This window comes from Lichenostomus cassidix, chromosome 2 (genome assembly GCF_008360975.1).
Source record: "Lichenostomus cassidix isolate B80296 chromosome 2, HeHo_3.0, whole genome shotgun sequence".
Classification (NCBI taxonomy): Eukaryota; Metazoa; Chordata; class Aves; order Passeriformes; family Meliphagidae; genus Lichenostomus; species Lichenostomus cassidix.
Genome location: NC_139482.1, coordinates 6,040,871 through 6,617,586, shown reverse-complemented (window position 1 = coordinate 6,617,586; position 576,716 = coordinate 6,040,871). Strand labels below are relative to the sequence as shown.

At 41.2% G+C, this 576,716-nt stretch overlaps 6 protein-coding genes across 26 annotated transcripts; 3 read left to right on the top strand and 3 right to left on the bottom strand.

The window, feature by feature from the left end:
* Nucleotides 1–222,461: 222,461 nt before the first annotated feature.
* ACTR3B (actin related protein 3B) lies at nucleotides 222,462–248,555 on the bottom strand. Its single transcript, XM_085050245.1, has 12 exons — nucleotides 248,421–248,555; nucleotides 241,036–241,091; nucleotides 239,100–239,224; nucleotides 238,052–238,162; nucleotides 237,600–237,695; nucleotides 237,338–237,445; nucleotides 235,982–236,125; nucleotides 235,203–235,376; nucleotides 232,614–232,706; nucleotides 224,462–224,587; nucleotides 223,988–224,071; nucleotides 222,462–223,403 (listed from the first exon to the last, which is right to left on the bottom strand). The coding sequence occupies exons 1-12, from the start codon at nucleotides 248,462–248,464 to the stop codon at nucleotides 223,308–223,310; spliced, it is 1,257 nt and encodes a 418-aa protein (XP_084906371.1). The 5' UTR covers nucleotides 248,465–248,555; the 3' UTR covers nucleotides 222,462–223,307.
* On the top strand, nucleotides 248,018–256,513 carry LOC146440770 (uncharacterized). Of its 2 annotated transcripts, XR_014849662.1 has the most exons (4): nucleotides 248,561–249,111; nucleotides 249,355–250,462; nucleotides 251,190–251,275; nucleotides 254,841–256,513. XR_014849662.1 is itself a non-coding variant. In XM_085050254.1 (3 exons), exon 1 carries the CDS (start codon nucleotides 248,250–248,252, stop codon nucleotides 248,691–248,693), a length of 444 nt encoding a protein of 147 aa, XP_084906380.1. In that variant the 5' UTR covers nucleotides 248,018–248,249; the 3' UTR covers nucleotides 248,694–250,100; nucleotides 251,190–251,275; nucleotides 254,841–256,513. The 2 variants fall into 2 exon arrangements, 1 of the variants encoding a protein (XP_084906380.1); XM_085050254.1 differs by having other exon boundaries at nucleotides 248,018–250,100.
* A 14,709-nt stretch (nucleotides 256,514–271,222) lies between these two features.
* XRCC2 (X-ray repair cross complementing 2) lies at nucleotides 271,223–285,240 on the top strand. 3 transcript variants are annotated; one of them, XM_085050247.1, is made up of 3 exons: nucleotides 271,223–271,314; nucleotides 275,740–275,821; nucleotides 281,385–285,240. In XM_085050247.1, exons 1-3 carry the CDS (start codon nucleotides 271,276–271,278, stop codon nucleotides 282,098–282,100), a joined length of 837 nt encoding a protein of 278 aa, XP_084906373.1. In that variant the 5' UTR covers nucleotides 271,223–271,275; the 3' UTR covers nucleotides 282,101–285,240. The 3 variants fall into 3 exon arrangements, with proteins under 3 accessions (XP_084906373.1, XP_084906374.1, XP_084906372.1); XM_085050248.1 differs by lacking the exon at nucleotides 271,223–271,314 and adding an exon at nucleotides 271,838–273,482; XM_085050246.1 differs by lacking the exon at nucleotides 271,223–271,314 and adding an exon at nucleotides 273,532–273,690.
* A 91-nt stretch (nucleotides 285,241–285,331) lies between these two features.
* LOC146440768 (uncharacterized) lies at nucleotides 285,332–323,290 on the bottom strand. 6 transcript variants are annotated; one of them, XR_014849660.1, is made up of 6 exons: nucleotides 323,166–323,290; nucleotides 322,631–322,796; nucleotides 313,191–313,356; nucleotides 312,120–312,366; nucleotides 294,642–294,754; nucleotides 285,332–293,668 (listed from the first exon to the last, which is right to left on the bottom strand). XR_014849660.1 is itself a non-coding variant. In XM_085050249.1 (5 exons), the coding sequence occupies exons 1-5, from the start codon at nucleotides 323,211–323,213 to the stop codon at nucleotides 293,662–293,664; spliced, it is 585 nt and encodes a 194-aa protein (XP_084906375.1). In that variant the 5' UTR covers nucleotides 323,214–323,290; the 3' UTR covers nucleotides 285,332–293,661. The 6 variants fall into 6 exon arrangements, 4 of the variants coding, with proteins under 4 accessions (XP_084906375.1, XP_084906377.1, XP_084906378.1 ...); XM_085050249.1 differs by lacking the exon at nucleotides 313,191–313,356 and having other exon boundaries at nucleotides 312,120–312,370; XR_014849661.1 differs by lacking the exons at nucleotides 285,332–293,668; nucleotides 294,642–294,754; nucleotides 312,120–312,366 and adding an exon at nucleotides 312,797–313,146 and having other exon boundaries at nucleotides 313,283–313,356.
* KMT2C (lysine methyltransferase 2C) lies at nucleotides 322,556–514,570 on the top strand. 11 transcript variants are annotated; one of them, XM_085050232.1, is made up of 61 exons: nucleotides 322,556–322,689; nucleotides 322,801–322,977; nucleotides 370,090–370,178; nucleotides 383,200–383,338; nucleotides 399,856–400,062; nucleotides 403,109–403,248; nucleotides 404,662–404,771; nucleotides 427,246–427,408; nucleotides 428,065–428,236; nucleotides 431,033–431,147; nucleotides 431,951–432,123; nucleotides 432,885–433,045; nucleotides 435,439–435,552; nucleotides 437,245–437,978; nucleotides 445,186–445,305; nucleotides 447,709–447,825; nucleotides 451,551–451,652; nucleotides 451,841–451,945; nucleotides 453,116–453,297; nucleotides 454,012–454,176; nucleotides 454,775–454,884; nucleotides 460,291–460,356; nucleotides 461,794–462,006; nucleotides 464,678–464,806; nucleotides 466,020–466,139; nucleotides 468,580–468,710; nucleotides 468,979–469,168; nucleotides 474,534–474,638; nucleotides 474,991–475,038; nucleotides 476,198–476,335; nucleotides 476,519–476,551; nucleotides 476,634–476,753; nucleotides 478,852–478,990; nucleotides 479,252–479,466; nucleotides 479,583–479,656; nucleotides 482,245–482,427; nucleotides 483,048–484,913; nucleotides 485,939–486,264; nucleotides 487,084–488,903; nucleotides 489,976–490,087; nucleotides 491,038–491,116; nucleotides 491,252–491,315; nucleotides 493,337–493,569; nucleotides 496,426–498,123; nucleotides 499,039–499,251; nucleotides 499,693–499,857; nucleotides 501,075–501,216; nucleotides 502,329–502,476; nucleotides 502,811–502,989; nucleotides 503,089–503,243; nucleotides 503,428–503,680; nucleotides 504,250–504,389; nucleotides 505,351–505,455; nucleotides 507,176–508,295; nucleotides 509,253–509,389; nucleotides 509,554–509,696; nucleotides 509,959–510,127; nucleotides 510,998–511,114; nucleotides 511,730–511,803; nucleotides 512,204–512,312; nucleotides 512,558–514,570. In XM_085050232.1, exons 2-61 carry the CDS (start codon nucleotides 322,802–322,804, stop codon nucleotides 512,648–512,650), a joined length of 14,958 nt encoding a protein of 4,985 aa, XP_084906358.1. In that variant the 5' UTR covers nucleotides 322,556–322,689; nucleotide 322,801; the 3' UTR covers nucleotides 512,651–514,570. The 11 variants fall into 11 exon arrangements, with proteins under 11 accessions (XP_084906358.1, XP_084906360.1, XP_084906361.1 ...); XM_085050234.1 differs by lacking the exon at nucleotides 322,556–322,689 and having other exon boundaries at nucleotides 322,794–322,977; nucleotides 501,078–501,216; XM_085050235.1 differs by lacking the exon at nucleotides 322,556–322,689 and having other exon boundaries at nucleotides 322,794–322,977; nucleotides 509,554–509,684.
* A 1,652-nt stretch (nucleotides 514,571–516,222) lies between these two features.
* On the bottom strand, nucleotides 516,223–563,188 carry GALNT11 (polypeptide N-acetylgalactosaminyltransferase 11). Of its 3 annotated transcripts, none has more exons than XM_085050229.1 (12): nucleotides 563,053–563,188; nucleotides 547,181–547,513; nucleotides 543,453–543,576; nucleotides 541,924–542,090; nucleotides 537,444–537,569; nucleotides 535,921–536,170; nucleotides 533,669–533,786; nucleotides 532,042–532,194; nucleotides 529,239–529,457; nucleotides 524,982–525,086; nucleotides 518,948–519,085; nucleotides 516,223–517,003 (listed from the first exon to the last, which is right to left on the bottom strand). In XM_085050229.1, the coding sequence occupies exons 2-12, from the start codon at nucleotides 547,473–547,475 to the stop codon at nucleotides 516,872–516,874; spliced, it is 1,827 nt and encodes a 608-aa protein (XP_084906355.1). In that variant the 5' UTR covers nucleotides 547,476–547,513; nucleotides 563,053–563,188; the 3' UTR covers nucleotides 516,223–516,871. The 3 variants fall into 3 exon arrangements, with proteins under 3 accessions (XP_084906355.1, XP_084906356.1, XP_084906357.1); XM_085050230.1 differs by lacking the exon at nucleotides 563,053–563,188 and adding an exon at nucleotides 556,294–556,448; XM_085050231.1 differs by lacking the exon at nucleotides 563,053–563,188 and adding an exon at nucleotides 555,736–555,868.
* Nucleotides 563,189–576,716: the final 13,528 nt, after the last annotated feature.

Here is a 576,716-nt window from a genome sequence, read left to right as displayed (position 1 = left end):
GATGTAACACAACATGCTCCCAGCACACTCCCAGAGTCTCACAGGAGCTCTGCCTGTCTTCATTTTGATTTGCAAAGCAATTAACTAATACAAATTAAGGACAACAAGAAATAACTGTTAAATCTGGCTGTAAAAAGAACATTCTAACACAACTGCCTTAGTGTCAAGTTTGTTCAAGTATTTGCTTTGGTAGTACTGAGTCCAACAGGAGCTGCACACACAGAGTAAATAATATTATTTTCTGAGAGACTGGCCACTTTTCCAAAATACATTTGCATGACTGTTTATAGGGGAGATTCTGTGTATTAGTATCAGAAATTGTGCCTCATAGATTAAGTAACCTGAGTGTCATATGCCTGAACACCTACACTAAAATGTCCTTTCTTTTAGTTTAGTGAAGTTTTGCTGTAGTCAGTAAAAGTGACAGGCATTGGGTATATTTGAAAATCAGGCTGCTTTTATTTCAAAGACATTTCTGGCATCCTCAACCCACTGGCTAAAATCCCATCAGCAAAGTCCCATGAGAAATGGAAAAATGACTGGTAGTGTTGGCACTTCCTAAGTCCCTGGCCCAGCATGAAAGTGACACTGCTGTCATTCCCTTCTGCTTATTTCCTTAAACAGGGAGAGGGCTATTATATATGTATATATTTCTTTTTCCTTTTAACCAAATTGAATGAAGAAAGGAGTTTCAGTGGGAGTGAAGTGTGCATCTTTATGCAAGTGAAACGTCCAATAGATTCATCTTGAATTTCCAGAAGAGGCTTGGGTTTGGTTTGAGTTTTTTTGTTGGTTTGGTTTTTGTTCGGTTGGTTTGTTTGGTTTGGTTTGGTTTTGGGGTTTTTTCGGTTTTGGGGTTTTTTTTCCTCTTTTTTGTTTTTTTTTGTTTGTTTGTTTTGTTTCTGCTGAAGGAAAAAATGGAAAGATTTTAGAAATATTGGAGTTCTGTTTTCAAGTTTTACAAATAAATACTTTCTAACATGATGGAATATTTTTTAACAGTTTCCAAAATGAAGCTCCAGAGTTTGTCCTTTGAAGCCTCAATTTCCATGCAGAAGCAGAGGGAAAACAGAGGTTTTTACAGCCCACCCAAATGAAACTAAACACTTCAAAACAAGTATTGTGGTTACAGTGCAAATAGGTGCCCAAACAAAAAAAAAATAAGTGCCCACAGACTCCATCTCAAGTGAAGAGAGGGCTGGAGAAAGAGGTCTGCCAAGCCTGACAGCCTTCACTGTGTGTCTGAGGGATTCCCAGGGCAGTGGAGCCATGAGGATAGACCTAAGATGGTCCATTTTCTATTTCCACTTGCCCATCTCCACCTTCTGCTCTGTTAAACCTCCCCCCTGCTCTTGCCACATGCTGCTCAACACAGTCAGGTGTTCTTCAGCCTTGGGAGCTGCTGTCCTCTCCTGGACACAAGTATGGACAGCCTGATGGGAAACTCAAGGTCCTCTGCCCAAATATTTCCCCTTTCCAACCCTAAATCCACAATGTAAATATTGTTCCTGTTATGCTGAAACCACACCTCGAGGTATGGCTGGAGCAGATGGTCACTGGTTGCTGATTATTTGCTGGAGTATTCACTCTGGTGTGTAGGACTTCTTGATTTGTACAGATTAAATAAAAAGGAAGCTGATAAGAGAGTTTAGTTGGTTGGAACAAAAATTACTTCCTTCAGCTGAAATTCCTGGCAGAATCTGTACTTGGACAGAGAAGGTTTTCTGTGTGAAAGCACAGGAGCTGCCCAAGCCTAATGAGAATGTGTTCATACCTAAGGGGTTGTGCACAGCTTTGAAACCTGGCTAACATTCATAAAGAACCCCAAGGATGCAAAAAGCTTTTCTGAAAATGCCCTTTAGCCTCTTTATTTTCCTTAAAATTAATGCAAATCATTTCAAAGACTTGTGAAAGCTAAAAAAGTGTGAGTGTGCATATTTGTAAAGCATTATGCCAAGGCTATCTTGGCACATCTTGCAATCTGTAACCTGGTTCTTCAAGTCACAAAAAATGTCAAGTGCTAGTTGTGTAATTTACTGTGTGCCATTGCTGCAGGAACTGGCATGAGTCACCATGTGCTAACTCAGAGGAAATTACTTCTTGCTATTAAAAAAAAAAAAACCCAAAGCTAAACCAAAACAAAATTTAAAACAACAACAAAACCAACAATAACAAAAGAACCACACCTTGAAGGTGCATTTCTCAGTTTCTGTTAGACCTGCAAACTAGTACCCACATTTTGTTCTCATAACATCTTTCACCTCAAAGATCAAGAAATGCTTGCATTTCCTTGCTAGGTGTGCTCACAGATAAAGCTTAAGGCTGGAAAAACACTGTGGTTTTAACAGGTGCTGATCCCACTTGGCCACAGATTGTCCTGGCACACCAGCACTTTTCCAAACAGTCATCTTTGTGCTCACCAGAGCTAAAATAGAGACATGGAATTGATTTTCCAAGGAAATGGCAAAATGGATTGAACCATTTGAGAAGTGTTTGGAGGCAATGAGTGTGACTGTTGGTTTTATTGTCTCCAAATGATTCAGGTTATAATGTGCTGGCAGTGAAATATGAGAGCTGGTGAAACAAAGCATTCACAAGGAGGAGAACACACCTACTGATGGCAAATCTCCACAGAGCCTTTTGCCTTCAACACCACTTGAGCTGATGTTTGCTACATCGATTTATTACCCCACCCAGAAAGCATTTCTGGCAAGTTCCTCCCATGTTGTCATCATAATATTCCTGAAAGGATGGAAGTGTCACTAAATTTGAAGAGCTTTAAAAAGACACTTTATTACAATCTTTCGAGAATAACAGACATCCAAATAATTCATGTGTTTAATTGCAACTAAGAGATAAACCAGGAAAGTTTGGCAATTAATGGGGATTTTTGCCTTGACTTGCTTTCAAAACAAATTCTGCAGCAGCAGATCCTGTGAGAGTAGAAATGATAAATGAGGAGCTGAAGACATCTTTAGCTTTGTAGTTTGGGATGTTTGAAATATGAGAGACAAAGCAATATCCTCAGCATATTAGATGACAAATTTTCCATTAGCTGAATGTGACTGAGGGGAGTGTGTGATGCTGCACTGACCAGAGGAGAGGGAATAAAAAAAAGTCTCATAGTCCTGCAGCTAATCAGGTCCCAAGATATTTGGTTCCAGCTCTTACACAAGCTCTCTACATGTGATCTTGGGCAAAGTACCTGGGTTAAAATTTTCCAACACTCAGATCTTCTAAGTCCTTAAATCTGTGAATTCTTTTCAAAAATGTATCAACAAAAATTAGAGAATATAAGTTCCTAGACTTGTGTAATTTGCAGATCTGCCATATTTACCCTCCTTGTTCCTACTACCACCTACAGCTCTATCTCCTGTATTTTTCATATCTGCTGGTACCATGACCTCCCCTCTTCAGTGCAGGTGATCAAACAGACACCTGCAGAATAATAGCACTAATAAGAAGAAGTATCCAAAAGAGGAAGGCTTTCAGAGAAAAGAAAATTTGTAGAAACAATCACACTAATGTAAGTGTTCTGTCATAAATTGATGAAATTGCAAAGCAGCATTGCAACACTGATGGTTTGGAGAGGGTCTGATAAATGTGAACTTGCTCTCTGTGATTAGGAGAAAAAGCTGTGGAGAAAATCAGGCTTCTAATTCTTATTCCTTTTGGAATCCAAGGAGAAATAAAAGTGAAGTATGTTTTGTCAACTGCAATCAAGACACTTGGGGATTTTCTTGGGAGGTCATGAAGGCAATAGTATAAGGATAAAGGATATGCAGCATAAAATCCATTCTAACTGCATTCAGATTATCAACTCCAACATTTCTGACCATTTCAGGATATGGAAAAAAAAATAAAAAATAAAAAATGCCAAACTCTCAAAATGGGGGGAAAAAAGGGAAAAACCATGCCAAAACCCATGAAATTCTTCCAGGCTGTGTGGCTGAGCTGTGGATGTTCAGCAGCACAGCAGACACAGATGGATTGCACAGGTCACCAGAAAATCTTCATCAAGGAAACAGGTCACACACAGCACTGCCCTGAATGGCAACACTTATGCAGAAGAAGTGTTTGATCTTGATATTGAAGAAGACAGTGACAAAACTTCAAAGGAAGCAGGACTTCAGAGAAAGCAGCACTGGAGCCAACATTATGAAAGACATCAAATTAATTTTTAATAAACTGGTTTTGGATCAATCATCCAGTAGTCACCAGTGATATGCCCTCTGCAACAGTGATTCAGATGTTCCACAACAGTTATGATTCCTAGAGAAAGCACAAATCCTTTATAATGACCAATATAGAGCCCTTTAAACCACAAAGGAGTAAATGCAGTCTTCTGAGAACTACATAAATATCAATTACTCTGTCTATAAACACAGTAGAAGCTACTGCATATTTGAACAATCACACAACATTATCCTAATTGTGGGGGAGATGCCCTTTTATGTTTTTTACAATGAAATAAATAATGAGCCAGTGCACTGTAATTCTGGTTAAGTGGGAGGTGCTCCCTTTTACATCTATTGCAAAACTCCCATTGACTCGTTGGAGGCAAATAAAAGGTAAATAAGAGCTGAAGTTTAAAACACTTAACATCCACAAAGCTTTATCAGGACTGTGGGATGGAAGCCACATGTAGAGTCCAGAAGCACCTGAGGAGGACACATCCCCCTGACCCTCTGCCCATTGGTGTTGTGGTCAGTAATAAGTGGAGCTGACCATTGATTTATAATTAACTTTATTCCTTCAGTGACTCTGTGAGGAAAGGAGAATGGGGGAGGCTGGCAGAGGAATCAATGGAGTAGGTGAGTTTTTATTCCTAGAGAATATGAGAATAGTTTATATTTTCTGATGGAGGCTTTGAGAATTATGTACTTCCTCATTAATCAATATTTTGCAATACTGATGCTTCCAAACAACATATCTATTTTCATAGAAACCATGACAAAAAAATCATTTCCAGAATTTTTGAATCAGATTTTTGTAGGACTTCTAAAATTTTAAAACACAACCTTGTTTCATCGGTAGGTGCAAGCAAATATGGAGGAATTTACACATCCCTCAGTATGGAAATTCTGTTCTCCACATGATTCTGGTTTAAAGCTTTTCTACTCCATCTTCCTCTGCTCTTGCAATTACAAATGGAAATGTGAACTTGGCTATGGAAAGCCTTTTGTTCTTGTCATGGCTGTTCAGGATAAAATCCAGCAGAAGAAACAAATATTGGAAAACATTTTTTCTCTCAAAAAAAAGTTGACTTGACATTTCCTCTTTACACATCTGGGTTAAATCTTTTGCACCCCTACCTGCCAACCATTCATGCAGCACCCCGAAGGAAGGAGAATTTGATGTGAACACTCTCAAATCTTATTTTCTAAGTAAAAATCTCTTTCTTTTTAAGAAGATACGAGACAAAAGCACACACAAAACCCAGGACACTGTGAGTCCCCATGGAAAACCTCCATAAATATTTCCCTGAGGTAAATTTATCTAATAATCTGTCTCTGAGAGACATTGGCTTTTAAGCTTAAGATATCTCTGCCACAAAGGTAAGATCATGCAAGGGCTCAGTTCTGGCTGGTGCTGAGCACTGTCACTCTCATCTGCCAACCACCTAAGCTTTCTCATTACTTCAGTCATGTCAGTAATTAGACATCCCAGCTGGGGCTCAGGCTGAAGGGATTCTGAGAGCAGGACCAAGTGCAAGACAGACTTCAGTTTCCTGTCTGGGGGAAAATTATTGTCCTGTATGGAGGATGTGTCATGAAGTGGACACCAGAAGGTCTGATCCAGGTTTACAAAAGAATCTCGGTGTTAGCTGAACTGATTAATTTATGTCTTTCCTGCAGTGTCCATGTGTGATCAGTGGAAAGTCTTGATGTCTGCACCTCATCCCCAGAATTTTTCTTAGATGGGGAACTCTTCCCCTGCACAGGACTCCTGTGAGCTTCAAGCCTTCCCTTCCATCTATCTCCTCCATCCTGAGGGAGCTTCATGATCAAGGATTTTAGAACTTCACCCTCATGATTTAAAGCACCACCTATGATTAGAGGACAGTGTGGAGAAGCAAATCCACCTGTCTCCTGCCAAACTCTGTGGCTTCCCTCTGAAGCACTGCCTGTGTGTTTGTGTTGGAGGCAGGATATTAAACAAGGTGGGTTCCAGGTCTGTTTTCAGGTCTGTTTTCAGGTGACAAGGTTCCTATATTCCCTGAACTACATGATTTGCCTTTTTTCCCAAGATCAGGGGACTTTGCGACACAGAAAATATCTTATGAGGTTTATAAAATGCTGTGTAAAGTTTAATTAGAAATTTATCCCACCAAGCTATAATGTTAAAGAACAGTGTAAGAAATCTAAGCTTTTAGAGGGAAAGAGTTTTATTTCAGTATTTGTACTCTCCTTGCAAATCCAAAAGATCATATAATGATGCATAATAGAAAATGTTCCTTGACCGTGAGCCAAAACCCACAGCTTTAAAACCCTTTTTCAGATAAATTTTTTACTTCCTACATTTGGGTGACCTTTGATTGGGATGGTAATAATTATTATTTTTACAGAACCAAAGTTTGTGGTAAGCGCTTTCAAAGGAGCAAAGGCAGGAAAAATTCTTTAACTAGAAAGAACATTTCATTCATGGATAGGAGTTAATGTCCACTTTACACAATGGTAGATCATTTTTCAACCCATGTTATGTTTGAAAGGTGATTACTTGTGTTATGTTTGCATGGCAAGGTTTTGGTAGCAGAGGAGCTACAGGAGCGGCTTTATTTTTATTTCTCATTATCCTACTCTGATTTGATTTGTAATAACTTAATACCAATGGCTTTTTACGAATCATTAGCTCCTTCTTCCCACCTCTCCCTTCTTCCTGGGCTCTACTTCACTCCCAATTTTCTCTGCCTCCTCACCTCAGCAACACAGGACAGGAAAGGACATTATTCATCCCATGCTGTCTCTGCCACTCTTTTTCCCCACGAGGGAATGCTCAGGGTTCCTCCTGTGGTGCAGAGATTCAATGGCAGATAATTTCAACTGAGCATTTTTTAAGTTACTATCAATTTCTGGTGCTTTAAAGTAGGAAAACTACTTTAGGATATGATTGATAATGTGTGGGAGGGACCTTAAAAATGACACCCAATGAGAGTAACAGAGCTGTGCTCACCAGCATTTTGAGAGAGCTCAGGGGCATGAGAGGTGATTAAGAGCATCCCACAAAAAAAAAATATAGCCTTTGTTCAAACATTTATTTTGGCTCTGAATTAAAATATTATCTCAAACTAGCCAAGTCCAGCTGTGCTCCTGCTGGAATTGTGCTATTTAGGTAGTTTTTGGGTCATTATCCAGAGCTGTCCTTTCTTGCATGCTAGCTGCAATGCTCGATAGATCCAGGGGAAGCACTGACAGCACCCCACATGCTCTGGGGCTCTGTGCATCCCCCCAGGCCCATTTTGCCTGCAGGTCTGGCCAAGCCCTGCTGCTCTGAGCTCTGTGGCTCTGATCCATCTCATGCCCCTCCAGACTGCTCCCAGGAGAGGAGGGGAGGAACAGCCCATAGCAGAGGACAGCCTCACTGCACAAAAACCTTTGGATCTTGGCAAACCCACGTCGAGGACCAATATCAGTCAAACCCATGTCAAAGACCATGATCAACCATGGCATTACAGTTATTCACATTATTACCACAAGGTACAGCTGCAGCCAGAACAGAGTGATGAAGGGCAGTGTGCTGAGGTATTCCAGGAGCTGTAAAAGCTTCCCAGCATTTCTCACACAAGCCCTGCAGGAGAGCAGCTCCCCACTGGGACTCCTAAATTTCCATTTCAGCCACTGGACAATATGACAACATCCACTGGATCAGTGTGCACTGGGCATTTGTGGGAATGCAGCTTCCCACAAATGCATGAGCTCAAGGGAGCTATGAACAAAGCTTGATGCTCCTGTCCCTTGTGGCTCCTGGGCTTCAGAAATCTGTTGCTTGGGTTTTATTCAGACAGTTTTACACCCTTTTATGGAGTCGCAACACTTTATTGCAGAAATATTCCTAACGAAAGCTGATTCTAATAGCTCCCTCTCTGGTAGGAAAATTATTTTTTTTTCACCAGGTTTATAGCTCTTTAAATAAACACTGCCTCATACTTTTCCATCCCCTGTATCTCTCTGCTGTTAATTACACTGAACTTCTCTTGACCTCTTGTTCAGGCAGAGTGAAAATGAACAGGTTGCTTAACTAAGTGTGACCTGCTTGTCACAGCAGTGCTAACAGCCCTGCAGTCACAGTGCAACTCTTCCTGCTTCCCATCCTCAGGGTTTCATGGCACTTTTTTGCAAGGGCACATGGTGCTAGAGCAAGGGGCAATGGCTTTTACTGAAAGAGGCCAGGCTTAAATTAGATATTACTAAGAAATCCTTCCCTGTGAAGGTGATGAGGCCCTGGCACAGGCTGCCCAGAAAAGTTGTGACTGCCCTGGAAGTGTCCAGGGCCAGGTTGGACAGGGCTTGGAGCAACCTGGGCAGATGGGAGATGTCCCTGCCCATGGCAGGGGGTTTGGAACAAGCTGATCTTTAATGTCTCTTCCAACCCAAACCATTCCAGGATTCTCTGGACTCAGAAGTACCATACCACAAGTTTCATAGCAAATGGAGCTTCTGTGTTTTGCCACTACAAAGGGAAAGGACCAAAGCTGTTTCAGCTTCAAATTTCAGGGTGAAATGGAAGCATGAGGAGAGTTTCTTGTGGACTTAAGCCAGCCCAAGCACAGGGTGCCAATGTGCACACCAGGTGATATCATTGTGAGCTTTGGATGAAACAGCACAGGGCAACACTGAGTTGGGAAGAGATGGTGTTGGTGTCATATCATAGTGAGCTATCCCTCACTTAATCATGGACATGAGTTCTTAAAATGTGATTTTTTTTTATCTTCTAGAAATCAGAATCTTCCTACTGAAGCCTACAGTAGAGATACTTTCCTTGTCTCTCTTTAACGTGAATAACTTCATCTTTCACCTAAACCTGTTCTTGGAAATGGTCAAAACATTCAGAAAGTTTCAGTCAAATCCAAGGATACTAATTTGGGAATGTCTCTCTGATACCAAAATGTGATGTTAACAGTAAGTAGTACTTGTAGAAGCTTAATTTTCATGGGTGAAGTCTTGAGGAGCATTTACCAAACCCTGAGAGAAGCCAATCCATTGCCATCTGGTGGGACCTTGGCTCAGAGCTGCACATTCCTCCAGAAGGTGCTCAAGGACCTGCAGACAAATAAAAGATATTTACCTTGTCTTACACTGGATCTCTGACCTCCCTTCTTGTAGACAACCACGTTAAGAATGAATGTGGCACTTTTTGCAGAAAAAAAGTAAAATGATGGCAATAAGGAGCACCAAAACCCCATAATCAGCCATGCTTTACCACAAAGACAGTTAGAGCAAGAAACAAAGCTATTACAGCTGTGTGTATTCTTTCCAGTTCTGTTAGTGATTCAGGCATGAATTTTGTCCTGACGTCCTCTTGCCCTGTGCTCCAGATCACATTAGAAAAACATTGTACTCAACAGAAAGGTCACACAGCTCAGTCCTTTGGAATGATCCAAGCCCTCAGGGTTAACCAGCTGGAAGATGTGGGAATTAGTACTGCAGTTTTTTAATGAGAATTCCCCAAATGCGTCCAGAGAAAGAGAGGAAATTTCCATGGGTGTCCATCATTTCTCACAAGCCAGGCCATTTACATTTAGGTGTTTAAAGGCAGAGTTAGCAGCCTTGTTCCAGCCAGCTGTCTTTGAACCATTTAAAACCCTTTAGCAGGAATTTAAAGGAAGTGCTGAGCACACCAACCCTACAGCAGTGCATTGTTAGCCCAGCCTTTGCCTTTTCCAAGACTATTCTTCATGCATGGCTCAAGAGTCAGGGAAAAGCTATCTGCTCAGGCAATTAGAGGTCACAGAGCACCAGGACACAGCCAGAGAGATGAAAAGACAAAGCCAAAGAATAGATAAATACATAAAGCAAATTAAATTTATGTGGTGGGAAGTCTCTGCTGCTGCTGGGGTCTCTGGATGACTGAGATCCAGTGGCAAAATCTCCTAAGTGTTTTGACATGTCATGTCCAGAGGCTCCTCTCCCTCTTGACTGCACACCCAAAGGCTGTTTGCCATTTCTATTATATAAGGCAATTCTTGCTGGCCACCACTACCTCTTTCCCTGAGTAAAATGGACTCAGGCTCCCTCCCTGCAGCTGTGCAACGTGCTGATTTGAAGGGCACCCCTCCTCCTCCTCCTCCCCTGATGATCCAGGAATACAGCAGTGAAGTGCCTTAATGGCAGCATCAAATAGCCTCATGCCATACATTTTTAATTTCTAAAATGGTCCTTGTTTGAGTTTCAGGGTTCAGAGAACTAGTGTGAAATGTTGCTAAAATGGATAAAAACATCTTATCTAAAAATAAATTCTTGTCCCATTCCTGCTGTATCACCTCAGTCAACTACCGACAGTTCCTCTGGTGACTAACAGAGCTTTATTACCACAGTATCCAAAGACCTGGTAATCTTTAAGGATTTTTTTTGGCCTTTTATCACCCTAGAGATGTAGTAGTGAGAAATATAAAGACTTGAGTCAGTGATGGTTGAAGAAAATGTGCATGGACAGTGCAAGCCCTTAACACAGGCTCTGAGATCATGTACAGTGTCAAGAGGCTTATGAACTGCCACCACACTAGAGGTCATAACTCAGCCCTCATTGTCAGAAATGTATATAAAACTTAAATATTCCAGTCTGGGGCATGAGGAGTTTGGTTCAGTTGTCAGAGGAGTCAATCCCAAGAAGTCCTGTTGCACCATCTACAGACAAATTTTGCTTGTTTGGCCTCCCAGTTGGTCTTCATCTCACCACAGCCAAATAGGAAATATAATTAAAGGCTCCTTTTGAGCCTTTAATTGAGTGTCTACCACTCCAGAGGTCCTCCTGAAGTGTCTTAGACTAATTGCAAAGCCCCCCTTTCCCTCTTTCCTTTTCTGCTAGTAGATGTGCAGCCACTATTTCCAATCTTCCCCTCCACTCAGAAGCAGAACACAGTGTATTACTTTTCTGAGTAAAAATCCACTTTGGAAGTGAACAGTGCTTTATTTCTCAAAGGAAGAAATGGAACACACAACACAGACTGTTCCGGGGCTGAGTTTGACACAAGTTTTTATAGCATAGGGATAGGACAAGGAGTAAAGGATACAAATTGAAAGAGGGAAAATTTAGGCTGGATATTAGGAAATTTTTTTTTTATACTGTGAGGGTGGTAAGACACTGGAATAGGTTCCCCAGGGAGGTGGTGGATGCCCCAACACTGACATTGTTCAAAGCCAGGTTGGATAACATTCTGAGCAACCTGATCTAGTGGGAGGTGTCCCTACCTATAGCAGGGGATTGGAACTAAGTGATCTTTAAGGTCTCTTCTAGCCCCTTAATATTCTATGACTCTGTGATCATCATTAGCCGTTATTTCCACTGCCCCATAGCCTGAGGCTGTGGTGCTATCATTGTCCTTTATCTCCTGCTGATCTCTCCTTACTGCAGAACACAGCAAACCTGGAGTGCTGACTCAGAACAGACACAGGTTTACACTTGCAGCTTTCAAAAACAAAATTAGGATGCTACCTCAGGTGATGACAAGACTTTTATCTCTAGTAATGTCAAAATTATCAGGAGGACCTTAATTTCATATATTTTCAAAGCTTCTATATGAGCTACATAAAGCTGAAGCTAATCTCATTTGCTTAAAGTGCCTTCATTAGCAATGCAGAGACAGATCAGAGATGTATCACAGGCTCTTGTGGTTCCATTAGGATTCCTGGTGATCAATAACTACAGAGCTCTTAGGGCTGCCACATGGAGAGGGAAAAATATAGATAATCCCTTAAAGATCTTAATTATGCAAAAGCAAAATTATTATTTTAATAAGCCAAAGGTATTTAATATTAATCTAGTTGCAACAACTTCTGCCTGAGGATTGGAGATGTCCTACATTAATCACTGAGTGTATAAAAGCAGGTGATGGCTGATAAAAGAAGCAAAGTAGGCAGCATCTGGCAATGGGATCTGCTTGGCAGTTGTCTGCTGGTAGGCACTGGGCTGTGGGATGTTTTGCCTTCATTCCCACTGAGCTCAATGCTCAGAAACTCCTGGAGCTCAGAAACTCCAAATGGGGCAATATTTTCAGACTGTCACAAGCAGCCAAGGAAATGTTTCTGAATGTCTGAAGCCTTTAAGCTGGTCAGAGGGGCTCAACCCCTTCCATGCTCCGAATTCATATCTCCAAAGGGAAAAGTTTCAACACATTCTTAGTCTCATCCCATTTCAACATGTCTGCCTTGCATTTTCCTTTTTCCTTTTGCAGTATAACTAAGAGGAGAGACAGAGCAAAAAAGAAGAGGCAGATTTTCCATGTGATTTTTGCATCAAGACTTTGTGACCTAAGTCCCAAAATTAATTTGACACCTACATTGTAGAGAGCAGATAATATGCCCTTAATGTAAACACTTCAGCCTCAAGATACTGAGACAAAAGCAACACATAAAAGCATAGGCAGAGCAGTCAAATCTGCATCTGGCTTGTGACCCTTTCGTACTTAAAGGTTCTCACATTTAAGACTTCTGTTCTGCTGGGAAGTAAACCAAAGAGATATCAGGCTGGGCATGATGAAAGGGAGTAAAATACCCAATGGTAGAAAAGGAGTTTTGTGGAAACAGAGTGCAGGTGTAACATGGAGGGAAGAGGAACAAATTTCTCCAGTTGGTGTCTGCTTCCCTGCAGAAACAAGCACTTTGCACAGAGTGGTACTAAAAGCCTTCTCTTCTCTATTGGAAATCCCAGCAAACACATTTAGTAAGCAGAGACCAGATTAACTGCCTGCCATTCCCAGAACAAACCCAATTTACTGCAACCATTTCCCCTGAGACACCTCCTTCTAACAGGGTTTGGACAGCAGGAGCTATCTCAGCACTGCTGCCTTCTCCTTTTCCCCACCAATGGTCAATTCCTCAGCCACAGAGGATGGAATGGATGTGAGGTGGATGCACACCAGACTTCCACTCTGGGTGTAAAGCACCTGCTCTGACATCCCCTTGATGCTGGCAAAAAATTGGCATCAAAGCACCCGACAGATCTGTGTCTAATTTAGTCACAATCTTCCCTGACATTTCCACTCTATTATTATCAACTGTGTGAAATTATATCCACCACAAACAGAGACTGCCATTTTCTAACTGTTTTTGCAAACTGCCCCAAATGTTGCACTGGCCTGGATTTCCAGAAATTGTGCAGATGAGGTGCCTGTGAGGCTTTTACAGCTGGGCATCAAAATAGCAATCACCAAATACCTTTGACACAGTAGCCATAAAACCAGCCATAGAACAGACCCATAAACACTTCAAGGCGAAGAGTAAAAATTCCCCTTCTGAAATTTCAGCCAGACAGGAGCAAAATTATACGTCTTTTGGTCATTAAGAAAAAAAAATCTATTTCATAAAATTGAGATGTGCATTACTATATACTTCAGAGTACTGCTGCTCTCAGAGGGGACCCTGACTTTTAGAAAACAGTTTTAAAAACACTCATACAGAAATATGGATCATTTTCTTAGTCTACCAAATCCACACCAGTTACTCTATAGCAACTGACCAGAATGAACAGAAGTTTAAAAGTGTGTTAGCCCCAGGTTCCTCATATTTACTGTCAAGTTCCCTTAGAGGAATGCCTGTACCTGGGAAATGGTCATGAAGCAGCTGCCACAGAGTGACTTAGTGCTCCCCAGTAAAGCATTTACCTGTCCAAACTTTTCCATTGCTAAATATTTGAAAGAACAGGCAAATCAGAACTATCACACTGTAAATAATGCACCAGTGGGCCAGACTAAACTGATTTTCCCTGCAAAAACTTAAAACATTTCTCCAAGGTGTTCTAAGGTTTTTGCATTTTCTAAGCACAGAATTTCATCACCATTTTCACAATGACTAAGTATCTGTTGGGAGGTATTTCTTACTCCTGTTTGATACTAGGACTGAAAAGACTCCAAGACTACAGAATACTGATTGTTCCATTGAACAATTTCAGGTTTCCACAGCTACAGAGCAACAACTAAAAAAAAAAGGCATTAAACTTTAATTTACTTCAAGGGATACTGAGCCAAGATTTCTTCATAAAAAGGTTAACCTGGTTCAGCTTCCCCACTTCCCTGCTAGGAGAGGGTTTATTTAGAAGCATGATCTATAGGATAGACCTGTCAGTTAAAGGAGTTCTACATTCAGATTTGCACCTGTAGTTTGTACTGTCAGATGGTTCATACAGCAGAACTGCCAGAGATCTGCTCCTTTTGCCACCTGTGCACACAGTGAGGGCACACATGCAAGAAACTACACAGCTCTGATTCGACTTCTATCCCTTCCTGTTTAGCCTTCACAAGTTAGGACACAAGAAAAAATAACTCAGCTCATTTCAGCTCAAAGTTAATGCATTTTTTGATGGCTAGAGGGAGTGTGAGTAAGCCATATAAGAAGAATAATCTACATAAGAAGTGTAGACACAAGAAGTTTGTCTGATTAGGAGATGCACATTTTCTTAGAATTTACAGTACTGCTTGTTCAGAGGCATTATTGTGAACAGTAAGTAACATTTCAATTTTTATAACTGTTATAAAGCAATAGGCCAGAGCCTTGATCAGCATACAGCCACTTACTCTTTCATTGTATGCTTTCTAAATAATCTCTCAGCCTTTCTATCAATACATAATGAGGGAATTTTCCATCACTCAGAGAAGAGATACAGGCTGTTGTGTCCATAACTAGTACCTTCATCTAGATAGTGCTTGAATTTAAGTCTCCCTTCTTTCAGTTTAAAGCTATTTTCCCCTGTGCCATTACTACATGCATTTGTCAAAAGTCCCCCTCCAGCTCCCTCACAGCCCCTTTAGGTACTGGACTGTGCTTTAAGTTGTCCCCAGAGCCTTTTCTTCTCCAAGATGAACAAACCTAGCTCTCTCAGTCTGACTTCAGCCCATCTCAGTGATCCTCCTCTGGACTCCCTCCAACAGATCCACATCCACCTTATGTGTGTTGCTGGCACATTTCTCATTAATCAACTGGTTTGCTTTGGTTTAAAGAAGGAGGTGTCAAAGAAAGGCATCTTTTGCAAAGGTGCAGATGAAGATCTTCTGCAGGGTCTCACAAAGAGACACCTCTGTACAAAGTAGCTGGAAAAGATAAATGGGGTGGCAAAGTTATATACTGGCAAGTCATCTGAAGCTGATAAGTTACAAGCAGGTAAATAGTGAAATAATTCACCTTTTTTCATGTCCACTGAAAACTGTGTCTGGCTCCAGGACTTTTCAGGGACTGTGCACTGAGCCAGCTGGAAGTGTTTACACAGAGCATGTTAAAAAATGATGAGCAGCCCAAATTCATTTTGTAAGCCTCTGTGGCTGGAAATGCTGATGAACAACAGGAGAACAAAACTAAAACTCTAAAGGAGAGTCTGAAGTATTGAAATGTGTTCAAGCCCACTGGAAACATAAATGAAATGTGATTGATTGTATTCTGAAGGCAGTGCATAGCAGCAAAAGAAATGAAAGTGCAGTGAAGGATGGGAAAAAACTCAAAGGAATAGAAAATACAGGTGAAAGATCCCAACTGCCCCACAATTCCTACCCTACAGAAGCTCTCTTTGCCCTGAGGTGACAAGGAAAAGAAGAGCTAGGAAGGCTTTTTGCACTTAGAGAGTGAGCTGTTGACTGTTTCTCACAGTATGACAAATAGGCCACAAGAATAAGCAGCCTGCCAAACACCTTACCACACTTCAATTTTGTAACTCATTGCTGTGATATATCATAGGAGCCAGGAGAATAAATGGATTAAAAAACAAATTAGTCATAAGCCATATTAATGGGTGGCAGCTCTTCTGGCTGCTATTAAACCCAAAGGTTAAAATATGTTTAAGATTAAAACATTAAATCCTTTGTGATTCCAGAGCCTCTTGCTTTTCTCTTACTGGACAGGTGAGATTTCAGTTCACTCCCAGACAATGACATTTCCAAGAGTCACAGCTCACAGCATCCTCTTGGTGACGGATTGCAGTCACACATCTGTTCCCATTCCTTCAGATGTGCCTTCTGTCTTTGATGTCCTTGATCAAGGGATCTTTTTTTTCTCTCTGATATATTTGGTTCCCACTGGGTCTGAAGAGTTTTGGGTGCTCTTGGAACTGCTTGAAGAGTGTCCACCTGCTCAGGGATGCTTTTAAAGAAGCAGGTTGTGACCCCAATTTTGCTTCTCTGGGCACTTCACTCCTGATTTGCTGTTTTTATTTTTGGTCCACCCCATTTCAGATTACATTGATTGGATCCCAAAAGTTACCCATTAAAACAAGGGAGATATGCAGCTCCGGAGAGCCCCTTGTGCCTGTAGGCACTTCCACTGCCCCAGTGCTGCCTCCACACAGACACAGTACTGAGAGTTTCAGTGCATAAAACTCTTAGCTATGGTTTCCTGTTTTCAGGGAAAGTAAGAAGACACTGGAAAATATAGGAAGCGTCATAAAAGATAACTGGCACTCTTCAGGTGAGCAAAATGCTTAATTTTATATTTGAGGCACACATTCTCATGCCACTGCCCCGTGCTTGGCTTTTGCTGTTACCAACCTGTTGCCTTCACTGCTGAGAGCTCCAAGGTAAAATGTAATGCTTCACTTTGAACCTCTCCACCATAATAAAGAGCTAAATCAAGGCTCTGACTCACATTTCACAGTCCATTTAAGGGTGGCTGATGTTTAGGCTCTCTGCCTCTCCCCTCACAGAGATATCCAAACTGAGCTTAGAGCCATCCCTGAACTGCCACAACCACAGCCCCCAGATTAATGTAAATCACCACCAGCTACACTTTATATTAATGCCCTGGATTTCAGCAGTCCTGGCCTAATTGCCTGCAAGCCTGAAAACACAGTTCTGTAGTTTGATATCACTGTGGAAAGTGCTGGTTCCATTGCTCCCCCTGCCCTGGGCTGTGCAATCTGGGAGCCTCTCTGCATGGAGCCTCATTTCTCTGGCTGCACCCATGTCTTTGGGCTCTGCTTTTGGGGCAGGCAGGCAGCTGGGGCAGAAAGCAGTGCAGGTTTAGGCTGTTTTGAAACAGAAATTAAACTAGAACCTTTATCTGATAGTTTTGCAGGCCAACACCAAGGCACCACTTTTTGCTTGAAGAGGTTTTTTCCTGGGGTGTTATTTCAGACAAACTCCAAGACTGGACTGTCTGGGGCTTGTGCTTGTACATGTCAAAAACCAAGGGAAGCAGTTATTTTTTGTGAGATTTTTCTTTTGTTATTGTCCACAAAGAAACAATAATCTTTCAGATGAAAATCTGAACTAAATTGCTCAGAAAATCTTGTAGAGAATTCATTCTGCTCAGCTTCAAGAGTGCAATAAAATAAGAGAAAAATCACTGTTGCCAGCAAAACAAACAACACATATTAAGCCTTTTTATTACCATGTCTAATGTTTTACTGGCTGTGAAATCACATTTTCCAGGATGAACTGTCTCAATACACTTCTGAAATATCCTGGTAGTGCTCAGTGTCTGTTTGAAAGAGGAATTCTGTCCCAGCCACAGGCAGCAGACAGAAGTCATCTGCCTGAGGACAGCACAAGACACACAGCTCCATTCAGCCAGGTTCAGATAGCTCCACATCCTCCTGTTCACAGCAACCAGTGCCTAAAGAAAAACTTTGGGATTTTTGATGGGTGTATATTTATTTTCCTGCTCCCTAAAATGCATGTGAAATCTTTTGTATTACCATTGATAATAACAAGGATAATACAACAATAATGTTATGTACTTTTTTCATCAGCAAACAACACAATTTGCCAAAAGAAAAGGAAGCATTAATATCTCTGTTTATTCTTGGGTAAAATGAGGCATGAGGATGTCACAATACTTTTCCATGGATATCAAATAGGATATAGTCTAGAAAGGAAACTGTACCCCACTGTTACCCCCACCAGAGTACTTTCCCCCAAAAGGAGTTGTTGCCTATTTTAAAGACAGTTTTGACTGCATGAATGAAAGACTAAAACTTGTCCAGGTAACCATGGGAAGATAGAGCAAGTACAGAAACCTGACACAAATTCCCAAGTATTGATAATAACAGTGTGTATTGGGGGTGGAAGGAAGAGAAGAAAGCCCCAGTCGCTTCCAAAGTGTTTTAGTCTGTTACCTTGGGTCCCTCTACCATTTCTTGATTCAAAATTCACCCAAAGTGCAATGATGGAGTCCTTGCTATTTCAGATTTTCCAGTGATCTCAGATTTTCAAGGCAAGTGTGTAACAACCAGTTGTGTTTGAAACATGCACTGAGTTCCTCATATTTTAGAAGGACCTTTCAATGGTTACAAAAAGTAGCTGTCCATTAAATATGTATGTAGTGTTGGTATTTTGCCTTTCATGTGCCTGCACTGGATCATGGAGGAGAGAAACAAAAGTAATTTTATGGTTCCCATAAAACATTATGAATATGATAGCCAGGAGAATTCATTTACAGCAATACTGCACTGCATCAAGTGCTGTAGAGACAAGCAGTTAATCAGAGTTCTTGATGCAAGGAGCTCACATCTTACATGAAAACTGAAGATCAATATTTGTCCCCTGGGCTTTTTTTCCTTTTTCCTGAAGCACACAAGTAATTTCTTCCTATAACTGCACAAATCCAAAAGGATTAATTCTGCAGTTTCTTTACATGCTGAAAATGCTGGTTTGGGGCAACAGGACTACTGAATTTATTGAATGTAATGTATTGTTTCTGCATAAATAACAAAATGACAAAAGATTCAAGAAATCTTACAGTAGTGATTATATAATAAAAAGAAAGAAGCATGAGGACTGGATCAACTCTGCTCTCACAAGGATATACCACAAAAATTTGAGACAACTGTTCTCACCATTCAGGTGACTCAAGTTAGAGTTTTCTTGCAGATTTTTTCCCTCTGACTCTTTAAGGAGTGCAGCAGGTTCATGGAACCCAACAGCAGCCCAAGTAAAATCACATTTGAATCCCTATTTTCTGGCTTAAAAAAGCTGAGACAGGGCCTCCAATTTTGTGTTTCCTAGGAAAAAAAAAATCTCAGGTCTTTGTATGAGATCTATGGGACAGATGCTGTTGCTGAGCTCCCAAATTGCAGTATAACTACAGCATGATGCCAGATGCAGGTGCTGGACTCCACCATGGGCACATCTGCTAAACCCTGGCCCCTAAACCAGCAGAGCCCCTGTTGCAATATATTTCAACAAGAATTACAGCTGTGCCCTGCAGTCATGACAAGAAGTCTTCTCATCAAGTCTACAAAGTGACATTTAAAAGAAGAGATTGAAATATTTTACTAATAGCCAACAGAGTGTAAACCAGGGGGAAAAAAAGATCTCTAGATGCTTTATAAGCAAGTGAATGGGATGTCTGGGGAGTGCAGGAGTGTTTAGCACTGGACATCTTCAAGAACAAGTGTGACATGAATGACATCAATAAAGGTGGTCCTGCCTTGGGCAGTGAATGTGCTGGCTGACCTTGGGAGGTCTTTTCCAACACCACAATGCTATGAATTTGAGAAATCAAATGCCTTCTCTCAGTGATTCCTCCTGGGAGTTTAGGACAGGCCTTACCACTCAATTTCCTTGCAGGAGATTCTAACTCATCTGTCTTCCTCTCACTCTGTGGACACAGTGACACTGCAGCACACAATTCACACAGTGCTGTAAACATCACTGCTGCTGAGAAACCTCAGCACCACCCTAATGCCATTCTAATAGCAGTCACCTCTTCTTTTTCTCCTCAGTAATACCGTGTTTTGTAACCATGCCACAACTGTTCTATTTATCAACAGAGAAGGAGTTTAACTGCAAGAAGCATTTAGCTGTAATTTTACTGAAAAGATAATTAAAACTAAGCAAGGTATCAGACAGGTATCTGCTTCTCATCACATAGTCATTCTAATACCTTTTGCTCTGGTCTTGGCAAATCTCATTTAACCCAGTCATAATCCCCACATAATCCTGACAATATCTTTTCCCCACCATTTTTTCTTCTTTTCACTCTGTGCATTTTTCAATCACTTTTCTCCCCATCAGAGAGAAGCCTCCTCACTGTATTTCCATCTTCTTCAGTGCCTTTCTTCAGTTTACTCACTGTCTCCTCTTCACCAGAGCAATGTCATTTCTGCCTCCAGCTGGTCCATTATTCTCCACTGCCCACACAGAACACTTTGTATTTGCAGAAAAGGCTCTTCACTCCATTCTAAAGGGAGAAGCCAGAAGCTGCTGAGAGCCTTTCTCCATCTCCACTTGTAAACAAAGATAACTTTTCTTCCAGAAACTGTAGGGAACAGAAAGCCATTTGGATGTCCTGAATTTCTGAGATATTTGTCAAGTAGGGATGCTTGAACACGGTTCAGGTGATGAAAGCAGCAGCACAAACCCAACCTGTGCAGCATCTTCTTGGCATTGTGACTTCCATGAAGGCAATGATGATCAAAATAACCTTTTAAATGTAAGCTCAGAAGTGCTTGAATCAGAGTGCCTTGAAATAGAAAGTGCCACTTCAAATAAAGCAGTGAATCAGAAACCTCAGCAAAGAGTAAAACTATCTCAAACACTACAACAATTTATAGAGAGCAATCAATTAGTGAATGTGGGTTGGAAAGGCATGAATCTTTTGGAAAAGAGCTGACTTTCTTTAGCATTTACCCACAGAAGGGTAGTGAGCCACACACAGAGGATCGAATTCTGCTCTCTTTAAAGCAGCCAATCCATTGCAACGCTCAGGATCTCTATATTTACAGAACTGCAAGAAAATCAGATTCAGCTAATGCATCCATTTTGGGATGCTACAAAAGAGAGGTGATGGAAAAGTGCCAGAACCAGTGCACTTTTACTGCTTTAACTCCTTCTGATGAGCTAATCCAGCAGGAGACAACCTCCATGGTCATGGACAACTTCATCCACTCCCCTGTTCCCACCAACCTTCCCCAGCTACTATTTTAGCTTGTGACTAAATCACCAGACTAATTTTAGCTTTTTGGACACTTCTGAAATTAGAAATGCTTCAAATTTAAAATTTGAAAAAAAAATTATTTGAATGGAATTTTAAAATGGAATTTTAAAAATTAAAAATTAGACACTTTAATTAGAAACAAACAAACCACCTGCAATTAAAAAAAACCCACAAAGAATAATTAAACCATTTAATCCCAAAAAAATCCTAATCTTTATTTTTAGTTCAATTTCCAAAGTGATCTTGAATGAGTTATTTTTACGCCACGTGTCTAATTTTTGTTTAGTGTTTTATTGATTGGGCAGTATTTGATGAAAGTTGCTTGTGGGCTTTGGGTTTCTCTTACATCTTTGTCATTGGTTCATCTTTCACTAAAAGTTTAGAGCATTTTCCTCATCTTTTAATCCCAGAAAGCCATAGAAAGCTGCAGATTAACCACTTTGCTTCCTCCCCAGAAAGGGAAAAAAAGTTATCACTCTGATGTAGATAAACCTTTTGCAATATAATCTTTATCAGTGCAAAATAAGAGAAAAGTACATTTGTCTATATAGGCAGGAGTTACTCTATATTTTGATTAACAGTTGCAAACTGTGGCTCAGGAATTGATTTTCTGTTGTTTAAGTTCACACTTGAATTCACTTTGACTGGACCTTCAGTCAACACTGCATATATTAATTTTCTACATGTTTATAGTCATCCATCCTACAAAATCCAGGTTGCCCTTAAGAAAGATTGATATACCCAAAATGCAGAAAGGTGAGTCTTTATCTCAAAGGAAATGATTTCACAACTGAAATAATTTTACTCAGGTAGTAAGTATCTCAGTTTTCCTTTGTTACTGGGCATGTATCGTGGACCCAGATCCAGAGTTTGACAAAATAGTATGTCCTACCTCAAAAGGGTCATTTCTGAGCCTACCTGTGAGACCTTGAGTTTGCAAAACACAGATAAATAAGAAAAACCAGCAGCAGCTTGGGGCTGGGCTTTTCAGCATTGTCCACAGCAGAGAAAGCAGCGCCAGGCTGAGCAGCAGGAGGGAGAACACAGAGTCTGATGCATTTCCTACCCTAATCCCACAGGGATTACCTGGGCCAGGCTATCGTAGCCATGGGGAGGGGACAGGGAAAAGTCACAGCTGGCAAAGGGAGGAGGTGGATGGACAAGACATTCCTCACCATGGTGTCTTGCATGGGAGACAGAAACCTAACTCCCCAAGACTCGGTCCCATTCGCAAGATTCTTTGATATTTGGCCGATTAGTCTAATATGATGTAAAATACCATTTATTAGACACAGAAAATAACAAACATACATGCAAAGAACAGATTGACATACATGCACACACAACGAATGCATAATTGCAAAACTGTAATAGCTAAAATGCAATTATGGGGTAAATGCTTGCTTGAACTATAAAAAAGGTTAAAATTACAAGTTAAGAAATGCTTGCTTGAACTACAAAAACAGCTGAAATGCAAGTTAAGATAGGTACCTATAAATTAGCTGGAATAATACAATTTAGGAAACCAATGATCTTACCAAAATCTAATTTTGGTGCTGGGATACATTAGAGTCTGCTCTCAATCTTGCAAGAAGTTACCACAGAGCTGCGTCCAGACTCTGGGGAGAGGCTTTCCTCACTCTCTGTGTCCATGTAGAAAAGCTTCTACCTTTTCTGAAATTTCATGAGCTTTTATAGGATAAAAAAGATAAAAAAGATAAAAAAGCTTTGTGGTCACTAAAAATTCTTCACATTCTCTCTTCATTCCACCTTAGACTTTTGGGTGCCTTCAGATGGCTCTAGTTTAGGCTGTCAACCTAATCTGAGTCATCTATTTTCTGCAACCTAGCAGGGAGAGAGAGAAGGCAGGGGGAAACGTCCTGCCACACATGGTCACTGTCACCCTGCATCCCCTCAGGAGCTGCCACGAGCCTGGCTGCCCAAAGCCCTGCTGTGTGTGTGACAGTGACCACCTTCCCACACTGATGAGTGCAACAGCACCCCTTGCCAAGGAAATCCATAAACAGCATCAGCTAATGCACTTTTATACTGAGGAAAGTGCCTTTAGCTCATCCAGCTGAAGAGATGACTGTGCAGGAAGTAAGGAGGCTTCAGAGGAGAGGGGTGGGAAACTGTGAGCTCTGCTGGCATCAACCTATGCTGCTGAGTTTGTTTCAAGCTGCAGGTGAAAGGTGAAAGATGAGCACTCCCTCGAGCTCCTAGGAGACTGCTTGCTCCAAATGGCAAAACAAATGCTCACTTACTTGTTTAAAACGGATAGAAGAAATTAAAATGTGCAGAGTTAGGAAGTGAAGATGAAAATACTCATCGTGTCAAATAATTAAAGAGCCTGAAATTTTGTCACGAATGAAGCAGGAATTCAAGCAGGAAAAAATTATACTCAGAATAGTAAACTAAGGCCATGATTCTTATTTTAGATATGTAGCCACCTACCACCAGGCAAAGTGGGGTAAAGAACCCCACTTTTTTTTTACACATTTGGCCAGTGAATGAAAGAAGCTTCAGAGTGAGGTGGATTTCGTTGTAGCTAAACCAAGACAATGAGACTAGGAAACACTTGAGGCAGTGGGCTAAGGCATTGTCCTTTGAACATGAATTCAGTACAAATCTTATAGAGAATAAGTAAAAATTAATTAACTTATGCTTTATTGGACAAACTCACCATTTAATTTAGTGTACAGTGCTATAATTACCTGTTGGAGAAGATCAGTGGAGGAGCTGACAGACTCGTATGAGACATTTTTAATTTATTTTACTGTTGCTTTCTGAGCAAGCTGCAATCTGTCAGGAATGGACTTCTCCAGCTCACAGCATTCCTCTACAACAAGAAAACGCTCCTGCCTCTGTTTTCCAGCTGGGAGCTGAGGATTGAGGTCCAGTCCACTGATGGGCTGGGGCACTGCTGCACTGGGTGTTACCATAAGCCTTTCTGCAGGGGTGGAGCTCAGAGTATTACCAGCTGGAACACTGAGTCGAGAAGAAAATCTAACTCTGTTCCCTCTGATGTGTGGAGGCTCTGATCTGTACCCCACTGTGAGAGGGGAGCCCTGTGCCCATCTCCCTGCTCTCAGGGTTCCCAAACCCAAAGGCAGGGGTTCCAAGCAGCCCTATGACACAGATGTCCCACTGCCTTGGCCAGGACAGGTCAGAAGAGAGCTTTTTTCCCACTGAACCCTTCCATCACAAAGAAATGTGCATCATTAATTATCACATTCAAAGGCAATCACAGTGGCTGTGCATAAATTAGTAGTCTTCCCCTGATTCTGGCTTTTCCTAGCCTCTGTATGCCTGATTTTGTAATGCTGTTGATGGTTTCAAAGAGTTTTTGCAGGGCTAACATAAACACACATTCCTATCTTCATGCCACTTATGGCTTATGCAACCTCAATGGACCATTGTTAGTTATTATCTAGTCTGACTCCAGCAATCTGCTGTACTACAGGCCAGAGAATTCCAGACAATGCCTTCCACATGTACAGCCTAACCCCTAGCTGGGACTCTTCTTTCAGAAAGCCATCTCTTTGACACTTCACATTTTTGTGCCTCTCCTGGGAAGTAGCTGCATTTGAAGCCTGAGTTGCCCAAACTCTGCTCTGGGCAGACTCTTAGGCTCACAGGGTATTTCTCCTGCGTGGGAATTTGGCAGTAAGTGGTTTTAAATGCAGCATTTCAGCTCATTTACCAGCTTGAAAATGCAGTGTTCATCTTACCACTCTGCAGAGGGAAAAAAATATGATTGGCTTGTTAAAAAAAAGGGATCTGCAAAAATAAAAAATATGAAGAAAGCTTTTTGAAAAGATACTTCTAATATGACTCAGAATGCAAACACTGGGATGTTCAGTTATAGCTCTGGCATCTTGTGCTTCCCTATTTAAAATATCATCTCTCTTTACAGTTTTACCTGTGCTATTTGTCTCTAGCTAAAAATACATGCAGTCAGCTCCTTCTTGAAATCATGGTGTATGAAAGACAAAGCCAAATACTTTCAAGTGGGTCTGTGTCTGAACATTTTGTCCACTGCCCCTTCACGCACCACTGTAAATTGACTCAGAGCAGTAACTCAGAAATGTTGCCCTAAGAACCATTTCAAATGGAGACAGCTGAGAACAGGCAGAGAAAACAGAGACACTGGGTTGCCTGAGGGGTTTTAGGTGTTGTTTGCTTTTCATCTCTGGAAACTGGATGGTGGAAAACATATCCCCAGGTTCCTTCCTCTTTATTTACAGCAAATAGACTCCTCTATCCTCCTTTTCCAGCCCCATATTCCCTCCAGACGTTCATTCCAGGGAGAGCTGATCGTGATTTGCCTTGCACACAGCAAAACAAGTGCTCTGATTGTTAGCCAAATTTCAGAAAAGCGAGTCAGGGATGGGGGATTTAATCTTTAATTGCATGAAGTGTATTTATAATTAAAACCAGTGCAGCTGAAGTGCTGATTCCAGAGTATTACCACATATTGTGTTCAAAAAGGGCCAGAAGTAGAAGGCACATCCAGAAAAACCAAAGCAATATCTAGGAACCACAGAGGATGTTAGAGGACATTTCCAGAAGAAACATGGAGATTTTGTAGCACAAATCCTATTGCAACTGAGGTACATGTTCCTAAATCTCTTAAGTCAGCATGTAAACCTTCTATTTATATCTTCATGGTCAAAGTCAAGTTTGTTTTCTGTGCCTTTTTAAATCTTTTCTGCTCAGAGCAGCACCACAAATAAATATTTAGTGTGCCAGTACATTGCTAAATTATTCATGCTTTAAATTCATAAATGGGAAAGACAATCTTCCTGGCTTTACACGCTCTCCTGGAGAAATGCGTTATTCATTGGTGATTTTAATTTCATATGCATCTTATTTGTCAGTCAGTGCAAAGCAGAGTTGGAACATAGGGGGAAAACTGACAAAACATTTTAGAGGTATTTAATTTCACCCTATTTCTTTTCATTAATCACCAAAAAGGAAAAAAAAATGTGTCAGTTAGAGTTACATGAAAATACTTTTAATGGTTTTAATGCTCAGAAAATTGAGACACATGATTAAACAGGATGAAGGCAGGACCATTTAATTTTGCCATGGTGACATGTAGTAGCTCTGTGGAAGGTGCACTCCCAGGCTGGGTGCTGTCCACCCATCAAACTGTGCCTGCGTGTCCCACAAGGTGGAGGTCAGGGAAATGAGAAACCAAGGGACAGCCATTTGTGGGGGATGTTAAGTGACATGTACATCAAATACAGTGACCTGTGCATGGTGGGCTCCAGAGCTCTGATAGAAGCTGCAATCTGCATGCCATGGGTATTAAAGTGGATCAATGAGCATGAAAGTGAAGGTTCATCCCATGTCAGAAGGGCACTGTGGTACTGTATCTAAATTATTCCACTACCAATTAAGTTCTGCTCACAGGTAAAGAGTTCTTGATTATTCACTTTTACCAAGTGACTCCTATAACCCAAACTGAGCAAGAAAAACAAATTGGGACCATCACCTCAGAAGCATTAGCAAAACATTCAATCTGTTAATGCTGTCAACAGGATGAGAAACCCCAGCAGTCAAATTGAGCTATTTCTGGTGAAAGGTGTCTACTTGTTAAAAGGAAGAATAAAAGAGAAAAGTATGGGTTAGGAGGGGACAAAAGTTCTAGATAAAACATGAAATAAGCATTATGTTTCTTGTTTTAATAAGGAAGAAGAGGCAGGATTGCTTGTAAAGCCCAGACAATCAGAGTAGTGGAGCACAGGTAGAAGAGTACAGTCTTATCCCAGGTAAAAGTCCAAGGATCTCAGTACACCCAGGGTACTGAAAAATCCCTAACCCAGAATGGTAGTGAACAGACCCAGCACATAAAATCCAACCCCAATAGCAGGAACTATAAAAAGCTTGCTAGATTGGGAATAGTCCCACAAGAAAAATAGCAAGGCTGGGGGGAAGAGGGAATTTAACATGAAAGTAATCACTGTGAGCCAGGGACAGTTCAGACGAGATATTTCCAGTAATGGTACAGCAGGGCAGGTATTTTCCTGTAGGAATAAACAAATCCCTCTATTTAATACTTCATAACTTCAGATCACTGTGCTCTAGAACAAAAAAGATGATTTGAAAGAGGTGGCTAAGATTTGCTGTGCAATTCCATGAGACAGCAAGTCTGATCTCCTCTCACCCTAAAGTCATTTATCTTACGTTTAACTTGCTTGGTTTAACAAATGAAAGAGAGATGATCATTCTGTAAAATGTGAGATGATGGATTGGATATAAACCCTAGAGGGAGGGCTATTAAAAGAAGTGCTGGAACAAGGACTTAGCTGTCAGTAAATTTGGATTGAGAATCATATGGCAGTTTCTGTTAGAGGAGTGAGAATTTTGAATGCCTCACTAGTAATGGAGGAAAGGCATTCTGGGTGATCTCAAAATAGAGTTTGTCAGATTTTGAACAGGATTTACAATGCTCACAGAGGTGAAATATGTCTGGACTTAATGACCCAAAACCAACAACTCCTTTGTCCCTTTTTCAGGTCCAAAACTGCAAACTGCCTTGGTCAGCATTCAGAGAGGCATCCAGACAGTCTTGAAAGCTACATGATCCATGAAAAGGTTCCCAACCAACCTCTCCTTCAGCTCTAGGTTTCATTGCCTCTGTGAGTTTGCAAACACAATACACAGAGGTGATGTAAGAATCTTTTTTTTAATTGAGGTTTTTTAGGTCAAATCACCTCTTTCTAGTGACACCTTCATCTATTGTTCCACAAACTGAAATGTTTTTGTAACTAGTCATTCCAGAGCTCAGTGCAGAAATGAAACATGCAGTGGCACTGTTTTTGTGTGAATCAGGAAGCTTCTAGAAACCCTTTTTGTCATCTTTGCAAAATAACACTCCATGCCTTCCAAAGAAGAGCACGAGCTTCAAGGACATCATCCCCAAAAGTTCCTAAAGTTCTGCCCACCAAGTGGCCCCTCAAGACCTGAGATTCACCAAGGAAGCACCAGAAATAAAAATGGTGTAGATCTGTAATGCCCTGAGCTAATACACCCTGTGGGAATGCAAGATAGTTCAGCTGGACCTCAGCCTGAGCAGCTTTACTGCTGCCAGACCACAGCTGGCATCTCCCCAGTGCTGCCCTGTGCTGTGTGTGATGCCAGCATGGGCCACTGCTGACCCTTGTCTTCCATCCTATCCCACAGTTCAACATGCCATTATTGAGGATATTGAGGCACAAAATCAGCAGTGAAATCAGTCTTCCAGTTTTGAAAAAGCTCTTGCAATGAAGCACCTGTGTTTCAGGATTCAAAATCTTCACCATGACTGTTATTCAGTGTTTGTTTGTATTCAGTTTGTTCAGCTCATTTCCATGAGGCTCAGCTTCTGTGATTCCCCCAGTCATGGTTTGTGGGACCCCAGAGGTCCTCACCACTGCTGCCTTTGCAAACTTTTCACCAAGGGCTCAAAGGAGTGAGGTACACCTGGGACTGAGACCTTCCTGTGGTCCAGAAATTTTGGAAATTCTTGTCTCACCTCTCTTCTCTCCATTCAATAAATGAGAAAATGTCTTATTTTGAGATGCTTGGGCAGGAGGATTTAATTCAGACTAATCTCACAATACTAGTTTCAGAAATAAGTCTCTTGTTCCCAAAACCAGGACCCAGAAAATGCGTTCACAGTTACTTACACACAGTGTTTTGCAATATCTCTAACAGGTCAGGTGGCATCTGTGGTCCCACTTCTGTCATTGCCCTTCACATGATCATTTCAGTAGTGACTTAAAAAGCATTCATTGGTAATGCACCAAAAAGCTGTATAAGCAGATCCTAACTAGAGTGCAAGACTTCTGAAAACTCCAAATCCTGACAGAAGACTTTAAAAGATCCTGTCACTGAAAGCTATAACCTTTGAGAGCTGAGAGGTGGGATTACTTCACCAGGAAGATAATTGCTACCACAGATGTTGCCCTGGGACACTCCAGGTACTTTCTTTTCAATTTTAACCATCTTTCACAAGTGTTTAGCCAATGGTTGCAATTTAGGATTATGGAGGGTGAGCTGGGTGTAGCTTTGATGAAGATTAATTAGAAATATCCATTCTAGCCAGCAGTCAATGATTTTCCTATCTGCTTTTCACAATGGAGGAAAGTTTTAAATGCAGGTCTCAGGCAGCAAAGGAGATATGTAAAAACAATATTAGGTTAATAGTTTGTGCCCTTAAGTTTTACCCACAAACCAAGAATTGAGCCAGACTGCCAGGTCAGATAAAAGAAGAAGAAAAAAAAAATTAGTATTTATACCCTTTGCTTCAAAGTCTATATTAGTAATAGTGAAAAATAAAGTGAAAACAACAGTCTTATATCAATTTGATGATACTTCATATCCTAAAACAAGGATTGGCACAGTGGGACAAAGGTACTGAAGAAAAACTTGCTCATATTTTTTGCTGGTGCAAGGAAAAAAATGGCCATTGGGGTATGATAACTGATGACTTATGGACATTAAAATAATGTCAAATTTAAAAAGGAAACCCTAAAGGTTCAAGCTCCTACCATGCAGGGACTGACAGAGACAGATCTGGATTCTTCCAGTGAGAACATATGTAACAGAACTCACAGAAACAGTGCTGAAAAGTGTTGACCAACCTGCAACCTCCACCTGCTTTTTACCTTTCTACACCTCCTTCCTTGGCAAATACAAAGGAGTTCTCTCCATGAAGCCAGTGGAGCCAACAGAAAAGCAGACTGGTAGCTTTCAAAGAGAACAAGAAAGTTCCACCTGACTCAAGAAGCAAAAACAGAGCAGATAAAAATAATGGTGAAGTTAAATATGGAAATATCAGGAGATTCTGCTGACTTAAAAGGGAATATTTTTAAATATTTCTGGCACAGTAAAAGGATGCCGAGTTTTAGAAAGATGACTTGAGGGAAATTAGGAAGTCTGATGGTTAACCCACTTTCTAAAAGCTGCAACCCAACTTCCAGCACTCAGTAAAGCCCAGCAAATGTTGCCTAACCTGGCATGAGCCCATCTGACCTCCCTGCCCCAAACCTCACTGTTTGGCTCAAGCACTGCAAAGAGTGCCCTGAGCCCAGCTCAGCCTTGCTTGTGGCTGGGGCAGCAATGGCTGCATGTGGCTTTACCAACAATAAAATATATTCTCCATTGCCCTTTGAAGGCTGATCTGTCTGCTGGCAGAGATAAACCAGGTTTTGGCTGCTAACATACCCCCAAGGCAATTTCCTGTAGTCAGAGTATGCCTGGGGAACTCGGTTTCCAGCAGTGATATGGTTCTGCCTCATGTTTTCAGTGGTCTGAGATACACAAGGATGACTCAGGGCACAGAGCCCCTCCAGGCACACTGACAAGAAGCTCATATCTGCCATGCTGACTCCAAGGTGGTCAGTTTGAGTCTATATTTTGAAAAACTCTACTACAATGATGTTTTCCTACTGTTCTGGGAACCTCTCATGTTTATAAAACTTGAACAATCCAAAGCTCATGGGCTCCTCAGTTGTGCAGCTGTACAGAAACTCCTAAAATACAAAACAGAGTTTTATGTTAACTTGCTTCTTTGTTGAGCATTTATAACAATACCAACAGTCAGCCCAAAGTAAAAACTTCATAATCCATCAGTAAGGAGTCTAGTCACATCCCCAGAAGTGTATTTCCCTATTAAATTCCAAAAACACTATGAAAAGTTGAGTGTAGAGAAGGGGAAGGTGATTTTCCTGTCTGCAGGGAGCCAAAACATTTGTGCTCCCAAAGAAGACAACAACTCAAAAAGCTGCAAAGTCATCAGGAAGAGCAAGCATATGTTCTTCAGATAAATACAAGTGTTAGAACATTTTGGGGGAGGAGCAGAATTGCCCAAGGCTCTCTGGCTTTGCAATCTGTCAGGGAGAAGCTTCATCAATAATTTATTAAGAGAGGAATAGTTTGCAAGGCAGCACCTGATCAGGCACCACACTCTTGGTGGGAACAGATGCATTGCAGGGAGAGCACTCAGGCTTCTCTCGTGGCCACTTGGGGAGGGGTTGCATTGAAGGTCATGGCATTGTCCTGCCTGAAGGGAAGGCAGAGGTGGACAAGAGTGTGGGGAGGGTTTCACCCTGCTCTGCAGGAGCCACTCTGGGCAGGAGGGACGTTTTCTCTGCTGTCCCTTTTCCTAAACCCATGGCTGGGAGAATAGGGTGCAGCTTTAGGAGAGATTTCCATGCCCCATCCTTTTCTGAAAATGTGGAAAAACTGAGATTGGGGTTGCCATGTTTTGTTTCATGATTGGTAATAGGGGCTGGGAAAGCTTCAGTCACACATTTTGATGCACATCATCAAGAGTAAGCTCTTGACTGCTCCATGCAGCAGCTCAATATTCATCCATGTTAGAGGATGAAAAGATCCAAGACTTTACAGCTGCAGATTTGGAGGGACACTTGTGTCCCTGTACGACAGCCTCAGGCTCTCTTCCTGCTCTAAGGACAGCAACACTATCATGAAGTCAGCAAAGAGTCACTTCTTTTCCTCTCAGCAGCCGTCATGGGACCTGGCATTTTGCCTGGGCCCTGAGCTAAAAGAATGAGAAAAAAATCTTGCCTTTTTGGCGGATGGTTGATTTCCTGCTCTACCACAGACTTCCTGTGTGCCCTTGGGTAGCTGCCCTGTGCCACCTGGGACCTGCCCCAAAAACAGATTCTGTATGTGAGTACCTGCTGGCAGGAAGGGAAAGGGAAAGTAAGATTTCATCTGGGGGGAAAAATTAGTCACCCAAACCAAAGGGGCAAACCAACAACCTCCCCCTGGCCCTGCACAGATCAGCCCTGCTGGTGCCACAGAACAGCTGTATCAGTGTGGGAGCAACTTGGCTGAACACAGTGACATGGCACCACAGTAAAAAATATCAATCACTTTAAATGGCTGCTGTCTTTCCTACATCCTGCTATCCAGGTAATCCCTACCAGCCAGCAGGACTGTTCCCCATGGGAAGTGTTTTGATATGGGATGGTCAGCAGAGGTGTTGATGCTGTAGATAGGAAGACATGAGAATTTGGAGTGGTCAAAGATAGGAGTTTAAATCAGTAATGTGGGCTCCTAAATGCACCCACACGGGGCAGAAGGGGGAACTTTGCAAAGCACTAAAATGGAGTCAGTGCTGCGGGACAGGGAAGTGCAGAGGATCAGATTTCAGGAAAGAACTACAGAAGCAGCAAGAGGACAGCAAGAACTGCAGGCACTCAAGGGCAGCAGCAGCTAGTTTGGATCAGATCAGATCTATCAGTTCAGGAAGTCTCTGAAATTGGATCAGGTCATACAAAGCCTGCCCCTTCTTCCAAGCATGAAATGGAAATTCTGTATTTTCATTGCCATGAAATCTGCATTTAGCTTTGTCTGCTTAGGAGAATAGATGGTTGTTACTGAGCTTCAAATGTCGTACCCCTTTGGAGATAAACACTGAATAACTCTGTGGGAACTGAAGCTCACAGCTTCCCTCTTTTGTAGCAGAATCAAAGAAGTACCTGACCTGAGTAGGTGTTAAGACTCTCACAGTGCACATCCTTTTCAACAGGAATTTAAAATGTTCAGTGTTTCCTGGGATCTGGTCTGAAATTCAGTTTTAAGCAGAGAAGCAAAAGTCTGCAGAAATGTTGTTTGACAGTGACCCAGAGGAGTTTACATCCCAGGGAGGAAAGGAAATGCCACAGGCAGGAAGCAACACTGTGTTTCCATCCTCTTTTTCCTGAATGCAGAGAGCTGTGTTCCGTAATAAATTAGCATGCTTTTAATTTAGGATAAGGAAAATTAAAGTGTCATTAAATAAGTGTGGTTTTAGGCAGTCTAACCAATCTCAATTTTTAAGCAAAGGTGGTTAAGAAAATATCCTATGCCTGATACACAGAAACATTCTCTAAAGGAATAAAAAGGCAATATCTAGTGAAGTTTTAGGGGTTTATTGTGTAGTACCACATGGCACTCTTCTGAATTAAGAGCAAATTATTCCTTTTTCTATCAAGGATGGATTAAATCGTGCAAATGCAACTATAGCCCAACAACTAATATGAAAACTGAGGAAATTCAATAACACAAAATATTTTTTGTTTTTTCTGGCAGACAACAGTCTTACCAAAAGAAATCACAAATTATTTTTAAGTACATTGGTTAGCTTATGAGAAGAAAAAATATCTATTTGAGATGGGATGTGGCTAGCACAGGTTTTTCCCATGAGAAATTTTCTTGTGTTTTATAAATAAAGATAAAGTTTGGATGTTATTGGAACAGTGTCCCAGAACTTGGACAGTGCAGGCCTGGCCAATCAGGCCTGGGGGAAGGCTTCTGACTGACCAATCTGGGTGACTTTTGAATACTCTATATATATGATGAAATCAAAACAATAAAGGTCATTCCTTCTTGCCACTGAGAACTGGTGCTTTCATTACTCTGCTAGCTGCTCAACTGCGACAATGGGAATCTCTGTGGCCTTCTATTCAGACTCTAGCAGTGGGCTGGGTTATTTTAAAGATTTTCTAAGCTCAGGGTACAGGGTAGTTTTTTGCTCTCAATGCTTGCAGTCCCCTACAGCTGGGCCAGAAAGGAGGCAAGAGACCAACACAAATCAAATACTTTCACTCAGCACTGCAGCAAGGGATTTTCAGAAATATGGGTATGATGGGAAGGGACACAAAGAAAAAAGGGACACAATGCTCAGGAGATTCATGTTGTCTGGGCTCTGCAGGATCCTACTGCAAAGCTTTGTTGCTTGAGCACAGAAGGTGGACAAAGTGATATTGTGGTCAGAGAGACAATGAAGACAAGGTGAGTGATGCCCTTTAAAAATCTGTGTCTCAGTGCTTATCCTCCAACCATCCAGTCATCTTCAAATAAACTCTCACTAGAATGGCAGTGTAACTTCTGGTGAACTAGAGCTTTCTGCCAGGACACCAAGGTGAAGAGGAAATCAGCCTCATCACACTGGCTAGCAAAGTAAGTATGCTGGCAAAAATTTGTGGTGTAGAAGCCTGGATGTTAATGAACATGATTCTTTATTCCAAAAGTTATATTATTTTTTCCAGTAATGACTATCACTGGCAAAGGAGTTCTGTCTCTTTTTATGTTTTCCCATCTTCATGGAAAAAATTCAGATAGGTTTCCAAATGTCTCTCTAACTCTTCTAAGACTTTCATACAAATGATTATAAAAAAAAGGAGAGCAACTTTTATATGGGCAGACAGTGATATGACAAGAGGGGATGGTTTTAACCTAAAAGGGACAAGATTTAATTAGAAATTAGGAGGAGGTTCTTTGATGAGTGTGTGGTGAGGCCCTGGCACAGGTTGCCTGGAGAGGTTGTGGCTGCCCCATCCCTGGAAGTGTTCAAAGCCAGGTTGGATGTGGCTCTGAGCAACCTGGTCTGGTGGAAAAAGTCCTTCCCCATGGCAAAGGGGTGTCCTTAAGATCCCCTCAAACCCAAGCCTTTCTATGATTCTATGACTTGTTTGTACAAATTGCTCAGGTCAGAATTCAACACAAGAACAAAGCTTACAAGTGTTCAATGCCAGGATAAGAAACAGTTGCTCACTGCCAGCAGCTGCACCTTCTGCTTCCCAAGAGTTGCTCCTCTCTCTCAGTGCTACCTCCAGACAAGCAGAAAGATGTGTTGAAATCCTTCCAAAGGAAGGCTGTGCCACTATTGGCAGCACAGTTTAAGAGAATCACTGAAAATAAAGCTTGGCTTATTCAGTCTTTGTACCTTTAAAATCACTGCCTTACAAAATTTAATTTTCCCTCCTGTTTTTCTTATGGGACCATCCAAGATTCCCAGTAATGTCTAAGGTAGGTGGGATGGGGCTCAGACCGACCTGGCAGCTCTTTGCATGTCGCAGAAGGGACAGACCTGTTTTCACAAGATTATTATCTTTTTTAACTAGGAAAATCTTGGGATATGTCTGTAAATATGCTCTGAAACACTGCATGAAACCAATTTAAATTAAAATCATGAACCTGGCTTTGACCATTTTTAGTAGCACCCTATGCAGTGAGGTGTCTGAAGCCAAGCTCTTAGGGGGTGTTTGGGGAGCATTTGAATGAGCCACTGATTCCAGCTCACAGAAAGAAAAGTCTCAGTGTCTACTTCTGTAAGTGATAGCTGTAGATTCACTAAAGGCTGAAATAATTCAGATATTATTTGTTTATAAATACCCAAGTGCTATGTGGGCAGCTACTAAATTAGATTTTGAAATTTTTTATTTTTATTTTCTCACTAAGATGGATGCATCAAGGAGAGCTCTGTTATTAAGCGGAGGAAGAAAGTAACCTTTAATTTGCAGATCTGCCAAGGGGCTATTTGGAACACTGAATTATCCCTGTAGATCTCTAAATGAAATTGCATTTCCCTTTCATATAACATTATTCAGATAACCGATAATTTTGTTAGACTGCAGATATTAATGCTGTACCTAAATTAACACACTGTCCAAGCCAAAGGCCACCAGGATGGCTGCATGGTCAGACCCAATTGTGGTGTAAAGAGGTGGAGATCTACTGAATTCTAATCACCAGGGCTGCATTTCTGACCCAGAGAGCCATGAAGCTTTAGTGAGTTATGGTAGCAAGTTGTTTGTAAGCCTCAGATATTAGATTAAAGACCAGAGGTCTTAGAATTGATGGAGTGTGAAGTTTTTAGTAATCATAAAAGCAGTGCTTGTCCCACAGTTTATTTTGTGTACTTTGCACACCACCTCCTCCCCACAGCAGACACATAAAGCAGAGCATCTCTTACTGCCTTTATGTCTCAATGATTCATTGTCCTCTCCATTGACACACAGCTCTTTGGGACATATCCTTGGAGGTTAGGGAGCTCAGGATGTATTCCCTGATGGATGGCATGTTTCAGGGCTGGGGAGAAAGGTTTGCAGATTACTCCAAAAGGTATCCCAACCAAAACTCAGTCAGCCACTGTTCAAACACTGCCATGAGAGCCAGAAAAATATCCTCATCAGACCACAGTGAATAGTGATTCATGTGGAGATTAGTTCCCTACTTGCACCCATGGCATCAGCTCTTCCTCCTTAATGTAGAGGAGTGCAGGGCAAGAAGGGATTTCCCAGGTTTTGATTCTGCCTGTTGCAGGCAGACAAATTATGTGCCATCTTAAAATAGTCTAGTTTTGTATCCTGACCTCATCCAGAAATTTTTCCAGAGCCTTGCTCCTCTGATGGTTAGAAAATTTTAACTAAAGAGTATTCCCAGCTAGACTGTGTCTATTCTTTCACCTGTAATAATCTTCTCTTCTCTGATGCTGAGTCTCCATCCTGGGCATTTGTTCATCCCCACAGATTTGTTGATAGCTGCCATACACTTGCTTATCCTTCTTTTTCCAGGCTGTAAAAGTTTTCATTTCTTTTGTCATAAAGGACACTCTTTTGCTCCTTCCCTCTCTACTTTCCTGCTCCTGTCAGTTTGTTATTCACCTCACTTAAACTAAGATGGCCGGAATTTTACATTTACATTTTATACAGAAAAATGTTACAATTCCTGATGCCTGACCAGTGCCTTACACAGCAGTGTAATTACTTACCTACCTCTACTGGATGTGCCTGTGCCCGTGCCCGTGCCCGTGCAGCTTCTAAGATATTTATCTTTTCATAGCCTTGGTGTATCCTAGTCACCTCATGAACTAAGATATTTATCTTTTCATAGCCTTGGTGTACCCTAGTCACCTCATGAACTAAGATATTTATCTTTCCTTACCATTTCTGCTTTATTTGTCTGTTAAGTGATCTTGCAAGGATTATTGAAAAAGGTTGTCAGTAACCTCCCCGAGACTGACATAGGTTCTGTCAACCACTAAAGCTTCCTTTCTATCATTTCACTGTACAGTTCTTGCACTGGTCCTCATGTTTTCTGATTTTAATTTCCCATGTGGCAGTGTCTCAAATGTTCTTTTTATTCTTTATACAAGGTAAATCCCATGGATATAATCTCTTTATCAGAGAAAGGTATCAAGCAGCACAACGTGCTGTCCCTTCATAAACCTGTGTTGCTTTTTAGTTCGCTTTCTGCTTCCTCCACATCACTGATTTTTCATTGCTTTCACAGTGATTCAAAGACTTTTGGAAAAATTACAATCAGATTATTATTGTTTGATTGTCTGTATCACTTTCCCTGCTTTTTTTTTATTTCTTTTTTCTCTCAATGACAGCACTATTCTGCAACAGTTGTAGCAAACATTTATAGAATTGTTCCTCTGAATGCAATTTCACCCTTCTGGCTTTTGGTATTGCAGGACAGTGATACTTCAGAATGTCCAAGCACATTAATCTCCTTATGTTCACTGTCCTTCACATTTAGCACTGTATTTTCCATCCATACATTCTCACTGGCCAGAACATCTTTACTTCTAGGTCCAACCTTATCCAATTTTTTGAAAACTGATGGTAGGCAAACAATTAGGTTTTGATCTATTTTTTTTTTATCCTTAAAGATTATTAAAACCTTCTTCTCTTCTTGTCCACAATAAACTTGAGATCCAAGAGAATGTCTAGCAGTCATCACAATGCAGACAAGAGAGAAGGGACAACGTCCAAAAAATGTTAGCAAGGCAAAGCTACATTTAAATGTAATTCTCCCTTGCTGAGAACTGTCCTGTTTTACTGATGAAGGATGATCTACCCACGTAGGATTTCATTACCTTTCCTTTGATATATCAGCACATTCAGTGTTACAGCCCTCCCACCTGTCTGCTTTACTTTATAGGCTGCTGTTCCCTCGCAGTGCCAAGCGCAGCCTAAACGGAGCTCCTCACAGCACACAGCCGCCGTTCCAGAGCTCCATAAAGTGCTGTGCCTAAGAGGCTGCCTGAGTAAACTATCAGAATGCAATAAAGATGACTGGAGTGCAATTACAGCTGCTAACTCAGCTTTGAAAATGACATCTTAAGTCAAGAATATCCAACAAATAGACAAACCATAGGCTGCAACTGGGAAAGCTTTGACTCTTCGGTGAACCCTGCCCTGGCTCTGTGACCCTGGGCCAATCTTTCACCTCTCCAGGCATCCCTTTCCTCTCATACCATGTTTCTTCAGTCTGCTGGATTGTTAGGGACAGAAGTGGATTTTTCTTTCATTTCTTTTTGTTTCCTGATGCTTCTCACAACATAAAAAATATACCAACCCCCTCAGGTTCTGTTTCTGTTTTAATCCTCCACCCCCACATGAAAGCTGAGCTGTTCTCTTGGCTGTTCTCCTGGCCTAAGTGTTGTCACAAGCAGATGCACACCCACCTACCCACTTGGGAGTGTGAATTTTCTGCCCAGCACACCATGTGTGACACAGGAGGGACCAGGGCAAAGGAGCAAAGTGGCTGGATTCTTCACAAGCCCAAACTGGAACTTTATTTGAACTAAACCTCAGCGGAGCAAGAGCATCTTTTTGATTCTTTAAAGGGATGTGCCCTGAGGCACAGCATTCACATATTTCAGCATCATGACAGAGGATTTACAGTAGAGTAGTTTTTCTCTCTCTGTCTCACAAGGAATAGGTGTTAATGTCTTGTTTCTAAATTGCTTAAACCCCTTCAACCTGCCACCACATTCCCTTGGCTGATGTTGCCCTTTCCTATTTTGTCTGTATTTCCAATGAACATCACAACGTGCTACATGTACCCCAGGTCCTGCAAAGGTGCATCTACGTTGAGGTTTCTTATCCTCTGGCAGCTATTGGTGCTGTGGAAGAAATTAGAAAGTCCTTCCCAAAATCATTGCTAGAAATAAAGCTCAAATGCACTTTCTTTTCCCTATGTGTGGAATTCAGCAAAAACAGTATGAGAGCAATAGGTAATCACTGCACACTGGCCTTATTTTTATTTAGTTATATATAAAAGTCATTGCAACATTAGCTCAGGTGATACCTGGCGGCTTTTTTTCCAGAAGCTTTCATAGTTCTTTGATTGAAAGGCGAGTCAAGATGTTTTGACATGTTCCACATGCCCGTGCCTATGGCTTTAGCTGCCTGACAACACATCTTCACACCTGAGGTATGTGTTCCCTCTCCTGCCTTCTCTCTGCAGAGTAAGTTATCTTTCCACACTCTCTACTTTCCTTAGGAGAAAATCATCAACAAGCATGAAGACACAGATGCCTAAGGAAAATAAGAGCAGCTCTCCCTGATGGGTTGGCTCAAGTCTAGCTCAGCCAACATCCTCTGAATGCTCAGAATCTCTACCATTACTGCATTTTGCCAAATGAGCCCTATCTGCTGTAAACAGATCTGTCCAATGCATGTTGGTGGCAATGTCACATTTTTACCACTGCTAAAGCACATTTTCAGGTACAGCAGGGTGTGGAGATTGCATTTTCAAAGGTGAAAAGCTTCCCTTCTTCATATCATTGCTTTTCAATAGATTACTGAGAACGCACTGGTGCTAAACTTCTGGGGCTGATTTCTGACATAGACATGTGAGATTTGCTTCTTCAAAAGTTGTTAGCAAAGTTTGAACCTCTGACCTGTGGAGCTGAACACAGACCTACACCTGTCAAACTCAAAGCCGAACTTCACCAGCTGCATTAGACTCTTATCTTCTCAGACAACAGGGATGCACGATGTGCACTTTGAAGGCACCTGCAAGTTCTCCTGAAGCCAACTATCTGAGGGCAAGGACTTGGCCTCTCAGTATTTTGTGGATTTCCTTGCTCAGACCAGTCAATTAAAACACAGTGACATTTGCTACAATACTCCCTTTTCCAGCTGTCTTTTAGGGTTTTTCAACAGGCTTTGGTGCCCAGCAGGAGCTATAACGGGAGCAAGTGTCTGACATTTTAAATTCAATTCCGTGACACTTACTGGAACGACCCTTCTGAAGTCAGTCACTTAACGCTCCCCTCATCCACCTGTCCAAGCAGGTCTGACTTGAGTGAATGCTTCTGCTGACAGAATAAGTTTTCTTTGGTAAATTTATGACATGTGTAGTATTTATCGATGAAGGTTGAACTGAAGATGAACCCAAATAAAACCTTTCCCATAGCCATAAGCCAAAAGAGAGACAGGAATAAATAAAAAGAAGAGAAAGACATCAACTTTGTTATTTAGACCAAGTCCAGTAGCAATATGACAGAGGACAAAGATGTTTTGACCTCTGAATGTATCAAAGTGAGCTGTAGAATGCCACTGGGAAACTGCTGTCAGCAGCACCCACTTGTGAGTTCTTCAGTTCAGGTTTCCAGAAGCGTTCAAATACTGAACATGGAGAGTAAGAGGAAGAAAAATATGTAGAAATAAAAAACGTCACCATGTTCTCAGGCCTGCCTGACTTTGGGGATGGTCCCAAACTACGTGGACACCCACTGAGTGCTCTCACAATAGTAGAAATTTGTCTGTTTAATGGTACACTTCCCAAATGGTCACTGTGGTCCTCTTCAGTGCGCTTCATTGCTCAGCCATGTATCAACTTGCTTGTACCTTCTCTCACAGCTGACCTGACTCAAAAGGATGCTTTACTGCCAAGTAGATTTACCCTCTGAAAAGAGACCCAAACCTCCAAGCTGTGGAGCCAGGGGGTGGTCTGGAGAGGGAGAGGGGACTCTACCTTATCTTTATCTCCTCCAGTTGCTGACAGCATGGTTGTCCTCCTGTTTGTATGGTTGGATATTTCACATCAGCAGGAGTGGTGCTGATTTAGGCTAAGCTCACTGGGCCCAGCTCCAGAAGACTTGAAGGGACTGTCCTCTGCCTCCCTCTGTGGTCACTCTCTTGAGATGCCAAGTGAGTTCTCAAGATTCATCCCAATTTAACAAAGTGCTGCTGCTCGTGCCTCAATCTCTCCTCACTTTGTCTCAAGAAGCAAAGGAGTACTTTCATCCTTTGTACCACAGAAATCACTTCTGGCACAGAGAAGAAAAGTTAGGTGCTGAGCTGGACACATAAAACAGCAGAGCTAATTGATTGGAAAGTGCTCAGCAAGATATTCCTTGTTAAGAAATGATAAATCAACGAGACCCTTTGCCCTCTTTTTACCCCCCCCCCCCAAAACCAGTTTATTTTTGTTGCAGATGAGAAATCAAAATCTTCAATCAGTATCTGAGTAGAGGAAGGAGACAAAACCTTCCCACATGTGCTCTTGCATGGTCGTTACTCAGACACTGAGGGGAGACTGAAAGAGCTCTTTTCCCTCCTAACAGGCAGAGCATCCACAGGGAGTGCAGGAGAGGGACTTGACTACCAAACTGTTTGCTCTGCCAAGAGTACTCTGTTCCTCAACCTCCCCTTCCTCATTTCTCATGAAAAATAAATAAGTAAACACAATCTTTTTTTTAGTTCTCCAGTGATCATGGGTTTGGCATGAAGAACTCCTCAAAGATTCAACATTTTTCATGAGAAAGGAAAATAGATTCACACTCACTTCTGGTGACACAAACCATTTTCTGCTGTGAACAGCCAGCATTTAAAACTACCTCTTAACACCCATCTTTCAGCCAGTGCCTGAAATATATGCCCCTTCAAATATGCTTCTGTTGGGTTTCTGATTAGCCTTCAAAGGCTAATCTACCTCATGAGAATTTAATTGCTCAGGGTGTTGGTACATAAGGACCACAGTGCGTTAATGACCAAATAAAAGATGTTTTACTCAACATGAAATGTTGTTCTTATTATTCTTTTTAATCATTTGAATGGACTTGATGATAAGAGGCAGAAATATTCTCAAACATCCAAGAATAATTAATCTTGTTTGTTTATGTAGGGAAAATTGATAGATTCATGTAATATAAAACAAGAGCAAGAAAAAAGTAATTTTACACAAATGTCCTATTATTTAAATGTTTACTTCTGCTTCGTATGATTGAAGAGGACAAGGAGGTCAGCAAACTGAAAAGAAATTTTAAAAACAATTCTTTCAACGCTATCCCATCTATTTTCTTTCACACACAGGAATTGCTCATAGAGAACTTTGTGGTAATATTAATGAGGTTTTTTAATCCTCTGAATGAGGGGAGGAAAGACTCATCCACACAGGGAAATCTGGCGAGTACCAAAACAACAGAGGGTCAGAGAGCTTTCACCCAATTGAAACATTTCTTTATAAGGCCACTGAACTATTTCAAACAGTAATCTACTGCTTAGAAACAGAGAAACACACCCTCACTGCACAGCCAGCAATGCTGCCACGGGAACAGGTGCATTGTCACAGTCTGCGTACTCTGGAATACATATAAATCTCCCTTTTGGAGCTAGTGCTCCTGAAAAAATATTGCCAAATGCATTATTAGAGCCTGTTCATATGTGGAGGCTGTTGTCTGGAACAATGAGGTCCTGCTTGTGGCTTACTCAATATCTGGCAGCCTCAGGTGAATGGCTTGAATGAGCAAAGATGTCTCAGATGACAGCAGATCAGCCATAATTTAGGATCAGACAGAATTCAGAACATCTTTGTCTCTGCTGCAAGCTTTGTGTTGTGGATCCACGTGGATATAACAGGAATTGGATATTGCCAACTAGCATCTTTCCCTCCAAGATGTTTGGATACCATGAGAAAAGGGCAAGCAAAATTAGCCATGCTTTCCTGAGCAATTTTCCATCAGGGAAGGCTCTTCAGTACTCCCAGACAAGGCAACACAAAGAACAGGGACAAGAAAAGCTTCCAGCCATGTGTCAACTTTAACCAGCTGAGAACATCACCAACACTCAGTACTGAAAACGCTTTTGCTGACTGCAGCTACTAATAACTGGTTTTCTTCTGAAGTCACATTGCTCTCCTTCAATAAAATGAGTTTCTACAGTGGCAGTCACGACAGCCAGGGCAGAGACATCCATGTTTTGCCAAAGTTCTCTGTTCACCTCACACCTAAGTGCTAAGCCAGTCTGGCAGAAGCTGAAATGACCCAGGGAGGTTTAACCAAGACACATTCCTGCCCTATTTGCAGTCTGAAGACACAAAAGGGCCTCAAGGTGTGATTCTCCATCACCTTCTGCTGAACAGGTGTGGACTACTGCCATACTGACTGGTAAGTGTGCAAATAACTGTGAAGAGCAAAGGAAAATCAAGGCAGGGGTTTCTCCCATTCAAGCCAGTGGTTCTGGCTCATTCACCCTTACAGGTACCCTCCAACCTTGCCCCAGGAAACATTCTCCAAGGAAACTGACACCAAGTTTTCTCCAAGGAAACTGACACCAAGAAAATAAGCCCTGTAAACTCTCCAGCACTCATCTGTGTGCTGCCTTCTCCTCACAGAGGAACCAGGACCTACACATGGGATAGGACAGGGGAGGACAAGAGCACCAGGAGAGTTGCACCAATATTCCTAAACCCTCTCACTTTGAAGTGAGAGGAAAAGGGTGTGCAGAGGATCAGTCCCAAAGTGGGATGAACATGATGAGCCTTCAAGTGCAAAGATTTAAACAGGGATTGAGCCTTTCAGAATGTGGAGTACAAGGACCATTTTCATCAGCAAGGGCTGAACTCATGGGAAAGGACAACCCTTAGCTCTCCATCTGTCTATCTGCAGTGCCTGATGAGATTTTTCCAATCTTCCAGTAAAATAATTATGCAGTTTAAACATTCACTTAAAGTAATTCATCTCTAGACAATTTCAGAGTGTTTAATTCTGCTTGATTACCATTTCCCTTATTACTTCCATCATTATAGGTGCAGCATGAATGTTGTTTGTTTTAGGCAGATGAAAGACAAAAAGAGACATACAAATCTTCTACTGATCCCTGGTAGCTAGCAACCTTTTTGTTTGGAATGGCAGACAGATGCAGTTATATTTACCCTTTTCCAAATATGACCGAGCAACCTTTCAAAATTAGACCTCAGACTTTTCTCTTTGTTCTAATATTTGATTAAGCCATCAGATAAACCTTTTCCTGCATTGAAAATATACTTCCTTTCTACTTAATGGCATTAATATGAATTACTGTGTGCAAATACTCTTCAACTTTTTTATAGACTGTGTAAAATATTTTTAGGCAGGTATGCAACATAAATGTCAATCCTTGTGTGTTACTTTGATTTCATTGAGCATTTAGAAAAGAATTTCTGGCATAATGTAACACAGGATTTTCAGTCATGATTTATGAAAAGCCTCATTTAACATTAATAGTGCTACAGGGAGCATTTGCCCCTGGTCAGTGCTGTATTCTTAAGGCAGAGCACAAAAATGTGCCTTGAAATATGCTTTGCAGTGCCACAAGAGTAGAGAGAGAGAGAGAGAGAGAGTGGGATTTCATCTGTACTGCTCAACCTTAACTGGGAAATAGTTGTTGGAATAACAGAAATGGAATGCATTGAGCAGCCTCAGGTAGGACAGCCCAGCACCCCAGGAAATGTAAATCAGGTTCTGCCATCCTTGTTTCTGGGGACCTCCAGTTTGCAGCACATGCCCTAAAAGGGTATAAAAAAAAGCTGTAAAAGCAGAAAACAGGAGAGAAGATACCCTGTGACCCCAAGGTGCAGGAAAGCCCCCCCAGAGCAGAGTGTGCAGGGGTGTGCTGTCCTCTTCCTCCCTAAATGAGATACAACAAAAGTCTACTCATATACAGAGAAAAGGAAATAACATAACTGCTGAGCTCAGAAGAGAATTTTACCCTACAGAATTACTAAAAAGTCATTCACTTTACCTGCTAAATACAATTATATAAATACAAAAAATACATAGTATATAATAGTACTTCTATAATTTTGGGGTCTTTCTCCATGTCTATAGTGAATGTGGGCTTGACAAATTTGATATTTTTCATAGAAAAGTATCTAAAAACCCCAAAGCTTTCCTCCTTTACTTTCTCAATATAACCTCCTTGCTTTCCACAGACATACTGGCAAGGAGAGTAAAAATGCATCTTTAAATGAGATTTACAAAGGGAAAGAATGATCAGAACAATAAGAAAAGTCCCACCACAGACAACCTTTTGTGTTCTCTGAACCAACAGGACTCTTGATTGAGCAAGGTCAGGGAATCATACCCAAAATTTGAGCTGGGAGACTGTCAGGGTAATGTCCTCTCCAATGTCCTGGGGCCTGGATGCTGCAAAGGCAGGAGGGCAGCTGTTCCAGAGCACTGAACTGCACATCAAAGACAAACAAGACAAATTGCTGTCTTTTCACCAACTTTTATCCACACTGGAGTGAAGAAAGCTGGTTACACATCTCCCAGACACCAAACCACTAGCGGAACCCACACCCCTGGCTGCTTTTATTAGTGCATGCAAATAACAAATTATAAACTGAACAGTCTCATTTCAGTAAGCAGCTACACTGTGAGACCATGAGCATTCTCCAGAGTTATCCACTTGCTGCTTGCCCAGACTGCCATTGGGAAGGGAACCTGCCCTCTTTCCAAATAACAGTCTCCTCCCTCCAATCTCCTCCCTCCAAGCAGTCTCATCCAGCAGAGGAAGATGCGTTCCCAGCCTCAAAAAAACTGCATACTTGGTCTTAACTCCATCTCAGGGCATTTAGCTGTGAGTCTCTCACCAATGTGAGGGCAAAAAGTGACCTTGATCCTTCTCCTAGGCACATAAAAGCCAGAAAACTTTCACAGCCCTGTTTCTGCCAGTCAGCCAAATCACTCCTCCACAAGCCCAAGGGGCTAAAAAGCTGTGAAGACATTGTCCCTAAAAGGGACAAAGGATTTCCTTTTTCTTCATATCTTCCCAAAAGCTTCTTCAGCCCTGAAGCTCTTGGAGTCATTGTTGTTCTAAAGGCTTTTCCTCTCTGACTCATCTTAGATCCAATTTACTGCCTTTGTCCCTGCTATGTGGTCTGTGCTCATCTGTGGAGCCAGATATTACTGGTCTTCTCATATTTTCTATACCTAAAAAGGTCGGGAGTCATAAGTCCTATTGCAGCTCTTACAAAAGGGAATTCCTCTTGCTTCTATCCAGTGTGCTTTTTTTTTTGGTAAATGCAGGGTGGATTACAAAGCCACCCTGCTCCATCCCAACCCCCTGAGCTGCACACAGACTGCCAACTCCTTGCCTTCCCCTGGATGCCACTCAGAGCTTTGATAGACCAAAGGCTGAGCTTCAGACAGCAGTTCCTTTTAAAAGAGAATTACCTTTTTAATGAATCCTTAGCACTAGTAATTATTCTGCTCACAACTAGATGACAAGCTACTGGATCTAGGGTCAGGCAACAAAATTCTGCCTCATTAAAACCTCAAGTGTTCTGCCACAACCCTCAACTGTTTGCTGTAGTTTCATTGCAATCACTAGGCTGGGTTACAAACCACAAAGTGTTATCCCCTGGCACTCATTTGACAAAAGAAAATCCTCCAAACCAGTACACTGTTTTCAATGGGATTCATGATCATAACATGTTCCTGATGCCAACAACCCCAAGGCAACCTTCTTCAGCAAGAGGGTCCCTCAAAGGTCGAAGCATGGACTTGTACAACAACCAGTGAATACAGAAGCTGAGCATTGCAACAGTGATTTCCCCACAAGAAAACCCCACAAGCAAATTCAGAATTAGCTTAATTATTTGCAGCCAAGACATCTTAAACACTTTTTCTATGGTTATAGAAGTTAAGCAGCTCTTTTCTGTAGGTGTGTATGCATGCCAGAGAAACTGTGTGACAGTCCTGCCATAATAAAACCAAATCCAACACGAGCAGAAATCTCAGAGATGTTTCACAAAAATTGGCTGACAAAGAGAGCTTGTAAAGTACTAAAAGATGCAACATGAACACACACTTCATTAGACACCAGACAGCCAACCACAAGATATAACCTGGAGGAAAACAGGCTGCATTAACTCCAGTGCAAAGAGACCAATGTGCTTTAACAGGGAGCCCTGGACGCCCAGCATCCCTGCTGCTTTTAGCATTAAGTACTTTGTTTCACAACAGGTTGGGAATGATAATTGCACTCAGTGGTGTAACAAATCCTCCCAGAAACTGAAGTAATGTCTAACTTTTAAAATATTAATTTTGGAGAGGAAGAATTTCAAGTGAACTGCCTGGAATAAGTGAAAATCAGTGTTTTTCGATAGGTACCTTCCACGGGAATTTTCAGCTCAGTTCTGTGCACAGCTCCCATGTTGTCACTGACATTTGGAAGCCCTTGAGATTTAAGCATTAATCCTGGCTCATCTGTATCTGTGGGTTTTAATGTCAATATATTTAAAGGTTCATTTTACAAAGGACCCGTGATCTCCCCAGGAATTTGAAAGCACAAGAGCAGATAAGGACATTATTGGAAAAAATAATGATGCTGACACAGGAAAATATTAAACAGTTAAATAATGACCTCACTTCCACTAAAGTGAGACAGATAATTAAATCACCTTATCTTTATTCAATTTAAAGGGCAAGTACCAGTAAAGTGAAACAAGTAAGCAGAGCCAGTAAGGGAAATGCCACTGCCACCACAAGATGTCAAAGCTGGAGCCATGGTTTGATGCTATTGAAGCCACAAGTGATGGCACTGCCACCATCCCTGTACCATAAACACTCAACGTGTCTGTAGAAACTTACTGGCTTCCATTAGGGCAAAATGTTACTATAATTAAAGGGAAAAAAGTGTTCCACTGAAATGTATTTTGCAAACTTTCTTTCATTTTGAAAGGAATGGCAAAATAAAATCCCAACGTGCTTTGCATTTCATATGGCTGTTTACTTAAGCATACTTTCAACCCTATTGATGAGTCAATTTCCCAATTCCCCAACAGGAAAAGACTATATAAATCTCATAAATTCAAACAGCAGCATCAAGTAACCATATTTACTCTGTCTGAGGGGACAAAAAAAAAAGAAAACTCAGGAGATTAATGACTAAACTTATCCCAAAGGCAAAATGTTTTGCTCTCTTCTTGATCTAAGAAGCAACCCACATGCTCTGTGACACAGGACAGTGCCAGCTGGATATGTGCAGAAAACACTACACATGAGCAAGATGCTTGGCAGAACATTTGGCTTTGGCGCTGGAGGAAAAAGTCCTACACATGCTAAGCACGATTTCTTCCCTTTGCTGACTGCTAGACCAGAAAACCTTGACAAGTCTGCACCAGTTAGAGAAGGCTATACAATGTTTTCAGAAATCATTAGGTTTATTACAGAACATCAGCAGGAGGAGGATGTTGGTAATTATTTAAACAGGTGATTATGCAAAATACTATTACCAAATAATTTGTATCTCTCTTCAGAAAAACCTGAACAAGGTTTTCCATTAGAGAGAAGCTGAATCTGCTGCCATTCTTGGAGTTATGATAAGTAATAAGTAGAGCTAAGATAAATGCTTCGAGTCACTGTATGAATCAATATGCCATCGATGAATTTTATATTTATATTCCTATATAACATCCCAAGTGTTACCTGTGATCTTAAAGGATAATCAGAGAGCAGTGTAATGACAACATATCCATTTGTCACTCCAAAGAAGGTTGATTATGAATCTTGCAAGTCTCATAATTGCTTATATCAGTTAATTCTGTCTTCAGACAAATTGGTGAAAACATACAACAGCACTGTCTGCAGAGCTGTTCTCCTCTGGGCTGCAAGCAAGCACTGACAGCCTAAGGGGAAAAAATTGCAGTGTTTAAATACTGCAAATCCCACAAATGCTAATAAAGGACAAAATAATGTACCTGCACAATTTAGTAAACAATTCTTTTCACTCTGATTTCTAAGCTGGACAATGCCACCTGAGCCATGGTGGTTTAAGTGGGCAGGAGCTGTTTTGGGATGCACAGTTGCAATTGGCCTGAGCTAAGTTGGGCACTGAGCCATTGAACTGCCAACCATCCCTGTGAGTGGCTGAGCCAACCCTGTAATTCACACAAAACTCTGGTTCATAAGTTACTAAAGCTTTACCTCTCTTCCTTCCAGCCAGAAACTCTTGGATTTGGGGAGCTTCATCAGTGTTCGCACATGACCAATACAACAAGAAAGAAATTGAGCTCACTTAACCTTTAACATCTGAAAAAATGAAGAGTGAAATCAGATCATGTCCCATCAGGCTCGCGTTATTGTAAATGGAGAGAAATTGGCACTTCTAGGGTGAGAGGCACTTGACTAATTTTAGGTGTCTGCTTCAGAATGAGATAAATTGCACCATAGACACCACTGACTTACACTGACTAAATCTCAATTGATTTAGTCATGGTGTAGTCAATGGCCATATTGACTAGCTCATAGAGGTGTCTGCATTGTAGATATCTGAACTTATTCAGACAAACCTCTGTGTGGGGCCATAATTAATTTTCTAAACATAGGTGTGTTTGCTATGCAAAATGCCCTTGGGCATCTGGGACGTGAGCCTGGCAGACAAGATATAAGATCTACAGAAAACTTGCTTCCTGCAAGTGATTGTTTTGGTGGGAAATCCTTGGACTTCTCAGCTGGCCCCAGGTGTGTTTGACCCATACTATGTGCCAAAAAAGAAAATAAATGACATTTTGAGACAAGCCAGGTCTCCACAGCATCTTTCATGGTAGCAATGACAGCAGCAGCAGCTTGGGACCACACCTGTGCCCAGGGAAAGGAGTTTAGCAGTCTGTGCCCAGCAGTCACATCAAGCTGCAGGTTGTCTCCTGCCAGGGAGAAGGTCCTTCCCAGGAGGACCTCTGCAGATGCCACCAACTGCAGAGCTGCAGAGCTCCCATTGCAGTCACCACAGATTGTGGGTTATCTCAGAGCTTACTGAGCTCTGCTTCAAGAGCTGACAGGTTGTTTTGCCTTTATGAAATTATCTGAAAGGTAGTTTTGTGGATTGGAGCAATCCAGTCAAAATTTATTCATGAAAAACTTATAGTAATTTTGTGCTGTTTCAATTCTGACCTTTGGCTGAAACTTTCTCCTCACTTCTGCTTTCTCCTCTGTTACTCACAGGCAACAAGTTTCCTGCAACATACACATGCATCTTTTCTCCAAAGGATAAAAAAGGGAGAAGAAAGCATCTCTTTTTTCTTCCTGGCGAAATGAGCACATAGCCTAGTCATTTGTAAATGAAAATGCTGCTTAACTTACCCTATATGTCTCTGTTCAGTTCACAGCCTGAAAGCAATGAATGTAAAGTGCAAAATATTTTTCTTCCCTACCTTGTTAGAAAGGATTAAGATTGGTTCCTCTTCCCTCCAATTTGATATTTAGAGGGATTTACATCTGGTAGGAGGCTGGAGAGATGGCTCCTGTTCACTGTTAGCCTCCGATTTCAAAGTGGGTAAATCACTCAGTTTCAAAAACAAACCAGGATCATCTCAGATTTTTTTAGAGGCTTCTGAGATGAGCCAGACATTTCTGTCTTCTTCTCACTATGCTTTTCTCTACATTTTCCTACAGTTTAAAATAATAAAACATCAGTCTTGCTGCAAGTGATGCAGATGAGGAAGTCACTATAGATTAGAATGAAGCATATAAAGTTAATTATATTGAATGGAGTAATGGAGGCTGGAAGATTAAATAGTTAAACAACAGTGGAATAAAAACATAATCCTTTGATAATTTATGAAATAAGACAACTTTCCATCAGTCTGTAGCTGTGTTCCCAGAAGGATGAGTTTAGTACTAGACTGAGATCCAAAACTGACCTTGCTCTGAGACACAAGTGGAGAAGAAAACTGATGTCTGATCAGACGGAGATCGATGCCATATGTATAAATAGACATTTGACTTTATCAATTTGTTGGAATGAAAATGTTCATCATGGATATATTAGTTTTGAAGATTGTCCAGCAGACTGAAACTTGACTGCTGCCTGCCCTGCAGCTGTGGAGATCAGTTTACTGTCACCTTGCCCCAGCCCCTTGGTCATCTGCCTGGTTGTTTTACAAGAAACTTCAGTGATTTTCCTGACTCTGGTTCTCAGCATTCCAGGCTTTCATGACTTCCAGGGTGCTGCTGCTGGCTAGGGAAGTAGTCACCCTCAGTTGGTCACTCACCATGAGGGGATGTTTTCCCTCTAAAAAAGTCTAGTAATGAGATGGGACCACAAAAACAAAACACTCCAACTTTTGCTATGAGAAGTTCTGGGATGTCAAAGTTTCTGTATCATGTGTGAAGGTCTGAATTGGTCTGCAGACCTCACACCCAAAAAAAAAAAAAAAAAGTGTTGTATCCTTGCTCCTGTTTTCTCTGTACCTTTACTAAATTTAGTTCAGCACTGTCCTTAGTTGAAGTTGGCCTTGTGTAAATATTCAATGAATTTGGAGTGCTACACAAAAGGAAATTGATGTCATAAATGCAATTTATATCAAAACCATGTTGTTGGTGGTCAACAAATGAATCCATATGCATTCACTTCCTGACACAGCAGTGAGCAAGAGGCACAGGCATAAACTGCAAACTATTTGTATTCTCAGCAGGATGCAGACTGCCAGGGACTGAATGGAATATCATTAGCTTCACAGGATTTATAAGTGTCCAGTACAGGTGTTAGAAACTGCCCAAAAAGAATCTAAAAACTATAAAATAACCAGTTCCGCTGAGCAAACTCTATAGAAGTCTGTGAATCTCCATGTGATGGCCCTAATGAGTTGTGATGATTTGTTATTGTTAATCCTCTAGCAAGCATTCCATGTAGGATATCTGTCTAAAAGGATGGATTTCAAAAGGCCATACAAAATTATCTGCCCTCCAAAAATCCCTTACCTCTGCGGGTTCAGCCTAAATCCCAGCAGCGTTAACACAATCTTCTCACTGATTCCAGTGGTGTTTGGATCAAGGCATTTATCCAGCCGTATAGAAAATACCATCAAACTGTTCAGTTCAGGATTTGATAAATGGACAAGTTATAGGTCACTGTCGTGTGCTGCATCAGTTACGATGGCAATGGTGTGCAAAGCAAAAACATTAATTCCATTACTTGTCAGAATGTGAGCTCGGCTCAAGAAAGTGCTTGTCCTCTGCATAGAGATATGAATCCCTGGGGTGTTTGCTGAGGTATTGTTGATCTATCTGTAATGCAAAAGGGTCTCAGATATTCATGAAATACACCAAAGTTCCAGCACCTTCAGTCTGACACAAAACAAAAAAAATCAGCAGAATCAGCAAATGGTGTTATACATGCCCAAACCAAATACACAGGAAAATTAGAACAAGGGTACCAGGGTGAGAAGTCAACTGTGCTCCCAGCAAGCTCCAGAACATTATTGAAAACAGCCTTTAAAATCCCACACAGCTATGTCTAGTGTCTGGGAGCATCTCCAGGAGACCTCACAGCACATCTAGCAGCAGTGCTACAAAATCTGGGGAGTTTTATGGCCCACACTGGCACAGCTGCTAATGTGTTCAGAGAGGAAAATCTAAGAGGGTTTTAAAGATGAAAAATTCAAGTTTGAAGCAAAAGACTTGGGCAGCTTGGGTTGGCAGAACAGGACCATACTTGAGACACATGGACATGTGTGTCTTTGGCTTTGGGATGAAATCTGAAGTACAGTCCATGTTTTATCTTAACTTTTTTATTGCATCAAACCTATAGTAGGCTTATAATATGTTAATAACCTGTAGGTCTGCTTTTCTGAGGTTCTTAAGTCCTTTCTGCTTTTACTGATTTCAGTGGACATTGTTCTTATATAAAAATTAATCCAATTTAATACTTCCTGGCATTCCATGAAAAGGAAAGAGCAGTACTTCTGGTCCTTCTGATAGACCCTTTCAAACATCAGGGCTAAAACCAGAACTTTTCTGAAGATTTGGGTATAGGGGAGGATGTTTCAAGATCCAGAAAATAAATATATTCTCTTACTGCCACTGCCTAGTCTTCAGTGACACATATAAACATGCCTAGATTCCCTCATGGTACAAATTTACCCAGAGCTTTCAGTGAATATAGCCAAAACTGCAAGTTTGCAACAAAACCTGGAACCTGTTACTACAGTTTCCAGTTCCGGACGGCAAGTTTCACAGGAGTCTTGTTTTCTGTGTCTGATAAATGCCTTTTCAAGTGGTAAGGCTCCCTTTGAAAGCATGAAAGGTGTTCCCCTTTGAAAATGCCTTCTGTGGAGATTAGTCATTCCTATGATCAATTTTTCATGCTGCCCTTTTTCTGTCTTTGTGAGATTCTGATTCTCAAGCGATAACCTCCTAGAGTCATTGCACATTTTATTTTAGCTGAGCTATCATTAAAAATAGCATCCTCATCATATCTCTCCCATGAGAGAAATCATGTTATGTTATGCAGGACTTTTTGTTTTCCCCCCAGGGATAATAGAAGCAGGACTTCCTTCACAGAGAACAAACTGCAACATTTTCCCTCAAAGAGACAGACGTATTGACTAGAATTGGCTCACTTACATTGAGGAATTGTGGGCAAATTGCTTCAAATTGTTTAAGATCAAAGTTAAGTGATTGTCAGGAGAAGTTAAACTTGAGACATATAAGCTCAAATGCAGACCTCAGTCATTTCTGTTCATAAATCAATCCATCAGCTGGGTGCAGTCTTTGCCTGGTAATTGTCAATAGCTCAGATAAGAGCCAAGAAGCAGATAGGCTTATATCCAACTGGAGGAATAACACCAGACCCAAGAATAATGTGAACTTGCGTGCTTTTCAAAATTATAGTCCTTGATTTGTCTATGTTTAAAATAAAAAGTGCTCTAAGAGAGATTGTTGTCATGATGAAGCCAGTTTAGTCAGACCCAAGGTTTATCAAAACTCTCATAGAAGACCTCTGAAATTTCTGATGCTGTTTTTTGAGGAGTGACCCTATAGAAATCTCTTTTACACAAAACTACTTATGAGTGGGAAATTGCACACTTGTTGCAACAACTAGTTGTTCAGGGTTTTATTCCAAAAGGAAGTTTTTGAAAGGTAACAGTACCTATGAGAGTGTATCTTCTTACCAGCCAGAGAGCAGCACTGCTGAGAAGGACTTGGTAGTCTTAGTGAGTGACAAGTTGTCCATGAGCAGTGCCCTGGTCAGGCCCCAGGAGGGCCAGTGTTGTCCTGGGGTGCGCCAGGAAGAGTGTGGTCAGCAGGTCAGGGAGGTGATCCTGCCCCTCTACTCTGCTCTGGTGAGGCACATGTGGAGTGCTGTGTCCAGTTCTGGGCTCCTCAGCATAAGAGAAACAAGGAGCTACTGGAGAGGGCCTGGCAGAGGGTCATGATGAGGGGTCTGGAGCACATCTGTTACAAGGAAAGACTGTGGGAGCTGGGCCTGGTTAGTCTAGAGAAGAGAAGACTGAGAGGAGATCTCATAAATACAAATAAATATCTCCAAGGTGGTATCGGAGGATGGTGCCAGACTCTTTTCAGTGGTGCCCAGCAAAAGGGCAAAGAGCAATGGCCACAAACTGAAACACAAGAAGTTCCACCTCGACGCAAAAAAACTTCCTCGCATTGAGGGAGGCAGAGCACTGAACAGCTGCCCAGGGAGGTCATGGAGTCTCCCCTCCCTGGAGATATTCCAAACCTACCTGGACACATTCCTGTGTCACCTGCTCCAGGTGACCCTGCCTTGGCAGGGGGCTGGGACTGGATGATCTCCAGAGGTTCCTTCCAACCCAAACCTATGATTCTGTGGTTCTTCAACACTACACTCATGTGTACCATAGACAAAGTGCAAATGTGGTGATGAACCCTCCCAGGACAAAGACCTCTGGGACTATCTTTCTTAACCCACCATTAACATCTAGAATGTAGACTTCCTCACATAGGTTTCCCACCAAGAATATCTCTGCTTATTCAAATAACCTTACGTTCAAGCTGTCAAAAAGTGAAGCAGGTGGTATATGGGCCATGATAATTGTTATCCCATGACAAGTAGCCCAGGACTCCTATTTATATGAGACACAGAAGAAAGCCTTGGGACACTTTCTACATGATTTGATAATAATATGCAGCCTTTATGCATGTGCCAGTCTACAAAGTATGAGCCTTTCTTTTTATTTTAAAGAGGTGCTATATAAAGAGGTCCATGTGCAGAGTATACTTAAAATTAGCTACATTTATTATGAATTCATCATGCATTCTGGTAACACTTTTAATCCCTCAAAAGGACTTTACAGAATGAATGAACAAAGCCTAGCAAATAGGGCTGCTCTAAATATTTGCATAGAGCCTTCAGTCTGTACAAGCTGGATCTGTACTAACAGAGCCCAGTGTAACATTCTCAAAAGCCTTTCAGACCTGGAGTGGGGCTGTTTGCACAGCTCTATGGAGCAAATCCCACCTGGCCTCTTCCCCACTGAAGTCCATTCAACTTTCCAAGAGCCTGCAGCACTGGGGCTGCATGATCAGGCTCAGTGGAGCTCACCCAGCTGTGTTCAGAAGACCTTTCTGTGATAGGTGAGCAATGGGGCCCTCATTTTACAAATACACCCAGAGGCACAGCTTGAAATCTGTGATTAATACACAAACAAAATAAAAGAAGAAAAAACCCAAACAAACAGGTCGAATAAATTATTTGTTGCACATTGTTCATTCAACATCCCTTGTAAGCAAGCAAATTCAGAGCAAGGTCTGGAAACACTGGAAACACTGTGCTCTTGCAGGATTGGGGTATTTTAATAGCTTTCAGCTATTCTTTCTTTTTTCTTTTTTTTTTTTCCTCTAATTGGCAGACCTTCAGACATTTCCACAGAGGCAGGAACCCTTGGACAGTAAGTTAGCCTAAGCATTTTTTTTTTCTGTATTTTTCCTTCAGGATCCCTAAGAAGTAAGAACATTTCCTCTCAGCCTCCTACCCTCATCTTCCTGCCAGGGGACCACAGACTGAAAATCAGGCTGTGCACATTTTTCTCTACATCTTCAGCCCAGACTCTTCGTAGTTCTCTATCTAAATGAAGCCCTCCCATTTTCAAAGTCTGTTCCAAATGCATTGAAAATCTGTCAAATAAAACAGGCTCCTAAAGTAACATCTTTGGGATCACAGTGTTTAAATACTGTCCATCAAAATCAGAAATGTTCCAATTATTAAGAACTTGTTTGAACATCTATTAACTCAAAGCTGCTAAGCTGCCTTTTTTTCTTCTTTTTTTTTTTTCTTTTTCTTCTGAAGTAGCTTTTAGCTGGACTGATTCTTTCTCTGAAAAAAATGGATCCTTTGTTAGGTCCTCTGAAGGATGGACTATGAATGTTCTCGACTGTGTGTAGAGAAACATTTCCAGAATTCCATCTCTTTGTCAGCCAAGACATTTAACTCACATGGAAATAGAAAACATACTGGAAATTACAAGTTTGTCTAAAAAAAACAGAACTCTGTTCATGTACCAAAAAACCCTCTAGGGACCAGTTTAAACACTAATTAAAAATTCTAAAGCTCTGCTTTCTTCTTTTTAAAGAGTCTGGCCATCCTAAATCTATTCTGATCAAGAAATCTGCTGGTCAGGCAGGACAGTGACAACAGATCTTGACAGTTGTTGATACAAAATCAAGATGACTGGGTTGGTTATGTGATCAATAAGAGGTAAGGAATGGCTGGGAAGCTACAGAGCATGAGGTACTTGATTAAAAGTGACTTTTATCTTAATTCATGTTAAAACGGCACCCTAGACAAATTTGGCTTAATCTGTTCAAGTTAAACAGCAACAAGAGGAATAAGTCACCATTTGAGCAACAAAAGTAATGTTTTAATGCTAAATAACCTGATAAAACCAAGTTTTTTTCTCTTTTTCTTGCTCTCTACACTGTTAATATGCCAAATTGTCCCCACAAATAGCACTTGCCAGTGGCTCTTATAAAGCATCAGTTGGCGCCTGGTAATGTCAACTTCTGCTCTAAAAAGTGATTTTGCATTAATGCCAACATGAGATTCTGTGTTTAATGCTTCTCAGTGGTTTCCAAATGCAATGGACTCAGGAAATGAGTCATTTTCCTATGGGTCTACTTCAGTCAAACACACTCTCCCAAAGGAGAAAAAAAAAATCAAAAAACCATAAAGTGTGTAGCTGATGCAGTCACAAACCATTCTGCAGACGTAAATGAAGTCTTTACACCCCAGCAGATCTTCCTGCAGGAGTCTCAAACTCCACAGAATTAAAACAGTCCTCCCAAGAGCAAGTGCAATATTCTGGAGTCCAGATAAATTTAAGTGTCAGTCTGATGGGAGAGCCAAATATAAAAATGCAAGAGAAATTCAATCCTTAAAAAAAATGCTGGAAGTGCCAAGTCTGCCACTCACCAGGGTCTTCATCATGTGGAGTATCATATTTATCTCACATGCAGACAAATGCAAAAGCTTTCTCTCTTGCTTCCAGGCATAAAGATAGACTTGTTTAAAATGTTGTGTCTTGCCTTCATCCTATCTCCCTTCCCTTTTCCCCTTCCTGCCTTTCCTCGCCCTTTCCTCACCCTTTCCTCACCCTTTCCTCCTTGGATATTGTCATAATTCACATCCTGCATCAAAACTTGATGCCTAAAGGTTTTGCTAGTGGCAAAATTTCAGGTGTGTCCATGCCACCTCCACAAAGACATGATTTTTCCATGACATTCCGTCTTGTGGATTATTTGGTGTGTGCAAGGTCTGAGGTAAAAGCTGGAAATCTTAAACTAATTTTGTAGAAATGACAGAAGTTTTTCAGCCTTAACTGCTCCCAGGAGCTTTTTTTTTTTTTTTTTTTTTAATGCTGTTGGTTTCAATGTCTTTGCACAGGCATCAATTCTTGGAGTAAAGAAAGAGACTTTGATTCTAACACACACAAAGAATCAAATGCGCAGTTTGTTGCCTCTTGCAGTGCAGTTGCCCTGGCTGCAACACTAAAAAAGTGCGTTTGTCACCAAAACCAGGCAACCCCCTTGAAATAAACACAGGAAGTAACAAATCTATGGATAAGAAGGTGCCATTTTTTAAAATAATTTTCTTTTCAGAAATGAATCTAAACTAGTTTCTGCAGTGGTGTAAATTGCAGTTTAAATGATTCATATACCAGCTTACTTTACAGTTTGACTATGATGCATTTTAATTTTTAATTTAGATACAAAAAACTCCTGGCAGTGTACTAATGGTGGATAGGAAAAGAATACAATCAGAATTTGACAAACCATTGCCCAATCACAGCTTCCATAAAATCTACTAGCAGTGGAATGCTGAAGGTATTTCCCCACCACCATCATAAATGCAGGATTATATGCATGCCATGATTTCAGAAACAGCTTGATTAAGTTCAAGACTAAGAGATATTATTTAAATTATCTCCTCAGTGCATTTCATTTACAGTTCATTTTTTATAGGTAGAATGTTTTCACGGTAAACTGAGTGAAGCCCCACTTAATTTGGGGTTTGGTTTCTATAAGATTGATGCCAAAAATAAAATACAAGGACCTTATTTGACATTTTGTTTAACATAAATGGGCTAGTAAGATACAATTTGCCAGACTTGTCGTGATAGAGGTATAAAATGCAAATGTTTCTAGCAAGCTGTCAGTCAGAGAATTACGATTGTTCAAATAACTTGTATTCAAGTCAATAATTTCCCTAATTTTATATGAACAGATGTTATTGCAATGTATTAATTAAAGATAAACATAAATAAACATTTTTACGAAGGATATTTCATGAATAGCACTCTATTTTCAGTTACTATTTAGCATTCCCTCACATCTACTATAATATGAGAAACACATTCCACATTCATTAGGTGTTCTGAGCCCAAGGGCCTGGTATTTATGAATGTTGTATTTCATGTTTATCTCAGTAGCATACAAGTATTTGTACTGCTCAAGGCTGATGAGATTCTCCAAAGCCTGTAAACCCCTGCCTAAGTTACTTTCTATCACATCTGCAGAGGAGCTCTGTGACAGAAATAATAATCTGCTGTGGGTCGATTATGTTCACACGACCAACATAAGTCTCCTGAATGGGTCAATTAGAGCAAATGCTGCCAGCGAGCCTTTCCTACAAATGTGGGATGGTTACCTCTTAATGACTGTTTTCCCTAAAATTCTGAAGGCTGTGGAAATTTGCAGTGCATACATTAAAGAAAACAAAAACAGAACAGCAGAAACATTTCTTGCTGTTGCTCAGAGATCAGGTGCTCCCCCAGAAGCTGTCATAAAAGGCAGTCCACCCTCTCTGTTGAAGCTTTCCAACACTCCTCAGGTGAAGGCTAACTTCTGACTGCAGGTTGTTTCCAACTTCCCAGACCCATGTCCATGAACATGAACAGTAACCATTGATTTTCTGTCAGGCATTTAAAAATTCCAGGTATCTTTTAACCTATAAAGCACAATAGAGCAGCCAAACCTGAGCTTGGACTTCACAAACAAAAGAAAAGGGGTGATAATTTAACAAAGTTCATGCCAAGCCTTCTCTTTAGATTTGTCCATTTCTTGTGCTTGCCTGTTAAGTTCACAGCCCAGTCCCTGCATCCTAGACCCCTCTTCCTTCACTGCTCAGAGTTAAGCAAAATGTATGCAGGAGATAAATTTGTGAGCCTTGAAACTCTTTCCTAGGCAGATGATCAACAGCTACAAGAATTAAATGCTTGTTAGAGACGCAGAATAGCATCCAGTCTTGATTTGAAGACTGCAGGAGACAGCAAAGACACCATTTCCCCTGTTAACTTGTTACATTTCTTATTTTCTTTATCACCCAGTTCTACTCAGTCTGTCTGTTGGCCATGAAAGAAGCCTTTATTAATAAATTGATGTGTCAGTGCTCTTTGCAGAAAGATGAAGCCTAGATATGTCTACAAACTATATATATATATATATATAAAATATACGATATATATATTATACATTGGTTTAAGTGAAGGTGAAACAGGTAGAAGAAGGCAAAACCCTTAAGACGTTAGATGCTCTAGTCTCTTCCCAGTCTCCAAGTTGACAGCTTGCCAACAATTTTCCTGGGTTTGCAACATTTGAATCTCCATGCTCTCCCCATTCTGGAAGGGCATGAAGAAAATAAGTCTTGAATGAAAGGCACCAATTAAAGAATAATCTGGGTTCACATAACATCTGGAAACTTCACAGGTCTGTCAGCTAGTCAGCAAACACTTGCTAGCCTTGGAATAGAGAGCAGTGACTAAAATATTATTGCTTCTCTCTCACTTCTGGCCTTCTGTCACTGTGACAGAAAGGCTCTTCCTTTTCACTCCTTTTTTTTTTTTCTGCCTTCTACTATGACATCTTTTCTTCTCTTTCAGTTTTAGAGACCAGTTTCCCTTATCTGTGCTTTCTGAAATCGTCTGTCTCCTGGCTACCTTTTTTTTACCTTTCTTCTTGCTAAGGACGAAGTATTTGGATCTCAGGTCAAATCTCCCCTGAAACCTTCCTGTGAATGAACCTTGTCAGGTGACAGAGCTTGGCATCACCCAGATCAACAGTTATGAATCTGTATGGAATCAACAAATGCAGTTAAGGTGCCCACTTCACTACTAGATTTGACAATTGTTTGCTGAAATTATTAATTCTCTGCAAGATGGGTTGTAAACTGGCGAGTGCACTGCAATGGTTATGGTTCTGCCCTCTGCTGTTCCCCATAAAGAATCATCTCAGTTATCCAATCTCTAGATCCCTCTTAATCCAGACCCCTAGGGTCTCCTAGTCCCTTTTTCTTCATCGCCCTTCATCCTTGTTGCACTCCACTCTCTCTGCTGCTCATGGCCTTGGATCTCTGAATCTAATGAGAAACAGGTAAAAACTGCTGGTTTTCAAATGTTATTACATTGTGCTGGCAGGTTTTTCAGGGGAAGGGAAAAGCACAAATCTGACCCACAATCTTCTAGCTGTAGATTTCAGTCTAGCTCAAAACACAGAAGGCTACAGCTCCCCAGCACCATGACTGCAAAGGATTTACCATGGTTAACATGACATTTGTATCCATCGATTCATCTTCTGTTTTTTTCAGTTGGAACTGGAAAAGGAAAAGAAAAACATTTTAAAATATTTTTTAAAGTTTGCTTTCCAGGAAGTATCAGTTCAATAGGTGACAAATCTGTTTAATTTTGATTCTGAAGTCATTTATTCAAGGTCTAATTTAGGTGTAATATCAACAGACCAGGCTTTGCATCAGAGGGGTACATTCTGGCAAGAGATGCTTTCAAAGAAAATTGAGCTGATTGTCCAGGACATACAAAAATAATAAAACTGTTTTCCTCTGTCCATAGAGCAGCAATGACCAGAATAAGACAACTGAGATTTTTGGTATTAATATATTGTCAAGAAATAATCTTTGAGCTTGGCTAGTCACAGCCTCCCTTTATCCCATATAAATTGCTGGATTTGATTAGAATGAAGAGTCAAAAAATTTCTTGAGCTTTAAAACCGAAGCCCTTCTGGCTTTGTTCAGAAATCACCCTTAAACTTCATAGCAAAATTTAAAAAGAAAGTGAAGAGAATCAAGTCCAGAGGGATATATATATATGTCTGTGTGCAGAAGGAGAAGGGAGGGATGAGAGAAGCAAAGTGTAGGAGCAGCAAGAAAGGGAAGGAAAACAAAGGAAATAAATAAAAATGCAGAGACAGATTCTCAGCTGGGATAAATCATTGTTGCCCTGTTAAGGTCAATACATCCAGACAATTTTTATGTTTAATACAAGACCCTTTGGCTTCAGCTGTGGTAGACCAATTGCATTTAAGCCCACACCATTTATTTTCAAAACAGACTGTAGGCATAAGGCACAATACTCACTCCACAAAACTTCTCTAGTACAGTCATTTTTTTAATAACCATTTCATGCAGGCTGAAGCAGACATATATTTGGACAAAGGGAGATAATACCACCTCCAAACAGAATTTGAAAGAACAGTCACCACTGTCCCTGACACAAAGCAGAGAAAGGCACTCACTACTGGCAAGTTCATACATTTCTCTCCTCCTGTTAAACTGTTTCCTGTGGCTTCCCTTTCCCTCTCCTCTCCTCTCCTCTCCTCTCCTCTCCTCTCCTCTCCTCTCCTCTCCTCTCCTCTCCTCTCCTCTCCTCTCCTCTCATCACCAGAAATTCCCTTTCACCTTTCTAATGTAACAATCATTCCATTGGCCCAGATTCAGCTTTCCACTGAAGTTTTCTGTACTGACTATGCAACATGAAAGGGTTTTTAAATCTCCTTCATTTAACTGTGAGCAACAGGGAAAGTCCTACTGAAACTGGTTGCAATTTCTGCACATGCAATTACTCACACACGAGCACATTCCTTTTTTAATGACAATTTTACCCTGACATCTATAATCAAACTCCCTCTTTAATGGAGAAAAATCAGGAGACACTCCCAGCTGAATGAATAGTTCAGTGTTTTTACAGAGCTGTTCTTGGAAATAAAGCCTGTTTTGCGAGAAACTGTTCCCAGGACTGAGCCTGATATTTGTTTTGTTGTATTTATGTCGTGAGAGCTCTCTAATGCGAAAAGATGTATGTTCTAAGTAGCTACATAATGGCTTCTCTCCAAAAGGGCCATTACAGGCTGTAAAATAAATAGCACTCATTTAATTCCTTTTGTAAATATACACAGTTTGGAGACAATAATAACACAGAGAAAGTAAATTAAACCACAGAAAACCAATGCATCCAAATGAGTTTATGAAACCAAGGGGAAAAAAATAAACCACAAGATAATGGAAGAGTATCTTCTGGTGAAGGTCCCCAGCTCAGCAAGCTATTTAAGCATATGCTTAATAGAAGAAATGGTCCTGGGTAACTTGCTAAATGGAGCCTTTGGTTATGTATAGACATAAGATGAAACAAAAACAGCCTACAACAACAACCTCGCTGAATGTAGAATGTTTAAACCTCACAAAACTGACTGGATGGTCCCCTATTTGATAATCTAAGAAACCCCTCCACTCATCTGGCAGAACTCCCAAAGACGGAGTCTGCAATGATAGTCTGCAGTTTTACATGCCTTGAACAGCCCTTCCAGGGAATCAGTTTCTCAAGCAGCAGCCTCTGCCCAGCATTCATCCCTTTGTTCTTTGTTCGATCTATGATTTTGTATTTGCTGTTGCAAAAGGCACATTGTTTGGCCAAGCTCAGTTGGCCAATCAATTCAGACCATTCCATCTCCATCACACCTTCTCTCATTATTTATCACTCCCCCAAAATTACTGTCATCACCTTGCTTTATCAGATAGGATTTTATCCAAAGCATTGACAGAACTGTTAAATGGCAGTTTTAGCTAGCAGGTCACCTGTCCAGTAATGATCTCCAATTTACAGGAATGTTTTCAGTTCTTCCCATTAGCAGCTTTTAATCAATTTAATGCATCTTTGTTGATTTTCTATTTTTCTATGTGGCACTAAGGCAAATGTTTTAGCAAAGCCTAAGTCCATCAAAGGTATATTATTTCCCTTATCAGCATAGTTTGTAAAACCATCAAGTAAAGTTATCCACTTTACCTTGACAAGATCTACTGCTAATAATCTTAGGTAGATTTGCATTAATTACATTACTGTCTTTTAATCCTGTATCAGTCAAATCCCAGATTGACTGTTCCATTATCTTCTCTGGAATCAATGTCATACAGAAAGAACTGTAATTACCCAAGTCATACTATTTATCCTTTAAAAACATCAGTGTATTTACTTTCCTGCAGATTCATAGCCTTGCTAACCATCAGTTTTAAGGATTTTAAGAGTACTTTGGCTGGTTCCTTTAAAATTCTTGAGTGCAAGTTATCCCCTGCTGTTCTTTTACAATCCTTTGACTCCTTAGGAGTTGCAACAAGGGAAATACTCAGGACCACCCATCCAAGCACTGTGTCCATCACAGGCCACAGGAGCAAGGCTGTCCCAGGGGAATCCAGAGCTGCCACTGGTACCAAACACTTCCGGGGAAAGAACTTTTCTCACCATGGCATAAATTGCACTCAGTTTGATGTAGGGAGCAATCTATAGGCTGCTCAGGAGGAAGGCACATTTCACTATTCAGGGGGAAATTTTGACTGAAACAGAACTATTGGAGGACACTTTGAAATCCAGGCTGTGTAATTCAGGAATATCTGAAGGATCAGATTGACAAACCCCTTTTAGGAGTGATTAGGGGGTGGGCACATACATTGAGATCCTCACTGGGCACAGCTAAGGGAAGTAGGATTTTTTATCTCATGGCTCCAGCACAGTTTTCTTACTATACAGGAAACAGGGTGGCTCCAGGCACTGAAATTCCACCAACAATTATGCTGAGAATAATTTCTTTGGTGTTTTTCTTTTTTTGGTTTTTTTTTTGGTTGTTGTTGTTGTTTGTTTGTTTGTTTGTTTGTTTCTTGGGGTTTTTTGGGAGGGGGATGCTAGCATTGTAATGTGATTCAAATAATTTTTTATTTGTCTTCTTACACATATCTTGTTAAAACAAGAACAGTAAAGAAAGATTAATCCCTCATCTCCACTTAATTATGTCCCAGTGCTTCAGGAAAAAGTTTTTAAAAAGAACTGAAAACAAAAAGCTGTTAAACACTGGACCAATATGATTTATTGTGCTTTAATGACATTACTACCAAATCAGTCACCTACTAGGTTTGTCTCACTGAATTAACAGTTAAGATAGTGGGAAAGCCACGGGACACTTAACGAATACTAAGCATGATTAAGTATTAATTAGCAGAACATAAAAGGTTTGATTTTAGAACTATATCTTTTTTTTTTTAGAAAAAAATCTTTTCAACTGTCCTTCAATTTTTGCTTTTTATTTCCCTTGGCCTTGCTCAAGTTGCATTGTCTGTGTCCAACTTACCCTTTTCTAACTTTGGAAAGAGGACTGCATTCAGCACCCAATTTAGTATAAGTATAGAGGTACATTCAGATAAACCAGGGCATGTAGGCTGTTCATTTCCACAGCACCCAGGTGACAGATGCTGCCCTCAGAGTGGGTGACAGTGAACCTGTCCCTTGCTTTGTACAAAATGCTGGACAAAATAATACAATATAGCTTCCCACTATTGCTCAGACTCCCACTCCTGACACCCCATGGCTGTCAAAGGCAAGTAAGTGCCAATTTGTTACCCATATACCCACAATGGCATATCTGAATAATTAAATAATTAAAGGCATAACTACCGGAAGCTGAAAAATGAAGGATTGAATTAAATATCTCCAATACAACCCTTTCTATTCCCAAATCCCAAACTCCCTGCATTAAACAGCAACCAGAGGAGAACAAATCAACTCAATGGATTTGTTGCCTGTAAGACAAAATGGGAAAAAACAATTTTATTTAAAGGTTGCAGTGAAGCATGTGTTGCTTTTCTGCTGTTCTCATTTGCTTTTGTTTGTGGTTTTAATGTGTCTCAAAGGTTTAGCAAATTCTAAAGATGACTTCACAGTGAAAAATGATGCATTCAGAAAATGTCAAAACCAGAATGTTTTGCTGCCTTCAATCTCTTTCCTTAGGTTGGCAGGGGGAGACCGTGCGTGATAGAGACAGAGAGGTTTAGAGCGTTTTATTTGCTTTGAGCAAAATGTTGTTTAAGATGATAGATACTCGTTGTTCTTGGTTTTAATATATATATTTGGGTAAACTCACAAAATTTTACAGAATATCAGCATGCAAGGACATTGCAATTAACTCTGGGAGCAGCCCCATCACTCCTCTGCTCTGACACTGGTATTCCAGAGTCAAATCCAGGAGTTTTGCTACTTCATCAAGGGATTTGCCTCTTCTTGGGGTTGCTGTGAGCCCAACCTCCCTGCAGACAAAGTGCCAGAAAAGGATATGCAACATACACTCAGTCTTTTACATTAAAAAAGCATTCAGGCCTTTCACAATGCAACATTTTATAACAAGTTGCTGAAATTTTCTACTCCTGGAGCACAGATGCCAAGAATCCTGCATAACTACATCTACAACTCTGTGCAAAAATCCCAGCCATGTGTGCAAACTCATTTGGTTCACAGAAATATTTGTTTATGGACACACAAAGTTCCCGAGGCTTTTCAGTAACACTAAATATCTTGCTATTGTTTGCTCGTGGCCTTGGGTAAGAATTACTAAATGGGTGCTTGGCTTAACTGTAATGGAAAGCGGATATGAAAATAACAGGTAACAGCAATATAGAGCAAATTATTCAAAGCATCTCCATTAAAGCATCACCATAAGCATCAGAGGAATGGTTATGAAACAAGAGCACAGCACTTTCCTCCTTAGCTGCTCCTTTGTGAGAAAGGAAATGGATCAGGTAAAAGACAGAAAATCTATATCCATTTTTTTCTAAATGGCCTATTACATCAGAGTAACACCTCAATATCATATTAAGAATTTTATAGCTTAGCCTATTGGATTCACATGAATTTGATAGCTGGTTTTACTTGCTGAACACAACTCATTGTGGGCACAAAGGGCTGCTGTGGACCTGGTGAGTCTGTATGAAGGCAGCCTGTTCTCCTCCTCTTTCATACCTTTCCGTGATGCTTCCCAGCACACAGTGACCCTCAGAATCCACCTCACATGCAGGTGATTTTGGTTCTTTCTTCACTGGTTTGTTCAGGTATGGCAGAGAATGACAGAAGCAGGGGATCAGCTGTGGTTCCCTGGACCTGTGCTGGGATGGAGCCTGGAGAAGCATGGGTGTCTAACATGCAGCCAGCAGTGCTAGCAAGAGATGAGAGCCTTGATTCACTGGAAGGGGATATAATGTCCATGCTGGGATGTGGTGGCTGGAATTGTGATCAGGGCATTGATACCAAAAGGGTTAATTCAATTTCTGCTTTGTCCTGTTGGGTCCTTGGGCAGGCAGTGCATCACCCCTGTGCCTCTCCAATGATAGCTCAGCTGTCAAGTAACATTTAACTAATATTTCATCAGTATGGCAAACCAAGTTCTCAGTCTTGGGTTTATACTCTGGCTTTTCCAAACTTCCCTGCTGGGACAAGCCTTTTGAAGGGATAGATTGCTGCAGAGCAGAAAGGCCTTGCAAAGTGAGGGTCTTGTTGCCCTTGTAAAATCTGTTATTTTAGCTAACTAGAAAAGCATTCTGGGAATGACTCAGCTAAACTAAAAGTGAAAAACAAGTTACATAATTGTAAAACAATTATTAGAACCAGTAAGTGTCACATTATGGGGCTGTGGTTAGTTACACCTGAGGCCTGTTCCTATCGTTGTCTGTAGTGGTTGGTTAAGCACATTTGCTGTGCCTCACAAGTATGAAAACTCATTAAAAACTAGCAGTTTAAGAATTCTGGATTTTTGCAATAAAGTGTCTTCACCACACTGTCGTGGGGTCTGTGTGTGCCCTTAAAGAACACTGCAATAGATAGGGCTGAAGAAAAGGAAATGCCTCACTGAACCAATAGAAAGCTGTCACTCCCCAGAGTAGTCCATGCAGGCAGCTGGGCCAGCCTGAGGCTCAGTCACCTCCCTCTCTTCATCAATCTCTTCTCCTTGTTGTGCAAGCACGAGAGTGGTTGTCCCTGGGGCAGGCACAGGAGCCTCTGCTCCTGCAACACCCCACTCCCAGGTCCATTTTCAGAGTAAGAGTAAGCTGGACACCCTGCAGTCAGTCAGGGTTCATGCTGCAAGTGCATCTTCAGCTCGATCATCCTCCACTTGATTTGTTTACTGTTTCACCAAGCTGCAGGACATTCACTTTTAGCTTCTTCCGAGTCCAGAGACACCTTTCTCATGAAACAGCCACAAAAGCTGGTCTAATGCTCCTCCAACCACATTGATCCCATCTCCATGGTTCCTGTTGGTGTTGCCTGCTATTTGTATCCCTGTGGGCCTTTGGAGTGCTGCCTCTCCCTTTCAGGAGTTACCTCACTGATCCCAAATACCTCCCTAAAAATCCTTGCCTCTGAAGGCCATTCACTTTCACCTTCTGTCCGTTTAACCATACCACAACAACCTCCAGAGCTGCAGCCTCTTGGCCTAGGACATTATTTCTGGTTTACTTGCCATCACTCAGCAGCAGGTCTCCCCAGCACGCTTTTGCTCAGTGTGTGTGTGCCAATGATATGCTTTATCCACTGAAACTGCCTGTTCCTGAGCTGCCCTCAGGAGAGTCTGGCTCTCTGTCATATTCACAGTTGGATGCGCAACAATTTTCCAGAGGTGAACATAGCAAACTGAAGCCACTAGTTCCGGGCAGCTACATATGTTGACTTTTCAACCCAAATCTAAAATCTGAAGTACAGATATTTTACTGTGGCAAGGCAGCTATGCTCCAGTGCTGCCTCCAAAATGCAGTCTATGATGGGTATCTTTCACACAGTGCTGTTCTTCAGCCTTGCCTGCCAATTTTTTTATTAGAAGGTGATGCCTTAGTACTGCTGGGTTTGCTGTTTGTTTTGCTGGTCTGACATTGCTCTGTCCTGCATTAACTACTGCCCTTGAGATGGCAAGAAGAAATGCATCCAGAGCAGGAAGAAAAGAAGAGTTGAGGCAGAAATGATTCAGTAAGGTCTGGCTCACATTCACTTAAACATGACTCAACCTTTGTCTTCATGCCCAGTCAAGAGAATCTGAATTATGATTTATCTCACCCTAAAGCTGATGGGTAAGCAATCGCATACATCATCCTCTAAATTGCTCCTTTCTGTTAATTGACTAAAAGGAAACAAAGTAAGATAAAATGGTTCCTCTCTCTAGGAGGAAGAGTTCAAGTGCTCAGACTTATCCCACTCTACCTGTATAATTTAAATAATGTTCAAGACTTTCTTCATATTCAGACGTGATATATCTGTGGGTGGAATCAATTACCCTTAAAAGATACCCACTGGGAGCATAACCAGCCACTGGAAGCTGGTCAAACACTCTGTATCTCACAGAGATATCCCAACCCCCCAACACTTCTTCCCTGTGCCTGTGTAAGTGCAGGAATATAAAATACTGATGGAAATACAGGCCTGTATAACAGTGGTATGGGGATATATTAATGTTATCTACAGCAGATTGCCCCCAGCAGCAGCTATGATCTGCATGGGAGGCACTCATGATGCACAGGTTTCCCCTATTGAGTGAACAACCTTTACAGCACACATTTATATTCAAGCCTGGTCCCTGCTATGTGTCCCAAGGGCATATCAGCATCAGTGTTCAGAAGGAATAGGTTTTCTAACATATTAGAAATGTTTGATCAAGTGTTAGGTCAATCTCTTCACATGCCTGTCACTATGTCCCTTCCAGTCCTTTAATCACAACAGGGTTGGGGTTTTTTCCTGTTATCTCCCAAGAATAAGTTTGCTTATTTTTAGCCTTGGGCCTATTTGGTAGAAATCAAAATAGACTGAAACGCAAGTTGTATGTGAGACCCATCATTTATTTCTGGAATGTTTTCACTCTCTCTACTCAAGTGAGGGTTTAAGTTCACCGTGACTTGTGCTGTCAGCCATCTCCAGCCACACAACACCCAGAACTGCTTTTCTAATGCTTGAATATAGTCAAAAGACACTGTCATACCCCATCTCCCAATATGTTTTTTCTTTGCCTGCAAGCAGCATCTAACTCTGCTAAAATGGATGAAAAGCTGGAGGATTTCTTCAGAAGCTCTGATGTTTTCCTGCCTTAAAATAACTAAACTCATAAATAAAGCAGAGCTGTGCCCTCAGAATCAGATAATGCTGCTCAGTATGTGATCACAGGAAACAGATGAAGGCTTCTGTGGCCTTGGTGACTCTTTCTGTTGTGTAGTTGAAGTGTTTATGTGCAAATAAGGCTAAGGAGGCACCAAGTTCTCCTGTCAGTGATTTTTCTTCCAAGTTTAAGTGATTCATGTGATCTATTATGGTTCTTATTTATGACAAGGTGAAGCATGTCTTGATCAATGGTGTGTTTCTTCTCAAGCTAAAGATGACATCTGAGATGGGTCAGATGAGCCACTCCCTAAATATACATATTTCTTTTCCTTTAACTAGAAGGGTGACTCTTAAAGTTGGGTGAAATCAATCTTAGCAAAGAGGCAGACCCCAACACAGACAAAGTAAAGTAGAATTTGGAGTCACACACCAGTTCAGGCACTGAATAAGGAATAAAAAGCAGGTTCTGCTCTGTGTGTTGTGATAGTTCTATCCTGTTGCACCTGTACTCCCCAGAGCTCCTGAGCAAAACCAGGTATTCAGAGCCTGATGTTTGTGTTAAAAGGTCAGTGGCAGAATCGACTCTGAAACTGCCCTTATGCATCACAGAGAAGCAATAAAGGGAGCAAACTTGTTTTTCACATTTCAGCTTTGTAATTCACCATAAAAGGAAAAAGCTCCCAGCAGTGTCCATGGCATCCAGAGTTCATAAGAGCACTTGCTTTAAGACCTGCTGGAGCAGTATCCTCTTCTCTAACGATTTATAGGAAAAAAAAAAAAAAAAAAAAAAGCCCCATAAAATTGTCTAGGAGAAACTATCAAATCCTAATGAAATTGCAAGAGTCTAGAGACAAGACTGCCATAACATGTTGTCTCAGTCCTACCTGCTCTTAGCAAGAGTTACATTGCAGAGGCCAAACTTCTCAAGGATTTGTTTCCAAATAACGATGTTGGTAGTTGGGATATGTGCTTTACTGATCTACAACCAATTAAATATTTGTCATATGACAGCTCAGGGAAATACAGTGGGAATTCCAATCTGTATTTTGCTTGTGTTTCAGAGATCTCTATGCTCCATTATGCTCCATTGAGAGGCCAAGCTTACAAATGAGGGCTGTCAGTGCTGAGAGCTGGACAGCAAGATAATTAAGAACGCACAGGATACTAGGCAAACACATTCAGAAATTGTAGTGCAGATTTAGGTATCTTCATTGGTTTCTGTTCAATTGAGTTCTTGCCAAAAGTGTGATACCACTGTCAAACTGTACCCAAAACCAGCAGGAGTGCAACTCAGTGATGGGAATTGTCTTTACTCAATCATAAGAAGAGGGAGAGGTAAATACTTGTGATACATCATTGTTAGTGTTGTTCTTGAAATGTGGATTTTTTTTCCCCTTTTTTCAACAGAAAGTAATCATTTTCAGGAGCAGAATTATGCTTGCCCTCAGTTGTCTTCTTTCACCTGCATACTTTCCTCTTGCTATGGATTTTGCCAGAATGTCTTTAGTCCCTGATAAGTTTTCACCTCATCTAAGGATATTCACAGTGCAAGAACAAAAAAGCCAGAGGTTGAGCACCTCAGCTTTAACTGGATCCAGTTTTGTAGCAGGGTTTAATAGCACAGAGTAAAAGCCAACATCTGTGATGGTGACTCCCTGTATTCATGATTTAGAAAAATGGCTTTCTCTCCTGTGAACACTACTTGAGTCTTGTTCAGTAATCCTCCTGAAAACACCTGAAAATTCATTACAGACATAAATGCATACACAATAGAGGATATGATGCATACAAAATAGGGAATAGGCTTCTTAGACTATCACATTATCTCAGGGCAGAATAAGGTATATTTGATGTCAGTTCCTCACTCTAAAGCTTCTTCTTAATACTACCAACCCCAGCCAAGAAAAAAAAGTAGAGTAAATATCTGGATTATGCTGGCATATGCTGAAGACCTCCCAGAGCTGTACCTAAGAACTGTGAAATAGCAGCAAGAAACAGCTTTAGGTTTTGTGTGCAGAGCCTGCTCTGTCAGGTTTGTTTTTCAGAGCTGTGTGGTGCCATATGGTACAAACACACCCCCAAAGACTGGGTCTGGCTTGTGGTTGGAGGACATTTTCCTTCCATGCCTCTGTTAAGATCTCCTCCCCTCCTGCCTTGCAGCCACCTGCAGGTCCAGGATGCCTGGAAGGGATGGGCAAATCATCCAACAGTGGTGAATTAGGGAATTAGGGAGCAGCATTCCCACTCCCAGCAACAACCAAGCACTGGCTGTTGATGAACTGAAATGCATGAAAGGGGAAATTATAATCCAAATGTCGAGGGTAGCTCCCATTCTTCAATTTGTTCTCCATCCTGTTGGTGAAGGTTGGCTATGAATGGATAATTCCAGGAGCATGGGTTTCAGCTTCATATGCTGGCAAATTCCCCCAGCTAGATCCTCTAAAATGGTTATTGCAATGACCTAAGTGAAATAGGAATTATCTTTTTAATGTATTCAGGGATTTCAGTTATCTGCAATAGTTCATTGGAGCAGATGGTGAGATGAAAAGCAGCTCTTGCCTTCACACTGAGCAATACACTGGGTCTGATTCAGACCTGCACAGTGGAAAGCCCACTTTTAACAGAGACTAAAATAAACTGAGATTCAATATCCCTACAACCACAGCAAAAGTCCAGAGCAGTAGAGCTAAACTCCAATACACAAGTTTAGTAAAATATGAGGAAGCTTGTTAAAAAGTTAAAACAACCAGCTGAGGGAATTAAAACCTCTTAGGCAGTATGAAGACTACTGAAGGATGTGAAACTGGAAGCACAGTGAATACCATCCATTAAGGAAATCTTGAGAAAGGATAAAAGGAAAGCAGCACTATGACACAGCAAAGAAAAAGAAGTTATTAGAATTAAGAAGGCACCATTTCACAGACTGAAACTCTAGCCAAACCAAATAATAGTAATAAAAATACTAGTGAAGTATCATAAATTCTTTTTAGTAAACACAAAATAAAATCAGGCTCATGAAAAAATAAAAATTGAGAAGCAATGGACTAAAATGCTAAAACAAATAGTAATTTCTTCTTCCAATATACCAGAAGCAAAACTCCTGCCTAGAGAGCCTGTAGGGCCAGTTGATGATCCCTGCAGAGAAGGATCTCTCAGGAAGACAAGGCCTTTGCCAGGCAGCTAATAAATTCTTTTTACAAGTGTTTGCGGTAGAAGAAACTGAGAACAGTCTTGTATAGCCTGTAGGTCTGTCTGAGACTGAATAATCACAGGAGAGGTGTTGGGACAAATAGGGAAAGTGAACAAGAGCCACTGACCAGGGCATCCACTCCTCCTAAGGGAGCCCAGCCATGAAATAGCCAAAATACCAATGGCAACATTTCACCTTTCACTTAAAGCCCTCTTGGGAACTGAAAGATGTAGCAGGTGGCAAACAAAGGCATCACAGAGAGACCTGGCATAGAAACAACCTGAAAGCTTGATAGGTTCACCGACCAAGTTAGTAAAGGTTACAAGAAAAGCAAACTAATCTTAGATTGTGTGATTTGTTTCAGATTTGACTCCCCTTATAGTTAAGCATTAGCTGGGTCATCAATGGCTGTAGGTGGCTGCTGTCCATCTGGCAGGGAAGAGCTGGAAAACACAACTGGCTGAGCCCCTCAAACTCAGTGCTCTCAATACAGGCCTCACACAGTTTTTTTCAGAGTCTCTACCTCAGGGATTTGCAGGAGCTGAGCACTGAGGCTTGATAAGCAGCAGCTGGATGCAGTGCTAGGATTAACAGACTTTTTAGCCCAATTGATACGGTCACTGCTGTGTTGTTAACACTCTGACATCTTGCACTGGCAGCTGCAAAGGTCCAAGCCTTCGTGTTGGTGCTTCTTTCAGGAGAGCAATATTGCTCTTTCTTCAAATTAAGTATTTCTGCTGGTAGCACATCAAAGAATGAATCTGAATTGTCAGAAAAGCTCAAGGGAAGCTAAAGTTTTAGGGAGCACTTAATGCTAGTCTGATTCTGCTTCGTTTAAAATCAGGCAGGTTTTTAGTTCTCAGCTGGGTATTAGAGAGTTTATTTGTGCTAAGACCTTCAGCAGGGCTAAAGGGCACATCTTCTTGATCATAGAGATATAGACAAATGACCTCTCCACTCACCCCTGTTATGCAGCACAGCTCTGAAGTAGTTTACTGTTTGGGGATATTTGAAATCCAGGCCTGGCCAGATTGTTTCTGGAGATATTGATTCATCAAATCACTAGGCATGGGGTCACGATCTGAAAGCACAAACACAAAGGGCTTTTGTCTGGTTGCTGAAAAGACCAAATATCTCCATGTGGTCGTCCTCTTCAGATCTGTGTCTCCTCCAGCCTGCTGGCTGTTTCTCACCCCAGCAGTGCCAATCTTTCACAGCACAAAGCACCAAGCTACAGCAAGGAAGGCATTGATACCAGTCATGGACTAGCCAAGTGAGGAATAAAGACTTCTGCAGGGTTACAAACCTGCCTACAAAGCAGCAAACACTGTTCTCTGGGAGAAAAATGAATCCTTACAGTCCTGTTTGTTCCCCTCTCTTAGAAGCCAATGCGCTGGCTTGTGGAAATGTACTACTCGATGCTGGGAGGCAGAAATCTCTAGAGCACTGGTCTCTGAAACTTTACTTTTCCTCTTAAAATTCATGCTTGCCTCAGATCACCACTTCCAACAAAAATATGTAACAAAAAAGAGTCAAAGCCAGAATCCCCTATTTGCTTTGACTTTCCACATGCAGGCATAGAAATATCTGGAGCTTCTGATAGTGACACCACATCTCTTGATATAATAAATTGATGCAACCAGAAACAGTATGTCCAGGCGTGCACACCATATACACCAAAACAGACAACTACATCAGAGATTTACTGCTTATTTCACACAGAAAGGGCTCCCTTAATTCTCTCTCTCTGAGCCTCTCAGCCACATGGGTTTTGCAGCCTGATAATGAAATGAATGATAATGGAACAGTCAAAAGCTGCTGTTGCCAGTGAATTTTGCATGGTAAATGCTGACATATCTACTGATGGGGAGCAGCACCATTGCTGAGACTGATGGGCAGACTGATCTCCCTGGTCTGAACATAGCAGGAGGACATGGCTATTTCACTTGTCATTCAGGACTGATACACCCCACCCTGCTCTGGAGCACAGGGACTGCACAGCACACCAGCCCTTTGTCATCATTGGGATGCAAGGTGCATCTGCCTTGGAGAAAAATCCGTGGAAAAAGCACTTTTCTTGTCGTTTCTGCAGTTTCGTCCAGAATGAAAAATCACTTCCTTGGGTTTTTTTGTGGAAGAAAAATGGGCTTTTTTGTATGGATCAGCAAGTGGGAGAGTTGCTTTTTTTTTTTACTGCTGACTGATAGAATTGGTTTTATCTCTTTCTTAAACCTAGCTCTTCCTGGCCACTCTCCATCTAGGCAGAGACCTAACAAACACTGACACATGTCTAAGGTATAAAAAGAGGAAACCAAATTCTGATCCCACTTTTCTCATTGTAAATCTAAACCAACTCTGCTGATTTCAGTAGGGTGACTGTCCTTGTCACACAGGTGCCACCTCTTGATGCAAGACATGGAGATGCAGGGGATAGCAGGGGAGGACTGCAATTGAGAGTTTCTGCTACTTCCTAAAATCAGGGATCCATTGGGCTGCAGCATCCTAAAGGATATTTCTGTCATCCACTAACGGCTTGTCCTAAGTAAATTTATTCCAACTTTCTTCTAAACCACTGTGACTTTCCTGATTTTAACAGAACAGCTTGTTTCAGCTGAGAATTTGCCATTAGGATCACATAACTGCACAGTAAATTCAAAGACTCCACGCTTTCATATGGATGGATATCAGGAATCATTCACGTTTTGATAAGCTGGTGGAGTTGTAGTCTTGCTGGTGAGGAATGTACAGTTTGGGAAATGGAACTGGATTTCAAATACCAACCAGCATTTAAGTACAATCAGGCAACATAATGGTGTGGCAAGAATATCTGGATATAGTGGCTGGATTTTCTTTGCCTCTGCAAGTAGGCATGGGCATGTCACACATTCTTTCTTTGTAGCAATGTAATGTGGAAAATTACATTGTCTTCTTGCAGCAGGATCAGATCTGGGACTGAAAACATATAGTATTATTTTTTAAAGCTTTGTAGTAATTTGTGACAAAACCACTCATTAAATATGGTCTTTTTCTTCACGGTATTTCCCATCTCACATGTCCAGCCCTTTGTACAGCCACCCACTATGAACCCAGACTCCTTAACAATTAATCAATATTTAAACCTGAATCCACTCAATTATTCATTTAAACAACTGCCAACACATTAGTATCAATAAAAACCCCAGAAAAGACAAAGAAAGAAAGAAAGCTATTTGAAATGCTCATAAACTATGAAGAAGAAAATAAACATCAGGGAAAAAAAGTGGCTCATCAATAAAGATCATCTTGCAGATCAAAAGCAGAAGTCATAGACATGAATGTACATTTTCAATTGTATAATCCCACTGTCCCCAAATAATGCAGAAATACTACAGTCCAGCTAAATGCTAACAGATTTGCACAGGGGCATCTTGACCCAAAGAACTCCTATTACTGGTGATGATGAAGATGAAGAGGTGTCCAACTTGACTTCCAGATTTGAGTATGAATTTGAACTTGATATTTGGCAGAAATCAGTAAATGAGTCTTTACTTGCAAGAAAAATAAATTGACTGAGATCTGTAAACACCAACCCATGCATTTCTATCTTGCAAGCCACTTTCTCCAGCTCTCCAGAGTGCTGACAATGTGAATATAGTCCACAGCACAGCACAGCTTACTGGAGCCTCTTGAAGTCATAGCCCTCCCCAGTAAAGCATAGATATACCAAAATCAAATAAAATTACACATACAGATTATACAAGCACACCGTCCTAGTGAACCATCACCACGTTTTGGTGTCAACGTTATCACTTGATGTAAGCCCCTGAAGTTTTGCATGGTAGAAATTAGTTATACAACATTTAAATCCACATTTCTCAGTGTTCTGCATAAACTGATACCCATCAAACTGTTTCCATTCTCAAGCATTACTCTGCCAGGTATGTAGTGAAAATTAATTTGATAAGTGTGAGCACTTGTTTAGCTTCAGGGTCCTGTTAAGACTATCTTGGGGAATTGAGAAAATAGTCTAGACTTATAATATATTTTTTTCCTGCCAGCAAAAATATATTTACATTGTTTAAATAAAGAAGACATTATTTTTGTGGGACACCAAGATAGATTCTTTCAATTATTTTGACTGTTTTATCACAGACAGAAAGAATGAATGCTCATTTGAAGTCAGAAGAAAACATCTTTATTTTCCCCTTGCTGTTGTTCTGTTTTGTTTTGTGGTTTGGTTGGTTATGGGATTTGGTTTGTTGGGTTTTTCATTTTAAAGGTTTTTCTTGCATCAAGTAATCTTTTTTTTTTTCACTTAAAACATTTCTATACTGTCATTCCTGGAGTCTAGGAACAGAAGCCATATTTAACTCTGAGAGCTCCCTCTTAAAACAAATCAGGAATATATTGTTCTAGTCATCATTCACTGGAACAATGAATTTTTTGGGGGTGAGATCACATCTCCAGAAAGAGCTGCGGAAATCAAAATCCAAATATTACCTGACTGTGAAAAATTTGCTATTATTTTAATGTGTAACCCTTTAGCTCTGATCTTTGCCAGATGCTCAAGGGAATGTCTGAACCCACAAAATATAACACCATTCAGAGGATGTTTGTCAATACACTTGAGCAATAGAGCAATTGTGAATTATGGAAAATGCTTTAAAAAGTTAAGATGGGGTCTTTGCTTCCCTTGTGTGAAATTGTTTCCTTTCCCTGCCTGATGGCATTAACATTGCTCTGCTTTCTGCCTCTGCTGCCCAAACCATGGTGTCCCACATTTATCAGCCAGCTGTGTCAGAGCTGCTCTCTCAATATCTCAGTCACTGCTGTGCAGCATCAGCATTTATGCAGCATCACATATGCCAGCTGGTACCCAGCTCCCCACTAGGATTTAGTCTCAGACCCACAAAGGCTGTTAAGTAAATAATTCCATCAAAATCACCCAGTATTAGACAGCTAATTCCTATCTGGACAATTGTATGCCTTTGAGGACCTGGGTCTTGGCCCACACACCAATGCCATTTGGAGTAAATTATATGCGCCTTGATTAATTTTTTAATGAGGCCAAAATTAAGGCTGTTTTATGACAGGAGTTAAATGTTATTTGTCCCTTTACAAATCACTAGCCCAAATAGATGTGGTAAAAAGCGGATCTCTTCTAAAGGCTGTTAGTTCCCAAGGGCAGAATAATTAAATTTTCGGAAATACTTATCATAATTATGTTTTGTTCAGAGATTAGTTGAGATACCCTCTTGGGATCAATTATGAGTCATCCTAAACCCAGAAGCAAAAAAGTTTTTCAGTAAACCCTATTGAAATGAGTACCAGCTGTTCCACACAATAAAGTAGATTTTTTTCCCCACACACACTTTAACATGCTAGTGAAGTTATTAAAACATGCTCTTGGTCATTCTCCAGCATTTTGCACAAAGCACTTGAAGGTCAGTGTGACTGGCAATTAGAGAGTGGGATATGCAAAGGAGCTCTCGAGGAGCCACAAGCCAGGTGCAGGAGTCTTTAATAAGAGCACGTGGTTTGTGTGAGAGAAATTAATATTGCTCTGCATTTTCTGATGGAAAGAAGCAGAAGGTTAGAAGGTTAGAACAGAACAGCAGAAAAAATCAAAGGGCCCAGTTCTGATTATCTCATCATTTCCGACCTTCAGCAACTCTTGAAGCAGATTTCTCATGTCCTGTTCCTGCAAAATATGTGTCATACTATTAATCTCAGCATGAGGCAGGTCGTTCTGGATGCTGATTCTCCTGGTATTTTCCTATGGACATTATAACTCTCTCTTCGTTTCCAGCAACACCCTTAAAATCACAAGCCAATGGTACCTAATACCTTAGCTCTGGAATTCTGACTCCCAGTGATGCTGTACAGATGGAAAAACTACCAAGAGCTTGAGTACTGAGCACAAACACATTTTGTTCATGTTTGGAGGTGGTAGAAATTTTCAACATCTTATCTAAGCCTGCTACTTGGCACCAGAGAGTTAAAATGCTCTTAAGGCAATGGTCCCCTGACCCTTTCTGTCCCCCAAAACAGGACTGGCAAAGGCCAGAGGATCCAAGCACATCTCACAGATGAACCCACATTGCACAATGATACCCCAGGCTTTGTTTTTGTGTTTTTAAGGCTTTGACACTTTTGGAAAAGCTTTGTACATATCTGCATGCATTTGACATCTTTGGCATTTAAAAAATAGCCCTGAAGATGATTAGAGAGGAAAAGGAAAGAGCAAGTGGTTCCCCAGTGTCTTAAAGAAGCTTTGCCTTTGCATCTCCAGGCTGGTAGATCCCTTTCAGTGTGGGTAAGGATTAATTTAGCAATGTCCCATGCTGGACTACTGGCCGGATGGCACCAAGGTATTGCTGGTAATGCCACATAGAAGTGAAGCTTCACATCCTGTCATTGTGCATCCATTGCCCATATTTCATCCTCTTTAACTGGTTTGGTGAACTTGATGATTACAAGGGAAAATTACAAGGGAAGGATATTTTGGGGAGAAGGGTATTTTCCATAGGGAATAGCCTGCCTGTGACAAGAAAAAGAAGATTCAATTGTCAGGAATTATCTTCTCACATCATAAGAAAACAACCTTTAGTTTTCATTCATCGTGACAAATCTCCTTTCTGTATCAGTTAAACACCTATAGAAAAGAGAAGGATTTCAGTGGGCAATTTCTTTTGTGATGCTTTGCATGAGAAAAGGATTTATTTATCAGCTCTTACTGTGAGTATCATCAGCCAATCAGTACTGAAAGGTAAATCAATTGCATGAGCCAAACAGATCAATAAAAAGTGGAGCCATTAATTTTGCTCAAGACACTTTACAGGATATCATTTGCCTAACAAGGAGCAAGCACAATTACATCAATAACCTCTTAGGGTTAGAAAGGTCTGCTATAAGAAATAATTGGAAGTGATTATAAAGATCAGATTTCCACGTTTACAAAGATTAAAGCATTGCAAAATGTGATCTCTCCTGTGAAAAGCTAGTCCTTCAACAACAGAAGAGTACTGTAAGCAGGAAGAAGAAAAAATTACCATTTGCATTACCCAAAATTCAAACCAGCCAGTTTAAGAGACAGTGTTTAGAATATATATGATGTGTTAATCTCATCAACAAGAGAGAAGCATCATTTAGTCTTTATCGAAAGTCTCTTATCAAAGTGATTTCTGTCACCATAGAGCACAGGGCACCATGTTACAAATACTGTCACCTGTCTGCAGATGGCCTTGCCCAGCCTGGGGAATCCTGATGTCAGAGGGTTTCCTCATGGGAAAAGACTTCTGCTGACAAAATCAGCAGCAGAATCAAGGCTTGTGTGGAGATGGATGCTGTTATCACACCATGTGTCTGCTGTAGTTTTGTCTCTGATGGACACCAATGACCCTCAGGCTCCTCAGAACCACACAGCTGCAGCAGCTGATAGACAGGGAATCTGCATGAATTTATTCAGTCTAATTTTTCAAACAGAGAGGCATGCCAAACCAGCAGCCCTGCCTCCAGGGCAGTACCTGGTTATTTTGCTTCATGTGGATTGCTCAGAGACCCAGCCAGCCTGGCCTTGAACACTTTCAGGGATGGGACATTGAAAGCTTCTCAGTGCAACCTGTTCCAATGCCTCACAGTAAAGAAGTTCTTCTTAACATCCAATCTAAACCTACTGTCTGTCCACTTAAAGCCATTCCCCATTGTTCCCCATTCACTACATGCCCTTGTAAAGAGTCCCTCTCCAGATTTCTCGCAAGCACCTTCAAGTACTGAAACTCCCTCACTTATCTGGGGTAAAGCTGGAATAGAGAGTTTCTCCCCTCTTCACCCTTTTCTTGGCCAGCACCATGGCCTTGTAAATTTTTTGAGGCTTCTTCTCTCCAAACAAAAGTGATGGAAAGGCCTCAAAAAAAAAAGGTGAAATTCAATAAAATTATCTGTGCAGCTGAAGGGATGTAAAGTTTGAGAGTGTGACTAAAAACCAATTAAATACAGGATTAATGAGCTGGTTGCCTGTTGTCCATCAGAGGACTAATGAAAGGCTGCACAAAACAGCTGGGTGTGATACTCATATGGAGGAGGATGAGTAGATTGGAAAAATGTTCAAATACAGCATTTAAAGATAGATGGCATGAAATGAATACTTGGTCTTGCTGAAGACTGGAGCTGTCTGCTGTGTTAGAAATACAGACAAAGTAATTAATCAATAAAATTAGGCGCAAAAGGTGCTTAATGAGAGCGATTGGGTGATTTTTCCCATTGCTACATAATGTATGAACAACTGGTCAAATAGACACAAAGAGGAACTGTATCTGTAGTACTTGGATCTGGGGGTTTGGGGGACATGGACCTATCTATATATCCTCTAGCAGCAGTAAAACCATGGCTCTGAATAGTGGAATGGGCTAAATCTAGTGCTGCGCTGAGCTGTCTGAAGAAGTTTTGCAGTTGCAGGCTCTTGCTGCCAGTACATGGCCAATATAATTTGGAAAAAGCAGTCAGACTGGGATTTCCAAGACCCTAAGGAAGGGTTCATGTCATGGCTATATCCCAAACTGAGTTCAGGGTCTTGGGACAAGGTCTGAGTTTGCAAGAGGCACCTGACCTCCCCCTCTGAGGTGAAAAAAACATCCAAGAGGAGCTGCAGACAAGAACCAGAACTTGGGGTAGGGCATGGATATGGGAAAGAGGGAGGCAGGACCTCGGGGCACACAGAGGGATGTAGCTGGTGTTTGGGTCAAGCACTGCCATTAATGCTTAGTGCCAAGTGCTGCTGAGTGCAGAACTCCCCTGGAAATTAAATACTGGAAACATAAAGGTCCATCCTGAAATTAGTCTAAAACACGCAAGATATTCTAGCTGAAAAATTTCCCCAGAACCAACTTTCTCTTAGAGAACTATGATATCACCTTGGCATATGTGAAGAATCTTTCTACTTCAGGCCTTGCTCCTGATTTTGCTTATGGTGGTATTTTAGCCTGTCATTTTGCTGGGATTTTCTTCTGATCTGGGCAGGGTAAATGAGAAAAGCAGTTTGGGTGTTGAGCAATAGGTACTTCTAAGCCTGGTACTGTGGCTGTGCTGGTAACCCTAGTGGAACAGAAAGGAGAAAGGAGCAAGATAATAAAGAGGAATAGGAGATTCTCATGTGCACTGGAGTGGTCCCACCAGGCTAAAAAGGACTGATGTGTCTGGTGTACATCAGTGCCTTAGTTAAGAAATGGCTGCACAAACAAACAGGCAAACAGAAAACCTGTCAGGAGACTGTCAGGGCCAGTGCACACAGCTGACAGTGACAAAGCCAAAGACAACACCCAGGAAAGAGAAAACCCATTAAAGAAGCACAAGAAGAGAAGAAAGGAAATTAGCCAGGCACCAAAGAGCATCCCATTAGAGTGAAATTTGGTGTTAACAACCTCTACTTGTAGTCATCATATGGCTTTAATGAACAATTTGTCTTTGCCAAAGCCAGCTGTCCCTACTGCAAGCCACCATGTTTGATGTCCTTTTAATGATCCATGTGTTTCATTTGTAACAACCCAATTAACAATCAAGCTCCAATAGCTCCAATTATCACCTACCATTAATATTGTTTCTGTACTGTAGGGAGTTTTTTAAACCATATTTTGCACAGCTGGGATTTTCTAACTCAAAGTCCTGCTCAGCCTGTTAAACTTCTGGAGGAGAATGAACTAGGAAGAACAAGAAAAATATAGCTGCAGAAGAAATGTCACTGAGCTGCTGCAGCAATTCCTCCTTTCGGGCTCAATTCTTAGCTACAAAGAGTGTATTATGTGCACAAAGCATATGACACAGGGGCTGGAGGAGCCTGGGGGCTGATGAACTGTCTGGAAGAGAGACACTGTGTTGATTTACTTGCCAGAGTGCTGAGAGAAAAGCACATACTGCTGGGTCACTGCAGCTGAGCTTCACTTCCTCCATCCTGGAAGTCAACAAGGTGTGGTGCACAAAACCTAAATCAGGGGAAAGTTGCTGCCCCAGACACACAGGGGGCCCCAAGTGTGCACAGCTGGCAATAGACCAAATGAAGAGGATGGGTGGTGCTGGGGAACCCAGTTAATGTTACTTGGATTAACACAGCCCTCCACAAACAAGGCAAGGAAATGGCCAGGGATACAAAGAAGATTTCAGTACCCTCCAAAAGCCGGCAGAGAAGTGGTAGAAAAAAACACTGATTTATTTGAGGGGCAAGCTAGGAAGTCTGGATATTTATATCCTGTCAGCTTAAACTACATCATATGAGGCAAACACAACAAAACAAAAGTGAACAGCAAAGGAAAAAAAAGAAAAAACACCAAAACAAGCACTACACAGAACCACCCACAAATTCCAGCAGCTCTCATTACATGAACTCATTACATGTTTGCAATCACTTATGGGGTTCACCGATGCAAAGAACAAAATTATAACCAGATGATGATGTGGACTGACTGCCTATCCACTAACAATGCCCTTTGGGGGTCCTAGAGATCCACAATAAATATAAAATAAACAACTTTAGGACATCCTTCCTTTCACCTCGTTATCTCCTTTGAATCTAAGCTAGTTTGGGACAGCAGACTCTCAGCTGTACCTTTCAATCTTTTAGTATATGCTGAAAATTGGTGTTTTCTCAGAAAATATATATGCACATAGTGTGTAAAAGAGATATACAATGGCTAATTTACACTATTTTTAGCTTTGTTATACCCTGGGTGGTGTAAAAATAAATTAGGACTTTTTTAAGATTGGGCTGTAGATGCTCAAAGAACAGATCAGTCCAACATCAGTTTTCTTTTCATCCTCCTCATTAGTTTCTGTTCCTTGATTTTCTGCATAAGTTGGCTGTATTTCTATATTGCATAACATTGGACAGCTATCAATCTAGAAAGCAATGAAACAATTTTCTATTTCTTTCTATTTATAGAGAATAAATACCTGCATTTTTTTTTAAGTGGGCTATTTTTATATTTGCATTAAAAAGACAGAAAAAGGCATTTAGAAAATTTTTGAGATACAAGATTGAGACTAGGTTAACTCAGAAAAAAATGGTATATGAGCAAAAACACAAAACAGAAGATATCTCACAACTGCCCCTGTTGACAGCACTCATCTATATTTAAGTGCAATGTACAAAAAAATCTTTATAGTCTGATATATTTATATATGTAGTTAAAGCAGGAAGGTCTAAATCTTCAGAAATCCAGTGCAAAGTATTTGTGGGGGTAACAAACAGTGAATCTCAAACAATGCATAGAGGTGAGCGAAACAAGGCTGCCCAAAACCACCAAGATCTTCCTTGATCTACCTGATGGATGCCCTTTGAAAAGCATCTGGGTTTCTGGAAATCATGTCAAGTTTTCCTATTGGCAAGTGGGCAAGATGAATTTTACTAAGACTAGCAGATTTTTGGTCTTAATGGCAGACATAATTTACCACAAAAGGCAGAGGAAGAAAGGAGGATGTAGAAAGGGACTGATTAACAGCTGCACTTAGGCAAGATCAAACAATCTAATAAAATTAAGTATCTGTACAAGACCAAAATAAGATCCAGAAAACTAGACCCTATTTGATTCAAGTAATAAAGATGTTGTAGCCAATAAAACTTTATGTGGAAACCTAATCCTCTAAAATGATAAAAACTAATTTAACCCAGAATAGTTATGAGGTTACCAAATTACTCTTTTTTTTTCTAACTTTCTTTTAATGTCAGTCATATTTCATAGATCCCATGACAGATCTCAGTGTAGTGCTTGAGTTTCCACCCTGTAAAATAAGAAACATAAATGATTATTATTTCTCTTCTGATATTTCTAAGAGTCTTTACTGCTATTCCAAGACTTTTACCTGCACCAGCATGTCAGGAAGATATTTCCTGACCAACACATTTAATCATGTAATTGATTGACTTATTTTATATTTGGTAGATGGACAGGTAGAAAGTGCTTTTCTGCAGTGTCTTCACGACCCCCATCTTTATTCCTCTGTAATGTGAGCACTTATATCTGACCTACATAATCAATGGAAAGAAATAGGCACTGCTGGGGGCTTCCCTTGACTCAAATGTCTGCTTTCAGGAGGTGAGTCATGCCTTTGCAGTGCCTACTTGTCTGCACTGATATTAAGGCAGACTGAAGTCATTAGGTCAAATGTAAATTAGATCAGAAAACCTGCCCACCCCTGCTAAGTGCATCAAAATGGTAATGTCAAAAAAAATTACTGTTGCCCTACATTATACCTTCTTCTTTTTTATCCTCATTTCCTGTCTGAACCAGCTCCCTAGGGATGTCATGTTGCTACGGGAGAAAGCTAAATTGATAAATTGGTTCACCCCAATAGAAACTTTAATATATTCTCAAAAGAGCAATGTTCATCCACAGGTTTGGTGCCAGCCATGTCACAATCCAAGCTATTCTGGCTGTATGTGGGGCAAGCAGAAGATGCTACAGAGAATCATAAAATCATTTAGGTTGGAAAAGATATCTAAGAGCAACAAGTCCAGCCAAAGCACAGACACATCCTATAGCTCAGGGTGCCCAAAAGGCACAGCTTGTGCCACACAAACATGTCCTGGACCTCCAGACCATGTGTCTTCCAGCTTCCTCTCACTGCTTTCTGCTCCTCTGCTTCTTTCAACCAAATGGTAAAGAGTCATGAGATAGGAGAATGATGGCAAAGAGAGAAGTTGTGGGATGGAGCCACATTCTCAAACATGTTTTCTGTCACAGCCTCTGCAAACATGGGGACCCTCAGGGGGATGGGTTTGGGGTCTGTGCTGCGGCCACTGCGTTACTCTGGTAGAAGAAAGTAAAAAAGAAAAAAGCCACAGTGTTCCTCATTCTGCACCTGCCTTCTTGCTACCTAACACAGGATTCAGCCTCCATTTTTAGTTTCTAGGTCCAGTGAGTCAAAGTGTGATTTATAGACCAATACTACAGTATGAAAAGCATCCTCATTTCCTGCAGTATGCACAGTAATTGATGTTGATGCCAGTTGACTGGAAGATAAAGGGGGAGATAGGGAAATTCAGAATGCCTGGCCCAAATCCTTAGATTATTTCTACTCTCTGCAGAGGGTTTTGGATGCAAGTCTCTCCAAGCCCTTCAGAGAGCTCAAAGTTGTCAGCAGTGCCTTATTACTAAAATATATACTTTTTATTTTAAAAGGTAGTGGTTGATTTATGATAGTTTTCCTTTGCTTATAGAGAGCATAACACCATGCAGGTGATTTCTCTATTGGCAGTGACAAACTGAGAAAGATTTGAGTGGTGTTAGTCTCCCCCTGAGTTTGATGCAAAGCAGAATTCTCTCCCAGCAGCCTGCAGCCCACAGCCACATCCCATGTAATGCTCTCCCAGTCATTGTATCCTGTCACCTTTTATATGCACACATCAAATGCATGTTAATTTCCACCACAATAAATAATTGGGGCTGAAATAGCTTGTCTACTGAGGATTTTTACTGATTTATAATCTACATTTGTCTATACAATAGATTTAAAGTGATCCATCTACTGCTGTAACTGAGCAACTGCAGCTCCATTTGGATGGACTCCTCATGGCAATCAACCACAATTTGCAGGATAATATCCTTGCCTGCTTTCCAACAGAGGTAATTCCCACTGGTGTAAATTTTGGCTGCCAAAACCAAGATTTGTAATCGTGCAGTTTCACCAGTTGGTGAAAGTGGGGAGATGTGAGGTGTGGGCAGAACTGTGGCACACAGAGTTCCTGCTGGAGTCTAACTTGGTTGCTTGTGAATGAATTGCCATTAAAATATATGCAAATGAGGTGGAGTTGTCAAGAAAGAAATACATTGTGAAATCCCCTACTCTGCTGGAAAATTTACTAGAACACCAGAGGGGAGGACTGAGACTTGCTGTTAAAAATAACTGTACTTATGAAACTACAGCTCAGAAAGATGCTGGACTGTTGCCCAAGAGAAGATGAGGGAGACACACTGCAGGACAACTCTTTGTACAACTTCAGCTGATCTCCTAAATGTTTCCTGAATATCAGCACCTACTGAATATCAGCCACAGGATGGACTGCTGGACAACCTTTTGGTTTGAGCAGTGTGGCCATTCATGTACACAGTAGTAAAAGGAGAATTAATAGATTCAGGTCAAGTACTTGAAGATGTCTGAGCGCCCATTTCTGCAATACAAAACTGCCCTAGAGCCCCAGTCTTGTCCTTATCAGAGCATTTTCTTCTGGAAACAGTTACGAATAATTAAATCTTCAGCCCTTCAGGCCTATTTTACATGCTTCAGGATTAGAAAGATGGGAGTATTTTCCATATGATTTGCACAGCCTCAGTGGGCTGATTCCTTGCTGATGGATTTGGATTGGGCCCACTCTGCCTTCAGAGAACCAGCTTTTAATGATTGTGAACAAAATATCTGTGGAAAATGCTCAGAAAAAAAAAAATATTCATTGCAGTGGCAGAGTAAGAAAAAGTAGAAAATTAACTGCAAACAAAACAAATATATGCTGATGACTAAAAAAACCCCTGATTTTAAAACACGTGTTCTAAGAGAATGTGTTTATCAGATTTAGGATAGCTGAGTTTTTTAGAGCAGCAGAAGGAAAATCATCCACCATGAAACTGCATCTCAGTTTCCCTTCTTTGGGAGGGTTATTTATGTGAACTCTCATCTTCTCTTTTCCTTTCACTCACAAGTCTCCTTTTTCACTCTATGAGCTTTACCTAAGTTACCCTTTACAACAACCACTTGATTAAATTTAGACTGGGTTCCTTCACACATTATGTTACCATCTTCAGATAAACTGTTATGTCTAAGTGTTTACATGGAAAACAGATGTATGTAGAGAGGCAGATATAGAGATAAATATATAGATATTTAAAGATTACATCTTCACACTTCTTGTACCCTGTTTAATTCTAGCTGGTATGAACAGGCTCACACATTTAGATCATGAATCAGAGCCGATTAAACTCAATGAAAAGCTCACACTGACTTCAACAGATATTAGATCATGCTCACAGAGAGGGTAATAGACCTTTCAGTAGAGAAAATGAAAGTGTAATAATACACTGGCTTAGTGTATAATCATGTCTTCATCTAAGAGCAAGTCCCAGTGTCTGTAATAGTCCACTGATTTCTTACAGCTAAAAGGTTTAGTCTTTTGATATTGAAGGTCGAGGATTCACTTCCCAACAACAGCCACAAAGTCATGGATTCACTTCCTACCAATGGCCACAGTGTTTGAAGGGAGGCAGCTGTATCTGTGTATGGAGACAGCTGTGGGACATGTGAAGTCTGGCTTTTAGAGGTATTTGTCAAAATGGAATAATATTCAAAAGAACAATTTCGTTTCTGAATTCTTGAATCATTAATTCTTCCTCTTATCCTCTGCCTCAGAGACTACAAACCCAGGTTTTACTGACAGCATATGTAACTGGCACAGAACTCTAAGTTTGCTGATAGAGGTAGCTTTTGAGTACTGGCATTTGTGATGTCAAAATATATATAGCTCTGGTTATTGCAGAAGCTGCATCTCTACTACTAAACTGAAAGATGCCAGGCAATGTCCCCAGACTTTGAAATGCTGTCCATCCTGGTACACTTCCCAGGGAAGCTTCAACAGTATCTCCCAGAATCTCAAAATATTCCTGGGCAGATTTGACCATTCTCAGTAGATTACTTCAAAGCATAAGAAAACCTGGCAATATGCATATGGACTGGTTTGTGTCGCAGGGACATCATGCCAGTGCCAAAGAGTTGGAGGAAAAGGATCTGAATCTGTCTCCCAGCATCTTCATCCAGTCCAGAGGAAAAGTCCTGTTATAAAAGTCAGTTCCAAGAGACATCACTGCATTTTGGAGAGTGGCCAGATGTGCTAGAAGGAAGAATATTGCAACTGCTGGTCTATATTTCCTGTATTATAAACATTAGTCTGAGGAGGTATTGACAAAAGGATTGTCTGCAATGATAACAGAAAAAAAAATCAAACAGATAATGAAGATTTATATAAGAACATTTCCACCAAATGGACATGTTTTCAACTGGCATGTGTCTTTTATCTGTAGTGTAGGATGTGAGAAGAAAAACCAATATGCCACTGCTTCAGCTGTTGATAACATCTTATCAGCATTGTACAACAATGACTCATGTAGAGCTTTTCCAGCTCATACCTGGGTGAAAAATTATTGACTGCAATGAGCAACTATTCAGAAAGCAGATAGCAAAGAGAAAGTATACAGACCCTACATCTTTGAAAACACTCTCCCTTGTATTGTGTGTCACTGGAAGAGACAGGAATAACAATACCAAAGGACATAAAATTAATTTCAGACCTCCAATAAAAGCTATATGGAGAAGGCTGACTCCAGCTAATCAGCTTTGGCAGTCTTTCATCTGCTGCAATATACCATGAGTATTCTCCTGCAGGCTACTTACATGAAAGATAAATGGGTGTTTGCGGCAAGAAATTCTCTCTTATGATAGATTCTGACTGGTACAGGTTGCCAGGATCAGTGGGAACATATTCCCAACCTATCATCACCTCTACCTTGCCTTTTACTAAGTGTCTCTTGTAAAATTTTCCATTCCTTTCACAGATTCCTACACTCAAGCTTTCACTTCTAAGTAAGCAGATGTAGGAATGTAGATGCCACTTTGATTTAGCAAGAACCTCATTTTCAAGATGTCTTCTACCAAGATTGTCAAGAGCCATGATTTACAATCCCATCTTCTGTATTCTCTCCACCCCATCCCACTGTCCAGCAACAAAACAGGTCTTCATATACATTCAGGCCTATAAAGGCAGAAAAACACTTCTCCTTAAAGTACTATATTCATTTACTCTGATGTGTAACTAACAAACACTAGATAAAACTGAAACCATTTTATAAAATGGTTATAAAATGTTCAGCTACAGCTATTACAAAGCCAGAGCTTCTCCACTTCAGTTCTCAAGTTCTCATACTCACACTTTATAACAAGTACATGAAATACCTGACATCCCTCAGATAAGGACTCTGAATAAAAATTCCTAAGTTCCCATTTAAAGTCATAAACATTATGTTTAAACCTAATCCATAAAGAAAGGACATAGACTTTTAAGTCAATAATGATTTCAGTTCAGTTTTCCAGAGACAGCTTCTCCTCCTTTTCCTGACCTAGGAAATACATCATAGCACAATAACTCCTAATTATATTATTACTATTGAACCATGGCATAATAGCATAGATAATCATGATATTGTAACTAAAAACATGCAAAAAGTCAAAATCTGTTATCACTATATTGATTTAACTATTCCAAACCCCTTGACAACAGCATCACTGACTCATGCAGTGAATTCAGCTTTACACCATTTCAGTTCTTACAATGCCATATTATACAAAATCTTCCTGCCTTATCCCACAAAGTCTCTGTGAGTGGGATTTCATCTCACTTGAAACATCCACAGAAAGGATGTCAGCTGCCAAACTAATTCCTGAGTTTCTCTTTATGGTCATCAGGAAGAATTAGATGATTCAAGGATGTGATTAATTTAAATTATTTTAGGATGAGTAGAATAACAGCTTATGAGTCTCATGTTTTGACTCTGGTGCCTGTAAAGGAAGCCAAGGATGATGAATTCAGCTGTAGTCATCTATGCAAGTAACTTTTGTGCACAAAGGCTTGCTGTTTGAGTTTTTCCAAAGGAATATTGACTTTATTCAGGTTATCAGACAAAATTTGAAACATGATTCAAAAGACTGAGAGTGTCCAGCAGGCTTAACACACTATGCCTTCCTTGTAATTTCCTAATTGCCGTTTTCCCCCAACTTAAACTTTTAGATACTCAAAGTAATTTTTTCAATACAGCTAATAACATATGTGATTGTCCCCTAATAGAAGAGTTTACTAAATGGCAAACCCAAGTGAGTTCACATTTTGATGAGGAATACCAAAACAGCTGATTAAAAAAGAGCACTTGGTGGTTTGTAATTAGAATTCGCAGCAATGTGGGTTTGTTGGAACCACTCTTTAGGGACAGAAATAACTAACCAAGAAAAATCAGAAAATGCAAAGAAGAGTGAAGGAATACGACCTGAATCAAATTATTTTGTCTCATTAAGTGTAAGTGCTACAGCTTAGAGAAAATCAGCACTTCCAAATCAGAAAATCAGCTGTTCCTGCTCCAGCCAGGAGCCATTACACACTTCTGCTAATGCTTCCAGGACTTGTGCCCACACCTGAGAGGTTCTGAATGCCTTTGATTCCCCCAAAGCCAGCCTAAGTGATGGATGCTCACAGCACAACAAGACTAGAATTTTACTATTCCTGTTGTTCAGCTTAGAGATTCCAGAAAAATGTATCTGTCATGGTTAAACACCACACAGAGACTGCCTCCTTCCCTCACACAGTGGGATGGGAAACAGAATTGAGAAAAAGGGTAAAATTCCTAAGCTGAGATAAAGACAGTTTCACAGGACAGAAAATGATCAATAATAATAATATTAGACTGTACAAAGCAAGTGATGCAGAATGCCATTGCTCTCCTCCCACCAACCCATGCCCAGCCTGTTCCCAAGCAGCAGCCCCTGGGCAGCTTTCCCCACAGTTTATAAACTGTGTGTGATGCCAGATGGTGTGGAATATCCCTCTGGCCAGTTGGGGTCAGCTGTCCTGGCAGTGTCCTCTCCCAGCTCCTTGTGGCCCTGGAGACTCCTCTCTGTGTGAGAAGCAGAAAAGACCTTGATTTAAAGGAAGCACTGCTCAGCAACAGCTCAGACATCACTGTGCTAGCAGGATTATTCTCATTCTAAATTCAAAATGCAGCACTGTACCAGCTTTTAGGATGAAAATTAACTCTATCCCACCCAAACAGGACAATCTCATAAAACCTTTTTTCCTTCCTTCTCTGACTATAAGCTCAGTTTGTAGTAGAAGCCAAATTGTACTTATCCTTTGAAACAGAGAAAATATAATTCTTGATTTTGCAGAATTCTCAGTGATTCAATCATTAAATAGTCTTGATTAACTATGCCACCATAACCAACCATAAGACTGTAAAAAGTTCTCTTTTGCACTCTGAAAATCTGGCTATTCTTGCTCTCAGGACACTGAGATTTAAGAAAAGTAACAGACACACAACAGCATTTTGAAAAGACAGGAATCTATTTTCAGCCACTTACTCTGACTGTCACTGGGTCTCTCTGGGATATACTCAGAGAGTTCCTTTAACTTATGAGAGATTATTTTAATAAGAAGAAAACTAATAAACAGAGGAGGTGGAACCCAGTGATTATTAAACAAGAATTTTTGATTAATACTGACTGAATTATTTATAATAAAACATTCACTCATATAATTTCAAAGCCTTACATAAGACCACAGCCAGCAAATTCATTTATCTCTTACATTTTAAAAGTACTCCAGTATATACCCTTCTTAATAATAATAAACATAAGATCAAACACAGGAAAATCAACAACAACATAACAAACACAAGCTGAAAAAATGAGAGGGCTGCTTTCAAAACACAAAGAATAGATTTCTGTTTAATTATTCAGTAAAATTATTTAAAACTACAAAAGCAATGGAACAATTATTAATATTTCCATTAAGAAGCAACATGTCTTTGCTCCAATTAGGTTTTTTACTGCTAGTGAGGAGCTGTCATTGTCTGAGAGCTAATCTGTGCTTCAAATGGCTCTCACAAGAATGGGCCCAGATCAGCCTCAGAGACACAGCTGAAGGAGAACTCAGTTTTCTAAAAATGAAGAATGAAATTAATTAGAACTTTTTTCTGTCTGCTGAATGTTTGTTGAGGTGGGCAGTGATTCAGACCATACCCACCATTTATTCCATCCCAAAAGGAAAATTATAACAGTTCAGGAGCATATATTTTTAATGTTGGTTGTAAGTGTGCAGAGCAGACTGTCTGTAGTTCAGAAAAAATCACATGCTGGTGAACCAGCAGAGAGAAAATGATCCACCAGACAGTGGATGAGGCACAGAGCAGAGCCAGGATCCCTTGCTCACTGTTTCTGACCATCTTTCAGTTCTGAAATGCAGAAAACAGCTGCTGCCAGTTTTTACCACTCCTCTCTCTTGTGCTGCAAGCACCAGATACACAAAGGCATTGGAACAAGCAGGTGAGGCTGCAGCACAAACACACAGTGCACCTGCCACGCTCCAGGCTCAAGGAAATCTCTTCACTGCCATTCCAAACCAGCAGATGTAAAATAATTCATGCTTGAGCTGATTCAGTCCAAACACTGCTGAAATGCCAAAAACAGTAATTTTTTTGGAATATTGCCCAAGGCAAGGAGCCTATAAAAAAAAATTACTGTGGTTGATTTTGTGACCATCGAGTATAATCAGAACCCAAACCTGTTGCAATGGGAATGGGGGAATTTGGTTTACTTTGTTATGTGATGGAAATGTGTAGCACTGCTGAATTTCAAGGAAAGCACCCAAAAGCACAGCAATGACTCCATCCCTAATTATTGCTTTTTTTTCTTTTTTTTTAAACTTGTCGTTTACAATCTTATTTTTCATTTTGTAGCTATTAATCTGTAATCTTTGCTGCTCATCTGCCACCTTGTGGTTCATCTGCAGACTTTTCCTGGAGCTGAGAAAGAAGAATGGGCTCCTTAGCAAAACCTCTGCATCTGCTCTGCACTTGCCAGCCTTCATCACTATTAGACTGATTAGCTTTTCATTCCACAGTGTGAAAAATTAGAAATATAAATACAAACCAGCAGGCCACTTCTGTAAACTATCAATGTATATTGGTCTAGTATGTTGAATATGTGTCTATGTGGGGACAGAATCAGTTGCATCTATTCAAACATATACATTAATTTCTGAATATAGATATTTTATATATATATATGTATAAAATAATATATCATGATATAGATATTGACAAAATGGTAGAAAATGAGGCTGGAAAAAACCTTGTGATCTCACTAAGTGAATATTCCTCTGCAAAGCTGGACCTGATCTAACAGATTATTCTTGATTAGTATTTAAGCTTTTTGAAAATCTTCAAAAAACAGAGATTGCCCTGCCTCCAAAATAAACTACTCAGGTGCTGTCTGCCTTGCTAGTAGGCAGCTGCTCTTCTTATTTAAGCCAAACCTTTGTTTTCAATCCCAGCACTTTCTGCCCAGTGTGAACAGAAAGTATAACTAACTTCTTCTTTTCACATACAGAGAAAACATTCATGAATTTATATCAGTTTCAACTCTTTCTCTGGTATTAACTGATTCTGATATGGATAAATAGTGGATATTTACATTAGAACTATCTGGGTTCAGATTATTCCCAAATAACTAAGGAGATTGCACATCCAACTTAAATCTCGTTGAAGAGGCTTGATTTCTGAAGTGTCACTCTGCGAAAATAGGTCTCTGTATTGTGAAAAAAAATAGGAAACTAGAAACTGGGGCACCAGAAATAACTGGTTGTTTTTAAAAATCAAAATGCTGATATTGTGGAGAATAAATCAACATTTGTATCTCATAGTGATAAAAGTTTTAGCTAAAGAGTGCTTGATCTTGCTCTCTTGACATCTTCCAAAATTACAGCACCCTCCCCTTGAAAAAAAACTTTAAATTGCTTCTAGTTTTTTATATTTTAGCTCAATTACAAAAACAAGCTGCTACTCCATCTGCTGCAGCAGAACACATTTACAGAGCAGAGCTGCATGGTCTACATGCTAATACCATTGTGTGAGCTGCACAATTACTGCTCAAAGACAGATTAGATCTGCACATCAAAAGGATTCTGCAGAATATGCCAATTTGAGGTGTTCATAAGGAGCAGTCACTTTCAGAGCTAGTGCCATGCCTGTTAAAGGTACTTATGCACATTGCTGATAATAAAGATATCCCTCGCTCTTATCTGGTTATTTACTGAGCTGTTTTTATATTAAATGTCATCTGATGTACAGCTTCCTTGGCTGAAAAGGTGGAAGAAAAATGTATAGCAAAACTCATCAGGGAGATAAAATAATTTAATACCCTTTTCAGTCTTTGCTTTGAAATGTCCCTCCCATCCCCAGTTCTCTCAAGCACAGAAGTTAACTATACTCTTTGCTTTCTGTGGTGCTGCCTACTGACTTTTTTCTCACCAGTACTTCAGTCCACATCGTCTCTTATTCACATATCAATATCATCACAAGATTCTCAGTCAACTACAAATATGACATTATTGACTGTGGAGACACAGACTCCCCCTGGCCTGCCAGGTTTGCAGGTCCTTTCACCAGCTACCTTTAGGCACATTTGAAAACACAAACCCCCTCATACACACCAGCCCAGAATAAATGAAGCCTCATCCCATGTCAGCACATGGCAGCAGGTGTGAATCACATGTTCCATACTTGTTCTGGCTGAAGCACTGGCTGGATATTTTTGGCTTCAAAATTGATTGTAATGGCAGGTGGATTAATTTAGTCCTGAGCATCTCAGGTGGTCAGAAAACCTTTGCTGCCACTTATTGACAGGAGATAGAAAAGTTAAAACTCAGATCACCACAGAGGGCAATGACTGATGTTTCTCTTGGAGGATCACTATAACTTTTGCCCCAGGGGCAGTTATAGCACTTGCTGAAGAATATCCTGCTGATAATTTACTCATAACCAGGTCAATATGTTGGCTGGGGGCAGAGAAAGCTGTAGGGTTTGATAAAATTTTGTCCAACTACTGCTGCTGGACATGAAAAGCATTGAAAAGACCTGCCAGCCCTGTGGCAGAAACCTTCTAGCTCTCCCAGAGGGAGCCTGATGCAAAAACACAGCACTTTTTGTTGACGTATTAGCCTCAGTCTTTCCCCTTGAAGTGTTTGTGCTCCAAAATAAAACACTACTGGTCCCTTCTTTAAAATCACAGGGTGCAACAAGTCCAGCTCTTGGAGGGTAGAAATAGAATGTGTCATTGCTGTAGAGTTACCACTTGTGAAGTGTGGGAGAGCAAGAGGAGCAATCCCCACAGCTCTGGGGGCCACCATCCTGAAAATGGAGAAATTCTGTGGTATTTCCAGGGAGACCTTGGAATTCCAAGGTATTATGAGGGACACTGGCTCCTTTCAGATCAACCAACAGCGTGAGGGTGTTGTGGAGGCCTCAGAGCAGACTCTGTCCCAAGTACCCTCCAAGAAATTAAAATGAAACATAGAGATGGCCAGAGTATAAGAAAGATATTTGCCTTGTGGCCACTCAAGACAGGTTTCAGATGAAGACCTCAAAAGTAGTGGCACTGAACAGAAGAAATAAAATTATAAGCAAGCTGAAAAATGATCATATTCACATCAAGGATGTCTAAGATGGAAGAGGCCAGGGAAGATTAAATGAGGTGAGCAGATAAAAAGATACAAAATGGAAAATATTTACCACAGCTTTTGGAGGAGGAAGAAGGAAAAACAAACTTTACAAGCTAGAAAGCATCCCTGCAGAGCATCTGATGGGATCACAGCTGGGTCCCATGTGCTATGTCTCCCTCAAATTTCTCTCTTACATATGTATTTAAGACCATCTGCATTCACTATTTGCTATTTCAGAACTAGTCCAAAGAGCTCCCTTGAATAATACATTTTTTTATCTGCACCGATATTTTAAAACAAAGCAGTTCTGCATTATTTGTTCCAATCTGTCTGCAGTTTAAATTCTGCCACAGCAGAATGTTTCAGCATGAAATGCATTTGAAATATAGAATTGTTTATGCTGCTTTTCCCCCCTTTCCAACTGAAAACAGCCCTATATACCAGTTGTAGTAGATTTTTAAACACATTTATCATTAAGGAATCTTTCCAAGGAGGAAAAGCCAGTAAGTGGAGCACAAATGGACCTTCCTTACAATATTTCCCCATGCTATGTCTGTATAGTAAAAAATATTATGCCAGAGGCTTACACCCTCTAACAACATTTTCTTTGTATTTGTGATTAATGAAATTTTCGGCTTTAAAAAGAATTTGAAAAAACAAAAAAAAAAAAATCTTTAATTACTTCCATTAAGCAGACATTATTTTCTCAGCACACATCTCCCCACTGCCATTCATTATGTAGGAAATCCCATACAAATCTCTTCAGACTATGGAGCATTTCCAAGAAGGACTTGTCTCTTCCTACTGAGAAGCTGCAAGACAGCTATTTCTCAAATGAATAGAGCCAGAAGTAACTGAGAACATCCCCAAAACTCCGAGTTCAGTTTGTTCGAATTTTCATAGTGTCAGACAATGGTAAATTATTTGCCTGCCTACCTGGCACAGACACAACCTCGTTCTCTTCCTACTCTGAGAGACTCTAAAACACTCTGTCACACCTGTATTTATAAAATCTCCGAAATGCAAGAGTGTTGAAGAAAGGCCATATTGGCCATTTTCTTATTGTGATGATGTCTTGCCTCTGGGGAAGCTCTTGCAAGCAGGGAATTTATCTTATTACTCGATTTGTCCAGAGTGAATTGTGAATGGTTTTTTGATTGTCTGGAGTGAGAGTTTGATTTGCTTTTTCTGAATATCTCCCTACACAATGGATGCATTATGCTAACTTTACTAAGAATTCAGATTCAGAAAATATCTAGATTCCATGCCATAGATATTTCTTTTAGCAAGAATTTATTTTCAAGGCTTCAGGATTTGCCATTGTTTGGGGATAATAAAAAGTATATCCTTGACTTCCCCATTGGCTATCTCAAAATAAAAGATTCCTGAATCTGTACTGTCACTAAATACGCAACCCATTAGTAAAAGACAGTTATGTAGAGATAGGTGTGTTTTCAGCTCTAAATTACTCATCCAAGGGAATGATTACAAAAATGCTATTAAGAACATGAGTCTTCATTTCAGCTTCAGAATTAGCAACAACTTGCAAACTGCACGCTCTATCTTAACAAAAATTATCAATAATTATAGAAGATATAGGAAAATAATAACATCAGACCTATCAGTTAAAAAAAAAAAGGTTTGAGCAGGGCTTTAGCCATGGCCAAGAAACAGTAGCAGATGCAGAGAATTGCAAAACTGAACAAGCCTGTTGACCCAGAGATGCAAAAGTGGTAAGACTGTTTCACAGTGTTGCATCTCTTGTAGTAATGGCTGCTGTAATAGCTTTATGGCCTATAGGAGAAAATTAATTTATCCAGGCTGTGAGAAGTAAACCTGTGATCCTTGACACTGTGACCTGAAAATATGTGTTTCATTTGCTGAAGCTCTGTGCATCTTGCCACTCACACCACTTCCAGTCTTGGTTCCACACAGAACATAGCAAAGGCCTAATTTTACCCTCAGACAGGTACATGGAGACCTCAGAGACTTCAGACAGACTTACCTGAACATATTTCAGCAGCTCCTACCACCTGATCTATGTCACAGACGCGTCTGTCCCTATCATGAGCATCAGGGCAAGATTCATCGCTGAGAAAGAAAATTAATGAGTAAAAGACTAAAACTTGGGTAAGGAAACTTGTTTAAAAGAAATCGTTTACTTATGACATATTTTTTAAATTAAAAAATAATTATTAATTGAAATTTTTTTTTAAATCACAAAATGTTTCTGCCGAGGTGACAAAACAAAGAAATGGAAATCAAAGCATTTATAACAAGGATGCAATCAGAGGTGGGCAGTCTCCTAAAACCCCCTTTTCTCTAATCACAGCTGCATGAAATATGTAAGCAAAAGCTCAGTGTTTTTCCCAGAAAACAATTTATATCTCTCTAGGACAGTTAATTATGCTCACTGCTACTTTTCAAAAAGCCTTTAAAGGGAAGAAATCATGCATTCCAGAGACCTCAGCCTGACAGCTCTGACTGCATTGGCTGTTGTGTTCATTGACATCTTTGCATCTTTATTGTGCTTTTAATACACATTGACTTAATGTGGCAGACAAAGATTAACGTCTCCCTGAATTTGCTCCAAAACATCTTTGAGAGTAATGGTGCAAAAAAACATCCTTCCTTTCTCCCTCCTGCCGTGTGTGTTTGGAGATTTGTGTGCACATGGCAGGGCAGGTAGACACGTGTGCATCACTCATGCATCCAAGCAAGCAGCGTTTTTTGTGCTGGGGTGCTGAGGTTGTTAGCAAAAACACCTCAGTGGTTTGTTTAGATACTCAAGTGGCAATAAAAAATACCACATTATTATGATATGAAGTTTTTTGCTTTCATGTGTGCCCACATGAACTTCATTTGGAGCTGATGTTAGCAGAACCTGAATGCTTAAGAGTCTGCTTTTTGTAAAGATTTATTCCTGAGGTACATTTGAAAATCTCACTCGTGATGTGTGTCACCATTTACACAGTGAGAATATAAGATCTGCCCATTGCTGCTCAGCCTGCCCCTGCGATAAAACAACATGCTGGTTGAAAACCTTTAGAGCTCAAATTGTCTACATGGTAAGTATACCAAAAGAATTCTTGCTTCCATCCTTTTAATTGATATTCTGCTACATGATACTATGACTACAAACCTACTCATGCTTTGTAAGATTCTGCACAGCTCTGACCTCAGAAATTTGTGATAAAATCAACTAGGCGCAGAATTGGGTGGTGATACTTCTGCTGGTAAGGGTAGAGTAAGGCAAAGAGTAAAACCTCTAACAGGTCTCTGCTACCTCTTTTCTCACATCATACACAAGAGGAACAGAACGGTCATTGATTTTATTAAGTCTTTGCTGTAGCTACATAATTAGAAATCTCTGCACTTTTCAGGATTTAAGCCTCTAACTTGAGTCCAGGTAACATCTTGCCTTGCAAATATAAACAGTATAGGTGATTATTACTGCAAAATATGTTAATACCATTTTAACTGCCTGTGCTTTGCCAGTGCAGGAATGACAAGCCTCCTGCACAGCCAAGCTTCACTCTTAAGTCAACAAAATACAACAAGACAAAGTGCAGGATAACAGATCAATAGACAGAAAGCCTGAGGGTTTCTGGAAAAGAAGAAAGATGGAAGGGGAGGGAGGAGGGATTCTAGTGATTTTATAAAGTAGGAAGAGGAAATAAATAGGAAGAGGCAGAATAACAGATGTGTAGCACAGGGAAAAGCAGAGCAGAGAAAAGACATGTCAGAGAAGTGGAAGTTCAGCATGTAAAAGATAATGAGAATGAGCAAGAATGTAGGCAAGAAGAAACTTTCCCTAAAAATAGTTTAAAAATAAAGGAACCTGGCCCTGGTCCTCACAACTCTACCAGGAAAGGTTCAAGAACAAGGATATTTCCATCCCAATTTGTGAAAGCCAAAATACAGCCCCATGTAACTCCTTTATCCTTCACCCCTTTACCCTGGGCAGCTTCAGCCAAGTGGTTCCTCTGCGTTGCAGTGTCTGCATGGAGTCAGACACATCCTACTGCTCATGGCTAAATCACATACAGACATGGTAATTGCCAGCCTATGGATCAAAGATGCCTTCTCCCCACTCACCAGCTTGGGAATGGCAGGAGACACAAATAAGATAAAAACCACACATCACAGTATGTTTCTCAAAGGTTAATTAAAAATCCATATGAATTATAGAATATAGGAGAGAGCTAGTATAAATTCATCTGAGACACCATTCTAGCCTTAGCAGGTAGCACCATTGCTTTACTCCAAATTCTCATCATGCTTTAATATTTTTAAACCCAAACAAGGCCTTGTGTAATCGCTTTCTTGTAAAACTGGCTTCTGGTTTTAGGTATCAAAACCTGGTTTTACCAAAATCTGGTTTTAGGTATCTTATATACAGCAGGAGGGAAGGCTAGGGGAAAAAGATATCAACAAGGACATGTGGAAGGCATCAAGCCCTCCTCTTTCAAAGCTCCCTGCTGGGGGGCAGTCAGCACTCCCAGTGCCTGTGGGAGACCACTGGAGCTGGGTCTAATTTCCAGAGCTCCCACAAGACTCAGGGCCCTGTGGGGCAAAGCCTTTGATGGATCTATTTTGCCTGGAAGAGCTTTAAGATAGAAAACTGCAGCATCCAAGGAACCCCAGCAGACCAATAACAAGAAGAAGAAAAGATTTCTCCTGAGTATCCTGTACATTACACTACATGGTCTTGGGGTTGAAAAGCATTTTGACTTCCAGATTAAGATAAAACAGCAGACACTTGATGACAGAGGATGAGGCTCCCATTTACACTAGCCAAAAATCTGTCCCTTCTGTACAAATTAATTCCACAATTTCCTAAACCTAATCTGGAATAATCATGGGTTTTAAAAATGCATCTTTTTAGTGCAAAATGGTATCACGAGATGTAATGCCCTGGAATAACTTTAAGGGAATATTATCCATGTGTTTTCTAATTTTATTATAGTAACTTATAGTTTTCCACTAATACATTTCAATTCTAGGCATATTCTCAAAAAACTTGAGAAATAAACTATACATGAAGACTATAAGGAAGTGGTGGCCAAATATGGCTCACCAGTCTGGACTGGGTTTGCTCTTACTTCTCTGGCTATCTGGAATTATACTCTTTGAGCTCCTTGAATAGCTGGTGGGGAGAGAGGCACCTCAACAGAGCTCTTCAGCTCATCTTGAGGTAAATGTCAGAAGAATTGGCATGAATTTCCTATGTAGAATAAATGTCGGTTTTGACAAAGGGTAGAAATAGGGTATTTCCAACACATTAATCACACAGTGATTATGTAGAGACCATGATAGGAATTGGTTTTATCTAATACCAGCTATTTAGCTTTGCTGGTTTCCTGGCTTTCCACTAAAATTAAAGCAAAGAGAAGCAGCCCTTGAGAGTAACACGGGCTCGTTGCTCAGACACTGCTGTTAAGACAGGATGAAATACCTCTGGATGTTGCTCACTCCCTGCCAGCTTCAGCAGGAAGCAGGACCATTGTTTTGAGAGCTTCTGAACATGAATACAGCCCAAACAATATATTTGTGCTTTAATGTGGAGTACAACCATGGTTCGATCTTTCCTTTTGCCAGTGAGTCTGTATCTCTGTTATCTTGCTGGGAATACACAGTCCCTTGTCAGAGAGGCAGTGAACCATTCAAACTGAACTGGACCCTGCCTGAAAAACCCACAAATCAAAGGGCTGAGCTGTTTGCCAGGTCTGGGGTGAAGCAATCCAAGCATTGTCCCATTAAATCTGATTACACCCAAACATGTACACAAAGGCATGCAGCTCTCAGTACTCGTTTCACACAAACCAATTAATATTATTCCATAGTATTTTCTTCCCTCAGAAGAAAAGGTTAAACGCCCATTTGACTGACACACATCTCAGCCAGAACACCAGAGTAATACAGAAATATGAACAGATAGCATTTAGCTGTGTATTTTAAAGTCATGCCTAAAAATGTAGCCATAGAAGTGCACTTGAAAAACAGCGAGGTGAGTCAGACACCCAGCAATTACACTGCACTTAAAATGAGTGAGAAGGTTGCTGCTGGGAGGTCATGAGAGATCATTTTGTCAAGCAGTGTTAAATGAAGCAGTTGCCTTGTGTCTTTCTTCTGAGCTGCTCTATGAAACATGAGATCTAGTAATTTAAAGGTGACATGAAGAATAAGGCAGAGAGTTTTCAGAAAAAAAGCCTGGCCGTGCCCATTTGCTTCCATTTGCAAAAGCATGGACAGGAAAAGATGAAAAATGCCTTCACATGTCAGTCAGTGCATCTCTGCAGGCTCCAGCTCTCTGCTGAAGGGGGAAGAGGGACTCTGAGGCTCTTGGGTAGGATCTTTGCACAGCAGTGAGGCTTGATTTCATGCAGTGAAGTTTAATTCTGGCATCCACTGACAGGCAGGGCAGCCTGGATGTTGAAGATGTCCCAGTTCCTCTACTGAAGGTGTGATGCCATTGTCAAAGTCATGATGCAGCTTATAACATAGATAACTTTTTATACGGAATGAGATATTCAGAATGTACAAGGACAGCCCTGGTGTTTCCATTGCCAAAATTTTCTTCAGCATTTTCATCTGAGCTCAACATTTTTCCTGTCTTCCTTTACTCTGAACATTCTCAGCATGAGATATGAGCACAATAGGCAGGAGCTTTGCCTTGTGCCCTGAGATGATCATTTGAAACACAGATTGATCAGACCAATCTCCTGCAACCTTCATGTGAACACCAGCTGTGGTTCCTGTGCTGTGTGCTCCATTTTGGCTGAATCCCTGATCCAGCTATGGGTTTGCTGACCCTCGGTCCAATATTCTGGGCCTTCCAAAATTCTTGGTGTTCCCCAAGAGTCTTCTTCTGCATGCACTGCAGATATATTTAACCTTCCTTCATCAAACAGCAGCACACAAGAGCTTGGCATTATTTTCCTTGGAATAGCACTTATACATAATGTAGTGACCGCCATTGTCCCAAGAGGCAAGAATCTGAGTGTTACTGATAGCAGTGAAAAAAATATGTCCAGTGTGAAAGTTACCCTCTGGCACAGTTTAGCATATTTAAACATCACTAACTTTGTGTTGAATATTCACAGAGCTTAAAGAGCCCCAAGTGCTGAGCTGACCCCCTAGTTTGTCCTTTGTGACTGCAGTGGAAGCACACGATAGCATTTGCCCTTTAATGGGATTTCAAAAGCCTTTACAATCTCTTAATAATAAAAAAAAAAAATACAATCAACAGAAAATAAAGCTGCACTTTCAATTAACGAGGACAATTACTTCTAATTGTAAAGCTCATACATTTTTCAAATGAAGAGATATCATTTTGCCTTAATTGGTAGGTGCGGTGAATAGGCAATTAAAAACACATTAAATTTGGACCCACAGATAACAAGGAGCAGATTTCTGTCCTGAGCAGATTACAGTTGTGAATGTGCCTCTGTTGTCACTTTAAAACCAATAAAGGGGCTCCCTGGGCATATTTCATGGTTCCTCCATTATTGTCACTGCGGATAAGAAATCAGCATTTCCATTACAAACAGTTGGGTTTCAGGGGGAGCTGACTAAATGATACTGCAGATAGAAGTGTGCCATCACTCAGCCCAGGAGAGGTGAATACGGTTTGAAAAACACTGGGTTGCTTTTTCATCCCCTTAGTCATGAAGTGCCTGCCCTCTGCATCCTGGTGGATGAGCCCCAGCAATTAAACAGTGGTGGGGACCAGGTTGGTTCTGAAGTCTTTAAAAGAAATATGCCCCTTTACCCCTTCACACACACTGCTGTGTGCTGTGTCTGCTGCTGACATTTGCACAAAGTTGATTTCTTTCAGCAAAAAAGAATTTCTCACTCTTTCCCCTGATCTCACTCCTGGGTATCAGCCAGCTTTACAGAGGAACTGGCTACCCCTTGAACTGAAGCAGCTAAGCCCTGGAGAGCCATGTTCTTTCCTGCTGCACAGCATCATCATGGGACAGATTTACATGTGAATCCATTCATGCTGCAATTTGCAGCTTGCAAACCAGGAATGACATATGCAAAAAAACAGTCACAGCTGAATGTGCTTTGCAAACCAGGAGAGCTTCAGTATTGCAGTTCTGCTCTTCTTGTTCATTTAAATCCTGTCTCTTTCCAACATTCTGTCTCAGTCAAGGAAACTGAGGCTCTCTGAGGGCACTAATAAGAAATATAATTTGTAATTCCTAGAGATTAGTGGAGGCTGAAAGAATTGTAAGTGTAAAATGACCTCCAAGACCAAGGTGTGGCTGTCCATCATCCTCTCATGCTGGAGGGCTAGCAGAGGGGTAGAGAGGTGAAATCCAGTCCTTATTTATAACAAGTGTTCAAAATAGCATTCAGAACAGATGCTTGAGGAGCCACACTGGAGTCCCTAAACTTTCCCCAGCAGTAAAGCTACAGTAAAGCTAATTTGGATTAGAAAATTATTCTAGTTATCAGTCTGTTCATACAGCCCAGGGAATTTTAATAATACCAAAATTTAATAGCAGACATTATACATAAGACATTCAAAGCAAAAACAAACCAGAAATTGCCATCTTTTTTTCTTTTTTCTTTAGATCTATGGTCAGGAAAGCAGAAAGCACATATTTCATTATTGTGATTTATCATGCACATAAACTTATTCCATCAAGACATCCTTACTTGAGCTGCTTGCATGCCTGGAGCTAAGACAGCAGAGAGCTGACTAAAAGTAAGACTGATCAGATGCCTAAAGGTAAGTCTGTCTAAGCACCTGGCTGATCTGGGACTTTTAATGAAATCAGTCATGGAAACCCAGTTCATTAGGCTTTAGTCTTTATTGATTTCTTGCCAGGACAATTTATAGAGTTGCAGAACTCACAACTTCCTACAAAGATTCTTTAGAAGCAGTAGAGGTGTGAAATGCAGAAAGGGTCCTTGTGCTCATGGATGAGCAACTCTGGCTCCTGCCAGGCACCCAGAAAGTTCATTTAGTTCTCCAGAGCAAGAGAATTAGGGATGTGGACCCAGGAAGAGCTCACAGGTCAGTCTTACCTTGGTCACAGTGGGGACTAACCGAGTTAATGGGTATCATAGTCTGGAGCTGTGAGAGCTGCCACAGCAGACCAAAAGACAGCAAAGAAAGCAGTGGGTTTGTTTCAGGGGCTCTGACCAGTCCAGTGAAAGTATAGCTACAAGTATTGCTATAATATTGATCTTTTCAAATCCAGATAATGCTGCTTCTAAAGCCCATTTGCACAGTTGAGTCTTTTAAATGTTTTCATTCTGCAATATCCAAGGTAAATATTATGCTAATGGCCAGAACAGTTTTTGTGCAGATGAGACCTTTGGTAGCCAAAAGCATTAATTTATTTATTTAGCAAAGAGACTTAAACTTTGGCTGTTTTTGCTAGATGGCATTCATGGCACTGTGCTGATGGCTGCCCTACTTTGCACTCTCAGCTCTTTGCTGAAGGACATTGTTCATTTTGCACTTCACAGCACCCATCCCAAAAGTTTCCTGGTGCCATAAAATACTGAACAAGCAGGTTCCTCTGAGTGCCTCAAGCAAAGCTTCCTGGCAATACATCTAACCTGTAGCCACAGTGTGGTGACATCTGAGTTTCTTGCAGTCCCAGATGTTGCAAAAGCTGCCCAGGAGGCAAAGTGTGCCCATGCTGCACTGGGTATTCCCCTACTTCTGGCTGATTTTGGTATCCACAATGCTGCTTTTGAAAGGACGATCCTGTGGTTCCAGACAGCTTCCAGCCACCATCCCTCCAAAAGCACCTGCCAGCAGCTAAGTCTCTCCAAGAAAGGCTGAGAAACAAAATGGTAATGGAAATCAGGACTCCGAAAGTCAGTCTGATTCACCTGAGGAGGAGAAAGAAAAATCTCCTTCACCTCATGATGGGAAGCAGTAGAAGCTCCTGCCTGATGGATGGTCAGGGGTGACCTGGAAGTGCAGAAGTGCATTACACCTCTTGGTGCTTCCCTTGGTCACTCCAGTTCCATACCCAGCAGCCCCAGGGCTGTGGGGCATTGCCAAGCTGTGCAAAGGGGGGAAGAAAAATAATAAATACTAATACCAAGTGATATGAATGAACTGTGTAAATGAGGAGGGTTGATATTACTGAGAAGGCTCCCTGGGGCTCCAATGCATTTGGGTCCTGCATCCACGATATTCTCATCTGTTTGTGGATAGATAGATAGATAGATAGATAGATAGATAGATAGATAGATACAGATAGATGATAGATAGATGATAGATAGATAATAGATAGATAGATAGAGCACAGATGGAGAAAGGAAATTGCAGGCTTTTTGTCACAAAGCATGTCAGTAGAACTGGTAGGGAATTTTCTGTTTAGAGGCTTCTGCCCTCTCAGGAGGTGGGAGTTCATCAGAACAGAAGGCATTTGAGTGAGACGGCTCACCGGACTTGAAATAGAATATTTCTCTGTGCTATCAGAGAAAGGGCAAATGGTAAAACTCTTGTTTTGCATTGTATTTACATCCTAAGTTCAAAAGCATTGCTATAAATGGGGATTTTAAGACACCGAATTTTATTTGTACATTTGAAAAGAGTACTCCAATATAAAGGCAATGAAAAAATATTTACCTGAGAAAAGCCGATTTTTACAATGTTAAAATATTCCATGTACAGAAACCCAAGTAGACCAAGAGATTATTTCCTACTTGGGTTGTGAGATGCGTAAATATGACATGTTACATCAGGGAGTGTTAAGATATATTTATAATTTTAAGGCATTTAGAGCCTGCTTCAGTGTGGAAGATGAGATACCAGTGAAAAGAGAAGTAATCTTGAAGAGAGCTGTGCTGTATCCCTCAGAAAACAAGGCAACAAAAGATAAACTGTGACCACAGGCACATACTTAGTTTTCTACATTTATAAACGTGTCAGCTAAAAACAAGTATATCTAGTACATCTGTCCCAATATATGTGTAAAAACCTAATCAATAAGAAGGATAACGGAGCATGGGTTTGGTCGGGTGAATGCACAGATGTTGTGATATATGAATATGTTAATGTGAGCCTGGGATGGTGATGAGTGCATGGATACTGCTATAAATACACAGGCCTGGGCTCTTTGCACTGATCTTTGCTCTTGAGGGCAATGCTGAAGCAGCAGTTTGCCACTGCTCTTCCTGACTGGTCACTGCTAATCAATAGCCAAATAAATCAGGGCATTTAAGGCTCTGCCAGTGTGATTCCTCATGTAAACACTTGTCAGGTTCAATTAATGGCCAGCCAGCCCTGCTGCTCTCCCCTTGCCTTCTCCTGCTGTGGCACTGAGCCCAGGCTGCAGGCAGTGTGGGAGCTGAAGATGTTCTTCTCTTCCAGTGGTGATGAAGGAAAGAGAAAAGCATCACAGCCTCCTTTATCTGTGGGATTTCTAGGCTTCCTGTGCTCCTTGTAACTCCACTGGCCTTGCTCCCAGTTCACTCCTGTGCAATCAGCAGAGAAAGTCTCCCTTTGTGAAAAACAAACCTCATCTGGAGGAAGAGCATGGGAATAAGGATGGGAAACAATGTAGTGAACCACAGGCATGGACAGACCAACAAAACAAATATTTCCTTACAGATTAATGCATGTATCAAAACACAGGAAACAAAGAGAATGACAAAAAAAATGGAGAGAGAGGTAAAGTTATCAGGGAAGTCCCTCAAGGATCTGTCCCAGAGTTTGTTCAGCTCAGCATATTCATAAATGGTTTAGGGAAAGGAATAAATAACAAAAAACTACTCAGAACAGTCAATTCTGTGCTGATTTCAAAGACTCACAAAAGGAGCTGACAATGCTGGATGACAGAGTGATAAGATTGCAGTTGAATTTCAATACTGATGAATACAAAGCAATGCATTTGGGGGAAAAAAACATAACAAAATTATAGGTTATAGGAATTAGAGAGAGGGAAGAAAAGGATAGGAGAGGTCTGTATAGGAACTATGCAGACAAGAAAGATTGCAAATAATTATTCATGATTCCCAAGAACCAGGCAGTCTGAAATGCAATGATCTGAAGGAATGTAAAAATACCCAAAACCAATAGAAATTATTTTTATGCACTTTGTAATTAAATTGTGGAGTTTGTTGCTACAGGAAATTGTAGAAAAAAAAGCAAAATCTGGTTCATAAAAAAGTTTAATCTCACTGATAGAGAATATGTCATTGCAGATTAATGGTGGCTCAGGAATTCTTTGAACTGCTGTTTGCCAGGAGCTTGTAGGATATACCAGATAAAAATAACTTCCCATACAACCTGTTAATCCTCACCCATGGGAATCACTGATTACTAACAGAGAAAGGATTGGACACTACCTGCTTTTAATCTAGCCCAGAATGCTGGTTCTTATCTTTTTAATAACAATATTCTTAACTACTTTGGGGGAGAAAAAAAGCCTCCAGACCAAACTGCCATGCATTTCTATGAAGACTAGAGAATGTGTAGAAATAATGGGATATAGGGCTTTTTAAAATTTTCAGCCTATGGAAAAAGGGAATATTTCCCTTACTTTCCTACTTATTGTGATAATATCCATATCTTAATCAGCATCTCTGCTTCCTCATCACGATGACTTTGCCACAGGCTCAACTGTTCCAAGCTGGTGGCTTTCCTTGCAATATAAGGACTGTTGGCCATGAACAAAATTGTCCTTGTCAGTAGTGATTCACAGCATGGCCTTAACCAGAACAGAAATTCAATCCAGCCCCAAAATACTAAAGGTGTTTGATGAATGTTAAAGTTTAAAAAAAGACTGTTTTCTTGGAGTTCTCCCACCAGTCAGCTTTTCTGCCTTCTTTGCCATCCAAACCAGTGTTTCAGCTCCTTCCTAGACATGTTTGGGTCTCAGGTGACATGGCAGGTGGGCACTGGCTGGGTGACTTTTACCCCTGGGATATATGAGCTCATAAATGCCTCTTTAGATGGGTCTCCCCTTCTTTGGCATTCTTGTCCTTTACATACCTTAGTTTTAAAGATATCATTAAGGCCTTTCATTCTCAAAGAATTGTTTAGGGCCTTTAAGATCATCAAGTCCAAATGTTAACCCAACACTGTCAAGCCCCTATTAAACCATGTCCCTAAATCCCTCCTTTACACATTTTTTAAATACCTCCAGGGATGGTGACTCCACCATTTCTCTGGTCAGCCTGTTCCAATGCTTGACATGGCTTTTGATGAAGAAATGTTTCCTGATATTCAATCTGATCCTCCCCTGACATAACTAGAGGCCATTTCCTCTTGTCCTATCATTTGTTCCTTGGGAGAAGGGATTGACCCCCACCTGGCTACAACCTCCTTTCAGGAGTGATCAGGTCTCCCCTGAGTCTCCTTTTCTCCAGGCTGACCCCCCCAGCTCCCTCAGCTGCTCCTCACAGAGCTTGTGCTCCACCTCCTTCACCAGCTCCATTGCCCTTCTCTGGACACACTTCAATGTCTTTCTTGTAGTGAGGGACCCAAAACTGACCACAAGACCCAAGATGTGGCTTCCTCAGAGCTGGCAGGGACAGAGCCACTCTCCATCATGAAGTGAAAATGGCCACCTGCAATAAAAGCTGTAGAAGGGGAACAGACAGACCAAAATCTCCATTATACAACCTTGATTCCAAGACAAAAGGGTCACAATGTGTGTCATGTATCACTCTTTGTCTTCAGAGCTTATGACAATTCAACCTCAAGGGACAGAGTCATTAAGAGAGAATCCCAGTGTGTATTAAAAGGAAGCCCATGATTTTCCATGACATAACAGACAGAAAAAACAGCTTCTGGGACATTTTAATTTATAGGAACACATTAGAGAAGAAAAAGAGTTTGCTAAAGGTGCCCAAACTTGCAAACATTTTTGTTGTTTTCTGTTTCATTGTGAAGAGGGATTGCTTTTCCCTCTGCAGCACCTGATGAAACAAGAAGAGACAAACACAACCACAGGATGGAAACAGATCACAGACCCCATCCAATTACACATTTCAAATTCTTAAATTGTATAAACTGCAAGTCAGGCATTTTAGCTCAGTTTAGTCAAGAACAAGGAGAAGAAAAAGATTCTTTGAGAAAACTCATTTTGTCTGAAAGCAAAACATTGCCAGCAAGCCATGAGCTGCAAGTTCAAACACCTTTTGCTAAAAGCCTCTATTCATTTGCAGTTTATTGGATAGCATGAAGCTGCCTGTTCTGGTTATATTTTCTTTTTTTAAATGCTTGGAACAGTAAAATATAAGAAGATTAATCATATGCAATATATATTCATTAGGTAGATATTCAGACAACGATTCAAATAGATTACTTTGCATAAACATTTCTCATAAAATATGAGTGGGCATCATATTTAATAAAAATCACAAACAAGTGGAGACTGATTGCCCTGCACACAAAAGCAATATAAAATAAACACCTTTATAAGCAACAGTTTCACCACTTATCTCCACAAGCTATTCATACATACAATCCATTTATAACAGCAAACTGGGTCTGAGTTTTGCCATTTTACAATTATTGTTCCCTCAAGAGGAAGACAATACGAAACTTTATGGTAACTCCTCTTTTACTTAATACTGCACATAAATTATTGTCAGGTCACAGGGAGCAAATAAGCAACGTCCCATTTTCTTTCCATTCCTTCTCGTCTCCTTTTTGTTGTTTTTTGGGGTTTTTTATTACTGCTACTTTTGAGAAATGTTTGCCATGAGAACATTTCCTTCCACATTAAAATAGAATCACTATTTTGGGGTCAAAAATGGGCTATAGGTCAAGTTTTATTGCTGCCTGTTAAGAGACCAGTCACTGCCATGGAATGACATAAACTCAGCTACACTGCAGAATCAGTACAGCACTGAACCAGATGAAAACAAATTATTTGAGAAACCAGTGTGCAGTTTGTTGGAGCAACACAGAACTTTACCATGAAAACCTCTTTTTCACACAGATGAAAGCCTGAGAACAGTCAATCCTTTGGGGACCACCATGCAAGGCTGCCCAGAGCTGGCACAGCATGGGAGAAGGGAAACATCTCCCCCAGACTCACTCATGTAAAGATAAAATCTAATATAGTCAGTCCATAGCAGACAGTCTTTCCTCCTGGAACAATGCAGCGCAGAGAGGTCAGCACCCAGCACTGCCTGGAGCTATCTAGCCTTTAGAACTTTTATAAATCATTGTACATGAAATTTCAGGGTTAACACATTTCAAAGCAGAAATACAAATTAATAGAGAAAATGGGTGCTAAATATCGCCTCTGGCTAAGAAATTTGATGAGTCACATATCAGAGGCTGGAAGAATGTGCTGGGAAATATCACTCCCCATTTCTTGCCTCTGCTTTTTCCCACTCTCATAGACAGTACTGAGTAAGGTGAGCTGCTCTGACCTACAGCAATCTAGAGCTGTTTAATAGCTGACCATTCTCAGTCCAATCTAAGATAACCATGTGCTTCATATTTTTCATCATGTAGAAGTAAGAGCTTGAGTATAAATAACCATGTATGTCTGATACAAAGTGCTCTAGGAAAAAACCCAGAAAATTAAGCAGTGGAGGAGAATGAAGAGAAGAAGTTGGGTAAAGAATATTTGCAAGCTATGGGATGCAGAGCACACCTAATTATCTCTAATGACAAATGTTGTAGAGGCAAACACAAGGTCACACCACTTACTGAAAACAAGCACTGATACCACCATGAACTTGTCAGTGCTGTGCATCATTTTTACTGACACAGTCTGACAGTTTGCTGGGGAGAAGAGAATGGTTTTTCCTTCACTGACACAAGCAGCCCAACAACAGGGCTTTAAGGAGAGACAGAAAATACATGTTCCTGTCAGAGACTGCACTTCCAAAAGGCCTTCAGGAGACTTGCATTCTTAAAAAATTGCTTTTCCCCTGACTGGTCTACACTGTGTGGTTTTCACCTTATGGAGAAGACTCTTGAATATGAGAGCCTCAAGGGTTTAGTTCTAGGTTTCTGATAGTGTTAATAGAGAACAGTCTAGGTACCAAATTAATGCCAAGTCAAAAGAATAAATAGAGCAAACCTTCATGTGTGTCTCCATCAACCCAGAGAGTTTTACAATTCAGACATATCACAGAGCAGATTAATGGCTAACAAAGTCTCCAGAGGTGCTTTAGTGATTTACACCAGCTAGCCTGAAGTCTCTGAGCTTTGGCCTCTTGCTTTCCAAATGGGTGAGATTTTCCCAAAGGAAATAGGAAGCAGGAATTTAGGAGGTGGAGAGAAAAAGGTATATTGGAACATTTCTAGCAGAAAAAACTCAACAAAGCTCAGAGGATCACAGTCTGAACTGCACCAAACTGCACATTGTATTCAGAAGGGATTGAGCTCCAAGATTGCTATTTTGCCCACCTTGCTGTGCTGTCTGCATTTTATTGCTCTATCAACAACCTATTTCTCTTTTTCCTGTACCTTATCCTCCCCTCTTAAATCTACCCACGAACATACAATATTCTGAAATGGCATCATCTATCTTACCAAAAGGGTGAAATTCTACCATTTGAATTAAAATGAGGAAAAATAACATGGATTCTGTCTTTTCAGGCTGAATTACTGCTTTAATCCATCATGCTGGCCACAGTGGTAAATGATGGCCCAGAACTCAGGGACACCACTTGATTAGCTTTTAATTACCCATCACACTGATGCTGTGAAAAGAGACATCATAGGTTCTTGATTTCTACACAAATTGCATGAATGGCTGTGATTAAAATAAATGCTGTGAGCTTAATGGGAGTGGTTTTGGAAGAGATTACGATTACATCTTCTCAAATAGAAGCAAGAGTAAGCCATGTTTTGTGGGTTAAATTACAATTTTGCTTCCTCCCCCTCAAAATTCTAGTTCCACAGTGCCAGAGAGTGTATTGCCTTGCATGCTCTTGCAGATATTTGCATTTGTAGTAGGCACTTTACAGCTGTTTTCAGGGGAGAAGTGGCTGCATCACAACGAGGTGCTGGAGAGTCAGCTTCAAAATGTGCATAACTGATATGAATATTCCCTCACAATGTTGTCCTTCTTCTGCCTCAGGAGCCAAGTCCTGCAAGATAATCTGCATGATATGGATACCACAAATGGACAGTCATGCAAAAGTATACAGAAAGAAAGGGGGAAAAAAAAAGAAACATATGCCAACTTCTTGTCAAACCAAGTGGCACTATCAGTTATTAACCTGACCTATTGCATCACAGTGGTGGGAAATCTGTTGAAGAAGGCAGAAGTAGGAATAAGAAAAGGAAATACTGTATTGCACAACCATAAATATAAAAACAGAAGCAAGCTGATACTATTTGTTTATTTCTTCCCCAAGTACCACACTTTTTGACAGTGCTGAGATTAACAACCTCACTCTCAAAACGTGTGGCCAGCCTTTGCACTCAAAATAACACCCTATGATTTTGCTCCCTGGTAGGTCCTGATAAGGCTTCTGCAGAATTTCTGATGCAGAGCATAATCACGCTGCTGTGGTATTGATTGATCCACTGTGATATGGGCAGGAGGTGCTCACATGGGCTTGAAATCCCCTGCTTGGGCTTGCAAATAGCTCCCCAAAACAAGATTTATGTTACCAAGATGGGAAGAAGTAAAACAGAGTTCACAGGGATTTTAGAGGTGTGACTCCAGCTCCTAAACTGTTCATATATTTTAAAACATGTGTGTAAAAAACACATATATTATTTATATTCATTGTTCACAAATACAGTGTCACTGGAGATTTCTGTGATTTAGGGGGAAAGCTAATCTTCCTACTTTTCATAACCCAGCTGTCAGGTTTCTCAGGCTCTGGACCACAGCACATTTTAGGATCACTCTTAGTTGTCGGCTGAGCGAGAGCTGCAGTAGCTCGATTTGATGGCACTCTTTGCCAGCAGACAGCACAGAGCACCCTGTGAGCTCAGAGAGGAGATTTGTACTGCCTGAAACCACCAGCTCAGGGGAGCTGCTGCACAGCAGAGCACAAAACCACGTCCAAGAAAGGGGACGCAACCAAGGGAAAATTCAGGGAGAAACAGGCCATGCAGATTGCAGAAGACTCACTTCATTTTCAGGGGTTTTGTCCCACTAGAAGTTGCAGACAATGACATCTGTGACATTTGATTTGTACACCATCAATTTGGCTTAGTCATTGAGTGAACAGTAGTGCATTTCCATGAATTTGTTTGGGATACTTCAATCACTGATTTGGTTTCCTCCAATTGAATTTTTTTTATTATTGTTGCAAATTGATCTATACTCCCAGCTCTCTTATTCTGTCAGAGCTCACACTGTGCTAATAGCAACCATGAAAGTGCAAGTGCTGTTCATTACAGAAGAACATAAGTAGGACCTGAATTATTCCCCATATTAGTCATATATTAATTTCCATTAGTTACTAATTACCAGTAGTTAATATCTTCAGGCTCATGCAAAGAGACAACATGAAGTTCCTAAATCTCCTATATAACTTGGCATGTGAAAGGAGCCCAGCTGTAACCCAGCTGTGATCTAGAGCTGATGGAAAATACTACAGCCTGTGACTTCAGCCTCAGGAGATCCAGGACACAAAATTCTGAATGTTTCCATAAAACTCTTCTAGAAAACAAGTGTTTCAACGAACTACATTCTCCCTTATACTTTTAGATTTGAACTTTGCAGTGTTCCAAAGTGGTTCCAGGACAGTAAGTAGCAGCAGCTACATGTACTACACATGACTGGGATAAAACGTGCTCAAGGAAAAGTTATGTTAATTTCCAAATCTTTTGCAGGTACAGTCACACTCTCCCTGGACACTAAACCAGCCAGAATTGCTGTGAATATGGTTAACCTCTCTATAAACTAAGTACGTTCTGCCTTTCAGTGTGAAGAATTGATAACAGTGTCCCCTTGGAGAAGCAGCCTGTAAGGAATGTGATGCAGAGCACAAGTACAAACTCCACAGAATAATCAACTGCATAGGAGATAAGAAGCAACTGATTATGCAGCTCTTCTACAAAAAGGATTTGGGGTTTTTAGATGATCACAAAGTGAAGAGAAGCAAATGTCAAACTACTTTAAAAAGAGGGGAAAAAAGATAAAATTTTTAAAAACCCCATAAAAATTCTTGAAATACAAACAGAATTTCTTCTTTAAAAATCAAAGCTGACCAAATCACTAAGAAAACACTCTTCTGCTTTGAGCATCACAGTTCAAGGAATGCATGAATCAGAAAGAGTAGAGAAAAACAACAACAAGAGCTCTAGAAAATGTGACCTATGGGAAAGACTTAGGGCTCAGTTCAGTTTGAAAAAGGAGACCAAGAAAACAAACATCAACAACATAAAAGATATACACAAAAAGAAAGAAATAAGGTGTTCTTCATGCCTGCTGTAGCTAGGAGATGGATATTCAAAAGCTGGAAAAGACTGTAGGGAGGGGTTTAGCCTGTCATTAGAGGTTTCTAAGAAACTGGTAGCTAAATTTCACCCTGGGCCAGAGAAAAAATATCATTCCTGGTGTCAGCACCTGCTCATGTCCAGCAGAGCCAGCATCCTTCAGACCCAAAGCAAACAGAGCAAACCACTCTGGTCTTATGCTAGATAAAAGCTCCTGCCTATTTGTAAAGATTGGTCTGAAACTGCTAATTTAACCTACATTTGTGAAATGCTTCAAGATGCTCTAAAAGATGAAGGTGGGCTTGGAGCATGAAGGAAAGCAGATAGAACAAAGAGAACAGCAAAAGAGAACAAAGCCAAGTAATAAGTGGGGAATTCTGCTCCTGTGAGTCATGCTGGAAATACAGGTAGCTTTCTGTGGATTCACATAGGTGAGGTTAACAGAAACAAATCACCTTTTGTGTTACACAGACTTGTTAAGGATGACATTTGCACGATTAGCATGCAGCTAGCTTGCCCAATCCAAGTCTTTCCAGTTCAAAGGAAATAGTCTGCACATGAGATGTCTCAGTGTCTGGTGGATGTCAATTTTCCAGCTGCATGATCCCATTGTTGATCTCAGAGGGAAGAACACTGTTGGGCTGTAGTAAGGCAGAGAACTAGAAACAAAATTACCTTTTTAACGAGAGCTTCAAGGTGAATCCAAACTGGATTAGGATGTTCTAATGTATATTTTCATCAGTCCTGAGAAACTGAAGGAAAGTTGGTCCTCCAAGAACCTTTTGTGTGAGGAGGCAACACAGTCTGCTATTCATATACCTCAGAATAGTTCAGGTTAAATAACTTCTGAATTCATATATCTGCTTCTTTTATAAGTTTCCCATTGCATTCTTCATATTAACATTACCACCACCACAGCATATTTTCCAGCTACTTTTACACAGCAGCCAAAGCTCCTTCTGCTTGATATCCTGTCCCATCTCTCACACCTTCCCATGGTTTTGCTCTCCTTAAAGCCCTCTTTCCCTGTTAATTCCTGTGTAATGATCATCACCTTCAGTCACCAGTTATCCAAGAGGGATCTAAGGTCCATAATCCAAAATCCATCCAGTTTTTAACCTCTGCAGTGCTGACACATTGTTGATAGCACTGGGAGCAGCCCACCTGTGGTACCATCAGCTGAGAGCTGCAGGTTAGTATCTCATGCCCCTTGAGGCTTCTCTTCTCATGGGGCTCTGCTGTCATTGATGAGCTCACTGCAAGCTGGGGCAGCTCTTTGCATTCCTGACAGCTGGACATGCCCTCTCCAGCCACCCTCTCATGGTGCCACCAGATGTGTCTGCTCTTCACATTTCTCACTCACACTGTGACTTAAGGAAATGTCCCTGCTTTTAGGGAAATGAAGAATACTGGGCAATTATTCCACCACCTAAGAACACAGCAGCACAAATTATTACAGAGTTCATGCAATTGGTCAGGAAGAAAGCAAGAGCAGGCTTGAAATCACACCTGAATTGGAAATGGCTCTGTGCCTCAGAAAGCAGCCATACAGGACACCACTGGGCATTGCATCCTTGCCACTATCATGAAAAAATTCAATCATCAGCCAAGGATATCCATTTATGGTACATATTTCCCACAGCTTCCCCTCACAGTCAGTGCAAAACTCTTACCTCACTCCAACCAAGATGATCATGAGAATTTAGAGGTAAGATCTGGTTAGAGATTGCAACACAAACAGGTGTGCAACCACGTATGTGCATCTATTTTCTGAATATACTGAGTGTACTGAGAAGGGTCTAAATATTGCAGAAGTTGAGCAAAACTTTCCCTCCCATTGCTCCTCCTTCAGCCAGGTGACCCCTAATGGAAAAAAAAAAAAAAAGTACAAAGAAGTCTGTTGGTCTTGAAACACAGAAATAAAAATGTTGTGGAAATTGAAATATCAATTATGTTTACAAATTGTTAAAGCCAATATCATACCATTAAATGCCCAAAGTGATGAAAAGCAGACTAAATATCATTCTTTTATACTGACACGTCTTAACTTTTTGAGATATTGATTTTGCAAATTGAACAGCTTGAAATGTGTGTGCATACAGGTAGAGGAGTTCTGCATGGTTTCTTATAGCAAGAAAAAATATAAGTATATCCAGCCTTTTAAAATGCCTGGGAGTAAGGTCAATAATTCTACATAGTCTGAAGTATTTTGCTTCAGGATTTGGCAGCACTTCTACATCTCTATCAGTGTATTTTCTCTGCACAACTTTTTTTGATCCAACTCTCTCTCCCCATGTGCCCACAGAGAAGACCAACAGAAATGCTGAACCCGGCTTTGAACGTAAGAAAGGAAAATACTACTGGAATGTCCTCTCTGAGAATGCTACAGCTTGTAATCCTCATTTTGTTTGCTTCCAAAGGACCCCAGGTCTGCTCCTGAGGGCACAGGGAAATCCCACAGGGGATGCTCCTCCCAAGGTGTCAGAGATTCAGGGTGTGTGTTTGCTCACAAGCACTGAGATGATCTGAAGAAAACGTAGGAAGAAGGAATCAGACAGAAGGATGGATCAGAAGGATATCAGCGTTGCAGACAGCTATTTTTGTGTCCAAAAAGGCTTCTCCTAGTTTCTTGGTGCTCTTTCTTGTTTTAATTTTGTTGCATTTTTAAGGATCTGGTAGGGTGCTTAGATCCAAGGAGAGATGCTCCATTAATGTGCATGTAGAGACTTGGAATGAATAAATAAGTAAATTACCACCTATTATCACCCCAAAGTGCAATGCCTGACATGTTTTTTCTGCTTAAATATAACATTAAACACATATTGCAAGTTTTCTTATTTCACACAAAATAAACCTTTGAAATAAGAATTTTTTTTTTTAATAGAAAGGGGAAAAAAAAAAGGGAAAACTCTCTTGTTTACTCCTGATTCTTCTTTTGGCTAGGGTTCCAAGAAGCAATCTCTTCCCCCCCAAGGGATGCCACTTCTGCGGCACATAGCAAAAACAAATTCCCACTCCCACATAACAAAGAAACAGAACACTGCGCCAGCAGACTCACACTTCAGAATTGCCACTCTCAGCATTCAGCCTTTGCAAGTTTTCCCTCATTATTAGACACATTAGTGATTGCTGATACACATGGATGCAATTAAGAGGGAGCAAAGAAAGGATTCACAAGCAAGCAGATGAGCTTTGTATTTGGAGAGGGTATAAAAGCTGAATCATTTATTCTTTTTTCTGTCTAAGCTGTGAAAGGAGGGTATAGACTCATCACTATGAAGAGTCTTACAGCAAAGCTTGTAGCATAGATATAAAGTGGATTAAAGAGGAAAATTTCTTTTATTCTTTGTGCTCTTTCTCTTTTTGTAGCATTTATGTCTGCTTTTCCAAGTGAGGACTATGTTTTCATTTGGATCTCTCTAACAAAGTTTTTGACACAGAGGGCATAATTCTACAGACCACTGAAGTCATCAGAAATTACTGATAGAAATAATTTGGTGCAATTCTTTTTCTATTTTTATCTTCGCCCAAGAGACTGATGATTTTCAGCCAAATTTTCACTAAAATAATTTAATTTCCTGATAACCTACTTTTAATCTATAAACAGCATCTATGTTACCTCTTTTGAAGAATTTCCATTTGTGTGTATTTCCAGCAGAACATTTTAAGACCCTCACTGGGAATTGCCACATAATGAATAAATGCCAAAGCTGAGCTGAGATCCCGAGTTTACCTCCAAAGCTGTCTCTTCATACTTTCCAAGGACATTGACATCATTCTGATTTTACTTGGGACTCCAGAGGAAGCCTCAAATAGAATTAATTTAAGACAAGCAATTCTGCCCTGTGTGCTACCCAGGGGATTCAGGGATGTTATTGGGATCACAAGGCAGACATGAAAACACCCAGAATATGAACAGTTGTCCAAATGGCTCAAGTGAACCAGACTAGTTGCTATATTGGCACTTATATCTGTGCTTTCCCTGCTGAATATTAAGAGTTCCTCATTTGTTTTTGTGGAACCCTGGACTGCGGTGGTTTGGCGTTTCGAGGTTGCCCTTGTTGAGGGCAACAGTCCTCGGACGCTGCGGCTGTCCGGCTCCTCGAGGCAGGGGGAACCCGGCTAGCAGGTAGGTTCCTTCCCCAGGGTCGGCGGCTCGACCCTCGCTGCGGCCACCCGACGGCGGCTTACCCAATCCCAGGGTGCCCCGATTGGATTTGGGGGAACCCTTTGCAGGGTAAGGGAGCAGTCCAGGAAGGCAGGAGAATGAGGCGGCGATCCCCACGAAATAAACCAGTTCCAAGCGTGGAGGAGCAGCAACAGTCCTTTATTTAGGAGTGCAAGCGGGGAAGGAGCTGTTGTGGTCCTCGGGCAGAGGTCCGGCAGGGTCTGGGGTCCGAAACCTCTGACCACGAGGGCAAGATGGCACCGAGGTGTTAAAGGGAGCCCCGGGGTTTCCTGGGGCGGGAACGCAGGGGCGGGGCCAATCAGGCCCGGGGAAACATGACAGGCAGCAGGGGGAGCAAATTAGAAGCAACAAGGGAGGGGAATACCTAGAACCAATCAGGGGAGCACAGCAACAGAACAGGCTAGAAGCAGGGAGGCAACAGGGGCGGAGAGGGAAGGGGTACAGCAAACTTTCAACCTATGAAACAACACAAAACTTTGTTGTGGGAGGAGGGAGGGCGGCTCAAGGCTCATCCTCGACTGAGCCCCAAGAAATCACTTCCTCGGCGGCTCCGGCCTCCGCCACATTGACCTCGGTCAATGGGATCTCACAATGGGCGGCACCGGGCTGCCGCCCCTCCACACTGGACAGAAAGAGGTTTGCAGAAAAGAAGGAAATTATAAAATCCTGAATTCTCCTTTGCTTTTCATTCATGTCAAGCACCACTTCCCAGGACGTTGCTGGCTATAGGAATATGTAGCACCTCAAACACGTGAAGTAGACTGAATCATGTAGAGATTCAGTGCATCTCAGCTCAGATACTATGGTAGGAGCATAGAATGACTGGTTTAGTGATAGATGTCAATAATTCAACTGTCTGGAGGATTTTCTCTCCTCTTTAGGAACAGTGTGTGTTCAGGAAGATGAGCTGCTCTTTTCAGGAGCAGCAAACACCCCTTTTTCTAATCTTTTTTTTTTTTCATAAAATGCTGACAAAGATTCAAAACTACTATTTCAGGGTGCCCTTCATGGCCCATTATTGAGATTTGCAATTTGCACACCTGCCCTTAAAAAGGACATGAATAAACTGATAGGGAAATCTAGACTAATTTTGGAACTGTAACTTAATTCTAACCACATGAGCAGTCCCATTTAGTTCAAAGTGCCTTAGCCCACTTAAACTCTGTTTGGACTTAGTCACACTGAAATATTGTTCTGTCACATTTTGAGTAATTGCTGTGAACTGGTGGATAATCATAGGCAATTTCCACAGCACATGGAAACTGACTCAACTCTTTTAAGGCTTGCAAACATCAGGAGAGAACAGGAAGAAGAATTCCCTTACCGAATCCCTCTCAAGATTTCCTTGAAGATGTTTGGATTCAAACACCAGTGGCTTTCATGAACACAAAAGCTTGATTTTAAACACAGTTGTGTCAACAGCAGCTCTTTGGTGGCTATCAAGGGATCTTATGTCCCTGCCTTAAATTTTGGGGTCTCCAGCTTCAGTGATCTTACAAGATCTGAGTAAATCTTTTAACTCCATCAGCTCCATTGGGATCTGAAACTTTTTCCTGCAGTGATGCCTGAAAAAAGTCTTATGGGGCACCAGGACTTTTTGTGGAGTTATTTACCAGAGGATTTGGTTTTCTTATCAACAGGAAGCTGAGGAGCCTGTAGTATGTCATGGTTTGTTTCCATAGCAGCAAGGAATAGCCATGAATAAACCATGAAGATGCTTAGGAGTGTTCATATATTTGAATTACGACATGTTTCCTACACTAATTAGGAATTTTCATCTGACTTACTTAGAGTCTGTCACATATTCTATATTGGTCAAGTCAGCATTATACTTCTTTTCCTCCTGAACCCACTCAGTATTGACAGAGTAGTTTGCAGGTATATGTATTGCACAGCCTCTCTAGCAGCCCCTAAATGAAAAGGGAGTAATTCTCCAGAGAAGTCTTCACTATGGATTTGCATGTCTCTCCAGATTATTAGATCTTCTTCACCCCCAGTTCATAATGTCTAATTACCCTGTAGCCTGGTCTCCATTATTTAAAGCCTAGCCCTTGCTTATTGAATTTTATAGTTTAATGTTAACAGATCAGAGGTTAACTGCCTCAATATTAGAAAAGGAGTCACTGGCTCAGTAGCACAAAAGGAGTCAGGATTATGTTGAGCTCCTCAGTATTATCAATCTGGTTTTGAGGAGGGAACAGAGAACAGCATATGTCAGCCACAGCAGGGTAGGAAGGAGAAAGTCAATATTTACAGACATGAGTGTCTCCTACCTGAGCTGCAGATAGTTCTGAGCAGCTGGAGCTTGATAAACTCAGCTTCAGACTTCCATGGATCAGACCACAGCAGAATAAGTGATATCAAAAAGTCAGTACCTTCCCCAATTAAACCTGAATACCCTTAACACAAAAATTGATACAGTATTATCAGATGACTGTACTGACAAAAGATACAGGGTTAACTCCCCATTTCTCATCTGTTTTCCCTCCCATTTTGAATATGTTAAGGATAGGGTGGTGGTAATGCTGTAGGCTTTTAAGGGTACAAGGAAATACAGGGAAAGATGACTTTATTTTTATTAGACTAGCTGATGTAGTCAGAAAAAATGTAAAAGCTTTTGAACATCTCTTATGTACCAAAGGGGTAAATGGGCTGCTTGCCATGGTATGAGAGGGGAAGACAAACCAGAGAGCCAGCAGCTTTGATCTTCCAGATAATGGTGAAGGAAATCCCAGTCCCATTACCTCTGGTGCTTTATGAAGTGCTCAGACCCATTCTTTCCTTTTTTTTTTTTTTTTTTCTTTCAATCTGTACATTCAGGTTACTGAGAAACAGCTACCATGGACTAGCTGAGCCTTGATAACCATCCACAGGCACTGTTGCCCACAGTGAGTTCAGTGTAATATGAGTTCCTTTAATCTAGGTGCAAGAAGCTTAAGCCTCATTATCTCACATTTACCAGGACTTAGAGTTCTCTCAATACATTTATTTTTGCTATTCTTCTCTTGTCATTTCAGATAAACACAGTAACATTTTTTCCACAGTTATGAACTAACATTTAGACCAGTTTTCCCTGCTTTTTAGGAAAGGATTGTTGACAGTTTGGATTAATTTTACACAAGAAGTCCCTTTTTAGGATAATTGTAAACCACATCACCCTTCTCCCAGTATCAGTCTCAGAGGCAATTTCTCCCACTTAAGCAAATAACAGTATTACTATTGCTGAAATCAGGATCTCAGTTCATACTCTTCTTTTCCTCATAAGCATGAGCTCATGTCAAACTGGACACTTTACAGAATTTTTTCTAAATATTCACACAAAGCTTTTCTGAAGACCAGGATTCAAGAAGTAAAACCTCTTCCATGACTCAAATTATTAGGCCAATTATTCTAAAAGCCATAATATTCCTAACCCTGCTGTTCTCAGCACTTATTGTCCAGCGTATGAATTTATATCTTTGTAATAAATGAAATCATTCCCTGTTGAGGAGGATCTCTCTATTTGTAGAATTCTGTAGCTTTTGGGCTTTTAAACCTACCATGCTCCTTCTAAGCCAAACAATTCCAATTACCTTTATTAGTGCTAGTGAAACTGTTTGCAGTAATTATTTGTCTTTTTAACACCCACACAGAGCACAACATTTTGCCACTCTGACAACAGCCTTTTACCTGGAGTTTGCTTCTGAAGGCGTGAAAGCTTTTAGGGGAAAGGTGAAACAAACAAAAGCACGGTACTGAATTCATGGAAGAATGAATCAAACTGAATCATTTTAAGAATCTGGAGTTCAGTGACACTGAGACTCAATTATCTGCCATAAGGTGAACCTAAGCATCCCAGAGTTTCAAGCATTCCAGCTTCCAAAACAGCAAATTATCAGTCTGTATGGGAGCTGACAGCACAAGAAAACAGTTGTCATGCAGCAGACTGTAGGACTGAGAGCCCTTTGTCCAGCTCTGAGGGCTGAGAACTCTCTGGGTCACACCAAGATCAGCAGCTGGCAGCAGCCAGGAGCAGAGGTGCAGAGGAAGAACTCACTCTCATGGAGACAACCTTTCCCACAAGGATATTCCTGCCCCACGGAGTCTCCAGCTTTCTCCTTCACAGAGCTGTTACTGCCCAGCTCCTCCCCACAGAACAGCTGTGCCTTACCTGGAAAATCCACCAAAAATCCAAGGAAAACGACTCATCTCACTGTGCATCCTGCAGAACACACTCAAGCCTGCAGCCCTCCTGGTACCTCAGCACGAGGAGCAATGGAGATGCTCCCATCACAGGTACCAGGCTTTGTGCAGGGTGACTCTGGGTCATCCCTGACCCAAAAAAAACCCAGGCTGATGGCAAATCACCCACTGGGACAGCTGCTTTGGAGAATATTAGCAGGGAAAATCTAGTCTATTTCTTTTGCATTCTTGTTGGACTTGGAGCCCCAAGTTGGGCACCATGGAGAGCTGGCCTTGGGCTATGCAGGGCCATGTCCTAGAGCTCCCCACAGATCTGTCTTGTGCCCCAAATCCTGTGCTGATGGTGGCTGGTCCCAGAGGCAGATCATGGCCCTTCAGGTTCTGAAATGACACCTGTACCCCCAATCTCTGCCCCCAGTTCCCCAAATCCTCAGTGGTAATTACAAACTACCAGCCCCTGGCAATGTTGTCAATGGCATGAAGTGAGATGTACTTTTCATGTTATTGATAATTGCAGGAAAAATAAGAATTTGCACAAAACCATGAGCCCAGCTTTGCTTGTTTAGATGCCTTTTGCCTTACCTGGAACAGAGTCCTATCCAAATTGTAGCTCCATATGAACAGAGGCAACATGTTATATCTTTTCCTCTGTGAAGGGAATGTGGTTTTTCTTAGAGGGATGGCATCAGCAATGCCAAACAATACCCTTGTTGAGAAAATATTGCCTTATTTCTGAGGAAAAACAAAACAGATCAGGACAGTTTTATGTAACCACTGAGTAAAGACAACAAGATTTCTACAATAATTATCTTTTTTTCAACTCCTATTTCCAAGAACTCCACCAGCAGCAAATCCTTATCAGTTTATATACAATCGCTGCTGGAATTTCCTTTACATCAGCAACATGTACCTAATTATTTTTAGTGATTTCATTGAGTAAAACATTTAAGTGACCAGGACCTAAAATTAACAGGATTTGGGGAAGCCAAAAACTAAAAGACCATCTTATTTCATTTGTCTAAATTCAATTTACTTTTACGAGATTCACTTTTTTAAGCTGTCACTTTTAACCACTCATTTTACTAGTAATTTTTTTTTTTTTGAGTTAGCAAATTATTCAGATTGTGAAACTGCTGCTCTTTTGCTGACATAAGTGCTGAGATTATTACTAGATGTGCTTCTGGTAGCCTCCTGTAATGAGATGATTCAGTCATTGGTGAGTCTAGACAGACTTGGAAGTGTTTCTTCCAGAGCTGAAAAACTGCAGGCATTTCAGCACACAAGAGGCATTTGAGGGTTTATCACACTCTTCCTAGTCCCTGCACAACCCCACATCACATCAGGCCTATGGCACAAGCTCTGGGGACAGCTGTGCTCCCAAATTAGCGTGCCCTGATCACACTGCTCCTTCTATGCTGTGTCAATGTTTTTTAAGATGTTGTAGCTCATGCACAGAAATACAGTGAAGAAGGCACAGATACAAGTGTCCTGCTGCTATTATTCACAGGTGTGCTCATCAGTGAGTGATGGTTGAAAGTCCTCAGGTGGATAGAAACATTTATTTTGTTTCTATTTGTTTTTATTTTTATTATGTCCCAATACCAGATGAACTTTGAGAGAAAGCACAGAAATGCAAACAGGTTTGATGTTGGAGTGATCAATATAATTCCTGATGTCTGTCTAAAGACTTTAGAGTCTGTGAGCAGGTGACTCTGGTGGCCACTTAGTCCTTCCCTAAAGCTTAGAGGTATCGTTAAAAAGAGCTGAGGAGTGGGAAGATTAAAATGAGTGATCACAGGGGAAACCAAGAGATTCCTCCCAAAAACCACATTTTACAGCAGCACTGCAGAGAAAGACAATCTATATTTGCAAAGTGCGTGTCAGGCTCTGAAATGTCTTATAAGAACATCCTCAGATAACAGAGGTGGGACAGCAGGGGACAGAACTACTGTGTGAAGGTATTTCTTTTTAGTGCTACAAAGCAAGATATTTATGCATTTTTCATTCTTTAATGTTTACGAACAGCATTTCCAAAAAGAAATCAAGCCCAATATTTGCAGAAAGACACATAAAGGACAATAGCCCTTTCAGTAGCAACTTCTTCAGCAGCAGCTTTTGAACCAAGAGGTCTGTGTTCATCTCCCAGCCTTTTGGGGACTGGTCATGGCTATGACATGGGGAGAAGCAGGAAAGAGCCCTCATCCACAGAGGGAGACTGGAAAGCAAAGTGACATTGTGTCTCTCTGCACATGGTGGCTGCCTTGATGTTAATGGCATGGGAAGGGAGCAGTGACTCCTTGGGTTACCTGTTAGGGCTGCTGCTGATTGCTCTAAATTGTCTCTTGTTTGAAATTGCTTCTTTTCCAGCTGATGCTGAGCTCCCTGTTTGGAGTTGCCCTGTGCTCGTGATCAACATCAGAAACACAAGAGTTTTCAGGGAAGAAAACAGAGTGTGAAGGTTGGGTGGGATTGTCTCCCCTCCTTCCTTAGCTCCAGGCTCTTCACATCAGGCCCTGAACACATCAAAGGAGTGATGGTTTTTGAGAGATGGGGCCTCATGCTCTAAATTGTATGGAGCCAGGTGTATTACAAAGAGAAAGAAAAGTCATCAGACCTGATTTATGTCTGCCTCTGGAGCACTCCCTGTGACAGCAGAAGATTTAAGAAGAGGTGGTGTTGTTTAGGTCTCCTCAACACACCCAGGTAAGTTAGAGACACTGGAAAAGTACCACAGATCCTCCAGGAGAAGGAAAGACAGCAGTGCAGGGGAAGCAAAAGTGAATGCAAATTAACTTTGCCCCAGGGAAAGCAAGATGCCAAAGGATAAAGCAGGATCATTACCTATAAAATGTGTAGGTCTAGAAGACAGTGAATCTGTCTGTCAGGGGAGGGGTAAATAAAAAGACCAGCCTTCCCTAGCACTGTTCTGTGGTCTGTTTAACATCCAACTGGTGCTTCTTTCTGACTATCTTCTGCACGGAGGAAATTAAAACTCCAGCTCCACAGCTCTGCTCTTTTGGTCATTCGTCCCAGAAGAGCTCACCCCAAGGGAAGGCTCTGCTATCCCACCCTGGTGCCAGCCCTTTCTCCCACACACACAGCCTCTCCACCGAGTCAGAGAAACTCAGTCCACTCACAGCCTTCTGCAGGGCAAAGCCTAACCAGTCTGGATCACCCACTGCTCCTTGCTGTGTGCAGCCACACAGGAATGAGACACAGTGGGAAGAAGAAAAGGAGGCATACCTGGGGATAAAAGGGAAATATGTGAGGGTCAGGTCTTCTCTACTAGAGGGATACCATACAGAATGCAGACCAGGAAATATCATTATTCTAGAAGTTACTTCTTTAATTGAATTTAATTCATTCATCCTCCCTTCCATATATTAGTATTTTTGATTAAATCCCACAGGGCCAGGATATTAATATCTCATCTTGATAAGCAGCACTATAGAATCACATATGGAGACAGGAGTGCAGCCAACCAACATAACAAGAGGCACCTGAACTATGGGGTTAGAAAGAACCAAATCAGCAAATCTCCCTTAAAATAACAACTGAGAAAGGAAACAATTCCTGCATGAAGAGAAGTACTGCAAACAGTTAGGTTTTCAGCAAGAGGTAAAGCAGTCTGTCAAAGAAAGAAGAAAATATCACTTTTGTTTTTGTAGAAGTAGGTAGAAATCGTGTTCCATCAATAACTTTAAAAGATGCTAAAGAATAGGTATGAATGCACAAAATTGAATGTAGCATTGCATTCACCAGTGAGGCAATTAATAGTTGTTTCCACACTATATAATATATATAGTTATAAAATATGAGGAGGTAACTTAGTCCCTAAATGAGTACACAGACACTAGAACACTATTAATAAGGATGAGTTTTGGTAACAATTTGACAAAAATGTCCTCTGGATTTCAAAAACGTTGTCTTTTTCAATCTGGATCAAAGTGAGTAATGTTTTCTCATTCTCCAAATTAAAATGGGTGAAACAAAACAAAAATCTTAATACATAGGCCAAGAGAGAATACAAATTCTTTTTCTCCGAGAAAAATTTAGGTGCATAGGAAAATGATTGTGCAAATTGGAGACAAGAGCCTCTCTGAGGGGAGCAATACAAACTTTCATAAAAATGCAAAGAGTCTCAAGCAGAGAAATTTTGTTAGAATAATTTCAATCATGTGGGCAAAATAAATTTGCAAAAACAATGCATAAAGAAAGTACAGCAAAAAGACTAAATTAAAGCATGGAGTATATTATTTTTAGAAGCACAAAGAACAGGAAACTGATATCACAGGGAAAGGGGCAGGAGTTATCCTTAAAGCAGAACAGGATTGAAGTCAGCACAGGTCTGGAGCATTATGTCCTATTAATAAGATTTATTTGAGCATGAGTGACTGGCAGGTGAAGGGGGATGGAGTTGTTACATGATCCTCAATGGAATTATTATTCAGCTGCAGAAGACTGTCAAAAAGTTGTCAGGTTCAACTCAATGATGAAAGCCATGGAGTCAAAAGATGATTGTGACCCAAAACTTTGCCAGCAAAATAGAAGTTATATCCTGATATTTAAAAAAAAAATTAAAATAATCAATGAAAAATATATCAAACCCCATCATTTTCCGTGCAGAAGAAGATAGGTTTATAATTTTCATCTCAATATTTTGTTGGGAAAAAAACAGGTTGCTTGATAATGCTAGAAAAGGAAAAATAAAAGACTGCAATAAAAATATTGCAACAATAGTCCAGAAATATTTTGGAAAAACTTCAGACAATCTGTGCATAGATAATATAACCAGAACACTTAACCTCACACGCCTCTTTGTTCTAGAAAAATCCTTCTTCGATCTAGAGAAAGCTGACTTTATACAAAAGGGAAGTATTATTGTGTGCTGATTTAAGAACCAGGGTTTGTGCTGATGTCTGTTGAATTGCTGACTAGGAGAGCTTCACCTGAGATCTCAGAAAACCTTGCTGAGGAAGCTCTGAGCATCCTTCACCTGCTCCCTGGTGGAAGACAGATAATACTTGGCTTCAGCTCAGTCTGAAGGAGGAAGGAGAAATCTCCCTATGCCTTTTACTGTTATTAAAGCTGATAAATCTAAAATTTACCAGCTTTAATGGGCTTTGAGGAATGGGCTTTTTCCTTTTCTGCAACTGAGCAAAGGGCTGCTGAAGGCAACTATTTCCCTACATATCCCATATACTACATTTTTACATAAATGACTACAGAATGCACTAACCGCTTGAAACCCTGAGGAATATTGTAATAGATTGGTTTTATTAAAAAAATAAAGATCGTTGACATAGAGTAAACATTAAAGGTAGATTTCTTGTAAGTGTATAATATGTATTTAACTCTGCATGCAGTTTAGTAAATGATTCTGAAGTCCCTCCCAAAACCAGGAAAAAGATTTATGGCATTTGAGAACCAATCCAATTTCCTCTGCGCTCCTTATTATTTTAAGGAAAAGCAAATGGTTTCTCAGGGGAAGTATAAAGCAGCACAATTAAAATTGTATAGACCAGCTTATGCAGGGCAATGAAGACAGATCTATGCAGGGCCAGCTGCTCTGCTCAGAAACCCCAGAGTAAATTCACTTTACTACCAGTCACTCTGAAATTTCTCTAAATGCTCACCAGTTTAGCAAGGAACAGAACAGAGCCCAGTGCCAGAGCTGTAATTTTCTAGGGGTAAAAACCAAAACTAAATAAAACAACAAAAACCAATTACAAGACCCAAACACAGATGGCAGAGACTCAAACTTTACCCTTCAACTCACTGTACATGCAAGAAGAAACATGGCAAACACCAAAGTTCCTAGCCAATGGTAGTAATAATTGGCCACTGAAGTTTTGATGACAGAGATGTAGGGTGGGGAAAATGGAAGCAGTGCCCAGTGTCTCTACAAGAGCTTTCCATGAGACCAACAAAACCAGAAGGTGCTGAACTTCCCTCTCCCTGCCAAGTCAGCACAGTTACAGGGAACCTGAGAATAATCCAGGCAAAAGAGCAAAACAGAGCAGGGCAACTCTGCAAGGTGCCCTACAACAGCACAGATGCATGGAGAGAACCCCTGGGAGGACAGTGCTGGAAGGAGCCTTTCTGGAGATGAGGATGCTGAACAGTTCCTCGTGACCTGCAGCATGAGTGACAACCTGTGCCCTCTCCACATGCCCTTGCTCATCAGCACTGCTGAAATGACATTTTAAACCAAACAAAGCCAGAAGGATCTCCAGCTGCTGAGAGGACCTGAGACAAGCTTCTTGCACAAAGCACCATTCCAGAGAGATAATCATTCCCAGCTGATATACTGCAGGAACCATGACCCCTCAGCTCTCATGCAGGAGCTGCACAGTAATTCCCACCCTTCACCTGCTCTTACTGATTTCCCTCCCATTCTAAATTGAGTTCTTGCCCTCCAGAGACTCTCAGAATGAAAAGCTGTGCAGCCAGGCTGCCGTGCTTTGCTGAGGTTGTTCAGCTGACAGCTCACAGTCTTACCAAGAACAGAGGCACAAAACTTTAAAGTAACCTTGCAAGTGCAATGTAGCTGCCTCATGTGCTTTGATCTTGCTGCTCTGTTTTTCCAGGTGAGCGATGGGATGCACAGCAGGAAAGGAGGAGATGCTGCCTCTAAACACACTGGGAACAACAGCACAACATGAGCCAGTGGTAAATCTTATCTCCTCAACAACTGATGCTGTTGCTCAGTGCTCAGAACACAGGTCACACCCCTCAGCCCTGCTCTTGACTCTCGGTCAGTTTTCATGTGAGCCTTGGTGCCATTTTGCAGTCTAAGAAAGGGGTTAGAAATACTGGAATGTGAAATCCTCACAAAGGCTGCTTTACAGCTAGGAAGGGGAAATATTAGGGGTAAAGCAAATTGGCAGGGGTCCTTAAAGCCATTCTCCCTGTTCCTCAGCAGTGCTAGATAGTGATGAGGAAACAATTTCTTCTGTTGATTGATTAACCAGCACAAGGCTGGAATAAATCTATTAAAGGACTGCAGGAATCACAGGGGGCCAGTGGATGAAGTTATGGGAGTTACACCAAATGTTTCCTTTGTAAGCTAGTCCAATGTCTTACCTTGGGAATGAACATGGCTCTTTTTCCTCTAGAAAATGAAATGCAGGACAAATTTTGCAGTGCTCTTTATATTTGCAGTCATTACCCTTTTAAATTAGAGGAAGGAGTACTTGAAAGGACACACTCCTAAGTACTTTTCCTGTAGTTCTACTTTGTTTTCCTTTTCTCTCCATAGTTTGCAACAGCCTCTTAGGAGCTTAAAAACAAACATTGCTTCATTCTCCTTCCAAATGTGTCTTCTTCTATTTGTCAGACACTAATTCCCTGCACCCCTTGTGTTACTAATTAAGCTTTAAATTAACATGCGAGTAAACAACTAGAACCTCGTTTGTGCATCTGCATCATCAGAGATGACAGGAGAAGAAATGGTATGTCAAGTCCCTATCCTCACAGCACGTCTCCTGGAGCACAGTGATAGCAAAACCAGTGAAGTTTCAAACCTTACTATTCCACAGGGTTACCATAAAAAACAATAGATCTTCAAGGCAGCCTTCACTGATTCTCAGATGAAGGGAAAGGAGAAAGACTTTGGCTTGGAAAAGTCCACGAAATGTTACCAAAAATTCCTCCAGCATTTGCTTCTTCTGGAAATTCCCACCCCTCTGGCTGACATATAAAGAGAAAAATATTTACTAAAAGGCAATGGGCACAGCAATTGACAGGCAATCACCCAGGGAAGGTGCAGCTTGAAGCAGGATAGAAAAAGGGGGATGTTTTAATGGTGACAGAAAAACAGGCTGTCACACCCTCTTGTGCAGCACAGCTAATGAGCTGCAGTCATATAAGGAAGTGAGACTATTTAATGACCATACATTAGGTTTAAGGGTATAAATTTTCTCCTCCTCTAGATGTCATTTTTCAATGGTTGACAAGTGAGAGCTGAGTGCCTCTTTAGAATAACAAAATTTGTTTCCACTTTCCAGAGATCTAAAAAATGGGGCAAAGTCCCAAACAGGAAAATCAATACCAATATCATACTGTTTTGCTTACCTGTTAATTTCTTTTAAAATGCAGAAATACATAAAACTGCAATTTTAGCCTGACTGACCTGTATTGGGCATAGTGAAACCCTACTGGCAGCAAACTCATCAATTCCTTGAAATTGCTCTTCCTGTTGTTTGAAGAGCAGACAAATTTCCTTTTACTCACTGAAGGAAGGGTTCCTTCCACCCCAGTGGAACTCTCTGGAAGTCTCAAGAGCAAGGCAGATGTCTGAACTTCCCCTGTTTCTATGGAGGACATGTGTAGTCATGCTCCACCAACACAACACATCCTTTTAGGTGGGGGAGGCTCATGGGAAGGTCTCAGGGTTTGTGATGCTGCTGCTGTCTGAAATACAAAGCACTCAGACATAAACCTGACCTTGACGTCTCCTTCCTCCCTTTGATAATTACCTCCCCTCAGTCTGAGAGGAGCAGAGGCAATGGCTGTGATTACATGCATGAAGGAAGCACTAATGCAACTGAAATGCTAATGGCTCTGGACAACTTGCAAGGAGGTGTTTTCTACCAGTGAGCGCAAAAAGAAATACAGATAGGCAGTTTATTGTCTCAGCCTGATCATGGAACAGCACATGAGCTGTTTCAACCCTCAGAGACCATTGTCCTACCCACAACCTACACACACAGACAACCAAACCACCTTTGGTTTTATGGGAAGATACCTACAGGAGAAACAACCCGCCGAGGATAAGGTGAGGGAGTTAAGGTCATGAGAGATATAATCCCTCTGATTAGAAGTCTACTTCAGTCCTCAGATATTTGAGACCAATTCCACTGACATTTCTGTTCCTAGTTGCCTCCACTTGTGTATTGTGATTTCCCTGGGACTTATCCACAGAGCAGACCACTGGGGCAGTGACTCATGATAGCAGCATTTCTGGAATAAATAGTCTTTTTTATTACCAAAGTGAGAGCAATGTGACCTGTGGAAATTATCTTTTGTATTTCTGAGTCTGTCAATGAAGTTATGGCAGTTAACTGGAGAAGAAGTATGGAAAGGACCGATATTTCAAATGCAAATGATTTTCCTGTTTTGAATTTAACTCTTTATTGTTTTCCTTAAGCTTGACATTCACAGTTCAGATGTCCCCCAAAATAAATTTGATATTAGATTCTTCTCTCTGTCCCTTGAAGTGACACCCCATGAGACCAATTATAACATCAGCTCTTACCTCCTGCATCACCTGGATGCCGATTTTCTTGCCTTTATTGAAGATACTCCTGCATCAAGCTAAATAAATAGTGTTTGTCTTAAGCATGTCCCTTCAGTAATGCATGTTGGTTTTTTAACTAAATGCAGCTCTAAGAGCTGTTCTCTATATATCAATCCACCAAGCTACTTCAGGCTCATATTCTCAGGTGATTTATGCCTCCTTTCTGACATGGAGCCATTTCCTTCAGCTCAGAAGGTGGCTTAACGCCTGACTACCTAAGTGGCAATTTAATCTTTAATTAGAAAGTACTACTTCCACTTCTCCGTGTGCCTTGGAAATGAACTGTCTGTAACGTTGCCTCTGTACAGAACTGCTCAGAAGGAAAATTTGGCAAGGGTTCTGCCATTTCCTGCAGCTCACACCAGAGGCTGGGGGTGGAAAACACAGATGTTAGTGGAGTTGGATGCCTGAAGAGATAAATTCAGCTCTCATTCTACCCGATTCAGGATGACAAGGACAGGGAAGCACTGTTATCAGCTAGGCAAAGCTGGGATTTGAACCTGTTTCTGCCAAAGTGCAAGCTGACAAGCTCCACCCAGCCTCCAGAAGTAAGAAATACACATGCATATTGCCTCGTCCTCATTTCTATGCAGAGTGCAGAACTTACCATCACAAGTGCCTCAAATATCACCATTTTCCCTTCTCCTCCTGAAAGCTGAGTGCCACTGAAGTATTTACAATTTCTGCACCAAGAAACATACTTCCTAAGAGTTGCAGTCACCCTGAGCAGAGGATGAAAGCAACAACAAATGCAAATCCCCTGTCATCACTTCGTTATGTACCTCAGTGTCAGACAGCCCCTGTGTGACAGTATTCAGCCTGTACTTCCAAAGTCCACAACAGGGCTGAGGGCAGGTGGGTTTGACAGCAGAGATGCTGAGGAGCAGCCCAGGGGGAGGTGTGGTGAGGAGTGATAGCAGCATCTGACAGATGGACAGCATCTCCAGGAAGTGGGTGTTGTGGGAGACAATGTCCCATGAAAAAGACTGAAAAGGAAAAGGGCTCTAAATTCATTTCTGGGGGAGGCTCAGCCTTCCCACTTACTGTAAGCTACAGAAAGCCAAAACTGCCAAATGTGAGCACCAAGGTTCCCAAGTTCAAATGAAGGCACAAGGATGCTTTTGAGGAGCTCAGAGTGCATGGATGAAATTATAGCTCAGATATTCTGCTGTGGGTTTAGTTTGGCTCATAGAGAGTGGCTGTTTCAGCCTTGTGTCCCACAGAGAAAAAGGGATTTCTGAGAGTGGAATGAGAGGTTTAAGGCAGAATGAAGCAGGACATGGACATGTTGGAGTCTAGAGGTGAAGGTGATCAGTGGGATGGAGCACCTCTGCAATGAGGAAAAGTTGAGAGAGCTCAGCTTGCTAAACCTGGAAAAGAAAAGGCTCTTCGGAGACCTTAGAGCACCTTCCAGTAGCAAAAGGGGCCACATGAAAGATAGAGACAAACCTTTTAGCAGGGCCTGTTGTGAAAGGACAAGGGGTAATGGTTTTAAATTAAAAGAGGATCAATTCAGGCTAGATTTAAGGAAGAGATTTTTTACAGTGGGGGTGGTGAAACACTGGCACAGGTTGCCCAGAGAGGTGTTGGATGCCTCATCCCTGGAAATATTCAAGGTCAGGTTGGATTGGGTTCTCCATCTGTTTGAAGGCAACCTTGCTCATTGCAGGGAGGTTGGACTAGATGAGCTAGTCCCTTCCAACCCAAACTGTTTTATGATTCTGTGAATTTCAGACCATAAATATGGTGCACATTTAGCATGAGGAGTATAAAATACTCATAATAAAATGCTGGACTCTCCATCTTAAGGCACAGCTGAACAATGACTGAGAAATATGCTGAAAGCTGCATGGAAAAAGAAAATCAGCCCAAAGCATGCAAGGCCATTTTCTGACCACCCAGAGAAGGATTCAGCAGGCAGAGCACTGAGATGATAACCCCTGTCCCATGTTCTTATCCAGTGGAAATACAAGGCTGGAGAGGTCACAAAACCCCTCATGTGTGAGCACCATGAGTCTCATTCCCATCACCTCCTGCACAGCTGATCAAGCAGAGACCTAAGCAGCACTCTCTGAAAATGAGATGTAACAATACACACAAGCCTCCAGATCTGCTGGAAAGGGAATCATGCTGCTCCTCTAACAGTCTCCAGCAGGGAATTGTCATTCTGTTGTATTTGCTTGCTAAATTAATCATTCAGCCTTACAAGTATACAGACCAAAGGAGTATTGATCTGAGGGTCCATTGTGATGTGTTGACATGGAATGCTGTTACTGGAGCTCCCCATGGAGCTCTCCAGGCAGACCCAGCCTGTCCACCTGCTCAAGGCAGTTCTCCCTGCCCTACCTGCTGTGGTAAGTTCAGTCAGAGCTGGGTACCCACCTCTAATACATGGATGAAAAGGCTTTTTTTCCTATTTATGTAAAAATATGACTTTGTAGTAGTGTTATTTTTAAAAAAGCCTCTTTCAATTTTAACCAAATTACTCCAAAAATTTGGGTTGAAGTATCTGTGTCCTCTGCCACGTCCCAGTTGGGATATGGTCACTGTAAAATTAAATGAGACAGTGCTGGAATATAAGTTGTCCATTCACTTAACATTTCTTTTCCATCCTATTTATCTCAACATCAAAATGAAGGAAGAAGCTCCCGTAGAAGGACAGCAAGAAGAAAAAGAAAATCAAGAAAAGGAAGGAAAACTGTGTTCTGTGTGATCCCTAAGTCACTTCACAGTTAGTATAAGCACAAAAGAATTTCTGCTCCTATTCATAAGCCCCCTCCCCCCGTGCTGTTCTAACAAAAGCACTTTCAATGACTTTACGTATCAAGAATGCCAAATGAACCTACCTTTTATACTGCAGCACATTTTTTTTCCATAGGATAACTATATCTCACAGTGCCTTAGGTTTTGTTAATAGATGTGGTTGTTTTACTAATCCAATCTGGCCGAAAATGGCATTTTCGTATTTCACTGAAGTTCAATGGCTCGTGGCAGAAGAGCAGGGACATAATTCTGCCTCTGTCTGAGCTTTTAGTCCTCTTTTGGAAAGATTAATCAGTTTGCAGGATTCTTTGCTTTTGCCCATAAAATGGAGACTGCTCTTTAAGAGCTTTTATCTTTACAAAAAGGTGTTGATTAGCTGGCTCGAGATCTCAGCACCTCTGGTATTGCCTCTTCCATTACCCACACTCACATCAGCCTCACCCTGGCTGTTCTCCACCTCCTCTGCAGCCTCTCTGGCCACTCTCCATTGCCTTCTCAGCAGGCCCATATTTCAGTATGGAATGGTCAGGGGAAACAGGGCTGGCTGAGTGACATACAACAAGCCTTACTCTTGAACATTGCCAAGAGAGGTCTGTAAATCTCCTCTCCTACTGTTTGGCAAAGAGTAGAATCCAGGTATTCTTCTCTAATAGATCAAGTCCAGACCTTCCACCTTTTTCTTTAAAGGTCCTACATAAATCTGCCTGCAAGGTGATCTCTTTCCCTACTATTTCTCTCATGCCCCAACACTCCACACAACCTGCACACTCCCAGATTTCTCCTTAATGCCTGCAGCATTTGAGCTGAGCAGGAGATGGTTGTGCAGAAATAAGCTATAGTGCTTTTCAGGGAAATGGCCATAGTTTTAATTTTCATGTGTAACAAGTAATTATTCTCACCTTGTTAGCATTACCTGGGTAATAAATAACCTGTGTTGTTCTTGCATTGTGCAATGTTGCTCTCATAAACCTCTATTGCTCGGTGCCTCAATAGCATATCACTATTAAGAAGAAACAGCAAAGAAGGGTTTGGACAAGGTTTAAAAACTTCTGTTGGGAACTGACCCAACTATGTCCAAAGAAACTTTGAGAACCAGTTCCCAGTACAACTTAATTGAGCAACTTTATAATGAAATAGCTCTGTAATTAACTAACAACTTTTAAGAGCAACAACACTGGCATGAGCGAAGGTCTGGGTTGCTTGTCTTGCCAGCATTGCTGAAGCAGGAGGGTTTTTTTGAGGGACCAGGGCTATAGCAGAGATCTTTGCCACCAGCTGTTGCCACAGTTCTTGTTTCACCCAGCAGCCAGGTGAGCTGTGATTTGTGACCAGCAGCTGTGCTGCCAAAATCTTTGCAGTGTGGTTGTGTTGGACACGTGGCACTGCTGCTGTGCTGCTCAAGGGGAAGCAATAACTGCAGAAACTTCTCTTCCTCAATACAAGTTGCCTGCAAACACCCATCACTGCCTTGGCCAACAGCCACCAACCATCAGATCTTACTCTTCTGGAAAATCAATAAAACATTGGCTTTGGGTTGTCAGTGTAGCATCAAAAACAGGTCTGGTCTCTTCTGTTGTGTATCACTTTTGACAGCATTACTCATATATTCTTCTTTTCTTAAGTTTCTCCTAATTCTGTGGTTTTATACAGAACCAGTAAAAATGAATCACCAGAGCACTGGGGAGCCATCCCCAGCTGAATTGTTGCAGTATCCAGGCTCCTTCCAGGCTTCTTCTTACATCCATGGAGAGAGTGATGCTGATAAGCTCTCACAAAACTACTCTTCCTGGCTGTTATTAACCCATCTTAACCTTGAGCCTAATCCTCCCTTCTCCTACATTCCCCTTCAGCAGCTATTTCATTTATTTTTGTTAAAAAAAATTAGAAATACCACCTGAAAAATGTTACCCACACAAAAATAAAAAGCCAGATAATGTCCTGCTGTTCACACTTTGCTGTGATAATTCCCTGAGATACATCACTGGTATAATCAGATTTAAGTGTTCAAAAATGGATCATGGTAAGACTAGTGATGAATGGTGGATTAAACACTCATTATCATAGAAACCAATAAATAGAAGTGAAAATAGAAAATAAATAAATTATATTGAGTATAAAGAGTAAAAACTCTTCCAAAGGATTAGCTGAACACTGTTAACAATGATGCCAGGGAAAGTACTTGATTGTGGATGCTGATTAATAGCTCTCTAATTATGTTCTTCTTACCATTTTTAACTATTATTTACTTTTAGCAAAACAATCCTGAAGACTCTGTTGTGGCTAGTGCTGCTCATTCCTAGAGATAGAAGAGCTTCCTCCAAAATATGAAACCAAAGCTCAGGGAAGCAGATTTTCTACAGACCACAACCACTTTCTATCTTTCAGGGAACTAAATTTAAATCAAAGGCTGCATTTCAGAGCTGGGCCCTGGCAATAAATTTTTGGGATGCACAAAATGAGAAGAACAGGGAAGAAAAATAACATCAGTGCTTTGTGTTACTCAGGTCACAGGTTGGAACATCAGTAGGTAAAAATTATTAAGAAAAATTCAAAGCTAAAGTTGATAATTTCAGGGGAGTTCAGTAAAATGACAATAAAAGGCATGATGTTTTTAAAATCCATTTACATTAAGATTTCTGGCAGATTTTGAAATGCATCTTCCCTCCTGTTCTAATCACAGGATACTGCAGAATAAATCTATGTGACAAAAAGAAATAAACCTCTTGCTGGCCCGACTCAGCAAGACAACAATAATTCAACAAAGGAAAAACAACATTTCAGTGCTCAACAACATGCAATTAACTTCAGATCTGTCCCTTTCAATCACAGATTGTAGACAACCACTAGAAAGCAGACTCTGAAGAAGATCCTTGCCCTGGCTGGGGAGGGTGAGAGGATCCAGGGCAGTAGCTTTCTGCCATCTCCCATTTCCATCTTCCTTTTGCAGATCGCTTGGCAAAGCCGAGCTGCGAGTTCAGCTCAGCCTGTGTTTATGTGCTCTGAACTATTTAACAGCTTCAATAAACCCTGTGGCTGGGAGCTCATCATGTTATGTACTGAGAGCTCCATTAGGGATGGCTGTAAGTGACACTTCACATTACCCAGTTGCTCGCAGGTGTAGTTTTTGCCAGGGGGATTCTTATTTGGAGAAGAGTGCACTAAGAGGCATTAATTACATTTCTCTCTCAGTTTTATATACACTGATTTATTTGCATTAGCTTTTTAAACTCAGAGGCAAACCTTGCATCCCTGGACATGGAGATATTTTTGCTATATTTATGCATAGCAGGGCAGAATTATTAGCCCAGTTTTAATGCCTGCTCCTTCATAAAGCAAGCTTCTGATTTTATGAGTAGTAGAAATAGCATCAAGACTATTCTCATGCCTGGGTAGCAAACGAGATTTATCATGTTAGACTGTAAATCCCTGTAAGAGGTGGATTTTGGTTACCCCTTGAAAAACTTTCCTCTTTGCCTGCAATGGTGATGCAGCAAGACAAGGCATCCCAAGGTATCCTCAACACATGACCTCCTTCTTCTGCTGGAGGTCACTCACTCTCTCCCAGCTCACTCTCAAGGAGTTTACTTGGGAATACATGACAGTAAGAGATTTTTTTTGTCTGAGTGAAGACAGGCTTTGCAAACCACTGCTGTTTTATAGTATTTGTTTTGATATAAAACATGCAAATAATATCCTGCTTTGAAAAGAATGACATGTATGTGATTTAATCTCTCTAGCACTTTCCAAATTCATCTTGGAATACATCTAATGTTCATTTATCCCTGGAATCTAAAATTGGGAATTCAGGGTTTCTATTTTGATATTATTTTATTTGAGACAATAAATTATCTTGGGGTTTTGTGAGTTTATACTTCCTTATTGCTCCCTTTGATTCAATAAATAGAAAGCAATTGACTCCAGCAGATCTATAAACTCAGTCCCATTGAGGATTTTCCATGCCTTAACCATCCCAAGCAATGCTGAGCTGAGTGCTTCTGAAAGACCTCCAGTGATGGAGATTGTGCATCTCCCATACAACTCCACAGCTCTTCCAAAAAGACTTTTTCCTAACTTCAATGTCATTCTAACCTGAGCCTCTCTTTCTAGGGGTTAAGCTCACTACTTCTTTTCCAATTCCCAGGGCACTGCAAAATCCATATTCTCTATTTTCAGTAAATTGAAAACTTAGATCACATTTTCTAGTTCTATGCTTCTGGAGTTGGTTTTTCAGGGTCTCTACAACTGCTCAGCATTTTCCTCAAATGTCTCACTGGTATGTGTCTGTGGCACTCAGCTGAGATCCACCACTCCTGGCTACAACATTCATGGACCTCCAGCCTCTCCCAAACAATCACCTGATGCATCTCCATCCCTACATATCAGTGTGCAATAGCACAGTACACCAAGGGTCATGAAGATGTCACAAAAAGACAATGCATAAAATTAGATTTCCTTTAGATTACCTTTTATGAAATGCTAATATCGGCCACAAATTAGTTTTCATTAAACATTGAGACCTAGACATGCCCTTACCCCACAAAAAAAAAAAGGTCAATATATTCAATTTTTCTGATACAAATTTGCAAAGAGTTTCTTTACTAGCTTGGTTCGTAAACATGGAAAAAACCCTACATGTTTCTGAAGAAATCTGTCTAGAGACCCCATGCTCTAGCAAAGTCTTTATCTCCCATGTAACTCCGTGTAGGACAAGCACTTCTGCTGCAACCACAAAACTTCACACTGCTTTTCTATTCCCACTCCCTCCCACTCTGACAGAATTATAACACAGACCAGGATCTCTGCTGGGATTTGGGCTGTCTTTTTCATTTAGGGTTACACTGCAGACTGCTAATCTCAATGTTTTGCTGCCATAATTAGATTAGTCAGAAGCATGAAATGAAGTCATACTTCTGGCTGACCAAATTAAGCTTGGCAATAAAGTCAGTCCTGTAATATCATGGAGTCATAGAAGGGTTTGAGTTGGAAGGGATCCAAATAACCACCTAATTCCAACCCCCTGCCATGGGCAGGAACACCTTCCACTAGAGCAGGTGGCTCAAAGCCCCATTCAAGCTGGCCTTGAAGGTTTCCAGGGATGGGGTGTCCATTACTTCTCTGGGCAATCTGTGCCAGTGTCTCTCCACTCTCTGAATAAAGAACTTCTTCCTAATATCTAATCTAAATCTCTTCTTTTTAGTTTAAAACTATTCCCATTGTCCTATCACTGTCTGACAGGCAGAAAGTGTCTTGATGTAGTGCTGAAAGCTCCTCACCTGGAGATTTGACAACTCTGTGATACCTTTGTATTCCTATGTTGTTCTTGTCAGTGGTTTCTAAAGCTTACACTTCCAGTGTTCATAGCTGCAAAATAGAGGACAAGAATTCCTGATTCAGTCTTTGAAGACCTTAAGTGGTTGTTTAACTCTTCCAGGCTGATCACCTGCTTTTCTGGTAGGTTCCATTGAAGGTAGGTACATTGAAACTGGGTGCAATTTGTGGTGCAGTTTTACAAACCCACCTTGGTGAGGAGAGAAATGCACAAATGCAATTTTGGGAAGAATATGAAATAAACTGAGGGCAATCAAAAGGAAAAGTCAGACCACAGAGAAAGTAAGTGGCAGTATAATGTATTTGACAAGCAGAAATATCACAGCTAATAAGATGCAGCAAAGCACAAGAAGTTATGTTTGGTTTTGAGTCATTTATAAGAAGCCCTTCAATTGCCTGTCACCATATTAGCATATTTAAATAGTTCTAATCTGGTTTCATCACTGTGATTAAAATTGCTGACAAGGGTGGATAATAATGATGAACAGAATCAAACAGCAAAGAGTGAGACTGTAAATGGGTTTATAGAGGCATTAGGACCAGCAGCACACCTAATACAAGAGCAAAATACAAGATCTCAAGGGGAAAACTCAGTAGGCAAAACTACAAGTGACCATGTTTCAAAACTTTCTATCCTTTTCCCACTTTAGTTCACTCTTTGAATTAGATCAGAGATTAAGTGAGCGTCAAAGGGGGTAGAAGATACATGCATCATTCAAAAGACACAACTTGAGGTATTAGTTCTCAAGTAATTTGCTCAGAGGCAGCAGCTCTGCTATGTCCTGTACTGTCAGATCTGTTGATGGGCAGAATTTGTTGGCACATCAGTGGTCCTGTCAAAAATAACTGAAGAGGATGATGAATGCTGAGAAAAATCACAAGCCTGAAAACTCATGGGACCTTTCTGAAATTAACTTTTGTTTTAAGCATTCTGATTTAAGAATTTCTTATCTGAACTTGGAATCTAGGAGAGCATTTTATTTGATAACTGAGAAACATTGCAAGTAAGGCTTCAAGGGAAATCATTGAAGGATCTTGAAGAAACTGAAAGACCTGGAAAGTACCTTCTTTCTGCATGCCCCAGAGCAATTCAAGCAAGAGCTAATTTCAATCCCTGACCAGAGCAGTAGCAGCAAACTCATTTCCACATTAAGAAACAACTGATGTGATGTTGAAGAACATTCACAGCATGGAGGAAGTTCCTCTGTATTCCCCAATGTCTGTAAAAGTCTATTTTGAGCTGCTGGGTTTCTGCAATCCCTCCTCACTGGAGTTTGGAGACGGAGCAGCTGCTGTTTCTGGAAGGCAAGAACAGCAGTATGGCTTTCCTGAAGGATTCCTTCCCTCCCCTTCAGGCACCACAGCCTCGGGCACTGCACACTCAGAGTGAGATGACATCTGTCTCAGTCAGTTCCACATGCCCATCTCCATTTTTTAATCATTTAGGCACCCCAGAACATCTCAGATTCCCACACACAAAGAGGAGCTGCATCTTTAGGCCTCCAAAATAACATTAAAACCTGCTCTCTTCTAATATTATGCCAGTACATAGACAGTGCACTGTGGCATATATGGGAATTAAGCTTATACTAAATTCCAGGCTACCATCCAGGAGACCATTCCTTCTCCCCTTTGTAGGGACTACAAGCCTCCAGAGGGCTGACAAAATCAGCATCTCTCTTTGTTCCTACCAAGAGGGGTCATGGAGCAACGTCCCCATGCTTGGATGCTGCCCCAGGGTTCATTTCCTTGTCCCCAGGGACCATCTTCAGCAGTTGGGATCACATGGACCCCACTCAGCATTTGCCTCTCTCCTCCCCACAGGATGTGGCCCTGTCTGTTTTTAAAGAAGTAGCTAAAGTGCAGGAAAGCCTGAGAAAGATCAGCAGGAGGGTAAAACAAGCAGAGAGAAACCAACTGGTGTGTAATCAGAGAAAGAAGAAGTACATACAAAAGAGATCCCTCTTATTCCTACAGATCCATCTCCATTTGTATCTTTTTCACCTGAGCTTTTTCCATTGAAAATGACAGAAGGCAATAAGTCACTGAGAGCAGAGATGACAATTGCAAATGGTAGGTGTTTGCACTAGAAATTGCCAACACAAATTTTGATGTCTTTCTCCCATGGAGGCCTTCAGGAAAAAAAAAAACGATGCCTTGGAGGTTTTTTGAAAAGCTGGAATATTGCAATAAAATATAATGCAGTACAAGGCTGTATAAAATTTATGAGGCACCTTTTATGAGAACATCCCAAGGGGCTTCATATAATAGCTATAAAACAGTAAAACACATCAGGGCACAGATTTAATTTTTAAAATGGCAGCATATATATTAATGATTTACCATTGTTACTCCTTGTTAGGGGCCTAAGAACACTAATAAAATGGCTCTATCAAAAGTTAATTTAGGTGAAAGGTTTTTAATGGCTGAATATGGTTCACATTTTAGCAAGTTCAGCTGATTGATTAAAACAACACCAAAACCAAAACAAATATGGTGTGTTTCATTCAGGAAGGGTTTCTGAATTATTAGTCACTGGAATTTTTTCAGTTGCCTAAAGCTGCTGAGATCCACCTCTCCCAAACTTGCAAAAGAATGACTGAGAGGAAATTAGCAGTGCAGACTCTTTTGAGACATTCACCCTTGCACCATCCCACCTGCCAAAATGCTTTCACCAAGGGCAGTATGTGAAGAAGGAGGAGGGTCCTGGCAAGAAACAGCAAGTGAGGAAAGAAAAGGAATATACCTGATCAAGGGCATTAGGAATGTCTTGGCTCCTTTTCACACCTCTCCTCTGGCATTGCTAGAACTGAATTCTGTGTCCCATCACCACCTGAACCATCTCACATATTAAAAGTCAACAGAAGCTGTGCAGTCAGAGCTCTCTCTGAACTCCCATGGGTTAATAGCTACAGACTCTGATTTCTGCTCAATCTAAGTTTAATTTCTTTTAAATGAGAACTGGAACCAGATTGAGCTGCAGCTCTGCAAATGAGTTGTTTGAAGAAAGATAAGCCAAGCACGGTGTAACACACAATTAATACGCTGAATAAGTTAGGAACTGACCTCAGGGAATAAAAAGTAAAAGAATTGTGTCTGGTTTTCAGCTCTTTGATAATGGAAAAGAGGTCAAAGCTCGAAAAAAAAATCAAAATCATAGACCAAAGTGGGAACATCAAGTCAGATGGGGCAGTAACAATTAAATGAACTACAGGTTGTGAAAGCTCAGCAACTGTATTTATCTGCTGCTGTACACTTCAGTTTAATACTAAAGTGTTAAACTTTAGGCCACATATTTCAAAGAACATCTGAGGAATCTAAATACATGCAGGGTCTTGAAATATCAAAAAAAGCAGCCTGGGCAGTCTGCTGGACTAGTCCTGTGGGCAATCTGTCTGTGGGAGGTTGGGCTGAAGAAGTAAAGGTCTCGTTTTATTCTAAACTCCAAGGTCCTTCATCCCACACTGGAGCTGAGCTGAAAGACCAGCACAAGACAGTGTTCAAGAAACACAAGCTGCATCCTTGAGGAGTCTCTCTAGGAACAGGAAAAGCCTTTTGCCATGGACAAAGACTATATTTGCATGAGGTACATCCAGTGGCATTGAAGACTAACCCAAAAACCATGAGCAGAATGGGGTTTTATCCTCAGGAGAGTAATTCACAGGGATCTTGTGACCCTGCTCATGCACTTCTGACCACTTCTGCACTGCCTTCAGAAAGACATACAGACACACACTTACAATCTCTGTCTCAGCATCCATAGAGTGAAAACACATTTGTCCTCTTGTCTGCAAACCACAGTAACAGTGAAGTGAGCATCTCGGTTCCTCACCTTTCCCTCCAAACTCTCTGGAAAAAGGCACCAGATGAAGCCTGGTCTTGTGCAAAGGCAGATCTGGAGTAGTCCTACAGTAAAGCAGAGAAACCAGCCAGCCATCCCCTGAACCATCTCAGTGTCTGTCCCCATCTCTGGATGAAGCTGGAGAACCTCACATCCTTCATATAAGTCACACAAAAAAGATTCTGATCCCCAAACTTTCTGGATATTTGCTAACAGGGAGGCAAGTTCAATCCCCAAGGACACTGAAGTGTCTGGAGGGATTGGGATCCCCACAAGGGCTGAGTGTTCTGTATTGACAAACAGCATACCTTGGTCAAGCCAGCAGAAGCAAACCTAGCCTGTAATGGGGCTTGTCAGCCAGGATATCACCCAGCAGCCTTAATAGCTCTGACTGATCTAAAAAGCTGTAAATTAACAAAATCTGTATGTTTTACAAAATTGGGTAAGTAATCAAAGCCCTGCAGTAGTGAAATGATAAGTCCAAAGATACAGCATAGGAGAAAGCTCCTTATTGCTTAATCCTCAGCTCTCAAGCAAGCCAAGCATAAAATCCTTTAATCAAATCTAATAACCTGGGATAATCTTCAAAATAATGACTGCAAGGAATAACACATTCCTGCATTCATTAAAGCCTGAGATTTTCAAAAAACGGATTTTCATTAGCAGCAGTGCTAAAGGTATTCTCACATGTTGCATTATGCATAACTTCCCACAAGTTAAAAAAAAAAAAAAAAAAGAATATTTAAAATCTCAATTGGTTACGCATTCTGATGGCATTAAAACCAGATCCTCAGAGTACAGCTATTTCCTACGTACAGGAACAAATGACATGTAAGTGTGACCATATCACACACTGAAACATGATGCTCTCTGTCCTGAAATAAATCGTCCTAGATATCAGAATTATTCATGGCTCATGGGGACAGATTTATCAAGAAGAAAAGTCTTACTCTTGTCCTTGGTTCCTCAGAGTTTTTTTAGCTGCCAAACAGCCTTTGGGGGCTTTTGGTTCACATGTATCAATCAGCCCCAAAACATCATTTATTTCTAGGAAATTCTGTCTACAACTATTTCCTGAAACAGATAGTACACAAGACTGAAACATATTGTCTTATGGAAGGTTTTAATGACATTAAACACAACAAACTCTGCCTTAATACAAAACGTCTCAGAGTCTGACAAGAGTCATTTATGCCTCCTCTGCAACTCACAGATGACAAATGATAGACAACTCCTAACTCCTTGCCAATTTCTCTCTTCAGCAAATATATTTTGTCTTTCTATGATGTTCTTTCAGATTTATTCCATTCCGAAGCGTGGCAAACAATGAAAAAAAGAGAAGATACTCAGAAGGTGGGAAAATTTATTTCATTTCATAATGTGAACAGATTTGCCTGTATTACAAACAAATGATCACAAAGATGTTTTTCTGCTCACCCATCAATTGTGAAGTGATAATGTTGTATTTACACATCACACACAGAAATAAACAGTTTTCAATCAAAGGTTTATACATGAATTTCACTAGCTATCTGGATAAAGCGAGAAATCAGCTGTGCCATGAGATATTATTCCTCTTTTTGGTGAATACATGGCTGAAAGTAAAGATAGGGCAGCAATAAGTGATTAGTGCCAGCAGCATTCCTGTTCATCCTCATGTCATTCTGTTCACAATGGCATTAATAGGGAGAAGGGATTGCTGCCTCCAAACAGTAATGCAAACAAAAATCTCATTCACTCACACTGCTGAAAATTAGGCTGGAAGAAATCCAAGGGGGCATTACCTGGTCCACCCATCTCCCTGCCCAAGGCATTCCTGACATTCCTGATGAACATTTGTTAACAAAGTCAACCCCAATGACAGAGCTTCTGCAGCTCAACTTGAAACTTCCTTGATGAAGGTTGTCTTTTTCAATTTTCAAAATGCATTTAGAGAAAATACTCTCCTTTTTTCTTTAACAAGAGAAAATAGGTGGGGAAATAAGTAAAAAGTATTAAGAAAACTAAATAAGGAAGATATTGTGTTCTTATCAGCATTCTTTCTTTAGCTTGAACAAGCCAAAATCTTTCAATATTTCTTTGTAGGTCATGCTTCAAACTGCTCTCAATTAGAGAATACATCATCTCCGTCTTGAAGGACAGCACTAAAAATGGCACAATTTCTGTCTAAGGCCATTCTTTTGCTACACAGGAGTAATTACATCACATGGCAGCCTGTGCTCCTGTTCACACATTCCCTGTGACACTAAGTGCTTTGCAAAGCTTGCAATCATTCATCTCTGTCTAGTTTGCAGTTCTCTATAGCCTCTTCACCCATCTTAGAATGTTCAGAGAGTTTTCTTCTCATCCTATACTCACATACTTTATTATTCCTGCATGAGTGTAATCATTCCCTATTTAATAATACTCTCATTTTTCAGGTCCTACCTCCATTCTGTCAAGATCATTTTGAATTATGGAGATTCTCATCCCAGGATCCTCTCCACTGTGCATGTCACTAATAAAAACACTGGTCACAGCCAAACCCTGAGGAAACCTTGAAGGACTTCCCTGACTATATTCTTCATTTCAAGGTGAAATGCTTCTGTGTGATGTTGTTCTGAGAGAATTAATCAGTCTACATTCCTTCCCTATGGATCACAGTTTCCTGGTGTCCATCCACGTTCTACACCCACTGGGTACCTCACTTATCTCCAAGCACTCCCATAGGAAAAAAAGTTGCTAAGGGCTGCTAAAATTCCTCTGACAAAAAAAAACTTTGCATGATCAGTTTGAGAACTCCCTCTGCTGTTTTGCTCTCCTGCTCTGGCTGTCAATTCACTCCTTTGTGCACAGGTATTAATAGTGCTGTCTACCTGATGGCAAGTGAAGATCAGCACAAAATAAAGCATTCTTCACTTTAGGCTTCTCCAAATCTTCTGTCTATTAAGTGTCAACGTTTGGACTTCTCCTAAGTAATGTGCCTTGCTATTTCATCTCACTTCATGTCTTAACCTTTTTGATTAGGTCACTTTGAGCTCTTGCAATGCCTTTATTCTCCTTCTTAGTAACCTGACCTAGTTTCTACTTTCTGCATCCTTGTCTCCTGTGTTTGAAGTCAATGAAAGGCTCGTAATTTAGCCAAGTTGATCTCTTACTGTCTTCTTATCTTTCCTCCACAAGGAGAGAGCCTTATTAATATTCTTCTTTAGGGAACTGCCAGGAATTCCCTGTTCCATCAGGCTTGCCTCCCAGGCAACACCAACCAATGTGGTGAGTGTTGAAGCCTTCCTACTTGAAATCCATTGTCACTGTTCTGCTACTTATGTTCCTTCAAGTCCTGTGAATCATAAATCACTTCATGATCATTCTCAACTAGCGTGATCTCTGTCTAAATATTGTCAAATGGTTTCTTTGTATCACTCAGTGTTTAATCAACGTTCACCCTATTCTATTTACCTCAATTTTCTTTACCAAAGTCCATTAGAAGCACATTCAAAGCACCTGCTGAACAGGCTCCCTCTGAAACACATTTTATTTGCAATACTTGTGTGGGTAACTAAGAATTTGCATTAAGATTTACAGCTCCTTCTGCTTGTTCATCATCCTTCATGCATTACAGTGAGCATTCTCCACTCCTGTGACTTTATGAAGAACAACCCAGCATGGTTTTTATGTTCACCTAAGTCACCATTCTTTATGTTTCTTCTGAGACTGATTAATTCCAAGTCAAAGATCTTCACTGGTCTCCATTTTTGCTCATCACCTTGTCAAACACCATTCTTAGGTGAGAAAAACAAAGCCCTCCAGGTATGCAGCCATGCATTTACTTCCAAGATGCATCTTGTCACTCCCTGTACACTGAACCAGACTGAACAGGTTGAAAATAACATCAGCTCTGCCCTTGTTTCTCTCATCCTTTCCTCTCCCCAGCAGTCTTATGACCACTTTGACCTGCAGTACTGAAATATTCACTGAAGAGAATAAGACCCCAGAGGACAAGAAACCTGAACAGGTCAGTGAAACAGAAATCTGTGTGCACATGGCTGACCATAGCAGATCAATTGACTGCAACAGTTCAGTGAAAGGAGCTTAGCAGCTGGAAAGAGACAGGATGGTCCAGCAGTTGCACCATGAAAAGACAGAATACAAGACAATGGAATAGGGGGAAAGACATTCACAGAGAGAGTGATGCTCAGAGAATCACTGGCTTTGGAGATTTTCAGACTGGACAGAACAAGGCCCAGGTCCCTGAAGATTCAAAGTCTATTCTACTGAAGTCTGGGGCTTTGATTCTGCTTTTTGCCTTCCTTTCATAATCCAGAATTTCACCTTCACGCAGCTGGTGTCACCAAGTTTCTGCCACACTTCACATTTACAGCACTGTAAGCGTGAGGTTCAGCAGTGTCTCTCCACTCATCAGCTTCTCAATCCTCTGTGCAGAGGAGCTTTTATTGGTGCTGTCATCACAAACCTGCTGCACTGCCTGTGCCCTGACCCTGCTGGGCTTTTCCAGCACATATCATAGTGGCTTCAGTTCACCATGAGGCCATGGGCATGTGAACATGAGGCTTCTCCCTGCTGTTTGAAGAAAGTTTCCTATACTCTTTTTTTCTTCATCCTGTAAATTCTGTGTATTTTGTGAGCATTAATACAAAAAATCAGCCAAGATGGAAATTCATTTACAAATCCACAGCAAGTCTAGAGCACTGTGCATTACTTATTAAAAAACTGCAATGAGGAGGAGACAAAATGAAGAGGCAAATTTAAGGACCCTTTCCTCTGAAGATGGGGTCATAAAAGACTTTCCTATTAAAAACAAGACAGGTTATAACTATTAAAAAGCATGTCTGTGAGCTCTAGGGATGGATTTCACACCACTATAGTCAAGATATATACAGATGTGCATCTATCAAACAGTAAAAGAAATAGCTACACAGAATCCTAGGGAAAGGCCAAGAAGATATATTGATAAGAATCTGTAAGCAAAATTGGGAAGCAACTGCAACAGAGATGAATTTTGCAAAGGGTGAGAATCAGGAAGCAATGCCAGTAACACAGCAATCAGCACAACTACAGGGAAAAGAAAAGACTACAGAAAAAGTAGTTCAGGCAATGGAAAGAAAGACTGTGTTGGTGTGCAGAACTTATGTTCCAGTGCACAAAAAAGTCAGTGAGATGTATGTTTTAAACACAGAAAGGAATTTTTAATCATTGTTCTTAAGAGATCTTGTTAATTAAGTAGCATTCCAGTAACACACCCAATACATACAAGATGGATACAGAGGAGCAAGTGTAGCTGAAGACAATGACCAAATTAAGAACAGTGGGAACCACTACATTTCACCAAGAGAGTATCCTATAGAGCCCAGAATTAAAATATGAGCAAACAACATGTATCAGTAAAATCACAGGAGTTCAGAAAAGACACGGAGCACGTGTTATCTGCCACAGAAAAGCAGGAAACAACATTCAGAGAAGATCCCAATCAACAGATCAGATTTCTCCTTGGTTGCCAGTAAAGCTAGAAAAAAGGTAATGCTATATCAGAATTACAAAGTTCTTTTTTGTACCACCTAGAGAATCTACTGAATCTTCCTCATAGAGGAGCTTTTGAAGGCGGGATAGAGAAGTGCCATAGGTGGACAGCCTGGGTGCTCCTGCACTACTCCATCAGAGGGAGGAGGCCTTCTTGTGCATTTTCCCTGCACAGTAACTTCTATTGCAGCAGGCACCATTTTCTTCACACTGGAAGAATTCTGGGCCATTATCTTGGATTGCAGAGTTTTTGGTTCTGAGATGCAGCTGGTCAAAATTTTGCAGAAGTGCCAAGTTTAATGACATAAGTTGAGTATTCTCCTTTCCTCAGGACAATGCCATGGGATCTAGCAAAGGATCCAGAATGACACTTTTGTACCTTCTGTGCCATGAGAGAGGAAACTGGTAGAGCAGGGTGCTAAATCTGTGAACAGAGCTGAAACCCTTACATTTGTTTCTACCTCATGACAGTAAAGTAAAATTTAAATATTATACAGGAATATTTAGAGAAATTTCACTGGACAGCAAGTCAGACACAATTCATCTGAAAAGGAGGAAGGGCATGCTGATGGCCTGGGAATATAAGCTGCAGCAAACCTTAGGAATGACTGAAGCAAAGGGTCTTCAGCCATAAAAGACCAGATGATAGTTTCAAGCAAGAGCCATATTATTCTCACGTGCAAAAAACCTTACACCATGACCTCATTTTCAATATTGCACATGCCAAGACTACAATATAAAATGGTTCAAAAATCAGAAGGGAAATGTAAGAGCCCAGCAAAGCTCACAGAACCTGTGCTAGATTAGCAAACTGCCAGGGATGCTACAGCACAGGAAGAGCCCAACAAAAGAACCTTTTGGCATCAGCAGAAAACACCAACTTTTGACCTGTTGAGAGAAATCAAACTCTCTTCACAGAAGCAGCAGAAAGGGCTGGGAGCAAACCTGCTGCAGAATCACAGAGCAGGATTTTTATTAGCCTCTTACACAGCCACAGGTTGGGGAGCTACTTGAGGATGTGTGCACAAAGTGAAATAGATGGTGCATTTGCTATATTGACCCAAGCAAGTATCTATGAATAACATTTTCAGGCTTCCCCTGGAGTTGCAGTTTCAAAGCAGAAACTAATCAATGAGCACTGGCTGTAAGACCCAAAAGAGAAACTAACAGATACCACCAAAGAGGATTTTGCAAATATGGAAGTACTTAATCACAACTAAGATTCAGCTTGGGTCCCATTAGTAATACCACAAACACTTTCAAGAGCAGCTAATGATCTGAAACAAGCAGTAAACCTGCATGCAAACATGATAAAAAGCTTTGCATTGAATCTGCAAGTCTGCAAGATGAACCAGAAGCAGATCACTGAAGAAGAAACATTGCAAATAGAAGAGAATCTGTGTGCATGTTTCTGCTATCTAAATTCTAATGCTGTTGTCTGGGATGCTTTTCAGGGCTGAACAAACCAACTTCTAGACTGGTGGAAAGAAAAATGTCAGAATGAATATCAAAATCAGAAAATCGCAATAAAGCAAGGTAGTTCTCATTTGGCCACAGATAAATGGAGGCATAAAAGAAACCAAAAGAACAGGGATGCTGAAAACAAAACTTTACAAATAAATGAATAAAATTGTTTTCACAGTTTAAAACAGCAAGAATTGGGTAAAATGGACAGTCCTAAGCCAAGCTATTATGTTCCAGAAAGAATCATTTCAGTCACAGTCACTAAGGAGAGAGGAAGACAAGACTTTCAAGAGAATCAAGGTTTGGAGAGAAGCCTTTTGGCAGAAGGAAGTGAAAGGGGCAGGCACCTGATAATCCATGTATTGACAGCTCAGCAAAGTGCTGCACCAGAAGGCTGCAAAACAGTGGCTTGGAAAGCCTGTACCCCATCCTAAGACACTGAGGTACATTTTTGCTTCCTGAAAGCAGAATAAAGGGTTGTATCAGTTATAGAATTCATCAGAGCTTACTAATTTAATGATACTTCACTTAGAAAATGTAGAAAGGGATGAAAAGCCAGACCAGTGAAGAGAGATATCCAGGAACTGAAGCCTCCTTTTGCCATGATTTCTATATCATGTATTGGGTTTTCTGCAAGATTTCGTGTTCAAGTAAAGCAAACCCACACAGAGTCTGGCTAGCAGATGGTATCTGTGAACAACAATTTCATGTCCTTCATGGGTAGATTCAGACTAGATATAAGGAAGAAAATTTTTTAATTATATTCTTACAATAATGTTCAGTGCAGTGCTGGAACAGCCTGTCCAGAAACATGTGAATGATCCCATTCCACTTTTGAGGCCAGGCTGAATGGGGCTCTGAGCAACCTGATGTAGTTGAAGGTGTTTTTGACCATTGCAAAGGGGTTGGACCAGATGGTCTTTAAAGTTTCCTTCCAACCCAAACCATTTTATAATTCTATAATCCTTACAAAATTTCTTTAAACAAAATTGCCTTTGATGGTCAAAAGGTACAGCCAAGAAGCATTTCCTTTCTGTCACTCTGAGTATCACACAAGAACCCTGCTTGCTAAACAGAATTCAAAAATCATGAAAAAGGGTTATTAAACAGCCATTTCATAGCCAGCTTCTGTTCTGGCTGCACACTGCTCCTGAAGTCCAATTCACTCTCCTTAGCACTCTGTAACAAGAACAAGTTAAGTTTACATCATTCCTTATTACCACTGTAATCACAGTCTTGAGACAAGATTCATATTAGCCATTTTCTGCTCTTGTTGCATCATTTGTCAAGAAAATGAGGAATAAGAATTTCAGCACCTAATGTGCTCTGTGAGTTATAGGACTGTGCCAGGATTATCCTCCACTTTCCTGATAGTTGGTAGCTCTCTGTCCTACCTTTCTGAATGAGAGCTGGCTTATAACCAGCCAGCACTTCACTTTTTTAGGGAGATCCTTCACTTCTGGCTCTGACCGAGCTGTGACACCTAGTAAGCAACCAAAAGAGGAGAGGAAATCTGCTAATTGAACAATAGCCCAGCCATAAGTCTGGTATCAGCTCAATCCATTCTGGAGGTCTTGCTTCCAGCTCCCAGGTGAGAGCCTTAGAATGCACATGATCCATTTTTCCAGAGAAGTGATGTTTTATCATTGTTTGGCACTTGCAAGGCAGCATATGGAGAGCTGTGTCTCGTTTGGGGCTCCTGCACACAGGAGGGACACAGACATAGCAGAGAGAGTGCAGCAGATGTTCCAGAGCCTGGAGCATATAAACTACCAGAAGAGGCTGGTGTGGTTCTACCTGGAGAAGAAAGAGGGTCCAAGGGAGGATCTTATTGCTGCCTTTAACTATCTAGTGAGGTGGTGTAGACAGAAGACACAAAATGTTTTCAGAGAGATGAAGTGCAGTAAGAAAGGGGTAGGAGATGCTAGGTACCACAAGAAAAAAATCCCATTAAATATGAGTGAAAGCTTAAGATCATGAGGGTAGTCAAGCCTGAAATCAGTGATGTCAGAGGATGGGGAATCTCCATCTCTGGACATATTCACAACCCAGTTGGAAAAATGCCCTGAGTGACATCACCTAACACTGAACCCAGCCCTGCTTTAAGCAGGGCTTTGGACCAGAGAGTTCTCTTCCAACCTGACTCACTCCATCACTTTGTGACTTGAGAGCAAGTTCAACATCATCCCCTTTATTCACTGTCTTTTTCTCTAGCCTTACAAGGCTGTTTGTGGTGTTGTCTCAAACACTCAAACACACCCTCCTCAGGGAGCCTTCTTCCACATCTCTAAGCCTTTTGAAGTGTTCTGATGCTGCCAATAATTACAGCCTGCCTTTGTATTATGTATGGAAAGTGGCACACTGTTGAATATGAAAAGTAAAGTCACTCACAATGTACATTCTAACAACAGGGAACTTAGAGTGGAATTAATGACTGATGAAACCACAATGAATTGAGAAAAGGGTAATGAGCTCCCTGTAGCCTCCACTGTGCTACCCACATTCCATTATCTGCTAAAATCTCTCTTCAAACATCTAGACTTCAACAATATGTGAACTGAAACTAATGAAAACATCATCTTAATTAACACAATAGGATAAAGCAGATGGAAAGCACCTCTGAATAGCAACAAACAGCAGCCCTAGATGAAAACAGACATAAGCAGACATAGATGTTGAAGAGAATTCTTTTCTGTAATTAATTTCTTGCATGGGATTTGATTCCAGGAAAATATTTACACCTCTTCCTTACAGATGTATTCTAATATTTCATATTAGATGTTCCAAAATACTCACACAAAACATTCACATCAAAAAAGATAATAGTCAGGTGAAGTTTCCAGGTTTCACCACCAACTTGCAACACAGATTCCAATAGAGACTGTACAAAGCTTTTGAATGTATTTGTACAACTTTATGGCTTTCAGTCAAATTCTCAAGTTCCTGCAGGCCTTCCAGCAGCTGCCTCCCACACAGAAAAAATCAGAGGAGAATGACAAACAGCAAAGCTTCTCTTCTGCTCCAAGACACTTCTTGCATACTAACTTGATTTAGAAATGGTATCACAGGGAATTTTTATAATGAGACATTGCCATCCTGTTTCCCAGTCACAATTCTAGAACAGCAGGATGTCTTTAGAGCTCTGCTGGACTGAACAATTGGGTTTTAACCATTGTCAGGGTCCTCAGGGGACAGATATTTACAGAAGAGAAGAGAAGGTTAAATGTTATCAGTATCTTGGACACTTTGCTGAGGAGAAAAAAAGTAGCAATATTTTTCGCCTCCCTATTTTGCTGCTGTATGTTGGACCAATTTATATTATTGCCCAGTTCCTAAGGCAGAAATTTTATTAGTGCACACGTTAGTCTATCTCTAGACACATATATAAGGACTTTCCAAGAGAATTTTTTTCCCCAAGTACCAAATTTTGGCAAAACAGTCTGTATTGGGTGGAAGCTGACAGGAGGAGATAGGTTGTGTTTGTGGCACCACTGCACTTCTGACTTCAAGTCTCAAAGTCAGATTTAAGGGCACTGATGTTGCCCATCACCACAAATTCTAAATTCCACAGCACTGCAGTCCTTGTTGCCATGCAAGGTCAGTCCTGGTGTTCTCTTTCCCTTCCTTGAGAGCTCTAAGTTGTATTTGCACATGTTCACTGGGCAGAGAGAGGTGGATTAGGAGGTGCAGCAAAATAAAACAGCACAAATGACAGGGAGACGTGCAGGCTCAGCCACTCACCCAACTTGCTCTATCAGCACAGGTAAATCACAGAATGAAAAAATATGGAATCACTAAGGCTGGGAAAAGCCTCTAAGATGGTTGAGTCCAGAATTAACCCAACACCACTGTGTTCACCATGGGTTCATGCTGGGTCCATGCACAGCATGGGGCTGGTGATAGCCAACATATATTGCACCAGTCAATATATTGCACCAAGCAAAGTATTCCAGATATATCCCAAGTCAAAGGTGGGTTATATTCACATTAATATGAGTCCATTTCTTTCAGATGTGGCTCAAGAGCAAAATAAGCTCATAACCATGTACAAAAGGCTAAACATATCTGTATTCTGCTGCCTTTTGCAAAGGTTAGAGACCTACTTCATCCAGCTTCCCAGAAAAAATGCTTTTAGGGTCCAGCTCACCTAACTTATTGACCAAAAGCTGCACAGGTTGTCTGAGCTTAGCTGCAAATTACTTGATTACAGAGATGAATATCTTAACAACTGCACAGTAAACTGAGCCTGGGAAGAATGACACCAACCCTGTGTGAAGTTGTTCTGACACCAAACAGACAAAGCAGAGTCTCCTCTGGGGCTGTCTGAAGTTCTGAAGTAGCTCTGCTGACTCCTGTGGAGCTGCACTGCAGAGCATCACTGCTCCATGGATTAAAGACCTGTCTCTTTGACATGGTTTCATTGCAAAGAACATTTCTAGAGTCCATTTTGAGTGCAATGAGTACAACAAAGATCTCAATTCAAATGAAAGATTAAAATCTTTTTTTTTTTCTGCTGTTCTTTGTTTCCCCTCAACAAAACACTTGCAGATTTATAGTGAATGAGATAAAGTGCAATGTGAGTTCTAGGTGGTGGGTATTGATGAGATGTAGGTTTTCTAAGAAGAAAAAGTAGAGAGAGAAATATTTGTCATATACTACAGCCAGTGTTGTATGCATCAGCACATGAAATATGACCCAAATTCCATCTTCAACTCTATCACAAGAAATATTGTTTGTACTGAGGGTTCGTAAAATGTTCTAGCAAGATATTACATTTATAGTCCATGTTTTTTTCTTTCCTTAAGATTTATCTTCAATTTTTACTCTGAAATCTGGGGCCAGAAAAATCACATTTGAGCTTAAAAATAAAATCTCTTTCCCTCATTTCCTCTCAATTTGCAAGTTAGTCTCAATACCCAACTCAATACCAACATTTCTCCTGAAATGCATAGTTACTGTACAGCCACAATGTCTTAAAGCAAAGAACTGGTATTTTATGAGTCATTATTGTAAAATAGAGTTTAGAGTAGACTTCAGTATTTCTATTTCCCAGCTGTATTGCAGCAATCTAGCTGCCTTCATGAAACATCAGCAAATCCCTTATCCCCCTTAGTACTTGTTGGTCTTTTCTTCCTGGTTTCAGATTAATGTGCTAACAACAAGTAAAAATAATGAGAAAATGCATTTGCTTATTGCCCAGAGAGGGGAAAAGCTTGATAGCTCCCTGAACTCTATTACTGAGATCCTTTTCTTGGAGTGTGTTGGGCTGGAGTGCTTCAAAAAAAGGGAAGACTCAAAAAATGTTTTCATTCTGCTGCTTGATAATACCAGAATGAGGAACACACAATGAAATAATGAGGAATATGACAAGTTGTCTGCTGCCTTCTGAATCTGAGACTGCTTCTTCCTTGGCTTTAAGGACTTGGCTGGGGTACATCAAAGAGTGGAAATCAAATCTTTGTGGGATATTTTTCCATCTTCAAACATGTACTGCTCACTTAAAAAGTTAATTTCTGTGAAATTTTCAGATAAACAGGCAGGAGGAGAGGATGAAAAGAAAAATGCAATAGTTTCCCTTGAAATACCAGTTAAGCTTAAGAGGCAGAGCCTTATATATTTATTCTTCAGAGCTTAATAATTTATCTCTGTATAAATTCAGGTTAACATCACTCCATCTTGGATGGCTGTAGAACTCTGAAATCCAAAACCAGAAATATTCCATGGGAATATTCGACTGCCTGTTCATGAGACTATGGAGACACCATGACTGGAAGTCAGTCCATTACATTTCTGTCATCATTCTCAGAGAGCAGAGGTCAAGAAAGGGTTCACAAAGAATACAGAAAAAATGATTCAAGGTCTGTAAAATCAGCTTTCACCAAGAGTTTTAAAAACGCTCCGTTTGGCTTAAGTGATGAATTAGACTATAAATACCTGCTCTAAGAAGGAGATTTTTCTGGCTTAACAGGACCTTTAGGTTAGCAGACAAAGGCACAGCAAGGTCCAATGTCAAAGTGAAACAAATTCCAGCAAGAATAAAAGCAAATTTTTAGGAGAGAATAACTAATCAATCTGTGATGCTTACAAATTACTAAAAGGCATCAGCCACCCCTTCCAGTTAAAAAATCTTTCTAAAATGCATGTCTGGGAAAAATAACATTTATTCAGGGAGCCTTAATGCAACACAGATTTGCCCAAATCCCAATATGCATTGACAAGCACTCCTTTTCTCTGTGTTTCCACAGAGGAAAATAATGCTGTGTTCAGAAAGCACCTCAGAAATTGGTTTCCAAGTGGTTCCTCACAGCAGCCACCATGTCTTTGCTTTTATCTCTTGGCATTTCTACAAGGCAGAGAGGCATTAACCATCAGCTAAATATACAAAATAAATTTGCCATGCTTTTTAATTCTGTAAGGAATAATTCTATAGGAATTGCAAATTAAGTCTCTGTCAAAAGGGTTGGTATATTTTAATTTTGCTAAAAAGCTGTATTTCCCATTGTTTGCTTGTAATGAAACTGTCTTAACATGTTGTACGTCAAACAAGAATAAACCTTGTTCTTGTCACCTTCTGGCACACCAAGGTGGTTTCCAATGCACACCCATCAGAAAGTATCTCCTGAGAGTTACTGACTCTTTACACCAAAAGACAAGCAGAGATCATTGCAGACAATCCTCCATCCATTCCCATAAATGAGAAACTGCCATCAGTTTTGAAAAGGTTTGAACTATGAGTCCTGCTCCAGCCACTTTTGATTTGAGACAAAAATGGGTTGGGCAATCCCACTGCCTTTGTCCATCCACTCAACACAGGAACCACTCAGCCAGATTCAGTGACAATTTGGAGAGAGGAGCTAAAGGCTCACATGCATTTAGACCCTGAAAGTTTTCTGAAAAGAGGTTCCAATGCAGAGGAGAGAAACTTAAATTAGTTCAGCATTACTTTAATTATGGAGTCAGACATCAGAGAATTCCCTTGAGTGCAGACTGTCACAAATGCTGGTAGAAATTCAGGAAAACTTTCACTCATAGCCTGCACTTAATTTGATGGAAGATAATCCAACCACACAATATAAACCCACAGGAAAGCAAGATTCCAGTTTCCTCAGTCACTGAGCACACTGTTGTATTTTTAGACCTGCTTGGATCTCACTTCTGCAGCTCTTCCCAAGGCTTGTGGGCTCAGCAGCAGTGAATTAATTCACACCAACTCATAAGCCAATTTTATTATTATTTAGAGTTTGCAGACTAGAGCACAAGAAGGGAATCCACCAGCAAGATCTTCAAGTTTAATGAATTATGACATTCAGGGAAAGCAGCTAAGGCTCATCCAGAGGCTGCTGTTGTCAATGCAAGAGGCATCAACCAGTCTCAAAAGGTTTGGTTAAAGCCTAAGGGAGTTTTATTAGAGCCTTAGAAAATAGATGAGATTTGAAGAAGGACAAGGATAGCAATTAGCACACAAGAGAATGATTCAAAAAGTGTGGAGTACTGAACAAAAGGTAGAATGATGCCAGAAGCAAGACGACGATAAAAAGAGAAAGTTGTGTGGTAGGAGGGAATGTTGGCAGGCTCAGAACAATGTGCAGTCTCAGAATAACAGTCAATTTATTAAAAAAACTACTAAAACACATCGAACTGAGAAAAGGAGGCCAGAAAAAGTAGCAAAGAATATGACCTGTCCAAAAAATGGTGCAAATTCTGCATGATCTAGCAAACAGGCAGATCTCTGGTAAAAGTGCAGCAAATTTTTTGAAGCTGCTTCGCCCAAGGCCATTTTCACCATCATATTTATGTATCTGTTGTAACACTATTCCACCAGCCAAGCTTCATTTTTTATCTCCTCCAAGGCATCAATTGCCTATTGATTTCTTCATTTTAGAATCCATTGGCCTCAATTTGAGCACAAAGGGGATTAAGATGGCCATCGATTTAGCAGCAGTGGATTAAAGTCAGTGTTGACACACTCAGAGCCACTCAGTGAGGAGACAGGACCACCAAAACTCCAAACCTGCACTGAGGGCAAATGTACAGAGCTGCAGCATAACCTGCCAGCCAGAGCAGACAGTCAAAGTGACAGTTCCACTGGAAAATAATTGTTTCTGTGGAATCAAAAGCTTCAGTAGGTACACTCTAGTTTTCTCAAAAAACATAAGATTTCCCCTTTCCCCAGCTACAAGTAATCCAAATTAAAGTAAGAAAAGACGAACAATACTAACTCATCTTCTCCTAATTACATATTTTGGCATGTTCTTAGCTTTTCAGTCAAACTCTTCTTCCACTTCTTTAAACAAAGCCCCAGTAACAATTTTCTTCAGCCATTTACACACCGTCATTAAGCAAGATGTTGTTCTTCACCCTGGTATATTTGGAATCCCTTTATCAAAGCCAAGCCCTTAATTTATTAAATGAAATCATTTTGGATCCATGCATGCAGCTTTAATTGAGGCTTTCCCCTCTGACTGTTAACAGAAGATGTGCATATCTTTCTTTAAACATTTAAGGCTTCAGATACAAACTTCCTTTAGCTCTGCTTTACACATTTTGACAGAAATTCACTCATTCATACTATCACTCCTTGCTGCCTCACAAGCTCTGAGTTTTACCCACTCATTAATCAAACTGTGACAAGAGCTCAAGCCAGGCTAGCCACACTCAATGTGCAAGGGAAGCAAAGGGCTGAGGTATGAGCTGACCAAAGTTTGGGCAGATGTGGCACTCCATTTGCTCAGTGTGATTGAACAGGCACCAGCAGAGGCTGCACACACTCAGGGGACAGTCTGGTGCTTGCCTGTGACAAACAAGGTTTGCAATATGTTATTTTTAGTTGACTAAAGTTGTCATGATACAATGCTCAGAGACAAAACCCTTCATACCTAAGGGGTTTAACTGGATTGACAAGAGCTCAGTTCCTTCCATAGCATTCAACAAATGAGGATTGGTTTAACTCTAGGCTAAATCCAGGATTAACACAGACCTCAGGATCAGCTGTGGATTGCCCCATCTTCATTTCTGTTGGTGGTGTTAACACAGAAACATATTAAATGCTTGTATGAAATAAAGCATTCTACAGTCAGATAGACAATATTCCAAAGAGAGTTACTATCTAGGAACATCTACATGAGTATTTATTGTTCCATTAGAGGATAAGGAGACTTTTAATTCAAAATCCTCTCATTGACCTGAATGTCACGTGTAATTTAAACTTGACTCAGAGTAAAAGAAAATGCAGTTGCATTTAATACATTACCCATTACATCACAATATTCTATGGTCTGTGGCTGACCTTTCATTGTTATAACCAGTGACATGGAAAGTATCCACTACAGTAACATTTAAGCCTAAAAAATATAGTATAAATAAATTAAAAGTTCATTATTTCTCTCCTAAACTTTCTGCTCTCCATCTAAAGGTAAAAACAATCTTCTCTCAGTGACAAGAACTAAACAGAAACCCCAAGGAGACTGGAAGAAAGCCTTTAAAACTGCTCATTTTAAAATAATTAAAATACTTTTGCAGATATTTACTCTTGCCCAGTTAAAGAGGCTTTCCTCACACACATCTGAAATACTCTGGGGAAAAGCTGCTGTCAGAATAAGTGCAAGGAGATAAAAGCTTGTGCCTTGCCAGGAGGGGAACACTATTGACTCCTTCTTAGTGTCCACCTCTTCAGGTGACACCTGCATGTGATCTAAAGTTATTAAATACATTGTGGGCAGCAAAACAAGTTTACTGATACTTTTCAAATAAAACTAAAAATGTCAGATATATAAAACAACACAGGATACAGCATAGGTGACTATCTGGGAGGAGTTCCTCATCTGACAATTTTATCACATGCAGAAAGTTGGACTTCAGGGAAGACTGAAGTATAGCCCTAAGAACCTTCATTGCTCATCAAGTTCACTACTTTAGATCCTAGGCAAAGTCATTCATTTGTGCTACACTTTAAAGAACAATGGATCATAAACTTCACTAGAAACTTCAAACTGATGAAATTTCAGCCACTACTGACATGTCAAAAAAAAAAAAAAAAATCAACTGCAAGAGAGTTCCTTAGAGTAGCCTCAGCCTTGCCAGAAAAGAAGATTAGTGCATAAATATTACCATATGCACATGCTGGTTTACTTTCCAAAAATGATTTCAGCCATGGACTGACTGCCCATGGTGAGCACCAATCCCTGAGAGCCTGGGGAGCTCTAAGCTGACACAGAGGCAGCACAGGCAGATGAAGTCAAATCAGTGGATTATTTATGTATTTACAGTTGGTTGCATTAGAGCCTTAAAGGGCTTATGACCAATACCAGAGGTGTTACTATCCCATCAGCAAGGCAAGACATAAGCCCTGAAAGAAGGAACAGCTTTGCATTTTCTTAAATGAGCAGACGTGATTTTCCATGGATCACTGAGGGAAGCAATAATTGCCTTCAGGTTTATTGCAGTTTCGGCAGGCAGAATTTCTCAGTTGCTCATGGTGGATCAACAAAAGGCAACATGCAAATGGGGCAGATGTTAAACATTTCTACAGTTTTTGACAGCAAAACAGTTGAACCACTTTGTTGCCTAGGTGCTTGGAGGAGACAGAAAATAACAAGGCTACAGAAGGGATGGAAATGTCCTTCAGCATTACCCACAGTCACTCATGTGGGTACCCCAAGATCAACTGCAAAGTTGGAGTGTGAACCCTGGAGAGGTAATAGGATGCATCTTCACAGTTTTGTGCCAAAACCCATCAGCTCTTCCATTAACCCTTCCCAACTGAAAAAAAAAAATAAAAAAAATACCCAAAACAGTATATGACAGAGCTGAAAATAGAAAATAGCCTATTCTTTCTCTGCCACCACTAATCCCTGAAATTATGGATATACAAAAATGTGTCCCAAAACTGCTTGTTTCTTTGTGCCTCAAAAGGAAACAAACCATTGCCTGGTGATCTGCCAGGCAGCAGTGATGCTTCATTTAGAATAGTTGCAGGTGTAAAAAAAGGTTACTGCAGGCAAATAAATGGCTGAGACTTCAAGAATGCAACCTCATTTGGAGCTTCTATTTTTGATATGTCTAATGTTCAAAGGAAAAGAAGAATAAAGTCAGGTGCTTCATTCCCATGCAGTGTCACACAGCAGAGCACCCTGAGAAAAACATCCTTTGATCTGGAAGTTTATGTAACTTCAGTTTTTGTAACTTCAGTTTTCAGTCACTTGTCATGTGCCAGGGGAATTTCAAAATTACAGGAAATCCATTTGTCAGCCTTCAGCACAACAAAATGTTCAGGCACACCCACACAGATAATTACATGTATATCGAAAGGATCTCAAATATTTTCCAAAAATTACCTCTTTCTATAGAGATAATGTGAGGGTTACATTTTCTTCATGGTGGCAAAGATGAAGAGAGTGGAAAGACACTTTTGACTGAATAGTAATTACGTGCTAAAATTGCATGCTAAAAATTTCAAGGTGATGTCTTAGAAGTAGAATAGTATGAGTTGCCTCCTGAACACCTAATTTCATAGCAAATAAGATAAACTTACCCAGAATCAGTCTTTTTCTCTTGGGGGAAAAAAAAAGAAGTTGACTTTTAAGGTTCTGAGAACTGAGAGACAAAACCTTAATACAAGGTTGGTTGGATCTGAACATTTTTTGTTAGAAATACCTTGTGCCTACTGGCTCAGTACTGTCAGTACACACAATCCTCCAGAACCTTCAACATTGGTTTCCTCAACTTTTTTAAAGCATGGGGAATTTATTACATCCTTTCCTATCTCTAATGCAGCCACAGAAAGAATATTTTTCTCTGTGAAAGGATTTGGGCAGACACAGCATCTTGCTGAATATGGATTCTGCTAAAGCTAAACTTCTATTAAAATTGTTGGTGGAACAGGTATGGATTTTCCTGACTAGGCTTACAAAAACAAAATATACTGGAATATATAAAAACAGATAACATGCAGCATTTTCACCAATAAATTGAGGCTTGTGACGACTGACAGGACATTTCAAAGCAGCAGGAATATACATTTGAGATTAAATACATATGATTTACCAAGGGAAATGCTGCTTTCCTGGGAAGTTGTCTAAAATAAGGCCTTTTCTCTGCATTTTTCCATGAAGCATTTCTGTCCAAGCTTGGACCTATTCCCCATGGCTGTGATCTGTTGGCAAAAAGCCAGTGAGACCCCAAAGCTCACAGGGTACATTTTGGGGGATATATCAGATCAGCATCCATCCCCTGGTGCTACACGCAGAGCCCACAGTGCTTCCCAAAGCCTTTGCCTCTGGCAGCACAGCTTTGCTGAAGGAGCATTTTCAAAAGAAAACCTCATTTTCCAGTAAAACTTTCCAGATAACACCAGCTCATGCTAAAAATCTAATCTACCTCTGCTTTTAAATGCAACATTTATGGTTTGCTAGATCTACAAATTAGGTATCCATATTACATTTGCTCTGTGTTTTTCCCCTAATGTGCTGTTGAAAATGAGTAAAATCTACAGTTCAGAAATCCTGAGCCTCGCTGAGGCATCACTAAAAAACCCAGCTTGGAGATAACAAAAGAGCCTTGAAATCATCTGACAGTGTCTATTTTGTGGGTTTAATTTAATTTTCTTGCTGAAGTCAAAAGCATTCTGCCTGCAGAGCACTTGGAGCTGCAAGAGTGACTGTAATAACACCAAATTCAAACAAATCACACAAGTATTGTTTCATCCTATGGAAATGGTCGTGACTTACAGGAACAAGCATAATTACATATTTATTTTGGGTATCATTAAAGCCAGAAAGATTGTTCTATAAGATATGTTTAGATATAAGAGCGAGCCAGAGGGAACTGAATCTGTAGAGAAGCTTTGCTGAAATATCACTGTAAATTAAATCTGTTTCAGATGCATTCCAAATAGGTTGGTAAGCAATTCTCCTAGAGAGCTTCCAGGGTTTTGTATGGCTTTTGAATGATTACAGATTCCTAAAAAAAACAAAATATCCGTGGCATAAAAATCTCACAATCAATTCTGGATTGTGGCTTTATAGGCTTAATGGTTATCCTACTCTTAATTATAAATAAAATCCTTTTTTTTTTCAATAGAGCTCAGCTTCTGTATAATATCCACATTACTGGAAGATACAGTTTTGTCTAATTTGTGTCTTATACTGAAAAAAACCAGCAATTTTAGCTTCTAGCAAATTGTCCTGAAGTTTTTCAGTGCTTCCTGGCAGACTCAGATATAAAGTGTAGCAAAAATAGAATTTCATTCCAATAATGAAATTCCAATTTTATAGTGTGATGAGATTAAAAAAGCCAGGTAACATTACAGGATAAATTATGGGTATGTAAAACTGCAGTATGCAAAACATTAGGCTACTATTTTATTACTCAATTACATATTAATATGGAATTAAAAGACATCATGGTGGGACTTTATTGCTAACCACATCTGTTTGCATTTTTTTATAACCAACCACTGAGTCCTTTCATAAGAAATTTCCTTCTTAAAGTCTGAATTACCATGCCAAGAGGAAATCTTTTGAAATTCAACAATCAAAAAGGCTAATCAAAAATATTTAATAAAGACCTTCTACTGGAAAATGGTGTTCATTCAGAGCATTCTCTTAGGATAATTTCAAACTTTCAATGAAAAGCCTAAACCAATATGAATTAAAAGGGGGATGGAGTGGGGGTGGAGGAAGAGAGAGAGAAAAATCATAAAATCTGCCCAGGAATACAGGTTTTAATGTGGTTCAGCAGTTTCAAGTGCAGATATTGGTGCTGGTTTTTTCTGTCCTGGTACTTGGGCCAGATCCCAGACTTGGCTGCCCATCCCCTACATCTGAAAGGTGACTTCAGCTCAAGACCATGGTTCACCAGCCCAGTCATAAAGAAAGTGTTTACAACTCACCTCCAGCACAATTCCTAAACACCACAGCATTTTTAATTTACGTTTTCCCATTTGCAGACAAAGAACACAGAAGGTGGGGGCAGGTGGGTTTGTCCTAGTTAAGGTGAACAGGACTCATGTGAAAAAACTCCCACTGGTGTCTAACTCGTGATGGTTGTGTCTACATCAGGGTATTCTCTTTGGCTCAAAGCAGCAAGGAGGTTTTGAAGTGAATCCTCATTGTTTTGGTCTGCAGCAGTGTTGGAATGTGTGAAACCAATACCCTCTGGAGGAAACTACAACAGAAGATCTTCCCCAGGTATTCATCAAACACAGTCCAAATCCCACTCCTAAATGGGGTGTAGGCTTGCACCAAGGGCTGATCCTCTGAAGAGCTTCAAACTACTTCTAAAGTGGAATAACTCACTCCAGAGAACCAGGTTAAGTTTGGCTTGAAAAAAAAAAAAAAATCTATCACAGTATGAGGCTAAAGGGGGTACTCAGCATCAGCTCCTCTGAGTTGTCTTTCCTGACACAAACATAGCCAATTCCTGTCATATTCAGGCAAATAATTACCAGGCCAATGTGTAGCAGCACAGGTGTGTGCAGGAAGAGCCACAGCCAGAGCTCCATGGTGCTCATATAAGTTTAAGTATCTCCATCTACTGCTTTTATTGGGTGCTCAGGCTGGCACATATGCACTGGTGTAAATGCTGCCCAGAGCTCTGTGGAAATCAGCCTGTCCTCTCTTTTCAGTGCTAAGCATCAGCCGGGGGACAAGACAAAATCCAGGCACAAAAGCAAAACAACCTGCAGTCTCATTTTGAGGGATAAGAACAGCATCACTGTAGCCTTGTGTAGTTATTTAAATATTTTTCCCCAACAGATGAACCTAATAAGACAAATATCTAATTTTCTCAGAGTTCCCAGAGAGGCAGCAGTCATAAAATCCATGTTTCAGCATCCTGCACACAGCACAGACAATGTCAGGCAAAACAGATGTCACCATGCTCTTGCACAGAAACAAGGAAGCAAACAAGTGGTCTGTGCCTTCCCTGCACCTGCCAGAAAAACCAGCAAGAGGCTCATGTGGTTTGCAAACAAAATTAATTTTGCAGCTTTTGAACAGCTCTGAGTGGTATAAACCATTGCAAAACTGAGCCCAAACCTGAAAGATATATCACCTTCCTCTCAGAGTTCCTGCACATCAGCAACAAGGAGAAGAAATGGCAGGGATACAGCCACAGCCTGAACTGTGCATTTACACCAGCTTGGGGCTTTGAGACCTGCTCTGGCCCCAGGAGGGACCATTTGTGGCTCAACCACATGCAGAAAACACCCAGGGTCACTGCCAAACATCCTTGTGGCTGGCTCTGCAAAAACACAGAGCCAAAATAATCCTTATGCCAATGACAAGGAAAAAGGGGAAGTGGTGAGAGGAAAAAAAACTTAAAACCACAACTTGGACCAGGCATTCAGGAAGTTCATTTGGTGAATAGGAGCGGTGAGGGATATGCCAGGTTGTTTGCTGGAGGAATGCATGAGGAGGCACAGAAGCAGGCAAAAATGTTGAAGGAAAACCAAGGAGACAACCAAAACACAGCCCTTGCAACGGGGTACAGGAGTCCTTTCCAAGGGAGTGGAAAAGGAGTTGGAATGGTACATAAGGTGCAGGAGTACAAGATGTTTTCTTGGAGAGTGCATAAGGACACAGCAGTAAAAGATGTAAATGAGTCAACATGATTCAGAAAGACAGGGAGTGGTTGCTCACTCTAAACTTCAGTAACAACTGTGTTGACTTCTTGGGCAAATCTATGATTCCCTCATTACTTAAATACTGCATTGTTGTCACAAAGCATTGGCTGGGGGCATCTGTATTTGTGCATGAAGATATTCAGAGTGAAGCATCAGATACAAATATTCCTGTCTCTCCAGTAAAACTGCCATGCACTGGCTATGTTATACCCATATAGGCTCCCATTGTCCCCACAATTCCCTGGAACCTCACAGAAAACCTCTTGAGCACAAGCTGTGATCCACCCCAGCTCTTAGCTTATCAGAGTCAGTGAGGGAAGGGAACAGTGGTAAGGAGAAACTCTTTTGTTCTTCTTCCCACAAGGAGTTCCTATTCTGCAGAAACTGCTTCCCCATTATCAATGTCCTCGTGAGATAAACCACCCTGGGATCTGTGCCTGTCAGGAAAAACAAATTGCAATAGCTAAGAAAGTGATAATAAATGCAGTGTCATAGCCTCCAGCATTAAAAATTAAGTCATGCTCTGCAATATTTACCTAGAAGTGATCTGCAACATTTTCTTCCAGGCACTAAACAAATAGAATTAATAAAGTTGTATGCAAGGAAAGGGCTTGGCATCCCCTCTGGTAGCTGCTTGGCTTTCTGTACTTGACACACCTTTTGCCCATTTCAATTAAGGGGTAAGCTTTTAGGGCAGCTGAGCTATTTCTAAGGCAATAACAATGTCTCAATGAGCAATATTTATCTCCTCATGCAAATGGTAAAAAGGGGACAACAAATACCTAAATTTAGTGTTTGGCCAGGCACCACATGTTGTATTAGGAAGTGATATTCTCTCAATGCCAAATTAGAAGTGAGAAAGGCAATGAATTTTTGGGTACACCTCTTTGTCTCTAATTTACATTGCCCCTCATGCTAAGGTCTCTGTAGCAGCCTGATAATAATGAAACCAGAACCAACTGATAGCTGATAGCAGAGCTGAGCAAAGCAGAGTACAAACAAGCTCTGTAAGACCTAACACCATTTGTCAGTGGGCTGTTTTCTGCCTGAAATCTGCTGCAAGAGCAATCCCTGACTCTGATTTTTGGTACCAGCAGCTTGAAGAAGTTATTGCACAGGAGGCAGAGAAAAGTCAGAGTCATGGAAGCTCAAACTCATGTCCCCTAGGCAAGCACTGGGTTGCACCTTCTGTGTGGGCATTCCAGAGCCAGGCTGGGAGCAGCAGGATGGACTGACAGCTGAAAATTCAGCTGGCAATAAAAGGGTCTTATGGCATTTATGGATTCAACCCACCTCCTGGAAAGCACAGCATGTAGCTGGGATGCAGGGAAGAGACAGGCTGGGTGGTTGCTGTCTTGTACCCTAAGTGCATGCAGCTAAGGCAGGGGTGAATCTGTTCAACAGCACTTGATCCCTTCTCATGGAAAAGCTGGGCAAAAACATCCCATCTGGCTGGCAAGAGGGACCTTGAAGAGGGACAATTTCAGTGGGGGACAACTGGGGACAGAGAGCCAGAGGATTGGCAAGGAGCTATGAATCTCTCACATGGGCTGAGTGCAACAGACTGATGGAGCTGAGCTCATTTACACAGTTTTTGTCTCTGCAGGGACATATCAGGAGGGAAACTGCAAAAGAGAATCAGGGACCAAAGGAACAATGAGATTGTCACCTGCAGCAGGTGCAAATCTGAACTGTTGAGTGAATATGTGGAGCACCAGCATCTGTGGGGATGGGAGCATCCTTCAATGTTTTTCTTTGTCCTTGGAATGCTCTTAGCAGTGCAATTTAATTTTGATGGCAGATTCTATAATCTGATGTGGATGTAAGTCACATATAGCATGGAAGGAGCAATGGAGAGGGTCAATTGCACTGTGCTTCTCTCATCTCATGGCAATAAGTTAATAATTCACAACTCTTTAATCCTCATCTCTGTCTATTCCCAGAAGTTTTGTGATTCTCTATTAGCTCCTTAACCCTCAACAAATTAATATTCCTCATGCTTTGTTTGCAGTACATCCTTCATTAAATTTAGATGCCTGCCATTCATCTTGTGTGCTCCTGCTGAGAGATGCAGTAATGGGGGATACTGGCACCTGGAAAGTTTTGTGGGATGAGGAGGGCATGGAAACATCCCTGTGCCTTGCCTGCACACCTTCATGCAGCTCCTGTTCTCTCAAGAACTCAAAAACTCTCTCAAGAGCCCAAAAACTTCCCATCCATCCACAGCTGGAACTTGCTGGAGCTGAACCATCAGCCCAAAATCCCTTTCCTCCCCATGGAAGAGCCTTACAGAGTGTCTCTTTCTTGTTGCAGATACCCTATGATGGTGATCAAGTCTGTTCTACTGAGCTTCTCTTGGCTGTGAAGGGATCACAGAAAGACTCTTAACACAACTACAGCTCTTTGCATCGTACCTTTCACCCTTCCCAAACCTCCTGAAACTGTTCTTAAGTTTTTTTGTTTGTTGTTTGGGGGAGGTTTACCCCTGAAGAAGACACCCTTGAAAATTATATCCCATTTCCCACCTCCTATTTAACAATTGCTTCCCATTTGCTTAACTCCAGGAGATTAACTCAGAAATTTTTTCTTCTAGGCTGTTCTAATATTTGTTCCTCCTTGATCCAAGGAACAGTAAGACCTGATTTAAGATTAGACAAAATTCAGTAAAATATGCCTCCCCTTTGGACAAGATTACTCTTTTTAGACTATAATACCAGACAATTTCATGGGAAACAGAATTAAGTAAAACAAAAACTCCAGTTCTGCTCGTGTTTTAAAGACTATTTTTCTTACTGCTCCCTAAAGCCCCCTGATGCAACTTTTATTTCAGTTTTGCATGATATTTAGCACTCTCATGAAGAGGATTAGCCACATAATGATATTAAAGTATTTATGTCAGCAGCATGTTTATAAACAAAGAAAAGCTATTTAACCTCTTCTAATGCAAGCACATCCTACCAATGAACAAACCCAAAACAAAAATAACACTAGAGAAGTCACCAGAAAAATAAGTACCTCACTATTTAATGGCCTTCAGATTTATTGAAAATAAGTCAAATATTTTCCCTATAAGCTTGAGTGAGGAAAGAGACCATATTGTGGGTACACTGCAGCAGAATAAACTGCTAGGAGTAAAGCCCTCCAGTGCATACTTCTGTAATCTTTAGGGAAACAAGACCTGACTTTTTTTAATGTTTCTGGTAAATGAACAGTAAAGAAATACATGTTGAAGACATCAACCCTCCCCAATGGAAAAAACATTCTTAACAAGGCCCTGGATATGGGCTGGTGGGATGAGCCCCATGAGAAATATGCCCAGATGGGCCTCAGGGCAAGCAAATCCCCTCCTTCCCAAGAGCTGTGAAGCACTGGCTGGTAGAGGTAGAAACTTCTTCAGAGCAAGTGTTTCACGCTTTCATGATGCATGTTCAAAAGCTTTTCTTTTCAAATGCCAATTTTCTTAACAAATTTAAACATCTCATGACTTTTTGCTTCGCCTGTCTGCTTCTCAGAGACTCTTTGAGGCAGAGAGGACCTTGCATCCATCTTGGACACCTTGGGCACAGGGTATTGAAATTGCACAGGTTTCTTTCCCTGCACTACACAGCACAGCACATGCTGAGCTCCAGAAACCCACGGGAAGACTCAAACAAAAAAATTCAATGCCTTCTCGGTTGCGAAGAAAAACACATTTCTTCCCAACACAACACAACACATCAGACAAGCCTTTGTTTGGGCTTTTTTCAGCAACGATCACACCAGCACAGACACAGGGGAGATGCCCTGCAGGGTGACTGAGAAGAAAGGCAGCAGCAGGGGGGAGAAGTTGAGAGTCCTGTCCGTGGCTGAGTGACAAGCCAGCAGTCCCAGCCAGGACTCGATTTGGGGAGTGACCTGGGCAGCCTTTAGATCATAGCTGGCACCTTCCTCGAGGGTCTGTCTCCTGCCTTTCTGCTTGTGTGCCCTGTGCACTCTGATAGCACAAGGGTTTGTGTTTCCCTCTCTGTGTTGCTACAAAGAAGAAGAAGAAAATAGTCATAACTTATTCTCAAGGAAAGATGCTTACTAAATATGCACACTTTGTGAAGCTTCTGGTAGTGAAGCAGCTTTCCATTAACCCTGAAAATGCAGAGCAGAGGGCTTAGAAATAATGTCTTTCATTACACCAAGCTTTAGTGTCTCCCATCAGACACTGGACTACTATTTAAAACTTACTGAGGGCATTATAATCTCTTCAAGTCCTGTAGTGAATTTATCTTGTGCCACTGTTAGTCAGCTTGACTCTGACTAGCTGCTGCAAATCTCCCTTACTACTTTAGGAAGCTCAGTGCCTGCCAGCTGTGCTGGGCCACCTTCATTCCACTCAAGTAAGAAGCTATTTCAGTGGAAAAATACACTGAAGCTGCTTTTTATCAGATCAGAGACTGCAATCACTAATTCAGTCCTCTCACAAGGATGCAGAGAGCCAAACGTCTTTCTGCTTTTTTCCATGGGCCTTGATGAAGCTGGCATTATCATGCTAAATTACAGTTCAGGACTGCTGTGCATGTACAGATTTATCAGAAGAAAGCTATTAAATGTCTTCAGCACGGTGCCAATTATGCAGTCCCCAACACATAATTAAGTAAGGCCCCAAAGTATGTATTTTAATCAATCCCTGTTCAGCAAAGCACTTACTTGCTGGTGCTTTACTACAACATTCATCCTGCAAGCTCCTGGGTCCCTTTGTGAACAGGGGAAAACAGTAAGAGCTACTGGGATAAGACACTGTACTTCTTGGATGATGGCTTGTGTTTTCAAAGTATCTCTATATCAGAAGCCAAGACCAGTTTCTACATGGACCTAGGCATGGAGATGTAACTAGGGCAAGTTAGGGACAAAAATACACAAGTTCTGGAGGAGCCAGTATTCTTTACTACATGGCATGCAGTTGGATAAAACTTGCAAACTTTAGGCAGCAGAAATCTGCTAACTGTCCTATAAAGCTAGGATTTATCCTGTTTGACCTGAGCTGGCTCCAGGTAAGCTATGCTGTCGGAACAACTCACCCAAGATTTGTCTGCAGGCAGCGGAGAACACATGGAGATTCCAAGGATGAGCAGAAATGGCCTCAAGTTGCACCAGAGGAGGGATGGGTTGGATAGTAGGGAAAATGTCTTCCCTGCAAGGTCTGCCAAGCATTGGACCAGGGAAGTGCTGGAATCACCATCCCTGGAAGTGTTCATGAGACTCATGAACGTCACACCTGGAGATGATCTCACGGTGAGTATGGTGGTGCTGAGTTAGCAGTGGTCTTCTCCAGCCTCACTGATTCTGTGAATCCATACCAAGTGAAGGTTTCCAATCAGAGTGGGGTGAATCATGCCCTGTTTCTCTGCTGTTTTTGTTGGAAAAGCCCACACAGTAGTTTAGATCAAACACCTGGCTTTCATCTGACCAAATTCAAGTGTCCATCCAAGGCACCTCTCTGAGCTAATGAAGATATTGATGTTGCAGACGAACTAGACACAAAGCAGACATCTAAGCTGGAATAACTCATGCCCTAAACACACTTATTTCTCTCCAGCCTGACCTACACTGACTAACTCAGCTGCAGAGCTACATCCAACCCCATAAACATCAGGGCCAAGCACTGCTTTGGGCACTGTGTGTCACTACAGGTGGACACCAAATGCCATCCCAGAATGACACAGGTCTGGAGGGACTCCCTGAGTGCCACTGTGTGTCACAAGAGCTTGGATATCCCAAATATCCCACAATTAATACTGACATAGCCTAGGGTGAACCCCTCCCTCTCTGGTACCTCCTTGGGGTGCAGCAGATCTCCTTCCACCTGCCAGGCAAAGCAAGAAACACAAACAGGTGGCAAAGGCCACTCATTTACACACATCATGGGCTTTCTTAACGAGCACAGGCAGCTCCATTTGGCTGCTCCCACTTTCAGCTGGCATCAGGAGTGGATCATTTCAGAGCAAAGTGGTGGATTTTCCAAAAAAAAAAAAAAAAAAGAACTTATGAAAAATATGTATTGACTTAGAAGCTGCTATGCAGCCTGAGCTACGGCAGTGAGAGCCTCTCAGTAATCCATTACAGCTCTGCAAAATGTAATAAAACTACTACAAGGTGCTCTAATTCCATTTACTAATAATCATAAAAGTATTTGAGATGCATCTGATGAACCATTTACAAGATGCATTTTTCAAAGATGATTTGTAGTCCAAAGAAAAGCCTTTAATACCATATAAATTAGATTTTATGTACAACAATATTTAAAACCATTGCAAAGGAGGTGGTTTTGTTGTTTTATAGTCACTGTTCAGTCTTCATGGAATAATTTCTTTGAAGAAAATGCTTTGCTTCTGAGTTCTTCCCAATGAATCATAGAGCAGGAGTAATATAATAATTTATCATTTTTTTTATCTGCAGATGCCATTGTGTTCAGTGTAGCTCTACCCAGTTAATCTGCACAGCTTCTGATGAATTGCATTTACTAAAACACACAAAATTATTTTTCACTTAACCAACACCCTGAGCATCTCCACTGACAAATCAACTCCTACAATATGCAAACACACAAATGTTTTACTTTTCCAGAAACAGGGGCTGGGTGTGCCAGAGAAATAAATGGATAAATAAATCAACCATTGATTGATCTGCTGCAGCATTGATGCAATCTAGTTTGATAGGTTGAAAGTGATTGCCATATTTTTATTTTTGTCTTACCATCAGCTTTTGCCATCCCTAGGCACTCATGAAGATCTCAGAGAAAAAGGCTGGTGGCACTCCAAAGCCTGATGCATGTGGGGAGTTTCTCACACATTTACTTTATGCCATCTGTGATCTGCCATTCCTGCATAAAAATTCTCCTTAAAGGTACAATTTCCTTTGCTTTCATTTCCCTCCAGGAGAGCAGGAGATCCCTGCTAGCCCCTGTGAACATCAGGCTCTCTGTTACACTGGATTTTTCCATTATGCAGCAATAGTGAAGATTTCTCCACTCCTTGCACCTGGCATGGCCCTGCAAAGAAAAGCAGACACCAAACACACTCTCATGGACCCATGCCAGCCTGACTCCAGTCTTGCCTTAATCTCCTCTCCACCAACCCACACAGGGATGCAAACAAGGATCACATCTTCTTCTCTCATATACAGAACTTTCCAATCACTTTCCATTTGTAAGCTGGACTAGGAATACTTGCCCACCACCCCAGTGCCATGTGATTTAAATATTGACTCACAAAAAAGTCAAGTTTTTCATTTGTCCACCAGAATACACCACATTTGAAAAAGACAATCCATAAACCACAGTGAAATAGAATATCTGTCTCTCCACAGGATTTCTGGGCATTTTCAGCAAACCACTATGTCACCATCAAAAGTCTCACAGAAGCAGCAGTGCTGGCTAACACTGCCAGTGATATGTGGGGTACGTTAAAAGGAGCACAGTCTCACACAAAATGCCTCTGCCAACTTCATTCAGACTTCCCCCACCTACAGCTCGTGCTTTTAAAAGAAAAAAGAATAAGAGAAGAAAGCTGGAAATCTGAGCAGCACTGGGCTACCATATATTCTTTTTAAAAGTATGTTCCAAGACATATTGTCATCAGCTTTTATTCCCCTTTTTACCCATTGGTGGCACAAAGCAAATGCCTTCTCTCCAAAAGTCTTCCCTCAATTTTTTGCAGGGGCAAAGGGAGTTTCTGAGGTCAGTTCTAAGAGCAAACAGAGAAAGAGGAAACCTCTGAAATGAAAAACCACAGACTGAAAGTGCTGGGATGAAAAAAAAATTTTGAAAACCCTGCCATTCCAAAGGAATGTTTGGGAGAGGGAAAGAAAAAACAATAAATCAATAATTTTCTTTTTATGGAACATTCCCAATCTACTTGCTTATTTCTTGAATATAAATGTATAAAAGTCACCATTTTCCTTTATAGCTTATAGAGAAAAATATGACTGTAGAAAAAAATCTCTTTTCAGCCATTCTGTCCAACAAAGATGTTGCTTAAGGATTTGCCTCTGCAGTAAATTTTGATCACTGTAATGCACCATGTAATCCTCAGTTACTTACAGTTATACACATACACCACACAGACAGCCCTACTCAAGTTTAACACAGACTTTTGGACTTTTTGCCAGCTTAACTTATCATTTTAAACAGTTTAACTTGTGCTGAAGAAAAATATTTCCACTGCAACAGAGGAGGAGTTGGTTTTTATGGTGACATTTTCATGCTACACAAGAGCCTTAGCCACACTCCTGGAGCTCAGCTCTGCTGGGTGCTGAATAAACTCCATCCCCAGGAGAGCCTGGGTAACTCCAGGACAACAAGACAGGCTCAGCAGAGTCCAATAGACTCAGTGCCCATTTTCCTGCATCTTAGTTTGGAGCAAGACTTCAAACACAGCAAGTGCAGCCACCCAGGGAAGTCACTCATGTGTCACTGCAGTGAGAACAGCTGGGTTATGCCTGTCAGTGGGACTTGGTCCTCTAACCTGAGCAAGGCAGACTTCTATTCGGGAAATTCCACCTGCTGCCACTCCACAGAAATTCAAACAAAAATTATTCACAGGCAGTGCTGGCACAGCAGACCAACAGTGCTGACAAAATAAGGCTTCAGGGAAGATTTTGGCTGGTTGGGCTCCATGCACTATAAACTATAAAAATAGGAAAAGGCAACAGGAGAAATATTTCCATTTTTCCCACTTTGGCATTACCTCTGTTGCTGTCAGTACACCTCCCATGGCTTTCACTTTCCAGGCAGCAGAAACACAAAAAGAGGTATAAATCCTGCATTTCTGACTCACATCTAACAAAAAATCTTTGGAGTCACCCACCTTACCTGGCAGCTGACCTTTGCACTCGTGTTCTCAGCAGTCATTCTGTCCTAGCATGACAGAGAACAAACTGTACAGCTTGAGCTGAAAGAAATTAATGAACTCTTATTCCATAATCAGAGTTATCAACATACAAGGAGAGCATGCATCTAAAATCTCCCAGCACAGACCACGCTTTGCATTAAAATTTGGGGTGAGCAGCAAGAGACTTCAGCTGAGAGATGAAAATTAAGGCTGGGAGGCAGCTGCTACTTATACCAAACCAAGGGGGAAAACTGAACAGCTGCAGGTGCTTTTGACTCCTACAGGTGTAAAGCATATGCTAGAAAATTGAGTGAGTTGTTACAGTCTGAGCTGAAGTATTGAAAGTTTATATTTTATCTAATTTGTTGTATAATTACAAATGTGCCAGTTTAATTTGACTTGAGTACATTTCTGCAGGAATAAGCAGTATTTTTCTTCACTTGGCAAATGCTGCCAATGCAAAACTTCTGAGAGCCAAGAGGCACAAAAGTTTGACTTCAAATCTTTGGAAGGTTTGTGAAAACAGAAAAAGGACACTTAGAAAATCCCATGGGACATTGCTCAGAGGGGAGAAGTTTTAACTACTGTTTTCTGCATCATTTTTTATTCATCAGTCGAGAAAATTTCAAATTCCCCCTTAAAACCACAGGCTACATTTTGAGCTTTACACCTTCAGAGAGGTGCTAGTAGTGAGTGCTGAAGGGTGATGTGTGGTGTGGAGCATCCCAGACAGGCCATTCACTGCCAGGATTTACAATCTGGACCTCCAGCAGCCACATGTAGAATAACCTTTCCAGGGCAGTTTCATCCAGTCAGGGAAGATAAAATAACATGACTGACATGGACACTGAAAAAAGCTGTCACACCATGCATAAACCAGTAGAAAACTCACTGATCATGTCCTTATGCATTATTTGTTGAAATTTTCTGCCACAGAAAACAATTTCCAAAAGAGATGGAAGAAGGCAAAATGAACCACCATTCTTAACAGAATGGAGCTAAGAAGTCTTGGCTGGTTTTAAACCCAGCTGAAATACCTTAAACTATTTTGCCTAAGGAATAGGAATATAGGGTGATAGAGACAGCAGAGTATTAAAGATGGTGTTTAATTTCTCCCCCTTTCTCAAGGCAAAACCGATTAATGTAAATTGAACACACACATCCTCCCCATCACAAGCAATGTGAACCAGGCAGCAGCTCCAAAAGGAGTGTGAGATTCCTGGGGCATGGAAAAGACATCAGAAGCTCCCCCAGAGGAATATCACAAAGCAGGCTGAGCCCAGCAGCAGCACTCCCAGGCAGGGAATCTCACACCTGTGTCCATCCTACCAGCACAGCTCGGATCCCAGGCAGATGTAAACCCATACGGAGCAGGCTGTGGGACCAAGTGCTGTTTACATGGAAAACCTGTCAGTGTGAGACGATTTTATCTGCAGCTGTCTGCTCAGCATCATTCGAGAGGTGTCCTGCCAACAAACGTGGGCTCTGTGTTTTGGAAGGCAGGGCTGCTGCATTTCCAGTGTCACTCCCTGCTCCTGAATGAGTGCTAATGTTTCTAGCAAATTGCCTTCCAAATGTTGCAGCACGACATGCTTTATAGAATTAATGAATCACACAGTAAAAACTAATTGCAACTTACAGACTGTTGCGAACCGAGTTTTGCAACATAAAAGCAATCAGCCAGCAATTAAAATGCTAATATGGGGATGAACCTCATATAAGAGTTCGCCAAAATCTAGTGCAACACAGTGCTTCCTGGAGTATTTGGAACAGATGGAATTTAGTTAGTAGGTAGTCATTTCATCAAGCTTATAAACCTTACCATGCTGGAGGAGGGTCCCCACTACGATGCATTAAGTATTTCCAGTATTAAAAGTGGCAATAAAGGATCATTACATATTTTCTTTTTTTTTGCATGGCTTCTTCTATTCTCATGTAAATTATTAATAAATTCTTAGCAAGTCAGAAAGGAGGGGTACATACCAGATGCTCTTTCCAGATACAGACATCTTGAATTTCTTTTTGTTGTAGTATAGATGGACTCCCAGTGTGGTGGTGGACATCATCCAACCTACTTTTTAATTATAAAATCTTCTTTTCACAGATTCACTAATGCAAGATTGTGAATTGAATTGAAACAATTATATTTTAATTGGGTTCACCTCCCCCACATCCACTTTTTCTTCATTACAGTCCTAATACTAAGACAATTGAAATACATTAATTAATTCAAGTGGGGAATTATTAATTTTCAACATTATCAGCCTTGGAGAAATTACCTCTGGTCCTGGAACAAAGCTCCCAGGATGAGCCTCATCCATTTCATGTTAGCCTTTAAATTTGTATGATTATTATTGGTAACAGTGCTGAAAAAGAGAGAACAAGCCCTAAACTGGCTCCCTAACCCCTTTGCACTGAGCCACTTGCAAGGAGAAGCCAGGGAGGGAGAGCACAGTTAGCACCTGGAACTCACCTGTGTGTGGTGATGCCATCCAAACTCCTCTCAGGTGGACAGAGGGTATGAGATACTCAAAAATGTCCCAGGTCTTTTCTGCTTGGATGAAGGTGTCCTTCAGCCACAGGGAATCTTGAGTAATGAGCTCTTGACTCTCAGGTCCTTGCAGCCCTCCAAGCACAAAAGCAAGGCAGAATCACTGCCTCGTCCCAAGACATAGTCAGGCACAGAAAGCTAATAGAAATAACAAAAATGGACTAAAGTGTTTACTTCTCACTCATCAGTGGCCTTCATATTCTCCTTAAGGTCTTCTATTCGAAAACAAAGCTATTTTTCTCACACTTTTACAGTCCCTTTCCCTGTGCAATGCTCTTGAGAGACTCTGCATAAAGGACCACTTTCCTTGATTGACAATCACTTCCCTTCCTTACCATTTTATCCTTAGCATCCCCAAACACCCACTTTCCCCCTCTCCTCACCACTCCAACTTAAGCTCCAGAGAAATAAGCAGCTACTGTTTCCAGCTCAAACCCAGCAGTAAAACCCCATGCTCATCATCCCCTCCCATGCATCCATCCTAAAAGGAAACAGGACAGAAAGTGCAGCAACTGTCCAAAGGCACAACAGATGCCTGAAATGCAGATGATGTGTCCAAAAAAGTAAGAAACACTCTCCAGCTGCTCCAAAGGATGGCAGGGACCCTAAATGAGAGGAGATAGGCTAGGGTTTGCTGCTGTGTTCACTGCTACAGCTCCACCACCACGCCAGAACAGAAGATGTCATTCTGAGACAACTTCAAATTTATGAAATAGGAAACCTACTGCTCAGGGTGGCAAAAGGTGAATTTCCATTAAAGGAGTGACCTGACTCTGAAAGAGGTCTGCCAACAGAGGAATTGGTAACTTTAAGCTTGATTTCCCAAATTATCACTCTGAGATAGCTTTGGAAGAAAACTGATTGGAGCGTGAAGGGAAAAGGCACTTACACATAAAACTGTCTCTCATGACAGCAAGGCAGATCCTCCCTCAGCCAGGCTAGGAAAGGAGCAGGTTTCACAAAAACCCTAGTGTTCCTGGAAGCCATAGAGATTTGTCTCTACCTGTTTGCCCTGGGAACCCAAAAAATGCTGGGAGTGTTTATGATTCATCATCAAACCAGAGGAGCTCTGCTGCTCAGCTTCCCAGGCAATGCATCCCTATAGACACAACCTGTCTTTCTCAATGAGGGCTTTGTGTTAAAGAATAAAAGTTGCTCTGTGCTAAGACTCTCAGTACAGGGGAGAGGAGCAGTAACTTTGCTTCACCCCAGTGAGCAGAATGTGTCCAGGTGAAGGATTTGCCCCAAATCACACAACACTTTGGGTAAACTACCCAGTGCTGTCATCATTACATCATTCTGCTTCACTTACAGCACACCCATAAGGCAGTAAACTCTGAATTCCTCCACCCAGATACCAAATTCCCAAGCCCACACACTTAACACTCACCAATTTCTGTGTCAACCAGGGCCATGTAGCACCACCACCAATTTTAAGTAGTTCATTCATCTTACAGTGGGGGCAGACACTCCCATCTGACCCAATTCTCCTGTTTTATTGGTAACTGTGACCTTGAAACCCATGCATTGTATAAAGGGGGAAATTGCTGTAAATAGTTCTAAGCAGTGAAAGTTGGCTGATATTACAAACACATAAGTGAAATAGTGTTGTTTTGTGTTCTCCTGGAAATCTGATCCCCATAATGTGCCTCCTTACACATTTACAACAAGCTATAGGCACACATATTATCTATTTTTTACTAGGCAGAAATAGCCACAGGGCACATTTGAAGAGTAAATACACTGAATTTAAAGGTAAGTAAATTAAAGCAAAGCTGGGATGTAAGCTGGACGTGATAAAAAATGCTATTGTAATACCTTGCAGTATTAAGCTCTGTCATTCCATCTGATGCCTTGGGATAAATACTGCAATAGGGCTGAAGATCTCATTTCATTGTACCCTGGGAAGGGATTGGGTTCAGACTTCCTGCTCTGGGAGCCTTAGAAAGAGACTTGTTCAATGATCTCATAATAATTTGCTTTCATGCAAAACTTTGGGATAAAGGGGAATCATTCAACATACCCTAAGTTCTGCTGTCATATTATTGTACCTGTGTGTACCACAAAGCAGCTCAATGAGCAGTGAAGGCAGAAAGTTCTCCTCTGATTTAAAAGACTTTCTTACACAGAAATAGAATTTTCAAGGATGGCACAAAAGCAACCAGATAATCAAAACATCTCTGTGTTTTCCAAATTTACACTTTCTTTTGTTTTATTCTCATGTATCTCTCTAGTAACACAGCCGAGTAAAGGAGGGAGGAAGGAAAAAAGGAAATTTGTGGTTAGCAAGGGGATTGTGAAAGGACTTGGTCTTCTTCCTATTCTTCCTGAACATTAAAGGAGTACAGTTGTGTCGAAAAGAAAAAGTACTAAAAAGCACTTTCTCTTCTAACATAAGGTCAGAGGAGAAACCTGGCATGTCATTCTTCCCTCCTTTGTGAGCAAGAGATCGAGCAGTAACTCTGCTCATTGCCTCTGGAGCAAGCCCCAAGTGAGAAAATAACTCTGGGAAAGACTCACAGTCTGTTCCCTCCCAGTCAAATATTCATCTGAGGCTGCACTATGACTGGGGAATTTGCAGATAATTTCAGGAGCCACCCTCCCACCCAGAGCAAGGGCTCTCACTGTGGGAAAGCTCCAAGTCATTTTTGGAGACTTTCCCTGAGCGGGGCTCACTGCTGGACATGTGGCTCTGGTTCCCTGTGCACAGCAAAGACTCTGATGTGTTTTATCTACATCTCAATGCTTGTGGTCTGCAGATTTCCTCCAGGCAAATTACCACCAGCACTGTGAGAAACCAGCACTGCTCTTCAGCCAAACCAGAGCAGTGCAGCTCCTGGGGTCAAGGATGAAGCCAAACACCCAAGTGAAAAAAAGAGGAATCAAAAAAAAAAATGGGAATCAGAACACTGTGAGGAATCAGAAACCTGATTGATGAGTTTGGAACTCATGCAGCCTAGAATGAGTAATTGCCCAGATCCTCCTCACTTCTCAGATGGATTATGAAAACAGAAAGAAATAGAGAAATGGGCACTTTTTAATAGGCTGGGGCTCCTGCAGCAGGACCTCATGCCCATATCTTCTTGCATGACATCCCTGACATGGGGCACTACAGCAGCAGCTGCCAGAATTTCTTTTTTAGAAGAGGCACTGGTGAGGTGAATGAAATTAGGAGGTACAGAGGCATCATGGACCATGATATACTGTCTTCAGTAGATATGCAGGTGACCCACAGAGACAGAAGCACTGACCAAAACCTGCTGATGGAGGAAGACAGAGCCACAGCCATAACCCAGAGCCCAAATCAGCCATATGCAGGAGCTTCACAGCAAGAGGGAAGAAAGGATGGGAATGAGGAAAATGGTCAAACTCAAGCACTTTGAGGGATCAACTCTGTGAGTTGTGAACCTTCAGGGGCATTTCTGTGTTGTGGCTAGGAGTTTTTCAAGTGGTGAGCCATCCCACTTCCAAACAACAGCCCATAAATCACTCAAAAATCACCATCATGGGACACAGTGAATATGAAAATAAAGGTAAAAATTAGAGAAGAAGAGAAGAGGAGGAAGAGAGAAGGTGTGAGTGCTGTGCAATGTGCAGCCTCCTCCGCACTATGGTCAGTTTGAAAGAAGGAAAAAAGCAGGAGCAGCACAAAAATAGGTCAGGGAGTGAAGGACAGGGGAAATTTAGGCTATTTGAAAGAGGCATATCTGCTGATCATGACCTGACAGCAGTGAGAAGAGAAAATAGGAAGATGAACGAAAGGAGGAGAGGAGGTACTCAGGCACCAGTGGGATAGCTTTCTGCAGAAAAGAGTTAGCAAAAAATTATTGAATAGCCCAGTATGGGCATCTGAGGGTTTGTGCAGTAGGTGTGGGAGATTTTTTTTTACCCTTACTATGAGATGCTGGTGTATAGATCAATTTTCCTCAAGCCAGGTCAAGACACCCTGGTTGAAACCACTGCCTGAGTGCCTGGTCTGTCTGTACTCTGGTGAATCCCATAATAGCTTGGAGAAGGGAAGGCAGGGAAATGCAGGGAAAGTGCTTGGAAGCAGTCAAGGAAATGAAGTGAGACTGGGAGAACTGAGCTTCCCATGGAGGATACTGACTTTGTACAAAAATAATGGGCAAAGTCAGAAAGGTGAGATTTGATGAGGACAGAGACGTCAGGTCAGTGAGATGAAGACTGTAATTGAATACACTGAGGTGGCAGCAGAGGTAATTAGGGCTCAGTAAGCTGCAAAGGGCACAAATTAAATGAGGATAAAACAGAAGTTAAAGCACAAAGACAGTCAGCGTGCTGGTTTTCTTTGCCAATGGCAATCTGGCTGATGAAGATCAATTAATTGAATTCAAAGAGCTGGGATAAGCCAAGCCTCCTGGGAAAACAGAGTTTGGGTTGTGAAGAGGAAGAATAGAGCTGGTGAAAGGAAACTGGGTGGTACAAAACAAAAGTCATCTGGCCTCAAAAGAAGATAAGGGAGAAATGCCATGAAAGGAGAAATTAGGAGTGCTGGCAGTGCAGGGAGGAAAACACAGTGAGAATTAAAGTTTGAGAAAATTATCAGAGAGAGGGAAAATTGAAGAGTGGAAAGGAGAGAAGGGCACTATCAGAATTGGGAAGAATGAGGAACATAAATGCATCTGTGTTGTCTTGTCAGACTGCAGGGTTGGGTAATCACAGCCCTCACCAAACCCTCTCCTCTCATCAATGGCTAACACATTCACCACTGGATTTCACCATCTCTTTTCCTCCCTTCATGCTGAAGCCATGTTGAAATAGAGTCATCTTCCTGCTAAACCATGGAAATTATAACTGGAAAGCACCGCCAATAATTTTCAGGGTTTGTTTTCAAATTAACACACCCTCTTCTCTCCTCGGTGCTACTGGGGGAAGTCTGGCTTTGTGGTCTGAACTTTGGCTGCATCAAGCCATTTCCCAGCCTTTTGCAGGCACGTGCTGTTCCTAAAAAACAAGATGCAGGGCTCCTTTCCTCCACCACCTGGTGCCAGGGAGGCTTTCAGGTTGGTGCTGGGGAGATTGAGGGTGGAGTCAACCCTGAACACTGTGGCTTGAGCCCCAACACCAGCCTGGCCAGGATCTCCAGTGCTGTGGGAGATGTCAGGCTTGGAGAGGGCTTTGCCTCTATCTTCCCCATCAGAAACTCAAGTTCTGACCTTTGTCAAAGCACACTCTACAAGGAGGTAACCACTGGGTGGATGAAACTTGGGTCTCATGGGTGTGATGAGTGAGGAAACTTAGGAGCTGTAAACAGATCTGTCCCACTCCTCACGAGTTGGGTCCATTCCTCCCAGCTGCTCCTCAGTCCAGCAACTTTCTGCAACTTCTGGAGCTCAATGGGCTCTGCCTTCCTCAAGATCTGTAAAAATTATCTTTCTTTCCTTCCTTCTTCCCTTCATCTTTCCCCTTGAAGTCTTTCATGTGGCCCTGCTCCTTCACTCCCTTCAGAACTTCCTGGTCACCTCCTCTCCTAGAGTCTCCCAGTCCCTGCAGGTTTTCCCAGTTAAGTGAGGTCTGTTTCTGGCTGGGAAGGAGCAGTTCACCCTCCCAGGGTCCTCCCTGACACAAGGTGTACCATCCTGGGCAAGGTGATGAGGTTGTCCTTCTCCCTGCTGCTGCACATCTCTCCATACTGTACCTTCAACACCTAAAAACCAGCTAAATGCAGGATTAATAACAAGATTTTTGGGCTTATGTTAATTAGATTTGCAGCCTGGAAAGACAACACAGTGGTGAGATCTGCACAATCCTGATTCTAAAACAGATAAAATATCCCTTGAGAAAGGTGTTTTTCCATGGATATTTGCATGCTTTCCTGTGCTGTCTCTCCAAGAGGTACAGCAAATTGAACTGATCCTAATTTAGCCAAAGATTGATGGTGGATGCAGGCCAAATGCAGAGTGAATAGAACAAAATCTGTCAAAGCTGAGGGAGATCCTTTCATTGTAAGCTCTTGAGAGGACACACAGTAGGTTTGTTTTAAAACCGTTAATGTAAGATTGAGATTCTTTCCCACTGTGGAACAGTAGGCAACGCTGATGAAAAAATAATTTACCACTTGAACAGTTTATATCCCAGCCAGTGCATAATAAGGACAGAGATGAGGACAAATGGACGCCTGTGGGTGTCATTTTGAGGCAGAGAGCATTGAGTGTCCCACATTTGCCTTTTCTGCAGACTGGTTACTGCTGTACCTGGGCACCTTGAGAAAGCACTCCTGGGTATTCTGATTGAGAGTTTCACTGTTGGTATTGGTATCTGGTGTTTGTATCACTATTATTTCATTTTTGAGTCAAATGGGCTGATCTACAACATGGCCAGGAACTGTTTGTTTATTGTATGGATCCTGGTGACATAAAAATAGCCAAGAAGGGATGAAGCTCCTGTCTGTACATATAGAGAGGGCAAATCTTGCCCAAAGAGTTCCCAAAACCAGGAATTATTTTTGCTTTTTTTTTCTTTTTCTTTCTTTTTTCTGTTTTACAGGCTGGGAATGCTGACACAGACAGGATTAAGAACTAAACTATTTGTTTAATGGCTGCAAAGCTTCCCCAGTGATGATCAGATAAGGTAGAAATCCAAAGGAGGATCAGGCTAAGAAGTGCCTGAGTAAGATGCCAAACCAAAGCAGGCATTGATCATTTGGCCAGGAGTTATATGTAACTCTCACAGTTATAATTTTTTACTCAGAAATTGCAGTAATGACCAAAACTTGCAGGATTTGCATTTGCTACTCTCTGGGAATTGAGAACCAGAGCCTTTCCATGGACTCCCAGCACAGGTTCATCCCCTGTAGCCTCAGCCTGACCCAATGCTGGAGAAGACTTTTGCAATCTTGGTGGTTTTTATCCACTTAAGAAAAACCTAAGGATTGTATCAGGGTTTTTCTCCTCAAAAACTGGCTAAGGTTTCCAGTAGTACTTTGATTAGACTGATCCAAGTATGCAATCAGTCCAATTTATATTCCTAAAACAGACAGAAGTGCTCTGCCTGGAGTCCATATTTTCTGTCTGATTGCTTTTCATTTCACACTTCTTTGTTTTAATTACGTTTTAAGATTAAATACGGAGATTGTAGTTAGTTGCACTCCATGGATATTGTACAGATTCAAGGGTCAAAGGAAAAGGAAAGGAAAAAAGACAACTAATACCTCATTGTTTGCTGTGGTTCCTATTACATGGGTAGTCAAGTGCACAGTGAGTTTTAATAGAAATTTGGCTTGATTGTGATTAAATGAAGAATACACTGAGTGAATTCAGCTCAAAACTACAGAGTTTTAATTTTTTTACACGAATTGAGCCTAAAGAAGCTGATTCTGCAGAACTTTCTGGACCTTGCTGATTGCAACCAATTGCAAGATGGATGGCCTGGATTTAAAAACAGCAGCCTGTTGCAGCAGCTGGCCAAGTGTGTCTCAGACAGCTCAACAAGGAGATGATGGAGAAGAAAGGGGACACATTGTAGATTTTATTATTTCTTTCACTAAGGAAGTAAAAATCCTGCTTGGCAGGATCATGTCTTTTTAAAAATTGATAAATACCAAAACCAAACAAAAGAGCTGTCAGTAGTTTCAATATTATTTAATTAATATCAATATTAATTTTTGAAAAGCTGTTGCTTTCCTTTGTTCTCGACAGCACTGAGGAGGACTTTCACACAATCAATATGGTTCCAACAGTCTTCCAGCTCCTTTTTTATTTCCCCTCTGGTACAGCTTCAAGAGAGATGCTTCCCAGAACAGCCAGTGGCATTGTGAATGGTGTTTTCACAGTTGAACTGGTGAGGAACAGAGTGAATGGCAGAACATGGAATGGCTGAGGGAATTTGTAATGTTATACTGCACCTCACACAGCTCTTACATTACAGCCCATACATCATATTTACTGTATTTCTATGAAAAACCCACTCTCTGCACCTACTAGAATTTCCAAGGTCCAGAGGAAGACAGAAAGCTTCTCAGGAGGAAGCAAAAATGAATGTCATGCCAGTGGCTGTACAGTGAGCTTTATGATCTCAGTATTTTAAAAAGAAAGCCATGTGAAATTCCACAGAAAGCAAGCAGATTTCTATGCATCAGGATTGAGCCCTGGAATGGCTCAAGGTCAGGCTGGATGGGGCTGTGAGCAATCTGGTCTAGTTGAAAATGTCCCTGCTCATCACAGGGAGGCTGGACTGGATGACTTTTAAAAGTGCCCTGCAAAAACTGTTCTATATCTTTATGATTCTTTAACTGCACCTATATATGGGTTTTTTCCATGTATGTCTCTCTAAATGATGCACAAAGAGGGAGAGCTGTGGCTGCAATTTCCGCGTTTCTTTACATCTGCATTTGCAATCTTAAAAATTTCTGACACCTCTATTGTGTAAGGAAATAGATACAATAAATCACAATGTCTTCTTGTTTCTTTTCTTCCCTTTAGGCACAGAGATATTTAATAACGGGAGATAAATAAACTAATCAAAACACTTAAAAATCCATGAGAAAATAAATCAAGAGGAATAATACCAACAACTCTTCTTGTCCAAACATTTGCTGACTGTTAAATCATTTCTCTGACAGCAAACACATTTACATTTTTTTAAGGGCATAATCCTGCTCACAACTACCTGGGCATTAACCTGTTCATAATTAACTGAGCATTAGCCTCACTGACCATGAAGGTCAGCAGTCTGTAAGCAGCAAGGATCCTGAGAGTTCTCCAAATTAATTGAAATGTCAATAACTGAAGTGATGAGAGCATCACTGCAAAACCTAATGAGGATGTTTACTTACATACACTTCCTTGGTTTGGTGGAGAATATCTCCTTTGACTGCCAGAGGAGCAGAGGTTACACTTAGCTACAGGATCTCAACCTCAGATACACAATGACTTCTGGATTTCTGTGAAGGTGTCAAACTCCTCTCACCCTTTTCAACAATAATGAACAATCAGTTGATGGTATGAAATGGCAGCTCCACGGCTGGAGGAGGGAAAATGAAGTGTCAGGACAAAATACACAGTTCTATCATGCTGGAAGAAAATCAAACCCATCTTCTGAGCTTTATGAAGAAAATGGTGCACTAAGCAATAAAAAGGTTTTTTACTCCATCCCATTCAGTTTCTCATACCACCCAAATTCCTCAAAATCTGAGTGTGAAACTGAAATATGATTTTGTGAATGGAAATTAGGGCTGATGTGCCTTCCAGGCAAAAATTCAGACATGTGGCCATTCTCTGGGGCTCTGTCAGGCACCCCAGATGAGAGAATTGTGATATCCTGTTCTGGAGTGCTTGAAGAAGAGGATAGTCTTGACTTTCTACTCTCCATACAAAGAAAGTTTAGTAATTTAGGGTGATTGTAATTCTTTATTCTCATGCCCACAGGAGTGATGCATGGAATTCAATAGGCAGTTGTAACCTCCACCCAACATTTTTCATTGTGTACTAGACAAAAAATTAAAATCCTTCAAAACCCTATTTTTAATAAATTCTTTCATTTTTGGAGATACTTCTACAGAATGCTAGTGGTTCCCAGTTCACAGTGAGTGAGTGGAATAAAGGATGCCACTGCTGGAAGTAGCACTTTCTGCACCTCAGCCTTAAAAAAAGCTACAGAAAAAAATGAGATGTCTGACATTTTCTCATTCTTTATTAGCAATCATAGATCCAAGGCAATCTGTCAATATACCCTTACACTATAAGGTTTCCTAAAATTACTGTTTTACTTGCTGTGTCTCCCACCTGAAGACTGTTGCCCAGCACTACAGCATGTAGAAAAGCATAAATGCACTTTACAAATGGCAAAATGGAGGGAGATTTCTAACTTTTACCAAGATCTTTCACTGATGAGGCCTTCCAGAGCACTCTCCCTCAGATCTGACTCACGGCTAATGAAGGGATATTAGCATTACAAAATCATAGAGCTGAGTAAATTTACCAAAGGGAGGCGGTTGGTAGAGTAGACATCAGGTTTATAAAGCCTGAGAGTTTCACAGTATTTTAAAGCCTTTTTGTTGTTGTTGAATAACAAGAGAAATCAATCTCAGACAAAATCTCCACAGACAAAAAGTTACTAACTCTCCCTACTGGAGCCACATGTTCCATTGCACCAAGGCTACAATGAGCTCCCAGTCAACAGACATCAGTCCAAACTATTAGGTTAGATTGGTTATTTTAGGGATTATTTTAGATTATTTTAGAGAGATTATTTTAGCTCTCCATATTTCGATTTTCAACAGGGCACATGCCAAAGGGAAATTCCTTTGCCATTCCTTACTTTGCTGCAGGAAGGAATAGAATACTCTGTGACTGCAATGAGGAACATTCCTCTGTAGTTTCTGTGCTGTGCATTTAAAACACAAACAGTGCTCAAACCAATGGACTCTATTTAATTAAATCAATAGCCCAAGCAAATTACCTTTTCAAGCGTAAGTTTTATTAAGCATTATTTTACGTTACTGGGAGTCTATTGCCAGGACAAGGAACTGGGTAAGGTAGTGAGCTAAACACAAAGCACTGAGCCTTCTGGGAATTTGTTTTCCTATTTATCCAACATGCAGGTACTCAGCCTATTGCTCGATTGAGAGCTTTATACAATGTCCTCTCCTGGTTTACCTAAATTAATACGAAACACAATACCTAATGAGATGCTTTGCACTTGGAATTTTATTTATATAAGGAAGGGAAGGGAAGGGAAGGGAAGGGAAGGGAAGGGAAGGGAAGGGAAGGGAAGGGAAGGGAAGGGAAGGGAAGGGAAGGGAAGGGAAGGGAAATGAGAACACATAGCTGTGTAGGCCTGGAGAGGGAATTAAAATCCTCAATACTAACTTTTCTGCAAGATTTTGGGGGACTAGCCAAATTTGAGCAGAAGGGATTTCTTGAGGGTGGTGAATATTTCCTTTAAAATAACCTGCTCCTCTTCTATAAATTTATCAGCCATGCATTTCTTCTCAGAAGATAAAACAGCTGAAATAGATTGCCTTGACAGGTGATTGCTTTCTTGACTCAGAGTACTTCTCAGCCCTAAATCCTGCTTAAGAGTTTTGGGTGTGCCATGAAGCTGTGTGGCTATAGGCAGTGGGCACACATCCCAGATGTTCTGCAGTCTCCAAGAAATCACCTTACAAAGTATTCCAAGGATGTCCACTGCTGAGGGAAGGAGCTCTGGCTGCAAGGGTGACACAGAATGGGACAGGCTGACATTGCCCCTGCCAACCAGCCCAGACTCTACTGACCACCAGAGTGATGAGCTGAAATTTCCATCCTGTCAGCATTACATTCATTCCCTTTGAATCCTTCAGAATGTAGGAGGTGGGAAAAACTGAAGTCCTGTGAAAAACATCGTGGCCAAGAAATTGGTGGCAGCAGCAACAAAATCCTCTGATGGCAATAGCACCATCCTCTTTGGCATGAGAGCCACAAGAGTTCCTGGAAGAGTGGGTATCATAAGGATTTCCTGGAAACCCCTGGGTAGTGCAGGAGAGAGGGTTTTGGGAAGTGGAAAAATGGAAGGATGAAAATTAATTTGAAATGGGTAGATGAATGTCTGAATTTAATACACCAGGGGTAGATGAATGTCTGAATTTAATACACCAGGGGTAAGGGAAAAAGAGAAATACAGATGTGATGAGCTGCAACCTTAAGGAAAATTAGAAGCAGGGGTGGTGGGAGTTGGATTTGGTAGCCAGGAGGGAAGCTGAAGGTCATGAAAGACTTTGTTGAGGCAGGTAATGAATCTAAACTCTCTGTGTGACTGCTCGAGCTGGAGCACTAAGGAAAAATAAGATACATTAGTAGTTCAGAAAGGAACCCAAAAATCACAATATTCCTCTTGTATAAAAATTTCCAAACTGCCTAGTAAAATTCTTTCCTGGAATGAGAGGCAGAAAGGCAGGTAGGACTGGAAAGAAGGATTTTTCTTAAATAAATGTGACAGTGTAAGAGCCAATTTCTTTCCCAACTGCAGAAAAATAACTCAACAATGTGGAGCACGAAATTGGCCAGCCATCCAGAGGTACTTGCCCACCCTTATTTCTTCTCTGTGTTCTTCTGTATTTTCTGAGCAGCAGTATATGAAATGGCTCATGTAAATAAACTGCAAGCACTTAACTGAAACAGCCTCCAAGTCTAGTTAGTGTCACTCCTGATATGTGGCAGTGAGTTTGGCAGAAACTCAGATCATTAACAAAATTTAGCCCCCTATACAGAAAGCCTTTGGGCTCTTGGCTGCCATTGCCATCCAGTACTGGCTGGCTGCCTGTCAATAATTAAAATGCAATCTAAGAAATAATGGGAAATTACTACTTCTGGATGCTTTTCTGATAGCTGAGCACCAGTGGCCTTGTCCTGAGCTGTAGGAGCTTTCAGACAGCTGCTACCCTTGAGTGAGGAATCAGAAAAGGTCTGCAGACAGTTCCTATGGACAGGGGGTTTTCGACCTGATGGTCCTCAAAGCTTTTCCTGAGTTTTGGTAGCTTTATAACCCATTTCACTGGTCAAGTGTTCCTCAGGGCCAAGTGTCCCCAGGTGTGGCACTGCCCCAGGGAGCAGTGTTGGATTAGAGCACTCAGGGAACCTCAGCTGCTAGAGCTCAAACCTAACCTGAGATATGGATGGCAGGAGAGCAGGGTCTGTGTAGCACAACACTGACTAAGGGGATTTATTCTAAGAGAAATAATGCAGGAGAAAAGGGAAGGGAGCCTTGCTGGCTGCCAGGAGAGTGAATCCCTCTTCGTCCCACCTGGATGTGACTGGGAGTGATAGATTTTCCTCCAGGGAGGAGGGATAAGGCACAGGCTGAGGAGTTGCAGGGGGGTGGGAATCTCAGCAGCAGCCAAGCATGCAGGAGGGGTTGAGGTTTGTCTTCATTAATGTGCAGACTTCCTTGAAGTAAGGACGTGTGTAAAACCCTTGCTCACAGCACCCTTCCATTATGTTAAATGACACCTCTTCCTTTTCATCTGTATTTACACTGCTCTAATGTCAGGCTGTCACAGAGACAAACTGTGCACATTTGGTGCTTAACTTTTCTTCATAAATCCTGCTCTACAGCCCTTATTATTATCTGTGCTCGAATTCTCTGCAGTCCATCAGTGTGTCCCAGTTATGACCTGCCCAGGGAGACCAGAAAATTCAAGGCACACCAGCTCAGGCAGAGGGAAGAATCTGCCTTCCCATCCCATTGCTCCCTGCTACAACATCCATGATTGCTCTCCCAGCCCTTCCTGCTACTCCTTATGTGCTCAGTCCTTCCACTGAATATGGGGTTTGTGCCAGATTTTTCTTGTGCCTTTTATTTGTGCCTCTCATCTCATTTTGCCAATCTCCCCATTTTTTTACCTCAAAATTTTGTGCAGGGTTATAGAATCATAGAATAGTTTGGGTGGTAAGGGCCTTTAAAGGTCATCTAATCCAACACCCCCTGACACAAGCAGCATCATCTACCACTAGATCAGGTGGCTCAGAGCCCCATCCAACCTGGCCTTGGATGTTTCCAGGAATGGTGGATCCACCAACTCTCAGACACCTTGTCCTGCTGCTGCTGCAGTGCCACTGTCCTGCCTGGTTTCATTAGGTGCAAGCACTTTAAAATTCTGTATTAAACTCCCAGTAGAGACTTCCTTAACACATGATTAAGGAACTAAAATGAAACTGCTGCAACAAGCATTTTTTTCCACTAAAACCTCTATATAGAAAAAATTGATAAGATGTCAAGCTGCTCCTTTAACCGATTTATCTTCCCTGCACAGTTAATAGTAAGATCATCTTGAATAACTAATCCACAGCCCTAAAGCAGAAGCTATCATTTATTTTAGCATTTGCATTTAAACAAAATGATATTACAATTCAGCAGGACATGATATGTAATCCAATAACCTGAGGTAATGTGATTCTAGTCCATGTAGCAATTATTCCCACAAATAATCTGACCATACACGGCCAGCACAATTTATAGCAAGTCTTATTGTATTTACTGTTATAATATGACTAAAGTCAGTAATGAAAAGAATAAATGTTCTTGACTTCAAAGAACCTATTAATTGAACCTCAAGCATTCACTGAAAAAAATTTAATTTGCTTCAGTAGATCAGCTTTGTTGTACCATCAAGGCTTCTGATTTTTACTGAAACACCAGTCTGAATATTTGACAGATATTCGAGGAAATTCACTACCAAGGTTTATTTATTAGAGAAATATAATCCCATGACTATCTTTACTCTTACAATATGTGAAATCAGTATCTCAGTTCCCAGAGGGCTAGTCAGTCCTATCTGGTCTTTAATTATATTGAGGTCTATCAACCAAGGACCTCTCGGACTGTTCCAGCAGAAAGGGCTTTGGACCACTGGGGCAGCTCTGCCTAGAGATGACTTGCATTATTGGGCTCAGCCTGATGAGAGCACCAGGCTTTTTTACAAAAATCTATAGTATAGGTACTGACTTCAGGATTATGATATCTGTGTTTGTGCAGGTAAAAGAATAAAACACCAAAAAAAAAAAAGTGTAAGGAAACCATAGAATGCTGGCAGTAAAGAGGGTACCTTCTCTGCTTGCTCTTCTGTTCTACATTTTCCCTCTGCCATGTTATTGGTTGTGCCAAAAACAGGCTTTGAAGGACTTTTAATCTGATATTGTGTGTTAATTCTCATGTTTTTATGAATTGTTCATTCAGTAGAAACTATTTCACCCCTCTTCAGACCCATAGTCAGCATGGTTTTCCTCCAACTACATGGACAAGTCAACAAACCAGAAAGGTATAAATGAGACTTTTCCCCAGAAAGCCTTTCTGTACCTAAGGCAGCCATTTACACATTAAATGATGGAGTTGCTGGGTGAACTCCCCAGGGACTTTCACCTAGTATAGGACAGCATGAAGTCTGCAAGACACTGGCAGCTTTCAGAGGTTTTTGAATTGTCTCAATATGCTGAGCTCCACGACAGCCCAGGGCAATGCATTTCACAAGTTAAGTGTTCATCAAATTCATTCAGCCTTCAGGTTCACATTTGCTACCTCTGAGTTTTTCTCTGTCCTCTGTTGAAATATGGAGAAAGGGCTGACAATTATTTCATGAACAGGACAGGCTATTGCTGGTCTCATTCTGTAGCTTGCAGAAGCTCCAGAGGTCTCAAGGTTATCCAAGGGAATAATGGCACTCAGATCTCTGCTGATATTAAAGGACTGTCACAGATTTTGCTCCTAAACCTTAACCTCTTCAAATAATAAGTTACTTTCCTTCTGCTTTATTACCTTCCAGCCTCAGAATCTTTACCTATGAGCAATAATTCCTCATAAACTTCCAGCTGAAATTGCATTTTATTCCTTGTCTATCAAGCTCTCTTTTCCCTACCTGATTTGTATGACTTGCACTTTACATCTGTAAGTGCTTTACAATTAATCTGCTCTGCAATAATTTTTCATCCCTGCTGCTTTGTTCTTTGTATTGATTATACCTTTTAATCTCCCCACCTGATCTGATATTATTTGCCTGTAAAGATGCCCATCCATTTGTTGATGTGACAATGTAATAACCCTAATTTTCCAGGGAGCTGAGAGAAAAATTCCCCACCAGTTCCTGGGAACTGCTATGACTTAGTGAATCTGAAAAGTATGTAAGAGTGCATCTACATCACACCATGATGAACAGAGCAAAAATGCCAGAGCAAGTGATGGCCACCCAGGCTCCAGAGCAGCACAGGCCCACCTCTGAGGGCATCAGTTTTGCTGAGAGACAGAGATTACCAGCGTGGGTTTATTGCTGTGCTAAGAGTGATGAAGAGCTGTTGGGGTCTGATCTAGTATCTCTGCATGACTCCATAGCCTACATGATCTGTGTCTCCATCAGAAAATTCCACATTAACTCACTGGTTAAATCAGCTGCAAGGTGTGGATCTGACTAAAGGCAGGAGAGATCAAGAGATGGTCTCCAGGTGCAGCTGTGCTCTAGGCAGAGAGCCCACGGGGATAAGGAGACAGTTTGGACAAAAAATGAAGCACAGGGGATGTCAGTCTTCTATTAGAAACCTAACCTCTGCCCCTGACCCACTGATTGGCACTTTCTGGTGTAAGTGAAGGGGCTGCTGTCACACAAACCTGCTCTGGAAAGGTGTCCCAAGGGTGGCATTTGGCTCACAGCCCTGAGGCTGCCTGGACGTTGGTGAAAGTCCTGATAGAATCTTCATGCAGCAAAATGTCCAGCAGCAGCTTGGCTGCTGAAGCCAACTGCCTGGAAAGCAAGTTTGCAGACAAAACAGAACTGGGAGGAGTGGTTGATGCACCAGAGGCTGTACTGCCATCCAGAGGGACCTGGACAGGCTGGAGAAATGGGCCCACAGGAATGTCAGCCATGCAGCTCAGCAAAGTGCCAAGTGCTGCAGCTGGGAAGGAACATCCCCAGGCACCAGGATGTGCTGGGGGCTGACTGACTGACTGACTGACTGGAAAGCAGCTTGGGAGAAGAGCCCCTGGGGGTCCTGGTGGACACCAAGCCGAGCACAAGTCAGTTCAGTGGTAATGTGTCCCTGTGGCCCAGAAGGAAATTGGGCTGCATTCTGAGAAGCATTGACAGCAGGGGATGGCACAATGCTAGATATGGGTAATATTGGTCTGAATGGTTGCTGGAATAGGGGAGAACTGTACCAGCTCACTCTATGGCCACACAAACAGCCTTCTTTCAGTACAAGCCCTAAGTATGCCCCCTGCAAAACTGCATTATTCCCCCACTACCCCTCCCAAAGCCTCGTGCAGAGCCAGCCAGGCACTGTCTGGAGCAGACCTTTGCAGAAGGACTCAGACCTTGCCTAGGACTGGCAGGGAAAGGTGTATTTTTGCACAGAACATGTATTTGCAATTCCTGTCACTGAGAACAAGCCAAAGGTCAGTCCTCACCCCTGCCTATCTCCCCAGCACAGCACAATCTCTCTCCCCAAGATATGACCCAGATAGCTTTCTCCACTTAAGAATGCAGCAGCTGCACCGTGGCTGCCCTTCAGTCATGTGTTTCTTAGGTTCACAGATTTGTAATGCCAGGAGGGAACATTAGGATCAGTGAGTATGACAGCACCGTAGTACAGGGCATAACATTTCACCTGGTAATTCCTGCATAATTTCTGCTTGAACTGAGCAAAGCTTACCAAGAGAAATCCAGCAGTGATGCAGAATCCACAAAATCATTAGATGGAGCATTACCAAGGCTGCTAGCCTGTAAAAGGTGTGCTGTTACCCTGAATACATCCAGCTTGAAGTTCTGGCACAGGATCTCACTATGTCTTTGCCTGTTCCTTTCCCCAGCCCTCTGCCTTCAGTAATTTTTTGTCCCACACAGGTGCTTAGAGTCTGTGAGTAAGACACATATTTATTTCTGAGTAACCTTCCTGTCGTAATTAGGCTTTTTGCCTAAACTCAGATAATTTTTAAAACATACTCTAGTAGTAATGACTGCATTACACCTTCATTCAGACTCCAAGGTAATTGAACACACTACAGCAAACAGCAGAAATATAATTTCCATTCTTTTGTTCCATTTTCCCCTGGATTTACATCTGAGGCTCCCATTAGCTCTCTGAGCACACAATTATATCAGACAGCCATTGTAGCTGTTTATTAACCATGACCTCCCATCCCTTCCCCAAGCTGATGCCTTCCAGGAGGCAGCCCCACATCCTGCCAGCTCCAGGCACAGCTCCCCTTCCCAGGGGCACATGCTGGCATTTGGGTACATTTAAAGTGCTTTAAATCATCCCACCTTGCGGAACACTGTGTAACTGCCCTTCCCTCACCATTATTCACCTCTGCCAGCTCTGCTCCAAACCACAAACCTTGCTAGTAATGAGTCCATCTTTTCTTTTGGATCATTGCACTGAGGTACACCCTATGTGTAACTACTCACTGAGTTCTCCTGGTGACTTCAGCTCTTTGAGATATTTTGCATGGTTCAGATGGTTCAGTATACCATTTCTTGTGGGGCTTAATAGATGGTTTAATGGTCATTTAGTACCACTGAGCACAATTGCTGTAATCCTCCCCCTAAAGCCATTGTTCCCAATCCATGTCATCCCTCGGGGCAGATACACCAGGATTACTCTGCACCACAGGCATTTTGAGAGATGCACATCTCTCTTTTGGGAGCCCTGAGCTGTGCTGTAAACATCAACACAACTTTAATTTAGCACCAAGGATAGCAAAGGCTCCATGTGTGTGTGCCCACACAGCTCTCCACACATCCATAAACACGTGGGCCATGTGCCTTTGCCTCCTGTGTGGGTTTGCAATCTCCAGCCCTGTCTCTGGGCAGATGGATTGCACCAACACATCACGGGCACAGCAGCACTCTGATTAGGACTTGAGGTGATGGATGCCCAAAGCCTGTCGCTGGGACTGTGAACAGCTCACAGAATTCAGCAGACATGTACAAGATACCCTGTGTTACAAGAGGGATGGTCAGCAGTGGGACAGGAGGAGCCAAGGAGCCTTCAGCAATCTGTACTTTAAATATGCAGTCAACTCTCTAGCCCTGTCTGGTATGATTACACTGACAATTTGTCAATATTTGTTAAAATATCCCATATTTTCAGGGTTCATCAGGGTCACAATCCATATTAAGGATATGTTCAGTTTCTAAAAGGTCACTCAATGTTATAGATGTGACTGTTCAGTGCTGTGACCTCCAGTAACCCTTATTTGGCTTTTCAGTTTCTTTCTCACGTTTGAAAACCCCTTGGTAAAATACAAATCCATTGACTGCACTGTGGTGCTCTCACCTCAGCTCTCCACCTGAGACTCAGCTTTGTATTCTGTATTCTCACCCTTCTTGGCAGGGTCAGGTGCAAACTTCAAAAGCCCATCGATGGCTCCACAGCAGGAGGCCCCATGAGTTACAAGCTGAAATTCTGTGGACTCTAACAGGGGCTCTCCTCCTAAGTAATTTTGATGCTTTGGAAAAGCTATTCTTTCCAGCTGCCTTTTGTTTAACAGCAGGATCTCCTGTTCCTGCAGAGGTTCTGTTTTGGTTGCTGCTGTTACAGTGCCAGTGGATATGGTGGGAAGGAATAAACAGCTGATCTGTTTATTTTGATGACTCCACTCGATGCATCTGGATGGAAAGATACAGAGAATTATTGTCTGATTATGTATTCTTTGGCATTAATCTCAGTAGCTGAAATGAAATACTGGGCTATTATGAAGTGTGAATGAGCTTCTAATGTGATGGGGAAGGTTAAGATTTGAGCAGTGGCTTGGTTTTCTCATTCATCTTCAGCGTGCCAGATGGTGTGTCATCGGGCTTTTATTGGTTCTTTATCAATTTTATTAGCCATATGATTTGATTGATCTTATTTTGCCCCAGCAAAAAAAAATCAATTCAAAAGGTATAACTTACAAGAGCAGCTCCCTACCTTAAAGAAACAGAAGAGCCTAACAAGCATTAAAAAGTATTGAAGAGGAGCATGCTTAGAGTGGCTCCAAAACACACCTGCACAAGAAAAGGCATTGTCACCAGGAGATGAGGCCACTGGGAGAGGGAAGAAGATGGAAGTGCTTCACCAGACTGGAGGAGACTGCTGGCTCCTGGAGATGCAGCTGAGAAGAGTCATCAAGATACAATAATCCTGTAGAAACAGCAGCACAGCTCCTTCACTGCTAAGGCAGGAGGCAGCTGTGGCCTTTGGAAGCATCAACAAGGAAGAGAGAAGCATTTCCAAGCTTGGGTTCGCTTCAACAGCATTTCTAGAAGGGCTCTCTTTCAGATGAGGAGTGTGGAGATGGCAATTTTCAAGGTCCCTGCCATTCCTTGATATCACAGTAGCTTGAACATCCAGCATTGTCACCTCCAGGCATACCTTTCTAGTGTGTACATGGAGACACCTGCAGGTGACTTCCCATTACATCTCAAAGAGAGCCAGCCTGTCCAGTTAGTGAGATCTAGAAAGTATTAACCACATCCTACATTCATGCAGAGCTGATCAACTCTCTGCAATCTGCTGCCTCCATCAACAGCTTCTTCATGGAATGAGCTGGGAGTCTGGGCACCTGGCACACACACAGACATCTCTGAGAGTTTACCTATCCCTAAATTTAGGACAATCTGCATCTGACCAGCAGTCACTGAAATCAGGACCAGAATACATCTCTTTTTCCACAGATAAACTGTTTTCCCAATCAACACTGGAATGTAGTTGAGGCGAATTTTTATGATGTAGACATCCTGAATTAGGGGATACAAACACCATTCACACTGATGCCTATGGCTTTTCTACAGTAGAAAATGGGCCCAAACAGGTACAAACACCACTGTGCTCATAAATTTAACACAGCAGCCCCAAACCTAAAGGCAGCACCGGCATCTATAAACCTCACTCAGTGCCTGCAGCAAGCAAGTGCTCAACTGTGGGGTTTTTTGCCTCACACCCTTCCAGAGTAATGCCACTCAGCTGGAGGTTAAGGGATGGAACAGCTTCACCCACACCCTAAGATGCAGAGGATCTGATAGTGCCTGTGAGAACACATATCCTATTCACAGCCATATGCTCCTCCAGCACCCCAGCCTTTGTGAAACCCCATCGAACAGCTTCCTGATAAGAAAATGCTTCACAGTCAAGGTTAAAGCAGAAAATCAAAAAACAGCACTGCCCCCCTCCCCACAGTCCAAATGGAACAGGGAGAGACACAAATAAAATGCCCAGTCAAGAGGAGGGAGGAAATGCTGATGAAGAGAGTGTGAGGGAACATTATGAATCCCATTACACTTCTATCTCACGGAGCAGATTGCTGCCGGCAGGAATTTCTGATGTACAGTCTAACTTGCTGTACAGTCTTATCACATATAAAATTGCAGTAATCATAATGCCAAGGAATGAGACAATGACAAATGAAAAAGCTTTCAGAAGTTAATGTTCACAACACACTGCCAGCAAAACACACAATCTATTTAATTAGTAAAATGCCATGAGATACTGTTCAATTCTCCATTCAGAGAGACTGTGAGTAAATATGCAAGAGTGTTATAATCCAGCGAGATAGCTGCATTAAAGATTGAAATATATGTGGCTGGTGAGATGCAGACAGTGCACATTAAAATAAACACACTGCCTCATAAATTTAACACACTTGACATCATAATGGGCAATGAAAACTATGTCACCTATGAAAACAGCTGCAGATCCTTTACCACCACTGGCACTGACTGCTGCACACTCACATTGGCTTCCCCAGGCTCTGATCTTGCTATTTAGGTAATCTGAGTCCACCAGAACAGCCATGGGTGTCAGAAGAACCAATGGCTCTTTGTTGGGGTGCAGGGAATCAGTGATTCACCCATGCCATGGTGTCAGTTCTCTGGACACAGCTCCTTTCTGCATTTTCCTGGCTCTTCACTATTTGCTATCAGTTTAGATAGCAAAGTCCACATTCTAAATCAGATGCAATCTCACCAGCCTCAGCCTTTCCGAAATGCTCTTCACCCTGCTTCCTCTCATGCCTGGGGACCCACATGTCCCTTGGAACTGTTTTCAGTCTTCACCAGACACCACCTGCAGCAGCTCCATAACACTCCAAGCCAGGAATGGGCAGGTATTCTGAGCTCCTATTGGGCCTCTGACTCCTTCTAGCGTCCCCAAAGCCTCCTTAATTGATAAAAATGTTTTCAAAGTGGGATTCACACTTCCCAAGAAGCCCTGGAAATCAGCCTCAACCATCATGAGCTTCTCCAAACTACACAGATGCCAAAGGATAACTTTTATTCTATTTAACCTCATCTATGCTAACATGGAAATCCCAGCTCCCTTTGTTGTGCTGTGCCCAACTGAGTGTGGAGGGCTCAGCCCAGCACAGCCAAGATCCCCTGGAAATGGATGCATCAGGATGAGCAAGTGAGGAAAGGGACATGATTGCACTGTCCTCACTTCAGGTCCCTGTGCATATTTTAGACCATTCTGTTGCACTTTTCACATGCAGCATGGAATATTTAATATTCATGGGACTCCATGTGGTCCTCAGGATGTCTACCCAGCAAACTATAAATTCTGCTCTATAAGCAGTCACTTTGATTTAGCATTGCTGGTGTCTCTTTCTAAATCAGCTTCGATGTCTCCATGCCATCATACGTCTGTTTCAGCAAGTGATGGAGTGACTCACAGTGAGCAATCTGGTTCATCAAATAATCTATTCCCTCACCTCAGTAATTATTTTTAATTGGTGATTTATGCCCTTATGAGCAAAGCAGATTAAAAGCCTAGCACAGCATCTTTCAGTCTGTGGTGCACAGCTACAACTTCTAGGATGTGGGTTTGTGTTCATATGTCTTTCTCAAGCCCAGGATTGACTGACACATCACAAAATGTCACTTCATTAGGAGACAAACAGAAATAATCCAAGCAGAACCATTTTTATTGATAAAGTGGAGCAGAGAAATATCAGGGTCACTTATCATTTTGTATGTGGGGAAGAGGCAATGAAATCTTTATCGGAAAATTCTCTCTGACAGGAATGCACTTAATCTTGTCAGAGATAACACAGCCACAGTAATATAGTGCTTGATATTTATAATAGCTACAGTAGATAGCCCTACCCAAACATGCTGTTTCAGCACTTCACAAGGCTTAAACTACTTCATGTCAAATGCCTTTGAAGATTTCTTTTCTCCCTATTTTTTTTGCCAGGAAAATCCAGTATCCAAGCATTTATAATGTGCCTTTTGCAATTTCTCAGCCTTAATACAGAGCACAAAAGGTGCCATGTGCTCCACAGAACACAGGTTTTGCTATAGGTCTCTTGTACCTTCAGAAGCTGCTTCTGCATGACATGCAGGAGGTTGATTTTGATTTTGAGAGGTTCAAAATGATGGATGGGATTCCTTTAACAGGCAAAAAGCTTGCAGAAATGCTCATACCACTTCTTTTACAAGTATCTTAAGCCTTTGAGAACCAAACTGCCTTTGAATTGCTCCAGAAAGACTTCTTTCTTCTTGCTACCACACCAGGAGAATGTGAGCACAGCCAGTAACCTGCACATGAGCAACATCCCAGTCTAGGGACATCCTCAATTCCAGGGCATTCTGTAAATGAATCCATGATTTGTGTTGTATTTCAATTACACTGCAATAGTAAAAGGACCTTATCTTGCAGTCACTGAGCTGTGAAGAATCCAAACCAACCTCCTCTGGCAGATATTTGTTGACAAATACCTCAAATGTTGACAGCTCTACATCCTTCTCAGTGAATCTCTCTTCAGTGTTTCATTATCAAGTTTTTTGTGATGTTGATTTTAAATCCTTTTTGTTGCAACCAAAATCCATCATTTCTCATCACATCCTCCAGGGATTTGAAAAACAAGTTATTCTTGGTAGCAATCCTCAGTGTATTTGAAGACTAGAACTACTCCTTCTCAGTCTTTTCATGTTTAGGCTGAGTAGTTTTTGATCTCAATCTCTCCAGGTTATATTTTCTATTAATTTACATTAGGATTCAACTTCAGATAATGAACCTCTATATAAGTGCCTAGCTAGAGCTCTGTGCATGGAATTCAGGTGTCTAAGATCCCAATGTAGTTAACAGTCAATCAACAGGAGTTTAGAGAATTACTCTATTCAGCTTCAAGCAGATATCTCCAATGACTATTTTGCCTTCATCTTCATCAGCTATGGGATCTTAGACATCTGCTTCACCTGCAGATGCTGTAGCCACAAAATTTTAGGAATCTAAACCAGATATCAAATGATTCCCATATAATTTTCATTGTTTTCCACTGAACTGAGGGACTCAAACCTCTGGGGTTGAGCTTCAAGCCCTCACCACTTGATGTGTATCTCTCAATGATTGTGTTCTAAGAGTGATCCTCATAATTAGTTATCATGTATAATAAGTTATTTATAGCTCAGGCAAATGATTCAGAAGACTCCTGTTCTGACCTGAAAACATTAAATTGTCAGGAACTTTTCAGCCAGGGATTTTCTAATGGCACATATCCCAGGCCTAGGAATTTTATAACATATTAAATCTGGGGTTGGGGAGCAGTTTTAATGCTCCATCAGCCTGAAAACAATTATAGTGATACTGGTAATCCTCCTGACCTTTCCACAGGGCCAGATACACCATGACATAAGCAGGAGGACCATACAGCTGCATAGCTGTATCCTTACCAGGGGATGTGGAAATATGCTTCTGGTCCCAATTCAGGTGGATCTTAGCCTGTCCCCTGTAAATATTATCCCCAGACAAAGCTCTGAGGAAGGCTGTCACCATCTCTTCCTCTTGTGGAAGGGTTTCATGTGGACACTGACATCCACACAAGCTCCAGACTGTTGCTGTCATTTCCTGTGCTGCAGAAATGCAGAAAATCCCTGCACTGACACACACTCAGGAGCAGTCCCTGGGCAGGCACTTACAGGCAAAACAGGCTCAGCAGCAACAGAGAAAAACCTTGCCCAGGGTCCCCTGGGATGAGATGCATATGTAAAAAACATTCCTGCATCTCCTCACTCTCCCTTTCTTGCTCAATACACACATTACCTTGCAGGCTCCGTGGCCAGTTTACCCACTGGGATCACTCCCAGCTCCTGCAGCTGCATCTGCACTGGGAAGAAAAGCAACCCAGAGCCTCTAAACTGGCAGCACATTTCTGCACGATGAGATTGGAAGTGACTGCAGCAACAGCTGCCAACTGAAGCATCCTTGACTGCAGATAAGGAAAAAATTTCATTTTCATCTGTGCTCCCCTACAGAAGGAAGCGCCTGATTGATGTTCCTAAAGAGCACCTCGAAAGCAGGTCCTGCTACAGTCACCTGTGGGGCAGGAAAGGGCAAACCACACCTTGCCTCTCTCTCCAGGTTGTTCAGAGCAAATATTTGAAACTGTGATTTTGATTCGCAGAGCTGAGGTTCAGCATTCCCTGCTTCAAGCTGAAGTTTCCCTGAAGACAGGGATGGGGAGCAGAATGAAGGCCCCATAATCCAAGGGGAACATCTTAGGGATCTGGTACACCACTTAAGATAGACACAGCTCTGTGGGGCTGGATGGGATCCACCCAAGGGTACTGTGGGATCTGCCAGAAGTGCTCTCTGGCACAATTTCCATTATTTACCAGCAGCCCTGGCTAACTGGGGAGGTCCCAGTTGACTGCAGGTCAGCAAATGTGACACTCATCCACAAGAAGGTTCAGAAGGATGATCCAGGGAACTACAGGCCTGTCAGCCTGACCTCAGCGCTGGGAAGGTCGTGGAGAAGATCATCTTGAGTGATGATCTTCCACACAAGGACAAACAGGGCATCAGGCTCAGCCAGCAGGTTTTAGGAAAGGCAGGTCCTGCCTGGCCAACCTTATCTCCTCCTGTGACAAGGTGACCCACTTAGTGGGTGAGGGACAGGCTGGGGATGTCTACCTGGACTATAGAAGAGCCCTTGGCACTGTCTCCCACAGCGTTCTCCTGGAGAAACTGGCTCCCCATGGTGTGGATGGGTGTAATGTCAACTGGGTAAAAACTTCTCTGGATGGCCAGGCCCAGGGAGTGGTGGGAATGAAGTTTATTTGAAATATCTTGGAATGGAAAAATGAGGCAGTTTTCAAGGGCTTCAAAGCATTTATTTAACTATTTCTTTAATTTCCTTTTTTTCACCCCAATTAAATATATTTTGAAATTTAAACCTAGAAATGATGCTTTATCCTGCCCAGAATAAACTGTTCCCTGAGAAAGAAAGCTCATGGCAATGGTGAAGTTACACAGGCAGTTCTTCCCGACCCTCCATAAAACCACAAAACCAGGCAGAGGGTTAGGTACTTGGCCCAACCCTCTGCCTGTGAAAGTCTTCCCAGCCTCAGCAGCTTCCTGCCCAGACAGACCTGGCTGGGACATCATCTGTGTCAGCTGGAGCTGAAAGAGACATTGATTTCACCTGCACTGAAAAGGACTCCATGCTCCACTTGATTTTAGTGCTGCTTTTGTGCAGGAATCTCTTGGACTTGGTCCCCATTATCTCCACACATAAAAATGTATCCTGCCTTGAATTACAAATGCCATTAGCCCAGGTTTAAGAGATAACATTTTTGGATCAAGGTACCAGCTTGCTGTAAAAGTTGTACAGGTAAGAATCCATCACACCCAGCTGAGACATCACACGATTATTCTGGTTCAACAAGCTGGACATTGAGCTGTGGGGCAGTCAGGGAGTCTGAATTTCATGGAGGCACTGATTTTCAGAAACAAAACAGCAAAATGCTTGACCAGAAGGGAAAAGGGTTGCAAGTTTAGTCTTGACACAGATGCAAACATCTAAAAGCCTGCAAGCCTCAGTGGCTTCAGCACAGAAATCCTGTGTTTCCATGTACACTTTTGGCTCATGGTGCCTCAGTTCTTTCACCTGTAAACTGGGAAGAGCAGCACTGCTGAGCTTGTGAGACACTGCAGGGTTTATTTCACTAATTATTGAAAGATAATCTGAACATGGGAAAGTGCTAATTCAAGAAAGCACCAAAAACTTTTTACCAAGCCCAGGTTTGAGAGCGGGGAGAAGCTGTGATAAGAGAAAACCTACAGAGTCTTCACAAACATTTCAAGACAACAGACAGAATTCTTCCTGTATGAAACCACAGCTCCAGCAGGAAATAATTGGGGTCAAACTGTTGAAGTCAATGAGTGTTATCCCACAGGCAGCAAAGAGCTTTGGGTCAGGCTGTTAAGGAGTAGGCACTTGAGTAAATGTGCTTCTCACTGGAAAACACCCCTTACATACTGCTCTGCTGACTTCAGAAGTGAAAATGAGATTGTTTTTTCCTTTTAGCAGATACTGAGTTATTTGCCTTTCCACTGTAGAGTGAGGGAAGTTGAAATACTCCTCTATCAGGGCACCAAACTTTTTCAGGAGATCGGACAGGCAAACAAGCTCATCAAAACCCAACTTCTTACACAGAAAACCTATTCCAAGTCTTTAACTGTTGTTATAAGTTTGGAAAACAATAGTCATGACAGGTTGGTGATACTAAAATTACAGTTTTGAAGAGAAAAAGCAGGGCTGAAACTGTACATATCTTTGTCTAAGAGCTCCCTCTAGCTCATCACATAGTGTTCAGTACCACACAAGTATTTTTAACACCACAGAGCAACACTGCACATATGCAAGCTGCACTTTATAGAAGGATACTGCAGTACAGAGTATATGCAGTATGAAAATTCATTTCTTGTCACTCCCACAGGACTGAGAACAATAAATAAGAAACCAGTCAGACATTAGGACCAGTTTTCTAAAACTTTTGAGTTCATTTTCCTTAATGTTAAATCCAACCTAGCTCTGAAAGAGTTTTTCCCCTTCTTGCAACTCTCTCAACATCTTACAAAATAAAAAAACCCTCAGCTCTTAATATTGTTGTGCCAATCTATGTAACGCAGCCGATGTTTGCTCTGCAGGTTCACCAGGAGGAGATGGCAAAGCAGAAATTGCTCAATTTCCTTGAAATGCATTGCAGGCAGGACCTCTTCAAATGCACCTGGCAGCACCTGAGTTACTGTCCCTGGTTCTTCAACACCCACCTGCCCACCACCATCACCTCTGCACTGTGTGTTGTGCAGCAGCTGCCATCCCACCTTTCCCACCTATTCCCCGTCCTCAGGTAGGAAGTTGACACCACAGAGTGGTTGCAGAGGTGGCTGGAGCAGCAGGAGAGGTCAGAGAAGACATGAAAACAGCTGATTTTCCAGAGTTCATGGGGACTGGGACATGCTCCCCTCATCCAGCACAGGCAAAAGTTGGACTATGCTGCTACAAATGCTGAAGGCTCATGCTGGGCTTTAATCCACTGCCAGGGACCTCAGCACAGTTTATGGGGGAAATAAAGTGCAGCTGCCCTTCATTGCTTTATTGAGCAATAGAGAAACTGGTTTCTCAGTCAGCTGCATCTGTCTGAACAGAGAGCTGGGTCTGGATATCTGGATATCTGTCAGAGCTGGACAGAACTGTGATAACAACTGGGAAAGGTCCAACAATGGGAGCAGGCAGCCTCTTCCTCCTTCTGCATCATGTGGTCCTGCTGGGGTGGTTTGGGGTCTGTAACACCATAAAACTTCATTTAGACAGTGCCAGGTACTCCAGTCTCTGCCAGGTCTCACCTTTTGTTGAGTCTCCCCAAACAGACACTGTTTCACAGAAATCATCATGGTTGTTCTTGATTTTTGAGACCTGATAAAGGACTGATAAAGAAGGTAAATGGAAGTAAGGCTTGGAGTAAATGTCTTGAGACAGATCTATTCCTGACTCCTCCCAACTCCCTATCAGCCTCACTTCAGTATTTCTCTTGCTTAGGGCAATGTAATTAGAATCACTGTAAAATTTTCATTTTTAGATTTATACATCTTTCCCTGAGAAGTCCTACCTAAAGAGAAGAAATCCAGAATAGGAAAAGCTAAATTTATTAATCATCCCAAGCTAGATCAAGACACTTCTTTTTAGCTAACAGCTCATCCTGTGTGTGAATATGCACAGTGCCCAGACTCAAGCCTTGCCTCCAAACAAAATCCTGGTTAAATACCTACTGCCAGCCAAGGAGAGCTTTCTGTCCAGAACAGCAGTCAGACCCAGAGATTAACTGCAAAGAAGTTTCCTTCATCTAAACTTAATTAATGTGCATCCTTATCAGGTTTTAGAAAATTGCTGAGAAATCACAAGCGTTGTGCAAAAAAAGTTTCTAGAAGTAGAAGGGTCTAGGGTTTCCTTTCTGGGAGAAAAAAGATAAAAAATTACATTCCCATATAATCTCTAATTGTCCAATAAATTGCAACAATCTGATTTTCTGTTAAAGGCCAAAAGGTAAGAATTCAAATGGAACTGTCTTCTATCACTAGGTTCTGTACATAAAGTAATGTATCAATGCAATAAGGAAGTTAATTGGTTTCATGTTGCTTAGAGTGCACATGGAAAAAAAAAAATTCAAAGGACTCAATTGCTATCTCTAATTAGAATTTCTGAGGAGCAACATTGTATAGATGGATTGTCAGCTTCCTCAGGCATTTCCTACTCATGCCAGTCAAATTTATGCACTACATTTCCAATTAGTACTTTAATTCCCTTTCCATAACTAACAAACTAGGGCTGGCTGATAGTTTATTTTAATTCACAGAGTCACAGGGATCTACCAATGAGCATCTGGGTGACCCTGTGTTGCAGTGATGTCCAAACACTGCTACACAGAGTATTTCTATTATGAAATTAAACCTGTTATGATCATTACCTAGGAGGCCAGGGTACTTCTAGTTAGAGGAGAAAAGAAGCAGGTAAAAAATAGCAAAAATATTTTGAAAACAATGTGGCTGTTATAAGACATTCAAATACATGAGAAGGCTTTCATGAGTATCTCTGTTTTACTCATGAGTTCCTTTGGAAATTTGGGCTGGATCTAGTTACTGAATCCAGTCTCCTTTTAGAGCACTGAATCCACACAGGAGGCTGTCAAGTCAAGCACCACAAAAGGGCAAACTGATCTAGTGGAAGATGTCCCTATCCATTGCAGGGGGCTTGGACTAAATAACCTCTAAAGGTGCCAACCCAAACCATTCTGTGGTGCTGTGGTGATGTGTCCTCCCCAAGTACCAAACTATGAAAAAATCAAACTTATAAAAACACAAGAAACCAGAAATTATCTTACACAAATTCATGCCCACTGTGGTTTTTCTTTCCACCCACTCCTTCCCTGCACAGCCCAGCAAAGCAAATGGAAAACTCCACCCACACAGCAACTTTCTCAAAGTTAACTGGTTTTATTGAGAGCCAGAGGGCTTCCTAGAAGGGGCAGCACAATCCTGATGGTAATGGAGACCTTTCCTGGGACAGAAGGTTCCTTGGTCTGGGACCTGGATGCTAATGAGGGGTTAGGTGAGTGTGGTTTGTGGACTGACAAGTGGCACAGAGTGACCATAAGTACACAACAGCAGAGAGGCTGTTCAACTCAGGGGATAAAGTGTTCTGTCTGGGGCAAAACTGACAGACTCCAGGGCAGGTGTAAGTAAGAGCTGTTGGCTGGTACACACAGCAAAACTAAAACATGTTGTTCTACAGATGCATTGAGCTATTTCTCCCTGCTCATTTGGTGCTACTCACTACAAAATGTCTTGGCCTTGAAATTTTGGATTTGTCTAAACTCAGTTTTCTGCAAAAAAGCACAGCACCCTGCAACCTCTACCCATTTCCTGATGGGTTTTTTTTACTAGAAATGTTCTAACCAAAGACATACATGCTAATTTTAGAAGACAACAGCTATGCAGTCATTCCTGTGGCTGGGCAAAGGTGCAGTGGGTATGTGCTCTGTAGCATTTCTATGCGTGGAGCATTATTATATGTGTGTCCTCAATTGATGTAAATCAAACAATGGGCTGTGTTCCAGCTCTTCCTGATTGCAGTGGCCAGAAGCTGCTAATTAACACCTGCCAGGTTCAGGATTCTACACAGGCAGCAGAGAAGAACTGAGACCATTCTTTGCCAGACAACTTGCAAGATCCCCTTGGATACTGACTCATCCTATCCCACCACCTCTCCTAAACTGTGCACTCCTGAAGATGACAAAATCAGAAGATGAGGACCAATCAGCCTTCCCAGACCCAGTTTAAATCACCACTGAGCATTATATTCTGTGTTTGAGCTCTATTGGGACAGCAAGCACTGGACAGTGACAGGTGGAATCATTACTGAGTTGAGGATCCTGCTAGGACTGATGAGAGACATATTTTGACAGTATAAAGAGCACATAAAATGCTAACATCTGTCCATCAGATTCCCAATTATCGACATTGCCTGAAAGCTCTGCTCTACTGATTCCCACACACTTCTGAAATGGAGAAAGCAAACCAACTCCAGGCCTTTGGACTGCCTCCACTCTTCCACCAAGTGCCCCAGTTAAATTTCACCAAAGACCACTGAGGTGTATGACAGGGTCTTTTTACCATCTTCCAAATCCCTGAAAGAGTGTAGCTATTACCACCGAGACATTTCACTCTTATAAGGAATATTACTAAGGTATTCTTTTTCTTTCAAAAGAAATTGTTACAGCATACAGGGATTCCTAATTCAACTCAGGCAGAGCTGTAGCAGAATTCAGCACTTTGCTACATTAAACAGAAATGACCTTGGAAAAAAAATGGTTGGCAATACACCAGAAGCACTTTACTTACACAAAAATCAGAGTAATGAAGGAAATTGCTGCTCAGTATCTACAACTTTACACCTTGTAGGCTAACCACAGTGGTGCAATTCCATTTGCTTACACAAATGTTAGCTGAAGAGTAGTAAATTTGCATCAGTTAAAACTTTATGCAAGGAACTAGCCAAAAGCTTGGAATTTTTTTAAATTATCAGGTGTAATGACAGGATCCTAACACTACAAGTAGGATTTAAAATTGACTAGAAAGCAGGAGCCAACAAGTTAAATCAGGCTGTTCATGATGGTAGTGGTGGATGACTGTTAGGAAATTTTTCATACAAACTTTTTTCATCAAAATTAGAAAAAACAAATATTTTCACATTCTTAGCAAAGCTAAGCACAACAAGTAAATCAGCTTTTTAAAAGCATTTGAACTTTCAGCAACTTCCCTAGAGAAAATTACAGAGCAATAAACATACTTTCCCTGTGGATTACATGGGATAGATCTTCTCCCACATTATGAACCTGCACAGCAGCTCAGGTTCTTGCTGAGAACCATCAGAAGTATTGCAGTAATCAGCAGGACACAAGGTAATGCTATGATAAACCTCACAATCTCCAAAAGAAGATGGACACAGAGTGTACCCTGTACCCCTCAAGTCTTTGAATTCAAAAGTCAACACAATCCTGACTAATACATCCATTTTGAGTGAATTAACACTGATTTTGACTCCCTGAGAAAGCCCTTACAGTTACACCTGACTATTATAACAGCTTGACTAACAGAATTTAGTCACTGTGCTCCCAAGCAAGAGGACACCCTGAAACACCTTCCCCAGAACCAGTGAGGGACAGGACATCCTGTTTTCAGCCACTGTTGTTGCTCTTCTATTTTTAGGTTGAAAAAAACAAATTGCTTGATCCTGGCTGCTACCTCCTCTCTAGTGAGTGCTTTCCATACTTGACTCCTTCCCAAACACCCCAGGCCTTGCTGCCAGAACATCTATTGTCCAGATCCTTCCCAGCCAGGAAGGCAAGAGTCATTTGTCCCCAAATGCAAGCTGGTGTCTCACAAACCTTCCTCTAAAGCTACCAACAAATAAACAGTCATTATTCAGGAGCATTTACCCATGAAATATTGTTCTGCTACAACCACTGACATCCCATAGCCATGGTACACCTTCAAGAGACACCATCACAGCACAAAGGATATCTACAGGATGGATTTCTAGATGCACAAAATGGTGCTGTCCTGAAAAGCAACACCATACTGCACAAGGACCACCATGTGAGCTGCTTGGGTTGCTCCTGTCAGTGATCCAGGAAGGGTGAGCACAGACTGAGCTGCTGCACTTTTTCCCTGGTGTGTTCACAGGGAAAATTTTCCTGCAAAGAACCTAAAGGCCCTGTGATGTGCCCAGCACTCCCAATCAATGCAGCAGAAAGACACAGTGTGGGTAGTCCAGCAAATCACCCATCTGTAAACAATGTAATTAGAAGGTTACCCTCAGAGCAGCATGCTAGGAAAATGGCAGCCCAGAGCAAGAGACTATTGACAGCCCTGTGTGTGAGCAGGGAAAATGCTCTGGTCTGGCACTGGAGAGGAACCTTTGACACTTTACCACCACCACTGACCCTTTGTACTTCGGACAGAAAGTCATTTACTGTGCTCTGCTTTTGTTACTCCACCTGTGAAGAGGCCATCAAGATTGTCTCCTTACACAGCTCTTGACTTGCAGAAAGAAAACTCACATGTAATTGGAAGGTGTCATTCCTGTGACACAGAATTTGTTCTCTGCCATGAGCCTGCCCTTTTTAACCTTAAAATTCAGGATAGGGCTTGAAGAGCAGGCAGAATGGTACAAATAACTGTAGGTAACAGCATCTGCCTTCTGCTTTTTTGGAGCCATTCTTCACAGCTTAACTTACCTTCACCAATCGAATCATATTTCTGTGATGAGGGACTTGGGATGTGTCTCAAAATCCAGAGGCAGCTGACAGGCAGCAGTCTGATGTCAAAGGCAATTGCTGTTGTTCACTGCAGAGGAGCAAACCTGGCTGAAACAACGGGACACTTGACAGTAATTTCCAGTGTGCAAGAGAAATAGCTGGATACTGTGCAGCTGAATGGCTGGAATGATAGATGGGCACTGAATAATAACAGCCATCACAGCAGCTCAGGGCAGGGAACAGAGGCAACACATTTGGTTTTACAGCACCAAGGAAAACACCACCAAGTTGTCCAAATGTTCTGAACAGCAAGTGCTAGACTGACCAGTGATGCTTCAGACTGGCTAAAAGGGATTTTTTGAACTGTTGACCAATGGATTTGGCACCTTTTATATGTTTAAAATTTATATGAAGGTAAGGCTTGTGACTGCCAAGTTCTTCTTCTCATCATGTCACACCAACAGAGAACAGATCACACAGAGACTTTAGCCCACACCACAGGACCCAAGGTGCTGCTTTTTTACCAAGACCTTTAGCACCACATCACCTTTATGGAAGGACAAGAGAAGGACCACTGAGCTGGGTATTGTCATTAAAAGTTGTGCCAATATTTGCCACATTCCTCATCAACACCATAGGTAACCAGAGATGTCCAGAAGAGCAGGCCAGCTGTTTAAAAGGCTGCATGCAGCAAAGCCAGGCTGTGGCTCTCTCAGGTCTTGTAATTCTCACCAAGATTATCATAAAAACAAAAGATCAGGTACAAGGTAACAGTGGACCTTTGACCCTCCATCTCAGTGCCCGTTTAGCAAACAAATACTGATGGAACAAGCTCCACTGGCTGCCTTCCTTCCCCCCAAGGAGTGGTCAGGCTTCAGTCCCCATCTTCTTTCAGTGTGCTCACAGTTTAACATATTGCTCTCCTCCTCCTTGTCTGTCTGCTTCTTCTCAGAAGCTCTAGTTAACCGTTTGGAAAAGGTCAAAGTAATCCCAAATGATATGAAATGAATTCATAAAGCTAGTTAGCTGTTTGTTCTTTGCTTTGAGTGGAAAGAAATACAGACCCAGAAACAGGAATTATAGTCACTGATGAACTAACATCAGTGAATCTAAAGTTGCCTTTAAGATAAGAAGGCTGAATCCCCAAATCTGTACTCCCTAATATTGAACTCCGAAGCTATAATAAATGCCTTGTTTGATGTCCCCAGCACTCAATAAACCACAATATAGCAAGTCACTGCAGCACTGTTTGTTAGAAGGAAGAGATGCTGACAGCTCACTGAAGATAAGAAGCAAAATAACATTAAAAGCAGATTCATGAAACACAAATATGGAAGGACCCAAGTTTAGCTACAGTCCAGGACTAAAATGATTTCAAAGACATCAAAAGAAGATCTTTAAACATAAGCAATACTGTCACAAACAACAACAATGTGAAATTAACCTTCTCAGCTCTGACACTGCACATCAACCCTGTGCCTTTGAAAAGATGTAATATTCACACTCACACAAATTACATCAGGCAGCTAAAACATAGCATCACAAAGTACTACTGAATAATGAAAAAAGAATGCATGGAAAGAATAAACACTCAGTTTATCTGATTGTGATGGTTACACTCAATTTAGTGCTACTGCCAGCTGGTAATTGGTAAATGGATGTCTGAATCGACTCAAAATTCAGGGCAGCATAAAAACATTACCAGAAATTTCATTAGGAAATGCAGGTTCTTCCCCTGCTTCTGGAAGTAAACAGCTTTTCTCAGCCTTTCAGAGGTTTTAGTCCTAACCTGATCCTCTCAGGACTCAGAAAAAGCCTGCTGTTTCTGAAGAAGGGTTAGCAAATGTCTGTCCATGTCAGAGACTGCATATGCCACCAGAAAATTTAAGCCCAAGCTTGTGACACAGATTTGAGTAGAAGAAAACTCTTCTCACAGTGTTTCAGCTGCGTATCTTGATCTCACTGCACGGAAAGAAACAGGCAGTGCCATGGAGTTGTTCCCCTGACCTATTTCAATTGCACTCAGCAGCACACACTTCCCTCCTTGGATTACAAAGGGAGCCAAAACTGATGAGCTCAGGATCAGGTATCTGAGAATCATCAAGTGGAAGAGATGAATTATGTCCTAAAAAAACAGCATGCCATCTCAGGATTATAACCCTGTTTTCTCAGCACTCAACAGTGAGTTACCTGAATATCCAGTAAGGAAGAAAGAATATCAAACATGAGGACTACTTTCCTCACAAAAGAGAGCTGACATCTTCAGGAGAAGGAAAAATTGTAAAGTAAATTTTTCATAATTTGAAAATTATTAAACTCCCCCTCCCCATTTCCTTCCAGGAGGATTTGCTCACATCTAGCTCCACTCTGCTGCCCTTCACGGAGCTGAAAAACCTGACAAAATGGTCAACAAGACCAAAAAACTGAGAGATCTAGAGCAAGAGATGCTCACGTTGAGCAGTTGTGCCAGGCTGCCATATGTTTGCCTTCCTAGTCAGCACTCACCACTCCCATGATGACACCAGAGATCATCTGGATTGAAGAAAATTAGTATCTGTTGTTAATTACCATCGTGGAGGCTTGGTAGAGTGCTGAGTGCATCTCTGGCAGTGCATAGTATTGGTCAAAACATGAAATTTACTGGAGATCACAAAACCAAAATAGCATTTTGACCCAACTTTTGAGAAGACTTTCCAAATGAAATGAAAAGTTATTAAAAAAAAAAAAAAAAAGAAATCTTGAAAGCACTTGCCTGTCATGCAAAAGGAAAGGAAAATCCAAACCAGAGCCAATCATAGCAAAAGTGTAGCTTAATCATCATATGATATGTAATACTTTTATTAGCATCATTTGGAAAAGGACAATTTCAGTTTGAGGACTGAAATAATTTATTTCCCTCACAAAAAAGGATGCCTGTCATGAAAAAGTTCTTAAACACAACTGGTTTTTGGACTAACTTACTCTGGCTGAGAAAATGCCAAGCACCCCATCATGAATCCTTCTGTGCATCTAAATAAAAAAACAAAACCAAAACAAAACTAACAAAAAAGTACACGCATGCAGAAAGACCAAAATCAAAATCAACCAACCAACCAACCAAAGAACAAGCAATAAAAAAATTAGTGCTTAATTTAGGGTGTCTGGTTCAAGTGACAGCTACCTTTAGAAGCTACAGCACCACCCCTCTGATGGAGGAACAATCCTGGACAAGGAGCACCAACCCTCAGGACAGGGTCAGAAGGTATCTGAATGGTCTCAGGGAGCTGCTGATTTGCCAGCTGATGACTACCTGGAGCAGGTAAAAAGTAGCTGCAAAGAGGCAGATCCTCTTCACCAAAATTTATTATTCAAGTGTAAAAGTTTAATGTACCTGTTTGAACAATTAGTGTGCTCTCTGGAGCAGTATTTTCTTTTTGTCCCTCAAGACACAACAGCTCGTGAATCACTAAGTGCTACAGGCAGGACCCTAACATGCATTTAATCACAAGTTGCTTGTTGCTCTGTACACACCCAGGAGTGAGAAATAGCTTTATTATTATAATAAACACAATTAAAGAAAGATAAAATCAGGAACCTCACACAAAACTCACTGGGCTTCTGGGTCAAATCTGCTCACAGCTGGAAGCCTAATAAGTTTAAGGCTGGCTGATCTTTAATACAACTTTTTTAAGATTTTTGCAGTGCTGCTATGAAGGCCTGTGGCACAAATCATGACTGGAACAAGCAGACCTTCCCTTCACAAAGAACAGAGCTGGCTGTGCTGCGGTTTACTTCATGTAATGTTTCAGGTCTTTATAGCTGTGCAGTCTAACTGATGATTGCACTGAGCTGGTGCCCAGTTACACTCAGCCTCAGGAGAGGAAAGGGGAATTAATTTCAGTGTTACCTTCAGTTATTAAGACTTTGGAGTACTCATGACCCAGGGTCTCTAACTCACTGGATAGATTTAAATTACTATTCTGTGAAAGAATTTGGATTTTATTATGTGCATACAGCCTAACCTGGGAAAAGGAAAGCAATGCTTGGCTTTGAAAAGAATGACACCACTAAACTTGTCATCTGCTGATACTATCCATTTATTTTTAACTGCTATTCTGCTGCTATGCAAACCACAATGGAAACTGCATCTAGCAATGTTATTTAACTCCGCTTTCATTAAGTTGGACCCATTTGAGAAGGCACAGGTTCAAAAGATTGCATATTGCCAAATACTGAGAATTGTATTCCTTGCTCTAAAAAATGACTATGCAAAGAAACTATTCCTAGCAGTTTCTGCAAGTCTTCCCCTTTCTACTGAAAAGTGCCATTTTGTCACAGTCAATCTTTTTGTTAATCATTTAATCAAAACATCCATATAAACTTCTTAAGTCCAAGACAGAAGAAAACCACGGAACAGGGTAAATACCACAGACACGAAAGGACAAAGGAGAATTTTTACTACCATTTCAAAGCAGTTTCTGCTTGAAGAAAAAGACAGAGGAGCTTTAATGTTCATGGAATGCACACAGCAGGCTGGCTCCAGCTGCCAGGCCTTATTTGGGGCAATACTCCAGAATAAATTGTTCGACTGATAGTTCCATAAAGCCATCTGGAGAAATGTGAAAGTTGGGCAGGGTGGTTCTTCCTTCTCACATGCTCCCATCAGGAGGAAAGATTCTCAAAGACAAGTTAGATGCTAGATACCTCTCTGAAATGAAAGCTTTACTGAGGTTACATGATAGTAACTCATGCAAAACAGTCAAATGAAAAGATGAAGGAAAAAATTCTGTTAACCATGAAAAACTGAAAAGCTACAAAAAGTTAAGAGTACAAGCTGACCTGTATTGTTATGTATATACAACTTCCACATTTAAATCTTATTCTTACATTAAGAACTGTAACAATGTCTTAAAAACTATGATTTTTTTTTAAAAACAAACTCGAGAGTCTTTATCCATCATTGTTACCTGACAGTCCAAGGTTCACATTTCTTCAGCAACTATAGTAAAAGCACTCTCCTAGAACATAAATCAGATTCATGTAAAAACAGCAAGACAAAGATCTGGAGTCTTAAGAAAATAAAACATCCTGCTTGAACTACTTAGCATCACTCTGCTACTCAAAAGACACAGGTTTGATTTATGCTGGTAAATTAAACACTGCCAAGAACATTCCCAGGTGCTGGAATGCTATCAACTACGCTGTTAAATTGTAATCATGATCCACAGCACCATTTTGGCCACAGCCAACTGTCAGTGAGCCAAGGGATGGCAGAGCACAGCTCAGGAATTAACAGAGCACAGAGCAGCCCATAAAGAGCCCTGACGTGGTCACTTCATTGGCACAGTCAGGGGAGCTGAGGAGGAACAGGCTGTTTCATGCAAGGGGGTCTCAGTGCCAAAGAAGGGCTTTGAGCACATTTCATTTGCAAGCATTGCTTCAGCCCCTCAGAACTGACATGGGAAACAAGATGATGCATTCCAAAATTAACCTTATGTTTGATACTACCCTTCAGGAGAGTCATCCAAGTTCACAAAGTCAAATGGCATTTAAGTTTATGTGTTGTAATTTGGCAGAAAGTAGCCTAAGCTTTCCAACCAACAGTTCAGCACTCTTCTGCTACTCCAAAGACAATCCTTAGTTACATACTCATCCATTTCAAATAGCACCAGCATTGGTTTATCTTCACTGCAATTAAACAACTGCAGTTCTTCACAGAAATGTTGATTGCAGAGGTTCTTGGAGTACATAATTTCTCACATACAGAAGTAAAATATTTAAATCCTATTTGTGTAATATGTAACAATATATCGTGAAAGCTCTGATCTCCATTCCACCCCAATGGAGAATACACAGCTTTTTGGTGAGGTGTTGAAGGAAGAGTGCAAAAGAGGAGCAAGTTTAACAATGCAGGGCTGTCTCCTGGAGCTTGTCTGCTTTCCCTTCCTTAATACTTCAATTTCAGGGTTGTCTACTCAAGATCTGAGCTACTCTGCCCAGTCACTGCATGATAAACTCAGGGTGAGGGAAGGAAACAAGCATAACATAACCCAAAACATTCTACTGGGTTGTATCCTTTAATAACATTCCCCATGAGAGGTCACCAGCTCCTTAAAGCCAGTGAATTGTGAACAGTATATCCATGAACTGCATGTTACAGGAAAACAGTTTGTAATCCCCCTATTAATCCTTGGCATCAGGGCACACAGAGTGTAATTATAGACTGCAGCAGAATCATTTGAAAACTTTATTCCACAGGGCCATAATTAGATCCTGGCTGTAATCCTTTAATTGCCAATATCATCTAAAGCATTACAGACATACCACATGACTACACAAGCAAATATGCTAAAAAGTTGTGCAAAAGCCACAGCAAAAGCAACAGCAGAGCCAGAGATGCAGGTTGTTCAACAAGGAACAATTAATAAACATCTGAACACACAGCCTGGAAACACCAGGATTTCTACTCTCACTCTGGATATTTGTTGCACCAGCAGTTGGTGTTCAAGAGCACCTGACCAGATGCACAAGTCAGAATTATTAAAGGAAATCTGTCCTAAATTGCCACTTATGTCATTCAACCACCAAGGAAAGGGCAGAATTAGATTTCTGGCAATTCTTTGGAAAGAAGTTATGAGGACTTACACTGCAGTAGATGTTGACCCAGTCCAAAATGGAGTGAAACCACAAGAGATCATACACACAAGACAGCACACACCCAGCTGTCAGTTCTGTGCTCCTCTGTGGCCAGGGAGCTGCCCACCACCTCAGCAACATATTTTCTATTACAACTAATTCTTATTGGAACTAACCCAACTACACCCTGCACCCAAACTGCAGATTACCAGCAGCAATAGAATTACAAGTAATACAGCTTTACGTTAAAAATCTATTTCTCCTTCATACCACCTGTCCAAGGCAGTGAACAATTTCCCTTTGTAAAAGTGGCTGCAACTCTTGTCATTACCCCACAGGGTGCTGGAAGGAACAACAGCACAGCAAACTGCTGAAAAATTGCTTGAGAGGAACACAGCCTTGCAATCTCTGTAAACTCTGCTTGTTTACTTACTGATAGGCATCACTTCTTCAAGAAGAGATGCACATGATTGCAAAGGCATCAGAAACTCAGCATTTATTGTAGCAATCATTCTCATAAATATCCTTTATTTCCTGACTTTTCAAAACCACATCTACTCAGTTTGTTTCCCATGCAGAGTTAAACACCTCCCCTGACTGGCAGCTCTGTCACTCTGTGGTCCTAATTAATCTGGAAGATAAACTGAAAATGAGGGGGAAATTCCATCTTGATTTTCTGCATATTCATTTGTAACACAAGATGCCATGTTTGCTGGGAAATGTAAAGTCTTTAATTTTACAGTAGGGAAATATCACTAGAAAAGGAGGAGAGGTGACAGGGAGTTTGTTAATTTACAGGTACTTACATGAACCCCATGCCTCTCCCCAGTATGACAGAGCCTTTTATTGTAATATATTGGTAGAAAACAAAATGTCATTTAAATCCCTAAAAGAGTTAGGACATTCTCCCGCTTCTTCCCAATTTGACCCGATAGAAAGTCAAAAAATAATCCAAATGTCCTGATTTCGCTTGACCTCTACTTCAACAATAGCTGAAGGCAGCAGATAGGTTCTCAGGCTCCTCCAGAGCCTTTCATCTGCCTGGCAGGAGAGCTGCAAGGCACCAATGCCTCTTCTACAAGCACTGCTTGGAGTGGACAAAACCTCCTTATGGAACAATGTGACAATGCTGGTGCAGCTGAGAAAGCTGCTGAGAGCTCTGTGCTGTGAGAGCACAGCAGGGCAGCTCTGTGTGTTCCCAGGCACATGGAACAGCTGTGCCAGCTTGCCCTTACCTTGCAGCAGGGAAAGCTGCAGCTCACTGGAGTTAATATTTCATAAAAACAGGCAGGAAGAGTAACTAACACTTAACAGGTTGGCACAGTGAGACCAAAGCTGTGAACACACAAGCAGGACCAGAGAAGCTGTCCATTTAAACATCATCAAGGTAAAAATCATCACCTTGTTTGGAAGCTAAAGCAGAAGAGCAGCATCCTTTGGCATTTTTCCTGGGTATAGTGCAGGGGACTGCAGCAGCCCCTGCTCTTCAGCTCCCTCAGCCCCACTGCTTCAGTGTGTTCCACCCACAGTGCCCAGAGATCACAATCAGGGTGGGATTTTTTCTTCCCCCAACTGTGAGCCTTTAAGAATTAGATGCAACATCAGTGCATCGTATGATAGAATTTTATTAATTAACTGAATGGAAAAAGCACTGCCGAAGGATGAGTCAACCAACCTGTTTTAGACACATATGCTAGGATGAGATTACTTATCCTCAGAACATAATTGTGCTGCTCTCTTTGAAGCCAAAGTGACCATGTCAGATAACTGCACCTAAGGATTTGTCACATATGTCAGAGCAGACACACTGGGTGCTAAGTTATTGTCTAAAGCAGTCCCTAGGAAAAGGTCAGGAAAAAGCACACAGAAATGAAGTCACCTGCCTGAAATGATGCAGCATGGGCAAGACTGACATGGCAAGTGGCAGTAATAAATGGGAAAGAGTATAGAACGCTACAGGATCAATAATGCCAAAGAGAAATCTTTTCCATTTGGATTTGGACTTTGGATCAGGCCCTGGGTATTGACAGAGGAATCATGAGAGGTGAAACAGCAAGAACAAAAGTGACCACAGAATCAAGACATGGCTACATACCCTTTTGATTCTTTCCTCCATTACGTACACTTAGCTTGCAGAAACCTAGGAAGCTGAAAAGTTATAAAGACATTCCCCTTTGCTACTTGCTTTTTCTTTACCTTTGGCAAAAATGTTCTTGCTAGAAACCAGTGTATGAAAGTGAGGTAAGTGGCAATTCCAGTTTTACCTGAGCTTTCATTTTCTGTAACTATCTGAAGGCACCACACAGCACTTCTTAGTATTATGCAACACACTTTCCAATTAGGCTAGAGGCTGCATATCTCTGCTCAGTATCCCTGGTGGTTTTTAATAAGGTTTTTGCTTGTTCCATCTCCAACACTTGTCTGACACAACAATTTTTTCCAGATGAGAGAGAACCAAGTGATCATAAAGAATGAATTATTTACAGAAAGATCAGTACTCCAGTTCATGTCAAGACTTCACTAATTGTAGTTAATTGAAAGGACCACACTGGATATATGCACAATGCTCTTCAGGTTCATAAAAGCTTCAAGTGTTTTTAAATACCACTGGAAAATAAAAAGGAAAGGCTCAGAAAATTGTTAGCATGAAACGATACCTTTCAGTTCTAGAGTTCCAGTTCTCAAGTTCTAGTTGAAAAGGCAAGCTTACTTGCCCTCAAATTATCCCAACAGCAGAAAGACAGAAAGGGCTAATAACTCTCACTTGCACTGGTCCCTGAAAAACCCCACCTTGGGTTTTTTTCAGCCCAACTATATTAAACTCATATGGTCTGTAGTGTAGGAGGCAGGTCAGCCTTCCAAACAACGTTGAAGAAGAGGGAAATTAAACTTCACATCATTCAAATATTCTAAACATTCTTACTATCTACATTTTTTTCATGAAGAATGAACATGAGCAAATTTCACTGTTTGTTTTCAATGCAAGTCTTGCTCAATTTCTGAAAGCTTTTTTCCCCCAAAACAAAATGGGTGCCCACGTCAGAAGTTTTTATCAAATACCCACCTCCTGCTAACTTCAAGATACACCTTAATGCCTGCTATAGCTGTTTGCAATGCACCTGTAACTTCCCATGCCACTTCTCCAGCATTTCCTATTTTGCAGCACCATGTGAGCGTGCTGGTGCCTCAGCAAACCCTTTCTCAGTGCACCAAACATGTGAATCTTCCTCTGAAGTCTGACTCCAGCCAGGCTGTGCTCATGTCTCTGGATTCTCCTGCACAGGCTAAAATCCTAAGTAGGCAGCAGTGCAGTGACAAACTTGAAAAGTGGATTTGAACACAGACAAGCTGATGTGACACTGGAACAAGCTGAAACAGTACACATTGTAATAGAATAACCATTTCTTTCTCAGTGACAGGATTGAGCAAATTATGGTTCAATGCTGAGCTTCAAATTCAAAAGCATTCAGAAGCAGGCTTGAGTCCTGGAGTCCCATTTAGTTTAATTTCTTATTTATTCTGAACAAATAATTGCTTGGTCTCAATCTCTCCATGCCAGCTAAAATCAAGTTGACTTGTCTTACAAAAATCTTACTGGGCTACACAAACTGTACAAAACCTCTGCTGATAGAGATTGGATAAGCATGAGTATGGACAGGGTAAGGAAGATTTCTTACTCTCTTAGATTTAAACCACAGAAGAACAAAAGCTCTGTCCATAACACAAGAACATGTACCCATAACAGGGTTTAAGCCCTGGAACAGGTTGCCCAGATGTTCAGGAACCTCTATTCACAGAAACTTGACTGGTCCTGAGCAAACAGAAGTGGATTTTGAAGTGAGCCCTGCACTGAGCAAGAGTCTGGGCCAGAAATCTCCAGAGGTCCCTTCACATTCAGCATTACTGTGATCCCACACACACAGTGACCCATAAATGCAAAGCCAACCCCATGAGATGAAGTGAGGGAGTAAATCAGGACTACCACAAACATTCATAAAGATGTCAACAGCTTTTATTTCACTGGTGCAAGGCCTGTGTGTCATCCACCACTCACCAACAGCAAAACAAAACATCATCTCCTAAAAAACAGTATCAGAAAATTCAAAACGAAGTAACAGTAGCTATAATAAACTTCATACAATACTGCAAATCACTTTGTATCATCCAAACATGAACAGATCAGTTTCTATCACACATGGCTTATTTTTTACCCCCCAAAAAATACCAGCACAGCTCCAATACATGCCTCACACCTGGAAATGCGTAACACCACTCCATGACATTGATAGCTGCTCGTGCTCAGAACTAGGCATCAACTCACCCTACCAGTATCATAAAATACAAAATGATATGAAAACCTACATTTACAAAGTGCTGTCCCAATCCTGCAATCTATTCCATTTGGGTAGGTACCTGTATCCATTCCAACTCCCCTAAAGGCAATGTGGTATTTAGTGCTCCATTGCTAAAGGATTGATTGCAAACTCAGGGCACAAGTGGGAAAGGTTTAAATCTTTCCACAAGCAGTAAAACACTGCCTCATTCTTCTAGATTCAGTTTCAGTAGTATTTGCACAACCTCCTAAACTGAGACTTACCTATTTTCAATTACCTCACATTTAGGAAGAAAGAAGGAAAGGCTCTGAGTAGTCAGCAGAGAAATGGCTCGTACTGAAATGACTTGGGGCTCTAAGTTGTGCTTTAGTGCACCATGGTGATCCAAATGCCTCAGAGTTAACCACATCTTGCTTCAGTATTTACAGTATCTGCTGCCTTCCTCTGCACTGCATGAGTTTCTTCACCAGCAAGATATCAGAGGTCTTATTTCCATTGGATGAGCATTATGACATGACTCCAAAAACGGGATTGTGACGACAAATACTAGGGCCATACTCTTCATAGTCCTTCTTGGTGTGACATACTTGGAAAAACTCTGGCTACAAAAATATAAAACAAATCCCCCCAAAAAAGTAAGAGCACTTCAAGTAGAAAAAAACAACAAATAAAGTCTTAGCATTTCTGTAGGTTGCAGCTTTGCGACATGGTATTACATTTTTGAAATATAATAAATTGAGAAATATTAGGATATCAATACAATTAATCAAGAGAAGTTTGTCTGGTCAGAAGACTGCTTTTAAACACAGCATTAAGACATCCCACCTGGCAGATAGCAATTGCTGCCACTTTCCTGTATTTGCTTCTCTTTTGCATATAAGACTATTGATTTGGATTCTATATTCCTGAAGTCCTAACTAAACTCTAGTGGTGACTTCAGGAATAAAGGACTATATTGCAACTATCATATAAAAGCTACTTCAAAATTATGTCAACTCATGATATCCTTACTCAAGCTCCCATTTGCCCTTTACACATTTTACTGAGATAAAACTTGGGTAAGGATTCCAGAATGTGACACAGTTTAGGCTATCAAAATGACAAAGTTTAAAATTTAGTACTCAAATCAAATACACCCAGAATTCAACATGCAATAAAAATTAACACAACTTTGATAAAGACTTACTGTTGAAGCCAGCATGGAACCTCCAAACCAAACTGCATAACGCTGCATGTGATGTGATATCACTTGAACTTCCACTGGCTTGGGCTAAAGAAAACATTTCATATTGAGTTGGTTTTCAAACTTAACATGGTCAGAAACTAGACACCTTCAACCCTCCATTCATATCACTACCTCACACTTATTACTCAGATTGTCCCCTATGACACTAAGTCAAAAAGCTCTTCATGATAAAGTATAATGAAGGACACAAAGTTAAATCCCTCTTGGCTACTGCTAAGATCACACATCTCCTAGAAGGGAAACCAGAACTGCTCAGAGTAATTTTAAGATTCCTGTAAAGACATGTTATACATGGGATTTAACAACATATAAACACATACTACTTATTTTACACCAGTGTATTTTCACTAGTGAGGTGAAAACTTTGAATTTGATCTGTCACTAGTCATGTAATTAATGCATTGCAACACTCACTTTTATCCGACCACCACTGAGCTCCTCACTGAGCCGCAATCTCGCGTCCACCACTCTCCTCAAATCCCTTTGCAGTCGTCGTCCAAAGTCCCTGAACATCGTGGATCCTCCTGAGAGGACCACATTCTGTGCAGAAATTAAAGACACATTCTGTAAATCCATCTTCAAGCAAGTTTCTCAACAGCCAACACCGCAGAGGTGACTATTTGGACCTTAGCATTGTTAGGAAGCTGAGAAGGTACACAGAACACCTTCAGCATCTCCCAGTTCATAGGAGGTTCATGGCTCCCCTACTTTTCTCCTTTAAATACATTTACATAGAACAGGTTATTACAGAAGAGGATTCCATTTAAACCATAAGCTAGTACCCTACATGTGCAGAGCAGCACGAATAGGACACTATATCAAGAAGCTTCCCCAGGGATGTTCACAGCAAGCAGTTTTAGCCCTGACACTAAATAAAGCTCAAGCCTCATCATATTACATGTCTTTCCAAAAGCTACAAAATGACCTAGAACTTGGTATTTTCTTTTATTTCCAGAGTTCTTCAAAAAGAAGACACCACACCTTCACAGAGAAAGGTGACGCCTCTTCCCTTGCTTGTCTGGTATTACTTAGATTTCAGAGCAGAACCAAATTCCTGGACCATTAGCTGGACTTGTACTTGGATTCTAAACAGACATTTTAGAACTTCTCATCCTTAGCTCTGATAACATTGCAGCATCACAGACTAACACAGAAGTCACTTCAAAGGTGGGGGATTCAAAACAGGACCCCTAGAACATAACATTGGTGGCAGCAAAAATGCAATTCATTATCAGAAAAAATAACGTGACAAAACTGCTTTTGCAGAGGCAGTTGCAATTGGCACTTGCAACCCCAAGTGCCAATTAGCACTTACTAAAACCACTCATATGCCTTTGACACATGTCCACAAGGAACTTGGATCAGGAGCTCATTGTACACAGGTCTAAGGATTACTTCTCTTAACATAACCCTCAAAAAACTAACATTTTTTGACATTGCAGACCAAGACTGTGCACATAATGAGAGCCCCTGACCCACTGTTTTCAGCCTGCACGTGAATCTGAAGAGTCAAAGATATACATAATAAGTGTTCACACTTGCAGGGTGCAGAAGTGCTTGGATTTTAAGCCACAGATAACCAGGAAAATCTTGTTTGTACTTTGTAAAGTGAGAAGAAAGTTGTTTGTTTATTCATGAGAAAAAAAGCCCCTGCACATCATAAAAACCATTACAGTAGGAAAAACTCATTTTTTCACAGCTTCAGATTATCTACAGTATAAAAGAATGTATAACAAGGAAGGTTTGCTTAAAAGAAAAAAGCACGAGTCCCCATAATGTTACTGAAATATTTCCAAAAGGAAAGAGGAGGGCAGAGAAGAGGAAAGGAGCCAGAAATCACAGCTGGTCCTAAAATTAAAGCAGGAGGGAGGATTCCTCCTACTCTCCCCACACACAAGAACACCTCTTCCCCTGCATCAAAGTGGTCGTACACTCCACTTTGAAAAAGGAAATTGCTAATGGGGAAAAAAGACAACAACTAACCTGAGTGATGAAATAGCAATTAAAAAGATGCCATCAGAAAATATTACCTGGAGATAATGAAGTTGGCAAAGAATGTGAAAGCAATAATTCTATTCAAAGCAAATTAAACTTCAAGCATACTCCATAAAGTGGACAATGCTACCACTAAAAATAAATTCCAGAATAAACCTGAGAATAATTTTTTGAATACATTCAACACCAATTCACACAACTACAGAGTCAGCAGTATCATTGGGAGGACCTTTCCATCCAGTTACCATTCCAGGGTTAGAGGCTAAGAGTCTAAGAAGTTACACCTTCTTCAGATTATTATTATCCAAGTACATCTGCACACTGGAATCAGTTTAACAATAACACTGTCCAAGGAGAACAGAAGCATGAGATACAAATACTAAAGAGTCACCTCATTATTACATATGTGGACCCACAAAACTAAACAAAATTTTGAATATAAGTAACTAGGTGACACCAACTGCCATTAGAAAACGGTTAATTATACAGTTACAGTTCCCTAGCTCCCTGGACTTCTTGTCACTGCCAGACCAAACCCATGCTAACTCTTTAGTACATACAGCCTTCTGCAAGTTCTCAACTCAGCAGCTCAGACTTCTGCAAGGTCAGAAGCCAGGTACTCCTCACTTACACTGAAAGCAGAATCCATATCCACTCCACACCCCTCAAACACCACACCCACCACTTAAAAAGGACACAAAGATGAGAAAAAATGGACAGATTAAAAAAAAAAAAAAAAAAATTTACCAAGACAGCACCACCCACCTCACCTCCAGAATAAATCTGAGTAATTCCAATAACTACTTAACAAAAAACCATAAAAATTAAGCATACTAAATATGTCTGCAGAGAAAGCCTACTAATGTCATTTGGGTTTTCAGCCCGTCAGGGAATCCTCTGGCCTCCCAGAAAAAGACAAAGAAGTTAAGCTTTAAGTATCTGTTTCCAGCTGATTCCTTTAAAGAAGACTTCTTCTGATCTTACTCTGCTCAAACACACTTCAGCTGGTTTAACAGCTCCAAGCAGCCCACATGTTTCTCAGCAAACACCAATTACCAAACCTGCTGATGGCAAGAACCTCCAGCTGATTTTCACTTTTATACCTAACTGGCTGAAAATTTAAGTTATTTCAAAAGAATGTGTTCCCTTAGCAGACAGGGATGAAGGCCTTCCACACACCTGGAAAAGTTAACCACAACAAGTAAATAAATGAAAGTAAGCTACTTCTGGAAGGAGAACAGGGGAGTGGGTAACAATCACAGAATTGTTAAGGGTGGAAAAGACCTCCAATACCATCAAGATCATCTCAGAGGGCTGGGAAGAAATTTTTCTCTTCTCATCTGTACCTTTTGCTTATCTTACAAACTCTGTGGTACTGAATTCCTCATTGTACCATTTCTGATATTATGCCTGTACAGTGTAACACTGCAGAGATATGAAATCACCCAACAAAGCAATCCATCTCCCACAGCAGAAATTTCTGACTAAATCAAACTTACATAAAAACTTCAAAGAGTGAAAACTAGCTCCTGAAGGACTCAGCACTACCAATCACAAGGTGCTGAACTGGTTTGTGCATCTTCACACTGGATCATGGTGAGAGCACACTCTCAGCTGGACACATCAGGCTTTGCAGCACCAAACTGAAAATCATCCCCTGCTTTTCTGACAAATAAGAATGACACATCCCATTTTCCCTTCTTTCCAACTGACAGCCTAAATTAAAGTTAACATGACATGAGCAGACCACCAGAGACATGTAATGAGATCAATATATGACTGTTAATAAAAATTATTATGGGTAAAATCAGGAAGGTTCACAAGCTGAAGCCAAGCACTTCATTAGCAAGTGAATCAATTAAGCTCCGTGTCTCTGTTAATTTGGTTAAAACAGGGCACTATTTGCCAGCATTGTACAGAAAATATAAGTATAAATATTGTTCATATTGAACAACAAATACAGTACAAAGAAGTAAATTTATTGTGAGAAATGCTAATTTTAAAATACATTTACTTCTAATGATAAAGAAACCATTTCTTTTTACTTAAAATCATTCTTTTTAATGTTCATTTCACATTTCAAGTAATAGCAAGAGATCTGAGCATGACTTATGGTTGTGCCATTCTGCAGAAATACGCCTCAGACACAAAAGGAACCAGAAAATCCTGCAGATGCACTGAGCCATTGTTAAACCAACTAGCAGCAGTAATCTTATAAATTTATTTACAGCTGTGATAGGAATAAGCAGGGCTTCTCCTCAGTACTCCTGTGCCACACTGACAGAGTTAATCACTTGGGGCTTCACTTGAATAGCACAGGAACACAGCAGCATTCAGCAGGAATACAGCAGGAATGCTGCTCCTTTCTCATGTCCCGTCATGGTGCCAGCAGAGCCCATGGCCTGGCAGTCTGTCACCCTTCCCTCACCCCCAGAGCCTCCCTGCTCTGCTCTGGGTCAGTCACAGGGATTGCCGTGCTGGAGCACAGATCAGCAAAGTCAGTCAAACAGTGCCATCTACCCACCACGCTGAGCAGCTGGAGCTGCTGTCACACCAAGTGTATTTTACCCGCAATTCAAAGCAGAAGTGATGTCAGGTGGGTTTTGCCACACTGCTAGCTCCCTGCAGCCAGGACCTCTCCAGCCTTTGAGGATGGACTCTTGTGAGCTCGGCAGTTTAACCTGCTGAGTGAACACTGATATGACAAGAGCAGTTCAAATTTTAATTGTAGCAACGAGCTCAACTTCACAAAGTTTGCATTTTGAGAGAGATTTATCTGAGTCCACAACAGCTGCACACCCAGCTAAGAAGCCACCTTCTCTAGGGAAAAGAGGCAGCATTGTCAAAATCCTCTCTCCATGCCCCTGCATCTCCACAGAAAATCTGAATGGTTAATCTCCAATAAAACACCACACTTGGCAATACCCTACAGTCCCCACCTCAAGAAGAATTTTCAACTTGAGAAGCTGGCTTAAAAGTCTGAGGTCAGGGATGTTGTCATTTGATTCAGCATGATCTGAATCATGAATACTTAACATGCTTGGCTAGGATCTTTCAGAGATATTTCTGACAGAATTTACCTCTTTTCAGATGTCATTTATCTTATATTCTTTCATTCAGATATTTGTGCTAAAAACACAGCAGAGAAAAGTTGAAAGACATCAATTGCTGGGACAGTCAGTGACCCTAAACTTCTATTCTTTGTACTGGGAGAAGGCAAGGACCTCAGAACTGATAATACTGCACTTATCTTAACTCTGGAAGTACTTGGGGAGAGACTCTGGATAAGGAAAAAGGAAGATAAAGTAGAGTGTGCAATAAAGGTGATAGTTTCTGAACCTGTTACTAACAAAAAATACTGTTTATTAGGATAGCAAGCAGTTTTTACAACTTTTCAAAGCCCTCTGTCCACCTCTGAAGTTATTACTACTACATTCAGTAGGAGACTGTCCTAGACATTTAGTGCCAAAAACTCATGTCCTAACTGTCAAATGTTGGGACAAGTTTCAGAGCATTTCCAGGTTGAAAAGAGACTTTTAAATACCAACTAGTGCTGAAAACCTTCCACACTAGCATCTGCTGTGGCAATACCACAGGAGCAGATGTTCATCACTGATCCAAGCTGGGTGTTCACTGGTGTGCTCACAGGAATCTGAAAGCTGGGGAAAAGCTCCCATTTTTGTTCAGATCAAAGCCCCCATCATGCACTCTGCCTGTAATTTGTCTCCATTTCTGAGAGATCAATTATACTATATGTTTACATAATTATGAGATAAATTAAGGAAAGGTTGTGGAATGACATTAAAAATAAAAAGCAGCTTAAGAATTCTCAAAAAAATAGAACTAGATGAACTATACACCATTTTTCCCAGAGAATGCCAAGGGTGATGCAATGTCTCACTAAGCCCCACAAATGCAGCATTTTTAGCTGCATGCAGGATGGGTCATTTTTCAGTGGAATTCAACACACAGGAACGGGCAACATAGCCAGGATGCCAGGCAGATATAGAGCATTTGTCCATGAGAAAGAACCACAACACAGTACAAGGAACAAGTGGGAGGAAGTGGGCATGGACTACAGGGTGGGATTACTACCACCAAAGGCCCCCAAAGCCCTCCAACCCCTTTCCAGCCAGGCTGCACATGGTACCTAACTTACATGGAAAGCAAGAAACCCATATTTGAGAAACCTGTCCATAAAAAGGTACCCCTATACCCCAAACCCAGGGGGTGTCCCCAGGACATCTCACTGGCTAGACTGATGCTGCTGGATTAATCCTGAAACCAGGACTGGTGCTCCCCTATTTTCTCTCTCTCTTTAATTCATTTCTCCTTCTTTAATTCTTCTCTTCCCTTTCACCCTACCTCTTTACTCATAACCTACTGCTGTGGGCTTAGACAGCAGGTCAGAGACTAACACACCAATTTCCATGCCAGGTGTGTAATTTATTAATTAAACTTTCAGACCCTCTGACTTTTGTCATTTCTTTTGACCAATGAGGATTTACAAATCTTAGGTGCCTCCTTCCCCTTAAGGATGGGTTGTCACAGCTCTGGCTAAAGAAGTCTTATTAAGGTTCTACTGCTTCAAACGTCAACCTGAGGTAAGATAACTGGCCTTGTAAGAGATGTTGATCAGATTAGGAAACAGGGATACTGGCAATAAAACTCAGAAACACCACAGGACATTAAAGATGGGTAGTGGAACAATGACTCAAAGGCTACATACTACATAAAATCTGCAAGAAGGGTACTCTCAGGTATTTTTGTTCTGAGGAACACTGAGAAAGAACCCAAATACATTTGATGGAAGCTCAGCTCCAAAGCACAGGGCCTTGGCTGGCCACCACTCAGCAATGTGGGCAAGGGAAACTGATAAACCTCAGAGAGAGAAAGTATGAGTGGAATATTTCTGCATCCACACACTGCTTTAAACAATGAGAGCAGAGGTGCTCACCCCTTGGAAGTGACCTTGACAAAGATTGCAACTATTACCATTAATAACTACTGACATCTGTCATTACATTCAACAGGTAATTGTGAAACATTATTTTAATTACGGAAGTATAATGAAAAGCAGAAAAAGGAAAAACAAAGTCTCAATCAGTGGCAAGCAAAAGGAAAGTTATTTGTCTGCTGACTATGATGAAGCATGAGTAACTTAACCTCAAATTTTAAACACCACTTTCTGGAAGTCACTAGTGTACTAAACCCCACCCTACCCTAAATCTGGAAGTACTAAACCCCACCCTACCAAACAAAGAAGCTGATGCTCCAGGGAGGCTTTGGTCTTTCAGGTAAAAAGCAGAGGCCCTAAGCACAATCACACACCAAGGAGCTCCTAAACCCTTCTGCTCGAAGACACTGAGGACATCTACTGCAGAACTCACACATGAGTCTGTTAAGTAGTTTAACTTCCCCTTTTATCCTGCTCCACAGATCTGCTCTGGAGGGCTATATCTTGTCCTAGATTACCGAGGATGTTTACCAGGCAAGTAGAAGAGAGTGCTAAATTTTAATAGCTAAAAATTACCCTGAGATTTTTCTTAGTTGGAGCTTAATCCTCATTCTAATAGGTGAGGAAAACTACTACCTTTTTTATGGCAAAAAAACCTCTGCATGCTATTGTTTTATGCTGTTATTTCCAAAATGTGGCTAGCACAGGTCTTTCTCGTGAGAACATTCCGTTGTGTTTTATAAACAAAGATAAAGTTTGGATGTTTTTTAAACAGTGTCTCGAGATTTAGACAGTTCAGGCCTGGCCAATCAGGCCTAGGGGGAGGCTTCTGGCTGACCAATCTGGGTGACCTCTGAAAAGTCTATATATATTGAAATCAAAATAATAAATTTCCTCTTTCTTGCCACACTGAAAACTCGGGTCCTTTCTCTGCTAGCGGCTCAACAGCGACACCAAAATAACACCAGCAGAAAAACAGAAAGCATAGGGTGTGCTGCCATGGACCAGGCAGAGACTGCAATGGACCATGCACGTCAGTACTTTCCTTTTCACTTCTTAAAAAACCAGGCACTGCAAGTACTCTCTGGACTACACCCTGGGCAGGTTTAAGCTGGCCTAATTGCTGTCTCCTAAAACATTTTAAGTACTTATGTACTTTGTAAGTGATTCAATACTGGCTGAAACTGTAGACTGTAGGCAGACAGAAGGCTATGAAAAAAAAAAAGTATTTGAAAGCATTACTTAATAAAGCAGTGGAAGAAGGGGAGTGAGAGGGTTAAGACAACAGTATAACCCTTAAAATGGGCAGAACAGTAAGTCCTTCATGCACAAGAATTCACATTACAAATGTCAGATACAAATAACATCTCTCTGCCTCAGTTCCTTGGGGAAAATTCTTACCTACATATCAAGCCTTTACAGAGACTATTCTTTCAAAAATAAAAAGCAGCAAATATCAAGTGGCATTCGGAAGTGGCACTTGGTTTAATTTCTATTCAAAGTTCACATTTCTCATTGTGGAGGATGTGGTAGCCATGCACATCCCTGCTGATCATGATGCTGATATTCAGTGTTTAAATAAATTACATGAATCTTAGAAGAGAAAGGCCATACCTTATATAATGGACGCCGGACATCAATGGGACAGTTCTGTATGACTTCATCAACGACATCCGAAATGGATTCCATGAAATCAGGGTTAGCAAACTAAAAACAAACAGAACAGGCATTCCATTTTTCATCCAAACAATAGAGGAATAAAAAGGCAGAAATGAGACTGTGGGAGATTTTGTAATGGGGGACAGGTGGAAATCAAAGTCTTGCTCACCACTTATTCTACATTAAAACAAACGCTTCTGAACAAGGGAAATGAGAATTTATTTTTCTGCTGAGAAACTCAGATTCTCTTCCTTGGTCAGAAATTCCCTGTTTACAATTTATGCACTATGGACTTTTTATTACTGCCTGCAACATGAGTTTGAGTTCTCCTGCAATATGAAACACACTTTACTGTGTACAGTGGTCCTGCCTTTCCTTTTCAGTGAGACAAAAAATAGTGTAAAAATCAGAATGTTTCCCTGTAAAGAAATTTTAATGCTACTAAAATACTTCTGTTAAATTCCCACCACAAAGTCAGATTTTTTTCCAAGCACAGGAAGAATCTAATATTCAAAAAAGCATAAATAGTCTAAGGTTCTGAGTGAAAGCCCCCATCAATGCAAACATCAATACACTGCTAATGTAAATTTCTGCATTTATAAATACTAGAGAGTCAAGAGCTGCTAATGTTAGAAAATAGTCTAGTGGCATTTTTCCACTTAAAACTTAACATAAGCTTTAAAAACAAGAACTGGTAATAGTTCAGGTTTTTTTCTTTCAGAGGTTAAACTCTGAAAAATTAAATTAATTACCAACACATAATAACGTATTATTCTAGATATATTATAAGCTTTTCCAAAGGTGTTGACGTATGTGGGATTTACATCCAAAGCAAGATGAGGTATGCACCTGGATAAATAAATAACAATAGCCAAACATAAGAAATATATACTTAAATGAGAGAAAATTAGAAAAGGAAGCTGGCTGGGAGCTCAAGAGCCATAAGAATGATGGGGGCACTCCCAAAAAATTCAAGCTAACTTCCACAGTAAGAATTTATTATACAAGAAGCTAAAACATGAAGCCCCATAAATCAAAAGAGAAGAAAGCAGCTGTGCAGCTGCACACACAGTTTTCATCTGAATGAACTATAACCTGAAAATTCCTGAGCTCTCTGTAAAGATGTTGATAAATCAGCAGGGAAAAAGGAGTAAGTAGAAATGAGAGGTGGGGTGTAACATCATTCCAGAACAGGAATGTGATTTTACTAAATGTAAAATTGCAGTCTGCTAGCCAATACTATATGGCTGGAGAACAGCAAATAACATATCTAATTTATAAAGGAGAAAAATAATCTGGATAACCACAAACCCCAAGACCTAATGTCAAGAGTATTAAAGATTTCAGAACAAATTCTGTTAACTGAGAATAGGAAAAGGTTAAAAGACATCTTTACCAAAGGCAGCTTTTAGTTAACTAAGCTGATACCCTTTCAAGCGAGGAGTTAATGAAACACAAGAAATTTTCATTAGATGCAAAACACATCATCAACTATGTTTTCCTTGCCTAGAAAGTCAGTTCAGACTTGAGTGTTTTTTTCAATACAGAATCAAGAAACTATCAAGAAATGAAAAAAATGGAAATTAGTCCCTTACCCTGTTCCAAACAGTCCTTTTAGAAAGTATGTAAAGAGGAGCTCTTAAAATGCTGTCTGACATGAGATTCGATGCTTCTCTGTTAAATCACGTGGGTAAACAGCAGGGAAGAAAAGCTATTTAGCCTGGAGATTTAATACTGCCAGAAGATCAGATGGCTACAAACTGACCACAGAAAACTGAAGTCGGAATTTAGACAAAGGGTGACAGAGAGAAGCTTTGTAATATTCTTCCAAGAGGATGGTAGAAAAAAAGCAACTTCACCAGTGTTAATGTGGATTTGAATAAAAGGTTTTAATAGTATTACGGAATATGGGTGCCTGCAAAAATTCAGCCAAGTGTGCAGGAATTGACAGTAGCTGTATTAAAACTTGACTCTTTCCTCACAATATCCTGAAACTCACTCAAACTGAGCTACCAAAAATCAGACAGATGAGGTACAGTGATCTTTCCCAGAACTGTACATGTTACTTATGACCATACCACCAGAGACTTCAATGGACTTCCTTCAACGACAAATCTATCATCCAGGCATTATAAACTGACTCAGTATCAAAAGCCTGCATTCAATATTTAGAATATCATCAATGCAATGCTGAGTAGTGCCTAAAGGGATTGGCAGAACACAAATACACAGTATAAAGCCAGACTGGTTTAAACTGACACTGAAGGAAAGAGGAAAATACTATATAAAAACTATATAAATACTGTATAAAAATTCAAGCAATTTCTTCTCAAGTTTAGACTGCTTTTAAAGGAACAGAACGAGATGTTTTAAACGTTAGTCTGGACATCAGAAATGCATCTCTCTGCTGTGCTGAAGTTACCTGTGAGTGCACCTGGCTTGCGTTCAGGAGACTCACTGGTCCCTCACTGCCACGGGATGGCGCCCAGGCACCAGGAACGGCACAACTGAACACAGCTGCTCCCTGCTCTGTTCTGTTCTCACCTCGGGATGGAAGAAGATTTCAGGTCCCAGGAACCTCTCGTAACCAACATCGATAACAAACTTGGTTTTGTTGATGGCGTTGATGCCAGTGTATTGTTTGATCCACCTGCGAGAGTCGCCGTCGTACTTGGCGAACTCCTTCACTATGTCAGGGCAAATGTAACAGTACTTTTCCTGGGAAGAAACAGCAAACAGCAGGCATTAAAAATAGCTGAAATAATCAGTACGGCAGCGAATTAAAGAGCAACACAATCAAAAAACAAAACCATGTGAGCACTGCTCCAGGTGGGGCTGCTCAGCAGACTTTCTCACCCCAATGGCTACTGAAGCTTCAGCCCCACAGGTCAAGGCATGTGCATTTGCTTGCAAAGGGCTGCACATGCTGACTCAGCCACATTTGCCTCTCTCAAAATGAAAACATCACCAACAGTAGGTCTGAGACAATAAGGAACTTCAAGGGGAAGCTTCCCCAGTAAGATCAGACCCATACAATCACCCTTTTTTTAAAATTCTATTACAAAGCAAATTTTCAGCAACTCAAAAGTTTAAATGCTGGGTTTATCTGTGGAACATACTCACTCCAAACAGTCTAGCATGAGTATTTTCTTCCTCTTTCTCCTTCCCCCACACTTGATTGGATAAACCACCAGAAGCTGGTGTAATTATAATACACTGCTTACATTTGCATTTTTAAGAGAGCTACTGGCAACTTGCTAGAGCCAAAAATTTAGCTCACGGAGATTTATTACGTATTTATTAAGAGATAAAGAAGGCTGTACCTTTATGGCTTTTGCTGTCTCCAGAGATTGTTCAGGAGGAATTCCTACCTCCCTTTCCCTTAGAAGCTGTTGAATAAAGTAAGTAATATCTCTACCTGCAATAGGAATATGTTTGATGCAACTTCCAATTACATAGCCTTCTGCCTATGTAGGAGGAGAGGAAAAAAACATATTTAAGGGGAAAACTTACTGTGTATCAATAATTAACATTCATTTTTATAATACTCTGATTTTCTATTAAAAGTAAAATCTTGAAACTGTAAAATTACTCTAAAAATGGGCACCCCACTGAAAAACAAGTATCATTTCTATTTAAAGACCTTGGTTACAACATACAAACAAATTTTAATTATCTAATAGATACACAAGTGACAGACACCCATTCAAGTCAGATCAGATGGTTCCTATATGGTATCATCTGAAAAGCAAATGTCATATAAATAGACCACTTGTGTTCTGAGAGTGAAAAATGAATAGAAAATCTATTAAATTTCTTAAGACAAGAAAAATAAAACAAAGTAGTATCTAACAAGAAGCACAACAAAAATAAGAAATCTACTTGCTGATTTTTTAGGATTCATTTACTGAAAACATATGTATTGCTGAACCATATTCTTTCTTCCTTTGTTTTTCTTAATACTTTTCAGAATTTCATACAGTAAATGCTGTTCATTCACAGCACTGACCACGTGATAAAAATACTGAGAAGACCATGTTAACACCAAAATGCAAGATGAAATTGAAGGGAATCAAATTTTCACTTCTAAAATACCTGATCATTCAAGGACATTATATGCTTCAAAAATACTCAAAATGACACCAACAAAGGTCAGTATGCACAGATAGCTCTGTGGTTTTGACATCCTCACATAATTAACCTGATGAAGGAAGGTATTTACACAAATTTGTAGCTGTTTCCACACAAGCAGAGTGGAAACAATAATATACAATAGAATCATATAAAAAGCACACAGTACCAAATCTATTAAACAGTTAAAATGCAGGATGTCAAAAAAGGACATTTCTTGTCAGACACTGGTGGCACACAGGAGACATAAACCCATGATAATCACTGATATTTAAGAGAACTGAGGAATCACAGCAATGGAAGGTTTTACATAGAAATATCATTTTAAAAGATGAATTGATGGTTCCTTCCTGTAGTCTGCAAGCTAAATTCATTCCATAATTACGTTCACATCATGAAATACATACCTTTCCAAGGACAAAAGTCCCAAACAACACTAAAGCTTTAAAAATACGGTTTCATTTGACACTTCTTACTTAAATGTACAGTAAACAAACCCTGTCCTTGTCCAAACCACTGCCAGTTTCAAACTGCATCCTGCTACCTACCACGGGGATTACATGGGTCACTCCATCGCCACTGTCGATGACAATGCCGGTCAGAGTCCGTTCCCCGACCTGCCGTGACGTCCAGGAGGCAGCTAAGGCCAGCACTGCCTACAGCACAAAGAGGTTATATTTAGAAGCAGGCAGAGTGTGCTGATGTACACTCTCAAAAAATACTGTTTCAAACATTTTAGAGGTGCGCCTACAGAAGACCAAAACACTGCAGTTATATTGGACTTAAAAAGAACATATTCACTTTGTTCACCTGGACAGCAATGTAAAGTCCTGGGATGTTAAATGATTCAAACATGATTTCTGCAAGATACTCTCTGTTTTCTGGTGTGTTCAGTGGAGGCTCTGTCTGCAAAAACAAAGAGTTTTGAAAAAGCACCTCAAGAGGATCCCGCCTTGATTAGCTTGGTGTGGTAATCAAACTTTTAAAATTCTCAGTACATTCAAAACAGAAAATTTCAAACAGAATTTACACAGTGTTTGGAAACTTTTCCAAAGCAATAGCTGACCTGCAGTAGCCTGCATCAAAAAATATAGTTATAATGCAGCTTTAAATATTACTTTTCTCCTCCCACCCCAAACCCTCTCACTGCTGAAGAAATAAGACCTACAGAGAAAAATCCTCCAGCAGAGCTACTTGTGCTTGGAATGGTATTTAGCTTTCCTCTTACGAAACTATTTCCTTACCAGGTCTCATTAGCTCACCATTAAAAAATAGTGATCCTCAGGCTCAGCTCGAAGGTACTTAAAAATAACCTGCTCCATGAACCTCTCCATGAGGTCCCAGTCTTCAACAATACCATGTCGGATAGGCCACTGCAACAGGAAAATTGTCAGCACTGGATCATGTAAGGACAAATAAACCCAGAACTGGAACAGTCTAACACCTCATCCTACAGAGATCTTTGCAAACTCTCCATCCTGACACATAATTCAAAGTTAACTCCTGCTCCCAGGTACTTCCAAGCCCAATTCTACCTTGCAGGACGAGCAGCCAGAAACCAGACCCTATTCCTAAGACTGCTATTAGTCTGTTGCAGAACTGTGTTTTAACCTCTTTTTGTATAAGTTTTATCATTTATGAAGTTGAGAATTGTACTTGGCTTCAATATGCCTTTCCATATTATAAAAAGAAATAAAGACCATATAGGCTATATATTTTTCAATGAAAATTTCTGGCAGGGATGATGTTTACATTTTGTTTAATGTTAAGAACACAGCTGGCATTTAAGTAACACAGAAGGATGTATAAAATATGATTTTTTTTCCACATAGTTCATAAGCCAGTAACGCTTTGTAAGTACAAGAAGTCCTTTACTAGGGGATGGAAAATATGATTCAGAGAAAAGCTGCATTGAAAACAACCCTTCACAAAACAATTGTGACATTCCCTGAAGCAAAAGGATCCAACACATTTCCCAGTTCATATGCCATGTTAGAAGGATACACTTTTAGCAAGAATTTAAATATTCAGTGTATATGACTATTTTAATAGCTCAGAATTTTGAAAACTGAACAGCTGCACTATATCAATGAATATTTACACAAACACCAACCACACAAGACAGCACTAGTAAAACAGATATCTAAAAAAGGGTAAAGCCATGAACCAAATCATGCAGTTTTTAAAAAGCAATAAAAACACTTTACAAAAAAAACAACGTGTTTTGAATGGCTCTCCGAAAGTCCTAGAACATTTTATTATAAAAATATGAGACTTGGGCAAGACTGTCTAAGTCTCCTGAATGCTCACCTTTGTAGCATAGGTAGGTTTATCTATGGCTTCATCTCCTATGAAAAAGTCCAGATCATCAACCCCTTTCATTACCCTCCTCTGAGCCTGGTCCCCCACTTTGGCCGACTCTCGGACTGCAATACCTTAAAATAAACCCAAAAAAATAAATTAAAACAAAATTAAAACAGATAAATACCAAGTGATGAATATTCATTTACTTAAGGGCTCTTTTCCAGAAATAAAAATTGGGATACAAAAAGTAGAAATCATGTAAGTGATCTACTGACAAGCCAACATAGCGGAGTTCATCCTCACTGCATCCTGCAGGACTCCTGGTTGCCCATCCCTCATTAATGCAAACAATAATTCACAGAAAGTATTGAAAACACATTCTGTTACAGACTACAGCAGCCACTAAACCTAGAAAAGTACAGCATACCAGTAATCGACACAATTTTCTGAGTTTTAACTCTAGAATAAAGAGGAAGAGCACAGGAGAAGAAGAAAATAAACTGTGTATTCAAAAATAAGTAGTGGAGTCATTATCCTGGCTGGTGAGAAAGGGGAAAGAGGGAGGGGAGAAATCAATTTGCAGTGCTACAGAGAAATCTTTGGAGACACTTATGCTTCCCATTAGCAGTCTGCAACTATCACTAAAATTATTAGATGATGGCTGCTGGAGGCAAGAAGATGAGACAGCAAAAACCAAATCTGGGGCAAGCTAAAAATAAAAATGGAATGAAGTACTGCTAAAAGGTAACCTTATTTATATCATTTTCTTTTAATAGGTCATAACCAGGATCTAAAAACCATACAGCAGAGAATGCAGAGTAGGCAGGCATCATCCACGAACATACCAAATACTACTAGCACCAAAAAATGACTCACAGGCAAACTATTCTTTTGGAATAACATCTACACCCCAACAAGTTTATAGTTGTATAAAACAGGATTTATAACAAATTCACAGCAAATCCCTGCTATGCCACTTCTTTAACATAAGACATTTAAATCTTTACCAATGGTTTAGGTTTGAAATTTTGCAATACTTAAAATAGTGAGACTGTAAGCAGTACTGCAGCTACACCTGGTAAAGAATATGTGTCCCTTCCCCTTCTTTGGCCACCAATTACCTTTATGATTTCCTTATCATTATACTTTCTGCCATGAGTAGCTACAAGGTAGTCTAGATGCATTAATAAGTAGTTAATTGGCAAAGTTTACAAAAAGTAAAAAGCAGTGTTTAACATAAATGGAGGTAACAGATGCCATTATAGGTGTAAATACAGTCAGTGCTACTATTTGCAGATATATATAGCATTTCAGAGAAACTATTAAGATGTCAATTAAAATCAAGAACTCCAGAAAAGTATAACATTTTAAACAACTTTAACATAAAAATTAAAGAGTAAATCTGTTCAACAAAAGAATGTTAAATGTGCAAGAACATTTTAATTGGAAAACACGCACCCAAAAGGAACATTTTCTAATAGGAACAACTTTTTTGAATATTAAACTGTCTACAGTCCCAGACAATGTAAATAAGGCAGTCACCACCTGCACTTTAGTACTTAATTTGATTGGAAGCCTTCCCCAGATTATCCAGGCTGTAACCATGGTGTCAGGTAGACAGGAGGTAAATTGCATTCTGTCTACTCAAGAGTCCTGGCAGAAAAATAATGGAGATAAAAAGGAAATTGGACTGGAGTTCTCTTCATCTTTGTCATAGCAACCAAGAGCTGGTTTAATGAGCAACAGTCCTAGCTAGCAGCAAACAAGGAGCTCTGTTTAGCTACACTCCAGCCAAAGATGCTAACACGATGAATATCACTTCCCAGATGGACAAGGGACTACAAGGGCTGAGTTGGAAGTTGGAAGCATGTCATTTAATCCTGAAAGTGCTCACTGACAGCAGTGTATATTACAATTTGGAGGGACAAAAAAATGAACTCACATGATGGGATAATGAACTGAGGTTCTGTATTTCCTGCATAGCCAAGCTTCGTATACCTAGGGGAAAAAAAAAAAAAAAGATTACCAAGTCATTAGATGCACTTAAATGCAAAAAATGAAGAAGAAAATGCTTTCAATTCACTTCACTTCTTAAAGTGAAGGTGAAACATGCATCACATGCCATGTCCACATTTTCTGGGTTATGCTTTCAAGTACCACCCTGCTGAGAAGAAAACTCAGAAGTGGTAAATATTTTAGGTGTTAATTTATTTTTCAGACAACTTCAGCTTACAAATTTTGCTAGTGTTATTCTGAATTATCAAATCTAAGGACTCAACTCTTACTTTTTCCTTCTTGTTGACCAGCTATGACAAAGGACAGGCAGGTCACATTCCACCCCTTGGTAAAAATAGGGCTGTGCAGATTTTACCCTTCAGTTACCCTGACCAAGGATGGCCTTAGACTTTACGTATGTAATATTGTCAAATACAGAAAAAGAAAATAATACCATGTCACACACACAAACCACAGCTAAGCATTCTTGTGACAATCCCAACACAATTCCCTTTCATACCTTGTACAAACTGCTCACTTTGTCACAGGTAGAGTACTTGTGTGTGATGAAAGACAAATACTATACCAAAACAAGCCTGCACTGATGAAATGCTTTAGAAATGGGTAGCAGATGGTACAAAGCATTGATCATCTCTTTCAATATACATATAATATGTATTTTAACAAGGATCAAGAGGAAAAAAGAAGGGGGAAGGAAAAAAAAGAAAGGTATTTTCTCATAAAACCCAAAAATCTCTACATGCTGTTAGTGGGTGCAAGCTACTCCAGGTCTTTAGCAACTAGAAATAATTAACATCCCAGACTATGAAAAACAGCTCTATTTCCTAGGGGAAAAAAAAAAAGAAAAGCACCCAACAACAACAACAAAACCCACATCAGAAACAGTGTAAAAAATAACCAACCCAACTACCTTAATAGAGTGCTTCAGGATGATTGATGTAATTCTAGAGTATTGCCATTAGATTGAAACAAAAGTACAATAGCAGTATGATTAGAGGGAATCAGCATTGTTCATATCATTTTTACAACACAAAAACTAAAGCCATGACATTGTTAAATGAGACCAATCCCAGTCTAGGTCCTAAAGTGAATTTAAGGTCTTTGTTTGCATCCTACTCCCAATATGCACAAACAATATTATGCCATGGCCAAAGCAGAAGGTTGCCTCTTCATCAGCAGCTGGAGAAGTAGGTTCCTCTTTACAGAGTATTTGGCATAGAAGTACCCATTAAGAATCCCAATTTGCTTAGATAAAGGAATTAAATCTAAATTGAATTAGCACTGACCTTGGAATTTAAATACTGTATTTTCAACATCTCTTCAAAGCTATAGCTTCAATAGACTTCAAATAATAGTTTAAAAGCCCTTCCCCCCAAGGCTAAAAGGACAAGGACCGTGTTTTGGGGGCAAGGGTTTGTTGGGTTTTTAATCATCATTATAGACATATGCTTTCAGTCTAATCCAAAGTGTTTATGCACACTTTCTGTGGCTCCCAGAAAAACATAATCAGGACGTTAAATCAGACTGATTGTAAAGAAGGCCATTATTAGTAAGAATTCTGTTCATGATTATTATTGCATAGTAACTTCACATTTTAAAATGAGGCCTATCCAGGTAATATTGATAAAAACAACAGGAGTTCAACTGGGATTTAAGACCAGTACAGGATACTTCCTCTCATTTTTCTCTCTGAAATGAATCTTGACTAAATGAACAAATGAACACAATGAAAACCAAGAAAACATGGTTTTTGTTTGTTTGTTCAAAAGACCCAGTTCCAAGACTTAGAAATTACAATTAGGCAGAAACCTCATGAAAAGAGCCCTTCAAGCCTCAGTGACAAAAACCAAAGACAATATATACATACACATGCATATAAATGTATATATATACTTTTTATACGATTTTATGTACCTGTGTGCATGGATAAATTAAAAGGTTCCTGCAGTCTAACCAGAACTCATTTCTTAAACTAAAGTCTGGCCAAGAGGTGAGTTTGGTTTGCCATCTTTTCCCCCTCGACATACATGCTAAATTCACACCCACTCACAGCATTAAAAAAAGAAAACCTTCTCTAAAAGTCAATTTGGGCTACCAGTCTGCAAGAGCTTTACCCTCCCTCTCCAGAATGCATCAGAGCCCCACACTAGTGTAACCTATAAAGTTACCAAACCCCTGCAGACCAGTATTTTACAGATTCATTTTTAACCTGGGTTAATTCACCCAGTGAAAAAACTACAGGATAAGTTTATTTCTCAGTGTAATGACAAAGATTCTCTTCAAAGAACTCATCTAACAGAGGGTAACATATGGAAAGATTTCTTTTGCATGCCATTAATTGATGAAAGACTAATACTAAAACTATGAGAATAACTAAATTCTCAGTTCAATGGTGAAGCAAAGAAGTAGAAAAAATCTGTTAAAAAAATCTATTTAGGCTCAAACAAGAGATAGACTGGAACGTACAGCCACATTTCAGGTGTTTTGACAAAACCACACAGAAGGGAAATTCAAATTTCTCCCAAAACCACTGAAGAAGAGAAGGAAAATAGCTGATGCAGTTGTGCTGCTCTTTCCTATCCAGCAGCCTGCTCACTCAGGACATGGCAGACCTGATCCCAGATTTCTGTTCTGCCCAGCAGGACCCAAACACGTTCTACTTCTCAAGGGTACATTAAAGTGTTTGGGTGACCCACTTCCAGGACCTCCTACAGAAATTACTCCCTTTTCTACAAGATATTTAAATATTCACTGACCGGAAAGGCTCTGGACTTAAACAGTTACAGAGGTTACCTGGTCTCTAGTCCCTTCTCCAATGAATATTTAAGCATCTAAAACATGGTTTTCTTTCTCCTGGGTTACAGCCTAGCAGACTGATGGTAATGCAACATCTTGTGATCTGTAAATTACAGAGACAGCTGTAGGGGAATGTGTAGATAATCAGTATTCCAATTTAATTGCATTAAAAGCAGCAATTTGTTGCCAATGAGATAGGAACCTATCGGAAACAGGCCAAAATATAGGATACTGTGCTAAAAATTAGCAGAAAACTGATCCTATAGACTAAGGCTACATCATGCAAGGAGATCTGGAGGACTAATAGTTTTTTTTAAAATCTCTGGAAATTACAAGTATTGTTGAAACAAGCAATTTCTAAAAATAGTGTGGTCTCTTCCATACTGTTTTCCCAGGTGATGAATTCTTACACGAGCCAGTTTCACCAGCTTTGCACAAGGATTGGTCATCCTGATCCTGATCTCTTCTAAAGTCCCACCAAGATGGAAAGACGGAAAAACTTACATCAAGAAATGACTGCAAAGATATACAAATGGACTGAACTTGGAAGCAGATCTGCACCCTCAACCACCTTAGACAGAAGAGATAGATTTTGGAAAATTCTTCCCAAAGCATGAGAGCAAATCACTAACTCAGGCAGCTGCTTTATCCATCTGAAAACACAAGACATCCAATTTTTCTCTCTGTACAAGTATGCAAAAGACCAAAGGCCAGATGCAAATATTTTAGTATTTCATCACTTTCTAATGTTTTTTGGTCCAGGTCTTTAAAACAATGTGCAACACCTACACAAAAAAAAGCTGAGAAGATAGATATGATGCGACTAAAAATAGCAAAATGCTGTAACAGAGTCCTGTAAACAAACAAATGGCCTCTGTAAATAGAACACTTTCTGTGACAGCTAAGAGGCTGAATAACCAGGCTATTGCTGCCAGAACACCTGTGATGTCAGGATGCCACAGCAGACTCTATTATCATCATTACAAATATGACTGAGGAACTTGCAACACAAGTTCTTCATGAACATTTGGAAAAGCACTTTTGAAAGGGATGAAGGACAAAATATCAAATAGAAAAAAAACCCCAAACTATTATGTCTGCACAATTTACCCAAGAGCACCAGCAGCCACCATGAGAATAAAGAGTACATTAGAGCCATTGGGTTTTTTGAGAAAGTCTAGCACTTTACAGGACTGAAGCCTGTGATTATAAACAACAGTTAATTAACTCAAGCTCCTTAGACCCAGAACAGCAATTACAGTAATGCCTGTTCACATCTCACATGTGAAGAGCAGAGGTAACACTAGGCTAAAACAACTCACTAGGCATTAGAAATACAGAAAGAGGGGGGGAACACAGCATGTTCTGTGACTTCGGCTACCTTTAATAGTAACAACACCAAAAAACACCTTGAGCTTCAAGTTTTAAGAACCAGTCCAGCTCACTTCTCCCAGAAATCAAGTATTTACCTCTAAACTCATCTGTAAGACTTTGCCAAAGTACTTTTTCTTTACTAAACAGGAATGGCGCCAATAAAATACACCCAAACCAGAAGCATTCTTCAGTGCCTGCAAATACACTAAAGAGAGGTATTTTTAGATATCTTTGTATTGCTCACCCACCTACTACTGTTCTGATGTCCCACAGCTAAATGCCAATTAATAAAACTAGTTATGAAGTTTAAAGCTACTTAAAACAGCAACATAAAAAGGCCTGGTAGTCCTGAGAAACTAAAAATAGCATGCCCTTCTCCACAAGAAGAGTGACAGCAACGTGTAAACCGATCACGAGGAGAACCTCATGCAGAGAAAATCAAGATGTAGTGCATCAAAATTGCACTACGTCAAGCCATTTGCAAATACTAATGGAAAAGATTATGGCAAATAATTAACTCTTTCTGCAAGATTTGTGAATAAAGAGTGAACGGTTTCTGGCAAAGGAAATTCAAGTCAACTGTCCAATAGACTAAAGGAACGTTATCCTCTCCTGCTATGACAATACACTTCTCACTGAAGGTCTGTACCTGTTTTCTATATACCTTTTTTGAGGAATTCTGGCATTTTTTAGGACTGAGGGCTGTGACTGCAAGTACCAGTAAATTAAGCCAGCCTCCTTATGGACAAAACAACAGCAAAAACAGTCTTTTAACAAACTTCTCAAAAACCCTTATATGAAAGAAAGATGCATTACTGGTTGGACAAAACACCTCATTCAGTACCACAGATATAAGTAGAAAAGTGTATTTTATATACACAATGTCCCACAGTGCATGTCTGCATATACCTTTTCCTTGCTGCTATGCTCTTCCAAGTTTTTCATCTGAAAGCCCTTCCATGAATAATTTGAATGAATTGTTTGAAGCTTGTAGCCCAAAGTAGATTCATTCTAACAATAAGAAGGTTTTCAGCCCACACAGAGGAAAATTCCAGAGACTGCATATCAATGAGTCAAGCTACTTCTTCTGGCTGCTTTTGTTCAGACTCATTTCACCCTGAATTCAGCAAGATAACTTAATTCACATTCAGTAGTCTCTTTGCTGAAAAGTCTTCCATGTTTGAGTGCCCTACAGCAAAGCCAAGCACAAGTCCCACCAGCAGAGAGATCACATTGTCTCCTGTGAATTAAAATCACTTGGAGGCATTGAAAAACAAGCATGCATCATTTGGGGACTGTCCAAACCCTTCCTGAAACAAAACAATATACATGCCCCCACACACAACCTCCATCAGCTCTACCCATGCAAGCACTAAAGAGATTTTAGAAATTCTACTTCAATTATTAGGTCTTTGAAAGGACATAAAAAGCCATTTCCTATCCTTATTTGTTTTGTACAACTGTTGGCCAGCAATATCTACTGCTAGTGTAACACTGGAATTACTCCACAAACTGACAGCCAACAGAGTCTCCTGCAAAAGGCAGATTTGGCATTCAATGCAGTTTCTGGATTTTATTGTTTATACTGTACCCTTTTAAAGGATCCACCTAGACCTCCCATTTCTCTCCAAAACTGTCAAGTAGTAATCCTGTAACACCAACGGTTCTGTGGAGAACAGATACTTAGAATATCTCCAGCAAATAAATAGAAGAAACCTGGGAAACTACCAAGAAGTATCTAAAGAACAAGCAGAATTACACACTATGTAGAACCTGTGTATAGAACCTCCATTCTACTTCCAAAGTTTCCAGCTGTGAACTCCAGTATTCCCCACTGAGGGAACAGAGCTGGTCTCTGGTAGGATACAGTATAAGGAGAAACAGGAAGACTTCTAAAACTTTCCTGACAGTTTAATATAGATATATCTCAAGATCTGATACGCTCTTTCAGGAGCGGGCAATGTGGCACTACAACACTGCAAAGTGCTTTGTGTAGTTATCTAGGGATTGGGGTTTTTGATTCGGTTGAATTAGTTTGGAGTTTGGTTTTTTAAAGATTGTTCAGGTCAGGAAAACTTAAAGATAACTTTCCAAGTATTAAAGACATTAAAACAGTGTTGCAAATTCCCTGCAGAGGAAAAGCTAAATTAATGCAATCAGTGACACAGAGCCTGAGAAGTGAAGCTCTGCATGAATAGTTACTCATGGACCGGTGCTTCACTTCCTCTCCGTCTCAGACCTGTCCGTAACTGCTGGGCTAGAGGAAAGGTATTAATTAGCAAAAGCACACCACAGATTCAGTATTCCCTTCATTACAGCTCCCTCTGACACCTCCCACCCTGAGGCACAGCAGGACTGGATGCTGAATGGGTCTCCTCCAGCACAGAGAGGTAGGGCAGACCCGCTCCTGAAACGCCTCCCGAGCACAGCCTCTGCAACTCAGATTCACTCTCGCCCTCCAAGACTTGAATTACAAAACTCGTGGTTTGGCGAAGCGTGGAATAAACCTCACGCTGATCTGAGAAAGATGAAAGGATGACCCAACGACCAAGCGCATCGCTGGAGTAAGGCAGCCTGCTCCCACCTTACTCAGCTGAAAACGCTGAAACTGGGGACGGCTCTGTACAAACGGGAGAGGAGGCAGGGAGGCGCGCTGAGAGCGGCCCGAGGCTGTGCTCCTGGGCTCCGTGTCCGAGCACAACTGTGCTCCTGGGCTCCGTGTCCGAGCACAGCCTCACCGCCAGCACTGCACCGGCCGGGGCATCTCCGTGAGCCCTGCAGGGATTGCCTCCGGACCGCTCACACTGCGGGCTGCCGGCTGGAACCAGCCCTCCCCAATTTTAGCACTTGCATCATGCAGTACTTCAAAGCCGGGGACACAAACGAAAACGGGTCCCGAGAGGCGACAAGGGCACGCAGAAACACACACAGAGGGGCACGGCAGGGCTGCCCCGCTCCGCGCACAGCGGGATGGAAGGGCAGGAGAAGGAGGAGGAGGGGAGGGAATCCCTGGGCAAGCCGAGCGGGCAGCGGGACACACGGCAGGAGCGCGGCCCCGTGCGAGGAGCGCCCGCCGGCAGCGGGAGGCGGCTGAGGGGCGCGGCGTGGAGACACCCCCCGGTCCCCCGTGCCCGCACTCACCCGGTGCCGCCGTCGATCACGCAGGGCGGCAGGCAGCTCGCCATGCTGCGGGGCGGCAGTGCGGGCCCTACGCCACCATCCGGGCGGCCCCCGGCTCCCCCGGCGCGGGCTCCATGCGGGCGGGCCCGCAGCGGCCGCCGCCAGCGCCGCCCCCCGCGCCTGCGCCGCGCCCGCGCCCGGGCCGCCATGTCGGGTCAGGGCCCGCCGGGTGTACGCGGTATGGAGCTGCTATGTGGGGCTGGGTGTGCGGGGCACGGCCGTGCTCGGGGCTGAGCGGTGAACTCGGAATCGCCGAGTCGGTGAGGCTGGAAAAGAGCTCGGGCGTCATCGAGTCCAGCCTACGACCCAGCACGAGCAGAGCGCGTTCAGTCTTTTCCTTAAACACCTCCAGGGATGGGTGACTCCAGCAGCTCCTTGGGCTGCCCACTCCAAACCGAACTCCCGTCCCCCAAAATGGACATCTCTGTGTTATGATTTCTGCTCAAATCCCAACCAGCCACCAGACACTGTGAAGAAAATAACCCCAGCCAAAGCCAACACGTTCCACTCCTTATTCCACGCCACTGAGGCCATGCACAGGTCCAACACTCGTCCTTCTGCTTCTGAGAACACTCCTTCACCCTCATCAACCAGAGCTGGCCCTGCTGCATGGCCTGACATGATGGATTTCATCAGCTTAAAAGCCTCTTAGGTTAGATACTAGAAAATTTAGGTTTGATATGTGGCAGAGGTTCTTCACGCCGAGGGTGGTTGGGCACTGAACAGGATCCCTAGGAAAGTGCACAGCAGCAGCCTGACAGAGTTCCAGAAGGGTTTGGACAGCACTCTGAGACACAGGGTGTGACTCTTGGGAATGTCCTGTGCAGGGCCAGGAGTTGGACTTGATGATCCTCGTGGCTACTTTCCAACTCAGGGTATTCTGTGATTCTTTCAGGCCACATATGATGGCAAAGGCCACAGCAGGTGTTGCAGGAGAAAGAAAAGGTTCACCACACCCCAGCAAATGCTGCTGCCCCTCAGAGCAAGACCTGCCTCAGTTCACGTCTCAGTGAAGGTGGGGTTTGCCCCAGGAAAAAACACCAACGTGGAGCCAATCACTTGTGAAAACACAAAACGCTGTTTCTTTGGGTGCAGGTGGCTGCGCTACAGCCCACAGATCCTCCAGGTCAGCCCGGAATACCACGTACTAGTACACTTGAGCACTTCAAACAACAAAAAAAAAAAATAGGCTGCAACAAACATCACCTGCAAAGTTGTTGACATCTCATTTGCATACGGGATAATGAAGTGTGACTCAGCCCTGGTCACACTGCGAGTGCGTGGTGATGCCAGAAATAGCCCCTCCAGATGCCTTGGCCTGAGCATGAACTACAGAGCAAGCATTTTTCCTGTGAGAGGGCAGTTTCCTATCCCCCTCTCCATGGTACTTTACCAGCAGCTCGTGCTGACTGAAGGCCTGTGGAAGAAAATTAATGAGATGCAGCCTCTGGTCCTCATAGCCAGCATTAATGTGATGGCTATAGACTGTGCATATGTCCTGGGGGGTTGTTCTGCCGTTTGCCACAAACTGAGCACACTCACTCAACATATTTGTTCACTCTGTTCCCCTTGGAGGTTTTGGAAGATACAGAGCGTGATGGAAGGCAGCCCAATTTGCTTGTTGGATGGGCTCCCTTATCGGTGGGTTGAAACAGAAAATGTTCAGACTCTAATAAGTACTTCCAGAGCTGGGGATTGGAGCGCCATGGAAATTGTCTGCCCCCCCTTGTCTGGCCGGTGAAATCAAACGGCACATGGAAGGCGCTGCTTTAGCATCCAACAGATAAAAGAAAGAATATGCTTTGACTTTCCTGGCCAAAATTTCCCCTCTCCCATGCTGTTGCACAATATGCTGCACTGGGCTCAGAGAATATCTGCTCATATGCTATATGGGCACGTCACCATAAACTTTCTTATCATTCTCAACTTTCATTTCGTTTTATTTTTTGAAGAAGTTGCTAGCTGTTACAGCTGAGGAGAGAGAGCACCTCATCTGGAAATGGGTATAGCAATAGCTCACGTGCAGCTTACAGGCTCTCTGTAGACATTCAATTTGCAAACAGCTGCAAAGGTTTGAAACATTTGTGCCCTGCCCTTCTCTTTTCAAGCTGTTTATAGAGTCCCTTGGGCATTGATTATTACCCGGGTAGCTCTCCCAGCTGTTTGAGTGCTCCCTAACCCACTTCAAGCAGAATCAGCTGAGTTCAAACAGTTTAAATAGGAGCTATAGAGTAACTGTGTTGATTGTGCCTGAAGTGGGTTAGGGAGCATTCAAACCAGTTGCTTTGTTAGCAGTAGTGAGGGGAGGGGTAAGACACAATAACATCTTAAGCTCTTCCAGAAGACATCTGTCTGTAGCCTGAACAGCACAAAGACAAGTCAAATACCTGGAACAGAAATTGTGCCATGAACCTATGATGATGAATGTCAGCTGATGGTCTTAAAGCAATGAGAAAAATGAAAATATTAGTTCATCATGGTGCTATATTAGAAACTCAGTATCTAATGATTATTTGAATGGCAATAATGATAACTAGTTTCTCAGGTAGAAAAGCAAGGAGGGGACACCTGATCCAAGATAGAGTTAATGATAGATTCTTCCAAAACCATCATTATGTGGCATTTGGAGGATACCCTGGCCTCTCCCTCAGAACACAGCCTTTGTAATTGTTGTTTTGTGCTTTAAGCCCACAGGCATCATTATCTCCTTCTGCTCTCAACACCATATAGGTGACCCCAGATGCTGAGTTTAAGCTGTTCTGGAAGGAAAATGGACACCCAAGGAGGTCTCAGTTTGACTGTCAGTACAGCCTGCCGTGAGTTACATAACTTAAGTATTTATGTTTTATGTTGGTTTGTCTACACCCCTTTTTACCACAGCATCCAAATGCCTTCCAGGAATGTGTTAAGTGATGTGGCTAAATATCTGCCACTCTTTCATTTCAGACTCAAAGGCAGAACTGTGTAGGCAGGAGAGGATTGGGGGTTTACCTTTTTATTTTAGGGGTTTTATCTTAAAGTGTTGATGTTACTGTATGGTTACAACAAAGAAAGTAATCTAAAGGAGTAGAAGGTGGTGTAGCTTTGATAATGCTTTACTCCCATGAGAATTTATTCAGAACTAATAGAGCAGCTCCCAAGAAGCTCAGAGAACTTTGAAAATGCATGTCTGTACTTAGCTGTGAGAAGCCAGTATGCAAGAAAAGGGTGCTTGTGATGCTTTGTGCTAGAATGAACTGCACGTTGTGCATCTCCAAAGGTAATAGTGCCATACCCAGCTATATCACACTGTTGTTTCAGAGAAGAGGTAATGGAAACCCAGCTTTGGCTACATCTGTAATCTGGCAGGAGGAGACAGGTTCTTAAACAAAACACATCCACAAGCTTAGTGACAGCTCAGAGTCCAGGGCCATCACCAAATAAATTAGCAGGTTAACCAATAGTGTTTGCATACCCTCAAAGAAATGAGACTACAAAAACGGTTTTCTTTGTTTACATAACCTCTCCCCTGCTTGAGATCAGCTTCAGTCAGCTTTTCTTCCTTGCTGAGCTGATCTGTCAAAGCACTCTGCTGAGTGGCACTGATAACACCTAAGACCTGCTGAAGGACTGTGCTGCTGGCACTGTGGGTCTTCACATTGCCCAAGCAACATACCTGCAGACCACATATTCATGGTAAATTCTAGTTAAAAGGATTAGTTGTCAGGGTGTACATCTTGTTACTTAGTGGACACTTTCATAGAGGCCCTGAGAACACTGTCCTGCACTTCTGCCTCTCACAGAGAGATCAGCAATATCTTGAGTCATGTAACTTGAGGATGAGGCAGCACTATCACATGTCCCCTGAAGTTTCTGTGCTATCCGGCTATCATGCTTCATCCAAAATAATTTCAGCTATGTTTTGGTTTTTTGGTTTTTTGTAAAATTACTTTCAAATCTAAAATTTCAGTCTTTAGATATATGGCTGATTAGCACTTTTTCTTTAAATTTTGATTTTTGGTGTGAAGAACTGCTATAATAACATATTCAGTGAATTACTTTTCAGTTAGATAAACTATCCCCTCTGATTTTGTTCAGTTGACTAGCCAAAACCAGGGCTGACATGTCAGTCACAAATACATGATTGAATTCCCACCATGTTTTCTAACTATCAGAAGCGATGACAACATAAAAAAGACTCACTTTAGAAGCTCAGAAAGTAGCAGCACAAAAGACAGGTCTTAAATCCCTTGATCATGGTAAACTTGAGGCTGGTTTAAGGGCAGCTGTTACAAAGCTGTCATCATACAATCACTTAGGAAAGGTCACCAAGTAATGATGTTCACTCACCAGCAATTGCAGAATGTTACTCAATCACTAGAAAGTCAGTGGATGGAGAAGCTAAACCTTCCCCTTGGCTGCAAAGCTCCCCCCAAAAAAGCAGCAACTCAGTGCAAACTATCCATACATAGATGTATCTGTAGAGCACACATTAGCTTATTGCATATTGATACAGGTCTACACAGACCTGTGCACAGCTATTTCTAGGACCATTCTTCAGCAGGGTACTTCAGTCCATCTGCAGTTTAAAGCATGAGTACTCCCACTGAAAACAACAGAACCATCCATGTCCCTGAAGTTCTATGTCCTTTAAATAAGTCTGCAAATCGAGGCCTTTAATTCCTGCCAAACAGACCTTAATATACTGTGGCAAAAAACTACAAGCTGCTTATGCAAACGCTCTAAAAAAGTACTTGCTGTCTTTAAATTATATCAGGGTCTTATGATACAAGACAAGTTAAAGAGGGTTTGGTTGACAGGGGACAGAGATGAATTTTGCAGAAGTGTCTTATTTCTGAGTGTCTCCTAGTTTTGTATCCCACTGTTGTGGGATCACTTATGTGCTTCATAGATTCATGGGAGAACATTGCCATTTCTAGCACCTGTCTGTTCAAAAAAAGTTTTTGTCTCCAAGGTAAAAATTTTTCAGTGCTTCTCAGGTTTCTAAAACATCCTGTGTGTCTGCTTTTTCTGTGCTAGGGTTGAACAGAATCAGAATCCAATATTCCTGTTGATATTGTATTACCAGCCATGATATAATCAACTACTTCCTACCTTCCTGTTTCTATAAGCCACTCTAGATTTACTATTGGTGTGTATTTTCTTAAATTTTGCACAGTGACTTCCTACCTCTTTCCTGAATGGCCACTGTTAATTTAGATCTACTCAGAAACATTTTGGATTCTATCTAATCTATTTTCTATTTATACCACATTCATCACCATGGTAGCTGAATGCCTTAGAAAGTGCCTTTGAGGTAGAGGCTGTGCAAAGCTTATTTTAAACCATGCTGATTCTTTGCCTTTAAAATTGAATTCTCACAACTTCATCTTACCTCAGCTGAGAAATTGCCCTTTTGCACTTTGCAAGGAACGGTCGGTCTGTAATTTGAAGCCAGTCCAGCATGACTTGGGACCCACTATTAGCTGAGAGTATCAGCTGCAGCAGTTCTGTCACCTATGTGAATAATACACTTATATTTTGATAGTTCTCATATTCAAAGATAAATATTATGATATATAACATTCATAATTAATTAAAGCAGCAGTTCCTCAAAAGTGAGCAAAACCAGGAGGCTTGCAGTAAACTCGTGATCAGTTTCACCTATGTTAATGTGACCATCTACCTCAAAATTTGATTATTAATCAGTCAAAATCACTCTGCATATAGATATGTATATGTATATATAATGACATAACTGTGTCACATGGTTTTAAAACAGAACACCCAATTTTGTTCCATATACTCACTTCTGTGTACTTTGTGATGCTGCACCATGAAATTGGCAAAACATTGCACCTCTAATTTTTAAAAGAATACACCAGAAGTGAAGTTTTTACATCAGGGGATTTTACACCTGCACTTCTGAAGAATTCTGGCAAACAACAGAAGGTCTAGCCAGTACCTAGGGAAGGTCTGAACTACTCCATTCATCCTATCTTGCTTAAGAATTCCACCAATACACTAATGAATTCTAAATTAAGGGAAGAAAAAAGAAGTTTCCCCATATTGAACATGGGAATAACACAGAGTCAGCTGTATTTGTCAAGTTTTTGTATTTACTGTAGTGTTCACTTTCAGATTCCTCCTCTGGAATTCCAACAAACTCACTGGGCAATTTCAACCAAATTTTAGTCAGCGGTAGAGACCTGAAAGATTTCCAGCAGTTGTGTAAAGAAAATCACTGAGAATCTTACAGGGAATGGCCAATATCACCCTCACAGAAAGATTGCAGCATCAGCACAGCTCTATTATTAGACAACAACAAATTAACAACACAGCAGAGGCAACTTCCCAGGTGCCACTATCTAAAGGACTATTTGCTTAGTTTGCCTGAAATAGCTACAGAAACCCAGCAGAAAAGCACAGAATGCAGCAACACAGCAATGAACCTGTCCCTGTTGGAGCATGTATGGCCACCCAAATAAAAACACCAAGACAGAGAGAGATTTAAGTTCCTGCAGGGGTACTCCAGGATGCAAACAATAACCCAGCTCCACATGATATAGAACCACCCCCGCTCTGAGAAGTGCGTCACCCGTATGTGTGTGCTGAACCTCCTGTCCAATGGTTCCATCCTTAAATAAAATTGTCTGCAAACTGAACTAAGCCTCTGTTACTCTAGATTGACAGCTGTACATCTTGTCTACTGTGCACTGAATGGAATATTTTCTCCTCTTAGTGGCTGAGTCATTAAAATACCATTCAGGTAACTTTTATGCAATGTAGTTTTTATCAATACCAAACCTGCTCAAGTTTCGTGGTTTGGTAATATTCCCATGATATGCTGCTCATAAAGCGTAGATGTGTTTGTCACAACGATGCCATATGAAACCTCCTCTGAGGCCCAGAAGACCTGATGGTAATAGAGAAGTGATTTCTTCATACAAACCATGAAGCAAACAAGAGATCACAATAATCTGATGAGACGATCTCGACATCCTCCAGCCCAGCCTACCTCTGCAGACATGTCAGTAGACTCGTTTGGACAAGCAGTTTGTTGTTTGTTTCCTTTTAAAATACATCAAATGAGTCAACACATCAACAAAGCAGCAACGTATTTTTCCAGTTACTAAATGCAGTTGTTAATCAGCCAAACCAGAGATACAGTGAAGCCTCTTTGTGATGAAGTCTTTGGTTCTCCAAGTCACCGCAACACTGTCACACACAACACAAACATCATTTTGATCTAATCAGGCTTTAAGAAAACATTTATTGTAGCTGAATACAGCTGTCCAAAAATCACAGACCTCCAAACTGCATGTGACAGGATCAACCCCAGAGGCACCAAACGGGGTCTGACCAAGTCTTGCTGCAGGAGTAAGGCACTAGCTGGTCTGAAGCACCATTAAAAGCAGCATGCCATTCCTCATCTAAACCCCTGCTATTTAGACCAAATATCTCTCTGAGTCTGTGTTTAACCTTCCTAAGCAGCAGAACTATTTTTAATAAAAGCTTTTGAGGAAAAACTTGTGAATTTTTCAGGTTGCAACAAGTCACACACCAGAAGGGCTCTGATGCTGGTACTGGCGCACAGTACTTAGAGGTAGAAACCCAGCCTTCCACGGAGGCCAGGGGCTAACTCTCTTCAGTAACATGGAAATCCTGAGATATTCTTTCCACCAACCGTGGAACAGGCTGCTTTGTTCTCCAAAACCTTCCCACAAAAAATATTCACAAAAACTGGAGCTGGACCTTACTTCTAACTCAGGCAAATGCACCTTGATTGGTGTATGAAAAGTTTGCATATTAAAAATCCCGAAAATCTCTAGTTGGATTTAACTCACTGCAAGTATTTATCCAATTAGCAGTAAAAATGCTGAGTGTGGAGTGTTGTTTTCACTCTTAAGTTCACAGATTCAACCTCCAACAGGCTGTCACCCACTGCTCAATGCTCAGACCTGTCGTAGTTGTCCATTGATTTACAGCTTTTTTTCCTTCTCTATCTCAAACGCCACAAAGGTTTATGCCAGCCTCGGCATTTTATAGTTACACAAGCCCAGTCACTTTCCAAACTTATTTCTCTGCATAATATATCAAGGGAGACCCATCTTCCCAAAGCAGTATTTTCATCTTCTGCTATATGGACAAAGATAATTTTCTCAAATACGTTTCCCCCTCAGCTCCTCTGTCTCCACTCATACCTCCCTGCATCCAGCTCCACTTGTTTTGGGGCGCTGAAATGTTTATCAACTAGCAGACAAACTAGGCTTTTTCCACAAAGTATTCTGTGCAAAGAATTTTGCCAATGAATAACAAAATGTTTTTATACTACTGCGATACAGAGCTGTGTTCCAAGTCTCCTGTATCATGGCATCAGCGTTTGTGAAAACAAAGACTTTCAAGTCTGTGGGACACCTGGTTTCACACAACACCTTCACGTACACCTTAGTGCAACAGGTCTGTTCTGCAACTGGAAATAAAAATACAATTTCAGCACCTGTAACATATGCAAACCATTCCTAATCTTTACATCTCAGCTAGGGGCAGCAGTGACGGCGCAGCCATGTGGAGTGGGCTGGGGGTGATTAACCAAGTGGGTGGTGCTTCCATTGATCTCTTCACCCTGCTTGTTGCCCAAGCAAAGTAGATCAAAGTTAAATTAAATGTACTTACCCACACTACAAGCAGACCCCCAGCTGAGGCAGACATGCATGGCCACTATACCGTAAATCCTTGCCTATCAGATTTCCTCTTGCCTATACTCCCACTCCAAGAAAGGCTTGCAGCAACTCTTTAGAGCAGCTAAGGAAGAATTACTACTCTGGGACTTGTGTGGGTGCCATGCCTTTCCTCAGCTGGTTTTGTTTTGTTGTTTGTGGGGGGTTTTTGCATAAAGTTAGCTCTCATTACAGCAGCACAGGCTATCACACCATGAGGTTCAAAGTAAGAAAGACTATCAGTAGATGCAAGCAGTGAGGTGAAGATTCAGTACTAATAATCTCAAAGCCTGACAAGAGGAAAGTGGGAATCACACACTGACAAAATAAGCAGATGCAATCAAGCAGCTGCACCCTTTTCAATACAGCAAGTTTTTATCTTATCTATTTATTGCAGATGCACTATTACCTTTCCACTTAGCCAGGCACTCTGGCTCCCTCAGGAAAGGTATGGAATTGGCCTGAAAAAAACAGGAAAGAAAAATGTTCATAGTGTTTGAAAAATGTATCTGCCTCACAGCTTTGTAGATGAAATATGAGATTCTAATGTAATTCAGGAGCTGAGAGTTCCAGAGAATGAGGCAATAAAGATTATCCAGCAGTCACAGTCTGCCGGGCACGCTGCAGGGACACAGTCACTGCATCATCACTTTGCGGATCCTTACTTACTTTCTAATGACAGTGTCATGGGCCATCTCTGTGCACCACACCCCTGACACCAGCATTCCTGCTGGAATGTGAAAAAAATGAAATACAAGGTTCTATATTGTTCTGAATTGACTTCTTTAATACAATTCTGTTTCAAAAAACAACAGCAACAACAACAAAAAAAGCCTGCTGATTTAAGAGCCAGGAGGCCAGATCCTCCCTACTTACATTGCCAGCAAATCAGCCAGTTTGGGGAACTCAAAACAGTGATCCTGACCACTTACTGCAGTACCAAGTGACTCCCGGAGGAACTTAATGTATAATACATGTATGTATGTATGTATGTGTGTATGTATGAATGTATATATCTCAATATCAACTTTTCTCATCACCTTGGAATAAACCTTACCTGAGGTCTGAAAAAGAAGAATCATACTGAGTCCTTAAAGGCTGCCTCATAATTTTACTTCCTGCAAAACTCCCTAGAAAAAGTAAAATAAAACATGATCTTAGTATATCCAAGTGCACCTTACACATGAGTTGACTGCAGAGCATGGGTGGAGATGATGGTGGTAGCCTTTTGATGATAACTCAGTCTGTGCAGCACAATTCTAGGGTGCTAAAGACCCAGACTTTTCTTTCCTACAGCTCCCTTTACAGCTCCCTTCCCTTGCTAGAGAAGATCTTTCTCTAGCAAGATCTTCCAGCCATCAGAATATAAAATGCTCAGTCCCACTCCCGTGCATCTCCTATGGCAGCTGGCTCACTGAGCTGCAAAGAGGGCAACATTCAATGGGCCAGTGAGAAAGTAAGCATCAATCTGACTCTTTAATTATGAACACTCCAGAAGGCAGGAATCTGGTTCGCACTCAGTGACTGCTTGTGTTTTTCCATTTGAGTCCACCTATCATTACCTACCTTCTTAAAGCTCAGTATTCTTGATCTGCAAGGGACAGAGACACCCCTCAGGCAATCCTATCAAGTCAGTCACCTGGTCTCAGAGACATCTTCATCTCATCAGCTATCCAAAGAGCTTCTTCCTCAGCCCACAGGCTTCATCATCCTGTAGATTCCTTACAAACAAAAGGAGAGGTGTTGCCTCCAGCACACTGACATGGCCTCTGAGCTATCTGTCTTCACTTGGAATCACTGCCTGATGGCCAGGACTTAGTTTTGAAGTATTTTTTCACTTTAACCTAATGCCTGAAGCTACTGGATATATTCAAGTCCTTGGTCATGTTTTCAAAAGCACTTGTGCAACCTCAGATCCCCAGAGTCACTTTCAAACTGACTCATTGAAAACACTCTCTACAGCCTCCAGTTATCTCGAGGACAAGAGGTGAGTAATATAGAAAAACAGAGGAGGTAAGAAGGTATATATAAATATATATGTGCACACAATGATAATATTTAACATCGGAATAAAAATGCATGGAAGGATATTTTACAAATTACTAAGCCATTTAGTTTTGGAGTACAAATGAGATACTCCTTGATATAAACCAAGGATACATTTCCTTTTCAGTAGCGGATTCTCTAATGCTCCGGTGGTTTTTCTTATCAGTGCTTTGAACTAAACGGTAGTTTCTCTGTTTGGAGGTAGTGAGGTTCAAACCATGAAGAACTTCACTAGTTGAAAACTTTTATTTTAAACTGAACTGTATGTCAAACTAGAATATAGATCTTGACTGTCGCTTGACAGTTTCTCCTAAATTCCCCTTTGATGCCCAGTTTGACACCCAGCACTTGTTAGCAGGTTATTTCCTCCCCATCCTCATCAAGCAAACTGCCACAGGGCTGTCTTGTCTCCTTGCAGGTGGCAGGAAGAAGTCATCACCAAAAGGAAATCCTGTCATAGCCTGATGAGCATTATTTTGAGCAGCTTTGTCTGCTAATGGAGTCCCTGCTCCTACATTGTTCCTCCTTGTACCTCCCAGGTTACTGCAAATAAATTAGAGCAGGGAGCTTAGCTAGTTAACCCCCCACCTCTTCTTTTTCAGCCAGAGTTTTTTTAAGTCAGATTAGCTCTCCCTTTGCACTTCACCACATGCCCAAATGCTTGTGCCAGAGTAGCAGAAGGAGGAGTAAGGGAGTGGGAAGAAGTGGCTGGAAGTAGGAGGAGGTGAGGGAGCAGAAGGGACTTCTTCAGCTCTGAGGCCTGCAGCCTAAAAAAAATAACTTCTTCACAGGGATCAAGTGCTCCTGGGGTGCCCTTGTGAGGATGGATGTACTCACTCCCTGAAATGCTTCACTTGATGAATCTTCATGTACTGGCAAATACCTAATTTGCTGTAATGGAGATCTGCCTCTGAATGCATCATTTTCCAGCAGGGACATTACCTGTAAAAGAGGGATTCAGGCAACCACTGCCAACATTTCCCTCAGTGTGTTGGCCTTTGGGCTTTTGTACGTCTCCAACCTTTTCTTAGGGCACTAAACAGATTCTCACCTAAAGCAACACTGTAAGCATTCTGTAGCCTCAGATTTCGCACAGCCCACAGCACAATCACAGAACCTGCAAGCGGCTCGGTTATATTTAGAATCCCACATTGTCATTACTTTCATCCTTCAAAATGGAGGTGGGGGGGAAATAAAGAACAGAAGCAGATGAGGAATGCACAGCTGGAGAAGGTCAGCAGGCATCACAGCACTGGCTGGGCCTGGTTCACCTCCTGTTTAACTGAAAGGTAGTGGGTGAGCCTGGGAAGAGGAAAATGGACATTTATTCCTCCTGCCGTAGTCAACACCTGGCTGCCCCTGCAAAGACAGTGCTCTGGTTATCCTCCAAGCATCGTTTTCTGTGCCAAGACACTGCTGCCACTGAGGAATGAGCAGGCGGTAGGAAAGGACACAAGTCAAAGAGCTGCCAGTGAGGAGGGGAGCACATGGCTGCTATCTGGACTGAAATATCCCACAGGCAAAGCACAGAGAGACAGCACTTTTTTTTTTTTTTTTTGTCCATAAGGAAAAAGAGACTGAAAACAAAAGGTGATCAAATGATAAAAGAAAGCGGTGGCACAGTTCATCTAGCCATACAGAGGTCAATGCATGGTCATATGTAAGCAGAGATGCTTGTAATTAATGATTTTAATAATTTTTTTGCTAATTACATTGGATGAGAAGTGGGATTTTCTTTTTCCAAGACAGGATCCCAAAAGAAAGAGGACAATACTGAAGATGGAGATAAAGTTTGAAATCTACCTCCAAAAGATACTTCTACAATCACTCACACTTACCAGGACTGTTTCCTGTTCATTCTCATTTATGTCACCATTAAAACATGAGCAGAGTTGCTTCCAAGGGAAGCAAACTGACCTATTTGTGTTCCCTTTCACTGCTCCTGAGGCAGCTTTATTTAACTTCTCAGAGGCACCTCATTTCTTGAGAGTGTGGAGAGCACTTGCTCATACAGCTGTAATAATGGGTAAAATCACCCAAATTATACATTTATTTTTTCATTTCCATGCTACTTTTTAAGTTAATTTGTGAGACTGGGGATTACTTTAGTGAAAGCTTTGGCCTGTTAGGGCTTTGTTTGCCAATGGTAAGAGGGAAAAGGGAATAGAGAGAAAGATTCTGGCTATTTTATTTTATTTTATTTTTAAAGGAGCTATTAGGTTTACTTTAGAAGGGCAGGCAAACACAACAGTTTGCTGAAGTCTCCTGATTAAAGGGTGAGAAGAGCTTTTCTGGGCCCCTATAACTCTGTCACCCTCTAAATAACTCATGTTATCCTTAATTTAAAAAAAAAAATCAGCAATATTAGGGGCTGTCATGTTCAACTAGAAGCTGTGGTGTTAATCTCAGAGTTCTAACCACATCAGCCCCCATTTCCTCTCTCTTGCAAACCAGCCCTGTTTTTCCCTACTCCTTTGCTCTCAGCATCCTCAGCACCAGTCAGACCAGTGATTCCACTTAAGTGATGCACATATTTTGCAGATGTTTCCATGTCCCATCTCCTCCTACAACTGCATCCTGAGAAGCAGATTTTCCAGTTAACAGACTGATCAGCCAACTGCAACAGAAAGACTCGATGGAAAATACAGTGGTCTCTCAGAAATCCAGGACCTTTGTTGATGGCTGTGAGGTGCCAGAAACCCTGCTCTTACTGCATAGGATCCTTGTAGTATTTCAGTTAACTTCTGAAATACCTTTTGGACATGGAGAGGCTCTCAGGAAGCCATGGTCACGGGCTGTGCAGTTTCCACAAACTACTTCTACTTCCTAACTTTTCAAGTTGTCCTAGATCATCTCCTTTGTTATTGAGCATCTGTTTAATCAATCCAAGCAAGTGCTTGCATGCAGGTCTTTGGGGGAAGCACTGTAACACACTTGTTGCTGCAGTTGCTATGTGTGAAATCACTCTTGTTGAAATTCTGCTGCCATCAGAGGATTTATCCAGAAATTGTTTTAGCCTACAAATCTATCGCAATTCCCGCACAAATGAAAGGGTAGAAACTGCCCTGTGTTGGGTCAGGCACAAAAACCATTTTGGATCACCTCCAGGTGGCCTGGCAACAGGCTGTTTTCTTCTGGATGCTTCATTTCATGCTTCAGAATTTCAGGCCTTGTTTTTGAGACTGGATAAGTTAAGGATAAATTAATCTCTGAGATTTAACAGTGCTTTGAGGTCTCCCTGTAACTGTAGTCACTTTGGGCCAACCTAAATACAGGCTGCCAGCATGTCCTGGCTTCTCTCACTTCTGGTTTCATGATGCCATCTCTGCACCAGGGAACTGAGCACCAAAACCAGGGGTAACCTCCTTCCTCTCACCTCCATCAGGTCCCAGCAGGGTCACAGGGCTGAACTGGTTCATGCATGACCACCAGCACAGCCCAAAGAGGCAGCAAGAACATGCAGCCCAGAGAGGGTTCACATCTTCCAGGAGCACCTTGAGTTTATGTTGTTTTAAAGCAGTCAGGCAATTGCAGCCTTAGCCTGCACGTCGAAAATTTTAAATTACTCAGGTGTGGTTTAGTGAAGTGCTTAATGTTTCAATAGAACACTGTTCACTGCTGCACTGATTATCACAGATTATGGCAGGGAAAGAGGTGAACATGTTTTCATGATCTACATAAGCTGAAAAAGTATGTCAGAAAACCCCATTTGCAGAGAAATACTTGCACATACTTTTCCCCCAGAGACTACCATTACCAAATCTCAGTTCTAACTTTTTTTTTAATGTTTCTGTGAGAAGAACTCTTTTTGTAACCTATCCCACAGCAAGTTTGTTATAAAGATGCATCATCAGAAGAATCAGGCCATCACTGCCTATGTGAGTGTACAGAACATACAGGTCATGGCAAAAAAAGTTCTTTATATTTTTTTACATATATTTACATAGAATTATTTATTTAGAATATTTTTTCTGCTGATATACTTGAATGTTGCCTTACAGGTTTGCTGCTTCAGTGAACATTCCTTTCAGCAGCTTATTGTGAGGGCATGTGCAGAAAATCGAGCATTGAAATAGGCATGAACATAAGCAAAGTGAATACATTTAAAAATTAGAGAAATGCTACTTATCCCAAAGTGAATCTTTGCAGTAGTGTCAGGACATGATGAATATAGGAAATCAAAACAGAGGATGATGTTCCCAGGCCACAACAAGCCATCTAACCTAATAGAATGTTACATGGCTATTTTCTTTAACAAACAGTAGGAAGAGGTTTCCCATCCTAGGGGAGTTTCAGTATTTCAAAACCCAAAGAGCAAAGTCTTGTACTCTCATTCACCAGTGAGCCAACACGAACATTTTTTAAGTGTTTCATTTTAACTATGGCCTCCTTTCATTCAAATATCTTCGTGTATTTAACATTAAGATCAGAAAAAATGTTTCATGGGGAAGTTTTCATACTCAAATTGTTTACCTATGAAGGTTAACTTCTACCTGATGCTTTTGAAGATGAGATATCCATCCAGCTTGTTTTTATTCAGTCAAGAGAGTCCAGAAGAACTTTTTGTTTTTTGCCAGACTGTATTCTCTGATAGCAGAACTACAGATCCTTAAGCTGTTGACTGACCCAGTTCTGTGTTGCTCCCATGGCCATCTTCCATCATCACGAGAGAAGAACCACAAGCGTGTCAGGGTGCAGCATGTTCTCTGCAACACTCCACATGTGCAACTTCACAGCAGTTACTGCAAGTTGCCTTACACAAGAGACTCTCCAAGGTTGATGTAACACCCATCATGGATGATGCAGCTTTCCACAGTACCAGGAGACAGAAAAGTCTCTGACAAAGCCATTGCAAAGCCATCTCTGATCCATATCCGTGGTCACAGATGTCCAGTTTGGACAGTTTGGAACTTCTGAGAAACTTCTAAGTAAGAGAAACCCTACAGACCTAGACAGGTCACAGGAAAACTCCCCTGAGACTTCTCTAGGTGCTGTGTGGAAACAAGGATTGCAGAATCAGAGAAACAGGAATAAGCTCCTGAAGGCCATATGAACCAACCTCCCACTCGAAGACAGACTGTCACCAACTATAAATCAAATCAGCCACGGTGTTATCTGGAAATAAAATAAAAGTCTTGAAAACCTTCAGAGTCCAAGATTTCACAACTCTTTCAAAAAAATGTGTTCCAGTGCTGTACTGTCCTCCTGCTGAAGAAATTCTGCTAATGTCCCATTTGAATCTCCCAAGATGCATACTGCAGCTCTTGCCCTCAAATTTGCTCAAAGTTTCCACGTTTCACAGTAAGTTACCACTTTGTGTTGCTGCTTGAGGTTATTCTGCTCCTGGTACCAAGCTTCATACACCTATCTGAATGTCTTAAAGTCCAATCCACAGGTACCTCAAGATCCCTCTGGACTGAAGCTCTGTTGTTCAGGGTGGTAATCATTTCCCTTAGTTTAGCATCACACACAAGTTTTTAGAATTTGCATTCTCACTGATCACGATGAAAACATTACACACCATCAGTCATGGGGTACATAATTACCGAGTTTTGGGCTGTTGATAACTGTTCTTCAAACCTCGTGGTCCAGGCAGTTTTCATCTGATCTAACAGTCTGTTCATCCAAGCTGTATTTTCTCATCTTTCAGATAAGAGAAAATATATTACATCCATTCTCTCATCTTTTTAGCCAGTCATTTCACCATAAAAAGCAACCAGGCTGGTCAAGAACAATTTACCATTGGTAAATAAATCCATCCTCACCCTCACTTGTTGCTACCATCTTGTCATTTGTGTGTTTGTAAGTGGATTCCCAGAGGATTGTGCTCCATGAAGAGCAGACTTGACTTTCAGGGGCAGTGGCAAGGCCAACATCACACAACACCTAAATTTATTCACATATGCCCAGATACTGGGGTATGACTGCTGCAAGCACAGCAGTGGAGGTGTAGTGGGGTTAGCTCAGACCCTACAGTTTACCCACAGCAGCACAGACTTGGTCAGCTTTACTGAGCAAGCTTATGTTGGGGCTTGGAGCCATGGTGAAATCAGGCTGCCACAAAAAACCTGTGTGCAGTGCCAAAGATGGGCAGTCACTGCAGTAAATGTACCCCAGGTCTTTCTGACAGATGGATCTCAGGCTGTTCAGGCTCAGCTTTAGGTATCTCTGGGGTGAGTGCACTGTCAAGTCCCAGTTTTAAAACAACATTCAAAAACGAGGCATTCCCTGAATAGGATCTGGAGTGAGGTAAAAGTCTGGTTTAGCTTGAACAACACTTTATAGCCTTCTATAAAAACATACCTTTTTCTATTACTACTGGCAGCAGATCTGACAGTGTTATCTCTCTACTTACATTTTATGCTTCCTAATTCTAACATACGATGGCACTTCACTTCCCAATATCCATTGACATTCTTTTGATGTATCTTTTGGGCCAGTGCCTAAGCACATTTGCAAATAGTTTAGTGCTCAATTTAAGGCTGAATATATTCCCAGAATTCCTTGGGAAATCAATTATTTATTACTTACAAGTGTTAAGATCAAAAAGAAAAGAAATAGATGTATATTCCACGCTGACAGGAGGTCTGTGGGGATTACAGAAAACAGAAACTTTAATGCTAAATTTGTGTAAAAAGGATAAAATGGGGATTCCCTAGTCAGTTAAAAAAAAAAAAAAAAAAAGAAAGAAAAAGAAAGAAACGGCCTGGATTACACAGTTATTTTTCTTGCACACTTGAAAGGTACCATTAGTTCTCTCTGCCACACAGGCAAATTGTGGTTTGTTTTCACCAAGGAATACCAGTCAGCTTGAACTCAGTTCCAACTACCCTACTAGAGGATGCACCTTTTAGCAGTGTGCCTAGGGGAGCATAAACAGCTAATTAATTAAGATACTGATTCACTCCTATTGACAGGCCTAGGATTTGTGTGAATTCTTCAGCAGGGTGATAGTGCCTGCATGGATTGTTTGTAAAACCTGGGGCTTGTAAGGGCATCAACTCTCCAGCAAAGGGTAACCCACAGGAGTAGAATTTAGATAGATCATTCATACTTTATTAAACAGCACTGTAGAAGGCAGAGAACATTTTCACAAGCACGTTTCACTGAGGCAAAATTTGCTTTAATCCCATCAGTGGGGTATGGGCAGAGAAGAGGTTCACAAGGTCAAACACAAGACCTCTCCCTCCATGGGCTGCAGGTCAGAGCTCAAGTACTCAAAGAGAAACTTCATCTGTAGTCACTGCTGGCTATGAAAGTGGCTTTATAAATCACGTGTTTTGCTCGGTAAGCCTTTACTTACTTATTGCTAACTTGAAACTGTGCCCACAGTTTCCACAGACAAGCAAGAAAATACCCTTGACCAGGTCACCAATACAAACCCTGTCCAAGCAAGGGGTGTCTGGCAACTTTGCAGATCCAGTACAGAATTATTCAGGCAGGACAGACATAGCTGCAGGAAAAGGACAACAGGGTACAAACAAACAAGAAGTAATTCCAGCTTTGGTATACAAGCTGATGAAAGGCAAATAAATCTAGGCATAAATACAGGTGAATGGCTACACAGAGCAAGTTTATTTCTGATGTAAGTCTGCAAGCTGAAATATAAAGCAGAATATCCAGCAACTGGCTATGAAACTCTGTTCCAGGCCAGGTTGGATGGTGCTTTAAGCAGCCTGGTCTGGTGGAAAGTTGCCTGCCCATGGTAAGGGGACTGGAACTAGGTGAGCTTTAAGGTCCAGTCCAAGTGAGCTTTAAGGTCCATAGTTTTCCAATCCAAACTATGTTGGGATTTTATGACCACATATGCCAGAACTAATAATGACCTGGACTTGCTTTTTCATGGCTAGTAGTCCAGCTACCAATGGATTAAATTGTTTTCTCTTTGTGGGGTTGTTTTTATTTTTTCAGCAAAATTAAGGAAATCTGTGCAGCAAATCTATCAGCTTTTCCAAGGTCAGTAAAATTATAACACCTTTGCAATTTAGGTTACTTATTTCTCAAATAAACAGATAAATTAGACTACCATAAAATCCAAGATGCATCTAAAGAAAATGGCAGCTCTCCAGGTAAAAAGAATAAGCCATCTGGTCTAAAAAATAAAAGAAAAAAAGCTAATAAAACCCAGTGACAGATCGCTTCACTCACTGAGAGAAACTTGGAACAGTGAGGCTGAAATGAGCTCTGTGAAACTGGAGGAGTCACACAACAGAGAGGTTGATGGAATTCTCTACATGTAGACTCAACACATACTTTAAGTCTTAATTTTTACTACCACTACTACTACTGTTATTATTATTAATCCTTTTTTAGGTCTGCTTACAACTTTGAGATGGTCTTTAGTTGGTAAACCTTTCAGGGTTTGAGCATTACTACACAAAGGAGGAGATAAGACTCAACTAGAAACGTTTCTATTTTATTTCTGGGAGTGATTTTCCTGTGTAATGACTTTTGGGAGAGTCAATCTGTCACCTTTGGAATGAAGGTATTTAAGAGTCTGGACATTAATTAGGGTAACAACACTGACTTAATTGAAAGAGTTTAGTTCAACTATATGAACAGAAGCGAACTGTTTTCAAGCTAGAAGATCTGTTTGGAGCTGGTTTGTGCTGGAATGTCACCCACACAAATCTTGTGAGGGAACATTACGTGACAATACGCTGAAAATGATGAAGCTTATGTTGGAGCAAAATCTCTGTGGCGGAAAAAAAAACTGCTCAAAGGAGGAAACATTTACATTCCAGTTTCTTAATTAGCTATTAATTAAATATAAAAATCGGATGTATTTTTTTTGCAAACATCTTCACACAATCTAACTTTCTTGTCAACATATTGGTTTTCTTCATGCTTTTCCCCTTTTGTTTAAGCTCTTACCTCAGGTCTCGTTCCAGGATAGGGGTTAGTTCTTTAGACTAGCATCTAAAGTCTAATAATCTAATTCTTGAGACTACTGTAGACCAACTGGCAATTTAAATTTAGGACTTTGCATCTTAAAAATAAATTAAATGTTTATATATACAGTAGACTCAGTTCTCTACAGCCCTGGGGCACCTGGGCTAGTCCTTCCTTCCCCAGAACCCATCCCAGTTTTCTTCTGTTGGCTGAAATGAACAATAGTGAATGTATGAATAAGCAAATATTTTTTTAAAAATACAATAAAAATAATTTTCCTCAGGGCTGTGACTCTACTTTAAATACCTTCCTTTCTTGCACTGTCTTTTGTTCTCGCAATGAAAAATACAGCATCCCAGTGTGGGAGATGTTCAAAATCAAGATTAGGAAAGAGGAATTTTCTCCAGAATACACATTTCATAAAGAGTTGCTCAGCCCTAGAGCCTGATCTTTCTGCTATTAGGAAGTCCTTGTTCTTGCTGCTGAATTGCTCCATGAGCAGTGCTGTGGCTCCAGGGGCTCCCTCAGGCTCCCCTCATGCCAAACAAAGGAAGACTAATTTTCTGCCTGTAGAAACAGGTGTGCTGGGGCATGGAGACCCTGGGAACTAGGAGCAACTTAGAGCTGTACTGCTTTAAGGAGGATTCTGCTGTTTAAGAAAGAAGAGTAAGGGGTGGGTGGGATCCTGTACTCCTGGATCACCCACTATCACTCACACACGCTACAGAAAAATATGAAAGAATGAATCATAAATAAATAAATAAATAGAAATTAATAAACAAGCCCACCAGAAGCCAAAAAAATAGAGGGTGCAATTAAAATCTCAGCTCTGCTGAAACCAATGGTAAAGGATTTCTCTCCTTACCTATGTTTACTTTTTTTCTCCAGAGGCGCAAGGTCAATGAAGAAGTTTATCATGCAGAGAGAAAAACAAACAAATAAAAGAAAAAGATGAACTATGAAAATTACATAGACAGCTTTGATAAAATGTATTACAAAATGTAGTAAGAAGCAAGAAATGTTGACTGCTGATGTGCAATCTGCCTATCAAGGTGACCAGTGTATTTGATTCACACATTTCTAATTATTATGTACTAACTATTTCAAGCAATTAAATATCCTTAGTATCCTTTTTTTTGCTGCTGCTCAGATGAATTCAATGTTTTTACTCTCTCTCTCTTGAATCTTTGTTGCTTGATCTCCATTGAACTGAAAATTGCATTTTGCATCAGACTGTAATGCCAAAGCTCTGCTCAGCCGAGCAGTAGAAGAGCTCCCACAGAACCCTACTGGGATACTCACAGTGGTAAGTGATGAGGTAGGAGTGGGCTTCAGTCGACTGCCATTTATCTGTGCTGTATGTTTTATGGCTCTAAATTCAAGTGGCAATCACTTTTTAAAAATTAGTGCAACGTCTTTAATTAGAGGAGAAGAGCAACGAAGAACCTATAATTATAAAAAAAAATCATGTGGTTGATGCAGTGAGTAGTGCCTTTGTCGTCACAGTGAGTCCACTCTGCTCTTGGGTTAGGTCACTCCTCAGTCAGCTTCAAGGGCAATCACTACTAATTAACAAAGCTTTTGAACTCATCCAGGGAAGGTGGCCAGACTGCTGAGGTACTGTAAGAATACTCAGGCACACAGCTCTTAAGGTTGTCCCTTCCACACAGCCACCCAAGTCTTTCTCACTAGAGAACCACCTTCCATGCTCCCGATAATATGGCATGGATATCCATACTCAGAAAAAGACAAAGACTACTCAGGCTATGCAAAGCAACCATCTCCCTTCTGTACTTTAATGAGCAGAGTTAGGATTGGACATTAAAACTGGAGGTTTGAGTTGGGTTAAATCTAGCTGGTGGCATCCGTCTAGCACCTGAGTTAGTCAAGTGGCAACAGCAGTGAGTTTTGTATTGGAGCTGTGTATTTTGGGCTGAAAGAGGGTTGAAAGAGTAAACAAAGCTGATGCCTTGCATCTGAGGTTAGATTTTCTATTGTGGTGCATGCTAGTAGAAACTCTTTTATATAGACAAACACGATTTCTTTGAAGAAACAGAGAACTCCACCACCAGTTTCCCCTCCTAGCTGTAAGGACGTGCAGTATCACCGATAACCTCGCTAGACCCAAAGGGATGATAGCATTACTGCTCTTTGATATGCAGATACTGGGAGCTGCTATTCTTATCCTGCTGGTTTTGCATTTAGCCTATGGGAAACACAAACAGGTTCTCCCGTGTTCTCCCTGTGCCCATCCCTCCTGCCTGCCCAGGTTGCACAGCCGCAGTGGACAGGCCGTGGGCCGGGAGGAGCAGGTCCTGCTGCTGGCCACTGGCACACCGACATGACCAAGCCACTGACCATCATCCTGCCCCGGAGCATCACACCACACAAGCCCAGTTCATTCCAGAGACTTACTAAAATTACTTTAGACCCCTTTTAATTTAAGCTGTAATTGATAGCTGGCTTAGGCGAAGAGCAGTTTCGCAGGCGTCAAGAGTTTAACTGCGGCCACGCGAACGAGCTTCCCTTGAGTCACGGCTGCCCCGGTGTCACAGTGGAGCATTCCCTGAGTCACACCAGCCCAGCCACCTGCCCCTTTCCAGCAGCAGCAGAAAAAAAGCTCACACACCTGCAGAAAGACAGGTCCTTAAAAATAAATAGACGAACAGCTGCCTTCGGTTGGGGGTCAGCCTCTTATCTCAGATAACTCGGGACAGGATGAGAGTACCTGACTGTAAGCTGTGCCAGGGGAGATTTAGGTTGGACACTAGGAAGAATTTCTTTTCAGGAAGAGTGATTAAACATTGACATGGGCAGCCCAGGGAGGTGGTGAAGTCACTGTCCCTGGAGGGGTTTAAGGAAACACTGGACATGGCACTCCGTGCCATGGTCTGGTTGATATGGTGGTGCTCGGTTGGAAGTCGTACTCGATGAGCTCAGAGGTCTTTCCCGAACTAGTTGACTCGGTGCTTCTCCCTGCGGTGTCCAAGGGATGCCAAACCGCGGAAGACGGGCGGGCAGATGGCTGGCGGCGAATTGAGCCCGAGGCGGGACTCGAACCCGTGACACCGCAGCCCGGGGGCTCCACCCCGCGCTGCCGGGGGCCGAGCCGCGCAGGCGCAGCGGGCGCGGCCGAGCGGGGGCGCTGCGGGGCGGCGGCGGTGCGGTCGCGAGCCGCCATGGCTGACGCGTTCGGCGGGGCGGAGTTGGGCACGCAGGTGAGGCGCGGCCCCCGCCCCGCTCCCCTCAGCCCGCTCCCCTCAGCCCGCTCCCCTCGGCCCCGCTCCCCTCGGTCCCGGCACGGCCACACGGGCGGGGAGCGCCGGGCGAGGCCGCAGCGGGGGGAGGAGGAGCGCCGAGCCTCCCCCCTCACGGCCACGAGGCTGGCGCGGGGAGCCCCGCGGGGCCTCCTGAGGGGGTGGCGTGGGAGGGAGGGAGGGAGTTCCGCCCCCCGAAACGCCGCCGGGCTTTCCCGGTGGATTTCCCGTGGATCCAGCAGGGATCAGGGGCCCCGTGGGTCTCTGTGCTGCCTTTGTGTCGGGGCGGGTGGGCTCCTGCCATGGGCGCTGCTTGCAGTCCCGGGGGAGGTTGGTTCAGGTGGCTCGGTAATTCCTTTTGCAATGTTCCCTTCGCGCTCCCCTCCCGAGCACTGGAGGGAATGCCTGAGGAGGAGGATGTGTGAGGAAGGTTTGATTTAAAGGTTCGGACTTGATGATCTTAAAGGTCACTTCCTGCTTTATTCTTTATAAATAAATAATACTCAAGGTGGAATTGCTTTCCTCAGGAGAAAAGGGGTTGGAGTTTCGGGTTTTTGTTGTGTTGTTTTATTAGGGTTTGTTGGGGGGTTTTTTTTGTGTTCTGCCTGGTTTATTTGTTAGAAACTTCCACTCGCAATCAGCAACTTAATTGGTTGGAAGTTTGTGTGTAACTGTGCCAGGACATACTGAATAGTTCATATAAAACAGAAAACTGAGATAATATTTGTATTTATTTATGTATTGTTAAAGCACTGTGTGTTTTTAGTGGGACTTGAGCTTTTAAGCCCTTTTGACACTTAAAAAAAAAAAAATTAGTACCAGATGTCCACTGTCAGAAAATAGACAGGAATTAAGGACATGAGCTGTGCTCTGTGTCCAAGAGGTAAATGCATTTATTTGTTCACATGAGTGGTGCCAACAGGGAATGCACATGGCATCGACTGCCTGCAATGGATGGATATCCAGCCTGGAACAAGGGAGGAATTGACAACCAGTGGGTTAAGAAAGGTCAATGTATGGATACAGTGTGCAGAAAAAAATTTTAAAAGCGGTTGAAACAGAAAACGCTTAATTTAAAACAATACTTCCTCAAATAGTCTCACGTGTAAAGTCAGATTTTACTGAGTTACAGTGAGACCGCAATGTTGTACTTCTGTTATTGAATATAATTAATACAACAAATTAGAACTTCTCGCAAAACACCTTTGGTATATCACAATAAAAGTAATGATAAATAGCTTGCATATGTCTTCATGCCCAAAGTTTACAAAAGCTCACTCAGAGCGGTTATAGTGGTTGAGAATTAAATTTTGTCTAGTACTCGAGATAGGTTTGTGTGTGTAAATAGCCTGTAGGTTTGCTCACAGCCTTTAACAGAGCTGGAGTATTTAATTTGAATTTCTTTAACATTTTAATGAAGTAATCTCTCATTCTTGACAAGACCTACGTGTGTGCTTCCATTTATGCACAGCTCTGTTGAAACCAACAGAGTATAAGCACATCATGCATTAGTCAGTAGGACTGTCCGTATGCATATTTGTTTATTAAAAGGATGATAAATTATAAAAGGCATAGTTGAAATATTTGAGTCCCTTCAGCTTTGTCATTAATGACATTTAACCCAGCTGCTGCTGAACTCTTGCTGTACAGCTTGTTCTCTACATGCAGCTGCACAAATGTGCAGTTGCTTGCTGGCATAAGTACATTTTCAAAGAACATGTAAGAGTGAGAATATTGCTAGTAGGTTGATAAAAGGTGGTGTTCTGTGTAAAAGAAGATGGAGACGCTTATGAAGGAAGAGATGAGGATGTACAGTTTGATTATAGAATCTGAAGTCTCTAATATGGGATTTGAAATTGACTTGGGTTTTTTCTAAGCACTTCTGACTCCCAAGATTCTCCCCAGTGGTGCCGTACTGCTGTGTTCTGTGCATTTTCTGCGACAAAGCTTGGGACACCTGACTTGTACCCTCCAGATTTCCCTTTACATGCTGTAGATTTCTCCCCTTCTCATTTTACAGAAGAACATGTGAGGAGGCAAAATGGAAATGCCCCCCCGGAACAGAGCCGAGGTGGCTCTTGCTCCATTTGGAACAGCCCATGTTGTCCCTGTCTGTAATGTGGGCAGAGGTGAGGGATGCCTGTGTAGTGTCTCATCTCAGCTTTGCTTCCGTCACTTCTGCTGCAGTGTGGACAAATCTTTGTGAGAGTTGAAGGAAAATTGTAGGCTGTTTCTGCCAGGAACCCCGTTGCTCCCAGCATGGCACTAATGAGGCAAGTGCCTTTGGAGATTCTGCTTCAAAACTCGGAAGTAAATACAAGCTTGATAAAAACACAGGTGCGCTATCATCAGCAAATTACCATAAATTACCTACATGAGCAGTGCTCAGAGAAAGCACCTGTAGTTATTTAAAATTAATATATAAACTTGTCATTTAAATAACTGTAGATTCATATTTAAACGATAGCGATCAATCTGCCGTGTGTTTCCAAAGCTCTCTCAGTAAACTGAAAAGAGGTGATGGTCTAAGAGGAGACAGGGGCTCACTGTTTGCTGAAGAAATAAACCGCAGAGGATGTGTTTGTTAATGTACAAATTAATTCAGGAGCAGGAAGCTGCAGGAATGTGTTTAAGCAAGCAATAGTTGTGACTGCTGGCCCCAGCAGTGCCCATCATTGAGCCCCTGTTATCCCTGAGTGCTGCAGCAGTGCTTCCTCTGCTAAGAAGTGAAGAGCATCAGAAAGCAGCAGCCTGTGGTGGTTTTCCTCTTTCTCTCAACTTCCACTGCCAGACAAGGGGGTGAGAGATTCCTGGTCCTTCTCCTTGCTGGGGGCTAGGGCCAGGCCTTGGCAGCTGCTTGCACAGAAGAGCTGCACATACAGGGTCTGCCAAGGCCCTCTTGGTAGTTGAGAGCTGTTGGTTTATGCACCTCAAGATAGATTCCTGTATTCTTGTGTGCACGCGTCCATCTGGATTTTTGCTTTGTCCAGATCATGGAACCCTGCTGGTTCCCAAGGGTTCACCATGTGCTTTCTGTGCTGCACAAATGTGTGAAGTGTAATGGGAGGATCTGCTGGTCCAGAGCAAGGTCAACTGGAGTGTTTTTCTGGCCCTTCAGTGGACAAGTCAGAAAACTCCTGCATACGTGTGAAGAGGCCAGGCAAGCACATTGACATTTTGTTAATGGAAGGGACTCTTAAAATGTCAATGAAAATGTCACACTTAGATTCCCATTGTGACCACTTGAAGTAAATTCAGGGCCATTTAAAGGAGTTTTATTTTACTGTTAAAGGCAAACACACAACTGTTTGAAGAATTTTTAAGGCAAATCAGGGCAAACGTTGCTCATGGATGTGGCAAGGAGGAAAGCAGGAGAAGGCAGCAGTTTAAAGGTGTGTGCTCACTGCTCTGTTGGTGTTGAGGATGGGATAAAACTGAACAGGATTTGTTTTGTTCAGATCTTTAAATGACAGCTGGCTGTCTTGGAGAATGAAGTATGTGGCACCAGGGTATGTGCCCTGTTGACACTGAGCATCCCAATTGTGTCCTTTCCCACATGTGCTAAAAATGTAGGGAACAACAGCTCAAGTACTGGGGGAAATTTTCATTCTTGCTTTGTACAGTATGCCAGAACTACTAATAGCACAGGTTATGTGAATACCTGTCTACTTGCTATGCAAATACCTCTCAATTTAAGAAACTGTTCATGATCTTTGAACTAATTCGTTTTACAATGGACTTATTTTACAAGGGGCTTTGGAGAACTTGCTTAACAAATTCGAGCTTGCTTTAGAAAGGTTCTTGCAGAGCCACTGGTGACTAATTACTTTTGAGCATTCTTAATCCATACTCTGTTTGAACAAGTAGCTATGATATAATAGGATTGTAGCCCAGAGGAGTCCTGTGTAACTTTTCAGGTGAAATGCACATGGTTCTACTTAAAAATGCTCAGAGGGGCTGACTCGGGGGATTGATGATGGGTAAGGTTTCACCTCTCTGCCAATATTTTTTTTGGAAGTGATGGTTGTTACAAATTATGTTCTTTCCCTTTGTTCTTTGGCATGGCAGCACTGCTGTGTACTGGAGGCAATCCTTCTCACTAATATACCTGAGCAGCCTTTGCTTTTTCAGCTTTATTTCTCCTCACATCTCCAGTCCTCATTGCTTCTAAATCTGTGTGCTCATTGTTTGTAAGGATGGAACTTTCTGTTGCTGTAGTCCAGACTATACATTTCCACATGTATTTAATAATACATTTTTTAAATCAGGCTGATCTTTTTAAAGTACTGTCATGGAAAACTGTCAGTTCTTAGAATCCTTTAAATATGTTTCCTGGGGTCCATTATTTTAAGTTAACAGCATGGCTCTTTGTCTTTTCTTTAAAAGCTGCTTGCACGACTTGAGGACAGAAGTTCTCTGAAGAATCTTGAACCTCATCTGTTTGCTGAGGAAGGATCTCCTGTTCATGGTAAAAATGTGTCTTTATCCCATTTATGGAAAAATGTCCATGTAAAAGTATTCTCAGAGCAGTCTGACAGAGATAAGCATACAACTAAATTCTTTTGCCCTAGATCAGAATTTTAATTGTTGATGTAGTTTTATGCAAACTAGATAAAATGGAATAATTCAAAGTCACCATCCCAAACATTTAAAGCCTTAAAATCTACTCTATGCATATCAAAACACAGGTGTAGGTGAGTAAATACCAAGCATATTGGTCAGTGTCTAGTAGTTTAATGGCAATTTGTTCTAGAGTCAGTCATTAAACCACTTTGTTTTTTTTCATCAGCGGCCCAGACAGCCACCACAAAGTCATAACTGCAGAAATTTGCAAAGGACATGAGGTTCAGTAAATAGCAGAGTTCATTGATATCAAGTGGTCTGGGTAAGTTAGGATAAGGGGCATGAGCACACAGTATTTTTCAAAAAAGCCAAGTCATCAAGCCATTCAGTCTTGGCCTGAAAAATCCTAATTATATGTAGAACTTTATAAACAATTCCATTATGGACATGGGTACTAATTAGTTGAATGAGTTCAAAATGTTACGATTAACATGGCTTATAGAGACCTTGAGTGAATGAACAAGAATTTAAAATCAGACTAGTCAGGCAACCTGCCAATGACATCAGTACAAGAAATTTTAAGATCAAGGTTGGATATTTTAATGAAAGAAATTACCAACCTAAGCAGAAATTAACACAGTATTCAGGAAGTCAGACTGATTCTGTGATTGTGTAAAATTTCATTAATTTCACAATGGAAGAGACAACTCTGATTACACAAGACTAAAATATATATATGAAAAAAGGCATATGAGTGGCAAACTGTAAGGATCATATGGTGAGCTACTACTGTGGAATTTATGTGTGAGTGAGTGGATTTCATAGGGCAAGTATGTGTCTTCAGTGGTTATCACCATCCTTGTCTGCAATTTGAATTCCCACAAATATGGAAGGTTCAGAAGAAATAGCAGAAAAAGCAATAAAAAGAATCAGGATAATTGGATGAGAGATGATGCTTAGTCTACAAACACAGCCACTGTGAGACTCTTCATGAATTGTTTTGCAGCACTAGAGAACACCTGTGGGGTTTAGCAGTACATGATTCCTGCCCTGAAAGTTTCCAATGTGACATAACAAAGATAAAGGACAGAGAAATACTGCTAAGCTAGTGCAAGTAGAGCACAGAGGAATACCTAAATACTCTCATTTCTGAACTGCTGTGTTACTCACAAGAAGAATTAAGGACCAGGACTGAAATTGTATGCTTCATGGCTCTCAAATTCTTAATTTTTTTAGAAGATGAGATATTACTGTATTTTTTTCAAACCATAAATATAAAATACTGATCTTTTACTCTAGAAGTTTGGTATTTTTTAGTCAACTTTACCCACAAGAAACAAAGTTTGGGATTAAACTGCCTGTGTACTGGTCAAACAGACTTCAAGAAGTCTTCTTGGGAATCACTAACTGCCCTTGCTGCAGTTCATAGCATTGCATAATTTCATGTCAAATTATCTTAAAGTTTTATAGGTCATTCATGTCTGTCCAAAGACTGTTCCAGAATCTCAGTTTTAAGATGGCTGGAAACCTCAAATTCATCACTGGTTTCTCTGTGCCAACACAGTCATTGAGCTTTTGAAGCACTTGTGTTTTTCTTCTGCTTTCAACAAATGGTATCAATTATTACCCGTATTGGTCATGCTTTTTGGCTGACATTAATGAAACTGCCTAACATATTAGCACAGCTCTTTAGCTGTGTATATATATAAATGGACTTCACCTTTTATTACGTTTTTGCTTTGTCTTTTAATACCACAGCATTCATGTGAGCCCATGTGTTATTTTGATGTGTGTTCTCATTATTCAGTCTTAAATCCCTGTTGAAGGCCTACCTCTCCATTTGTCATGAACTTGACTTTTAGTGTGTCACTGTGGAATTCTGTAATATGTTGCCCATGAAGTCCCTACTGAACAGCTTTTCATCTAAAATGCTGTGATTAAAGCAATGCAAGGACCTAAATTATTCTTTTTTCTGATGGTATTTAAACCAAACAAATATATGAAGTTTCAATAAACTATCCAAAGGTTACATTTTAGTTAAGTGTTCATAACTTGCATGTCAGGGTACTGTAAAATAGGGACAGGTAATATAAGTATTAATGTGATATTTTAACCACTGCCTCTAATTATGATGGACTAGCATATTTAAGAACACATAAGTACTTTAATTACATACCATTTAAGCTCCTCTGGAATGGAGCAAAAGCGACACAAGCATTAAATAATCTTCCACTATTGCCAGTCATATTTCCCCTGTGCCACTGGCATGAAGGTGTGGGTGTCAACGTAAGGCTCTGATGTTCAGCAATAGCATGACACCCAACATTAACTTGGAATAAGTATTAGGCCTTTCTGCTTCACTTACAAATGGTTATAAATACTAGTGACAGCTTCTGCACAGGATTGTAAATGACCAGCCCAGGAACTTCAAGGTAGCCTAGGACTGAAACACACGAAGCTATTGCTCTGTATTCCAACAGCCTGTTTGTATCTGCAGTGTCAGAAAACAGTTTTACCAGCATTTGCTGGTGGATTGATTACAGAGAAAATAAGGCTTTTCTCATTCAAAAAATAACACCAGATTGATAACCAGGACTGAGCACAGTGTTGCAGTTGAAAATATATTAGTGTTACATAAATATTTACGTTTCTACAGCATCATTCAGTTTAACCTGCATGCCCATTCATAGCAGTGCACTATTGTTCTCTTTAGTCTGCCCATAGTGGGCCAGTTCAGACTGCCCTGAGCCAGGCAATGTGTTGGGGGAGTCTTTAAAACCTACTTCTTGAATTCACCAGTGCCGAATTTCATGTGAAATTGCTCTGCTCATCCATCTCCATCTGTTAAATCTTCACAAACTTAAGTCTTTATTAACCCAATTAGTTTGTCTTCTGCATGTTTTGCCAAGCTAATGGAACATTCATCTACTGATACGTTTAACGTCTGCCAACACCAATTCTAATAGAAAAAAATCCCATTAACTTTCTTCCATGTTAAAGTGTCTGTTCCTGGTCTCCCTTTTATCCTGTTCTCATCCTGTGACAGCATCTTTTTACTAATCCTCCTTTCAAAGTTGTTTTGACATTAATGGATGATGCTAGTCCTGATCACTCTGTTTCTTCTGTGACCTATTGTCAGAGGCTTCTTGAAAATGTTGCTGGCCTCACTTCCTCCTTTGCTGTGTCATGGTTTCTCCTCTCTGATCCAGAGAAATGAATTTCACCTCTTATCTTACTGTAACAGCCTGGTTGCTAATTCAATGAAACCCTACATTTATAGATGTTGCTATAAATGGCTCCTGTTTTGCACCCGTTCTTCTTGTGGGCAGCCTCTTGGATAATCAGGAAGGCACAGAAATCCCCAGCTCTCTTGAGGTTTTCTTGCAGTCCAAGCTGTTACTGTTTTCAGAGTAACACAAGTGTCTTGGTCAAACTAAAAGGCAGCTGTGTATCTCTTTCAGCAATATTGAACAAACTTTGGGGGTGCTTGGCTGTCTTGCTGTTGACATTTATAAACCACCACCACAAAAACCTCTGTGAATGGTTTTTGTCATTCAACTTAGAATTTTTACTTAAATAAGTGTTATTAATTCTGCCAATAAAAAACCTCATCCAGTGTTATTCTGTAGCACGCAGACATCCTGCTAGAACATCTTCAAATGGAAAAAGTGAAGCATTTCTTTCCCAGAAAAATTTTTGAATCAAACAGGTCATGTTTTGCTGTAAAGGCAGGTGAAGCAGTGTGTATTGCCTGTTGGCCCCACTCAGTTACTGGTCTGGATTCAGAAATGCTAGTCAGGGTGGCAGAAGTTTTGTGCCACAGCCAGAGGCAAAAGATACACTTTGTTCCTTAACAGTAAGAGCTGCCTTACGCAATTGTTCTAAAATATTTCAAGAGACAAAATATGAGGGAATGACCTACCCAGCACATTTAGGAGGAGTTCTTCCAAGCTGGTATCTCACACTGCCAGGGTGTGGTTATGTCTCTGGCACAGGCTGTGTGACAGCAGAGCCACTGGCTGTGTGTCAGAGTTGGGCACTGTGACCTCTGGACAGGAAGAGAAAATAAAAATTTATGTCCCAGGAAGTGTAGTCATCTTTCATCTCAGAAGTGAGGGAGCCATTCAGAACAGCTTAGTAAGGGCTTGGGAGGCAATCAAGCTTTTTAATAAATTTCAAAGTATCAGAAATTCATAGAAATGGTATTTCTGAGTGCCACTGAAATGGACAGACTTGTCACATCAGGTGTAAATTGCTTTTAACACTCGCAAAAGGAGAAGAGCCTGGTTTCTTCCCTCCCACCCTCCTCTACTCATCCCAAGCTGCATCTTGACATTATGGGAGCTTGTGAATGAGGACATCCTCTGGAAGCTGAGCAGTAACTTGAAAAACCCTGTTACCTCAGGCAGGCACAAACATGTTTAAGGAAAGTTGCAGTTAATTCTCTACTCTCACATCCCCCTATGGACAGCTGTTATGCCATTTGCACTTGCCAAGGCCATAGAAATCTCTCACCTTCCTGCAATTACAGTTGTGTCGTTCTCCTTACTGCATGTATTTACCTTTCTGCCTAAAATCCAAAATGTCACAAATAAATAATCCAGTTCCCAAAATTAGAAATTTATAAAGAGCAGCCAATAAATTAACTTTTTTTAGAGTCTTGCTCTGATAGAAGACATCAGAAGACTTTGAATAAGGCTTTAGAATATCTTGCCTTCACATCCAACAAAAGAACTGGTTTCCTAATGAAGCATAATGCTGTTTTTAATTAACATTTTAAATTTTTATGATATGTATTTTATGACCCACATGGATGAGGTAATTAGGTGGAATCCTTTTATGAACAGAGAGCCTTTGCTTCAGACAGAGCTGTTGCCTGGAGTTGAAGGAATCCCTGAGTCTCCCTTGTCGAAAGGTTTCACATTATTACCACCACAGTAGAATATAAGTGCTAAATAAACTTACTGGTGTTGTCTTCACCAGTCACAGGTTCCTGTGGGAATCTTGTGACATGCATCATGTCACATCTATGTGATATAACTTCTAATATGTCAATTTTTTTTTTGTTTTTCCTCTGCTTTGTTATTTCTTAATTGTGTGTGCACAGTGTAGATGGTTTCTTTGCCACTTGTGTGGAGCAGCTTCCTCTTCTGCCTTCATCTGCCTGTAATGATACAGATGAAATCCAGTTGCCAACCTTTTACTGACAGAAGTCTCCTAGATACTGCTGGCAGAGGTTTTCAACCTTTGTTCCCAGTTAATTTACTTCACTTCAGAGGCCTTTCTTGAAAACTGAAATGCCTTTTGGTAGATGCTAACCTGGATTTAAACAGTTTTATGAATGTCGAATTTTCTAAAATGCATTTTCCAATTTGTGGAATAGTGAGTGTTGGTTCAGAAAACACTGAAAACCAATTCTGGGCTGTAAATGCTCTTACCTGACAATGTGCTGCTTTGTTTTTGAACAGGAGATGTGATTGAATTCCATGGCCCAGAAGGGACAGGAAAAACAGAAATGCTTTATCACCTAATAGCTCGCTGCATCATTCCCAAAGCAGAAGGAGGACTGGAAGTAGAAGTCATGTTTGTTGACACAGATTACCATTTTGATATGCTCCGTCTGGTCACCATTCTTGAGAACAGACTGGCACAAGGGACAGAAGAAGTGATAAAACAATGTCTGAGAAGGCTTTTCCTTGTGAGCTGCAAAAGTAGTACTAAGTTACTCCTCGCTCTCTACTTACTAGAATACCTACTCTGCACTCACCCTTTGCTCTGTGTTTTGCTTTTAGACAGTTTATCAGCTTTTTATTGGATAGACAGAAGCAATGGAGGGGGGAGTCTTACCTTGCAGGAGATGAACCTGAAGAAATGTGCTAACTTCCTTGAAAAGCTTGTGACACAGCGCCACTTGGTCCTCTTTGCAACAACACAGACACTAATGCAGAAATCTGCAAACTCTGCAGAAAGCTTTTTCCCTTTAAAACTTCCACATGAAGCTGATGCAGACTACAAACCGTATCTCTGTAAATCATGGCAGCAAATGGTAACTCACAGGATATTTTTCTCTAAGCAGTGTAATTCTGGCAACAGCAAAGGTTTTACAGTAGTTTCTTGCCACCTCAAAAGAAATCAGATAGTGAAACGTTCATTTAGTGTTGCAGAATGTGGAGTTCAGTTTTAACATCAGTTTATTTTGTAAATGTTTATCAAATCCTGGTTCTTGAGGCCTGATTAGGTCTAAGTAGCTTTTAGTAACTTTTCAACTAGCTGGTTTTTGCTGGGTGATGAAGAATTTTTGTCACCATTTTCTTAAAATTTAGTGAACGGCAGGGAATTGTAAAATTTTTTAATTCAGAAGTTCAGTCCAAACTACAGAGGAATGTTAACACTATGTGTTTATGCTTCATCAAGAAAATGGTAACCAAAGACACATTAAACTCTTGGTATCCTTCAGCAATCTAACCTCTGTGGCCAAATGACTGTTGGAATTTCTTGCTGCTTTACACTCCTTCTCTTCCAAGCTCCAGAAGTAGGAGCCTGGTTGTCTCTGGCAGAGGTTGCAAAGAGGCCAAAGTTCACTCTTTATAAACACTGGTCTTGGTTTATTCCCTGTAGCCTTGGGCATAAGAAATGCATTCATGATTTTGCCCGAAGAAGAGGATTCATTTTCACAGCCTATTAAATAGTGGCAATCTTGACTTCTCCAGTCCTGTGCTTCTCCAAGCTGTCAGCCTCTCCATTTATGTTTGCAAATGCTCAGAGGAGCAGGGATTGCAGATGTTCTGTCCCTTACAAACATCTGGCTTTGGAGAATCTTCAGTTATTAAAGAAATAGGGGCCTGATTTCCATAATTGAAGAAGTTACCTGTAAGTTTGTGCTGCATACAGCAAACAGTTTAGATTTTGAAAATAAATAAGTGCAAGTTATGGGTTGTTTTGAGAGTGGCGAGTTGTTTTTTGGTTGTTTGGGATTTTTTTAAATGATGCACAGACTTTTTTTCTCTGCCCTCCCTCATTGTTCCTTCCCACTTCTTTCTGTTCCCCACTCTCTCTAAGAAATCCAGGAATGCCATGCCTCTGGTCTTTACCAATATGTATTTGCCACATGTAGAACATTTGTGTGCAGGATTTGGCATGCAACATGTTGCAATTCTGGCAAAGAAGATTCTGAACTTATGAGAAATGCCCTACAGTTCTGGCAAAGAACACCATATTATTTATGAACCTAGAGTGCCCTTTGAAAGCTTCAAAGTGCTTTACAAGAAAGAAAATTGCACACAGTACATTATTTAATACAAAAACTTACATTAGCTTACAAATTCAAATTACTCAAACAAGGGGGAAATATTTCTCACAGCGATGTTTGTTCAGTCATGTTGCACAGCACGTTTTATAGTTTAGATTGAAGAGATTATTAACAAAAATGCATATTAAGAAGAAGTATCTAGCTCAGTATCTTTTTGAGGAAGATGCCTAAAAAACTCTGTTGTGAGACACTTACCTTTGAATTTCCTGACTTCTGAAGCAGCTTTTTTGAGCTGAATGTATGTCTGGAATCTCAGCTGTGTATAGTTCAGTTACACAGTCTTGGGTTCCAACGTGTCTGTTCACAATGAGTTCAGTCTAATTATTCTTAACATGGGAAAGCTTCCTTTTTTTTCTTCTCATTTTAAACCTTCCATCTGATCACTTCTTCATGCCAGTGAGTTCTTTTACTGTGGCACATCAGCAAACTTTGCCTTTTCAATATCTCCCCAGAGCTGATGATCTTAGAGAATGTCATTTCATTTGTGCTTTTTCATCCATCAGCACCAACATGTATTTTATTTCAAAACTTGCAGAAGTACACAAATCCATGAAAAAATATGTAACAACCATTCAGCCTAGAGTGGACCCAAGTTAAATGGTTTGCCATCAGTAGACACTCCCACCATGAATTATGATAAAAGGTATTCTTGATTTTTTTGTAAAAAAAAAAGGGAAAGTTCAAGTAGAACTAGAAAACCTTATAATATGAAAATTCTAGGACTATGTAATTTCTACTAGGAAAAAAAAAACCAAACAGCCCCCTTTCCATTGGAGAATACAGCTCCACTGATGATTAACTTCTTCACAGAATTGTACTTGCTAAAGAATATGGTTGAGAAAAAAAACAATGGATATGTTCTGGCATTCCCGTCTGGAAAAAAGCTTTCATATTATTCACAATGTAGTTTGTATTTTGCATTGTACTGTAAAAGAAATGCCTAAATTGAAAGGAAGCCAAAGTTCTAGTTGATCAAAAAGAGCACCTCAGGAAATTTTGAAATTTCCCAGTTTTATTTTTACTTTGAATGCGGACAGATTTTTTTAGTTCTCTGGTAATTGTGATATTTATGCTCTGCACACTTGTCTTAGCTGTATAGCAAGCCTGGATTTCCGAGGTGCTGAGCATCTGCATATCCCTGTAATACTGCAGGAGGGATAGGCAGTACATAATCTGGGAGTGCACTGACCTCATCCTCTGCCAAAATTATGCCATTTGGAAAAATGGACCTTTAGGATACAAGTCTAAGAAAGATGCATTGATAGAGAACCTGGGAAGCAGCAATCTAGTTTGTACCTTAAAGCTCTATGGGTATGAAAAATGGGGTTTGCCATATTTTAAGTGGAGAATTTTCTCGATATCTTGTACCAGTTGTAGTTAGTGGAGACTGCAGTTGATCCTTGTGAGCCAGGAACAGTGTATGAAATGTAGCATTATCCCTGGAATATCCTGTTTAATGAAGATTCTCCTCCTTTCACCTAGACTGGAGGTACCACCCACTGTCTCACCTGGGGTGCCCTGAGCTGCTGCAGCTCAGTCTCCCAGGGAGGAAGCACATGGTAGGTTAGTAGGTCTGTGCTAAATCAGCCCTGCAGAAGAGCATGGAATGCATATATTCCTGAACTCTGATTTAGCCAGGTATTTCTTAGAAATGAAAATCCTTTCATGTCAGTGCCATTGTTCTTCAGCTCAGGGTGGTATTATGAAGGCTTTTGTAGGCACAGGAACTTCTTACATTCCTTAGAATTTTTGTTTGTTACTTCATATGCAACATGGAATTAAAGCAGCAAGGCTGAAATAAAGAGGAACTAGTTCACCCTTTCCCCCATCCTTTTCATAATGAGAGAGCTTCTTAGCAAAACCAAATTAAGGTATTTTGCAGGTTTTATATTTATTTTCAACTAAACTAGTATTTCTATGGACACCTGGAAAGAAAATGTTGAGTTTTATATTCAGTTAAAAGGTCTTTGTATTCCTCGACTTTTTATAGAGCAAATAAAATACAAATAAGAGTTTGCTTGGTTTAAGTTTGTACTTGCATATAAAATCCAAGTTTCTGCTTCTTACATAACTAATCTCAGAAACTTGATTTTCCCTGGAGTTTGGACATGGCAGAAGATAAATACTCTCTGGTGGAAATACATCTACCGTTGTATATTTGCTGGGGAGTAATGGACAAAGGAAGAAGAAATACCACTTTGATGGCAGCTGTATAGAAGCTTTGGACTGTGTCTGAAGAGGAACATGACTTTGTATTTTCTGTGGCTGTTCTAATAAAATGTCTCTTGAACCTCTTTATTCAAATATACTTTCAATACACAGATACCGTACTGGGGCAATGGACAACATCATTTTGCCATTGCCAAGCCTGATGCCAAACTGAACACCCACCTCAGCAGAAATGTGTGCCACAGCACCAAACTCCACTGTAGGAAGCTGCAGTGAATTCTCACCTGTGTAAAAGCTGCAGACAGTTGCAATGTGTTCAGGAACTACAGAGTAGCACAGGACCCCTGCATTTTGTAAAGAAGGGGTAACACTGGAAGGGCTTGGAAGACTTTGACAATGGAAAAAAAATTCAGACTGGGAAAGAGGCATCAGTGCAAGGCATGGGCATGATCTGGATGGAGATCTGATGCCCTGCAGCAGTCTCTGAAATCAAAGGTCTGGCCATCCCTGTGTGTGAGAGAAGACAGCAGAGTGGCACTGGGCTATGAATATTGTGCAGTGTGACAAAAGGACCCGTGAACTGTTCACTGACATGTCTATCATGGTAATGCTTTCGAAGAGAAAGAGTTGACTAGAGTTAACCTGCAGCTTGTTCCCACCTGGGAATATGGATTACACTATGTAGATGCTTTATAGCTTATTTATAATGAAAATATAAAACCTTGCTGCTCTGGACCCAGGAGGAATTAAATGTAAAAACAGACTTCCTACTTTATATTGGGGGTTTTTTTCCCTCCAGCTCTAGGCACCTTCCCAACAGTCAGCACTTAGCTCCAAAGCACTCTTGCAGCTTTCTGTGGCAGGACCAAGCACCACTGAAAGTGAGTAGTTTTCTCTTTGCTGAGAGTTTATGTACACTCTTTATTACCAGCACAGACTGGACTACCCAGATAGGGAAGCTTGACGTGACACGTCAGTGTAACTGGTAATAGCTGTGGAGGCTTGATTCTGTTGGCAGTCAGGAGTAATGTCACATTTGAGTAGATGATTTTGAAGAAACAGGGCTGTGACTTCCTTTGGGAAAAGTCTGGCACTCTTCCCTCTGCTTTCCCACCCTGCTTTGCACGCTGCCCCAGCCAGCTGGTCGTTGTACCTGTGTGGGCCTCAGTGCTCCAGGATAGCGGTGACAAGATGTCACCGCCTTGCCAAATGCTGGTGAACAGCCATGTTTGGATCTTGGCACTCTCGTTCTGCAGGAGTTGGCACAACCACTAGAGTTAATTTAAACCTTTTGCCAGGCTTCTTTCTCATACAACTCGCTGGGCCTGTGCTAAAGATCTCCTAGCCGTGGGGGAGATTGGAAAGAGAAGAAATCTTGGGGTTTGAGCATAAGAAGGACAAGATTTTAGGCCATTGTTCCAAAAAGAGGCCAAGCAAGGCTGTGAGGTTCCTGCAGTGGCAGACAGAAGTCAGGGCTTCAAAGGTGGCTTGGCAAAGGTCAAGGAGCAGACTCTACATCTCCTGTGAAGGGATGAATAGGAATTTTGACTTGGAGTATCTGCACACTCTCACGCTGCTGATAGAGAAAACCGTGCTGTGGTGAGCAGTACTATCTCTGAGGCACATCTCAGACTCCATCACTGACAGTTCTGTCACCATCCCAGTATCTCTGTGAGGAGGGAGGTGAGAGGGGAAGGGGTTGAGAAGAGGGGAGGCTGTTTGGGAAACTCCTGAAGGCTTTGCTAGAGCATGGAAAACAGGAGAGCCATTTGGTCATCAAAAGTTGGCCGGAAAAGGTCTCCATTTCTCTGCAGAGCCTGTAAAAAAATGCCCATAGTAGCAAAAAGATGGCATAGCTGAAAACAGCACACTCTGAAAAGGTCTAGAGGTTGCAGGAGCAGGTTGTGGCCACCATGAAGAGGAAAACCTGGCTGGAGAGGAGACACCCCCAGAGCTGCTGTTCTGCTCCTCCTAGGTCCTATGAGCATGTCGTGGTGGAACAGCACATACTGCCACTGGAAGCTCCTGTCATAGCTCCTTCCAGCTGGAGATGGGACACCATTCAGCCCCTTCTGGGAAGCAGGAACATGGTGGGAGGCCACCCTATCCCCACTCTGTTGAGCAGTCTTGCCCGTGATGAGAAGCATTCACTTACCAAGGTCATGGCTGAATTTTCCCTCATCCTTTATTTTAATGCCTTAACTTAGTGGCTCTGCAGTGATACTGCTGTCACTGCTTGCATTTCAATTACCATATGCATCAGTGGCACTTTTCTGACAATAAAATCACATTTTGTGAAATTACACAGGTGCTTGTATTTTCACCTATCAGAAAAAAATGATGCTTTAAAAAAAATTTATGAATCCCCTAAGCAAATGCCATAGACCAGTTGCATAGGCAATGAAGTTACAGAAGCCAGTGCAGCCAGGAATTTGAATAACCCATACAGTTAGAGGAAAGGGCTCACCATCTTTAAAATCCATGGAGGCATTCCAAATATGATTATTCTGCAATCCTGTTCCCAACAAATCTTGCAGGCTGACACTACATGCCCCTTCCCATTGATTGTATGGCCTGCACAAGAACTCCGAGCCTATTAAGCCTGAAGTCCCTGCTGCAGATAATAACTTAGACATTTCAGTCCCTCGAGCAGACACAAAAAAGTACTTACTAGCACAGTTGTCAATTTTGTGGAAATGTCCTGTGGGATTCCATAAGTATCCTAACAACTGGCTGAGCTCTTTCCTTCGCTCCCGCAGGTGTGGTTAAATCAAGGAGCAGTCAGTGCTAGCTGGAGGCAGGCAGGGCTCAGCTGCCTCATGCCTGCCAGAGAGTGTCCATGATCCACTGCTGGCTGCTAAATGCTCAGGAAAGGTTCCATCTCCCACCATGGCAGAGGAGTCAGAGAGAACCCCCTGGACTCAGAAGAGAAATCCTAATATGCCTGATTTTCACCACGCCACAGTAGCTGATCAACCTTTCTCAGTGGTGGAAATGGGTATTTCTGACATTCTCAGGTCTTTGCTGGTTGCAGATGAACTCACACCGATGTCAGTAAATCACCCCAGTGACTGAGCACTGCAGCACAGCCCGAAGGAGACTCACCTGGAGGCACCTGCTGGGAGGTCCAGCATGGCTCCTGGCCTAGGGCACTGCTCCTGGCATCCCTCCTGGCATGGGGAGAGCCAGCCCTGCTCCCTTCTAGAGCAGCACAATACTTGCATGTGGTGGCAGTGACTCCCAACAGCTGTCACAGAGCACAGACACTGCTAAAGGAAGCCCCTTTCTCTCATTCTGATCGAATTCCATAGCTCTGCTCATGGCTCTGCTCTGGTGGGATGTTGTGCCTGTGTTTTGTGTCAAAGTCACTTCTGTTCTGTAAAGAAGCTCAAGTGGTTTTCCTGCTCTGATTGAAGGACAAAGGTTGCATCCTTTGCAAACCTGCAAAGGTTGGACTGCAGAGGTTGCAGTCTCAGTGACATTCACCCAACCCTCATGGCACTGCTGGCTATGAACCAAATATTAATGAAAAAGAGCAGCATAACAGAGTGTCCAGATTACAAAACAGGCCTTTTTCCTTGTGTTGGTTTGTGTTTTATTGCTGCTTCTAATATCTCTTCTAGGAAACAAAATTTCCCAATACTTCCTTTTCTCGTAAGACATAGAGTGTGTGTGGTATCCTACCCCAAAGGCAAGAAAGGGACATTCTTTGGGTTTATTTTTTGAACTGAAACCATACTCCAGTTTGGGCTGCAAATCCCTCAACAGTGTTGTTCCACTTATAGATTGATCAAAGGTACCATGGACAATGGGAAAAGTAGGAGGGAGTGCTAGAGCACAGAGCAGGCAGGACTGCAGACAGGTGTTTAAATGAACTCACTGGATACGAAGAGAACCAAATTCTGCAGGATCTGAAAGCCAAAAGGCAAACTTTGAACTATTCCTTCTGAATTTGCACTTTTACATGTACAGCACTGCTGAATTAGATCCTGAAGATGATAAAAATGCAGACACAGAATAACAAGGCAGGTTTTCTAGATCTTTTGATCCTACAACTTGTTTTCTCCAAGAGCAAGGTTTAGCTTCGAGGTAAATAAAGGTGACACAAATAAAAGTGGTTTCTGTTAGGATAAGAAATCATCAAATATCAGCGCAAAAGTTCAAAACCTACTGAATTCCCAGAATGTAGAATTGGTCCTGGCTATTCTCTGCTTTGGATGATTTCAGTGTCACTGTTGTCCTGTCATTTATCTGAAGCCAAAACCATTATATTTGGGAAGCAGGTAGGCTTTCCGACTCTCCAAAACCAATTCAGGATAATTATGGGGTAGGATGTACTAAAACTAAAATGTTAATTCATACACAGACTAAAACATATATTTAGCTGCCTCCAGGATTCTTGTGAACAACAGCAACACACAAGATAGGACAGAAGACATTTCATCTTGCAAAGCCATCATGATACTAAAGAGGACATTCAAAGGCAACAGAGAAATCCTTTTGTTTAATGAAAACTGAAAGCAAGGTACTTTTTCTTACACTGTAGTCTCCTGTCCCAGATCTCCTCCCTGTCTGAAACACTGTGCCAAAGCTCAAGCAGTAAATCTGTCCTTGCCAAAAGAAGCCTGCTGGAAACCAGAATAAATACAAGTGGAGACTGGAGTAGAGACTGGAGCCTGATCTCATTTTGGATTTGCCTTGTTCCCCCACAGCTTTCCTTCTCACCAGTTCATTGGTCTTGATACTCAAAAGCAGATATGGATAATCCTGGGCAGAGTGACATTAGGTTTTGAATATAGAAGAGAAGAGAGGTCAGAGTATAGTCTTGATACAAAGACCCAAACCCCCCCAATCCTCTGAAACTGTATAAAAGCTTTAAGTACTCCTGAATAAGGAATTGCTTCTTTTGTAGACTTTTAGTTGATGGTCTTGTTCAAGTACTCATTTTTAATTCATCAAAAGAAACATAGAACATGGCTGAGGAAGCGACTTGCCCAGGCTTCTGCCATGAAACAGCAAAGCTTAAAGGTCTGATTTTTAAGGTGGTTTAACAAATACGGGTCTAAAAGGCTTAAGTATAGGGCAGGTTTGCCAGACAAGTGGTCTTTGGCCTCTAGGTGGTTTTGATAGTGCTGTAGGCTGGGTTCATGTTGTTCTCCAACCACCAGTTCAAATCTCAATATAGCTTATTTGCTGGAAGTTTGGGTAGCTGACATTCCCAAACAGGCCATGGTAACTCCAGAACAACCTATAGATTTAAATGGTAATGACTACAGCATAACCTAGACAATAAACCTATCAAGAAAAACAATGTGAAGGAACAGCTGCAGAAAATAAGAATACAAAACTTTCCCATGTGAATATTAAAAAAATAATTAGAGACTAATAACTAACAGAATTCTTGCTAGCCCAGGGAAGCTACTCCTTGAATGAAAATTCATTACTTGTGAACAGACTTGGGATATCTTGCCCACAACAGACTGCTTAAGTAATGTAGATCCTGTTCATTTTTATCCATTCCCTTTGTCAGGCCCCAATGGAATTGTTTAAGTTGGACTTTGCACAGAAGCCACCAGCAGAAATGCACTGAGTGTGCTTCTCTGTTGGCAGGACTCGAGGTTGTCAACGCAATGAAAGGATCTCAGCCACACAACCCAAGTTAAACTTGCCTCCTGCCAATCTGCCACATGCTAAATTCCAGTAAATTGCTTAATTAACGTAACGAATGCAAACTGCACTCCAGTCTGCTCTATAGGTAGCTGGAAACACCCTCTCATACACAAGCAACAATGCCCTGTCCTTTAACAGTGTGGTCTGCATTTATCTGTTCCTAGGAGCTCCTATGTGCACACCTCTTGTAAATTTTTCTATTCCATTGTACAGAAAGTATTTCTGGTTAACTATTTTGGTGGCCTCATTTATATTCTCTATTTCTAGAAAGGCTCATGCATATGTTTAATGCATGAATAGTTCCAGGGAAGTCAACGGGAAAATTTATACCTTTAAAGTTAAGGGTGTGCATACATCTTTACAAAGTGAAAATGGACTTTTCATCTACACCCCAAGGTTTCCTCCAGCTGTGTCTGCCAGAACATACATAACTGAACCAGACTTCCAACACTAATCCATTATTCCTCCACCTAGAAACTCGAAATCCACCATTAACTCTGCAATCATTATATATGGCTCTCTTCCTTTTTCCTACTTCTTTCCCAGATTACTCAGACCGTGGGGCATGAAAAAATTACTGTGGTGGCTAGGGAAGCACTTGCACAGGCAGAGCATGTGGTGGCTGGAGAAGGACGTGGGGCTGTGCTGACAGTGGCTGTTGTCTCAAGCGATTCCGAGGCCTCTAGTGGTATCCAGAGGCTCACTGCACACAGGGGAGTGTTGTGTTCCCAGCCTGTGATGACTGGCACTCACTGCCACCTTGTTCTGGATCAAAATCCACAATGTAAACATCTTCTGTCCCCACCCCCCTGTACTCTCCATGCCCCAGTGACTTGGAGCTCTTTCCAATCAAACACATCAATCATTGTGTTGACGGCTTAGGACCAAATTGGTATTTTCGGTATATATGTTCCACGCAGGAAAAAAATCCAACAAAGTGTAATAATCTGTGTTCCAGAAAAAAGTTAGCTGCATTTTTTCCTATCTCACTTTATTTTCCTCTACTACAAAGACAGGCCAGTCAAAGACTCCATGGAGTAGAGAAGTAATGCTCAGTAGAAAAGCACAACTCCTGACATGACATTAAACTATCAAGTAGAAACAACATTTTTTGCTTGGTGATTGCATTCCCTCCCACTCTCACACAAGCCAAGAGGAGTCTCTTGTGTTTACAGCCAGAGAATGGGAGACAAGCACTGGGCTGGTCTTGGCTCAGTTCGGTTTTTTGTTTGTGTTGGACACATGATGACACTCCCCTCTTCAGATCCAAGGTCCTAAAAGCAATTTGTTTTCATTTAAAAACAGAAAAAGCTGTGCTTTCTTAGCAGCACACACACTGGGGAAGGCTGACAAAGCAGCTGCCTGTCCTTGTGCCTCAGCAGAGGAGCTGTAGCTCCCATGGCTCCCACCCAAATCTCAGGCGCGTCAGAGAAGTATAACCACAAACTTTCCAACCTTTTGCGATCGAGCCAGCAATATTCCCGGTTTGGCAACTACAACTCCTAGTTCTCAGCCTCACTGAGCTGTATCAGAGCCACGTGGACAAGGGGAGCTGCTCACACAGCCCAACCTGCAAGACTGGTGCCTCAATTTGTCATGCTCATATAATAAATCAATTTGTTTCCTTTAGCTAGGGGTTAGTCAGCAAACGCTCGCTCATGCTTTTCTCATACAGTAGGTCCCACTTCCCTGTAGGATTTGTGTGGATGTGGCCTTACCTTTGCTTCAGGAGGAGCAGTGAGATGAGGTTGATTTTCCTGAGATACCCATTTTCTTGTGACTACCCCCACCCAATAAACACCTGAATTTTCTACCCGTGATGAAGAGCTATTGACTCACCATCTACCCTGTATCCCATACACCGTGGTGCAGGGGAGGAATGTTGTCCTCCATGCCAGGCTGGATGTGATGTGGCCAAGCAGCAGAGCTGCATTTCACCCACAGCCCCACTGCCACCTCTGGTCCATGTCCTGGGGCCGTGAGTGGAGGCTCTTTGTTCCGGAACAGTCTGGGACACTTTCCCACTGAGCCGAGGGAGATCCTTTCTGTCCTTCTGGACAAACAGGTTGTTGTGTTAAGCAGCAGAGGCCTATCAGTGATGGCATCTCTCAGTCAGCCCCAGCAGGGCTGTGTGGGAGGCCTGGTTAGCAGCACCAGCAAAGGTGGCAGCTCCTTCTAGCCTCCTTGGCCCCTCTGGCCCCACTTGAACCCTGCTTGAACTCAGGCTCAGGCGAGAGAGTTCACACGTGGTCTGGTCTGGGAGTTGGAGCAAGAGGACAGTGTCAGCAGCAGATCCCTCAGCACTGCTCCTCCCCAGCTCTGGCTGATGGACTGCTAAATCTCCAGCTCCACGTGCTCTGCCTGCCTCGTCCAGCTGTAGGAGGAATTTCAGCTGTGGAATAATTTCTCAGAGGAAGTGTCTATCCATGAATTAATGTCTCTAAGAACTAATTATTGGGTAAACTGTATAAACAGTCCCTGGAGTGCCTCTTCAGTACTCAGCTTTTGGGCTTCAAAACAGACAGCAGGCAAGAGGATTTTCAAAGGAGGCTCTGTCTGGGCAAGCGATGATGTAGGTGACTCAGTGGTTTTCCCCCTCACAGCCTAAAAAGACAGAAAGGTCCATAGTGGTCATTTGGGGTGAAAATTTATAGCTTGTTAATTAAAAAAAAAGAAGAAAAAAAAGCCATTTCTAGGCCAGATCATAGATTCTAGGCTGCCATCCAATGTCAGAAAATGTTCCCCTCCCAGCAGGGGATTCAGGCTAAAAGGTTATTTAATACTTTCTGGTTGATTTTCTGTTTGGAATAACTGCCTTAAATGATTGGTTTTGGCCTGAGAAACTGTTTGCTTACCTGGCACCTGAACTTCTGTGATAAACTTTAATGTCCTCCTCTGAGTATTTCCATAGCACACAAAGGAGGTTTCATGCAGTCCCACTAGCTATAAATCTGACCTTCCTTAAAAAAAAATCAAAATCAGATGTTGTTAATTATCTCTTCCAGCTCCTATCTATCTGTGAACATCCAAAAGTTTTAAAAGCCCTGCTTAAGCAGGTCTCCTCTCCATTGATGGAATATCCTTTAATATTTTATAGCTCTGACTTGCACTTCTAAAAGTACTAATTAATCTCACTAGATAAAAAGTGGCACAAAATGGCACAAGTGAGAATAGCTCTATCCTTCTTCAGCAATCGTGTGCCAGTTCATCTTGGAGCATGTAATGATTTACTGTAATAGTTTTAGGCCCGTAATGGGGCCAATAACTGGCATCTGGAAGCTGCAAGGCTCTTTCCCAATGGATGCCATTCACATATAGTTATTTAATTAATTAACAGCTCCACTACCATAAGCCAGTGAAGAGTCCATTAAAGTTGTTTCTTTTTTTAAATATCTTCCAAAGTAAGAACATATGCTGCACACTGCTTTTCCCTTGGAGAGTGCTTAATGTTGCAACCTGTTTATCTTATGACTGATTTTCAAATTCCAGCTTAACCAGCTGCTTTTTGCTCGACTTTGGGATTCAGCAGAGACTGAACTGCTGAGCGCTCAGCAGGAGCAGCAGAATAACATTCTACCTGCATGTGCTCATTCCTGAGCAAGGTGCCAAACCCCTGCAATGGCTGCCTGGCTGCCTCTGTGCTCTTCCCAGACTGTACATGTGATGCACTTTCACTTGCCCATTTCTCTGCTGAAAGAAAAAAAAAATAAAGAAAAACAAATCAAGGTGTGAAGTTCATTTGGAATAAGCAAAATATCAGTGGGAAAAAGAATACCAGCAGGCATTGGAGGGAGTTGGTCAAGTTTGTAAAATGCATTTGAGAGCTCAGTCCCATGTGAAATGTGGAAAAGCCATCAGGGGCCATTAAGCCAGCAGGGATGGGTTTGGTCTGGTTACAGTGCCAAAGGATTTTGCTTCCCAAATGAGGATTCCTACTCCTGAGGTGCAGTTAAATGCAGACCTTGTCCTAATGGGTGCTGGTCTGCAGTGGGGTGAAGGGCTCATCCATAAGCCTCTCACCTTCTGCAGGGAGCTGAAGTAGGAGATAAGAGCAGCTTTCCCTGGCACTGCCCAGGCACAGACATGGGCAACATGCAGCTCCAGCCTGGTGCCACACAGCACGTGGGATCCAAGGAGCTGCCCTGAAAGGATGTAGTAGACATGAAATTGGAGAAGCTCTGACAGGACGAGAATGTCATTTACCAGTGACTGTCTCCAGTGAGCCCTGCTAACGTGGCAGGGCACAGTGTGAGCTCTCTGGTACTGGATTGTGATATGTAGGACATGTCAAAAGTTACATAATCCCTGATGCAGAATCCTTTTCTCTTCGCTGGCTGTAATGTGTTGTGTCGTTCCTCCTCCTGCTCTCCCTCCCACTGGTCTGCAGCACAGCCTTCTGCCTGCAAGGCTTTTACTGGGGTGTGCTGCAAGGCTTGGGAAAAACAGCAGTGCCCTGGAGCAGCTGTCACCCAGAGCCCTTCAGCTGCTGCCTCATCCCCATGATCCACCATGGATTGTCCAAGGGCTGCCAGAAACCCAGGGAAATCCAACAGGAGCTGGGTTTGATACCCATGTGAGCAATGTCAGGTTTGCTCTGCCCAGATGTCAGGTACAGACAGTGAAGAGCCAATTTTTTTAACTGTGACGTCTTATGCTCCTCCCTAGGTAGAGCCTCAGGCCTGACAAGCCTGAAAGTTGAGCACCCAGCTCACTTCCAAGTCCACTGGGGCTCTGAAATTGCTCTTCAGCATAAACCCCCTGAAGCAACCAGTCTGTCCAGGCTGCTGGGTCATGGCAAGACCTCCTGGCAGGTCTTCCTCCTTGCAGAAGGTAAGGGCAGCTGCTGCTGCCTCGCAGAGCAGGGGCTGCACTGGAGGTGGTTCCCACTTCCAGATGCCTAATGGTCAAAGCACTCTCCAGGAAGCAGCACATGGACCGAGTTCCTTCTCCTGTAAAAGGACATTCAAACATGCATCTCCCACTTTCTTAAGCAGTACCTCAGCCCCTGGGATAATGCATTAGCCCCTGGGATAATGCACTCTCCTTGGCTGGAGGAAGAAGGGACACTGCATTTACTAATGCTTGTGTCTATGTGATCTGTAATCTGCACAAACTCCATGAGAAGTCCCTGAAGCAGAGACCAGAGCTCAGCATCTCTCCTCCCAGGAGAGTGTCATAACCAATAGGCCATGCAAGGTCACCTCAGCTAACTTCACCAGTATCCAGGTACCTACATGTCTTCTATAGGCAGCAGGGAAACAGGCATTTCCTGTCCTGAAAGGAGACAAATATCTTTGAGTTCCTTTTCCTTTCCACTGACTGTATGTGGAGCCTGGGGTGACTAACAGAGTCTTTGAAGTCCAGCTGTTCAATATCTACATCAAGGATGATGAGTCCTCCCTCTCCTCCCTCCAACCCTTTCCTGTCTTCTCTTTCTATCCCAGTAAACCTTTCATGTTGCCGCAGCTCTGACAGGAAGACCTGGGAGCACAGTTATCCTAATCCCCTGCAGAAGTGCCAAGAGTTAGGGGCTGGAAGTCTCACCATGGAGCTGCAGACTCAAACCATCCCAAGGAGTTCTCCTGTGACCCAGCAACCCCTCAGCAGAGGAGGTTCTGACATATGGCTTCCTTTCCCAGTTTAATAGGCAAGACTGACCGCTTCTTCCTTATGCACAACAGATGCTGTAGACACATATCTTCTGCAAAGAACTGTAAAAAATATTAATTAATATGGTAATTAATACCCCATGGGTGCTTTGTGCTTTTGTGGAAAGCAAAGCAACTACAACCCAGTTCGACTGGCTGTTCTGTTTTACTGATTTGTCCTGCTCTACTACTTTCATTAATATCCTCTTTAAATGTGATTTAGGCTTAATATTACTTATCTTCAAAATATTAGAAGCATCCCACATGACTTCAGGTTTCTTGATTAGTGTTCATTTACAGATAAATTACCTCAAGGTGGAATGAAGGTTAAGCACATATACTGGGAATTTGAAGTAAAACACGTCTGACAGATTTTGCAACTAAAGTAAAACTCTGCAACAGAAAATCCAAAGCATTCATTCCTGAAGTTACACTTAAAATCCAAACCAATTAATGTTAGAATCATAGAAAGGTTTGGACTGGGAGGAACCCGAAAGATCACCTCATTCCAAATCCCCTACCATGGTCAGGGACACTTTCCAGGGGCTCCAAGCCACATCCAGCCTGGCCATGAACTGAACATGAATTTCTGAATACTTGCAGAAATGGGGCATCAACAACTTCTTTGGGCAAGCTGTTCCAGTGCCTCACAACCCTCAAAGCAGCAAATATATTTATTCTCTGGTACAGTTTATTTCATGAGAAAAACACACATACTATCATAAGCCTCATAAGCCTCAAAAAAAAAAAAATTGACCAGCTCCAGCCATGGATTTTGACCCCTTCCAAGGTCATAGGCAAGACCAAAGACACAAAGACACAGTGTGGGGCCTTTGTGTGCTGACTTCCTACCTCCACACACAGCCTCTAGACCAACCTTCCATTTCTCTTCTAGGTTTGCAAACACGTCAGGCTGAAACTTCTGAAAATATTCAGAAGTTCTTTGCTTCTGTGATGTGGAAGAAAAAACCCAATTCACAGCCTGAGAACACCCTGGGATGGAAACAGGATGGTGTGATTTTCTGTTTCCAGGAGTGTCGCTGGAGGATCAGGGAGTATCATTAAAGCATACGACAGAACTTTCCCTGGACATATGCTGTATAATGTAAAAACACTCAAAGGATTAACAGCAATCAGGGATATATCTCTGGCTGTGCACACACAGCAAATCTACAAACAAGGGATTAGAGAGACAGCATATGAACCTGCAAGGAAAAAAAATACAATGGGACCTGAAATGAAATAATAAGAGAAAGGTTATTCCTGCATTTGTAAAATTTTATTCAGATCCTTGTATTCCATGATGGCTTATTTGTATTGCAGGGATATGTAGAAATCCCTCAAAAAGAGATCAGCCACAAGGTGCTGGGGTTTGCACATGCTGCTCATGAAGAAGAGTGTATGCCCTGGAGCTTGCAGGCCAAGAGCTATTCCTTGCAAGTGCATCCACATGGTTGGACTCTCGATGTGTGCAAACCCAGTCCCAGGCATTAGCCCAGAAGCATTATTTAAACAAGAAACATCTTTATTCTTCCGATGCTCATTATTAAAATAAAACACCCTTGTGAATTTTAACAAGACCCATGCAGTCCCTGCCTGGCTTTACTGCATCACCCTCTTATCTAGAAAGTTTTTCTTAATGTCAAACCTAAATTTTATTAGCTGCAAATAAAGCTGGTTTCTTCTTTTCCTATTCCCCAAAGAGCATGGGGAAAGATTTATCACCATCCTCCTTACAATAAACTTTAACATATTGCAAGATTTTTATCACAGCTCTTCTTTAGACTCTGCTGTTCCCAGACTAAACAAACAATCCTTTCAACATTTCCTCCTAGGTTGTTCCTTCTATGCCTCTGATATTTCTAGTGTCTCTCTCCTGGATTCTCTCCAGTTTGTCTACATTTTTCTTTACAGCACAGTACCCAAAACTGGACACTCTATTCCAGCTGAGGCCTCACCGGTGCCAAGTGGAGTAGAATAATTATCTCCTATGTCTTAGGTTGCAGTCACACATCCTGTTCTGCCTGCAGCTGAGCTGGGTGAAAAGTTTATTTCTTTTCACCCACTCCAGCTGCTTATCACCACCCCTCAGCTGCAGGCTCTCCCCCTCCCAGGTCAGCAGTGTAACTGCCGGGGCATCGCTCCGAACACAAGCTGGGTGAATGGTCCAGGTTAGAGGCAATAATTCAAATAACAGCACTTTCCTGATCACCAGTTCATCAGGCCCAGGTGAGGATGAGGATAAACAGGCATGAAAAAGCTGAAATTTGAAGTGGGAGGAGATGATGAGCAACAGGGTTATGGACAGCGGCTTTCGCTGCTGGAAGAACTGCAGCCAGGAAAGGAAACCTGATATTGTCCTTATCCTCAGCCTTTTGTCCCCTCTGCACCCTCAGTCCCTCCTGATGCTGTTGCCCAGCTGGGAAATCCTCTTTTTGTATTTCTCCTCCCCCAGTGCTGTAGCTTGCACTTCATCATCAGGCTGACTTTATAACATTTTTCCTCATTATCAATGTCCTTCTAAATTTAGACTTTGTTGTCTCGAGTAAGACCACCCCAAACAGGTCTGCTGTAAGCACATCCCTTGTTCTCACACCCGAGGTGGTTATAAAAGGACAGAGAGAACAGCAAGGTCTGGCTGAAATGCTATCCTGGTGTGGCAGCAATACTTTCATAGCCATCACCTCTAGGTCCTCATCCACTCCTGCACCACATGGGAGTGACAGTTTTGTGTCTTCTCACAGCCCTACACCGAATGGGGTCATAAGGCTCACCAGTGTCACAGAGAAAGTTCTTGTTGCTTTCCTCCACTTGCTCTGCCTACAGAGAACACCTGGCAGGACCCTAGGTGGGCTTTTCCCACTGACAGGAGAAATACAGCCAGACAATGTGGAAATATTGCACTGATTAGACTGGAGATGAGCCTGTCTTTGCTTAATCTGTGGCTTCTGCAAAGATATGATGGAGGCCTGAGCTGGCTGCTGATGTCTTGCAGACTTTTTGCTCCCTGCAAAAACAGTGTTTTATGCTCTGAGGTATGTAAACTTGGGAAAACAACAATCCTGTGAGGCCTAAGGGCATTTCTATACCAGGACCACCAGCCACAGTGAGAACATTCAGTGACATCACGACCCTGTGGGACTCCCTCCCACAGCTGATTTTTCCTTCTGCTCTTTAGATAGAGTTAAACCTATTCTGCTTTATTGCCTTCAGCTCTGGGCATACCTTCATCCCACCCTTTGCTTATCCATGCATCCTTTCCCTGTCCATTCTCATTCCTTTTTTTCTTCTTCTCACCTAGTTTCCATCTCCTACCATTGAAACTTCCCTCCAACAGCTTCCTTGTTTTCTCAGGCTCCCCTGTGCCACCTCTCCATTCTCCTGGCCCCACCATGGCCCCCAGTAGCCGCAGGCAGGCTCTGCCCTGCCTGGGCACAGCTGTGGGGACTGTTTATGCCACAAATCCCCTCTTTTCTCAGGCTCTGTGGGAGCTGAGGGTTGGGTACTGCAAGCTCATGGCAGGCTGAAGTAATAGGAGTAGAGATGAGGTGAAGTTCTTGTTCTGTCTTGAACACAGACTGCCAATCACACCATAATAGATGGTGGTTCTAGGCAGGGAACAGCTTTTCAGCCCACCAAAATTACACCATTAAATGGAATTTCCTCTATGGGCTAATCAGGATTTGAACACATTTCTCTGGAGATAAAAGGCACAGCTCAATCTCCTGGTTTGCGAGGTCATCTGGAATACAAATCAACTTTCACGTATTCATTTGAAATGTTTTTATGTAAAGGATATATTCTTTTTAATCTGCTTGTGAGTGCCTTGTGCCTAAACTGGAGCTGTGAAGTGACTTTTTCTCACTAGAGGCTAAATAAAGTACTGTACTGTTTTTATAAATGTCCTGAGTTTTGCCAGAAGGCTGGCAATGAAAGAGGCTGGCAGGAGACAGGCAGTGTCTCTGTTCTGTATCACGGAAGTGAGCCCAAGGACACTGGCCAGTGCCTCCCATCCGCGGGAATGCGACCAATTAACGCACGGGTGATGTCATGGGATGGCAAAAGCACTTCCCTCGCTGCTCTCCCTGCTCTGCCAGCTCCAACCTTCAGTGTATTTTCCTCAGTCTGGTCCATGTACTGTAATAACTAAGTCAACTGGAAAAAATATTGAAGAAAAGACTGAGGAAAAACAGAGTGTAGGGGCAGCTGGAGCCAGCAAAGAAGGCACACTGAGAGCTATAAAGACGCTTTGTGCAGCAGCTTCTCTCAACTTCAGGATATTTAGTTCCACAGGAGTTGGAGAAGATGGGTAATAAGCTGGCCTTTATTTTAAGGGATATCCCTTGTAGTCTCAGCTGCATAAAGATCAGTCTTTGGGCATGTGGAAACAGTGCTAACAGTATCTCTCTTTCAGTACCTCCTGCTGCTCACTCCATTGAATGGCCTTGGTCCAGCTAGAGAGGAAAAAAGCCTTCCATCCCAAAACAGTCATCATTCTGAGGGAAAAGAGGTGATGAAAAGAGGCTGCGAGTGATGAAGTGAAGTAATTATTTATAGAAAGATACATGACCACAGCACTCAGGTGCCTGCTCAGGAACAGGGCCCAGTACTGCTCATCCTGAATATCAGGGAGATGTGCCTGTGCCTTCCCTGCCCCAAAACAGGCAAGGGGAGCACATCTCTGGGCTTCAGGCAAATGAACCACCCTGTGCACAGGGTCAGGGAGCACCATGGATGTGGGATGAGGCTGCTCCACAATCCAGCAAGGTGAGGGTCAATGAGGGATGAGGCCAGGCTCAGATGGAGCTGCAGCATTACTTGGGCATGGACCTGGGGTGGGAGCTGGAGCATGGCAGCTCCTGAGAGAAGGGGTCAGCTGCCAATGGGGCTTCTCCCAGCTCCTCCCACATTCTCTTTTCCCAGCAGTCTGCTCCCAGGCTGCAGCCACACCACATCTGAGCTGGCCTGGAGCACTGGCAGCCAAGCCTTGGAGAGGGAAAAAGGTCTGACAGAGGCAGTTGGTGCATCCAGGCCTGTGTGTAACTGGAACCGCTCAGAGAACTGGGCTAAAGAGGAGACCACTCTGCAAAAACTATGAGTTGAGACAGCCAAATGGCCATGTGCCACTTGGGGCTATGTATGTATTTGCAAATTGGTTCTGTATTTGTGAACCAATACATGCAGTGCTGGTGATGCATATATTTAAATTCAAACTGGCTTCACATGATTGTGAGTCAATACATGCTGATAGTGCACAGATACAAATTCCAACTGGTCCTGTATTATTGTGAATCAATATCCATAGTGCTGATTACACCCATCCAAGTCCTTTTATTTTTTAATTGATGGGGAGAGCCAAGATTTGAGCATGGATGGGAAGAACAAGCAGCCCTACAGGCACTGAGCAGAATGTCCCAGGGACCAATGTGTTAAATTGATCAGAAAACAAGTTTAAAATATTACTTGGAAAGAAATTCAGAATAAAATTGCCACGAATGTATCACAAGGGAAGGTGGCTTGCAGTGTTCTGTTGTGCTGGGCAAGCCAGCAAATGTTCACACTTCCTTTTAACCACAGTCACCTGCGCACACTTAAGAGAACATTTTTCTACCCTCATCATTTTGCTCCCAAGCCTTTGCTTTTCTGTTCCACCTCCATTACAAAACTGGCTTCAAACCATCTCCCAAGTCTGATGTGACAGAGATGAAGAGCAAAGAGATGCCAGATTGCTGGTGGGGGCTCTGGCTGACAGGGACATTGCTGGTGGCTGAAATGTGCTAAGACAAAGGGAGAGCAAAGGAGCTCAGGGTTTTCAGATGGAATTGGAAGGTTCCAGGGGACTTATCTCTGCCTTGTGAAACACTTTGCAGATCTTCCAACTGGTAAAATGTAAAGTGACACTAAGTGAAATAAACTACTTTTTAATTCAGCTATAAGTATCTTCAAGAGCCATATGACTAAATTCTAAATTGTTTAATAAAATAAAAGTTCTTGTTCTAGAAGGGTTTTCCTTTTAATGGATACTTCAGATGTTCAGTTAAATGTATTGTGACCAAAGTAATTATCATTTGCCTGTATCTCAGAATTGTCTAATCAAGCACTAGTGGGCTGAGTAGTTAATATGCACAAATAGAGATGCTGAACTCGCTTCTTGTGGATTTCATCATCTTCCATTTCCACTCACCAGAATACCAAAAAATGTGGAGACAAGGGTTAGATGTAGGAGTATAACAGGAGAACTAGCTGGGAAGAAACTAAACTAGAAAAACTAAATGTAAGTTTGGGCATAATTTCACTGCAGGAGGACAGGAGAGCAAAGCAAGTAGAGAAAAGAAAGGAAAACAAGCAAAACTACTTTTAGAATGGAAGTTTGCCCATGTAATGAAAGGGATTACATCATGTTTGTCTGCAGTAGTGAAGGGCTGAACCCAGTGACCTCAGATATCCCTTCCAGCTCCTCGGGCTCACAGATATCATTTCACTGAGCACAAAAGAAACACCTGACCCTGCTTCCTTCTGCCACTGACCCAAACAATGCGGCTGTCTGTGGGCAGGAGAGCAATTTATGTAATGAGTGCTTTTTTAGAATGATAGTCAGGGTTCATCCCTGCTCCTTAACCTTGGGATTTGGACAGAATTTAGACACCTGAGTTCCAGAAGTGCCAAAGAGAGCACTGTCTAACCACCATCATTGCCTCATCCCTGAGGGGCCCTGGTCAGTCTCCCAGCCCAAACTCTCCTGCAATCCAGAATTAGGCCAGATCCTACAAAGAACTTGGAAGATCACCAGAAGGGCTCACTCAGAAAGCACTGAGAAATGCTAACAGAAACAGTGATGAGGTGAAATCTCTGCCCATTTCTTTCACATCAGACTGGGCACCCCACGGGAAGCAGGAAAAGGGCACTGCAGGCTCTGCTCAGCCCAGTGCCACTGGCTGTTAATAAAGAGTGGGCCCAGGTCAGCTTGGTGCCCAGCAGAAGTTCCTTGAGGGACTAGATCCCAGAGGGATCCAGGGCAGTCCTGAGGCGAGTGCTGGGAATTCAGGGAGGAGAAAGGAGGGGAGTGAAGGCAAACACAACATTTAGCACTGTCTGCATCCCCCCAACACCTCCATTCCCCAGCAAAGCAGACTGCCTTTTGGACTCACTCTCTGCATGTGAAGCCCAAATACCTAACCAAGGTGACCTGCCTTGTCCCGCTGGAGTTGTCTCCTAATTTCAGCGATGACTAATGGGGGCCTAAACCAGGTGGTCGTTTCTCCTGAGCTCAGTTCCTTAACCAAGTTTCCCTGGTCTAAGGTAACTTGCAATTAGCAGCACTGTCACTAACTGGTTAATAACAGTTTCAGGTTGTGCTGCACAGATTTTAAAAGAATTTCAAAATGCCACTTAGCTTTACAGTGCGCTGCTTTCCCCTGCAGATGGAAAGAACAGCCTCCACCAGCCCTGTGTACCAGGTATGTCTGTCAGCAGTGCTAATTCACTACAAATATTGTTTCCTCCCCACACAAATATTGTCTCCATCTCTCCTTCAGGAGGCAAAAATCCCACTGTGTTTCCCATTTCTCAGAGTAGCTGCCATCCAGCAGAACACAATATCCCTCCTTTGGTATTTTGTATTGTTACTTTTGTATTGACATTTTGGGAAGAAATGGGTGTATGGGCTGCCTGCAGAAACTCTGCAAGAGCTGCTGTTCCTGCTGAGTTCCTGCAGGCAGTGTGGAAGCAGCAGGCTCCAGAGCCTCTCCCTGTCTCTCTTCCAGAGGCAGCATGCAGCCCAGCAGCCCCAGCTTGGAGCACTCCGGCTGCCAGCGCAAGGTGGATTCAGAGGTGCTCCTTCAGCTCTGCTCCTGTTTCTTTTTCCGCCCCCATTTTTAACTCTGTCAGCACAGACAGGTGCAGACAGATGTGAGCTCACCCTGCCCCTACTCCCAGCCAAGGGGACTCGTGCCAGGCCCTGTGCAGGAGCCACGGGGCTGTGTGAGCATGGCTCGGTGCCCAAGCCAACACTCCTGCTGAGAGCCCTGGGCAGAAGAAGCCTCTCTCTGTCTGCACAGAGCCCAGCAGCTGCCCTGGAAAGCTGAGGCCCAGGTACTGCTCTTCAGCAACACAACTTTTTCCTTAAATATGGATACAGGCATGAAAGCAAGGGACTGATAATTCCAGGAAAGGCTCTGTTGTCTTTCTTTGAAGCTGCCATGGATCAATCCAGCAGCAGCCCCAGGAAGAGCACAGTAAGAGCCAGGGGAGCTGGCTGCTTCCTTACCTCTGCTCTGGCCCTCCCAGTCCAGATTGCCTATGTTTACCTCCCCTTCCTTGAGGGAAATGGAGCATAACGTGCACTTCCCTAATGTAATTTTGGCCAGCAGCTATCGCTTGAAAGCTCTGTGGTGGTCTGACATTAAAAAATTATAAATCTGTTAAAAAAGGTAACACTTTTCTAGAACACAGTCACACATTATATCCTATTTTGATAGAAGGAGAACAGTACCAGCATCCTTCAGCCCATATGTAGGGATGTCAAAAAAGGAATAATTTTCAAAAGAAATTCCTGGCTGCTAATGAAAAGTTTACTATCTGATCCTTTGTATATCAATATGGTGACTCAAGGCTGGTTCTGGTGCAATATACAAATGCATTCAGTGTTTCTTTGTGCAACACCTACTTGGTTTACCATGCTAAGACATGACTTCCAGTGTTTGTGGCCAGGTGGCAAATGTCCAGCAAAAAAGTCCAGTGCCCATGTGCCCAGTTTTCTCAGAAAGATAAAGAGAATTAGGAAGGGAGCTACTTCTTAATTTGGGCTTCCTTCAGATAAGTTTGTGACTAAATTTGTATTTAGTAATCAAAGGTCACCCTATTCAAAACTCCTATGAAATTCACACCCCCAAATGGCAGCATTTGGTGGAATGGAGATGACAGACAATCCTCACAAAATTAAACAGACTTCAGGAATAAGATTTCAGGACTCTTTGAAAAGCAGAATGTTATCCTGGGATCTGGCCATGACTGATAGATATTAAAAATTTCAGTAAAGTTTTGTTAATTGGAGGAGCCTTCCTATTGTAATCTGTATCCATATAAGCCTGTAGAGAAATTAGTATGAATAAAAATAAATAACTGAAATCTTCAAATCTTTGGGGAACAAAATCCAGAGTGGAAATTGCAGTTGCTGGATGTTTTCCCTCTGCACCTCAATAGGTGAGTGTGGAAGAAGGAACAAACCCAGTCACTACCTCCCTGTGATTCCAGAGGCTGCAGCTATCATCCTATCCCATATCCTTGGGGAAGTCCAGACTGAAAAGACTGTGCAGTGCTGAGATGCTTGAAAAATTATTTGGGTTGTGGCATGTAACAAACATCTATTCATTAAAGTCTTGCAATTGTGACCCAGCCCTTCATCTTGCACAAGATCTATAAAAAAGGCTGAGTGACTATAAATGTGTCCCTTGGAGCAAATTATGGAAGACATTATAGGAAGACTGGTTTCTAGCCAGCTTTTCCAGCCTAATGAATTCCTTTCAAAGATGTGTGAAAGCTCCATTGAGACCAATGGTGAGTATCCTCGGACTCCTCTAGGAAGATTTTATAAGAGGTCTCTACTATTGTATTCTTATTTTTCTTCTATTTTCAGAGAGAAGTTAGAAAATGATTTGAAATGGTAACACTACAGTTCAAGCACCTTCACTGTGAGAACTGACCTAACTGATCCATGAAGAATCAGCAAAAGGTTCTTAGGCAGATCAGGTTTATCATGGTAACAAAAACCATGAAAGCTATTGGAATTTGTGGGCTGACCACTGTGAAAGAGATTAAAAATGTTTTCCTGTACCTTCCACACTAAAACCCCACTAATTTAATTAATGCACACATCTGGATTTTCAGTGTGTTCCTACAGACATCAGCTATACATGGACCAGGAATGGGAATACTGAGTCAAGGAAGACTTTGCTCAGCTCAAATACCTGCAGGTGCCTTATATTTATTATACCTCTTGCAGCAAAAAGACTTTCATCTACACATTTATTATGTTATCAGCTGACTTCACATATTCTCTGTTTCTCCATTAACAGTGTGAGAAAGATAATGATCTGCAGTGTTTCTCTCTCTAGAGACTGGTTTGCTCTTTCAGACTCCATCCCTTCAATCACTCCTGCCCAAGATGTTGGGATGAGTGGGGGAGGTGAGGGAGAGAAATTATGAGCTATATGGAGAGAACCTACAAAGGGCAGTCAGTGGAAAAAAGAGGGATGTTTTATCTGGGAAGAAAAAGGCACAGAGCAACGGGGGAAAAGATGGCAAAGAAACAGAGCAGTGTATAATATGCAGGCAGAAAAGATGGGAGATGAATAAATGGAATAAAAAAAAAAGGGTATGAAGTTTTAGCTGAAAAGTTCATCACGAGTCCTTTACTTGTGTGTCTTCCCATCGAGTTGTACTGGAATATCCTGATATTCAGCTTTTTTCTCAGGTACAGAGCAAGTCACAAGGCACAGGGAGTGAACAAGTGCTACCCACAGCAGCACACAACAGGCCAGCTGCTCACACTCTGCTGGACCTCAGCACATTGACCCTGAACCTGCTGCTGGTACTTTGTAAAGTGCTGCACAAATGAAAACTCTGATTATTATCCAACAACACAAACATTCCACAATATGTGCTGTTACATGTACAGGAGTTACAGACACATACTGAAATACCTGACAGGTCCACAGGCTGATGTCAGGGCAGCTGCCACCTAGAGATCCTTCAGGCCTTGTATCAGTAAGGCCTAAAATATTATGTGTTTGTGTAGAGAAGACATGACCATCAGGAGTATATTGCTACTGTCTTCATTAATGGGCAGAACCATCCTTCATCCAGTTTGGAAAGTTGAGCCATAGATTCTAAGCATTTCCCTATTTCATTGTTTTTCAGACTACAAACGGAAGAAAATTAATTCCCCATGTAATTCTATTGAAATCTAGTGCATTAACTGAGGGACTGCATTTTTTTAAAGCCAGCCTGTACCAATATTTATGAGATGAATTTAGGCCCAGAATGTGTTGGCTGATGGCCCTTTATTGGGGGATGAAATGGACTGCTTTATTGGGAAGACTCCCCAGCCACTGGGAGTGACAGTGGGGAGGAGAAAAGAGAAGAAAAAGGGCAGAACAGAGTGTCGAGACCACAATATTTAATGCTTAGTGAGGCAGAAAAGGAGACAGACTCAGGGGACAGCAATGCCAGCATTTTAATTCAAATGTTGTGGAGTTTCAAAGTCAAATCAATGGCTTGAACGCAGCTTTATCTACACATGCCACAAGGAATGTACACACTCTCCATTATTTAAAAAATAAAAACCAGCATTAAATTGTCCTGCCGTAGCACCAGGAGTCCTGTCACAAACTGTCCTGTCACAAACTGTCCTGGAAGCAGGGACAATACAGGTGGGAAAATCTTTTAAACCTTACTTGTTTTAGAATTCAAAAATACATCTGACATTGTTATCCCAGCACCAGAGGCCTGGAAAGGTGAGAGTAAGAGACAGGTAATTTCAATACAGGGATGATGATTTGGGTGTATTTGAAAGTAATTACAGATAGCATAGCTAGAAAGAAGCTGGAAAAGATTAAAAATGAAGTTCCTCTTCACAGAAACTAATATAAGGAAGATGAAGATTCTGATGTTTTGGATATCCTTTTCCAAGTTATTTAGAAGTTCCTAAGGCTAAAGAATGCACTTATTGGAGGACAGAAGAGATTTTTCACAGCACTTTAACTTAACAGATAAAAAATATCAGTCCATAGGCCTAAATAATGTGGTTTGTGATGCACAGAAATGTATGTGCCCTCTGAAACACACAGCAAAGGGATCAAGAGTCAAGAATGGTTTCTTCAGCTTTTTACAGGGGAAGCAGTTTAGAAGCAAAGTGTTAGTCTCATGGAAATCACCACATGGAAATTACTGCTGAATTCAGGGGCAAAAACAGTAATGGTGCAGTTTAGGATCAACTGAGCTTCTTTAGTTCTTTGAAAAGGTGATCCAATTTTAGTTTCTCACACTTTTGTATTTGTGAAACAGAAAACCTCCCTCGGTATTCTGTTTACTCAGGTAGAATTTGAGTCTCATGGATTTCCACCTTTTCTTTGCAGTTAGATTTTGTCACAGTTGTTTATAATTTTGTCACCTCCAGAATGGATTACACCATCATTTAGGGCAAGCACAGAGGGACCTTTGGCACCACCAGTCTGTGACTGGAGAGTCATTCCTTTGGATACCCCTCCATCTCTTGGTAAAATTCATACTTTTAGTGATGTACTTTGAACTCTTTGATAATTGGGAACTCTATTTCAATATCGTGCCTCCTTCAAATCTGAGTTGCTGCTGTTGGGAGCTTGGTTTTCCCAAAACCAACAGCTGAGTATTCTTGGTCTGTACATCAAAACCTGCACTTGGCACATTTTGGGCTTTGTAAGTCAAACCTCCTGTTTTCAATGTTATTGCATTTCCATATTTGCATTTTTTTGGTTGTTTGCCTCTTTGTTGTTGGATTGGCAGGGGTGGGGTATTCCTGGTTTCTTGATGGAGCTTTAGGAAAGGCAGATCAGCTTCCTAGACTGGAAGTCAGAACATTCCTGGTTTTGCAGGTTTTTATGCACAAACCTGCCGGTCTGTGGGGACTGAGGAGTGCTGCAAAACCTCTCCTCTGTGTCAGCACAACGAGCAGTTCAAGCCCTCCAACATCAAGCAAACGGTTACACACCAGGACAATCCCCTCCAGACCAGCCAGGCTGGGGCTGAGCCTTGAAATGCTGCATAACAAAGTAAATAGGAAAATATGCATGTCTGAAAAGGGAATTATCACTGTGGTTTAATGACTGCTATGCCTCCCTGGAAAATGCAACATGGTGTGGGACTTTGTTCAAGCACTTTTTTTTCCCAAGCTGCTATTGCTAGCTCCAAATGTTCAAGAACTACAGTTTGACCCTCAAAATCACAAGCCTGTCTGTAAAACGATAAATGTGGAGCTCTTTTACTGTGCTTTCTGGTTTTTGAGCTGTTAGGGTGCACCTGGGTCACACTTGCAAGCTTTATACTCTAACCATTAGGACTAGAAACTTACTTTAAATTAAAGAAAGAGGAAAGCTGAGTTTCTAACCTCATTACACAACTGTAGTAGCTGGAGTGTAAGTGAAACATCAAACATCACACGACTTGTGATAAAATCATGAGTGCTGACAACATCAATTTAGAGTAGGAGGTGGGATAGCAGGGGAAACTCAGGGCAAATGGATTTACTTTTTATCTTAATGTTTTTACAGGCTGTCTACTTTTATCTTTAATCAGAAGTTTTCAGTGGCAGTTCTATCGTCGTGTATCTGTGCATGACATTAAAAGGTCACTTCTGCATTAATACCTGATGCCATTTGCTAACTGCATCTCTCCATCAGAGATTACATGAAAAGGTAGGTGTTCTGATGGTACACCTGGTGCTCCTATCACAGCAAAGAGGAATTATGGAAGTCCAGGTCATGAGTGCATGGGTAAAACGGCATTGAGAGGGATTCCAGTCCCCTGTGGGGTGTGTGTGTGTGAAGAATACAGGATGTTTCTCATGGCTCTGATATTTACCGCCTGAGCGGAGAATACTGAACGGAGAATTTGCCAGTAAAGCTCCACATTCTTTGTGGAATGGGTTGTTTTAAGGCATTGCTTGCTGGATCTTTTGTGCCTGAAAACTACATCAATGAAAAATAACATGGAAACTCACAAAGCTAGGTATAGTTAAACCTTTCATTATAATAAATTGGCTGTAATTAAGTCAAGTAATTAACGGATCGCTCTGATTATAGATCAACAGACTGGCCAGATCAAGAATTCAGGTCAGTCTTCTGTGATGCCAAAGTGGCAGCAGTGACAAAGTGGTCAGCTGTCCCTCCACTGTTAGAGGCAGTTCCAAACTGTGGTTTTATCGTTTGAAATGCTCCAGTTTGAGGGAATTGTGCAGTCACCAGTCCTTCCAACCACAGGCAAAGGGTTGTCAGGGGCAGGTACCTTGGTCACCCAGCTGCTGTCACCGGTCTGATGTCACTGATCTGACAGTGCTGGGGCAGCAGAGTGGCCAGTGAGGAGGCAGCTCCAGCACAGGGAATACTCAGCTCTATCATGACAATCCTGGATTTAAAGCAGGAACTGAGCCTGGTCCAAATGGCCAGGTCGCTTCAGCTGCCTTGTGCAGCCCCAGTGGTAGAGGCAAGTGAATTTCATGGTGACAAGCCAAAGGTTTTTATGTGACATAATGCTGATATTATATATCTTCCACTCATGAAGCCAGCTCCAGACCCATCTGGGTGGGATGGAGTTCTTTAGTTCATGGATTATTATGTTGCTAATTGGAAGGAGAGACACAGCCCCTGTGTGAAGGCAGAGGAGGTGCTGAGGGTCTGTAGTGTGGCCCCTATCATTGCAGAAGGGATCCATATATAAAGGTATATAAAGAAATCAGAGTATTAGAATTATTCCCCCCCAAAACATTACAAACTCAGAAAATTCAAGACAAGTATGCACAATTTGAAAATCCCAATAACTGCAAGTTTCCTCTGACGTAATACAAAACCACATGTAACTTACAAGCATGAGAGAATTTCATAGTTCATAGTCTGAATTAGGGGTGAAAATTTTAGAAGAGAAATTACTTTTAAAAGCATGTTTCAGTACATTTTTGTTCCACATACTGCTACAGGGTTTGACCCATTCATTCTCATGCAGATGATTTGGCATTTGGTCTGATTTGACAGATTTCATCTTTCTACAAAACTCAACTACAGAGGTCAAAGAAGGAAATGCTTCGTCATCCCTGCCTGCTTTCGTGGGGGAGCATTGAGGTTAGCCTTCTGGATGTAAAATGTTACCACAGAGACAGAAAACAAGATTGGCTAACCACAATGACTTGACTCAAAGAATTAGCAGCTCTGACATAATGGAGGCATTCCTGAAGAATCTAAAGTCAGAGTTCTTCCCACTTTTTTGAATAAACAGCAATCCAAAAATCTAGGGCAATAAAACTCCATAGACATCTCAGAATTTTATTTCAGCCAACATCAATCTTCCTTCCCTTCAGAGAAGTTAAATTATACTGGTAAATCAGCAACATTAAATCAGTCAGACCAGCTGAATGCAAAAGCTGAGGGAACAGACCAAATTTGAACCATGTACACTGAGAGACAGAAAACTGCTCATAAAGTTAAATCTTAAATAAACATGAACCCTTAGTGGGGGTACACAGGGAAAAGGAAAGAGTCTAAAACTTCTGAGAGGCCTCTGAATAAATGTACAGGGAAGTGGGAAATGGACTTGGGTTTCTCTGTGCTTCAGAGGCTGCAGCTTGTGGAGCCAGAGCTGTAAAGGAGCTAAATCAGACTTACCAAGGGGACAGGAATAGAGCCACGGCCTGCCAGGGCTAAGCACCCAGGAGCATTCCCAGTTTGATGGATTCTGTAGCTGACACTGCTGGAACGACGCTGTTGGAGGCGCAGCATCCAGGCGAGCTCAAAGCATCTGCATAAAGTAGGCCACGGCAGCCCCAGCTCTCCAGGGACTCTGCTCACAGCCCTCCTGGATGGCACTGCAGTGGCTGAGGACGTGACATCCCTGCTTTCCAGCTCAGGACCCCTTCCTGCAGGGATGGAGATGGGAATGTGCTGCCTGCCAAGTCACTGATGCGGCAATGCAACTTCCCTGTTAGTTTAAGCTGATTTGTGTTGAAGATACTGGACTGGGAGCGGCTGAGCTCCAGGGGCAGTGAGTGTTTGGTTCTGCTGATCATACCTATGAAAACTGGGTAGTGGAAGCTCCAGCAGCTGAGGAACTGTGCCATGGAAATGCTGACCACACTGTTGGGTCACGCCTCAATCCCTGTGAGACCCCAGAGGTTCAGGCACTCTTTTCACCAAGGCCAAGGACCTGTCCCACATCGTCCACATCTCTCCCACACAGAAATCCACATTTTCAGCTCCCAAACCACACAGGACATGGGTTTTGAATGCTTCAACATAACACTCTTCAAGCTTGCCACATCTGTAGGAATACAATGGCTCACTGCTTTATAGGTGCTCTGGAATAACCTTTAATCAGAGCAAATATTAGAGAGACTGTAATGAAAGGACACCCATGCACATACAGACAGCAGAACCCAGTAAGAAAACCATTATTTTCTTTTCCTGTACTGCAGATCAGCTCCAGGAGGCGTTTTGCTGTTCCAACCAGTGAAGCAGCTATGAACTGTCCATGGCTGGGATCTGCCATCCTCATACAATGATTTTGATTGAGATTTTCTCAAGGAGTGCCCAGAGATGGAAAACTGAACTTCCCTTAATGCAGAGCTCACAACAGATCTCCCTCTGCTCCGTTCCTATTGAGCAAGGGACACCTGAGCTTGTCTGCAGAAAGCAGCTGAAAAAGAAGGTAGAAAGGGCATAAGAATGACTTGAGATTACTCATCCTATCACTTGAGATTTCTTTGATTTCCTTTCACAATATGAAACAGTAGAGGTGGAGCAGGTCTAGTGGATCAGTGAATGCATCTTACTTGAAGAACAGGATTAATATCTTCCCACAGCCATCCACAATGAAGAATTCTTCAGTTGCCAAAATAATTCTCAGCTGAACAGAGGAATCCACAGGTGGGAAGCAATTCTCAGTGAATTTAGTTTCTGGGGTGCTTTATAACTGCACATATTCAACAGCATCATTCTCTCAAACAAACAAGAGCACTTTTTTCTGCCGTACCCTCCTGCCTGTTGGCCAAAGGGATCAGAATCCCGAGTTCTGTTCCTAAAGGCTGGATCCACGCTACCAACTGGTGGGTTGATCCTTGCCAAGACATTTTTTGAGGAATTATAAAAATCCCTCTTACAGAAGGGAATTATATGCAGTACTTAGGCAAAACAGCCATTCCATTTATAAATATAATTACTTCTGCTATTCTATCAAGAAAAAGAATGTAGTAGTGAGGGATACAACAGAGAAAATTATTTATGTGTTGACACTTAACAATATAAATAGAAAACAGATCTGGCTGGAACTAAGTGGGAAATGAAAAAACATGAGAAAATATGTAACTGAGATTACCAGTTGGGGGGATAACTTATGACCACTCCTAGTGCATTCTTTCCAATGGAATTGCAGTGCCTCATTTTGCTTTATGTTTGGACTGTAATTATGTGTGCACTTAATTAGCACCAAATGTCCAATCTCACTTTGCATTTTTTGGCAAATTATCTTCTTTTGACTGATGCCCTTGAACAATACAAGGCAGGCACTGGTCTGCAGTGGAGGGAACATAATTGCTGTGCTCTAGTGAGCTGTAGCACAGGTTGGGGAAGAAAGGAGTGAGTGTGCCATTCACACTCACAAACAGTGACTGGATGAAATATTATCACCTCAGGAATGATTCTGACCCCATCTCCTGTACTCAAGCTCCTTTTACTCAGGCTGCTTGTCTGGGTATGTCCATTACTGCACGTCTTCTGCTTTAGATTTGGGAACAGTATTTTTACCAGCATCTTCATTCTTAATATTAGTGATTTATCACATATGGTGCACTATATTTTTACAAAGCTGTAAGATACCATGGTGATTAACACCATATGAGAACCTAAATAGAAGGGAACAGGATAACAGAAATGTCCTCCCAGCAGACACAGGGCTTTGCCTTGTTTTTAGAGACAGTATCTCAGCCGCATGATTTTACTCTGTACAGAAGAATTCTAGGAGTTCCATAATAGAAAACTGTACTGTACTTGACAATGTTGTAGAGAGAACAAAAAAACCTCATGTTTAATTTCCCTCTAGCCTTTAACTAGGATTTTCAGATCAGTTTGGAGAGATTGATTATTCTAACTCTTTTGATCATACAGATTTATTACTTTGATTTAAGAAGGCAGGAGAAAAAATGTAAAAACCACAAGTATACCCTTGTGTACATGTACATATATATATATATATTCTGGTAGGAATTTCTGGTAGGAAAATATCCCAGCTTCACACAGCCTTGCAAACTTGTCCTGTCAGTGTTGCAGTCCCCACACAAAATCTATGTACTGAATTGACATGGTAATGAGAAAATAATCACATTTTACTTACCCACCCAAACACTGTGAAAGCCTGGAGACACTGAAGGCTGCTTCAAATGAACACATCACTGCTGGGCACAGCACAGCCCTGCTTTCCAAACAGCTCTGTCCTCACCCACCTGGATTAGAGCTGCCACTGGGACAGCCTTCCCCCCTGCACTGCTGGATCCAAAACAAGGATTTTACTCAAGTGTGGCAGCCAGCAAAAAAGGGGATTGTCTCTGGGCACTGGTATAAACCACAAAGACAGCCTGGGGGCTGCTGGAAAGGGTCAGGGTGAAACCCCTGTGCTACAAGGGTGCTGGACATGAACTTTGTCTCCTGCTGGGTCCCACAGGAGACAGGCAGAGGTGTGGGGAAGCCAAAGAGGTGGCTGCAGGCTGGACATCCCTGGGTACTGCTTGATCCTCCCAGGCAGGGCTGGCTGATCCTCCAGGGAGTGCCAGGAGGGCTGGAAGGAGCGTGGGGACATGAGCATGAGCAGCTCCACATCTTGCCCCCTGAGCAGCACAGCCCAGGTTAAATTAAAAAATGCACTGGGGAAAAGGTTGTTTCTGTAAAACTGGTCACTAGCAGCCAGGCCCCCAGGGATGCTCTCTTTGCCTAAGGATGAAATGGGATTATGATGGTAATGTTTGCTGCACTGTAATTAAGGTGGTGTCAGGACTTTCATTAAAAAGTGTGTTTTTGTTGAGGGGCTATGGCTTGGAGAAAATTTTTGCTTGAGGCTGAAACAGAACATGGTTCTCAGCCATAAAACACATGCACAACCTTTATTATATATGTAATTTAGAATCTCAGTATAGTCTTGGCTGTGAAGGCTCTGCTATTGTTTCCATAGGGGTATGTAGCTAATTGGTTTAAAAAATTAGTTATTAAAGAAGTGAAGGACAGAATTCTGTCTGGAACTCGTGTAAGTGCCATGTCCCCATTAACTGTCTGCAATTAACTTCAAAAACCAAAGGCCAAATGCTGCCCTTCTTACTCAGACACGCAATGTTACTGAAGTAAACAGCTGTAAACAGGATTGGGCACTTGTGTCCAGGTGTTTACCTCACTGCAACCCAAGGCCTCTCCCACACTGTAACAACTCCCCTGAATGTGAGGCCATCCCATGTGGGACAAAGATTATTCCCGTGCAAAACTGGCAATATGTGGCAAGCTGATTTCTACTAACAGTGTTTAAATTCCTATTATCCATGGCACCCAAGGTCTCAGATAAGGAACCAGGACCTCTGTCCATGAGGTGCTGTGCAAAACACAGAATAAAACCCCAATATATGATTACAGACAAACAAATCCTTCCCCCATTTCATGACCAGATTTGTATCATTTCTGTTAAGTAATCTGAGTGTAACGCACCACTCCTGCAAACACTACTCAGACATTTGTTTAACTTTCTGCATGATAAAGTCCCAACTTTGCAGCAATCTATTGTCTTTCCCCAGAGGTGCACACAAAGGGGCTTGGGTTTTTCCATCCATCTGCAGTGTTTAGCATGTACTGGTTTCAGGTAATTTGATTTTACTCAAACTAGCATTTGACCTTTTTTTTTGATGGAAACCCCCATGCAATTAATAATATGTCATGAAAGATTATTTCTCTGCTGCCCACCACCACATAGATAAAGAAAAGAATATTAAAGTCTATAAAATTCCTGTTTCATAAATGTGTAAACCAGACAGGAAATCACAAAGAACGGAACAGAAGTTCCTACGTAACTTGTAGACTGTACTGTGACTAACTGTGACTTCACAGGGATGCTAAAAAATACAACATAGCACAGTTCATTGTTTCTTCTGAGAAAAAATTACATAAACTGCCAGTTTAGGAAGAATTTTGGCATTTCTGCAAATGTTTAAACATGGAACAAACTTTATTCAGGAGGTAGTTGTCTTCTGTGAACCTATTTATGCATCAAGTTATTTATCTGCCTAATTTAGCATCCCCAGGATCATGGCCTCAGTTTGGAATAACTTAATGAATTTCAGTAGAGTGCCTCAGCTACCACTTGTCAAAATAGGATGATTCAAATGCAAATAAGTGCAAACGTGCAAAATTAACATTCCTAATAGACAAAGCTTCTCCACATAGGAAGGTATTATTAATATTACTACCAGAGGCCAGCAAGCATAATTCCTCATGTGGACAAACTCACTTCAAGTACCTTTTTTTGATTTCACTTAAATGAATTAAAGAAATTAGACTTAATCTGAAAAAAAAATAAAAAGAAGAAAAAAGCCAGAAGATGCCAGAATGAGTGAGTCTGCATGAGGGTTATACTACAACCACTGGTTTTAAATTCACACTTTGGCGTGCACAAAAAGAACATTTTTTTATGAAGATAAAAGCCTCCACGTGTAATAACTCGATATATAGACAAGCCCTAGGGGCTTGCATCTTGAGCACTTAACATTTTTGGCCTCATCTTAATGGATAAAAAAAAGGTGTGTTTCTCAGTCACATTAGCCCAGTCAAAGGAGCTTAATATGATGAAAAGGCCTTAGGGTTTGGTGAGGCTGAGGAGTAGAGGTGTGAGGCAGCACATCCATCACAGCGTGGGCACTGCTGCTTTCAGCACACCCTGAGCTGATGGGGGGAGCAGGCAGGGATGGGGAGCCTGGCCTGTGTTAGCCCCACGTTCCTACAAACTCTGGATCCCATCGTGGAGGGTGCAGCTGTTGTACAACAGAAGTCAGGATATTTCAGTGGGGAGCAGGTGAGAAAACATGAACTAGAATGAAATGTTTTTTCTTTGTGGATTGGGAATGCCTCCAAAGAGAGCAGTTAGATGGATTCTGGGTGGACTGGACCTCCACTCTTATCTGTCTAGTGCATTAGAGCCCCTGGCAACTGGAATTCTCCAGCTGGCTATGGGAATGCTGCTCAGGATGAGAAACGAGGCTTATTCCCCACCTTGGCAGCAAAAAGCATTTCCCCAAACTACTGGGAGAGTCCCCAGTGCTCAAAGGTCTGTGTGTCATACCCACTACCCAGGCTGTGCTGCTGCCTAAAGTATGGCAGATCTACGAGATGACAAGTAAGCAAAACTGATAAAAAGAAGAAACAAACATTTAAAATTTAAAACTAGGCTTCCACAACCCTTTGGTTATCATATGACAATTAACATATGCTGACATTTTTTGTAGTCCAGCCAAGTTTAGTACAAATTAACTAGAAGTCACGTATTTGTATGATGCAATCCTGATTTTGTCACTTGATTTAGGCTTTGTCTAGAACTCCTTTAAATTATCTTGGGCTTGGTTTTTCACTACTGAAAAGAACCAGTAATTCAGCTACTTCTGAACTACTTGGGTGAATATAAATGCAGATGTAAAACAAATATCCCAGGCAGCTGATGTGGTTGCTGCACTCAACTGCCCCTGCACCTTAATCCTGAAGTTTGCTACAAGGAGAGCCATATGGGATGTGCAGCAGCACCAAACTCTCCCCAGCTTTCACAGCAGCACACTGAAGGAAGCAGATGTTGAACACAGACAATTACCAATTTAGTACAAGTTAAGACAAAGTGGTTCAATATACTGAACATCTGAAATGTTAGCATGTTGCTGATGTAGCTTAAATGAAGCCTTTGTGACAACTTGGACTTTTCTGCAATAGGAACACAAGTGCAAAAAGAACAAAAAAAATTAAACTTTTATTTACAGTCATTAAACCGGCAGAGTTCTGAACTAATGTCATAAACCAGAAAGTATCTGGATCCCATTCCTGATAGAATCCAGAATTATTTTTTTATTATTTACGTTACATACACAGCTTTAGTTGTATAAAGACAAAATGATATTTACATTCCAGTTAATTCCTTTAATTGTAACAGGATCATTTTCCTTAACTAGGTGATTTAAGACAATATCCTGTCTTCAACTTTTTCTATTATGAAAGTATCACCCTTTGTTATTAAGCACATTGGGACAATTTAAGATGTTTGGAAGTTAAAACTGCTAGCATGCCTTGTTTAATCAGTACTGCAAGGGTCTTTCTTACATTTCAGAAACAATTCCAAAACTACAGAAATGTTTGTTTTAAGGAAGGCTAGAATTTAAAATTCTAGTTGAAAGTTTCAACGCTGCCTGTCCTTGAAAGTTAAAAAAAAGCAGGTGTGTCAGCTCACCTGAGTTAGTTTACAATGAACTAGACGATCTCTTAACATTCAGTAAAGCTGACAAACTGTTCACTCAATATTACATATTTGCAGTAAAAATGTGTGTTTTCCAGACAGCAATAATTTATAATAGGTGGTTAGTGTGGCCAAGGTATAAACGTAAAAATTTTCCTGACAGAACTGTTCAAATATCCTGAATCAACAAAGCACTCCCACACTGGATTTATGTGTGGTGACACGTCTCCCAGCTCGTCCCCCTGCCTTCTCTGAGAGATAGATAACGCCAGCAAATACAGTTTCCAATTCCTTCTCCGCTTCAGGTTCCTGCTCACGAGTCTCTCTCAGTCCTACACAGATCTTCACACCTTTGATTGCCACAGCAGTGGCTGCAGCCGCTCATGGCACAGACCTGCCCAGCTGTGTTTGGACACGTAAGGAGGTAAGGCACAGCAGCACAACTCATAGGCTAAGTCCCTTAATTCATTCCTGTGCTAGACCACACTGCACCAAAGCTGACTTCGTCCTGCCTCCACTCCCATTTTATATTGAGTTAGATACATACAATGAATGTATTAATGAAAACAAGAGGAGAAAAAAATTTAAATTGCACATCTGTTTTTGTACAAGAGACAAAGCCCAAGGCTCAACCACTCTCAGGTGATCTAAAGATATTAAAAACGTTTCCATGGGAGGGCTGGATGAACCACGAATGGACAAGTGAACCCAGTGCTGTTGCCGGATGCCTTTCTGCCGTGGGATGTGACAGCTATTCCCCACACACCGAGCAGTTGATGTGAGCCCACGGTGTGCTCACGTGTCGCAGCTCCAATCAATTTGCACATGCAGAGTGGCTCTGACACATCCGAGGCTCACCCAAGCCGTGGCGCATGTGCACTGGCTCCGCACACGCACAGCCAGTGTTTCAGGAGATGGCCATTTTTTTTAGTAGACCAGATGGCAACCTGGCAACTCCAGCAAATGCCACACCAGCAATCCCACTGTGCAGAGGCTGTGGCCTTTTCCTTCCCTCTCCCTGCCCTTTTTCTCTCTACTCCACCCAAGCCTGGGCCTGTATAGCATTAAATGTTTTCAGTTAAATTATGCTAACTTGCCCAAGTTAACAAAATTCAAAGGCACTTTCTTCTGTTAGACAATATGTAAACACATTAAGATCCCATATCTGAAACTGCATGAGCAGTGTATCTATGCTGTCATTTGCAGACTTCATAACACAAACATTTAACTCAGGACGTATTTTTTTATTTGGCATAAATGAGTGCATTTTCAGTGACAGGGCCAAGAAAGCCATACCAAGAATCCAGCTGTTCCCTTTGCATGGCTGAACAATAGGGATGGCTTTTTATAATTTTATACATATATAAGTGAAGACAAATGTGTTATTTTCTGATGTATTTCATACATTGTATGAAAATGTCACAAAGGTCTTATTTAATTACTCACAAACCTAGAAAAGGAATCAACAAAGGTTTCATGTTATGAAGTGGTTCTGTGGGAAACAGGCCAGCAAAAGTCTTATTTGCCACAGCATACCATTTTAATTTAGAATTGTGACGCTGACAAGTGAAAAATTGGAGAATAAAGAGCACTGTAAAGGTCTGGATTGCTTTGTGTTTGTTTTTACGTTAAAAAAAAAAGCAACTAACATCAGCTCCTCCTTCCCTCTTTGTACCTGTGCGATACCTCGGGCCATTTTATTAACTGGGATTCAAACAGAAGCCTAAAAGCCACCTGAGACACGCTCAGCGCGGGGCTCTCGGGATGTGTTTACTTCGCACCTTTGGAGCTATCTATCCCCACTGTATCTTCAAGTGTCCGGCGAAGTTCCCGAACCCGCCCGGCCCTAGCACGAGTCACCGCGTTGCTCTTCTGTCCGTGCGCCCCGTTTCGTGATTCAGCATCCGCGCCCCGAACGCGCTCCCTGTGCACCCGCCGCTCCGGGCCCGGGAGGGAGGGAAGGAAGAAGGGTGGGAAGGAGGGCCGGCGGGGCTGGGGCCCCGCGGGGGCGGCTCAGGGGTGCCCTTGGGGCGGTGCTCGGCGCGGGGGCCCCGGGCCAGCGGCCGCTCCGCACCGGCAGCCCCGCTCCGCTGGAGCCGCTCCCGCCGCGGGCAGCGGAGCGCGTCGGGCAGCGCCCGGGAGGAAAGTCCGGGGGCGCGGCCGCTTCCTCGCCCCGTGGCCGGACTTCTCTCCGGCTGCGACGCCGCGGGACTTCCCCGCCTCCCCTCGGAGCCCGAGTCTCCGCTGGCCTCCGGGACACGTTAAATCCCGTGTAATGAGGCTTAACCCCGCCCCGCAGCCGGGCGGGCAGGCAGCCAGCCGGGCCCCTGCCCGGGGAGCCCCCCCCGCCCCGAGCGCCCGCAGCTGTTCCAGCCGGAGCTGCTGGAAAGCGGCCACGCTCCCCAGACTTTGTCTCCCTCGCACACAGCGCTGAACTCTGCTCCCTCCCTCCTTCCCATCCCCCGGGGCGCCCGCGGCTCCCCCCGCCTCCACCGCCCCGAGCCGCAGACGCGCGGCGGGGGGAAGGGGGAGCGGAGCGCTCCCGCCGCCGGGCTCAGCCGCCTCCCCGGGGACTCCGCGGGGCTCGGGGGGAGCGAGCGCCGCCGGGGCGGGCACGGAGCGCTGGGCACGGAGCGCTGCCCCCGGAGCCGCGTCCTGCGGAGCGCAGCCCGTGTGCGGGGCGCGGCGGGGGCTCCCCGCTGCGGAACGGCCGCTCTCATCCAGACGGGGCTTTTCCTTTTCCACGGGGAAATAAATATAAAAAAAAAACCACAAGGGCGGGGAGAGGGTGGGGAAGCGCTGGGGCAGCGGCCGGGGCGCGGTGAGGGGTGGGGTGCGCGGAGCGCCCCGTGGCGCCGCGTCCCGTCCGGTGCCGCTCCGCGGTTTCCCCGCAGCCCGGCGCGGCACCAGCCCAGCCCGTGAGGTCAGCGAGGCGGCGGATGGGTGTCTGCGCCGGGGGACGGGCGGTGGGCGGGCGGGGCAGGCGCAGTGTGGGGCCGCGGCAGGGGAGGAGGAGGAGGGCGGGCGGTCGCTGTGTCTATGTGTCGCACTGGCAGGGGGAAGGGAGGCGGGGAGGGGGGGGTTACACACCAGGGCAGCGCCGGGATCCCTTCTCCACCCCGCGGGGAGGGAACAGGGCGCCGCCTCCTCCTCCCCCTTCCTCCTCCCCCTTTTTCACCCTTCCTCCTCCTTCTTTCCCCAAAGTTAAACTTCCTGCTCCCGGCCCGGCTGGGAAGGGGACGCGGAGCCCGGCCGGACTCAGCCCCTCGACACACACGCCAGCTGGAGCTGTCAAAACTTCCTCCGCTCGGCCTCGGCCCCCGCCGCCTCCGCCGCCGCCGCCCGCTCCTCCTCCGCCCCCGGGGGCTCTGCGCGGGGGGAGGGCGCAGGGCCAGGGTACAATGAAGCGGCGGCCGCCGCAGCCGGGCAGCGCAGCAGCCGGAGCCGCCGCCAGCGCCCGGGGCCTCTGAGCGGGGGCGCCCAGCGGCGGGACCAGCCGCGTCTCTCTCGCTCGCTCTCTTCACCTCCCCCAGCCCCGACAGACCCCGCCGAGCCCGGGGAGGGTGTTATTGTGTGTGAGACCCTTCCTTCCTTCCTCTGCGCTTTCTCTTCGCCCCCCCCTCCCCTCCTCCTCCCGCTCTCCCCATGCTGCTCCCCTTGCTACCTGTGCTGGTCGGCGGCGGCTGAGGCCAGCGATGCGAGGCGGAGGTGGAGGAGGCGGAGGTGAGGAGGAGAGGAGCCGCGGGAGCAGGAGGAGCATCGGGATCCCCATCACCATCCTCATCTTCATCCTCATCATCATCATCCATGTGTCTCTCTCGTCCTGCTGACTAGGATGTCAACGGAGGACAAGAGTCTGGTGGTGGCGGTGGTGGAGCCGCCTCAGCAGCAGCAGCAGCCCCCCGAGCCTGGAGCTCCCCCCCCAGCAGCAGCAGCAGCAGCCACAGACAAAAGACCTAGGGGCCGGCCTCGCAAAGATGGCGCTTCCCCTTTCCAGAGAGCCAGAAAGAAGTAAGTTCAGCGTTTGTGTGTGCGAGGCAGAGAGGGGCCGGGGCAGGCGGCCAGGCGCAGGCAGAGCTGTCAGTGGAGACTCGCTGCTCGTCGCCCCCTCCCTCTGCCTAATGCCATTTTGAGAAGGGGCCTTCTTTCTTCTCCTCCTCTCCCCTTTGCACTTTCCCCTCCTCCTCCTCCTTTTTCACCTTTGTCTTCCTCCGCCTGCTCTCCCTTTTCCACTTTTCTTTCACCATCCCTATTCCTTTCTTCTCCTCCTCCTTCGGAGTTTCTCTTTAGCTCTTCCCCCTTCACCCTCTTCCTCCTTTTCCCCCTGCCTCTGCACCTTCCCCCTTCTCCTTTTTGGGTCCGTTCCCTTCCAGGACGCTCGCCTGCCTTCAGCGTCGCACGGGTACTCCCTGTGCGTTGACGGCAGTTCGTCGTCGCTTTCCCTTGTTGTGCCCCCCCTTCCCCTCCTCTTTTTGGGAAGGAAAGCACGGTTCTGGGCGGGTGGCGGGGAGGACACCCCCGCGCACACGCGGAGTTGAGGCAGGAGTTTCTGGGCGGCGCGGGGGGAGCTGTCAGCGGCCGCCTCACGGAGGGACGCGCCGGCGGGACGGTGCCGGAGCACAACAAACACACGGAGGGAGGGGGCGGAGGATGGCGGGGGGAGCCCCTTCCCAGGCGCTGGCAGCGCTCCCTTCGCCGCGGCCTCTCCCCGCCGGGGACGCGGGCGCTCGGCCGCCTCAGCGCTCCCCAGCGCTCCCCCGCCCCGCCGGCCTCTCCCCAGGGGCCTCCCCTGGCTGCGGGCGGACCCCGCGGGCCGGGCGGGGAGCGCTGTGGGGCTGCGCTCGGGGAGAGGCCCCGCCGGCGCTGGCCGCGCTCCCCGCGGGTTATTTTTGAGTAGCGCGGAGCTTGCCATGGCATAGCTGATGGCAGCGGTAATAGGGCAAAGCTGGGCGGCACGTTCGGAGCAGGAACGTCAGGATGTGACCGAACAGCTCTGCGCTGTGGGCTCTGTCCGAGCCTCGCCGTGCAGAGGTTGCTCCCTTTGTTTTGGGGACGCGCTCGGTGTGACACTGCCGTGGCTGTCCTGCCGAGCTGCTGGCGCTTCCCTGAACGCCCAGCCCAAACCTCGCTGCCAGTTTCCGTGCCGGAATCGTTCCGGCTGGAAAAGACCTTTAAGGTCAAGCCTGGCCATAAGGTCACAGTGGAAGCCCACAGCATGACAAGGGATTCTGCTGGGTTGGAGCTAAACGCAGGCAAAGGTTATGCGTCGTCTGTGTGCGTTTGTTTTTACAAATATGTAAGTATCCCAGGACAGAATTATCGTTTGGGATACGTGAATTTTTTTGTTGTTGTCACTGATGAAAGTTTGCCTGTGAAGGTTTTCATGTCACCTCTGGTTTTGGGGAAAGTGTGTTGTTTGCAGCTCCCACTTTTCATTATTTTATGTATTTGCTTGATGGAAGTTTTAATATAGGGGCTGTCGAAAGTAGTTGGCAAACACGTACACGTGCTGAAGTTGTTGGGTTTATCTCCTTTACACTTAGTTTTACGTACTTTGGTTTCATCTCTCCCTACAGAATCCAAACCTTACATAGGAAACCTTTGAGTATTTTATTTTAAAGGATTTCCTGCACAAGCAAGGTTTTGTCTGCACAAAAAACCTAAATTGTGTTATATGTCAAAATTGACGCAGCTTGGTAGGCCAGTTTGAGGTTGTGTCTGTGTTCTTGAGAAAAAGTGTGTGTTAAAAGGGAATGCCTTGCCTTCAGTTAGGTTTTTGGTGTCGTGGGAATGTTGTTGGCTAGGTTTAGGAAGAAATAAAATATCCCTGAAAAATATGTGCTTATTCTGACAAGTGAATATTCTGTAAGTGTTTTTGTAAAAGTGGGAAATGAAATGAGACAAAAATTAAAATGAATCAATACTCTTTTTCTTCACACTCTGATTGTTCCTGGCTGGTGTGGTGCTCACTGTCCTTCTGCATCTTTGTGGAAATCTTGTACTTTTGTAAAGGCATTATGACATAAGTCATAAATGCTTTTGAAACCAAGATTTTATGAAAAATAGTTATGTTCTAGCTTGCATAGCATACATATGGACTGGTGGTTTGTAGTTGCATCCATTTTGTGAAGAAAATGGTTTTATTTTGTAAGTTTTCCTATTTACAAAATACTGATTACAATTGGCCTACCAAATACAGAAATAAGACAAGGAAAAAACAAAATAGTTTTACTTAAGAGAGCTTGGTCCTGTCTTCCTTTTCACTTCTGTGTTTTGCAGTTGGATTAATGTGCCTCATGTAAACCAGATAAAAGAGCATATGTCAGACCATTTTCTGTACTGTAATCACATGTCTAAATCACTATTAGCCAGTCAAATTGTTCAACCGCTTTATCCCATTATAGGAAACATTCCACTGAATGTTCAGTCTAAGTGCAGTCTAAGTAATGATAAAACCAAGAGCCCTGCATTAAACTGGCAAAGCCAGAATAGAATAATTCCTCAGCTATGGATGCTTCCATTAAACAGCAGTGCCATATTGGAGAGTGCTGTAGGTTGGTACTTTACCTTCTTTGAAGGCCGTGTTTTTAAGCAAATTTGATGGGTTTAAGCAGACAGATGGAAAACTGCCTTGAATCTGCTCCTGTGAGATACCAGGGATTCTCAACTCTTCCCAGAAGCAGGCTTATGTTAAGGGAGCAGAGGGTTCTTTGGTAGGACAGTGCCTGCCATATCTCATTCTGCATTTTAACTGGTTATCAGTAAAAATTCCCGTAATGCTGGGGACACTTAGAGGTACAGGGAGCAGTGGGTATTTCCTGTAGGTGAAGAACTGGGAATCAGTGTCATCTGTACCTGGAGAGAGGTGCAGATGGTAGGATGTGGTGCTAGAACAGCCTTTTACCATTGTTTGAAGGATGTAGGTTCATGGTAGCCCTGTCAGGAGAGCTAATCTTAGGTGAACAGTTCATTTTTATTATTTATATTGTAATTGTGCCTAGAGGCCAGGGCACCATTATACTACATGCAGTACAAATGCATAAGCAAAGATTGCTCCTGCACAAACAATTTCTTAATTTAAATGTAAAGATAAGAGAGCATGTAAATGTAAGAAATGTATTGGGAAAGCACAAGGGAGCTGTGAGAACGCTGTGAGCAAAAGAACATGCAGAAGTTCAAGCACCCTGTCTGTCTCAGCATTGGCAAGTGATTCACAGGCATCCGACCTGGATGTATTTAAGGGAGGGGAGGTAAAATTGTCACCCCAAGGATTTTCACAGATAGCTGTTCTCCTGCCTGAACTGCCAGGCCAACACTCCTGTTTTCTTCCTTACATCTTACCAAGGGGGATATCTGTATAGAGCAGCAATTTGAATTTGAGAGGTGGGGCAAGAACAGGCCATGCAGAGCCTTGGAATTGAGAGCAAGCAGGTTGTTCATGATATGGTGCATCAGGAAGAACACACAGAACTTTATACCTAGCAGTGAATGAGGAAAATATTTTTTGTACTACCACCTTTCTACCTTAAAAGGTAGAGAGATTGCATTTATGAAAGTAAAAAAAGGATAATAAAGTTGCATTAGTGAAGTTAGGACATGATGGAGAAGAAAGAAGCTTTCAGATGTATGGTTAAAAGAACTGCTGGTATTGTAGAGGGAAAAAATAGAAATAATTAAGTGCCATCTCACTGTATGGCCTGGAATTTTGGGAACTTAACTCTTGCTTGAATTATACCTCAAGTTCCAGGGTAGGGACCTGAAGAATAGGAATGTGATCAAAAAGAAGTTGTAGAGGAAGAGTTCTGTTTTAACTGTATTGCCATTGTATGAACAGCTGGTTATTCATGAAAATATATCAGAATAGTATTGTACAGGTGCAGTAAACATTTTTGTAATCAGTTTTTGGTAGTAGAGCTTTCTTAATCTCTGCAGGTTAAGAGCAGCACAAACAGATGCAGCATTTTAGCAAAATTTAGTAGTGGAAGTTTCATTGATTGTGAGACTTTGTAGATCAGTGTCTGAGCTCACTTTAAACTTTATTTTCAGCATCCGTAAGATCTTGATGTATGTCACAAATTATTTTTGCAAGTGTGTGTAGTTTAAAGCAGCATGTGATGATTGCAGAACTGTGGAAAATATTTTGTGTGTTTATTTTTAATTACCTGTGTTTTAATTTCCATAGTAATTTTTCATTACTTTGGCCAATGCACACTGCAGTGGGTTTTCAAAGGCCATTGATTTCACACATGCATATAGTTTTGAGGACCCTTAAACATACTGGTTTTGCCAGGAAATGATTATTTGAGAAATTTTATCATCACTTCAATTGCATTTGCATTATGGTAGGCTAATATTTAAGATATCTGTGCTTATTTCAAAAGAACCTTAACGTGTTGGATGGAGCTTTATAGCTCAGCTGTGTTTCTTTAGTTCATCACACACCTTCTGTGTGATACTTGCGTCTTTACTTGCCTGCCCTTTTCTCAATTCAAAATTTCACATTTGCAAATGTAAGATGTATATTGTGTTGTAGAATAAATGTGTTCCTAAAAATACACGATTGAAGTCAGGGAAGGTCATCACTACCTGGTCTTTTGATGGATGAGCTTTGTCCAACTGTTGCACAGAAAAGGGTTAAGGTATTAAAGCAAACACTGGCCTGTTCAAGCCACGTGTATCAAACTGTTTGGCCAAAAGCCAGAAGGCACTAGTAGAACACAGAGTGAGGAGATGAGGTGTGAGGATTGAAGTTGGCTCTTTGCAGAGCAGGGCTGAACTTTGTGCCATTTTCTTCAGAAGCTCATGTTGTGTGACATTCTCCAACATATTTGAATTACCAAGCAATTTCCCAACTGCTCAATGTGTTTTTTGCATAGGAGCTGGGCATGAACTGGTCACAGTGCTCAGGAGGTGAATGATACCTGTATTAATCTTCAGCTTTTCAGTTCTTGAAGAGAGCTTGTGTGATGGATGGGGTTTATGGAATTGTTTTTCCACATTCTCAGAGTTGTTAAAGCGTGGATTCATGTGGTGTCCTAACTTGTGTCTTAGGGTGAGTGAAGTTAGGCTTAATGCTGGAAATAGATGCACAGTTTCCACAATTTGAGACAGACTGCACTTGCTGTGAAGGACTCTGAGACTTTATTTTGACATTGCAGTTGCTAGTTGCTTTATGTTTGTATTTAATGATCTATTGAACTTCTGTAGCACTTGAAGAGCCCCTCCAAGAGGTATTGGACAATATCGTGACAGATCAAGTGTGATGGCAGTCTGAAATCTCGACAAATTGATAACAAGGTGTGTCTTACCCAGTTTCTTGGTTGCTACTTTGAGCCATCTACACGCCAGACATCTCTTCATCCTGTATGCAGTGACACAGGAGACTTTTCCCAGCTTAGAACAATAAAACATTACCATTTTCTTGGCTTTGCTTGTGGATTTTTTTTTCTTGTTAGCATGTTCAACTCCTACTAACTTCTTGTCATTGTTCTTTCATAAGATAAGTAATTGGAAATGGACATTTCTATTCTTTGTCATCATTTCAGTTGAGAGATGCTTTTCCAAGGCAGTTGGCTTGCTGAGAATAGGTGAACTCTGCTGTTCTCAGGCTGGAGTTGTTTTTTAACTCCTTGCATCACAGCAGTATTTGAGGAGTAGCAGGGTTATAAAATTATAAAATAGGATTTCCTTATCCACCACTAATGATCGCTCCCTTATAATACACTAATTCTGTGAAATCATCTTTTTGAGAAATGCTGTCATAGGTACACTAAAATGTTATGAATTGCTAAATAATTAAATGACCGACAATTTCAGGAAATACTGAAAGCTTTTCTCCTTTCTATGTTTAGTATATTTGATCACCAGTTCATACAATCTGCCTGATTCATATAGTTTGGATAAATACCATGAAGCAAGATTTTACTATAGCAAGTACTTTTTTGCAAGTAACTTGTATTGGATTCTGTATTTTTTGCTTTGGTTTTGTTTTTCACTGGAAGGATGGCACCAGACATTGCTGTTCATGACATTCCTCTGTTAGGCAAAATGAGCTTGGACACTTGTTTCAAGAACTACATTGAGTTAGTTCTTCTAACAGCATCAGTGCTTTTGAAAGCAAGTAAGATGAAGTAGAAAACCCCTTAAAACCTGGAATATTTATTAGTTAAACATAGGCAGTGAGTATATGGAGTGCATCAGGTGGTTATTCTCCCCAAACACCATAAATCTTAAGCTGGTTCTGGCAGTGAAAAGGAGCAGCAGCTCTGCCCTCCCTCTGCTACCAGCTGTTTGTTCTCTCCCCTGTGCTGACCCAGGCTGTGGTGAGCTGCACTGGGAAACTGAGCTGGGCTAGAGCTAACCTGGCAAAGAAATGTGTTTGTGATAGCACGAGGGAGGAGGCCAGAGCAAGGGCCAGGCTGCGGGAGGGAGGCAGAGCTGTGGCTCCTGGCAGCACGGCCAGCCTGCAGGGCTGTCTGCGAAGGTACAGCCCTGGAGGGCTGAAATTTGAGGATCTTTAGTTTTCAGGCTCACTACTTTGAGTTTTCCAATACAGGAGTAATTTCAGGTGATTGAGGTTTTTACAGCCTGTAGTCACATAATGCTGGTTCATTGGTTGTTTTAAAAAAAAATAATAATGTTGGGAGGGTTCTTCATGGCATATAGATATAGGAGTTGTTCTCATCTTTCTTGGCCCAGACATTGGCATTGATTAAATAAAAAATTTCAGTTCTCACTTCGATCCTAATCCCGACAATCATTCTTAAATTGAGTATTTAAAGTACCCTACAATAACAGGGTAGGTAAAGTGTTTTATGTTAACAGTTTCTGGTATTCTGGAAGCTCCTTCTTACAAGTATTTCAATATAATAAAATCACACATGTCCTTGCTTCTTTCAGAATATTTTTCACTTTCCCATTTTTTTTTTGAAGTATTTTTAAATTTAAATCACACATGCACCCAATCCTGTTGCCAGCCATTCCAATATAAATTTAAAATTACTAATATTCAATGTTGTATTTATCAACATTCTAATTGCTTTTCTTGAAGAAATTGCTGGAAGCACGATCAAACCTAAGATGTGTCCGCCCAGACTTTTGGCATTGGGTAGGGGGAGGAAAAGAAAAGGCCTTTTTCTCTTCTACTGCATTATTACTGAAAATAAAGTCTTGCCAAAACTAGTTTTAATTAGGCTGTCAGGAAAAAAAAGTCAGCTTTAGGAAAATCTGCCAGTTTTTTTACTTTGTCTATCATATATTTATATTCCTTGGAGCATGGGCAGTTGAGTCACTCCTATGGCACAGTAAGATAAAAGGGATTTTTGGTAACGAAGATGTGGTCCAAATGTGCAGTCTCTGGCACTAAACATGTACTGACATCTGAGGTGACTGACTGAGAGTACTGTCTGGAAGCTTTTGCTGATCCAGAATGACTTCTGGAACATCCCAGTGTTCATGGAACCTGGATGTTCCAATAATGGTGTCTTACCCTCCTGCCTTTGTCTGGCAGTGAAGGCTGACTGCAGTGTTCTTAGGGAATGAATGTTTTCTCAATAGAACAGGATAGGATGGCTCCATATTGTTATAAATAAAGAGGGGAGTAATTCTGTCTTAAAATGTGGGAGATTTATTAGTAAGCCATTTCATAAACACAGAATGTGAATTATTTAGGGTTCTTTTCCCCGAAGTGTGGAGTTCAGAAGCACAATGAAATTCTTTTAAATAAAAGGAATATTTAGTTTTCCTATCTCACCAGAGATAAATGAAACTGTATGGACAAAAAAGACTTCAGGGTGATCTTACTCATCCTTCTGTGTGTTGTGTATCTGTACCATTTCTGACAAATGGTTCTCCGACTTGTTTTTGAAGTATTTAGTGAATACAATTCCCCTGTATCTCTAGGCAGTTGGTTTCAGTAACTAATTTTGTACAGTATAAAATTAACATTCTTTACTGCTGATTAAGCTAGTTTGGTCTTGTATTACTCACAGCTAAGAACTCCAGAGCTGAAATGGAGAACAATTTTTATACAGAAATTTTATTTATTAGGTGATTGTCTCCTTTGTTCTGCACTGAACAAGCTTAACCTCTATAGCAACATAATATTGATTTAACTGATTTATTCTTCAAAAGATTGCTAGTTTTTATTAAGTTTCACTTGGTTGATATGAGCCACTTTTCAATTTATCAGAATGATTTTTATTAAGATCTTGTCTTCAAAAATATTTGTAGCCCCTGCCTCTGCCGTGTGTGCTGTGTAACTCTCCTGTGTGGGAATGTCTTCATGCAGGTCCCGGAGGAAGGGACTTCCTATGTTCTCCTACAGTGATTGAAAAGAATTTCCAAATAAAAACCCTCTGAGTGCTCTAGCTCATTGTTGCCAGCCTCTCTTAGGGCATTTTCACCAGGACTGTATTAGGGAAGATGACTGCTCATAGTTTAGAGATTACTTCTCTGTGTTTCTTAAGCATTGTGTGAAATTCTTCCAGTCCTGCTGACTTGAATTTGTCTGATTATTTAGTCTAGTAGCAAAATCAGTTTTTAGTATTAGCTACAATAAATCTGTTTTATGAAGGCTAAAATACAGAAAATGGCATTTGAGTCTGTTTTGTTACCCGTTTGTTCTTTCTAAACACTGTTTGTACAGACTTTTGTGTTTTTCTTCTTACTTCTAAAATATTTCTGAAACTTTGTTTGCCTTTTATACTGCACAGTGGTAATACTGCATGCTGTGCTTTTATCTCTTCTGATTTTTATCCCTGACAGTTTATGCTGTTCCTTTATATTCATTAAAATGCCCTTGTTTCCATTCCTAATATGATTCTTTCTAGTTTCAGACCCTTATTACTGGCTGCTTTTGATGTAGCCTGTATTGTTCATATACATTTCCAATCTCTCCCCTGCTTTGCAGTACTTTGCCATTGTGCTTATTCCAGTACAATAACTGCCAGTCCTCCTTTAAATTGCAGTCTCGAGAGATTCCAGCAACAAGTTCAAAGAGTTTGTTGAAATTTGCTTTTCTTATTTCAGTTAATGGAAGATAAAAATTTGCTCTCCTCTCTCTGCTGCTCTCGCTTTCCCCCTTCCTTGGCACAGCGAGTGCTTCTCGTTACCACTTCCAGCCAAATCACTGTACACATTGAGATGTTTAAAATGGAGCCTGCCCTAATAGAGTGAAGTGTGAAGTAACTGCTCTTCTGGCACCCTCAACTTTGTGAAACAGTTGTCCTCAGCGATTTCACAAACATGTTGGGCTGCTTGTTCTGATATTTTGCTTTTCTATTAGACGTATGGATGATGAAGGCCTCCTCTTACCCTCTGAGATACGTGCTCTGAAAGCTTCTGTTAGCTGATTCCAAAGACTCAACAGCTTCCTCAGATTTTTCTCTCCCAGACTTCCCAGTTCCTTATTCCCGAGTTCCCATTCTCTGTTGCTTATGTGTTTATTTCTACTCCAGCATTTTTCCTTCTCTGTTTCTTTCCCCGTCCTTGTAATAAAAGCAAGTGTTTTTTTCTTTCTGTGGCTCTCAGATGCTTTTCATTGTAAGGAAAAGCTTGGAAATGGGAATTTTGAAACAAAAATAAAAAGAACTGATCATTTCAGTTTCCTTAAATTTAACCATTTAAAATGGAGCTAATTTGTGGCTGTGTTTGTGTTGTGTGTGGATTGGTGACTTGGCTGCAGCCAGCAATAGTGTTCTGGATTGTGAAGCACTCAGCTTCTTGCCCGTGGTTGTGGAAAACCCAGCAGGAATGTTTGGAGCTGCTGGACACTGTTGTCCCCAGTGCTGTCCCCAGTGTGTCACATGGTTCCAGTGGTTGCTTGTACAGTTCTGACCACTCTGCCATACATTTCTCAAGGCTGGCCCAAGGTTTCCTGTGGTCCACATGCTGCTCCCAGTGCTTCGTGTGGGTGTTTGGGAATTAGATAAGTGTGGGTGAAGGCTGTCCAGTGCTCCTCAGCCTCAAGGCCAACATCACCAACCATGCTCAATGTACTGCTGTGACTATAACTGGTGGTTTTGTTTTGTTGTTGGTTTTCTTTTAAGGAGGAATTCAATCAAACTGATAGAATTCTCATCAGTTTCACTTTCAGCCTCCTGGGCAAACAGTGTGCCACAGTTAATGTTCTCTAACCCGTGGGGATGTAAGTTTAGGAGGAACAGCTCACAGCAGAATTGCTCTAGAGGGAGCAGAGGAGATGGGATGTACAAGCCATGAGGCTGTGGGAAATGCTGGCTTTCAGTGCTACTTCAGGCTTCTGACACACCATGTTGCCTGGTTCATGTTTTGAGTAATTAACCTTGCATCAGGCATCCTGGTAGAGATTTATACAAAGGAAAGTGCAAAACACATTCAGCAGGAATTCTAATTTGTATTTCTGCCTGTGTCTTCCAGAAACCCTTTAGGACAGAACTGGGCCCAGAAATGGGAGGGTAACTCAAGAAATAAATGATCTGTTAGCAAAATTATTTAAGGAAATAATCTCTGAGCTTTTTCATGTAGTAGTAAGGGCTGGCTCATGTCTGGCTATGCTGTTGTCTCTTTCTTTAATGGAATGGGAGAGTATTCTTTGTCCTGTGGTGTGCTGTGAACAGCTTGGAAATACACTCACTTCAAATGTATTCGTTGGTAAAGAATAAGCATAAAAGCTTGGTAAACTGACATTTCGTGTGCTCTCTATGTGGTCTTCTCTGACAAGGATATATTGGTAGAGCAGAACAGAGAAAGTACTGTTGGTTGTGAACCCACTTTATGGACAAGCAGAAAATCTTGATCTCAAGGCTCGTTAACTAGACGCTGTCAGCAAGAGTTTTAAATTACTGATAATCTAAATAAATATTTGTTTAAGAATATTTTCAATTTACTTTTTTTTTTAAATACGTGTATCTTTTAATTTTACTTGCTTTAGACTGTCTTGATAGACAAAAAAAACCCCCTGTTTTTACATCGTTAGCTTGACCATGTTATTTTAAAGGCTTTTTTAGACCAATGAGAGTTTCTTATCTATTCTTAGTTAACATGCTCATCCTTAGAAAAAGTGAAGTCATAGGTGTCTTGGACATGTTCAAACTTGTTGAGTTGAACCTTGGGCTCTCAGCTCTTCTGTATCTTCTCAGATGCACTGTTTTCCTTGTGTGGCTAGAATTTTGAAAAAGTACTGCGATAGACATTTGTTAGCTGGCTTTTATCTAAAGACTATAAATGTTAGATGAAGCTGTTGAATTTTTCTGGGGGTTTTCCCCCCCTTTTCTTTTTTTTTCTTTCTTCTTTTTGTCCCCCTGTGTGTAGCCTGAACTGAACCTGGGGAATTTACATCTGCATGGATGTGATCACGTCATGTGGTGTGGGAGCATATTCCGTAACAGCTATTAGTAATGGGCCTTGGGGACAGGGCAGAGGCTGAGTTTTAGCTCCTGTAGTCATGCCACCTAGGTTTCTTTTTTAGGAGCGTTGTGATGGTCTAGTTTCTCTTTGGATTGTTTTCTTTCAAAACTTTAATGGAATAATTATATTTATTTTACTATTCTACAGGAGCTTATTAATGAAACGAGGACGTGTATTCAAATTCTGCTGAGTTTTTTATGCTTAGTCAGAAGAATGAAGTAGTTATCTCTGAAGTGCAATTGAGATGGACTTGAGTCTGAGCAGGGACCATCTAGTAAGAAATACTAAACAGAGGTGTTTAGGTGTGATTTAGTCTGTCAGAATATCACCTTTATGCCGTGATCTCTGTTGTCTGTACTTGGCATAAGTTGTTTCAAATAGGGTCCCCCCATCGGATTTCAGCACTGTGTGTAATTACACAGCTATGTAAACAGTGAATTGAACTTCAAAATATTTGTAAACCATTTTGGGAACTGTCTCTGACCTGCTTTGAGCGAGAGGTTGGACTGGCTGACCTTTGAGGTCTTTTTCAACCTGAGTTACTGTGTGATCCTATTCCATGAGCATCCCTTCTGATGGTGATGTCCATTATTTATGTTGTGCTCATTGCTTTTACACAGTGAATGATGTGTAATAGCTTTTATTTCCTAGATGGAGTTTTCCTGTGTTGTTTATGGAAAGAAAATAGTTTACTCAATCTCTTTGTTTCATTGTCTGTGTTTCTTACTTCCTTTGACACCTGATACTTGGTTTATCTATTAATCTGTGTGATTCCACATATACTAAATAAATTATTGCTTCCTTACCACATTGGGATTTTTTTTTCAGAAATGGTGTCACCCAGCATTCCAGATTTTCTTTTTAAAAAGTATATTTAAAAGTTTATCTGCTGGAAAAGGGTAGGGCTATTTTGATTACTTTAAAGCAAATATGTCAGAATTTATATTCGCATTGGATTTCCATCATGCACTGTTGAAAACAGTTTTGTCCTGCCTGTGCTGGCAGCTGACAATGCATGTCACTTGCAATGAGTCATTTTCTAAAGGCCTGGGAGCATTTAAGTGTTTCTGTTTTCTACCTCTCCTCCTCTTGCATCTTCTTTTGAACTTGTGGTCTTTTCATCCATATTAGTTTCTAGTCCTCACTGAATTTATTTGCTCACCCCTTTATTTCTTTTTGGTGTAAATAAAATTGTCATCAGGAACAGTGATGGGACAAGGGGGAATGGCTTCAAATTGACAGGGGGCAGGTTTTGGTTAGATGTGAGGAACAAATTCTTTACTGGGAGGGTGGTGAGGCCCTGGCACAGGTTGCTCAGAGTAGCTGTGACTTCCCCATCCCTGGAAATGTTCCTGGTCAGGCTGGACAGGGCTTGGAGCAACCTGGTCTAGTGGGAGGTGTCTCTGCCCATGGCAGGGGGTTTGAAGTGGGTTATTTACGTCCCTCCAACCCAAACCATTCTGTGATTCTAAGGGATACTGCATGATCATTTCAGTTATGTGACAGTTTACCCCTAGCAGCACTCAGCAGCAGTGTAAAACAGACACAGGTTGTGAGACTCTGTCTCCTGTGCAGTGTTTCTGTAAGAAAGCACCACGTGCTGGACTCCTTCAGTGCCAGGGGAAATAGGGAAGAAGTGTGCAGGGAAATCTGATTTACAGAGGTGTAATGCAAGGTTTGATGAAGGTCTTTATTTTTTCTTTCAAGTATTTTGGTTTTGAAATGCTTTTTAATGTGATCAGCCCACGTCTCTCCACTGATACCACCATTTGTCTTGTGGCACTGGACGCTGATAACACCTTGTGAGCTTGAGCTCCCTTGTGAGATCTGTGCTGATGCTCTGCAGGTAGAAGCAAAAGGGGACACTCCAGCTTGTTGTTACTGCTTCAAATTCACACCCATCAGTCAATCAAGTGTAATGGTAGGTAATTGGAATGACCCATTCTGCCATCTCTGTCACAGGGATGGTAGCCTTTGGCTGAAGCATGGAAAGATGTCAGGAAAAAAAAACCCACTTTGAGCCTTCTCAGTTATATTTGCCAAAACTTGCCAATCAAAGCCATGAGAAGAGACAGAATGTGATGTTTTCCATATAGAAAGCTATTTCAATTACCTGACTTACGTTGCTGTTCAAATTCTGTTTCTAAAAGCAAGCTTGCTAGGTATGACATCTTAGATGTAATGGCTTTAAATCAAATTTTTCACAGTATGTTAATGTGGGTATGCAGGTAATACACAAAATGTGTTTCTTGGCTATGTGACATGCTGCCAGCCTGTCTTTGGGTCTAGATATGATCTGGTTCATGCTCACAAGAAGAGAGAGCAGGGGAGAGGAAATAGACTGTTTGGAAACAGTTTGGAACTTTTTTTTTTTTTTTTTTAATTTTTAAAAATTTTTTTTGCTTTTAGAAATGGAGTCTATCTCTAGAGAATGTTGTAGTACAGGTTAGAAACTAGGAACTTCCAAACGCCTTCAAATGCAGTAAAAAAAGAAGTCAGTCATCTTCTGTTTAATCCTTTGGCATGGGAAGTGGAATTTACAGAGAAATTATTCACAGAAGAGGGTGGTTTGAGTTGCTACGTAGCGTGGAAGCATAAAGGGATGCTAGAACGTAAATGCCTTTACATTTCAGTAGAATTGCCAGGCTAAGGAGAAATATTTGCATTTTCTTTTCTGCTTGTTGTCCTTTTGTAGCTCAGTACTTAGTGCTTAATCTCAAGTTCTTACAACAATAATATTTTCAGAAGTCTATTGCATATTTTGGAAATAGCAGGTCAGCAGGATTTAAGGAAAATGTCTAAGAAAGACAAACATTTTTGTGCTTCTTAATATATCGGTCTTTGTACATTTTAAAATCAATGAAGTAACAAATCAGATGTATGACCTAGTTAGAGTAACCAAGTAATACTTCCGTTGAGAAGCCCATGTCTCTTATTTGTATGTGCATTCCATCAGAAATTTTGATAAGAATATATTGGAATTGGTGACTTGCCTATTTCCGAATTTCTCTTGTTTGCTGTGAAGAAACATTCTCCCAAAGTTAGGAATTGTAAACAGGGCCTATCACAAACAGATAGGCTGTGCTTTGCTCAATGTGTCCTGATTAACTCAAGAGTGGCATCCTTGAGTTAATCAATTTGAGCTTGGAAGAAAACAGTCCACCATATGCATAGACATAAGTTTTTATCTTAATCATTAAATCTATCACTTCTGTTGCTTATTAAAAAAAAAAAAAAGAAAGATGTCTGTCTTAGGAGAGATGACTGGTCCCATTTTTCCCATGTACATTTTCTTGGCAGAAGCATTGGCATAAACAGTCCCTGCCTTGCCATTGTGGTGACACATGATTGTGGAGATGTGTGAATCGGGGCAGGGAGCTGCTGCAGACACAATTGCTTTGCCTTTTCTCAGTGTCCAGCCCTGCTGCTTCTTGCTGGGTTGTTCTGTAGCAGGTTTGATCCATGTGTCTGGTTCACAATCCAGCGTTCAGCTGGATGGGAACAGTTCTGGGGCTGGGAAGAAGAGGTGTGGGGTGGGATCAGCTTCAGTTGGAGCTGCTGTTGAACTTACAATCCTAACAAATGCAACTTATGGGCAGTTTGTGTGGAGAAGGAGTAATCAGTCAACATGACTGGTGTTGGACCGTGTCTGACTGTGCTGTAGTAAAATAACATTTGTCCTTCCCAAGATTTTTATGGCAATTAATGTGCTTTCAGAGTAAAACAAATAAATCTCACCCTTTGATGTGAGAGAAAACGCATCCCCGTGTTCAAAGCTCAGGGGAAGAACAAGGCTGGCTAATACGGCTTCATACCTGTAAGCTTGGGTCTTGGGTCACATGAACAGCAGGGAAAAGTACTGAGAGTAATTTATTATTATTATTTTAACCAGCTGTTATTAAATTACAACTTGTTTGTGCTAGCATACTTAAACTTGTCAGGTGACCCATTACTTGGTAGGTTAAAACCTACACTTTTCAACAGTGTAAGGTGAAAATATCTGCAGGTTTAAGGAACAGCAGCACAGACAGCCCTGTGAATTGATGGAGGGTCAGTCATGATGCAGGGGTATCACTTGGAATGGTACCACACCAGGGCTGTAATGGAAGCTCATCAAAACAGGCAGTTATGGGATAGATGACACACAGTAAACTTGGTGCTCCAGCCTTGCTTAACCTACTGACTCTGAACACTCCTTTTATTTAATACAGTTTGGAAAATACACAGCTTCTGTCTGCTGTTCTGTATCTTCTTTGGTTGAAGAGAAGCTTACTTTAGTTGATCTCAGAATGATTGGTTAGAAAAATGTTTAAACTCAGCAGGGACGAATGTGCAACAGGGGCTCGTCCTGGTTGAGCCTGAAGGACTGTGAGTGTGAAAGGGAGTAGGCAAAGTGATTAATGTCTCAGTAGGGGCTTTGAAATTCACCACTTGTTGGTTGGACCAAAGCAACCAACTCTTGCTGCAGAATAAACCCCTGACATTCACCATCAGCTAAGGTTTAGATGAATATGTTTAACCTTCTCATTGCAGCAGACTGAGTGTGCCAATACGTGTGGTTACAGAGATGTGCAGATAAGCCAGAGCTTGATAGCTCCTTGTAGCCAAATACATTTATGTGTCCGTGCCTGTACTAACATGGCACAATGGCTCTTATACAATAGTTACTTGTTTCAGAGTAAACACCTGGAGATTTTTTCATGTGAGTGCTTTCCTTTTAAAATTTTATCTTCATCTCTGGGGAATGGGTTTGATAAAAACTTTCCTGTGGGCTGGGCACCTAGAACATGTTTCAGTTGAAAATGTTAGGAGAGGCAGCATTGGTCCACTCCCTCTACCTGGGTAGGTCCTGCTCTGTGAATCAGTATGGGAATTTGGGTTTGTTTTGCTCAGTGTTAGAAGTGAAATGGTATTTTTGAGTTCCTAGGTGCATTTATTGAGAATTTCTCTAACCAGTAGTTGTAAGGCAATACTGTACTTGCTTGTCCACAACAGATGGTGCCCAAGTTTAACTATGTCCAGCTGCAGCTTGGTGTGACAGAAGAGAATTGATAAGGGTAATATTAAGATGAGTGAGAAAATAGATGCAATTTTTTTTTTACTTTTGTTTGGCAGACAAGTCAGATTACTGTTGTCAACATGTTAACCTGTGTCTTGCAGATGTCTGATACTCACACAAATTTTAGGAAAACTTGGGATTGACAGAAGCAAGGCATTACTCAACAGCTGCTTTGGGGTTTTTGCGTGAAGGGAAGTTGAACAAAGATAGTTGCATTACCACTCAAACTGGCGGGACCCATCGGTTTGCAAGTATCTATCAATACAAGTGAAGTGACACTTGCGTAATGTTTTCTTGATTTGTTTTTCTCTCTGTAGGAGAATAAAATTGGCAGGGAGCATTTGGAGGATTAGGAAAGAGCCATTTGTAGATGGACATTTGTCAAGCTTTGCTTTCTTAGCTTGTCCATTCCAGATTGTTTTGGAGAAGTGTAGAGCAGCCTGGAAAATGGTGGGGGGGAGGGAGGGGGAGGAGAAAGAAAAGACAGCTAGAACATAAAACCCTAACTAAACCCACAAAACTAAACACCAAGGAGTTTCACCTCAACACGACGAAGAATTTCTGTACATTGAGGGTGGCAGAGCACTAGAACAGCTGCCCAGGGAGGTCATGGATGGGAGGTCAGACAGCGACCCACCTGAGCGCGTCCCTGTCACCTGCTCCAGGTGACGCTGCCTTGGCAGGGCTCTTGAAGGAGATGATCTCCAAGCCAAACAGTTCTGTGTTTCTGTGGAAAAAGGAAAAAAAAAACTAAAGGCGATCCCCGAACTGCCCCGTTAATCTTTCATGGGCGAAACCCTGGTTTTCGCAGAGCAGCCCGGCAGCCGAGGAGGGGCCGCCAGGAAAGCGGCTGGCGTCTGTGGAAACGTAACTTTTGGTTGCGGCGCTTTTGTTAACTGGCAAAGTGCGGGCGCGGGGGGAAGGGAGCGGAGCGGAGCGCTGCCGCCCGCCGCGCTCGGAGGGTGCTGCGGGCAGGGCCGGCGGGGGAGCGGCCGGGCGCTCCGCTGGGTTCCCGGGCTCAGCCCCGGGCTCGGCCCCGGGACAGGCGGGCCCCGGAGGGTGCGGGGCGGGGGCGGGCCGGGGAGCCTCCGGCGGGGGCGCTGCGCCTCCGGCCGCCGCCGCTCCGCCTCCCGAGCGCGGGCGGCCCCGCTCCTGCCGCAGCGCTCCGGTCCGCACATTGGCGGCGCCCGGCTGCGTCGGATCTACTTTCTCTCCCTCGGCTCTTTTTTTTTTTTTTTTTTCCTCCTCTTTTTTTCTTTTTTTTTTTTTTTCCTTTTTTTTCCCGTTTCCCCTCCCCTTCCCCCCGCTCCCCTCCCCCTCCGCCCTCCTCCGCCGGCGGCCCCAGGCTGGTTCGGGGAGGATCCCGGAGCCGAAGTTGCGCGGCGATCGGGGCTGTGGCGCATCGCTGCCCGGCGGCGCCGCCATGGGGGGGGCCCTGTAGAGCCGCCCGAGCCGCGGGGCAGCGGCCGGGAGCCGAGCGAGCCGCGAACATGGCAGACCGCGGGCACTGCTGAGCATCGCCGTCTCCGCTCCGCGCTGGGCTCGGGCCCTGACATGTAAATAACTTCTCCTCGCTCCGGATCGCACCGGTGCCAGCCCCTCCATTTTCCAGAGGGGATTTGCGAGCGGTTCCGCGGCGCTGGGCGATGTCGCGCAGAGCCACTTCGCCGGGGGTGAGTACGGCTGGCGCTGAACTTCTTTGTATGGAGGGCAGGCGGTGACAGCGGCCGGGGGCTCCCCGGGGACAGGGGACCCGCCGGGACCGGGCGGCAAACTTGGCGTGGCGGCTGGGCGCCGCTGACACTCGGCACGGGCAATTCGACGCCGTTCGGGCAGAAAAAACCCGGAGCCGCGTCCAGCCGTGGGTGTAGAGGTTCAAGTTACACGCTCGCTGGGTAATCGGCGGCCGTTTACAAAATAAAAATAAGGCAAAACAGGGTGGTGGGTGGGAGAAAGAGCCACAAAAGCCCCGCTCGCCGTGAGCCGGGCATCCGGTCAGCGCTGCCCTGGCTACACCTACACACGTGTGCTCGCACGTATTCCTTAAAAAATAACACTTTTTCTGGTTAGCTATAGCACAACTATTTTTTTCCCTTTTTGTTTTTCCCTGCCACTTTTACTTCTCTGATGTTAATGTTGGAGTGATGGAAAATGGAGATAGGATTAATTTTTCTTTAGTGTTTTGAAGTATTCTGCACACGCTATTTTTGAAGAGCGTGCCATTTTAATTCTGCATGCTTTCAAAGCGTACCTGTATAGTGTTAATTTTAGGTGATCCTCCCACTCTTTTAAACTGTAGTTTTATACTGAGAAAAAAAAAACCCACTTTAAAAAATAAACTATTATTTCTGGTGCATAATGGATGGCCAGACCATCATATATGATGATTTTTGTATGAGCCATGAGCAAATAGGTCATAAGTCAAAGTAAATGTTACATAACTGACTGGCTTTAACAAACTTGGTACAACGGCAAAGAAAAAAGTCTGTTCCTTTTCTTTTATTTGGACAGTATGAGAAGCTGGCTATCCGTTTTTCCAGTGGCCTTACTTTCTGGCAGGTTGATTAAAAAACCCACCCAACAAAACAACCTATGTTTTCAAAATATGAACCAGTTAATTTGTGTAGTGTTTTGTATTTTCCTGAAAAACTCCTTCGGTCGTGTGCCTAATTCTGGATACTAAACACTACACACTCACCCGTGAATCATTAGTTAACACTATAACCAGATTCTTACATAATTAAAAAACCTTCCTGAGTTAGTTCAGTTTATTATTTAACTTCATTTTCCCCCCTAAGAATAGTGTTATTTGGCTTAGAGTTGTTGAAAGAACTGGAGATGAGTATGAAAACGATTTGGGGCTTTTTCATGTGAGGAAATAAAGCAATAGTGGGTTCGTACTCCTGTGGCAAAACTGACACAACTGGGCAGACATTTAAAGGTTCTCGGTGACTCTGTGCAATGCTGGGTATTGAAGTACACACAGCTCCTGAGCTGGAGGTTATGTGCAGGGCTCTTTGTGCTCTCTCTATATCGTGGTGATGGTCCTGTGTAGTGTTTGATGCTCCTGCACAATGAAATACACTTGCTACAGAAAATAACTGCAGCTCCCAGACTGCTGAGTGCAAATATTTTAACCATCTACTTGTGGGATAGAAGCAGGAGACAAGATAGACTCTTTTTCTTAGTGCTGTGTGATCAGGTGCATCTAAGTGCCATTCAGCAACTTCACTGAGGAGTACATTTGTTTTTAAAGGGTTTGGTTATATATTCTTTACTACTTTGTTGTAAATGGCCTTTCTTTTGAGACTATACTTGGAGTTTGAGTTTCTGTAGTTTTTAGTTGCTTGCCTCACTTGCAGGTCATCTTTGTAAACTGTTTTATGGCTCTTCTTTTGTTGTGTCTGTTCTGTGCAAAGTAATATCTAATATTCTGCCAGCATTAAATGCAGATGCTTTTAGATCAAAATACTCACTTTTTTTGGGGAAGGAATTGTATTTAATTTTGTATAATTATTTTGTCAGACTCTGCACTCAGTTGATTTATATATATTTTTTCCTTGCCTTTTTCCTTTTTCTTATACTTCATTCTTCTTTCCCAAGCAGAAAGTCCTGCAGAGCTTTGGCAAAATGTTCTTTGGAAGCTTTTTTTTTTTTCCTTCGAGGGGAGGATGCAGGGGGTGGCATTATTGTCGTTTACATAATATGCCAGTAGAAAGTAGTTGCATCATGTACAGTTTCTTAGTGTGGCCGTTCATTGGACTTGCCTGAAAATGATCTCTTAAGGGTAAATGGCTGAGCAAAAATTAAAAACGGCCGTATATTTGTTTCTCCCTTTGTTTCAGGCTAAAAGGACCATTCAGTATGTGCTTTATGGGTATTTTCAGCCTTACTTTATTTAATTTATTCAGCTGTTTGGAAATAATGGTTAAAGTATGCTTTTCTCATCACTGCCGTCAAATCTCATGGCTTCGCAATTCTGGTTTCCTGTTCCTAAAGCGCGGATAGAAAACTCTTAGCATGGAGGATTAGATACTTGGTGATACCATTTAGTATAAAATACAGAGCCCAAGAGGAAGGGGACTGACTCTGGAGTGTTGTCAAAAGCACACTCTAAACAAGCTGAAAGACACTTTCTTGTTTTATTTGGGCAGTTCCAATTTTAGTAATTACTAAAGCTCCTGGAAATCCTGGGACATGGAAGGTGTTTGCAGCAAGAAGTATTAAAATCCAGTTTGACAGCGAGCCTTCAGCTAGTCTTTTATAATTCTGCCTTTCCTCTGCGAAATCCTTTTGGCATGTTGTGGTTCTCTGGCAGGATCCCAGCGTGTGATATCACAGATATCAGATGTCTCCTCGCGATTCATGGCATTTGCTGTGCCGCAGTGGTGCTCCCTGGGACGGCTGAGGTGAACCAGGAAATGTCAGGGAAATTCGGTAGGGAAAGAGAAACATCACGTGGGTTTGGGAATAGGTGAGCGCCTTCTGTTTGCCAGTGTTCACGTCTTTGTGTTTGGTAATCTGACGTGCAATGTGTTCAGCAAACAGATGTGTCTTTTAGTGGTCTTGACAGATTCTTTTTCCTGACATCTCAGGCGTAGATCAGTGGCAAAACATCTCAGTTAAGCTTCGTCCTTTGGAAAGATCTTTGATTAAAAAAATGGAGCATAATTATACATGGCCTTGTTAGGGTTCTTTTTTTCATCTCGGTGTTGAGGTCCAATGCCAGGCACAAGCATAGATGATATCACTCGTTTGGAAGATATTTGACTCCTCCATAAGGTCTGTTGGAAGTTAGTCACAGCACATTGCATTTCTGTCTGTCTCTTCAGGGAAGTCTCCCTCTTGTCTGTACTCCATGGTGAAATGTTACACAGTAAGTGTGGCTTGTGCTGCTTGTGCTTTTATAACACAGCTGGAAAATAAAAGATTTCACGCTGGCCTCTTTGTCCCATGTTTTCATCCTGATTTCCAAGCATTAAAAGGTAAACACTTGCGTATTTATTTGTTTGTTTAGCCAGGACTTGCAGTTCTTGGGTATAGTTCAGTTTCAGGAATGATTTCTTTGTTGGAGATGGAGCTCAATGTGTTCCTTCTAACCACGAGCACTTCCATGTTGTTTTTACTGTAGATCTTCTTTTCTCTCCCCCCCACCCCTTTTTTTTTTTCCTTATTTTTAATTTCTGGGCCCCAAATGCCCCCTTGCTATAAAAAGAGAAGGTAGGTTGCTTTTGGAAGACTGTTTAGGAAGAAGAGCCTGTGAGAGCAGGTTATTATTGCCTGGATTGTATAGTTTATATATAGTTTATAGTTAACCAGTTTGCAATTCCTGTTAGCATCTAACATCAGGTGCCATAGAGAAAAATAGGACAAACTCTGAAGAGGGCAGTTCTGGGAATAATCATTCTGTGAGGGATCTGTTTGAGGTGAGATTAGACCAGGAGGAAAGGGAGCTGTGTTTTTTCCAGAAATCAGAAAACCCCAAACAGAATTCTTATTTATGCTTATAGTTCTGCAGAAATTTGCCTTCTTTGAATCAAGTGGCTTGTGAGGATGCTGAATTTAATACAATTTGAAGGCTTTTTTGAAGCACAAGAAACAGGACAAAAGGATGTGACGTATTTGGCAGAACAAAGAGGATGGGGCAGGGGAAAGGGATGGATTAGGTGGAGCTATACAAGGATGGCATGTCTGGAGCAATGAGGAGGAATAAGGTTGGAGCTTTATTTTACTCCCCTTGCCCTTAGGCTTGAGTGGGGCAATTTTGGCAGCATAGTTTTGTGGCACCATTGAGAATGTGTGTAAGAGGCAAGGAGACACCAGCAGTGGTCAAGGAGAGGGAATGAGCCTAGAATATTTTCTAACCTTTCCAGAGGTTACTTGGTCTGGGTCAAATAATAGGTGTGCTAGGTGTTGTCACTGCCATGTCAGCCTTGCTGTGTGTACAGAAGGTTTAGTCACAGTTGTGGCAGAAGTCATTCGGTGTATGTTCAGGACTACCATAAAATGGAGGTCAGGGTTGAGCAGTAAGTGCTATTATTAACCTTTGAGAGACTGTTCTTGTTGGGAAAATTCCACTTTGGCTTTGCAGTATTTTAGCAGAAGGCTAATTGCATATAGGAGGAATATAATCTCTAAGACAGATGGGAGGTGGAGGTTGAGGAGCATGGACTTCAGTCTTTCTCTTTCACCTTAACCCACCTTGGTGAGGTAGTTTGCCTGTGAGCAGTGCTTACTCTTACATGTATTTAGTTGTGTTTTTCCTTCCATTTATCCCTTGATATCCTTGTTTTCACCTTGTTAAAGGAAGCTAAGATTTTTAAATGAAAGAAAACAGTTTGAAGAATGATGTGAAGACAGTTTTATGCAGCTCCAGAAGTAGCAACTATTACAACTTGAAGTCTAGTTCTTGGAAGAAGAGAGTGATGGAGAGGAAGTGTGGAAGATTCCTGAGGTGGTTTGTGTGGATCAGAGTACAGCCCTGCTTTAATAAATTCTTGAAACTGGGCTGGGGAGTCTGCCCTGTATATTTTGTTTAGATATGTGTTAGTCAATAAGATGTAAAATAGTTAAACACATCCTTTTTTTTCCCTGGTATATTCGTCTTCAGATAGTGAGATCCATCTAGAATGAGGAAGAATGTTTAGCTATGAGGAGTTAGTAAGTTAATTACTTTCTTCCCTTTTTCAGAAATGCATGTAGGTACTGAATCTGTCTTGATGCTTATGGTTCAGTAACTGAGATGGTTGAGTCACTTTTCCATAGGAAGTTTTAGAATCCTGGAGCTGAACTGATGAATAGCTACTATTTCAGGCAGTTCTATTGCTTCCCTTGGGATGTTTTGAAATCGGTTGACTCCAGTTTAGTTTGTTACCGGAAAGTCAGAGTTTCTGGGCTGTGCTGTGTAGCCAGTTGTTGACATCTGCATTCACCCATGGTGATGAAGATGGTTGGCTGCTGTTTTCTCTGGTGAAAGCTGAGAGATGTAGAGGTTAGGGGGAGGCAGTTCCCCTGATCATTGATAGACCTACATACAGTTCACATGTAAACCATTATATTTATTTATTTTCTTATGGCTGGCTAATACTCAACGTCTGCTGCTGACAGCTTTGCCAGTACGACAGAGGAGTTTTCATTATTGATGGCTCTGGACCTCCAAATAAAGAACTGTCAGTGAATAAGTACTGTATGGATTCATTTAATTATTAATCAGCATGATAGGGTATTCTCTAAGGTACACAATTCTGTTTCAAAGACAAGTGAAGTCAATAGGAAGTTTTCCATTGAAATAAAATAGTCATGAGAGTAAACATTCATCAGTACAAGTAAGAATTCGATAGCCCAGACTGTTCTGTATCTGCTGTTTTGAATAGTGCTAACCGATTGCTTCTCTGCACAATCAAAAAGTGTGGGGAACAGGATGCTTCAGAGGAAAATAAACCAGGCATTGTGGAATAGTTTTTCATTCTTCAAATATCAAGAAAATGTGAGAACAGTTTTATGTCAACTTAGATTCTGTGAAACAGTGCTAAGCTGAAATCACAACAATTATAAATTGCATAAACTTGTTCCTGATTTCTCTATTATTCTTTTACTGGCCAATTAGTCATGTTTTACTCCCACTGCTTCCCAGAGGCTGGCAAGAATCACAGTTCTGTTGTGTACAAAGAGAAAAGAGGCACTTTGGGGTCACTTGGAGAGAACTAGGCTTATTTCTTCCTGAGCTAGATGTGTATTTCATGCCTGAGACCCAGCCCACTGTGATACTTGATTTTATCAAACACAGTCAGCATCTGAAAAACTGATAGTACGTGTTGAGTTTTACCAGAATGATGTAAGGCTGAATAATTTTGCATGTAGGACTCCACATCCTGTCCTTGCACTTCTTACCATCTCCTGTGCTAGAAGTTTCAGGCCAGGAGGCATGTAAAGAAGAGCTATTTAGTTGGCTTCCCTGGTGAGTAAGATGTATATTTGTAGGTGAAGAGCAGAAGACTTTTTCTGGGGAAGGTTGTCTTGCCAGGCCTGCTTTGTAATGGAAAAGCCACTGATGGTTGTGGTCTCTTCAGGACTTCATAATGGCAATTTTTTCTCACTGTTCTGTGGCATCTTCTGAGCCTGAAATTCTGAGGAATTTGAAAGATGTGCTGTAAGTACATAGTTAGGTATAGTTAGGGGCACAAAAGTAGTAGTGGTGGGGTTACGTCTCTTGAAGCTTTAAGAGAAGCAAAGGTGGGGGGAGGTGGTTGCATTTTAGAAAGTCCAAGATCAATTTGGAGAATCCTTTCAGTGGTTGCAGCTTGTACTGAAAGAAGATGTATCTTGAAATAATCTCTCCTGTAATCTCCTCTCCAGTCCTTCCAGCAGCCTCGTAAGCCTGCTAAACTCATCAGAACTAAACTTTCTGCAGATCATCCTATACCCTGATTGTACCTGAGCAGCAAAAGTGAAATTTGCTGACAGAGCTCCCTGCCACCCCAGTGCACACACTCAGAACCACCCAGGTCATGGGATTCTGCATAATACGCTTTGTCTTTTACTAGATTTCCTCATGAATATCGACCACATCCGTATGGAAAGTGGATGGATGAAATTAAGCAACTTTTAGGAATGAGGATGAACTTGCCCACAGTCAGTAAACACCAACTGTTTTTCATAAAACTCCTTCCTTGACTCTTTGGTCTTGACATTCAAAGATGCTTGCCAGATTCCATCAAAAAGATGAACCTGAGTGCTGAAAATCAGGACTTGATCCAGGGTGAGGGGCAAAACAACATTGCATGAATCTCTCTTGGTAGTCTTTAAGTGACAAGAAGAAGCAAAAAATTACGAATTTCCAATGTAAAGTAAGGCTAGAATGCTTATGGGTTGGGTATTTTTTCAAGTTAGAAAATAGCTGCAAAATGTCACCTGAGTGTCTTTACACGACACAGGGACTTTAACTTACTTCTGAGGTTGTGCAAGGAATAAGTGACTTACTAGAATCCATTGATCTGCCAGAAGAGCTTCGTGTTGCTTAAATACAAGAATAGGTGTTCTTTGGCTGTGAAAGCATCTTGTTGAAAAACATGATTACGACATGAAGCTTGCTGTTCTTGAGGTTATTTTTTACTGTGGTAGGTGATGACCTGACTAAGGGTTAAGGTGTATAACCTTTTCAAATACAGTATAGACAAAGATCCAGAATGGGAAGGTGTGTAGGATGCCTGGGCATTTTCTTTGCTTCCTCATCCCCCTGCTTCCCACCATGCAGAACTGAATCTCTGGAAACCCTCATGAGAGTCTCTGGGTGTCAGAAATCAGGAACCAGTCTTTTAGAGGAATGAAACTTCAGTAAACCGCTAAAGGCTGCATAGTTGCATGTTCACTGTTCAGGATGCTGAATACAAGGCTGGAAATGAAGTCTAGTGTTACTCAAGGTCACTCTTCAGGTGTGACAGTAACTTGGGCAGTATGATGAGCTTTGTTGGTTCAGAGTCTATTTGTAAAATAATACGGAGAAATGATTTCACAACAGCATCTGTGCCAGGTCGGATCAGAGTTGTGGATGTCCCATCACTATGTGTCCTGCAGTGGTTAATAGGAAAAATAAGAATAATTTTGTAATGATACTTCCTCAAACCTCTAATTGCGGGAGATTGGGAAAGAACTGTGGGATTTTTTGGAGTTAGGGATGGTGTTGCTGTGGTAGATCTGTTGAGCATAAAAATCTCCTTTGAGTGTGTGCAGCCTCTGCCTCGATCACACAAGCTTCCAGCATGCTGAGCGTGGAGTTCCACAGTTCAGCTGCATATTGGGAGAACAGCAGGCTTTCACTTGGGATTTTCTTGATCCTTTTACCTCCTAGCTTCAGTGCTGTGTAGTAAGTGTTGGAAGAGACAGTAAATGGTGATTTTGTGATCACCGTTTCAATGTGACTTGTAGTTATAATTATCAAGATGCGTGAAAATGTATGTGTGTGGGAAAACCAGACCATATACTTTCCAAAGATGTGGTTGAAAGCACTAGGGTACATCAGGGAAATTTTATTTAAACTGAAAAGAAATTGTGTGTGTGTTACAGGAGTGCTTTTTGAAGGCATTAAGAGACAAATAGACTCTGAAAGCAGAATTTCTGGACTGTTAGCAAGTTTTGCTGTGGTTCTTAAGGCAGGAATTTTTTTCACTTTCTGCAGCCGTAAGGAATCATGGGATCTTGTTTTCTGATATTAAATGTCTATTGAATAGCTTAGGTTTTGATTCATTCTATTAGTTAAATAATATTTGTATTTGGATAATGAACCTGGTTTTTATGTAACATAAATTGACTTAATTATTCCGTGCAATATGTCTCCTGATAGAACTGGTTATTAGTGAGTTAAGGTTTCACACTTGATCATGCTGATGTCTGTGGATCTACAGATCTTTAAAACCCCCAGTGTATTAATGCTGTTATCAACCAAAGCTGCTGCAGCAGCTTTATTTATTTTTCCTTCCTCAAGGGTACAGTAGGGGCCAGTTGGAGCATTAGCCACCAAATGCCAAGGTGGCTGTAGAGTAACTGCAGCAGCATTTCAGCATCTAATGGACCAGGTCACGTGCAGAGCCTCATTAAAATATGATTAAAGTATCCCCTTTTGTTTGTTCAGTGGAGCCAAGCCCATGCTCTGCTCTGGTCCCTCCATTATGATTGTGCTGTGTGCTTGGAAATGCCTCCTGTTCATTGTGAGGCTGATTCTTCATCTCCCCAGACCCAACCCTGGCCAAACCTCTGCTGAAGGTCCAGCTGCTTTTCCTTATTCCTCTCCCCTCTTCCATTCACCAATGATTCAATGCAACAAAATTAAAATGGTGTCTGCTTTCATTTAAACATAGTGTGTAAAGACAAGTATGAAGCTTCTGTTGTTGTCTGGGGGTGTCTCCTGCTTTCCTGTACCTCTGCCTTTTAACTACTGAAGACTGGGGTGTGGGGTTTTTTGTGTTTGTTTGGGTTTTTTTCTGGTATTTAATTAGTAAGCTACTCTTGCAGTTAAAGAACCAGCATAAATTATGTTGGTAATTTGCCATGACCACCTGTGGTAGTACATAAATAATGAGAGAATAACAAAAACTTAAGACTAAATTAAAAAATAAAAAGGATTTCGTTACGCTAAGACAAGCCTTCATAGCTCGTCTGGAAACAGAAAAAAATGGGCTGTTCTGTAGATTTATTTTTTGTGAAACATGGAAATCAGTGTGCTTCAAGCTCAAAGACACGTAGCATGAATCTACAAATTTAGTTTGTATCTTTGATCACATATAGCCTTGACAGTACCCATGGACAGCACAAACTTATCAGAAACATGGTGTAGTTGATTAAATCCTGTGATCAGTGTAAATGACTGGAGAGGGACAGCAGACTTCTTGTGGTAGCTGGAATTTGAGCAAATGAAGAGTATTATTTCCAAATCAACATGCTGCAGAGGAAGAAGGGATAGAAAATGCTATATAAGTTCTTAGATCTGGCTTTTCTTTTGACACTCTGTGAAATCAGATGATTTGGCACTTGTAACTGGTGTGGGTAAGAGGCGTTCATAAGAAATAAAATAAAATGTATATGTGGCAGTGGTGGGGGAGGCGTCTGTTCTGAAAACATCTGAGATGCTGGAAAGCTTGTCCCCAGTGGGAAAGAGAAATTGCATAGCTGGCACTGAGGCTCGCTGCTTATGCTTGTGTGGCCATATTTAGAAAAGGATCAACACTAGGAACTGAATTATTAGAGAAGCGAGTGGCTGAAGGGATTGAACATAAAGGAAATTATTTCTATCTCGCTTGTTTGTTTGAGTTTGGCCAGATGATGCTGTGGGAGGGCTGTGAACTCCAGACTTGCTGCCTGTGTGGAGTGAATCTGAGTTTCAGGAGGTCAGTGCTTGTTTGAGCTAAAGCTCCCTGTTAGCTGGGTTTGGAGGTGGCTGCCTGCAGGTAGAAGATGAGCAGGAGTGACAATGGCCTTCTTGACTTGGAAAAGTCTGGGAAGAGTTGATGGAGTGAGGAGCAGGCTGCTTGTGCTGTGTGTAGCACTGTGGGAGGCTTCTGGTTTCAGTACATCTTGCAAACATTCATGTGTATAAGTAAAGCAAACAACAGCCAATTAAAAATAAAAACCAACACCACATTTCAAAGAAGTTGTATATATAAAAAAGAAAGCTGTCTTATTAACAAATGCTTGTCAGTATAGCAGCACAGTTCATCACAGTTATTTGCAGCTATGTGGCAGTTTTAGTTTATTGTGGTTTTTGCTGCAGAACAACAGATTATCTAAATAAATTGATTTGGGGGTGGGATTAAAACAGCACTTCCAAGGAGAGAGCCAGGAGGAATGCTTTCAAAGTTTTTAGGAGCAGTTAAACTACCCTCCCCCCCTGCTTCTTTATTTTTTTTTTTCTTTTAAGAAGTGGTTCTTTTTGTTCCAGTCATCAAGACTCATTTTGAAAGACTTATTTTTCTGGTTTTGGCAAAATAGTTGATCAGCGCGACTGGCAAGGAACTGCTGTGGAGCAACAAAGAATTTCTGTGTAGCTAAAAACTGTGTTTGAGGCCATCTTGGAGCCGTTTGTGAAGTAGAGTAGAAACTCTGTGTAAGAAAGGCCATTCAAGTGAAGTTGCACGTTTTCCTCCCCAAAATTAGCATACCAGAATACTTCATTGCAGTGTTTAGAATACTTTGTACAAGAACTAACAGTAAGTTGAAGATTGCTAACTGAGGATCTGTAATGATGCCAACTGACTTTTTTTTTTTTAATGAAAGCTTTGTATACATAACAGGATGAGTCATCACTGGAGAGTTCTGAAAGTGTTTGGCATCCCGAAGAATCCTTTTGTGTGTCTCTGCCGCACACAAAACGAGTATTTTTGTCATGAAATTCTGCCTTAAGAAGTACTGCAATAGCTGTAAGCTTTAGGGGGAGGTTTTCTAATGTGGCTTAAACCTTTACTTTCTATTATTGTTTTTAAAATATTTTGGTATTCTTAGATCTTCTTGAATAATAGGATGAAAAATTATAAATATTTGTTGGCTGTTACTTTTTTTTAAGATCTAGCTTCAGACAGACTTCTATTATGAATTTGTTTTTAAAAGTATGTAATAGGAGTTTGACTTCTAAGGAGTTTTTCCTTAGCTTTAATGCAAGTATTAAAAATCTGCTTGTGGGAGAATACTGTTAACTCTTTTTTTTTTTTTTATTCAGACAGGATCCCTGTAGTAAACTGATAGTAGCTGCTTATCTGAGTCACACTTATTTTAAGTACATTTTCTTTTGATACATTTCTCGTGCTGAAGAACTGGTTTGCCTTCGTAGTTTTTGTTAATGTCTCTTTGAAACTTACATCTTACAAAGTTTAGAGTTTTTTCTTGTGTGTTAAGAACATGTGTAGTTGGTGTACTCACTCAGAGCACTTTCTAAGGTGTCGGTGAGTAACGTGTCAGACCACCATTGTATTTGGCCCATGATTTCCCTGATGATGTGAAGCCTGTAGTCTTCCAAGTGTGTAAAGGCAGCAGAGATGGAATTTTGCTGCTGGTGCAGTAGGGTAGCAAATTTATTTTTATCTGAGATATTCAAGAGTGGATGATATTTTTCAGAGATTTTTTTTCCCCACCATTCATTGTTCAGCAGTGTGTTTTCTAAGATGTGCCGTCATTAATTTTAAAAATTAAATCCATTGATGGATTCTTCCATGGTCTGTTGTAGTGATGGTATATTTATTAGTTAGTAAGTTTAGCAGTTTTAATATGTATGATTTCTTTTGAATGAACTCGAATATAAAATTTATGGCCAAGGAAACTTGAAAGAAAGAACACAATTCTTCAGGAAAAGAATTCGTAAAGAAGTCATCAGAATTTGTAGTGTTTCATCCACAAAAAAAAAAAAAAAATTCATAATAGTTTAGAGTTACATAGTCTTTTCATCCAAATGCTCTGAATGATGCTGATAACAAAATGCATAAAATGCAAAGGGCTTTCAGGCAGTCCTTGACAAACCCCACAGGTTAATTACTCAGCCCTGCATGTGCAGGTGTGATGGTTTTGAGTCAGGCTCTCAGATTCATGTATTTTTATTTTAATGTGCTCATCCAAGGCTAAGCATTTAAACAGTTCTTGAATTTGACTTGGAAGAAAAACAACAGAAATATACTTGGCTAATAAAGTTTGCATTTGATGATATTTTGTATTAAGCTTAGAATGAGTTCAGGGGCATTGCTAAAAGATTCTGTTTAATGGTAGCACACTTTCTCAGTTTTGGGTTTTCTTTCTTAAAGTTGAAGTTCATATGCTGTGCATTACCAGCTTAGTGTTACTCTGCAATAAATTAAATATTGGAGTGTGCTAATGTGGAGTGTGTCTAATAAGAGTCAAGCCCACATTAGTTTTTATTGTCCAGTGGATGCTAAACCTCAACTAATGATTCCATTTTTGGAAGAGGTAAACCCTCCACATATCTGCAGATTGGAACGTAGAATTGGCTGCAAGAAAATCAGGTGTTGGGGTGTGTCTGTGTGTAGAGAAGGTAAAATTTTCGGTGTTACTCTTAACGTTGTTTTCCTGGCATCCTCTCAGAGCTTTTATTGGGAGGATCTCTACTTCCAAATACTGTAATTTTCCCCAACAAAACATTCTTTCCAGCTGTTCAGATGAGGGAAGTTTCCCTTGGGGACCCTGAACCAGCCATGTTACCTTCAGTGTAGAATCCAGCAGCAAAGAAGAAAACCAATATTTGTCCCTTTATCAGATGACTTTATGTGCTTGTTCTGGAGCTGGTGGATCAGAATGGGGCCTGGCGTTCCCATGAGTCTTACATGTCCCCCCAAGTCTTTAGAATTAAAACATCATAGAATATCCTTATCCAATATGCTGAATGCTGCAGCTCCTGGATGCTGCTGTAGCTTCAAGCTTTCCGTAAAAAGGCATTTCTGGTGCAATCTGTCACTGAAACAGAGCAAAGATACGTGGGGAAGAGAAGGTGGTGAAGGTTACTGAAGGTTTCCCACCTCATCACTTCTGAGGACCTGTTCTCTGGTAGTTCACCTCCCCGTGCTTTGTTGGTAATGGAAACTTTCGAGTTAGCTTTGTATTTAGAGGGCATTTCAGGGCACGGTTGCAGAGATCTGTTCTGCTGGCAGCAGCGACTTGGGCAATCGCCTTTGATTGCAGCTGCTGAGCGCCGCTGCTCTGCCAGGGCAGTGCTCAGATGCCTGCGTGGAGATCCTGCCTGGGAATTGCTCCTGACAGTCACCTCAGCTTGTCCAGGGTACATGGTGCTGCAGGTGAATGTTTGACTCTTGCCCAAGAACTGGTAGTTTTGCTTTGACCCTGTGTGGTTGCCTTGTGAAGCTGTTTTTCATAGTCTTGTAGTAAAATCTCAGTGTGCAGAGAAGCTTTGCTGTTAAAAGGAATAGGTTTTATCGATGGCAGTTGGTTTGCAAATAACTTTTTAAATTATTTATTTAGTATTTACCTTTTTTAGCTTTGAGATCTGTATTTTCTTTCACTACGGTATACTTTTAAATTTATAAACTTGGGCTTTTAAAATTTTAGTCTAGCTGGAGAATTCTTGACAATACGACTTGGACAATTTTAACCTTTGTAAGTAGTTTGAGGTTTAAAATGGTTCAGACACGCAAGAAAAAAGACAAGGTTTGGTATACTATTAACATCTTTATCATGTCAGTAACATATAGTCAGCAATTAAATATCTCCTGTTGTGCCCACATCTGCTTTACTTGCCAGTAAATTAAACCTTCCACAAGCCAAGGCATGCCATGTTTAGGCTACACACTCATCAAATCTAATTTTTATGTGGAATACTCAAAACTACTCCAGTACTTTGCAGAATCTGAGATCCAGGAAGCCAGCTTTGTGTTACCTTTGTGAGAATTTTGTGCAAAAAAAGTATGGCTAAATGTAACAAAAAATAGATTAAAAATAGATTGCTTAACATAACAGCTGTCTAAAGAATTAATGTTGTGTTAGTGTTGAGCTCTTAAAGGTGAGAAAATAAGGGTTAATAATTCATACATTTTACTTATGGTACTTGCAGCACAGTTTACAAAATGATAGGTGCAGATATTCTGTAAATGTTTTGTGGAAATTCGTCGTGAAAAATCAATATAAATTGAGCTGCAATCCCAGTGTGTTTGAAATTGTTTGTATCCAAGAAACAAGGCAGGAAACCCATCTGAAAGGGGGAGCTGTGTGGAAATAGTTAACGGCGGACTTAGGGATTAGTGTTGGGTTCAGCCTGGCTGTTAATGAGCTGGAAAAAGGTGGAAGCAGCGAGTTAATGATATTGACAGACAGTGTGGAGGTAAATGGATTTGTCAACACAGAGAGAAAATGGGGAAGAACACAGGTTAGGAATATACAAAACAGGGAAGAAGGAGGTTTCCCCCAAGCTGCTCTAACAGATGAAATAACCACCATTGATTGAGTCAGTCAGGGCTGATGGCTTTTCCAGACACTGTGCTGATGGGAGTGAAAATCTTGCTGTAAAATAGTGCCGAAAGGGCACAGCAGATAAATGAATGGGTTTCTAAAATCCTATTTTAATTACTTCAAATCCATGATGAAGATGAATACATTAGTGTTAATTTTGCAGTTAGACTGTGTTGAGATAACAACAGGCATGTCCACAGTGCTGCTTTGAGACAACAGTTAATGTTCACACCTGAGTTTAAACAAATACATCGTGGGGAAAGAAGTGTTGCTGGTAAAATGTAGAAGTTAAGAATTAAGCATATTTAAAACTAGCAACTTTCTATTTTTACATTAAAAATATTAAACCTGTATTGTCTTGTAGGCATTGGTGTAAAGGTAATGGTAAGCAGAGATTTTTTTTTTATATTTTCTAGCAACTTTGAAAACAAAGTTAGACAAGAGAGGGCAATTTTATAAAATAGCGTTTTCTAGTGATAATATCTGTAGTCCACAGTGGATGAAAACATACAATAGCTATTACCATTCTAAATAAATAAATGAAATTATCCACTCTTGAACCATCCCAAATGTAACCTCAGCTGGTCTGCAGACACACAAACATTGAGACTAGACTAGCAGCATTTACCAGCTGTGTGTAAGAGCTACACTGCACGTAAAGGGATTTCACATTTTATTATGTGGGAGGGATGATGTCAGTTTGGTTGATTATGCCCCTTTCAAGCTGCTGTGATAATTACCTGCTTGTTACCAGAAGTGTCGAACCCATTTTCAGTACTTGTTTGCTTTTGCTGTCATGCCCTAATTGCTACATAATTTTGTCCCTGCCAATTACTACCTTGGAGTTGAATTTTACAGTGAAAAAGTTGTAAGAAGCAATAAAGTAATTGTTTTTTAGATCTCGTAATTTCAATAGAATATTTTATTATGCTACAAAGTATATTGAAATACATGCTGCTCACTTCTGTGAGACAGTGAAATCCCATGGTTTCTGCTTAAATGAAGAGAATGTGGAAGGCATGACTTTTGGGGAGATATGGATACTTTTTGTTTTGGAAGTAAATATATTTGCTGCATTCTTTAGAGGCAGGAACTCTTAGGTTTTCTGGGCTTCTTTTTTATTCTTTCCCTTCCTTTTCATCTTTTTATCCTCTGTGTGAGTTTTACAAGTTGCCTTTGATGTAGATCTTAGGTCATCTGATGTGGTCCTTTATCCATCATTTTCTATGAAGATGTAATTTAAATGGATTTCTTTAAAGGTGCTGGGCTTAACAGTGTTTTGTATTCTGATTAAAACTATTTGTTTGAATTATTCAGTGGAATAAAGCCTGCAGTAATTGGGTTAAGAACTGGCTGACCAAGCACTTTGTTGTCTTTGGGAGCTGTCATCGCCTTGCTTTGGGTTTTTTGGGTGGTCCTCCAGCAGTGAAGTCTGGTATTAGTCAATATTAATAACAATTACTGCTGTTGAAATCTGTGAATGGAATGACATAGATGAGCACAGGCAAGAGGCAGAAGAGCACAGATAAGCAAAGTGCTCTTCAGAATAAGGAGAGGGGATGGTGTTGCCATACAGAGGTTTAGGGATGGGGCTGCAGTCCGGAAAGGAGCATTTCTGGCAAAGAGATTTAAAGTGTGGGATGCTTGTGGCTGTGCACTGAAGCTCTGCTTATCATAGAGAATGTGAGATTTGCTGCTGCCATTTCAATGTGATTCAGATGTCCACAGCTGAAAGACCGAAATACTGGCAAAAAGTCACGAAATGGACCAGAGTTTGTAGAAAGCTTGGAGAAGATGGCTTTGGGGAGAAAGGCAGAGGTGCTCAGTCTGTTTGGTTGTGGGGGTGGGGAATTGAAACCCTAGTGGTTAGAGAACAGTGAATGATACCTCCAGCAGATAAAATACTGAGTTCTTAAGGGATCCCTAATGTAAGAGGAAAAGGGACAAGAAGCAGCGGTCGAAAGCTGAAACCAGACAAGTTCACAAAGGAAACGAGCACGAATTCATAAGGAGGAACAAATGACAAAGGGAATGGCGAAGTGAGTGGCTTTCTGAAAGACGAGCTTCAATCAATTACGGTTATTGAGCGATAGTTATGGATATTGGGCTCACATGGATAATGATTCTGGCATTGTGTCCAGTGAATCTCTGAGCAGTCGGACTTCTGTTTTGATAGCACTCCCTGTAGCAGCTTTTCCAGGGATGGTATAATGAATGTTGAACACCTTTGTGGCTGAAGATTCTTTTCAAACGTAATCTTTAATACATTGATTGCAAAAGACAAATGGTTTCTAAGGTTCTGAGGACGTGGCATACCTCAATTGTAGTTCTTTTTGTTAGCATAAAGGCTTTTTCAGGTACTTCAAGGAGAAATCTCAGTGTGCAAAAATATTGCCAAAAAAAAAAAAAATTACACAGAAGTAATACTCTAAGAAAAATTAATGATTCTAATGCTGAAATTTTTTGGCTGTGAGCTAGTAACTGCTCTGTCCTGTCATGACACCAAGGCAATACTTGGGTAAATTTGAGTAGCTTTAGGGCCATTAAGTTACACATATGTGCTTCCCTGTCTGTGTCATATTCACAAGTGATTGCCAGTATAGCTCTTTCAGAGCTGCTCTGCCAGGTTTTTATACCTGAAAGTACATCTGAAACATTTGATTAAGATAATTTTTAAGGTTCTGTGGTGTGGTCTGGTGAGTAGAACTGAATTTTCATGCTGTAAATGTTAATTAGAAGCATATGTGTATATGTAAAAAGCAAGCTGAAATAAAAGTATAAATATCTAAGAAGCTGTCATTCCAGAAGGTCTGTGCTAGGAAAAGATTAGGTAAATATACAAATAGTCCCGTTATAAATCAGCTGCAGGATCATTTCTGATTATCTTCGTTACTTTTTTTCTGGTGGTTTGCAGAAAAAAAGTTACGAAGCAAAGGGATTCAGATTATAATTTCCAAATCCTTTTAGACAATGTTACTTGCACTGTCACTAAAAGAAGCTTCACTTGCTTTATTCCCTCTCCTCCAGTAACCCTTTCCTATCCCTGCTCTTCTCCCTGGCTGCTTCCAGCACAAACGTCTGTGAACCTCTAATGAATGAAACAGACTGATGTGAATGAAAATTATCTCTTTTGCTGGGTATAAATTCAATCAGTGTTAATTAAACTTTGCTCTAGCATAATTTCCAAGTGTTCAGGTCAGCATGTTTGAATCTTGAACATTTTCGTGTTTTTCTCCATAGTGAACATAAATTTTGCCAATTGGTTTCCTATCACATCAAAACCAGATTTTAATGTTTAAGCAGGGTATTTGTGGGACTGGAGAGAAGCTGCAGAACTTGAGGGCCCTGTGCAAGTTGCAGGGCAGTAAATGGACTGAGCTAGCAGCCTTGTGTCCTTGGATGGTGGCCTCAGAGGAACTTGAGCAGGAGGTATCAGTTGGTGCTCTTGGATGACTTCCATTATAGTAGCTGCTGCGGCAGGGTTTGCTGGGGACGTGCCCCTCTCGTGTGACACACAGACAATTTTGTTTATAACTCTGCCCTGGATCGGGTGACGTAGGCTGAGCAGTAGATCATTCTCCTGCTGGCAGTCCTGACACAGCCTGAGCCCTTCCCAGGCTGGGCAGGGTTAGGGGTGTGAAGGTGAGGATCAGGTTGTAGAACTCCTCCAGCATCTCGTGCTGGGAAGCCCATCTTTTTATTACCTTAACTGTTTTCATGTTCTTCTTTAAGGGCATATTAAAGAAATAAGGAACTAAGACTTAGACTCCCCCCCCACACCCCATAATAAAAAAAACCCCATTAATTCAAATATTTAATCTTAAAGGGCCGAAGACTGGCATGGAGAAAAAATACGCAAAGCAGCTTGGTATAGTTGTTAGTGGCTTCAAATAAAAAGAGGTGAAATTTTGGGAATGTTGGTGAACAGCAATGATCATTGTCCCAAATAATAATGGTAATTTAACAGTACTGGTAAAATAATGGTAAGTTTAAAAGTACTCTATTATGATTATTTGGAGCTGTTCGTAAGCTATCTGTAATTGTCAGAAGGCAAATTTATGTCTCCAGGTGAGAAGAATCTTCTTCAGGAATGGAAAAAGGTGTTGGCACATTTTTGTTAGCAGAATTTAATAACAAAAGACTCGGAATTTCTGCCTCATCAGTGCCCCTAGAGATTGATATGCCTGTTTATACAGAAGCTTTTAAACATGTTTGAAGATCTGTATTACTTGTGTCTGTGCTTTAGAGTGCTGCTTATTATGCTACTTGTATTGTTGTTTGTATTTCACAATAGTATTTCCAGACTTTTATTTACTCTGCTATAAAAATAGTTCCCATGATCTGGCTTTTAGGATTTACATCTAGTTAGAAAACAATTTCATTAAAAGAAAAACAATTCATGTGAATTATAAATTTACACTGACACCCATCTGATTCCATTGCCCATTTTCTTCTTAAATCTATTTTTATTCTTCTGAGGTTTTCCAAGCCTTCTGACTAAGTTTTAATGGATTTTTAATTAGCAAGCAGATCTTGTGTTTTTCCCTTTGGCTTTCCTAGGTTTAGCAGTTTTATTGAGAGAGAAATATTTCATAATACTTGTTGACATTATCTGAAATAAAAATGCATTTCTTTATAAGGAGCACTAAGGGTGCTAACAGATGGAAAAGATACGTGGTGATATGACATTCATTTCTGTTGTGTTTTTTTTCCTGTCTAAATCCATTTTAGATGGGTAATGACAAACCGTAGTTGACATGCAAGAACTACTTTTCTTACATGCTATCAATTAATTTAAGTATTATAAAGAAGATTCTATCTAATGTATTCTAGGCCAGCATCTTGTATAAAAGCTGGTTATTTATATCTCTTTGGCTACTGCCCTTCCTTTCATGTCCTGATTCTTCTAATTGAAGCTTAAATGCTTGTTTAAGATTGAAGTTTAAGTATCATTGTCCGTAGATTCTTTGCCTTTTGTAAACATAATTTCAGGTGAAACTGGTGGACTGGAAGATGCCTTTTTCAAGAAATCCTGTAACACACCTGAGGGAGAGACAAGTGCTGGGATTTTTTTTGTGGTATTAGTGGCATCAGAAATATTTCAAAAACGTAAGAATGAATGGAGCTATTTTTCATGTAATCTACAGGAAGGCTTATGTTTGCTATGAAGTCTAAAGATATTAGTAAAACTGACTTGAGACAAAAGATTCTGAACTTTATTCGATGAGAAAGCAGGAGATGTTCCGAGTTGACTGATGCATTTTGATAGATACAAGATCTGGAAACCTCTCAAAATGATGTCATGTGTGTGGGGTTAGTTTATCTAAAATATAGCAGTTGAATGTTTGCATACTTTTTTGCATGTCCATGCTGAAGTAATGATAAATAAAGGCAGTGGTTAGAGCTCTCTGTAAGCAGTGCAAGTAGACTGTACTTGCTGGGTATAAAACCCCTTTTTTGAGTAAGAACTTTAGTATTAGATTATTGGTTTGTATACCTGCGTGTGGCTGGGTGACAGAGAGCACAGCCTTCCCTGGCACCTAAATATATCCAGTGAGAATATTTAACTTAAGGAGACAAGTGCACTTTGCAACAATCTTCATGATGTTCCTGTGATAAGACTCTGTCAGACTGTAAAGTTCCAAAAGGAAGTCTTTCAAAATGACTCCTAATTAATGGTGCTAAAATTACAAAAATCTGTTCACAGAGACCAAAACTTCTACCAAGTTCCAAGTACTTGGCAGCTGTTTCTCATGCGTGATGACTCAGATCCGCTGAATTTTATGTACAGGATCTTGAAATCACCAGACATGGGAATTACAGCCCTTACCATTGTGTTTCCACCTTTATACAGAAGAGAGTAGCAGGCAAACCCTGCAGCATGTGAAAGAGCAAGGAGCTGGGATAATTCTTAAAAAAGACACGAGCTTGGAGCTGGTGTGGGTAAGAAATTCTGGGCACCATGGTTGTTCACAAGATTGGAGGAGTTAGAACTTGGCATAGCCCGTCGTCATGGAGAAACAAATCTTGTGTTTGGATCGAAGTGGATGCTTACACTTCCCATCAGGAAAATGCAGTGTTGGGTGCAGTAGCATATTTTGATGCAATTTTGTTTACTTAGGGAGTGTGGACAAGTGCAGTATTGAACGGTGCAGGTTGAATTTGTCACACATGAAAGTCTTGCAGAGGTTAGAAATCTGTGCTTTTGACAATGGCAGTGCTCTCTCAGCTCTTGGTGTTGCCATTTCATTCTCTTTGCCTCTCAAAAGAGAACATGTGAAAACAGTCAGTGGCCTTGCTAAACGTTATTTAGTAAATTTACCAAAGAGCTTCACAGTAACTAGAGAATAGAGCCATTACTAGATCTGAAACCAGGTAGATAGACAGAGCTTGCTGGGATTAGAAACTTGCAGGTGCCTCTGCTTGCTAGCTCTTGGTGCTCCCAAAAAATTGTCTAATTTGACTCCTGAAAAGGTTTTAAAAACAATTGCAAATACTGCAGTTTTGGTGTGTTGTTTTGCATAATTTTGTTGGTGAATATGGCCAAGTGCATTGGTAACAAATACAGAAAGGATGCAGTATGTGCAAAACTGCAGATACATAATGTGTTGAAAGGTCGTAATTGCACCCAAAATTTTTTTGCAAATTTTTTAAAAATGTCTGTAATTGTTAAGGTCTGCATGTAAAATACGTGGTGTTACCGAGCTAAAACTATAAATGAGGCTACATATCAGAAGGAATGTGGTTCTTGAGAAAGGAGAACCTGTAGCAGTTTCTGATGCTGTGCCTTGCTGGGTTAATGTGACAGATAGTTGACTGAAAGCAATTTTCACTCACAGAATTTATAGATGCCTAAGCAGTCAGTTTGAAAAGTAAAAAAGAAAGCTGAAAAATCTGAAAACCTTTTATATCATTTCTCACTCTGTTATGGGAACTGTCTCCAAATTTGAACAGTCCATACATGTAGATCAGACAACCTAGCTTCATACTTTGAACATCAAACTCATATTTTCTTATGTAATGGTATCACAAAAAGGTGTGTAGAAGTCCACTGCAGTGGAGTAGGCTTGTCAATGTCTCAGTCCAAAACTGGCTGTTGCAAAGCTGTAACTTCGTGGGTATTTTATGGGCTCATGAGAAAAGTGTTATTTTATGGACCTGCAGCTGTTAGTGAACTGTTAATCAGTGATAGTGAGTCTTCCTGGCTTGATCTTTGGCTGGTGTGACCCTCTGTCTCTCCTCCCAACCCACTAAGGATGTTCCCAAATGGGTAACAAGCTGAGAAGAAGACTTCATGGCCTTGTTACTAAGGCTCTGTTTCAGCTGTGACAGTCTTCATCAGCTTTATCTCCTCAAAGAGCAGTTTCAGACTAAAACAGAACAACTGTGAATAACATCAGGGATGAGCAGAGAAAACACTGATGATGGTGGCTTTGTCCAGAGCAGCCTCATCCCCCAACAGAGAGCAGCTTCAGGCTCCTGGATCTGGTGGCCTTCTGCAAAACTGAGTTAAGATTTTCCAACAGTGAGATGACATTCCTGTTGCAGTAATTATGGCTCTTTGATTTGGGTAGACAATCCTGAGGAGTGCCTGCAGCCAGCACACCCTGTTTGTATTTTCTCAGTCTCCCATGGAAAGTAAACTTGCAACAGTATGGGGCTGAGAACCTCCATAGTACAGGTAACTCTGCGAGGACAACTGAAATCAAAAATATAAATAAACCAAACTTCACATTTACTTTTAAAAAGTACATTTCATTCATTTGGCTTTTAAATTGTTAGAACTGTGCAATGCAGATTCATTTTGATACTTCACTCCCAACCTCTCAGGACAGGCTTGTTTCCTCAAGAGCTCAGCATTTACCAGTGGCTTTCCTTTGCTTTTGCTTACTTTCTGTCAACCGTGACTGTACCTTAGAATGAAAGCAAAGGTGCATCTATGACATTTCATACAAATAATCTTAAAAAGAATTCTATTTGCATTACTTTGGGTAGTGTAGGAAATCTGTGACAAATCTCCCTGTCATGGGAGTACTGGAAAAATTTAGCTGATAATTGTCCAGTGGAGGTAGGTTTTTTAATGCTTTTTCTCAGACATCGCAAAGGCTATATTATTTTTGTCAGGTGTTCATTGCTCTCAGTGGTAACTATATAAAATATAGATGTGAAAAAGTTTCAGCTCTGAAGATGTTTCAGCCTGTGTGAAGGAATAATGTTGAGTGACTGAATAATGTCTTTTAGATCGTTACTGGTTAGAGGAGGTGTAAGATGGGAAGTTGCAATGTTTTGGTTTTAAACATAAGCTGGGTCACTTCTCTTTGATGTAGTATTTTATGAAAAGATCATTATGATTTATAAATGAGAAGTATTAAGAAGCACACTTTTCTTTGATTATACCAGGAGACTAATTAGCAATATCAAATGTATTTTTGAGATGTTTTATAATGAAACTGAAGGTTGAGTAAGTTCTGTGAGCCTCTAATAAAAGCCTGGTTCAGTAGATGTTAAACAAGAAAGTTTTCACTTCTCTCTCTCAGTAAACGGTCAACTTTTTGTCACCTTTCACTTCTGATGGTTCAGTTGAACATCTTTTCCGTGCATCATGATCTCTTTAGTACACACATATTTAATACAAGAAATAAATAGCAAGAAACTATATGGTGCATTTTTTTTTACCATGTACAAAAGAAAACGCTACAGAGGGTGAGGGCAAATGCAGAAAACATTTCACCTGTTACTGATTGCTTAATTGAAAAATCATGTGAAGAACCTTTTAAATCAGAATGAGTTTGAAGCTGGAGTTAATAAAGCAAGTTTCCTCTTTTAGACTTGTTAATGTTTAGGGCTATTGAAATTAATTCTAGTGAGCTGGCATCTTCCTTGCTTCCAGAGCTGTGCTCTTCATTTTATCCAGACTTGGATGTAGAATTTTCTCAACTCTTAGAAGTCCTAAAGAGTCAAGTAGTGTTCAGAGAGGGAGAAAAAACCAGTTTTCCTCACAGGTATTTCCATGAATGTATTCTTGCTTGCTGTGGTTCTCTTTGCTTGGGGCTACCAGCTGCACCCTAGGTATTTTAGCTTCTGCTTAAGCACAGTTAAACTTTTACAGCTGTATTTAGGACTCCACGGTTCAGTAGTAGTGTAGTGGGAGCATGTGGCTTTTGCACACCTGTTAGAAAGATTCCTGAAAAGAGGGTAACAGCTTTCACTTGTGAAAGTGCCTGTGAACATTAATTCGTGCCTAGCCGTGCTGATGGCAGCACTAATTGAACCTTTTTATAAATCATTGCTGTACCATCTTCCAGCGTAAGGCTGGGGACAGATGTTCATTTAACAAGACATCTGTGCTGGTTTAGGATGTTACTGTATCCCAGATGTTACACTGCTTTTTAAGGTTATTGGCCTTGTTTTATATATTTAGTACCATCAGTTTGCTCCATGATTTGCAGGGCATAGGAGGGAAGGTGGTCTCTTTCCTGAATGATGTTGAGGTTTCAGCATTTTGGAAAAAGGGGGAAACTCTGGAGTGGCTCATGTGTACCTGTTTTCATAAGCCTGGAAAAAAAATGGAGTGAGTGAGGTAGTTTTTGATGGATGGTCTTGAACGAGCTGTCACCTGATTTTGTTGGTAGCAACTTAGGGAGGGCTTGTAGAAACTGGTGGCTGGCAGTAACTTCTGGGTAATCATAAACTAGGCCTGGCAGTGACAGGCATCTGAGGATAGTAGCTTTGTCAGTTATTTCATGTGGTTCCAGGAAATGTTGGCCCATGGCCTTATTCCTGATCACTTTGTGGAAAGAACGAGTAAGATCCAAGATGTACTTTTGACCTACATTGTGCTTCTCCAGTTATGGTGCTATTGCTATGACCTTTAAAAAACAACAAAACAAAAACCAGAAAAACCCCAATCATGCAGAAAAGAGAAGAAAAGAAACCGTATCTCATTACTGTCAGGTGAAAAAGAGACTTTTCCATTTTCTCTCCACATTAAATATCCATGCTGCTCTCCATGCATTCAGCAGGAGCTGCTCAGGTTCTTGGTGATCTCCCAGTGTTACCCAAGTCCTCAGGGCTTTGAGAAAGCCTCAGCAGGGCTTTCCCCCTGTGCAGAGGGATTACCTAATGCTCTGCTGAGCCCTGGGAAAGGTTTTTCTGGGCTTTTTCCCCCCCTCAGGGCTAAATTTAATTAGTTGCTTACCCAGAGAAGAATGATGAGATTTTTGTTTACTGTAGTATATTTAAAGATGTAGATTAATGAATGGCATTAGTTAAAAAAAGCTAATTGATAAGTTCAGGAGTGGGTTACAAAGGATTTTGATAAATGACTATGTTATGGAAGTAGGAGTAAAATTATTGTAGACAGTAATTACATTCAACTGGAATCCAGTATTAATAAAAAAGTATAGTTTTGTCTTTGTTGTTGATTTTATTCCATAAAATGTTGTCTGTGCTTTAAACACCTCAAGAAGTTACATTTCTCTCAGTGGATCTGCTCTTTTAAGCCGAAATAGAAGTGCTTTTGTTTTTTTTCCCTTCTAAACTGAACTCTGTTGTAGGAAAAAGGCGGGCGAGGAAGCCATGGCAGAGACCTTGGCAGCTCTTCAGCCTGCGTACCAAGCTCCCTGCCTGCCCACTGACTGATATTTATTGTTTGCTGCTGGAGTCCCTGTTGGTCAGGCTCTGCCTGGACATTTTGTTCTGGGTCTCTTGTGAGCTGTAGGAGATGTGGCTTATCTGTGTTCAGTGCTTTTGCCATGCCAAGCTGCTGGGGCTTTTGTGGTGTTGCATGAAAGGGTGATGTAGTTGCCCTTCCTAGTAAGAAAGTTTGGGGTTGGGCTTCAAGATCTAGAGCAGAGCTGAGGTTGTGATGTTCATACAGCAGTGATGGTTTGGTGCAGCCTGGTTTCATGTGGGTGAAGGGCAGTAGTCACAGACTGTTGTTCTGTAATTGTTTGAAGGCAGCAAAAACTGGCCCTGACACCATCTCTCCCCTTTTGCCTTTTCACATCCTCCTTCAGAAGGATAAACTTGAGAAACAAAGCCCCAGCAAACAACAGAGCACAGGCTGCTTTCCCCACTGTATTTAAGGGCAAGTGGAAATGAGTATAGATTAAAAAAAATATTTAACAGGGTTTGTCAGTGGAAAAATGTGGTGTTATGTGAACCAGCCGAAAGCTTTATGTATAAAATAGTAAATAAAATGTATAAACTTAATGCAAATAACATGAAACAATCCATTCTTACTACAAATGCTGATTGCAGCGATTATATATGCTATATGGCCTTCTCAAATGGCGTTTGCTGTGGAAACATTAAATTATAGTTGTCAGTACAGTGTATATTTCACTATTTTGTGACTTGAATTATTTTTTTCTCTAAGCCAAACATAAATTTGTAGGCTATAAAATCTCTTCTGATGATTGGGTAATGAATGTAACCAGCAAAAATAAGCTGATGATATAATCTACCATGCTTTCCACTGGTTCTTCAGTTTTTTTAAAACCTACACAATATTATGAAAGCTTTTTCTAGAATATTTGGGGGAGGGGAATGGCAAGGAAACACCAGACATGGTTATATCTTCTGCTGAAAGAAGCAATTATGTTTAATTAATTGAAACCTCTGCTTTTCCATGGTGTTAAATAGGTTCCTAAAATCCAGTAGGGAGTTCAAGGCGTGAATACTGCTGTTGTTTAAACAAAATGTTTAAGAAGGCTTTGTGAGGTGCTTAATACATGAACTGTAGTTTAATAGAAAATCTAAACTCATCTGTAAATTATTAAATAAACATAAACAACCATCATCCACTATCCAGCAAGTTTTGCCTCCAGGGTCGTGTTGGGGAATACTGAAAAGGGGTTCCTGTGAAAAAGCAGAATTATTATTTATGTTTGTGATGATTTCACAGTAATCCTTGTTTAGTACAGACTTGTAACTTTGCATTGCAGACAGATAGTTGGTAGAAGAATAATTGGGATAGGATTTAGAAATAATCCCTGTTCTTAGCTGACTGTGTTCTGCAAAGCTTTTGAGCATTCCTGCACCAAGGGAAGTGATTTAACTCACCTGCACTCCTGTCCTTGCACTGGGTGCTGGGTGATGTGCTGGGATGTTGTGAAGAACTGCAAGAAATTTTATACTGAAATGCTTTGGTTTCTTCACCTGCTGCTTTGTTTTTCTAAGTGTTGGAAGAGTGTTACCTTCCTTGCTGTATCTCAGTCTTGCTGGAAGAGCCTGTTCTGTCCAGTGGCTCTGTAATTCCATTTGCTCTACTCCCTGCTTGTTATTACTGGTGGGAATCCATCTGTGTGACCACCTCAGATGCTGCTGCCAGAAATGTTTGTGTCCTTCCCACTTCCAAAACACCCCATTCTGGCCAGCTCACTGGACACTGTACTCCTGGATGGGCTGATGTGGTGGCTGAAGGGAGGAGTGCAAGACAATTTCCTCTGGTCACTGCAGTTTATTCTGGTTTGAATTTTTGTGAAACGCAGGTTTTCAGAGACTACTCTGGGAGCTTGTGAAGTGGCAAATAGTTGAAGGGGATGCTGGCTTCTGTCTCTCATAGGAAGAATGTTATTTATTTTGTGTGTTCTTGGTGTCCTGTCACTGCTTGTTGATAAGCAGGCAAGGGGAAAGATAACCTTGTAATCCCTAGGGTTCCCACTGTGCTCACGTTTTTCAGCATTATCCTGAACAAATTTTACAGGGATGCCAAGAAAAGCCCTCCTGTCCTTAATCTCTTCTTGCTTTTCTCTTCCCCCCCCAGCTCCCTCATAAATTGAGTGGGAAGTTTTCAGACTTTGGTTTGAGCCTCATTTCAATTGTTTTCCTCCTTTGCAGAGACAAAACTGGTCCCAACACAATTTGAAGGGATTGTCTTGCTGGATAGTCCAAGATAATCAATCCTCTTCTAGCAGGAGAGCACCCTGTATAGGCTCCAGAGATGGTTCCAGTTCTGCCCAGCTCTTTGATGCAAGAGAACCAAAGGCATTGCATGATAGCATTTCTTTTGTAGCTGATTGAGCAGATCCAGTCCTGCGGAAGTAGTTTGGATAGACCTAAGCGCTATAACAGACTGTACAAAAAAGGGAAATGCTGGTTTTGGAATGATTTAATCACTTAAAAAAAAATAAAAAAAACCAAAACCTTTTCTCCCCAAGGCAGAACTAAACCCAAACCTTTCAGAATGCTCTGTGAAAGAGGAACTGGAGCGATTTTGTTTGCGGGGGCAGGCGGGGTGCCCATGTGCTGGCCTGCGTGGCATCCCGATTCAAGGCATGTTGGTTGGGTGAATGGTTGCCTGGGAGCTCTGGGACGTTGGAACTGCTGAGATGCCCCAAACCTCTCAGAATTTGTGTACTTGGAATCAGAAGCTCCCAGGGTCTCCCAGGCTTTCCGTCAGCACGCCAGGCAGGTTGCCAAGTAGCCTGAAAATTTGGGAGGCGAGTTGCCAAGCTCTTGGCTCCCTTTCAAATGGGCTGCTGAACAGCTGGGGATCTGGATGCCTGGGCTTCTCAACAGCCCACCATGATAGTTGCTGAAGAGCCAGGCAGGGAAAAAAGGCTGGAATTCGTGGCACAAACCTGTCTGCTTTCCGTCAGACCTTGGTTGAAATTGAAACAAATCTGCCAGGTATTTGAGTTTTGACAGGCTGTCCTCACGTGATGACTTTTATAATGTGATGACATCTAGTCATCTCTCATAACATTTTACTTTACGTGTCAAAATATTGTTTCACTGAAAATAATGTGTGTTTCAATTTCATTGCTTTAGCTTGATTATTATTCTGTGAAAATTTCTTCCGAGGGTGCTCTGCATAGATCAGTCTCTATTTTAGAGTAGCAACTGCCCAGATTTTGGATAGTGTTCTCTGTTACCTCTCTGTAGTTACCTCTTACATGGAGCAGACAGGATGCTTGTATCAAAATCTGCCTGAGTTAGTCTGTTGTTTGATGAGTAGAAGTTAATTACTGTATTTTTCTTGTAAGAAGAATCAGAGAAACTTAAGGGGCTAACTGCTGATTCAAGTGTACCTTGCTGGGGATATTTCCTAGAATGGGAAAAAAGGGAAGGAAACTTCCAGTTTGTACAAGACTGAAATCATGGGTTAGCATAAATGTTACATAATTTAGTGCTGACATTCATCCCTCAAAATGAAGTGATTTAAATCCTAATTTTACAAATGCTTTCAGTCTAAAAAGAGTTTTTCTTTCTTACGTTTGCAGGCCTCGGAGTAGAGGAAAAACTGCAGTGGAGGATGAAGACAGTATGGATGGTTTGGAGGCAGCAGAAACAGAAAACACTGTGGAAACAGGTACTGAGAATATAGTGCTGGTGCTCTCTGGGTATTGTTTCTCTCTCAGAAATGCATTTAGTTATGCAGGATTTTGGTAGACAAGAAATAGTTCTTTAGTTTTGTAGTACGAGGTGTGCATTTGGGCAGATTTAAAAGGAAAAACCCTTTATTTAAAGCTATGTTAATTTAAAGCTATTGAAGCTGTTGTTTTTAAGTAGTTTAATGGGAATGTCTTTGTAGTGTAGAGGTTCTTTTCCTACTTTTGCAAGGCTGTATCTAACAAACATAAAAGCTCTCAAGTGGCAGCTGCTGTTTTTGGAATACCTGCCAAAATACACTACTACTTATTGACCTGTATCTTCAGCAGATTATATACCAAAGGGATAACCAGGATAACCAAATGTTAATGCTTCCTGCTGCTGCTTAGGAAACAGGATAAATCTCTTTTCTTGCTTTGGTAAATATTTGTTGTGGTGGTACCCAAATGCTTCAGTTAGCAGAGGGAGCTCATTGTTCTGGACCAAGTACTGTTGAAACAGTTTGTGATTTCTGTTCTGGCAGTTCAGGAGCCTAAAGAGACAGACAGATGAGCCAACACATGAGATAAAAGGCCATGGTGAAGAGCTGTCATCTCTTTGCCAGGCACATGTCTGTAGCCATTTGCCTGTTTTTAACCAAGGGCTGAGTGTAGAAGGATGAAACCCACCAGGAAGGAGGATGCTGTGGCCACTTTGCAGAAGTTTGCTGGTTACTGACAGAAATAAGCCTTAAAAATGCATTGAGACACAAGGGTTTATAAACTTAATTATGTGGCCTTACATGTGTAGTGAGAGAAGTGGCAGGAGGCACGGAGACACGAACAGCAGAAGCTGGTGGTCAGGGCAGAAATGTCATGGGAGTACCAGCTGAGTCAAGGGAGTCACCCAGTTCTTCTCAAAGCTGCTGAGTGGAGGAGGTAAAATAGTGAAATCCTTAAGGATGAAGGCAAGGATCTGTGCTTAGTGTTGATGTACAAGCAGAACAAGTAGAGGACCCCAAAAGAGCCATTTTAGCAGCAGCATTTTTCATGGGCCATGCAGGAGCATGGCTGCTGTGGTGAAAGCCACAGAGGAGGAGGCTGAAATCCTCCTGCTGTTGGGTTTTGTGTGTGCTGGTCGCTTGCTTCCTGCTTGCTAGGTGGTGAATGATGCTGAGAAGGCTTTGTGCTTGTGACTCGAGGCTTTGGGGGATGTCATGAGTGTTTAGTCACAACTTGTGTTGAATTTAAGTGTTGGTGGCATGTGGAGGGAGTCTAGATTAAAGCTTAGCACAGGGATGTTTCACTGGTTTATTCTGTCCATTGTTTTTCTGCCCCTTCTGATGAACTGCTGGTGGTAGTGAACTTGGGTCATCTTTTGCAGCTTCTACAAGTGGGTAATTACCAGTTAATAAACATAGTGAAAAAGTTGGAGCAGGTATTTGTGTGTAGAAAAACAGAGTCAGGTAAGAAAAAAATAGTTCTAATTCTATTACTACATCATCATTATTATTATTATTATTACTACTACTACAATTATTACTATTTTTATGTTATGATGATGATGATGATGATGGTGATGATTACTCTTCCTGTCCTATGTGGTAGAAGCACTCTTAGGAAAATCAGCAAAAGGGATGGAAAGTGTGATCATAAGTGATAAGTTTATGAATTTCAAATATGTTTTAAAAAAAGAAAAAGAAAACCAACCCAAAAAGAAATTAAAACTTAACAATTGGTACACTGCTGTGTAGGGAATCCAGTGATAGATGTATTTTTTTTTGCTTTTGTCGTTATTAACAAAGTTCCTCAACAGAAATCTGAGAGCAGTTTTTGCTTCAGAAGACAGAGGGACACAGCTAATTATTTTTAAGGCTCTGAAACTGCTTATAGATACTCCATACTGCTCTACCATCTTTCATCAAAATAATCGTGACTGTCACAGGGGACCAATACTCATATCTAAAGGTATGGGCAGAAGGAGCACTGTGCTGGAAATCCCAATGGACAAAGACTCCACTGGCTCTGCTGCTGGAAGTGAGCCACCATCACTTCAGTGCTGAGCCCAGGATGGATTTGCAGACTGTACTCTTCACTGAAAAGATGCCTAGTAAAAGTACATAGCTCTGAAATCCCATTTCTGCAGGGGAACCAAAATAGACTTGAAAGAGCATTATCATGTTGAGCACTTTGGTAGAGACAGAATCACAATTATGTTATTTTAAAAGCTGGGCACCATGTGACTTGCCAGAGGTTTAATCATATTATCTGAAAAGGCTGTTGCCTCTAAAATGTATTCTAAGCACTTACCTGTGTTAGTACAAAAGTACGGGAGAAGGAATAATCCCAGTTTGTTGCTCTGTTTAAAACTGTGTTAATTAAATTGAAGGGTATGTGTGTACTAGTTCATTAATTTCTGCTTCAACTAAAAAGGTTTTCGTTTTCTTTTCTTGCAAATAGTGGACTTGCCGACAATTTTCTGCAGTAGTTGGCAAACCAAAACACAATATAGTAATATTACAAAACTTGAAATGAAATGTCTAGAGACCTTGACATGTAACTTGTGACATATTTTGAGTCTATATGTTTCAAGCTTCTTTTCCATTTTTAGGCTCATATGTTGAGAATAATCAGGAATTCTTGTACTCTGTGAGTTTGGGTTTTTGAGGTTGTTTCTGTTTTGGTTTATTTATGGAGTCTTGCATTACTGGTGCCCTTTTGTGAATTAATAAGTTTTGTAAAATGAGAGAAGTCCATGTTAGTAAGGTTGTATTCAGTATAATGAGCTCTGCTTTTAGAGAAGAGGGCAATGCAAGAGGAATGAGAACTCCTTTCACAGGGAGGAAATAAGGAGATACCCCATATAATCCCACTTAAAATAAAGAAATGTTTAGTAGCTGTCAAGTTTTTAATGGGTAAAAAAAAAGCAAATGGTGTGCAAGTACCAAACATTATTTCCATTTGTAATGTTGACACAAATGTTCATTAAAAAAAAAAAAAAGGCAAAAATTCTCCCCGAAGGGGCTCTTTTGCAATGCTGAGGCACAGTGGTTTTAATTGCAGTTCGGGAAACAAGTCACTGCCCTTCCCAAAATTCTGTAATCTCACATGTGAAACGAGGCAGAGTTGGAAGCAGAGCTGGGTGAGCTGTGTGCTGCTCTGATCAGTTCAGTATGGCTCCTTCTCCCTGCCAACTGCAGCGATTCCTGAGCCCTCTCCCTTCTCTGCCAAGTACTAAGTTCACTTTGGTAGAGATGAATTCTTAAGGACGGAAAGAGAGGAGGAGGGATTTGGAATTGGAGAAAGGAAATTCTGGAATTTGGAAAAAAAAAAAGGTCTGTTTGGAACTAAGTAAACTTTTTCCTGAAAAAAGGGTGTTGACAACTGTTTCTACTGAATCAATAGATTTTCAGCTTCTTGTAAACCTCAGGACAGACTCCTTTCATTTACCCACCAGCCCTGTCTCTCTTGCTGATCCTTTGGCTCCACACTTAGTGTCTCTTCTGGTTTTCAGCTTTGTGTTGGTCTTTCCAGCTGTCTGCTCCTTCATTTGTCTTCACTGTGGTTCCCTCAGTGATGTTACACTGGTATTCCTCTATCCAGCTGATGTTGTGGTTACCCATTCTTTCCATCATTTTGGCACCACAGCATGGTTAAGGATGGCTGGGACCTCTGGCAATCATCTGGTCCACAACCCTGCTCAAGCAGGGTCACCTAGAGCTGGCTGTCCAGGACCACATCCAGACAGCTTTTATCTCCAAGGGTTGAGGCTCCATAGCCTGCCTGGACAACCTGTGCCAGTGCTCAGGCACCCTCACAGTAAAAAAAGGGTTTCCTGATGTTCAGAGTGAGCCTGCTGTGTTTCTCTTTGTGCCTGTTGCCTCTGGTCCTGTCAAGACCTTCCAGCTGTCAACAGCTTTAACCTTTCTACTTGTCTGTGAAATGGTGTTTGTTGCAGAATATTGTGTTACCTCTTGTTCTGCTCCTCTCCATAAGAGCAGTTTTCTTATGATGAGTAACTTTCTAATGGCCAGAAAAATACAAACCAGAAAATTCTGGAAAGCATGTGGCTTTGTGCACACATGTGTATGCAAATATAAAATTGCTAATCCAAAGAAAGAAATAATATACCAAATAGCTCCTGATATGCTTTCTGTAGGTTTGGTAGCCCTTTTGCTACTAATGAAGACTTGGCTTCTGCTTCTTTTCCCCATCTTCTATTAGTTTCAGCAAGTTTTTGTGCTTGATATTTTCTTGGCTCTGCCTTTAAGTTGAAACTGAATTCTCTGTGTTAATTATGTTAATTATCTGATTATTCCTTTTTTTGGGGGGGGCAGGGTGGAGAACACTTGTGAAATATCCCAATTCATTCTAGAGTCTGTAATTCTTCCTGTCTGTGTCCCATAAAAATGTTGAGATTCAGATCCTGGTCTGGGAGAAATGCAGTAAAAAAAGTTTATTTGAACTGCTGAGTTTCTTGGGAAATTACTAGTAAATCCATCAAATATTCTGTTTACTATCCATACCATGTCAGCCAGCTCTTACAGCAGTACCAGACCCTCAACTCCCCATGGTGTTCAGAGGCTTCAGAATTGATAATAGATAAAAGAGCCTGCATGATTTTATCAACCAATAGCTCCTTATCTACATTATTGTTGTTAGAAATGTTTTTATCAGACCCAGTGACGTTGCCTGGCCAGTTGATTTCTTGTTGGACTTCACATTAACTTCCTGAAGATAAACTTTCCTGTGCCCAGCCTCATTTGTCTCTGGGAAAAGCACTGAAGAACCAGAAACAAACACTTCTCAGTGGAGGGAAGTTACTCATGTAGAATTTGCCAGGGAATTTTGGACTAGTTCAGAATCTCATCAGCTTTGAAGCAGCCTGAAAAGCACTTTTGTAGAGAAAAAAATTCTTCAATATCCTACTAAAGGAAATACAGGCATCCTTTGCTGCAATTACATGAACCATACTGAGCAGAGCCTCTCATTGAGGCAAAGTAAAACACACCTGAGAGAAAGTCCTGGTTTGGGTGAATCAATGGCAAAAGATTTTGGCAATGTTTTAATACCAAAGTAGTTTTAAAATACAGGCAGATAGTTTGGCCACTTACCAGCCATCCCTTCTAAAATTAATTAAAGGAAGAATTAACACTGCTGGGGGCTTGCTTTTAGATTAAACTTGGCCATATATATTTGTGGCAAATATGTGCTCAGAAATGCACTTAAATATGTTTTAAGGCAATTAATATTCCATGTACTCATTAGAAAAGGAGTAATTTCTTCTTTCTGATGCTGCTGACTCCTACCTGCTCAGCCACTGGAAAAATTAACAGAACCGAAGCATGTTGTTGTAATTATTATAAGCATCTTACTATTTTTGTTTTATATTCTGGTAATTTGTTTGTAATGAGGAAAGTAAACACAAGAGGAAGTTATTTGATATTTGCTTTTAAACCATTACAGGCTTACTCAGTGATGTGATTTATCATCATGCACACTTAAAATGGGCCATTTAGGAAAATCTGATTTTTTTTGCCTTCTGACCGATAGCTCTGTTTCAGGTGTTTTGAGAGCTGGTGGAATCTCTTACTTCCAAATCAATTTTAACCTCACTGAGTTTTTCATTCTGGAGGTTATTTCTGAAATGCAACCTTTTGGCTTATTTATTCAATAGTGCTTTTACAGTTTTGGTATCAAGCTATGCTTTCTTAAACATAACAGGTTTTGGAACTTTTCAAAGAGTGAGGATATCCCACTTCTTCATTACCTTGAAGCTTAACTCTGCTGCTTTGTCATTAGTGATATGATGGAAGAATCTGCATGGCCATTACCAGTCAAATACCCTGAAATAGTAGCATGTGCTTTGTGTGCTAAATGCTCTTCCCCTCACTGGAAAAAGGGCTGTTCTTTGTATGTTTTAGTTCACAGAATGGTTTGGTTTGGAAGGGACCTCCAAGATCATCTTGTTCCATCCCTTCTGCCATGAGCAGGAACAACTTGCTAATTCTGTGGACCTGTCTTAATTTTTAGTGATGCTGTGTTGAGGCTGACTCTTCAGTTTGGTAGAAGAAATATCAGAGAAATTCACTGCTGATGAATTAAAATCATAATATAAACTAGGCTGGTGTTGAAGTCCCACAAACACCTATCCTGGTAGCCCTTTTCTAGCTCAGGTTCAAAGGAGAAGAAAGTAGTGGGTAAAACGACCTTATTTAAGATAATAAAAGAGGTACTCATTTGCAAGGCATTGAAGAGTGACCACAGAAAATTGAATTACTCTTAATTCAGTAGTACTTCTTGTAAAAGAACATGCAGGGCAAAATTACCATCCTACTTCCGTATAAACAAAAACCACTCTCAAATAGCTTTTGCTACCTGATCAAGAGGTGCTTCAGTTCTGAGAATTTCAGATGCTTTCAGAAGTCAAAGAGAAAAACAAATTCTAGGAATTACTGGCAAAGGGATGAGTGGAATAAAGCGTCAGCGAGGAGTTTTTTTTCTTTTTACTGTAGCTTTATAAATCCTTGGCTTGTTAAATGCCACGTGCAGTTCTGCTTTCCCTTCTCCAAAAGGATGAGCTGTAATTGGGAAAGTACAGGAAAGGCCAGCAAGTATGATGAGAAGTAAGTAATAGCTTCTGTGTGGGGATCAGTTAAGGTAAAAGCCTTCAATGTGAAGTGATTTCACTGAGGAGGAATGTAATAGGATCCAAAAAATTATGTGTGCTATGGAGAAAATGAACAGGGCAGGGTGATTCATTTTGTTTAGCAGCACAAAAATTAGGGGACATTAGGTTGTGTTCAGAGAGTACAGGGGCAGGTGCATTTGCACTCAGCATCTACTGCAATTACAGAATTCATTGCTGCTGGATGCTTTGGACATGAACAACTAGACATTTGGGGTTTCAAAAAGACCTAAACAAATTAGTGGAAAAATAATCAGATGAGTGCTGTTGAATACCACTCTTAGCTTAGGAAGTTCCTCAGTTATGGAGGTTCTATGTTATGGTTCTCCATAATGCAGTGTCATGTTTTCAGGGTGACCAGAATTACAGTTTAAATGGTCCTACATTGAGAACCTTGTTTTTATAACTGATAGAAAATTTACACAGTTATTTTCTGTATGAAATTTATTTAACAATTAGGAGTTCTATTTGAATGAAAAGTATCAAAATACACAGTGGAATGTACAAACCAAGAATAAGTGCAGGCTTTCTTCTCATCTCCATCTAACACCTGTTGCAGTAAGTGAATCAGAGAATTATAGAATAGTTTGGGTTGGAAGGGACCTTAAAGATCATCCAGTTCCAACCCCCCTGCCATGGGCAGGGGCACCTTCCACCAGACCAGGGTGATCCAAGCCCCATCCAACCTGGCCTTGAACACTTCCAGGGGTGTGGCATCCACAGCTTCCCTGGGCAACCTGTGCCAGGACCTCACCACCTTCACAGGGAAGACTTTTTTCCTAATAGTTAATCTAAAACCACTGTCTTTCAGATTATTGTGAAAGATTTCTGCACGGAAGAGGTCTCTGCAGGTGACTTTCTCAGACACAGGCAGGAGAGGTGATGTTTCTATCAAATCATGTCCAGAACATTAACAGGATTATGAACTCTGAGTAGTGGAAACTTGGGTTTTTTTCCCTAAATTGGGACAGCGAGTGAAATTTGGTAATTATATTACTGGATAGTGCCATGGCTGTTGACCAAGCACCATGCAGGTCCTCCCTCACTCCCTGCCCCAGTGGGATGAGGAGGAGAACTGGGAAAGTAAAAAAACCCCTGGGCTGAGTTAAGAACAGTGGTGAGTCCCTGGTAGAGGTTGTCCAGAGAAACTCTGGCTGCCCCATTCCCATAAGTATTCAAGGGCAGGTTGGATGGGGCTCTGAGCCTGGTCTAGTGAAAGGTGTTCCTGCCCATGGCAGAGAGGTTGGAACTGGATGATCTTTAAGGTCCCTTTCAACCCAAACCATGCTGAGATATCCTGGGCACAGTGTTCTGTGGTGTGGAGTGTCCCTCTGGCCACTTTGGGTCAGCTGTCCTGGCCAGGCTCCCTGCCAGCTCCTTGTGCACCTGTTTGCTGCCAGAGCATGGGAAACTGTAGAGTCCTTGGTTTGGAGTAAGCACTGTTTTGCAACAACTAAAACATCAGTGTGTTATCAACATTAATCTCATCCTAAATTGAAAACACAGCATTGTACTGATACTAAAAAGAAAATCAACTATCCCAGCCAAAACCAGGATAGGTGGGCATTTTAAATTCACAGTTTGCATTCCCTCGTTAAGATTTCTTCTCATATTGTTGCTACACTGACCTGGTTTTTATCTGTCAAAACTACTACAGGATTTTGGTGTAGTTTGTAGTTCTGCAGACCCCTGTGAGGCTGTGTAAAGTGCCTGGTCCTGCTGTATTTTCTGACCCAGCACTATCCCTTCCTTGAGCAAAAATTACTGTTGTGTCTGGCTTCAAAAGCTTGTTACTCCCTCTTGGAGAAGGTCTTAGTAAGCAACAGTTGAGACCCCAGGATGTCCCTACTGTGTTTGGTGATACTGGTATTTTCCAGCCTGCAAAACTTCGTGTTCTTAGTGAAAATTTTGGAAGCTCATAACATGTGCTTCACTCTCTGCCAAATCAGTAGGTCTGACAATAGAATAAAGTGGTTAAATAGTTAACTTGCTGCATCTAAGCAGCAGCAGAATATTAATTTTATGTTTATGACAGTTCTTTGGTTGGTTGGTTTTTTTTTTCAGTGTCACTTTATAATGAATATTATAAGATTTTAAGGACATTTTTTCTGGTAGAACCCTTGTGGTATTTTCAGGTTTTGACTTGACAGGTAGTTTCTGAGTATTTGAAAGAAAACCTTTTGGATATGCTGGTATCTTTTCTTTGTCTGATTGCCACAGCAGAGCCCACACACTTACCTCCTTCTTTTGCTGTATGTTTACCCAAGCAGCTTTCAGAATAGGGCCTTGTGATTGCTGGAAAACAGAAAAGGATTGTTTGTGACAAAAGAACACTTCAGATCTGAAGTCGATGTTGCTTCATCACATCTCCAAAGAAAGCTGTGATCGTGTCAGAAAATCCCAGCCATCCCCAGTCTCCTCCTTTCCTCAAGGAGGGCTGTGATGGTGTGCAGGGGAACCCCTGCCACAGGGAGGGGCTTACAAAAAACAGGGCTTCCCCTGTGAGTCTGCATGTCCCCCATGTGTCTGCCTGGGGAGAGGTTTCCAAGGGACCTGAAGACAGAGGAAAATTGGAAATTGTCAACACAGTCATCACTCAGAATGTTGTAAATATCTGCATAAGACATGTAAGGAAGTAGACCAACTTGTGTGAGGAAGGTGGGTAGTCCACATAATCAACTGAGGGTGCTATGTGCTGTTTGTTGTTTTCTTTGAGTGTTCTCTGCATTCTTCTCTAGAGAGAGGAATAAAAACAAAAATTAGAAGAAATTTTTTAACCTCTGTAAAGTAGTTTTTCCTTAATTTGAAAAAAATCAGATAACAAATAGTATAAAACCTAATGGTTGTCTTTTCACCACTGTGTACATACTTTCAAAGCAAGTGTGATGAAAGTGTTAATTAAAAGAGATATTTAATACACATATTGTAAATCTTACCAGTCACAGTGACTTTCCTGCATATCTGTCCCCTGTCAGTGTTAGGCAATTCAGTTTTTTTGCCTAGTACTTCATATCTTCATCCTTGGAGATGCTCAGAAGCCGTCAGGGCAGCTGGTTTTATTGGCCCTGCTTGAGCAGAGGTTTGGATAAGGTGACTCTGGGCCTTCCAGCCTCAACCAGATGTGATTCTGTGAGTTACCCAAGTTGTAAAGTCTGTGGAAGTCTCAACCCTTTGGTGGCTCATATGGACAGGAAGTTTAGTCCTTGTACTTTTGGGGGATGTTTTTTAATAAGAAAAGAAGGCTTTTGTGTCCTCACCAGCCAGGTGAGAAAGAACTACTAATATAATTGTCTTCAAATAATAAAAAATTTTTAAGTGCAGTGTTTCCTGGTATTTTTCTAAAGTTTTAGTAAAGGATAATGGCATTAAGAATAACAGAGACAGTGGAGAATTGTATAGTTAGCTTTTTAAAATCTCAGTCCCCCCACTAACATAGGTAAGACCTTCATTGTGCCAGAAACAATCATGAAAAGAGGGTGAAAAATAAAGCCTTGTGTATGAATCTGCAAATGAGCTTCACATGTATTAATCATCCACGGATCCTTCATTCCCAGCAGCTTCAGAGTAGAATGCCCTAACCAAATCTGATGAGTGTTCCTTAAACACATTGTGTCAGATGCTTCCAAGAGCATCTCTGAGGTGTACCTGAGATGTCCCTCTGCCATGCCAGGGCTGGAATCCATCTCCTAGGAATTTGATGAAATGCAGTACTCCTGTTTTTCCTTAATCTTCTTCAAGAAAACTTTCACAAAGTTTTTTCACACTACTTACATGCTGTTTAGTGAGCACCGTGTTTTCAGTCTTCCAACAGCATATTGAGGCACAGTTTGCTTTATTGCAGAGACAGCAACTGAGATGTTGTTTGTCTCATTTAGTATAATTTGGGTCCCTCCTTCTCTCAAGAAGGAAACAGCAGGAGAAAGGCACCATAAGGATGTAAGCTCATGGAGTTGTCATGTGTAGTGAAACAATCTGCGTCTTCTCACACAGTCCAGGGTTCTGGGAGGGAGTGAGTGCCCGTGAACTTTTCCTTCCCAGTGTGCTGGTGCCCAGCAATGGTAATGAGATGAAAGCTGGCAGAGAGTAAATGGCTTTTACTTGATAGAAAGTTGCTGCAGGCGCACAATAAAGCAGTCCTCTTGCAAAGTTTAACTAGGTTAAAGAAAGTCGCCAAGATGGATCAGAGCAAGAGCAGAGTTTCCGGTGGTCTTCCTGGAGCGCTTCAGGCGTGGCTGTCCTGGGCTGTGTTGTGGGTTTTGAGTGCTTTGGCGTCTGCCTGTCTTCTAGGTGTTCATGTTTTGCTCTCTTCATTGAGGCTGCATTTAGAAATTTGGGGGTTACTGGCACAGGATTGTCCTTCAGATCCAACATACTTGGAAACGCACTGCAGACCATTCTGAATGGCTCCGCTGGACGCTGCCTGTTTTGGGAATCCTCATCCAGGAAACATCCAGGGATGTTTGTTCAGATGTGCCAAAAACTGAGGGTGTGGCGTTTGGGTTTATTTTGTTTTGTTCTCTGTACAGAGCATTTACTATTACAAGGGATATATTCCCAAGAGGATATTTATTTAGTGTCAAATCATCATCTGGCACTTTGTTCAGGATAGGTTGGTAAAAGAGGTTTAACATGAGCCATTTGGATTTTGGACACATCATTTTTGGACGTCCAAAAAACATGTTAGATATATGTTACTGAGTAGTTTAAATGAAATAGGTGAAGCACATTCAGTTTACACCAGCTCAAATAAATATCTGAAACATGCAGTTGTGAACAGGATTTTTTTTGTTTTTCGTAATTTCGTGTTTCTCTTCAATATGGTTTAGGGGCGTTCAGTGAGGATTTTCAATGTTACACATTGTCTTCCTAAATGAGTTCACTTTAGGTTAAAGAGTAATCTTTCTTCAATCTCTGTGCATGAAGCAAGACAGATTTCCCCTTTTCCATGTGCTGGAGCAGGCATATGATTTCAGTATTTCAGACCAAGCTGCGCAGTTGAACATTCTGAGAATTTTCCTCTCTTTTCTTGGTTTTATTTATAAGATTAAAGCTTGTAGCAGGTTTTTGTGCATGCCCACCCATGTCGCAGATTCTTCTACACATTCATTTCTCCACTTGTCATTTATCCTTTGCAATATTTAATTATATTTTGACATGTTGTACATTAATTTTTTTTTTTAAATGTGAGTGTATCTTCTGCTGAAGTTTTCTGAATAATCTGCTGCTCTACTCTGACTGGACTTCTTCGTAAGAGCTGTACGTCCTGGCCTCTTAGCTCCAACCCATGTTCTCTGGAAGTTTTAGGGAATATGTGACCCTGGTGGAGGTCCTTGCTCTGGCACTGCTGTGGGACAGATATAGCAGCCGTGGACACAGGCAGCATGAGGCACATGTATCTTAAGCTGGATATGCCAAAGCACATCTGTCAGAGTCCTGTGATGTTTATGTTGCTTAGGTTTCAAAATCAAAGTCTGGAGGAGTGCAGAAACACCGCATTCTGTTGCTTCTGTACAGCCTTGACCCTTGTTCCTGTGAATTCTGATGCACTTGGAACAGCACATTGCCATGTCCTTCTGGTAAATCCCTGACTCACTCCACGCAAAGGGGGAAATGATTGGGAAGAGGATTTGAAGTTGCACAGACACAGGCAACTTTGGTTTCATGTTTCAGAGCAAAACCAAGCTTTCTAGTCAAATAGTAGCATTGCCAGCTGTAGATGTATATATATCTTTCTGTCTAACAACGAAGGTAATGTAAAAGGATGCTAAGAAATGGGTTTTATTCCTTCAGTTCAGAATGAAGTGTAGGCTGGCATAAACCATGTCCTTCATTCTTTCATGTCCTCAACCCAGTGCCAGCATAGTGACTGTAACCAGGAATGATTTTGTGCAGGGAATTGAACAAAATTAAAGGTAATAGGGAAAGAAAAAAGGTTAAATGTACTCCAGAGTAGCGTGCTCACTGTGATGTTTGTTGAGGGCTGACAGAGCAGGTTCACGAGAGGAGATGCAGAGAGAATGGGAATGTCTGAAACTTCAGCCTTGTATGAAAAGTTTGTCACTGAACAAGTCTTTCCTCGCCCCATTCCTTGTTGCTCTTGAACAGCTTTAGTTCACAGTGGTACTTTGTGTTATGGAAATAATGTATAGGCTTTCAGTTTCATGTTTTAGCTAGAAGTGGTAATTCCCTACTCTTTTAATTTTGTTGTTGTGTGGTAGAATATAGTTACATGAGTTAACTTGCCTATAAATAAAATGGATGTTTGCAGCACAAGGGAAAGCTTCCACACGTAGATAAAATATTAAATAATTTTTTTTTCTTATTTGTTCACCCAGAAGTCAAAGAGCAGTCTGCAGAAGAGGATGCCCAGACAGAAGTGGAGAGCACCAAGCAGCTAACACCAGTCCTTCAGCACTCCGTGTCCGAGGAGTCCGCGAGCTCCACCGCCTCCGTGGGTGTGGAAGCCAAAACCAGGTGAGTGAGTGAGAGAGAGGAGGCAGCTGCTGAGTCAAGGGCAGGGCTGGGGCTCAGGCTCTGGGCTGCAGAGTGCTCAGGGTGCAGGGCTGGGACTGCTGCTGCTGCTGCTTTGAAGTGCCTGGGGTTGGTGCCTGGATTGGAGTACAGGGAGATGAAGGTGAAAAGCTTGTTCTGGGAGTGCTGTCCTCAGTCTGCTCTGGTAAACCCTTGAGTTACAGCATATTAGCCGGGTAAATTAAAAGAGGTATAAGTGATAGGAGATAAAATGTGATTACTCAAGCCTTCCTGCTGTGTAGGAAATGGTGTATTAGCAGATTATTTTTGATGTTTCATCTTGTATGAGTGTGTTTTCAGGAACAAAGTAAACCAAATCTCTTGTCATATCTACTGTGTTCGTCCTTATTTTGGAATTTATAACAGAGAAAACAACGTTGGTATTTTTAAACTTTTTGTTAATACAAATTAGCCTAAAAGCAGTGAAAGTATTAATTATGTTAAATGAGGGAAACCAGAACACGCTGTCTGTGATCACCATTGAAATGGTGTCACAGAGTTCTAGCAGATCTTCTCTGTGGAAGCTCTGATAACAGCTTCTAACCCAGCAGCAGGTCTCTCCTGCTGCAGAAAGTGCTGTTACCAGCTACCAGACAGTTACAGGTGTAATTATATTTTGACAGACTTGGAGAGAATTGTCGTCATCATTTTGCTTCCTCCTAATCCAACACAGAGCATATTTTCCATGCACAAAAAATTACTTAATCTACTTGATGCATATATAATTTCCATGTTTCATATGCTCACAAACTTCTTAGATTCCAAGAGCTACTTCCCTTCTTATGGAGAATTTCAGTTAAATAGGTCTTGTGCGTATACCTGAGTGAAATACACAAAACTTTCTGTTCCTGATGGAATTTTCCAAGGCTGATATTAAATTGCAATAAATATGTAGAGCAACTTGAACTGAGCAGCTGCTTTGCTTCATTATTTGACCCTGTTTTGGATCGTTTGCAAAAATTTTAGTGCTGTTTCATCTGCTCTCTGTTCTTCTCAAGGTTACTTTTTTGCTATTATCATGAATATTTGATTACAGCCCTTTCCATACCTATAAACATGTTTCTTAAAAGCTGGACAGCAGTCTCCTGAAAAAACTTTGGCCTGGTTCTGAGCCAACCCTTGTTTGCCCTCAACTTACTCTTCCTTCCAACTGAAAGTGTTGACTTTGATCAGTCAGGATGCAATGGCTATTATGGCCTCATTGCTTTGGCTGATCAAAGCATTAAAAAGCTTAGTACTATTAATTTTTAATTAAAATAATAGTGATCAGACCCTGTCTCTGACATTTTGGAAAGAAATGCATCAAGGAGATACGAAAATGTTAATTGGGAATCAGAGGTTTCTCTGACCCTAGGAAATTTTGATTTCAAACTTAGATGCAGAATGGGGGTGAGTTGCAGAAATCATTGATGTCCTCATAACAGTAGGGGGGAAAAGCCCAGATGTCAGGGTTTCTGCGGAAGTGAGTCTTGAAAAAAGCCTTTTCTGATCTGTGACTTTTGATCAGCCCTTTGTGTCACTGTCTGTGGAGTGCTGCCACTGACGCTGTGTCATGCAGGGGTAGGAGGACTGAATTCTGGGGGCTTGACTTCATTTTCTTAAGGAGAAAATACAGCATGTGAAATAACAGACACTGCTGATGGTTGTGTAATGATTGGAGGAAATGTGTCAAGATTTAGGATAAAGTGTGACTCCATAGAGCCCTAAAACTGTAACTCTTGGAAGTAGCTTTGAAGCTGATTTCCAAATAATTCATACTCATCAGCTTCATCTCTATCTTAGTAAGCTTTTCTGGTTCTGTTTTATGATGTAAGTAACTTACTTTCTAATAAAATGGAAGTGTTTGTGAATTTAAAAGTAGCTTTAGGCATGTGAGACATAGGAAAATTATGAGAGTGTATTATAACAGACAATGCAGAAATTGCCTAGAAGACAGAAAAGAACCCAAGCCTCCACGAGAAGTAGCTGGAGGTGTAGGTGGAGCTACTTTTGCATTGCTTCTTTCAGAGTTGAGTATAAGACAATTCTGTGTTTCTGCATTTGGTAGTGAAGGTAAAGGAATTAGAGAAGCACAGGACATGGGGCATAAAGTCTTCTCCATGAAACAATAATTTCCTGCTGAAAAACAGTGATTTTAACATAGTAGGATATGTCAAAACTAGGATGGGGATTTCAGTAGCTGAGAGATTAGCCAGAGCTTGGCTTGTGCAGTATTTTTTTTTCCTCTGGATCCTTCCTGAGACTGTGGCTAAATAAAAACATTCAAGAGAAAGGCGAAAGAGCTGGTAAATGTTGGAACTTTCCTGAGGTGGGATATGGGAGACCAAGAGAACTATTGACAGCAAGTGGGACTGGGGCAAGGAATTGAATAGCAGATTCAGGATTAGTGCTCGGAAAGCAAAGTGTTAAAACCCCATTAAAATAAAGAGAATCTGAGCCACACTGGGGTAGGGAGGCTGAAGGGGGTGAGGCGTGTGCTTGAAAGGAATGAGTGAATTATTGACCACATGTGGGGAGGGGCAATAACATCAAGCAAAGATAAACTCACAAGCCTGGCAGTGGCAGGAGTACCACTGCCAGCTCCTATATATCATGAGCGTCGTGGGTTTTGGAGCCTTTTCCTTTGGTTGTTCCCTTTTTTTTTTCCTTTTTATAAGCCTTGTGAGAAGCTTCTGTCAGCCCAGGACTTACGGCTGAGTGGAATCCAGTTTCTTCGAAAGGAATCTGCTCCCTTGGTTTGTGCTGCCTGCAGAGAGCAGGGGAAGTGCAGCCCTTGGGGAGGGCAGGCAGCCAGGAGCCGACTGCGACTCAGAGCAGAGCCCACTGCCACCTTCCTCCTCTGTTTCCCACATTGTCTACCCAGGGCATTAAAAGCTAACGAGAATGGCCTAGAAACACAATTTCATCGAAGAACAAAACACCTTTTGATTCATTTTACTTTCTGTCTGCTCTCGGAGACTGTGAATTGCATTAATTGCACGTTTTCAGTCCTTGTGCCATAAGCATGAAGACTGAACATTCTTAAATAAGTAGACGCTGAGGTTTTCACACAGCTCTTTTTGGTTTTGGTACTTTGGCCTGCTTAAGTATCTGCTCTTGTGAGATTGTTGCTAAAACTACAAAAAACCCCAAACCCTGGCAAAACACCTTCCTGCTTTCTTGCTTCACTTGTAATTGGACAAAGCACATAATTTTCATTCCAGACCAATTGCGCCATTCCCCCTCATTTTGTTGCTGCTGCTCTGGAGTGTGGAGGTGGAGGGCTTGGGTGCTTTATTCCATCAAAAATAAGTAGTTGGTGAACATCTGTATATTGCATGAACAAAGAAAATAGTGAAAAAGTAGCAGTGAACTTCTTTATCTTTGTTATTTTTTTTAATATACTCTTAAAGGACATTACAAAATTTGTAACACTCAGAACAACACTCAGTGGAAAAATTGGGGAGCAGCAGAGAGTAGATAATGTGGACAGAATAACATTGCAGTGATTGAAGGAAAAGCTAATATTCTAGGCAGGGGGAATTTAGATAAAATATTTAATATTAAAGTATGTTTTTAAGATTTGTAAAGTTAAGCATGTATTTCGGGAGATACCAGTATTAAGATTAATTTTGAAATGGATAATTTCTTTTCATGAACATGTGATGTGATACAGTTTGTAGTTCTACGTGAATGTTTTTCTCCAAGAATGGTTTCTGCAGACAGTGGACCTTATGCATGACACAGGGCATCTGAAGTCATTGCAGAATTTTGCCTTTACGTTTCCAGCTCTAGTTCTATATAAGCTTTTATGGGATCTTCCTGTGAAGTCAGTGATTTACATCTGGAAAGAGGACATAGCATTCCTTTGTGCTACAAAGTGAAGTACTGTTTCAGCATTTAATTAATGATGAGTCTAACCCAGAGTGAAATTACTGATTTGGCCAGCAGGGCACAATTAAAGACTTAAGACCACACACTGAAAAAAGAGAAAAAAGTTAAATATTTACTGGTTTTCCATCCTGTTTGTTCATGCATTATTAGGGAAATGGTCTCAAGAAGAATTTTATGACGGATCATTGTTAAAGCAACTTTGCCTTGGATTTATAGGGCAGGAAGGGACCTTTGCAAATCATCTAGTTAACCTCCTTTTCCAAGGCAGTTATCTACAGCTGTCTTTCCTGACACAAGCTTACATAAACTGCTCTTAAATCTTCCAATAATAAAAGTTCCTCATCTTCCCTAAACAGTCCCTTCCAGTCTCTTCTTTGTTTTTACTGTTGGAACCACTTTCCTCACATCTAACCCACACTCTTCTCATTCTGGGTTTATTCCATTACTACTCATACCATCTGCCAAGGATAATGGAGGACAGCTTTGTGCAAAAGCCTCTCCGTTTATTTCCCCAGCATGCTTTACCTCGTAACAGAAATCCCAAATTTGTTCCTGCTTTCTTGGTGGATGATGTTTTCTTGAGCTCCAGTCCTTCTTGCTGGTTTGAGTTTTCTCCAGATGGTCCATGTCTTTCTCATAGCACAGAAGGCGTCATACAAATGGGGCCAAAGAAGGGTTTCACAGGCAGCCAGAATTCTGCCTTGTGCTTAGGCTGAACAATTGCCATTGTGGCCATAATGTGTTTAATGCTCTCATGTAGAACTTGTGCCTCATGGGATTGGACACCATAATCAATGACATTCATGACTTGGCCTTCAAGTTGCAGAGACCTTTGCTCCCTGATTTAATCTGTTCTGTAGGAAGGTCCAACCACAGAAACCATACTTTGAAACATCTCCTGCCCAGTGTGAGCAGATGCTCACAGGTGCTGCACGTTTCTGGAGTCCCCTCTCAGCCTCTCACAGGTGTTCTTAGGCAGTTTTTCTGTCTTATCCCTGTCCTAATAAGGCTGCTTGTTTCCACCTGGGTTTGTCCTTCTCCTTACAAGTCCTGCACTGGTGGGCAGCAAGCTGAGCACTGGCAGGTCAGGTCTGATGCCTGGAGAGATTTTCTTCCCTCTGGGAGATGGCAGACAGACAGAAGCACCCCATGGCTGGCAGTCTGTCAGGCCATGCTGAAGGATTGATGGCAGTACTTGTTACAGCATGGGATGCTTGCTTTGTCAGTGATGGCACAGATAATCACAGACAATGGTAAGAGTCTGGGATCTTCTGTTACAGTGTTGAGTGAGTACAGCGTTTTCTCTCATTTATTCCAAATATACCTCTTCCCCTTGTTTTTTTTCTCCAGCTTTCTTTGCCAGCCTCTTGAGGGTTTTTTTAATGTTGTTGAATCCTCATATTCCCATTCTCTTTGCTAATTCTAAACTGCTTATCAGTTTTAATCATTTTTTCAGGGTTCACTTAGTTGAGGTTTACTCTTGTCTCTTTGCCTGATAAGCAGTTTCCTTCCATTTCCAGTGGCTTCTAGACAGGTGTTTCGTGACATGGTATTTCTTCTCTTTATCCATTTTCTTGTTCATTTTCCTTGTCAGCTGTGACTGTTCTCTTCTTGCTTCCTTAGGCTGTCTGTGTGATCTGTGTTATTTCCCCCAGTCCATAGTCCCATTTCTCCATCACCTTCCATTATCTTTGCACAGCAAACTCTGTGTTGTGCCCTGCTCATTCATTCAGCATTCCTTCCTTGCTTCCATGCCATAGCTGATTGAAAGTACATGCAATTTAAATTGTAAAATGTGGACTCACAGCATCCTAGAGTTGTAGCTGCAGAGATGATCCCTGTGAGTGTCTCTGACCTTTGCCAGAAGGATGTTCATTCACAGGGAATGGATGGTGCATATGGAGTCTGCTTTCACATAGGGACTGAGAGAGACTGGAGTGTGCTTAGTGAGGAGAGAATTTTTGTGCTTGTAGCTTTGATGTGCTAAAGCTGTGCTGGAGCACATGGGATCTGCTTGGTGAGGGTAGAAGCATTTAGATAAATGAGTTTGGACTAATTTTCAAAGGGTTACAGAAAGTGTCTCTGTAACTTGAAAAATTAATATAGTAAAACTCAAAATGTTTCACAGAACAGCAGAAGGATTGGTCAGAGATCTGAAGTATATGCTAGTTAAACAATGGAGGACCCTTCAGAGAAGGAAAATAAGCTTCAGAATCATAGGTGGCATGGGGAAGGTGGCTATATCCTGACTCTTAATTTCTTTTAATGCAAGAAACTGAGGGTCATAGAGTGAAACTTTTAAGGGTTAGGTGCAAAATAGAAGGAGGAGATTCTTTGTACAGCATAGTTTTCTAGAGTGACACTGAAATCCTTGCCAGAGGATGTGGTTTACTCAAAATTTAGGTGTGGTCAAGAGCAGACTGGGCAAGTTTGTGAAAGAGAAACTGAAGATAAGTGTGTAGGAATCACAGCTGACATAGGGAGGCCCTGAACTGAACATACTGGGGGACATGGATAGTACCATGACTGCCTCCTCTTTAATGTCCCTCTGCCTCTGCTTATCCTGCTTTGATGAAGCTTTCTTAAAAAACTGCTACTTAGAGCCAACTTGGTATATGGTAAATATCAGTAATATTCAGATAATAAGACCCTACTTAGTGTTTGCATGAAGTTGCCTCCAAGATATGGTGGCAGTGCCATGTGGGTTGGGTGTGATTGTGGCTGCTCCATGCCTGGAAGTGTTCCTGGTCAGGCTGGAGAGAGCTTGGAGCAACCTCTTCTAGTGGAAGGTGTCCCTGCCCATGGCAGGAGCATTCGAAGTAGGTGATCTTTAAGGTCCATTCCAACCCAAACCATTCTGTGTATTATATTTTAATTACCAAGAGAGAGAATTTGGCTTGAACAGACAATACTTTCTGGGCACAAATGCGTGCTGAAGGCTGAAGCGACAGGACTTTTCATTCTTTGACTTTTATCCCTCAGAGGTTAAGATACCTCTCCGAATTGTGTTAATTGCCACCTTTCAGATACAATCACAATTGCATTCTATATGGGATGGTTATTTGAGAGTACGAGTCAGTTCAGGTGGACATTAAAGAATGCTTTAGGTGGCCTTGGAGTAGAACTCTAAATTGACTTTATTCAGCATTGGCATTCTGGTAACTCCTCTTGCATTTAGGGTATGTTAAGCCCTCACTGAGCTTTAAATATTTGTTTAAATTAAAGCTGACACAATTAATGGTGAATAAGAGCATATTTTCTAAATTCTAAAATGTCAGTAAGATGTGTTGTTTTGGTTGTGTTTGGAGGGTAATGTTTTCTTTCAAATGAGAAGAGTGTCATTAAGTTGATTATATGGCTGTAGAACTCCAACTGAGCTGGTTTGAAGAAATCGGAAAGCAATTACTGTCTAATGCAGTTTAATTGCTTTGTATAAACTTCTAAAATTCTTCACCTCAAGTTCATATGAACTCTTTCCCACCTCCCTTTTTAAAAGAATTGTGCTGTGTAGGTTAAATACTCATTTCAAATCCAAATCTGTATAATAGTGTCAAACCACTTCAGAATTTCAAGTTGTTCTCTAATTCAGTTACCTATTGGAAGGAGAACACTTCATGTGTCAAATGCTTAAATACAGATTTTAGCTGAATTTCTTTTGCTTCTTTCTCTTTGTGGTATCTCCATTTGCCCTTTCCATCCTTGTTTGTCTTTAGCATCCTTCATTCAGAAGGGTGTTTTATTGGGTGGTTAGTCCTGTATCAATGTGAAGGTGTTATGCCTCACCTAAAGAGGTTCCTTATGTAGTTTCCTTTCAAGCTTCTTCATTACTGAGGTCCAGATATTTACAGAATATGTAGATGAAACTGAATCTGAGTTTTAGAGTAACTTTACCTCTGTTAATATCTCCCTTGTATTGGAACTCACTATACAGATCCCTGGTGTTGTTTCAAGCTAGAAATGGGAGATTTTTTTCACTTGAAACGCAGCTTGCAGGTCTTGATTTGAATTTACATAAATGATACAATGGTGGATCTTCACTAAAGAGAAGAACACTTTACTCTTTAAATAACACAACATAAAATGAGAGCAAAGGCAGAGTATTCTGTGCATTAGCACATCTTGGCAGAGCTAAATAAATAGTAGGTCCCCTGTAGTGTTTAATTTAGCCTTTTAGCATATGTTAAAATTACTAACAGGGTTAGGTGGGAGAAGACCTCTCAAGGCCAATTCTCATCAGTCTGTTTCGGTAATCAGTACAAATGATGCTCTGAAGTTCTCTTTTGCTCCCAAAGACTCCATTTCACTGTGTTGAGTTTAATTTTAATTGTGAAAAATAGATGTCAAAAACATTTTAAATTTCTGTAACTAGTATCTGAAAACGACATCTTGAAGGCATTTCCAGACATTGAGGAAAACTATTGCATAATTCCTTTAAAAACAAACAAATTCGTAGTAAAAATCACATGATATGCTCTTCACTTTCTTTTTCAACCCAAATGTGAATTAAATAGATCTTTATGCTTTCCAAATTGGGTTTCTTTTTAACCTTAGTGCAATTGTTATCATGGCAAATGGCAGTAGTGATCATCTGCAACTTAGTTTTTAATGCTGAGGCAATGCCTGTAGCTAATGGATCTTACTGGAATTGCTATGCTTTGCATTTTCTCAGATATAATCCATTGTTTTTTCCTGTTTAAACCTGGTTTTAGCGTGGTTAATTGGAAAAGGTGAATGCACAGCAAAACTCCTTAGGTAATCCCAGTCCCACAGTAGGCTGGGAGGGATTTCAGAAAAGTTACGAGGTGAGCACTCCTTGAGTTTAATCCAAGAGTTTGAATTTCTCCTGCTGTGGACATCCTTCCCTTTATCTCCGTGGGATGCTTGGATTCCCCTGTGCAGGCTGTCCTAAAAGAAGGGCACCTTTAACACCTCACTGCACAACAGGCAGCTGCAGGATTTCCTTTAGTCTGCCTCCCTCACCACTGAGTACTGAAAGGGTTGCATCACTTCAAGCATCTCACTGACAGACATGCTCAGCATAGGCCTCTTGCTCTCTGTCTTGCTTAGCATTCAGCTGTGTGGGGAGCCTGGAGACACAGAATGAAGTTATTCCTGTGAGAATGAGGCAGGAAGGTTTATTCCCCCGGCTGCATAAGTGGAGTTGTGGGTGCATGGCAGTGCCCCATCACTGCAGACTGTGGTGCTTTCCACCCATGTATGAAAAACAGGCAGGGGAGTGAGAGTGAGATATTTCGAGGGTCAGCCTCCCATGGACATATCTGAAGATTTCCAGGAGCTGCCCAGTACTCACGTGGGCACAAGTGCACATCTGTGAGATAATGGGACAAAGCGTAAACAAAACATGTTTGCATGAGCCAGTCTGCACATCTGCTTGTTATCCAGGAGCCTTGGCTGACACAGGATAGCCCAGTGCCATTTCCCAGTTTAGAAGGATCCAGGAGGGGCTTCTGCTTACTCTTGGAAGTACAGCTACAGGGGGACTTGATACACTTAAAGTGTTGGTAATCCTGATGCTAAGGCTTAATGCTGTTAAAAAGAAAAGTTTGGGGGACTCTCAGTTTTACCTTAATTCTCTGACATCAATATTTGCAAGCAAACCAGAAGATGTTTCTCCTCCTCTGGTTGTAATTTAATATTGTGCAATTAGTTGCCCAATACTGCTTGTGTTGAAATGAAGTTGTTTAAATAGGAAAGTCTGTGTTTTAGGATGAGTCCTGATGACTGTCATCAGTCAAGTAGAGGAAATAGTGACTGTTCTCCCTTCCTTCAGGATTAAGTGGCTGCAGGGCATTTTGTTTTCCTTTGTCAGGATGTGGACAAGGGAGGATTATAGCACTTTAGATTCTTGTCAGGGGGTTGAGTAAATTCTGTGTGAGGAAGAGACACTGACCTGAGAACTCGATGAAATAAAAACCTGTGGAAGAGAATGGCTGCAAAAAAAATGATGAGATCAATGTGTTTCTTGTTAGGAAGGGCATCCTTCAGACAAGATCTAAGTCTGGATTTCCTCTCGTGGCTTGATGGGAACAGATATTAGCTTCAGACATTACTAGCCTTTCTTCCTCTTACTCCATCCCTTAACCCAGTATGTCTGGTTCATTCTGAACACAGTTTTTCCTCAGTGTTATGTATGAAAATTTCTGTGCATTCAACTCTATGAAATCCTTTGGGATGAGGTGAGGTATAGAAGCACCCCCTGGAAATAAACCACTTCTGGATCTTTCAACCTGTGTAAGAAAGCAGCATTTGTTGTGGGAAAATATGTAATTTAAGTTGAAGTTACATTTTGGTTCAGAGAACATAAGATATGTCTTAAATGGAGTATTGGTGAGCTGCTTTCTCCTCTCTTTTCTTACTAGCTTATAAAAAGATTTGTGACACATCGTCTCTTGCTTTTTATCCCATTTTAAATTATCCTGTTCTTAAAATATGTTAATTATGATAACAGATCTAGGGTTTGATCTTAAGAGTTGCCAGTATCTCTATTTCGTTATCTTCAATATGAGAGCTCTTCTTGCATCACAGATTTAGATCCTCTAATTGCATATTGACATATGGAAAGTAGATTTGTAAGTACTTTCTGCAGTCCTCAGATGATAGGAAAAAATCTCTACCTTCTGCCCATACAGACATAACTTAAAATATTTACTGAGCACTTAGAGCTAAAAGGCTAACGTGATGGAACTGGCCACTTTGTACTGCGTGACAAGCCAGCAGTGTGGCATGTCAGGAGGCAGAGCAATGTGGCTTTCCTGCAGAGGGTCTCTCTGGCATCCCAGTGCAGGCTGGGAGTTCACTGCCACTGAGTGTTTGTAGGTATCTGGCTGTGGGATACAGTGGAAGCCCCTCTGCTTAAACCCCCTGGAAAGTGTGAAACCTTTTTTCCCCCTTCTATAACCTCTGTTTCAGCCCCACAGTGTCCTGGCAGTGCTCTGGGCACATCCTGCTGCTCCTGTCTTTAACTTTACATCCGAGTGCTCCCAGCCTTCAGCAAAGGTTCCCCCAGCCCCCTCCCCGTGGTGAGCACTCGCTTCAGCTGCGTTCCCCAGCTCTGCTGGAGCAGGAGCAGTAGCACAAACCATATGATTCTTGACAGCTTCACAGCTGTCCTCACCACGCTGCAGAGTAGCTGTGAAACTCACTGCTCCTGTTGTTTCACTCCACTCTGCCTGCAGAAAGCTACTGCTGGAAGTTGTGATGCCGGAGCTGCCTTCCAGGCTCCAGAAATACCAGCTTTACTCCTGTATGTCTTTTCAAATAATACCACTTGGAAAGTTAGTTTGTTTCATTTTTTTCTTAATTACTCTTTCATATTTTTCTTTTATGGACCTTGACATTATTGCATATTTGCTATTACTCCACTTTAAGGAGCTTTGTTTATTTGTTTGTAATTATCCTTGAGTCTTTTAATGAGCAGTGATAGTCTGTCCTAACAGGATGTGTGAATAATTATTTATTCCACTGTGGATAATTGTTGTAGACGCCGAGCGGCCCGGTGGAAGGGGGCAAGAGGCAGAGGAGGGCAGGCAGCGGAAGAATGCATGGCAGGCAGTTTGTGGTCATCCACTGATTTATTTAGGTTCACGGGTGAGGGTCCAGGGAAGGCAAAGCAGGTCGGAGAGAAGGGGACAGGTGAGGGGTCTGGATGTCCAGAGGCTGCAAGCTGCCCCGAACAACCAGTTTCACAGGTTTATATGGGGAGGGAAATGGGGCATGGCTTGGCTCACAGAACCAACTGGGACAGTCAGAGGGAAGAGGGACAGGGATTCAGACCAATAATAACATAATAGGGGAGGGTACAAAATTCAAATGAACTAATGATATACAACTCAAGGAGGAACACAGAAGAAGTCTCTAGAAACAAGTCCATATAAGAGAGAAAAGGCAGGGGAGAGCTCCAAGCCAATGGTCTTCTTCGCTGGTGCATAATCTGCCGCAGGGGTTCACTGTCTGCTCTTCTTGTCACCATGACTTAGACAGCACAGGCTGTCTCAGCTCCCCTACGGCTGGCCTCTTAGCTACTGTAACTTGCAGGCATAGCCTGCTACATCTCCCCCATTTTTAACAAAAAAAAAAGGGACAAATAAACTCATAACAATTGACGAGCAATTTGAACATTTTACTCTGAAATTTTAGTTGTTAAATGTAAATGCTAATTATAAAAGAAACTGCACAATACATGCTTAAAGCAATTTACAAGATTTCAGAGTAAAAGTTCGGTAGCTCCTAATACATGAAATAACACAAATACAATCAGCTTTATTAATCTGGATCCCTGGGGATAGGTATTGATTAGGGGGGGTTTTAACGTAAAGAACACAAGTTTTAAAGTCTTTATTTTGCAGCAAGAGTGTCTCTGTCCATCGGCAGACTTTTTTGAGGTAGATTGTTTTCGGTGCTGAATAGTTTGAGAGGTTGCTGCTTTCCTGGGGAGACACTACTTAAAACTTGATTAATTTGAATGGCAGTTGGCAGTGCTAGATGTTTCAAGGGGCTGGAAGCAGCACTGGGGGAAGGGATAGCATAACGGTGGGAAAAGAGGGTCTAAAAGGCGGGAAAGGAAAGTGGGAGGCGGGAAAGGCAAGGGATTGTGGGAAGGAGAAGCCGCTCCAGGAACCCGGGCACGCCATTTTAAGATGTTAAAGCTGTCCCCCACTGCCATCTTGGGGACTTTTATATCTTTATAAGAGGGGGGATTGGAAAAGGGGGTGAGGACGGAGGGTTCCGTTGCCATTGGCTGAGATAGGCAGATGTTGTTTTTACAAAGCACAAGAGAAAAATCAGTTGAGCATTTTAAATTTAATTTTGAGTGTATATCTCAGTCAAGGGCTACGGGTTAGGTAAGGGTTTTGTTACTGTTGGCTGAGACAGTCCATCAGTATCTCAGTCAAGGGCTGCTGGTTTACTGTTGGCTGAGATAGGACATCAGTGTCCCAGTCAAGGGCAACGGATTAGGAGCCTAAGTGGGTCGCAAAGAACGGAAATTTATCTAAGGTGGAAACATGCAAACCCTACCTAGACAATGGGACTGTCTAAGTGAGGTGCCAAGGCAGGCTCCCAGTAAGGGGTTCTGGGAGCAAGAAGTCACGATGGCACTCTCTCTCAGACAAAGGGGGCAAAGGGGCTAGCAAGAAGCTCAAGGCAATCTGCTGACTACCCTTTGTCAGGGGTAGAAGGGGGAGAGGGATGAAGGGAAAAGGAGAGTGGGAAAAAGGGAAGTTACGAACGGGGGTGAACTAAATATACTCAGAACTAAGAGAAAACGGGGTTAGAGAGGAGACTGTGAGAAGCACTTTTGCTAAATAAACGACTTCTGTTAACTTCCTTTGGTTTAAGTAACAAAAATGCATGTACGTTTTGAGCTCTTCGATGCTGACTTAAGAGGCTATCTCCTAGCTCTGCAAGACACGCTTAAAATAACTTTAAAGTTGAAAAGGAAGGATGTAACCAAAGACAACGATGAACCTATCTTTCTCTTAACAGTCTCTCAAAAATTTAAGTCATAAACGAAACAAAAGGGGGACTTTTCTAAATCAAACAAAAAGGGGAGTAAAAGTGCATTCTTTGGTATGTGCAGGTAGAGCATTCTTTGGGATGTGCAGGCAGAGGAGCCAATTAGGCTTCCAAATTCTGCAAATCCCCTAGCCGTCCGTGGGGGTTGGGGTTTTAGTGGGGAGGGGAAAAGGGATTTCTGCCTCACCAACAAAGGGCTCCGCACTGTGATGTTCCTTGGCGACGAGATCGGAGGCAGCCCAACCCGGCAGGCAGCTTGGCTTGGCTCAGTCCGGTTGCTGGTCCTGGTGCAGAGGAGCCGGAGAGAAGCCCGGGAGTAGGTGACAGCCCGGCGTCTTCGTGGATGGGTTGCAATTTTCCGGCTGTCCCACCTCCGTCCAGTCCAGTCTTCATTTCTGCACGATGATGGCTGAGTTGAGGTGACTCCAACTCTCCAACTTCTCGGGAGCACCACCTTTTGCAAGGCGTGCTACAACCGTAAAGTCCATGCATGCCTCCATGTTGGTGCACCAATTGTTGGAGATGCTGAGCGGCCTGGTGGAAGGGGGCAAGAGGCAGAGGAGCGCAGGCGGCGGAAGAATGCATGGCAGGCAGTCTGCAGTCATCCAGTGGTTTATTCTGGTTCAAGGGTGAAGGTCCGGGGAAGGCGAAGCAGGTCGGAGAAGAGGGGACAGGTGAGGGGTCTGGATGTCTGGAGGCTGCAAGCCCCGAACAGCCAGTTGCACAGGTTTATATGGGGAGGGAAATGGGGCATGGCTTGGCTCACAGAACCAACCGGGACAGTCAGAGGGAAGAGGGACAGGGATTCAGACCAATAATAACATAATAGGGGAAGGTACAAATTCAAATGAACCAATGATATACAACTCAAGAGGGAACACTGGAGAAGTCTCTAGAAACAAGTCCATATAAGGGAGAAAAGGCAGGGGAGAGGTCCGGGCCAATGGTCTTCCTCGGTGGTGCATAATCTGCCACAGGGGCTCACTGTCTGCTCCTCTTGTCACTGTGACCCTAGATAGTACAGGCTGTCTCAGCTCCCCTACGGCTGGCCTCTTAGCCACTGTAACTTGCAGGCATAGCCTGCCACAGATAATCTTGTGTTTGTAACTAGTGTAATTTATATACCATGGTGTTGCCTGTTTAAATCTCTTAAGTCTCCTCACAAGTCTCTCTAGTCTCAACCAGCATAAATAGCTTTGCTTTCCCTGCTTAGGAACTCTGCCTGTGAGGCCAGATCAGGTTTCACAAGTAGTCCAGTGGTTACAGTCACTGACAGGCAAGTAATAGTGTATTTGTTGCTCTGTCACCCTGAAAGCTATCCATAAAATAGACACATGTACTGTTCGGTGTAACTATTCATTTTTTCACTGCTCTTACACTACCTTAATCCATATTTTCTTTGCATTTTTTTTATCTTCGTGTATCTTTTTCTAAAGATTTCTGGAACGTGTCAGACATTTGCCATCAGCTCCGGGGGTTGTGGTGGCTCATGCTGGTTGTGTGTTTAGGTAGATCAGTGAGGGATGTGCAGCCGAGGGCCACGGGATGAGGACAATTGTTTCCTAACAGTACCATAGGAAGGTGGAATTCCAGTACCATGAATGGGACTGACTTTTATCTGCCAACCAGCGTGTATGTTCCCAGTGTCCATCTGCCTTATTGAAAGTGCAATCCTACCTATCAACCACAAGTAAAAGCATTTGGTTTCATTCTGGGCTTCATTTTGGGCTCATGATGTGCTGCTCCTTTCCATAGCATCTGGTAATTTGGTATTACCAGTACTGTAATAGTTCAGGTTTCTTTCTTCTTTTTCTTTCTTCCTGGTGTTCCTCTGTGGTGAGAGCAAAAGGAGCCATCCAAGAGTATGATAAGCCAAATCTCAGGGGCTTTGCTGGATTCTCAGGGTTTTGTGTTCTGATCTGGAACTTTCCTTTTCCACTTCCACTTTTTTCTGTTGCTGTTCTTGTATCTCCAGGCTGAAAAGCACAGGCAGTTTTTATTTTTTTTCCCCCAGAATTTAGTAAATATTATACAGCAGTTTAGCCTTAAGGTTTTCTCTTCCTCCCACTTCACTTCCCTCCTCTCACTCACACAGCACAGAGTGTCCCAAACCCAAATGTGCCACCTTGGAGATGCAGTGAAATCTATTTAAATGGAATCCAGGCATAACCAAGCCTCTATCCAAGTGCCTGATTCCCTGAGGCATCTTTTTGGGGTCTTTGGGGCATAAATACGAAGAAAACAGAATTGCTCATTTAAGCATTAAAAAAAAAAGTGTTAGATGGCCTTCCTTTAATGCAAACTGCATTAGTTGCAGAAGTTCACATTTTAAGTTTGTGGATATGTTTATTATAGAAATATTTTTCAGTAGCTTCCATATGATGTGACACAAGGAGTGCTGTCAGAGCTGTCATTTCAATCCTGTCGCTATGTTGTGCAAGTTAAAACATAATTGCAAATGGTACAGGGTATTGCAACGGTCACAGTTCTGTAAATAAAAAATGCCTCCAGTAAAACTTTTAGACATTATTTTGTTTTTAAATATTGAAGTAAATAAGGATGTTTGGATTTGTCTATATCGTGTGCTCTGGTGTGACTGTGGCCATTGCTGTGGTTTTCTCATGGTTCCATTTTTCTCAGTGTTACTAAACCTTTTAGTGTATAGTACTTGCACATTGTGTTATACATAAGTTGTATGTACTTCCAGAAAGGTGTATGTTTTGTAATGTTAATTGTGTTCTGCAACATTCTAGTGCCTTTTAGCAAACAGATGTCTAGAGACACAGAATTTTGGAAGTTTTCATCATTTGAATATAAAATGGAGATTTTTTTTGTTTGTTTGTTTCATTTATCAGGCAACTTTGTGAACAGAAATAAAGTTCTTTTAATGTAACTGTGAATCAGCTGGATGCTGAATTCTGATACCTGACAGCAAGTGGGAGCTTTTGTTGTTTTATAATAAAGGGTTAAATTAGCATGAAATTTGCTCTTTGATGGGGTATCCTCTGCCGGTTTTCCCCTCCCAAAAGAAGTAATGATCTTCCCTTTTACAGCGAACAACTCTGCGCCTTTTGTTACTGTGGAGAACGGAGCTCATTAGGACAAGGAGACTTAAAGCAATTCGGTCCAACTCCTGGGTTTGTTATCCCATGGAAAAACCAGCCTTTAAATAAGAGTGAAGCCAGCAACAGCACCGATGGAGCTTGTGAGAGAACTCCAAGGCAAAACTCAGTGCCGCGCAAACAGAGAGGCCAGAAGAAGTAAGTCTGTTTCACAGTAAATACGTAGTATTTTTAATTTTGCAAGAAGTTCAGGAAGGATCTGTACTGACTGCAATAGGCAAATAACCTGTATTTGTGAAAATGTGGGTTATTAATACATTTTGTAAGGGAGAAGCAGCACATACAAAAACCTAACTAAAAACAGAACCCCAGAACACCCAACACGCAAGCAGTATAGCAGTAGCTGTCTCTTCTGCTTTTTAAGAACAGGTCGGTTTCTTCCCCAAGTGAGAATCTTTACTCTGGAAGAACACAGAGAAAAGACATAGTTACTGTAAAGCACAGATCTACTTGTGTTGCTGAAGTAAAACCACACACGAAGGGAGGAAGAGGATGGACTTCAGACACTTCGTGTGTAGTGTAGACTGGAATAATGGGCAGCCTTTGCCCATCTGGTTGGGGTTTCTCCCCTTGCCCTCCGCGCTGGCTCTCGCCCTGGTTCCTGTGCTGTTGGAGGCACCAGCAGTGGTTCCTGCCCTGCAGGAGTGCAGTTCGCTGGCAGCTCTCCCAGACAGGGCTTTGGCCATGGCCCCCCGGCCTCTCAGTAATGTGAGAGATGGCAGGGGAGCACCCAGCCCCGCAGTGGAGATTTGTTCAGTACACGGTGTGTCTGGAGAGGGCACTGGGGTGGGACTGATCAGAGCCACGTTTTTATGGGAATGAAGGTCCTGTCCTGTCACTGGGAGCTTGTGTTTGACTTGGGTTCATTCACGGTTGATGGTGAATGTGGGATCACTCGGTGCTGGCAGCGTGACAGAGGGGCTGCAGCCCTAGGGAAACGTGAAGGGAGCCAGTGGTGATGCAGGGCTACAGGCCATGGCTCTGGGCCTCGGCTACGGGCTGGGCTCTGGGGGCTTGAGGGCCGTGAGGGGCTGGGGGTGGTGAGGGGCTGGGGGTGATGCGGGGTTGAGAGCGGGGCAGTGATGAGGGCGGTGTGGGGCAGAGGGCAGGGCGGTGGTGCGGCATGGTAACGCGATACAGCGATGCGGGCTGGTGAGGCGGAGCCGCGGGCGGGGTGGTAATCCGGGCCCGCGGGCGGTGCGGGGCGGTGCCAATGAGGGGCAGTGATGCGGGATGAGGGCGGGGTGGTGATGCCGGGTGGTGCCGATGCCGGGCAGGGATGCGGGATGAGGGCGGGGTGCTGATGCGGGGCGGTGCCGATGCCGGGCGGGGATGCGGGGCTGAGGGTGGGGTGCTGATGCGGAGCCGTGGGCGGTGCGGGCACACACCGGGCACTGAGGGATTGGCTGCGATGCCGGGCCGGCCGGGGAGGGAAGCAATCCGGGAGGCGGCAGCCGGCTCGACCAAACTCTCCCTGTCAGAGCTGTCCGTGGCTGTGCTGCTGCTGGAGAAGCTGCTCAGCGTGTTCTACACCCGCTGGGGTTGCTTGGGTGCACAGCAAACGTTTTGTCCTCACGTTGGTGGCGCAAAAGTGCACATTGTGTAATGCCAGCATGGAAAAGTGGCTTTTCTTAAAGCTAATAAAAGTAACGCCCTCACCTCAGACTGTATTCTATAGGTGTATGAAATACTATTTACAGAGAACTCTATGGAAAGTGTTTCTATGCAGGGTGAGATTGCAGAGTAAATTGAGAAATTCTTTGAATGGATTGGTTTGATCTTGTGAGAACACTTTTTTGTACAGAGAAATGACTTGTCAGTTGGGATTTAATTTTTTTTTAAAGATGCTTTAAGCTTCAGTGGTGTGAGTAGCAGTTTAGTGTTAGAGGAGGCTCCACTGTGATGGGGGTGAAGCACAGGCACAGGTTGCCCAGAGAAGTTGTGGATGCTCCTTCCCTGGAAAGTGTTCAAGGGCAGGTTGGATGGGGCTTGGAGCAACCTGAGATAGCAGAAGGTGTCCCTGATCACTGCCAACCCACACTGTTCTGTGATTCCACTGGACAGAAACTGTGTTCAGGAACCAGTTTTGTCAAACAGAGCATAGTGCTTTGTTAAGGAGGTTCTAAATGTTGATAGTGTCAGAATTGATAGGTTTTGGGATAGATTTTTTTTAAATGATGCAGGTTATGAGGATACTATAATGGAAAACTTTTAAGATTTCTTGGGTGGTGCAAGAGGGGTGTTACTCTTTCTCGTATGAACGAAGGGCTTTTTAAATGTATTTATGAATGTAAAGGCTGAACTAAAGCATGCATAGTTTTTAGGAAAGCAGAGTTACTACAGGTTAAAATTCCAGTACTTACTGTATGTATTACAAATGCATACAATTGGGTTATTAATAGCAGAGAGTAATCAAGTTCAAAGAACCTTAGTGGAAAATGCAGCACCACCTTTCCTTCCAATTGTTGAGGCATCAGTGATCAGGTCTCTTATCAGTAAGCCTAAATGCACACCCTTAGATGTCCAAGATATTCTTTAGCCTGCAGGAAATAAAGGCGGAGTCTTTGCTTCTGGGTGTTCTTAATGGAGTAATCAGAGTTGTATGAATTGTTTTCTGTTGAGATTAAAATTTGAGGAACAAATTAATAAGGTTATGAACTAGTACAATATAGTAGTCTTTATATCACTGCATTTTTTAATCTCCCCCCACTCCTTTCCTCCAGCTCACCCTCACCCCTTTTTTTATAATGTCTGGTGGCATTGTATAAACATGTTTATTTCCAAACTGATTTTGAAGTCCTGGTCTTTTTCCTACCTTCCCCCCTTAGTTGTATTTTCTATAGGCACCTCACCTCTGAATGTTGTTACCTAATTCTCCATTCCAAGGGTTGGGCAAGTTTTAGTATCAAACAGAATCAAACTTAAAGAAGCATGTGTGTCCTGAAGAACTGGAAGAGAGCAGGATTGTTTACTCAATCTCAGCTTTAACTGGAAACTGTTATTGGGAAAACTGTTGGGCTAAAATGTAAGGAAGAAATACTTTTGTTCATGTTGATTTATATTTTATCACATTAGAAAAAAATTTCATCCAATTTTCCTGAGTTTTGGATCATTTGTGAGTATCTGGCTAATTGAACAAAGAATGTGGTCACTTCTAAGTTTGTTTCTCTGCTTCCTAAAATAGATCTCGATCGAGTATAGCATCATGTACAAGTGTAAGCACCCAAACTGCTTCTGACGATCACGTTGTCAAATTCTGGGATGAACTCAGTTCAGTTGGCTTACCAGATGACATTGATGTTCAAGCCTTATTTGAGCCAACAGGTAAGATCCATTGTTATCCTCCCTTTTTTTTTCACAGTACAGTAGCTGCAGTGACATGAATGAAATTTTACTGCTGTTGGTATTTTGTGGTGTGATGTTTGTCAAGTCTTTGTGGTGCTTTGGTAGCTTTTGCCCCTGTCAGGTTGTGTTTTTGTAGTCCTTTCTCCAGAAAAGAGAATCCTCAGCTTTGTATGGGGAAATTATTTGTAACCTACTGCTGAACTGGTGTTCAGGTAGTAATACCTTCAGTACCATGATTCTGTCTGGGGAGAAAAGAAAAGAAACGAGGCACAGCTTAATATAATTCTCAAAAGTCTTAGTCCTGTGATGTTACCTGATCTCCTGCTGCAAATGCAGGGTTATTGGAAACAATAGAATAGAATATTTAAAAGAGCAGCATCATTAGAGCAGTAGAAGCATAATGCAATTTGCATGTTTCCAGAATCTGCAGGTTTTTTGTCAGAAAACTGTCTGGTTTGTCATCTGCTTTTTAATTTTAATGGAACTTTTTTATTAATTAAGTTATGAATTACTTTTTCAGAAAGCATCTGTGTCCAAATGCTTTGATGCCAGTAGTCCATTCACATATTTTGGCTTCAAAAAATGGAAATATATTTGTGTAATAATAAAAATGTCACACTTTCATGAGTGTGGAAACTTACTTTAAGGTCTAATTAAGAGAAAAAAATAAAATCCAGTGGTTTTGTTTAAACAGTTAAACTATAATGTGTGTAGATGGATTGGTGGGTTTATGAATCTGCATTTTTAAAGGTGCTATTATTTGTAAATGACTCTTCTCAAGCCCGTACAGAGATGTTTGGGAATTTTTTTTTGTAGCTTGAATTACTAAGTTGATCAACATATAATTTTAACAGCTCATTTCTAATTCCTGTAATAAAGCAGTCAGAGAATTCCTTTGAAAATATACATCATTTGCATTGTTTTTTCCAGATTTGAATTAGAAACTTCTCGTAAGAGTTACCTGTTGAATTCTAACATGGAAGTCTGTATCCAGTCCTCAGGAATCATAAAAGTGCAAACATAGGCAAATGTTATCTACCTTAAAATATAAGGTCAGGTGTAACTCTGTGTGTCAGACAAGCATTGAGTGTAGAATCATAAAGTCAGAGAATCCTATGCACTGCAGTGCTATGATAACATGATCAGGCACTTGAAAATTATAAACAGATATAAAAGAGCTGTGTATGAAAAAAAATGGCAGTGCCTTTAGTGTCTGATAGTAACTGCAGTGTATGATAATACCAGCTTTCAGTGTTGCAACAAGAAAAAAAGGAGGAAGAGACTTTTCTGTTTTATCTGGAAAGTATGACCTGCTAGCACTGCTCTCCGTGCTTGGAGGAGGTGCTTGACAGAGCTGTACAACCCTGGCCCTTTCTCTCTCTGCACACACAGGTCACTGCTGGGCTCATCACCGCTGTGCGGAGTGGTCTGTGGGAGTCTGCCAGACTGAAGAGCAGCTATCGGTGAACGTGGACAAAGCTGTTGTCTCAGGGAGCACAGAAGTGAGTAAAAACACTGGAATGCTGAAGCCTGTAAGGGAGCAGGGTGGGTAGGGTTGAAAAGAAGACTAATGCAATTACAAAGTGACTGAAAATATCCATGTGTGGATCTCTGAGCTCCCATTTATAATAAGGTTTTCTTGGGCAGATCCTCATGGTAAAATCTACTGATGCAATTTACTAAAAAGTTCTACAGAGTCTCATTAAATATGTCATTAATTAGTTTTGAGAACCAGACTGACCAAAACAAATTAGAGACAAAAGAAAAGTTGAGTTCAATTAGCAAATGCTCCGCTAGGTAGAGGAAATATTTATTGTACAAGTTTATATTCTGAAATTGTATGACTCGAATATAGTAACAAATTTCTCCATTACTTCTATACCAGCTTCAAAAAGCAGGTTAGGATAGGAAAACTAGTCTTTGCTACAAAACTTAGTTGATACTCTAAATACTGATAGAAATACACAGATAAATATTTAATCTTTGAATTTGAAATGGTAATGTCTTTGGAAAAGTAGATATCTTTGAAAAGGATGAACTTGTTCTGGTTTCATATTCTGGTAGCATTTTGAAATACTGAAGGTGTATTCCACTTTGGTTTTACCCCATGTGGCTATATCTTTTGGTCATATTTAAGAATGTCCGATAGGGTTTTTAAAATAATTTATTTTTTATATTAAATCAGCCATGCTATCAGCAAATCAGTGTAATTTTTGCTGTTTTTCCTGTGTTCATGCTTAGGCTTTTTTTCTCACTTGGGTCTTCTTGTTTTTCATGCATTATAATAGAACAAAAAAAATCGGCAGAAGATACCAGTAGATGTTCTCCATTGTGTGGACTAAAAAGATGCTTTACATCAATCTTTCAATACAAGCCATAGAATACAGCTTTCCTTGCACCCTCTTCTACTTCTATTCGTATTAAGTAAATGCTTTGTTTTGAATAATTGAATAAATTTCTATGTTTTTGCTTTCAAAAGAAAAGACTATTCAGAATTAATGAACCTGACAGTATTAAGTTCTAGATGAGCTTGAAAATGTTAAAACATTTTTGTGTGTGTATGTGTCTGTGTATAAAAAAACAATAATAAGATTTGAAAGAATATTCAAAATTGAACACTTTTTTTTCAATGTCATTGCTGAAAAGTTTTTTGCTCCCTTGTTTCTGGCTTGTAGTCATTTTGTGATCAGCTCATTCCTGTCTGTAGTCATTTTTTTCTAACAGATATCCTGGTTGAGTTGTTCAGGTTTGTATTTTGCTGTATTGATTTTCATCCTGTTTTCGTTATTTCAGTTTCATTTCTTTCTGTGCAGTACCTTGCTCCTCCCCTGTGCTCAGGGTGATGGTGCCTCACCTTTGTGTCTTCAGTACCTTTTAAGTTTTGTGTAGATGTTTGCAGTAGAAATATTTCACTACAGTTTTTTGAAGAATGAACATTTCTAGTATTGCAGTTTCCGTTTCTGCCCCGTCTTTTCATGTGCTGCACTGAATCTTCTCTACTGATCTTTTCAAATTCTGCAAATAGTGTTTAGATCCCCCTGTTGCACATGTTTCAGGGCAATGCAGAGAGAGGAGAGGAGTTTGAATCAAGTGCCATTCTGCATATTTTCTGTTCAGTCTTTGCTGAAACTGTTGAGAAACTCCCTTTGTGTAGTCCAGCAGTCAGCCAGCGAAGAATGGCGCTGATTTGGTTATTCTCTTTTATCCTTCTTGTGATATCCCCAGGGAGAGCTGAGTAAAGGCACAACTGTGATTCTAGAAGAATAGCTAGATGGAATTGGACTTCTTTATCCCGCTATCACACCAGGGATTTGTTTGCTTTTGTTTTTTTTTTTTATTTTTTTTAAAATAAGGACCAAACTCTTCTGTCGTTCTCTGTTCCTGACTACAGAGCAGAAGTGTAGTGATTGCTCAAGGAGTTTGTGTGGAAGTGGTTTGAAGCCCTAGTAATCCTGTGTTTGCCTGTGTCCAGGCTGTAGTGCTTGGTAATAATTCTTCCACTACTTTTCAACTTGTTACTAAGATAAAGAAGGCAGAAAAAAGTTGTTATCCTCTGTGGTAATGGAAAATGCGAGTTACTTTAAAAAAGTTTCAAATGAAAGGTAAATTAAATAATTGAATGTATGTTTCTGTATTGGAGCATCTTATGCTTGTTTTCATTTGAGCTTCTTTCTAAGTTGATGTTTCTGCATTTTAAAAGAAAATTTCTTTTCAGATGTTTTGAAATCTGTTGGGCATGCAAATGCAAGTGTGTGCTCAGGGCATACAGAAAAATAGTTAAAATAAAACCAAGCTGTATGCTGTTTCCTCTGCTTGCCACCAAATTTGCTTTGGGTTTTGTTGCTTGCTTGGTTGGGGATTTCTGTCTTCTTGGAAGTCTTTTGGCATGCGGAACTGGTTTGTGATGTGGTCTGCAGCACTGACATCTTTCCATAGATGGGAAAGTACATTATCTTTCCCTTCTGTTCATGTAAAAATGCATTTTTGAAGTGTAACAAACTTTTGATAGTGTAGTCCATTGGTTTAGGTATTTTAATTTGTGGAGAGTGTTTTGGGGCAGTTCTTACCTTGAAGGTCTCTTTAATTTGTGAGCTACATTCATGTTTCTCATTAGTTAGGCTGCCTATTGTTTGCAAATCTGCTTTAACTGGATCTGACAGTGTTTCTTATTACTCTGTTTACCAGTTGAGATGTCCATTTGGCTTCACTGAACTTGTGATTGCATTAGTAAAGCTTGTGTGGACATATTTCATTGACCTGTTCCAAAATACGTATGTTTATCCGTTTTGGTTTTCTTCTGGTCCCTTGTTTGCTGAAGGTTTAAAATGCAACACTACAGAGATCTCAGTATCTGTGAATGTCTCACAAAATACCCTGCTTAGCATGTCTTTCTTCTTCAGTTCTTTCTTTTGATTTGCTCATTGTGAAGGCCTGGCAAAGGCACCTGACCAGCTTGTTCCATGTATTTGTGTCTAGACAGAGGTGGGTTCTTTGTCTTTCTTTCAAAGTCTGGGGTTTGCCATTCTTTACTGTTCATGAGTGCACAGACCTGCATTGTGTGTGAGGTGCTTGAAATCCTGTGTATCCTGTTGGGTTATGACAAGGGACAAAGGAAAGGTGGAATATACAGCCAGGTTTGTGGTGTGTTTGTGCCTCAGTTCATCTCATTGCTTGTCTTGCTTATCTCAGTAAGGGAGAGTCATGGATTTTCTCAGAACTGCTTTCTAAGTTTAGGAGATCATAAGGAAGAACTTGTCACCAGGTGATCCTGGTGACAAGCCTGGTGCCAGAGCTTTTCTCAGGATGACTCCTAAGAATTCACCTAATTATTCTGGTACAGTATGTTAGGTAAAGAGTTTGAACACCCAGATGTGGCAGGTCCTTCCCTCACTTCTTTAATAGCTTTTCATGTGGGTTTGGAGTAATTTTGTTCCAAGGTTTGAAAGAAAACAACTCTTCAAAATATAAGTGGGGGAGAAAAAAGTTTCAGTGATTTGTTTGAGCCAAAACTTAACTTGATTTTCTTACAATTCGTGTTTTACTCAGTATATAAAATTCACCATAGTAAAGAAGGTGTCCTGTTGTCAGCTTTAGGAAGATAGACTTTTATTGGTGTTTCTACAGATATTTAATGTAAGATGCAAAAACTGTATGAATTGTAGACTTAGTAAGATTAAATTAAGCAAGAGAAACTGATTGAACAGAAATTAGAGGGTTTTTTTCCCTGGAAAAAGTATAATAGATGTGGACAAGTGTAGTTTACAGCTTTTTCTTACATTTCTGGCTTCAGTCTTACACCTTTTTAACTCTCCTGCTTTTTGATATTTGGAAATGTGAACTTACTGGCCTGTAAAATGTAGAGTCCTTCAAGGCTTGCATTTCTTCACCTTTTAGCAAGACTGGTTTCTGAAATATTTTCAGGTATTTTTAAATTTTAAATAATGCTTTGTAGTTTTCATGTTTATTTTACATATATTAAGTAGGTTGCTGTTTGTTGCTCTAGAGTCAGCTGAGGAAAAAAAAAGTTTGTTAATTGTCTGCTTCACACTGTCTAGCCAGAGCTTCTCTGTATGCTACAGAGTCCCAAATAAGGTGGACTGCTTTTTTCCCTCCAATATGTAAATAGCTCAATTCAGAATGTGAGTTTAAGGAAGCAGATAATGTGTTTGAACTACTTTTGAACAAACTGGGTGCAAGAAAGGAATGCAAGGGTAACTTTCCCAGCCAGCTTTCTCTTCTGATAAGATGTAGAAAGCAGTTTCTAAGTCTGGGAGAGTTTGTCAAGGACACTGAAGTCAAAGAAAACAGTGTTGGTGGAAAGCAAGAAGGAGGTTCCTATCTGCTTGAAGACTGAATAGGAGAAACATGATAGTAATGAAAAGTCTGTTTTAAATTCTTTGCTCGAGACTTGATTCTAGCTTGATGCTTACCAAGCTAGATTAGAAAGAATTGATTTGAGTGGAAAGATGGGCAACAAGTTTATACATATTCTAATATTGTCCATATTTGAAATAAATCTTCAGCCCTTAGTCTCAGTGCACTTCTCATTTTGGGGATAATTGTCCATATTTTTAGTGGGGTGTGTGTGTGTGTTTTCTTTGTGCTGCTTCCAGTTTGGCTAAAACAATACTTCCTTTTGTTGTTCCTTGTGTGTAAAAATGAGTATCAACATCTTAATGTACCGTTAACTTCATACACTGTGGAGGATTCTACCCATGTAACCATAGCAATTTTTCATTTGATTTTACTTTTTGTTGACAAAAACTGTGTGAGAAGTGTCTTAGATGACAGAATCCTGAATGTGGGGGTAGTGTTGGCTTCATGTATGTCTCAACCAAGCTGAACAGAGCATGGAGTGATGCGGGGTTTTTCTAGCTAGAGTACAGGATTTGCAGTTCTTTGATGGTTTAAAAGCTCCCTTCTTCCTTTTTCATTGTTGCAAGAACTGCTAATTCTTAAATCCAGAGAAAAATGCATGAAGAAAATGTAATCTGTTTTAATTTATACCATTTCTAGGCAGAGTTCTCCGTATTTGCCCATTTTTCAAGGAGGAGTGTTGCAATATGAAACTAAATGAGCAGCTCTGGTATTCAGAAGTTCCTTTCCCAACTCTTGAGTTTTTTTATGGTGCTTTTGCACACACAAGGCACTTGATTTATCCTCATTTCCCTTTGCTACAGCTTGGGAGGAACTACCTGGCTGCTCTTGGGAGTGGCTTTTCTGATTTTTATCTTGCTGAGGTTTTTTTCCTGTAGTTGCTTTTGTCCTGCAACTGAGGAAGTACTGCAGGAAGTATTCTTCCAAAATAACATCTCTACTTTTTTTGTGGGTTGCCGCCTCTTAGAGGACTGCAACACAGAACATGCTAAATGAAGAAAGACTGGAGGAATAGTGACATGTGTCTGACCCAGAAGATACTTGCATGTGCTTTAGGCCAGGTTGGTAGTTCCATTCAGTTCCTGGTATGTTTCAGACATCGTGTAGCACCTCAGCAATGGGGGCCATGGGCTATTTCAGTTTTCCAGAGTTTCCCTCTTCTTACTTTGGAGTTTTTCTAGAGCTCTGTAGCCATTTCCCTGCTGTTGATGACAAGCATTGTTTTTAAAGGACCTTACTGACTGAGGGTACAACTTTGGTGACAGTTTAACACTGCAGATTATCTTCTGTGATTTACCCTGTTCCAGAATGGTTTGGATTTGGTCACTTAAAGCCAGATCCTTATTGTCTTGAAGAATGTGAATTGTTCTTACAGCTTGTAAATAACATCAGAAAGCTTATTTTTCCAAGTTCTGCAAGGCAGCTGTGGTATCTTAAAATTATCAGAGTTGGCTCTGACTTACATGTATAATTCTTCTGGAATACCTTTGTACACCGTAAGTGGTGTGAGTACAGCTTTGGTAAATCTGTTCAGGTTAAGGAGCTGCCATGAGCCCTCTTTGTCTGTTCAGATTTTTTGTGGTCCAGCAGTTTGGGAGCAGATACTTGCCTGCTCCTTAAGATCCACAGCTTAATTCTTGTTAGCATTGTCAGGTTGACAGCGATTAAAGTATTCTTTCATTTGAACCGAAATAAACTTTCCCGTGACATATCATTGTTCATTTGAGGTCATGGAATCACAGAATGATTTGGGTTGGAAGGGACACTAAAGATCATCCAATTCCAGCTCCCTTGCCATGGGCAGGGACACCTTCCAGGCAGGTTGCTCAAAGCTCCATGTAGTGAGAAGACGAGGGGGAATGCCTCCAAAAAGAAAGAGGTTATGTTACGACTGGATTTAGAGTGGGAGTGATCCTTTCCTGTGAGGGTGGTGAGGACTGGCACAGGTTGCCCAGAGAAGTTGTGGCTGCCCCGTCCCTCAAAATGTCCAGGGCTGTGTTGCATGGAGCTTTGGTTGACTTGGTCTAGGGGAAGATGTCCCTGCCCATGGCAGGGGGCTGGAGCTGGATGATCTTTAATGTCCCATCTAACCCAAACCATTCTTTGACTCTGTGATTTTATTTTTTCTTCTGCAGTGAAACACAGAACAAAAAAATGTAAATTACACTTCTGACAGATAAAGAGTTTTGTTCCCTATCAAAACACAGCACCTTTAAAGCTACAGAGTTTAGGATTCAGCTTTCAAAACATAGTTTTCAGCTTCTCCAGTTGTCTCTTAGACCACATTTTCTAGAACAAAATAAAATACGTTTTGCTAAATCCCTTGGTATTTGAGACAATGAAGTAATAGTTAAAACTCAGTAAATGCGTATTGAGAACATTGCGCTTCTCCTAGTACGTTTTTGTAGTGATTTTGGCACATAATTTATGGATACCTTGGGATATAATCAGACTCCACACTTGTATGTGGATCTTTAATGGTGTATGAAAAAGTTTGGAAGGATTGCTATGAACTGGACTGGTCTGTCTGAATAGTTCTGGTCATAAAGTAAGAGGCAGTAATGTGAGAAAAAATGTCACTAAAGAAAAGTTAAGCACTTTCCATGAAAGAAGGGGTCTGGGAATTATTTTGAATTTTCCATTTATTGAGGGAAAAACCCTTCATTCATATTCCTGACCTTTCTGACATAATTATTGTTCACCTCTGAATATTTTGATACTTGCATAAGTCTGGGTACATGGCTGAGGGAGAGGTTTTTTGTAAGTGTTGATTGTGGCAGTGCAGTGAGGTTTATTGAGTGAAGAGCTCATCTGTCTTTTTCTTCCCCACCATTTGTTATTGACTGATATTTCAGATGTGGTGTGAGATATGCTGTTATCATTCAGTAACTTCCCAAGTAAGCCAGCCAGTGAAAAAAATGAAGGTATAAAAAGCTACAGTATTAAACTGTTTAATTAAAATCCTGTTTCTAAAATAATCTGAGCAATATTAGGCTTTTTCCCTAGCCAAAATTTCATTTAAAATAAATGCAGAATTTTTCAGTTATTTTCCCATAATTAAACATTTTTATTGTTAACATTCCAGTAAACCCAGTACTATGCTTCAGCCTGTTAAGGTCTTTGGAATTTTTACAAGTGGAAAAGTTTAATATGAATATGAATAAATACTTATTTCAAGACTATATGACACATGTCCAATTTAGCACTTTTTAAAATTAGCATCTCAAGAAACAAAAGATGTTCCTTTCACTGATCTGTTTATGTGCTAATGTGCAGTAGAGTATCAATATACCAAATATCAGGAAAGTGTTTGATTTAGAGCTTTTTCTGGATACTTCTTTATGGAGTTTGATTCTTAACAAGTATAAATACTGTAATGTGACTTTTCAGTCTGTATAGTAGTTCCTTGTTTGATAACCTGTTACCAGTGTGATTTCTGGCCTCTTGACTGGAAGAAGGAGCATGTGGTCATGAGAAACTTAATGAGCTGTAGTTAATTTTTTTATATTGTCTTCATCATGTTGATTGTATTTACAAGAGGAGGGCAGGCTTTAATTTTTGAATTGCAGTTCGGAGGAGAATTTTCCTCTCAGATGAAGCAGAACAAAAGATGCACATTTTTAAACAATTTTTTTTTTAAGATTCTTCTTGATGTGCTTTGTCTCGAGCCTTCTGTGAAATAACATCTGTGTTTGTATTCCTACCTGTTTGTTTCCAAGTACATGAAAAAAATATTGTGAAATTGTCTGCATAGCAAGCAGTGCTGTTAATGCACATTGGAACTCACTTATTGGAGTAGAACTGTGTCTTGTTCTTTATTTGGTCCCAAAGAACCAAGTCCTAGAGCTTACCCATGCCAGGGACAATGACCAGTGCATGGATTCTAGTTAGGTTTAAGTAAACTTTTTTTTCAGAGTGAGACAGAACTTTTCATAAACTGTCACTTTTTCCAGCACACAAATACAATTTTTCTTCATTGCTCAGTGTCTCCTACAATTTTGCATACCTGAACAGAGGTGTCATTTCTGGCAGGTGAATCTACCTCAGTGATCTTTCCCATAGTAACTGCATTTCTGGAGTACAGCAGCAAATGAGAAAGGAAAATCCTTGGCTTACTTGGGCAGCACAAAGTGTCTTTCCTTAAGATGGTTCACATGGCTTCATCTGAAGGGGGAAGTGTTTGATTTTTCAGCCTCCACCATTGGTTTTCTCTCCAGTGGTGCTGCTGGCTTCCAGCTGTGGAGCCAGGAGGAGGTTCCAGGGAGCTCGCCCTGGGAGCACTCCCATGGCTCTCAGGTAGGAAAGCAGAGTCAGCCTTAGAGTTTTCAGTGTGTGTTTTTTCAAGGTGAACACTTTGAAAAATGCACCTTTCTTGAACTCCAGCTGTCAGATAGGTGAGTATCAGAATCGGGAGAGAGATTGTGGCTACAAAGGCGTTTGTGAGAGGGTTTTGATGCTGAATGGGTGATAGGCACTGCAGATGCTGAGGGCAAGCTGAGGTGTAGGGACCAGACAAAGTGCACTGGGGGCACAGAAAGAGACTGAGAAGCAGCAACAGCCCAGGAATGAAAGCCAAAGAGCCTAGCTGAGAAACGTGAAAGGGCCTGTGTTCCTGGAGGAATTTCCAGTGCAGGTTTCCTTTATTCAGTAGCATTCACTGAAATAATTTACTGAAAGCTCTGAAGTGAAATTGTTCAGTGAGTGTTGTAAACTGCTGAAGTGAGTTTCACAAAGACCTTTTCTTCCTTTGCATGACTTGAGTAGAAAATACTCTTTTTCATAATATACTCAAAGAAATTCTCTATTTTTTTTTCTCCCCCCAGTTCCCCTGGTGTATTTCATAAATGTTACTCTGAGCATTATGGCAATGACATAGTAGTTCACTAACATTTCATTTCAAGATTTTATAACCTGGGAGGGGGTTATGTGTTACAAAGAGGGAGAACCTGATCTCTGAAGAGCAAAGAAAACCCACTAAATATAAATCACACTGTCTCTCCAACCAAGAATGTTCTTTCTTCCTTGGTGATGTGTCATTTTGCTGGTGGGACTGACCCATTTTGGGGCTTTGCTGTAGAACATGAGAATGTAGATACTAAGGTGCTCCTTTTCTCTTGTCTTTCTGTGCTCAGCAGCAATGGCATAGTCCTTCAATGTCTACAAAAGAGAGAAAACGACAGAATAATGCCCCTGAATTCTAAATGTGGAACAAGGAAGTAAAATCTTACTTTAAAATATATGAAAATATTAACAAATTTATTTAAATTATTAGCCCAGTAATATTTTCTGCAAATAACAAAACTGGAGCTCTGCATTTGTTTAAAAAGTCAGGAAACCATACCCATCTCTTAACTAGCATGCCAGTAGTAAGTCCATCAAAGTTTATACAAGGAAGTGTGGCAGTGCCACCAATCTCCTCGACTTTGTGGGTGTTGGAATGCAACCCTCCTTTTCCAGCCTTATTACCACCTCACTCATGGTTGCTTCTGATTTAAATATTTTATATTCAGTCTTTTCTATAGCTAATCTGGGGGTTTTTATTGTTGGTGCTCAAGGGTCTAATTTTGCCTTTTGTATGATGGATGTATTTATGAAAAAAGACTAATCAGTCTTTTGGAGTTAATATTGGTTAGTTTTAGTTGAGGACAGGTCCTTGTTATGCTTTGAGCATTATAGAAATAAAAAGGTGTCTTCAGCAGCTTTCTCCTTAATATGTAGCACAGGAATAAAAGGAAAAAATACCTCTGTGGGACTAGTAGGTATATTTGCTCAGCTGTAGCATTGTTTGCTTAGTGTTACACAACTGACTAATCTAGGTTTCACAGCAGTTTCCCTTTTATATGGTATTTTATTTAAGCATGTCTTTTAAATTTATCATGGATGTGGGTCACATGCTTTTTTTTGAATGAGAGCTTTAAAGTCCAGATTCTTTAATGAAATTAGAATTATAAAGGAGTTCTGATTATTCCTGTCAAAAGAGTCTGAGGTTTTTTCCTGTTTAATATAAATTATATTATGTGTTTTCATTTGGGGTTTTCACCCATCTTCAAAAAAATCTCACAAACATACTTTAATTTAAAACTCAGGAGTGCTCATATAAGTCTGTTGGCATCAATTTGCTTTTAAGCAGTAGCCTAAAAACTACTTTTGAGATTGGTGCACTCAGCAGCTCGCAAAATCAAACCATTAGCAAAAAATAGTTTTGAACTCCCTGAAGATTTTGTTATTGACTTCCATTAGTGTAAGTTCTGTCCCAGAGTTGCAGATTGAGCATAAATATTGCAGACATCAGTATGAAGTAGTGCCATTAATGCAGGTGTCGTTGAGTGGTTTTTTAATAACATGGAGCAAATCAGGCATGAGAGAGACATCTTAGGAATCTTCACAAATGTGGAGCAACTGCCCTTCTGTGCAAGTGCATCACCTCAGTGGGAAATACAGACATTACTTACATTAAAGCCCTTTTTCCTAATAGTCCACTGTTGATAGGCATTTATTTATGTGAAAGAGTAGTATTGTTTATTTTCGTGTATGGAGTTGTCCTCCCCATTCTGCACATCTGACCTGGGAGTAAAAAGTAGGCAGACAATAGTAGGTCTGGTGCTAGTAATGAACGTGTAGGTGTTCCATGAATCATAATCATGATTAATAATAAGATTCCTATTGAGTAATATTAATTGAAGAACTGATTAAGTGGCATGTTCTCAAAGCAGCACTTCCCATAAGCTTTTTTTACCAGTGGGTTTTCAGTGTTACTAATGTTTTCCTTCAAAGATGTCATTTTCCTCTTCAGTACATCAGGGAAGGAAAGTAGCTGTTATGAAATAAATAAATATTTATTTCCTGAAGCATCTAACATTGGTAAAACAACTTGATACACTATATTGCAGTGTCATGGTCTCACTTCAGATACATGTATTTAATCTGAAATCTAGACGCTTTTTTTTTAAACTGTAAGTACTTCCACATCTAACCTTTTCCTTTCCAGTTTTTAATTTATACTGGTCAAAAATTTTTGCCCACTCTGCTTCAGTATGAAATTGCCTTGCAAAGAACTGGGAAGAGTGACAGAATCTGCAGAAGAAATAGTGAATCTGAATCTAAATACCCAATCCAACGAAATATTCAAACAAGCACCGAGGGTTTTTTCCCTTTCAATTACTGCAGGATGTTACAAAATATTAGGTGTTTGTGTGCTATTTCCACAGAGATGTCTTGACAAATCATAAACATTTAAAAGCAAATAGGGAACTTCTAGAGAAATGACACAAGAAGACAGTTCAGTTATTATTATTCTTTGTGCTTTATGAAGCAAATACTTGTTTTCCAAAACGTAAATGGATTTGATACCTCCAATAAGAGTTTCTGTTTTTTCACATGTCATACCAGGTGAGTTTTTTAAATGAGAGTGACTTGAAATAGATGGCAAATCATTATGCATCCATCACATCAGAATGTGCCTTGGGCACTTCCAGAATGTTTGCTTCCTGTCAGATATAAAATACTGTGGGATAAATCCCCCAGTAAAGGTCGGCCCTGGCAGCAATGTTCACTCATCTGAGAAACTGAAAGGTCAGGATACTCAGGATTCTGGGTGGACTTAGAAGCTGAGCATCTCAGTAACATGTGGTTGTACTTCCACTCCTGATTTTATGTGAGCTTGTTGTGTGTGGTGCTTCTGGAAGTTAATTTCTGTAGGTGAGTGTTCTGTTACACTCTTACTCACCAATTGAGTGTTTTTCAGCCTTTTCTGAACTCCTTTAATTGAAATAAATCAATATTGTGGTAAACCGTCTCTTGCCTTATGGGTGTTTTAAGTAAAATACTCATCCTAGTACTGTGACAGAATTGTTAGTAGAATTAGGATGTCATCTGATGCTGGGATTTCTATGCCATCAGATAAAATCGGTTTTAGAAAACAGTGCAATCTTCTTGATTGTTTTAACGATCTGAATAGCTCTCTAATACTACTGGACTGCTCACATGAATTAGCTGAGCAGCCTGTGTCTCTTGAGGAGTTTTTTTGTAGATGATGATGATGATTAAGCCCAGGAACCACAGTGAAGTAGACTTTCCGCTGTGTTAGCGTGGGGACAGGCTTTGTTAAGGGCTCGTGGCCTTGCTGTGGACTTACAGCCTGGTCTGTGTGCAAAAACTCTGTCCAGAGCATAACACAGAACCCACGGTAGAGCTCTCAGAATCTCAGACTGGCTCCTGCTCTTTCTGCAGGCACCACATCTTTTGTTGACCCAAATTGTTTCCCCTTCACTAGCTCTGATGTATTATTCATGTTATTTCAATGCGGTTTTACTTTTGATAAAGGAATGGGATTTCCCCATTTGACTGTAAACATGGTGAGAAAAAGCTTTTAGGACATTATTCTAGCCCTAGTTTAGCTGTAACCAGCTGAAATAAAAATATCAAAACCTCCTTGTCCTGTCATTAGAGATTAGGGAAAAGCATTATGAAGAGGCAGGACTGTGCTTAGTTCGACTTTGTGCTACAAATTAAACAGAAGCTTCATTTAATTGTTTGTACCTTTACATACAACAATATTAAAAAACACACACAGTCTTGTAGTTGAGAAAAGGAGTTTTAATGTAAAAGAGACCAAGTAGGAATTGGTGCTGGAACAGAAGAAAATATGTACATTTACTAAAAGAATCTGTGACATATAAAGCATAACACTAATCCCTGGCAGTTCTTTTCCATTTGATGGCACTAACATCTCTATAATTAAGAGCAATGGAATTATTCAGAGGAAAACTGTGTTATAAACCATTCTTTTTTTAATTGAACAGCTGTAATTTCTACCAATGGAGCAAACTATATTATAAGAAAATGATTATTAGTTTAAAATGCAAAGTTAAATGAATGCAAAATTAACAAACAGATGGTGAGGAATTATTGTGCTTTATTTTACTCCTGGGTAAAAGGGCTCATGCAGGATTGTAAAAATGTCATCACACTTCGTAAACCTGAAAGCAAACAGAATTTGCAGTTGTGCACATCTGTTTTGGGACACTGCTAGAGGGTTAGAAGAATCAATGTTGTTTTCAAATAAGGGTATTCATCAAAAGGATATCATTTACTTAACAGTTATGGCTTCTGCTAAGCATCAGACTTAATGTTCTGTGGAATTCATTACAAAATTTGGCAGCTTTTTTCTTCACAAGCTACTGAGGCAGCATTCTGCAAAACTGAAACAAACAGCCTCTTCTTATCCTGACCTCCCTGAAGCCCAGAACAACAGTTGAATAACCTGCTTAAATGTTTGACCACTAATTTTAGGGTTTTAAATTCTACGTCAAGATGTTGCACTTCACAATGCTTGCTCAAGGAATATCAGTGATGAGACAGGATGGAAAAACATGAGACTTGTTTGTTTTTTTCAGTGGCTAGTGAGTTAAAAATTCATGTAATGTTTGGGAATTCCATGTCTTGGGAGGAGGAATGGGGCAGATACATGTAAGTGACTAATTTAGTCAAATTGAAAAAAAGGCTAAAAGCCCCAGCCAGATAAAATGTGTCAAGTTTTTATTAGGAAAGAAATTATATTAATGTTCAAGCTGGTAGTTTCAAAGTATGCCACCTAATTGTTCTGTTTGAGCTCAATTTACAAAAATTAGTGAACTGAAGATGTAGGATTTTGTTTACGATGACTTTGTGCCATTTGGAGAGAGCAATTTAGGAACAGCGAAGGAAATAGGAATTATGAACAATAAGGTACTGATTGCAGTCAGTGGGGAAGGAATATTAAGGAGGTGCTCACTAATGAGCAAGGTATTAAAGGCAGGAAATTCTTGCATTTTTTTATGTCTCTACATAATCCAGAGTTTCTTGTCACCCCATCCCTTCTATTGCCTTGTAAATTATATGTATCACTGAGTATATATATAGTGACTTTGGCTGACATCAATTTTCTGTTAAATGAGGGTAATATATCTACAAAATCTTTCTTAAAAGAGTGCATTATTAAGACAATAAAATGAAAACACAAAGTAAGGACATGTCAGAAGACAGTTTGTCTGCACACAATTAACATCATTTGCACACAGTTAGTGTCCTTTGCACGCAATTAATGTCTTTTGTGCCTATGCCTGATTATGCATCTTTAATTGTAGGACCACGTGCAGAACAGTTTGTGCCTAGCTCAGTCCATAGGATGGACATTGCTGCCTTAGTATAAAGCTCTTCAGTATTACATCTTTTCATTATTGTTTAGTGTGTAGGTATGTAGACCACTCAGATACTGTAAAAAGAAAGAATTCCTCATTTTGGCGTGGGTTTTTCTATAATGTTTTTACTATAATGAACATGTGAATAACTTGGCTGTAATTTTTTGTTCCAAATAGCAGATCTATGTGGCTTTGTTATGCATCTTAGGCTACATTTTCCCCTAGAGAAGTTGAATATATTTATATCTGCTAATTTGGATGGCAGATTGAAAGAGTTACAAAAATACTCTGACTCACTTTAAAAGGTTGCACTGATATTACAGTTCTTCCTTCACTCTGTTGTAGTTGTGAGTGCACAATCTATGTAGAAATTAAGGCTGAATTTTTACAGGTGAGAGAAAACACCAAGATTTTAACAGTAAGATTAAGAATTAAAAAAAAAAATTAAGAAAAAATTTACTATGTGCCCTACCCAGTATCCTTAAGGAACTTCATGAAAGAAGTGAAACTAGAACTCTTTTGCAGGCTGTTGCTCAGCTACCATAACTAAGTGCTTTTCTTGTGCCACAAGCCATCCACAACCTTTTCAATACTTTTTTTTTCCCCTCTATAAATTTAGGTGCAGTCTTACAGGTAAGAGTTTCCTTTAATGCAGTGACTCCTCCTAAAAGATCTATTTTATGCACAAAATCCACATTTGATCTCTAATCCTTGTGTTTTAGTGCACACGTATGTGTGTGCCTCCTCATTCCTTTATCTCTGTCTCTGTGTCCCTGTGTTGCCTTGTATTTGTCTGACTGTATCATTTCCTTTTGTCAGGGAGAAAAAGGAAAAGGCAGACCTCCCAAACTGCAGGTTTAAAGCCTTTGTGGCTACATAGAGAGTGCTGATATTTGAGCTGGCTGAGTGATAGTGATACAGCACTGGGTGTCAGAGGACAGTGTACTTTTCCTCCTCGTAATCTTCATCCAATTTCAGTTGCCTCAGACTTCTGACTTTTTGTTCAAGTTGGTATTTTTAGCCACTCCCACTCTTCATCCCTCCTCGTCCCTTTTGCCTAGTTTTTCCTGATACCTCTCCCTTCACCATTTTGTGTGTCTCAGCATCTGAGTTCCCTCAGCTCTTTATCCAATATTAGTGCCCAGGTTTGGTTAATTGGCCCTTGAAGTGTCATCCATGCTCCTCCTCAGCTTCCATCTCCATCCATGGTTTCTCCTCCCAGTCTCATCAGACTGCTTGACTCAGTGAATCCCTTTTGTGTCTTTGCCCCTTACTTGTCCATCTGCCTGTGTAGTGGATACTCCTACTCCCCAGGTGATTAAGTGACAGTAGTACCATGAACCTTAGGGATGTCTGCTTCTGTTCCAGTGGCTTTTTGTGCTTAGGCTTAGAGAATTTATTACAGACTTCCTCCCTCTAATCCTTGTCAGATGAAGGAATCTTCGCAGAAGGTACATGATGTTCAGTCAGTGCTCAAAGTTGGAGAGTATCAGTCATGGTCAATAAGAGTAGGTTTTTCTGTGATTTTTCACTGACAAACTTCTGGAAGTGTTTTACATTAAAAAAAAAAAAAAAAAGTCTTCTCAAGCTTGGTGACATCTGTATAGGTCTGCAGCAAAAGAGCAGAAGTTGCATCCCCCACACTAAAACTCCTGACAAATTGCAAGTCCCATGAATGAGGTTGTTTTTAAGATGAGCAAAATGTTTTCCTTAATGACTTTTCTGTTCTGAGAAATGGCTGGGAAGTTTTGTCTAAGTGTCCCAAAAGTATATAAGAGAATTTAGTAGTCTTTGTAAACAGTGTCCATTCACATCCCTTTTTTGATAAAAACAAAGTTTTTGCGCTGACAAAAACTTTGGTGTGCACTTGGCTGTGGTACCAATAGAGAACTTTTGTCAACATATGACAGCCCAAGACTGTCATCCAAATTTTGGCCTCCCTGTGGATGTGCCTACCTGTGAGCTGTGTTTAAATTCCAGCTGCAGGCAGTGGAGGTCTGGCCAGTGTTGTCAGTGGAGCCTGAAAATGGACTCCCACTGTTTGGCTGACTGAATTGCCATGAAGTAAATTCCATAAAATGACTAAGCCTTATTAAGCGTAATGAAATTTGGATGTCCTCGTCAAGCCTTGTGTCATTTGGAAGCACAGTGTGACTGTATGGGCAGTAAATTCTACTTTTACTTCAAATGGCTTTATAAATGTACTCTAAGACATAACCTATGGAATGCTTGGACTACTTTAGAATCCCTATTTATGATTCAGGAATGTAGGAGCTGTGCTGGATTGCACAGAAAGTTGTCTTCATCTCAGTATGTACTGCAATGACCAGTAACAGATGCCTAGAGAAGATCATTAAACAACAAGCATGTAGCAATGTTTTCCTCAATTATTTTTTCTCAAGCCTCCAACAATTTGTGGCTCAGCTTGTGCTCTGCCAACACAAAGAAATGTCTACACATACTTCTTAAGACCTTCCGAGCATGAATCAAATGGAACTGGCACAATAGTCTGTTTTCTGAGCCTGCCAAAAAGCAGCCTCAAACCAAAGCTGATGATTTCTGTTCTTGCCTTGTTTGTCCTGGAGTTGCTGATGCTGAAGCCTAATAACCACAGTTTAAATTACATTAAACATTATTGACCTTCTTGTTGTTGACAGTCTAACTAAACAACAGGCTCGTGCGTGCTCTTCTGCCACGGTGGATATTAGATGGGAATTAAGGGTTGTTAGCTGTGGGAAAGCTTAGCCTCACTCTAAACATTTACATTATCCTAAATCTTGCAGCAAGCGAGGAGGTGAATAAAAAAAACCCCTTTTTCTTCATGAAAGTGTGAAAAAAGCACCAAAGACAGAGTCTGTGAGGGAAATCATATGCATGCAGTTATTCCACTAGCTTATGTAATGATGAGGAGAACACAGCTTTTAGGCACCCAAACCCTTCTGTGAAACTTCTGAATAAACAGGGCTTGGGAACATTTCAGATTATATGAGGAAGAATTTGTTTACCATAAAGTTTGCATGTTTTCCTCTGCCTATTTCAGGTTTCAAATAAAAAATGGTACCTTACTTAGCAAACTTGATTCCTGCAAGTTTTTAACCTATTCACGACTATCACAAAAAACACCCCTGAAAAAATGGATGCTTTCTTCTCCGAATTCTTAAATGCCTTGATATCAACATGATTTATTTAATGACATTTTTAATGAAGGTGCAAAGGAGAGGCAGCTGATGGGAATGAGAAACAAAGTAGTGACTTGTAGAGAGCCTTAAATTTTCACCCTGAAAGGGAGTTCTGCTTTCTACGTTGATTACATGTGTTGACTCACTGTGTTAAGGTTTGAGGAAGAAGAACTGATCTCTGATCGACTCGCTTATTATAAATTGAAGTAATTTCCAAATTTGTGACATGAGTCATATAAAATTAAAACGCTAGAAGGTAATATCCAGCACTCCTGGAAAGGTGTTCTGTTTAGTACTTCTAATCAGTAGCTCAGTCGAAAGCCATTAATTGTTATGTTGCCATCTTACTGCATTGTGCTGTTTAGTGCTTTATGGCACTCAAACCAGTGTATTTGACATGAGAGGTGCTAATGGTAATTAGTGTCTGCAAGCAATAGAAAGCATTTTCTAGATGATGGAGTAATCAATGAAGATCATCACAATTAGCAGAGAACATTTTTCATTAATCACTGTTTACATGAAAATTTCTTTGTGCTCTCATTAATGACTGTTTGTTAAGGTCTAGTTCTCTTCAGTTACAGGTTTGTGTGGCAGCATTTCTCAGTAGCTAAACAGTCTGAAATTTGTTCTTACAGGTAATACATTAAATTGTTTCACCAAGGACAGATGGCTTGTGTGTATTTTTGGGTACCCTATAATAAAATTGAAATTTCTTACTCTCATAGGTATTGTCAACTGATCTTTTTTAAAGAAAAAGTACATAATCAGTTGAAAACCTTTTGTCATTTTACTTAAAAACATTTTGCAATTCCTAGTAGTAACATTTAGGTTTAGGACACTAACCAGGTTGCAAAGTACTTATTCAAAGACCATATTTTAGCCTTTAATGTCTGCTTTCTAAGGGTTGTTACTTCTCCAGTTGCTGAGACAGTAATACTGTAAAGTAATTCTAAGAGCAATAAAATAATGATAAAACATGACTTCTGATTAGTTCTTGGTCCTATCTGGATAAAATCTTACATTATCTTATAGGCATCTTTTTCTAATCTGAACTTGAATGTGATTTTGGAGTACTCTAAAGTATGGAGCAGCAGGAAAGTTCAAAATATGTAAACAATAAGCTGCTGCTCTTGTCACCATTTTCCAGTTCAGCCATCTATTTCCATTAAAGCCAGTAGGATTTGTGACATTCAGCTGACACGAACAAGGCAGAGATAATGCTTTTGTTTAGCTGGTTTTGGTGCAAGTACAGTTGTAGCAAGGAGGTACAAGTTTTTGTCTAAGTGGAAATCTTCTGAGTGGTTTCTGCCACTCTATTTCATGGAAGATGTTCTCCCATAGAGCTAGAACACAGATGAGGTGACTGGTTAAGTTTTCTTATGTTTTCTGTTAGTTCACTTGGTTCTTCCTCTTTCACTGTATTTGTACAATGTCATATTTGAGCCAATGGGATTAGTAAATAAAGAGAATTTTAAAATTAAATTTGAAAGATGGCATAGCTTTTGCTTTTAAAAATTAGTTCTTTTTCTGTCTGAAAAAGCAGATTTAAAAAAAGGGCCAAGTAGAAAGAGGAGTGGACAGTTTTAAATGATGGAAATCACCATAGTAAGACGTAGCAGAGGCAGGGATGGCCTCAGAGCTTTCTTGCTATGCACAAGGAACTTGCTGAAGGGAGCAGTTAGTAATCAGTGAAAGACTTTCTGAGTAGGAAAATAGTCTGCTAGCTTTGCTTTAGTTTATTTCCTTGAATGCACTATGAATAAGTAATGAACTATCTCCACAGCTTTCTGACACCTTGTAAAGTTGGGGGTTTTTTCCCTGTAGAACAGGAATGTAAAATTATGTGATCCATAAACAAAACAGTGTTTGTCTTGCTTTGACAGCTTACCATTTTCCAATACCTGCCCTTTGAATACTCAGATTCAGCTTCCACCCCCCTCACATAACACCTTTTTTTGTGCTCTTGCTGATGAAACCAGAGACTCCAGACTGTCCATGGCTCTGATACTCTCCTCATATGGACATGCATTTCATGGGCAATATGATTTATTCCTTCATTCCATCTCCTGTGGTCACGATTCCATATTTTAGCAATAGTAAAGCAGTATTTGTTACTGATTTTATTTAGCAGTGCTTTTAATTTTTTTGTTTAATTTCATATGCTTTTGCTGTTCCTTTGGGGTCATAGCATGGGGCCTGCCTTCAGAAGAGTGTTGGCTTCTAGTACTGGAAAAGTAACTCTTCTTACCAACATCTGCTGCCAAAAAAATCCCTTTGGGCATTGGTTTCTTCAGACTGCTTTATCTCGCTTACAAATTCAGCAAATGTTGATATTCTGTGCTTTTTATTTGCTTCAGATGATATATACCACGTTGTTTTCAAAGTGTGTGTTTTACTTATCTGCCAAATGCTTTTCATTGCCAGTGCAGTTTAGCAGATGGGTTTGAAGGGTTCAATTACTTGCAATTTGGGCTTCCATTTTTCCTCCAGCATCTTTATGTGGTTCCTTAAATCAACATCAACATTTTTCAAGGTTTTTTAGTAATCCTGTAGTTTGCTCATTTCTAATAATTTCATCATTTAGTCATAGAACATGTGGGAAAAGTTACATTTTGATTTTATATTTGACGTACCATGGTTGATCAGTGGTTTTGAAAAACAGATGTGGTATTTAAAAATGCCATTTATATTGCTGTTTATTCCATTATTCCTAGCTTTTAATAAATGTTGGATTATTTGAGTGCTTTCATAATTTTTTTTTCCTGATTAAATAGTTATTAAGGGTCAGTGATGGGATCCAACAAAGTCTTCTTGAATACTTTTTTGAGGGTTACATTTTGGACCTTAGCTCCTCCCAAGTTCCCCTTCCTTTTTTTTTTTTTGTACTGAGTAAAATCTTATAAAAAAGTGTGGCCTGTAAGAGTTGGGTTTTACCTAAACCTGGTCCTTCTCCATAGGTTTTTGCAATGTCAGAGACAAACTAGGTCAGTGGGTTGTGTGTGGCTCAGTGTGGAGCTGCAGTTTGTGAAGTTGGAGGCTCTGGACTATATTTTCATGGTTTCATATCTAACGTTCAGGATTTACCTTGTGTAACATCCTCAGCAAGTGTTCACTGAAGGTACCATTTCCTAAAAGGAGTTTCTTGCAGGACTTAGGTTTTCTTGGCTGTCGCTAAATGTAATTACTGTTGCTTCTGCCCTGCCCTGCCTCAGGAGCTCCATGTTACTGTTTGCTTATCTTGTACCCCCTCCTCTCATCTGCATTTCAGCTGGTAAAGTAACAGGATCCACCTTTCCCATGCTGTTAGAAGGTGTTGTACACATGGGTAGAGGTGAGATGTCCTGCAAATCAGAGGACTGGACTAAGCATTGCAGCCTGAAAGCTTGGCAGTAGTTCTCCTTGGTGACCTCCTTCAATTTCTGTGCCAGAGCATTTTATCTTTTTACACTGCAGTTCTGTTTAGCATACACTAATATTTTTTCTGTCTCTTGTCCATTGGTTGTGGTGCAGGCAGATGTTTTCCTGAAGATGTTAATTTCATCTGGTTTTAAAGAATATCAGTGTAGCTGTTGACACAGGCAGCTTTGTGATTTGTATTTTCATATGGGCTGCTTTTGATATCTGTGTACTTGTAGTAGCACTATTTCATGCCTAATTTCATGCCAGACTTTGAAACAGAGAAGAATTATGGTAATAAATACTGTCTCTATTCTAAGAATTAAGCAGATGCAGTACATAACTTTTCTTTGATTTGGTTTATGTTCATATTTGGATGTTACTTGACACTTTAGCTAGTAATCAAACATGCCAGTGTTAGTATTATATTTTTGTTGTGAAAAATGAGAGTCCCTGAGCTCAGTTGTTGCTGTTTATTATGTACACCTTCCTGTGAGCCACTGACCTGTTTTTTCTTAAGTTTACTCAAAATCTGACAGTGCTGTGCCTTAAAAAGTATTGTTGCCTTGGTGAAAAAGTGCAAAAGCATGTTAGAGTGCTTCGGGGACTGTAATGAATCCGAGAAAGAAAAAAGACTGATTAACTGAATCAGAAAGGTGTGGGTGATTTTTTTACAAGCAGACTGATAGACTCTGCTCCCTCTTGGCTACAGAACTGGAGGATCATTGCATGGTTCTTTCTGAGAAATTATTTCTCTGGTGTCTAATAATAATTGTGCTTATTTATGACTTTCCAAAGTTTGGTGGTGATATCTGTGTAGTCTTAAAAGGCAAGATGAGAAGAAAGTGCAAGGTTATATAAGGCATTATTGTCCCAGAGAGAATTGTATAATGCCAGTAAGATTTTTGGGAGAGCATCATACTTGATTTCCATTTGCATTTCTGATTACAGTGTCTGTGGTTTTACATTACAGCTTACAGAGCCATGTGGTTTTTAGTCATAACCTATTGACAGCATGGTGTAATCTGTCCTTATTTTCAGAATACGTCTCCAAGCCTCGTTACTGAAGGCATAGCTCAAGTTAGATAACAGAACAAAAATGTTTTACTGTGACAAGAAGAATCTTAATCATCAGAGCATATTTAGAGTGGGTTTCATTAAACATTTTGTGTTGGAAGGATTTGGGAATGCCACTGAAAGACACCATCCACCATCCTTCTTCTCAGTATTCACCACCTTCTACTGGCCAAGGTGTTCACCTGCTAAATGAAGGAGGGGAGCAGATCTGGCTGAAAAATTACAAGAAAAAGTAATTTTTTAATAACTATGTTATGTTTTTTTTTCAGCGATGTGCATTTTGTAAGCACCTTGGAGCCACTATCAAATGCTGTGAAGAGAAATGTACCCAGATGTACCATTACCCCTGTGCTGCTGGAGCAGGCACATTTCAGGATTTCAGTAACTTGTCCCTCCTTTGTCCAGACCACATTGATCAGGCTCCTGAAAGATGTAAGTACACAGTGTTCAAATGACACAGTTAGTAGCAGGTTTTATGAAAACTGCTCTGTTATAGGATCATCTTAAGTCTGCATTTAGATCCACTTTTGCAGTTCATGTACCCAAAATTCACGTGTGTTTGGGGATAGGAAAGATGTGAGTTCATACTATTCTGTTTTTTAACACCAGCAGTGCTGCACAGCTAAGTATTTTTGTGTTAATGACAGGACATGGGAGAGGTTTACTGGAAAGGCTTGTCTTCTGTGAGGTTTTAGTTCAAATTGGTAGACCTGCTTTTCCTAACTCAAGTTAGAGCAACCTTCTTGAAAACACTTCAGGTAAAAAATAGGTTTAGGTCCGTTAGGAGCTTTATTTTGTACTTGTTCCACAGAGGAGTTGGTTCCAAAGCTATCACCTTTATCTTGAGCAGAATAAAAGTGTTTCTTTTTGTAAGACTTCATTAAGGTTTAAAATGAATGTACTTTTGTTATGAGAAGATTAGTTGAGAAAACCGAATTAAAGTAGTAGCTATTAAAAATATTAATTAAATTTGAATTTCATAAGCATGATCGAGTTTTGTATGCATAAGAACTACTAAATTTTTTGTGTTCATTGAATTGTTCATAATTTTCAACAAAATAATAATTGAATTTTTTTTTTTTTTTTAGCAAAGGAAGAAGCAAATTGTGCAGTGTGCGACAGCCCTGGAGACCTCTTAGATCAACTCTTTTGTACTACCTGTGGCCAGCACTACCATGGGATGTGTCTGGACATTCAAGTGACACCTTTAAAAAGAGCAGGTTGGCAGTGTCCTGATTGCAAAGTGTGCCAGAACTGCAAGTAAGTGAGGCTTACAGGACATGGAGGAGGATGGTGTGAGATTTATGTGCTGTGATTTTGAAATGCCTATTTTATTAAGTGTTTTGGGGTTTTTTCAAAAAGCGTAGATCATTTGCCCAACTCATATTTGTTAAGATGCTGCATTATGTAGCTGAGCAAACCCTTGTGTTGGAAACTTTCTTCTAAAAGAGCTGAGCTGGAAGTCCTGCTTGTTTTACCCCCAGTTACCATTATCTTGGCAGGTTCTAGAAAGCAGCAAAACACTCTGATTTTTCATCCCTTTATACAGGAGGATTTTTCTCACATTTACCAAATAAATAAATTTAATGTAGTGCCTTTACAGTCTGGGAACCTCTGCTTTTACTCAGAGGCAGTTCCACAGTGCCTTTACCTAGGCAGATCTCCTGCTTTAAACCCCCTCCTATTTCCTAATGTCTTTCAGAGGCAGATAGAAGAGTAATTACGAAAATAAAACTGTGGCTTAGTTGAGCAAAGAAAAAAAGTGACATGAGTGACCATGATTGAATAGTTGTACCAGACATATACAGAGCAAATGAAACTCAATTGCTGTGGTACTGTAAGGGCTCACTTAGAAAATTCTGACTGTTTGTGTGCTTCTTCTCTTGTAACTTAATCTGATGGGCACTGCAGGGTTCTTCTGCCTGCTTGTTTTTCTGAAGGACTTACTGAAAATAAATAAGAGTTTTATTCAGCTTTAGTCAGATCAGCTGGGACTGTATGAAGAAAAAAACCCACTTTACTACTGCCTTGTGTATCTGATCTGTCTTTCCTGTTTCCCAAGCAGAACACTTGCTTTTGCTAGCATTCACTGAACCCCCTTGCAGAAAGGTTGTTCCCTGATCACACACAGCAGATAGCAAATCTCAGCAGTGGAGCTGCAATAGAGAAGCACATTATAAAAAATATCCTGAAAAATGCTGTACTGGGTAATTACAGCATCTGCTAACAAACCTTCTCTCTAGTGGAAAAATAGAAGAAAATGTGATGTGTTCACTCCCAGTCCATGGGACCTGGTGAGATACCTCAGCAGGTCCTGAGGGAACTGGTGGATGAAGTGGCTAAGCCACTGTCCATCATCTTTGAGTAGTTGTGGCAGTCTGGTGAAGTTCCCACTGACTGGAACAGGGGAAACGTAGGCCCCATTTTTAAAAAGGAAAATAAGGAAGAGCTGGGGAACCACAGGCCAGTCAGTCTCACCTCCTTGCCTGTCAGGGTCATGGAGCAGATCCTCCTAGAAAGTGTGCTGAGACACATGAAACAAGAGGAGGTGGTGGTGACAGACAGCATGACTTCTCTGAGGGCAAATCCTGCTTGAAGAATGTGGTGCCTGCTGTGATCCAGTTACTGAGTTGGTGGATGAGGGAAGAGCAGCTGCTGTCAGCTACCTGGACTTGTGCAAAGTGTTCAGCACTGTCCAACACAATATCCTTGTCTCTAAACTGGAGAAACATGGATTTGACAGATGGAGCACTCGGTGGAGTAGGAATCCAAGAGTTGGGATCAAGGGTTCAAGTGGAGACCAGTGATGAGTGTTGATCCTCAGGGGTCAGAGCTGGGAGCAGTGCTGTTAAAGATCTTTGTCATGACATGGACAGTGGGGTCGAGGGCACCCTCAGCAGGTTTGTCAGTGACACCGTGATGTGTGGGGCAGTTGATGCTGAAGAGAAGGGACACCATGCAGAGGGACTGGGCAGGCTGGAGAGGTGGGGCTGTGTGAACCTCATGAACTTCAACAAGGCCAAGTGCAAAATCCTGCACCTGGGTTGGTGCAATCCCAAGCACAAGTCCAGGCTGGGCAGAGAGCACTTGGCAAGAGGTTGCCCAGAGAAGCCATGGATGCCTTACCCTGAGAGAGTTCAAGGCCAGGCTGGATGGGGCTTTGAGCAGCCTGGTCTAGTGGGAGGTGTCCCTGCCCATGGAACTGGATGATCTTTAAGGTCCCTTTCAATCCAAACCATTCTTTGATTCTGTAATTACTTACTGCAATATGGCAATTTTTCACCACTATCGGAAAAGTAGCATTTTAAGCATGACTCCATGCAAAAAGAGGGTTTTTTAAAATACCAGATCTCCCAGGTAATGAGGTAGTATCCAATGCATGTAATGCCATATACTAATGTCTAATATTCGTAATGCAGAGCTTTATCTAGGCGAATCTTGTTGCATGTTTACATTAATTTATTTAAACTAAGGCAGAACACAATGTCTTTAGATATTACCAGACTATTTGTCTTATTCTCTGCAAATTTGTTTTATCACTGGAACCTGTTGTGGAACTCTGTAATACATCATTGTTGAAAAATTGAAATCTCTTCCTTTAATGTTTGTTTTTTGCTCTTGCAGTCATATTGGCTGACATTGTAGGAGCTCTGATAGTCAGACTTGATGGCTCCTTTTTTCCTTTGGAAAAATTACAGTCAGACTGTAGAAACAAGTACAATTGGATGTTCTCTTCAGAAAGAAATCAAATGTATATTGCAGATTTTGAACATATTTCAGTACAGAAATGCCATTAAATCTGTCTAAATGTGTGTAAGTGAAAGTGGGCCAGTACCTAGAATTCAGAATGGTTGCACAGGCTCAAGTCTTGGTGAATAAACACAGTGGTGTGCAACCATATTTAAAAATAAATTTGAAAGCATTGTCTCTGGAGATCTTTGTAAGTAGTATTTGTATATTTTTATGTGCTCACCTGTACCTTCCTGTTTAGACTTTTCATGAAAGAGGTATTTTGTTGCTTCTTATTGAAGTAATCTTTGATCACTTGTTACTTAGACATTCTGGGGAAGACAACAAGATGCTGGTGTGCGATACGTGCGACAAAGGCTACCACACTTTCTGTCTACAACCAGTTATGGATGCCGTACCAACAAATGGTTGGAAATGTAAAGTAAGTGGAAAGGTTTCAGAGTAATTCCTTGTCATCTATGAGGGCCCAAACTTCATTATCCACGTGATGCTGTTCCGGGTGTATTGTGGATGGCTGTTGCTGTGTAACATTATGTATAATTTCTGAAGGAATCCCACTTGGATGTAAATCCTGTGGCTCTACAGCCGTGTTGTGAGGAGAGCTGTCAGTGCAATGGCTGAAGCAGCCTGTATGGCACAGTAAATCAGCCTCCATACGTGGAAGGGGAGTATAGGATCCAGGGGGAGTGGATAACTTTCAGTTAATAACAGCTGGCCTCATGATATAATGGGAAATAAAATGGAAACTCAAAGCTATATAGTAGTATATGTAATCTATACTTGAAGTCTCTTTATATTCAAATCCTTGCTTGCTGAAACAGCAGCTCTGCACCTCATGGGTTCCGTTGCATTTGAGGAGGGCAGGATGAGTTTGTGTTTTTATCAGTAACTTTGTAAGTTATTTCAGTGTAACGAGGGAAATCCCTGTATATGAGGTGTATGTGATGTTAAATCAGTGTGTGGCAGTCATAGGGATAACTGAGATCAGCAGTAAAAAAGTTTGGTCTTGTAAGAAATACTCCTTTCAAGTCAGGGAGTACTGCCTGGAAACTTCTTGCTATTGTGCAGGTTATTCATGCTCTGCTATCAGATCTTGGATAACTTCTTGTGTTATCAAGGATGAAAGCTATTAGATTTAATTCAAAACAGGGAAATGTCAGTTAATGGCAGTTCTATTACATTGTGAAATATCATAATTAACTACTAAATTCTTGTGATCTCTAGAACTGTAGAGTATGTGCTGAGTGTGGCACACGAACAAGTTGTCAGTGGCACCATAATTGTTTGGTATGTGACAGTTGTTACCAACAGCAAGACAGTTTATCTTGTCCTTTCTGTGAAAAACTGTGCCTCCAAGACTTCCAGAAAGATATGTTGCATTGTCACATGTGCAAAAGGTAAGAATCCAGCTTTTTGTTCATTTATATTAAAATGCATAAAGCTTATGATGAGCTGTGTGACACTGATGTGTTTCTGGGAAGGATGTGCACTGTGTTTGATGTACAGTGCCACAGAATCTTGTGCAGCTCCTTGATCCTTCATTCCTAAGTACAGAGAACAATAGTAGGTAGCTTTATTTTAATCCTAGAAAATAAGTATTCATTGGCAGTTACTTAGGGTACCTGGCATAGTTGCTTGCTGCAGCTGCTTGCATTGTACCTGTTTTGTGAGGAAGCAGGCTAGAAAAGTCATTGTCCTAAAGTTTAAAGTCTACTGTTTGCAGCCATCTGGGGTTTTTTGGTCTTTTTTTAATTTTCAAGTTTGTCTTCTCCTTAATTTTATGTGTTTTTCTATTCTAGTAATTAAAAAAAATTAAAAATAAACTATTTTGAACATTACAAGAATGTAAGCTATGTTTCATATTCAGTTGTATCTCACTGTGCAACATTATGATGATGCTCTGCATCTTGTGGAATCTGATTGGCTTTGGGGACAATTTAGGTCTTCATGTTTAAGTTTGTTCACTGCTTGACATACTGACATATCATGCTTATGCCTCTAAAGTTATCCATAATAAAGCATTGGTTGAAAATCTTTATTTCCCCATAAGAATGGAAAACAATGCTATTTTTGATTTATTTTTGTTACGGTGCTTTATGTTTTTATTATAAAAATCATAGTCACAATAAATTAAATCACAATAAATTAATCTCCCCAGGTGGATTCACATAGAATGTGACAGATATCCAGGTAGTGAATTGGAGTCTCAATTGAAAGACTACATCTGCACTCTTTGTAGACAAGGAGAAGGGGATCAGACTCAGTCTTGTGATGTAATGAACACTTCTGAACTCATTCCTGAACCTGACAGTATAACAGGTAATCAAACTTCACAGTTCCAAAATGCTGACATCCAGTATAACATCTGCAGCTCTCTAACCAAGTCTTTTGTGAACCAGCCACTCAAGTTCTACTCTGTGGAGTTCATCCCTTCCTTTATCTAACAGCAGCTGCTCCAGCAGTCCATGGGGGGCTGGCTTCTCTTTCTGGTTTCAGATCCTGTATACAAACATCGGCTAGTGAGCACCTTAATTATGGCTCTCAACCTTCCAGCTCCAGCCTCTCAGCCTCTAGCTGTAAATGTCTCTTATGTTTTTTTGGATGTGGTACAGTTCATAAATGTATTCATTTGACAGCCTGGCTGTTTCACTCATTTGTGCCTGGTAGATATTCCTGGAAACACCCATTTCTCCTGTTTCTCTCTTGCTGCTGATCAGTCTCATTCTCCTCACTATGTCCAGGAAGGACACAGCAGTGGGAGCTGGACTGTGTTCAAGGGATAGGTGTATATTTAACTAGACAGCTTTTAATTGGTGTCCTTTTTTGAGTGTAATATATGATCAGTGATCTTGTTTCTGAGAGATTCCTGTCTTAAGTGGACAAATCAAGCAGAAGGTAGAAAGTTGTGGAAAAATGTAAAGTATTTTTTAGAAAATCGGTGAGTAAGGAAGCACAGAGAACTTGAATCTGCTGATCTGAGTCCACAAGAGCTGTGTAGTAAACTCATAACTAAATGCTTTTGTGTATTTCACACCAAGTGCTCTGTTTGGCAGTACCTACACTCATCCAGGCTGAATTTCCCTGGAGAAGTGTATCTGTGGTTAAATTCAGAAGCAAGGTAGAATTTAACAGATGAACTGCACAACCACTGCCATGTGCATTTTGGGCTTAAGCAGCAGTGCTTGTGCATTGATCTTTTGTTGTGTATAAGTATCTGTGGTTTTGAAAGCCTGGTGAATTTTGGCAGGAAAGGGGAGGTGTTGGACTACAACAAAACTCTAACGTTTGTGTTCAAACTGATGTTTTGTATAAAGAAGTAATTCCCTTGGATGTTAGCCTGTACATTACCTTTTGAGAAAAGTAAAGACATGATGGAAAAGGTGCTCTAGAGGAAGGGCAGGTAAATGTCTGTAAACAAGTTCACTTTGTCAGTGAACAGAGGCACTACGTTAGGAAGAGTGGCCACTTCAGCCTCTGCAGATCACTTCCCTTCTGAAAGCTCAGGAGAGGCTGTGGACTCCCAGGCAGTGTACTTAGTGCATTCTGAAGATATCCAAAACGAAATTTACACTGGGACAGCTGCCAGTCTCCTACAAAACCCCCTTTTGAATAGGCAGCAGGTTTATCTGGAAGGCTAAAGTTTTAAGTAATGCCTCTGTTAGGATTTCTAGCTGGTAGAAGCATTGACAACCATGCTGTTCTCCCAAAGGAAGAGTAGGACTATCATCTGAACTACTAGGAGTAATCTGGAGCTATTACATTAGGACAGTTGTGCAGTGTTTTATACCCAGGAGAGCACTTTTGTACTTCAAAATCAGATTTGGATCGTTTCCTTGAAGTTAAAATACCACTTTAAGATTGGCAGAGTCTGAGAGCAGCTTTTAAGGTGCTAAAAGTAGTATCACCTAATAGTTGCTGGCTTTTTGAACTTAAAAAAGACTTTCTCAATGCAGAAAGCTATATTTATTTTACTTTTTCTGTGCTAACATCCACGGAGGATCAGTTCCCTTCAAGTTAATGCTTGCTATATACTTTGTTTTTCATACTTCATCTAGAGCATTTTAATGAATTTCCTTAACTGAAAGGGCTTTTACACAAGGGGGGAAAAAAAAGTGTTTCCTGTTTCTGTGCTCTATAATGATCCTGTCAGCCAAAGAAGCACTCAATAGTGCCTTATCCATGCAAAGATTAAAGTATCTTAGTTCTAAAGTGGTAAAATTTAGGTTTTGTGTTGTTGAACAGTTAAGGTGAAAATCGGTGTTCCAAGTGCTGATAGTAGATGGAAACTCATATATATGCCATACTCCATTGTAGTATTTGTATAGCAAATTGGAAGCCTTCTTGCTGCCAGTTCTGTTGAATTTTAAACACTTGGAATTTAGGAAAATTCCTTCTTGTATTGCTCAGGCTATGCAAAAGTCTGTGACTTTGTGTATATTTTCACTATTAGGTGTATGTAATTATCATACAGACATGTTTCACTATCTGAAAGGTATAAAACAGCTTCAGTGTTAATGGGTTAAAAGGTTCTTAATTTTTAAGGAGTGCTATGTAGTCTCTTTAACCTCCTCATTGACCTGACTTGTCCTAAGTCCTGTCATCATTAAATACCAGTGTCTTTAGCCAAAAGGTCAAAGAGTGACAGCAGCTGCTGATGGCAAAGTAACAGAATAAACACAGCAATTCTAATAACTTCTTTGCTTCTCCTTAAGCTTGTACAAATGAAATGGAAGTGGAAAGTGGTGGAGTGGATATGGCATTTCAGGAGCAACCCATTACTGGTGATGTCTCTGATCAGGATTCAGCTGTTGGGTGTGTCACAGAAGGTAAGAAGGAGTTTTGCACTCTGAGAATACCAGCTCAGAGCCCTTCAGAATCAGAACCCTCTTCCAGTCAGTAAGGTTTGCAGTGCTTTATGAATGTAAGAGGAAGAAGTGCCTAGAAAGCAGTAGAAGACGTATTGCAACAGTTCTATTATCTGAGCTCTCAAGCAAGAGTATCACCTTCTTTGCTGAAGAAGTGTTTTATTGAAGGCAAAGAGTGTCTTCAGAATATTTGTGTTGGTATACTTTTTTTTTTCCTTTTTTTGTTTGGTTTCCTCTTTTGTTGGAACTTTCTCCAAGACTGAAAAATAGTTGAATCTTTGTACCCTGGAAGTTTATAGAAAAACCCAATGATTTGTTGCTATTCAAATGCAGTCACTCACACTTTGTCTTCAAGGCTTTTCTTTTTTTTTTTTTTTTCCTTTTTTTTAATAGCTGAAAATAACTGGATTGTATTAATTTCCCCTGCTGTGTTTTGGGCCACGTTGTAGAACTTCTTTCCAGTGTATGTATTTCATGGTTGTAGCTCCTCAAGCATCCTTGGTTAAGGATTTCCTATTTTCTTTTTTTCCCCTTGTAAATAAAAGATAGTCTTCCGGACAGGGTTGCAGCAGCTGATCATTTCTGTTTGGGAGAAACTCCATCTTCCCAAACCAACAGGGAGGAGCAGCTAAAGAAGGGCCAAGTCCTCTAAATGTGTTAGTGACCAATATGAAGGGTAAAGAACTTGCCACCATGTCCCATCCAGTCCCAGACGATGTTGTCAGATGGTTGCTGTAAGGGGAGACAAGAAACTTGCATTTAAAGACAAAGTCAAAAAACCCCAACATTTCAGATTAGCTGTGATCACTCTGTTGTGCATCACAGCCTGTGGAAGAAGTAGATTTAAACTCTGAAGAAGTATTCATAATAAAATTCTGGCTGTGAACTGTAGTGCCTGAGGAAGTTGTAGCAGTGAGAGTTTAAGAACAGTGCAAGTGTAATAGAAAGTAAGTGGCCTGTAAGAGAATCAGGGCCCATCAAAGGAAGGTGTGAGAAGCCAAATTCAGAGCAAAGAATGTGGTTCTCTCTAGAGTGGAACAAGAGCTCTGGAACTCTTTGAAGAAAGTTGTGGATGAAAGGTGCTTGATTTGGTTCAAGGGAAGGCTAAACAAATATTTTTGAAAGAAATTCATAGTACGTTAGTAAATTAAAAACAGCAGCAGCTGTTTTCGTTTCAGCTGATTTCCTAAAGTCTGAAAGAGTTTTAGGAGGAAAATGTTTTTTATTTGTACTTGTCCTGTTCTTCTTAGCTTTTTGGAAGTGTTGGGACAGTAGCTTAAAATACATTGATTTATGATAGTACGCATCTCCAATACACAGAAATTAAAAAGAAGAAACTACTTTTGGCTGCCTACCTGGACGTGTGTTTTCAGCTCCTCAGAAACTAATCTTGGGTCTGCTTTCTTGTAATGTACTCTGCTGTGTTTTCAGGGGAAAAAAAAGATGAACTAAATATATAGACTACTGTAAAAATAGATACAAAGAAAGATATTTATAAAGTATATTTTAAGCTACATATTAAATTCACTGAAGTAAAGTGATACGTGCTTGGCCTGCATGATGTGTACCAAGTATACTTGTTGACCAGTACACCAGCATTAAGTTTTTTTCTTTTTCACACTGAGTCTTTAATATGGTTGTACTTAATTACAGGCATATCACCAGAAGAAAAGACCACACAACTGGAAGCAGAAGTCTCTGTTGAAATCAATTCAGCTGAAGTGGAAATGTCTTCTAAAAAGACACCAGCGTCTGGTGACAGTCATACTGAGCAAATGATGGAAGTGGTGGAAGGTGTTCAAGCTGTAGCACAGGAGGAGTTGGACAAACAAGCTGAAGAGACACAGCTGCCTCAGAGTAGTGTGGAGGTATCAGAAGTGTCCACAGCAGACTCTCGGTCTCTGTCTTCAGTACCTGAGACCATGACTGTGACACCAGAAATGCTGGAGACTGAAAGAAAAGGAGATATTTCTGTTCCCATAGAACAACAACTGGAAAAAATGAAAGTGCAGAAGGATGTAGAAAAGGAAGAAACCCACGAAAAGTCAGAAGCACCAACTCTTCTAGAAGTAGAAACTATTGCTTCGAATGGAGGTGTTGCAAATAATTCACCAGTTGGAGACAAACCCATAAAACCACCAGCTGAGACTTGCCCCTCACTTCCCCCATCACTTAATCTAAACAAGACAAACATGTCTTCCTCGCCAGATGTGTCTCTAGACTTGCATTCTGCACGAGATGTGCAGCACAGTCAGCTCCCAGCACTGCCTCCCACTGCTGGGAGTGCTCTCCCAACCACCTACGTATCAGTCACTCCAAAAATTGGCATGGGAAAACCAGCCATCACCAAACGCAAGTTTTCCCCAGGAAGACCCAGATCCAGACAGGTAAGCACCTCCAGTGTTTCATTATACGTTTATGGAACTCAGATTTCTGTAAAATTCATCGAATTTGCCTGTTTCTTACAATATGCATTTATTCTCCTAAGTGAGTGTGTAGTTTATTTCTTCAAGGAATTAATGTTATGGTAAATAATTAAAAAGTCAGTCATCATAAAGCTTCTCTGGTCAGAATTTAAGTTTCTTTTGGCTCATGGTTAGAGCAAACTGGAAGAAAAATGGTTTTATTTTTCATACAGCATGCTACAAATGCAAATATACACAATGCTGTGCTTTTTAACTTACCTTTTAATATTTTTTAAATATGCATTTATTTTGGCTGGTACTTCCAAAGTGTGTTAAAGCTTCTTAAACTGGTTTTGAAGAAGAACCTTCTGCAACTCTGTTTCCATAATGCCGCCAGATATTTTCTTGATGGACGTTCCTAATGGTGTGGTAAATAATTTTGTGGTTTTGTTACCTTAGGAAATGCCATGCAAGAGCTGTCTTGTACAAATGGTTGTGGTTTGACTAGGATTAAATTTGATAAGTGAAAAGAATCCTCAAGTCTGTCACTTTCTGCAACGTTTTGCTCTCTATTCGAGTAGTATTCCAGGAAAAGTGGTTTGTCAATCCAGAGTATTCATTTCTTCTTGGTGAAATGCTATACAAAAGGTGTGTCAGTGGGACAAGTTAGTGTTTCATTTTCTCATCACAATTTATTTTTGGTCTTCGGGATTTTCAGGTTGATGATTTCATGCTTTTCTGGACTTAGTGTTAACAAAGCATTTTATACATTGCACAATTCTTTCAGTTTTTGCTTGTCACTTAAGGGTTCAAATTTTTTGGTTCCTAAGGTATGGGAGAGTGTTCTGAAAGGTTTTTCTGCTGTTTCCACTGAGTTCAGGAGATCTGTGTTTATTGCGCTGCAGTTAGGTTTCCTGGGTCACTACAGTAAGGTGTGTATATATCATAATTGCAGAAATATGTAAATACCCTAAATAGTGACAAATTTCTCTTTAGTGCTTTTAAGTTCCTACTCTGGGGTCTTGGTGAAGTGAAAATTGTTGAATGATGTTCTGTAGACTATGAAAAAAAGATTTAGAAATGTCCAGTTACAGGCAGGTGTTTTCCTTTTGAGCAAGATGTAATTGGACACATCTACAATGTGGAAGGCATGTATTTAAATCACTTTGGACTGCAGACAGAAATAGGTTTAGGTTTATTTTGTGGGGGTTTTAAAATATTCTTTCTGCGGAAAACGTATTTTTTAAAGGATTGTGTACTTTCCCAAATGGAGAGTTGAGGATAGGAGCAGAAACCAAATCACAGAATGGGTCAGGTTGGAAGGGATCGCAGTGAGCCATCTGGTCCAACCTCCCTGCTCAAGCAGGGTCATCCCAGAGCACATGGCACAGGATTGTATCCAGCCACGTTTCTGGTTTCCTGTTACGTGAGAATTCTGTGGGATAGCTTTGAAGGCAGGTAGATGTTTTTTCACCAGGTATGAAGCCAGAGAAATTAGACCTGTTGTTCTTTTGTGTCGGTACTATAGACACTAAAAAATGGATGTTTTCTCCAATTCTGGCTAATGGAAAGCATCATACAGGGCAGGTGCTGGCAGCTGAGAAATGTGCTGTTTATTGAGGTTCCATAGTATTTTTCATTGCCATTTCCATGCCATCTTCTCCACAGATTGAGAAGAGACATAAGCTTTTTAAAAAACATTTTAGCCTAACAGTGTTTCCGTTCTTGTACATCTGGAGGTGATCACATTGATCTAAAAAAAAGTACAATGTAGGGAAAACAATTCTGGAGAAGAAGGTGCTGCTGTGAAGTTTTAGGTGTAGCTTTATGGAATAAACTAGGTCAGGTGTGATTCTTCTCAGGATGTCACTGAAGGTTAATTGTGTCTTCTCAAAAGCAGGTTGATTATATGGGTTTGGGGTCTGCTGCTTTCTGTTCAAAAATAGCACATACTGCTGTTGTGTGGCTTTGTGTCAGGTGTGATGCTATGGCATACAAATGTTACCTTGCAGCTGCAGGAGTTCTTGGCAGCCTGTCTTGGAGGACATTGAAAGGAGGGGGAAGTGTTGGACAAATTGAGTGGGTTTTATTGATGTAAAAGCTTGTGGCTCCTGTGCCTGGTAAAGTTAGCATTGGGTTCACCTCTGCTTTCTTCTGTTGTGCAAAGGAACTGCCATTGCAGAACTTGTTGCTTGTCCAGGACTGCACAGGTTTAAAACAGTTCCTTCATGGACTCTGATCACTCTGTGAACCCCAAACACAAGCCAACATAATTTCACAAATGGTAATGTCCTGCACTTTCTCCTGGAAGTTTGAAGTCTTTTAGTGTGCAGTTTACTTTGTTAGAATGTACTCTTTCTGTTTTAAAAATGCAATAAAATACCCATTGCAGTGAGTTTATGGAACTTCCTATAAAGAAGAGTAACAAAAAATTTTTCTCTGGATCCTGGATATATTTTTCCTCAATTTTATAAGCCCCATGCTTCACTGGAGTCTGGGGAATCCATGCAGAAAGATAGTTTCTGATTTGGATTTGTTCTCATTAAATTAATGTCTTGTGCTGGGCAGTAGGATGAATTATTAGCCCTTTCTTCAGAATCTGTTAATACAATTGCTAATAAAATATATTTGAATAATTATTCTGGTTTGCCGCTGAATAGAAAGTGATGCATAATTTGAAGTGATTTCCTGTATTAGATATTAGTAGTTTTGCTTTAGTGATGTATCTGCAACACCACATGGGTTCTGCTTGGAAAGGGCTAAAACCCATCTCACAAATGGTGAGGACAATATTCTGCTTAAAAAGACTTCATGAGTCCCTTCCAGGGCTGCACTCAGTGTTGCTGGTGTCTGATCCCTCTGCTCCCTGGTGTTTTTGGAGGCATCCCAAGGTTGATTGGAAGCAACAGGAGAAAATCCATGTTGGAACCAAAAGGGGAGCTGTGTATAAATCAAAATGCAGGCACAGTTATGAACTGTAGGAATTGCTTTGGCTTGTACGAGTTCATTCCATTTTGGAGAACATGTCAGCTCCTGTCAGTAAGGTGCCCTTCTCCAGTGGTTTTTAGGACAGCATGTTTCCCATGCCTTCAGCTACACAAAAGCTGCACCCAGCCCCATGAGAGGATCCTCTGCCTGCCAGGCTCGGCATCTCTCTGGCTTCCTTTGGGTTTTGTTCCACAGATGGTCTCTTTCCTATTTCTGTTACCCTGCTCCATAGTGAAACCAAATTAGTTTTTACATGTGTGTGGAATTTAATTGTTCATAGATGACAGATACTCCATAGTAGTTGTCAGCTTGGTAAAGTTTTTGCAGTGCTGCCCTTGGAGTTGTGTCTGTCCAGTCTCTTCTCCATGGAATATGCAGATGTTCCATTCCTGCCTGTAAACTGCAGATTTATATCAGGGACAGGATCACTCTTTAATAATTTCTGCATTTTTTCTGAAGCAGTAGCCTTAATAGAAACTATCATCTAAGTTTACTAATCTGACGTAGATCTAGTTTGAAATAAATTTTCTCAAAGAAAATGACTTTTTTTTTCCTGTGGAGGTACATGTTAAATGGTATTGTGTTCATCCTGTGTACCTGAACTGAACAAATTTGAAATAGTTATTTTTACTATGGCACTGTGTACTGGAAAGCATAAGATTAGGTCAACAAATGGAAGACATTACAAATTTTGGCATTGAAACACTGGTAGGTAAAGAGTTGAGAATGTTCTGTAGAATAATTTTGAATAAAAAATAATAAACTTCTGCTGGATTTGTAATACCATCAGTATTATTTTAGTATTATTTCAGGGTGTGTTCCTTGAGAAATACCATGTTTAGAGGTATTTAATTTTCATCATGAAGCTGTTGGTGATCACTGTTATACAACACCATGAATGTGTTGGTGTTTTAAGAAATTTTTTATTTATGACACCAAAAAATGCAGAGCACTGTGATGGGTTTGGATGTATGCTCTGTCTTGGGTGTTATGGCTTTTCTGCTGCCTTCACTTATGTGGTATCAGTAAGTGTGTTGTTGTAGAGGTAGATGTTGGGAAAAAAAGATCAAAAAGGAGTCTTTTTCAAGGATTAGTTTTTGTTACAATTTTTACATTTGGTGGTTGGGGTTTTCTTGGTGTTTGGTTGGTTTGGGTTTTTTTTTTTTTGTTTTGTTTTAATGAGGGGAACTGTATTTTGAACTGATTAAAGTTTGTTCACAACTCTAAAATTACATTAAATACTAAATTGCAAATCCAGCTTTGTGCATTTGCAATTGCAGTAGGATTCATAAAGCGTTAAGCAGCTAAACACAGTCAGTGGTAATTTAGTGAGATCTCCTGACCCTTGGTGACATTGAGTTTCCTTTTGTTATAATTTACTTGCAGCTGTGTTGTTCAATTTTGAGGACTCAAGAATATGATGGAGAATTAGAACTTCCTATTTCTGTCACAGTACATAATTATTGCTGGGGTTCTGATGTAAATGAACTGAATAGAACTTTCTCTTCAGTGTTGTGTGGTAATAGGCATTAATTAAAAGCCAAAATATAATTAATGCATCTCTTTGATGTAATTCATTTGTTCGTGGTATTGTGGAAATGTGTGTTTTTAATTAAGTTTATCTGACCAAGAATTCAGATTTTTCTGATCTACAATAAAACTTGGATTAAATTTCCAATTTAATTCTTAACAATATGGTTCATGAATCATATACAATTAGTTTTGTTTTGCAAGACTGAATATTTCATATTCAGAATTTAATGTTCTTTTGCTTTTTAATCTTTTGAATATACTTAATCACTAGAAAAGTTATCTTCTTAAAAGGAAAATAATTTTGTACCTCCACAGTAAGAGTAGGTAATTTTAGTTGTTGATTAAGTATTTTCAGCATGTTTAAGATCTTGAATTTTGACCCTAAGTCAGCATGTTGCCTTCTTTAAAGATTTATGTAAAGATTGTTTCTATGATAAGTAGATTTTCTTTGCGTTGCTATACATATTTTCTTTGCCATTTCATAAGAACAGTTACTTCCCATGCATTATGAATTTTAAAAGTATAGGGCAAACTAATTAAAATTCAATGGAAATTTTAATTTCATCTTGCTAAAATTGACTGTTACTTGATATTAAAACTATGGCTGGTATAGGTAAGGTAAATCTCCTGTGCCAAAAGCCTGATGCAGTTGCTAACTAGTGCATCAAACCTCCCTTTTTCCCCCCATTTCTGACTTGATGTCCCTGTTGTGTCACAAATGTTGTGTCCTCATGCTCTGGGTGTGAAGAGGGCCTCATCCATCTCTGGGTTTGAAGGTACAGGAGGTTTCTGCCCAGCACTGTTCCCCTGTTAGAGGGTCATGAACCTCTTGAGTTGTCTGCATGATGACCATCCATCTGAAGTCAAGGAAAAAACTGGGATAGCAAAATCTCCCAACCCGAACTGTTTATTCCAGCTGCTCCCTTGAACTCTTGGGCAGTTGCTGTCAGGAGCAGTGGATGTGGAGAGGGTTTTGGAAGCCCCTTGGCAGAGGGGAGGCAGGCATTGGTGGGCTCAACTGATTGCTCACACAGCAATTTGTAGGCTGTGTGTCTAACTACCACCTCGTGTGGGCAGAATTGTGAAGTTGCTGGTTTTTTAAGTGCTGTGTTGTCCATATTCCCTCTCCCGTGCAGGCAGAGCTAAACTCCCAGAAAGCAGATTTATGCTGAATACCCCTGTGTCCACACTGTGGGTTGTACTGAGTGTTGGTGTCTTTACCATGGGACTTTTATCCATAATTAGGTTTTTAGGTCACTGACAGACTTTTTCTTTTGGCTCTGTTGTGCCAGACCACTTGAGGGGATAGCCTCGTTTTCAGTCAGTGCAGCTGTTAGCAAGACACCTCTTTATATTCTGAGATGAATATTTGTTGGGATGGCGTCCAGAGAAACTTATTTCCCACACATTCTTGATGGAGAAATTCCATTTCAGAAGAGAAGCACCACCCCCCTCCCTTTGCAAAGCCATCTCAATTTCCCTGATACTTATTATTGTACATCCCAATATTCAAAGGTGTAAATGTGTTTGGGCTTGCCTGTGTGAGCAGTTGTAGCTCTGTGAATAGTTGGGACTGTTTGTATGCATGAGGTTATTCCTTACCAGCCCTGTGATTCTGCTGCTGAATGGCATTCTAGAGAAGGTAAACCTATGCTTTTTATCAGTTTTACTTATTATCGTGGTATTCAGTGTTTTTTACTCTCACAGATTTAGAATTAGGAAAATATATTATCCTTTATTCTAATGTGTAAATTGGCAGTGAAGTTACTTATCATGTCTGTCTCCTGCAGCCTTTATTCTGTGTTTGAGAAAGTCTTCTACAAATTTTACTGTGTATGAGGAGCCTCAGCATTTTTTAACTTGTCTGTCTTAGCATTTTCTTCTCATTTTGCCTTTAGTGGTAGTCATGCAATATCCCACTAAGATGCAAACTGTATAAATAGGGATAATAATTATTTTAAAAGAGTTTGTAGGTACACCATATGGATGTACATTATAACATGTACATAATAACATGTTAAAATGTGATATTATAGCATAACATGAAAACACTGGGGTGAAGAGAATTCAGTGGTGGGGTTTTATAATTGTTTTATTTGTAGCAGACTTGCAGGGATGAGCTGCTTTGTTGATTACCATGGCTATTTGTCAGTTGTCCAGTGGTTTATTCATACTCCTTTTGTTTGCTGTGCTTGTCAGACTAGTTGTTGCTGTAATTGTGGGTAGTTTAGCCTCAAAAGTCAACTAAGGCCATCAGTTCATTCAAAATGTGATTTAGAATATAAAAGGGGATGTTACCACCTCAAAATACTGTGTTCTCTTCGTTGATGCAATAAAATTTAGGCATGTAATTTGTTGTTGTGATGATAGCTTGCTTTAGATTTGTATTAAGCTTTGTTTGTAGAACTCATTTTGTTGTACTTAACCATCAGTTGGAAGTAAATATTTGTTTTAGGGTATGTTTCAACGAGAAACTAAAAATTTCCCACCTTCTACTCACTCTGTGAACTAATTGACTACTGAAGTTAATGTAGAAATGCCTATGCCTGCATGTGCTTTGCTTTTCAGATTTTTTTTGTTGCTTGCTTTTTTCCTTTTTTTTTCATTTACTTTTTTTTTTTATGTTGCAAAGTTTTATACATCTATTTTCTCACCTACCATATCCTAGGGAGCTTGGAGTACCAATAATACAGTCAGCCCACCTTCCTGGTCCCCAGACATTTCAGAAGGTCGGGACATTTTTAAATCCAGACAGCTTCCTGGCAGTGCCATTTGGAGCATCAGAGTGGTAAATAACTTGAATTTATTTTCATGTATCCATTGCTATCTTTCTGCTGTAGAGATTAGTGATGAAATTCTGTATCTCACACCTGAATTAATCTTCCATTCTATTAGTTTAAGGTCTCGAAAAATTACTGAAACTCTGGAGCTTTCAGGTTAAAAGATGTGAGCTCTCCAGAGTATAGAGTGTGATGGCATTGCCTTGATTTTCAATGGCAAAGAATAGTTCGTATTACCCAAATTCTGTGTGTGTTGAGTACATCACTTTTTGTGGTTGGCTTTACGTGGCTGTCAAAATAAATTACCTGAGAAGGAAAATGTCTTTAAGACTGGCAGTAAGGTAAGCCAGGCCTGGAAAGGAGCAGAGATCTGAGGGATGAATTTGTTTGAATTTGTTGCTGTGGTGAAATCTTGCAGAGTGGATTCAAAGTGACATCGTTTTTAGCTGATGGGGGAATAAATAACAACTTTCCTACCTGATTAGATGGACCAAAACTTGTATCCACAGTGACATTTACCATTAAAAACACTGAAGTAACTAAAGTAGAATTGTTCGGTTTAAATAAAGGCAAAAGAAAGCTACATGATTAAGCAGACAAATTGTTGTAGCTTCCCAATGATTTAAGTTCATCTCACTTTAACTCTCATGCTAATTTTATTTTAATTCGACATCAGCTTAGCTTTTGCTGCTCTAAGCATTAATTTTCGGCTTAATATTCAGCATTAACATTGATACAAGTATGTGCTTATTCCTGTTACTAGTTGTGTGAAAATAACAATACTGATACCTGGTCTGAAAGAGATAATAAGAAGCTTGTCAGAAGAGTTTACGTCTTAAAAAATTGATGGTTGTATGTCCTGTGTGTGCATATGTATTAACTCCATAGATATCAAAGGACATTTTTTGGTTTCACCTCAGAATATATAAATACCTCAGCCTCCAGTAGCATCCTTCCTTTCACTCCTCAGATATCATTGTGTTACATTAACTTGTTGTGTGTGTCAATTTAATTTCTCTTCCCATTAATAGATGGATGTCAATAAAATTTTAACATTGGGATCCTTCAATTCTCCCTTTAATTATGACCATAAAGTTCTATATCTTCTTTAAAGCAGAAGTTGGAATATTTGAGAAATGCTGGAGGGAATATTGAGCCCCCAGTGCTTCTTTCCATCCAAGGAACTCCTGTCTCCATCAGTAAAGACTGTTCATGTCTGTCAGTGACACAGTCTCCAAGGAGCTTTGTGGGTTCCATCAGCACTGTTTTATGGAGTAAATGTTTTGCCTTGGTATTAAAAGTATTTTGCAGCAAATGTTTGAATACACTATGCACTGTATTCCATACTTGGGCTGTATTAGGAGCCGAGATTATCCACAAATATGAAATGCAATAAAAAATCTCAATGCTAATTTAATCGTAGAAAAGGTGGTTATTTGAGAATATGCTGTAATTATCATCAGTTACACAGATTAGAGGTTCTGAGACACATTGTAAAGATGTCTGATGTATCAGCCAGAATTTGGGACATTAATATATTTTTTTTCTCTCTGGAAGTGATTAGGGAGGATTGGGAGTCCGCTTGTGCTTAGTTCATTTTGAAATTAAAAAAAACCAAACCAAAACCCCCCAAAATTTTAAACTAAGCCACAGTATGAATAACAGGGAATTATTGCTAAAACATACTTGCTTTTCTGAAGCTAATTGTAGTTGAACACACTGAATATTCCACTGCAAGCTGTGCATCTGCATCGTAAATAAGGGAGAAAAAAAGCTGTCTGGAAATAAGTGGGTATTGTGTAAGAAAAACTTCACATCATGGGGAGTGTTAATCTTAGTGTAACTGATGGAATTAATATAAAAAACTCTCTCTGTATATGTTGAATTAGGAGAGTTTCATGGACCCAGCTCCTACTTTGCTTTGTGAGCAGGAATGAATCCTAATAAATTCCAGGTTTCACTTGATTATTGGTAGTGTAAGAAAAGCATCTATGATTGCAAGTAATCAAGTGTTCAGACCCTGTTCAGAAGTCCCGTGATTGTCTGGGCTGATTGTTTAAAAAGAAAAGGAAAATGAATCCTAGAAAAAAGATATATTTTGGAAACTTTGCAACTGGGGGATGATGGATCCATTTTTCCAGTTACTCCTGAGCAGAAAATCAACATTCCAGGTTTTAGCTGCTTTCTCACTTGTGATAAAGGTGATGATGATATGCCATGTAAGTAATTAAATGTATTTCACTCTGATTTATGCAGTGATATAATAACCATGCCATGGTGTGCTCATACGCACGTGAAATCATAAGGTGGTTTTTTACTTACCTTTTTTCCTAGATGCATTGAGCAAGTTTGAATCCTGTGTAACAAAAGCACTTGAGGTTGCATTTACACTGTTACCTTCCATTGATTAGGGCCGTGGATCAGGATTCCCCGGGAAGCGGAGACCACGGGGTGCAGGTCTGTCAGGAAGAGGTGGCAGAGGAAGATCAAAACTGAAGAATGGAGTCGGGGCTGTGGTCATTCCAGGGGTAAGGACAGTTTTTTAAAGTCATATTGCAGTCTGTTAATGTAACTGTTTTATTCAGCTATAATTCTTGTATGAAAATACTCTATAAAACAACTGAGCACTACAGAGCCAGGGGTGTTTGATGAAGCCTGGCTGTTACTGCTTGTGATGAAGAACTAGAACACTGCAGCTTGCTGGGCCTGAGGCAATTCTGTGCTTCTCTTGCCATTTAAAGACACAACAGTTGGGAGTCTTAAAGTACTTCTTCCATTTCCTCGGGTGGAGAACACACTGGGTAAAGGCAGCACTCACTGGAATAACACAGAAGCAGAGAGCAGGGTTTGTTCATGAGAATGTAACAGCAGCCATAGGAGACCAGAGCAGAGGTTCTTCTCCGTGAGTGCTGGGACAAGAGTGCATAACGAAAGAGAAGGAGACATTTCAACAGTTTGTACCTTGGAGACTTCCTGAGCAGAAGGTGGTATCTTTGTCTTGGGCAGGCTGTGTTGGAGTTTTCTCTCATAAATCTGCCCATTCACCTCAAAAAACTTCACCTCAAAAAACTTCAGGAAAGCATGTAAACCTTTCTCAGTTCTGCAGCTCCTCAGCCTGTGTTTTGAGTGGCTGCCTCCTGGATTAGCTGCTCACACCTCTTAGAGAAGAGGTGTGGAGAGCTGGTTTCCATTCACCTTCTCCATCCATGCCACTCAGTTTCTGTAGACCTCCATCATTTCTCCTCCTTTTCCTTCCACTCTTGACTTGCTAGTATGGAGAATGCCAGTATTTTGAGCTGTTGCTTGTTTGGAAGATACTCCATATTTCTGATCATCAGTATCAGTTGTTTTATCATGTTAATTTCTTTACTTTGTGGACTTTCATCTGCCATGTTACAGCCCAGCACTCAGCTTTATTAAGTTGTTGTGCAGTTCTTCACAGTTGTCTTTCGGATTTTATTGCTCTGAATACCCCAACCTTGTTGGCAAGCTTTTTCACCTTGCTTCTCACTTGATTTTTCAGATTGCACACAAGTGTGTTGAGCACCACCACCTGTTAGCAGACAGGCCCTGTCAGAATTCAACTAGTGCTATTCCTCCACATACAAAACTGATAATTTATTCTCCTCTTTATTTTTTGTTCCTGTGTCAGTATAGGGCCATTCCTATAATTCTGTCAGTTTAACTTTTTTTAAGTAGCCTTGGTAAAGGACTTTGCTGAAGGAATTTGGTAGTGAAGTAAGTTGCATCAGTCAGATTTCCCTGTCCCCAGGCTTGCTGATGCCTTCACAGAACCCTTACAGATCATGATTTGCCATAATGAAATCTTCTGTGACTCTTCAACAAATTATTATATCAGTGACTTTGAGTTCTTTGTTGTGATCAGGTATCTACTATTCTGTACACAGCTTCTGTCCAGAAACCCTTGAGAAAATAATCATTACATTTGCTGTCTCCCATTCTTCAGAAGCACTGAAGTGACTGTAAGCAAGTGATTGCTCACTGCAGTTGATAGTTAAGCTACTTAATACTTGAAGTGGTTTTAAAACTCTAAAATCCTACTCAATCCTAGTCTGCTCCTCATAAAAACAGGGATTTTGGTATGAAAAACTTGGAAATCTGGACTGCAGAACAACTCATGTTTTTTTTTTCCACTGTGGACTTTTCCTATTTGAATGTTCCTTTCAAAGTTTGATCACCACCCAGCCCTGCAGATTTTGAGAGGCATCCTGTTCCTCATGCTCACAGAGAGATTTTTTGTGTTCTAACATGTAATCTGTTTGAGACTGTACACCATTGTCACACTTTCTGCTGCCTGTGTAGTATCTTGGAATACTCTGGTATTTATGATCTGAAAAAGGAACAACCATCTCTATCATTTATCCCTTTTAAAGCATTGACTAATCAAGATTCATAAGCAAATACGTAATTTTAAACAGAGGATGAATTTCACTTAGGCTAGTCATTCATTAATGCTTTCATGAATTGGAGGCATTCACATAATTATTTTGGTATTACAAAGCACAAATATGTGTGATTCAAGAGAAGCTGGGGTTTATAGATGGAACTTCTGAAAAGTTTTTGTAACTGCACAGAAGACAGTGAGTTAGGTAACTTGCTATAAATACAAAATAGTCATCACTCCCCACAGTTTGCTACAGAAATTTGATCCTTCGAGTCTTCAAGTAGATAGACAGCTCCAGAGTTCCAGAGATGTGTCTGCCTTGTGATAGAGCAGATGAAGTTAGCAATACCAAGAGATCAGCATTTTGCCAGATCAGTGTTTGAAATGGGAGTATTTTCAGTCAGTTTGCACAGAATGATTCTTACTCAGCATGGGCTCATGACCAGCGGACAGCCACACAAATTTTGAAGTACCTTGGTATATCTTGGGAACAGGGAAGAATTGGTGGCTGCAGGTTAACCCCTGGTGGGTCAGTGCTAGGATTCAGCAAACACCAGCATTGCAGCGATTCAGCCCTTCAAATTCTGCTCTTTTGAATGTGCAGTTATAAGAACTTTGTGGAACCTGTGGAAAAGCGCGTGAGGGAAATGTTGTCCCTGAAGGTTTCAAAGTGCTGCAGGTGCTTTGTAGTTAGCTGGTTAGTTACAGTTGTGTTTCAGTGCTCTCAACTGTTTAGTAATTAAAACACAAAGAGTATATTCCCTCTTCAGCTGTTTCTCAGTAAATGCTGAGTTTCAGCAACTGGGTATCAGAAGGATTCTTCTAGCTGATGTAAAGATATTTACAGTAGTCCCTAGTGCTATGTTGGGGTTTGTAAAATATTTAAATTATTGTTTAAACAGGACTTAGCTGTGTAAGATTTACACTGTATTTAAAATAATCCACATTTATGTAATTGGAACAGCTGGTAAAACAAAGTTATATTTCTCTATCATGCATTTAATCTTTTATATGGAACTGTGTGCCCCTGTATTCCTGTTTCAGAGATAATAGTTGGGCCTATTAGTTTAAATTCATGGATAGCAAAATCGTGTATTGGAAGATTCACATGAAAGTCAGAACACAGTTGAAGTCTTTCATTCTTGTTTCTCTTCCGGAGAAGCTGTACATGAATATGCTGAATTAATAAAGGGCAGGTCAGAATAAAAATCACTTGATGAAAAAGAAAAATTACTCTCTAGTAAGAGCTTATGCATTGAGATCAAAACAGCTGTTTCAAGTTCAGTGCAAGTTTTTATGGTCAAGATAGATAAGCCTCATAAAGAAACTGCTTACAGCAAGTAACTTTAGAGCTGTTGCTTATTCTTCTAACATTCTTGGAACATTAGCTAAACCGCATTTTAGGCAATATGGGACGAACTACATTTCTGCAACTGCTCTTTGAATTAATACTCACAAGTCTGTCGCTCCAATTAACTTCTTGATAAAAGAACTTCAGTGTTTACATGTGGAGAACAGAGCAGCCTGGGCACAGTATGACAATTTCTGCTTAGTGATTGTTTTTTCCTTAGACTATATCTTTCCTCCTGTTTCCATTTTGAAGTGCAATTGGGTAATATGTAAATGTGAAAAATGAAGAATAAGAGAATACATGTGTAAAGCTGAAATACTGATGATGCTTATACTGATGTGAATTAATGCAATTTCTGATGGAGGTGGCTGTTTATGAAAGTTAAATTCGTATGAATAAATATTTGCAAAACTTTTACTTAGGGAATGATTCATTTTGTCTCACGTCTCAGAAAATGCGATGTGCTTGCTATTTATGTTTTGTGTTTTTTTCAATAGGTCACAGCCATGGATATTTCATCTAATAAAGATGAGGAAGAAAACTCAATGCATAATACAGTTGTCCTCTTCTCCAACAGCGACAAGTTCACTCTCCATCAGGTTGGGACAATAGTTACGATTTTTCTTTTTGTTTCTCTGCTCTTAATTAGAAAAAAAGAGAATGAATGTCCTTGTTAGGAATTAAATTATACAGCAATTACAGCAAACTAGTTGGATTTTAGAGTTCCACGTTTTCAGAATGTAGTGTCTGGCACCTGTTGAAAGTCTGCTCTTCTCTGTCATTGCAGGATATGTGTGTGGTTTGTGGGAGTTTTGGCCAAGGTGCTGAGGGCAGGTTACTGGCTTGTTCCCAGTGTGGGCAGTGTTACCATCCATACTGTGTCAGTGTTAAGGTGAGTGCCATTGTTACACACAAAAATTACTTGATTACACTGTTTTCATAATGCACTTTAATAGCTCTATGTTGCCTTTGGTTTTGTGGTAATTAGGGGAGTCATTAACTTGTTAGATATTCGTCAGCTAATGTGACCATTATTTGTATGCGACTTGTGAAAGACTTTAATTAAATGTCATTTTATAATATGCATAGCCTCAAGAGAAATTGACCTTTTTGTAATTTCACAACCATAAATAGCGCTGATTATCCAGCAGTTGGTTAAAATAACAATTTGAGATGTAAGCTTTAAACCTAGATACAAGCAGAATTAAAAACAAAGAAAAATTATACTGCATCTTCATTTACTAGGGGCATAAGGTTTAGTTGATTCAATTTGCCTGTTGGCTGTCAGAATTGACAGCAGTTGGAGTGGTTAATTAATACATTTTACATTCATTAGTCTAGGAGAGAATGTGTGAAAATTAAATTTGAATGCTGTGAAATGACCTAGCAAGCACAAAATAAGCTATTTACTGCAATATAGACACCATACACTTTTCGTTGGTTGTGATGTAAGTACATCTATGTAAAAGTGGGATTTTTTTTTAAACGTGTCACAAAACTTCGTTTTGCATGTACTTCACCAAGCGCCATATGCGTATTTCATGCAATTATAATTTGACTTTTTGTTTATTTACTGCTCTTGCATTATATATTAATTGCAGTAAGTTAGTTGTTTGCTTCAGATGACTAAAACTCCAGCAACTGTGGTCACATCATGACATGAGAAGATCAGATTTGTGACCTCTTGAGGAACCAGGATGTACACAAGTCTCTGGTACCTGACAAGATGCATCCCAGAGTCCTGAGGGAATTGGCTGATGCAGTTTCCACACCACTTCCCATGATATTTGAAAAGTCCTGGCAGTCAGGTGAAGTCTCAGGTGACTGAAAAAGGAAAACATTGCACCTGTTTTTAGAAAGAGTAGAAAGGAGGGCAGTTTCCTTCTGTTTAATCCATTCCTATTTACTGAAGCTTCAGAAAATCCAATTGATCAAGAGCTCCTTGAGATGTGGGTGGTGTGTCCAGAAGAGCATCCTGGGCTCTACAAACCAGACCTTAATTTCTACATTGATCACACTTCACTGAGCCATTTTCAACTAATTCTCGCATTGCCTTTTGCAGATTACTAAAGTGGTACTTAGCAAAGGTTGGAGGTGCCTGGAGTGCACAGTGTGTGAAGCCTGTGGGAAAGCCACAGATCCAGGGAGACTCCTCCTGTGCGATGACTGCGACATCAGCTACCACACCTACTGCCTGGATCCACCCCTGCAGACCGTGCCAAAGGGAGGCTGGAAGTGCAAATGGTGTGTTTGGGCCTGGGGTCACACAGGCTGACTGCTGGCCCCTTCTGCTTCTCCCTGTCACTTGGTATTTGTGAAGTCAGTTGAATTGTAACAAGGTTTTAATTGTGTCTAAGTCAGGTGTAGTAAACAAAGCAAACAAAATGCTTTTTGATTATTTCATTCGATTATCACTCTATTAGGGAAACTGTTGTCTCCTTAGAACTGCTTCTTCATGGGAAAAAACACATAAGTAGAGACAGACAAAATTTTTCTTTTGAAACTCTTAGCAAAAAAAAATTTCCAATTTACAGTCCTCGTAATGTTAATTCCAGTGTTCTGTTGGAAAAACTAATGGGTGCTTCACCCAAGTGTTCTCAAAATAAAACCCTGTGAAAACCATTTGTTTTTCTTGGGTAAAACACAAACAGACCAGACCTCTCACACGGTTAAGTCACCAGATCTCAAAGTGAATGGCAACTGGAAGCAGGAGCTCCTTCGACCTGTTGAGCTGTTACAAGAACCCATCTGCCTACTTTTGCAGTTTGAAGAGAATTATTAATTAGGAACTTTCTTTAAAAAGTATAAAAAATGTTGTTAAACATTTGTTATTAAACATGTTGTTAAGTTAAAACTTAATTACTCACCTCCTTCTAAGTAGAAGGGTTTTAAAGCCATCAAACAAAATTAAACAATCTTATGAACTGAAAGTAACAGATCTTTTTGTCTGTTCTGCAGGTGTGTTTGGTGCAGACACTGTGGAGCAACTTCTCCAGGTTTAAGATGTGAATGGCAAAATAATTACACACAGTGTGCTCCCTGTGCAAGTTTGTCTACCTGTCCAATCTGCTACCGCACATATAGGGATGCGGCGCTTATAATTCAGTGTAGGCAGTGTGATCGGTAAGGATTTCTAATATTTCACATGTTTTTCCTGTCTAAGTCTTATTTTAATTTTTTCCCCCCAATATAAAAGAATAGAGATGGAGGAAATGGTCTTGTGGTAAAGAGCACTGGGTTATTCAGTCTCAGAAGTCTCTTAGTGGTTCATTCCTAGCTGTACCACAGACTTAACTGTGTGACTCTGGGCAAATTAGTTAATCACTCTGTGCCTCTTGCCCCCTGCCCCATAAAAATAAAACTGACATACATCACAAGACTATTGTTGTAAGGCTAAATCTAGATCAGATTGTATAAACTAATTAAAGTTATTGCAATATAGGCAGAAAATTATCATACTAAAATATATCTGGAAGATGGTTTTATAGAGAGTTCCTTCCTGTGGAAGGAAATAGTTGATCTGCTGCTCCATATACAGGACGTAACACACACCACTGTAGGGGATGCTGTATATGGAAAACCTGATTCTGTGGTTTCTCCCTGAAAGAATTCAAACTAAGCAACTATTTCCCATGTACTTGGACCATAGACTGATACTTGGGTCTCCTAAAACACCACCTATTTCCTTTAAATTGTATTTTTTCCCCCACTTAATTTCTAGATGGATGCATGCAATCTGTCAGAACTTAAACACAGAGGAGGAAGTGGAAAACATAGCTGATATGGGTTTTGACTGTACCATTTGTAGGCCATACATTCCACCAACAAACGGTAAGAAGACGATTGAAACCAACGGCAGGATTTGCACACTGCAATAAATAGGTTTGGGAATGTGTTGCGGTTCTGTGCTCTCATGGAGGTTTGGCTCGTGGTAGAAGTAAGATTTTTTTTGTGTTTAAGGGCTCTTGTGGAAGTGTCCTCAGCTCTTTCTCACCCGCTAGTGATTTAGGCCAGAGGGAACCTCATGGGAATTCTGGGTAGAGTTACTTGAGATATGGACAAACTGCTAAAAGCATTTGGTATTGAAGGGGTCAAAAGCATCTCACTTTGTCAAGTGGAAGGAAGAAAGCCCAGTTCTCTAAAATTATAGCTGCAAAAGAATCTGAAAATTATTCCAGAGCAGAAAGAGTTGGTGTATTTTGATGCTTTGAGGCTGTCTAAGGCATCAGTAGCTGTAACAACAGTCTGTGTAAGCATTGTTCCCCTTCTCCCTCATGTTTTCTTAATGCCTTTTTCTCAGCTCTCCCAGTATTCAAGAACAGTGCTTCCCTCCATGGCTGCAGTCTCTTAAAAGAATTGGCCATACTTTATTGTTCAGGAGTTGTCACTTCCTTATTAATTAAAATGCATAATTCCTTCTGATGAACTTTGCACTTCTCTGGACACAGATAGTGACAGCCTTGTTGGTCTGTATCACAGTTCTGTAGCAGTGGCCCTTCAGGAGCTGAGGTTACTGCAGTTTAAGCACATTTACAGCATCTGGTTCCATGGGATGGTGCTGGTTAATGTTCCTGTGAGTGGCCTGTCAGCAGCTCGGTTGGCCTGTGACATGATTTATAGTCTTGCCGCAAGGGTGATATCCCAGGTCTGTTTTCCCTGCATGTGAGCTCAGGGAAGTTGCTGCTTCAGTGGGCTGCTTTAACATGGACACCTATTCCCATTTTTAGCATAAGCATGTGAAAGTGCTCTTATTAACCCTTTATTTGGGGTATCACCAGGGAACAGTAGGAGGAAGGTACAAGAACTAAGCACTCATTTCAAGAAAAACTTGTACCCACCAAGAAGATGTCAGTAAGATTGGTTTTCCTGATCAAGATCAGAGGTACCATGAGGCATGTGCTCGAGAGGTCTGTGAAGAAGAGTTCAATAGAGCATCTAATGTGCCTTTACAGTGGCATGTCCTCATCACAGCAGTAATTGTAACTTACTGACCTGACCTTGGAGGTTTATATACTCCCTGCTCAACTACACAGTTCTGGAACATTTCCAAGTAACCCACTTTTGTCACTAATAGAAGAATGATTAATGCTTCTGTATTTCTGCAAGTCACTTCATTGTAAAGGTCTTATTTCAAAAATTCAAAATCAAAGAGGTTTTGTAAGTGGGAAGAAGCGAGAAACTTGCAGGTGTAACACAGACTTCTGTTTATTTTGATAGTAAGCTTTGACTACTTAAAGCAAAAAGGTCCAAGTAAGAAATACTCCTTCCATTCTCTTTGGAGCTGGCAGAGCTACGTTTCAAAGATAATTAAAGCTCATGGTATGTGAGATGGAACATCATCACAAGATGGTATCAGAGGTGTTTCACTTCCAGGCAGAAGCTGGCCCCTGAGTTAGTCCTTCCTGCACACCTCTGTGAAGTTATGTTGCTTAGGTTTGGGTTCCAAGGAATAGGAATCAGTCCCTTGGAAGAAACCAAGCTTTCTTTGCAGGTTTTTTCACCTTTTTTATAAGACAAGTGTGTCCACTTATTCTTCCCTGTTTTGACTCAGTATTAAACCTCTCTAACACATGTACATATGCTCAGTTGCATGTCTGAGTATGTCCTTTGATGCATGTTCATAGAAACACCTGCATGTACTTCTATGTGAAATGTTTTGATCTTTCGTGAATTCTTCTAAAATGCCTCTGAAAATTTTCTATAATTTTTTGTTTCAAAGTGAGAAAAACTAACACTTTACAAACTTAAAGAAAAGTTAGTTAGCAGTGGAAAGCTTCTTAAAATGTCTCATACTATGGGATTCTTACTGGGATGGTTCTTTCCCTTTCCATTCGATGTATCATACATACGTTGCAGGTATTACTACAGGGTTTTTAACCACTTTATTTCCAGCAGAAACGAGCCCCTCAACCTAATAAATAAACAAAATATTGCAGGTTTACTGTTGGTGAAGAGTAAATGGTTCTAGCCTGTAGGTATTGAGAAAGAGCTTTCATTTCTTCAAGAAGTGGGAACTTCTTAAAATTTGTAAGAGCTCTTCCCTATCTCATCGTACCTGATTATCTTACAAAGTCATCTTCTTCAGGAAACAAATAAAAGACAGTGTTTTTCTTCTTGAACATACATAAATACCAAAAGCCAAAATGTGGTAAGATATGCTCCAACATGATGTACGAGAAATCTTCATTACTAGGTTATTTTGAAATAACCATCTCTGATCAGTGTTTTATCAGGTTCCTTTCAGTACTGTCTGCAGTTCTATGTCCCCCAGCATATTGCTGTGTCATGTAGAAATGTTTCCAAATTCTCACTACTAGGAGCTAGCAGATGCTTTAGGTAGCAGCAGCTTTTCCTCTGTGCTGTAATTCCTGCACATTCAGGAGAGCTGTGTGTTTCCCTCATCCACATCCACTGCTGGACAAGTAGTTCTTGACCATCTACTCACCAGTTCTGCCTTTGTGTCATTTGCCCTTATATTTCATATGCCCCATCTGCAAATTTCATCCCTCCTCACTTATTCCCATCCTCTTTCCATCCAAATTCCAGCTTCCTCCTCCCTTGGTGCTGTTTTTGTTCCTCTGCAGGATGCAGAGGGACCAGCTCAGCCTGCTTTTCTGTAACCAGTTAGAGCTGATCTGGTTGCTGTTTCTGAGATTGCCTGTGTGCAGTTATTCTTCCTGGGGCTCAAGTAGACATGCCCATGGAGGCAGTGAGGATTTGGTATCACTTAGCCCTGTCCAGGGGTGCCTGATACTGCCAGTGAGACACATCCTGGCTGGCAGTCTCTGTTGTATCATTTTTATTAAAGTGATAAAAAATTTTCTTCATTCTAAAACTTAATTTTATGAGCTTTACAAATACAGGATACAAACACATAATACTATGTGTTAAAAAATAAACTTCCGAATTTTTTTATTATTTGGCACATTTATTATGTCAAATCCAATGTTCTCCTGTTACTGTATTTACCAAAAAAATCCCTGTGTCATTGACACAGTTATGCAGGCACCCAGTAAAAAGTGCTGTATTTCTACATCAACCAGTTCACTCTCTCCCATGTGCTGGTTTAATTTCTTTTTAGAATTGTTCTTTTCTATTTCAACCTTAAAAATGGCATCCCCTTTTCTCATCATACTGTATTCTGTGCAATTACTTGCTTTCAGCTGAAGCTACTAAATGCTGTACAATATTCAGCATGTTTAAACCCTTTTGCCAATAACTAACAATTTTGGTTAAACTTCAGCTGAATGCCTCAGAAAGCACTTTTTTTCAATTTTCATTTTTTTTTCCTTTGGATAGGCTTTCTCTAACAGTACTGTGCTTTTCTGCTCTCCATTTTATTGATTGTAATCCTTAATCTGCACTCTGATTAGCTCCTTTTCTGGAAGTCTGTTTGATGCTGTCTTCAAACACTGTTTGTGCAGTTTTTGTGAGTGAATCTCTGAAGGCCTCACCTCTGTCACTATCAGCTTGTTTATTTGAGCATTTCAACTTTATTCAGTCTCCAGAACTAAAATCGTTCAGTCTGACCTGGATGAGAAGATCTCTCTGTTGTTTGACTTTTAAATTAAGGATTTCAAATTCCTGTTCACAACTGTCTTTCTGAATTTCTTGTTTACCTTAGATTCCAATTCAATAATTGCTCCTTCAGTCTTAAAACATCTTGTAAATTACAACCAATTACAGGAACAGATGATGTCTTATTCCACTTTGAATACTTCCTACAATCTGCCTTTTTTCTGTTGTTTCAGTTCAGTGTTTTGAGTATCTTCCATTCTACAGCTTGTCCCATATTTTTTGTTTCTCTCCGGCTCTGCGTCTCTTTCAAAATGTCATTTTCAATTTGTTTTCTTGTCTTTTCCCTGCGTTGTTGTGTTCAGTTTTTCAGTAGTTCTCATAGACTCCTTTCATTTACTAATTTGCATGGAGTATTGGTTTTCTGTAGTTTATACCCTGTACATCAGTTACACATTATGTAAAACTTTCAAAGCACTGTAGTTTTTGAAGACAGACTTGCACTTTCCTTAAATTTGCTTACATGCCTAGAAAACATCCTGTACTTTTCACACTCATTTTAAGTGTTACTTGGAAGCTTTTTTGCTTTTCCTGGTCTTGCCCTGGCTCTCTGGGTGTGTGTGAGGTGGGGAGCAGCAGCACATGTGCCATGGGTGACGGAACCTCCCACGGGTGCTCTGCCTCAGGAGGTCTCATCTTGTGTGACAGCACAAAGGAAATACTCCAGATGTTACCTTGAGTCCTAAATCCAGCATGAGTAAGATTTCTAGGCAAAAATAGGAAAACAAAGTGTGGATAAACTTGCCTCTGTGGTAATGCTAACTGTGCCAAACTAACAGGTTTTCTGATTCTAGTTCAATGTTTGCAAGATAAAAGCTCTTAATTTTCCCTTGACTTACTCTGTCTATGTAATCTCTGTGTAGTCACTACTAATATTAAAAGTTCAGCCTACTCATAATAGGCAAGTGAAGCATGATTGCAGTTACATAGTTGAGGCAAATGGAAAGAACATTTCTACCCACAACAACAGTAGCCTCATGTTGCAGGACATTTTGATTATTATTTTTTCAGTCACACTGTTCCACTGCTTCCTTGTAGCACACAAGCTGTAGTTTTTAGGTTGAGCTTCTGCAGTTCCATTTATCAATACTCTTATCTGGAATAAGAATTGCCCTATCTAATTTCAACAGGTCCTGTGTTATCTGTTCTCAGATACATCAGCCTTCTCATAAGTGCTGTGTAAGAGGCTTGACAGCATAAGCACAGCGAGAATCTTGTGTGCAAAGCTCTTGGAGTGTGCTGGCCTCTCTGTGGGGAAATACTGGTCAATACCCACTTCACAAAGCCCTCCCATTTTTAATGATTAGGGCAGCAAAACCTGAACATCATGACTCATGTAGAGGTTGCTTTCCAACCCAATAGATGCAGTGTATTCATTTGCCCTTGGTCCAGTAAAGGGAGAGATTATTTCCCATTGAGTTCAGGGCTATTCCAGTGCCATTCTTGGCTCTAGGAAGCTGAAGAACTTAAGTTTGTATCAGGCTTGTTTTGTAGTCACATCTGTGACCCTGAAAAGCACTTTATTTTAAAGGTGCAAGTAAATAATTGCCAGCAGTATAAATTAGGGAGTTTAACGGAACTGTTTGAAGGAAAATTGATAGTTTCAGTTTAAATCAAGTCACCATTTTTAAAAGTTGAAATTATTTTCCTTATATTTTTCAGTGCCTTCTTTGGACTGTTGTGATTCATCAGTTGGAGCTCAGATTATTTCAAAATCAAAAGAACTAGGTAAAGAATGTAAATGCTTAATATCTGATCATTTAGCATATTTTAAGGGTATATTTTTACATGAGACAAAAATTCCTTTTCCTATGGTTTTGTAACACAGCATTAACTATCCTTCAGTTAACACAGCATGCTTTCCATTTTTTTTTTCCCATTCTCTCTTCTCTTTTGCCTGCCATACCTGCACTATAATAATTACTTCAAATTATGCTTTGATCCTGCAGTCTTAGTTGCTTGCCTTAATATCAGTGGTGATAACACAGTGTGACTGAGTCAAGCATGTACACATGTTTACAGGCTCGAGCTGTTAGGAGGATGCAGCTTTTCTATATTTGTCTGGTTTCTAGGAATTTGTAATCTTGACAAGCCTACTCACAAGTCAGTCTTTATAATGATAGCACCCAGCAGCTTCCATCATGTTAGGACATCTTCCATCACATCAGAGTTTTTTTTCCATTTGACACCTTCTGAGAGAAGGTTCTCCCCTCAAATATTCAAGCTGAAAAAGAGTATGAGATGTTTTTGAAACACACACCTTTCAAGTTCAGTGTAAGAAGGCAGTCAAGTGGGAAGAATTGTGTTCAGAACCAGCTGTATTGTCAGATGTTGCATGAGGAAATGTTTTTGGTTAAAGGGAACAAATTATATTTGTATGTTTTCAAAGGCTGTGTTATCAAATCATGATTTAATTGGCTCCAGAGAGCTGAAGCATCATTGCAGCCACTTCATTGCTTGGCAGTTCCCTGAAAGTTCCCAAGCCTCCACTTGCAGGGCCCTCAACAGAGGTGACAGGACCTTTCTGCATGGTGAATTAAGGAATATTACAGCATATCAGTAGACTCAGTTGTCATGTAACAGCTTGAGGAAGAAGCAGTCTTGCAGCTCTTGGGACACTGGGGTTCTACCCATGATTTCCAATTTGATCTTCAGCAGCTCACTTGATACAACTTGGGTTTTTTGTCTGCCTGAAAAAAAGGGCTGATAACTTCTCTGACTTACCAGGAGTTCTGGGACGTTTAAGGTCATTAAGAAGATGAAGGTAAAGTGCTGAGGGCTGGATGGGGGCCTCGGCTGGTAAGCAACAGCGACCCAGAGTATGACTTGGACAATTTTCTGTGGATGCCAGTGATACAGAAATACGCTGCAAGCATCACTCTCCATCATCAAATTGTTCTTTCTAATGAGTCCTTGATACAAGTTGTTTCATAGCAATGCAATGGATTATTGCTGGATTTGACATCAGACTCTAAATAATAAAGCTGTAACTGTAATGTATAATACAGTGTCAGATATCTCTGGTTTATTTATACCAATTTCTTCACTCATGGGTCAGCTCCATACACGTGAATTACTAACTCTTGTAAATGCTATTCCTAAAAAATCTGAGTTGTAAATTGAAAGAGTTTTATATTGCTCTTATGATTCATTCAACTTTTATAGACCCACCGAAGACATACACCCAGGATGGAGTCTGCTTGACAGAATCCGGCATGTCTCAGTTACAGAGCCTCACTGTTACAGTACCGAGAAGAAAACGGACGAAACCAAAGCTTAAACTGAAGATTATAAATCAGAACAGTGTGGCTGTGCTTCAGACACCCCCAGATGCCCAGTCAGAACACTCAAGAGATGGGGAGATGGATGACAGTAGAGGTAGCAGTCTGCTTTCGGCATGTCTTGTAGCTTGGAGTGTTGCAGTACCCGTGTGTATTGCAGATATCTCTGGGAGCATTTTTTACACTGGTACTCCTGTGTTCTATACAGAATATTTTATGGAAATTTCTTGAACAGCAGTCATGGCTCATTGTTCATTTCAGGAATTTTCCTTGTTGTTTTGTTTATGGGTCATCCATCCTATAGGAAACTCACCTCTCTAGGGCCGCCAGCACTGGAAATAGGAGATGACTTTTTGTCTAATCTTTGGTTACCTGTGGGAAATGTTGTGCATCTGGTGAGTACAAATGTACTCAAATTCAATGTAAACAGTGTTTGAAAGTGGTGGCTCAGCAAAGCAGCATCTGTATCTCTGAAAAGCTGGTATTAACATCACATGGGAAAGCAGAGTAAAAAGCTCTTTGCTAAGAGTATTTCTCTTCTGGAAGAAATAAGGTGAGCTGACCTGAGAGTCAGTGATCTGTGCTAACACACACTTGTGAGGTGCAGCACCATTCTCCTTGCCATGGTCTGGCTGTGCATCCTGAGAAGGGTGATGGCACAATAGGTGTTAATCCCTGGCCTGGGGAAAGGTCCTTCCAAGGGCAGGTGACAAAGTCACTGCATTGACAGTCATTGTGTAGGTTAGGAGAGAAACAGAAGCACACAGGTTCCTCACCTCCCCACAGTTCTGTTAATGCAACATTGACTTGTTAATCAGATTTAATGTCATAACAAGCTTATTTTAGCTACTGGGTGTACTTGAGATAACTGGGTAGTTCAGCCATCAGTGAAGTTTCAGTGTTAACTTGTTGATAGAAGGTATTGTTCCTATTGTTTGATGAGCACATTCTTATCTTCTGTTTTTGACTAGAACTTTTTTTTAATAATAGCTCCCCTTCTTTATATTCTTTCAAATAGTTTACTTGTTTTTCTTTCCTTTCTTTCAGTATTCACAGGATTTGGTACATTATCCTAGCATTACATGGACTCTGAAATTTCATCTCTTGCTTTCATATTCTCCATCAGCTAGGTTGTTGAAAGCAGAAAATGGTTCTGAATTTGGAGGCAACTGGTCGCTTCCCATGTTCTTTTTCAGTGGTTAATCATATTTACTTTTAAAAACATGTGCCTGTTTTCTGTAATACTTTGTCTGACTTAATTATCTGCTTGTTGGCTTCTAAAAGTGGTAGTCCTTTTCAAGTAGATAACAAGATACATAGATGTGATAGCAGTGTATGAAAGGGAGAGGCCAGAGCTTGCACAGACTTTGAGTTCTGATCACCTTTTATTGCCTTTTTGAAAGTTAGAGCACATTCATGTGTGTGATGATAACAACACAGCAAGTACAACGGAGGTGGCTGCATTTCCTTGGAGCTCTGGGTGTGCCAGGGCTATTTTGTACAGGGTATCAGTGTCTGTCTCTGAATGCCTGGAATTTTTACATGAGCATTGGGATGAACAAAGCTGTGCCATGGCTTGGATTGGAGTAACACAGTGCAGTAATTCCAGGGGAAAAGGAAAAACCCTTATTTTGACTCTTGATGTTCCAGGTGGAAGAAGGGGGCTGTATCTGAGAAAACTGAGCTTGTGGAATTTTGTTACCATCTCATCTGTAGGCTTTCATCAGGTTCAGCATTTCATTGGGTGTTTTACATTTTAGAGTCCATTTGAAAGTTGAGCTTGTTTTGGGAGCTTCAGCTTGGTGGCCTTTGGCAAACCACTGGGTTTGTTGGTAGAACTCAGTAAGGTCTTTATCAGTGGGAAAGTCTGGGCCATGACTCAGCCTATGGAAAAGCAAGGGTTGCAGTTCTACCACAGCAAAAGGGATGTGAAAGAGTCCAGCTCTGTTACAGCAATACTTCTCCCTCTCTCAACTGCATGGGGATTTAGACAATGTAGAATTATACACCTAAATCCAAGCAGAGCATGAGAATTCCAATATCTTCTCAGGGGTGAGAGTATATTTAGCATTTCAGACGCTTTATGATAAAATGAAGATTTAAGGTCTTTCTGGGGATATCAGGAAGAATTAGTTCCCTCTCTCTTCAACACCAAAGGCTTTTTAATGTCATCATACTTTACATCTGTTTCTATCCCACTTTCCCACAGAATATAAACTCTTTGAATTATAGTCTTCATCTTCAGGGCTGAGTAATTCCTTCGGGCTGAATTTTCTATTATTATAGGTCAAATTCCTCTTCACAGATCAGTCTGCTTTCAGTCAGTCACATGGCTTGAAGTCATGAACCCACTAAACTGAAAGTCATTACACTTTACCTTCCAAGTGCAGGCTGCAGTTTTTCATTGTCTTCTCAATAAACGGAAAGCCTTATCAAACAAAACTAAGCACAGTGAAGAAAAGGAAGTTTATCTTGGTAAATTGGACCCATATCCTTGATGGTATGGCTAGAGATTGCTCAGACACGTAGCACAGGCTTCCAAAGGAGGTACCAAAAAATGTCTTGAAAGCATCATCTCATAGGAAGTGTGTGTACAAATAGGATGGGTTTCCTAAAAGTGTCCAGGGATTATGATTATCTAACACTCTTTTGAAAAATCTGTCATTCTCAACCAGTTTCTCAGAAAACAGTCAGATGTAGAAATTTGGGGGGAAAAGCCCCTTCTTTTCATTTTTCCAGTTAACATTGCCATTGCGTCTTTTCTGCAGAAGGTGACCTTATGGATTGTGATGGAAAATCAGATTCCAGCCCAGAACGGGAAGCTGTGGATGATGATACCAAAGTGGCTGAAGGAGCTGATGGGATTAAAAAAAGGAAGCGAAAACCATACAGACCTGGTAGGATAAAGTAACTTACATCATTGTGTGTCCATTGTTCATTTTTTTCTGTATAACTACAAAGAAAAAAAAATTTAAAAAAAAAAAATTAGAAAACAGTATGGAATTCTGGAGTATTCTTCTGCTTATTGTTGACTGTAGATTTCTTTCCCTATTCTGTTTAAAGGTTTTTCTTCCTCTTACCAAAATGTTTCCAAAGGTTGCTGGTCAGCAGTACACTTGTTAGTGTGCTGTCAGTTCTTGGTAGTAGTTCAGATCAATACCTTGTATTGATTCTTAACTTGATAGGAAATCGTGCTGTATTTCAATACTTGGTGAAGGACAGTTTTTGTATGTGTATGTGTGTATCTGGCAATATCTGAACTTCAGAGAACTTCTTGCAGTTATTTTACTTTTTTTCTGAAATATTTTAAAAGAGTTATTTACCAGGTATTTGCAGATTACTTCTGACAGGTGAATTTTAATGAATTCAGTTACTGGATGAATTCATTTATTTTAATTTCTTAGTACAGTTGACTCTTAATTATCCTGACTGAATTAATTAACTGTGTGTCCTGGGTGCACAAACACTTGAGCTGTATCCAGGTAAAATACATCTATTAGTCATCAATTAGTTTTGTGCAGCCAGCAGTTTCCCTGGAAAATGAAACTTGTATCTGACACATTTAAATACGTAGCACCAACTGCAAAGGACCAGGAGCTGTGCAGTCAGTGGCTAGTAAAGGATTTTGGAGTTTCAGGCACTATGGTGTTGATTAATTATCTTTTTATTGTGTTATGTCCTGCTCTAGGACTGTCATTTGGAATGGTTGGCTCTCTAGAGCTGTTTGCAGAGGGTTTTTCATGGTCCTCTGAGGTTCTTTAATAAGTTTCATTTGGTAGATTGACAGCTAATTCCAGAAACTCATCAGTTTGCCCCAGGGGAGGGGAAAACTAGCATCTGAAAGTTGCCCGGTTTGGTGATTTGAACTGCTGGTGGATTTTTTACAGTCCTGAAATTCCAGTCCTTTTTGATTACATGTATATCCACTGAGACATAAAAATGCAGAAGTGTTTCATAAAACCCTGAATGAAATCTCCTTAAGTATCTCAGATTCGTTCTAAGGCATCTAGATGCAGCAGTCTTCTTCATCTGCAGAGTAATCTCGGCTCTCATTCGTACTGTGAAACACAGTTTTTATTCAATACATTGAATTTTTGCTTCCTTGTTAAGGTATTGGTGGATTTATGGTACGCCAGAGAAGTCGTACAGGGCAGGGGAAGACTAAAAGATCTCTCTCCAGGAAAGATTCTTCTGGATCTGTTTCTGAACAGTTGCCTGGCAGAGATGAAGGTAAGTGCAGGAGTTGGGTTTTAAATGTTTGTTTATGCTTAATTCAATACAAACCATACAACTCATCAGCATACATGTTTGTCATGTTTATAATAAATGGCTTTATTAATTCAGCTGAAAATACTCATTCCTGTGCAGCTATAGTTTCAACAGAGCCCATGATTTACAAATAAACTAAAACAATGAATTGCAGGCTATTGTAGGAGATAAATAATGAGAATTACTGTTATTATTATTATTATTATTATTAGTTATTGTTATTGTTATTGCCATCATCATCATCATTATTAATATGTTAGATTTAGAGCAATCCTCTTTCTGATACACCTTCCTGATGTAGCCCCAGCCCAGGGGTGTCTTCTGGACCAACAGTTTTATTACTCGCCAGTGTTCCATATTCCATGAGTGTGTCTAATCAATTTTTATATATCTGTTTATGCTCTGGAAAATCCTTTATAAGACAGTAGATGATATGTTATTGTTGCATGAAGAAAAATTCCTTTTTTTATTTTAAACCGGATATCTGAGAGGTTCATAAGCTACCCTCGTGTTTAATGTTATGAAAGATTATTTTAAAAAAATCATTCATATTAATTTGTAATACAGAAATACTTTCTAGATGTATGTCGTATTTCCCCATCAGTGCTAAAGAATCCTAGCACTAAAGGATTAAGAAGAAATCTTAAAGGCTAAAGAATCCTTGACTTTGCTGGGTGCTTTTTCCCATGGCAGAGCCATTTTCATGCCTCTGACACTGCAGTTCTCGGTAGATTGGGCACCTAACAAGAAGTCACATTTTATTCATGGGCCTCTTTCTCTTTCTTGCTGTGTGTGATTAGACTAAATTATTCCATCCATCTGGAGTTGTTCACACTAATCTAGAGTATGTTGAGGTATCGTTCAGGAGAGACGTGGAATATGTTTAGTTCAGAGCCTGTTCCCTTGCAAAGTCAGTAGAAAGAGGCAGCTGCTTCTAAAGGAGGGCTGATACCACCCCAGTTAAAGACTCTGGCCTGTGATCTCTCCTAGAATCTCTGGTTTCTGTTTAGCTGTTGTGTTTTTGGCCTTAGTAGAGCCAGATCAGTCTCTTGCCTTGTATTTGTACAACATGGTGGAGACTCGATTGTTGCCACAGCACCCAGGCAGTATTATTAAAATCTAACATTAAAATGCTGTCCTTGTTTACATTTGTAGAACTACTTTATGAAGCCAAGAAATGCTTCTTTTATCATTGCAACCAGATATTCTATATACGTTCCTAGTTTAGGTATAGTGTTGGTGTTCTCTTTAATATTAGTGTTACAGCTGTGTTTCTCCTTTGTAAATGTTATTTCGGTGTAGCATACTGCCTTATTTCAGGTAGAGCTGAAAACTTTGTGTTAAATTTTTCATTTGTTGAAAGTTGGAGCTGCTTTTTGTCTGCTCAGGCACAATTGCTAGTAGAGAAAAAGATAAATTTGAAAATCACTGTATGTTTTAAATCATCATAGCTTGCTGAGAGCCTGCTTCTCAGTGACCAGTACTCATCGGCTTTACCAGGATTTTTTGCACCCTTGTCACGTCCACTCCTTTTCTCTGTAAAATCTCCCTCTCAGACAGTGCAGAGGTCACAGTGTTGGTGAACCTCATTCCACTCATGGTGCTCTGGATATGCTGCAGGAGATCACTACAGTACAAAGCAGCTGATTTTATTATCGTGATAATATTGTTTCTTAAAGAACTTGCCAGAGTCTTTAACTTCATGTAATTTGCTTTGCCAAGACAGAAGTAGCAAGACTCGAAAAGTTCTGCATTACCTGCAGTGTTTTTCTTGCTCTGTTGTAATAAAATACTGAATGATTGATGAGCACTGTGGGCTTTTGTGTTTATTAGAAAAAGCAGTGCCACTTTGAAATATGACAGCTGAATAAATGTGTAATTTTTCTTGAAGGGATTCTTTATAGATTTCTTTTTCTAGGGTGTTCATTATTTATATGATAGTTCTTTCTCAGATATAAAAAAAAATAAAAAGTAAGTTTTCTACTTTTGAGGAGAAAATGGTGTGTGAGATGAAAGGTGGTTAGTGTGTAACTTAGCATTGATGACACTGGAGATACTTCTTCAGTGGAGCTGTCTTTTCAAATACCTGCTTGGATGGCACCCATAATTTCTCTCAAATTACTGAATTCTTAGGTTGCTCGAGGATACAGAAGTTGAAGGTCTGTCTGCACCTAGGAGGTACCAGGCAGGGATGTGAGTGGTGTCACATCTGGCATTTCCTGCTGCCAGAGGCAGGGTGGGCAGGTGGGAGTTCACAGCTGGATAAAAGCCACCTTTGGAATGCATCCAGAGTGATGTGCAGTAGCCCATTCACCCAGAGGTAGCCAGATGTACTGCCACTGTACCTTCAGAGCAAAATAGTGAGTGTTTTATTTATTTGTGCCTGAATGTTCCTTTCTAGGTTGGACAGAGCAGCTGCCAGACACTCCAGTTGAGGAGTCTACCCCAGCTTCTGAAAATACTGAGAAAATAAAAAAGCGTTACAGAAAAAAGAAAAATAAACTCGAAGAAACCTTTCCTGCCTACTTGCAGGTAGGAAGAGTAAAGTTTTTCTATATAATCTAAGGTGTGAATTTAATCATAAAACATTGGTAATGTAGCTTCCTCAGGTAAGTTGTAGCCACTGGAGCCACTTCTCTTAGCCTGGAAGAGATAGTGCCATACTGGAGGGCTTGTGAGGCTGAGAGTCTTTTTATCTTTCTAGTAATCATTGGCCTTTAATTTTAACTTTGTCATTTACCTAGATATTTCAATCAATACAGTGTTCTTCCTACATTGAATCATTTTGTGTCCTTTGCAGGAAGCTTTCTTTGGGAAAGACCTGCTGGATACCAGTAGACAACAGAGCAAGATGAGCCTGGATAATTTACCTGAAGAGTCACTTCCACTTTCATGTAAAACAAACTTGGCCTCCAATTTCCTGGATCCTTCATCTGACCCCCTTCTTAGTTCCACCTCCACTCCAGCTCAGGCAAAACTGGGACCTCAAGGTATACAAATCTAAAGTTAGTGATGGTTCAGTAGTTTGATTTTACTGTGGTAACTGGGGCTTTTACACTCTCTTTTTCCACCTTTCTCCCACTGTTTATCTGATGTATTTTTCAGCATTCTGTATGTGAGCTGTCCTTGGGAGGTTAAGTTACACTGATATTTAGGATATTCAGCTCAAGGGCTCCAGCTGTTTCAGAGAGAGCAGTGGATGACACATCAGTTGGCACTTAAGGCAAATCTGCAACATCTTGGCTATAACATCCATGGCTATAAAATCCATGAAAATTAGTTCTCTGTGAGAAGAAGCATACAGATCCATTATAGAAGAAGACATAGATACTCTCATTAAAAGATATTTTTGATAGTCTAGTGAATACTAGTTGGATGAATATCATCCAACTTCCCTTTTTTTTTTTTACTGTTGTAGATTATTTTAGGTTGCTAGTCTCCTTGGAATTTTTGTTTCACCATGTCCTCTCTGAACATGAATGCCCTTTCCAGGTACAGTTCGTAGCCCCTGGGCAATCTTTGGCTTCTGCTGTTGCAGAACCTTACTGAAGGTTCTGCTGAGAGTTTTGCAAGTAGCCTGAGGGTTGTAAAGTGCTGCTGAAAGAGAAGCCTTGCACAAAAGAACAATTAAAACCTTACTGTCTCCTTCAAATCACTTTTTCTCCATCTTGTAGTGTATGCTGTTGGCTACAGGTATCTTTATTTTTGAAAACTGCTGCTATTTCTTGTCTATATTAGTTAATTTATAGCTTGTGTTTCAGCTCATGCCCAAAATTTTTCCATCTAAAACTGTTTGCACACATTGACACAGTTTCTCCTGTCCAGAGAGTCATTTGAAGAATGGTCACTTATTTGTGTTTGTTATTCAGTGAAAATCTGCTAAAGGAAGAATGAAAGGCTACATGATAATTAGCCATTGACTCTTACACAGTTGAAGTTGTGAGTAATAGAGAATGCAAAAAGTTAACTTCCCCAAGGGGGGAAGCTGCTGGACATGGAATGTTTCGTGGTCTGTATTTCTTTAGTTCTGGCACTACAAGAGGATAGGTTCACTATGAGTTTTTTCCACTCCAGCTTTCTTCTGAAGCCAGAGAAATACAACTTCAGAGGTCTTTGCTGGCCTGTCCAACTCTAAGATTGAAGTCACTAGTGTGTTCATGTGTTACTGTAGTACAGGATTTTAAAAATTCATGAAGTTGATGTTAATTTAATGTTCTATTTTTCCAAAGTTTGAAATTTCTTCCTAAAAAAAGTGGAGTTGTAAAGCTTTGCAATTTCCTCTTCTTTTTATTCCGAAATAAATAATAAAGTGGTGGCTATTAATAAATAAATCACTAGCAGTGGCTTTAGTGGATAACCTACTGTCTTTCCCATTTGACGTGTAAGAGACTCAAAGGACAGTGCTTTCTGGCCAGAGGAATGTTCTCAACTATTGTCTTCCAACTGTTCTGATTTCCAGCCAAAATTGTGTCCAGATGGAGCTGTTTGTTGTAGCTGGAGCACCAGTGGGTGAAGTCTTCTGCCAGTATTGATCAGTTCCAGTGCAGTTCTTAACTCTTTGCCTGGGACTTTTTGGGGCACAATTGTTTCCACAATAGCATCCCCATGTGTGAGAGACTCTGGTTAACTGGCTAATTGCTGAGCTCCCTTCTGGCTGGATTTGCAGAGGAGCTGGAGGTGAGAACAGTATCCCAGGGCACCTGGGATGTTTCATCGTTTCCATACAGACCTGGCTGTGGAGCAGGAACAGCATGAGCTCTTTGTTCCCTGCTCTGGGGGGCTTCAGGACTGTGTTGTCACCAACTGTGCTGTTTTCCTGCAAGTGCCATTTCCCACAAGGATTTCTGACTCCCATGGGAGTCTTTCCTTAATTGCACAGGTCTTTTCCACAAGGGAAATGTTCTTCCCTTGGAAACTCCACTTGTGTAATCCCAGGATTAAGGCTTAGATATGTTTGTTCATCTTCCAGAGAACTCTGAATCATCGAAAGAAGTGACTCTGTCTCCCCTGCTTTCCAGCAGGAAAGCTTTCCAGCTTTCCACCCAGGACAGCTGGGGAGGGCAGCAAAGTGTTCAGGCTGCTCCTGAACTGCCAGTGCATTTCAGGGACATGTTCTGTGATTTATCTGTTCTCATACCTTGGTTAAGGGTAGCTAAACTTTTCACTGCCTGGATTGCAGAAGTGATAGGGATTGGCAGATTTGGGCAGAAGAGGGGTTTGGAAGTCCTTTCTTTACTGTTATTTTCTAGAGACTCTGACTGAAGTTAGCTTTAGGCTCCCAGCCCTGATTTGGTCCATCAAAGAGATTGCAGGTTTTATTTTCAGTTACAAGACTCACCTTTCCTGTGTTCTTAAAATACTTATGGCACTCTGTGCCATCTGTTCTGCACGGCACCAACCCTTAAAATCACTCCCAAATGCTGGAGCAGAGTGCAAAGGTTTGCTCACAGGGACAGCACCAGATCTCCAGGGTCTCCCTTCCTATTTGTTCATGAGTTCATGAAGTTGAAGGTGTTGATTTGGATCTGTTGCATTCTGAGAACTCTGTGCATCTCTCTTGAGCTTCCTGACCTGGGTGTCCCTGATGAAAAAGAGGCCACTTGATGAGGTGTGTTCTGTGATGGCTTTGTCAGTGTGACCTTTCCTTTAGTTTAAAATAGCTGAAATTCAGTGGGTTTTTTTCTGGAAATGCTGAAAAAGTCATCTGTTCAAGTGGGGTCTCCAGAGAGTGCTAAAAAAATTGTTCCTAGACAAAAGGAGAAGAGTTGTCTGAGTCTCTGCAACTGATTCAGGTGCTGCTGGGACATTTTATAACCAGAAATGTTACTGTGTGATTAAACATCTTGGGATGGCTGCAGCCTGGGGAGAGGCATTTTTATGATTTTAGAACTTCATAAATAAATAACAGTAACTGCATTTGAGGGATCAGGATCACAAGATAGCATTAGAACTGTACTCTCTTAGAGATCCAGCATTACAAGCAAATTATTTTGCTTTTTGCTTTGTCTTGTCTTTCATCTCCATTCTGAAAAGAGTCAAATTAATGAGCAGTATTGAGCTATTTGTTTGGCAGCAGATGTCAACCAGCTATTGATTCTGATCTGAAGCATCTGACTCAAGTGATTTCGTTGTTTCCAAGATAATATTTAACACACATGGCATTAAAACAAGGAAAAAATAGAAGAAAGAAAAGTAAAAATATGCTTTAGTTTAGATGTCTTCTGTGAGTTTTACAGATCAGAGACTCTGTCCCTCTGTTATCACCAACACTCAGCCTTTTTATAGATTAAATAAGCTCCATTTTGAAAGCAGGATGTTTTTTTCCAATATACCTCATCTCAAGGCCACTATGAACTCTGATTGCCTTCAGAGTTAGAGACCCTCTAATCTGAAGGCTGAATTTATTCATGGCCAATTTGTAGCTATGGGTGGTAAACTCTTTATCTTTTCACCTGAGCTCTTCCCAGCTACTTATACAATATATTTATGTTCAGATTAGAAGTTCAATTTTTAGGGACTGTTCCCAAGCAAAAGGACTAGGGTGAAAAGCACCACAACATAAAATACTTGAGAAAAATTAAAGGCTGCTTATACAGTCCCAATGCCTCCTTTACATGGGCTGTTTTCTCCCTGATACTTACCTGCCTTCAAGTAGGAATTGAGGAAACTTAAGAAGGGCTAAAATCAATCCTTCAACCAGCTGAAGTCTTTACATCACCTGGTGCTGCCTGGTGTTAGTTAGTTACTTGCATAATTAGACCAAATTGCCCTAAGGAAAATGAGTATCTAAAAAAACCCCAAGCAAACTTTCAAAAAACCCAAGAAACAACCCACCAAACCCCAACAACTAGTTTTTTTTGAAGCCTTACGTTTAACAGTACTCTTTATCAGCTACACAAAATAACTGTGCCTGCAAAGTGTTACGGTTTTGAGGCACTTCTAGATAGTTTTGGTGGAATCAATAGGAGCCTTATTTTGTACATACATTTAAATAGATTATTCTGCAATGGCATATTAATCCACCTCGTTGAGTGGCAGATAGAAAGTCTGATTTAGTTAGGATGGTATCATCTTGTCTGCTTTAAAAAGGGTGAAAGTGAAGAACAAAAATAGTAAAACGAAGAAAAACAATTTTCTTTTTGACTCTGTAATGGAAGAAAGGAAAAGAGTTGTTTCTGAAAAACAGCAGAAGGAACTTTCAATTCATTGTTAAACTTAGCAGCTTGGAAAGTAACCTCATGATAGAAGTAAATCCTTGGCACCAGGCTCTGAATTAAGCTGTGTACTTTCCTGGGGCAGTTGGGTTGTAACCACGGGAAATACATCTGTACATTTGTGAAATGTGTGTGTTCTTTGACTTTCTGGACTTTTTTTTCAACCTGGCCATGTATCTGTTTCCCACATTGTACATTTTATAATTTATATTAATCCCTTTTTTCTGTTTAATTATATGTATATTGGCCATCTCATAATGTTTCATTGGTCTGGCAGTGATTGCTCATGTAGGCACGATAGTCCGCAGTTTTATTGAAAAATGTTTTTCTCAACTTTTATTTGTTTGTCAAATGTTTTTTGCAAATGTTGCATATCTGCAATAGTCCAAAACAGCTAGTTAATAAAACCATATGGGCCATTTGGAGTAATGTCTCTCTAATGCATTGGAGGTCAAGAAGATAATAGTATCCAGAATTTAATACTAAAGAATTTTTATTAGAATTTTAACTGGCTAGACCAGGGCAGTTTTCTCTAGATAGCAAACAAACTCTTCTACCTCTGGCCATTCTCACTCCTCCAGGTTTTCTTCTGATCCTATAAGTAGCAGCATCTTCAATTTCTGTTTCTTTACTCTTGCTTCTTAATCTTAGATTTCACCTCCTTTCAGGGTGTAGTAACTAGTTGCTCCTGTATCAAGAAGAGAGTGGTGGTAAAAGAATTAACGGATTTACCTTTTGAAAAAAAAATAAATAACTGTTTGTTGATTTTTCTGTGAGCTGTATGCTGTATAAAATCAATCTGCTGACTTTCACACTCACAGGCCTTTGCATCTAAGAGGTTGCAAGCTCAGAGTAGATCTTGGGATTTTTTTTTTCCCTGAAATCTTCCAGTCTTTGTTGCACATGATATGATTACAGTACCACTTGTAAAAATACTAAACAACATAAGCACATGCAGATGGCTCAGTCCTGGCTGGGAAGGGATGCTGATGGGCACAGTCTCTGACCCCAGGGACACCTGCAGTTCAACACAGTGTGGAAGGCATTAGAGCCTTAGGTACATCTGTGTTTGGGTTTGCAGCTCAAGAACATCACCAGAGTGATGTAGAAATGTTGATTTTGTTTATTGCATCTTCTACAGGCAGCACCGACGATCCTTTGGCTGATCTTTCTGAGGTCTTAAATACTGATGACGATATTCTTGGAATACTTTCTGATGATTTGGTAAAGTCTGGAGATCATTCAGGTATGTTTGTCTGTGAGGTCTCTCCGCTATTTGTTCTCTTTTTTCTCCTCTTTGTCACAGATGTATTTGTTGTACTGTATCTATAGGTTATGCTCTAGGTCATTTCAGATACAATTTTTATATCTTAATACCTTGGTTTGGAATGATTTTGGTTTATTCTACAAAAAAACACCCAACCTTTTTCAGCATTTTGTTTTTACTTGGCTCTTTGCTTTGCTGCTTAAGAGAGGATGAAATGTAGCTGCCGTTGTCTCTCATACCTGCGTAGCTTTTTTCAGCATGCAGCTTTTTCTTTACTTTTTTTTTGGTTTTGTGTTGTAATCATCCATTTTATCTGGTTTGGGTCCTGTAGGTCTTGATTTATGCACTTTCCAGGTTGAGAACTCACCCTCCCCATTTGGTAAGACTCTAAACAATGGATGATCCATGGTTAGCAGTAGCCCTCTTCCCTAGTGGTTTTAGCTGAAAGAACTGCATGTGTAGAAACTCTTCTCCTTTACTGTGTCTCTAATTCATGTTTCATTTTCCACTCTGTGGTGTTTGAGTCTAACACTTCTAAACTCTGCACTCTGCCTTTAAGAGTCCTGCATCACATTTTGCTTACAGCTTTTGAAAACTTTCCTTAGTTTTTTGTGTTTCATGATACAAACCCATGCATTTTCTTGCTGCCACTGTGAATATTACTTCCTGTAGTAGTGTGTAGTTTTTATCATGGTGGTATATTTTGTAAATGAAAAGCATTTTTATCAATGTGAGTATATTAAAGCATGATTAAAGCAGTCAGCATCAATATTTTAGTTTTCACTGGATAATGGTTCATCACTTAATATAAAAGACAGGTTGACAACAAGTAGAAGGGCATGTTTCATTATTTTAAATTCAGGGTTATTTGGTATCTATTGCTGAAATATATTTTAAATACTGGAGAATATAGTTCCTTCTTTCCCAGATTTCTCTCATTTGAGAGATGTATTCACTTGTAAGGTATGTTAGGAAATTTATGTAGTAAGTTACGTTTTCTTAGTACCAACAAATCACTTTCATGTAAACCGTAGTAGTCATGATTTGTTTTTTAATAGAAACTTCTATAACTTGTTTTATATTGGCTACACTTCAACAGCATTTTAGTAGATATTTTATGTAATATTTGAAGGAAGAACACTTGGAGTGAACCATAAGGTACATGAGGGTGAACCATGTTTACTACTGGTGTGGTTCTTTTGAAAATGTGAAAAATAGTTAAAGTGGAACTACATACTGAAACCTATACATTCAAAACCATGCTGAACCTAAACTCAGTAGTCTTATTTCACATTCTTGGAGTTGCATCATATTCAATTAACATTGCTCAAACAATACAATCAACTGGAGATAAACAGTGGGCAGGTTTTTTTACATTTTCTAACCAATGTTTTGTTTTGCCTCACCTTTCAAATAATAGAAGGTCCTGGTTTAGTTGACAGCTCAATTCTAGGGGAGAAAAACAGGGTTTATGCTCTTTATTCAATACTAATGAATTTTATTATTCATGTCTAAGTTAATATTCTTTCTTCCTTCAGCTGGATTGGATATTGGCCCCATCTCTGATGACCCTTCTTCTCTGCCTCAGCCCAATGTCAACCACAGCTCACGGCCAGTGACTGAAGAGCCATTGGATGGAATCCTCAGTCCAGAGCTGGACAAAATGGTCACAGATGGTAATTTTCTTGTCCTTAATCTTGGTCTTCTAGAGAACTTAAGTAGGAATCATCTTTTCTTTTTTCTTCCCCCCAAATGACTGATCTCTGTATTATTACCTACCTATTTGGACTTGGTTGCTCAATTACTTTTGTTGCTTCCTCTGATGATTACTTACCCTGTGTTGCCTTTACTTTGTCCAGGTGCTATTCTTGACAAACTGTACAAAATCCCAGGTACGTGTTCTGATCCTCCTAGTCTTTAATGGAACAGAGTTCACATGCAATGCCAGCAACTCACGCAGAGTGTTTTTTTCAGAGCTGGGAGGAAAGGATGTTGAAGATTTGTTCACAGCTGTGTTGAGTCCAGCAGCCACACAGCCAGCTCCTCTACCACAGCCTCCTCCTCCACCACAGCTCATGTCTTTGCACAGCCAAGGTATGTTCCTCTGGTGCTTTTGTGAGCAGCAGCCTGACCAGGAGAGTTCTGCATGTCGTAAATGCTGATGTGGAAGTAGGACATGCCTTATGCTGTGCAAAATTGTGGAGTCTGCCGTTGTTAATTTGTGAAATACTACTCTGAAGCTGTTCTGAAAGGAGTGTGTGATTAACATCCATGTAAATATTGCTAATAGAAAAGGACAGTTATTTGAGGTTTTTCTGACATACCGATGCTTTTATTTTAGTTGACACTTTGATGGTTTGGAAATTAGTCTGTGATAAAGCATGTGTTCTCTTCTGATTCTACTCTTTAATTACTTTTGAGTACCTCCTCAAGGGAAAGGCAAGAGTCTGTATAACACTGATGTACTGAGTCTTAATTTCTGTAAGAATGCAGTTTAACATATTAGCTAGTCCTGATAGAGAAGACGCTAAATAATTTTGAAATTTATCTTGGAAATTATAATTTATTTTTCTTCATTACTACTAAAATTACCATGAGTTGATACAGAATATTCTTGCTCATATATTGAAGGCAAGGGATTCATTCCTGGAAGTGATTGATTTTATTTATTATTGTTACCAGTAAAGCTATTTTTTTAAGCAGTATGTATGAGTGTAATTAAATGTGCTCCTTTTCTCATCAGACATCACCTCTAGTAGGTTTTCCCTGAGCTCATGTAGAGAGTTCCAACTCTTATACTGGTACTAAAAGAAGTACTATGCAAATTGATTTCATCAGTGAATTAATCATGAGAAGAAAAGTGATTTGTTTCCTAGTTGGATCAGTTTTCATAAAAATGAAAGACGTCAAAAACTCTGAGAAAGGAAAGCATTTAAAGTAAAGGATGAGTTGATTTAAAGCAAAAGATAATATAGATACCATTGCCTGTTTCCCAGTTACTTGAGTACTCAGGGATAGCTGCAGCATTTGAGCTCTGTAAGATTGTTCAGCTCCTCCCTGTGGGAGCTGCCATGATGACAAAGTTTTCGATTTACAGTTTGGTTCTGTTACAGTGGAATGATCCACAAGTTTCTGTGAGATAAATGCTTCTGTAATGGGGCAGCTTGCATCAAGTTTCAGCAATTTCAAATAAAATTATTGCTCTCTTCTTATAAAGACATGATCACACAGAGGCCTGACTCTCCATCTTGTTTGTTTGCCAGGTCTTTACAGAGTACTATGTACTCTCTGTTTACCAGATGTAATAAAGAACATGCTCTTAGATTTTGTGTTACTTACAACTGCAGTTGCTGCATAGCTTATATAACCTTTAGATCAGAAACAGTCTCCCAAAATGGGAGAATCATACAGTGTCATCCTGCAGATGCATCTAATTCCTGAGCTACTTCGGTGCTTTTAAGGAAATATTGGGACAACAGTTACAATCTCACTTAAGTGATGGGAGCCAAAGGCCAGAGTTAATTCTGTGTAGTAACATCTGCAAATACCATCTGCTGGAATGAATCTGCCTGTGCCACATTTGTAATGCTGTAATCAAATAAATAACATTTTCTGCCTTCGTACTGCTAGACTGGACATTTAATTAGAAAATGCTAACGCTCATTTGAGTAGTTATCTGTTCCATTGGTTACAAATTAGTGAGTTAGGAGATAATGAGGCTTACTTTGGTACAATGCTCAGGAGTCTCAGAAGTGATGTTTAATTCAGGTGGCTAATGATAATCCTGCAAGGACTGAAAATCACCTTCTCCATGGCTCACTGCTTGGATCTGGGTGTAACAAATATGAAGACCATTAGCTTTTAAGAATATTACCTCAATATAAAGTGCAGTACTGTGGTGTGGCCTACTGTAAAAGTTCTGGAAATACATTTTTGAAAAAAATTGTATTTCAGACAAGGAAAAACAAAATCTGTGCAGGGATGTGATACAGTAGTGAAAAATCCTTTAACCTGGTAGGGAAGCGTTTGATATTGATTCAAAATCTTTTCCAAAAATGTAAGATCAGTGCTGTAAAATTTTAAAGCGATTTGTTTTCCGTTAGAGGAGACATTGTCTTCTCAATGAAAGGTTCCACCTCTACCTTAAAAGCAGTCACCCTTTAAAACAGTGATTTAAACTTCTTCTTTCCAGGAGAGAATGCTTTTCCAAGAGTGCCCCTCATGAATGGTCTGGTTGGCCCCAACCCTCATCTCCCTCACACAGCCCTGGCTGCTGGAGGTGGGCTGGGCACCTTCTCTCCCATTACACAGCAGCCATACACTGATACCAGGTAAGTCCAGATGGGCAATAAAGATATTTAGTGCATTTAGCATTAAAAAATAGTGTTAGTAGCAAAACCACTTGGAGAGTGGTGTTGTTAGTAGCAATGTGATACTGTTAGCTCTTAAAAGCCAGCACAAAACCTTGTGTATTCTTGCAGCGTGTTCACTACTGAAATAGCAAACAGAATAAGTACTTTGCTAATTGAGGGTTGGTTTGTTTTGTTGTTTTTATACAATCTATAAAACAAATTGTTTTTCTTGTCTGTCAGGGATAAGAATCCTGCATTCAATCCAATGGTGGGTGATCCAAACAGCTCATGGGCACCAGCTGCTCCACCTCTGGAAGGTGAGGGTGATACCATGTCCAATGCTCAAAGAAGCACCCTGAAGTGGGAAAAAGAAGAAGCTTTAGGTGAAATGGCAACTGTAGCACCTGTTCTCTATACAAATATCAACTTCCCTAACCTGAAGGAGGAATTCCCAGGTGAGGGATCTACTGAATCATGTTGAATATTTTGCAGCAATCAGTGCATCTTCATTTGAAAGTATCGAAAATAGACTTACCATAGCCTTGTGTATTGACACATTTTTTGGTTGCAGACTGGGCTACAAGAGTGAAGCAGATTGCTAAACTGTGGAGGAAAGCAAGCTCTCAGGAGAGGGCTCCCTATGTGGTAAGAACAATTCCTACCTGCATTTGTATACTTCCAGCAAACATATATTTAATTTATAAGGTTGTGTTGTTTTGGTTTGGTTTTAATAACTGAAGTTCTGGGTTTAGTAAAAGTTCCCTTACTTCAAGAATACTTTTGTAATTTAGCTTCTAACTCTGAATACTTTCAGTCTTGGGGTAAATTCTTTTAGTACAGTGCAATCTAATGACATCAGCTGCGATGAGAACATTTCTGGCTCCCACTGCCTCTCAGCTGTGTTTGATTCATGCCTCAAGTCTTCTTTGCTCTGTCTCTTTCTGCACAGGATCTCACCTGTTTCTTCAGAAGGATAACAACTGATTGTGAGATGCCTCTCCCTTTCATCATCCCCTCTCACTGGACTATTCTTTTTTGCCCCATTAGAGTTGCTGAAGTCTTTCAGCTATTGAACTAACAATTCCAGAGGTGTCAGTGTCACATCCCTGCTTCCCTCGTTTACTTCTCCTCCTTGTGTTTTTTCTTTACTGTTCCCCTTCTGTGCTTACTCTCTCGTATTGCTTTGTGATGGAAGCTATTCTGATAACCTTCTATTTTGTGGGGAGCATGAAGGGACTCCATTTTTCTTTCAGAAGTCATTCAGCTTCTTCACATCAGAGTCAAGTGAACACAGGTATTTGTAGCAGCTGTGTGAAGTTACATGGTCATTGATTCCATTCTGCAGAACTTCTGCCATTCAAAGGGGGTGACCCTTTTGCTTCGTTGAAGCCTCTGTTGAGGCCTGTGTGCATCTAAATCTCAGAACCTGTATTATTGATTCTTTCAGACCTTCCCAACCATTGTTAGCAAATGGACTTTTCTTCAATTTCCAGTCACATCTCCATTCTCTTCTGGTTCTCATCTTTGTTTCTTCACAGCAGCAATTGGAGGATCACTCTCACTTTGCAGATTAATGTGGATTTTGCAGTTTTCAATCTCTTAGCCTTGCCCTACCTGCACTTTTTTAATATAGTCCCATCAGTAATCAAACTTGATTCCTCTGCATGTTGAGGACTCAAAATTTAGCAGTACTGACATCATCTCCTGCTGTCCAAATTTAAAATTCCCCTTATATTTGACAACTTTTTGGAGGATAAATCATACCCCAAACTCATTGTGGGTAGGGGAGTTCTTGATCTTTCTGAAACCCTTTCCACTTGAAAGAAGAATTCTCTGTTTTCGTCTTTGTATATCTGATACATCATCATCATTATTCTACATTTTATTCAGTGTTGCAATTTCAGTGTCTTTGGACCACTATGTCATCTTGCCCATGCTATGGTGGTTAATCTTGGTGATTACTTCTTTGTAGTTATTTATAAGATAATACCCACTCACATGGGTGGCATTTACCACTTCACGATTATATCTATTACTGATTGCTTTATTTTCCATTGTTCTTAAAAAATGCTGACTTATCTTCATGATGGGTATCCAAAAGTCAGCAGCAAAATTTCCCTTATGTATGGGAGGAGAGTGCACAGCAGCATTTGCCCAGCAAGATGTGATTAATTCCTCTTAGAACTGTCCTTGTGCTCCTGCCATGCAGCTCCTGCCATGCAGCTCCTGCCATGCAGCTCCTGCTGGTGTTCCTGGCGTTGTGCACACAAGAAGCTGCTCTGGTGCCTCTCCTGAGGGACTTGCACTTTGTGGGGAGGAACAAAGGCTGGAATGAAATTGAGAGGAGTGTTAGTAAATTTTTACTGTAGGCTTTTTACTTTACTTAGTATGCACAATCCCATCACTTACAGGGAAAAAGGACAGTGATTTTTCTACTGCTGTGACATTGGTTCTCTCATCCGTGTCACTGTTTCATTGTTGGGGGGGAAGTGTTAAAGCATTTTCCTCTAGGCAACCCCTGCTTGACAGCTGCAAATGAATTTGTGAAAAAGAGGATGTGAGGGTTTGGTTCAGAAAAGGAATCACATCCTAGATTGGTGGTAAAACAGACTCTTTGAAACTTCCATTAGATGCTTTAAAGTGTCACTATGGCTGTAAAATGCCTCATTGAAGAGGAATTGCTGTGTCTCCATACAGTTTTCCTGATCCATAAGCCCATATCCTGTGTTTATACTGTTAACTGTTAACAGACTCAGATCTTTAGAGGTCATTTAATGGAGTAGACTGTATTTTTCTTGTCATTGAAGTTCTCCACATTAGTGGCCTTTATTGATCCAAACATCATCTGCTGTGCTCAGTCTTCAGATTGTAGAGCACACCAATATGTGATTTGAAAGGTAAACTGGTAGGATTAACCGTTTCTTGGCACAGCACAGTGCCTGGAACAGACACTCTCCTGTATAGAAAAGCTTTGCTAATAGGTTTACTAATTTACGAATTACTAATAACCTCTTAGTTCCTTCCATATATGTTAAATACAGAATTTCTATAGAGGCAAAGTATTTCCCATTTGGAGCTCCCTTTTGAAATGCATAATGTCATTTCCATGAGGATGTGTGTGATTAAAACAGGCTGTACAAATTATTTGGTGATAGATTTTGTAGGAATAAAAGATGCAGTGTGCACACCTAGTAGAAGAAGATAAGGCTAACTGCATCTTTTTCTTTTTCCAGCAAAAAGCCAGAGATAATAGAGCTGCTCTGCGCATCAATAAAGTACAGATGTCAAACGACTCCATGAAAAGGCAGCAGCAACAGGATAGCATTGATCCCAGCTCACGCATCGACTCCGACCTCTTTAAGGATCCATTAAAACAGAGGGAATCAGAACATGAGCAGGAATGGAAATTCAGACAGGTGTGTTGCATTTAGGGGTTTTTTTTCCCCCTTCTTTTTACTGAGTAGTCGGAATCTATTGTAGTAAAATCAGTTTGAATCTTCTTTTGTAGAAGAGTATCAAGTCAGCTGTTCTGCTTGGGAAAAAAATAAATGTTATCAGAACATAAACTGCTTGTAAAAAAACTTTTCTTCAAATGTTGACTCGTAAATCTATGTATTATAGCAATAGGTTGTTTCTTCTGTGCATGGCTGGCTAGTGTAGTAGTTTGTTTTTACATGCCCTGTATTGCAGTAACCTTGTCCTGCAGACTGCTGCCTCACATGGGGCTGGGTGTCTCTCAAAGCCCACACCAGTGCTGCATGTAGTAACCTTTGTCTCCTGAATATGAGGTTGGAAAGCAGTGATGCTCTTTAGGCAACCTGGGAAATGCTTACTCCCAGGCAAGCAAGATGCATGTCAAGGTAATTGAACTTTACAAATAGCTGGACTCTTTGCTCCCATTGCATTTAAAATTTGCAATTATTTGTAATTGATCTTCAATGTGTCCTAAAGTTTTAATTATAGAATCAGTCATCAGAAATATTTTGTATGCCCTAAACTTAGAAGTGTAACATTTTTCCTCATAATTTTAAAACAGCAAATGCGGCAGAAGAGTAAGCAGCAGGCCAAAATAGAAGCCACACAGAAGCTTGAACAAGTGAAAAATGAGCAGCAGCAACAGCAGCAGCAACAGCAGCAGCAGCAGTTTGGTTCACAGCAGCTCCTGAACCAGTCTGGCTCAGACACACCCAGCAGTGGGATTCAGAGCCCCTTAACGCCGCAGACTGGCAGTGGAAATATGTCTCCTGCACAACAGACATTCCATAAGGATCTTTTCACAAAGCAGCAGCTCCCTGCTACGCCTACATCAGCGTCCTCAGATGATGTGTTCCTAAAGCCACAAGCCCCACCTCCCACTCCCACCCGAATCCCAGTGCACGATTCGCTGTCTCAGTCCCAGACTCCTCAGACATCATCACAGCAGATGTTTTCTCCAGGTTCCACAAACAAAAGGCCTCCTTCTCCCATGGATCCATATGCTAAAATGGTGGGAACACCCAGACCAGCACCCATCAACCAGAACTTTGTTAGAAGGAACACCATTGCCCCATTAGATTCCTGTGCAGCACAGTCATCCGTGTCTCGGGAGCCATCGGGACGCAGGCCTTCGCCAGTCAGGGACTCGTGTTCTTCATCTCCAGGTAGCAGTGATCCCTATGCAAAGCCACCAGACACACCCAGGCCTGTCATGCCATCAGAGCAGTTCTCCAAACCATTGGGGGTCCCAAGGTCCCCCATAGTTATGGAGCAGTCAGGGAAGGTTCCTTTGGCAGCTGGAAGCAGTGATCCATTTACCAAGCCAGCTCCTCGGACTGACACGTTCCAGAGACAGAGAGTAACCTCTGCTGATGCCTATGCACGGCCTCCATTGACTCCAACTCCTGCTCCTGTTGATGGGAGCCCTGGACCTTTCAAAACTCCTCTGCGCCCTCCTCAGTCCCCGCAGGACCCGTACTCCTCCATGCCAGCCACGCCGCGGCGCGTTGCCGTCGATCCCTATGAAAGGCCCCCTCTGACACCCAGGCCGGTGGATAACTTCTCCCACAGCCAGGCCAATGATCCCTACAGCCAGCCTCCCCTCACTCCCCACCCTGCCATAAAGGAGCCTTTTGCCCATCCGCCCCGGATAGTGCGACAGCAGAGCGATTCTTTCCCTCAATCTGGGCCCATTTCAAGGCCAGCTTCTCAGGACCCTTACTCCCAGCCTCCAGGTACTCCTCGGCCAGTTGCTGATCCTTATGCCCAGCCCCCAGGAACTCCTCGTCCCGCCACGGTGGGTCCATACATGCAGCAGCCACCAACACCAAGGCCTGCTCAACCAGCAGATCTGTTTGCTCAGTCCCCAGCAAACCAGAGACGTTCTGATCCATATGCCCAACCTCCCGGAACACCACGGCCTGTTCTCAATGATCCGTACTCTCAGCAGCCAGCTACTCCAAGGCCAGGGATTGCTGAGAGTTTTAACAGACCTGCCATGACAAGGCCAGGACTAGTACCCAATCGAGATCCTTTCCTGCAGACACCACAGAGCAGGTTGCAGGGCACTTTTGTCAGGCCATCAGATCCATGTTCACAAACTCCCAGGTCTGCAGGGCCTGCAATAACAGATTCATTTAGCCATGGCGCAGCTACTCCAGCACGTGACCCATATGATCAACCACCAATGACTCCCAGACCTCAGCCAGAATCTTTTGGAAGTGGCCAGCTTGCCCATGATGCTGCTGAACAGCCACGGCCTGGGTCTGAGGGCACCTTCAGTGCATCCGGCAATTCTCCCATGACTTCTCAAGGACAACAGTTTCCCAAAGTTTCCCAAGTTCCTGGCCCAGCACCCACCACAGGAGTAACAGATACACAGAACACCATGAATATGTCTCAAGCAGATACTGAGAAGTTAAGACAGGTGAGAATTCTGATGGTATTGAAATTTTGTAAGTAGAAGAATTTCCCCCATTCTTGTTAATACTTGGAAGTTTCTTGCCATTAAACATAGCTATATGTAAGATGAGAATTGTCTTGATTTACTTAGTTAGGTTAGTTTGGTCCTTCTGGATAGAACCACAATATGCAGAATGTAGGAACATCAGTAATTTTTAAGGAGTTTGGACAAGTTCCAGAAAAGAAGCAAAGGCTGTATTTGAAGCCACTGAAGATGTAGATAGTTGGTCTGTAATAGTGTTTTTAGCTACAGTCTGAGGGCAGAAATACCTTGAAAGGATAGTTAATTCTCTTTTAGAGATGTGGAACTGATTGTCAGTGATGTTTCACTGGCTGGAAAAGTGGGTACAGGCAAAGATCTCAGACCACACATCTGACTGTAGTTGGCCAATGCATTGAAGTAAATCCTTTCCTTGGTCACTGCTCTTCTTGAGGCACATTGACTCCAGATTTCTGTCCATGAATATTTGGCAAACTACTCTTGCTGAGAGATAGAATTACATTCAGCTTACAGAAAGCTGCTCAATCGTCTGTTTGGAAGGAGGGATGGGAATTGAATTTAATGGAAAATCGGTGGTATTTATCATACAGAGTCAGAGTAAATATTGCAGCTGTGGCGTAAACCTCCTGCTGAATTTTCTTCAGTGGACCTTTGGTCACCTTTGTCCTTCAGAATGCACTTTTCCTGGTGGTGAAAGGGCATGCATTACTGGAATAAAAAAAAGAAAAGAGAATTGCTTCCCTGTTAATTGGTAGAATGGGATCACACCATACATTTTAACAAGAGGTCTGGATGTTAAGTTACATTAGCAGCACCTTGCACCATTTGACCCCCCTTCTAATTTCTGATGTGATCATGGTTGTTTATAATATTTTCCTGTAATGACTGAAGGATTTCTTCTCTCCAAAAGGCTTAGCCTTGCAGAATGTAACACTTCAAAAGGTGTCAACTGCGGTGTCAAGCGTAATCATTTATTTTCTTTTAAACAGCGCCAGAAACTACGTGAGATTATTCTACAGCAGCAACAGCAGAAGAAGAATGCAGTTCGCCAGGAAAAGGCCTTGCAGGATGCAGCAGCTCCTCCCCGTGCAGCCCCTCTTCAGCACTGGCAGCAGGACAACTTAAACCAAATCTTTAACCGCCCTCCTCCTCCCTATCCAGGGAATATTAGGTTCTCAGTGGTCCCTCCAGGTGGGCCAAGGTTCTCCATGTACCCGAAGGACCAGCGTGGGCCATTCCCTGGGGATGGGCAGTTCAATAGGCCCCAGTTTCCAGGAGATATGGTCATCATGGGAATGAGACCTCATGTGCTGAGGTAAGCTCTTGGATCTCTTAAACCCAGAGTATGACAGGGTAGTTAAATAAAGGGGGCTTTTTTGACAGGTTGAAAAATTACCTACAGGAGCTGGTAACCTTCCTGAACGCTGTACGTGCAGTGGGTTTTCCTGTAACTTCAGAATGTGTGTTCTGCGCTAACAGTGTTTTACACTCTTTTGTTGGGAATTATTCAGAAATACAAGTGGAGAAACTGCAGAACTAGTCAAACTTAACGTGACCTGAAAGATGATGTTGTCCGTAATTTTGGGGCATTTCTTTTAAAAAAAAAAAAGTGAAAGGTCAGACTTTATTTTTGATGCTTTAATAATGAATAAAGGTAATATTCTTGTTTGTATTGCTATGAATATGTAATCAAACGTCAGCTTCTGTCTGTGCCATTTTGTACAATGAATGCTACGATGTAAAATGAATACCAGTATCAACATACACTGTCATCTCAGAAATTAATTTTTTCAGTATCTGGACTTACTTCAGTAATTTCTAAATCCACATGCTGGTTTTTTTTTTAAATTCTGAGTTGCATTAACATGTATTTTAATTACTAGGTTAGCTCTGACTGTCAGAGTTTTCTATCCATTATTATTATTATTGAAATTGAAAACAGGTTGTTTATTAAACATAATTAAAGCAATTATTTTATTGTAGTCATAAAGCTCATTTAAATGTAAGCATAATCAGTCAAAACATTTATTTAAATATCTTGATGAATGCATCATATAAAGCATTTTTGTGAATAGTTACTTAGTCACATGAGACTGAGAAAAAAGGTGATTTAGCCTTTCTTGCTTTATTTCAGATACGGGTTTCCAGGAGGTTGCCATGGTCCCCCCTCGGGTCAGGAACGTTTCCTTGGTCCCCAGCAGCTGATGCAACGCCCTGGAGTTCCCCCCCTGCTGAGGAGATCCCTGTCTATTGACATGCCCAGGCCAGTGAGCAACCCACAGATCACTAACCCCTTGGGCATCTTGCCGCATTTTCACCCGCAGGGAATTCCTGTCCACCAGCACAACATCCTGGGTCACGTGTTCATCGAGCTGCGGCACAGAGCTCCTGATGGGAGGCCGAGGCTGCCCTTCAATCCTGGTGCTGCCAGTGTGATGGAAGCAGCAGCTCAGCATCAGCGGCACCCCGGGTTCCTGCCCAGGCAGGATTTTCCAGGCCCAAGGCAAGCAGAACCGCTGAGGCATAATTCTCAAGGAATACCAAAACAGTTGCAGATGTCTGCAAGTTCAGAGCACATATCCCAGTCCCAGCAGGATCAAATCAATCCTGAGAATCCCCCTGCACTTGTAATGCGTTCTCTGGGTCAGCCAGTTGCTGATGCATTCTCGGGACCATCTTTGTCTACATCTGCACCAACTGATGAATCTGCAAACTTGCAGATTCCCAACCAGCCAAGTGATGGTCTGGAAGAAAAGCTTGATCCTGATGATCCTGCTGTAAAAGATTTGGATGTGAAAGACCTTGATGGGGTTGAAGTCAAGGATTTAGATGATGAGGATTTGGAAAATCTGAACCTAGACACAGAGGATGGGAAAGGAGATGACCTGGACACTTTAGATAATTTGGAAACCAATGATCCTCACCTTGATGATCTTCTGAGATCCGGGGAGTTTGATTTGATTGCATACACAGACCCAGACCTTGATGTGGGGGATAAGAAAGGAATGTTTAATGAAGAACTGGACCTCAGTGTCCCCATTGATGACAAACTAGATATCCAGGACAAGGCAGAAGAGCCCAAACAGAAAGAACAAGGTGATACCGCTGTTGCCCCTGCTGAGACCCAGTCTCCACCAAAGAAATCAGCTACAGAAAATGAAATTAAAACAGAAGTACTTTCCCCAAACACTCAGGAGGACAAGAAGAACGAAAATGAAAAAGGTGATGGAAATGCTGTGTCCACAAGTACTCAACAGGCTGCTGAAGTGGAGTTAAAGGATGGAGAAAAGGCTCCTGTGCAACCTCCTAACCCAGAATTCCCTGACAAAACTCCTGTTGTTCCTAATCAGGATAAAACTGTGCCTAGTCCAGATGCTCAGGGATCTGCTCCACTGCCTGTTCAAGGAGCAGTAAGTTCCTGCAGTATTTCTGGGTCCACCCCAGTCCTCTCAAGTTTGCTGTCTAGTGAAAGCTCAGACAATGCTGAAGCAAGAACTCTGGGATCTCCATCTCAGTCTCTGCCACCCACACAAATGAACCATGGATCAGGTATTCCACAAACACTCATGACACCTGCTGGACAGATCTTGGAAAACACTTTAAATTCAAATCTGCCCATGGTTCCACGAATGAACCATAATTTTTCTCAAGGGTCACCAAATCCAGGATTTATTCAGGGTCAGTCATCTAATCATACCTTTGGGACAGGACAGACTTCCAATCAAACTGTGGCAGTACCAAACCGTCCTGGTCCCAGTGGCATCTCTGGTCCCCAACAGATGATGCTCCCTCAACCATTAGCTCAGCAACAAAACCGAGAGAGGCCACTTCTGCTAGAGGAACAGCCACTTCTTCTGCAGGACCTCTTGGATCAGGAAAGGCAGGAGCAGCAGCAGCAGCGACAAATGCAAGCCATGATTCGCCAGCGTTCCGAGCCGTTTTTCCCCAATATTGGTATGTGGCTGTTCTGTTTGTCTGTGTGGCTGGTTGGTGTTTTAAAAATGCAGCAATAAGTAATTGAATAATCCACAGCACTACAAGAAGGAGGTAAATATGTAGAGCTTGAAGGTGGCATAATAAAAACCTGCCTATTGGGTACAAAGGGAGTATGGAAATTGAGCATATAGGTGGAATTCTGAACTCTGTGGCAAGGCCCCTGTTGTCATTACTAGGATCAGGGTAACCCTGCTTTACTGATAATGTTTGTGACATCAGCTGTGGTCACATACTCTTGTTATACTTTCAGTTCTCATATGTGATATGGAGTAAGTGTGTCCTTTGTAAACAAAATTAAGTGATCAAGTGCAGTAGCTGACCTTTTGATATTTGACCCATCAGTTTTATGTTTATGGTTGTTTCATGATATTTTTTTGCAGTGTTTAGTGTGTCTTAAGGAAAGGGATCAAGGAAAGCTGTTACTAACTCCCAGTGTAGGCAAGGCCCAGAAACATCACAAATCCTTCTGCTTGAACAAAAAAAAATTAGGAAAAAATGGTTTCTTGTTTAATACAACTTAGCAGTTTGAGCATTCAGCTGAAGACCTTCACTATCATTTGTTAATTATGAGGCACTAAATTTTTAGAATTTAGTGTAAGTTGTAACTACGGTGTGACCATCAGGGCCATTCTTACAGTGCATTAGCGATGGTGTGCCAGTTGCCAGCTGAGCTCACAGAAGCAACGCTTCCTGAGTCTTAAACCTATAAATAGAATTTATTAATCTGTTGGGGTCATAGGCCAGATTTGGTCTAGAGCCCTTCTCAGACTCTCAGACTGACCTGTTTTTGTTGGTATGTTGTGGCTGAAAACCAGGACAGCTGTTGCTGGACCAACATCTCTTAGAGGATACATGAAACTGCTTATTAACCTTGAGTTTCAAAGTGGAGAAGACAATTAATGTGAAACAGGAATGCAGTGATGTTGTTTTACTGAAGATTTACACAAGAAGTAAATGTAACAAGTAATTTCAGCGTAATAACTTGTAATGTTCAGCTGTGTGATTCACTGCTGCTGTTTTTCTCTTTCAGATTTTGATGCAATTACGGATCCCATAATGAAAGCAAAAATGGTGGCTCTTAAGGGGATCAACAAAGTCATGGCACAGAGCAACATGGGGATGCCACCAATGGTCATGAACAGGTAGGCAACACTTGATACCATTCTTAAGAACTGGAAAATGTAAAAGGAAATGAGAGAGCTTGGGGAAATTGTGTGCAGGAAATGGAAAAGAATTCTTGCTGTCATGTAATTCACAGTCTAAGCTAACACAGGATTATCTCCGAGGAATGAAGCCAGGGTGGCAGTAGGAACTGTAAAAGGTATTCAAATGCATCAGACTTGTGTTCCAGTTCTAATGTCATTGGTCAATGTGGCCAGCATGGCCTCACTATTGATACTCTTCTTGTTTTCCCACTTACTCATGAGGTAATGACACATCTCCCGCAGGTTTTGCTCAAAAGCTCTGGGTGGCCATGTGACAGTAGAACTTCATGTTGCAGTAAATCATTTAATGCTGGATATAACTAAGATTTAGCCCAAATAGTGCAAGTTTCATCCTCTCCTTAAATCCCTTCTGAGGACAAAAGGAGCTGTGAACTGTGCAGGCTCCACCGTGACAGACCTTAGTGTAGGTGGGGAGTCCATGGGCCAGGGAGGATCTGTGCTGTTCTTTTTGTGTGGCCCTTCAAACTGTGTTTTCTCTGTCCAGTGCCCCATGATAATGCATGGCTTTTCAAGGTGTACATTTACCCAGCCATCTGAGTGTGCTAGTGACCATGAAACCTAAATACGTTAAACTGCTTTTCTTTAAATTACAAAATACTAAAATACAATTACAGATTTGTGTGTGTTCACTGTTACAGTAGGTCATGTTTACTTCATCTCTCTGAAAAATGTAAAATGCAGTAGTTTCAACCCAGGGCAAAATGTTGTCTGTATTCTCCAGATGTTGAAAGGGTTTGGTACAGAAGTTCAGGTGAATGTCTGTAAAATATTTGGATGCTTTGTTTAAGTTGACCATAACAGAAGAGGTTGTCTCTCTCCTAAAATGCCAGTTTTCAAGGTTACAATTTGTCCTTGTTTATCAATAGGTTTCCCTTTATGGGTCAGCCAGTGCCAGGGGCTCAGACCAGTGAAGGCCAAAATCATATGCAACAGGCAATTACACAGGTAATGCAACTTGATACGGGCTTGAAACAAAAGCCCATGTCTATCAAAAACTTTAGTAATAATCACTAACTATTGGTTACTTTAATTGAATCATGATTTAATATCCTTGTCTGTCTGTTTTACTGGAATTTCTAGGATGGAAGTTTGACACCTCAGATTTCTAGACCTAATCCTCCCAACTTTGGTCCTGGTTTTGTCAGTAAGTAAAGATGTAATAATTTATTGTATGATTTTTTTTTTCATTTTGCAGTTCTGTTTTCTTTAAAATGAGCTATCCATAAATGGATCCTGTCTCTCCAATAATCATCCTTTTTAAATAGAGTGATTTCATCATTATGATGCTAGATAATGAAGGGGTGTGTAATAAATGCTGGGTTTTTTTTAGAAGCTATCATCAACAAAACATCATAAGGAAAGAGGGAAACAGAAAATTATTTGGATTTGTGTGAGAGCAGTAATATATCAACTGGCAGATTACTATATGAGAAACCTGATCTTTGGTTGTGTTGCAGTGTTCAGAGCTCAGTGAGAACAATTATCTATATTGATGGGGTTTTTAATTTCAGAAGCAAAAAGTTTAGTGCAGCATCATTGTCATTTGAACAAACACGAGAAAAAGCTTTCCAGGCATTAGTAAGGCAACTGGCTGTGAAGTACAGTTGTTGAAAGCAGAAATACACAGCCCTAACTTTTTGCATTCCATGTTTCTGGCTGCCCTAGATCAATTGTGAATCCTAGTCTCTGTGATGAGAAAGATTTATTAGCAGAAATTAAAACTGAGCATACATTGTGAGAGGAAGACCGTGTGTAAGAAAGTGTTTCTATCACTACAAATACTTCACTTGATATTTATGAATAAGAAACAATAGTAAATGCCTTCACATTTTCCAGAAGCTGGAGTAGCAGTACTGAGTATGCAATAAGGAGCTTTGGCAACATTATCTGTATTAATTATTTGTGATGAGATTTCACATGGCACTCAGCATGGCCCTGCTCTGGTTGGGTGGTGGTGAGTTCTGAGCACTTGAGAGTAATCTGTTTCTCAGTTCAGTAGTAGTTTTTCTTACCTGGAACTCATTAATATTTCAGTACTTTCATGTTGCTCCTGTTACTCTCAGTGTTCCCATTCAATTGTCCCCTCAGGTTTGTGGGATCAGTTCTGCAGAATTTGCCCCAGAAAGCACAGCCCCCTCAAGGCTGTAGCTCACCCTGAGTGGGTTTAGTTGAGCTGTTCAGAGTCTCAGCTGCCACTGACACAGTGACTCATGAAGTAGAAGGTGACAGGGTCTGGAGCACAAGGAGGATGTGGTTATATTGACATTCTGCTGTGTGCTATCCCTGTTAAACAAGGATATTTACAAGGAACATCCATGCTGTACTCGTGGTGTCCCAGCTCACTGCAAATGTGATCAGGAGACAAATGACACCATCACCAACGTTCTCTCTTGCTTCCTGTGCTTAGTGCAGATCAAGTGTTATCAGACAGGGTTGTTTAGCCTCTGGAAAAACATCAGAGAGCAATGGACTGCCCGTGGCAAATGGGCATTCCTCATTTGTAAGAAGAGCAATGTCGCAGTTACAGCCTAAATGAGAGGCATTTATTTTGAGGAGAGAAAATGGCACTGGTGCTGAAGACCCTGTGCTCTCAGGACTGATGCTGACAAAGTGATTTTTACAAAGACAGTATCTTTCTTTTGCTTCATGAATATTGGATGGTGTTCATACTCTAATCTTTTTCTTAGACATAGGAATAAAAATAAATTTTGTATGTACAACAGTTTTCTGCAAACACCAGAATTAAACACACCATGTTTCCTGTAAGTTTATGTCCTTTTTCCCTTTGTCCCCTTGTTCGCTTTGTAATTGAGTATTCCCAGAGATCTTCCTTGTTCTGTGACAGTTCTCCAATTTACATTTGCCCATTAACCACTGCACATTTGCTGGCTCAACGGAGGGCTGATGTCTCCTGAAATGGATTATGTTAAAACTGCTTTTTCTCACAAGTGCAGTAATTTGGATATCTGTCTCCTTTACTCCAGCCTCTCCGAGAAATTAGTATTTCTTGAAATACCAAATTCTCTGTCAAATTTGGCTGAATTTGACCACTGGTTTCTTAAAATACGGGGGGGAAGCTGGTGGTTAAACTTGAGTTCTGAAAAGTAGGATGATAGCTCATGTCCAGTATGAGATCATATCACACTTCATTTCCCTTCTCTCTAGATGATTCACAAAGAAAGCAATACGAGGAATGGCTGCAAGATACACAACAACTTCTTCAAATGCAACAGAAATACCTGGAGGAGCAGATTGGAGCACACAGAAAATCCAAAAAGGCCCTCTCAGCCAAACAGCGCACAGCCAAGAAGGCTGGCCGGGAGTTCCCAGAGGAAGATGCAGAGCAGCTTAAACATGTTACTGAGCAGCAAAGTATGGTCCAAAAACAGCTAGATCAGGTAATCATCTGGAATCCAAACTGCTGACCTTGGCACTGAGCTGTCATAGTGGTATGACTCTTTCCTTTACATCTTCTAAAAGATACAGTGGAGCTTTGCCTAAAGGGAGCCATGCCCTGTTCTGTTCTGTTCTGTGTGTGTAACAGCATTGCTCTGGAGTGTCAGTGACACTGGAGCTGCAAAGGAATATGCTCTGGCAAACACTGTGACAAAAAGCTGCGTTGGTACTTTGGGAAGGAGGGAATTCTTAGCAAAATTACTTGCAGAGTTCCTGGCACCATGCAAAGCAAAAAAAAAATATTCAGAGAAAGTTTAAGCATGCAGGGCTTTGTTTCAGGCTTGAATGAGCTTCATAACCCAATCTTCTTTTTTTACTGTTTGAAAATCTCATTCCATTATATCTTGAGTGTTAGTTTAGTTTTATGGTCTGTCTCATTCCTAGATAGTCATCATCAGTATTGTGTCATGGAATAACACAGGTCAGAGGAATATCTGTAGATCTTTTAGTCATGATCAAAGGAGAAGTAGCTTCATGATTAAATCAGGTTACTCAGCACCTGGCCAGTCAAGTTTTGTAGGTCTCCAAGGGTAGAGAGTCCCCAGCCTCTCTGGGCCCCTACATGTAACCACTTTCACTGGGCTTTGTTTTTCTCTTCTTACATTCAGTTGGAATTTCACATATTGTAACTGTGATTATAGTAAGTGAGATGGTTTGTGTGATAGGTTTGTTAAATCTGTGCTTTGCCCACCAGTAGTGAATGCTGTGTTCCTCAAGACTGTTTATAAATTACCTGGCACAACTGTCAGGATCAGCTAGTCCTGCTGAAAATGAAAATGCTCAGAATAATCCTTTACTAATATGAAGGAAAAAAATTGGCAGCAGACAGCTTGGAATGAAGTCCTGAGTGATATTTGTCCCTCAAGTTCTTCCTCCTGTGTTACTTCAAGACAGAGTATGTGCTGGATGGGATATTAGTTGGCTCATCTTTCCAGTGTGTAGAAGAGGGATGCAGTGAGTAAATCATGTCTGCATAATTTTTTTTTTCCATTCCACAATGAATCACAAGTAGAATAAAAGAAAAAAATTCCCTTTAACCAATCTTTATTATACATATGACAGTTTAATCTTACGGTGGAGTTAGACTGAAGTAACAGCTGCTAATCATGACATTGCAGGCAGATTCATTTACTGCCCTGTGATTAAGGTTCTCTTATTTGTAATTTTTAAATTTAAGTTTATTCTACTGCTGGCAGATGCTATCCACTGCCATTTAGCCATTAATTTAGACCAGTGGTTGATACATCCACATCCTAAGCAGCATTTTGTTCTGTACCTTGTAGGAGCATAAATGAGGTTTAAAGTATAGTTTTAAGGATCTTCTGTTGGAAACAATTTGCCGCTCTTTCGAATCAGATAAAATAATTTTTCTGTAATCAAGTTTCTGGTAGTTTTTGGAAAGTCTCTGTATGTATGAAGAGAGAAAAGAGCTCCCAGATCCCTGTGAGTGGCTGGTGCTGAACACAGTCCCAGAGAACCCGGAGCTGGCTGTGCCCCATGAGCTGCTGTGAGCCAGGGTTACTGCCCAGGCATGGAGCCACACAGACACTGCCAGATGGCCCCTGTGGCACCCTGCCTGTGCTCACAGGCTGTGCCCTGCTCTCCCTGCTCTGCTGAGATCTCCAGGTCAGCTCAGGGCCTAGGTGTGTGCTCAGCCCTGGGCCTTGGACACCTCAGCTCATTGCAGCAACAGCCACGGCTGATGCACCCCTGCAGGGTGTGGTGCTTTGGATGGTTCATGGTGCCCCACAGCGCCAGCACAGCTTTAGTGCTGTAGGACCATTGGAGAAGCCCTGGAGCACTGGATCTGTGCAGTGCAGATGGATCCAGTCAGTGGCTCTGTGCAGTGTCAGTGCCAAGGCAGAGCTCATGAATTGTCTTGGACCTGGGATTATTATGTAAATAACATTTTGGGTACATCTGTCCTGCAGCCTGATGTGTGTCCTGTGGCATCACTGCTATCCTGAGCTTTCTGTCTTATCCCTTGCTTCAGATAAAGGACTATCAAATTATGTTACAGTGTTTTTCTGTCCCTACAAATAGCAAATAGAAGCTGTGGAAGTCCTAAATCTAATGAACAGAAGTGAGAGGGAGATATTCTATAATGTGTGGGCCATTAAGCAGTGCATTACAAGTCCTTTTATATTTTTAGAGACCAGTTGAGTTGAGATCTGCAGTGTTTTCTGAAATGCTCTTGCTTGTCTAGTTGACATTGTCATATCCTTCTCTTGACTTCTCCTGTTTGCCTGAACTACAAGGCATGACTTGTAGTGTCCATGTTTATTTTGATCTTAACTTTTTAAAATTTCAAGCAGCAGTTGCATCTTCATCTGATGTGAGATGCTTGAGGATCTGCTTGTGAACAATTGGGAATTTCCATCACTGTTTTCCTGCAAACTTTTCCTTTCCAGTTACATCTTTTAAAAATGTTGCTGATGTGTGAACATCATCCATCTCACTGTTTTCTGTTTCCTGTCTGTTCCTAACTGTTTTTATCCTGTACATGGATGGTAAGATCTGTAGAATAAGGATCACTGTTGGTTCAGGTTTGTATATTCTCTAGCACAGTGCAGTCATGGTATGTAATTAGAACATTGAGGCACTTCTGTTTTGTGTGAAGTCTTGGGATGGGGAATATTTCTAACGAAACAGTGGCTATTCAGCATTAGAAACACTGCAAAAATGCTATTTTTGTCTGAGGTTTCTTGTCTCCTGGAATTAGTGGTGATGTGCATGGTTTGTGCTGCTTACACAGCCAGTATGTGGCAGAGATAAATAATGACTGTTTCAATGTTTAGATCCGGAAGCAGCAGAAGGAGCACGCGGAGCTGATTGAGGAATACCGGATCAAGCAGCAGCAGCAGCAGCAGTGTGGGATGGCTCCCCATTCCATCATGCCAGGAGTCCAGGCTCAGCCTCCCATGGTTCCAGGAGGAACAGCACCAGCAATGAATCAGCAGAACTTCCCCATGGTGGCACAGCAGCTCCAGCATCAGCAGCACGCAGTGGTGATCCCTGGGCAATCCAACTCCACCAGGATGCCAAATTTACCTGGATGGCAACCTGCAAGTGCCCCTGCGAGTCACATTTCCATGAACCCAGCAAGGATGCAGCCTCCAATGACACCGTTGCCAATTCCTCCTGGTACACCAGCTCCTGTGCCTGGTCCAAATGCAGCTGCACAGTCAGGGCCACCGCCAAGGGTGGAGTTTGAGGACAACAACCCTTTCAGTGAAAGTTTCCAGGAGCGGGAGCGGAAGGAGCGCTTACGGGAGCAGCAGGAGCGGCAGCGCATCCAGCTGATGCAGGAGGTGGATCGACAGAGAGCTCTGCAGCAGAGGATGGAGCTGGAGCAGCACAGTATGATGGGGCCTGAACTGAATAACAAAACATCCTTGTCTCAGATACCTTTCTTCAATTCTGAGCTGCCTTGTGATTTCATGCAAACCTCGCGGCCCCTGCAGCCATCCCCGCAGCAGCAGCAGCAGCAGATGGGGCAGATCCTGCAGCAAGGTGCTGTGACCTCCCCTCCTGCCACCAGCTTTATGCAGAGCACTGAGCGAAGGCCAGTGGGACCTGCAGCTTTTGGACCTGATGCATCTGCTGTTGCAGGTGGAGCCCCCAGTTTCCATAACGTAAAACAAACGCATGGGAATCTCCCCGGGGCTGCCTTTGCGCAGAACCAGGTCAGGCCTCCGTTCCCTTCTGCTGTACCTTCATCTCCAGTGCTGGGCAGTGGTGCCCCGTGTGGGTCAGACACTGGTGTGCCCCAGGCAGCAAACATCCCTGTGTCAGGCCAGTCTCTCATCCAGCTGTACTCTGACATCATCCCAGAAGAAAAAGGCAAAAAGAAAAGAACGCGGAAAAAGAAGAAGGACGACGATACCGAGTCAATAAAAGCCCCGTCAACTCCACACTCAGATATCACTGCACCATCAACCCCAACCATTTCTGATGCTACCTCCACCCCCACAGTGAACACCCCCAATGAGCCACGGCACCAGGATGAGCAGGAGTCCATGGAGTTAACGGGCCCCTCGACATCCAGTGTGGGAGAGAGCCAGAACTCCCCAGAGCTGGAGGGGAAGCTCCCCAGCAGCAACAGCAGTGTGTCCCAGAAACAGCCTGGTGGGAATGCAGAGGCTGAAAAGGCTAAAACTGAAACACCCACCAGCCTTCAGGAAGTTAAACTGGAAAAGGCAGAAACTGATCAATGCTCAGGTCAAGCTGAGCGTAAACCAGAAAACCCAAGCAGTATTAAGGTGGAGGAGGATAAGGTCACCTCACAGCCAACCTCTACAGCTCCGAGTCCAGCACAGCCACCTGGTGCTCCAGCAGCCAAAGGGGAGTCAGGGAATGAACTCCTGAAACACCTGCTAAAAAACAAGAAGTCCTCATCTCTTCTAAACCAGAAACCAGAGAACAGCGGCCGGGCAGAAGAGGAGGCTTCTGGGGATAAAAAGTTAGCAGAGAAGCAGAGTCCAGCTGAAGGAATGGTGAGCCTGGTACTGGTTTTCTTACACTGTGGTCAGCAGCAATCCAAGCCTAGTTTGTGCCTTACTGTGGGCATGTGTGAAAAAGGGGGGACATAACACCTGTACAAGGGTGGAGGAAACAGCTTTGAGGAAATCCTGCCTCATTTCCTGCCTTTTATCCACAAGTAAATCTCTGCTTTTGGGTTTTGAATCGTAAACTCTAAATTCAAAACAAAATGTAAACACATTTAAAACGAAAAAATACACATACAAATAAAGGTGATTGTGAGCAGCAGGTAATTTAAGCATTAAAGATCCACAGTTGAAAAATGTGATGGGAGTATTAGTGAGAATACTTAGGGGTCGTGTAGAGTTTTTTTTAAATGGACTTTCTTTTGGCTTGCCCCTGTAGCCTTAGAGTCCCATTTTGATCTCTTTTACCCAGCTATGCTTCCATGGGAAGAAAGGCTTTGCAGATTTGTGCTGGAAGTATTTAAGCAAGTCGTACAATCCAGAAGTGTTTCACAATCTTTTTTTTTCTTGTTTCTAACCTCAAAATATTTTTGTATTATATTAATTTCCATGCCTTTCTTCTGCCACCAAGTCTGTCTTTCATTAGGCCCTCCTTAACATCTCTAAGGTTTCATGCACACGAAACTGTACATTTTATTTTAGGGGGTATTCAGGAGAGAATGTTTCTGGCCTGTGATTTTTTAATGATGTTGTCAGATGTCAGTGGTATTAATGGAAGGTCATAATTCTGTCTGTAGGGACAGTTTGGCAGTTCCACCTGCCAGTAAAATAGACTTTGTTATCAGTGGGATTTATTACGCTGTGCCTGTGCTGTCAGAGTCGTGCAGTAAATCGGAGTGAATCGGAGTGAACTGTGTATTAACATGTCAAAACTTCTGCTGCACTTCCTTTCTTTTACTCCAGCAAACTGCAGGAGCCCCAGTGCAAGGTGCATTTGGGTGTAGTAACAGCCAGCTCCAGAGAACAGATGTAGGACCTGAAACCAAGAAGCAGAGAAACAAGAGGGCTCATAGGACGGGAGAGAAGGCAGCTCCCCGCTCCAAGAAAAGGAAAAAAGAGGAGGAAGAAAAACAGGCTGTTTATCCCAATGCAGATACCTTCATCCAGCTGAAGCAGGTGAGTTTGCAGGTGCTGGGAAAGGCAGCCCAGAGGACACGTGGAAGAGAGGGTTTTTCCCAGTGGAAGCTGAATTTTCTCGCATTAAGTTGAATTTTGAGCACAGGGTGGGGAAAATGAGAACTTCCACAAAACCAGAGAATTTGCAAGTTCTGGGTTTGTTTCATTTTGGAAGGCAGGCTGACATGGCAGGTATTCCCAAAGCCATGGAGTTCCTGTCAGCTCTGGCAGCCTGTGGATGAGCTGGCAGGGGGCTGGAGCTGAACAGGGGACCACATTCCTTAACAAACAGAGAGGCCTGTGTTTGACACAGTTTCCTGAGAGTGGATAAATTCCAATTCTTCTTTCAAATTAGAAGTCAGTCCTGCTGAGTGGAGAATTGCAGTGTTCTGTATTGTACTTAAATTAATTTCTGATTTTTTTATTTTTCTGTTAATACAGCAACTTTCTCTTCTGCCTTTGGTGGAACCAATAATTGGAGTGAGCTTTGCACACTTTCTCCCCTATGGCAGTGGCCAGCTAAATGGTGGAAATCGACTTGTGGGAAGTTTTGGTAGTGCTACTCTTGATGGGGCTTCAGATTACTACTCTCAGCTCATTTACAAGGTATGGTTTTAGTCTGGATTTCCATTGTATGCTCTCTCTGGGAAGAGAAGTCCGTGATATTATTACAACTAGTCAGAGTTCCTGCCTTATATGCAACTAGAAGAAAAATAATCTTCTGTTGCCAGACTAGATAGGGCAATGGTGAAACAGTCACCATTGTTACACTCTCTGAAAGTGGAAATCAGTTCTGGAAACTGTGTTGTTGTAAACTAATTAAAAACTACAAATACTCTTTTAACAAATGGATGCTGAAGAATGAAAATTGTAATTACGGTTTTGTGGAGCAGAAAAGACTGAATTCTCAGTACTTTGCAAAGTCATTGAAAACATTAAAGCACATTTCTTAATGTGAATTAAATAGGAAATAGACTTTTTCTCATTTGCCCACTAAGCCCTAACTAAGAACCTGGGAACTCTGAACAAAATAGACTGTTGATGAGTTAATAGCCCACAGCATTTAAAATTCAGTCTCTGAGATCAGAGTGGCAGTATTGGGAGAGCAGCAACATACTGAACAGACAGAATCAAATTTGCTGCTCGGATACCCTAATATAGGAAGCTATTAAAACCGGTGGTGTTTCTCCAGCCTTACATGGCATGTAAACTGAGAATGGGACCTACAGAAATAGTTGCTGTGGTCAAAGTCAGTAATGTGTATTAGCTTTGTAGGCATGACTGCAGCAAAAACAGATACTGAAGTTCTCATTTAATTTTCATTTAACATTTGGGCAGTTGAATAAACTGGTGAGAAGTAGCTCAAAATGTGAACTTGCAGAGTATCTGCTGCTCCATGGTAGCTGCCTCAGTGACAGCTGAGTGTGAGGTAGCTTCTCTTTCAGTGGAAACTGGGGAAGCTGACTTGTTTATGGGGCTGGAGAGTAGCTGTGGAATAACTCTCTCAGCATGAAGTTGGGACCTTTCTGAAACTGCAGAACTTGTTTGAAACTGTGCATTTCTGAAAACAGTTTAGCCACATCTTCTTTTGATAATGTTTACTCATGTAAACTGTTTCTTAGGTATCACTGATACAAGAAAAGCAAATCATTGTGTCTTTTACAGTAGATACCTTTCTGTATTCGGTCACATGCTTAGCTGCTTATCAGCGCTACATCTGGGGGCAAAACCCTGAGTGGGTTACATTGTCTGGTACTGGAACAAAGCAGCTTCTCTCCCTGTGTTCCATCCTGATTGATGGTTCTTTAATTAATGTCATGCAGCAGAACAATCTGAGCAATCCCCCCACCCCCCCGGCCTCTCTCCCTCCCACGCCGCCGCCCGTCGCCTGCCAGAAGTTGGTCAATGGCTTCGCCACCACCGAGGAGCTCACTGGCAAGGCTGGAGTGCTGGGAGGCCATGATGGTAAGGCTCCAGTGTGTTGGTTCTGTGAAAAGTGAGTCCACTTGGTAGCAAATGGCAAAACAGATCTTAGAAACACAGAATAAGCTGAGTTGGAAGTGACCCACAGCGATCATGGAGTGCCACTCCTGGCACTGCACAGGAAAACCCCAAGAATCCCACTGTGTGCCCAGGAGCATTGTCCAAATGCTTTTTGAACTCTCTCGGGTTTGGTGCTGTGACCACTGCCCTGGGGAGCTGTTCCAGTGCCCAACCACCCTATGGGTGAGGAACCTTTTTCTGATACCCAGCCTAAACCTTCCCTGATACAGCTTCAGGCCATATCCTCAGCTCCTGTCACTGTCACCAGAGAAAGGAGATCAGCACCTGCCCCTCTGCTTCCCATTGTGAGGAAGCTGGAGGCTGCTATGAGGTCTCCCCTCAGTCTCCTCCAGGTTATCTCCTAGTATGCTTCTAATTGCAATACCCCTTTATAAAAACAAAATGCCCAGAATTTTAAGGTTACAATTATTACTACCCAGCAATATTTTACACAGTATAGTGTCAGATATCGGTGCCTTTTCCTTGTTCCTTTTCAAAAGCATGCTGAGAGCTAGACACACTCTGTAGAAATTAAAAGGAAGTCCTTATAATCAGTTTTGTGGGTCCAGTACAAGTGACTAGAGCAAGCCCCTTAGTTCAGTGAGCTCTGCCCGAAATGTGTGCAGTCAGTATGTATTTCCTGAAGCTTATAATTTGGACAGTTAAAATTGCTCTCTGTTCTTTATACTGGCTCTTTGTAAGCACTATTCAGTGATTAAAATCCTTTTTTCACACCCTTTTTCCTTTGTTGTTACAAAATTGTTGATTTTTTTGTAGCTTTGTGGTGTTTTTTAAGTAAACATCCTCCCATAGTGGCAGAAGGCACACTCCAAAGCCTTTCCAAGCCCTGTTTGCGCAAAATTTGCAGCTTTTTGTAAAACTTGAGGCTAATCCTGAATGGTCACAGTTTTTTGAACTCCCAAGTGTCTGAGAGTGGTGTCACCATCAGGCCCCACCCAGGCCCAGCAGACAGGATGTCTATCACTGAAAGAGCTGTCCAGATGTCTCATTGTGCTGTGCCTTTCTGGTTTCAGTTACCAAAGCTCTGGGGCCAAAGCAGTTCCAGTTGCCTTTCAGACCACAGGATGATTTATTAGCCAGAGCAATGGCTCAGGGCCCCAAAACTGTGGATGTTCCTGCTTCACTTCCAACACCACCTCACAACAACCAGGAGGAGTTAAGGTAGGTTTTCGCTGATTTCTTCAAAAAGGTACTGGGAGCAGATTCTGTAATATTTCAGTGGATGAGACTGTGAAGGTATGGAGACACAAAATCCTTTGTGCACAGCCACAGAAGTGCAGAGAATGGAATGGGATCATTTTAACTCTTAACATTCCATGTGTAGAGAGCAATATAATTAAATAGGTGATTTCTGCCATTGCTAGACTCCAGATTCTGTTAAATTTTTGGGAGTTCCTTACTTTGCTCTCCTGAAGTGGAAGAAAACAATAAAAATTGATGTATTTCCTGGGGCAGTGTGGTACTGTAGTGACAGGTTTTTTGGGTTTTGTTCCAGGGTTCAAGATCAGTGTGAGGACAGGGACACTCCTGATAGCTTTGTTCCTTCTTCCTCTCCTGAAAGCGTGGTGGGAATGGAAATCAGTCGCTACCCAGACTTGTCGGTTGTAAAGGAGGAGAACCCAGAACCTGTCCCATCTCCCATCATTCCCATCCTACCCAGCAGCACTGGGAAAGGTGAGACTGCAGCAGAGTGCATGCTTACAACTAGGATTGGTTTTTTTCTGTATTCCCATAAGTGTAGGATTAACTTGCTGTATTTTGTTTTATTTTCAGGTTCAGAAGCCAAAAGGAATTACATAAAATCAGAACCCGGTTCAGGAGCGTTACCTGGTTCTGGCTTCTTTGCTGCCCAGCTTGGACCATCCCAGAATGGTCCTAAATCTGGCCTTATCTCTGTAGCAATTACTTTACATCCCACAGCTGCTGAGGTAAAAGGAATAAACCTGTATTACATATATAAAGTACAGCAGCAGTTAATTTGTTTTATATTTAGTGACTCTGAGTGGGTTACAGCACAATAACACTGCTGTTGCAATCATCTAATAATTTGTATTTCTGCTGTCTGAGCTGCCTGTATGTAAACAGAGGTGTGTTTTTTATCACTGTTTTTAGGACATCAGTAGCATTGTAGCAGCATTCTCCAACCTGCTCCACATCAGAATTCCAAACAGTTACGAGGTTAGTAACGCTCCAGACGTCCCATCCTCCATGGCAGCCACCAGCACTCACAGAGGGAACCCATCCATGGAGTACAGGCAGCACCTGCTCCTGCAGGGTCCCCAGGCAGGATCTATGGCACCTGCCAGGATCGTGGGGCCCTATGGGCTGAAGCAGCCCAGTGTGCCATTCCCTGCCAACAGCAATGGTGAGTGGGCTTTCATTTCCCAGTGTGCAGTACCAGGGTTTAACTGAGTCACTGCTGATGCATTTCAGCCTCGTAAATTGATGCTCTAGAATTCAATAATTGATTCTTGTTCCAGATAAAACTTTTCTTTTCTTACGTGGTCATGTGGACCTGCTCCTGGATGAGTAGTTCTCATCCATCTCTGATTGTCATTATCTGTTTACATCACTGTCAGTGAGGCATTTATCCCATAGTTCCTAACATTAGTAGGGGGTTTTTTTGTCCAGTCTGGTTTTAAATCCATCATTCAGAAAGATTGTTCCCATGCTGGAAAGCTTGACATGGTTGTTTCAGCCTGTATTCCTGTGTTGGTTTATTTTTTCACCTTTTACACGAGAATATATTTTTGCCTTGTTTGGACAGTTGGTTTAGGTCTGATTTATACAATTTATCCATCAGGTTGAGGTTTAAAGCCCTCCTTCCATGCCCTGTCCAGGAGGGTGTTACTTCTCTAGCCTAGTGAATACTGTGCCCTCTCCTAAACTGGGTTTAATCTGCTTACAGCCTCTGACAGCTGCTCTGTTCCCTAGGTCTGGCTGGCTACAAGGATCACAGCCAGAACATGGCAGAAAGCTCAGCACTGAGGCCTCGCTGGTGCTCCCACTGCAAGGTTGTGGTTCTGGGCAGTGGGGTGAAGAAATCCTTCAAAGACCTGCCCTTCCTCAAACAGGTCAGTACAGAAGTTACAGGGCAAGGCTGCACTCAGCTGGGGCTCCTTGCATGTGACAGGGATGCCACAAAGTCCTGCTTGTCCTGCCAGCCCAGAGCACTTCCAACTTCCTTTGTAGTCCCCCTTCCATGTGTGTCCTAATTCAGGGTAGGACAGTGGAGCAAATTCGTAGTGCAACTAAAATATGGCAAAGTTCTTATCAGTGATACAAAACGAATTCCAGTGCATTTCATAAAATAAGTCCCATCTATGGGAGTTTTCAAAGTTCTGCCAGCAATCTTCTTCCCTGACCTCTTCAGGGACCTCAGTTAATTCAAGAAAAGCTCATTTGTGAGTCAGCCACATTGCTGTGCTAGGAATTACTGTAAGAACAGGAATAGTTGAACTCCTTTTGGGCAGGAATCAGATTTCAGTTGCCATCTCTTGTCCTTACACAGGGAACTGTCATTTCTTCAAAAAGTGCTGTTGCTCTTCAGTGACCAGGAGGTGACTGTACCACAAAGACATAGCCAGAACTTACACAGAGTGAAGGGTTCATGCAGGCAGGAATGCTCTGAATTCCCAGTAAGGTTTTGCAGATGGATCAGTAGATGAAACACTGTGATCTGGCTTTGATTAGGCTGAAATGAGACATTCTTTTGCCATCTAAAGATAAAAGAAAATGGATTTTGCTTTGCAAGAGTGCCTATGGAGCAGATGGGTGCATGGTGTAGAATGCTTTATTTTGATTGTTAAACTTCTGTGAAAAGCAGGAAATGCTGAAGAACAAGGGTGTAGGTGGTGATAATGTTAGATCTGTCAAATAATCAAGTATTTATATCACAGCACCACTCATTATTTCACAAATGTTCTACAAATGAAAGAGTTTCCAGCCAGATTGGAAGACTTGTTTCATTACACTTACTGTGTGAAGAATGGTATTAAAATGCACTTCTGATACTCTTCTGTGTTTGATTCCCAGGATTCCCAAGAAGGCTCAGATAAAATGAAGGACATTGTGTTCTGTAGCAACAACTGCTTTGTTCTTTATTCAGCAGCTGTGCAAGCAAAAAACTCAGAGAACAAAGTACGTATCAAACACTGGCAGACCCAAGTGAGCTGAAATTATTGCAGCTATTTGTTGGAGAACAGAAAGGGGGTGAGGGGGAAGTTTGCACTTCATTTGAGAGGTTGATAAATTAATTGCTCTGTATTCAAACGCTGAGATTCTGAACCAGCAGTGTAAAGTAAAAATCATATTTGCAGAATTTTGTGTCTGACAGATCCATGGCAGAAAAGCTGCCACCTTTGGCTGGCCTCCCAGGGCTTTGACAATGCAGTCTCAAAAACTCAGTCATTCAGGTTCTCTGGGCATTGTACACAACCACAAACAGCCTTTTTAAAGGGTATATCCTGCGTTTGGATTTGGCTTACACAGTTTAAAAAAAAAAATTACAACTGTGAAAAAAATGATTGAGCAGCAAGTTTGCAAAAGGAGTTTCATTCGTTCAGAGTAACAGGGAAAACACAATCCTGTTCCTGACTTCATTTGGGCAAAGCTGACATTTTAAAGCATTGATTACCAAAACACCAGTAAGGAGCCTGTGAGCTGACAATGACCAGGAAAAAAAGGGTTCCGATTACTAGAGAAGTACATTTGAAGAAGTTTATTCAACTGAAAGTGGAATTAGGCCAGGGAACTTTCTCAGGTGGTGTTGAATATTGTGCTGTAGTTCTCTACCTGCAGACACTGCGAGGGGTGTCCAACACCTGAGAGTTTATTTTCTGACAGTTAAAATATTTTGAGTACTTCTTTTAACTTGGTTTCTGCTGTTTCTAGATCAAATGTACCTTTTTACCCCTACACCATTGGATAGAACAGGCCATGTCCTTCAAGCTTTACCTAATTCATGTTCTCATAGTCCTGTATTGACTGTGTAGTTTGAAGTTTGCTTCAAGTGCAGCTGACTTACTTTTTTCAGGAGAAATTAAATTTAAAAAATGCGACCCTGGAGAAGATAACTATGTGTACATCCACATCCTTTCAGTGTCCTATGTAGCTCATTTTCTGTTGTGTATAAACAGGGTAACATTCCTCTACAAGTGCAGCAGCATGTACCTAATTAAGTTAATTAAATGTCATGTTCAGCCTCTTGATCCTTTAATTTACTCTTTCAAGATTAATCACAGAAACCACATTAAGCACTTCATAATCTAAACTTCCTTTGTTGTTCTTGTGTTCTCTCTTTGGTTATTTTTTTTAACAAATCTCTGCAGGTATAATTCTTGTTTACTGTGACTGAATAGTTTAAGTCCTTGAGGTGTATCTAATCTAGAGTCCTGCAGGAATTTCTCCTCACTCATTTCCAGGAAAAAAAATATGTGGCATTAGTTCTAAATTTTCTGCTTCTACCAAACACCAGATTCTTACACTTTAAATTAGTTCTGTGACCCATATTTTTTAAGGTTACTTTGTGTTGTAACAAAACTTTATAAGAATCCCTAAGGACTAAAGCTGGCAGTCAGCTCACCAAGGGCAGTTGAGGAGTTTTCATTCAGAACCTGGACAAAGAATTATTTGTGCTTTCTCTCGTGTATTAAAGGGCACCATCTTCTAGGTGGGCTGGGAGAATTTCCTGCTCCACATCCCAGCCCAAGCTGTATTAACACAGGTCAGGATAACTTCCATCTTCGTTGCTGCATGTGATTTGAGGCATTGGGGCATACTGAGCTGCCCTTTCCAGGATACATTGAATGGTTAACAAGTTGGGGATCTTTTCCTTAAAGAGTTTTCTGTTGATTATCAGGAATCAGTCCCATCTCTTCCGCAGTCGCCGATGAAGGAGAGGCCGCCCAAAGCATTCCATCAGTACAGCAACAACATCTCCACTTTGGACGTCCACTGCCTGCCTCAGCTGCAGGAAAAGGTTTCTCCACCCTCATCACCACCCATCATGTTCCCCCCTGCGTTTGAAGCAGCCAAGGTAGAGGCGAAACCAGATGAGCTGAAGGTAACGGTGAAACTCAAACCCAGGTTAAAAGCAATACACAGCAGTCTGGAGGACTGCCGACCTCCCAGTAAGAAATGGAAAGGGATGAAATGGAAAAAGTGGAGCATTCAGGTCGTGATTCCTAAAGGATCATTCAAACCTCCTTGTGAAGAAGAAATAGATGAATTTCTTAAAAAACTGGGCACAACCCTTAAACCAGACCCTGTGCCTAAAGACTACAGGAAATGTTGCTTCTGTCACGAGGAAGGTGACGGATTAACCGATGGACCAGCAAGGCTTCTTAACCTGGATTTAGACCTTTGGGTCCATTTGAACTGTGCTCTTTGGTCTACAGAAGTCTACGAGACACAAGCTGGTGCCTTAATAAACGTGGAACTAGCACTGCGGAGAGGCCTGCAGATGAAATGCATGTTCTGTCACAAAATGGGTGCCACCAGCGGTTGCCACAGGTTAAGGTGCACCAATATTTATCACTTTACCTGTGCCATTAAAGCACAATGCATGTTTTTTAAAGACAAGACCATGCTTTGCCCCATGCACAAACCAAAGGGAACTCACGAGCAGGAGCTCAGTTACTTCGCGGTGTTCCGGCGGGTGTACGTGCAGCGCGACGAGGTGCGCCAGATCGCCAGCATCGTGCAGCGCGGCGAGCGCGACCACACCTTCCGTGTGGGGAGCCTCATCTTCCACACCGTGGGCCAGCTGCTGCCTCAGCAGATGCAGGCCTTCCACTCCTCCAAAGCCCTCTTCCCTGTGGGGTACGAGGCCAGCCGGCTGTACTGGAGCATGAGGTACGCCAACAGGCGCTGCCGCTACCTCTGCTCCATCGAGGAGAAGGACGGGCTCCCGCTGTTCGTCATCAAGGTGGTGGAACAAGGCCACGAGGATCTGGTCCTCACTGACACTACACCTAAAGGTAAATTCTGTGAACTAGAATGGTGAATTTGTGGGTTTGCTGTTTGTTGTGATAGTGCTGATTCTGGTGGTAACATACCTGTTTGAAACAGCTGTTGCAGACACTGTTCTAACATAGTGTTCACAGTGAGCTTCCAGGGCCCATTTTTAATACCATGCCATGAAGACTGTGGACACCTCTGAAGAAATTGTATAAGCTGCAGATCAGCAGAATTGTTCCAAGTCCACAGAGGAGACCCAAGACTGAGCACTGAAAATGAATTAAAGCAGTAGGGAAGTCAGTGCAGGTTTCCTTTCATGAAAAGTGTTGTTTAAACACAGAGCCATTGCTGAGCCATTGCTGATCTTCACATCAGCTGAGTTCAAGTTAGAGAGCTCTAAAAGCAGCTGAGTTGTTCTCAGGGTGGGTAATGTCTCTGTCAGGGTGAAGAATGTCAGAGTGTCCATAAACATGGGCAGGTCTTGGAAAGCAGCTCATGGATGTGCTGGAGGCCTTTGTATGCTGTGGGTGCTGATAGTGTCAGCCCCAGTCAGACCAGTGCCAGGGAATTGCCCACACAGAACGAGCACTGACTGCAAACCATCAGTGCAAATAGAATATATAGTGTATTTTCAAAAAGTTCTGCTTTTGCAGGATTTCTCAAGAGAACCTGTCCATGTTCTTGTCAGAGGACTGAAAGTTTCCATGCTGTGAACACTGAAAGCTTCATTCCTGAAAACTGAGGCTGCAGAATCAATGGCATGTGTTTGGGATTTGTTAAATCCCAAAAATTAGCAACACACCAAGTCATTCTGCACTGCACTTTTTAGACCCTGGCCTGTTTGTATAGGCAAAGACACAACCTTTCTCACTACTGGGTTCTGGTTCCCTTGTCCTCAGACTATTTTTTTAAAACCAAGTGCAACAGTCTTTTATTTTTTTTTTGATCACTGTAATTCTCTATCGCTGGTTGTGTAGGTGTGTGGGATAAAGTCTTGGAGCCCGTTGCTTCTGTGAGAAAAGAATCTGAAATGCTCCAGCTGTTTCCCGGCTATCTGAAGGGTGAAGACCTCTTTGGTTTGACAGTTTCTGCAGTGGCCAGGATTGCAGAATCGGTGAGTTCACCACCCCAGTTCTTGCTGGATCACCCCAGTTGCTGGATAGACACATGAGAAGGGGAACAGAAAGAAGTGTGGCAAAGTGAATATTTTGTTACACGCATAATTCACCACGTAATTATTTGTATTTTTTTTTCTTTTTCTCTTTTTTTTTTTTGCAGCTGCCAGGGGTTGAGGCCTGTGAGAACTACACTTTCCGCTATGGCCGAAACCCCTTAATGGAACTTCCTCTTGCCATCAACCCCACGGGCTGTGCCCGTGCCGAGCCTAAAATGAGTACCCATGTCAAGAGGTTTGTGTTAAGGTATTTTGTTTTAATTTCACATAGTACAGCCCAGGGTTTATAGGCTGCTTTAGTTATTTGTGCTTTCGTCTGCTGCTTACAAACCCTGTCGTCATTGGCTGTGAATGTGCATGCCCTGGTCAGAGGAACTGCTTTGTGTCTCTGCTAGCTGGCTTTAAGTGTCTGTATGTCTGAAAGGATTTTTAATGGGTTTTGGGGCTGTTTTCAGAGAAATCTTCAGTTTTTCTTGTATTCTTTCCTGTTACATGCCCAATTCCTACAGGCCTCACACCTTGAATAGCACCAGCACATCAAAGTCCTTTCAGAGCACAGTCACGGGGGAGCTGAACACGCCTTACAGCAAACAGTTCGTCCATTCCAAGTCCTCTCAGTACCGCAAGATGAAAACCGAGTGGAAATCCAACGTGTACCTGGCTCGCTCCCGCATCCAGGTCAGTTCCCACTGGGAAAATGGATAGTAAAAAAATTATAGATTCTTCTGTCCACATCTGTTTTACAGCTAAATTTTGTAGAGGTCGTATTTTATATAGAAATATTTGTAAAAGTCCAGATTGAAACTTGAAACTGAACATATTGTAAATCTCCTTCCAGTCTTGTCCCAAAACTGGCAATTTTTATGCAGCAAATCAGTTGCCTAGATTTACCTGAAAGAAGATTTTTTTCTAATTATTGTCTAAATTATTATCTAAATACCTTAAAAATTCATTTGTTAAAGTCATCAAGAAAAAACAGCTTTTAAAGTTTTGGGATGTTCTGGGGTTTTTTAGCCCATTTCTCAAAACCTTAGTAAAAATTAATAAAAATAGAAATACACAGTGGAAGCATGAGATGCTCAGGCCAAGCTGATGAAGTGGCCCAAGGCCAGCAGGAAGAGTTCAATACCTGTTTGCCTTCATAATACTATGAAATCTGTTGCTTTATGTGATGCTGCTGGTTTGCCCCACAGACTGTCTTGGAAAAGCTTTGTCACTAATCTTGCCCTGTGTGGGCACAGTTGTTATTTCAGGTTGGACTTCGCCGTGTCTGGGTTCCTCTCAGGTATCTCTGGTCTAGCAAAACCCACTTTTATTTCTCAGTGGATTTACAACCTTTACACAGCCAGCTGTCAGAGGGGTAAGAGCAGCTTTCTCATTGAGTTTTCTTGGATCTCAACAGAGTGAGGCTGAGTTCTGCATCTGGGCTGTTATAGCATCAATTACTCATCAGTGCTGCTCCCCTCTCTTCAAGCAGTTCCCTTTCCACTGCTGGTTTGGGGCACAGTGTGAGTGTAAAGTTATTAACTCTCAATGTACTTTTTGTAGGGCCTGGGCTTGTATGCTGCTCGAGACATTGAAAAGCACACAATGGTCATTGAATATATCGGAACCATTATCCGGAACGAGGTAGCAAACAGGAAGGAGAAGCTCTATGAATCTCAGGTATGGGGTGGGTTTGTTCATTCTCTATTTCCCTTCCCTATTCAGGCATCTATACAAAACAAATGCTGTTCTGCTTGATGAATTCAGGTCCCCTGATTTGTTTGCTGCTGTGCCATAAATGCAATAGGTTAAGAACACAACTAGAGGAGTCTGTAGTGGTTGCTGTCAGAGTATTTCAATGTTTAATAAATCTCACAGCACCCTGGCCAGGTAGGGAGTGCATATCCTCTGTCCCAGAGGACACAGCTCTGGCAGAGGTGTCAGGACCTCAGTTTTTAATGAGAACTTTTTAAATTTAAAGCCACTTCCTTTGTGTGACTTGATGGCATTGTAACAGTTAGTGCCTGTCTGGGAAGCACTCAAATATCCCAGATGAAAGGCAATGTGGAAGCTCTTAGGGAAGAACAAATTGGCCAGAGGTTTGTGTTCACAGCCCATCATCCCTCACAAAGCCATGGGGATACAGGCAGTACCTGACAGCACTTTCCCTCGTGAGCCAGTGAGCAGTGCCTGATGCAGAATGCAGGAGGGCACTTGGAGCTGGCTCAGGCTGTTGGTTCATCACTGGCAATGCAGTAAAACCTTACAGAGCCTTGCCCCACTTGTGTCTTTCAGAACCGTGGTGTGTACATGTTCCGCATTGACAACGACCACGTCATTGATGCCACCCTGACGGGAGGCCCTGCAAGGTGAGTGTCCCTGGGACACCCTGACCACCTCTTGGGACATCACCTGCATTGTCCTGGGGCACTCTGGGGCTCTGAGTTTGTGGGGTTTATTAAACTCTGAGCTGCTACATTCAGTCTTCAAACTCTCCCACTGAAATAATGTCTTCTCTTCCATCAGCTTTGCTCATCTTTCAGTTGTTTCATGGCAGCTACGAAGAAAGAAGGAAATTTTTTTGATCCTTGATTTTTTTGACACTTGACTGTTTTGGCATTTTCTAGGTAAAGAAGTACAGAGTACTGTAATTGTATGTGGAAAGGCAGTGAGCCCGTGGAGCTAAGGCCATCCTGAGGTTTGGTTCAGATTTTCCTCAAGGGATGGGTTTTCCTAAAAGGTTTCATTTGTCCCACTCTTCTTTTGTAGGTACATCAACCATTCGTGTGCGCCCAACTGCGTGGCTGAGGTGGTCACCTTTGAGAGAGGACACAAAATTATCATCAGCTCCAGCAGAAGAATCCAGAAGGGGGAGGAGGTAGGGCAGGTTCTGGCTTTACACCCCTCTTGCTTGCAATATGATTCCCAGATAGTTCTGGAATTTCTGGCCAGTGGCACAACTTCTTTGTGCTGGGGGAGGTGACATTTCCCTTCCCCTTTCCTTTCAATCTGTGCCTTACAGTGCAGCCTCTGGTGTGTTCTGCTGTTTGTAAACTGTAGCTACAGGGAAAGCTGTGGCAAATCCCAGCTGTTCCATAACCATTCTCCTGCCTCTCCTTCCAGCTTTGCTATGACTATAAGTTTGATTTTGAAGATGACCAGCACAAGATTCCATGTCACTGTGGAGCTGTAAACTGCCGAAAGTGGATGAACTAGAATGCATTCCTTGCTGTCTTTGAGGGTTGCTTGTCCCTAGGAGGAAGTGATTCACATTTTGATTTTGTCGACGGAAAATTGTTGCCTTTTTGAAGGGGGGAAAAAAATATATCACTTCTGGAAATACAGATTTCTACACAAATATTTAAAAAGGAGAAAAAAAAAAAAAAAGAAAAATAACCCACCAACCAACAAGCACCAGAAGCAAGCCGGCAAAATCTGAAGCTGACTTTCCAGACACGTGGAGGTGAAACTGAGTTAACAGAATGGTCCAGCACTTTTGTTTTTGAGCTCACTAAGGAGAAACTGTTTAACTTGGGCAAAGAACCGCTGGCTGACCTGCAGGAGGGCAGGTGGCCTCTATGAATGTAAGACTGAAATCACCAGCGAAAGGGAGAAGTCCAAAGTGCTGGCCACAGCCTTATTTGATAAAGGGGCAGGCCCTCTAATTAAAGAAAAAAATTTAAATAAAAGTAGACACCACTGAACAAGGAATGTACTGAAACGACTTCCTTAGGGATAGAGCTAAGGGAAAAGATAACTTGCACTAAAATACATTTAAATACTTGATTCCATGAGTCAGTTTATTGTAGTTTTTGATTTCTGTAAAATAAGAGAACCTTTTTGTATTTATTACTGAATAAGTGAATGAAGCTATTTTTAAAAAGAAAGTTAGAAGAAAGCCAAGCTGCTGCTGTTACCTGCAGAACTAACAAACTCTGTTACTTTGTATAAAAGTGTAAATATTTTGAGAAAAAAAAATACAGTATAAAAATAGTTATTGACCAAATGCTACCAGACTCTGCAGCAGTTCGGGTGCTTATTCTCAAATGTTGATAGGGATGTTACAATATGATCTCATGTACTCACGGACATGCGATTCCCAGTTCGGAATAACCAAAATCTCAGTTTAAAGAGAGGGGGTTTTGTATGTTTAAAGCAGTTTCAACTGTGGTCTTATGAGAATTTTTTTAAGTAAACCTTAAGCCTGGTAAGGGCATGTATATTACAGTTCTGACTTTTGTAGATGTTTGGGTAATTTAGATTAATTTTATTTGTATTATATTGTTGCATCCCTATTTCTTAAGTCAGGTTTTTTTGTGCTTACAATTTGTGATAACTGTGAATAACTGCTAAAACCACCCAAAATAGAGGCTGGACATGGGTTTTTTTCTTCAGCAAAAGTAGTCAAGGATTAGGTGACTGTTCAGCCTACGTTAAATCACTTAAACAGCATAGAATCAGTTGGAGCTTCAGTCTGATGCGATAGCCTTCTTAAAAGGAAAACAAGGAAAAAAATTAGGTGTAATGTGCTTGCAGCTGCAGGACTCTGGCAATAGGGTTTTGGAAAATGTAATTTAAAGATGTGTTTGTATGGATTGTTTTTGTTTACATTTCTTTAAAAAAAATAAACACTGTTTTGTGTTTGCTTGTAGAAATTTAATCAGCATTTTGAACCAGGTTAGCTTTTTATTTTGTACTTAAAATTCTGGTACTGACACTTCACAGGCTAAATATAAAAAAAAAATGAAGTTTTTTTTTTGTGTGCACAATTAAAGTGGACTGTAAACTGTTGGTATATTCAGTAATACAGTTCTGAACTTGTAATGTATATGGCATGATGTATTTTTATCTTACAGAATAAATCAATTGTATATATTTTTCTCTTGATAAATAGTTGTATTAAATTGTTTCTTGAATATTTTTCTTCTCTTGTACAATATTCCAACATCCTACCAGTATTTGTCCTACAGTTTTTTTCTGTTCTGTATAATAGTATCTAATGTTGGCAAAAAAAATACAAAAACACCACAAAAAAAAGAATTTTTTGAAGTATACAGAGTGTTATGGGTTTTGGAATTTGTGGAAACAGATTTAGAAGATCAGCATTTACGAATAAAAATATTTTACATCTATAAAGTGCGTCTTCCTGTTGTCATTTGAGGTGTCTGATTTCTGCTTCTTCAGGATCTGTGTCTGAGGAGCCTTTGCTTTCCCCTTTCCTCAGTGCATCCTGCACCCAAAATTGCACAGTGGGTGCCACATGTTCACCTCACCCCATGAATTTGAACACTTCCACCCTCCCCAGTCTGCCCAGTCCTGCAGGAGGGGAGGTGAGCAAAGGACTGAGTGGGTTAACCTTAATGCTGTGACAGTGTTGGACACCAGAGACATTCCCAGCAAGCTCCCAGCAGGGCTCCAGGCTAAAAAAAGGCTCCAAGCCTTAGCAGGGAGCAGTGGGAAGCAGCCAGGCCAGAGCTGTGCCCTGGTGGTATTTATAAATCTTGTGCACTTTGGCTGCTGCAGGACAGTCTGCTCCTCTGGCAGCCACGGCACCACCCACTGCAGGAGCCATCGAGAAGGAGGTGCTTCACACAGAGGCTTAAAAATCAGCCCCAGGCAGTTTCTTTCTCTACAAACTAAATTCCCAGGATGACAGCAGCAAGCCGAGTGCTGTGGCAATGTCTACTCTGGGATGAGGCTTTTCCTTCTCAATTATAGGGCAAAACTGAATTCTCACTTAGCCCAGGCAGCCAATGCAGAGCCCAGCTGAGAACAGGCCCTGGGCTCAGGGCTGGGTGTTGCCAGCAGAGATCTCTCACCCTCTCAGGTGAAGGCCTGGCTGTGTGGCTGCACCGGATGTGCCTGTGTCCAGGAATTCCCTGCAGGAACAACTGGCACCATCCAAAACTCATCACCTCCATCTGTTCTGGAAACCAGCACTGCTCCCACTGACAGCAGCCTCCCAAACTCCCCCCTGCAAGCAAAAGGTTACAAATTCTCCGTGGCAACCAACTTGGACCGTAAATAAAGCAAGCTGCTACTCGGCCTGTTTTAAGTATTGTTTGGGTTTTCTGATTTTCTTACTGTTTCTTTGCAAGACAACATGAAGGCCACAGAAGAAAAGGCCAGGCAAGGCTCCTGCACAATGTGGCTGCCAAGGCAAATGTCACAGGAAAGTCCTGCACACAGCTGGGAGCAGTCAGGGTCCATCAGGAGTAAATGAAGCTGCAGCTCATCCTTTCACCCCAACAGGGACTGGAATTCCACACACAGCCACAGGAAGGTTTCACCTGAGCTAACATCATGTTCCAGCTCCACACTGCCCTGCAAGAGCCATCTGGGAACTGATGTCAAGACTGTGGGTGGCCCAAAATGTCAATAACTGGATGCTGGAGTATTTCTGCAGTTGGAAAATGTTTCTGCTGCCCAAGTGGAAGGGCAAGGCTGTCCTGGCTCTTCTAGGTTCAAACTCTTCATTCCAGGGAAGGCAGTCGCTGTGGAGTGGGGAACAAGGCCAATGCTGCTAAGAAAAGATATGCTGGGTTAAGAGCAACTTTTCTCTTCTGCAGGAGCTGTTACATGCTGAAGAAGGAAGTCAAAGAAAGGTAAATAGTAAAATAAATAGAGAAGTGGATAAATTACAGAGAGAAATTATCTATCAAACATTCTAAGATGTGAGGAAGGGAGTGAAAACAAGCGAAGAACCAAATTGTGTGAACATTAGTTTTCATCAGTGTCCAAACTGGTGCTTTCTGGTCCAACAGCTACAAGGAGTAAGGCCAGACAGATTAATAAAAAAATGATACTTTATTTTAAATGCAGCTACTGTCATGAGTCATCAAAATAGACTTTGCAATAGTTACTTTGTTTTAAATATGAGGTGACGAATGACAGCCAAGAATTTAAACTACAAGAAATGCCCTAAAATCGTAAATTAAAAGAACTAAATTTAAATATTACAAATTGCAATTTTCAGAAGATAAAAGGGGAAAAGAATTTTCCAGAAAAAGTAAAATAATTTGGCCAGTAAACCCATACTAGAAACGTAAATTATTGAGATACTGCACATAAAATACTCAAGGAGAACTCCTTTCTGTCACTGTCATTTAGAACATCCACAAAGCGGAAATCTCACCATTTAAATTACATTGCTCTAATGATTTCTCTTACTTAACAACAGTCCAGTAATCCAGGATCATCCAAGGAACCCATGATAAATTTCCATTCTGTGTGCTGTTCTGCAGTGGGGCTGCTGCTCTCAGTGTGTGACCAGGAGCAGTGACCACCTGGACGTTGCCACACTCAGCTCCTCAGGGCAGCTCCTTGCAGTGCTTGTGCCAGGTGTGGCATCCAAGGGCTCTGCACAAAACCCTCCAGAATGACTTCCCAGCATGGCCGAAGGGGAACCAGGGCTCAGCTGAACTCTCCTCAGCCACCTCAGCTCTCGAAATGCCACTGCTGAGGAAGGGACCCGTCGCAGATGGCCACTGTCACGTAGCCCTTGTGGCTCAGGGGATCCACCACCTTCAGGCACTGCCCCACGGAGACCTGGTACAGGCGGTTGTTTTTCTGGAGCGGACAAAAAGACAGATGGGATTTATTTACTGAAACTTCTGTTCTCCATTGTCAAAATGGAGCTGAAAGCGAAGCCCAAGGGGAGGGGATGCTCCTTCCTGACAGATGAGCCTTTCAGCAGCCTCCATGACACACCAGACCCACAGCAGCAGCAGAGTACAGCACACCCCATAACCACAGCCAGACTTTGAAACAAAGGCTCTCACGTCCTCACAGGCACTCAGATGGGATTTTGTTTATAACACAGTCTTTCAATGAGGTGGAGGGATGATCAAAGCTGTTCCACAGCACTCAGCAAAGACAGAGCCCACAAGGCTGTAGCGGGACACAGACAAGTCACAGAATCCTAGAATGGTTTGGGTTGGAAGGGACCTTAAAGATCATTTAGGACCTGCCATGGGGAGGGACACCTTCCCCTAGACCGTGTTACTCCAAGCCCCAGGTAACTTTGCCATGAACATTTTTAAGGATGGGGCATCCACAGCTTCTCTGGGCAACCTGTTCCAGAATCACACCACCCTCACAGCAAAGAATTCCTTCCTAGTATCTAAACATGCCCTCTGTCAGTTCAAAGCCATTCCCCCTTGTTTTATCACTCCATGCTCATGTAAAAAGTCCCTCACCAGCTCTCCTGTAGCCCTCTCAGGCACTGGAAGGATGCTTTAAGGTCTCCCTGGAGCCTTCTCTTCTCCAGGCTGAGCAGAGGTTTCCATGAACCAATGATTCATAGCCCTAATGGATTTCCCCTTGTTTCAAAAGACTTCATATCTAAACAGTCCCAGTCTGCTCTCATATTCCTCATGGGAAAGGTGCCCCACTCCTTCCATTTGCCTTTCCATGCACCTCTGAGTCCTTCAGCCCTAATTTAGCTTTTCTGAGAGGAGGTGACCAGCACGTGCAGTACAAGCAAACTACAATGGTGTGTTGATATTTTCCTGCTTTGGTTCCTTTTCCCTTCCTAATCAATCCTAATATTTGATTCACTTTTTCTTGTGGATGATTGATGGGCACCAGTGTGACCCTGCTAGAGATCCACCTCTCACACCCACAGGGGCAATGGCCAGCTCAAAGTCCATGTGTCACACATGCAGCCCACATTCCCCACCACCACTGCAGGCATCACCAACAGCCATGTGTACCACACATCAGTGGCCATTCTCTCCATCCTCTAAAATCCATCTGCTAACACAAGCTGCAGAACCCTCAGTAACCTCTCACCAGGAGAATTGTGCAGCTCACTATCCCCACTATGAACCTGAGACAGACTGTGCAGAGCTGTGCTGGAAGCACAACTGGCAGTGCTGGCAGAGCCCTCTCTCCCCTTTGTTCAACCATGTTTGTGCTACAGACTCTCTGCTTAGCCAAGGGTGTGTGAGGGGCAGCCTCTGAGTGAATACCCAAGAGAGAAAATCCATGTGTGAGCAGCACTGCCTCAGTTTTGTGGAACTGGCCACTCCAGCCTCTAACAATTAAACCAACGAGACCAATTACAGGGCAGAAGCAACTCCTCTGCCCTGGGCTTCTTCAAACACTAAGCAGGAGTCACCACATGGACTCCTCCTGTCTCCCAGTCCTGCAAACACAACACAACAAAGCTGTGGGGTGTATTGTGTTCTCTCTGGCATATCCCAAAGGAGCCACAGTGCTGTGGGTGGCTGTGACTGGCAGAAGGCTCAGTGGAGCTGCAGAAACCTTTCTATGTTGCAAAGGGCCTGCATGTCCCAGAGCTCAGCAAAAGTCCTATTCAGACTGAAATGCAGCCATCAAGCTGTGCAACTTCTGCACAGGCTGAACCTGGGCTGGACCTGGTGAAGTGCAATTGCCATGGTACATCTGAGGTTTAGTCACAATTAAACTCAACCCTGATGTGCTGTTAGTGCTACTGTCACTGAGACATTGATTACAAGTAATGTGCCATATGCCAGCCTCTCCACTCACCCCAAATGTCCACTGCTGTGAGCCACCAGAGCCATGGCATTTCATGAGACGAGGGGGATCGGAGGAGCGAGTTTCCGAAACATCCAAGCAAAGCAGGTTATTTAAGATCAGCTCATGATCCTCATTGTAAACCCAGACCTGAAAGACAAGACAGAAAGACATTTATCCTAAGTTTCAGGATGGTTTCCTTGAATCTTTTGTTCAGTTACAGAGGAGGTGCTTCAGCATCTGGATGTCAGAGATGTGCCTTGCCGTGAGTGGTGAGAATTGCAGCAAGGACACACTCAAGCTGTCAGTCTGTCCTCTCCCCCATGCTGCTTGAGCAGAGCAGGTATTTTATTGTTGGCACAGAGAAGTGTCAGAACCTTCAGTTGCTGCCATCCATGCCCACACCCTGCTGGCTCTCAGTGGGCTGCTCTGAGCAAGGCACATCTGGCACAGCTGGATGTTCAGGGAAGCAGGAACAGCAGCCTGGTCCAACTGCAGGAGCTCCTGGTTTTCCCTCCCCTGTTCAGCTCCTTCAGGCCTGCAAGGACCTGGAGCTCATAACACAGGAGCTCTTTTAATGAGGTGGAGGAGACTCTAAATCCCAAGCCAGAAAGCAAAGAAACTAAGAACCTTGGGGGTGTACACCTCAAAATATCCTGGATTACAGAGGGGTAGAGAAAAGAGAAGAAAAGTATATGGAAACTGTAGCTCTGCAGTGCAGGGAAGATCCTGGGACCATCGGGCTCAGCACTTCCCAGCCTCCGTGGATGCTGAGCAAGGCAACTCCCTGACTTCTCACCCCATGAACAAGAAGAGCTGAGCCCTTCATACCTATTCCTAAAGTACCTACAGACACACCAAGTTCTTCTGGTGTGGCTCCAGCCCTGCTCTAGTTTCTCACAGCTCAGTGCTGCACTAGCCATGCCTGCTGTGTAATTTTTTTTTCCATTAAGTCTGCATGAGTTTCACAGTCAGAGTATGGAGTATCAAATTCCAGGCAGAAAAATTAGGCACCTAAATTCTGATTTGTCTCTTTTTTGGTCTGTGAATCTAAAACCAGCCTTCTGGAGGGCACTGTGATTTGGGACACAGCCTCAGCTGGACAGCATGAGTGGAAAGCACACAGCTCATTATCACAGTGACTATCGTAGCACAAGGAGAGGCTCCTTGGAGGAAGTGCAGGGATCACATTAAAATTTGCCATAACCTCAGGCATTCTGTGCCTTCTAAGATACTCTTCTCTGTTTAAAGCCTGTCAAGAGAAAGAAAGCATGGCAAGATTAAAGAGGGAGGAGAGAATGGAGAAATTGCAGGATGTGCCACAGAGAATTACTATTAAAAGAATAATGATGGAGCCAAATCCAAACAAGAGATGAAGTGGGAAGAATGGGGAGAGGACTGGAGTGACACAGGGAACAGACCTGTAATAGAAAGCTGAGTAATGGCAAAGAACACAAAACAGTGTTAAATCCAGTGTGATACTTCTGCAGAAAGGCTTACACAAGACAGCCAAAATGAATTTCAAACTAATTATGTGTTTAGTGTAGAAAACAAAGGAAAGAAGAAAAATAGGCTCAAATTTGGTTCCAAATTCAGATTAGAGTATCACTATGCACTTTCAGATTATTAACAGATTCAAGCACCAGGAAAGCAAAGCCACCCCCATGAGGTTTCTTTGTTGCACAATTTTAAGCCTTAGCATACACCAAAAATTATTAACTAATTTTCTGCTGAAGACTGGGAGGATGATGTTCAGCTCGTGTTGTTAAAGGCTCTCAAGATCAACAGCCCCATATAGGAAAGAAACTCCCAACAGGCAGCACAGTATCCAAAGTCTATAAGCAGAAAGGTGCCTTCCCAGGATTTATGTCTCATTTCTGAGAGATCTGTTATTTTATCCTCCTGTGTATTTTCTAAAAAAATTTTAAAATCTAAACAAAAACCAAAACAAATAAACAAACAAAAAACCCCACCCCCACATTTAAAAAATGTAATTAATTTTTTTAAAAAAGAGGTAACAGATGAGGTGCAGGGTATTTTCAACCTGCATGCACTTCCTAACTAGCAGATTTAGGAGAGCATCACAGTGAAGACTTTGATTTCTAAGACTGGGATTGTGTCCAGTTCCCACACCCAGGAAAGCAGCACCTTTAATTGCTGTCCCCCAGAGCCACATGGCAATGATCTGCTCCAAAGGTCTGAGGAAAGTCACTGCCCAATTTTACTGGTGTCAAGCAAAATCAGTGGGATGCAATTAGAGTATAACTAATCATTTCTGTTTTCAAATAAAACCTAAATGGAAGGCCTTATGGAAAAAAACCTCTCTTCAAAATGAAATTGATCATGTTTGTGGTTAAATAAATTACTCAAACTGGTGAATGCTGTAGGACTGGCCTCTTTCTAGCAGTTTCTCTCCCTGCCTCCCAACACATAAAACAGGATGGCAAAGACCAGGATAAAATGAAAGGTGCATTAACCCCTTCAGGCTGGTGCAGAGCATGTGCTAGAGTAGGTCTTGTGGACAAAATAAATGGGAGGAGGTCCAAAGTATGAGCTGTGTTAGTCTAAACTTCTTTTACACATGTGTAGCTTAGGAAGAACTGGATGTTTAATTCAGAGCCCTCAAAGTGTAGTTTAAGCTGTTTACAGATTTAAGACTGAGGCTTCCCAGGACTTCTAGTACCTTCAGGACTTTAATTCATCCATATAACTCACACAAATCACACAGCCTTCTCCTGAATTTCAAAATTATATTAAATAAGCCAGGAAGCATCCACCTACCCTTTGGCTTTCAGAAGTCTGTGGAGTGCAGCAAGAGGCATGGCTGGCCAACTGGCAGAGCTTTGGGGATACACATTTTTATCTGGTCTGCAAATTGCATTAGCAGTAGAGAAATACACTGAAAATTTTCAGTGAATACATGATAGTAACTACTACAGAAACAGCCTTTTGTTTGAAAGAAAATCCCTGCCGTGACCCATGTAGTATTCCAGTACTTCCATCAGTTACAATCTGTTGCTTAGCTTGGCACTGCTTTATTATTCTGTCAGTTTGTAAAAGACCAAAAGTCTGCTTCAGAGCACAAAAAAGCTGCCTCAGCCCTGAGGATGAGATGTGCCCAGCAATTTCACTATCCCATCTATACTTCAGCTCCCATTATCATGGAAAGCAATGACATCACAGCACCAAAGAGTCTGACAATCACCAGAAACAGCCAGGTTTGGTGGTCTGTAATCACTGTTTGAAGCTATTGCTACCCTGAGAACCCAATGTCCTGCTGAAGGTCATTCCAAAGCAGGTAAGTGCCTTCTGCCCCACAGTTCAGTGTGCCACTGATGCTCCACAACAACTGTTAGAGGCACCAAAGAATTGTGCCTTCAATAGTTTGTGGAAAAGCAGCAAGAATGAATTTGCACATCTTCACACTCACTGCAGACATGTGCTCTGTCAGAAAAGCAAACTATTAACCATGATCTAGAGATTTAGGGAGAAAGATCTTACAGAAGAATTGCAAATGGGAGCAAACCTTTGTAGTCTCTGAGTCTTGACCATTTTGTAAAGGACATTCTTACGTTTATTAAGTGCTACAGGAGTGTCAACAGAGCCTTTCAGTACATTATTTTTTCAAGGTCCAGAGCACAAATGCCTCTTCTGTCACTTCAAACCTCTGTTCTATAAAATCCCATCAACTCTTCCACTTGTACTATTTCCAACAAGATTTTCATCACTTACTCCTCTATTTCTGTTCAGTCCCCAGTATTATCCAAGACTATTTCTGTTACAATTAGTGAAGCATCCTAGTTTTCATTATAACTTAAAGGCATAATTTTTAATATATTTTCTATATATGAGAACCACTTTCCATATTCTTTTTCTTTGTATAGGAAAAATATTAACTGAATGTCACTGTCATGTCAAGCCTGAGAAAACAGGACAGTGTGATGTGCTTGACTAATTTTCAACTTAATGATGACCATGTAAGCCACCTACAATGAAAAGGATCACACATAATGCTGATGCAATTGAAAGCTACCCAATATCTGTTATTTCTTTTAAATCCAAGAGTTAAGTGAGAATTGGAAATCCCTTAGCAGTCATGAAAGCTTGAGAAAACAAAGCAAGCAGAAACTGAAGGTAAAACAGATTTGCTTGTAAGGTCAGTCCCATGACTTTAGAGGCTGCTCAGCTCTCACATGCATTCACCAGACCAAAACCAGGCTTTTTTCCAAGGACAAAGGCATAGAACAGATAATTCTAGAGCAAAACCAGCTGAAAATGCCAATGAGTTGAGTGAAATGAGAGTTAAAAGCTTCCAATAGTCAGGATGTTTCTTGCTATTTTTATAAGCAGAAGCTGTTAAATAAGAGTCATCTTTCTCCACATTGTTCTCACATATCTATAGCAAGATTGTTCAAGAAGTTATGACAGAAAGTTGGCTGAATACACTCTTGGGATTTATTAAGAGAACAAAATAAGACTAATAGAAGAAAAACACAGTGTTGGTTGACACACTTGGTTGGAGAACAAAATCATTGTGAAAGAAGATAGCACAGCCAGTTTTTTTATGAGAACTAATTGCTAAATTTACCACTAGTAAACCACATTCGTGAGAAAAGAAGCCAAAGATCAACAATCAGAGCACAAATTTGTCTTTCCCAGCACCAAAGGGCTAACTTTAGTTTGTTCTCTTGGATTAAAAAAATCAGAAAAAGGTTTTGATATGGAAAACCAACAGATTATCTACTTCAGGCATGTGGCACTTCATTAGGAGAAATATTGCAGCAAGAAGAAGGGAAGCATAGCTGTGTGGACATCATGCCCAGGGAGTCATTTTTGCTTTCTCACCCACAGACTGAGTGGCTCAGAAAGATGCACTGCAGCTTTGGCACTGCAAATGTACAATCATTGCTGCCCATCAGTTACTGTTACATTTACAGGTTTTATATTTACAAGACTTGCTGACTGTCTCACAGCTGATGGAATAGATCACATAGAAAAACCTTCATTCCCATTCCAGCTTTAATTAATCCACCTTTAACACAGGAGCTCACAATTTGGTCACAGTGATGATTTCTCAGTGCTCCACACTGTTCCTCTGTCACACTCAGCTGGTAGGAGGCAGAAAGTCCCCTCAGGTGACAAGGCACACAGCATTTTGTTGGGACTATCACAAGTCACTCTGCTTCCACTGCTGCAGTTTCCATATCCTGAAAACTACTACCCATGTCATAAAGTGTCAAGTTAGTGCAGCACAACCCACCTTTACTAAAGCTATGCTGCATTACATCCCATGCTCCATTTATTTTGTTACTTTTCTCTTTAGATACAGCCTAGCTTTTAGAATTGGGTCCCATGGGCTCCTAAATCATAATGTTCTCAGTGTAACTCTAGCTAGTCTTTATGGCATTAGCTGGAGATCTCTCTACCCTGGAGACTTTTTATCCAACTCTGAATTTCTGTGAACTCTGTGAATTTCTGTCACCTGAAAGAAGTGAAATAGCAAAGGCTTCATGTAGCAATACAAAAATTCTCATTAGGTGTTCACATCCATCCCTAATTCATTTCCAGATCAGCAATTCACCTGTAGCCGAAGAACTTTCTGAATTCTTTCTGTTTAACAACAAATTATTCATTCACCCCAAACTACAGCCACTCCAGCAGCAGAGGACTGGCTGTACAGTACACAAACACCAGCAGGGCAGGAAAAGGCTGCTTTAAATTCTAGTATGAGGAACCAACTGAAAGAGCTGCTACAAATGCTGAAGTGCCAATTAGTGGATTATGAACCCATCAGAGCCACTTTAGGGCAGCCTTCAGCCAAATAAATACAGAGATTCATGCCATAAACACAGGAGATTATAACATCCAACACTCAGCATTAGTAGGAGCTGCACAGTGTCCTTGGCCAGCCTCGTGGTTTGAATGAGCCTCTGCAATCAGCCTGTTTGCTGATGAGATGTCACACCAGGGCACTGTGCCAGCAGGAGAACATATTGGTCAAATCTAAGGCATGAATCACTATTCAATATAACTGGGAATCTCATACCTGGTTCTGATCGTTGTAGTCACATTCCCGAACCACCACCAGGCCTCCTTTCTGACTTGGGTGGCCCTGGGCCACCAGGCATTTGTTGGTTTGGAGGTGATACAGCTATGAAAAGAAAACAGTTTGATAGTCAGTGTAAACAACAGCCCTAGATCTCAAAGTGTGCTCAAAGCCCTACATCCCTAGTGCTCAAAAAAACTCAGCCAACATTTCCAGTAATAATAAAAAAAAAATCTTCCCTTTTAAAATACCAGTCTGATTTTCAGATAATTTGGAGGAAAAAACTGCATTAAACAGTTCCAATTTGCTTTCTAATTACATCAAGATTTCTCTCTGGTACAAGTGCAGTACACACACATCCTGGCTCAGCACATGCTGACTGTATACTCTGCCAAGGTTGTTTCCCCTCTTCATTCTCCATGGAATTCTAAGGTCCTAGATTTTGTGCTCAGGAATATGGATTGTACTGTATAAACTGCATTTTACTACAGTTTAGCTTAAACATTAAGTCTCCTCCTACAGCCTCTCTTCATGGAACAGGACCGCCTCCCTGAGAAAGGAAAAGGAATTACTGAAATACAAACAACTTCAGAGACTTATGTTGTTTGCAAATTGATTTTCAAGAGCATTTATGTAACTGAAAAGCCACAGTTATCAGCTACGGTACTTTACTGACAGATCAGGGAAGAAGAGAACATTTTACATACACATAAATGCTATTTTTCCTCAAATGCCCAAACTAGTCTGATTTAGGGGAATGGTCTATCAGAGGCCTGAATCCAGGTCAGAAGCCTGTCCTGTGATGCAGAACTGCAACCAGCTACCATCAAAGCAAACAAGGAGGCTCTCAGCAAGTTAGGAATCTCTCCTAATTTGAACAAAAGATACTCAAGATATTTTTCTGCAGTACAAAGTTTAGGTTGTCCTATTTCAAGAATCAAAAAATCATTAAGATCTTGATGTATCCCCTTTAAAAGGCAGGAGCTGGGCATGTTTTACTTGTATGTATTTTCAGGACTGACATAGCTTAACCAGAGCCAAAATCCCACTTGCTAGGTGATTTCTGTCAAACAGGAGCTGTGCCAGCTACTGCCTGGATCCTCCATCCTCCCTCACCAACAACCAGACCAGGGGGTTCAAAATCACTGTTGGTAAAGCCTTGCTCAGCCCCCTCACCAGGCAGCCCCCTTCAGACATCAGTGCCAGCACAGCCAAGAGGAGAAAGCAGTTTAGGAATGCCTAAAATTTACATTTTCACCACCAATTCAGTGTTGATTTAACTCAAAGCCTGACAGCTCTTTCAGCAGCAAGGATTTTTATCAGGAAAGCAAACTGGGGAAGCTTTGCACAGTAACAAGAGCAGAGGTACAGAGCAGTGAGGGTGACAGAGAAGCCATACCTACCCTCAGGGGCACCAGCAGCCACAGGCTCAGAGGTGTAGGACAGGGATGGGGAAACAAACACGCCACAAACCCCCAGCAAATCCCTCACCTGGGCAGGAGAGAGCTCAAACCCTGGGCTGCAGCTCTGTCCCCTTCCCCAGCAGGGCTGTCAGCCTGAGCCCCTCATTAACCCCTTCCTGCTGGATGAGGGCACAGCCTGCCACCAATCCTGTCACCCCAGCTCCATCCCAGCCAGGGCATTCCCACGGCAAATCCACCCTCACACTCACCCCAGGAACTCCCACTCCGGGCAATGGCTGGAACAGAGCTCTCAGGAGAGCCTCCCTGCTCAGGACAAAGCTCATTATGGAACTCAAAACACCTGGGAAACCCCAACCTGCCCCTCAGCTTAACTCAGCTCAGCTGATGGCACTTTACCTCTAATTAGCTCACCCCTCATGAGCCCCTGCAGCTGGGGGGGGCTCAGTTTGTTTAATGCCCCCTGACCTTCCCTAGAGGATTCAGGTGCCCCCAACAGAGGCTGTGATCCCATTTTGGACTGCTGTCCTTCTGTTACTCAGGGAGACAAACCACTTCTAACTCTGGCTTTAAATTACACACATGCCCTGAACTAACTGCTGGCCAGCAGAAGACTTCTTTTCAGCCTGATTATTTTTCTCCCCCTGATGTGCTGGGGATCAGGCTATTCAGGCAGCAAACACTGCCTGCACACCATGAGCTGAGAGATGGCAGGGCTCCAGATCTGACACCCACATTTAAAAAACTTATTTCCAATCTGGATCTGGATGTAGAGGAAAAAAGAATTTACTGTTCTGAACTCAAGGCCAAGCTGATTAACCAGCCAGCTGAATTTTATTATGAAGACATCCATAGCTGTCTTGGCATTTCTACTGACTCTACAAATTTTTAGAAACCAAAATACACTTCCAGTAATAAAAGGAACAAACTGCTCAGTCACATGATAGCAACAATTAGCACAAATACCAAATAATGCTTTTCACTGAACACCATTTCTGGAAATAGCTGTCCCAAGGCACAAAAACAATCGCCTCGAGTGCATCATGTTTCTCCTGTTCCCTACACACATCGAAAACTAATTAGACAAATCATTCTAAGCAACATTTCCTCACACCCCAGATCTAGGACAGCTCTCATTTTCATCATTCCTCACTCAGCAGAAGGCTTTTAAACCATAGAGTACATGAGTTTTATATGATTTTTGTCCTTGTTTTTATTGGCCCTGATGACCAGCATTGGATAACACTGGTAACAACTGCCACCATTTGTGATCATTACATTTCTTCCCAGCTGTCACACTACCACTTATCTCTGGCCTAATTAGTTTTTGAGAATAAACTGAGATTTGGAGTGATTCCTCCCAAATCCTAAAGAGTTTGGCATACAGTGGTGACATTGGCTGATGGTTCTGTTTCTTGCAGGCATCTGGAAATAGTTTATACAATCCTCAGAGCCAAAGCTGACTCTCTCATACGCTGTTGGGTATAATTCTTGAACCCCACAGAACCAAGCCAAGGAACTGCATTTTTCTGCTTCTTCTTCCCACTTCTTAAAGGGTGCACAAAGTTTTTCTCAAAATTAAACCATGGTAAATAACTGCTGGGAAGATTTACCCTTAAGTGTTGCTGAGATACTCAGATCCCTCAAGTAGCTCTTTCCAACATCAACAATTCCTCAGTTAACTTTCTGGCTGAATGAAAGCAGAAAGCTTTTAAATTTTTTAAAATGAGAAAAAAAGGTCTGACTAGGGGAGTAACAGCATCCAAAAACTAGGGGCATTAGCCTATTGTATCAGTTTTATTCAGGGAAAACTACATAACTAACTTCACAGCTTGGCTGGGATATTGCTATAAAAATACTGCACAAATTGTGAATTCCCAGACAGCTGCTTCCAAGCAAAAAATCTAATGGTGTCAATAGGTCCTGCATGAACAGAGGTCCTCCTGACTCACTTCCTGCAGAACCAGCAATTGTCAATGGCTACTGCAGCCTGTGTCCCCTGTGGGGACATCACTACTTTGTGCTTCCAACTACTGAGCTAAAAAGGAACCTGCTAACCATAATCTATGTGCACATTAATCAGCTTATTCCAGAGTATTCTCTTTCACAGACAAGACATTGAGAAAGTTGCCTTGGGTTTGAAGCTATCCATTATTTTTGGGAAGCATAAAAAGCACACATCAAGTGAATTTGATATTCTGTAAAGATGAATCTGTAAAGAGCAGATGCAACTGTCTGGTGGCTTTGCCTGCATACAAACCCATAAGCAAAGGTGTCAGAGCTAAGCCATGAATTTAATCATGATTTCCTTCATGAATACACATAAAAAATTCTCTCTTCATTTCTACTTTGAAGAAAAAAGGAGAGGAGAAAAACTCATTTTTTGTTCATTATGTAACAGTCAAGACTAGAAAAGCCATCAGCCTCAGATGCAAATGTTCACCTTTGCAGAAAATTACCCAGTAAAAGCAATGAGTTTGGAAATTAATTACACTGTACTCTTATCATGAACCAACAGAGCATGAATATTTGAGGCCAAATCTCTCTATCCACATCCATCTTCAGAACCAACAGCCATGAAAGCACATTCTAAAGACAGCAAAACTTCATAACTCAGAGCTTTGAGCTAAGAAACCTCATTGTATCTAGTCTGAGGACGACCTGAAATGTAGATCAGAGTGAAACTGCTTTGACAAAAATCCTGTTATTTTCAAGACAACTTGCGGCAAAACTTGTGGATACAGACTATTTTTATTGTGTTTGAGCAAATCTTTAAGAAAAAAAAATCTCATAATAATTACCCCACCAGAATTCTATATATTTAAGTTTCTCTTACCCTTCCACGCTGGATTATTTTTGGTCGTTTCTGCGCTCTATTAATAAAAACTGGCTGTGGAGCTTTGGCATTGGGCCCAGATATTTGCATCTCAGGATAGATGTTATCTAAATACCACTTAAATGACTTGCAGTTCAATCTCTTCCTCAATTCTACTCGGTCAGTGATATTTCCATAGGTCCTCATCCTCAGCTCAGGTCTCAAAGCAAAATACTGCTCCTGTATTTAAGAGAAACAGGTGGAAGAAAAAGGGAGGAGAATTTCAGATTACTGATTTCCAATTTTTTTCTTGCTTGCAGAACTACCAAAATTTCATTTCATTTTGCTATTGCTTTCAACCAGTAAGTTTGAAACCAGCAGTAGGAAATTACAATGTTTGGATTGCCACAGGAAGTGAGATTTAATCTTGCCTAACTCTGAGCTAATCTTTCTAGCTGAGGGGTTTTTTTGATGAAGACACTTCTTGAGTGCAAATTTGCTGATCTTTTTAGGATGCCAACTTGAGGAAGAAACAAATCAGCTCCTGACTTTACTGCCATTGGCAATAGAGGCATCTTGGAGTCATTAAGTAAGAAACAGATGCATGAATCATCAGCAGCCTCATTTGACAAAGGTTTCTTGAAAGTATTTTTATTGTTCAATAGATTGCATTCATTGTTGTGGGATTTGAGTGTGTTTTGTCTTGCACAGTTTCCAGCTTTCCAACTTTACAAATGATCAGGGTAAAACCAATCCAGAATAGACCTGTAAGTGGGACTATCTTGTGAAGTTCAGTGGGACCACACCTTATTCATGTGAATAATCAGAACTGTCACCTGGGCTTTCTGGGAAGTCCAGTTTTTCCCATTTGAATCATCTCCAGACAGACTCCCATACTGTTATTTTTTCACATTCTATTTTATGATGATACTCAGAATCTTACAGGTTAGGCAAAGACAGATTAGGATTCCAACCCAATCTCATGTACTGCTTGACTCTAATGCAAAGACAATGTGGACAAACAAACTCATGAATGTACAGTGTGGCACGAATACTACTGCTAGAACTAGGAAAAAAATCCCCATTTAGCATCTTTAATTCCAGATAGATTTACTGAGCCCACAGAAAAAGCACTGTATTTGCACATTAATTTGTTTACTAGGTACCATTTAGAATTCAGTTTTCAGGGCACTGAACTATGGTATTTTGTTGGATTCATCTCTAGGAAGCATCTGGAATTCACCCACCATGATGTGGTTGTGACAGTTTTCAATTACCTCCTGCCATCTGATACTCAGATGATAGACAGCATCACCTCTGGACAAGTTACACATCTGTCCTTATCAAGATCTTTATGAATTTGGATGTGCTTGATGTGTCACTGCTATTTTAACAGCAGAGGAAGGGGAAGTGTGTATTTGGTGTACATTGGACTGTTGGCCAGCTCTGAGGAGGTTTGGAGACAGACTGGACATCACTATCAGAAATTGGTCTGCTTGAAAAAGCAGCTTGGCTATTACAGTTGCCTCTTTCCTGGCTGAAGTTCAAATGTTGGCATCCTACCCTTTATGTGTTACCACTGTATACATGAACTTAGTACTTTTGCATTTTGCTTTTAACAGTTATTAAAATTTTGCTGAATCACTTCCCTTATGCCATTTCATTTATTAAATACTGATATTTGCTCCTTTCAGTCTTATCTTTGTACTGAGCATCATTAGATTGCTTTGCTAAATCATACTGGCCCTAAATATTTGCATTATTCTTATAAAAACAATATTTCCAGGCTTGCCTTCTATACACTAAAACTGTCATAGTGATGGTCTTTGGCAACTATCAGAGAATCAGACTGGAAACAGCTGGAAACATTCTGGAACCAAATCTGTGATAAGAGACTGCTAGAATCAGCAGTTCAAGTGCTTGCTGGATAAAGCAGTATTAGCTGGAAATTTTAACCACCAATGAAGTCCAAGCTTCAGAGGAAGCCATCAATAATCACGAAACAACTGTGCCCAGACATCAATAAAAGGGAAAGTGATAAATCAGATCTACCAAAGCATTACAGTGATGGAGAATGGAGATAAAAATTAATGAGCTCTAATGGATTCCTCAAACTGAACATCAAGGTAAAGGCCGGGGTTTGAAACATAAACCTCTAAAGAACATAAAATTAATAAAATATGTGCTGTATAGAAATTGTAGGGATCACAGCAGCTGAGCACACAGCAAATCCTGTGGTCTCAGAGGACAAAATGTCATTAATAACCTCAGAGATGAAGGATTCACAAACACCTGATCTACGCTCAAAGCACCAGTATCATGATCTGAAGACAAGGAAGGAAGACACTTGCCCTGGAAGAGCAATCAGGATTGAATTTCGTGTCCAAGGGCAAGACAGACCAAGCAGCAGATTGCTAATTAAAACAGAAAGTAAATAAGCAGCCAAAAAATCCCTGTCTTACCAACATGGAAACTACCTGAAGGCACATGGCAGTACATGGCTGCCACATAATACTGATTTGGACACAATGCAATGCAAAGCTTACAAAAGCTCATCCATCATCTTTTGCTACACTAAAAAGATATAAAACTCAACCTCCTGCAGGCAGCAAAGTAACAGGGAGGAGATCTGAGCACTCAAAAGCCAAATGACAATTCTACAGAATTTAGGAATTCCTTTCAAAACTAACATTAGGAAAGCAGACTACAGAAAGAAAACCCCATCAGAAGCCTAACAGACCCCACTGTGACACAGTCCTTTGACAAACAAGCTAGTTAATAACCATTTAACAACCTTATTTCATGACCTAGAATTGTCTCTTACCTTGTATTCATCCATCCACACATGTGCCAGCCTCAGTGAGTTATGAGCCATAGTATCTTGTCCCCCAGGAGAGCCATAGGGACGCCGCTTACGGAAAATGTGTCCCACCCTGGAGCAGGGGATGATCAGAAGTTTGCCACCACACATCCAGATCTGTCCACACAAAAACAGAATGTGCCTCATTGTTCAGATTGCTCACTACCTCCTTTAAGGGACACTTTGGTAGAGTTATACATTATGTAGGATTGGGCGATATGCTCAGGATAGGTGTTATGCTCTAAAGACCTATAAGAAAAGACTGGGATATGTGGGCTAGGATTCATCCTGCAAATTAAGTTCCCAAAATTTATTTACCTGCATGAAAATTGTCCACACTTATGTGATAGATAAGAAAGATCAGTCTGTGTCATCAAGGGAGCCTGGAGAGCTTTTCATCTAACTATGAAAACTTACTGGCCAGAGATGTTTGTCTCAGTTATAATATGGGAACTCAGAAACAGTGTTCTCATTCAATGCTACATTTAGGAGTCTTAATCTGTGGCACCACAGATCTGTATTTTATTTACACTCCATTTCCATTTCTTTTTTTTAAATTTCTTTTTTAACTTCATCTTCCAGCAAATTACCAACACTGGCCCTTTACTGGGCTAAGATGTTCTCTGATTCCAGAGAATCTTCTCTCATTAGCAGTTTATAATCAAGTTGCTTTTAAAACTCCTTCTAGACAAGATAAAGACTCAACTTCTTTCCAACCCTCCCCCAGGGAGACAGGGACTTCCAGAAGCTCTGAGTTCTCCGAATGTAGTCCAAGTTTTCGAAGCCCTTTTTAATGACACTGTGTATTACAAGGTAACAACATAATCTCCTTGCACTCCACACACTTCTACTCAGATATCTAATAATTACATTTATACTAAAAAATTGAAAGTTTTTATTTATTCAGTACACACTCCTTTAAAGTCACTCAAATTTATATAATTCCAGTTATTTTTGAACTCTAATCTTGATTTCTCTAATTGACAGATTTCTCTAAAGTTTTGGGGGTTCTGTATGTGGTTTTAGGTTTTTTTGAGCGTTTTTATGCTAACTTCACTTTTTAATCCCCTTTTCATATCTGCTATGATAATATATACTTTTCAGGCAGACTCTTGTCAAACCTGTTGATGAATCCACTTTACAAAAGTAAAGAGATAAGCGTGATATTGAGCACAAACAGTTGCTTTTATTTCAGTGGAGTGACAGGGAAGATGAGCTAAAATACAGAAAGCACAATGCAGCACCCTTTTCAAGTCTTCTGATTATGATTTTCTCATTATTTTTTGAACCAAACTGACTCCTCTACATGACTCTCAATTTAGTTCCAGAAAAATTTACACTTCCAGGTCCTCAAAAAGAGACTGAAGTGTCTAAGGAAATATACCAAGCTTACATATTAGCAATATTGCTGTAGGCCACACATCTCCAATCAACTTGTGAAATTCATCACACATCGCTCATAAACTAATTTCAAAAAATTCCATGATTATTCTTTTCCTATGCTTCTTTATAGCCATTATGAAATACTCCACCACCAAACAAAGAAAAAGCCACAAATATTTAACTACAGAGCTGAAAATTCTCTGATTACCCGAAAAGATATTTCCAGGTTCTCTCCTCCCCAGATGTCCATACCACTGTCGTACTGCCCCAGCTCATTGAAGTACTCACGATCCATGGCAAACAACCCTCCAGCCATGGTGGGTGACCTGAAAAGGTTCATGGAAAGAAGTTCATTTTCTTCCAGAGAGAAAAAAAACCCCACACCAGTCATTTTTGCTGAATGTGTTAGTCCCAAAGGACAAATTTAAACCCACATAACACAATTTAAATCCTCCAGTCACTAGACATCAGTTCTAGTCTCAAAACGTTTTCAAAAGCAGATCTGTGATATTTGTGATCTTCCATTAGCTATACATCATATTTTTTCCCCGGTAAACTTGAGGGAAAAGGACAGGGAAAGAGGAACAACAAATGCCAGAGGCAGCATTGTTTCATCACTGACTCAATTATCAGTTTACTGGCAAGTTATTTACAGTTTGTATATTTATACAGATGGTCCCTCTGGTATTTCCCAGTTTTTCACCTTGGCTGTGTGTTACTAGAATGTGTTCTATTTTCTAAAAATCTGCAAATGATCCACACTGCTCATTCTCTAGACTGAATTGCTACTGTATGACAACACATGAATATGTGGATGACCTACAAGAGTATAAAAGAGTAAAAACACTACATAAATACATGATATGATAGTTGAAACATCCAATGGGCTGGAAAAAGGCTTCTTCCCATCCCTGTAAATAAAACCCTGTGATGAAACCAAGCCTAGGGCAAGATTTCATTGCTTGTTCTCACACCAATTTCTACCACAGTTTCTGTCACCTTAAAACCTGGGTTGAAAGGCTGCTCTCAATTTTTCCGCTTTGACACCAAAATATTTCATTGTGAAGGTCTCTAAAATGCAAAATTTCTGTTGGATGGAAAGCCATTTTCAAAGGTTAAATAGCAATCTAGCTCCTTTTTCAAAGGAGGCAGAGACCTTTAGGTAGGAAAAATCACTTTCATACTCAGAAAATGTAATCTTTTCAGAGTATTACACTCACTTGAACTATAAACTTCTTTTTACCATGGGAATTTTTCATAAAAATGAGCTGAAGGAATGTGAAAACTGTGTTGAACACAGAAACAGCTAACCTTCAGCCACTGACCAAATTCAATGCAAGAATAGCTCTTAACTGAGCAAGGATTTTAAGACTCGATGTTGATCCCACATTCAGATTTTTTCAGTCGGTCCTTTCCCTTCCAAGTTGAGAAACTGCCACAGTGACACTCTCCAAACAAGTCATTTAAGTTATTAAATAACTTAGTAAGTTTCCCGGCTTCTTGTGATGGGGAGACATGGGAAGACCAAGTGCAGAGCTGTCAGATGACAGCAGAGAACCTTGTGCTAGAACTGTTTGTGGCAGCCTGAAATGCTCTTCATTTACAGCCCAAGAAAAGAGAATGAGACAGAGATGAAAATGCACCCAATTTCTGATTCACTTGGCAAATCTTATACCCAAGGAGTCAGTTTGTAAAAAAGGTGAAGTTGCTCCACCTGACAAACCTGAATTCTGTACTGAGATTGATCCCTGCAACTAGGAAAAGCACAATGAGCTTCTTGCCTTTGCTTGTAGCAGCACTGGTTCTTTCCATGAAGAGATTCACTAGGGACAGTTCTATTCTTGTGTCTGAACTGTACATAGCTGCTGCTAATAAAAGGTGCCTGCTGACACCATTTTACACCAGCTACATGTCTACTAGAACCAGATATTGCCAGATCTGTACAGGTCACACAGCCATTAACGGTTAAAAGATGAGGGTAACTTTCAAGTCCCAGTGTTGAGCTTTACTGAGACTTTTGTTTCAAAACAACTCCCAAAAGACCACAAAGGCAAATTCCTTTTAGCACAAACACAGATTTTCCCAATCTAGCAATTCTTTAGCATTTCAGTACAGAAATTATAGAGCCCATAGAGTTCCCTATTAGTGGGATATGCAGACTACTCCTACCACAAAGCCAACATCAAAATTATCATTAAACCAAGCCTATCAGACTGTAAACAAACATCAATGCATAGCTAAAAAGTAAAATTATTGGACAAAATGATGAAATGCAAGAAATTAAACTGAAATAGTTTTGGTTACTATTACCTATTTCTAAGTGAAATAAGTCAGATATTTGACAGGCTAGGCATCTGCTTCTAAACCTGCACAGCCAGGTAACACTCCCTACTGCTTAAGAAGTGCTTCTGACCATCCATGTGTTACACAGAGCTTCACACCACAGAGAAGGAACCTTACTTGATTGGGGCAGTGGCTCCCTCGGGTCCTTCCAGCTCTGCCAAAGGAACAAGATCCCATTTGAAGTGCAGGCCCCAGTTGAAGCCCCCACGCACAACGGGGGAGGAGCTGTAGGTGAGGGTGTCAGCACTGATGATGTCAATCACAGGGCACACCACAGTCCTGCGATCCTCTCTGATGGGAGTCAGCAGAGGCTGCAACCACATCTCGTTCACCTCGCAGTGACTGTCCAGGAACACCAGGACTTTGCCTACAGAGGCCACACAAACACACATGGAATTACATGGTAACTCACATGCACCAGACAAAGCAATACTGATCAATTTACATGGAGATCATCTGCCCCAGTCAGTAAGAACAGATTGATTTATGACACACCCTCATGCTTAGTTGGTCTAAAAAGACATCAGCATCTTTATGACACAACATAAAATTTACATAACACTAGAATAACATGGAAGAGATAGGAAACAGCTTTAAAGAAAACTGCTTTGGAGCATGAAAATGTAAGTCACCCCCACAGACAGCATCTGACTGGGCACAAGGATGGAACTCTAGCAGTTCAGAGGAGCAATAAAATTACTTAAAATTGCAATAACTGAAATGAATTTTAGCACAGCTTGGAAAATTCAAGCACAATCTTCTTTCTGGATTATACCATTACAATGCCAATGGAGTAAACACCAATTCAGAGATTTCTCTGCCACTCAAAATTATTTAAGAAAGTAGCAGACACTTTCTCAGATGCCAAAGAATTTAACTGAAAGCACACTCTGGTAAAGGCTGTTTATAAAGCACCAAATACTGGTTTTCCTAATACATACTCACTGCAATGGAGGAGCTTGTACAAGAAACATTACAATTAGATTGGAGAATTAGAAACCAGATTAGAGGACCTTACAAGGGAACAGACTTCATTTTAGAGCAAAAGCTTGCACATAAAACATGCAAAAAATATTCTGCAACTACAGTATCTTGACCACATGGAGATGCTCCCGAGACAACATTCTTTCAGTGCAAGAATAGGGAAAACTCTACGTTGTCTGACTAATGCTGCAGTCACTGTTTGAGATAGTACAGGGCAAGATTTGGGATGATGGTAAGTTGTGTTGGTAACTTGCAATAAAATGAGTAACTTTTTTAGAGCACAATACTGGTTTTGTTTCACAATTTCACTTACCCACTCCAAAAAAGTACCTCATTTTATTGAAAACAAGTGTCTCCAGGCAGAAAAAGAGAAGAATCACAGCTGACACTCTCAAAGTGTCTTAAGGTTTAAAAACCACTCCAATTTGGATCTAAATTTGCAGTCATTGTTTTGAGATAGTACAGGGGAAGAAAGATTTGGGATGATGCTAAATTGTGTAGCTTAGAGTGTGACATGACATGCAGAGTCCCTATAGTGGGCTGAAGTAACCACAGGCCAAACACTGAACATCTGAAAAGCTGCACTAAAAAAAGAGAAGTCACCCAATCAACTTATTGTCAAAGTATGCAAGGAAAACAGAAATAAGCAAGGGTACCTGTGGCATGAGAGGCTCCAATCATCCTTCCTCTGATCAAGCCTTCCCTCTTTTCATTTCTTACCAATTTTGTTGTTTTTGGAAGCTGAGTTTTAACATATTCACCCAAGTCTTTTTTCAAGTCAGCTGGGAAAAAGAAAACACAAGTTCAACAACAGGACAGAAATTCTGACAGCTTTGTTTAAAGTCTTGAGACATTTAACTCAAAAATGGCCAAAATCTTGATCAAAAAGTTACCCTGACAACACAGCTTCAAACCAAGAGTATCAAAAGGATAGTCACTCATCCCACATCCTACACTTGCCCTCCAATGCCTTTAGTACATTACTCAAGGTAACCTGAACTACTAGAATGAAAAAAAAGTGCTGTTCAAAGAAACACATTTCCAAATTCTTCTCATGGTGACTGGCATTTGCAACAGATGCCACAATAAATATTTCACACAGGCAAATTATTTAAATTTACACATTCCATACTTGAAAACAAATGCTGACATCTTTCAGAAGAAGCACAAAGACACCTTGTATTATCTGTACCTGCTTAACTGACAAAACAACAAAGTCCAACCCACTCACAGCTGGTGAGTGCTTTTCTAAAACCCAAAAGGAACTAAGATCCTGCTGGCAAGGCTGTGCTTTTGAAGGAGTGCAGATTTCACTGAAGTCTATAGGCACTACTGTAATTTAGCTAACATCAATGGCAATTTTAAGAGTAGCAATACTTCTTTCACCCAAGATCAATGGTTTCTAACACTAAAGCAAGACTATTGAAGATGGACACATGAAGATTGAAGTAATGGAAAAGCGTAAGTTAATAAACTTATGGAGAAATAAAGAGGAATATAAAATGGGAGAGAGAAACAAAAACCCAACTGAGACTCCATAGAAAACCTTGGTATAGGGAGGCAGTCAGACTTTCATCAGAGGATATGCCAAAATAAACATTATTCTGATGAATGTCAGCTCAAACATTAAAGTTGCTATTAACAAGATTAAATGCCAAAGGAAAATATGTGAAAGTCAGAGCTGTAACCTTCAGGAGGAACAAGAACTTTCAGGCAGGAGATTCCCAGATGCAATTCCAAATGTTAAGATCTCAGCCTTTGCACTGCAAGGAAACATGGTGAATCAAAAGTAAGAAGGTAACACACAGCAAGTATGATGCTAGAGAATACTCTAGGACAAAGGAAACTCTTGGGGGAGACACAACCAGAATTCATTTGGGTCACAGGAATTCTCTCCCCTGTGAGAATTCCCTAGTCTGGAACATGACATCATATGTCAGACAACAGGGAAGATGTTTTCAGAAAAAGTCTCCTAGAAAATTGATGAAATAATCTCCAAGGTGCTACCCAAATAAGATGCCCAAACAAGAAGGACAGAGAGATTTGCAAAGTGAAAATAAAATTGCGCTTGAATCATTCTTCACCTCATGTAGCATAGCAAGAGAAGAACAGTGTACACCTGCAGGAACAATGGGCCAGCACAAAGCAGAAAAGGTTATCAAACTCAGCTCTTACAGCAGATGAGGTTAATAAACGAGGAAAGAGTTTCAGACCTGCAAACTCCTGAAAACAAAAGAAATAATTAAAAAAAAATAAATTAAAAAGTCACCACAGAGCTAAACCAGGCCCAAAATATGGGCTTGAGCAGCAGAATATAAGAGCCAGTAGAGTTTTGAGCCAGACAAAATGGCATTCAGCTGGCAACTGTGCCCATATCATGGACCATCCCCAACAGGCAGGTTTGTCTCACACCTTTTGGGATTTTTGCTGTTGATGGGTTTTTGTGTGTTGCCTTCACGTCCACTGGTAAGACTTACTACTTCTGATATAACCCAAAAAATTGCTTCAACACAGCCTGTCTGAGAAATTTTTTTCCAAGGAGAGAATTGCTCCCTTTCAGCCAGTTTTCAAAAATTACTTTAGGCATTACTTTCCTCCATATCTACACAACAAAGGCTCCTCCAAGCGAAATGTAACCTTGGATGGGAGTCTGGAGCATTATTATTTTAAACTATTCTAAAGCACTGAGTTGCAGAAATTGGTTCATTTTCTGTTCTTCAATCTCACCTTCTTCAATCACAGAACAATGCTTCCAGTAACAGCCTTCAAAACATATGCTCAGGCCTTCCCATAATAGGTTAAGGCTAAATCAGGGAGAAAGAGGTTATATCAGAAAAAGAAATCCTGCCTTTCAGGGAATGGAAAAAAAATACAATAGTGGGCTTAGGTGCGCCATGGCAATGCCTGCTTATACAGTAAGACTGTTGATGATTGAGCCTAAGAAGCTTTTTGAGGCAACACTACATGCAAAGGTCCAAGGTTTGCATAACAGCATTGATGTGCAGCATAGCTCCCATATTTATAGCTGAAGAATGAGGCAGAATTTCATCTAAAACACCACTTCGGAGAGCAGGCGATGTAAGGAAAATTAAACTTTAATTAAAAAAACAAAACAAAGGGGCATGGAGATCAAGCAATCTGCCCACTCTTATGAGATCCACAGCACAGCCAAAGTTTTTATCTGTTTCTTCAGTCCCCAGAGCATGTTTGCCTTTCTTTAGCCGTAAGAATCCATCCATTAACATTAAGCAGCAGCAGAAACATAGGATCATTAGCATCAAGAGCAGTAATTCTCTGTGTAAACAATACCTCCTCCTGCCTTTGGCTTCAGAACAAGTTCATTTGAAGTAATAAAGACAAAAATAGCTACTTGGATGTTTTGAACTTAATTTGGTTCAAATTAGCAACTTCGCTGATTGTTTCAATTTAACAGACCAGAAGAGTGATGGTATTGCTGCCTCAACAAAGGCATCAATATAATCCATCCTCACATTCAAAGGACTGAGTTTTGAAGTAAGGCAGTTCTGAATACAAAACAAATTGCACAAGAGACTTTATAGCAAGGCATATGCTCCCGAAACACAAAACAAAACAAGCTTTTAAATATTACACATTCTTATCTTAGTAAGGAACAATGTTTGATCTTTGTTCTCTCTTGTATCTCGACACTTGATCTGACCTCAGAGAAATCAAATTCCTGCATAACAAGAGAATTTCATTCTACAGCAGACATATCTAATCAGTCCCTTAGAGCAAGTGAGACCTTAAACCAGAAACGAAACGGTAAGACCAAGGGAGATAAAATTATATATACTAAACAAAAACATAATCTAAAAATCAATTTTAAAATGCAAAAAGTTGTGGACTTGTACAGAGGTGGGCAAGGAACTTGCATGGTCCTGTTGGCAAGAACTGCTATGTTAACATTTTCCTCAACAGGCATTTGGCTTTTGACAGGCCAAAATGAAGTGCTTTTGAAGGGCCACACCTGAATTGCGTGTCTGTCTTTGCCCTGTCTGTCAATCAGGAGAAAAGGCAGCAATCCTTCAACAGGATCAAAGCAAATCTGCCCGGTCTACCCCTGCAGGGCCCCTCGGTGCCTGCGGGAGCAGAGTTTGCTCCCAGAGCCAGGACAGCTGCTCCCGGGGTGGCCACCAGAGGCTGTTCGAGAGCCACGCTGAGCTCCGGCCGCAGCACGCCGCGGTCCGGAATGCTGAGCAAGAACGAAACACGGCCGCGCCGTTTCCATAGTGCCACAGCAAGCCATCGGCAAGATCGCAGCCGGGAGTGTCTGTGTGACTGAAGCTCCTTGCAGATGCATTCACAGCTTGGAGTGGCCTCTCTGTCATCTGCTCTGAGCACCTGGGCAGCCCAAGCAAGGTGCTGCTAAGAAAACCCAAACTATAAACTGCTTCATGATCCCCAATTATCAGTGTGTGTAAGAGGTGACATGAGAGGACTGGAGCATCTCCCCTCTGAAGGCAGAGGAAAGTTGGGGCTGTTCAACCTGGAGAAGAGAGAGTTGTGTGGGAGACCTCATAGCAATCTTCCAGTATCTGAAGGGGCTCTACAAGGAAGCCAGAGAGGGACTCCATCTTGAACTGTAGTGACAGGATAAGGAGTAATGGGTACAAATTGAAAGAAAGGAAATTTAGGTTAGATACCCTATAGTTAGAAATTCTATACTGTGAGGGTTGTGAGACATTGGAGCAGATTGCCCAGGGAGGTTGTGGATGCCCTGTCCCTGGAAGCATTCAAGGCCAGGCTGAAGAGGGCTTTGAGCAACCTGTTCTAGTGGCAAGTGTCCCCTGCCCATGGCAGCACGGGCTGGGACCAGATGATCTTTAAGGTCCATTCCCCCTAACCTTCTTTAAGTCCATGATTATTAGCTTCAAAACCAGATTTTGAATGTTAAAGCCTCTATGATACAAAGCACCATCAGTAAAACGACACCAGTGGCAAAAGGGATGTCACCTTGGGATTCTCAAGACACCACACATCCCTACTGGCTGGCACTTTCTGGAGATGGGCTACAGTACAAACTGGGTTTGCATCATGACTTCCACAATTTATTTTGACCACTTAATAAAGCACAGGAAGGCCCAGATGTGTAATATTGCTGAGAGGGTGTCTCACCCAATTCACTGTTGTCATCCACCAGGATGATTTCGTGCAGGAGGTGAGCAGGAGTGCGATCCAGGACGCTGTGCACTGTGCGGAGCAGGGCGGAGAGAGCCTCGTTGTAGAAACAGATCACCACGCTGGCAGAGGGCAGATCAGCAGGGTAGGACTTCTCTCTGCACCTGCAAATGGGAATAGAGCTATTGTCACTATTTCCAGAGGGGTTTCCATAGAGCTGGGTTTCTGCTGAAACTTCGTAAATAACAAGCAAACATTAAATGTGCAGGAGGAACCCCTAATATGAACACAATGAGCCCAGAGGTGTAATGTCAATAGTAGGACTCAGCACAGTACCTTACTCTCCATATATTACAGACTGATAGTTAACACTGCTGCTTGTTAGAAAACAGAGGATATCACAGACTGAGGTGGGAATAAGAACCCCAGATCTTCAAGACAGAACAGAAGATACTCAGAGCTTGTTTCAGCTGTCAAAACACTGTCTAGTACCCTCAGGCAGCTCAGACATGCACAGGAAGGGCAAATACGACATGAGGCCCACAAAAATACCACAGCTTTATTGGCCAGCTGCTGCAAACAGGGCTGGATAGCCCAGAAAACCTCCACTGGTGCTAAATATCTATTTACACAACCAAGGTTGGGATTCAGAGGGCAGATTAAGACACTTAAGTCTAGTCACTGCTGTCAGTGCAGTCTAAATAGTGTTCAGCTCACCCTAAGGCTGTCAAGTGTGTTTTGTCAGCTGAAGAGCTCTGCATGCTTCATTAACTGCACCGACTGGATCTCTGCTAATTATAATAAGGGCAGAGACAACTGACTAACAAGCAGTTATCTAAGCATCTTAATCTGCAGGCTGAATCCCACTCAGAGCAAAGATCATTCTTTCTTCTTATTTTCAAAGCTTGTCCTTACTTCTAACAGGGCACAGTGTCACAGATCAATGCCATTTGAAGGTGCCAGGCACGGGGGGATCCAATAAAAATAAGAAACTATGAAAGAAAACCCAAAAGTATAGAAGAAAAGCTTTAATTTACTTAGAATGAGCTCAGTTCTGGGAGAGACATACCAGCAAATACAATTCATTACACTTACCCACACCAGAGAAACCACTAGAAAAATGAATGCAGATTTATCTATTTTTCTATGTTGGGACTTTTTATTGCTGTAACAGAGGTGAGTTCCCCTCCCCCCATATGCACCAGAAAGATTATAGAAAACTATCTGCTCTTCAATAGTAAATATTCAGAGAAGTGCACAATTTATCACATAGCTTTAGCAACTAACAAAAAATTAGATCTCCAGAAAAAATATTCAGTCAAAAAAGACAGAAAAGACCAAATAATAAAAACCCTAACCTCAAGCACTCCTGTTAAATAGCTGAAAAATCTGCCTTCAGCAACACATGAGGATGCAACAGTGCAAGGGAGAAATGTTATACCAAAAATATTAAATATTACATCAGGTGTAACAAGCTATGGAGCACATGAAACTATACCATGTTGTCTCCAAAAATCAGCACATACTTGGCATCTCTCGTGTCAGGCACCTCCCTGTGGTATCCCAGTCGATTGCTGATAAGCATATTGAAAGCATGTTTCTGATAGCCCAAGTCTCTCACTTCCTGATCTTCTTCATTGAAAATCATTCCTGCAAAAGAAACATGTCAAGTTTGGTTAACAGGCTCAAAAACATCATTTGAAAGAAATGAAAGATCGAAACATATGCTTCAACCTCTCCGAAAACCCAATATGTTCTTAAGAATCCCTCTGGTTTTGCAAAGTGTGTATTTGTGCAACTATTTCTGCTCCCTCTCACAAACAGGCAGCATTTATGAGTAGCCCTTGCAGCTGTAATAAAATTAAATCCTCCTCCAAAGACTGCTGGCTCCATTGTGTCTATTGCCTTTCCAGACACATTCCCTTCACATGGCCTCTAATTCTTAGCACCATCTAAAACCAACATCAAACAAGCAACAGAGGATAGACTTTGGCACACAATGAATCAGCATCTATCCCTACAGGTGACAGGTCTGTAATGAGATTTTTGAGAGAGGAAATACATTTAGAATGGTAGAAAAATCCTCACAACAGCAGCTCCAATTTCATGCACTTCTGAAGTCTGTGGTAACCTAAAAATAGCTATGCAAGAACTTTTGTTTATCCCACCTGGGACTTTGACAGCAAGTAAAACACCAATAGAGCTGCTGTTTATTGATTATTTTAGCAGAATTGGCAACTGTTACTAAGCATGGAAGAAGGAATTGTTGGTATAAAGAAATGCACTGCTAGAAGCCAAGATGAAAATTTCAGTGCTGTACTGCCTGCCTTGACTAGGTGCCATGGGCTTCTCTCACTGAGCCACGTAGTCACCAGTGTGAATAGAACCAAAACAGTGTGGCACTGCACACAAGTCCATGAGGGAGAGAGACCTGGTGTCTGCCACCACCTGTGCCTCTGGCCACTTCTGCAACAATTCAGGTAACAGTATGATTATTTTTTATTGTCTCTATTCAGCTGGCTGCACAGAATGAGATGCTTTCTCTTCAGTTATTTTCAAGCTACACAGGCAATTTCACTGAAATTTCAGTAGAGGAAGTGAGCAAGGATCATGTAAGTTATCTCCTTCCATCCTGCCCATCATCTCCATATCATTCAAAATCTGCAGAAAACAAGAGAGTTCCTCGTTAATATGCTACCATACATCCAGGAAAATTTGTTTCATACATTCATGGACCAATTCAGACTGAAAGTTACGTTTTGAAAGCCTTCAGTACCTCCAAAGATGAAGATTCCACAATCTTTTATTTCCCTGTTCAAGCATTTGACCACCACCACACTGAAAATATTTTTCCTCTACCACAACTGAAATCCCCTTGCTCCAATTTCTTATCATAATCTCATGCACTCTGGAAAGAGTCTGCCTCCATCTTCCTACAGCCTCCCATTAAGCTGCTGCTGACAGCAATAAAAATCTCAGTCCTCAGCCTTCTCTCTGAGGCAGAATAAACTCAATCCTCTCAGCCTGCCTCCACACTTCATGTTCTCCAGTTTTCATCAGCTATGAAAAAGCCAGCTGAGCTCGAGGCTGGAGAAAATGAGTTGGGTTAAACAACAAAAGAGAAGTCATTTTAGAAGTTTGAAATAGAAGAAAGCTTCAAAACAAGTATTCCATCTGGGCCTCAGGAGCATAGCTGTGTCACTCCAATATGTGTCTCAATGACAAAGTCTACCTAGAGGTACTAGAGGGAATACTGGAGGGAATTCCACGCATTCACATTCCTATCTTCTACATTTACCACCCTGTGGCTTTTATGAGTTCAGCAATGGCAGTGCAGCTGTACTATCAAACAGCTCAATAGTAAATGCCTTGACATTTGTGCAGGGCAGTGATATCTGTGTGATACATGGCACACACCCACGGAGTGTCTCGTGGCTGTCCTGCTCAGGATGAGTGCTCCCACTGAGGAAAAGCTGCATTGTGGGGGCAGGAATGAGGTCTGTTTACAGTGGCAGTGTCATTCCCCCAGAACTAGCAGCCCCAAGGGGTCAGTCAGTCCTCCAGTGAACCACATCCATTCCCAAAGGGAGGTCTCCAGCTGGTCAGCTCAGACACCCAGCTCCATCATTCTGGCATAATCAGTGGCACAGTGCACTGTGGTCACCTTAAAATAATTTGTTCATTCTACAATCCATCCATAGCCAACCACTAACCACATTTTTCTGATCTTATGAATATATTCAAGGAGAGCTAGTATTTTTAAAACATTCTCAGGAAAAACAGAATCAAATGCATGCAAAAGGTCTGAAAAATTTCAGTTCAAGCAGCAGATGGAAGCCCTTGGATAATAAGAGGTTTGCAATCAAAACATCAGTTTAGGCTTTACTTTAGCAGTGCTATGTGGCTCTCAAAGATTAATGAAAAAAGATAGATTCACCTACCAGATGACAGTTTGGTTTTGACTATCATACAGCAATTTTCATTTTCTTTTTTTTTTTTTTTGCTTTGTGTGTTTATCACTGTCTTGGCTCTAGACAGACAGGAAGCCCTTTCCTGCAACACCTCATCTAAGAGCTGTCTCCTGATGATTCATGTAGAATTTATCCTGGCACTATAACTCCCCTTGGCTTTCACCAACCATACCAGTCACTTGATTTGAAGATCAAGGCACTTCTCAGTTAAAAAGCTCCATTTGATTCCTGGCCCATACTGAACAGCTGGAAAGAAATGGCCACCTCTGGACTGGCCTTCACCTCACTTGGCACTCAGGCTTTTTGCAGTCAACTGATAAACACTTGTAGTGCCACAGGGCAACACAAACTGCGATTTTTCCAACATATTCACAGGTTTAATGGCCAACTCAGAAACAGAAGTTTGGTAAGTTCTATAAACTCGCAAAGCTTGTGATTCACCATTCATGTACAGTCACGACAGTGGACTTCAGGGAGATACAAGCATTAAATCCTGGCTATGAAGGTTTCTGTCAGTATTTCCCAAAGCAGCAGCAGAAATGAATATCCCAACACTCTGCCACAACACTCAGCTTCGGCCTCCAGACTCAAATCAAGTTTTAAGCCAGTACACAACATGCCTGTTTGCACACCTAAACACAGCAGTGAATATGCTGTAAGCGCTTAAACACACAAAGCATTTTAATTTGAAAAGCAAAACTAAATCACCACATTGATGAAACATGCTCTAGTGAAACATACAGACTTTTGCTGGTACAAAGTAAGCAGGATTTGGTTCTAACCACTGTCATCTCCATCTTGCATTTAAGTTAGTCCTACACACATTACTTGTAGATTAAGTCATACTCCAAGCATATTCTCCAAATCAATGGGTCCTCTTCATTGTTTATTGATATAAAGCCATTTCTAATTACTGTATATAAGTAGACTTTCTCTGTAGCTAATTAAAGCTTATGTATTTGAAGCCAATTAATATAGGAGTAAGATATGAAACAAGCACAGTGAACCTTCCAAAACCAGAATTTAGTTCAAGGGCAGACCTGTGTTGCAACCCAGTCCTCATCAGGACTTACACAGCACAGCTGTAAATGCCAGAAAGAGTATATTTTGGATTAAGAAGTGTAGAATAAACTTCAAGTAATTCTTAATGAAGAGGGCCACTAGCACCATTTTAACAAACAAAACTTCATTATGCACTTTTTCCTGAGATTTCTTTTACAGAAAACCATCTCATTTCTCCTACTGTTTTACTAAGGTTGTCACCAACACTGAAAACCACTTACCCATTTCAGGAGAAAATTCAATCTCCCCCTTAACTGGGTCCTGGATATGATTTCCAAAAGAATTTCCTATCTTATTCTCCTTCTGCTGCAGCTCAGGTATATGAACCGGCCCCCGCGTAAAACGGGGGTAGAATTTTTTTGGAAACGGCCTCTGAGGTTCCAGCCCCTTGATGGGCACATTCTTGAAGGACTGGTTCTCTTCACTGAAGTTGAAATAAACAAAGAGCAGAAGGGTCCAGGTCACGGATGTGAAGAGGCACCCATAGCAGAAATAGCGAAGTGTGACACTTCCCATTGTAGACTCAGCATCGTTGAGGACCCATTCTCAATTACCTGAAAAAGAGCGAAAACACACATTTTGAGAGTGCTACCTGTTACCTTATATATTAGGAAATACATTCTATAGATGACTCTTCTATTAAATTATTTTAAGAACATAAACTTTAAGCACAGACCTTAGGAAGTAAATCCCTTTTCACTCTCCCATTCAAAAAGTAAACATGACCAGTTTTCATATTTAATGTGGATACCACTGTTTTAAAACATGGAGCAGTCACTAAGAGCCCAGTGACAAACCACCATCAAAGGTAAAAGTGATTATTTCTTCCTTTGAATAGTTATATAATAATTTCTGTTCCACAACAGTACATTTCTCATATGTCTGCCTTGATTTAAACATATAACTATATAATTAAATACACTATACAAAAGGAATTGATTCTTCACAGGATGGTTTTGGCTGGAAGGGACATCTGGAGGTCACCTTGTCTTACCCCCTTGCTCAAGCAGGGCCACTCTGAGCCAGTTGCCCAAGAGTATGTCCATTTTTGTAGTTCAGATCCTATCCTAAAGCATGGAATGAGAGAACACTGATTCAAAAAAGCTACGGAGTTCAGTTCTTCTTGCCCCAAATTTAAGAACAGCCATCATAAGCATCCCAAAAGTTCCAGAAAACATGAGGTGCAATTAAACAACACACAGCATCAAGACAGCCACATTTACAGATACTCTTCTCCACAGAAGGAAAACAGATCGGGGAGAGGAAAAGAAGAAAAAGCTCTAAGGTAATTCACTGGGTTCCTGCAGGCCTCTGCAGACTCCAGAAAAGATTCCATACTCCCTGGAGGAGATGCCTGTGTAGAGCTGGAAGGAAGCAACCCAGACTACAGTTTTAATTTAGACATCCATACGACAATTTTTTCCAAGCTATATTGAAAATTACTGTCATAAGCAAAACTGTAAAGTGAAGCAAGTGAAGCAGGTAATAATATTTTATTTATGGGCAAGGAGAATTGGGTAGGCTTTCTGGAGTTCCCCAAATCTAAAAAAGACTCAACACCCTTCCCCCAGCCTGCAAGAAAACCACAACAAAACCAACCAACCAAAACAAAACCCCCAAACAACACACAAAACCCCCCCACATTAACAAAGAAACCACACACACCTTAAAAACTATACAGACCAGTTCCCCAAACTCAGGGGAAAAAATGCTGACTCAAAGAATTTCTTTCATCACTATCTAACCACAACAAATTCTTTGCAAAACAACAAAAAGTCAGGAAATAATTTAATCACTTTTTAATCAGCAAAAATTTTGTTTTAACAACACAGATATTGGGGTGGGAGTCAATCATTTATGCTGATGCCCTTTTCAAACTACGCAAAAAGTCAGAAACTTCCAGAAGTTTTCAGGTCAGCCTGGCAAAGAACAAATCAGAACATTTATGAGAACAAACAGATTATTCCTTCTCAGTATGGGAAATTACTAAATAAAGGTAGAAGCTGTTAATGATCCCAGAGAACATTATAAAGATATTGCTTATTTTGGCAATGTGATTCTGAGTCCTTAATGACTTGCATCCAAAAAGAATATGTATCAAAATTCAAGCTTACATTTCCCAGACTGCAGCAGGTCATCATCTCCCGAGAATAAAACATCCACAGAGTAAAGCAAAAAACCAAAACCCACCCTCCTCAAAAATAATTTACCCATTGTTCTTACCATGTCAAACTCTCTCACTCCTGCAAGGCAACAATCTATGGAGCAGTTGAGCCCAAGGAGCTTAAAAAGGTCTTACACAGGGTTTAAATCTCAGGCTGACCCTGTGCATACAGATGAACTGCATCCTCTGTGAAACAGGCTCTCTCTCTAACACCGTCACACAGAAATCTTGCTGCTTAACTGCACAGCCATGAAATTAGTCAGGCACCAAATGCTCTGGGGCAGAAATGATTTAAGAAAATCCTCATCTGAGCTAGCAGAATAGGTTTACCAGTTAGAGAAGTACAGATCATCAATCCCCAGTGCCTCACACCCTGTGCTAACACAATCATACCAAGGTGAACCTTGGCTCAGAAAAAGCATGTGAGGCTGCAGAGGAACATGAGCAGATAAACAATTATACCTTCTCATTATAATAATTCTTCTTGCTCAGCATTCTGCAGACAGCTAATGCTTCTCAATAAAAGAAGATCTGGGTTCTTGCCAGGTTCTTTTTGCATGGCCACCAGAAGGTCATCTGCTGTCAGATGTGTCCAAGCCTAACATAATGCTCCTCAAAAACTGCTAGAGGTGTTTTTCCCTTCACTATGGTAACACAGATGGACAATTCTAATATGCACTGACACTTTGGAACAGAACTGTCCTAGTAAGATAAAAATTACTATAACAAAGAAGGAACCTTTTTATTTCAGAGTTGTTTAAGGACACATCTACACTGCAGCTTGCAAAGAAAAAACAAATGTAATCTTTTCTATCTCTGGTAACAGTCAGAACACAGGCACACAGAGCAGGATTTTTTGTGGATTAAATATTTCCCTAGTTCCTTGCATCTCTTTCACAGCTCAGAGCTACACCTGCTGCTGTGGCACCTCCTGCCACACTAAGGTTAAACTTTGCTATGACTGACATCAGGCACTCAGATTAAAGAGGAAGGGATAAATTACTAATGACCAGAGTGAGGACATTTCTGTACATCCTTTCCATCTCCAGAGAGCTTTCTGACCAGGCTAAAAGTTCATGCTCCATTACTGTTACAGAAGCAACAAAGGCAAACCAAAGCTAAATAAACCAAATATTATTTCCACCTGACCCTTGCTAGACCTGCTTCGCCTTCTTTTCCACTCCTTCACTATTTCAGCATTTTGCAAAATGAAAAAGATGTTGAAATACTGCATTTAAATCAAATGACAGAACCTCCACAATGCACAGACTCTGCCTGTTCAATAACTTGCTACACAAGACAAGAATGCTAACCAAGCATTCCAATGCTAACCAAGACATTTGGTAATTTATCTGGCAGGAAAATACAGACTCACTATTTAGATAATTTTGAAGGCAGAATGGAAAAAAAAGAGTTAAACCTTGTGTATGAAAAGCACATTGAGGCTTATTAGTTTACTTTACTTACCAACACACATGTATTTATACAACCACCATCCTATGGATTTCAATCACTTCCACCATTTAAGCAGACACAGGGTCATAATCTGTGTCAGAGCTGCACACTCCAGTTCTAGGCTGATTGACTTCTTACAGACATGGTTTAGGCCTGAGAAGGTTTTCAAGTCTTCAGCCATGTCAGTCCTGCTTGGGATCTGCCCTGAGGAACCAAGAGAACCTTTCCAGCCCTACACTTCTATGCATACAGAGCACAGTCACAAAATTGGATCTCTGCCTCTCCTCAACATACCAAGAAACAAGAATCCCTGTACTCATTTCAGTGTGCAATAAAAAAATAACCACTGTGATAAATGCCAGAGGGAGGAAGGAGAGGAGACTGCAGCTGGGCACAAGGACACAGGAGGAAACACTCAGCTCATGGAGCCTGACACTCAACCCTTGATTCTTACCTCATCCATGACCTCCTTCCACGCAGACTCAGTGAATACAGATCTTACTCTGTGCAGATTCCTTTGCTCTCCAGTGTTGTGAAGTCTTCTAGTAAATTTTGCCAATTTATCCAACAACTGTCTCTGCCTTCAGATGGTCATAGTACCTTGATGAGTGTCTTAAACACCCACCCTCTCCCAGCTGATTTCTCCAAGCAGGATTTTGAAACTTAAGCGAAACCAAATCCTTATTTTTTCTTCACTTTTTTTTTTTTTTGTAATGAAGACAAACTGCTCCTGAATACAGGAGATGCAAAGGATATGCCTTTCAAATCCAAAGTATTAGGATCTTTCTCAGCCCTGATACATGCTGCATGAGAAAAACAGATTATCTGTATTTTTAACTCAACAGCCTAAAGCTCTGCTAACACAAGCACAGCTGGCAGGTTTGAACAGTTAGATAAAAACAACTGAAATTAAAAAAAAAGTGGAACTGTATTATTCAGATAAACAAACATGTCAGTGGGCTCATAAGAATAATTTTCACCTATGCAATACTGTAAGGAGTCCAGTCACCAATAAATTGCTATTTGGACAGTTCAGTTAAAACTTGTTTCTGTTTATTTATTCAAGTGCAAACAAAAATACTAAAATTCACAAAAGAATAATCCATTATTTAAACACAGCAAGAAGAATTGTTTCACAGTACAGTTCCTCAAAAATTTTACTGGAACGAGACTAGGCTTGAAGGTTTTATCATGCATCTCCCTTTCATTTCTGAACAGCAGTAAAGCTGCCAAAAGTAAAAAACACCTCAAACAATTGTCTTTTCCAAAAACTCATGTTGTAAAGAACATCCAGAATAAACAGAAGGCGTTTCCTCTCCCTTGGCAAGATAGGAGCTTCCAGAGCAAGTAATAAATGATAGCACCTTTAAGTATTTTACAGGCATTCATTCCCATGCCCTAGAGATGCATGGAGTTCATGGCTGTTCACTCTGGTGTACTCAGGAATCCAGAGACACTTCAACATGACAAACATAAATTGTCCAAGGTGGCAGTATCTCCTACATCAGGAAGTTACAATCCAGTTTGGAGGCAAGAAAGGAAAAAACATATCTTTGAAGCTGCCTCCATCAGCATCAGCTCAGAAGAGACCAAGACTGAAAGGCACAGAATTCTGAGAATTTCTAACCAAATATTCAGCCTTTCAGTGTCTCTCCTGTTGCTCTGTTTTGACTGATATATACTTACTGCCTGACAGTTTTCCTCTGGCAAAGCCTTGGAACTGAGTTTGCAGGCCCACATGCCAGAAATGCCAGGAGTAAAATACTGCTCTCTAATTTCCACCAATTCCAGTACATAAGTCTGTTCCTTGCACAAGTAGTAAATAATTGATTTTTTTTAAGAGAACTATAAAGGTTAAATATTAGTAACTCAGTAAAAGTCTCTCAAATTCCATCAATCACAAAGCTGTAAACCTCTCCAGGAGCCCACCTGCCAGACCTGAGCTGCAGAAATCACTGTGCAATAGGCTTTCTTGTCACAGCAGCTTCTTTTAGCATCCTTACACCACCACAACATTCATTTCATACATCACACCCAGGAACATTTACATTCATTTAGTAACTGGCCCAACAAGGATACAACTGTGTTCCCCCAGACAGTCCAGGAGGGTTTGTTGTTAGTAACCTGTGCAGCTCTCAGTAACACTGGCCCAATGTGCTTGCCTTGGATATTTTTAAAGGAAGCAAAAAATGTCAACCACACTCCACAATATTTTGGCTTAAAGAGCAATATTTGCTACAGACTCTATGACCTTCCAATGCTTAAGCACTGACATCTGCTTGGATTAACCTCAACAGTTTAGTAAACACACCGTATGAGTAGATATTTCATAACTGTGCCAGAACTCATGTTTGTCAGAGGTCAAACAGAGAATCAGACTAACCTCAAGATTTTTGAAATAGGAGTAAAAATTATTTGAGAAAACCTTAAAGTCTGCTTGTAGTACTTCCAAGAACAGCTTTTCCTCTGAAAAAAAAAGAAAACTACGACAGATACACAACTCATGCTTATCCAGCTCCCCTGCAAGACTACCTGTGTATTTTGGAACTATATTGAAGAAAGAAACAGATGTGTATAATCTTCATTTTTAAAGAGCACTCTATTAAAAAAAATCATTAAACTGCTTTATCTTTCTATGCAGTATTAGGATAATTTGCTGCATTACCCTCTATAGATGCTTTTAATTTTTACTTTCTTATTTTTGGGAGGAGCACAACACAAGAATATAAAACAACACTATTTACGAATGCAACTCTGCTCTTTTAAAAGCCTTTATTACCTCTTTCTACATTTCTTGGCCTACAAGATGTTATAGCTACCCATGAGCAGGCTTTCCTATTTACTGGTTGAATCACTATCAACCAACAGCATTAACAGTGCAATGAACAGAAGCAAGATTAGGAAGTAGTGGTATTGCAATAATGCACTCATCACACAGATGCCATTCACACACCTTCTGCATTTTCACAAGAATTATTTTTTTTCCAGACAACCTTTCCATTACAATCTCTGTCTTCAGGGAAAGTCACAGTTAATAGACCAGCAAGATGAAAAAGAGATACCTTGGGCAGCTTTTGCTTCAGATCCAACACACATCACTAGGAGCAACATCCACTGAACATACAGCCAGAACAAAAGTGATAGACACTCCCAAATAAAAGCGTTTCATGCGCTCCAGGATCTAAGCACTGAGACAAGTTAACTCCTTTAAAAAACCGAAAAAACTGCTACTGGATTGTTTTAACACTAAATTGGATCTACCTGCCAGTTTGTTTTTAATTAAAAACCACCATTAATTTTTGACCTTACAGAGGGATGGGTGATTGCACTTTATGGATTAAGTGGCTATTTTTGACAGAATACAGGCAGATAACTACTCATATAAAGATAGGATGGGCCTCCAGGAGCCTAAATCGTGTGACATTCAGCAAGAACAGATGCCAAGTCCTACACCTGGGACAGACAAACTCCCTGGCTGCTGGCACAGCCTGAGGAACAGCTCTGCAGAGAAGGACCAGCCAAGATCTGGCCAAGCTTGAGCTAGAGCACAGCTGTGCAACAAGGAGAGCTCAGGAACCCACAGGAGCACAGGCAGCTGAGCCAGGGGTGTAATTCCACAGCTCCCTGAGACCACAGGCACAGGACAGCAAACAAGGAGGGATTTGCCAGTACAAAATAGACATCAGGAAACTGGAGGGAGTTCAGTGAAAGGCCACCAAGATGGTCACAAACTGGAACACCTGCCCTGTGAGAATTGATGAGAATTGAGGATGATGGGCTCCTTCAGCCTGCAGAAGAGAAAGCTTTGGGATGAGAACTAAAATAGCAGCCTGTTGCTACCTACAGGGATGTTACCAAGAAAACAGACCCAGGCTATTTAGTGAGGTGCAAGGTAGGAGAAAGAAAGAACTAAAAAAGACAAATGTTAAATCATGTTAATGTTCAGTCACAGCAACACTCATTCACAGAAATATCCTGTGGACCGCAGGTTGTCCTCTTGCATAAGACCACTGTTCCCATTCATTTTAATGAGATGACACATTAAGATCTATTTTTAATTAGCCTCTGCAAGTCCCTTCTAAATTCAACTTTCAAAGCTTTGAGAGCCAACAGTTTAGTCATTTCAGCACAGATATACAAATCCATGTCATACAACCTAAAATAAATCCTCCTGGAATGAATACAAAATCTTGAGCAACACTTCACAGATAATCTTAAAATACCAATAATACTCATTATAAAGAAAGGCACATAGACTAGTTGTATGAATTGTTGAAGTCCTATGAAATTATACTTTGAATATATGAAGCCTGAAAAGCTTTAAGTGTTTCAGACCAAATTTAAAAGTCATCTTCTTAGGTTGTTAGGTTCTCAGCCCTCACTATTTTTCCAGTGTCAAATGACTCACTCATCTACTGATTTGTATTTCAGTTTTTGGGCTTTAACCAGAGATGTCTAAATATTGCAGAGTATGATTTTCAAATCTGTGAACTATACATGGAAACGCCTCCTGTAGGAACATAACTTTGCTTATCAAGCTTTTTGGAATTTCTCAACTCCAGTAAAAAAGCTTTACTTAGCAGGCTGCCATACCGGAGTGTATGCAAACACTTTGGCTTTTTTATAATAAAAACGTGAAGTTCCTCCTTTATCCACTTGCATTTCAAAAGCACCGTGAAAGAAATGTTCAATTATCTTCTGCAGTAACATCTTCCACTTCTTTGTCAACAATAAAATGTACTGGGTTTTTTCCTCACTGATAAAGGATACCTTTCTCCTCACATATTACTCTGACTCCATGAAGTGAGAGTATTGGATGAGGGCTCTAATTTAAGGACACAATTTTATTGGAAAAAGCAATTACAAGTTTTGGAAAGGAACTCTTTTGTAAATCAGGATCTCATGATAACAAACAGCTGAAAAGAACACCAGGTTTAGTTACAACCAGTGGTACAACATTGCATCAAGAAAAGTAACGTAATAGTCCAGGCTGATTAGAGAAAACAAGTACCCTTGGATTAGAAATATGAGCTTACCAAAATCCTAGTACTCAATTCTGGGTAAATAAGTCCTATACAGAAGACAGGCTGCAGTGTCCCCATTTCCCTCCAAAAAAAGCCTATTTCCCAAAGCAAGTTACAGGACAGAAATTCTTACCTATCCCCCTGACAAACGCTCCGTAGACTGCTCAGCTGGATGTTCCTTTAAGCCATCTGGCACACAAATACATGTCATGCCATTCCCGGAGTCCTAAAAATACCTTCTGCCTTTTTTGTTGCTAATAAATACTTTCTTCTAATTCAAACAGTGAGATTTTCTTTTCATCAGTAAAACCAGCTCTGAAGGAAGCCAGAGATGCAATGCATTTTGTAATACAACCCTTCTTTTTTCACAGAGCTTAGAAAACAGCAAGGTTAAACACCCCACAAGTTGTTCTTCAATGCATCTCTCTCACATTAAAGATCCATACATCTAAATATTAGTTTAACAACCCTTCAGCACTATATACAAATGTGGAATGTAAGAGAGCTTACAAGGTCAACGACACACAAATAAGCTGCTTAACACGTTTTCTAAATGTTTAAAATCTGCTTAGCTGTTCCTCACATTTTATGTCTGCAAAGCTCCCCGAAATAACAACAAAAATGCAGATTCATGCTAAATAACTAGATTAGTGACACTTCTACAGGAACAGCTGAACTACAGAACCCTCACCTTTTTCCAGAAGAGTCGGCACTAAAGCAGTGCAAGGTTACACAGGGAGAGCACATTGACTGCAGCAGCAGCCAGATCCAGTCGGTGTCTTCATTCCCAGTGAACAATAAACCGCTGAGCCAGAAACTTAACGCTTTGTTGCTTGCAAGTCCTGGCTGGGAATGGGGGAACAAACACGGGCTTTTCTAGGAAAACAGGTCAGTTGGGATGGGTCTGAGGATACCAATGCTGCATGCACTCTTTTGGCTGCATGCACTGCCCCAAAAGCATCAATATATTTTTCTGTTTGTAATTATTTTTCGTATCTATATCAATCCATGGATTTGGCAATATACACATGACCATTTTCCTGCCACTCACATAATCAATCAGTGGCACTCTTCATCTAGACTAGACCACAGTAATGCTAGAGAAAATGATCATTAAATTGTATAAAAATTCCTTTACACTTCATTTTCCAGATCACTAGGAACTTCATAAGATTTCCACATCTTGACAGAAATTTTCTAGGTATATTTTCTGTTCCTCTTCAGAAATTTTCATCACAAGTGCTTTGGGCTTTTTCCCAGTCTTTTACAAAGAAAATAGAAAACCCATTTTCTGATTCTTAAACTTGGAAAAATAAGAAATTCAGACTTTCTTTGTGCAACCCTCCTCACAAAAAATTCCTGGCAGCAAATCCGTCAACAAAGCAGACCTCACTGAAGGACTTTTGAGTGGGACAGTGGTAAAAAGCGGGGTTGACCAGTCTGTTCTAAACCTGTGATACCAGCCACAGTACAAGTTCTGCAGTAGCTCCCAGAAGACATCCACCACCCACTTGTACAGAACTCAGTATTGATACCGACAGGTGGATACAAAAAAACACACAAAAGACATCTGCCAACTCACACTAAAAACTTCAGAAGACTCCACCAGAACATGCATAAAATGCAAAACTGCTCCAATTATGTTACTATTTGTACTACAGAATTGGAAATTGGTTCAATAGGAATTGTTCCACTGAACCTTATCCTGCAGCATCAGATTACAGAATCCTAGACCTCCATGCCTACTCCCCACAAATCATACAAGTCTACTTCATTTCTCTTTCTGCAGGGTTTTCCTTTTCAGTAGGCAGAATCTTACATCCAAATACTTTGTTCAGTCAGACCAGGATCAAACATCTTCATGGAGCCTGAGTAACTGATATTAGCATACAGATTTATTTATTAAAAAAAGAAAAACAACCAAAACCAAACACACACGAACAAAAATAGAAACAATAGATGAAATGTAGCCCCAGAATTAGGAGTGAGGTTAAAACAAGCTGCAGTTTAAATCCCTAAACCACCTCTAACTGGAAAATATTTAACTCATTCTAAACTGCTCAAAGTTCTTAACCCTGGTACATTTCTCCATGCTATTAAGAGATGGCACTTTCTCTGAGATTTCTTCAAGATACCATGTCCTGTGTTTTTCCATGTGAATGGCCATGGTTAGAGAAAAAAAAGTAGAAACAGAAAAATATTAAAAGCATGAGCTGAACTCAATGTCCATCTGCATTTCTCATGTCCAGAAACAAGCACTGCTTGGAGTTCTTCACTCCAAGCTTCAGCACAGAGTCCACAGTATCCATGCCATTTGGAACTTTCATTTTTTCCCTGTAAGAAATTCTGAGATAAACCAAAATGCTGCAGTCTCCTTGCTTTGGATTCATTTTCTCATCAAAAGTTTAAAGTATTTTCTGCACACAGATTTCTTTCTACATCTTTAATCTTCTCACAAATGTCTCGAGACATTAATAAAAGAGAGGAATCCTAAGGATGTAAACATACTTTGTGTTCTCTCTCCAACTCCCGGGCTGCACCAAGACAGGTACCAGATCGAGCCAAGGGACACTTTGGTGGAAGTATTTGCTCTGCTACAGATTTTGATGAGATTCTCAGCAATTCAATGTCTCAGCTCTCTCCTGACGCATTAACTAAACTGTTAACTAATCCAACCTTAACTGTTGGATTTTAACAAGTTACTAGCAGAAACAGATTGTACACTGCCTGTAAGGAGAGCAAACTTCTGCAAGTTAAGCCAAAAATTAGTTTTGTTAGTTTTTCACTCTTTCTCCATGATCTTACAGACTCAATCTTTCCTTCTCCCAAGAAATCCCTTTGAGGAAAGAGTTGTGGACCACTCCTTTTCCATTCCTTCTTGGTCACTTTTCTTCTACTTATCTATTGCCAGTGTTTCTAATGAGAAAACATACTCAGGATTTTGATGTTGAAATCACGGATGTTGCAACAAAATGAATAGCAGATCAAAAATACATTTTCCCACTTCAGTAGGAGCTATGCTTCCCAAAACACTGCTTGCACAGAAGGTTAATGTGCAATCCAGAACTGGGCTGTCTCTGAGTTCATAGGTGATGAGTCTTGACATCTGCTGACACCAGAGATAAGAGATTCATGCTAACTGACAAAATTAAGGTATTCCAGGAATTGGAAAATTAAAAGAAACACTTCTAGAAAACACACTCAATAACAAATATGAGAAGTATCAATAGAGACAGTGGCATCCTTAGTTCTTGATGTTATGCTTCAGGAACTGGCAAAACAGTCAAAATACTTACAAAGATTGATTCATACGGGGTTCTGAATCAAAACAGGATAGTCTGTGCTTCCTGGAAAACTGTGTTTTAATTAAGGCCACCTCCAAGGTTTAAAGCATCCAATATAATCCTTGTCTGCACAAGAAAATCTGTGTCATTTAGCCAAGCAACATTTGGATGGTTTTACACAAACTAAAAAGACCTCCACGAACATGCTTCTAACATTCATTAAGTATTTGCTTAAATCAGTTTGGCAGGTAGCAACCCTTCACTGAGGTACCTTCCTTTCAGCATGCCTCTGCAGGTTTATTAGCTTAGCCTGTCAATTTAAAAACTTACTTATTAAATGGTGCAGTGTCTCAGTAGTTGAAGTCTTAGGAATGACAAAAAGTTACTGCAGGAAGGCAGTTAACCCCCAACAGATACTCTGCAGCATTTCTTCATGCACTTATTCCTTCCCTCTCGAGCAGCAAGAGGAGTTACTTTTGTCCAAACAGCTCCATGGCAGGAGGGGTTGGAGCACAAATGTGAACAGTCTCTGTGGCAGAGCTGATAAGGTAAAACTTACCAGTCACAGCCAGCTTCAGTCTCAGAAATGCAGAACTTGCAGTGCCACTGCTGCCATGAGACAGAAAACCACAAGAGCTCACCTGCTCCCAGCTGAACTTAGACCACCAAAGACATCAAAGACCCATGAGCACTATGGGCTAGTGGCTCTGGGCTCCTCCTGCACAACTTCTCCTTGCTCTCAGTACAAAGCACAGAGCAGGCAGAACCAAGTCCTGAGGTTCCTGCATCAGGGGTCTCTAATCAGTGTCAACAGTGGAAAAGCTGATTTACCCCTGAGCACTGTGTTCCAGTTTCAAACATGCAAAGGCTCAGGATGCCAAAACAGACTGCACAAGAAAGGGCTGAAATGCAACACATACAACACACTTTTCCAGGTGCTTCACTCTGCACTCTACATTTCAGCAACACCACCAGTTATTTAATTACAGATTTAGCATATTTTCATATCTCAGGGAATAAGTTCAGATGTTCCTACAACAAAATATCAGAAATTTAGTATATTTGAAGTCAATCTTTGAATAAAACAGTACAATCAGCTTCCTAATTTTCCACCTTCTTTGCTGCAGTGTATTTCTAGTTATTACAGAGTTTTCAAACAGAGCATTTACACTAATTCTTACACAATGCTGACTCACATGAGAAACACTCTAGAATGTGGCTGAAGGATGTGGTGCATACTACTGACTATTACACAAAAAGATGTGAACAAATGGTTTTACTCATGCTGCAAAATCCTGGTTGAACAGCCAAGGCCTTACCACTGATAGTACTTTATACATTACAGTAGCTGCAACAGTAGCTTTCATCTCCATAGACCACCATATGTTTTTGAAAAGAAACCTTAGATAAGAAGGCAGTTTATCTGCCTCCCATACTCTAACAGGCTTGAGACAGACTTCACCTCTGTAATACTTTTTGAGAAAGAAAAAATAAATTCATTTCTGTGCTTGCACTACATGAACATACTTTTGCTCTGCAACAGCAAGCAACATAGTTGTATTCCAACACCTCTCCAAAATTAATGGTACTAAAGGAAATTACTTGACTTTAAGGATACCTGCAGCTGCAGTATCACCTAGCCAGGCAGATGGAACGGTTTAGGAAGTCAACAAACAACAGTCATAGAAAGGAATGATTGTAATCTTTGGAAGTTTTACCTTTTCTCCTCAGCAGAAGTCTCCTTTTACTTCTCATGCCCTATACCTACCATTAAAAAGTTGGGGTTTCCATTACTTACTGTGAGGAAGCCTGTTTTGTACAGATAAATTTTCAAAATACTAATAATTTATCTTCATTTCCACTGCCCTGCTGTTTCTGGGCTTTCTGCCTCCTAAAATGCTTCAATCACACCTAGAGTTATTTTACATCACTATGAAAATGCTGATCAGATTCACCCATTCTCATAAACTACCATTACAGAGAAGCTTTTCAGGAACTCTATCCAGTATTACTCCTGTGCATAATGAAGTATTGATTTGCACCCTCTGACAATGTGATTAGATAGCGGAAGCCTGGCCCTGAAATCTGCAGTCAGACTCTCTTACAGCAGAACAAATGCCACTTAGCCTGCTGGCATCCTCATCTGAGGCTGGGAGATGAAGGCTCATTAGAGCTGCACTGTTATTTCTTTCCTTCCCTGCTGCAGAAGAGCTCCTAAAACTCTGCAGGAGCTTATCTTACCCAGAGATGAGGAAAAGCTTATGCAGAAGGCATGCAGTTCTTCAGAGACAGTTCTTCTGAGGGAGGCCAATTGCTAGTTAATCAAAAGCCTCTTATCTGGAACCACCTGGACATTTATGCTGTTCTAAAATGAGGCCTAGGAATCCCAGCTGGACTATTTCACATATTTAGAGATTCTCTACGGGGTAGCAGGACAGAAACATACTGACAGGAACAGGCTGGTACCATCCTTCCCTGGGCACAGCCTGCACTTGGATCAGATTAAGCTAATCAGAGATGCCTAGGAATAGTTTCCTATTAAGAAGACATCCATATGAAAAACAAAAAGGAGCAGAATCTAGCTCATAACACACACAAGAATATCCAATATCACTTACAGACTACCAGGCTACTCTTTCTAAGGAGAAAAGGTATTTGATCTTATGTTGAAATACATTTTCCAGGGAAAGACAAAGCATGTTAGCACAGTGCTGACAACTCTGCCCACCTGCACAACTACTGTGCTGGAACTGAGAGACTTCACCCTTCCTTTGAGCAGAAAGCAACAAATAAAGTGGACCAAACTGAGAAAGCACTGACTGTTTACAGAACAGCAACAAAGCCAGGTCATGAGATTTTATTTTTTTCTTTGGAAGAGTAGGGGCTGCCCTTTAATTATATAATAAAGTTCTGCAAGGTTTGCTGCAACTGCCCTGCAACTGATATTAAAAACAACTCAGGATACAGCTTGGCAGAAATGCTGTAATAGAGAGCATCTGTGTTCTAATTACTTTGAACAGCAGTTTTAAGGCTGACACCTGTGAGGAAGTGAACGAAGGTGAAGCAGCTGTATGGAAAGGGGGATTCTGAACACAGTGTTTCCTTCTAGTGCCACATTACAGCAGCAAATTCTGACTTGCTAAGCTCGGCACTGCCAGCAGCACAGAGCTTTTGGTGGCTTATTCAGATCCATCTGTTTCCTTGCAAGCAAGGGACCAGAGAGCCTTTATTTTGCCTTGCAAGTAACTTTGAGACAATTAATTTGCTTCAGTATGTTCTGCAGCAGCCTTCCTTACAAGCTTTAAGACACACACACACAAGAAGAAGAAAAATACCACATGGCAATAATGAACTGACTACAAGGGCTGGAGACCAGCCACAAGGAATAACACATATTTGCTGAAAGAAACAGAGAAGCCTCAATGTTGCATATAAGTGTATACTGAAGAACAAGGAGGGGGAACGAGGTGGGTAAGAAAAACGGTTTTCAAATAAACTTCCCAATGATAAATAAAGCTTTAATACACCGCAGGGTCATAGAGAGCTCCAAAAAGCAATGCCTGACCTCGCCCTACACTCGAATCAATGAGCGGAGCAGCGCCAGCAGCACCAGCACGGAGCGATGCTCCCATTGCGGGTCACATTCGCAGAGTTTCAGTCTACCTGCAGCCGGGCTGCTGCTGCTCCTCCACATGCGTGTAAAGACGATAAAGAACAATCATTACGTTGTTTCCCACCCCGTGCAGCACAGCCCTCTGCAGCCCCTCGGTGTCTCCCTGGGTCAGGTTGAACCAGGAGCCCTCAGCACGGGGCCAGGGCAGGAGGGGACCCGGCCGGGTCGCACTGTCACCTCACACTGTCACCTCACCGAGACCCGAACCGGGCATCCCGGACCGAGCCCGCCTCAGGGGCTCAGGAGCCGCTGCCTCAGGGCAGGCGGGAAAACAGAACGGCACAACCAATTAAGGTTGGAAAAGACCTCTGAGATCGTCGAGCCCAACTTGCGCCCGAGCAGCACGGTGAACAGAGCCCGATACGGCCGCTGGCCCCATCCCTCACCCCGCGCTGCCCCTCACCCCGGCGCCCCCCGGTTCCCCCGCCTCGCCTCGCCTCGCCTCCCCTCACGGCGCCGGCCCGGCCCGTGTCCCGCACAGCCCCGCACTCACCGCGGCGGCGGCATCGCCCCTCCGCCCGCCCCGCACTGCCCGCTGTGGCGGCGCTGGCGCCATGTGACCGCTGCCGCCTCCTCCTCCTCCTCCCCATTCTCCTCCTCTTCCTCCTCCTCCGCCGCCGCCATGACAGGCGGGGCTGGGGCATCCCGAGAACATGGCGAGCCCTGAGGGGGAAAGCCGAGGGCCTGTGGGGATGTGTTCCGCATCAATTTGCCGAGCTGTGAGGGGAATCAGGAGCGCGGGGCTGTGGATGGGCGGCTTTCACTCCCCTGCTCCCCTCAGATTTGCTGTGTATGTGTCTTCTCATCCCACCGGCTTTATACGGTGTCTGGCAGCTCTCAGTGACGATTAAAGCCCTTTCCAACCCCTCAAGGTATTTGTTTCGGGCTTTTCGGCCTTAAATGGCCCCTGGAAGTACAGAGTCACAGAATTGTTGGGATTGGAAGGGGTCTCGGGAGATCCTATCCAGTCCAACACCCCTTCCAAGGCAGGGTGACATGGAGCAGGTGACACGGGGATGTGTCCAGGTGCGTTTGGAATGTCTCCAAACATTCCAGAGAGAGCGGAGACTCCATGACCTCCCTGGGCAGCTGTTCAGTGCTCTTCTGCCTTCAGAGAAAGTCTTCCTCACGTTGAGGTGAAGCCTTTTGCACTCTAGTTTCTGGCCATTGCTCCTTGTCCTGTCCCTGGGCACCACTGAGAAGAGTCCAGCACCTGCTGCCACCTTCTTGGCACTTGCCTTTGAGGTATTTATATTCATTAACGTGAAACTAGCCCAGCTCCTGCAGTCTCTCCTCATAAAACATATACTCCAGTCTCTGTACTTGTCTGGGGGCTTTGAAGAAGAAAAAAGGAGTGTAGGTGAGGCTGATGGAGGACGTCTGGGCTGACTGGCTATGGATCCTTCACCCTATAGTTGGAGTTGCTGTGTGGAATTTGAGGGGCTGGTTTCTTCAGCTGGAAGAGGGAGATAGCAGAGGGAAATCTACCACAACTACACTGAAATAACCTGAGATTGGCAGTTAATGTGCATCCTTAGCGACAAAATTCACATCCTCACAGGTGGAGAGTCATGTTGACACCTCAGATCTTTGCTATCCAGAGTAAAGGGTTGAACCATTGGCTTGCTAAATCCACCACACAACAGATCCATCTTTGTGCAGGATCAGTGTTCCAGAAGTCCTTTCTCCAGGAAAAGTGGTGAAACTGGAAGGCATGTTGGGTTTATAAATCCTGGTGAGGCTTAGGAACAAACTCATTGTCAGATTTGCTCAGCACAGTCAGGACTGGGAGCTTATTTTGTAAATACCCAGATTACAGAACTTGAGCTCCTGAATGACACTTTGAAGATGGCAGATTTTATTTTACTGAAGTGGAAATTAAACTGGGTTGACAAAACCAAGCCCATTCTTTGGTGAATAGTGCCCCCAATATCCAGAGATTAGGGGAAGGTGCTTTATAATAACAAAAATAGAGCAGAACCCAGAACCTGTCAAAGAGCTGTTGCTGCAGCATTAGAGTACAGAGGGCAAAAAGGCAATCCATAATCAGAAGCTGCAATGAAAGAAAAAGGAGTTACAGCCTGCAGAGGGGTCAGTAGGTGCATGGCAAAGAGGTAGCAGGGATCAAGATGAAAGCAAGGTGCAGTTAAAGGAGATAGCCATACAGTCAGCCCCGCACCAGACAGCTTTTCAGAATTCCTGCTTCATAATGGCCAACACACAGCTTTGATCTCTCTCTTATAATAATTTAGCCCAAGGACTGCAAGTGTGCGTTAAGCTCTTTTAGGTAAAAGCAACCTCAGCACATATGCTATCTGTTTTCTGCAGAACCATTATCCTGGAAGTCCTTCTAATCTGGCCAGTTGTTTCCCACCTTGTAATTCCAGCTATTTAATCTCTTTTCATTCTTATCAGTAAGAGTTTCCCTGGTGCTTGGATTATCATTTTATTAACAGAATTAATAAACCTCTACTTTTTAGCGTCATTTACTGCAAAGTCTTTGAGACCAGACGTGTTTCACTTCTCAAAATTCCTGATAATGATAATCTGTCCAGCCCAATTGCTTAATAAGATCTGTGATAACTCTTTAGTGTTAACTAATTGACCCACTTCCTATGTGCTCACAGCAAGAGACAAGAACTCATATAAAAGTCCTGGCAAGAAGCCGTAACCCAAAGTAATCCTCTGTCAGTGTGGGTTGAGGTCAAAATTTGGGTTCCATATGTACTCAAGCACTGAAATTTCATTTTTGTTGTTGACATGTCTTAGACGTGTCAGAAATTACACGAGAAGGGGACAGTCAGCTACAAAAGATATTCTTTAAATCCTGTCTCATTTCTTAGACTGACCTATCTACTTTGTGAAAAAGGAGGCAAATGTCCCCAAAACCAAACAGAGTTAATGTGTATTATTTTTCCAAATCCAGATTGTTCAGAACAAATTTCCCCAGCTGATGCGTAGTGCTTGTTGACCAGCTGTGATACAGAAAACTGGAGAAAACTCCAACTGTTCTTTCAGTAACTGAGAGGACTTGGATTTGTTTCAGTGGTTTCCTGTTACAATTGTTTGCCTACAGGCTGTCTATGACTGAAGTCAGTCGGCACATCCCCTAGCAGAGTTTTTAAGTGATTATGGTTTTGAGTGGCATAAAAAAGCCCTTGTAAGTGCTGGAGTGTTTATTTGGAGTGTTTGAAGAAGCAGGACATTTGTCTGGTTGCTCTCAGACCTCTTCCTTCCCACTGGTACTTTTGCTTCAGACCACTTGAAGTGGGTTTTTTGCCTGCTTTCCCAAGGAAATAAGGTCAAATGACAAGTCAGAACATGTATATGGGTTTATCTGTTCTGCTGCCTCTTTTCAAGTACTTCTGAAATCTTGGGCCATATATGTCAAATTTGACAGTAGGTGGAGATCTCAAAGAGATTATATTCTAAATAGCTTTGCAAAAACAGATGAATGAGTAGGAAAGGTTGTTATCCACCACTGACGAAAAGCCTGTAGAACAAGGTCATCCCACATATCCTTAAATGTACTAAAAGCACTCAGTAAAGAATCCATGGAGCTATTGTGGCTTGTCTATTGAAAGCATCAATTCTGTCATTTAGAGCAGGTGAAAAGGCAAAAAGGTCATTCAGTACTTTAAGACAGGAATAAAGAACAAGATGGGAAGATTTGTAAAATCAAAAATTCTTGCACATCTTAAATATTGTGTGGAATTCTCTCTAAAGGTACAGGGAAAAGGTAGAGAGAAAAGCAATGAACTGATTACTGGAGGTTTTTTACTTCCTTTAAAAAAAAATGTTTAAATACACTTGAATAGTTTAATTTTGAAAAAGACTATGAAGGAATGTGTTAATGGTAAAAATATCTATTGTCATAGAGAAAGTGAATTCTGTGTTTCTTCTAGCATAAGATTTAGATGTCCTGAGTAAAACTTCCAGGCAATAAATTTAAAACAAACAAAAGAGAGTATGTTTTCTCTAGAGTTGCAGTTGTAAATTGCTGCAAGTGTATTGGAGAGGCCAAAAGTATAAATGTTCTCATGAGTGGATTAGAAATGGAAATGAGAAAAATGTCCACTGAAGCCTCTTATGCATAATGCTAATGCAGCTGCCAGCTGAGGAAATCTCCAAGTATAGGGATGGATTCAGCCAGCAGATTAAGGCACCTAAATTTGGTTTTCAGTGTGTAGGTGTCTCCATGTGAACCAGATGTCTAAGCTCCCCTTGTACTCAGCAGAGAATTATTGTGGGATTTAGCTACATAAATGCAGGCATCCAGTGCCAGTTTAGGCACTGTGGAGTTTTCTACCTGGCCTCCTGCTCCAAGAAGCAGCAGGTATCCTAAAAAAACTGTTCTGTCTGAAACCTCATGTGGAAATCGTTGATATCTCAGTCCACCACAGTTGTCACTGAGCACAGATGGTTGGCAAGCTGAACCCTACTTGTGGTTGCACAGCAAGCTGTTCAGACCACCTCAAGGCAGATATATCAGTGTATTCTGAACAGCTGAGTAGCTCTTAGCTTCATCAACTGTACTGAGTAGTTCTGTATCGACTGTAGGAGGAATTTTTATGCAGATGAAGCCATTGGCATGGGGACTCTTCAGTCTAGGTGTCAGAATTTGTAGGCTCTTCCAGGCTGTACAGAGGGAATACTGCTTAGCTTGTAATGCTGTTCCCTGAAGTTTCTTGAGCTAGTCAGACCATTGAGTTGATTCATCAAGTATTGAATTAGGGGAAGAATTCAAGAGATTATGTTTGAAAAAGCCATCCTAAAATACTCAGATCTATCGGTAATGAGGCTTATATGAAGGATTAGTCACTGTGTTGCATCATGGTGCATGGATATGAAATGACACTTTGAACACAGTTGCATGGTCCCCTAAGCCTAGAAGATACCCAATGGCCAAGAGTTCTGGGACATCCACAGATTCTGCTGCTGACACCCAGAATGACAAATTCTTAAGCCATTAGATCCTGTAGCTGAAAGGGATTTTTTTTTCCCCACAAAGATAAATCAAAACTAATTTGGTTGATGACAGGCTTTGCATGCTGTCATCTGTGAATCAGACCAGTTAGTTCTTGTTAGAGTAGCAGAACTTGCCTAAGAATTTAGGCTAAGATTCAGGGCAAAGAAATCAGAAAGAAGGGTAACTAGAAAAGCTAGATGATAATTACATGAGTTTTGGAATGCTGAATCAGTTTTTTCCTCAGTCTCTCATATTTCAAATTATTTACATTTTCTTGTTGGAAATACAAAACATTTAGCACTAATGCTGTCCTCTTGGGCTGATAAAAGTTCTAACAAAACAAGTCAACAAGCTCAAGAGTTTATTTTTGGACGTCCTACAACAAGAAATGAAAGAGCGTTCGTGCTTTTCAAACTGCCTTGGGCACCAGCTATGCTCCTACACATTTGCTATTTATTGACAGAATGCCTTAATAGTGCAGTAAATAATAATAAATAATAAAGATTCCCTTCTAGCATTGCTGGTGTCAGCAGAGCATCTCTCAAATGTCCTGCTCTTTAAGATGAGAAAGAGAGCAAACCTAATTCGCTGTAATAAACAGGTTCTCTCCCTTTTTCCATACACAAGACACAGATAAGATCTACAAACCAGTTAAATTTATTAATCCATGCTAATGAAACAGGAAATAAGTAGTCTGGAATGATGAACATGTGTGGTGTGGCATTAAAATCTGCAGGAATATGAGGAAGGAGCCAGTTGTGTGACATACAGTGCCTGGGAGAATTCACAGATCTAAGGACCTTGCTAAGAGTTGTTTTATCTTAGCAAGGAATTGCAGCACTGAGCATACAGAGTAGTATTGATGCCGGCATGATTTCTGCCTTTTTTCTTTTTATATATTCTCTGTATTCTTTACACATGTATCTGTAGCCTTCCTAGTACTTTTCCCTGCCCTTTTCCCCAGCTCGAAAGACCAAACACATTCCAGGGGTCCCTATTCTATCTTGGTTCTCCCTGGCTACCAAGGCCAAAAAACATCTCTTTGTGACACATTTTCATAAAGAAAGTACAGCTAGTACCAAGGGGAGGTTCAGAAAAGGGTTGAACCAGAAGGGGGAATTACCTCATCACTTGTGCTACTAATTGGGAATTCTTGTCAAATATGCTAATTTGCCAAACTTATAAAACTGTATTCACCCTGTGGGGTTGGGCTTTTGTGGATGTTTTTTCCATATCTGCTCCTGGAGGCCTCCAGTAAAGGCCAGCTTTTATATTATCTCCTATAGTAATGTAATCTCCAAAGTGGGCTGTTTTATTTCTAGGTTCTTTAAGGCATCAGTATTGTCATGCTCTCTTCAATACCCTTAAATTTTTTTCCTTCATTTTTCAGCCCAGGCTGTGGTTTTTTTCCTGTACTTCTTAACACTTCTTAAGTTCTCTTGTAGAGTCTCTCCAGAACTGTGGAAAAGTTGTGTTTTATCTGTGAGGTGTTGCTGACTAAATTCCATCTGGTTTTCATGTTCAGAAGTTCTCACTCTTAAGATCTGGGAGCGAGATGCTACATTTTCTAGAATTTCTTTTTGCTGAAATAAAACTTTCCTTGGAATCTGTGGAGGGAAGTAATTGGCTAAACATTCTGTCCAGTGTTGCTCAACTGTGCTTAGATCACTTCACAGGCTCTGGAGTCTGGGCCAGCCTGGGCTGATTTCTTTTCCACTTTGGACTGTTTTGCAAAGTTTGAGAATGAAAACAATCCCATAATTGAATTGGCTTTTAACCAGTGAACTATATTAGAACTCTACTGAGAGTTTCCTTCCATCATTGTTTCTACTCCCTGATAAGAGAAGGAAAAAGTTTATTTGCAGAGGAGCTCAGTCTCATTATCTTCTTTTTACAGATGTGGAAGTTAAAGCACAGAAAGATGAAGTTGTTTGTTCCAGGTCATCCAACAAAGCAGTGGCGGGCAGAAAAATAGAAGTGAGTCCTTCAGTGCTTATTCTATTGCATCACTCTGTCTTCCTGTTTTGATGAAAACTTCTAAAATGTAATTTTCGTAGGTAAATATGTGAGAAATATTCAGACTTCCTGAAAAGTCTGACAAAACCTTTAGTTAAGTCACAAAAACAGAGGTTAGATAGAGTTCAAACTGCGACTAAGACTCCAAGCCTGAATTGTGGCATTTCTGTTATAAGGGTATTTTTTTTGGTAATTTTTTTCTCATAGCAGGTATAATCTTTCATCAAAAGATACCTCAGTTTCTAGCCCCAAACCTGTTGTACAACATGATGCTGAGTAGTTTTGTTTTCACAGGGTTTTTTCTGCATTCTCAGGGATGGGCTTTCATTTTGCTAGAACTGAGAAACACGTAGAAAGTATGTATGTGTAGCAAGCGAAGGGTGATTATCCAGTAATATTCATAGTTCCATTTTAGATCTATTTTTCTCATTGGTTTTACAAAATTATTCTGATTCATACTAACTGGGGTAGTTCCTGTTTCCCTGTAGCTATTTTTACTATGTTGTAATTTTTTTTACTTTTATTTTTACTTTGTTGTAGTCACAGAATCACAGTTGTACCCCTTCTTCTTCTACCCCCCTCATCCAATTTGTCTTTCTTGTCTGTTTCTGTAACACATCCTAAAAAATTTCACAACTTGACAATTTTCATGAACAATCAGACAGTGATTTAGAAACTTGTACTCTAAATGATTCTTCTTTTTCAGAGGCTCGACATATGTTAGCAGTATACCTCATCTTTGTATTGTTTTTTCAAAGATGATGTAAAATTCAGTAGTAGTTGTGTTTCCTGCCTTATGCACATATGAGAAACTGCAGAGGAAATTATATTCTTGTAGCTGAGAGGACAAGAATTAGGAGACATGACTGTCCTTCAAGACACTCTCTCCATTAATCTGGATTTGTTGCTTGATGTCTTAATTTGTTATATACAGTATGTTGATAAAATTCTTACTCCCACAACCTCTCCCTACTTTATCTGTTTAGATTAGAACCACTTGCAGCCAAAAACAGTTTCTTGTTGGGCAATTAAATATCACTACAAGCAGGGATGCCTGACCTCTCTCAGAATTCCTAGGCAAATCTAAAGCAAAATGACAAAAAAAATCCTCCTCAGCAACATACTCTTTTGTTGCATCAATAACTTGTGGTTTTTACCAGAGAAATATGTTAAAGTAGGCTGTAAGAAACAATATTTATAAAATGCAAGTTTTGAAAGTGTCATAAACTTGGTTTCAATAAATTAAAAATAAGTATTCTGATTGGTCTACACAGAACCTAAGAGCTGTGCAGTTACTTGTAAATTTACTTCTTATTTTAACATGAACAAGGTCTGTATGATTGAAATGCTCAAGATAATTTTGGAGCCTATTAAATTAAATGAATGACTGGATGAAACCATTATTCCACTATCTGAAAATGTTAAGCTCTGAAAGAAGTGAGCTGCCTAAGGAAAATGATGAAATGAAAAGATAAATACCACAGAAATCTATCCTGAATAGACATTGTGCTGTTCTAGGGAATAGCATGTTAATAGCAAGGGAATTCTGTGTGAGCTGTGAGATGCCCCCTGGTGTATTTCTTTTGAGACAGTGTACATGGTCAGAGCAGGGCAAAACAACAGGACAGAACACCTGAAGCATTGACAGAGGATAAGAAAGTGTAAAAGGTAAAGGAAGCTACATAAGGGCACAAAGCTGCCAAAGATGTATTGGTAGCAAATGCCATTTAGGATCTAACTGTCATTTACAATGAGCAGAATTAGCTGTAAGCTGCTCACATTTAGATAACATTTTCAGTTGTAGGAGTAAGAGGATGCTGTATGGTGATGGGGATCCAGCTGGGGAAGGGGTCAGCAGCACTTGATGGAGGCTGCAGATGGAAGGGAGTGTTGGTGAGGCTTTGGAGAGCCACAGAGAAAGGAGTTCCATTCTTCACCCTGGTATCTCTTTCATAAGAGCACTGTCAGAGTTATGGGATCCCCAAACCTGCCCGTGCAGCCATGTGTCTCAATTCCTATCACAAGTCACAATATACACTGTCTTCTTCCTACAGCAAATTCTACTTGTTTGGGGCTGCTAAGAAGAGGAAGAAACAGGGAAGGGGACAGGAGAAAAGGAACTATTTCAGCAAAGGGGGAAGGGAGGAATAGAAGGTACTGAGCCAAGAAGGAAGGCTTTAGAGAGCAAGGATTTCTGTTCCTTATTACTGGGGTCAAAAACTGCTCCAAAGAACCAGTGCTCTGACAGTAATGCCTGCTCTCCTTGCTTTCAGAGCCAGCAGTGGCTGGGTAGGTACAAATCCAGGATGGCCTGTGTGCCTTGATGTTTTTGTGTAATCCAGAACCCTGAGCAGAGTCCCTGTGTCTCAAGTAGCAGTGAGAGGACTACTGAGATGCATGATTTACAGCAGCCCTGGATTTCAGGTAGAACTTTAAGTAAAGTATCATTTGTTAGAGCAATGCTAATAAGTAGCAGTAGTATCTTGAAAAGGATAGAAGAGAAAGAAGTGGAAATATTTCAAGGTCTAAGATTAGGCTGGTTGCCACAAGGAGGATTTAGAAAAGGCAGGATTTTCTTGGAATATCTTCATGTCAAGGAAGAAAGAAGCAAATTGTGAATAGGATAGATAAATTAGAATGTTGTTGCCTCTAAATTGGTACAGATGGCTCTTATACAAACTTAAGTGGCAGCTCTAGATGCTAGGAAGTTGTCCTGTGGTTTTGATATCCAGGACTTTTCAAGAAATAAAGTCACACAAACCATGAGGACCTGAATATGTGTAGACAAGAGCAAAATCAAAAGCAGGTGATTCTAAGAGTTTGGGATGAGTTCCTGCACTATGACATACTTGTTTGTAACTGGATATTTAGTATTTACAGCACTCTTTTGGAAGGTGACAAAACAAAATGTGTTTGTTGCTTCATTCAAGCAGAAAAAGAGTATTATAAACTATTTTCAATAGTAAATTAATACCAAATCCCTATGCTTTTTATACGCCCTTGTGATAGAAAAAAGAAAGTATATAATTTTATATCATTAAGAGCAAATGCCAGTGGTTGAGCCAGGTATCTGATTTAAATGTCTACATATTTTGGAGATTTTTTCCTAATGAAAGTTTTGGTTCTCTTGTGGATTAGAAAAGTGAGGACAGGGAAATGAAGGCAAAATCCCGTTGAACAGATTGGTATTGATTGAAACAAAATTTCATTTCAGCACTTCATTGCATAAAAATCTGTTGTAAACCAAACAATCCTGGTTGTGTTCTTACAGCCTTTGTTGCCAAAAGAAATAAGTAACAAATTTCAGCTTTTACAGTAATGAAAGCCCCCAACCCTACTGATCACAGGCATATAGCCCTAAAGATTTGACAAATACATAAAATGATGGCTCATTCAAGAGTCAAATTAAAAATAAAAATAAATGTCTTCTAGTATTTTTTAACTAACAAAGCCATTCTTCTGATTTTACAAAGACCAACTCCAGGTTTTGTTAGTGCTCAGGCTGGTAATGCTGAGCATAAGTCCCAAATATGTCGTCTGGCAGCGCACCAATGTGAGTTAAACCAAAATATATTATCCATTCTCCTAAATGCAAGCTTCTGCTGTACCAGATTTTGAAACCAAGTTATCTGAGAGTTACAAAGCAAGACCAGATGGTGACTGTAGGTTGGCTGGAATTTGCGGTCTCTCTCGTCTTGCCACATGTTTCACCACTTGGAATATTCTAAATTATATTGTTCAGTTATTTGTCTCCTTGGCTCAGCATTCTCTTTCTTTCATGTTCTGGACTGGTGCAATTCTTCCTGGTTTCACTAGGTGGGTCCCCACAACAGTGCACTGGAGAAGAAAATTGTTGAGTAGCCTGAACACACTCAGGTAACTCTATCTCCTGGTGAGCTTTATTTCCACTTTCTTTGGCAGAAGTTCACTGCACCACGTGCTTTGATGTACAGTTCTGTAATCAGAGTGTTGGGAAGTTGTCATAAAGGGGGTGGCTCTTCCTAGGACTATTGAATTTCTAACTTACCTATTTCAAATGGAATTTAAAACCAATGTGGGCATTTTTTTATAGCCAGTTAGGTTCAGTCGTATCGATTTTTGCAATTATTTTACCTTTCAAAGGGTGATGCCAGTTGATCAGCAGCATTACATATATCCTTCCTTTCCAAAATCAACTAATCTTTAATGCCTTGATACTTTCTATACTAGTCAAAAACAAACATAAAAATCTTCTTCCATGTGTGTGAAGATGAAAGACTTTTTAGCTACAATCTTCAAAATTTTTCTTTCAAAGTGTTTTATATGTGTGTATTTAACATGAAAAATATTTACGCCCCAGACCTGACCACAACAAAACCCAAACCAAAACTTCAGATCTCTGTATCCCATAATGTCCCATAAAGAAGATAAAAGAAATCAGATATTAACAATATTTTTAATGTCCATGGTGCTCTGACTGAGGAGGTAAATGGCTTCTTTACTGTCTCAGGTTGTGCCTTCATGCTGCAAAGAAAGAGGATCCATTAACCTGCAGAGAGCTCTGTGGTGTCATGTCCAGGCTTTTTCTGACACTCAATCTTGTACACTTAAATCCATGTCTCTTTATAGTGTAGTCTGTAACACTGATTTAACTTAGAATGGTTAACTCTTGCTCTGGAAGGTTTATCTAAATGTAACTTTCCAGGTCCCACTGCTCATATCTTGGCACCTACAGAAAGAAAATCAAGACAATTTCCATTATTGTGAGGTTTGGGGTTATTTTTTCTTCTTTTGTTCCCCTCTTATCCAGGCTCACTAAGTGAATTTCATCTGCCTGTTTGACCTGATTAGACAATTCATGTGGAAGCCTATCAAGGAGCACAAATTTTGACTGATGTTTTTATTCCTTGTGATTTTTGTTTAAAGGGCAAAGAAAGGTTTAGCAAATTCTTACGTTATGTATTACAAAGATAAGCTGAGATTTAAAATTTATTTTCTTGCTCAGTAACCAACCTGCATTAAATAAAACTGATAGTCATTACTGACTATATTTAAAGTCAAAAAATCTTGGTTTGTCTAATGGAAGATGAGAAAGGCTGTCACAGTACACATGGACATTGGTAGTATTTTATGTCAGAGATCTGGCTCAAAATTAATCTTCAGGAGCGCATATAACATCTGATTTCCTGTTTTTAGCAAGTAGGTAGATAGAACTTTCTGTGTTTTACCCAAACCAGTTTTAATGGTCTTGCTTGTCCTCATTTTGGTGGCAAGATCCCAGCTTGGACAGAAATAGCTTCTGTACTGTTTTAGCAGATTTATGTCTCTCAGTGATGGTTATGAGCTCCAGTAGTTATCTCTCCGTTATCAAGCTTGCATCATTTACAATCCCCCTTCTTCAGATGGAGTCAAAATGTTCTTTTAGGCTGAGTACAAATTCTCTAGGAATCCAGAGCAATGAAGAGCAATGAGAATTCCAATAAAACTTTGATTCAGATTTGGAAAGCGCTTGTATGTCTGACTCTGGAGACTTGACATGGGTAGGGGGATCTCATGCTCTCCTGGATTAGAGTCACCCTTCTGTGTCCCTGGGCAATTACTGGAGTATAGTGGGAGTGCTCATTTTTACTTGCAGAGTTACAAACCACACAGCCAGACACACTATGTGAGGTTGGTCTGCTCACACTTGTCTGGCACCATCATTTCCTCTGGGAAAATGGCAAAAGCAAATAGCAACTTGTCTGTTTGCATGTAGGCGTGAGCCTCCTGAGAATGTATAATTTGGCACTGTGTGCAAGTGAAGTTCAAGCGTCCTCAAGCTATGAGTTGTTGACAACTTCTCTCAGAATAGACATATAAACTACTTAAAGCAGTTTTGGTGCTGCCTTATCTCAGCATTACCTTCAAAACCTATCATGGTTCCCAAGTCACTAAGTCATCCTGACCGGGGAAATGTGCTTAGGGCAAAGGGTGTTAATATTTGCATCGTCCCACTTGTCTGCAGGCAGAGGGTAACAGCACTTAGAGCTTCATCGGGATTCTGGGAGAGGCAAAGCACACTCCATTAAATGCTTATGTCTTGCTGCCCCACAGTGGCTGTGTTTACAAAAGGAATATTCCCCACAACAAAGGCAATGGTGAACATTTCAAATAGCACTTTCTCAGTCAGGTTATTAGCTCTGCAAAGTAGGCATTGCATTTGCACGATTCTGTGTTTACTGCTCTGAGTTTGAATGCAGTTAAGGATGGCTGGCATTGTCACACCTGTGCTCCTAGTGATGGACCTGTCCCTCCTTTAGAGGAGGTAGCATAGAAGTGCCAAGTATCACTCTTGTAATGAAATCTGGGGAAGGTAAATATACCATATAAATACTCCAAGGTCTCTTGAGGCTGAGAGTCAGCAAGAGAACCTTGGCTACAACACTGCAAATCTGAGAGCCGTTAGTAGAGGATTAAAGTGGTAGGCATCCTCTGGGCTATAGCAGGATTTAACAAATACCTGTGAATGAAACGTTCAAAAGGACTCCAAGGCAAAGCTCGACTGCAACTTGGAGTGTGCACAGAGGGAAAAGAGAAAGCAGTCCAGGATCATGTTACTCATCTGATTGCAAAGGGCTCTGTTTTCAGCGCTGCCCCCAGGGCTTTACCTGATCTATCCAAAATAGTCTGCCCTTCCCACCCTGCAATCATTCATACATAAACAACTCTAAATACTTTTCTGACTGTTCTGCCAGCTTCAGCTCTTCTTGCTTATTCAGTGCCTGCTCTCTTGCCAAAACAACAAACTGAGCTCGTGTGGGTTGTGGCTGGGGGCAGAGGCAGGCAACAGTGGTCTGCTCATTTCCTTTGTTTTTCATGTTTCTCTTTGGCCTTTCCTTGGGTAGAATCCAAGGGATGGATCATTGCTGGTTCCATCATGATGCAGAAGGAACAGACATCACTTTTCAAACAATGACAGCTTTATGAAGCTTAACAATCTCAGCCAAAGTCTTGATGCTATCATCAGTCATGTCTTTCTTCCCAGTCCCTGCAGGTGACTGCAGCTGGCAGCAGATCTTTTGACAGTCAGATTCTCTATGTTATCTCTGTTGGACCAAACCTTTAAATAATTGGACAGGAAGATCTGGGAGAGATATGCTGTTTCAAGGCATAAATAACATCACACTGAGTGCTGCAGAAAGCTTTTATTTAAT

What these genes read in the sequence shown, in the direction of transcription:
- KMT2C (XM_085050232.1), top strand. Translation starts at nt 322,802, where the DNA reads ATGTCAACGGAGGACAAGAGTCTGGTGGTGGCGGTGGTGGAGCCGCCT. An exon ending in GAACTCACCCTCCCCATTTG is followed by an intron (nt 475,039 to 476,197) that starts GTAAGACTCTAA and finishes TTCTTCCTTCAG; the next exon opens with CTGGATTGGATATTGGCCCC. An exon ending in CCTGAAGGAGGAATTCCCAG is followed by an intron (nt 479,467 to 479,582) that starts GTGAGGGATCTA and finishes TTTTGGTTGCAG; the next exon opens with ACTGGGCTACAAGAGTGAAG.
- XRCC2 (XM_085050246.1), top strand. Translation starts at nt 273,613, where the DNA reads ATGGCACTAATGAGGCAAGTGCCTTTGGAGATTCTGCTTCAAAACTCG. An exon ending in CAAGCTTGATAAAAACACAG is followed by an intron (nt 273,691 to 275,739) that starts GTGCGCTATCAT and finishes TTTCTTTAAAAG; the next exon opens with CTGCTTGCACGACTTGAGGA. An exon ending in GGAAGGATCTCCTGTTCATG is followed by an intron (nt 275,822 to 281,384) that starts GTAAAAATGTGT and finishes GTTTTTGAACAG; the next exon opens with GAGATGTGATTGAATTCCAT.
- LOC146440768 (XM_085050249.1), bottom strand. Translation starts at nt 323,213, where the DNA reads ATGGTGAAAGAAAAGTGGAAAAGGGAGAGCAGGCGGAGGAAGACAAAG. An exon ending in GCAGGCGGAGGAAGACAAAG is followed by an intron (nt 322,797 to 323,165) that starts GTGAAAAAGGAG and finishes TTGACATCCTAG; the next exon opens with TCAGCAGGACGAGAGAGACA. An exon ending in GCTCTATTCCTGTCCCCTTG is followed by an intron (nt 294,755 to 312,119) that starts GTAAGTCTGATT and finishes TTTTTCTTTCAG; the next exon opens with CAGAGAAATGGGCAAGTGAA.
- LOC146440770 (XM_085050254.1), top strand. Translation starts at nt 248,250, where the DNA reads ATGGAAGGGCAGGAGAAGGAGGAGGAGGGGAGGGAATCCCTGGGCAAG.
- GALNT11 (XM_085050229.1), bottom strand. Translation starts at nt 547,475, where the DNA reads ATGGGAAGTGTCACACTTCGCTATTTCTGCTATGGGTGCCTCTTCACA. An exon ending in TGTGGATGGATGAATACAAG is followed by an intron (nt 529,458 to 532,041) that starts GTAAGAGACAAT and finishes TCTTAAATACAG; the next exon opens with GAGCAGTATTTTGCTTTGAG. An exon ending in ACTACAACGATCAGAACCAG is followed by an intron (nt 519,086 to 524,981) that starts GTATGAGATTCC and finishes CTTGTCTTTCAG; the next exon opens with GTCTGGGTTTACAATGAGGA.
- ACTR3B (XM_085050245.1), bottom strand. Translation starts at nt 248,464, where the DNA reads ATGGCGAGCTGCCTGCCGCCCTGCGTGATCGACGGCGGCACCGG. An exon ending in TCAGTTCATTATCCCATCAT is followed by an intron (nt 239,225 to 241,035) that starts GTGAGTTCATTT and finishes GTTTATTTTAAG; the next exon opens with GTATTGCAGTCCGAGAGTCG. An exon ending in AGGATCACTATTTTTTAATG is followed by an intron (nt 237,696 to 238,051) that starts GTGAGCTAATGA and finishes TTGTTTTTGCAG; the next exon opens with ACAGAGCCTCCACTGAACAC.